Source organism: Rattus norvegicus, chromosome 14 (assembly GCF_021556685.1).
Source record: "Rattus norvegicus strain SHRSP/BbbUtx chromosome 14, alternate assembly SHRSP_T2T, whole genome shotgun sequence".
Taxonomy (NCBI): domain Eukaryota; kingdom Metazoa; phylum Chordata; class Mammalia; order Rodentia; family Muridae; genus Rattus; species Rattus norvegicus.
Window position 1 is genome coordinate 90,080,975 of NC_141547.1, and position 576,716 is coordinate 90,657,690.

General features: G+C 40.5%; 3 protein-coding genes, 2 long non-coding RNA genes, 1 other non-coding gene and 2 pseudogenes across 20 annotated transcripts; 5 read left to right on the forward strand and 3 right to left on the reverse strand.

Moving 5' to 3' along the window:
• The first annotated feature begins 20,873 nt into the window (after positions 1 to 20,873).
• On the forward strand, positions 20,874 to 161,513 carry Vwc2 (von Willebrand factor C domain containing 2). The gene is given in 4 exon segments (NM_001109312.1): positions 20,874 to 21,184; positions 22,482 to 23,277; positions 46,515 to 46,644; positions 159,388 to 161,513. Coding segments are annotated over 3 exon segments (975 nt in total). The 5' UTR covers positions 20,874 to 21,184; positions 22,482 to 22,584; the 3' UTR covers positions 159,540 to 161,513.
• Positions 52,735 to 53,627, forward strand: LOC148001450 (large ribosomal subunit protein uL6 pseudogene; annotated as a pseudogene).
• Positions 115,429 to 130,412, reverse strand: LOC102552528 (uncharacterized). The gene is made up of 4 exons (XR_015637138.1): positions 130,303 to 130,412; positions 123,521 to 123,701; positions 121,399 to 121,558; positions 115,429 to 115,520 (listed from the first exon to the last, which is right to left on the reverse strand). It is a non-coding gene; the product is annotated as an uncharacterized LOC102552528 (long non-coding RNA).
• Positions 161,514 to 173,970: 12,457 nt separating the features above from the next.
• Zpbp (zona pellucida binding protein) lies at positions 173,971 to 369,668 on the reverse strand. 9 transcript variants are annotated; one of them, XM_087584115.1, is made up of 10 exons: positions 367,944 to 368,109; positions 365,797 to 365,877; positions 330,783 to 330,846; positions 327,806 to 327,848; positions 325,961 to 326,086; positions 313,266 to 313,415; positions 306,592 to 306,810; positions 284,689 to 284,765; positions 215,446 to 215,623; positions 173,971 to 176,739 (listed from the first exon to the last, which is right to left on the reverse strand). In XM_087584115.1, exons 5-10 carry the CDS (start codon positions 326,070 to 326,072, stop codon positions 176,645 to 176,647), a joined length of 831 nt encoding a protein of 276 aa, XP_087440241.1. In that variant the 5' UTR covers positions 326,073 to 326,086; positions 327,806 to 327,848; positions 330,783 to 330,846; positions 365,797 to 365,877; positions 367,944 to 368,109; the 3' UTR covers positions 173,971 to 176,644. The 9 variants fall into 9 exon arrangements, with proteins under 9 accessions (XP_087440241.1, XP_087440239.1, XP_087440242.1 ...); XM_087584113.1 differs by lacking the exons at positions 365,797 to 365,877; positions 367,944 to 368,109 and adding exons at positions 332,856 to 333,013; positions 354,524 to 354,565 and having other exon boundaries at positions 215,493 to 215,623; XM_087584116.1 differs by lacking the exons at positions 365,797 to 365,877; positions 367,944 to 368,109 and adding exons at positions 332,856 to 333,013; positions 354,524 to 354,565.
• On the forward strand, positions 250,571 to 255,436 carry LOC148001451 (uncharacterized). The gene is made up of 2 exons (XR_015637139.1): positions 250,571 to 250,779; positions 254,430 to 255,436. It is a non-coding gene; the product is annotated as an uncharacterized LOC148001451 (long non-coding RNA).
• On the reverse strand, positions 329,160 to 329,292 carry LOC120096788 (small nucleolar RNA SNORA24). The gene has a single exon (XR_015637768.1). It is a non-coding gene; the product is annotated as a small nucleolar RNA SNORA24 (small nucleolar RNA).
• On the forward strand, positions 367,969 to 423,060 carry Spmip7 (sperm microtubule inner protein 7). Of its 7 annotated transcripts, none has more exon segments than NM_001401550.1 (9): positions 367,969 to 369,093; positions 384,968 to 385,068; positions 394,254 to 394,330; positions 397,688 to 397,826; positions 399,405 to 399,472; positions 403,316 to 403,357; positions 404,314 to 404,421; positions 416,482 to 416,589; positions 422,843 to 423,059. In NM_001401550.1, coding segments are annotated over 9 exon segments (852 nt in total). In that variant the 5' UTR covers positions 367,969 to 369,008; the 3' UTR covers positions 422,967 to 423,059.
• Positions 423,061 to 429,192: 6,132 nt separating this feature from the next.
• Positions 429,193 to 430,243, forward strand: Pgm1-ps1 (phosphoglucomutase 1, pseudogene 1; annotated as a pseudogene).
• The last annotated feature ends 146,473 nt before the right edge of the window (positions 430,244 to 576,716 follow it).

The following is a 576,716-nucleotide window of genomic DNA, read 5'->3' on the forward strand; positions in this document are numbered from 1 at the left end:
TCCCTGCTAATGAGGTACCTGGAGGCCCCCTGCAAAAGGTATTTAATGTCTGGTTCGCCCTAAGAAGTGGGTACACATCCATTTTTCATGACGAACAACCACTACACAGTTTGGATCAAGAACTGTCTTTCGTCTACTACCACTACGGGGAGCATGGAGGAGGCCTTTGCCTACAGAACTGCAGCTTAAGGCTCCCAGATAGCTGCTGCTACCTTCACCAATAAAGATACTTCACCAACGGAGCTACTAGCTCCAGCCCCAGGCTAGACACTGTCCTCAGCCTGAGGGCCCCCAATGGTCTCAGTCCCTTCGAATCCCACGGACCCCTGACACTTCATTCCTGACTTCTCTGTCATTTTCTAGTGCTGACTAGAAGGCCAGGTGTCAGGGAGTACCAGCTTCAGCTTCCCACATCTCAGACCGCATTTCCCTACCCACAGAGTGGTGTTCAACACTTCTCTAAAGCCCAGCAGTGTGGGAAAAGCAGAGTCAAACTCAACGTGTTCAGGCTCCCCAGAAGCCATGCCCAGGAGCAGAGTAGAACACGGACCCACAGCACTCAGAGCCAGATCATAAAGTTATGGCTTATTCTATCAACTGGCTATCATTGTGATCGGTGAGAGATGATGGTTAAGATTTTATGACGGGGTAAAATTTTATACATTAAGAATAGTTGGGCTGGGGATTTAGCTCAGTGGTAGAGCCCTTACCTAGGAAGCACAAGGCCCTGGGTTCGGTCCCCAGCTCCGAAAAAAAGAACCAAAAAAAAAAAAAAGAAAGAAAGAAAGAAAGAAAGAAAGAAAGAAAGAATAGTTAGGAAACCCTAGGTGAGGATTATTGCTCATAAAGTTAGGTGTAAGGTTCACACTTCCTTGATGAGAATCTATAAGGCACAGGAGACCGTTGGCCAAGGCTGGGTCATCACAATCCCCATACTAATTTCCATGCCTAGGAAATGTATGTTTCAAGAATACCTCTACTCCCTTCACATGCCACACCAATAGGCTGTTGGGAGTTATTGAAAGATATAAAAGGACAAAAGTAGAGGATCAAACATACCTCCTAATTTAAAATTAATATGTAAAAAATCATCACAAAGTACTTCATTCTTCATATTGGAAATAATTAAGGTATTTCTGTGGGTGTCAATTATTTTCTAAGAAAATCAATGACCAGGTGCCATAGAACTCTCTAGATGGTCCTGTGACTGAAGTGCTAAAGCTCAGGATTTGTATGTGACTCTATTCTGGCTAGTTTCTGTCAATTTGTCAAAAATTTCAGCCATCTGGGAAGAGGAAACTTCAGGTGAGAAACTCTCTCCACCACCTTGGCCTGTGACGTGTGTGGGAGGGGGCATTTTCTTGATTAATGATTGATATGGGAGGGTTCAGCCCACTGTGGGCAGTGCCACCCCTAGGCAGGTGGTCCTAGGTAGTTCAAGAGCGAAGCCTGTGCAAGTCACAAAAAGGAATCCAGTAAGCAAGACTCCTCCATGGTCTCTGCTTCAGTTCCTACCTTGAGTTCCTACCTTGGCTTCCCTCGACTTGTAAGATGATATAAACCCTTTCCTTCCTCCAAGTTCCTTCTGTTTGTGGTGTCTATCACAAAACAGAAAGCATACTAGGAAAGGCTTGTAATTATTTTATGGATAAATAAGTGGCATCCACATAAAGAGTAAAGTACTCTTCTGTCTCTCTAATCCCTGATCTCCAAATAGGCCATCCCATTTGGCAGAGTCCCTGTGGAATAAAATACTAGAGAGAGCAGTGAAATATGGCAATAAAGTGGTGGATAATACTTAGAAATGCCATTGAGAGAGCTAGCATTTTAGTAGTTACCTGGATATTTTCTATTAAAAAATATAACTCTATTTTATGTCTCATGTCAACTTCATCCTACATTACAAATCATGACCACCTCATGAACTATGGACTTCAATAAGATTTTCAAAGGTCATAATTTTCCTCAGTTTCACAGTATTAAATATGGCACCAATAGATTTCTGCTTTATTTATTGGCATAGCACTGAGGATCTCAACCCTCTTTGCAGAGCTTCAATTTAGTTTAGAAAATCTTTCACTTGGCTGGTCGGTACCCACAGTTCTCAAGAACTGTGTTACTCTGTGGCAGTAACTCCTGATACCTTTACATGTGGATGGTTGTGGTGGTGCTGACCCACACTTGGTTTCACTTGGGTATGGCATTTATTCTTAAGGTGGAGTAGTGGTCATTTCAGAAAACTAGGAGACACATGCCAACAACAAAAAAAGTTAAGTCAATTCTATCTACTAGGAAAAAGTCATTAATCCATTGACTCATACCTCTTTAGGCATACATATGTTATATACTTTTACTAATCTGTTTTTTTCCTTAGAATGCCAGTGTTCGATATAAGAAATAAAATAACATTAGCGTTTTTAATAACTGCTCTGAGTATGCTATCATTTATTTAAGAGTAGCTAGAGACTAGAAAACCAACTTTATCAATAAAAGATAGACTTTTAGGGACACAAAATGACAAATGATTCTAGCAAACTATGTGTGAAAGTACTTTATATTTTGATAAATGAATCGATTTTTCTAAGAAGCATTTATATCAACCCTTCTATGTAGATGAGGATCTGAGTTCTAAGAAAGAAATAAAGAGGAATCGGGCAAGGGTTCTGGTCTCTAGGGCTTCGCAATATATGGGGAGAGATATCAGCACTTCAAACAAATATGTATTCAAGAACACACATAAAGTTTAAAGCTGAAGTTTAGCAATGGCCTATGGTATGTGCAGATAAAATTTCACAAGTTATATCAGGGTGGCTCCAAATAAGTCACTGGAAGAGGATTTTTGTAAAAAAAAATATACATATATACATATATATGTATATATGTATGTGTGTGTATGTGTGTATGTGTGTGTGTCTGTGTGTGTCTGTGTGTATGTGTATATGTGTGTGTATGTGTGTATGTGTGTGTGTGTCTGTGTGTCTGGTGTGTGTGTCTGTGTGTGTGTCTGTGTGTGTCTGTGTGTATGTGTGTGTGTGTCTGTGTGTCTGTGTGTGTGTCTGTGTGTATGTGTGTATGTGTGTGTGTGTGCTTCAAACTAATGAGTTTGAAGGCTAATGAGTCATGTGAAAACTGAGTACAAAATTCTACTACAAGAGAGAAGCAATCATGAAAAAGTGCAATAGGAGAGATACAGCAGTGTCAATAGTAGACACGGAAAGCTCCTAAGACAGGTACTGACTCTTCACAGAAATGCACCCATGGAATGAAGAACCCAGGATAGTAGTGAATTAATTGGTTGTTTCACATATCCAAACCTTAACCATTTTAAAGAGATTTCCTAGAGAACACAGAAGGGAAAAGACTCTATGTGTAGGTCTTGCATGTGTGAGGGAAAATGTATGTGTTACATCACATCACAACCACCGTTGGAAGTGGACATGATTGATTATTTTGTAAATACTGAATAACTGAGGTTCAGAGGACATCAAACTGGCCCTTCGATAACATAGACAATTATGGGAGCACAATAAACTCAAATAGTTTATGCTAAAAGATGATCCCTTCACTCAGCTCACTGCCCCTCTAAAGACAGTTAAATGGATCCTGAAACAAACATTTAGCTAAAAAGAAAGTCCTAATTATATATATATATATATATATATATATATATATATATATGTATGTATCATTCAATCAGTAACTACAGTAAATTTATAGGTTAAAATTATTCTCCTAGTAGAAAATAATGAAAGACTGCTTTCTCTCTCTCTCTCTCTCTCTCTCTCTCTCTCTCTCTCTCTGTGTGTGTGTGTGTATGTGTGTCTGTGTGTGTATACGTGTGGTGTGTGTGTGTGTGTGTGTGTCTGTGTGTGTGTGTGTGATTGTGTGTGTATTCTTTGTAGACAAGACTAGTTTCAAACTTACAGAAATCCTCTTTCTCCTGAGTGCTAGGATTAAATGTGTGAGCCACCACACCTGGCTGAAAGTTCTAAAGTTTTGAAGAAAAAGAAAAAGAAAAGCTGAAAGGCAGAGAGACAGTGATGTGTACTCTAAAACCCATAACCAATTGAGAGATTAGTTTTCCATTAATGATTTTTGCCAGACCAATATTTGTGGCCACCTTTCATATAAAGACATGTGTTCAGTATAAGCAACATACTGTTATAGAAATACTATATTCATCTATCAGCTGTGAGGTCACAGACATCAGTACACAGACCTCTAAATCATTCAATCATTAATTTTATTACTACAGTAAATTTATAGATTACAATTATTCTCCTAGTAGAAAATAATGAAAGACTGCTTCCAGTCTGGGTAAATGGCCTATCCTTAGTTCTAAGAGTTACTGAGTTTTTCTTGCTAGGTTCAATTTTATAGTTTCCTCAATAGCTTTGTGGTAGCCACTTTACCAGGAAATAATATTGACAAAAGAATGGTAAAGAAGACTATGGACTGGGCTCAAAGTAACAAATGGCTGTCAACATTCTGCTCTCTAACAGACTGGGCCTGAGGTCTGCAAATGCGTATGTAAAAGTTAACTTGCAGGCTTCCAATAAAAACTTTTTGGCAGAATCTGAAGGTGAAAATGGCACCTGGGGGTGAAGGTTAGGGATGGAAAGAGAGCCCAGCTGTTGAAATCATCTACTTTACTTGTGCAGGAGTTTAGTTCCCAGAACCAACCACTAGCAAATGCCTTTAGCTCACGTTCTAGGAATCTGATCCTCTGGCCTCCTCCAACACTACTACATGTAACACACACACACACACACACACACACACACACACACACACACACCTTACACCTATATCGAGTGAAGTTAAGTCATCAAGTAGTATGAGACTCTATTGAATGACCACATTATTATTTTGAAGTATACATCTTATACATTGTTATAATTTTCCAAGTGGCCTCAAATGAGCAGATATGTTTGTTAAGTACATTTTATAATAAATTTTAATATCAGTGAGAAAATTGTATCTTTTTCGTCCCAAGACTATAAGAAATTTGGGATCCATTAAATATGAATCTCCAGAATGAATGTAAAGTGATTCCCTTATACATTTATTTATATTTAGTTATTATTTACACAGTATAACCAAATGTCTATCTGTAAATTTTTGGTTAAATATAAGGATAGAAATTTACAGTAGTGTGATGAAATAAAATACATAATGTAATGCTGTAAATACATAATGATGTATTCCTATAGAGAACCTGAGTAGGAAAACAGGACCTTCCACTAAAAAACAGCAAGTGAAAATGAAAACCACTTCATTGTTGGCGGATGGTTTTGTGCACTGTGTATTCAGATGCTGATTGCTGTGCCAAGATCTGGTTGCAGTCCAGACACTGGTGTTGCCATGATTATTAGAGCATCTCCTATCTCAATGAAATGTAGATTGTTTCCCATCACTTCTGATTGGTTCATGAACAGCTAGTTCAGCCTATAACAGGGAAGAGGGGAATAAAGAAGGACTTCCGCTCCCAGTCAGGGTGTCCCGAACAAAAGGCGAGAGGCAGAAAAGAGGAAGAAGAGAAGGACCAGGAAGATTCACCATGAGGTTGCCATGAGGAGAGGATGGATGGAACAGTGCAAGACAGGGCAAGACTTAGATCGCAAGTAAAGACCACTTGGCTGGGAATAAGCTGCCATAGAAGTTAGAATAGTTGAGTATCCACCCAGCATAGTGCCTGCGGCTTTTTAATAAATTTATTAGGTCCCCAAATAATTTATTTGGGGGGGGCTGAAATGGACTAGAGTGGGTGTAAAAACACCCTGTCATTACTTGGGATCAAAGGGGTGAAGAAATCCCAGGAACAACACTTACACCCCATCAAGTTTGAATCACAACCAATCTGTAATGCAGTTATGTATGGGGAAGTATATTGTGTCCTTTGTTGATCATCAAAGGAAAAATTCCAAAATGGGTGTCCTATTTTCTTGCTTCTGTGAAAAAAAAATACCATGTCCAAAAGCTATGCAAGGGAGAAAGGGTTTATTTAGTTCATAGTTCCAGGTAATAGACCGTTAGAACAGGGAGCTTGAGACAACTTCATACCCACAAGCAAAAGCAGGGAGCAATGCTTCACCTCAGCTCCCATCTTTAACTTACACAGGAAAGGAGAAGTTGGAGAAGGGCACTGCTCACTTTGAGACGGTGTCTTCCTCTCCTCAGGAACTTGTTATAATCCTTCACAGAGATTCTTAGAGGCTAACCTGGGTATAAACAATCTCTTACGGGTGTGCTCCAAGGCTAGCTAACTACCACAAGAAAAAAGCAGAAATTTTACAGCTTACCAACAGCACTGGATAAAATTCAATACATGTTTATAAATTTTAAACATCAACAATAGAAAGAAATTTTCTTCAATCCAATGAAGGATGCCTGTTGGAGATGCATTCTAAGGCTTCGATTCAGCCAGAAATCTTTGAGGCCAGCTAGTCGATGAAGGTCCTTGTCCCCAACTGGTTTTTGATTGATCAATAAAGATGCTAATGGCCAATGGTTGGGCACAAAATGGGACACATAAAGTTGCACAGGTGAGGGTGCAGAGAGACAAGAGAATCGCCATGACTCAGAGAAGAAGAAGCAGTGGGACATTAAACCGACCAGCCATGTAAGATTTTGGGTAAGTGACCGCTGGCCGCTTCCCGATTTTGCCTGGAGCAGCAGGGTAAGGTTTAGGAGTTCCCAGACTTTGAGGTAGCCATGGCAGTTTTCAAATAAGCTAGTGTGTGTGTGTGTGTGTGTGTGTGTGTGTGTGTGTGTGTGTGTGTGTGTGTGTCTTTCATTCAAGGATCATAAGTTAGCTCTTGGACAGGTGGGCTGGTGCTATCCTCCAGGACCAAAGCCATGTAGAAAAAACTCACCGCAACAAATGCAACAAATATCCACAAATATTCTTTTTTTTTTTGGTTCTTTTTTTCGGAGTTGGGGACCATCCCAGGGCCTTGCGCTTCCTAGGCAACGCTCTACCACTGAGCTAAATCCCCAACCCCTCCACAAATATTCTTAATGCCTCTATGTACGGCTGGAAGCAAGCCTCTAAGGATTTTGATTTTCCTATACAATGTTGACTTAAAGGCTCCTAAAAAGTGAAATTCTGCATTAATATAATACATAGAAAAACTTGAAACTATCTTTATTTCAATTTTATGAAGCCCCTAATGTATTAAAGAATATACAAAACAACTATTAGTGTAGCTAATAAATTTCCTATGTCACAGAATAGAAGGTTAAGATAAAAAGCCAAATTCTATTCATGTGTGCGCTCAATACAGAATTGAGAAATAAAAACTGTGGATGCCATCATCTATGACAGCATCTGAAAACATATTTTAGGGGGAGAATGTCTTTATTCAGCTTATTCATACTGATCACAGACCACCATTAAAAATGTATTCTTTTAATTTAAGCAATGATGTGTCACTAAAGGATCACAGAGAAAACAGACACAGAGATTGATATACTATGTTCATGGATTAGACTCATTATTTTTAAGATGACATTTCTCCTTCAGTGCATTTGTGGACTCAACTGACAAAAAGAGTCCACTGATCAGGTCAACTCTTACCTTCCAAGATTTAGAAAAACTAATGCAAATGTTTAAAAAGGCTATTGGGACTGACATGTTTGGATTGTAGGCCTTATAAAACTACTAACTTAGACATTATACACACACACACACACACACACACACACACACATATATATATGTATATATGTACATATATATATATATGTATATATATGGTGTCGCTAGAGAAAACTATGGAACAGAATGGTAAATTAAGAAACAGGATAAAAAAAATGAAAAGACCTGAAAGGAACATTATCCAGTAGAAGATTCTGGAAGACTTGGAGGTGTCTATAAGAAAAGAAATCAAACCTGTGTCTCACACTCACAAAGCCTAGAATAGATTGTAGATATAAAGATAATGAGTTTAAAGGCTGGAGTGAAGGCTCTATGACCAGGTACACAGTGCTCCTGAAGAGGACTCAAGAAGAGTTTCCAAACCCATTTTGAGCAGCTCCTAAGCCTCTGTGATTCCAGCTACAGGAAATCCAAGCTCCTTCTTTGAGCTTTTATAGGCACCTACACATACAGAGACATACATCTAAATAAAAAATAAAAACAAATAATCAAATAATCCTAACTTATAAAACATTCAAAAGAAAACACAGAAAATGGAAAAGGCTCCCTTAAACCTTGTAGTTAGCAAAAGCAGTTTTGAAAATATTTTTAAAGTATCAGTGAGGAAAATGTATTTTGCAAGCTGTAATTTATTAAATAAAATTCACTACTTTTCAAGAGGAATAAAAAATAAGTGTTGAAGCTTTTAAAACATCTTAAAACTAAGGAAAACGGAGGCAAGTGTTATAGTTTATGGATTTAGATCCACAATATGTGAAGTTCAGTTACTTGATACAAAAGACAAGCAGCCAACTTTTGCAGAAGTGCACCTATGGGTTGACTCTTCACTGAATAAGACATGAAAGGCAAAAAGTACATAAGAAAGTGACAACATTGGTTAGTCAAAAAGCAAGAACACTTACAAGCCACACTGCAATATCCCTTCACACCCACCCAGGAGGTTACAACTGTGCAATTACTAACATCAATGTTGACAGCATGTGCTACCATGGGAGCTCTCAAGGACTTCTGGTAGAAGCATAAAAGGTATACAGACATTTTGGAAAGTAACTTGATAATGTCTTATAAATCTATATGCAGACCATAAACACAGTAATTCATTTTTTTCTGAAAGCTTATGTAAACATTTCATGATAGAAAGTAACAGCTTCCTGGGGTGTGTAGACGTAGTCACACAATCACAGTCACAATCACAATCACAAAATCAGAGTCAAAAAGGCCAGAGGCCAGACATGATATAAAAGTGTATGATTCTCTGGATGCCAATGCATAAGCAAACTGAAAGTGGCTTTTGGAGATCAGGATGTGTGTGGTGGAGTTGGTAGCCACATAAAGAACTGTCTTGAAAATATGGTAGGGGGTTTTCTGGGTAGATAGCAGTAAATATTGTGATTCTGTATATTAGGTATACATACATGCCTATTGGTTAAAATGCATCAAAATCTATAAAGTCTACATCGGATGATATGTCAACTGTTTCTTGAATAAGCAGATTCTACATCCTTAGATGATCACCTAATGGGAACCATCATATGAATTTATTTCTCACAGATCAAATTGTTTATTATTATGCTGATGTGGCATTTGGTACAGTTTTAATAGCCACGGACTTAATAAGAGCCTGCAGTGATTCTTCATAAGTAACAGCTGTAGTCATGCTAAATAGAGGCCACAGAGTTTATGGGAAACCCTGCTAATGGAGCATTGAAAGTAGTTTAAATAGAGAAAAATGTTGGAAGATCCAGCAGGCCCCACCAGGCATGAATCTCCTGACAGTGCTGGGCTCCAAGGAACAGAATAATTAGAGACATGGGCCTCCCATGCGGTGCAAAGCCACAGGGCTTCAGGAAGACTGCCCTCTTCCTTTTCCTAACTCGTGTGACTGGTTTCCATTACATCCTTTTTACAGTTTATTTTATATCTGAACTGTAAATTTATTTTTCTAATTGTCTAACAGCTGTAAGCCACAGGATTTGCAGCTTGGGGTATTTGCATATATTTAAGTAAAATTATAATAAAAAGAATTTTACAAGGGACCATGTGGATAGTTTCTCTTTTAAAACAGATCAATACATTACTCAAGACTGGAATATGCTGAGTGTTTCTAAATGGTGTTGTAATTGGAAAGTGTCCAGAAATCTTGACTGGAAGTTGGGGCTGCCAGGAAGAAAAAAAGTGTAACAGAGCTGGCAATAGGGACTCTGTGTACAATTCAGGCCAGTTCTGCCTCTGAAAGCACACAGGCCGAGTTGCTGGGATGGTATGAAAGAAATTCTTGTGCCGAAAAGGCAGTGGCTTAATTTCTGAGAGGCCACTTTTGAGAACTCCGAAGACAGGCTCCAAATCCACTTACAGTCTAATCATTATGGTGGGATTTTTGTCATTTGCAGATATGTTCAGGAGCCACAGTAGTTTGAACTGTGACAGAGCTGAACTCAACTAGTGAATTTAACGAAGCATTTGAGTTACCAGAGCTATGAATGTACGTGTACAAAACAAAAGAAATTCATACCCAAATCTGTTTGGGAGAGGAGGAAGAGGTAGAAAAGAAAAGAAGAGGAGGAGAAGGAAAAGGCAGAAAGGGTGAGGGGAAAGGAAAGAAAGAAGGGAAAGGAAGAGGTGGAGGGGACAGAAGGATAGGAGAAGAAAAGGAAGAGGAGAAAAAGAAAGAGAATGAGGAGGAACACTGAATGCAGATGACCCAGCAGCTAAAGAGATAAATCCCCAATTCTATGAATCCGGAAGCCCCCACACAACATTATCCGGAGTTGATTTGCCTTCTTATTTGAATTTTCTTCATTTCAGACAGAATATACCACATACAGTGCCTCTGGCAAACATACGCTTAAATTTTCCAAGTTCCATAGTATTAGGGAAGAGGAAAGAACAATACATCTTTAGATGGTTCAAGGAAGTCCTAGGCCTGGTTTTCCTTGTCTCAGTGATGTCTAGGTACATCCTTGCACCACCCACTGTGACCTATGGATGAAGGTGCTAGCCAGATATGGTCTCTTACTCTAGCCAGTGGCTCTGCCTGAAGAACTGGTGGGGTGAGACTATTTTCACATTCCCTAGCAGAAAAAAATTAGGTTAATGTTTGTTATTAGAAAGAGATGGATCCTGAGTGCCTAACGTTTCTATATTCTTTTCTACCACCTATAGAGCCGTCAGTATCGTCTCTTCACACAACCTCTAACAAAGTCTCATAGACAAGCTGTAACACTGTCCTTGAGGAGCAAGGAAGAAATAGATGAGTGAAATTATATGAGTTATAATACATAGGTTGCTAAAGAAACACTTGAAAATTATTTCTCAAAAGGCTACTAGAGAGTCTGGTTTCTGGAGCTCAGACGTCTCTACTCTTAAAGTAAAAAGCTCAAGGCAACTGAAACAAACACTATTAGGTGTTTGTTTTGTTTTGCTTTGTAGTTTAGGGAAGTAAGTTCACAGAGAAGACCTCTGCTCTCCAAATAAAATAGACAGATAAATACATATTCAGAATTAGAATTTATTAGAGCATAAACCTGCCTTCCATCTTCCATGGTAACTGAGCCTGAGTAAGTAAAACCTGAACTGTAAACATCATTGCTGGTGGGGTGTAGGCAAGTCAGGCTCCGGAGATTCCAGCTGGACCCTGTCACGTGGGCTTCTCCCAACTTCTAAGATTTTCACCTTCCAAAGTTCTGCTCAGTTTCTGCTCCTAGCAAAGGGAAAGAAAAAGAAGATATTCGGAAATATACCACAACATTCTCTTGTCTTCTGAGCAAGGTCATGGGATGGTCTTATCTGGTATCACTGGGAGGAGAGGCCCTTGGTCCTGTAAAGGCTTAATGGGAATGCTGGGGTGGTGAGGTGGGAGCGAGTTAGTGGGTGGAGGAGCACCCTCATAGAAGTGGGGGGGAGGGGAGATGAGATAGGGGGTTTGCAGAGGGGAAACCTGGAAAGAGGGATAACATTTAAAATGTAAATAAATAAAATATTCAATAAAAATTTTTAAAAATGATAATAGTAATAATAAGACGTGGGCTATGTAAGCAAGGAGGTAGAAATCCCCAAAAGAAGCTAAAAAAATGCTAAAAAAAAAAAAAACACTAACAGAAATTGTAAAGAATGCCTTTGATTAGCAGGCTCAAAAAGGACAGAACAAGTTTGAGGATGCCGGGATAGAACTTCCCACAGCAGCAGCAGCAACAACAACAACTCCCCCCCCCAAAAAAAAACCAACAACAAAAAGCAAACAACAAAAATAACCAGTATAAAGAAACTGAATACTGTTCAAGAAAATGAAGCTGAAATAATCCAGTGGTCCAGTAAACACTCAGTTGACTAAGAGTCAAGCGAAGAGGAAACTAAAAGAGAAGAAGAAAAGAACTCCCCCAGGAAAGCTCATTGTGCACGATAAACCAGAAAGCTTTGCAGGCTTCAACTGCTACTTAAAAGGCTTGCCCTACCAAATGCCAAGGCTGTGTAGGCTGTTCTCCAGCCCTCAATCCTCTTGCCACCCTCAAAAGCTCAAGTAACTTGAGATTAATTGTGATCAAAGATATAAAAACATATTCAATAAATTTAGTACAGTTGAAGTATACAATACTTAAAACTCCATAGCAGTGAACAATGATGTCCCAAGCCTGAACATTAATCTAAAGATATGTTTCAAAAAATATATTTTTAAAAACAGAGAACAAATAAAGACTAACAAAGGCCAATGGAAATTGAAAAGAAAAATGGTTACCAGTAGACCCAACTTACAAAATCACCAAATATGCGAAAAAACCACATTTGCATATTTTCTCCCATGGCATATTTCTACATGGAACGACTGAACTAGTGAACTGCTTTAATCTAATGCAAGCTGGCACTTGCATGACAGGAGCTCACGTCATCAATAATAAACCACGTATCTGATGAAGCAAGGGACCGGTTACTTCATCTAAGGCGGAATGGTGATGACGAGACTAGCAAGCGAAATCTAGTAAATTGATATAAAGGCTAAGATGAGAGGCTATTAATCATCTCATTGCTCAGCACACACCCTCGTGAGCAGAGAAAGCTTACCTGCTCTCGAATGCTGGCAAATTCTGTGTATCCTCTGTATATGATGGGACTAGGTACTGAAACCATCAAAAACCCCACAAAATGTTTCTCTCCTGAACATACCAAGGAAGTGGGAAATAATATTATCAACAGAGCAAAAGAACAGAAATTTGGGGCCCTAAAGCACAGAGAGATTTCAGACATTTATGTTTGGAGCTAAAAAGAAAAAAAAAAAAAAGAAGGCATTTCTTTCCATAACAGAAACCAATGCTTACCTAGAAGTTTCTTAAGTATGAAACCATATACTAAAAGCTTGGGAGTGTTGGGAAAACAAGGGAGAATAAAAGAATATTTCTATGCACTCTTAGTATGTGAGAGCTTGATGCCTTTACTGGACTGTTCTGTAAGGTGGAAACTGGAGGTGAACAATGAGACAATGCAGAGAAATCTACCTTACACTATATGTGATTTGTTGATTCTTCTGCTAACCATAACTACACACTAGAGATGTGATGCCTGCCTGAAATTCAAAAAAGGTATAGATAGAGAGTAGAAGTGAACAGGCATAGTAGGCCTTCTGTATTTATGGATCTCACATTCACGGATTCAACCAGTTAGCTCTCAGATATTTTCAGAAAAGAGCTGAAGAGATAAAGACCAGTGGCTACTCTTGCAGAGACCCAGAGTTTACTTCCAAGCATACATGTTGAGCAGCTGACAACTGCCTGTAACTCTAGCTCAGACGCCCTCTTCTGGCCTCCACCAGAACCTTCACTCATTTACACATATCCACCCATTAAAACACGCAACACACATGCAGGTAATAATTGAAAATCAATTACAATACTCAGAAATTGCATCTTCACTAACCTGAACAATTTTTCATTATTCTCGAAACAATCAACTATTTGCACTGTTCTAGGTATTGTAAATAAGCAATAGATGATGTGAAATGCATCAGAGGAACTGGATGGGTTCTAAGCAAATGACACACCTTCTTGTAAAGAAGTACAAGCATAAGATTTTAGTGTTGCAGTAGAGCTTTGAAACCAAACCTCTATGGATACTGAAGGTCATCTAAATATGTAACAAATTCCAAGTGCTCAGGAGTTTCTATTAGAAAATAACTCCCTGCAACTAAATGGGTTCCATCTTTAGCTAGGCTAACTCAAATCAGAACCAACTATAAAGGATCAGTGGTACCACGGAAGTCACTGTGAGCAGAAGGAGCCTTTGAGCAGTCTCATCAAAAGTTTATGATCTGACTGGTTACTCCCCCTTGGTTTTTAGAGCCCCTGCTCTAAGCACTTACTACTGATGGGTTTTCTGCAGAGCCTGCACCTGCCTTTGCCTCATACTTATGACTTTCTTGCTGTCGTTGTCCTTTGTACTCCCAAATATTTCATGTTTCTAATGTGTGGGTTCCATATTGAGGTGGTTTGGAGGAAAGAGTCAACTGTATGCCATTTGAGCCCCAGGTTCCTGTACAGCAAGTACCCACTGTCCCAGCCCACATCTGCTGCCTGGTATCTGAGTGTCCAGCAGGAGCAGGGAAGCAGGCTCTTGAATTGTCACTTACAAATGGAGTACCGACTCCCCTCAGAGTCCGTCCTTGCTCAAGGAGCTTATGATATCTAGAAAGCGTGGGGATGCTGCAAAAGGTTTTAAGTTCCTGTCCTTACCGTGAATTGTCTTGGAACTCAATCAGCTCAGGGTCCAAGGGACAAGTCACACCAGGGAGTTGACTTCAGTACACCTGGAAACTCCTCCCAATTTTTTACCCTGTTCTTCAAAATCTCTGCCCATTCAGGGGATTTACAGACAGTACATGAACAACACTGCATCTTCTGTGTGTCAGTCAGGGCTGATCACTTGCTCTTTGGAAGACCAGGGGCCAAGAAAACTCCAGAACACAAAACTTGTGCCTAAAAACCCTTGAAGCACCTGAAGGCTTTTGCCTTTGTTTAATACACATTGTCCCTTTTCTGTGAGAACACCTGGCAGGGCATTCCCATGAATTCAGAACAATCTGCTTATGTCACTTCCAGACCAATAAAGTCTGACCAATTATTATCTTTCTTAATAATTATTTTCAAGACCATGTCTACCCATACATGTCGATGCCTGTGATGTTTCTCATGCATTGGTTTACTTTGCAATGTATGAAAATGAATCCCTGGAAACCCAGGAAGCTCTTGCAACTGATTTTGCAAAAACCTGAGTCATCCATTCGATTATCTGAACAGATGCTGCTGACTTTTGGCATCATAGCAGAAGGGATGAGTCCCTGAGGTGTGTTGTAATCAGGCAGCCTGTGCGGCAGGTCAGCCCAGGGAACAGTAACTCTCAACCTCAGGCATGTATCAAAAGGGTAAGCAGTAACAGAGCTGTTGCTCTGTCGACTGGTAGCCTGCTCCACAGCAGAACTTTAATTAGTGGCTCCCTTAACAGCGCAGCCTGCTCTGTGAACATCCGTAAAAAGCCATCGGAACATGACTGTGGCTTCTCTCACCCATTAGCTTTAGTTAATGGTCAACCTTCATCCTGAACCACAAACATTCTGGTTACTCTAGCTTCAGGTGAAAGTGGCTTTTGTTCCCCTCTGGCTTTTGGAAGAGGAACATTTGACATCACTTCCTTCTCTGGCTCGGGGCCAGGGTTCCAGTTAAATGTGTCTTTGTTTACAGTGTGGACTCGTTGAAGGCAGCTCTTCTTTATCTAGGTCTTAGGCAATCAGCAGACACATGGCAGAGCCCTCCACATTCCCTGCATCCCTTGGTCTACTCCCTGTGCAGAGAACATGAATTCATAGAGGCCTTCCTTCTCCATGGGAGCTTCTTTGAACTTGGCCAGCCACGAGGACAGCCATGTTAGTAGTCAGCCATGATTCTTCCCTGCTACTTCTGAACTACCTGCCTCCTTCTTCCTTATCAGGAAAATGAATAAGGTTCATTCCCTGTAGATGCTGGCCAGACCCCATACGGACATTTCTGTTCCTTGGCTATTTTTTTTCTTTTTCTTTTTTCTTTTTCTTTTTTTCGGAGCTGGGGACCGAACCCAGGGCCTTGCACTTGCTAGGTAAGCGCTCTACCGCTGAGCTAAATCCCCAAACCCCCTTGGCCATTTTCAATCACTGTAACTTCATCCTGAATTTCATTTGGTGCCACCCGATTTTTGCGCTCAATCCAAAGATACCTGAAACCTTCAGTTCCAGCAGAGGACATCATTGCATTGGGTTCTCCTCAGCCTGGTCACCTCTCTTTGTTTGGAAATGAGTTGGTGCTGTCTATCTTAACCCAATCAATCACCTTATCTTGCTTTACCTGCCAAGAAGTCCTAGCTCCTTGTCTTCGGGGTCCACACCTTTTGGATCTTGTTTCCCATTGAGATATCCTCCCTCGGCCATGTCTCTATTGGTTTAATTTCCCATGAACTGGCAAACAGGCATGGAACCCAGTTATAACTGGTTACTAGTGGCCATACAGGTGCTCAGCAGACGAAGAAGTATCAGGAACCGAACTGGATGAATACACAATCTGTCCTAGTTCCTTATGTCACCACTGAACCTCTACCCTTGTGGGCGTGTGGTCTGGATGGTGAATCTTTGTAGTGTTAGCTGAACAGAGAGCCAAGCTAATTGAATTGGCTTGAGAAGCTTCTGGAATGATCAGCCCTCTCTAGATGACAACCAGGCTGAAGTGAAGCTCTGCCCACCTCCCATCCCTTTCTTTCTTACTTCCCTACTTTCTTTCTTTCATCCCCATGGGGTCTTGTTAGGACCCTCAGCAGTAAGGATGGAAAGATGAATGAAACACAGCTCAGCCATTTAGTTAGATGTTATTTTCTAGGTGAGTATTAACACCCTGGAGCTATGAAAAAGTTGAATGTTATAAGACGGTAATAGAGACATAAACCATGCCTAGATGGAGAAGCAGAAGGCAAGATTAATTTGGCCTAAGGGGACAGGAAAGGTGACCCACCTCTCAAGGCAAAACTGATCCCTGCTTAGAACCCACACGCACTGCTCATGCTCGGAGCTACCCCGAAGCTGATCAGACATTCTCAGCCTGTCCACTAAATACAACTCCACTGCAACAGACCAATTTAACTCCTGAATAGAGGAAGAAGAGTGGAAGGAATAAACTGGGTTAAAATTCAGCACAGAGACCGCAATGGAGCTCTCCATTCACCCAGAGAGGTTCCTCAACATCTGTGGATTCTCTTTCCTTTTGAAGACATTAGAATCCCAGAAACACTGGGCAATTGCCCAAGTCTTAAAGCTAGGCTTGGTGGAGTTGAATAAGACACATGTCATCTTACTCCCTGACAAAGGTCTTTCTGCTGCTGTTATTCACTCCCTAACCTAAAAGACAAGGTAAGGCAGAGAGAGAGAGAGAGAGAGAGAGAGAGAGAGAGAGAGAGAGAGAGAGAGAGAGAGAGAGAGAGAGAAAATGAAGAAGAAAGGAAACATTCGAAGCAGGAAGGAAAATGGGCCACAGGAAGTTACTGCACTGGCAATAGATGAAGGATAAATTCCTACTATGGTAGCAAAGTCCCCTTTATTTAATTGCTGGGTACAGGAGTTGTGGTGGTGGTATAAGGACAGTATTGCTGCAACAGACCTGATAATATTGTTTTGGAAAGGGTTGTAGGTCTTTGGGACTTGGGGCTGGAGAAGCCATTGAGTTCTCAGAGACCAATGGGCTGCTCCTAGAAGCTTGGAAGCTAAGAATGATGAGAGAGTTGCCAATGATGGCTTGTGGAGTTTTAGAGGGAAGATTAAAGATTCTATTCAATTGTGCGATACTTTGAATTAAGAGTCTGTTTTTCTGTGTTTCTGGTCAGGTGGAGCTGAAGAAACAGGCGTGATTAGCAGCAGACCAGCACCACTGAAGCAAAACCTTTGCTTTACTGGAGCAATTGATGCCGATCAGCTGGAGCTAAGAGATAAACCCTGTTTAAGAAGAGATCAGCATCACCGAGACAAAATCTTCTGGGAAGTCCTTTTTGGAGTCAGCACAGAAACGTTGTGGTCCAGAGGCAGCCAAGGCTGTTCCTCATTTCATCGCCTGAACTTGATAGTGTCAGAGTGACTCAGGTGATGCCGACTTTGAAAGTTTAAAGAGTTGGCCATTTGTGACGATGCAGCCTCAGTTGCAGTCAAAGCCCCAAAATAATGTGTTATGGGGGGGAGTTAAAGCTTGGAACTAAATAGCATGGTCAGAGTCCCCAAAGAAAGCCCAGGGAAGACTGTTAGTGAAGGTACTTCACAATTGTAGTGGGGACTTGGTCATTTTAGAGATAGCAATTTAGAGATAGCAATCCCAATGGCAGCAGCAGATGTAGAATAGACTCAGCATGAGTCTAGGAGATAAGCTCTGTGTGCTAGGAATGGCTGCCTAACCCCCCTCAAGGAACACAGAAGGTTGTGAATGAATCCCCAGATATCTGACATTGAGCTTTTCAGTGCTGGGCTTCAGTTTTGCTTTGTTCAGATTGTGACTGTGCCCTGGTTCTTCCCTCATGGAATAAGAATGTATTTAACTTATTTGATTTCACAGAAGCCCATGGTTGAGAGACTTGAGCTTTTAAAGAGATTTTGGAGTTTGATAGAGACTGGGTTGCTAGAGAGACTTTGAATTCTAAAAGAGACCAGTTATTCTAAAGAGACTGACTTTTTTTTTAAACTGTCTGAATTTGTAAAGACTGCAGAACCTTCATTTTGTATGTTTTCTTTGGTTTATAGAGACTGGGTTTCCCTAAGTCGTTCTGACCATCCCAAACTCTTTCTCTTGCTCTGTAGATTCAGAGATTCTACAGAATCTAATTCAGAGATTTGCCTGCCCCTCTGGGATTAAAATGCTGCGATCAAAGGTGTATACCCCCACCACCTGGCACAATATTAATATTGACATCCCATCTTGGGGACAATTGAGAAAGGAAAGGTTCTAACTGAAAAGTGGTGCTCTGTATGTCAACTTGACGAGAAGTCAGTTGTCCTGATTGTTTTTTATTTCAACTTGAGACAAGCTGGAGTCATTTTAGGAGAAGGAAACCCAACTGAGAAAATGCCTCTGTAAGATCAGGCTGTAGACAAGCCCGGAGGACATTGTTATATTTAGAGATTAGTGTGACGTAGCAGGCTATTGTAAGTGGTGCCATTCCTGGGCTGTCAATCTAAGAAAGCAGGCTAAACAAGTCTGGGGAAGAAAGCCAGCAGCAGCATCTTCCAAGGCTTCTACACTAGTTCCTGCCTCCATGTTCCTGTCCTGTTTGAGTTTCTGTTCAAACTCCCTTCAATAATGAACTGTTATGTGGAAACGTGAGTGAGATAAGCCCTTTGCTCCTTTCTTTGGTTGCTTTTGGTCACGATGCTTCACTACAGCAATTGAAACCCTAAGACATTGAAGCTGCCTGAAAGGATAATGTTTTTATTCGCCAAGGAAAGTGGTTCCTCTGAAATTGCATTCTCCCTGCATCTAATCTGCCCTATCACTGTTTCAGAATATCTGGTGAGAAAACCCAGTTTAAAGGCATGGTGGAGGCAAGCCAAACCTCTTCTTGAATACTCAGAGTAGTATCTCTACCTTATGACCATAAGGTTGGGAAAAATCACAAGTCCCTCCAGATTCAAAGTGACTTGGAATCATAGACAAATAAAATCTCTTCATTGGGACCAAGGTGAGGCAAATAAAACCTCTTCATCCCTTTGACTGGACAGCTGATTTTTCTGTTGTGCTATTTGACATGTACTATTACATAGTCCTAGAAGGTGTACAGGTTTGTGGTTCCCAACTGTAACCAAATTTGCCCCGGGGTTGGGGGGAGGAGGCTGGGACACTTGGTAAAACAAAGCGTCTGGGCTATTTCATGACTGGAGCAGTTGGCAGTAACAGCCTTGATTCTGAAAGCATTTGATGGTGTCTCTAGGTACTCCGAGGAGGGTTCATTTCCCGCCATAGAAGTGATCACACCTCCGGCACTATTTTTATGGTGTTCTGTGGAGGTATTTGTATTAGTGGTATTATACAGCCCTGGAAGTTATGACTGAGGAGGCCCAAAAAGGAGCAGGGGTTATCTATAAGTGAGGCAGCAACCCTCAGGCAAGGATAGATCTTTTCTCTGGTGTTTGCAGCAAATGCAGACAGCATGGAGAATCCCTACACTTCTGTCAGTGTGCATGTGTCTGTTTGTAAGGAAAAACGGTCTCCCAAGGAATTTCCAGGTCCTATTCTTTCCGGTCTCCATTTAAACCTTGGTTCATCATCTACACAGAGGTGGAGAAAATAGTTCTTTCCTCCCAAGGCAGTCTCACTCCCAACAGAGAGTCTGACCCTTTAAAGTTGTATGTCACTATCTGGCATGGAGAGTAACCACTGTTCAAGAAATATTTCTTTAAACACCCCACTTTGGAGATTAATTTGAACATATACCACTGGCCTTTAGTCCTTTATCCAAGAAAAGAAACAGATTCAAGATCAAAGAGGAGCGAATTGACATCAGCATTTAAACAAGTCAGCAGCAGCTGCAGCTGCAGCTTCTGTAGTAGAGAACCAGAGCGTGTGCTATTTGAAATTGTCCACATTTCTTATTCTTCCTTGTTTGTTCCTCTGGGTTTCTGGATGTAAAGATGGAATAAACCTCCCTACAGTCTCCGCTAACACATCCTCAGGATTTCAAACTCAACAGTTTGGTTTACACTTCCAACAGCAGCAAAAGCAATCTATCCACTGAGAGCAAAGCCAGAGGGGGCCTATTAGGGGAGAGGATTTTAAAGAAAAGAATAAACAGAAAGAAGAAAAGGCAAGATGAAAGGTCCAGAGAAGAGTGAGTGACAAGTCTTAGATGGAAGCCTGAGTGCACCTGACAGGTGGGCTGAGCGGTGCCTGCCAGGGCAGCGCGTGCAGCTCGGGTCTCCTACCCACCGAGGGCAGGGCAACGCCGGCCCGGGTGGCGACGCCTCGTGAGCGTGGGCAGCGGAGGAAGGAGCGGGGTGCTAGCCCTATGCCAGGCAGCTGCGACAGGAGGCAGGCGGCGGGCGTGCGGCTCTCAGCCAGCCTGCATCCCATTGGCCCTCAGGACGCGCTCCGAGCTGTTCCTCTCCTCCAGGGCGCAGCGGATACCCACTGGTCCCCGCAGCTCGGTTTGGAAAAATTCTTTGCCTGGCTGGCAAGGAGAGCGAGACTGGGCTCTGACGGCTCCCTAGGGCGCGCTTCTTGATGGAGATTCAGGGACGAGACCCGGGGATGAGAGGTGGAAGGCAGCGCGGGCACTGACAGGACTCCGGGAGGAGGCTACCAGCCATCAGCAGCCAGATGAACAGGCTAGGTCAAATGCTCTAACCGGGTGCATGCGCCAGGCGGAGCGCGCTGGTCGGACTGTTCTCTGCGGTCCGCCCTGCGCTGGTCCCCGGTCATCACCAGAATGGACACTGGAGCCCCAGGGCCGCGCCCGCTAGAGCCCGGCGTCCCTCCTGCGTCCTGAGCTCATGTATGTAGGTGCCACTCCGCCGCCGGGGTGAGGGTGCATGTTGGAGGTCCACGCCGCGGGCATGGGGACGCCTCTGGAAACTACTCTATGGCCCATCTGCTGAAGAGGACCCTTTCCTGACTCACAAGTTTTAAATATGGGCAATTCGCCCTGGGCTGAGGTCCACTGGTGTTGGCAACGAGTCAGGGGCCAGCGTAATTGGAGTCCTAACAGAGAGGACTGGCTGAGATAGAGCGGGACAGAGGCACTGGTGTGTATGGAGAGGGTGGGTGTTTGACAGAGGCAAATAGAGACTGGTATGTCTGTACCCAGTGATGTCTGGGGGCTCTAGGTTCCTTTGGGTGGCAGAAACTTTGAGATCCATAAAAGGCTGGAAGACGCCCTTCAGTAAGGTAGTCTTGGCCCTAGTCCCATGTCCCTGCACTTCCAACCTTCTCAGAACTCCCTGGGTGAACAGCAGTTATTGATCACCAAGACCCCTCCGGGTTATATGCTATTACAAGATAGCCTCTAGCCAGTAGCAGTGCTCACATCACCCTCCAAGTCTCTTAGTGAGGAGCCAGTTACTGGAAGTGAGGTAGCAGCTAAGGAGTAAAGCCTCAGGAATCCCGGACCCAGCCGACCAGGCAGAGGCCAGATAGCTCCCAGGTTAGAGAACAGAGGGGCATGTACTCCCTAGACAGCAGCATCTAAGAAGTTACAAATGAATCTTGGGGTCTTCGGAGTAACAGCGAGCTTTTGTGGTTTTGCGGGGGGTGTTTTTCTTTTTTTCTCTCACTTCTCCCCCAGCTTCCTTTCCATGCACAAACCCCTCGGGCTGGAGAGGAAGGGTTTCTCTTTAATCTGCTTGCACGTTTGTCGGTCGGTCTCCAACTCCACTGCGGAATTGTGTTTAGAAACCTGCGGGAAATGCGGCCAAGACTTAGGGGGAGCCAGCCTAGGTGCCAGGATTTGAGCTTTGAGTGCAAGCCTAGCAGCCCTCACCCGCCCGTCTTTGCTGCATTTTCCGGCTCCGCAACCTGCCGGTGATCATCTCCAGTACTAATCCCCACCGCAGGAGACCCTCGCGGCCGGTGTTTTTCTCCGACTTGGCTTGCTGTCTATTCCTGTACATGTGTGATGTCTGAGAACCCCCTTGTATACCAGACACTGGGCAAGTTGCCCCCTCCCCCAGCGTCCAGCTCGTTAATCTAGTGGGATGCTGGAGCCCGGGCGGCGCCGGGCCGGGAGGGGGCCACGGCGGGGCCGAGGTGCGCGCGGGCCGCGGAGCTCAGTTGTACTGCTGTTCTCTCCGCAGGGACAACGACTCCCGGCTGGCAGCGGCGCGCCCCAGGGCTGTGAATGCGACTTGCTCAACGTCCGCGCTCCCCGCCCGCCCGCCCGCCGGGACGTGGTAGGGGATGCCTAGCTCCTCTGCGATGGCAGTTGGCGCGCTCTCCAGTTCCCTCTTGGTCACCTGCTGCCTGATGGTGGCTCTGTGCAGTCCGAGCATCCCGCTGGAGAAGCTGGCCCAAGCTCCAGAGCAACCCGGCCAGGAAAAGCGCGAGCACGCGTCTCGGGACAGCCCGGGAAGGGTGAGCGAGCTCGGGCGCGCCTCTAGGGACGAGGGCAGCAGTGCCCGGGACTGGAAGAGCAAGGGCAGCCGCGCGCTCTCGGGCCGGGAGGCGTGGAGCAAGCAGAAGCAGGCCTGGGCTGCCCAGAGCGGGAGCGCCAAGGCCGCGGACTGGCAGGTCCGGCCTCGCGGGGATACCCCACAGGGGGAGCCCCCGGCCGCCGCCCAGGAAGCGATCAGTCTGGAACTCATGCCCACACCGGAGCTGCCTGAGGAATACGCCTATCCCGACTACCGCGGGAAGGGCTGCGTGGACGAGAGTGGCTTCGTGTATGCGATTGGGGAGAAGTTCGCCCCAGGTCCCTCAGCCTGCCCATGTCTGTGTACGGAGGAGGGGCCCCTTTGCGCCCAGCCAGAGTGCCCGCGGCTTCACCCGCGCTGCATCCACGTTGACACCAGTCAGTGCTGTCCGCAGTGCAAAGAGAGGAAGAACTACTGCGAGTTCCGGGGCAAGACCTACCAGACTTTGGAGGAGTTCGTGGTAAGAGGCAAGAGCTTGCTAGCCTGGCAACTTGGCACCTTCCAGGAAGAGGGCAGAATGGCTTTGGTTCTATGGTATCTCCCCACCCCCTGTGTCTTTGAAGAGAAAGCTCCCCCTGGTTCTCTGAGGTGGAGGGCAGTTTGGATACCCATTTAGCATGCACTCTCTTAGTGCTGGGGCAGTCCTTGTTAGACCAGTGTAGAGGGCTGTTATTGATTTGATCAGGTTATTTGCCTTAAAAAGGTTCCTTTGGACTGAAACCTTGACACTAAGAGAACAGCTCCGGGTTATTGGCTACACTTTCAACACAAATTCATTGCTCCTAATTTAGAAGTGAAGTGCTCAACCTGTTTTCAAACACGGTGTAAATTACCCTGCCACTTGGGACACAGTCTTTAGTTAATGGCTAATTAAAGAAGACCAATCATATGCAGAAGTCGTTCCCCCCAGATCTGGAGTTCCGACTAACAAATAATTGTTCTAAGTATCAAAAGAAAACATTTTTTTGTTTACTAGTTGCCAAAACATGGTGGAAAGCAATATCGAGAAGCCCAGTTTGTGGTTAAAGGTGTTTTAATCGTAGAGGAATATAATGTGTTTTATTGCTCTTGATCTTCTGCATTGGGTTCCAGGCTAAGGTTCTCACATAGAGTGATTTAGTGTGGCTGTTTATCAGGCTAGGAGACAGATTATTTATCTACGTTTTATAGAAAAGAAACTGAGGCAGAGAATATTTTTTTAAATGTTCTGAAAGCAGGGCAGCCAACAGAACAAACTGTGCCCCGATAAGATATTCTTCTCTATAGTTTATGCTTTCACCCTTACGTCCCATTTGAACTATGGTCAGGCCCTATTGGAACCTTAGGTTTGCATGGTGCTCCTGCCCTGGTTGCCTGTGTTGTGCATGGTTCAAGGTGCATTGTCTGCCTCTGGCTTAGGAACCTTAGAAATGTACTCATCTCTGTGTTTGCAAACACCCCAAGCTAGCTCTGGTCTTTGGTTGAACATTCCAAAGACATTTTTTACCCCTGCCAGCAGAGGGCATCCTGAAGTTCCAAACCCTAAAGCAGAAGTTGGAAGACAGGAAGGATGGATGCCTTTGGGAATCCCCTGTAGATTTGTGGATTCCTGGACTCCGTGTGTGAAAGGCAGATTAATGAGTGGAGTGGATCCCAGTGTGTGGAGATTGTGAAGTGTTCAGCCAGGAGGAACTGATCTACAGATAATCTGCAAACTGTGTAACTGGCTTTGTGTTTTAGGTAGGAAAGATGGGTTTCCGTTTGCCTGCTGGTCTGATGCATGACTACAGTGAGACAGGCAATGCCCAGATAGATGTGGATGTCTTTTTGTTGCCGTTCTCTTTAAGAAGAGGAGCCTACTGTCCTCAAGGCTAATGAACAGGGAACAGCTTCAAAGATACCACAGTCTTTGGCTTCAGCACCTTGGAGAAAGACAACTTTGATGAAAATTTTACAGGGCCCAGACTCAAGAGATGTAGAGTCAAGATTACAGTCTTCAGTATGACTCCTGTGAACTGAGGATGCTGCCAGATAGCTCTCCAGATGTTTTGGATTCCCAGCCCAATTCTCTTAAGTGGTTTGGGTTCATAAGATAATCAGAGTCTTACAATGTCGAAGACAGTTCTTTTTTTTTTTTTTTTTTTTTTTTTTTTTTTTTTTTTTTTGGTTCTTTTTTTCGGAGCTGGGGACCGAACCCAGGGCCTTGCGCTTCGTAGGTAAGCGCTCTACCACTGAGCTAAATCCCCAGCCCCAAGACAGTTGTTCTTAAATTAATAACATTTGTTGCTTGTTCTGTTTATAGAGTTCCCCAGCACTTTAGAACAGCTTTGTGAGGTGAGCTAAAGAACTATTTTACTATAAAATAAAGAGCTGTAACACTTCCCAGAGGAGCCATCCCTGCACCTGAAATCACAAACACAGAACTCAAATTTCTGTTTTCATAATTCATTGCCAAACTCTAGGTGTAAAAACAAAACAAAAACCTGTCTTCTTTCTTTAAATGGCTTTTCCTATTTTCCTCTCTCATTCTCTCTCTCTCTCTCTCTCTCTCTCTCTCTCTCTCTCTCTCTCTCTCTCTCCTTCTCTCTTGTGTGTATATGCATATGTGTGTATACATACATGTACAAAGCCAGAGGTCAATATATACTGTGTTCCTCAGTTTCCTCCTTGTTTTTGAGACAAGGTCTTTGAATGAAACTGAAGCCCACTGATTTGGCTAGACTAGATTTGGCCACCTCTAGAGATCCTCTGGCTTCATCCTCCCCTCCTGTCCAAAGCATGAGGGTTACAAAGGTATACCACAGCACCTGGCTTTTATGTGGGTGCTGGGACTCTAAACTCTGGTCCTCATACTTGCAAAGCAAACTGGCTGAGCTATCTCCAGCCTGACTTTTCATTTTTAACTTTCACGCGGTCCTTATACATGTTAGGATGTCACATGCTTGTTTATCACATGGCTGTTAATAACTTTGACTATGTGCTTTCTATTATAATATATAGTTTACATAAAGCTTTTACTCTAAGAGATTCTTGCTCCTTGCTATTGGTATCAAGTACATTTTTAGTTATCTCTGCCCATAGAAGTAATTTGTACCTGTGGCTTTTGATTCTCAATATCATACTAGGACCCAACACTTGGATGAGAGGTCCTACAAAGGATCAGTATGGTAGAGTACAGACTCAGCTTCAAAGCTTGGAGGATTTGGAAGGCAGTGGATGGATATTTACTTTACAAATGTTCACATACTTGCATTTATCAGTCAGGGGAAGAGAGCGGTGGGGGTGGAGAGAGAGAAAGAAAGAGAGAGAGATTGATTATCTGCCCATCAATCTATTGTATGACATCCTACACTAATGTTCAGAACTTCTTTCCTTAGCACAGAAGGAAGTGAGCTGGAAATAGGAGGAAGGGGACTTTCTTTCCTGAGGACATGCAGAGCCCTGCACCAAGCTGGGCTCTGCTTCCCGACAGAGGAAATTGCTGACCCTGCCTTGTGGGAATTTGAAGTGGAAGGCAGGTGAAACTCTGGGGCTGCCAGCTGCCAGCAGTTGCCTGTGATGTGTGGAGCATTTAGCTCCTATAACATATCAGCATTAACTTGGTTCTATGCTTCCTATCCTTGGACACATGTTTCTAAACCCTTTCACTGCAGACTCTCATCCCTGTCTTTTAGCTCCTTTCTGGATACTTTAGCCCTTATCAAATCTATTTATAGCTATATTATTTATGGCTACCTATCAGTAGAAGACTTTACTGTTCAACAAAATACCTCAAAGGTACTCATGGTGACCTCAAGATGGTAGCCTCACTCCTCCAGGTGGCTGTAATTCCATTTATATCCAGTATAGGAGGTCAGGTTAGAATGTTTTTCCGTTGCCTCTTGCCTGTATAACAATTGTCTCATTCTTCAACTTATGGCAGCGGCAGACATCCAACACAGAACAACTTCTATCTGCTTTCTGCTTTCTAGGAATATTAGTTGGCTGGTGTTTCCATAACAAGCACCAAATTTTTAAAAAAAATGTGCGTCCCAACACATAGAAATGCATTACCTTATCATCCTAGGGGCTAGAAATGTGAGCTCAAGGCCCGTGTAGGCTTAGTTGTGTCTAGGATGCTTTCCTTGGCTTGCAAAGGGCTGTCTTCTCTCTTTATTTGCTCTTTCTTCAGTATTTGTGTTCAGAGATTCGTTTTTTCTTTTCCTTTGTTCCTTGGTGGCAATTGTTACTGTGGGGGTTGAATGGGTGGCCTTCCACAGGGCAAACACTCTAAGGTAAATTCCTCAACCCTAAATCTCTTGCCAGGATAACCAGAACTGTCACTCCAATGACCTCATTTTAACAGTTTCCCCTCTCAAAGGTCAGGCCTCCAAGTGCAGTCAAATTATTAGATATTGGGGTTCTGACTTGACAGTGTCTGTCAGAATACAGTTCACTCTGCAGCACAGTGTCAATGACCAGAGTCCACCTTGTGGCAGTGAGACTGAGGAACAAACAAGACATGTTGGGTTAAAAAGGGACATATCTACGTGGCCAAAGGAAGGAACTATTTTTAATGAAGGCCCAGGGAAAGATGATAATTCCAGGCCCACTGACCATCAGCCTGGTCCATACAATTGTGTCAGTTTCATTCTGATTGCCACTTTGGAGTTTTTATGTTGTTTCTGTGGCCGCACCCTCAAGTCACAGCCAGATGAAAGGTGACTCTGCTACTCTGGTGAATTTTAAACCTGTCCCCCATGATGATTAGCATTTAGTGAAGAAGCAGATTGAATTTGAAATTCATTGACAAGAAATAAGTTTATTTTGGTCTACCCAACAAGTTGTTCGCACTGTGGGAATTCTGGTTCTGAAGGATTCATGAAGATATAAATGGAAGTCTGTAACCATGTTCAGTATTTCAAGCCAATGGAACTCATGGGGCTCACTGAAGTAAGGCTGTATTAGGTAGCTAGCTGCTTCATGTTTCCTTGCTTCTGGTTAGAGAGCATCAGCTCAAGGTATTCAGCACTGTTTGCCGAGCAATGAGGAGCTCATTTGGCAATCACTATGTCTTGGAAAAAGGAAATATGAATTATTAGTAGGCATTGCTTAATGAATTGTCTGTTGGAGCTCAGAACTATTGAGAAGCAAAAACCTGTGGGATTCCTGCAGGAAAATTTATAGGGGCTACTGAGTTTAAAGCAAGCTCTCTCTCTCTCTCTCTCTCTCTCTCTCTCTCTCTCTCTCTCTCCCTCTGTGTGTGTGTGTGTGTGTGTGTGTGTGTGTGTGTGTGTGTGTGTGTGTGTAAAAGATTCGATATCTGGCTTGCCGTTAACTGTATCACAAACATTTCTAGACTTTCATCAAGGAGAAGAGGATTTTCACATGAAACATAGAACCAAGCCTTCTGTCTAAATAGATATCTGTTGCAATTTTGGATAAATGCCAGTAAAAAAAGACTCAATCATATTTTTAGTCTAATGGTGTTTATATTCTTTTGACTGATATTGCATAGCCAAAACAATGCTATTACCATCTACCCTGACTGAGCAAGTATTCTTTTGTGCGAGGCAGTAAGAATGGCAATTAGATCCAACTACTTGTACAAAAACATTTACACAGACTCAACAACCTGAATGACATTTATGCCTAATAAGAAACTGGATGCATTTAGCTAAACATGTGTTTTTATATGTTTATGATGTTTTAGACCGAAAATACAATAAATGCCTGTATCTTTTAAATTATGAACTATTGAATTGTAATGAAATAAAAACATCTAGTCCTAGGCAACCCATAAGAACAAAGGGTGACGATTCAATCAAGCCACAGAACTTTAGGGGTAGGCAGGACCTTAGCAAAGACCATACCCACCTGGGGCCCAACAGTCGAATCCAGCTGGAGGTTTCCCAATAGCTAGCTCATCTCTATGGAGTTTGTTTGTCTAGTGCCAATATCAAACAAGTGAAAGGTTCATGTCAATATGCACCTGTCTAGTTCCTGTGGCAACGGGATGACTCTTAGACAGCAGCTGTAGAGGGATAGCCTGAGGAAGTCATTTGCTCCCACACGTGGCTCCTTCTCAACTTAGCAGTTGTTGTTTCTGTAGACATTCGTCCTAACATTTCCCCTTAGAACATGAGGACCTTATTCAATGCCATGTGCCTGCTTACACGCTGAAGGAGTTCTAGGATCCTCACCCTATTTGATGGCCTGTCCCACTTTCTTCATCGGTAAGCATGGAGTTCTTGGCATGTGGACATGCTAGTGTGAGTCTTGGTCTGCCACATGCTGCACCCTGGAACACTTTCAGGCCTGCCTTGTTTGCTGGCAGAGAGCAATTAGTGGTACCCCGAACATCTCTTACCAACAGAAAAAAGATGAGGTTACTGAAAACAGTTTGCATTTATGAAGCTCTGAACAGATGGACGGAAAATCCTGCTCTTGACACTTGTGCAGATGCTCAGATGAGTTCCCCTGGAAAGATCTGAGAAGTGGCTATGCCATGGTCTGGTCTAGATCTCCCTGAGCCTCTATCTGAAGATACTCTAATCATCAACTGCTGGTTAGTAGAGCTGCGTTTTAAGAATTTTTATCTAGATTAAAATCTCCATGTTGATACATTCTGACATAAGACCCATCCTGGCATTTACTTCCTAGAAAAATTTTAATTAACATGTGCTGTGTACTCAGCAAGATCTTGGAGACTTTGTGAGAAGCAAATGGAACCCTCTAGTTGACAAGCAGGGCCACTATGGTATGACATATCTGGAGACTCTTGGTGGGGAGTTCTAAGTGGACAGGAGAAAGTCAGTCTTCTGAGCTGTGGCTCAGTATTAGTAGTAATAAACTCAGTTCTTGATGATGGCTTATTTCTAATTGATAGGAATCTCCAGGACAGATGTCTTGAGGGAAAGAAAAAGCTGTTCAAATGAAACAACTATCAGCTAATAGGTAATATGGCTTAACTGCAGAATACCCACACCATAGACTTTCTACCCACACTGCTCTGCTCTGTAACCATCCGTTCCCAGTACTTTTCTGACCATGTAGCTAGACGTCCTTCTTGCTGCTCATGTGTTCCTAGGCTGATATCCTGCCAGCTGGATCTCTCGTCTCATTCTATTTCTGTCAGGCATTGGGGTGCAGCCAGGACATGGCCTGGCTTTCGAATCTGCAAGAAAGGATGATGTCAGGCCTTGTGAGTTCTCTCAGAAGCCCTAGGACAGTAGAAAAGCATGAAGACCAAGAATTAAAATGTTATGTAGATACACTCATTTTCAGTAATGACAGAACTTAGGATTTAAACCCAAGGAAACCATTGCTTTCATGGCAATTTGAAAGATGGGCAAAATTCTACCTTTTACAAAATATACAAAATCGTGGATATGATATAAAACCTATCCATGCTTGTCAATATTTGATTAAAGTAAGAAAATCTATTAAAATCAGAGGATTTTGATTCACAATTTTGGAAATTATAATCAATGATTGATAGACCTTATTGGTTTTGGCCAGTGGTAAGAGGCTATGCCTATCATGTTAGGAGCACATGATAGAGTAGAACTGGTCATATCAGGATCCAAGCTCAAAAAGAGAGGGAGGGTCAGGTCAAGGATCCTCAATACCCTTCAGGAACATCCTCTCAAAGGCTATGGATCTGTCCGTAGATCTATTGCTCTAAGGTCCTCCCAATAGTAACATTTCAGAATTGAGCCTTTAATGTATAGGTTAAGAGAGGATATAAAAGGTCCAACCATAGGAATATCTTTTGAAAAGCAAAACTGAGATGCTAAGAAAGTAAAAGACATTGATCGCTAGAGGTAGAAATTATTTTCCATAAAGTCTGCCTTGGTGTAGGGGCCTCTGGAAGCCTCTTAACTCTGATGGGCCCAGTCTCGTGGGTCTAGGAAACTATGGAGGGAATTAGAACGTTATTTGCTTTATAAAGTTAGGGTCTGTCCTTACAGGGCCTTTGCTGTTGAGTAGAAAGAGTCTTAGGGTTTCTTTGTATGGCTCCAGTTTCTGCACTCACATCTTCTTACAGGTGTGAAGTCAGTTCACTCTTCCAATGATGTGTGAAAAACACAAAGTTTTCTGTCTTTCCTCAAGTTACTTGCGTAAGAAGAGACCAAAAGTCCCCATCCTGAGCAAGCACACACTGAGGAGATGCACCTTCCGCCTAGGCCTCTAGACACACCACAAAGAGCATTCTAAGTGATGTGAATCATCTCCAAGTAAACCTGAAATAGTTAGAAGAATCAGACTCATTAGCAGGAGTCGGGCAAGAGCAAAGCTGTTAAACCTTTTTGAGATCCTGAAATGAGTGCAATTAATGTGAATCAAGAGATGGATGTTGAAAGAAAGCATCTGGATAAGAGGTACAAATGTATTTTGTTACTTGCCATGTTTGTAAGTTAGGTCAAATGCAACCTAAATTAATGAAATGATGCCGAAAGAGGCATTTGTGTCCAGTAGTTAGTGGGTAGATCAGAAGTAGGTTTGTGATTGTTACTTGTCCTTTTCAAATTGACTAGATTTAGAAACCTCTAGGAGGGACAATTCCTTGGCATGTCAGTTAAGGGTTTCCAGTAGGAGGAAAAACCTGACTGTGGGCTGCACTTTCCAATACAATGGATAACCAGTTGAAAAAAAAAATGGGTAAGGTCTAATTTAATAGCAAAGCCATCTCTTCGCAACTCCTGACTAAGGATGCAACGTGACCCTCCATTTCACATACCTTGACTTCTCCACCATGAGGCAAACCCTTCTTTAAGTTGCTTTTGTTCGATGCTTTCTATCAGTAACAAGAAAAGTAGCTAATAGAAGGTTAGACGCTAATAAAGGGTTAATCTAGTGCGTTGACAAGTAAGTATAGAGGAGCAGACTTATGAATGGAATAAAGGAATGAGGTGTCCCACTGCAGCAAGAGAGATGCTGAGGTCTAGTGCGTCTCCCTAGACTGTGGGAGAAATCAGGGGACAGTCCCATGACTTTGTGGTTACAACACACGCCAATTTTCTGATTCAGAAAACCCAGAAAGTATAAGCAAGGATGTAAGGAAGGGTAAAGAAGACTTGTCTACTTTTGTCACTCTGAGTCTAGTGAGAACAAGGACATAAGAAAGATGTTCAGCACCATGAGCAGCCAGAGAAGATCCTGTGTGCAGCGCTGCAGAGGAAGGGCTGGGCTGGAGATGAATGACTGTGCAACAAAGACAGAAAAAGATGGGAAAAAGCAAGTGTTAATCTGGCTAATGCATCCAGCACTGTCACTCAGGGGGGAGCCTGGTAATCTACTTTGGAGCAATAATAAACTGGACAAAATGGCATGTGCCTGTAGTCTCAGTTAATGACTTGTCAGACTTCAGAGTGCGAAGGGAGTTTCAGGCATCAGACAGTAGAACCTAGGTCTATAGCTGGAAACCTACTGTGTGCAAAACAGCTGTACAACCCGTACCCATGGTGCATGGTGATAGATAAGTGGATACTGCACAGTGCCTGCCTCCCCGGGTGAACGAAGAAGAGGCAGATGAAGCAGATATACCTATAACTGAGTTGGTTTTCTCGCCCTAGAGTTTGAATTGGTAAATTTGAATAGGAAAACCCTTTAAGTCCACCTTCTGAGTGACCTCAGAAAGGAAGTCCAGTGGGCCAGTCTCAGCTTTAGACTGGATCAGGAAATAAGTGGACACACTCAAAGGCCCCTCTGATGTCGAAGCTTCCCATCACAGGCACCACCAGGCTCCTTTTGACCATGAGCAGTTTGTATTGGGCTTTCTGTAATGAAGAGCACTTTGGAATGATATTCCTTCTTATTTGGTTCTCTGTACCCATCATGCACTGGGCAACTTCTGAAATAAATAGTGCCTCCAACCATACAGATGCTCCACATGTCCAGCTCTCACAATGTCCTCTTATTCTTTCAAGTTTTAGGTGCCTTTTACAAAGATCTCTCAGTCTTAGTAGAAGGCTTCAAGTCACATACAATCAAATTACTTTCAAGCAAGTGACTGTTCTCATTCATTGCTTTTGGTGTGACAAGAGATTTGACAGTCACTTTCGAGACAGACCCTCCTCCCTGAGACAGTCGGAGAGCTGTCTTTAGTCCCCTTGGGTGTAGTCAGTAGATGGGTAGTGAGACATATACCTTCTTGGGTAGATCAAGAAAGCCCTGAGCACGGTTGCATTTACCCGTTGGTACCTAGCTATGTCAGGCATGTAGAAATGTCAGTGTTGAACGAGTTAAAAGTCAAAAAGGACTCCGACAAGGCTGGAAGAAGAGAGGTGAGTGGCCTGAGGGATAAACTGTGCTCTCAAGTCTCTGCTTAGATGGCATCTTGCTGTTGGCAGAGCTTCTGGACTCCAGGGCTCTCAAGGAAGACAAGAAAATAAGATCATCTTGCCCTGGCTAGTAGGGAAGGAAAGGGGGCACACTTTAATGATTAGGTCAGAGGAATATTGGCTCCTGTATGTCTGCTTGCAAAAGTGGGTCTCTCTGTGGGTAAGGGAGCCCTGTAGGCTCCTCTGCTTAGAGGTTAAGGCCTCAGACAAAAAGGCTGGGTAACCTGGAGACACAGCTGGTACTTTATTCACATGTGTGTGGATGGCACAGAAGGGGGCTTGCCTGGGGCTAAGATAGAGGACAGCAGAAGGGAGCCAGCAGTGCAGATAGTGAGCTGTCTCTGAGCTCTAAGGCTGAGTAATTGACAGCTGATGCACTCGGATGGACTGCAACATGACAGCCTGACTGATGGAGTCCACACTGGCTTCCAGAGAGCCACCTTTGAGCTGTGGGTGCAAGCCCTGCTGTCATGGCACTGTTCAAAGGCGAATGGACATATATTTGGAGACTGTCACGATTATCTGTTCAAGATGAGCTTTGTTTGCCTGCTTACATTAAGAACGCCAAAGAGAGAGAAACATTGGTTTCTCTCTCTCTCTCTCTCTCTCTCTCTCTCTCTCTCTCTCTCTCTCTCTCTGTGTGTGTGTGTGTGTGTGTGTGTGTGTGTGTGTGTGTGTTTGGGAGTGTGTGTAAGACATGTATACACCAGTTTCAGTGCATTAAACATGCCTTCACTTGGCTACAGACCCCCCAACTCTGTTCACCTTGTTCACTGTGTCATTTTTCTACCTGAATGATCCCTAAACTGAGTTTATGTTCCCTGCAATGGCATCAATTCACAGGTCTTCTCAAAGCCTTCTCAAGTATGTTCTTTGGAACATACTTGATTTTATTCCTTTATGTATTCAGCAAATACTACACCCTCTGCTTTACTCTCCCAAGGATTACTTAAGAGTTTGGATCTTCTGGGTTATTATTTGTTTTTGTTCTTGTTTGTTTGTTTTTTTTTGTTATTTTGTTTTGTTAGAAAAAAAAGGTGGTTTGCCTTTTAATGAAAGTTTCAGGAAGGGCTTCTTTCATACAGGTTGGCTCTAGATAGTTGATCATATGCACATCACGTAAGGAATCTGCAAATGAGTAAATTAATTATTGGTACTACATAAGAATCTCAATATCACCTAGGATCCCCAAGGGGGGTCACTGGGGACTCTGAATCTGATTGCCTATATACAGCCCTATGGCTTTTGGCATGCTGGAGTGCAAAACCTTCCTATGTTGGTCCTGATAGATGGCAGAAGCACTTGACCTTAGAGTCTTAGAGGTTCAAGAACTTCCCTAGGTTTTGCAGGGCCCAGCTGCTGGCCATGTTTGAAGGAGAGTTGTGGTGATGCCTTGATATGCTTTGAAACAACTCACCTGCTCTTAGCAGTGGGCAGAGAGGAGGTAAGGTTAACCAAAGAGGCGTGCTCTTGCCAATGCTGAGTGTGTGTGTGTGTGTGGCGGGGAGGGTGTCAGAAGTGGCCTACTTGCTTTTGATGAATCTATTCTGATTATTTATCCATCGGTCTGCAGGCATTATGTCTGAATCATCAGCAGAAGATGCTGTCCTGCTTTACTCTGTTTCTCAAAGTTACTCAGCTCTTTGCTACCAAATACACGTGACATATGAGTACTATTTTCTACCCTTTCCTGCCCTAGCAGATTTCTGTAGGATCTGCCCTAACCAGAGAGAACTGTTCAGACAAGGATTTGAAAGTCTCAGGCAGAGAAGATCTTACAATGTTATTGGTTGGTGCTGAAGAAGAAAGCTGGACCACCCCACCTCCTCTCCCAGGGTGCTCTGTGAATTTGCAGTATGGTCCATGGGGTTTTGTTTCTTCCAGACTCTCAGAAACTGACAGCTTCTGGGGACAGTTCTTAATTAAGTCCCTTTGTGTGCAAATTCATTCCTGACAGAGCATGGAGGACAAAGAATGACAAAAATGTCTTCTCTGAAGAGCACAGGCAGCCAGGCTGAATGCCCTGTGGCTGCTGGCTGCTGGTTGGATTTGAGGGAAAGGAAGGATGAAGGTCCATTTCACTCTAATAGGGAAATACCCTCTTCCTACGGAAAGGAGACAGAATCACCCAGGGAGAGCAGAGCTTGCCTGTGCTAGCCCTGCTGGATGACTCTTCATCAGAAAAGAAGGGGTGCCTGCCAGCTTTCCTGTAACTTACATGGGCAATTGCCTCTGGTCAGATTTGAGGGCAAGTCGGTGAATAATTTAATAAGTCAATAGGGCAAAGTGTGGAAGTAGAGTAAAACTGATGAAAACGAAGCTGTAGTCAATGGAGTGTGTGTGTGTGTGTGTGTGTGTGTGTGTGTGTGTGTGTGTGTGTGTGTGCCTATATTCTGATTCCACACCAGTGACGATGTTTATCTATAGACAAGACCTGAGTTGAACATTTGATCAGCTCCCCACCCCCCGGGTGTGCTTTCCTCACTCTGTCAAAGCAAATTCAAAAGGTATGACGTTCCCCGTCTGCTCCATCTCTAAATAATACAGTTCTCCCTTGTCAGGAGTTACTGAGTTATTCGCACACGAAGAGCACTTGGTAGCTTTTCATGCCACATGCTCAGAGTGTGAACTGGACGGTTTTGATAGATGGAGTTGCTAGAAAGGACACTTTCGCCACCTGGTGACAAAACTGTGGCAGTGGTTTTTTTTTTTGTTTTTTTGTTTTGTTTTGTTTTTTTTGTTTTTTTTTTTTTTTTTTTTTTTTTTTTTTTTTTTTTTTTTTTTTTTTTTGAGTAGCTGTTAGTCCACCAAAGACAGTTCTTGCCTTTAGCAACTAGCTTGGAGCCTAAGCTCTTCAGGATAACTGAACAACAAACGAAATTCCCACATGGGAGCTGGAAGATCATTAGCTTTAATGTAGTAGCATTCCCTTTAGCTTGTGGACCCTTAAAATCTGAAGATGCTTGAAAATAGTTATCTATAACCATTTTTCATTGGGCTTTTGTTGGTCTTAGAGTTTTTTTAGAGATCCCATTACTGTGGGTAATTACTCAGTGATTTGGTGGTTTTCCCCATAAAGACTGGGCCAGCTTTCATTTACCCCAGACAGGAAGGAGTCCCATAGCATCAAGTTATTGAAAGGGCACCCTACCCTCGCCAGCTTTCTGCCTTCTTGCCTTGCTTCTTGTTACAGAATCCAGCCAATTGTCTGAGGTGCTACAGGTCCTGTGTTTTCTTCAGAACAGCATCCTAGCTTTCATAGTTGTGAATAATTATCAACCTCTTTGCAGCCCCCAGTGATGTCGGAGCCTCTATTCTTGACAGCTATCTTGTTCCAGCTCTTTTAGGATCTCTGGTCACCAGAGGTCCCTTCTCTGTTCTATATCTTAGGTGCCTGTTCCTTGTCAGAACACTTGAATGACTCCTGCACTTTTGAGTTTCCGTACTGTAATGGAGGCCAGCTTTCCCCACAAAGCATCTGGAGTCTTCAGAATCTATCCAGGCTAAGGAATGTCAGTTCTCAGTTCTCAGACACCTCTCCACCCAATCCTGGGATACTTCCGATAGACTCAAGCTAGAATCTCAGCTTTTGATTCTTTGTCCTTGTCCCTCTTTCTCCCTCCCACAGTTCTTGTTTCCAACACTAAAAATGATTAGGCTTCCCTAGGATGTGTTCTGAAAGTCATACTTTTGTTGCCTCTGAACTGTAGCTTGCCCTGCAGACTTTTGAGTTCTGATGTCTGAAGGTTCAGCTCCAGATGCACTGGAAATGATGACTTCCTTACTGAATAGTCCCTGGTAATGCCCACAAACTGAGCATAAGTACTTATTAGTAGATATTAGCAGTTGCCAATGGTTTTGCTCTTTGGAAAACTAAGTGTTGGGGCCTGCATGAAAATACAGAGCTGAGAGGTCTGGGAGAAGACAGTTGAGAAGAAAACCTAGCTGGACAGAATTTCAGAGTTTACCCAGCACTCCTATTTATGGACTTAGCATTGTGAGTTCAATTTAGTGTAGACTAAAAATACTTAAAAGATTCGCATCTGAATTCCTTGTCGTCCACTAAATAATAGAGTCAAATAACTATCTATAGGACACTTTGTACAAGTGGGTAGAATAAGTCGCCTGGACATCAGTTTAATTGTACAGCTGGATGTGCATGGATTCCATGCAAATATGACTCTGTTTTACAGAAAAGACTTGAGTCTTTGTAGATTTGGGTCTCTATGGTTAAAGGAAATGTTTATATGTATAGTGAGGGAAGACAACACTAGTTTTCTCTCACTGTGCTCTGTACCTCATAGCAATCATGTTCATTGTGTCTAAGCATTATTGGGAGCTATGGTTTAAATCCATCTTTCAGATGTGGCACTGATACACAAGTCACATGCTCTAGTTTGCACACTCAGTTGGGCAGAATTGGGCTTGGACCCAATATCTGGTTGTCAGTCTTGCTCTTCCAGTAAAAGAGACGATGTGGTTTCTGTCCATGTGTGCCAGGCACTGTAGTGCTCCAATTGCACCTTGATCATTTACTGGATACCTTCTTCCTCCTGGCCTGTCCATATGAAAGCATAGAGCTTCAATGAGAAATGTGGCCAGCCTCAGACAGCTTCCATTCCCAAATCCCTGTGCAGTCACAATGTAGACGCAGCCACTGTCCCACCAATGCTACCTGGTACTCTTCACTTTCTGGCCTGACCCTTGCTTGTCTTGCTTGGGGAAAAGTAGAAACCATTTGTCCTTGTGGCCAGAGACCTCCCCACTACCATATTCAGTTTTGAATTTCTGGTTGGGCATCTGTAAGAGACTGTTGTACAAGTTAATGCATAGACTTTTCTAGTTTCAGGAGCATGGGTACAGGGCTTCTTCTGCCTGTGGCATGCACCCTGGGACAGTAACACCGAGGCCCAGAAGAGGCTGGGCAAACAGACCTATGTGTCAGTGTCACCCTACCCTAGAGATCTGGAAACATTCTTGATTCAACTTGTTTTCATGTTTGTTTTGAGATGGGGTCTTGCTACATAGCCCAGGCTAGCTTGGAAACCTGCAGTTATCCTGCTTCAGTCTTTCAAGTGCTAACATAACAGACGTGCTCCTGCTCAATTTGTGGGGCATCCTTCATCCCTGGGGTAAAGACTCTGTGATAGCGCCAAGCAGATTAGTATGGGATGCCCACACCATTCTCCTCACTGTCTGTTCACCTAGTGCAAGTGATGCAGCCCAGAGGCGTGCCACCGGAAACTGCCAGCAGCTGATTACTAGTGGGGGTGATGAGTTGGCTTGACCGCTTCCCTCCTGTGCTATGTCTTACCGTATTTGTTTCTGATCCCCATCTCCTAATGAGATGAAAGGATACAAGTAAAACTAAACCTCCCTCACTATCCTTGCTTAGTCTTTGCTCTCTCTTCACTGCCATGAGAAGATAGGTAAGTCAGCCTCCTGGGTTGACTTTCTCATTTTCTCCATAAGCACACTCCTGTAAACACATGCCTTTTGTTACATGAGCCTGCACGGATTGCTGCTTACACGCACATGCCACGAGATGCCATATCTGTTCTTTGTAACTTGCTCTGTTCCTCGTCATGCTTTTAAGATCCAAATATTTACCTCATGTATGATCATTCCTGTATGTTTGCTGTTTTCTCGGATTCCTCGTGACTACTGTGACACAGGGCTTAGCAGGTCTCTTACCAACAGTCATCTCTACTCGGTTTTATTTTCTCAGCCACTAAGATTCTGGTTTTCAACTTAACTGGTGCCACAAGCTCAATGTCTTGGGCTTGGATGTTTACCCAGATGGAAGGCATTTTGCCAGCAATACTTTGCCAGTCTGAACGGCTACCAAGCCTACCTACGGGGAAGATCCTGCATCCTTATGAAAGGAGATCCCAAATGCCCTCATCCTGTAGGCAAGCTACGACTGGGGAGAACCTGTTTAGAGGGCCCTTTGGAGTCAACTGCTGAGTGTCTGTGCTCTCCCTCCTGAAGAGTTGGGATAGAAGCAGAAGCAAAACTTCAAGAATCTCTCTCAGTTCCAACTCTCCTGGCTCCATCCTGTAGTGCATGACTCAAAGTCCTAGTTCCCTTTTTCAAGCCAGAAAAGATAAGAATCCTTGTTTGTCCAAACTTGGTGCCCTCCACGTTATCACCATGTGAGTGCATGCCCATGAATATGTTTCATTGGGTAAGCGCTTCCCACATTCTTGATCAGACAGCATATTCATTTATACTCCAATTAACTATTCAGACTGCCCTATTTTTTTGCCATGTCATTGGTTTTGTTCACTTTTCCTTTTGATTTGTAAAAATAGTTCACAACTGATTAATAGAACTTCTTACACATTCCCAATGCTGTTACTTGTAGTTCCCATCGTGTCCACAGCAACAACTACTGCCCATCAAGCCCCGTGTGTCTTTCACTCATTTCATCTTCACAGCAATCAAATGAAGCAAATAATCCATTCCATCATCTGACACTTGCCACTGCAATGAAATATCCAAGGAAATCCACTCATAAAGAGAGGAGGGGCTGTCTGCGATTATGCCACCCTGAATGCATCCAGCCTGGTCTGATCTCAGAAGCTATACAGGGTCAGGCCTAGTTAGCATTTATCAGGGAAGAGAAGAGGCGTCATTCCAACTTAAACTGTGGGAGATTTCAGCCCATAAAACTTTTGAGCCAGGGCGAGGCACCACATAATCACAGGAGCAGGGAAAAGGGCAATGATGCTGATTTCAGGCCAGGAAGCAAATGAGAGTGGAGAAGAGAGTGAGGTTGCTTATGCCTCAAATGGTCCCATGACTATTCACTAGCTCCACCCCCTCAAGTCCATCACTGCTAATAGCACCACCCTATGGTTCAGCCTTCAATAGTGTAGCAATGGTGTGGGGCTTCTGGTTGGTTCGTTTGTTGGTTGATTGGCTGGTTGGCAGGTTGGTACGTTGGTTCACAGAGATGAGCAATGGTGTACACCAAGGATAAAACAAACAGGAGGTTGGCTGCATTGTCTTTGGCCCTGCTAATGCAGGATGTGAACTCAGCAGGGCAGGCATGTGGAACTGAATGCATTGTGGCTGGTTAGTGTAGATCAGGTTCATCCTGTCTTACTGTTCAGGGATCGTGAGAGGAGGACATCCACCACCATCACAGATGCCCCTCTGTGTTTGTATCTCCGCCCTCTCTCCCTCCTGACTCTGACCTGATGTTGTGCCTTTCCTGTACAGTTATGTTCCTCTAGCCTAGTTCAGGCAGCATTATTTGTACATGGATCTGGGTCTCAGATTTCTGTCTTCCTGTCCATATAGCCTCCTCTGTTCCACTGTCAGCAGTTGTCTCTATAGTGCTTGGTTGTATCCTAGTTTATTCTGTGCCTTGTCATTCCACCAGAAGAGAAACCTTTGAAACTCTCAAACATATATAATATATATAATATATGCAATATACATAAACACTATACAAATCTATATATAAAGTTATCACTTCCCATTTTCTAACCCCCCAAGCCCCCCCACATCTCATTGATATCTCTTCTCCCACCCAGGCAAATATTTTGATTTTTGTGTTACTTTACATGATTGTCAAAAATGTTCACTGTAATGTCTAGATGAGTGTTTCAAGGGTTGGAGGACCAATGCCAGGTTGCCAATGCAGATTTCTTTGCAGTGTGGGATCTCACATAGGTCTAGCCTCCCTTTTTTACAGAATACAACTCCCACCTTAGACCTTCTGGTTTTCAGGTTCAAACAATAGCTTATTAATTATGTCAACAACAAAGCACAAGGTTTTGCTTACTTAGTATACAATGTGTGTGTTTAAGGAAGACGTTGACAGGAAGAGCAGAGGATTAGATTGTGAAGGAGGAGTAATGGGGGCTGGTAGCTTCTGGACAGTGTTCAGAATCAGAAGCAATCTTGATCACACACTTTATATTCATTCCCTTAATATTCCTTGGCCCTTTACACAGTCTCAGACCTCGTTTTTAAGTCACCACTTTAGAAACCAGCGAGATAAAGTGGGTAAAGATGCTTTCCCCTTGAGTCTGGTGACCCGAGTTCAAGTCTCCAGACCCATTTGGTGAGAGGAGAGAACGAAATCCTCTGAGTTATCCCTGACCTCCGTGTGAGCATGTGCATGCACACACATGATAATAATAAAATAATATCATTAGTGGATATCAGACTGTTGGCCATAACTCCTCTGGATTAAGTATATACATGTTCTCAGGTGTAGCATCTAATCCTGGAGCACTTTGTACAAGTTTGGGCAAGCCTTACGAAAGATAACTATAGATTTTACAGTTAATGTTTCTTTTACCATGTCCTGTGCAACTTAATCTCATTCGGTGGTGATGGTGGGGTCAGTCAATACATACGTTTTCTAGTGATTTCATGGAATACTCGTGGCTGGGGAATGCATGACGAATATTGGATTATTTGGTTTATAGCTTGTAATGCTGAAGTTCCAAGGCAAATATTCCCATTGCTTGCCCTCTGCTGAGGGTCTTGTGATAAATGCCATCGCAGTGAGGAGGGGGCGAGATTGACTCTGTTCTCTATGCCTTGGCTGAATTCAGGGGATCGCAGAACTAAAATCGTTTCAGAGAAAGGGAAGGGAGAATGAGTTTTAATTTACATCTTTGTTTTCATGATAACCTTGTTTTGTGTAATTGCAGAACACACACTTTGAAGTTTAGGAAGACAAATGGATAAACTGATCCAATAAATGGTGAAGTGAGGGCTTTCTTTTATGATGAGTCGTGTTGGTGGAGAAAGATCGAAGCTGAAGCCTATTAGCTCATACTGCTCTGAACTTAAATTAATCCCATCAACCAAAGCATTACAATCATTTGGGAAATTGTTCTGAGATTTTCGTTCCTCCTATTTGTCTATTGTTGAGTTATCATCTGCATTTAGCATGGAATTGGTCCCTAGGCACCAAGAAGTGCTGCCTTTTGCCACAGTGGGATTTCATGGTACCTACTCCAGCAGTTCTTATGACAACCCTCGGATAGGAAGTATATATAATAGAGGAAACTAATTATGACAAGAAGTTTGACACACACACACACAACTCCCACTCCTCTTCCAAGCCAACACCCCCACCCCTTTCTTGCAGCACGGAGCAAGAAGATTCCTTTGAACTGATCTGAGGAAGGAGAACCGTATTCCTGATCAGGGGGCAATTCTGGTGTGGTAAGAAAATGTTGTGGTGCAGATAGGAAAGAGAGGGAGGAAGGTATCTAAAATCATTTCTTGTATTCCAGCTGGGTGTTCAGTGCATGCCCATACTACTTGGGAGGTAAAGGCAGCTAGGTCTCTATGAGTATGAGGCCACCCTGGTTTACATAGTGAATTCTATAACAGCCAGAGTTTCACAGTGAGACCCTGTCTCAAAAAAATCTTGTTTTCCATAGGAAATAGTTGAGAACAGAATCTAAATTGAAGGAACTTTCTATATGTTGTTCTTTGTGGTATTAATGATTTGAGCTGTAGTTACAAAACTAACCAAGGCAGAGCGTCATACAGATAGACGCCTAATTTCACCCAAGTTTGCTAATAGAAAATGGATTTAACTTGTTGCCATCCTGTGGTAGGTTCACACATTTGAGACTTGAGTCTCTGGTGATGGGTGAACTCTTTGAAAGGTGGGGTCTTGCAGGAAGTGTTCAGGTCACAAAGGAATACCTAGTTCGTGTGAAAAGCACAGTGTTCATTTTTATGGTCTTCATTTTTTACGTGAGGCTAATTTCTTGCATTAACCTCATTGCCCACTCATACTCAGTCAGAAGATGCGGACTCAGCACTTGCTGCACAGCCCCTGCTGCTTCTGTTTATGTGGCGCAGACACAGGCACAACTATTGAGTGGTGTGAGGGCATCCCCAATTGTGACTGGTCTACTTTTATTACCATGGAATTACTGTATTTACTTACACTATGTTATCCATCTTGTAGTCAGAGTTGTTTCACTGAAAGAAATAAATCTAAGTATACGTTTTCTTTAGTGTTCTGCTCTGGGTTTAGGATACTTTTCTTAGATTCCCTTTAAAGAGCTGCTGTTTACAACCAGAGCCCCATGTGGTCATAAGAGAGCCATGTGGACAAGCGACAAAGCCCAGCAGCGTGAAGTTAGAGATCTTCAGGCAGAGGAGGCCAGATCCTATTGTGGTAAATATTTAATCGAGGATGTCGACCCTACCTTTGATCGTTTAATTCCCAGATAATAGGTGCAAACCCTTTATGTTTCTAATAAGCCTCAAAAGCACTAGAGATGGGCAAATATTGACCCTATAAACTATTTTATCTACTTCTCTGTCAATAACCCCACATTATAACTTGTCATGTCCCACCTCGGTCTTTCTTACTCTGATTGGCTGGCCAGCCCTCATGGCCAGTTCTCACGATCCCTTACTTGATGGTGTCTTCTTCTCTTTTCCTCTCTCTTCATCTTTCTCCTCTTGGTCTCTGCCTCAGACCCCAAGCTCAGGAAGTGACCCTCTGCCTACCTCTCATCTGCCCAGCTATAGGCTGTAGGCGTCTTTATTCAACCAATAGTTTTAAACTAAGAAACAAGGTTATATAGCATCACTTGGTATACACGAGGATTTCCTCATCCCTGAGGGCAACTGGACCTTGGGGGCTAGTATTTACCATCACAGCACATAGAAACAGACCAAACCTCAACAAGGCCCGGCTACACTTTATTCATCCCCCCGGACCCTAATTTCCATCTTGTCTGCACCCTCCCAAAAGGTGGTAAGGGAAGGTCACACTTCTGAAATTGCAACTGGAATCATGGAATGATGTCTTCATTCTCACACTGAATTGGGAAAAGCCAATTCTTACCGAGACATGTCTGGATCACTCCTGGGATGTTGGTGGTGCCTGGTGCTACTAAACACACTCTGTTTTAGAAGGGTAGATGGCCAGTGTGGTGTGAGATGATCTAGCTTGAGTCCCTTTGGGTCCCCATCAGCTTAACCGGTAGTCACCTTTCAATGTGCTCTGCTGACCGTGAACTTGGTTGCTGCTTCCTTGCTTGGCTCCTAAAGTCCCATAGACACTGGGTTTTTGCATTTTATTTTTAAACCTAGCAACCTTTCATATGCTATAAAAGGGCCATCTAGCAGGCCAGAAGATGGAGTTGAGTGATGATGGCTTACTGGAGGGAAGACTCCAGCTCTATCCTGTGTCCATCTGTGCTTTGATGGACACAGCTTGATCTGTAGACAGCAGAAGTAGATTCAGCCTGACATTTAAAATGGTCACAGGTCTGCACCAGTCAAGAGTGGAAAAGGAAAAGTCAAGACACTCAGATGATATGTACCACTGAGCTTCACGATCAGGAAATAACATTGTTCTGAGCTATGCCTGCTTAACCAATCATAGCCTAATTGATGCCAGCAGGAGAAGTGAAGGATTTGTTCATTTCTCAAACAACTTGATTAGTGCTCCATCAGGGTTACTCTGAGCATGTCTCTAGCTAGTCTCTCGTCTACCCCCAACCCCCACCCCCACACACACCACATGCACACATCTCTCATCAGCTCTCACACTGGGAGCTTTACTCCACTCTCAGGCTCAGACCATCCCAGCTCCTACAAAGAAAAGCTGGTGAGAGGAAGTTTCCAACCTCTGTTGTTACCCTCAAGTGCTCTGTGCTACCACCGAGGCCCAAGTTCAGCAGCAGCTTACAGACCCCTAGTTCCTAGATGTCAGTCTTTCAAGAATGGTAATGGGGTTCCCACTTTGCCCAAGACCCGAATCCACTTCAGAACTGCCTGTTTGGTGTTTATGCTCCTGTCTCCTGCTTGACAGTGCAGTCTGACACTTCCTCCAAAATCACACACATTCCTGACCACCTAATTTCTGTAGTCCACAGCCTAAATATGGGGAAGTCTAATTTTCAAGTGCATATTTTGCCTAGGAACGTGACATATATGCCTCGTTTTGTCTCCTTTAAATCTAGCCCATGTGGAGTTTTATCCTCTCTGCCTAGAATATGACCGAGATGAAGGGTAGGTGTCTAGCTATTGAGCGCTTCCTAAGGACATATGCAGATAAGTGACCGTCCTGCCCCTTGCTAACTCAACCTCTGCTCCCCTGGGGCAGCATAGCTCTGTGTCTCTAATCCATGCCATCTGGGCTTCTTGGCTTTGGCTGGAAGTCCTTCCAGCTAAAGGATCTGAGATGCACTTGACAGTTTCTCTGGCAACTCAAGGTCTTTGCTTTGAAAACTCCCAATAGTTCCCTAATGCTATTTACTGTCTACCTCTGCTCTTGAAACGGAGATGCAATGCTGTAACCAGAGAAGATTGAGGAAAGCAGCAATGACAAAATCCCCCCAAACTCACTGTGCCAAAAATACTTCTTAAAACTGTCCCTTTATATTGTAAACTTGGTTTTAACTTGCAAAGTAAGCCAACATTTTATTTTGTGCTATTGTGAAATTTTTAAGCCTTCTCTCACTCACTCACTCCACCCCCCATCCTGTTCTTTCTCTGTGTATACACACATGAAGAGACAGGGAGAGAGAGAGAGAGAGAGAGAGAGAGAGAGAGAGAGAGAGAGAGAGTCACAGACAACAGACAGACAGACACAGACACAGACAACAGACAGACAGGCAGACAGAAAAAGAGACAGAGAGATCCTGATACCTCTTAAAGCCTTGGTTCCAATAAGAACATAGTATCACTGATGACATAAGGGTTTTCTTGGGCCTTGGAGAAGGGAGAGCCAACATGGACCTACAGTCAAGGGTCCTACGTAGTATCTTGGCTTTATCCCTTAGGAAATCTGGCAAAGGCAAGCTGTCTTATGCCTCCTTACCAGTAAATGGGGCCAACCATTTCAGGAGGGCACTTAATGTCACTCTAAGAGCTCTGGGACATCACAGTTTTACAGCTCCTGGAGAGAGGTTCCCAGCCTCAGGGGATCATGTGAGTGTCTTGTGCTTTCCCTTTCCCATGAGCACCTGTTCTGAGAAATATTTGAAATGATCCATGCTAGGTTACATGAATACAGAGTTAACAGTGCTATAGAAAAGTAAGGCTTTGTTGAGCAAGAGCTCAGTAATAATTTGATTTAAGAAGCAACAGAAGTATTTCTTCAAAGAGATGCTTATAAAGAAGTCCCTTTAGCCAAGAGCTGCCCCAACTGGAGCTGAGAGGTACAGCGGAACTGCCAGCCCTAGTAAATGGCTTTATTGAAACCTAAGGTAACTTGGAAACACCAGGATCTTGTGTCCACATTTAGAAAAATACTGGTCCCAGGCACTTAAAAATGTCATTCCTGAAATGCCTGGCTGCCTTCATCCATAAAATAAAGCTATGGCTTTGTAGGGTAAGGACTGTATAAGGGAGGTGTGACCCTCATCATGGGCTTGTGTCTCAGGTGTCTCCATGTGAACGGTGTCGCTGTGAAGCCAATGGTGAAGTGCTGTGCACAGTGTCGGCGTGTCCCCAGACGGAATGTGTGGACCCCGTGTATGAGCCTGATCAGTGCTGCCCGATCTGCAAAAACGGTAGGTGGAACACCGGCCATCGAGATGGTGTGAGCCCCAGGCCACAGCCCCTCCCTTGCTCTTGTCAGTGGAATATGTAGACGTGTATGGGTTTCCATAGACATGTCCATGCCCTGCCAAGCAGACCATCGGTCAAGTGTAGGGACAGGTGAGACTTGCTGTGTACCAAGGCATTCTGCCTTTCTTGTATCTGCCTTACGTTTTATAGATGCTAAGAAGTTTGGGGGCAGGGGGGAATTCATTCCCACCATGGAGGAGAACCACTTACTTTAATTTAACTTTGTTTGTTCTTGCAAAGCTGTCTCTCTTTCTAAGACAAGTCAAACATGTTTGTTGCACTCATTTAGCTTTCATTATTAAGTGAATTAAACTAGAAACATAATTGAATATTTTTCAAAAGCAAATTATACCAAAAGAGAGGTCCATCTTTTTCCCAGGGAGCATCCTTGGCACATCAAAAGCCAGACCGGCTTTATGAAAAGAAGCAATGAAAAGTCTTTGTTAAGGAAGAGTGATTGCCTGTCTTAAACAAAGTGTTACTCTTTACCCAAAGCAAGTAGGGCTTATGGGTGTGACCCTTCAGGAGGGTATTAGATGAAAGTGCATGCTGGACCAGAGGGGGCCAGGAGATTATAACTCAATTAAGTCATTGTTCAAAACATAGAAGGCAGCTTTGAGAGATCAGAAATAGATCTGCCCAGTGGACCAGTATCTTCCCTAATGGAATGATCAGACTTTCTGGATTATGTTAACTTATTGTTATCATATGCATCTAGGAGTGGATACATATAGGAGAATTGCAGGGCTAATGTGTAATGTGTGTAAACATGTGTGCTTCTGTACCAAGGTTCGGTGGCTCTATGCCACAGGCTTCATAAACTGCAAGTGAGACTTACATTCATGATTATACCAGAGTATAATGTGTTCCAATGTTGAGTCTTGAGACGTGCCATTAAAGCTTTGACCAGGTATATACACATATCTAAATTTCTCTACAACTCATTGTGAAAATATTAAAATATATAAATTGAAGAGGAAGGGGAGTTCCTGTTGAAGATGTGTATCCTTGAAAGGGCAAGGTCAATGTGTTAGAAATGAGTGATTGTGGAGGCTGGCATGCTCAGCCCTCTGACTATGAGTAGACAGTGTTCAGGGAAGCAGTTACAGAGTGTTTCCTATGAGGCAGGTGGTGCATTTATGAAGAGACAACGAGGTATATTCTATTTGGTGAGAATAAAGGCCACATGTATTTTTCAGTGTTGTGTGTATGGGCATTGTGTCTGTGTGATTGTACGTTGGTGTGCCACTTGCATGTCTGGTGCCCTTAGAGGCCAGAGGACAGTATCTCCTGGAACTGGAATCACAGATGATTGTGAGCTACCACATGGATTCTGGGAATTGAGCCTAGGTCTTCTGGAAGAGCAGCCAGTCCTCTTAACCCATGAACCATTTCTAAAGTCCCTCAAGTGTATTCTTTTAAGAAAGAATGTAAGCTAGAACTATAGGAAACTAATCACTGCTAGAGAAAGAAGAATTAGTGTAGCCAAGGGATGTCCCCTTCAATTAATTATTGTCTAACACAAAGTGGTCTGACCTGGAATCATGCATATACAAACAACAAAATAGACTCAGAGGAATATATATATATACATATATATATACATATATATACAATCATTTATCATATATCATATATGTATATATATATATATTACATTTTACATTTATGTATAGCAATAATAGCCAAAGAAAAAGAGACTGTCAATTTGTGCTAGGGGGAATGTGGGATGAGTTGAAGGGCCTGGAGGGAAGAAAGAGAAGGAAGGGAGTGATTTATTATTATATTTTAGTTTCAAATATAAAGAAAACAAATGTGAAAGGAAAGAATGTTAAAACACTGAGGTGCTATGCTGTGGAATTGAAATAACTTACTTTACTAGTGTAAATAGACAGTAAGAGAGTGAATGTGAAGAGGGAGAAACAGAGACCAGGATGTAAGGCTAGCAGAGTGCCCTTGGAGCTGATGTGTGGTAGGCCACCAAACAGGCAAAGAGATGGTCAAGACGTCAGGAGATGGCCAAGGCTGGCATGGCTTCAGCTTCCTGCTGGGAGAGGAGAGGCTGAAGAGAGACCATTTCTCCAGCTAAAAGATAGTGCACAGCTTAAAACTCTTGTCCTCTCACTAGAGATACTTTGTAAACAGAGTGTCTGAGATATTCAGTTTCTCTTGTTAGTTACAATGAGTAACAATGTGTCAGAATTAGCTAGCCTTGGAATCCTAGTTGGCATGGCCTCAGTGGATGGAAAATTAGAATTTCAATCACTGTGTGCTTTCCACTGGAAAAAAGGACATCCAGATCAGTAGAGAGTTAGAATAAGTATCCAGTGAGCAGTTACCCACTCTCTCTACATTCTCATGCTATTTATATTGGACATATATTTTTCATCCTTTATCATCCCCTTACAATACACATCTGCAAATGCCCAGTAACTTTGGTAATGTGGTCATTTGCACAAGGGTAGTTTCCCTTCCTCCCACTTTCTGAGTAGAGACAGGGTCTTTATGGTTTGTTTTGCCCATGGGACTCATCCCAGTTAAGGGACAGAGTCATCCAAAGATGGTTAAAAGATATTTGAAGGGCTTCATTGCCATCTGTTAGTATGCTAAAATTTGAAATTATTTGGGCTTGTGATGTGGCTCAAGAGTTAAGAGCATATGATATTCTTCCAAAGTAAATCCCAGTTACTCCCAGGACCACTCTAGGTGGCCACATGTAACTCCAGCTCCAGGGAAATCCAATACCTCTAACTTTTGAGGCATTTGTATTCCCAGGTATACACAGACATAACTAAAAATAAAAGTAAATTTTAAAAATTATAAATAGTCAATGTAATTTATTTCTATCTGCATTCAAAGTTTATCAGTTTAGATACAATTTTATTGTTTGAATAAACAAGACATATCTTAAAAATAAGAGCTATAAAGCAAATAAACACAAGATTTGGTGTGTTTTACTACTGAAATGATAGATTGGGAAATAGGTACTTGGTGGCTGCCTTGGTTGTAAAGTTCTAAATATTCATCCCTTGATTGCTCATATACTTTTAGAGGGAGTGGAGATAAAGCCGAGGGCATGGTTGTTGGCCTATTAAAAACTATCAAGTATAATGATATTTGTGGTGGTTTCAATATTCTTGGCCCAGGTAGTGGCACTATTAGGAGGTCTGGCCTTGTTAGTGTGGCCTTGTTGGAAGAAGTGTGTCACTTTGGGGGCGGGCTTTGAGACCCTCCTCCTAGATGCCTGGGAGATAGTCTGCTCCTGACTTCCTTTGGATGAAGATGTAAAACTCTCACCTCTTCCAACACTATGCCTACCTGGATAGCTCATGTTCCACCATGATGCTAATAAACTGAACCTCAGAACCTGCAAGTCAGCCCCAATTAAATGTTGTCCTTTAGAAGAGTTGCCTTGGTCATGATACCTCTTCTCAGCAGTATAAATCATAACTAAGACAATATTCTTATAAGCTAGATTTACTTAATGGAAAGCCTTGTATTAGGAGATTTGAGCCAATTATACCAAATGGCAATAACTTCTTATTTTGGGGATTACAACTATAAAAACACTGAAACATATCTAACTGTCTACCTCTCCTCAGAGAGTTCTTGACTTCGAGGTCTCTGAATTTTGAGACATTCCCACTTAGAAAAAGGTCAAAATCTAACTTTGAAAAGTGCTTGGAAAATGAAATCTGTGTCTGCTGGAGATGGATGGTCTGCGATAACTCACCAAAGTTAATGGATAGTTCACAGTAGTCCAGCTCTGCCTCCCCCTACAAAAGTCATGATTTTATAAGAAAAGATTGTTTTTATATGGAGTTGATTATAGGACATCAAAGGCAGATGGTGTATATAAAACTAAAAGTTTGGGTAGACTCGGCTTGGATGAAGCAATGAGGTTTAACCCTGATATCTGTAGAAGGTATCCTCATGCTGGTGTAACTTGACCTACAATATTAAACAGCTCTTCTCCTGGAAAAAGGGAAAGTGCAACCCAGTTGCTGACTGTCAGTCACTTGCATGAAAAGAGCAGAAATTTGAGACCAAGAATGTCTTGAGTATAAATAAATGATCACAAATCAAGTATGGTTTAATCTATTCACTTGGTTGACTTGTGCAGATCAACCTCTCAATGTCCTTTTCTTAAAGTCAATGGAATGAATCGTGGCACTGTTTATCCCTCCCCTTAAGGAACTCAGGCTTTCTCGGATGGTAAATGTACTTCAGAATTTCCCTTTATTTGCCTTGGTCGTGGGGATGTTTGTCAGCATGACAAAGGCATGTGGTGGGCACCAGTGATCAGATCTCTGCTCTGCGTGTGTGCTATGATCTCACTGTACCTCTACAAAGTGGGAGAGCCAGTATGAAGAATGCCAAGTGTTGGGATTAGCAGTGCTTCTCAGAGATGGATACCTTAGCTGCAAAAGGAGAGCATGCTATGTACCAGAAGCACAAAGGCGCGGGGAATAAAGCGTATCTCTTCCTTGAAGTCTCAGAGCCACTTGATAATAGTTATTTACACCTTGATTTTCATAAGAAAATATAGACTCTTTTCTGGAGGAGCATGAAAAATGTGAAATTTTAGGATAAACACTGAAATTTCAAACCATTAGATGTACTTTTATAAAATAAATGGGAAGCGCTGACAGAAAATGGGGCAGAGTTTTGTTTGTTTTCCTGAGTATAGGAAATAGAACATAACTGCGGGGAAGATTGAGAGAGTGGCTGAAATAAAATTGATGTAGGTGGGCTCCTATTCAGAGCTTCTCACAGGAGAATATTTACTGTTGCAACATTCTACAATTTTATCGAAGCAATGGTAGCTGTCTCATAAGAACAATCTGCCATTATCTATAGATGTCTCTATAAAACTAAAAATATCAAAATATCAGACTGAATTAACTGTATAAAGAGAGTTTAGCCAGGTCAGTGTATAAAAACCAGCTGTGTGCTGGGCTCGGTGGCCTATGCCTGTAGTTCTAGCCATTCAAAAGGAGAAATAAAAGATTATCAGTTTAAGACCAACCTGGGGAATTTAGCAATAGGAATGTTGCAAAAACAGTAAGAAAGAAAGAAAGAAAGAAAGAAAGAAAGAAAGAAAGAAAGAAAGAAAGGGAGAGAGAGAGAGAGAGAGAGAGAGAGAGAGAGAACAGCAAAGCAAGGGCAAGAGATAAGGTCAGTGTTAGACTGCTTTTGCTTACAATGGCTGAGGCCCTAAGGTAAATCTCAAATACCATCAACAGGAAATTTCTTCCCATATACTTACAGTAAACACATAGAAATTAATTACATAGGCAACAGTATCAAATAACATCATGATTATGAAAGGAATAGAAGTACTTCCTACTAAATCGTGCATCTCTATTCCTAGAATAATAAAGTTTTCCAAAAGAATTCCAAGAGGATCTGCTGGAGGAACTCACCATATTATAGACAGGCAGACTCTAACAAAGACATTGAACTGCTTCAAAGGAATCTATTGATCCAACAGATTTCTATTTAAAAATTACATTTTATTATTAATCTTTTAAAAATCTTTGGATTGTTTCAAAAAAAACAACCAAACAGGAATATGAAAGTCAGAACCACGAAAGAACAACTGGGACTGCACACATTCAAAGTCATAGTCATTAGCATATTGTCCCATAGTCCTAAATGAATACATATAAAACAGAATAGAGTGAGAAAAGACCATGTGCTATGTCACTCAGCCGATCCTGGGGCACGTTGGGCAAAGGAGAGATCAATCCAATAAATTGTGCTTGGCTAATTGATTAGCAAATGAGTTTAAAAAATAAAATCTTGGGTTTTTTTCTTCCCATATTGCATATTTAAAAAAAAAGAGGAGAAAAAAAACCTCTGAATTCCCAATAGATTCTAAATTTAAATGTAGGAATTGAAACTACTAATTTTAGAGGCAAAGATAAGAGGATATCTTGATGATGCTCACCAGATGAAAATTAACTTACTAGTACACCAAGAGCACCAGCCACATGGCTGATAAGATGATGTTTATTAAAAGAATATGTGGCTCTTTGTCCCATCTACTGCGAGAATGAAGACCATTCTCGGCAATCAGACTGGCAACATTCCAGAAAATGTCGACATCACTCTGAAGGGGCGCACACTCATTGTGAAAGGCCCCAGGGGAACTCTGAGGAGGGACTTCAATCACATCAACGTAGAGCTGAGTCTTTTTGGAAAAAGAAAAAGAAAAGGCTCCATGTTGACAAGTGGTGGCGTAACAGGAAGGAACTGGCTACCCTCAGAACCATCCGCAGTCGTGTTCAGAACATGATCAAGGATGTGACCCTGGGCTTCCGTTACAAGATGAGGTCTGTGGATGCTCACTTCCCTATCAACGTCGTTATTCAGGAGAATGGGTCTTTGGTTGAAATCCGAAATTTCTTGGGTGAAAAATACATCCGGAGGGTTCGGATGAGGACAGGTGTTGCTTGTTCTGTCTCTCAAGTTGAGAAGGATGAGTTAGTCCTTGAAGGAAGTGATATTGAACTTGTCTCAAATTCAGCGGCTCTGATTCAGCAAGCCACAGCAGTTAAAAACAAGGCTATCAGAAAGTTTGTGGATGGCATCAGGGTGTCTGAGAGGGGAACCGTGCAGCAGGCGGATGAGTGAGACCTCAGTTTCCCAGCTCCAGAAGCAAGATCCTGATCACAAGTACAATTTGGGCTCAATGGAACAATAAAAGACTTATATACTGAAAAGAAAAGAATATGTGTTTATCAATCATGCTATTAGCAAGTTAAACGTAGCCCCCACCATGTATCATGAGAAACTAAATGCAATGCACTTATCTGACAAGTATCTATGAAAGCAATGCATTGAACCAGCAGAGATAGGGCCGAAACAGACTCCCAAGCCTCTGGCACCAGAAAGGTGCCTAGTCTAAGTGCAGTTTACATACCAGACTCTGTTGCCATTTCTTCACACGACAGTCCCATTAGTGTCTGTCTTTGCTTCACATGTAAGAAGAGGGAAAAGATTCTCACCTCAGAGTTAAGTAAATATGTCAACATTTTCTTTTCTTTTTCATTTTATGAACCTTTACTATATAAAAGCTTGCAGTTCGATAAAAAATAACATACACGAAGATGCCTGACCCTAACTTTCTACAACTCACTGAACATCGTTTGTTTTTTAATTTATGTACTTTACATTCCAATTCCTGTCCCTACTCCCAGTCCTCCTTTCCACAGTCCCTCCCCACTCCCCTTCTTCACTAAGAGAACGGATGCCCCCCCACCCCCACACATACACCTAGGTATCCTCCACTCTAGTACTTCAAGTCTCCACAGGGCTAGGTGCTTTGTCTCCCATTGAGGCCAGACAAGACAGCTGAGCTAGGGGAACAGATACTACAGACAGGCAACAACTTTAGGGACAGCCCCCACTCCAGTTGTTCAGGACCCACATGAAGACAGAGCTACACATCTGCTACACATGTTCAGGGGGCCTAGGTCTAGACCCTGCATGCTCTTTGGTTCGTGGTTCAGTCTCTGAGAGCTACAAGGGTCCTGGTTAGTTGATTCTGTCAATCTTCCTGTAAAGTTCCTATCCCCTACAGGACCCTCAATCCTTCCCCCAACTCTTCTGTAACAGTCCTGAAATTCCATCCAATGTTTGTTTGTGGGTTTCTGCATCTGTCTGAGTCAGCCGCTAGGTGGGACCTCTCAGAGGACAGTCTTGCTAGGCTCCGGTCTGCAAGCAAAACACGGTATCATTAGTAGTGTCAGGGATTAGTGCTTGCCTGTGGGATGGGCCTCTAGTTGGGCTCATTATTGCTCAGCATTTCCCTCATTCTGGGCTACATCTCCCCTCCCTGCATTTCTTGAAGGCAGAATAAATTTGGGGTTCAAACTTTGGTGGGTGGGTTAGTATCCAGTACAGAGCTAATCGGAATTCTCAAGAAAGAACTCTCCAGTGACTGAGAAACATTTAAAGAAATGTTAAAAGTCCTTAGTCATTAGGGAAATTCAAAACCAAACCAAACCAAAACAAACGAACAAAAACCCTGCGAGTCTGACTTACTGGTCAGAATGGTTAAGAGCAAATGCTTAGTGAGAGTAGATGCTGGCAAGGATGTAGAGTAAGGGGGACACTCCTCCATTGCTGGTGGGAGTGCCAACTTGTAGAACCACTGTGGAAATCAATTTGGCAGTTTCTCAGAAAACTGGGAATAGTTCTACCTCAAGACACAGCTGTACCACTCTTAAGCATATTACCCAAAAGATATCCCACTATACCATAGGGACACTTGTTTTACTATGTTTATAGCGACTTTATCTATGATAACCAGTAACTAGAAACAACCTAGATGCACCTTAACTGAAGAATGGATAAAGAAAATGTGGTACATCTACGCAAAGGAATGATATTCAGCTTTTGAAAACAAAGTCATCACGAATTTTGCAGGCAAATGGATGAAACTTGAGAATATCATCCAGAATGAGGTAACCCAGACCCAAAAAGACATGCATGGTGTGTACTCACTTATAAGTGGAGATTAGCCATAAAATACAGGAAACCCATACAACACACCACAGACCCATAGAACCGAAACAAGAAGGAAGGCCCAAGCAAAGGATCTCACTCAGAGGAGGGAATAAAATAGTCATAGGAGGCAGATTGGAAGGAGGGGACTGGGTGGGAAAAGGGGTGGGAAGGGGATTGGGGCGGGGTGGGGGTGGTGGTTCTGGATCAAGGGTGGGGAGAGACAAGGGAGATAGACAGATGGCCATGAAAATGAATGAAATTTGCAGCTGGTCTGCGGAGGGCTCCATCTCTAGGAAGTGCCAGAGATCTGGGTTATAGGGCAACTTTAGCTGAAACTCACAGCAGTGGGGATATGGGGCTACCTTCTGTAGCCAGGCAGGAACACCAGTGAAGTGATAGGGACACCAACTCCCGGAACTTCTATACAGTTAGCATAGGCATTAGGAGCTGAAGCTGTGGGACTTCATATTGAATTTTGAACTAAAAGTATAAAATGAACTAGTCCCAACATGAAGTCCATTGTTATAAATAAAGATATGTCTTGAAATTTCTATATCACTAAGATAATCAGCAAAATAAGCTTGAAATGCAAAAGCTTATGACTTTTAAAAAGACATTAAAGGAGAAATAGGGACAGACCACATGAAACAAAGAAAACAAAATGAATATATGCTTTCAGCAGTAAAGTCCAAAATACATGAGATAAGTTTAAAGAATTCAAAGGATAAATAGAAAAATAAGCAATTATATTTATGTTTCAGTAAACAATAGTTAATAGACAATCTAGACAGAAAACTAACAAGGATATTTAGGACATTTACACTAGCTGCTAGAGGTAAGAATACACAGCCCAACCGGGGGAACTCATTTGGCCAACGAAAGGTGGGTATTCTATAAGAGAGACCAATTGCTAAGCCATAGAAGAATTCCCAATGAGCTTGACAGACATAACCACCAAAGTATATTTTTTGAGCACAACAAAATTCAACAGAATCAACTTAGAATTAATAGCATTAATAGACAATACAATCTAAGGAATCGGAAAACATTAAGTAATCCAACTGTTATATTTTTAATCACCTTTGGGTAAAAACAAGAAGTCACAGAGATTTTCTGGACATACCTGCAACTGATACAAAGTGAAAAGCCTGTGCTGTAGTTGATGGGGCAGCTATAAGCTACAAAAGTACTTCATTTCCTGAGTCAGTAACATACGCTGTAAACTTCTGCCTGTAGGAAACTAATGTCAACAGATCATACAGAAGCATGTAGAAGACAGAATCCAATGACATGTAGTCAGAGCTCAATTAAATAAAAGATACAAAAGCATCGGAGACAGTTATTACAACCAAGGTGATAATTCTATGAAAAATATTTGAAACAAGAAAATTAATTCAGCTTCCACTAGACTCAAAGTACAACATTGAGATACACCAACAATCCTTCAAGATGAACAATAGCTGCGAGCCAGTGTTAGGGAAAGCTTTGCAACAGTGTGTTAGAAAAGATTGCGAAAATTCAAATTAATTTTAATCTCAAAGATATGTGGAGAAAAACCTTTGACACAAATCATTTAGGGCTAAGTTAAGTAATCAAAACGTAACAAACTCATCCTAACAAGGCAGCCGTTTGAACAGACATTTATAATAACCTTTTGAAACAAAGGTAAAGTTGCAAGATGGCCAGAACAATGTTTTGGAACAAAGGCATGGGTGCCATTTCCTGAAATAGGCAGTACAGAACCATTTTAGTTAAGGTAAAGGTGAGACATAAGCCAATCATGGGGAAACAGACCTCATTATAAGCTGGAATGAGCCTAGTTTGTCTCTCCTGTACGATGGCTTTCAAGCCCAAGATGAAGGCAAACTGCTTCATCATAATGTACAAAAAGAGCCGGTCTGAGTGCTTTTCCTAGTGAATTCTGTGAAAGAAGTAAAATAATAATAATAATAATAATAATAATAATAATAATAATAATAATGCTTCTTCACAAATTGAGTCAAGAGAAACTGGCAAAAAGGAACTTCCCAATTTAGTTTTCCATTGATTCTGATGCTGACAATGTCATAACAGTGTACTGTACACCAAAGAGAAGGAACAATTGCATTTTTCTGAGTAATTCAGAAAAACTGACTGATACGTGTTTGCCCATATAAGAAACTGCACTTGGGGGTGGGCGGTGGGAGGTGGGTACGGAACTTTGGAAAGGAAATTATGTCCTTAAGGAGATACTTAACCCTCCTAACTCTCCGGGTGGGTCCACCTCCTTGGCAAGGATTCTTTGCTTAGGTGATCGGCTAGTCCAACTGGATTAACTAAGGCTTAAAGAAAGAGACAATGGCATAACTCCACCCGGAGGTAGATTCCATTCTTTTGGCCAGGAGGTGACAACTTTCAGTGATGCTACAATGCTACCACACAGTGAAGGGTGAGGCAAGAAGGTTGTGGATTGAAGTCAACCGGGGCTATACTGAAAGTCTTTGCCTCAAAGAAAATCTAATAAAATAATTTTATTTATTCTAGTATCAGAAGAAAAGACTATCTAGAAGTATAAATAGTTTTTAATTGCAAAATATGTGCTCTAAAAGCTGAAAAAATTACTGAAAAAATTAAAAGAAGTAACTAAAAGGGTATTTCATGTATTAAAAAAATTTCTTTTTTATAGCTATTTTTATTGGGTATTTTATGTATTTACATTTCTTTCCTTTCTTTCCTTCTTTCTTTCTTCCTCTCTCTCTCTTTCTTTCTTTCTTTCTTTTTTTTTACAATCCAGATTTTATTCCCTTCCTGGTACACCCTTCCACTGTTCCACATCCCATACCTCCTCCCCACCCCACCCCCACCCCTGTCTCCACAAGGATGTCCCTACCCACCCCCATTCTCCCAATAGACCTCTAAACTCCCTGGGGTCTCCAATCTCTTGAGGGTTAGGTGCATCTTCTCTGACTGAACCCAGACCCAGGACTCCTCTGCTGTATATGCTGCCTGGTTGGTAGCTCAGGGTCTGAGAGATCTTGGGGGTACAGGTTAATCGAGACTGCTGGTTTTCCTACAGGGTTACCCTCCTCCTCAGCTTCTCCCAGCTTTTCCCTAACTCAATCACAGGGGTCAGCAGCTTCTGTTCATTGTTTGTGTGCAAATATCAGCATCTGACTCTTTCAGCTGCTTGTTGGATCTTTTGGAGGGCAGTCATGATAGGTCCCTTTTTGTGCACACTCCATAGCCTCAGTAATGGTGTCAGGTCTTGGGGCCTCCCCAGGAGCTAGATCCCACTTTGGGCCTGTCGCTGAACCTTCTTTTCCTTGGGCTCTTCTCCATTTCCATCCCTGCATTTCTTTCAGACAGGAAGAATTATGGGTCAGAGTTTGACTGTGGATAGCAACCTCATCCCTCACTTGATACCCTGTCTTTCTGTTGGAGATGGGCTCTACAAGTTCCCACTCCCCATTGTAGGGCATTTCATCTATGGTCCCTCCCTTTGAGTCCTGAGAGTCTCTAACCTCCCAGGTCTCTGGTACATTCTGAAGGTTATGTACTCACTAGTAAGTGGATATTCGCCCCCTCCCAAAAGGCACAGAATACCCAAGATACAGTCCACAGAACTCAGAAAGGTCAACAAGCTGAAGGGCCCAAGTGAGGATGCCTCAGTACCACTTGGGAAGGAGAAGAAAACAACCACAAGGGAGGAGGGAAGGAGAGACCTGGGAGGGAAAGGGGATGAGGGGAAGGGGGGGCATGATCTGGTATTGGGTGGGGGGAAAGGACTGAAGGCCAGCAGAAAGAATGGAAACAGGCAACCTTGGGAAGTAGGAGGTTGGGAGGACACTTCAGAAGATACCAGAAAAACTTTCAATATCGTTAAGATGATAATTCTTCCTGAACTGGATAATAGATTCATTGCCATTCATATACAACCCAGCATACCTATTCACACGAATTGAGAGGCCAGTCCTAAAATTCATGAATAGTGGACAAACTATTGTCAAACTAACAAAGTCAGGGAACTGTCACTCACCTCTCACCTTCGGAGCACACTGGAAAATTGTAAGGATATTGAAGGAAGTACTGGGGGAATGATATTTGTGTCTTTGTTTGGAAACATAATCTCATCATGTTGCTCAGACTGTCCTCAAAGGGACTACAAAATACACTCAATTTTGTAATCATCTTAAGGTCTCAGACACCTTAGTACTAAGATCATAGACATTACCATTAACTACCATGCCTGGAAAAAAGATTGTGTGTGCTGATGTGCATATAATCAACATAAATCTATAAATTACAAATCCATGCAGACATGAATTAACTTGTTCATAATTAACACATACTACGAAGACATTGAATTTTATAACACATTAAATATATTAATATAGAACAAATAATACGTTGAATTTAAGTGTCGCAAGTATAAAACTAATACATGAAATCCGTGTTTGAAAAAAAAGAAGATATAAATTCTTGCATTTTTATTTTTAAGCAGGATAATTAGATGCTTTAAGGTGATAAAAAATAGCCTTTCTAGCAAGTCCTGCAAGGACAGTTTCATAATCACATGATTTGAAAAGAAGACAGAGATTAAAAACTCACAGCATCTGCAAACACTAGCAAATGTGTACCACGAACTTACCCAAAGGAATTCAAACTCTTTATCCATTGGGTAGGAGGAGAATACTTTATGAGTTTAGATTAGGCAGAGTTCTTAGATTTACTGTAAAATTCACAATCCATAAAAAGGTAAGCCAGCATTGAACATCATGAAAATTTAAATCTTTTTGTGATCCAAAACATACAACTAAGAATAATTAAAGTCCAACCCACAGGTTGTGAGGAAATGGGTTGAAATGATATACTTGATAAAATTCTTATATCTAGACTCATAAGAAGCTCGCCCAATTTAAAGGAAAGCAATAAGATTGAGTCAAGGACGTAAATGTATACTTTACGGATGCAAATAACTGCATTCGATGTTCTCATTACCCTTTGGGGAAATAAAAGCAGAATGGAAAAAGAAATACATAAAAACAGTTATCGTGAGAAGGCAGACCAACCAATATAGGAAATTATGAGGAGAAGCTAAAACCTTCAGCAAGGCTGGTGAGACAACATCCACCATGGAAGCCCATTGATGGATTCTTTCAAAATGAAAACAAAACTTACCACACATTCCAATAATTCACACCTAGAACTCTGTCCTAGAAAACTATGAGCATGTATACTCACAAGGCTATGTGTAGAAATACTCAGAGCAGGATTATTTTCTGTTCCTCAGATAACATCTTAGACAGCTGAGGCTGGCCTTGAACTCCTGAACCCCTGTCTTCACCTCTAAAGTGCAAGCATTGTAGGCTCTAGCTACCATACCCAGCTACATTCTTAATGACCACTAAACAATCAGAAATGTCTATCAATGAACCCAAAAGGTGCCATGTTATTTAGTAGCACAAAGAACTAAAGCTATGTGCTACCACTGAGTAGCCAGCTTTTAAAGATCATATATTTGATTTACTTGAAGCATCATTAGAAGGTTAATAAACTTAGCAAAATTGTTGAGTTACAGTGTTACTGTGGGTTAAGTTCTATCCCATGTGAAGTATACCTAAACAGGGCTGCTGAAAATCCTGGCGATCTCTTAAAAAGAAGACAATGGAAGTGTATGAGTGAGAGCCTACTGCTGAGATAAAAACCATGACCAGAAGCAACTTTCAGAAGGAAGAGCTTATTTTGACTGAAGGTTCCAGGTGCAGTGTCGATCATGGTAGGAAAGTCATGGAAGCTGAAGGAAGCCAAGAGCATGAACTGGAAGTAGGATGAGACCACCAACACTCAAAGCTTGCCCTTGGTAGTGTACTTTCTCTGGCAAGGATCCATCTCCTAAAAGTTCTATAACCTCACCAAAGAACTCTAATAATTTGGGACCAAGAATTCAAGGGTACTGCGTGGGCCTATGGGGGGTATTTCTTATTTAGATCACCACAGTAAGGTTTGGACAGTTTTCTTGACTCACTGTCCAAGGCTTCTCTTGGTTCCAGATCTTCATTTTCCCTCAAAGATCATCTATTCTATAATAGATCCTATGCTCTTGACAATTACATAAGAATCTTCCTGCTTAAGTCTGATGTCCTTAAGACCTTTCGAGTCTATGCTTTTTTAATAGTTTTGAAACAAGAAATTAAACTTTCACAGAGTTTATTTGATCAAAGAATAAATAGCGAATCAAGCAAAACAACAATGAGAAGCAGAAGAAGCAGAAGTTCATCCCACTAGGCCTCAGATTGTTACATAATAACATGTTTATTTTATTTTGACCTTGAAAAAGGCAGCTGTAAAGGCTATCGAGTGTAGATGCGCAGCAGAAGTCAATAATCAAATGTATTCCTTCCTTACACACCAGAGTCCAAGTTCAGACCATGGCTGTCCTTCCCTACCCGCTGCTCAGCTCTGATAGCTCCTTTCTTGTAGGACAGATACCAGTGCCTTCCTTCAAGATCCGTACTTTTCCACACCAACCTAGGCTTTTCGACTTTATGATTCAACTTCTCCAAGCACAGCCATGAAAATTCAGGAAGGATCTAAGTCAGGAAGAGCCCCCTGGTCCCTTGCAGGCACTGCGCTTCTGTGTAGAATCCATCTGTTCCCTCATACCACAGGCTGACAAGACGGCATATGCAGAAAAGTCACCCTGAAGGCTGACTTCCCGACCCCTGATCTAGAGGTTCTTTTTTTTTCTTTTGTTTTTTGTTTTTTTTTTATTATTATTATTAACTTGAGTATTTCTTGTATACATTTCAAGTGTTATTCCCTTTCCCGGTTTCCGGGCAAACATCCCCCTCCCCCCTCCCCTTCCTTATGGGTGTCCCCCTCCCCACCCTTCCCCCATTGCCGCCCTCCCCCCAACAGTCTAGTTCACTGGGGGTTCAGTCTTAGCAGGACCCAGGGCTTCCCCTTCCACTGGTGCTCTTACTAGGATATTCATTGCTACCTATGAGGTCAGAGTCCAGGGTCAGTCCATGTATAGTCTTTAGGTAGTGGCTTAGTCCCTGGAAGCTCTGGTTGCTTGGCATTGTTGTACATATGGGGTCTCGAGCCCCTTCAAGCTCTTCCAGTTCTTTCTCTGATCTAGAGTTTCTAATTGACAGCATCTAGGCTGGGGCCAGAGCCTTTGCAGTTTTATGCGGAACTAGCCTTGCCTCCCAGGTATTTCAGTGCCGGACTAAATCCTGAACTGCGTGAAGCACTGCTTGCCTGTGCTCACATTTTTTCGCTCTAGTTGGGTATTTCTTCCTTGTCAGATTTAATGAGAGAAGATCCCAGGAGAATTCTAAGGCTTTCAACACGGAATGAGATCATTTTGAGAATTAAATATACTCAAAACTCTATTAGTTATGTTTCATGTTTTCCTTGAGATTTGAGGGTTTATAAGAACACAGAATGTAATTTTTTTACTTTGAAAATATCAGGTCAAAGAGAAAATGACCTCTGAATGGCATATTAAGCTGGAAAACCTTAAAACAGAACCGTTTTCTCTCATTCTGCGCAGTTATTTATTGGACAGTCTTATAGATGTCTTAGAGCCAAAAAAAAAAAAAAGAAAGAAAAAGAAAAACATAATAAACCGTAGCTACAAAGAGAAACATAATTCTGCTTTTCTTGGTACAAAGGCCTAGAAAAATGCTCTAGTCATCAGATTTCCTAACAATGAATACATAAATAAAATTTAAATATTTAAAAACGCCACTCAACTTCTTAGCATTCCTCAAGTCAGAAAGTCAACTCCAGAGTGCTAACTTCATTCTGCCATGTGCGTCCACATTTGTGCAGTTCTCGCATGTACAGGAGCACTTCGAATGCTACCCCACACTTCCTTAAAAGCTCTGGGAACAGCAATTCCTGTTCTGACTTAGCAAAGTCTGTGATTTCCTTGCCGCATAACGCAGCTTTCCCGTGATTTCACGTTCCTTATGTATTTGTTTCTTTCATTTGTGGATGATTTCTGTTTTTATTATTGTCTTCTCCAGGCTTCAATGTTAGCTCACCAGAATAACAAGAATAACCAAATATTCTCCCTGTAGCAAGGCAGATAAAGAAACGTGTGGGGAGTTGCTTGCTAAACTTCAGGGAACGTTGGCTTGTTTCCACCTCAGACCTTTAGAATAACGGCCTTCCTTGGCAACTTTAAGAACATTAAAAATATAGCTGTGTTTACAAACAATGAGGCAGACTCTGTTCATCCAGTGTCTCACCACATGGACCAGGCCGTGCCACCAAGCTCAATCTTTTTAAAAACTAGTAAGTTAAAGAAAAGCTACCCCAAAACAGCTACTACCAATTGATTAATATGTACACATTTTCTGGGTTTAAAAATACTTTTTGTTTGTATTTTTAAATCTATGCTACTAAGGTTACAAACAAGCAAAAAAAAAACAAAAACAAAAACAAAAACAAAAACAAAAACAAACAATAAACCCTAGTCTGCCAGGCATGGCCACTTCTGTACTTCGGTTTTACTCTGTGCCCTTTTGACTGACACATTTCTTTTGCTGAGCACTAGCCCAGGTATTCCTCCATCTTGTCATCTTTGCCTCTTTGTAACCTTTTTGAATCTCTAAAGGCTTATTCCCAAGTCCTCACTGGAAAAACTTTCTATCCCCTGCTTCCAGAGGGGGCCGTCTCTTAGCACCGTCCTCAGCATCAACAGTCTCGGTCATGCTAGCATTTATTGTGAGCGTAGGAATCTGGAGACACCATGATAAATGTTCTTTCTTCAGCATTTAGTTCTCCTTTTGGAGAGGTGTGTGTGTGTGTGTGTGTGTGTGTGTGTGTGTGTGTGTGTAAGAACATTTTGATCATTATTTATAAAACCGAGTTCCTTACTACCATTTATTTCTCTGTAAGTACAGACATGGATCAAGTTATGGCATCTTGCCCATGATGAGCTCATGGTCTAGAGGGGAGTCTGCCTTGTAAATAATATGTGTTTGTGGTTCTGCTTGAATTATGATAAAAGGGGAGAAGGGGACAGGAGAAAGCTCCCACCCACAGTAACCTCACTGTCTATGTAGCCTTGGTTTGCTTTTGAATTATTAGAACAGATTCCCAGGAGTTAGCTGATAAAACCAGAGGCTTGGAGCATTTTTATGACCTGATATATTGCCATGTTGTTCAACAAAAGGTTGCATGGATTCATTCTGGTTTTATTTTAACCCATCCACTTAATTTAGAGGAAAGGATACTTTATTTTTTTCAGTATTGAACATTTAAACTTGAAAATAGCCTAGATAGCATATTTTCTACACTATGTTATATTTCTCTGCCTTTGTAACAAATAACTTCAGACATAAATAGTTCCTGGTGATTTACAGTCACTGACATCAAAATCAGTTGGTGGATTGCCATATGTATAGAAAGGTTTCCAACGTGTGACATTCAAATAACCCCATCTCTCTATAACCTTTATTTTTAATCTGTAACTGTGGATACATGTGTAGACGTTCCACAATAGTTAAATTCAAGAATGAATTTCGAAATCCTCTATAAATTCATTCAGCAAAAATTACCTTATTACTCTTCTCTATGCTCAGAAAAGTAAATGACAAATAGACAGACTTCAGACCACTGGTTGGGTTCTGGTTAACTGGATACATGCTAGGGTTATGTGCATGAACCTCAACTAGAAAATTACTCTACCCAGATTGCCTATAGGCAAGCCTATAGGGCATTCTTGATTGATGATGGATGTGGAAGGGTCCAATCCAGAATTAGGGAGGTGTTACTACTGCCTCCTCTGGGCAGGTGTCTTCTCTGAGCAAGTCAGTAGGCAGCATTCCTCTGCGCGTCCATTCCTGTGTCCAGGCCCTGCCCTGAGTTCTTACCTAGATTTCCCTCAGTGTCCTCAGAGTTGTAATACAAAACAAATACCTTCCACACAATTTGTCTATGTGTTTTATCACAGAAATTGAAACCTTAACTGAGACAGAGTGTAGGTAATGCAAAATGTAAGAAGGGTTCTCTTCACAAGGAGAATGCTGATGGGTGACAGTGGCTGAGGAGGAAAACTCATGTTAAGACGGGAAATGCAAGGTGTTGGGGGCCTAACATGGCCCTGTGAGTCTGAGATGATACAAGAGTGAGAGAAATTGGGAGGCTACAGTATAGGTGTGGAAAGTACCTCACAGAGGATGTGGAAGGGATATCTCCTGAGGGAGGCAGACATTCTGAGGAATGAGATGCAAGGCAAGTATTTTAGGGTGGAAGGTGGCACAGTTCTATTTGAACTCTATAACTCCAATCTGAGTGCAGGACTCAGAATAGAGAACATGGCAGTATCCAGAGAAGGATGACGGTGGCTTTATGTGAACATGACCAGTAGTAGTTATAGAGGAGAAGCTGCAACATGGGGACACATTAGAGGTCATCACGACTCAGTACTGTCACTGTAAGGAGAGGAGAGATTAAAAGTTTAAGAATGGTACTCTCTTTCAGATTTGGACAACAGCAGAGATGGTGAGAAAGGTCTCAGAGGTAGGAAGAATGGGAGGAAGGATTTAATTGTTGGAGCTCTGAAGGGACAGGTATCCTGGCAGTCTGGAGCCATGGGATACCACCAAGTCACACCACACAGTAAACCTCGCACAAGAGATTTATTGAGAAAAGTACAAGGAGGTGGTTGTCTCTGCTCAGGAGAGAAGCAGCAAAGAACCATGCAGGAGGCAGGCTTGACATAGGGTTGCTTGTGTCCTGGTGGGGTGGGGGAAGCAGAGCTTTCTAGGCTGGCTGAGGATTGGAAGGATTCTGTGGCCTGATCTTGGGGCAAGTTCTGGGATTGGTAGGATTTTGTGGCCTAATCTTGGACTTTATTTTTTCTCTGTAAGGCAGAGGTTGGCCGATTGCATCTATAGTTTATCTATATTTGGCAGGGTTCTCTTGAGCCGCAGAACCAATAGGATAAGTGTGTGTGTGCATGGTGTGTTTGTGTGTGTGTGTGTGTGTGTGTGAGTGTGAGTGTGTGTGTGTGTGTGTGTGTGTGTGTGTGTGTGTGTGTGTGTGTGTGTGTGTGTGTATGACAAAACCCTTGAGGCTGGGCACCTCGACAGTCAGAGCATTCCCACAGAACAGTCTCACAGTGGTTGTTTGCATAGGCCAGACCTCCCAGAGATTACACATCCATGTTCTTGTGATCATTATTCATCTGTTAGAAGCTGCTTGGTCATTAATACAGTGCTTTAAAATCTCCCCAGTCTGTGTGCCCTGCAAAAGGGAAATCAATTGTCACAATGCACAATAAAGCCATTCAGCCCAAGATAGATAGCTCTGCCATGATCAATGGCACCATTACTGGAGGTAACTTAAAATGCATCTAAAACACTTACATGGGACACCTCCTGGTAGAAATGACCTGTCAATGGCAGACAGTCTGAAGACAAATAATACTATGATGACTTATCCAGTCTGTTGCCTTCTCTAGGAGTATAAGCCAATGAATATTCAAAGCAAGGTTTTAGTGTGGGCATCAAAGGAATGCAGAATGTGCTCCTTGTTGATAGAAGACACATTCTGTTCTTACCTAACCGTCAAACTCAGACTCTTATTTCACTTTCATGAAGATAAACTTCAGGTGTAAAAGAGTCCATTGCCCTAGGAGGTTCCCATAAACCCTCAATTCTGAACATGGCTTCTCCATTTCATCTTTTCTAAAAACCAATGCTTCCACCGAAGACTTCTCACTACTAGCTGCTCCTGACAGCTGTGAACTGAATGTATCTTTAATCACACATTCACTGAGTGTCTCTGGAAAGCACATCAGCCATCACTGAGTAAAGTATTACCATATGGAATGGGAGGGAACTGTTGCCAACTCTTTAATTAGGAACTCTGAGAATTTTCCAGATAAGAACCGAATGCCTCTTGGAGAAGTGAGTACACTTGGCCCCTGACAAACATGGCTGCTGCATACTGGTTGAGATAATAGATGTTTAGTTATTCAAGGAGCGGACAAGGATGGGAACAAAGAAATACACTAGATTTCATCATCTCCAAGTAGAGCTACCAAATACTGGGTTGAGGACCGTGTGACCTCCTGAACAAAGGAATCGCCCCCTCTCCTAAGATGAACATCTGTCTCCCTCCCTGATCAAAAGAATCCCATCCCAAGCTAAACCCTCCATTCTGGAAAAGCCCCAGGTGTCCACCCAACTGCCCATTCTCAGAGAAGCCACAACATTCCCTTGTTTGAACCCAATTCCATCTATAAAACTCGGGCTTCTCCATCCTCATGAGGTACAACCTTCATTCCTGTGGGAAGGTTGGTGGCCTCTCGTAACAATGAAAATGCTTTCTGTTACTGTTGAGGTTGGTTTCAGTCTCCTTCATTTCAGAACCCCTGGATAAACCCTGATTTAGCACTGGGCATGCCTCCCAAGTAAACTTTAGAGAGGAGAACTGAAATGCATGAAAGCCAGAAAACCGAGAGCCAACATTTGCTCATTTCTGTTCTCTGTCCCTCACTGTCGTGCCAACCAGAGCACAAAAGATATGGAAGTTGACACACAGCCATGCCGTGGAGCTGATAGTCTAACTGCTGTAGAACAAAACCAGAGGTCCACAATTGCCAGGTGCTCTGGTACAAAACACAGACTGCTAAGAGAAGAGGAACGGAATGTTGTTGGTGGGCATGTCCATATGCAAGTGGGAGTAGTTTTCCAGTAGTGGCACTGGATTCTAGATTATATTCAAAAAAGATGCCCGATTTTAGAGTAAGGAGTGATAAAACAAAGGGAAAGAGGTTTAATCTCTCTAAGATCAGCAACTGCGGGAAGGTGAATAACTGGACAACAAGGCTATTAGTGAAGCTCATTATGATAGATTCCTCTTGTTCTGCCTCCAGACACATGAGAGGCCATAGCTATTATGAGAGGCCAACCTTTGTTCTCCCTGGTGAAGAGAGGTATGGAGGCTGTGTTTAATTTCTAGGTAAATACAAGGAAGACAGAGAGTTCTCCTGGATCATTTCTAATTGTCTTCAACTCATTTATATTCTGCTCTCCCTTAATATCAAGTTTAATCCCTTTTAAATAGGGTGGGGCTAGAGATACCAAGCATCCTGTCCTTATCTGGACCCTGACTTATGGATCGCTCTGCAGCCCTTGAAGAAAATGCTCATTTTTAAAAAGCACTTAAAAATAGCTCAGACATCTGTAGCCTGCAGGCTCTGTGGATTTCTGATACTCTGGAATGCAAGAAACTTCTAACAAGAGACTGTGACCGCTCTCTAGGCTCCATGAACAATGATCACCACAGTAGCCTGACAGTCACGATCTAAAGTACACCCTTAGAGTAATGAAGATGCAGGCTCTCCCTCTGGCTCCCATGGGTAATAGAAGCCTGAAGGAAAGGTTCCTTCATTAAAGTTTTATAAGCAGAGAAAGAATAAAGGGATATTTGTTTTAAAGAAATTCATTTTTATCTAGTCTATTCTTAGAAGAGCATTATAGAGGATGTAAATTTTTTAATGATTAAAATGAAGATCAGTTGATAAGAACAAGTCTTTTAACTACTCCCGAAATGTTTCATTACTAACAATTTCTTCAAAAAAATTATCATCTAAGAAGAGATCAATTTTGTCTCATGCGGCAAAGAAATACAAAGACAGTTATTCTATATACCAGGAATACAGAAAATAAGCTGTGTTTCTGTTTCCTCTCACTCAACTTCACACTGCATCTACACCCTTTAATCATACTGTCAATGCTTCAGCTCTTGGGACATATGCAAAAGGTGACCACTGACAATCCTACTCAGATGTTCAGTTCACAAACTTAAGTGACATGGGTCCTAGGAGGGAGGGACGTGTCAGCTGTCCTTCCACTTGCTCCAAGGCCAAGCTGGACCACAGCCCAGAAATGCACTCTGCTTTTCCTCTCTGAGTAGCATTCTGGATTAAAGGCTGACTTCTTTTTGAGCAATAGAATCATAGAAAATCATCTACAGTTACTTCTTAGAAGGTATGAGATGGGATTCAGGACCCCTATCACTTAGCCAAAATAATCCCTGATTTTCTTTTCACCAACATCACACTATGTAGTTTAAACCACTTTGATATGATCTATAGACCATGAGACAATGTCAATGCTATGTAAAGAGCATTGTATTATTTGGGAAGATGACAAGAAAATAGGAGTGCTTGAATAGGCTTGTTTGAGTATCAATGTTATTTTTTGAGATAGACTCTCATGTAGCCCAGGCTGGCCTCAAACTCTCTATATTGGAGGTTGAAGAATATTTAGCTCCTGATCCTCATGCTTCTAAAAATCTCATTCTGGGAAACTCAGTTTTTAATATATACTTTTTTCAGCTCCAGTGTGTATTCATCATTTTTCTATTATTGAGACAAAACACCATGGCAGGGTACCTTACAGAATTAAGGTATTATTTGGGGCCTTATGGTTCCAGACAAATAGGAGTTGGTTCATCACCATCATGGCAAGGGACACAGCTGCAAGCAAACAGGCACAGTACAGGAGTAGCAGTTGAGAGCTCACGTCTGAGTCTGAAGCACCAGAAGCAGAGAGGACACTGGGAATAGTACCGATTGTTTTGAAACCTCAGGACCACAGTAACATACCTTCTCCAACAAAGTCACACCTCTTAATCCTTCCCAAACAGTTTCACAAACTATGGACTGAGTATTCAAACACATGAGCCTACATAGGCCATTCTCATTCAAACCAACACTTAGTGGTAGGAGCTATATAAAATTTTTCTAAGAATTTTCCAATTTTAGAGGTCAGTACCATGGAAAAAGGAAGAAACTTTAAGAGGTAAAGAATGGTGGGAGGTCCTTAGGTCGTTTGGATGTGCCTTTTAACAGGAATTAAAGGACTGAGCCTCTCTCAACTCTTGTTTGTTCCTTGGCTATGAGGTTGTCAAATTGGGGTCTGTTTTGTACTATCCACCAATATCCCAAAGCAATGAGTGTCTCTAATCATGAACTGGAATCTATAAGCCCATGAGCTCAAATAAAACATCTTTTTATAAGCTGATAATCTCAGACATTCATAACAAAGTGATAATGGCTGGCTGACATACTAATGTTTGGTAAATGGACAGAGGCAGACTCATGACTATGGGTGACTGACTTCATTTATTTCTTAAAGCTTTTCAATTGTATTAATCCTCTCAGTAGTAATGGGAAAGTGAGAGCAGGTCAAGAAGAAGGGGAGAGAATGGGTTTGCCAATGTTTGGTGATAATTTTCAGTTTCTGAAAATTGATTCAGTGAATCAATTTTGCCCTATTGTTGATGACGGAGAGCTGTGGTGAATTCAGACTGGGCACAGAACATTCAAAAGGTAGAAGCTTGCTTGTGAAATGTCTGTTGCTACTTCAGAGACTACTTATTATTCTAAAATGACTCTCCTTATATGTGATGTGATCCACATAGCCACAGGAGGTCTACCTCCCAGAAACACACACTTCTCTGAGGCTCAGGGAGCAACAGTCCCTTTCAATTGCATATGGTTAAGTGACATATGTATCGCTGCTAGTATGCAAATTCCAGTAAAAATCAAAAACAGCAAAAATATTACATAGATGTAATTAATGTTACATATTAGTAAATATGGGACATTTACTTGAAACAAAAGCAAACAATAATTTAAAAATCAAGGTCACTTTAGTGTGTTTGTTTTAAAATTGTAGAACGGAAACAAAGCTAGTTGGAGATCATTCCACCAAAATTAAGATATGTAATGTTTTCACTAAATCTTTTTTAAGTTCACTTGAAAATTCCAACATTAAAAAAAATCTTTTAATACAATATACAGGGAAGAATATATGAGGAGTCACCTGTTCTTGACAGTAAACAGTTTTTCAACCTTGGAAGCAAGCCAATGAAATTTCTAATAAAGCATTTTATTTGTTGTATAAAAAAACCCTTTTTGACTAATAAGTATAATTAAAGTTTGACATATTAAAGTGTCACTATAAAAACTATCCTGCTAATTGATTAAGCCAGCAGAAAGAAGTGCATGAAGACTCAGCCCTGCTGTGTGTAGAATTCATGTTTACATTCGAACAGTGACCTGTACAAGAAATTGTGGAACATGTGATTGTCAATTGTCACATTTGAAAATTTTATGAACCCAACTGTTTACAAATAAAATCTACATTATTTATATAGGTATACATTTATTTATATGTAAATACATAGATATAAATGTATTTACATAATTTATTATTAGTTGTAAATAGGTAAATTTGTAAATATATATTTATATAACCTATTTATATTTAAATATATATACACACATATTTACACACACACATACACACATACACACACACACACACATATATATATATATATATATATATATATATATGCATACATACAAACATATCAGCATGGCTATCATGGCTTCACTTCCACTGAGTAGATTTCCTCTAGATCAGACTAGACCTAAGCTCTCCCTAGCACATCACTGAGTTTCTGACTATGAATGGGATCGATGTAATATGAGGATACATAATTCTTTCACACTAGGAAATGTTAATCGCAGTACCTAACAAATACTACTGCTATTACGGAAACAACTAAACGTAGCTTGCATTTATTTTACAACTCCATATGCTAAAAAAAAATTCTCCAGTTTTTGCTTGCTTGTTTGTTTGTTTATTTTGGTTTTGTTTGGTTTGGGTGTTTGTGGGTTGGGGGTGGTGGGTTTGGTTTGGGTTTTGGTTTGTTTCAGTGCAGTTTGTTTCTCCGTCTTCTGTCCCTTCTCCGGGCAAGTGCTTGGTGCTCTGTAGCTGTACTTCTTTAAGTCTAGCTGTAGAATTTCTCTGGATGGATTAGCTTACCATGGAGGCTGTGTGACGGACCTACGTATGCTGCCACCTTTACCACCCTCCTCATTTCCAACATATTCATAAAGCATCACTCTTCTTTACCACCCGAGTCAGTTCAGCTTTAGTCTCTTTAGTAATCTTCTAGGAGCATTTATGAACCAGCTTTTGTTCAAGAGAAAGTTCTTATTTATCTGGGATAGATTTCCAGGAACGGAAACGCTGGGAGTCAGGGCGTGTTTTCTGTGGTAAGGGTTTCACAGCCTGGCTCTTCAGATAGTACTGTCTCAGGGGAGTGTGAGTGCTCCGGTTTGGGTCATAACTACGTGAGGCTCCATGTGATTACAGGCTTCTTGGATCACGGGGTGTAAAGCAAAGACATTTGGAGAGATGAAAAGCAGAATGATGGGAACACAGTATCTAGAGATATGCACACAGCAAGATGGCTACTGGAGGAACCTTTAGGGTAGATGAGTAGAAAGAGCTTGGAGGCACTAGCTGGAAGTAGGAAGAGCCTGTTCCTGGGGATTTGGTGCCCAGAGAAGTCTCTGGCAATGGGGAATATGTGTACTTGCCTCTCAGGAGTTCTCAGAGCCTGCTAAGAGAATGTACTTAGCAAATTGTCTGTCCTTTCAGAATTCAGAAGTTTCCGTCAGAAATCTAATCTGGGTGAAACGGCACTTATGAAGTATTTAATTAAACGTTTGCTCCGTGCCATTGCCAATGATGGTTATTGACGGCACTTGATTTTAGAAACTCTAGAAGGTGAACCTCAATTTTCATTCCCATGACTGCCAAGGGTGAGCATCCTTGCATCCTTTTCAAAGGCTTTAAGGTCACTTGTACCGTGATCCTGCTGAGGTGTCTGCTCAGCTCTTTGGCTCACTCTTCTTTGAGTTGCTCGATTCTCATTATTGATTTGAAATGGCTTATTCAAGCCCTTTGTACTCCCCCCCCCCTTATATTTGCTTTCAGGCCGTGGCTTGCCTTTTATTCCTAAACAGTATCTTTCAAAGAGCAAAAGCTTTTAACTTTCATAAAGTTTAATTTTTCCATTTGTCTATTATGGTTTATATTTCTGTGTTCTATTTACCCAACCCAAGATCATGCATTCTTTTCTATTTTTACTGTGAACTTGAAGTTTTATGATTTTAGGTTTCTGTTCCACATATTTAAGTATATATAGAGGGAGAGAAGAGTTGATAATAACTGTTTCCATGTCAAAATCCAATTACGCTTATACAATTTCTGAAGATAAAAATTATTTCCCCCATTGACTGATTTTTCATCAAAATGGATTCACCATATAAGTATGGACCTATTTAAATCATTGACTGCTCCATGAAACCATGCATTTATTCTTATGTTTATTTCTAAATTGATCACTCCAAGGTAAATCAGATAATCTAAAATAGCAAACATTTTTTAAACTGCTTTGTCCTGCATATGCTAGTAAAAATTTTTTTTGCACCAGGAAATATACTTTTTATTATAATCAATGGAATACACATAAGGGATTAATGTGATACAAAAATGTAAAATATAAGCATTACAATACTTAGTATAATCCAACCATAGGGGTCAACAGCTTCTGTTCATTGGTTGGATACACATATCTGCATCCTACTCTTTGAGCTCCTTGTTGAGTCTTTTGGGAGGAAGTCATGATAGATCATTTTATGAGCATCCCATAGCCTCAGTAATGTTGTTAGATCATTGGGCCTCCCCTTGAGCTGGATCCTACTTTGGCCCTGTCACTTGACATCCTTTTCCTCAGGCTCTTCTCCATTTTTGTCCCTGCAGTTCTTTAAGACAGAAACAATTACAGTCAGAGTGTGACAGTCAGACTGTGGGATGGCAATTACATCCCTCACTTAATGCCATGTCTTTCTGCTGGAAGTGGGTTCTATAAGTTCTCTCTCCCCACTGTAGGGCATTTCATCTAAGCTCCCTCCCTTTGAGTCCTGAAAGTCCCTCACCTCCCAGATCTTTGGTACCTTCTAGAAGGTTATCCCACCCCCTGCCTCCTGAGGATTCCTGTTTCCATTCCTTCTGCAGGTAGTCGGGGCTTCATTCCATTTCCCCCACACAATACCAATTCACGTTTCCCTCTTCCACACCCTGTCCTCTTTCCCACCAAGGACCCTTCCTCCATTTACACAAATGATTGCTTTTCTCTCCCTCTTAATTGGTATTGAGGTATGAAGGAGTGGGACTTGAGCCCTTTGGCTTGTTGATCTTTTTGAGTTCTGTGGATTATATCTTGGGTTTTCTGTACTTTCTGTATTTTTTTGGCTGATGCCCAATTATTAGTGAGTATATATCATGCAGTGTCTTTTGGGGCTCAGTTACATCACTCAGGATGATATTGTCTAGTTCCATCTATTTGCCTGCAAAACTTAGTGTGTCTTTGTTCTTAATAACTGAGTAGTATTCCATTGTGTAAATGAAAAAAAAATTCTGTATCCGCTCTTCTGTCATGGGACATCTGAGTTGATTCTAGCTTCTGGATGTCATAAACAAGGCTACTATCAACATTCTGGAACATCTGCACCAGTGGCTGGGTCTTTACATAGTTCTACTTCCAATTCTCTGAGGAACCTCTAGATTGATTTCCAGAATGGTTTTACCACTCTGCAATCCCACCAGCTATGGAGGAGTGTTTTTCTTTCTCCACATCCTCACCAACATGTGCTGTCACGTGAGGTTTTGATCTTAGCCATTCTGATTGTGGTAAGGTAGAATCTCAGAGTTGTATTGATTTGCATTTTTCTGATCACTAAGAACTTTGAATATTTCTTTAGGTACTTCTCAACCATTAGAGATTCCTCTATTTTGAATTCTTGGTTTAATTCTATACCCCTTTTATTGATTGAGTTCTTTTGTTTATGGTGGTTAGCTTCTTGAGTTCTTTATATATTTTGGATATTCCTCTTCTATCAGACATGGAGTTAGTGAAAATTTTCCCCAATGTGTGGGTTGCCAATTTGTCCTATTGGCTATGTCCTTTGCCTTACAGAAGTTTCCCAGTTTTATGAGGTCCCATTTACCAATTCTTGATCTTAGAGCATGATCCATTGTAGTTCTGTTTAGGGAATTTTCTACTGTGCCTCATTTTTCTTCTATTTGATTCAGTGTATATAGGTTTTTTTTATTAACTTGAGTATTTCTTATATACATTTCGAGTGTTATTCCCTTTCCCGGTTTCTGGGCAAACATCCCCCTCCCCCCTCCCCTTACTTATGGGTGTTCCCCTCCCCACCCTCCCCCCATTGCCGCCCTCCCCTCAACAATCTAGTTCACTGGGGGTTCAGTCTTAGCAGGACCCAGGGCTTCCCCTTCCACTGGTGCTCTTACTAGGATATTCATTGCTACCTATGAGGTCAGAGTCCAGGGTCAGTCCATGTATAGTCTTTAGGTAGTGGCTTAGTCCCTGGAAGCTCTGGTTGCTTGGCATTGTTGTACATATGAGGTCTCGAGCCCCTTCAAGCTCTTCCAGTTCTTTCTCTGATTCCTTCAACGGGGGTCCTATTCTCAGTTCGGTGGTTTGCTGCTGGCATTCGCCTCTGTGTTTGCTGTATTCTGGCTGTGTCTCTCAGGAGCGATCTACATCCGGCTCCTGTCGGCCTGCACTTCTTTGCTTCATCCATCTTGTCTAATTGGATGGCTGTATATGTATGGGCCACATGTGGGGCAGGCTCTGAATGGGTGTTCCTTCTGTGTCTGTTTTAATCTTTGCCTCTCTATTCCCTGCCAAGGGTATTCTTGTTCCCCTTTTAAAGAAGGAGTGAAGCATTCACATTTTGATCATCCGTCTTGAGTTTCATTTGTTCTAGGCATCTAGGGTAATTCAAGCATTTGGGCTAATAGCCACTTATCAATGAGTGCATACATGTGTGCTTTTCTGTGATTGGGTTAGCTCACTCAGGATGATGTTTTCCAGTTCCAACCATTTGCCTATGAATTTCATAAAGTCGTTGTTTTTGATAGCTGAGTAATATTCCATTGTGTAGATGTACCACATTTTCTGTATCCATTCCTCTGTTGAAGGGCATCTGGGTTCTTTCCAGCTTCTGGCTATTATAAATAAGGCTGCAATGAACATAGTGGAACACGTGTCTTTGTTATATGTTGGGGCATCTTTTGGGTATATGCCCAAGAGAGGTAAATCTGGATCCTCAGGCAGTTCAATGTCCAATTTTCTGAGGATCCTCCAGACTGATTTCCAGAATGGTTGTATCAGTCTGCAATCCCACCAACAATGGAGGAGTGTTCCTCTTTCTCCACATCCTCACCATGCTGGTAAAATTTTAAGATCATCTTGTCGGTCTCTACAACATCTTTGGGCTTTGATTGAGATTGCATTGAATGACAGATCGATTGGGGAGGGGCGGCATGTTTTATTTTTATTTTGCTTTTCATTGTTAAGATTAAAAAAACAAAAAACAAAACCAAACAAAACCATGCCAAACCAACTTCAGAGGCAAAAACAAAAGGGATATTTGATTGCAGTCCATCATCAAGAGAATTCAAGGTAAAAACTCAAAGCAGGCACCTAGAGTCAGGATCTGAGCGAAGAGCATGGAAGAATTCTGCATCCTGGCCTCCTTCCTGTGGCTTACTCTGCTACCTTTCTTAAACATGCCAGAACCACCCCCCAGAGCAGGGACTGCCCCGATCAGGTAGGCCTCCCTACAGTAAATGCCCCACACACGTCACAGGCCAATCTAAGGAAGACATCATCTCTACTGAGGATCCCACTTTCCAGACCAACCAGGATGCCAACCAGGATTAGCCACTGCAACATCTCAGTGCAATTGAGCTTACTATTCCATGAACATGGTACATTTCCCCATCTATCCCGATCGTCCCTAATTCTTTGCAAGGATATTTTATGTCCAATTGTGTAAATCTTGCATGTTATGTTACTTTAATAGCTAATGTTTTATTTTTTTCAGTATTAAACAAAACTATTTCCCAGATGTGTGTGTCATCAGTGTAGAGATGTATTTGATTTTAACTGATTAGGCCTGTCTTATCGTCCTGCTAAATGCTCAAATTTCTACAACTTTTCAGCCATTCTTCCTTCCACATTATTTTTTTTCCATTTCTCTCTCATGTTCTTCATAGACTTTACTTACACCTATGAGTATCTTCTGCCACCCAACAGGTATTTGAGAAGAAAGTATTGTAGTAATGTCTCCTGTTCCTATTCTTTTATCAAACTTACTCTTATTTTATTGTGTTCATGGGCACTTGCCACATGCATGCAAGGCCACTGAGGTCATAAGAGGATGTTGATCACCTAGAACTGAAGATACAGACAGTTGTGAGCTTCCCTATGGGTGCTGGAGATTAAACCCAGGTGCCCTGGGAGAGCAGCTGGTGCTGATCCTGATCGTAACCACGGAGCCCTGAACGGTCTCTCCAGCCCTCTGATCTGTTCTTTTAAGTGGCTGATTTCTACTGTGTTTGCTGAATCTCTGTGAGTTTATCTGGAGAGTTTTTTCACTTTAGCGATTGTACTCAACTCTGGCAGAACTCTTCCGAGCCTGGTTCCTCTGTTTTGATCCTCTGTGTTTTCATTGATTGAGACTCATTAGGAGTGTATTTCCTCTTAGATATTGAAATGAACATTAACAGCTGCCTTGAGGTCTGCAGACTCCATATTCAGAACCACTCAAAATCTACCCGTATAGTGTTCTATTTACTTCAACACAGCAAACCCAGTGGTTTTTGTTTCATTTTCTGGATATTAATTTTTTACTCACAACAGTCCTTGTACTTATGTATGCTGCAGCAACTCTGAATTCTGTTTTTGGGTTTTTGTTTTTGTTTTTTTTTGTTTTGTTTTGTTTTGTTTTTTTGTTTGTTTCCACTGACGATTGGTAGTTTTCTGTTCTTGTCTTGCCTGTATGTGTATTGTGAATATAAACAGTCCCAGTGGAACGTATCGGCTTAGCCAAGTTGTTGGGGCTGTGGTTTGTTCCTCTTCCGCCTGGTGCTGGTCGGATCACATTGTGTCAGTGAATCCTGGTGCAAGCAGCTGTGCTGTTTATGGTGGCATTTTGAGGCAGTGCATCTCAGGCTTTCAGGCTTGCTTTGTGGTCTGACTTTCTCAATCGCTCTTCAGCTGCTGCTCCGGCCTTGCCTGCGTTGTCTGCTGAAAGCTTTTCCCAATGTGTCTTCAGCTTTCTCTCATAGTCAAAAGAGCCTCAAGGCAGGGCTGAGGAGATGGCTTAGTAGGTAACTTGCTTACTTCACAAGGGCGAGTGCTGAAGTTACATCCCCAGAACCTATGTCAGAATGTGGAGCATCGTGGTGTGCTCTTGCAATCCCTCCTCTGAGGAGGCAGAGACAATAAGATACCTGGGGACCAAGGCCCAAGCTGTCTAACTGAATTGATGAACCCCAGGAAACACACACACACACACACACACACACACACACACACACACACACACACACACATCTACCATAGTTTTTAGATCATCAAGCTGTTAGAACTTCCCTGGTGCACTCTGCTATTCAAGGAAGACTTCTTTCACCATGCTGCCTCTTCACCAGCTACTCACACTCTCTACTACACATACTTGCTTATTTGGGACAAGGAAGAGAGGTAGTTTGTACTCAGATTTGGGTCCTTACTCCTTCTTCGCCTGTTTCACATCACAGAACACACACACACACACACACACACACACACACACACACACACACACACACACACACCAGTATTTCCAGGTCCAGGTGTTTTGCCTAGTTCTGCACATAAGGCAATAAAACTGAATAAACTTCTTCCAAATATTTTATAATTTTTAATGGGTGATCCTTATTAAGCCACAGATAAAATATTAACTGATAAAAATGTGAAACTTGCAGTCCCTATTGTTGACTGTCCAGTGACCTTTACTCAGGTTTTTGTTACATACAAAGTAAAAATGTAAGCATAATTTATAATGTAATGAGGTATGATCTATCTATGAAAAGCACTTAGAGTTAGGGTAACCTATAAAATCCACCTAAGACTGGAAAGATGACTCAGCAGCTAACAGTGTTTGGTGCCCAGAGTTTGGTTACCAGTGCCCACCATAGTCAGTCACCACTGCACCAGGGGATCTGGTGCCTTCTGCCTTCCAAAGGTATCTACACGCATACACACACACATACACACACACACATACATTCACACACATACACACACACACATTCACACACACACACACACACACAAGCCTCCCACACAGATACCTAAATAAAAATAAATCTTAAAAAAAAAACCCAAAACCCAGAATTCTCTTCTCAATTATTTTTAACTTAAAGACATGCTGAACACTGCTTTGAAATGAATTAACGTAAGCATCGCGTACCAAAACCTACCATCTTGAATGCCTATGTGTTTAAGAAGAAACTTTTAGCAATTATATTAACATCTTTGGTAGCCTTTCGTATATCAATACAGGCTTAATCATTTGGAAGCTCGAAAAATGAGTCACAGGTGGTGATTCAAAGTCCTGTTGACAACTGAGAGGAATATCGTGTGCTTTCTGTTATAATGTACAGCGAGAACTTCATATTATTTACAGTATGGTAAATTTTGCACTACAGCTGTTAATGTTTTCTTAGACAAACTTTTCATCTTCAGCTCGTTCAGTTTGCTGCCGGAAGAACCCTTTATTGTACTCTGTCTTACCTCCGGTTACCCACAATCGCGATCTTTCATGCCTCCTTCCCTTCCCGTATCTCAATATGAAATAGTATAATCTCCAACATTAAAACTGTTTCTTGCCTCGTCTCATCTTTCCTATTCCGTGGGCATAAACAGAATTATATGACAGTTTTGGGGGAGGCTCAGTGTCATATTTCATATTTCAGAGGAGGCGGTTTTGCTACATTTCCTCATGGCAGTCCCTCTGTATCGCCTGCACTGGCGTGCCGCAGTTGCAGGCCTGGGCTGCAGTTGTGCTCGTAAGTAGGATTCAGACAGTTGGTAAGTTCTGTGTATCTCCCCATTCCTGGGTTTCCAGCTCAGGGGGAGAGCAGCTTTGTTGGCTCTTTACTATGGGAAAGCACTTGGTTGGCGTGCTTGTCGAGGTTTCGTTCACGTAAATTCCAGCGAGTGTCTTCTGATTTGGAAGCGTCCAGTGCATTTGCGGTTACCTTGATACAGATTCCGTGAGGAAGATGACTGTTTCCTCTTCCCTCGTACAAGGTTTACCGCCCAAACTGCCCAGGACTGAGTACATGAAAAGCCATACCGCCTGAGTGTGGCAAAAGAGGAAAGTGCAGAGTGTCTTTTCCCAGCCGCTTCACCTCGAACACAAACCACAAAAGGTTCTTTCCGTGGTAGTGGAGAATGAAGACACTTTTGATGGCCTCAAAATGGCCATGAGCCACCCTGACATAGAAATTCCCCTGTAGATTGGCTCTTTCCTGGACTGGGGTTGAAAGTCACGCTGGAATAGGAGAAGTTCGTGTGCAGCTGGTCACAGGGAACTAAGGGAAATCCAAAGAGGCCTTGGAGATTATGGCTACCATTTACCCCTCTCTTCCCATCTCCTCCCCTCTGTGTGTGTGTGTGTCTGTGTGTGTGCACATGCCCACATGTGTGTGTGTGTTGCATGCATGTACATGTGCAGGTCCCTGTGTGCATGCGTGTATGGAGGCCAGGGGAAAACCTCAGGGGTCCTCCTAAGGCACACCATTCATCTCTTTTGAGACAGGGTCCCCTTTTGACCGGCAGCTCACTGATTGGGCTAAGCTGACTGGCCAGTGGTCCCCAGAAACCACCTGTCACAATGGCCCCAGCACCAGGATTATCAGAGCATAATACCATGCTTGAATTTTGTATGTGAATTCCACAATATGAGCCCAGTTCCCAGGCTTGTGAGGCAGGCACTTTTCTGGCTGAGCTGTTTCCCCCACAGCCCGTTACTAGGTCTTTCTCTTATTTCTGTATAGTGCTCTGTTCTTCTTCAGATCAGGTGGGGGTAGTCGCATGCTCTCCGGACAACTTACTTAGGTTGAATTATGATGCTTTCATTGGTTTCTGCCATTGTTGACAGATTTGTACAACGAGTGATTCTGAACCTTCTCTCCAATGTTCTTTTGCCTCAGGGCTCCCTTCTGGAGAACCTTTACAGCCAGGGCACTCGGACAGCCTCCTCTGAACATCCCATTACTTCTTTATATATTGGCACTAGAGATCGAACTAAGTCTCAAGAGTCAAACCATCTTAATTGAGTTCGATCCTCAATTAAATAAGATGGAGTTCTTATACCAGCCTGTTTCTTCAATATACATTTTTTTGAGAACAAAGTTTTTTTTTTCTTCTTCTATATTTTGGATAAACCTTTGGTTTTGATGCATGAGTCTCACAAAATAATCCAGACATATTTTAACCAAGCATGTAATTTTTTTTTTGAGATTTATTTATTTTGTTTTATGAGTGTTTTGCTTTGCCGGTCTATTCATGCACCGCGTGAGTGCAGTGCTCATGGAGGTCAGCAGAAGGCGCCAGGTCCTCTGAGATGAGAGTTACAAAAATGTGGGTTCTCATAAGGTCCTCTGCAAAAGCAAAAGGTGCTCCTAACCACTGAGCCATCTTTCCAGCCCCTTGTGTAAGTTTTGATTATTGCACACAGCTACCTAACCAAGTCATCATCCCCAAAGTTCTCTCCTGGGTAAAACCTGGATATTGGGAAAAAAAAAAAAAAAAAAAAAAAAAAAAGACTGTATATTGAAGAAACAGGTTAGTGTAGGAACTGAATCTTATTTAATTGCAGATCAAACTCAATTTGCACTCAACTCTACCTGCAAAGGAACCACTTTCTGATTTCTATCCCCGTGGGTTATTTTTCTTGCTTCTAGAGATCATTTAAATGGAACCCCCTCAAAGCTGTGTCCGTTTTCGTCTGTCGTAATGTTGTTGAGCTTCATCCCCGTTGTTGTTTGTATTGAGTTTTGTTTCCCTTCAATGCTTTCTCATTCTGTTTTCCAAATAACCGCAATTTGTAAATCCACCGTACTGCTGATGGATGTGCAGTTCCATTCCAGCCCATGTCAATAATGAATAAATCTCAGAGAATATTCATGCTGGCTTCCATTGACCCTAAGTATTTACTAAGGACTGACTTAGAGTTAGCCTTGTTCAAAGTTATATAAAGTTGCCAATTTGCAAAAGATTTGTAGTTTCCTTTGTGTCTATATCTGTGTGCCTCTGTCTAGGTGTGCCAACAAGCATGTCATGTGTATATGTGGAGGCCAGAGGTTAACCTTGGGTGTCTTTCTTTGCTGCTTTCTCCTTATTTTGTGAGACAGTGTCCCTCACTGGGATGTGATACGCACTGATTCAGCCAGTGTGGCTGGCCCGGAAGCCTCGGGTATTGTCCTGTGTCTGCTCCCCCAGTGATGGAATCATAAGCCTATGCAATCAGTCATTATAACCAGCTTTTATGTAGGACCTAGGGAATTGAACTTATTAATGCTCATGCGGCAAGCACTTTATAAACTATCTGTCCTACCCAGATCTGTACCAGTCTGCCTTCCTAGCAGAAGGGTGTGAGTGTCTCCATTGCTAGGTATGTCCTCTCCCCTTGGCATTGTCAATCTTTCCTAGCTTCCTTTGGTTCGTGGGGGCGTGGTATGTGCTGAACTGGCTCTGGCCTTTGTCACTGCTTGGTTGCATTCAGTTTACCATGTCTTTTTCTGTGTCCTGGTTCTTTGTGCCAGACCTGGAAGAACCGAATCTCTCAATGTGATCTATCCGATTTCAGAACGTATGAAACAGCTCACGTCTGGATACACTGAAACACAAGCCAACCAACCCAGGGTAATAACCTCTTCATTCATCTCTCCTAGAAGTTTCTCGTGCTCTGGGACCCTGTCTCTCCTCCCTCATATCAACCTAGATCTAGGAAGCAGAAAGTCCCTACAGATGAGAGCTGAGAAGAAACTCAGATGAGCCAATCCGAGGCCTGATGGGGCACTTTTGTCCCTCCCTACTACAACAGCTCCTGATCAAGGAACTGTTATCTCCTCCTATCTTGTGATTATTCTAGTCTTTCCCAGTGTGGGCCTTGAAAGTTGCATGTTCCTCCTCTTAGGAACTGGGGGATTATTGAGTATCAGTACAGTGAGATCTGCCTCCTGATATATCGAGCCTCCTATTTCTGTTAATATGGTATACTTTATAACAAAATTCCCTGTATACCTTCATATGTTTTTAAGAGCAATCCAGAATTTTCTTCTGGCCATGCTTAGGAGCTGGCCAAACATTCCATCATTGTGTGTATTTTGTAATTCCGCTTCCCGAGTTCTTGAGAGTCTTCTTTTGCTTTTGATCTGGCTGTCTCTTTCTGGTTCTCTGGAGAATTCCCTTAGCTCACCATCTGTGCACCTGACGTCCTTAGGCTGGAGGTCATTCTGCTCTGATGCCCTGGATGGTCCTATGTCACATTCAGTTAAGGTCTTCACTGGCTGCCAGGGAGTCTCACCTGCCTATTCCCAAACATTCTTTGTTAATGGCCATTGCTCCTGTGGAGAAGCTCACAAGAAAGGACGTGCATTTCTGGACAGGAATGCTCACTGGCTCACTTCTCCCCTCTGGTCTAAATATTATGCTGTTTGCTTTTCCTAATAATCACAGTGAACCATTGCTTTCTCATGGCCTTGGTCTAAACAGCCTCCCTCTCTGACTCTCACCACAGAGAAGACATCAGGACTGCTGTGGGGGCTCTGCTCTCATGGGAATGACTATCCTTTCTGCACTGAGTCTGCGTAGATCTCCTTAAGCCCTCAGTTTGCTGCTGATTAAATGTGTTAGAAAGAACACACAGTGATTGCACCAGGGCCTGTGGATATGTAGTTTATGCAGAGTCTCCTTATTAGGGTTGAAGTGACAGCTCCTTGAAACCTTTTCTGTACCAACCAGAGCTCCATCTTGGCTGATTTGTAGATCTGTTGGTAATTGTCATCCTCCCTAGTTAGCCTGCTCCTGGGTCTCTTTGGCTACTTGTAATAAATTTTACAGCCATGGAACGGTGTTTATAGATTTCTCTCAGGTGCTCCAGCTTAAGAGACATTTTTCTTCTGATTTACAAACAATACAAAAATGAAAAACAAAACAAAACAAAGGCATAACAACAACCAACCTAGCTGACTGCAGCCATTGCCAAGGTCTCAGTCCTCCTTTCTGTGGCCTGGACTCCTCCTGCAGCTCTTCCCTGCACAGGAAAGCAGCTTCCTTTTTTTCCAAGCATGCTATAGTGTTTTTAAATTCATAGTGTTTGAAAAAGCAGTGGTTAACAAGGAGTGTTAGAGCAGAAAAGGGGTATTCCCTTCCTTAGGAACAGGCTCTTTGTGGGATATGATTTCTTAGAAATCTTGAAGGCATTGCCTGTTGGATTGCCCAGATGTGATGTCAAAATGTGTGAGTTAGCCTTCCTGTGGTTTTCTTCTCCATGGAACCAATCGTAATTCTTCTAGGCTAACATTTGTCTAGCACTGTTCTACTATTTCTTAACATTCAGTTAAAGTTTGGGGAAGTTAGTTTCCTCAGAGCTCTCTGTTTCAGCTCTTTCTGTAGCTGGCTTGTATAATGAGTTGGCCATTCTTCTTTGACCTATGGATGATAAGGGGATGGATAATGAAGGGGTTAAATGCTTGCATCTGAGCCAAGGGACCCACATCGAGACACCTGCCCTCATCATTGTATCCACAGATGTACTTCTCATGGTCATTTCTCTTTTCAGGGTCCCATTGCTTTTATCAGTCCTTCTGACTTGTGTAGAAGTGATTCTTTTTTAAAATTCTGCTGTAGGCATTAACTGTTGCTTCAGAAAAGCAAACAGACCTTTTCTGAGTTGTCTGGACAGCAGGGTTTTGGGAAACTCTGACAGCTGTCCAATTTATTAGCATAATTTTTAATCAGAATATAATTATTTAATGTAGAGATGTCAGAGATGAAATACTATGAAAATTGACTATAGTAACTGGGCTCTTTATATTTGAAGGTTACCACTTTGGTGGCTAAAAATGTAAGCCTCCGGAGTTTGCAAGTGCACTCAACAACTATTATTAATAAGAAACATTTTATTACAGACAGATTACCCTGAAGTTGGTTTAAAATACATAGGAGTAAGTACATAAGTGACACACAAATACTGTACCATTTTGTTTGAGGCAGTTGAGCATCCATAGTCTTCAGAAAGTCCTAGAACCAAGTCCCCACAGATGCTGAGGACTGATAATGTAACTGAACACAATGGACTCACATCCTGGGGAGTACACAACCCAAATAACCAAAGCCAAGGCCTGAAAGAGGAGAGAGAGTCTGGTTATGGGGGCTGGGGGGAGGGATGAGCAGAGGAGTTATGTCTAAGTCAGCCCCCTACTCCAACTAAGCATGCACTCATGGGTACATCATTCCAGGAGGCTATGCATAAGCACTTAGGAAAGCACTTTGAAGGTACGTGCATTTCTGAGCATGCTCAGTTTGAGGTCATAATCTATTAAAGAAAGACAATTTGTGTATGCCCAGCTGAAAGTCAAACATATGTTTTAAAGGCTAAAATGGTGGATAAAAATGCATCTGAGCGGGGTTGGGGATTTGGCTCAGTGGTAGAGCGCTTGCCTAGCAACCGCAAGGCCCTGGGTTCGGTCCCCAGCTCCGAAAAAAAGAAAAAAAAATGCATCTGAGCATGCTCAGCTGTGTAAGCCAATGAAAATAATTGAAAAGATCCTAGATGTGTGCTAAAATGTTAAAATACGGTCTGTCCCCAAAAGTGCCTGTCTTGCCTAGTGGCTAAGACTTACGCTTATCTCACAAGATTAAAATAAAAATCTGTATTTATTCTGTAGAGCTTTAGGGCCTCGTAGGTAGCATGTACACTTGGTAGATTTTTACCACCACGTGAAAAGAAACTCCTGACAATGAACCTTAATGGCTGTCAGAATGGACACCGGGAAGTAGGCAATCTCCAGCTCTCACAGGTAGGAGGGCAAAGGTTCACTGGCTTCACTTTAGCTACAGTGAAACGACATCCCAAATTTGGCAGTGAAATCCAAAAGTTTATACTGTCAATAAGATAATAACTAGGAAGTAGAGATTGTTCAGTTAGTAAGGAACACTGACCGTTCTTCCAGAGGATCTGGGTTCAATTCCCAGCACCCACATGGCAGCTCACAATCATCCAGTACCAGAGGAGCCAATGCCCTTTTCTACCCTCTACACATACCGTACACATGAGGCATACAAATATAATGTAGGCACACAAACAATACATAAATACATAAATAAATAAAAATAAAATAAGAAGGTGATGCTGTAAAATAAAGGAATATGGTTGAGGAAGGAATATTTTAAAATATTACTGCAAACAAGAGAAAGGACTTTTTTCATTGGGGAGCTGGTTATTGCTGTTATGGGATGCTGCTGCAATAGGGAAAATAGCTTGATACACAGTCCAGGAAGGAGGCTAATACATCTGAGGGAGCATTATGCCAGGAATTAGAAAAAGAGGTTTTGGGTGGTTTTTGTTTGTTTGTTTGTTTTTGGTTTTGGTTTTGGTTTTTTTTTGTTTTTGTTTTTGTTTGTTTTTTTTTTTTTTTTGTAGCTATGAGTAGGTATGGATAGGAAGGCTGTGAGAAGACGGCAGTGATGCTGCCTGACTGGTTAAATCAGGGATGTTTTACCTGAGGCCATCTGTCTTCAGGTGGATGAAAGCCCAGGAGTGCAGAGAAAGGTGGACCAGTGGACAAAAAGCAGCTCAAGTAGTCATTTATGAGAAACTGAAGACCATCATTTGTAGGTCTGTCTCTGGCCTTATCTTAGGTAAACAAGGGGATAAGGAGTCTTATCCAACCCACATGGGGAGAAATGGTTCTTTCTACATACTTGCTCTCAGGTATATGCTGTGAGGACAATGCATTGTTTGGGGCATTGTGTTGCTTTTACTTATGATTCTAGAATAGGAGGCACCTTACTCCATAGAACACAATGATCTTTTCATGCATGAACTGAGAGGTTTGGTGTATAGAAGTGAACATGGCAAAGAAAGCAGAAACAGTGTGAGTGGTTGAAGGTTTCAAGACGGCTTTGCTTTTACACTTAAACTCACATGGGAATTCAGGAAGTTTGAATACTGATTTTTTTTGAAAACCGACTTACTCTAAGGTTCAGTTTGATGAAGTGATACTTGGATTTTGGCTTCCATTCTGTTTTGATCTGGTTTGCTGGGGCCCGGTGAAGGACCTTGGTCCAGATGTTATGCTTTTATGGGATTAAAGCAAAATACATCATTGCCAAGACTTTATCAGTTTTTCTTTTTAACTTCTGAGCTAACCCTCCAACCCCCACTACTTGGTGTTTTAAGTAAGTCTCACATAACTCAGGCTGGCCTTAAATTTGAGACTCTCCAACCTTGTGTCTCCAGGGTTTGGATTCAGGTTGCTTATATCACACTAGCTTAATACTACTCAGTCTTTACTGACTTGAGTCTTGACCATGAGTTGTGTTCAGGTATTAGTGAGTGTTCCTTAGACATGTGTCAAGGATATCTAGGTACTCCTCTAAGCACTTGACCTATTGAATATTGACCCTACCCCCAAAGGACCACAACTGAAGGTGGTGTGTGCCTTGGTTTGTCAATGTCTAGTAGTCAAGATGAAGGGGGTAAAGGCAAGAGTTCAAAGGCTATAACAATAAGCACCACACTTAGCATGATCTACATCCATGCATGAAGGAGAAGAATCCACTTAATTAGAGAATTTAATCTGAGCAACTAGATGAACAGAGTGATGTTGTCTGATATCAAAGGACAAAATGTGTACGTAACAAGATAGAATAGAAAGAGAACTGGAAATCAGTTGTATGCCTTAAACTTGATAAACCTCCTTCAGACCCAAGTCACTTATTTCAATGATAAAGTCTGGAATTCAAAGATGTGATCTATCCATCTGGAGGTGCCTTTTAGAACATCCTAACTGTAGAGCTGACCTTGTACTATGAGAATAGTATTGTTTGAACCTAATGAAGATTCTAATAGATTCTAGGCTAATAGGATTCAGTAATGAGGGAAGCCTACAACATTCCAAAATAGCCTAATTTTCAAAACAGTATTCTCTGACCTGTGAGCATGGGTGTTCTGATTAGCTGCCCAACATTGTGTAGGTTATGTGGGCCTTGGGGCAAACTTCAAGGTTGACTTGATGCAATTTATTGGTGTGTTTCTTTGTCCTCTATTCATTATTCCCTGTGGCTAATTCATTCCCGGGAGCCTCTGTGGTAATCAAATGGTATATGGAGAATGAATCTGGGTGGAGAGGTTTCATAATTAATTTTAAAGGACCATACTAATAAATGAGATACGGAGCTATAAGAATAGGAATAAAAGTATACACGTGTATACTCAGTTGACAAGTTAATGAGTGAGTCAAGTATTGGATACATTTGTTAGATCTAGAAAGGGTTAGCATCTGAATTATATATTAAAGTAGCCATAGGAAGTAGGTTGCAAACAACATTGCTGACAAAGCTAAAATTCATGACACCCTATTACCATAAATAAATAATTCCGAGGAAATGTATTTTAAAAATTTGTGACAGCTATAGCTTATTTTGAAAAAAAAAAAAACCCAGATATAAGTAAAATTCCTTCAGCTACTAGAAACAAAGAGAAAATGCTGTTTCAGTCATCACTGGTGGTCAATGCCACAGAGACCTTAGAAGTTTAGGGTGGACAGGGGCACAAAGGATGAGAATTGTGATCTTATTACTAGAACCCCTGTTACAAGGCCTGGCTCTTAGGTCCAAATGTCCTCCTCTGTTACAAGAAAATAATACTGAATGTAGAGGAACAAAACAAAGAGTTTATTTATAGCTTTGGCTTTAGAAGAAAATACAGCTCTGTGCTTATCCACCAAGTGTTGAACCACACTTAGAACTGATAGTAACAGAAGGTAGGGAAAATAACAGGGGAACACTTTTCATGCTGTGTCTTAACAGACATCTGGGCTATTGACTATTTTACTCTCAATAGGTCATCGAGCCATCAGGTTTATTATTTTAGGCAAATAACTATATTTCTAAACCCAAGGTGATCATTTTTATATTGAAATGAGGATGAAATGCATAGGTGGATACATTTCATCAATAATTTTGCAAGACTTTACCTATGCCCTTACTCAAACTACATCCATAATATCTATATTGATAGATCCAGAATTTATAAAAACTTTTCACTGAGAACTGGAAAAAGCCGTAAAAATATTTTGTACACAAAAATGTTAGAGCACTGAGCAAATAACCAAGCTGTTGTCCCATTGTAGGCACACCTGTATAAACATGTTCTCAGAGGGGCTTCTCTCAGTGAGTGTGTGAGATCAGGTTCCCACCATCTTTGTTCTGACCTTGTAGGTGACAAGATGATGAAAACATGTGGACCACCGACTTACAGTTGCTACATTCTTTTATTTTTAACCTTGGAAGTCTATGTTATTTAGTTTTGTATGATATTAAAAATTGACCTCACGGAAAATAATACATGACAACTATTGAAGTGAATTGAGACCCTCAACAAATATAAGCCAATTACTCTCTATCATTAGACAATTTAAATTAAGAATTGTGACTGTGATAACCAATAACTGTGATAACCGATAACTAATCTGCACTCTTTGGGACCCAACGAACCATGCAAATGTTTTTCATGCTTGCCTGAGTAACGGAACTTAATTAAGTTTAGACATGCTTAGAGTAATAGCTGAAAATTGTGATGTTGTTTGCAACATGAATATATAAATAAATATTGTTAACCGCAATGAAACCAAAGCAAATAGTTCCTGGTTTATGGGCAAGAGGTGTTATGAGGCAAGAGGGTGGATGTCAGAAGTCATAGGAAGAACTTTGGGTCTATTTTAATTAACAAACCTATAGCTTCAGGTTTCATACTGGGTCTCTGAATCATAGTTAAGATAGCAGAGAGCCTTTGGACAAGGCCTCAGATATCCTAGTCAGCTCTGGGGTTTGGTCAGGGCACAGTGACGCAGAAATCACTTCCACAGAAGTGATAGTTTAGAGATCAAAACCGGGAGTTACATGGGAAAAGCAGCTTTATTCATCGAAGCCCTCTTTGTCTCAGGAAGGACTTGGCAGCTTGACACAAAATACAGAACACAAAAGGATTTAACATTTTAAACAGCAAGGCAATTTAAAGGGGATCAGGAAAAGACAAATCCTAGTGAGACAATGACCCCAAGTGCCTTCCAACATCAGATGAACTTACTAGAGATGGCATACAAGTTTAATTTTTAATTTTATTATGCATGAGGAAGTATAGATGTAATCCAACCCATAACCCTTCGCACTGGTAATAAAAATAAAAGCAGGCGGCTCACAGAAGCATGTTACTTGAGATCTTAAAGGATTTTTTTTCCACCAGCCTCTATTAGACAGTATAATAAAAAGCATCTTCCAACTTTGCAATAAAAGAGTAAAGTTTAAAACTCAGCCTGCGTTCCTCCCCCATGTACACTGGTGAGATAATGCCACATGTTTAGTGAAAGTAATTTGAAGGAAAGCCAGTCAAGATAAGGACCTCTCCAGTGACCGGGCTTAATCTGGGTATAGCGCTTACCCTAACTGAACATCCTGAAGGTTGCCTTCCATATCTATAAAAATGCTAACCTTGTGATAAGAAGAACCTTGAGGCATTCGAGGGCATAGTTTGTGTAAAGTAAGTACATAGTATGCATCACCATGAAAAGTAAAACATGGCAAGAATGGGAAATGTTCCTCCACCAAGATCCTTGAACAGAATTGTGTGAAAGATTTTATGGATTGGATTTTATTGAATTTTATGGGTTTATGGATTGATAACCTCTTTGAATGATTCAGTCTCATCAGACTAATACTCATTTTTATTGCCTTAGGAATGACTGGCTAGCCAGCGTTCTATAGCTCTGACAAGACACCATGATGACAGCAACTCTTATTTGAAATAAAAGTTTTAATTGGAGCTTGCTAACAGATTCTGAGGTTTGGTCCAGTATCATTATGGCCAGGGGCATGGCAGCGTGCAGGCAGACGTGGTTCTGCAAAGGTAGCTGAGAGTTCTACATCCAGATCCACATGTAGCAGGATAAGAGAGCCACTGGGACTGGCTTGGGCTTTGAAACTTCAAAGCCTACCCCCAGTGACACACTGCTTTCCACAAGGCCATACCTCCCAGTCCTTTTCTAGTGATGAGTAAGCATTCAAATAGGGCAGCCTATGGGGGCCATTCTTATTCAAATTGCCACTAATACATCTTTCTAAGCCCATCTGGCTTTAAATTTCTAACAGAAAGCTCTGTTGTTATTCTGCCTTTGTGCATCACTTGGCCCTTCTCCTTGCTGACTTCAATACCCTTATTTCTTCTTGTTCTCGTTTAAACTATATATTTGTGAGTAGCTTCTTTTCTGGCCCTGTCTATTTGACTTTGATTAGCTTCCCTCTCCCTACAGTTAGGACTTTTTCTTCTGTGACTTTATTGACGATATTTTCTGTGCCTTTGATCTAGACTTCTAGAATCTCCTCCTCCTTAGTCTATAATTTATACATTTGGTCTTTATATAGTGCCCCAAAGATCCTTTATGGTCCATTCATGCCTTGCTTTCAATTTTTCATTTTCTTTGAATTATCTAATTCTTCTGTCCTAACATCTAGCTCTGATACTTTGCCTTCCACCCAATCTGTTTGGTCCCTGAGGCTTGCCACTGAGATGCTTTTTTAACCAATCAAAAATTTTCCAGTATCATTTCAGTTTTCATTAGAGTTTTCTTCAGTGTTTCTCTCTATATATTGAATTTAATTTTTTTATAACCTGAATTATTCTCTATCATTCACTCCTTGGAATGTTATCATATTATCCCTGTCTTCTTGAAGTTCATTCAGTTATTTCTGTTCTCTTCGGATACTGTGAACTCACTGAACATATTTATATCTGTTCTTCAGAAATCTCTGTCATGAATTTTATCTAAATTGTTTTTTTTACAGATCGTTTCTATAGGGTTGTAGATTGGGGGGCATATTATCTTAATGTTTTATATTACTTATATTTTGCAATGGCATCTGAGTTATGGTCTTTTTTTTTAAGATTTATTTGTGTATTATATATAAGTACACTGTACACACCAGAAGAGGGTATCGAATCCCCATTACAGATGGTTGTGAGCCACCGTGTGGTTGCTGGGAATTGAACTCAGGACCTCTGGAAGAGCAGTCAGTGCTCTTAACCTTTGAGCCATCTCTCCAGCCCCAGAGTTATGGTCTTTTGATGTGTTTTTTAGCCCATGGGTTCTGACTCTTGATGTGGGATGATAGGCCATGTAAAGTAGAAAGATGAAGAAGGTTTCTAAGGTAGGTTGAGGGGTGGGCAGTGCAGAGTGCTTTGGTCTTTTTCTGAGATGGCAACATTTAGTGAGTTTTGGGGGAATTTCCTGAGGTGGTGGGAGGCCAGGACAGGCTCATGCTGTTTCTTGCTGTTACCACCAACCACAAGAAGCAGAATGCTAAGACAGGTTCTCCAGGTGGTAAAGCACAGGCTTGTCTTGCCTCACAGCTCTTACCAAGCTGGCTGCATTGAATGGAACAACCATAAAAGTCCAGAAGTTGACTGGTTAAAGTCAAAGTCATGAAGAGGCCCCAAGGAACCTGCATACCACATGGGTGTTGGGCATGACAGTTCCTTTAATCTCACAGACCTTCAGGGATAACAACTCCCCATCTGAAAGCGTATTCTCTTTCTGCCACATTGCAGACCACATTCCACACAAGGTGACTGCTCTTTGATTAATAGTAGAAAAAACGCAGGAGGTAATTTCCAAAGATGGCTTACAGACAAACACATGTTTCTGTGGATGTTGTTTGTAAACTATGAAAAGGATGCTCAAAATTTAGAGGTACATGGGACTTGGGATACAGGATGTTATTTCCAATACTAACACCAATTTCTAACCATAGACAGAAATACTTTGACCGTTTCAGTATTGCAACTGCCATGTGGTATCTGCTTTGTAGAGCTCATCAAAGTTGATCAATGACTGCCTTTGATGTAGCCATTTACATAAAAGAATTTACAGACCAGTTGCATGATAGAGCTGCTCTGGGCAGGGGGATGCTTAGTAAAAACAACAACAAAACAAAAAGCGTTAGATTTCCAAACGGGTAAATGTTTGGAAGCTCCTCTGCTTTTCTTTATTTTGTGAGCAGAAGGGCAGTAGCGTGAGTAATTTTATTCCATGATCCTGAATTGCTAGAGAATTGCTTCAGTGCAACTCCAAGAGCCTTATGCGTAAAAACCTGCTTAGTCACTGTTTTGCTGCTCATTTGTATGGATGAGGCATTCAGGAAATTTCTCCCAGAGTTCCACTTGTAGCACTGCCGTACTTCAGATTCATAACCAGTCAAGCCTACATTATACCTTTCTTGCTTTTTCCCAATCTTCTCTCTAGCCCCCGAGGCTATAGCTCAGACACATTGCTTCTCCGAGCAAACTGGTCAGGACAGCAACCGTCTGCATGCAAAAGCATATCGGAGTGCTAGGCGCACACAGAGATGATCCAGGAGGACAGCTAGGAGGAACTCGGCCTTCCTGATTGGCCTTCATTCTAAGGACAAATGTTGAAATGCTTTGTCTTGTTCAGATGTGGGCAAGAATGTGGTTTGCATAACAAATACACTAGGAACGTGCTTGTTCTGAGCCAAGAGAATCCCAGACAGAGTGGCTTTTCTGCTCTGAGACAAGTAACCAATGGTGGAAAGTGGCTGACAGTCTTCTACCCTTAGAGATGAATTTGGCTATGTTAGGAAACCTACCATTTGCATAAAGAGCAGGCAAGGGATGGAGCTAGACCTGCAGCTCAAGGTTCCCTAGTCAAGAAGAACAGTATTTTTCAGAGAGAGAGAGAGAGAGAGAGAGAAATGAGCTGGTAGAATTAGAGATGTATGTGCTTGTTAGGTAAATACATAATTCTCACATATTTGCATCTGAACAGTGTTTTTCTTTAGAAATCGTATGCTTCTGAACTCTAACATTACAGTGTGTTTTACGACCTTGTAAGAAAGTGTACAGAAAATGTCTACATTCTTATGGATGGAAGTTTTTCTTTCCACACACAGGGGCAAAGGCCCTAGGTGACATCTCTGGAGGAGGCTCATGGAGCACTTTCTTCAGCTTTCTCGTCCTATCAGACAGCCTTGCCCAATGTTTCTTATAACATATGAGAGTGTATGTAGACATTTTTGTAGAGCTCTGTTTTGTGAGAAACGATTTTCTTCTTCCTGTGCATTCTGTGGCTGTAACTGAATAAGTGTGACTGTGTAACCGAAAGAGAAGAAAGGTTTACTCAGCTCATTCTTCTAGAGGTGTGGAAGGTCAAGCTCGGGTGCACAAATGGGTGAGGTCTAATCTGTAGGTGGAGACTCTCTTGAGAGTTCCAAGTTGATACAGGGCATTGCATGATAAAAAAAGAAAAAAAAAAAAAGTCCCAGTTTAGGCCTCATCTCTTCTTAAAAGTTTTAGCCCTACTTGATGAAACCGCCATTTTTATGGCCTCAGTCAACATTGACTAACTACCAATCTCTCTATATATAGTATATATATATATATATATATATATATATATATATATATATATATATATATATAGTCAAATCAAGTTTCTTAATATTTTACAATGTGGTTTAAATTCAGCATGGGCTTTGATAGAAACATTCAAACCATAGCAACATCTTTCTGAGTGAGAAGTCTGTCCATGTGACAAAAGCATTGTTCATGGGGCTGGAGAGATTGCTAATGCATTAAGGGAACCTGGGGGTTGATTTTCTAGCTTCTTAGCATACTCCAGTCTCAAGGGATCTGCCGCCCTCTTCTGGCCTCTTCAAGCACTGCATACATGTATATGCAAGCAAAACACACACACACACACACACACACACACACACATATGCACATTCTTCTTCGGATTGAAACTATATTGTTCACATTATATGTGGAATAAAATAAGCCACAACCACTGTTGTAGATTTTCTTTCTATGTTTGTGAGATAACGTCTTACTCTGTAGTCTTAGAGGACTCAGAACTCTTATCAATCCTCCCGCAACAGCTTCTTAAGTGATGGGATTAAAACTAAGAACCTCTTAGAGACTATTGTATATTCAACTCTTGTAAGTGATATTATTAGGATTACATGAGTATTTGCTACACATACACTAAAGTAAAATGTGCAGTGTACACGCATGAAGAAATGGCTTCAGCAATTCCATCTCACAGCAGAATGATAGCTACTGCAAAAGAACTGTTTTTTGGGATAGCAATTTTTATTGGATTTTTTAATCTAAATTTCAAATGTTATCACCTTTCCTGGTTTCCTGTTCATAAACCCCTTATCCCATCCCCTCTACCCCTTCTTCTATGAGGGTGTTCACCCACCCACCTACCCACCCCTCCCCACCTCCCCACCCTGATATTCCGCTACACTGGGGCATTGAGCCTTAACAGGACCAAGGGCTTCTTCTCCCATTGGTGCCCAACAAGGCCATCCTCTGCTACATCTGCAGCTGGAGCCATGGGTCTGCCCATGTGTCTTCTTTGGATGGTGGTTTTTTAAAGCCCTGAATGTATATTTATCTATTTCAATGTATTTAAATAAATTCTGGCTATATTACTTATTTTAATGGTGTTTGTTTTGGTTTGGGGGTTTGTTCTTGTTGTTTGTTTGTTTAAGATCAGGGTCTCTGTACAGAAAAGGCTGGCCTGGAACTTACTGCATAGGCCAGTCTCATTCATGATCTGCCAGCTTTATCCTCCTAAATATTGAGATTATAGGTGTGCACAACCATGGCTGGCTCCTAATTTACCTGGACATTTGTTCTTGGTTATGTTAGGTTTAGTTAAGGAAGTCTCAGGAAGACTTAAGAATGTTGGCACATGTTCGAGAACAAAATCAGGAAAGCAGTATTGAAGAAAGCTACTCAGGGCCATCACTGTGAACGCATGTCCTTATTTGTTTCCACAAAGCATGCCCTCTCCCATCATGCATCAGTGAGTCTAAGAAAGCTCTGATCTGGAATAGTGTATATACTTGCACATGGATGGACATTAACATTATCGAGAATAAACATGGAGAATGATGTAATCATTTGTGCAACTCAATGTTGGTGATTTATACCCCCAAGCACTTTGCAATGAAGCAAAATTGTATAATACGAATGTGGGCTGTGTGACTAAGGCCATCTTGTAGTGGAGTAGAGTGGAGCCAGTTTGGATGAGCTACTGGGACTATGCAGAAAAGAGCTGTGTTCCTCATGCTCTCACACGTACTGTCTGCTGTCTCCCAGCGTTAATCAGTCTCTTCCTTTTAAATTTCTTGCTTACTACAGGCAGTAAGATGCATACTCCAGGGCCATTTCCAATATCACCCATACTCGGAGAAGTCCGCAGTAAGTTACAGTTGCACTTCTATTAGTAGTTCCTGATGACTGCAGACACAACATGTACAGCACTCAGGCTACAGGTGAGAGGTATCAGGGCCAAGACTCTAGGGCGAGAAGAGGAGTGCTGCTCCTCACTGGGCTATGTAGGTGACATTGTCATTCTTCAAAAGATCAAAGGGTATTTCAGTAGTGAGCCCACGGTTCATGACGCATTCGGACTGCTGCCCAGACTACGTCAAGTAAAGTACTTCACCAAAGCAAACAAACACTCCTTAAATGAAAGATCACTTTTTGGTCAATAGATCTATTTCACCGGGCATAGAAAAGGTTTTTCATCTGCAGTGCCCACAGTTCAGGCAGAACCCACGTTGTTATTTTCCTTGGCTAATTTCCTTCATATTTACTGTAGCAGAAGCAAAGGCAGGAGATCAGGTGAACAGTTGTGAGTGGAGATCCCTACAGGGTACAGCCGTGCAGTATTGGGAATGGGAGGGTATCTGCTGGGGTGTGGGACCATAGAAGGTCAACTGATTTGCTCTGATCCTTAGGGTGAGCACCCTAAAAAATATAATGCGAAGTTGTCTGAAAACAAAATGTAACAAGTGTTTTTAAAAGCTATTTCAAATATTTTTTGGAAACATGGATGACAGAAATCAGTATCATTGAATGAAGCCATCTTATATTTAAAAAAAAAAAACGTTCTTAGGAATGGTGTAGACCAAACCACCCATAAGGCAGATCTCAGTGATTCTTCAGTTAAAATCTTTAAAGATCATCGAAGAACAGCAGAAACTGGGTTTCTCACCCTCCCTCACTACCTCGCTCCCCGATCACTTGTTTGCTTGACTGCTCATCATCTTCCTCATACCTCCAACATAGTGTCTGTGAACCTGACCAGATTCACCATGGAATCAGAGAAAACTTTTTTTTTAGTAATCTCAAGGTGTTTTTTTTTTTTAAATCAGATTTATGATTTGATTTCAAAGTATCACTGAGAGTTGCTGTCCTGAAGTTAGACAGATCTGATTTTGAATAGTGATTTCTGTTTTAGGGTATTCGTCTTGGTCACAAAACCTCTGGCTTTTGATAACAGCTAATCGATTTATTAGCATATGTTTTACAGGGGTGCCTTCCCCTGCCTCTGGTTTAGACAGACTCCCTCACTATCGGCCTTTTAAACAGTTACACCACAAAACAGCACCGAGTTGAAACCGAGCTGATGCTTTTATGATTGCAATCACTGGTGCTGGTTTTGGAATTACAGGTTGCATGTTAACTTGCAAGATTCTACAGGAATCATAGATTTCCAACCTCTGTGCAGAATCCTAGAAAAATGTATACTTCAGTCTTCCGAGATGGGAATGGAGTGACTGGCCAAAAGCAAACTGTGGCCTGTGCCTGATGGACCCATTGACCCCAATCACTGTTCTTTCTGCCCCTTGCCCCTTTCCCAGGACTTCTTTTTGGTCCTGTTCCTCAATCTACCAATAAGTAGAAGTTTACATCCCACGATGGCCCTGACTAATTGAGTAATGTAGAGTAAAGTTTTCCCAGGGAAGTTTTATTGCACAATCTTAGAAATGCATCATGCTTACGTTAGCTAACTGACAGAGCAAAGCCAGTTTATCTTGGCTTAAGCGGAACTCTGATGATGGGGAGGTTATTAACTAATCTTACCAAATACAAATGCCACCATGCTTTAACAGCCGACAAGTTAAAACTGTTATTTTCAAAGGCCTTGTGCTTTCAAATCATCCACACCACTATGGGAAATTCCCACCCCAAATCTATGACACCCAGTTAGTGTCTGAGTTAAGTCTGACCAAGTCAACCCTTCACCTGCCAATCCCAAATGTACTTAGACTTCACTAATTCCCTATGTTTTGTTCACTTGTTCTCCATCAGCAAGAACCCCTAATGCAGTTCTCAACCTATGGTTTGTGACCTCTTTGGCAAACCTCTATCGCCAAAAATATTTTCATTAAAATTCATAACAGTAGCAAAATTACAGTTATGCAGTAGCAACAAAAATGGCTTTTATGGTTGGAGGTTAACACAACATAAGGAACCACATTAAAGGGTCGCAGCATTAGGAAGGTTGAGAACCACTGCCTAACTCTTGCCCTGTGTCTTCTGCATCCAAATAGTTCCACGGCCAAACCCAGAAACCTTAGGGTGGTTTGTTTTTTCCCTAGTTCCTCTTTGCTCACAGATGCAATGGCCTTCCTCTGGAATTTTGCCTATTTTACCCTCTCAGTACCTCTGAGGTTTCTCCATCTGCCTGGCCTCCAGCTTTTTCCACCCATCAGCTTCACAGCAGCCACATTGATTCTTCTAAGATCAAACTCTTCTCACACCAGCGCCCACCTTACATCCTTGAGTGTCGTCCTTGTAGTGCCAGACGTAATATTTACACATCCCGCTTCTCATTCCAATACCTCTATGATCTGGCCACTAGCAGTCGTCAGAAATGTCTGTTTCCTAGCAAACAACATGCTGGCCTCCACCCCAGTTCCTCAGTGTGCCTGTGGCCCTGCTCTTCTGGATCTCAAATCAGGCTCATGGCTCTCTTCTGCTCTCCCTCCTCACATACTTCCTGGGCTGAACTTTAAACACCACATAAACGTTTTTGTTTCAGCATCCATAGTGTCTAAAAACAGAGCACCCGAAAGGTCTTAGGCTACATAAGGACTGAATTAACACATAGTTTCTAACCTAGGAATCCATATATTTCCCCGTCTTGATATCTACATAAACATCTCAGAGCATTATTATACAGACAGAGGAGAAGGTTCCCCAATCATACTGTCATGATGGCAGTTTAACCCAGATGAAGCAAAATATTATGATACAAATATATTTTTTTCCTTGAAGGGATAATTAGCAGTTTGGCAGCTTCTTCATAGAAAGCTGGGAACCTATAAAACTCATACCTGTATAATTTTTTTTATTAACTTGAGTATTTCTTATATACATTTCGAGTGTTATTCCCTTTCCCGGTTTCCAGGCAAACATCCCCCTCCCCCCTCCCCTTCCTTATGGGTGTTCCCCTCCCCACTCTTCCCCCATTGCCGCCCTCCCCCCAACAGTCTAGTTCACTGGGGGGTTCAGTCTTAGCAGGACCCAGGGCTTCCCCTTCCACTGGTGCTCTTACTAGGATATTCATTGCTACCTATGAGGTCAGAGTCCAGGGTCAGTCCATGTATAGTCTTTAGGTAGTGGCTTAGTCCCTGGAAGCTCTGGTTGCTTGGCATTGTTGTACATATGGGGTCTCGAGCCACTTCAAGCTCTTCCAGTTCTTTCTCTGATTCCTTCAATGGGGGTCCTATTCTCAGTTCAGTGGTTTGCTGCTGGCATTCGCCTCTGTATTTGCTGTATTCTGGCTGTGTCTCTCAGGAGCGATCTACATCCGGCTCCTGTCGGTCTGCACTTCTTTGCTTCATCCATCTTGTCTATATGGGTGGCTGTATATGTATGGGCCACATGTGGGGCAGACTCTGAATGGGTGTTCCTTCAGTCTCTGTTTTAATCTTTGCCTCTCTATTCCCTGCCAAGGGTATTCTTGTTCCCCTTTTAAAGAAGGAGTGAAGCATTCACATTTTGATCATCCGTCTTGAGTTTCATTTGTTCTAGGCATCTAGGGTAATTCAAGCATTTGAGCTAATAGCCACTTATCAATGAGTGCATACCATGTACGTCTTTCTGTGATTGGGTTAGCTCACTCAGGATGATATTTTCCAGTTCCAACCATTTGCCTACGAATTTCATAAAGTCATTGTTTTTGATAGCTGAGTAATATTCCATTGTGTAGATGTACCACATTTTCTGTATCCATTCCTCTGTTGAAGGGCATCTGGGTTCTTTCCAGCTTCTGGCTATTGTAAATAAGGCTGCGATGAACATAGTGGAGCACGTGTCTTTTTTATATGTTGGGGCATCTTTTGGGTATATGCCCAAGAGTGCTATAGCTGGATCCTCAGGCAGTTCAATGTCCAATTTTCTGAGGAACCTCCAGACTGATTTCCAGAATGGTTTTACCAGTCTGCAATCCCACCAACAATGGAGGAGTGTTCCTCTTTCTCCACATCCTTGCCAGCATCTGCTGTCACCTGAGTTTTTGATCTTAGCCATTCTCACTGGCGTGAGGTGAAATCTCAGGGTTGTTTTGATTTGCATTTCCCTTATGACTAAAGATGTTGAACATTTCTTTAGGTGTTTCACAGCCATTCGGCATTCCTCAGCTGTGAATTCTTTGTTTAGCAATGAACCCCATTTTTTAATAGGGTTATTTGTTTCCCTGCGGTCTAACTTCTTGAGTTCTTTGTATATTTTGGAAATAAGGCCTCTATCTGTTGTAGGATTGGTAAAGATCTTTTCCCAATCTGTTGGTTGCCGTTTTGTCCTAACCACAGTGTCCTTTGCCTTACAGAAGCTTTGCAGTTTTATGAGATCCCATTTGTTGATTCTTGATCTTAGAGCATAAGCCATTGGTGTTTTGTTCAGGAAATTTTTTCCAGTGCCCATGTGTTCCAGATGCTTCCCTAGTTTTTCTTCTATTAGTTTGAGTGTGTCTGGTTTGATGTGGAGGTCCTTGATCCACTTGGACTTAAGCTTTGTACAGGGTGATAAGCATGGATCGATCTGCATTCTTCTACATGTTGCCCTCCAGTTGAACCAGCACCATTTGCTGAAAATGCTATCTTTTTTCCATTGGATGGTTTTGGCTCCTTTGTCAAAAATCAAGTGACCATAGGTGTGTGGGTTCATTTCTGGGTCTTCAATTCTATTCCATTGGTCTATCTGTCTGTCTCTGTACCAATACCATGCAGTTTTTATCACTATTGCTCTGTAATACTGCTTGAGTTCAGGGATAGTGATTCCCCCTGAAGTCCTTTTATTGTTGAGGATAGTTTTAGCTATCCTGGGTTTTTTGTTATTCCAGATGAATTTGCAAATTGTTCTGTCTAACTCTTTGAAGAATTGGATTGGTATTTTGATGGGGATTGCATTGAATCTGTAGATCGCTTTTGGTAAAATGGCCATTTTTACTATATTAATCCTGCCAATCCATGAACATGGGAGATCTTTCCATCTTCTGAGGTCTTCTTCAATTTCTTTCTTCAGTGTCTTGAAGTTCTTATTGTACAAATCTTTTACTTGCCTGGTTAAAGTCACACCAAGGTACTTTATATTATTTGGGTCTATTATGAAGGGTGTCGTTTCCCTAATTTCTTTCTCGGCTTGTTTCTCTTTTGTGTAGAGGAAGGCTACTGATTTATTTGAGTTAATTTTATACCCAGCCACTTTGCTGAAGTTGTTTATCAGCTTTAGTAGTTCTCTGGTGGAACTTTTGGGATCACTTAAATATACTATCATATCATCTGCAAATAGTGATATTTTGACTTCTTCTTTTCCAATCTGTATCCCCTTGACCTCCTTTTGTTTTCTGATTGCTCTGGCTAGAACTTCAAGAACTATATTGAATAAGTTGGGAGAGAGTGGGCAGCCTTGTCTAGTCCCTGATTTTAGTGGGATTGCTTCAAGTTTCTGTCCATTTAGTTTAATGTTAGCAACTGGTTTGCTGTATATGGCTTTTACTATGTTTAGGTATGGGCCTTGAATTCCTATTCTTTCCAGGACTTTTATCATGAAGGGGTGTTGAATTTTGTCAAATGCTTTCTCAGCATCTAATGAAATGATCATGTGGTTTTGTTCTTTCAGTTTGTTTATATAATGGATCACTTTGATGGTTTTCCGTATATTAAACCATCCCTGCATGCCTAGGATGAAGCCTACTTGATCATGGTGGATGATTGTTTTGATGTGCTCTTGGATTCGGTTTGCCAGAATTTTATTGAGTATTTTTGCATCGATATTCATAAGGGAAATTGGTCTGAAGTTCTCTTTCTTTGTTGGGTCTTTGTGTGGTTTAGGTATAAGAGTAATTGTGGCTTCATAGAAGGAATTTGGGAGTGATCCATCTGTTTCAATTTTGTGGAATAGTTTGGATAATATTGGTATGAGGTCTTCTATGAAGGTCTGATAGAATTCTGCACTAAACCCGTCTGGACCTGGGCTCTTTTTGGTTGGGAGACCTTTAATGACTACTTCTATTTCCTTAGGAGTTATGGGGTTGTTTAACTGCTTTATCTGTTCCTGATTTAACTTCGGTACCTGGTATCTGTCTAGGAAATTGACCATTTCCTGTAGATTTTCAAGTTTTGTTGAATATAGGCTTTTATAATAAGATCTGATGATTTTTTGAATTTCCTCTGAATCTGTAGTTATGTCTCCCTTTTCATTTCTGATTTTGTTAATTTGGACACACTCTCTGTGTCCTCTCCTTAGTCTGGCTAAGGGTTTATCTATCTTGTTGATTTTCTCAAAGAACCAACTTTTGGTTCTGTTGATTCTTTCTATGGTCCTTTTTGCTTCTACTTGGTTGATTTCAGCTCTGAGTTTGATTATTTCCTGCCTTCTACTCCTCCTGGGTGTATTTGCTTCTTTTTGTTCTAGAGCTTTTTTTTTTTTTTTTTTTTTATTTTTTTTTTTTATTAACTTGAGTATTTCTTACATACATTTCGAGTGTTATTCCCTTTCCCGGTTTCCGGGCAAACATCCCCCTCCCCCCTCCCCTTCCTTATGGGTGTTCCCCTCCCAACCCTCCCCCCATTGCCGCCCTCCCCCCATAGACTAGTTCACTGTGGGTTCAGTCTTAGCAGGACCCAGGGCTTCCCCTTCCACTGGTGCTCTTACTAGGATATTCATTGCTACCTATGGGGTCAGAGTCCAGGGTCAGTCCATGTATAGTCTTTAGGTAGTGGCTTAGTCCCTGGAAGCTCTGGTTGCTTGGCATTGTTGTACTTTTGGGGTCTCGAGCCCCTTCAAGCTCTTCCAGTTCTTTCTCTGATTCCTTCAATAGGGGACCTATTCTCAGTTCAGTGGTTTGCTGCTGGCATTCGCCTCTATATTTGCTGTATTCTGGCTGTGTCTCTCAGGAGCGATCTACATCCGGCTCCTGTCGGTCTGCACTTCTTTGCTTCATCCATCTTGTCTAATTGGGTGGCTGTATATGTATGGGCCACCTGTGGGGCAGGCTCTGAATGGGTGTTCCTTCAGTCTCTGTTTTAATCTTTGCCTCTCCCTTCCCTGCCAAGGGTATTCTTTTTCCTCATTTAAAGAAGGAGTGAAGCATTCACATTTTGATCATCCGTCTTGAGTTTCGTTTGTTCTAGGGATCTAGGGTAATTCAAGCATTTGGGCTAATAGCCACTTATCAATGAGTGCATACCATGTATGTCTTTCTGTGATTGGGTTAGCTCACTCAGGATGATATTTTCCAGTTCCAACCATTTGCCTACGAATTTCATAAACTCGTTGTTTTTGATAGCTGAGTAATATTCCATTGTGTAGATGTACCACATTTTCTGTATCCATTCCTCTGTTGAAGGGCATCTGGGTTCTTTCCAGCTTCTGGCTATTATAAATAAGGCTGCGATGAACATAGTGGAGCACGTGTCTCTTTTATATGTTGAGGCATCTTTTGGGTATATGCCCAAGAGAGGTATAGCTGGATCATCAGGCAGTTCAATGTCCAATTTTCTGAGGAACCTCCAGACTGATTTCCAGAATGGTTTTACCAGACTGCAATCCCACCAACAATGGAGGAGTGTTCCTCTTTCTCCACATCCTCGCCAGCATCTGCTGTCACCTGAGTTTTTGATCTTAGCCAATCGCACTGGTGTGAGGTGAAATCTCAGGGTTGTTTTGATTTGCATTTCCCTTATGACTAAAGATGTTGAACATTTCTTTAGGTGTTTCTCAGCCATTCGGCATTCCTCAGCTGTGAATTCTTTGTTTAGCTCTGAACCCCATTTTTTAATAGGGTTATTTGTTTCCCTGCGGTCTAACTTCTTGAGTTCTTTGTATATTTTGGAAATAAGGCCTCTATCTGTTGTAGGATTGGTAAAGATCTTTTCCCAATCTGTTGGTTGCCGTTTTGTCCTAACCACAGTGTCCTTTGCCTTACAGAAGCTTTGCAGTTTTATGAGATCCCATTTGTCGATTCTTGATCTTAGAGCATAAGCCATTGGTGTTTTGTTCAGGAAATTTTTTCCAGTGCCCATGTGTTCCAGATGCTTCCCTAGTTTTTCTTCTATTAGTTTGAGTGTGTCTGGTTTGATGTGGAGGTCCTTGATCCACTTGGACTTAAGCTTTGTACAGGGTGATAAGGATGGATCGATCTGCATTCTTCTACATGTTGCCCTCCAGTTGAACCAGCACCATTTGCTGAAAATACTATCTTTTTTCCATTGGATGGTTTTGGCTCCTTTGTCAAAAATCAAGTGACCATAGGTGTGTGGGTTCATTTCTGGGTCTTCAATTCTATTCCATTGGTCTATCTGTCTGTCTCTGTACCAATACCATGCAGTTTTTATCACTATTGCTCTGTAATACTGCTTGAGTTCAGGGATAGTGATTCCCCCTGAAGTCCTTTTATTGTTGAGGATAGCTTTAGCTATCCTGGGTTTTTTGTTATTCCAGATGAATTTGCAAATTGTTCTGTCTAACTCTTTGAAGAATTGGATTGGTATTTTGATGGGGATTGCATTGAATCTGTAGATTGCTTTTGGTAAAATGGCCATTTTTACCATATTAATCCTGCCAATCCATGAGCATGGGAGATCTTTCCATCTTCTGAGGTCTTCTTCAATTTCTTTCCTCAGTGTCTTGAAGTTCTTATTGTACAGATCTTTTACTTGCTTGGTTAAAGTCACACCGAGGTACTTTATATTATTTGGGTCTATTATGAAGGGTGTCGTTTCCCTAATTTCTTTCTCGGCTTGTTTCTCTTTTTTATAGAGGAAGGCAACTGATTTATTTGAGTTAATTTTATACCCAGCCACTTTGCTGAAGTTGTTTATCAGCTTTAGTAGTTCTCTGGTGGAACTTTTGGGATCACTTAAATATACTATCATGTCATCTGCAAATAGTGATATTTTGACCTCTTCTTTTCCGATCTGTATCCCTTTGATCTTCTTTTGTTCTCTGATTGCTCTGGCTAGAACTTCAAGAACTATATTGAATAAGTAGGGAGAGAGTGGGCAGCCTTGTCTAGTCCCTGATTTTAGTGGGATTGCTTCAAGTTTCTCTCCATTTAGTTTAATGTTAGCAACTGGTTTGCTGTATATGGCTTTTACTATGTTCAGGTATGGGCCTTGAATTCCTATTCTTTCCAGGACTTTTATCATGAAGGGGTGTTGAATTTTGTCAAATGCTTTCTCAGCATCTAATGAAATGATCATGTGGTTCTGTTCTTTCAGTTTGTTTATATAATGGATCACGTTGATGGTTTTCCGTATATTAAACCATCCCTGCATGCCTGGGATGAAGCCTACTTGATCATGGTGGATGATTGTTTTGATGTGCTCTTGAATTCGGTTTGCCAGAATTTTATTGAGTATTTTTGCGTCGATATTCATAAGGGAAATTGGTCTGAAGTTCTCTTTCTTTGTTGTGTCTTTGTGTGGTTTAGGTATAAGAGTAATTGTGGCTTCGTAGAAGGAATTCGGTAGGGCTCCATCTGTTTCAATTTTGTGGAATAGTTTGGATAATATTGGTATGAGGTCTTCTATGAAGGTTTGATAGAATTCTGCACTAAACCCGTCTGGACCTGGGCTCTTTTTGGTTGGGAGACCTTTAATGACTGCTTCTATTTCCTTAGGAGTTATGGGGTTGTTTAACTGCTTTATCTGTTCCTGATTTAACTTCGATACCTGGTATCTGTCTAGGAAATTGTCCATTTCCTGAAGATTTTCAAATTTTGTTGAATATAGGTTTTTATAGTAAGATCTGATGATTTTTTGAATTTCCTCCGAATCTGTAGTTATGTCTCCCTTTTCATTTCTGATTTTGTTAATTTGGACACACTCTCTGTGTCCTCTCGTTAGTCTGGCTAAGGGTTTATCTATCTTGTTGATTTTCTCAAAGAACCAACTTTTGGTTCTGTTGATTCTTTCTATGGTCCTTTTTGTTTCTACTTGGTTGATTTCAGCTCTGAGTTTGATTATTTCCTGCCTTCTACTCCTCCTGGGTGTATTTGCTTCTTTTTGTTCTAGAGCTTTTAGGTGTGCTGTCAAGCTGCTGACATATGCTCTTTCCTGTTTCTTTCTGCAGGCACTCAGCGCTATGAGTTTTCCTCTTAGCACAGCTTTCATTGTGTCCCATAAGTTTGAGTATGTTGTATCTTCATTTTCATTAAATTCTAAAAAGTTTTTAATTTCTTTCTTTATTTCTTCCTTGACCAGGTTATCATTGAGTAGAGCATTGTTCAATTTCCACGTATATGTGGGCATTCTTCCCTTATTGTTATTGAAGACCAGTTTTAGGCCGTGGTGGTCCGATAGCACGCATGGGATTATTTCTATCTTTCTGTACCTGTTGAGGCCCGTTTTTTGACCAATTATATGGTCAATTTTGGAGAAAGTACCATGAGGAGCTGAGAAGAAGGTATATCCTTTTGCTTTAGGATAGAATGTTCTATAAATATCCGTTAAGTCCATTTGGCTCATGACTTCTCTTAGTCTGTCTACATCACTTTTTAATTTCTGTTTCCATGATCTGTCCATTGATGAGAGTGGGGTGTTGAAATCTCCCACTATTATTGTGTGAGGTGCAATGTGTGTTTTGAGCTTTAGTAAGGTTTCTTTTACATATGTAGGTGCCCTTGTATTTGGGGCATAGATATTTAGGATTGAGAGTTCATCTTGGTTGATTTTTCCTTTGATGAATATGAAGTGTCCTTCCTTATCTTTTTTGATGACTTTTAGTTGGAAATTGATTTTATTTGATATTAGAATGGCTACTCCAGCTTGCTTCTTCTGACCATTTGCTTGGAAAGTTGTTTTCCAGCCTTTCACTCTGAGGTAGTGTCTGTCTTTGTCTCTGAGGTGTGTTTCCTGTAGGCAGCAGAATGCAGGGTCCTCGTTGCGTATCCAGTTTGTTAATCTATGTCTTTTTATTGGGGAGTTGAGGCCATTGATATTGAGAGATATTAAGGAATAGTGATTATTGCTTCCCGTTATATTCATATTTGATGTGAGGTTATGTTTGTGTGCTTTCATTCTCTTTGTTTTGTTGCCAAGACGATTAGTTTCTTGCTTCTTCTAGGGTATAGCTTGCCTCCTTATGTTGGGCTTTACCATTTATTATCCTTTGTAGTGCTGGATTTGTAGAAAGATATTGTGTAAATTTGGTTTTGTCATGGAATATCTTGGTTTCTCCATCAATGTTAATTGAGAGTTTTGCTGGATACAGTAATCTGGGCTGGCATTTGTGTTCTCTTAGGGTCTGTATAACATCAGTCCAGGATCTTCTGGCCTTCATAGTTTCTGGCGAGAAGTCTGGTGTGATTCTGATAGGTCTCCCTTTATATGTTACTTGACCTTTTTCCCTTACTGCTTTTAATATTCTTTCTTTATTTTGTGCGTTTGGTGTTTTGACAATTATGTGACGGGAGGTGTTTCTTTTCTGGTCCAATCTATTTGGAGTTCTGTAGGCTTCCTGTATGTCTATGGGTATCTCTTTTTTTAGGTTAGGGAAGTTTTCTTCTATGATTTTGTTGAAGATATTTACTGGTCCTTTGTGCTGGGAGTCTTCACTCTCTTCTATACCTATTATCCTTAGGTTTGATCTTCTCATTGAGTCCTGGATTTCCTGTATGTTTTGGACCAGTAGCTTTTTCTGCTTTACATTATCTTTGACAGTTGAGTCAATGATTTCTATGGAATCTTCTGCTCCTGAGATTCTCTCTTCCATCTCTTGTATTCTGTTGGTGAAGCTTGTATCTACAGCTCCTTGTCTCTTCTTTTGGTTTTCTATATCCAGGGTTGTTTCCATGTGTTCTTTCTTGATTGCTTCTATTTCCATTTTTAATTCCTTCAACTGTTTGATTGTGTTTTCCTGGAATTCTTTCAGGGATTTTTGCGATTCCTCTCTGTAGGCTTTTACTTGTTTATTAATGTTTTCCTGTGCTTCCCTAAGTGTGTTCAGGTCTTTCCTGAAGTCCTCCAGCATCATGATCAAATATGATTTTGAAACTAGATCTTGCTTTTCTGGTGTGTTTGGATATTCCATGTTTGTTTTGGTGGGAGAATTGGGCTCCGATGATGGCATGTAGTCTTGGTTTCTGTTGCTTGGGTTCCTGCGCTTGCCTCTCGCCATCAGATTATCTCTAGTGTTACTTTGTTCTGCTATTTCTGACAGTGGCTAGACTGTCCTATAAGCCTGTGTGTCAGGAGTGCTGTATACCTGTTTTCCTCTCTTTCAGTCAGTTATGGGGACAGAGTGTTCTGCTTTCGGGCGTGTAGTTTTTCCTCTCTACAGGTCTTCAGCTGTTCCTGTGGGCCTGTGTCTTGAGTTCACCAGGCAGCTTTCTTGCAGCAGAAAATTTGGTCTTACCTGTGGTCCCGAGGCTCAGGTTTGCTCGTGGGGTGCTGTCCAGGGGCTCTCTGCAGCGGCAGCAACCAGGAAGACCTGTGCCGCCCCTTCCGGGAGCTTCAGTGCACCAGGGTTCCAGATGGTCTTTGGCTTTTTCCTCTGGCGTCCGAGATGTGTGTGCAGGGAGCAGTCTCTTCTGGTTTCCCAGGCCTGTCTGCCTCTCTGAAGGTTTAGCTCTCCCTCCCACGGGATTTGGGTGCAGAGAACTGTTTATCCGGTCTGTTTCCTTCAGGGTCCGGCGGTGTCTCCGGCAGGGGTCCTGCTGCTCCTGGGCCCTCCCCCACGGGAGCCCAGAGGCCTTATACAGTTTCCTCTTGGGCCAGGGATGTGGGCAGGGGTGAGCAGTGTTGGTGGTCTCTTCCGCTCTGCAGCCTCAGGAGTGCCCACCTGACCAGGCGGTTGGGTCTCTCTCTCACCGGGTCTGGGAGCAGAGAGCTGCTGCGGGCCGGGATCCGCGGGTGTGGGACTTCCGGTAAACACAGAATGTGCCGGTTCTAGAGAAATTCTGCTTCCGTGTGTCCCAAGCTCACCAGGCAGCTTTCTTGCAGCAGAAAATTTGGTCTTACCTGTGGTCCCGAGGCTCAAGTTCGCTCGTGTTCTAGAGCTTTTAGGTGTGCTGTCAAGCTGCTGACATATGCTCTTTCCTGTTTCTTTCTGCAGGCACTCAGCGCTATGAATTTTCCTCTTATCACAGCTTTCATTGTGTCCCATAAGTATGGGTATGTTGTACCTTCATTTTCATTAAATTCTAAAAAGTTTTTAATTTCTTTCTTTATTTCTTCCTTGACCAGGTTATCATTGAGTAGAGCATTGTTCAATTTCCATGTATATGTGGGCATTCTTTCCCTATTGTTATTGAAGACCACTTTTAGGCCGTGGTGGTCCGATAACATGCATGGGATTATTTCTGTCTTTCTGTACCTGTTGAGGCCCATTTTTTGACCAATTATATGGTCAATTTTGGAGAAAGTACCATGAGGAGCTGAGAAAAAGGTATATCCTTTTGCTTTAGGATAGAATGTTCTATAAATATCTGTTATGTCCATTTGGCTCATGACTTCTCTTAGTCTGCCTATGTCTCTGTTTAATTTCTGTTTCCATGATCTGTCCATTGATGAGAGTGGGGTGTTGAAATCTCCTACTATTATTGTGTGAGATGCAATGTGTGTTTTGAGCTTTAGTAAGGTTTCTTTTATGTATGTAGGTGCCCTTGTATTTGGGGCATAGATATTTAGGATTGAGAGTTCATCTTGGTGGATTTTTCATTTGATGAATATGAAGTGTCCTTCCTTATCTTTTTTGATGACTTTTAGTTGAAAATTGATTTTATTTGATATTAGAATGGCTACTCCAGCTTGCTTCTTCCGACCATTTGCTTGGAAAGTTGTTTTCCAGCCTTTCACTCTGAGGTAGTGTCTGTCTTTGTCTCTGAGGTGTGTTTCCTGTAGGCAGCAGAATGCAGGGTCCTCGTTGTGTGTCCAGTTTGTTAATCTATGTCTTTTTATTGGGGAGTTGAGGCCATTGATGTTGAGAGATATTAAGGAATAGTGATTATTGCTTCCTGTTATATTCATATTTGGATGTGAGGTTATGTTTGTGTGCTTTTCTTCTCATTGTTTTGTTGCCAAGACGATTAGTTTCTTGCTTCTTCTAGGGTATAGCTTGCCTCCTTATGTTGGGCTTTACCATTTATTATCCTTTCTAGTGCTGGATTTGTAGAAAGATATTGTGTAAATTTGGTTTTGTCATGGAATATCTTGGTTTCTCCATCTATGTTAATTAAGAGTTTTGCAGGATATAGTAACCTGGGCTGGCATTTGTGTTCTCTTAGGGTCTGTATGACATCAGTCCAGGATCTTCTGGCCTTCATACTTTCTGGAGAAAAGTCTGGTGTGATTCTGATAGGTCTGCCTTTATATGTTACTTGACCTTTTTCCCTTACTGCTTTTAATATTCTTTCTTTATTTTGTGCGTTTGGTGTTTTGACTATTATGTGATGGGAGGTGTTTCTTTTCTGGTCCAATCTATTTGGAGTTCTGTAGGCTTCTTGTATGCCTATGGGTATCTCTTTTTTTTAGGTTAGGGAAGTTTTCTTCTATGATTTTGTTGAAGATATTTACTGGTCCTTTGAGCTGGGAGTCTTCACTCTCTTCTATACCTATTATCCTTAGGTTTGATCTTCTCATTGAGTCCTGGATTTCCTGTATGTTTTGGACCAATAGCTTTTTCCGCTTTACATTATCTTTGACAGTTGAGTCAATGATTTCTATGGAATCTTCTGCTCCTGAGATTCTCTCTTCCATCTCTTGTATTCTGTTGGTGAAGCTCGTATCTACAGCTCCTTGTCTCTTCTTTTGGTTTTCTATATCCAGGGTTGTTTCCATGTGTTCTTTTTTGATTCCTTCTATTTCCATTTTTAATTCCTTCAGCTGTTTGATTGTGTTTTCCCGGAATTCTTTCAGGGATTTTTGTGACTCCTCTCTATGGGCTTCTACTTGTTTATTTATGATTTCCTGGAATTCTTTCAGGGATTTTTGCAATTCCTCTCTGTAGGCTTCTACTTGTTCTCTAAGGGAGTTTTTCACGTCTTTCTTGAAGTCCTCTAGCATCATGATCAAATATGATTTTGAAACTAGATCTTGCTTTTCTGGTGTGTTTGGATATTCCATGTTTGTTTTGATAGGAGAATTGGGCTCCGATGGTGCCATGTAGTCTCGGTTTCTGTTGCTTGGGTTCCTGCACTTGCCTCTCGCCATCTGATTATCTCTAGTGTTGCTTTGTTCTGCTATTTCTCACAGTGGCTAGACTGTCCTATAAGCCTGTGTGTGAGGAGTGCTGTAGACCTGTTTTCCTGTTTTCTTTCAGCCTGTTATAGGGACAGAGTGTTCTGCTTTCGGGCTTGCAGTTTTTCCTCTCTACAGGTCTTCAGCTGTTCCTGTGGGCCTGTGTCTTGAGTTCACCACGCAGGTCACTTGCAGCAGAAAAGTTGGTCTTACCTGTGGTCCCGAGGCTCAAGTTCATACGCAGGGTGCTGCCCACGAGCTCTCTGTGGCGGCAGCAACCAGGAATATCTGCGCCGCCATTTCCGGGAGCTTCAGTGCACCAGGGTTCCAGATGGCGTTTGGTGTTTTCCTCTGGCGTCCGAGATGTGTGCAGAGTGCAGTCTCTTCTGGTTTCCCAGGCGTGTCTGCCTCTCTGAAGGTTTAGCTCTCCCTCCCACGGGATTTGGGTGCAGAGAACTGTTTATCCGGTCTGTTCCTTCAGGTTCCAGCGGTGTCTTAGATGCAGCGGTCCTGGGCCCTCCCCCACGGGAACCCAGAGGCCTTATACAGTTTCCTCTTGGGCCAGGGATGTGAGCAGGGGTGGGCAGTGTTGGTGGTCTCTTCTGCTCTGCAGCCTCAGGAGTGCCCACCTGACCAGGCGGTGAGGTCTCTCTCCCACGCGGTCTGGGAGCAGAGAGCTGCTGCGGGCTGAGATCCGCTGGTGTGGGACTCCTGGTAAACACAGGAAGTGCCCGGTCCTAGAGGAATTCTGCCTCTGTGTGTCCCGAGTTCACCAGGCAGGTCTCTTGCAGCAGAAAAGTTGGTCTTACCTGTGGTCCCAAGGCTCAAGTTTGCTTGCGGGGTACTGCCCAGGAGCTCTCTGCGGCGGCAGCAACCAGGAAGTTACCTGTATAATTTAACCCAACTTTAAGTAGAAGGTCTGTGTGAAAGGGGTGAATATCTTTTAAATGTGGCTTGTTACTTGCTGGGTGACAAAAAAGAAATGGCGAGTTATATAGATGGCTTTGTTTTAAGAATAATAAATCTTAAAATGCTCACTGCCAGGATGTAAGAATCTGTTAAAGTAGTGGTTCTCAACCTGTGGATTGTCACTCCTTTGGAGGTCAAACAACTTTTTCACAGGTGTCATCTACGACCATCACAAAACTCAGATACTTACATTACAGTTTGTAACAATAGCAAAATTACAGTTATGAACTAACAACAAAAATGATTTTATGGGTGGGAACACCACAACATGAGGAGCTGTATTAAAGGGTCACAGCATTAGGAAGGTTGAGAAGCACTGCCTTAAATGATGTAGTATTAGGAAAGGATACATGTGAGTAATTTATAATGTAAGTACTAGTCCGTATATAAGTGACATGTGGATTTCGGCAAGTCGTTTGATATCTATAATACTGAAGTATTCATATTTAACTTGGCATAGTGGTGTTACCTATATTGGAGTCTTATTGTTTAATGATCAAGGGTATAGAGCCTGTGCGGTGGTCCCTGACTATCACAGCTTCATTTTACCCTTCCTAAAGACATATTAGATGGTAGGACCCTGTAGGATGTTATAAGGTGAAGGCAGGTACAAGATAGAATGAGTCCTGTCATCGGATGAGAAGGAAGGATGGGTGGGAGAAAAGTTTGAGTGAAGAGGAGGAGATGGGAAGGTAAGGAGTGAGAGAGGGAGAGAGAGAGAGAGAGAGAGAGAGAGAGAGAGAGAGAGAGAGAGAAACATGGAGGCTGATGTTAAGATTCCACTCTGTGTATTTACACATTGTTATGAATATTCTCAAGGGATGGATATGTACAAGGTTTTGTATGTTTAGGTGGGCAATTATGTCTTATCAATCGGATCAAAGGTTATTGTGTTGTGTGTTTTTTCATGTGGCAATTTAAATTTAAGAGAGCATGTGGTGGCTGGGACGCTGAGCCGCCATGGAATTAGGATATATATTTCTGCCATGGTGGCAACCTGCCTTGGGAACTGGATGGGTAGAGAGATTACAGCCAGACTCAGAGAGAGGCCTTCTGCAGTGTGATATGGGATGGAGCAGAGCCGGTGAGACAGCTAAATGAGATTAAGATATCTATTAGATATCTTGGGGCACTGCTGTGTCAGACATGGCGGGGTAAAAGGCAGCCTTTTTTAAAATTTACAACAGAACCTTTTTTTTTTCTTTTTTCTTTTTTTTTTTTTTTTTGCTTCTTGGGTATGGTAATATCTCAGTATTAGGTAAGGTTAATATCTCAAGACAATTGTCACTGGAAAAGTTCCCTTTACTCACACATATCAAAAGAAGTCAGGGGACAAATCTGGAGGCACAGATTGGTTACAAACCAAAGGCTGCACGGGGAAGACAGAATTACACCATGAACTTTGGCATCTTCAAGAAGAATAAGTGGCCAAGGTTGGTGTCTTAGGGTTCCTACTCCCGTGATTAGACACTATGATCAGAGAGCAAGTGGGAGATGAAAGGGTTTATTGGCCTTAACTTGTACATTGTAGTCTATCACTGAGGAAACCAGGACAGGGACTCAAGCAGGTTGGTAACTGAAGGCAGGAGCTGCTGCAGAGGCCATTGAAGGATGATGCTTCCTGGCTTGTTCCCCATGGCTTGCTCAACCTGCTTTCTTATAAAACCCAGGACCACCAGTCCAGGGATGGCACCACCCACAATGTTTTAGGCCCTTCCCCAGCAAGCACTAATTTTAAAAAAAATGTCTTACATCTGGATCTTATGAAGGCCTTTTCTCATTTGAGGTTCCCTCCTTTTAGATAACTCTAGCTTGTGTCAAGTTGACGTAATACCAGCCAGCACAGATGGACAAGCCGGCTTAGGACTGGCGAGTGGGAGAATGTCAGCATGCTTAGGGTCAGGGACTAGTTGTCTGGAATCTGTCTCTGCAGTCAAGTGAGCAGAGAAGGTGAAGAATAGTCCACAGTGAGACTCCCAAGTGTTGGGGTAGGGACTCTCAGGTGTAGACTGCCTTTGGGAATATGCTGATCCAGCAAAACTCTTCCTCCCAAGACAGCAAGCCTTGAATATAATAGTATCAGAATTCAGACAGTAAAGGATGAGTATTAAGTTGAGATGCTCCAAACAGAGCCTCAATACAAGTCCTAGCCACTGATGAGATCAGGCTTAAGGGGAGAGCTCTGCTACGGCACAGGTCCATTCTGTCTCTAGAGTGCTTAAGCTAGCCAGGTCAAGCTAGAGCTGGAGTGGTCAGGAGATTGGGGATGGGGTTTGATAGCATGTGGACTTTCCCATCTAAGGAGCAGACTGTTACACAGCATCATCTGCTGCATGTGCAGTGCTTCTGCCCAGCTGAGGTGGGACCCAGGAGCTATTCCCCTGCTAGATGACAAGCCTGAGTGACTTGGTCCTCCAAGGATAAGAAGCAGTTGATTCGCTGACCTCTGAGAAACCAGACCACTGACCCGGAACACAGTACCCTAGCACCCCTTTGTATCTGTTTTTGAGCCATGGTACCTAGGGTGATATAGTCTTGTGTAATACGCACCCAGTGGCCTCAAAAGTTGAATAACACTCACGTTGTCCTATTTTCCAGTCAGCTTCTCTATAGCCTCATCCAGGAACCATCCCCCCCCCCTTTTCCAGTTTGCAAACTTCTGCCAATAAATATGTGTAGATGAGTGCTCTGCGTCCAGCTTTTGCATCTCCGGATTCAGCCGACCATAGCTGGAGAAGATCTGCAGCAGCAAATAAAAAGAAAAAAAAAAAAGAGTCTGCACTGAACATCTACAGATTTTTGTGTCTCTCTTCCATAAACAACACAGTGTGGAAGCTAATTACATAGCATTCCTCATGTATCCAGCATTTCCAATAATCTAGAAATGATAGACAACAGAGGGGGGTAGACCTTAGTTTTCTATGCAAACGGCACCATTATATAAGGGACTTGAGCATCCACAGAGCTTGCTTTCCATGGGGGATCCTGAGACTAACCCTCCATGACAGCTATGCATCTGTGGTTCAGTGACTGCCACTTTCAATTTCCTCAGAACACCTATGCTCAACATCTTCTCTGTGAAAACACATATTGTCTTTTATGTCAGCAATATAACTTTATTTCTCTTAACTGTTCTTTGGTCTTTAAATTATTTGTATTCTCTAAATTACGGGCATTAAAATATACAGTCGACAAAACGAGTGTGCTGATAGATTAGTAGATCAGAAAGGAATTTAGCCAGAATACGTAGAAATGGTTCAACAGTCAAGAGCACATACTGTTCTTGCAGAGGTCATGAGCTCAGTTCCCAGTACCCATCGCACACAACTTAGAGCTCCTTGTAACTCCAAGTCCAGGAGAATCAGATGCCTTCTGTAGGTATCTGTAGAAATGTATGTATACTGCCCCACATGTAAAATAAATATTTTAAAGAAATGAACTGGCCAAATGTTCTAGTTCTACAAATGTCTTAGGGGTTTCTGGATTCCATATCCTTTTCATAAAGAGCATTTGGAATGCTCTACATTGGAATTATCTAAAATTTGGCAGATGCAGATACTCTCTTCTGCTCCAATTTTCCAAGGATGACTTAATGTTCTCACAGTAGCTCACACTTCATAAGCCCAGATGTAGGTACCTTCTCCTTAGAGACAAACAGATGCATACCTTGATTATATAATGCTTTTGCCTTTTTACAAACAAACTGCTACTTAATAATCTGCTCAAAAGTCATTGTTTAAATAAACTGGGCCGAGAGATCCCTGGGGACCGGATGTACTGCAGGTATCTGTGCATCGCCAGTGCTGCTGCAGGCTTGGAGCCTGGTCCCTGTAACTGGGGAGAGAGTTGGGAGGGGCTCCTTGAAGCCTTACACGTGGGGTGCAGCCCGTCTCAAGACTACCTCTGTGCAGCCAATTTACCCATCTGCTTCTGCTGAAGGCAAATTCCAGCCACGACAAACAAGTGCCCTGCATTTCACTGTGCTTGTCTACTCAAACAAGAATCGTTCTACCATTTGAGACACTAGATCTAGTAGTCTAATGCTGCCCATGTACCTTCACTGTGCGCTAACTGTCTGTTTGGTTTCAAAGAAACTCTATTTTAGCAGAACCCTGAGGATGTGTACTTAGTGATAGCCAGTTTGCTCTGTCCTCTGTTTACCAAATAGGACTCCTGCTCTTATTGGATGTTAGAGAAACATCTGTTTTTCTTGATCATGGAGGCATTAGAGGCCTGTAAAAGGGAATAAGAAGATTCTTGGAAGACTGAACATATTGCCAAACATGGTAGACAGGAAGGCTGACTACTCCACACTAGCACAGTGAACGAACTGAATGGAGGGCCTCGGCAGAGAGCACAGGAAGATCGAGTCCACTACTTAAGTGGGGAATGCAAGTCAGGGTATAACACTCAAAAAAGTGTTCCTCATTCCACTGTAGGAGACAGATTTTTCTGTCTATTTTCTAAGGATTTAATAATTAAGTAAATGAAATAAGCTAAGGATAAGAAAAAATTGTACAAATTAGTTTATGTGCCTAGGTTCAGATCAGTTTGGGAGACCCAGTCTTCCTGCAGGTCTCTCCCAATCCCAGCATCCCTACAACTATGGTAGACATGCTGTCATCTGCACAAGATATAGGTCACTCTGTCCAAGAGTTATGCTTGTTTCTCATGTACACCATGTCTGTAAGCAGTTGTGAGCGTACACACACATACACACACACACACACACACACACACACACACACCATCATCATCATCACTACCACCACTACCACCATCAACTTCTACATAGATTTTACTGGGCAAGGTTAGAACCAATTTCATATCCCATAAGCAGAGACATAGTGTGAAAAAATGCTAATGTCAGACAACATGCCTTTCCAAAATGTCTAACCTATATGACTTCCCAAGTTAATATACTTTACACAAATGCTGGCTATTACATCATCAGCAAATTTGTGTTTGTGTATTCGTTCAGCAGAGTTGAGCTGTTATTTCTTGTGCTGAGCTAGCCAGAGAGTACAGCAGACCTTAGAACAACTTGCTATGAAGGCTGTGGGAAATGTTGGGGAGAAAGAACTGTGACAAAATTACCCCAACCTTAGCATTCATTCTTAGCTTAAATTCATTCTCTGGCAGGTTTTAAGGCAAAGTCTGGACTCAAGATGTTGACAAGCAACCCTTCCTTCCTTCTGGACATTCTGAACGGAATCTTCCATGGCCATCAACCATCTTTGGCTTTCCACTCTGTGGCAACATTGTTCTCATCTCCCCTTGTAACTTCTTCATTTCTCATGAAGATACTTGGTGGTTTAGGGCTACGTGGGTCATTCAGGAGATCTTGTATGGAAATTGTTCACTTTATTCTGTCTGTAAACATGTTACAAAGAAGGCTTCACTGATGGGTTCTAGGTGGAAATACATTTTTGAGACACCATGTTAATGGTTAATCTTAATAGTCAACTTGATGGGGTTGAGAGCCACCTCAGGTGCTTACTTCTAGGCATGTATATGAAACTCTTTCTAGAAAGTTGTAACTAAGTGGGGAAAGGTCAAACCTAAATGTCGATGGTACCATCTAACAGGCTGGGCTCCCAGACTGAATTAAAAGGGGAAAGTGGAAAAGCCAGCTGAGTGTTAGCATTCATCTCTCTTTTCCTCCCTTACTGTGATACAGTATGTTCAGCCTCCAACTGCCATGCTCCTTGCCCACCGTAATGAACTGTGCCATCTCAAGCTATGAGCCAAAATAGCCATCCCTTCCTTCCTTAAGTTGCTTTTGCCAGGTATTTTGTGGCAGCAGAAGCAACAACAACAGCCCATTTGATCCAGCTGGTGTGCCACACAGCAGCCTGGGATTTAAGGTCTAACAAGAAGAAAGAAGATTCCTTATTTAGCACTATGGAGTAGCCTGATTTCAATTGCTGTGATAAAAATCCATGATTAAAGGCAATTAGGGGAAGAAAGGGTCTATTTCAGCTTGCACTGCCAGGTCACAGCACATCAGCACATCACTGAAGGACGTCAAGGCAGAAACTCAAAACAACAACCTTCAGGCAGGAAGCATAGAGGACCCCTGCTTTCTGACTCATCCTAGTTAGCTTTCTTATGCAGTCAGACTCACCCACTTAGGGATGCTGCCATCTATCCTTGGGTCCTCCCAATCATCAATCAAGACCTGATCACAGTACAATCTGATCTAGGCAATTTCTCAATTAATTCCTCTTCCCAGATGACTCTGGATTGTGTCAAGGTGACAATGAAAGCTAACCAGCACATAGAGCAACAGTGCCATGCAACAGGATGTGACTGAAGATAGCCCAGGGAATGGCATCAAAGATCAAAAGAAGAAAAAAAAACATACTGGAAAGAGGCTAGATCCATGCAACTAAATCCATGCATAACACGGGTTCTCCTCTCACTCCTCTAGATTTCCCCTCATGTTTATTCTGATGAATCCTAGAGAGTTTGACATTCCCACTCCCTCTAAGTCATTCTTGCATGCCTAGAATAAAAATTGGATGCATAAAACCATGCCCTGCATAGCCAGAGCACTGGGAATCAGGCAAGGATTGCAAGTTCTTAAACTTCCTTCTACTGATCTCTACTCTGGAGAGTGGATGCTGATGACCCAGACCCTGTGGCTAGTCCCTTCCAGTGACCTCTCTGATAGAAAGTCAACCTCCAGAGAATCAGGGTCGCACCATCCTTGACGAATGGGTTGTGATCTCTAAGGACTAAGGATATGAGTTCTGATGAGACCAAGGTTGCCATTTAGAAGAGGCAAAGGCCAGTGGCCATCCTTGAAGTGTGTACCCTTACTGCACAGTACATTCTCTGGGTCAGCACTTGCCAGAAGTCTATTCATAGTTTGAGCCTTTAGGAGAATGATTCCTTTCCATATTTTAACCAACCCTTTATAAAGACTTTAAAATTTAAGTGCAGAAGATCATCTGTGAGATAATACTACATTTTGGTTCTTGTGTTATTTTGATATTGTAGTGTTTTGAGAAGTAATGCGGTAGACTGAGGAGTTTTGTTACCATGGTGTATTAACCAGGGTCCTCTAGAGGAACAGAATTCATCAAAAGAATATATACATATAAACACACATATATATGTACACACACACACACACACACACACACACACACACACACACACACGTTTTTCCAGTCCGTAAGGCTGACTGTTCCAGCTGGTCTTCAGTATATACTAGATTCCAAATAGGCTCTAATGCCAATGAAGAGCATAATCCAGAAACAACAACAACAACAACAACAACAACAACAACAAGAACAACAAATCATGTCTTCCATGTCCTTTAAGTTGTCTACCACCAGAAGGCGTGGCCCAGATTAAAGGTGGAAACTCCCACCTCAAGATCTAGATTACAAGTTATCTTCTCACTTCAAATAATTCTGTGCCCAAACACTAAGTTCCACTTAATTCCAAATGTAGTCAAATTGACAACCAAGAATAGTCATCACCCCTGGTATGACTGGACTCTAGAGAGGTCATCCCGTAGACTTTTAATTTTAAGTTTCCCTTGTTTAATTTCTTACAAAGACTGACCCCTCTCTTTGCCCTCAAACTTTGAATAGTCATCCATGACTTGGACTGACTCGCCATCTAGTGCCCGAATCCTTCAACTACACATTCAGATGAAAGCTGCTTTCTAGTCAGAACCACTGCTGATGTTGACAATAGAAGGAATGGGTAGGAGAACTAAGTTTTCCTAAGAAGCCAATCAACTTTACCATGGTCCAGCATCCTAATCTTTATCCTCCGTCTCTTCATAACTCTGTATTTTAAAAATGTAACATCATTAGCACAGAACGGAAGCAAAGGCCACAGGAACACAGCACAGCACAGATCTTGTTCAAAGACAGAGGTGGCTAAGGTGACAGTTACGGAAGTAGAGCAAAGGCGCATCAATAGGGAAAGTGGCTAGGTTGAGCTTTGATTTGCCATAGGCTCATTCTTGATCGTGAAGCCCTGCATGCTTAGACTACTACTGTTGGGCCTGAACTGATTGAGGTAGAATCTGAGGACTGCACTGTTGAGTTAATCCATCATTATCCTAACATGATAGAGCGTACACAGTCCTATACACAGTATGGTATTGTCCTGAGTGTTGTAGGTGGCAATCCCACCATGACACGTATTTGTGCATCTAAGCAAACCTGAATGAAAAAGGTGCATAGAAGTTACTAAGCCATAGTACTAAATATCTCAGCTCCACTGTAATCTGTGGGTACTCTGTTGCATATTTTGTCACTGAACTAAACCTTCTTATGTGGCACATGGCTGATGCCACTTCCATTTGGGGGTGACAAAGCATTCTCAGCTTTCTTCTTTAAAAGTAGAAAAGTAAATGTGTCCCTTCATAAAGCCATTAATGTAAAAATAAAATTTGATCATGGGCCTTCAAACTATATTTACCTTGGGTTCTTAATAACTGCCATATAACTTGGTCCCTAAGAAGAACTTTTTTATTTCATACATGCTCTTGTCTCAGAAACCTGGATGCATTTGGCTATACATATTGGAGAAACTGTCGGGCTATAGTTTAATGGTATATTTTATTCTTTTCTGTTCTTTAATGATCTTACCACTACTGGAAGTTATGTTCCATTTGCTACAGCATTGCTTGTTGTGGGGTGCAAAGCTTGACAAGGACAAGTTGTCACTTCTCAGTACTCATTAATGACCAGAGAGTGAGCATCCAGTACAGTCACAGGATCAGCCAGGTGGAGGGAGGACAGATGGATCCTGGAGTAAAAGAGGACAGACCTTAGGAGACAGGAGAGGCAGGCTCACTCTGGATGAGTTCAAGGACAGAGAAGAGGAGGGTAAAGCTTATTACATTCATAGAGTTTTGTACATCATGCCACCTTAATATTTAATGAATAAATGAATAAATGACATTTTGTCATGATTTATGATTCTTTCAATATTCTGTCATAGTTAATTTGCTAGCATTTGTTGAGAATATTGAGTCTACACTAATTGTAAATACTTTCTTATGGTTATCTTTGATGTCCCTGTATGTCTGTGATTGTGTAATGTTAGTCCCTGTGACCAACTGCCAGTAAATGATCTCCTTTCTTCTACTATGTGGAAGAGTTTAAGCAGGATTTGTGATAATATAGGACCCTATGGCTGAACACACCTTGTACCTTGGATGCATAATACAGAAAAATCAATGTGGAATTGTACTGAAGACTTTTTCTCTGGCGGTTACCTAGCCCAAGAATGTGCTGTGTAGTCTGCATGGAGAAAAAGGCATCGGTGCTCATACTCAACTATGAACACTATAATCTATAAGACCAACTAGCCAGGAAGGAGGGACCCACTTGTGCACCAATGGCATTACTGGCATTGCATAACCAACTCCTCTCTGGTGGGATCTACACCACAAGAGAGAATGTGAGTCTGGAACTGTGACCCAAGAAAGAAACCCATAGGGGGAAACTGGATACTGTTCTTTAGCAAATTGATAGAGTGTCAGGATGCCTTCTGAAAACCTACTTCTATTCCCATAGACAGTTACCACCCTCAGCTTTGCTCAGTGAACCTCTCTTCTCAGCCAGCAGTGGTAGATACAGGCGCTGAAAGTGTCAGATGATTACTTGGTTCTAAAGACAGGTACACCATCCCTTCTAAGGTTCAGCAAATATTATATCACAGGAGCAGAAACAATGAAATGGCTGAAAGATAGAGAACTCTGAAATGCCATTTTGTAGCATGCCTCTGCCATTGCAATCACAGACTCAACAGCTGTTGTGGATGCTTGCACCGGGTCTATACGAGAATGGGCCTATTGACAGTCAGATATGTATTGTGGGGGTGCTTAGGGTACCCCTCACTGCAAAGTATCCTCTACTGATAGATTCAGGGAGAGGCGGGTCATTGGCTTCAGTGTGTGCCCACTAATGATGCCACCAGGCTCTAATGGAGAGTTCCAACGGAGTGGTTACACAGATGGCCCTGGTTAAAGAAAATGGATCACAGAGGAAAATGGAAAGTCATGAACTTTGGAAAAGGACTGGTAGAGATGAGAGAGCTGATTGGGATGGTAGATAAAGGAGGGCGTAGGGGCAAATGTGTTACGTACATGTATAAAATTATCAAGTAACAAAAACTGTCAAATTAGAAATGTGAATCAACCTCTTCAGTGTAATACTTTGTAAGTATACATATAAAAATTTTGGTTAGGGCAATAATAAACCTAGTTCTTAACTGTTGTTTGGATTAGCTATTTTGACATTACAGGTTTTAAAAAAGGTGTTTCTGTTTCTTCCTCAGTGGGCATATGTGCTGCCTGTTTCTTGGAATCCATTTCATTCAGGTTATATGGTCAGTGGGAGAGGGCTTGGCCATGCTAGTACCATGTGATGTTTTTTGTTCCTGTGAGTTTCTACTTTCTCGTCTGATTAAGGTAATTTTGATCTCTGTAGCTTCATTGTTCAAGATGGAGGTTCTTATATTTTGCAGGTATTACAAAGTGATTTTTAGCTTTGATTTATCTCTTGTTTTTCTGCCCTATGCTCTAATTTTTATACCTTCCAGGCTTCCAGACATTTCTATTGGAAGGACAAAGAAAGAGCAAATAAAAGGTTTACACACACTTTCCTTCCCATTGAAAATGACATCAAATGTTTGTATGCTTCTGATTTTGTTTGAGACATACCTTGTTACTCAGGCTGATCTCAAGGGTTTTTATTGCCTCACCTTGTTGAGCGATGGGATTTCAGGCAAGCACTTCCAAGCCTGGCCTGCCTTATTCTTGATTCAGCACTTGCAGGCTTGCTATAAACCAAGGACTACTTTCCACGTCTCTAACGAAAGAAACTGGTTCTGACAATTCTTGCTGGCTTCACAGTGATTCTGTCGAGGGGATGGTAGGTTGCAGCTGTTTGTAAAGACTTGGTTTTAGCAAGTAGTTTTTTTTTTTTTTTTTGGTTCTTTTTTTCGGAGCTGGGGACCGAACCCAGGGCCTTGCGCTTCCTAGGTAAGCGCTCTACCACTGAGCTAAGTCCCCAACCCCTAGCAAGTAGTTTTAAAGAGTAATTGTATAGAGTGAGAGTACTTTTAACACTGAATTTACAGGATATTCCTTGAGATCCGTGGTTAAGGGCAAAGGCTTTTTGACAAGTGAGTTGGGCTGAAAATTACAGACGTGGAGCAAAGCACAGACTGATTCTCACCTACCCATTTTGTAAGCTCAAAAGATGAGTGATTTAAATGTTTGACTTCAATTTTCTCAGCTTCGTTCATTTCTGTTGCTGACAGACTACCATACGCTGAATAAACTATTCAAAAAAGAAGTTTATTTTGTCATGGGTGAAGCCCAAAGTTGAAAGGGCACATCTAATGATGTTCCCCTTGTAAGCAGACTCCTAAGGCATTGTTGGGAGCCACATGTCAAGTGACAAGAAACACATGGCTTGGGCTTTTACAACAGACCCACTCTTCAGATAGCCCATTAGTCTATTAATCATGTGAACAAATTAATACATTTGTAAGGGCAGTGCCCTAATCAGTTTTTAGAGTTCGTATCTGGTCCCACTTCCCTCATAAAAAGTATCAAATCTCCATATTGACACTGGAACCAGTGGGACAGGAGCAAATCAACCAGTTACATCTGTAACATATCTGAGTTTGCACTTTCATACAACTTGCCTTTGTCATTCTGCCTAAGGCTATTTCTTCCTAGGAATCTGTTGCCTTCTCAAGACAGTAAAGGTGTAAAATATGTTTCAGTATTCCACCCTAGTGAGTCCTGGGGTATCCATCTTTCCCAAATTCTGCATTTAAACCAAACAGCTTACACTTCCTTGTTGTGTGACTCCTTGGTATGTAGAGTATCAGTCACAGGTGAGAGAGCAAGCCAACACTTTCTCAGATCCAGAATTTATCTGTTTTCTATTAATTCTCGTTGCTCCAGATATCAACTGTGCCAACTGTTTCACCACAGCTGACCTAACAGGTTATTTTACCAGTTGCTTTCCCAACATCTATGTTGTGTCCAGTCATAAAGCTAATTTTCCAGGCCAGCTGGGTGACAAATGCAATTACTGAGTGTCTTAGTCAGGGTTTCTATTCCTGCACAAACATCATAACCAAGAAGCAAGTTGGGGAGGAAAGTGTTTATTCAGCTTACACTTCCACATTGCTGTTCATCACCAAAGGAAGTCAGGACTGGAACTCAAGCAGGTCAGGAAGCAGAAGCTGATGCAGAGGCCATGGAGGGATGTTACTTACTGGCTTCCTTCCCCTGGCTTGCTCAACTTGCTTTCTTATAGAACCCAAGACCACCAGCCCTACTGGTAGAACCCAGGTACCAACCCTACCACCCACAATGGGCTGGGTCCTCCCCACCTTGATCACTAATAGAGAAAATGCCTTACAGCCAGGTCTCACAGAGACATTTCCTCAAGGGAGGCTCCTTTGTGATAACTCCAGCTGTGCCAAATTGACACACAAAACCAGGCACTACACTGAGGCACCCTCATGTGCCGGCACTTTGCAAACCTCTGCTTCCATTCCGTTTGCGATGTAGCACATAGATCAACGCCAGTTGAACAAGAAAGTCAGACTTAACCAATAGGGAGCTAGATCCCAGTTCTTGATGGAAAAACATTCTGATTAGTTCTGGTGTCCTGCCCAGGTGCCTAGTTTGGGGCATCATTTGTGAGAAGGAGGCAATTCACAGAGGTAGCCACTTCTGAAGATGCTCAAACTTAGCTGACTGGAACACTTATAGAAGCTGCCCTTTACTGTGTTTGGAGCATGTGATTGGGGAGTTGGATCTGTTTGCTTCCTTTCAACCTGGACATTCCAAGATGAAAGAAGCCCGAGACAGCAGTAACAGCAGTAAAACAAAGCTACCATTTCTCTGAGTACATGAAGACTAGTATCATCTCTGTCAGTGAGAGAACTGTAAATGAGGCTATGGACCAAAGATGGTTTATTCGGGAGCTGTCTATTTGTCTGTGCCCTTCCTAATGAAGAGCAAGATGGCTCAAGACATTGAAATAGCAGCACATCTCCACAGAGGGGGTTTGCTCTTCAATGACGGAACTCACAGGAAAGAGTATGAGGAAAACCCTTCCTCAGGCAGCTTCCTAGGAAGAATTCAAGCTTTGTTATTCTTTACAAACTCCAAAAGGAAATCACATTACAAAATACAAACGCACATATGTTTACAGATATTTCAATCCTGAAGCTTGCTACCCCAAAAGGGGGGTCAGGAGACCACCAGAAAGGCAGATTATTTATTCATTTAGTGTCAGAGTTTGTTCTTTTGCAGAGGAACAGATTTAAGAGAGTGAAGTATAAACAGTCCTGGGTCTGTAAGAGGAAGAATTCAAAAGTTTCAACCCAACCCTATGTATTCTGATTTCCCAAGACATAAATACAGAAGAAGGAGAAGGAAAAGGAGAGTAGAAGAACTTTGAGTCTTTTGAAGCCTCTAGTGTCTACAGCAGCATTGAATGTCTGTGTGTGTGTGTGTGTGTGTGTGTGTGTGTGTGTGTGTGTGTGTACGCGCACATGTGCTCACGCTTAAGGAAAATTGCATCATTGTGAAGAATACACAAACAATTCTCCCTGTGCTATTGTGCTCCCTGCCACTGGGCTACTATGTTTTAAGGTAGCATAACTGGTGCCATTTATGTAGAATTTAGAGAAAGAATTGCTTTTTTGAGAAAGAGGTAGAAACTTTCCTTTCAAACCCCTAGAAATGGATTGTTCTTGTTTTGTCAAGCTTGTTTTATAAGTGCTTCAAGGTATCAATCAAGGGCTCTCATACTTGATCATAAATTGGTTGGTAATGACATTTATTTTGTGCCTATGAGATGAAACAAATTTAATTCAGGGCCACTGTGTCTACTTGGGGAGACATTTATTCTTTCATTCATGTCCCCTGAATATTTTTGGAATACTAATTATGGGCTCAAACTCTTTACCAGAGCCAGGCCATAAATGTGAATAGAACATCAGTGCTCACAGCTTTGGACAGGGGGCGGATGCTGCCTATATTCCATATGTGTAATTATTATAGATTGTTTGCAAAGTACACAGGGAATGGGAGCAATGACTGCCGTCGGAGATCCAGGGAAGCACGGTAAAGGAATGAATACTAAGCAAGTCCTGAAGGTCCATGGGGATGGGGCCACTATAGATGGCCAGATAACATACACAAATCAAGAATTAGACTGTTATAGGTTCGTCTTATAAATTAGGGTTATTGTCTTTGTATCATGGAATATTTAAGATTTAGTCATCCTACATATCTTATTTAATTTATCTGAGTACATCAAGAGTTAGGGCCAGCCAATGGTAAGTGTCTCAAAAAAAACCAACATAGGGGAATAAATTAAACAAAATAAACCATGACCTCCCAAAGATTCTATTATTTGTGGATGGGTGAACCCTGATGATAGCAATGTTGTAAAGCAAAACAATTTCCCTAAGCTGAAGTGAGAAAAATAAATTAAGCCTAACTTATCTACTCATACAGCATATGAAAAAGACTCCAAAAATGCTCATATATGTTTTATTAATGATATGCTCAAACTGGAAAACTGTCCCAGTTCCTTTCAAGAGAAAAAAAGATTGCAGCCTGCCATATGCACATATCAGCAGGCTACTCAGTATCAAAGCAAATGGTGTGCTTGTTATATGTAAGGCACAATAGCATCTCCCTAATATCATACTTGGTAAAAGAAGCTTAAAACAAAGATGTGCATGCTTCTGCTTAGTCGAGGTTCAAGAACACGTCAGTAGATAGTCAAGGCGCAAGATGGTGTTGACTGACATGGAGAAGGACAATAAATAAAGCTTATGTTTTTCCTATATGATGACTGAGGTTTACATCGACACGTGATTATCACTAACCTATAGGACTTATACCTTTATGGTATATAAAACTAAGAACTTTAAAAGAGGAACAGATAATAGCACATGGTTGAGTAAATGAATATAAGACATGTCCTAAGGATAGGACCTTCATACCTGCTCAGGTGAGTGGAGTTTCAGTTGTCCATATCTAGCAAAGACCCAGAATAGACTCTGCTTCTAGAGCAAGAAGGCAAAGCCATGGTTCTATCTTGAGTGGACAATAAAAAAATCTCTCCCCACTCTTCTGACCATTGAAAATAACATGCTGAAAGGGATCGGATATAGATCTCTCCCGAGAGACACATCCATAGCATATCCAATACAGAGGTCAATGCTAGCAGCAAATCACTGAACTGAGAATAGGACCCCCTTGGGGGGAATTAGAGGAAGTATTGAAAGAGCTGAAGGAGCTTGCAACCTCATAAAAACAACAATGTCATTGGAGTTGTGCCATTCTAACACCAAATAAAGTTGACTTTTAACCAAAAGTCGTCAAAAAAGATAAGGAAGGATGCTTCATGTTCATCAAAAGCTTGATTTACCCAAGATGCAATCCACAGACCACAGGAAGCTCAAGAAGAAGGATGACCAAAATGCAGATGCTCCCACTCCTTATTAAAAGGGGGAAAATATTCATAGGAGGGGATATGGAAGCAAAGTTTAGAGCAGCGACTCAAGGAATGGCCATTCAGAGCCTGCCCCATATGTGGCCCATATATATATATATATATATATATATATATATATATATATATATATATATATATACAGTCACTAAAACTAGATGAGATTGACAAAACTAGAAAATGCATGCTTAAAGGGACCGGATATAGTTCTCTACTGAGAGATACATCCAGAGCATGTCCAATCCAGAGGTCAGTGCTAGCAGCAAACCACTTAACTGAGAATAGGACCCCCTTGGGGGGAATTAGAGGAAGGATTGAAAGAGTTGAAGGAGCTTGCAACCCATAAAGACAACAATGCCAACCAACCAGAGCTTCCAGGGACTAAACCACTACTGAAAGACTATACATGGACTGACCCAGGGCTCCAACTGAATACGTAGCAGAGAATAGCCTTGTTGGGGCACCAGGGGAAGGGGAAGGAAGCCCTTGGTCCTGCCAAGGTTGGACCCACAGTGCACGGGAATGTTGGGGAGCAATAAGGGGGATGCATAGGGGGAATACCCATATGGGGGAGGGGAAGGGGAGGGAATGGGGGCTTATGGATAGGAAACTGGGCAGGGGAATAACCTTTGAAATGTTAGTAAAGAAATATATCTAATAAAACATTTTAAAAAAGCACTTCCCTCAGACTTTCAGTTTGGGAACAAGGCCTAGAGAATTATTCCTAGAATTACTAAAGGCCACCGGTGAAAATTGGAAGGCCAAAGGATGTCAAGAGCAGTAGTAGAGTAGACAAAGTAAACAGCAAGGAGCAAAGGCAGGTGCAAGAAAGGGAGCCCACCACTTGGTATTTGGGTTGTCACAAGAAGATGCTGCCCACTCTGGAGGAATTTCTCCCTGACCTCAGATACTCTCTCTGGGAAATATTATAACATATTCACCCTAAGGCATATATCTTAGTTGACTTTGGGTCCAACAAAATTGACAACCAAGATTACCCATTACAGTCACCCAAAGTCAAGGGCCTAATAAAGAATGTGTGACAGGTGAGCTATTTGTGGCCCAAGAGAGGCAACAGGAAAACGGTTCAACAACAGATGCAAGCATTTCCTAGCAGACTTCTCCACAAATTAACTTCTTTTAGTCAGTTTTAGCTGTCAACTTGGCATGACCAAGTGATGGAGTCTCAAGCAGTGGGTTGAGGGCACCCTTTAATTGCAGAGGCCTATCAGCATATCTGTAGGAAGCCATCTTCTTGGTTCCTGCTTAATTTAGGAGGACGAGATCACTGTGGGTGGTTCCAGTCCTGGAAATTTGAGCCTAGCTATATAAAAATGGTTGCTTAATATAAGCAATGGAGTAGGAAAGCCAGTTAGTAGTAGTTATTCCTCCAGCTCCTGCTCTCAGCTTCTTTCTGTGAGCTCTGACCCCAGCTTCCCTCTGTGGTGGATTGTAACCTGTAAGGCAAATAAACTATTTCCTCTCCAGTTTGCTTTTGATCATGGTGCTTATCACAACAAGAAGAAAGCTATAGCACAGCTGACAACCAATAGCGATAAAAATATAATGAAAAATACATAACATGGAAATATTTTATAGAATCAATAGGTTCGTTGATGGAACTAGAAGGCTTTGAAGTAACAGGTCATTAAAAAGTAAACTTAAAAATTCACTTTTAAAGCAGATAGAAAGGTATAAGAAATAAGATGGAAAAGGTATAAAATTTTATAACAACTATTATGTCTTAAAAATAGAATATATTTTCCTGAACTTTTAGTTTCAAATTTTTGTTTATTTCTGACAATTTGTGATGTATATTTAGCCCCTTACCCTCCCTATCTTTCCCCTCCTTCTACTTAATGCCTTCTCAATTAGCCCCCCTACAATTTCCACGTCATCTGTTTTTTTTCCAATGAGTTTATTTGCAGTTGCTTGCTCTATGAGCGTGGGTAGGGGCTACTTTCTGAGGCCTGGGCAACTTACCAGTGGTTACAGCTTTGAAGAGAATGGCGTTAACTCCCCTCGGCAGCCATTTACTGCTAATGCTATTTTTCTAAAAGGTAGGAGATCACTTCTGTGATTTTGTCCTATCTATGATGGAATTCTGAAGGTTCCAGGCTAGCACACATCTTATTCAAGTATCCATGACTTCCATGCTCATGATGGCAACAGCCAATTCTGTATCCATGGAAACATTTCACAGAATTCTTTCTCTCTCCTGCCTCTTCTATTCTTTCATGATGTCTCCTAAGTCTTGCAAATCTGACTTGGGTTTTGGGTGTCAACACTCACTTTTTCTCCAGGCTTTTACCAGAAATGAGTCTCTGTATGGATTTCCTGTTGCCAAGCGCATAAAGGAGGCTCTCTGTCCTAGGCTCAGAGTGTCACTAGTCTATATGTATAAACATAAATATTTAGAAGGCAGTTTGGCAGCACTTCCATTTATCAGAACAATCGTAATCCTCCCCGCTACACATACACACCCCGGGCTAAGGATTTCTCAGGCCATTGGTTGTAACCAGGTTTACAGATTCAGGTTTGTATCTCCTCCCATGGATTGGGTCCCAAATCCAATCAGAAGGCAGTTTGTTGCTGTCTAAACAGACATGCCAGTATTCCAGCGTCAGGGATATTTTGCATTGCACATTGGTATTCTAGCGTGTAGGGTTCACAGTAGGGTAACATTGACCGTGTCTTTTAACTCCCGGTAGACTGCCGAGCACATGGCAGCACTATGAAAGCAAACCTGCAGAAAATATCTAGCTTAGTTCAAACTTGATCTCTCCATGTGCTACAACCAAGGATGCGGTGTCTTCAGCCACAGAGACTGACCTTGAACCTCTGCTGGGTAACGAAGAGCAATGAAGATGCTGTGCAGTGTGGCGGGAATATTTAGGACTTCTCTGCAAATAAGCCATGGAGTAGTATCTGCACCTGGAACTGTGATTTTTCTCTTACAAATCTATGGCTTATGGGAATGGCTTGATCCAACCTCTGTTCCAAGCTCTTCCAAAATTCGTTTATAAAACAGTAGGTTTCTATATTTTTAAAATTTTTTGTTAAACCTTCTCCTGTACCCCCATCCCTACCCCCTATTCCTCCATCTCCATTTAAATTTTTTATGACTAATATTTCTCCACAATTACTGTTATATTCTGAATTTTATTACTTACCCTTACCTTTTTAATGCCTCACTACTGATCCATGCCTCTGTTTTTGCTTGCTGGTCTCAATAACAATTTCTACAACCTAACCAGAAAAATATTAAAATTCAAAGCTAGAATCTCCATAAGAAAGAGAACATATAGGTTTGTCTTTCTGGGCATAGTACCATACTCATTATACTATTTTACAGTTATAGCCACTTTACTGAAAATTTTATTTTTTATGGTTGAATAAAATCCATATACATATAAGTGCGTGTATATAAGTATATATATGTATATATATAATTGAATATGATCAATATATACATACATATGGTGTATATATATATACATACATATATATGGTTGAATAAAATATAATACATACATATATACATACATACATATGGTGTGTGTGTGTGTGTGTGTGTGTGTGTGTTATATTTCCATTGTCCATGTGTGTGTAACATTATCCGTTCATCAGCCCATGGACATTTAGGACATTTAGACTGATTCTACCACTCATCTATTGTGAAGACAGAAACAACCATAGATGTGCAGTATCTCTGTCATAGGTTATAAAATCCTTTGGCTTCATGCCCAGAAGTGTTATTGCTACTTTATATGGAAGCTATATTTTTTAGCTTTTAAGAAATCGCCACACTGATTCCTGTTGTGTGAAGTAATTTTAATTTTAATTTTCATGATGTCTAAGGGTCTTGAAAACGTTTTAAAGTCTTTATTAGACATTTGGATTTCTTCTTGGAGAAATTTCAGTTCCACAGTTCATTTTAAAAATTGGGTTGTTTTCTTGATTTTTAGTTCTTTTTAGTATAAACCCATCCTTTGTCAGATGTATATATAGCTGCTAAGGTTTTTTTCTCTCATGTTATATAGCCTGCCTCTTAACTAAATTAACAGATTCCTATTCTCCACGTTTGGCCTTATTTCTTAAGCAACCCAGTCCTATTTCCAAATTCCTTGCTTATATCTTCATCTTATATTGTAGTTCCTAGTCCTTCCTCTAGCAGTTTCAGAGTTTCAAGTTTTATGTTGAAGTCTTTGGAATTAATCGTTGCATAGGGTAAGTGTGATGGTTAGTGTTGTTCCCTCAACAGAAGATGGATTCTGATCATGCCTGTGGGGGATTGTCTTAATTGTACCTCTCAAGATGGGAAGATCCTCCCGCAGTGGGTGACATCCCTCCCTGGCTTGGATCCTGGACGTTATATAGGAGAGAAGTAACTGAGCAGCAGAGCACATCCATCAGCTCCCTTATTCCAGATGTAACCTGACTAACTCCTTCAGCTTCCTGTCACCATGATAAACTGTAACCTGGAACCATGATCCAAAATAATAATTGCTCCCTTAAGGTTCTTGTGTTCAAGCGTTTTACCACAACATCAACAAAAAAAAAGAAATCAAGACAGAGATCAGTAACAAGAAGTGTAGCCAGAGCTGACCATGTGATTCTTAGGCCTTTGGAACTGCTTTGTGAGAAGAATATAAAAGTGTTTGGAACTTGGCAATAGAAAAGTCATTGAATGGTGTAAAGAGAACTCAATGGACTATTCTAATGGGAGCCAAAAAAAAAAAAAAAACCAACAACAAGAAAACCACAAAACAAAACAAAAACACTATTGCTGAGAGAAGCATGGACAGTGGAAGCTTATTTCACAAGTTTTCAGAAGGGAACACAGCCTCTATCAGGAACCTGGCTAGGAGCTATTTATTCTGCCACAAATCTGGTTTTATTATGCCCATGTCCACAAGACTAGGCATACTTCAGTTAAGGATAATAGAATAATTCATTTGCCAGAGGAACTTTCAAGACATTGGGGCATTAAAATTGATGCTATGTGTTTGAATGGCCAAAGGTTTCTATAGTCGTGATAGTCAGTGTTGTCAAATTGACAGTATCTAGAACAAGACAGGAGCAAGCCTTCTGGCTGTGGCTGTGAGGAATATATTAATTATGTCAATTCAAGAGGAAAGATCCACCCACAGTGGGAAGTACCTTTCCCTAGCTGGGACACTTGACTGCGTGAAAGGAGCAGCAGCATGCATTCATCGCTGCTTCTTGACGGTGAATATGAGGTAAGAAGATTCTTCAGGTTCTTACCATTGTGATCTCTCCACTACCACAGATAGTAACCTGGACCATGACCCAAAATAAACCCTTCCTTTCCTATGTTTTTTTTCTTTCTTTCTTTCTTTTTTTCTTTTGTGTGTGTGTGTGTGTGTGTGTGTGTGTGGTTGGTTGGTGGTTGGTTGGTGGTTGGTTTGGTTTGGTGTGGTTTGCTATGGTTTGGTTTGGTCTGAGGTTGTTTTTGTATTGTTTTGCTTTCTATCACAACAATAGGAAAAGAAACTAAGGCGACGGGAGAAAGATGACTTTGTTCTCTGTGTAGATATCCAGCCTTCCCACCACTATTTGTTGAAAGCACTGTTATTGCTATGTCTCTGGAGTATACCTTGAAATCTGGTAGAATAACACTTCCAGTATTATTCTTGTTGTTCAGGATTGCTTTGGCTATGTGGGGTATTTCATGTTTCCCTGTGAATTTTAAAATTTTTGTTTTCTTGTTTTTCTAGTTCTGTGAAGCATGGGACTGAAATTTTGATTGTGATTGCACTGAATCTGTAGGCTGAGTTTGGTAGGATCGGTGTGTTCATACTACTAATACTTCTGACTTGTAAATGTAGAAAGACTTTCAATCTTCACGTGTCTCTGAATTTCATTCTTCAGTGTTTTTGAAGGTTTCCTAGCAGACACCTTCCACTTCCTTATGTTTATTCCAAAGCAGTACTTTTTGAGGGTGTCGTGAATGGGATTGTTTTTTTCAGATTCCTTTCTCAATATGTCTGTCATTGGCATATACAAAATCTATTGCTTCCTTATATGTTAATTCTGTCTCCTGCTATTTTGTTGAAAGTGTTTATCAGTTCTCTGGAAGAGTCTTTTATGTATAAAGTCGTAGTGATCTGCAATGAGGATATTTTGGCTGTTCCTGTTAGTATCTGCTTTGTTTCTTTTGTCTTCTTGCTCTAGCTAAGATGTTGAGGACTACATTGAATAGAAACAAGCAAGGCAAACACCCTTATCTTGCTTCTGATATTAGTAAGGATGGTTTAGATTTTCCTTGTTTAGCATGATGTTGATTGTATGTTTGTTGTATATGATCAACCATGAGCATGTTGAGAATGCACTCTTCCCACCTATTTTCTCTCATGAAGACATGACAGGTTTTTGTCATGAAGACATGTTAGGTTTTCAAAAGGCCCTTTCTGTCTCTACTGGGTTGATAACATGCTTTCCATGTTTGCATCCATCTCTGTGGTGAAGTCTGTTTCCTGAATTATACACATTGAATTTGCTAGAACATGATGAATGATCTTTTTGATGTGCTCTAGAATTTCATCTGTGAGGATTTAATTTCAGTGTTGGTGTTTATCAGGGAGATTTGTCTGTAATTTCCTTCTGTTTTTTGTGGTCATGTTTTAATCTGGTTTCTCTATCAGTGTAATGTTACCACTAAAAGGAGGGCATTGAAATCATTCCTTCCTTTTATACTTTATGAAATCATTTGAGAAGCACTGGTTTTTTATTTTTATTTAAATTTAAAGAATTTCAGGGTGTGTGTGGGTTGGAGGAACTGTGTATGAGAGTCAAGGGTATGATGAAACCTCCAGCCTCAATAGCGAGGAACTGCAAAGTGTGCCTTGTGTGGTAAAGGACCAACATCATCAGGTAGTGATGGATGTCATCATAGGCTGGTGACAGAGTTACGTCATCAGACTTCCCCTTCTTTGGCTTTCATGGGATGGACAAAAAGCATTCCTGAAGCCTCTAAACCATTCCTCTGGCTTCACAAGCCAGGGTTCATTTAGGACCTTTCTACCTCTTAATCCTAGAACTACAGGGCAATTAAAATGCCAGGATGTGAATGTATATCACCTAGTTTTTATTTTAGCTATTGCATTTCTTATCATGAAGTTGTGGAATTGCGATGAACATTTGTTAGTAATAGAATAGTTGGGTAAAATATGCAAATATATGGCCAGGAAAATAGATAACTTAGTTAGATTGAATTGGATTGGTGGGATTTCTATGAATTTTGAACAACAAGTGGCTCACAAGTAGATGCTCTCGAGCAGCACTAAATAAAACCAAATAAGAAATTCTATGTTTTTGTTCATACTGTTCTATTTTACTTGAGATTGGAACTACATGGGAGAAAAATGTATACTGATACTATTGCTTTATGAGCAGAAAATTTGAGTGAGATAAGAAAAATAAAAGCAATAATTTCTTTAAAATATGTTGCACTCAGGAAAATAGCCTGCATTTTATGATCAGAGTTGTAGGAAATTGTACATACAACTAGACAAACCGGGGTGGGGGGGTTGGATCAGAAGGAAACAAAGGGAAAGGAAGATAAGAGAGTCTTGGTAAATAACTGACTCAAAACTAAGCCAAAGCAAATGAAAAAAAAAAAACAACATATTTACAGAACTATAGTCTGAACAAGTAGGGTACAAAAAGCATCCTCCACAATTTAAAAAAATACATTGTCATCAAAACACAAATCCAATTACCTAGCCACTACCTAGCAACAATTAGAGTGGATTTGAGAATTGGCCTGAATGGGGAATGGCATCAAAGCCATTGTTGAAGTCACAGGAACTAGAAATATTTGAGAAATGAACAAACACGATTGAAGGCTCAAGCTTAAATGTCCATCAGTATCAATTCTGATTACCCGGAACTACAACAAAAACCATGCATTATGCCCAGCTATAGTTTCAAACTGAATCGGCGTGAAAAATGCCTGAATACCCCCTGGAAGAGAAGGTAAATTCCTATAAGATTCCAGTAAACAAAGTAATATCACCTTCAACCCAAATAGATATGAATAGACAAGAATTTAAATATTTAGAAATACCTAGTCCTAAGAGAAAATAATGATGCTGTAAATTTCTGTAGACCTGAATATTCTCATTAAAAAAAATTTAACTGTATTCTAACTGTAAAATTTAACTATTCTAAACTGTATAACCTTTTTTATTTCCTCGGAAGTGTTTATGATATGGCAAAAGACCCCTAACAGATTAGTTTACACTGTTTCCATTGCAAAGCAAAAAAAAAAAAACAAAAACAAAAACAAACAAAAAAAGCAAAAATACAAAACAAAAACAAAACAAAAAAACAAAAAACAAAAAACCCCATCATATACAAACATAAAAAAGTGTAAAAAGCAAGTGTATGTCACATACACATGCTGGGCTTATTGATGGGAAGATTGAGCACTGTATTCACCTCTGGAAATGGCCTTCAGGAGCTAGAGCTCATGGGACAGAGCACAGAAAGAGCAAGGTCCTGGATGTACTCTTACTGGCACTGCCCTGAACTCCTGCCTCCTCACTCCCTGTCATGAAAGAAAACTGAACTTTCAGCAGTTGTCTACTTGAAAGCCTACTTCCCGTTGATATGATCCAGTAACTGTTACTGACAAAATTTGGGTTTCCATATGGAAACAAATTTAATTAGTTCTCTGTATCACAGGTAAGCAAAAACAAATCCCAGGCATTTGGGATCCTAATGTGAAAAATAAGTAAATCAAGTTTGTGAGAATTGAATTCGTAAAGATCTATGACGTATAGAAAATTAGAATTTTCTTAAAGATATGAGAAAGGAACTAAAAAATATTAAGGAAAATTTATAATATATTTCTATAACAGTACACACTAAAACCATGAATAGTAGAACTTGGTATCTAGATAAATACTGCTATAAATCAAGAAGAAAGCACCATGGGAGAAACAACAGAGAGAGAAGCAGAAATATCTATAAAGATTCACACCAAAGGGTTGTTTGTATAGCACAGTGGATAAAGACATATGCTACCCAGACTGATAATCCACGCTCTAAACCTGGGGTGTGCATGGTAGGAGAAGTACATTAACCCCTTTAAGCTGTCTTCTGACTTCCACATGTGAATGCCCTTCACAAATACACACAAAATGAGCAAACACAGTAAGAATTCACAAAACAAATTAACAAAGATCAGCTTTAGAAGTTGTGGGAGAAGGATAAAACAATATGGAAGGAAGCCTATTCTGACCCTTTATTTTGAAGCAAATAAATCAATAAACGAATGAATAGACCACAGCTTGTGTTTGATACTCTTACTTGAATTCCCAGTACAAAATATCATGACGTATATTATACTCAGAAGTAATTTCTTTCTAGCAGTTTTGGAGGCTGGAAGTTCAAGATCAAGCCAAACCATTGGCCAATTCCAGATCCACTAAGGGCTTACTTCCTGTTTTTGGCCACCTTGTGGTGGACTGGGGAATGCCCTTCAGTAGACTTATTCATTGAGTCACTAAACCCATAACTAACTCCATCATCATAATGCAATCACTTCCATAAATGTTGTATGTCTCCATACAGTCACCTTAGGATTTGAACTCCACCTTAGTCGTTTTGAAGCAACAGGGACACTCAGACTATTGCACAGCTATATGTGAGCTGTGAGGAAAGAGTGGGTGGGGCATGCAGCTACTAGGGATGAATCGAAAGGTAACTTTGTTCAAAAGTTGGGGAATATATATATATAAAGTGGTAAGTGTGCACAGGCAGACAGCTTCCAGTAATTACGGATTTCAAGTAGATGAAAGAAAGACTCCCTAACGGATCTTGTGCACAGAATCTCGAACATGTGTGTTTGTTATATTATTCTTGTTGGTGAGGAAAGAATGGGAGATAGCAGCTGAGTATCCAGTGAAGGTTTCTCAGCTGGTTCAGGAGTCGTCCCTTACAGCAGACGCCAGGCAGAGAAGGCTCAGCTTTATAATGAAACCCCAACAGAACACTATTCATCTAATCCATTAAACTGTGAGTGGTCATTCCATTTACCTCTTAATACTTCCGACTCCTGATACTTTTACAAGGAGAATTACATTTCATCCGGAGTTTGTGTGGGGATACTTAGTTATAGGCCCTGTTGACATATTATGATAAAACTGTTTTATGTAGGAAGAAGACAAATTAAACCAATGCAATAGTCGTGTGTGTGTGTGTGTGTGTGTGTGTGTGTGTGTGTGTGCGCGCGCCATTAGGCTCCTCCTCCCTGCTCTTAGCAGCTTTACCTGAGATCACCAGTGGATCCTGAATGGCCAAATGGAGCAGGATAGCTGGGAGCTAAGAGACTGAAAGCTCTAAGAACAGACTCTGGGGAGGCAGCTTCAGTGAGACAGCTCATTTTAATGAGGGAAAGGCTATTCAAACCTTTAGGGGGTGAGTAGGGGCTAGCAGGGTGAGTGTACATCATTGTCTGGGACCAGGGTGTTTGCTCGGGAGGCCTTATTTGCATAAGGATCAATTCCAGATGCTGCTGGACATGACCTTACAGAGAGGAAGTTTAACCTAGCTACCCAACCTCCTCAGGTGCGACAAAGGTGGGGACGCAGGGGCATGTACAAGAGGACATTCAGGCCTGGAGCAGGGGTAGACTGCCAATCTACTGCCAATCTCAAGGCAATATTTCCAGGGTTTGGACACACCTTCGCCCCACTCCTGCTCTAGCTGTCTCCCCATGGCTCCCTGACTCCCTAGCCCTACAGGGATAGATATTTTCCTTCTGAAATTGAAAGGCATGGGACAGTGGTTGGGAGGTGAGGTTCTTACTTTGTGTCATAATAAAGGTTTGTGAAAAATGAAACTAAATACATACTAGATGCACCTGTGCCCTAACTATGACCAGCAAGTTCTCTGACTAGTAAGTTCTCATGCCTGTGTGATGGGATTGGAGTGTTGTGTTACTTTTTTATTTTTCTGGAACTTGGTTATTTGCTACACAACTGGTGAGCTAACACTGACCACAGATGAAACACTCTTGCTGAAGCACTATAAAGTAACAGGCACAGAATTTCAAATCCCCTTTCTTCATCCTGTCCCTACTTGCAATATAAACCCTGTCCCTTCTTTTCTTCAGCATGCAGAGCACGAGCGAGCAGGAGACATCAAAGCTACCTCTCGCTGTGTCCTTTTGGAGGAGACCTGCATCCCTGCAATTATAATTCCCGCAAGAAACAAATTTAAACCCTACAGAGATGTAGCTGAATTTATTATTATAACAGGCTTTCAGATAAGTAAGGATGTCTGGAGACAGACCTGAGAGCCATTTAGGATGCTGTCTCTGGGTAAAAAAGAAGCTTCAAAATCATAAGAAAAAAGAAAATGTACTTTTATGGAGGGTATTTACAGTGCAGGGTCGGTGATGTGAATTGGAGAACAAGAAGAGCTGGTGACCATTGCAAAGTGCCTTAATAGTCATTTGCATGGTTCTCAGATGGTGACAGAGCATTATAAGTGTCGGTGTTGCTAGGTACAAACACAGCTCCTCCCCTCTACTGGGTGGCCTTTCCCAGCCACTTCACCCACTGTCTCTCCTGCTCTTCCTCTATGCAACGAGAGTGGTGGCAGATTGTTTCCATCATTCAGAGTACTTCAAAGGCAAAGAACTTGTACTTTATTCTTTCTCAGATTTAACAGTATTGACAAAAATCTAGGATATCTTAAAACCTTGTCTATGGCCCAATGCTAATCTCATCTGATGTTTTTAAAACAACACACGAAAAAAACGATTCTATGCTGTGGGATTTTCTTTCTGGTGTTGTGCTGATGTACTAAAGTTTCAGATTTTGGAGTTTTGTCAAAGAGATGTTCACTCTTAAGTGTCTTAATGGAATTGTATGAGAATTACATTAATGTACATTGAGCGCCAAAGCAGTGCTCTAGCATGGTCGATACACACAGGATTTGGCTCACCCTGAAACTGTTATTCTTGGCATTCATTCACCCACTAGATGCCAAGATCCCTAAGGGAAACATGCCTGTTTCTCACCACTGTTCCTTAGATTGTTCATGTCCAGTAAGTAGTTGATTGCCAAAAGAATGAACAGAAGAAAATGCCATTGTAATTCACTGGCATACTTTATTTTTGACTGTGGGCGTGTATCTATGTTTCTCGAAAACTACTTGACAATCTGTATCAAGTTGTGAAGATGTTGAGGATTTGTTGTGGCTTGGAGACTGTACTTCTAGGAACTTATCCTAAGAAAAGAACTAAATTCATAGAGCAGAATTGATACGGATGGTGTGTCTGCCACATATGAATCAGCAAGGGGGACTAGAGAGATGGCTCAGCCATTTAGAGCACTAACTACTCAATTCCAAGCAACCACATGGTGGCTCACAACCGTCTCTAATGGGATCAAATGTCTTCTTCTGGTGTGTCTGAAGACAGCTATGGTGTACTCCTATATAATAAATAAATCTTTTAAAAAATAATTCAGCAAGGTTATGTATGTTCTAAGTCACAGGTATAGTACGTTGTGGTTTGATGGGTGCTTGTAGTAATGCATCTGCATGCCAATTCGACAATATTGACATATTCCTCACGAGCCTTTATCATTAGGTTTGTGGAAAACGAATGAGACTTTCATATAAACAACACGAGTTTGGTTTTTCTATCGGCCTCTCTGTGACTGACATCAGGCAAGTACTTCATCTATAAGCCTCTGTCTCCACAACTATAGAGTACAAAAATACCAACTGTCTCACAGCTATGCAAATAATAAACTGCACATAGAAACTCCTTCAAACCACAGACGCGATTCTGAAGTGGTATTCAGGCACAGGCGTGTGACATGATTCGTGCATCACCTAGAGTTTCAGTTAAGTAGCTAACTAGAGGGACGCTTCAGTACGAACCCAGAGCATCCCAGGAACAGATCCAGAAATCAGTCCCCTTGCTTTTCAAAATTGTCGACAATTTATCCTATTTTAAGAGCTTCCTTCCTCCCCACCCCCTTTTCTGACAGCCCGTGTCTGTATTCAATCACTACCTGTCAACACAGTTTTATTTGGTATGAATAAATACAGCATAATTAGCTTGGAGATGATTCTCTTAATTACAGTTGTAGAGGTGCCTTATTTGCTCAGCCTTCATGTCTGAAGAAGATGACACAACCTGCCAAGACAACTTAAAACCGAAAGTCTAAATTTATACATGCCATCCTTCTGATGTGCTCACACTATTGCGGCTTTGCCCAATTTCTCCTGACAGTTCTCCATAGTTCAAATACATTTAGCCACATTCATTCCTGAGGACAGTCTTGGGGTGCAGAGTACTCTACATGACTGTCAGTCTCTTCCATAATTAGAACTGATGCCTCAAGGAATGGAAAGGATACACGGCGCTCCCAGCATCTACCACTACCCTGCTCTCAAAGTCACGTGAGAGAATGTATTGGAAGACAAGGCGCGTGGCTGCTTCCTAGCATTCAGAAATAGCCAGTGGGTCATTTTTTTTTTCATGCAGCCATCCATGGCCGTCTTTTTCTGTGATCTCTTCTATGACTGTAGCCCAGACTCGGAGTAAACACAATCTGAGCTGTAAATGCTGTAAGTTGCTCAATACATGTGGTAGGATTTAGACAGAACTTCCCCTGTCACAACCATTTGGATCCAGTCCTACCATCCATGCTTTGGACCACCAGAGACGCCTCGTAGGCACCAGCTCCTTTCCTTTAAGATGTCATTGTAGCTTTCTGTCCTCAACAGTTCTGACACCTGCACACCTGTCTAAGTCCCTGCAATGCCCCTAGAGCCTCCTCTCAGGACACTTTCCCTTCTGCCTCAAGAGTCCCATAAACAAAAGACACCATAGATGAAATTTCCCATCAACTGCTGATTTGAAGCTCTTTCTTTGGCCGTCCTTTTTAAAGAATCTATTTGAGTGTAGTATCATTGAAGTACACTTTATACATGTATGAAATGGCATGACAAATCCTATTATGATTAACACATCCCAATTAGTTTTAGATCGATTTGCTCATTCTGGCCCTCTTGTTACCAATCTCTTTCCAGTCTCAGAAGTCATTTTGCTCTTCCTGGAAGTCCAGGGTGGAGCTGATCCCTTCTTTTTGCTCTTCAGTGCTGTGGAGGAAGTTTAACATTTATGTTTTTTTGCTGTTTTGTTTGTCCATAATGTTTACCTTTGTTCTTTTCATCAGGTTCACAGTGATATCCTAAGTTTTTCCTTTTCTTTCTAACTCCTCCTACTGTAGTCTCTTTTCTAAGAACTTTAATCTTTTAAAAATGGTATGTAGCATGTTATCCTCTAGTTCTTGTATACACCTTTATTTCCCAAAGATGGGACTAAGATTAAGCAACTGTGTGGCTCCCTAACCAAATCAAATCAGTTTTTGTTAATAAAGTTTTATTAGAACTGTCCTTATTCTTTCCTATGCCTTTGTGCACAAGGACAAAGCTTAATTGACCTCTAAGACTATGGTACCGAAGTTTAAACCTTCAGTCTGCTTCTCTAGACAATTACGTTCCCTCTTATCACTGTAGTCACGTCTCTGATGTTCTCTGTTCTCACATTTGCTCTGTGCTCACATTTTCTTCTGAGTACCTTTCAGTTCATTCTACCACAGATTTTCTACTTTATTTCTATATTTTGACCTATTTATGACTTAAGAGGTCTCAGCTTATTTTCTTTTTGACTCACTGTGTACAATCTTGATAAGTGATTTCTATGTTATTGAGTACAATGAGTAAATGGAATTGAAATTCTGTGTCAGGTAAGTCCAGAGTGTGGAACAACTGGCTTTAATGCTCTTATTCTTGTATAATCCCATGTGCTTGTCATTTTAATAAAAAAATCCTGGGGCATTTCTTTGAGTTAGTTTGTAAGACACAATTTATAACTTATGTAGGGAGGGTATACATGAGCATACACCTCCCATCCAGGATAATTTAGCCAGTCTGGACTTGAATACACATTAGGTCATGGCCACTGTGTCCCTTTAGGTACAATCTTTATTGTTAGTGGACTTTTTTTATCCTTTCTTTTTACACAAGTTTTTCATTTTCAATTCTTTGAAGGCTGTTTTTTCAGGGGTCCAGACTTCCTTAGACATTCTTATCACTGTTTCTAAATGTCTGTTGAAACTGTTCCGTACTCTCTGGTTGGTCTGTCGGTCGTCTGTCTGTTCTCTCCTGTGCTCACTGTCTCCAGGCTCTAAGAGAAGTCCAGGTCTGGTGCTGACACACATGTTCAAGTGAGAAGAAGAAAGTTCCATGACAGTGCTTGACACCGTTGTCGCATTTGTCTCAACAGTGTGTTCATAATAATACACCTGTAGATTTAAGAAACACAAAGGACAGTCTGAAATTATATTTGGCATATCACAAAGTCTAAAGTATTAGTAATTAAGTTGAAATTTAGAAAAAAGAAAGACAGAAGTAGGTCAGCCTGAGCCTACCCTGTCTCTCCTTATGCCCATATTCTGCCTCTGCTTCCTTTTAGAGTGGCTTAGGTTCTCTGGTTTGTTTCAGGAGGAAAACTAGATTACCAAGATCTGTGTGGTAAAATCCATGAAACAAGCAGTACACCATAACTTCTTGGAAACACTCTGTCCCATCTGTCATGATTTACTTGTCTCAAACCACCACAGTATTATTTCAGAATATGTTCATTTTCCCCGAAAGTGCTGGGTTTAGCTACATTTCAGAGTAGAATGATTATAAGTAGGCATTCAAAGGACAGTTTCTCTTTTATACGTATTTATTGAAATTGCTTTTCATGTGGTAATAAGGTTTATTATACTAATTAGTCATTTATTTTTGTACATTGTAAACAAATTTATATTCCAAGCTGAATTTACGGATACATTTATAAGGGATAAATAAATATTAAAATAACAATTTCTGTTATACGGTATACTTAGTACCCACTTAATTGAGTAAATTTTCCTTTCCTATGTTTAAACTTGTCTTGAAAAGAAATTAATTTTCATATAACTTTATGAGCCCACAAGAAAATGACAGATTTTCAGACCAGCATCCAAGTGCCATCTGCTTGCTTTTCAGTCATGTACAGATTTTGTTTTACAAATTACTTAAAACATAAAGTAATTGTGCATAAACATTGAATACTCCACCCACACGTGCTGGGCTGCAGACTTGCAGCACGACTGGTGTGGCAGTTGCTGTTTCTTCTCCAGTTTAACTGATTTAAAAGACAACAAAGCAGACGTGAGCAGCAAACATTAATGGAAGTTGCTCAAAGTTTGCGCTGCTTCTAATGAGATGGTCAGGAGACATTCTGGATCCCTCCCTCTCCTCTGCCAGGATCACTAACCTTACAGGCGTATGAAGTCACTAAAAGACAATTCAGAAAGAGAAAAGCAACCATGCCAGTATTCCACACCAAGATGCCTCCATTTGTCGTCCCTTCTACACACATCCCATACTTTTTTTTTTCTTTTTTCTTTTTTTCGGAGCTGGGGACCGAACCCAGGGCCTTCTGCTTGCTAGGCAAGCGCTCTACCACTGAGCTAAATCCCCAACCCTACATCCCATACTTTTATATAGGCATTGAAGACGCCAGGAAAGAGGGAGGACAGGGAGGGGAGAAAGAGATGGACAAATACACGGGGGGGGGGGGGGGGGGGGAGGAGAGAGTGGGAGTTAGGGAGGGAGGGAGGAGGGAGGGAGGAGGGAGCTCAGGCAGTAGGCAGTTCCTCTGAAGCTTCCCCACACCAAGTTTTCACTGTTAAGGCTAATGGGCCGCTTTCTCACATCACACAAGAAGCAACTGAAAGCTTCAATTCCACCCTCTTTATAGTTTGACTTTTATCTTCAATTCTTAAAAACCAAAATTCACCGAACGTTTCAATAGCGTCCCACGAAAACTCCATTACAGTAAAAACGCACACCCCCTGCACACGCTTTTGCTCATGCCACAATTCTTTGTTAGAAGCTCCAATGTAAGATGTTCCCCTGGAGTATAGAGGAAACCTCCATAGTGAACCTCAGGCAGCAGGAAGGATAGAACCAGGCTGGTGGCCCTAAAGACACATTCGTGGCCAGGCCCTCCAGCTCAGGGCAGGAGTAAGGGTCCTCCTGCTGTTTGTGGAGCTGCTCAGACCTCAGTAGGAAGGAAGCAGAGGCCTGCGTGTCAAAGGGGGAGGGCTGTGCTGTCAGACCTGCAAACCCAGCTGTTGCCCACTCCAAATCCTGGCCTTAATTACTTTCATTTCCAAACAAGGTAAGAGTGAGTCAGCATAGAGCCCTAAAGGACAGAGAAACAAAAGTCTGAAAATTAGAAATTAAATAAATTGGAAAATAGGAAATACAGAAAAATTGATAAAACTAAGAACAAATTCCTTGATCAGAGCAATAAAATAATAAAGGCTTTCAATAAATCAAAGATTAAAAATAATAATAAAATATTAAAAACATTAGCTTACAGAATCATAAAATATACAGCAGATATCATAATTGTGAAGCTAAATTTATTATGGAAAATATTATATAACTTGATAATCATAAATGATTAAAGTCTCAAGTAGGTTGAATATTTTCTGGCCTTATTAAAAATGCCTCAAAAGAAATCATTTCAATGGTGTGAAACACATGTAAAAAGTAAAATATTTGTTAAATAATTTAGTTTCAAAATGACTTTTGCAAGTTTTTGAGACACAAGTAATATATAATAATTAAAATTAGCACATAAAAGTAGAGCAACTCTCAATAAATTTAATAAAATTAGGATAATTTTAAACCACAAACTCATTAAAAACAGCTCTGCAAATAAAAGTACTGGAAAATTCCACTATTGATTTAAGAGAGTAACCTCATTATATCATATCCGGTAATATAACACTTCATAAATATTAGGATTCCTCTGGCAACCGTTTCAAACTACAGAGACTCAATGTCACAACAGCAGCAAAACACATTTTATAAGGTATTGTTTCTAGTGTAATTCTCTCAGTTCTAGCCAGCAGAAGTACACAAAAGTGCTAACAATGTGAACTGGAGAAGGAATCACTGGGTCTAATCATTGGGTTAACTCATCAGTGACTGCCCTGGGGACACAGTCCCTCGAACGGATGGATAGCAGTGGAGATGGTAGAAAGCCCATACATTCAGATAAACTTGGTGGGACAACCTTGGTTCCTTGGTATGGCAAATGAGAAAGAAACCAGAGATACCTAGTGCTATTATTTAGCTCTAATAATCTCTCCCAAAAGTCTATGTGCTACAGGCTAGTTCACAACTGGTGTTAATGGGAGGTATTGGGACACAGTAGGCACGCTTTAGGTCACTGGTGACAGCCTGCTAAGGAGATAAAAAATGCCAATACTTTCCCTCTCTTTCATGGCTGCCTTGGAGTAAGCAACTTGTTCTGGCACATGCTGCCTCATGGAAAATACAGCAATGGGGCCAAACCTGCAATGAGTGAACCTTTGACCCCATGAGCTTTTCCCTTCTAAACTAGTTATCTTGTTCAAATTTAAGTAATGAATTACTACCTTTAGCATAGTATTTATAACAGTATAAAAAACGAATAGGAACACTTTATATAACAAATGGAAATTTAAATATCACATCGAATACATGACATCTGTGATGGCTTGAATATGCTTGGCTCAGGGAGTAGCACTATTAGGAGGTGTGGCCTTTTTTGGAGATGTGTCACTGTGGGCGTGGGTTTGGACCCTCTCCATAGCTGCCTGGAAGTCAGTCTTCCACTAGCAGCCTTCAAACGAAGATGTAGAACTCTCAGCTCTGCCTGCACCATGCCTGCCTTGATGCTGCCATGCTCCCACCTTGATGAAAATTGACTGAACCTCTGAATCTGTAATCCAGTCCCAATTAAATTTTGTCCTTATAAGACTTGCCTTGGTCATGGTGTCTCTTTACAGCAATAAAACCCTAAGACAGCATCTTAAGCTTCCATATTCCAAAGAACATGTCAATTAAAAGCTTTTTTAAAAAATCTACTTGGAATAAAAATTTAGGAGTGGTCGCATAATTTTCATTATGTCAATCAGTTTATGGCAGAGTAGATATGGTTTAGAAGGTACAAGGAACTGAATTAACATTGCAGATGTCAGGCTAATAAGGACAGTTTAAACATCCAAATTGGAATACATTTTTGCCTGAATATTCAAGGTTCTTTACTGAAGGTGATTCAAAGTCACAGGGATGTTTTCCATGATTAAGAAAAGGACCAAAGTTCCCCAAAGGCCCCTGATACCTCTTGCTGTTCATACTTTTCTGACTTGTTTTATTTATGCTCCTTCCTAGAAAGCTGTATTTTGTTGTTTCTTTTTTTTAACAGCACTATAAGATGTTACTCTGCTAGAGAAACATGTACCCAGAGCGTAGCTTTGAAATAAGTAAAAGTAAAGGTTGGAAGAACTAAACGGCGAGAACATTAATTCATGACTCCATTTGGAAGTCCATCTGCAGCCATAAGCCAGACACAGGACTCATTCAGAGTATGGGAAGATTTGCACAAGTCTCAGCAACCCAGTAGAAGGCAATAAAGATACCTGTTCTAATAGTTAAAACTTGAAGTGATACATACATTGAAATATCTAAATGACTGTCATTCAGAAAATAAAAATTAAAACCACATTCAATATCATTACACATCTTTCATGAGCACTTGCTGCTCTCCCTGGGGATCCAAGCTCAGTTTTGAGAATCCACACGGTAGCTTCTAACTCCAGCTACAGGATATTTGATGCCCCTCTGGCCTCAACTAGCACCAATACAAGTGCAAGATGCATAAACACACTAATATAATAAAAATAAAAACGAAGAAGGTAAAATGCTAGACTGAATAATTTAGAAAAATCAGAGTGTATTTTCTTACAGTTTTATAGGCAGAAAAGTCCGAGATCAAGTTGCTGTCATGTTCAGTATACCTTGCAGGCATCTGTATTATAATGGTACTTTCTTATGGTGGTGTCCTACTTAGAAAAAATGGCAGGAGCAGTGGCAAAATGGATCTGTGAATCCTTCTTTTAAGGGATAACTAGTCCTGTGGGCATTTCATAATTCAACCCTGCCCTGAAATGGCCCCACTTCAATACTGCCACATTGTCCACTTAGCGTCTTCACATGAATTTTGAGAAACACCAGCATGAGGGCTACTTTATTGCAAACTAGCTGAAGTTGCCATTATCTCTGGGATCCAGATGGTATGAACAACAGCTTCCACAATTGTCAATTCTCCATCCTAAAGTCAGACCAGCACAAGAAAGTCCAATTTAGTAAGGTTTATTCATCAACTGTCCCTGAGGAAATAAAACATTATTGTTATAGAATAGAATTATTTTGAAATTAGCCATCATTAGTTATCTAGGCCGAGTCAACAATCATACAATTAATCAGTACTCAGTACCTATATGACTCAATTAATACTTATGGATTCTGAATGTACTTTCCGTAGTTATGAAGTTGTTTTGCCTATTGCAGAACAAATGACTGGGAAGATTATTATATATTAAAATTAAGTAATTAGGATTAAGTTTATTCTACTTCCCTCATTATAAATGTAGCTAAGCGAATGGGTGCTAATTTATTATTAAGTGATTATAGTATCAGAGTCCAATTTCATGCAGCAATATTGTTAATTCATTTATGTTTTTCCATCAGGTAATTAGATAATCTTTGCAGCATTCTAGCATTCTGCTTGTTAAAAATCTAAGACAACTCCACCTCCCTCTGACTAGTGTTCATGTGCGTCAGCATTCTACCTTTATTGTGCCTTTCTTTTTTCTCAAAATTTATTTTAATTTTTTCTGACAATGTATTTTGGTCATATTCTTTCCCCTCCCCTACTCTTCCCATAATCTCCCCTCCACCACCTCAGTTCATATTTTCTCTCTCTTAAAAATGAAAAACTGGGCCTAGGTTCTTTACACTCCATTGGTCTACACATCATGTTTGGTTGTGGGTTTTCTGTAGGGTCTCTATTTACTATAAAGAGAAACTTCTTTGAAAAGGTGTGATGGCTACACTAATCTGTTAATATAAGGAAAATAGTGTTAGGAATTAAGCCTGTATAGCAAAGTAGTAATAGCGAGTTCTCCTATAAAATCATGACCTACTTACTAGGCCCAGATGCTAGATTTTAGTACCGTACAATTTCTCCTCGTGTTTAATGTGGGCCTTAAGTTCAACTAAACAGCTGATGTTTACCCCAAACATGTGGGTTTTTGGATATCTTGTCCTGCTGGTCACTGTTGTGGTTCATAAATGTCACGGCCAGGAAGTACTGTTTAATGGCCCTCTACCCCTTGGCAGCTGGCGTCAAGCTTGCAGCTTGGTAGTTTCTGGTATTATGGAAGCTGGATCCCAGCAAAGAGGCTTTTAGATTAGATACACCTGAATATCTGAATCCAGTGTTCTGAGTTTGGTGGCTTCAGCATGAGGGACTCACCCTCACCCTCTGAGTGGCACCCAAGGGCTACTACATCAATAATCTATATTGTTTTGGTGAGTCACTTGGACTACAACAATGATCCATTTGATGATAAGGGTTTTTTGTTGGTCTTTGCTCTTTTTTTAATTGGATTTTTAAATTTACATTTCAAATGTTATCCCCTTTCCCTGTCTCTGGTCCTTAACTGCCCTATCCCAACCCTCCTCCCCCTTCTTCTATGAGGCTGTTCTCCAACCTATCCACCCACCCTTTCCCACCTCCCCCACTGACATGCCCCTCTACTAGAGGGTCCAGCCTTGGCAGGACCAAGGGCTTCTCCTCCCATTGGTACCCAACAAGGCTATCCTCTGCTACATATGCAGCTAGAGTCATGGGTCTGTCTGCTGTGTACTCTCTGGATGGTGGTTTAGTCCCTGGGAGCTCTGGTTGGTTGGTATTGTTGTTCTTATGGGGTTGCAGCTCCCTCAATCCTTTCTCCAACTCCTCCATTGGGGACCCCGTTCTCAGTTCAATGGTTGGCTGTGAGCATCCCCCTCTGTATTTGTCATGCTCTGTGGTCTTTGCTTTTTAAGGGAAAGAATGTAAGTCCAAGTGGCACAATACAGAAACTAATAGATTCTGGGTAGCCCTGTCCCAGTGAAAACATCTTCAGCCCAGCTCCTGTATCTATGGCTCAGGGGACATCACAGAAGAGGGGACAGAAACCTGTGGAACAAAAGTACCAGTTCGTCTGCTGTGAGACCATTCTTCCTAGAAATGGCTGCATCAGTAGACATACTAACATGGAAGGGAGGAAATCATATGGGTTATGAGGAAATCTTTCCCTTAGGTAAAGAACTACAGTCGGTTAACAACTGATGGGAGAAGGGAAATTAGTTTTTCTCAGGAATGAGCCATCTAATTGGTTATCTAATACAAAGTGGTCAGAGCTGGAACCATATACACACAAACAAAGAGAGACTTGGCTGTGATATCCCTACAGATTGCATAACAGTAATCAGAAAGAGGCTATCAGTTTGAAAGCTAGCAGATGAACATGCAAGGAGAGAGAGGAGACATGGAGATGGAGGGAGGAAAGAAAGGGAGGAATGTGAATATATTTTAAAATTAAAAACAAAAAGCACACATGTGCACATGCATGTGCTTATACATATACAAGTCTATGTGTGCATGAGTACACACACACACACACACACACGAGCAGAAGAAACAAGAAGTCCATTTTATGTTGACTACCTGTTCCTGAGTGGCCTGCCCGGGGCTGTGGTTGGTTCACGTGTCCTTCCACTGAAGACAAGATTTTTTTTCCTCTTCCCAGCATTTATCAATTGCAAATGCCTTGCTTAGGGTAGGAGTTTGTGTCCACTTCCCCTTCTCTTTGCTGGGATGTTGTCTGGGTTGAACATGTGCAAGTCTTGTATATGTTGTCAATCTCTGTAAGTTCGTATGTGCATCAGCCCTGTTCTGCTTGGGAAAAGCTATTTTCTTGGTGTTGCCCATCACCTCTGTCTCTTAGTCTCTTTCCACCTCCTGTTCTGCATAGTTCCTGAGCCTTCATGGCAAGAGGATGACACAGACGTCCCATTTCACTGTCTACTGTTTGGGATCCACTCTATCAATCTCTTTCTTGATATATTCAGCCAACTGAACACTCGTTGTGATAACTGCTACTGTTTTGTTTATAATTACCATATTTGTACTCTTTTCTATGTGTTGCTTTTATTCCTGGTTTTTACTTTAGTTCTTTCTGAACTTTGTGATTTCACTTGAGCACTTTATGGCTCCACGGCATATCTGTAATCCTCCCTGTCCTTTGCATCTTTCATCAGTTTCCATAAAGTTTGCAATATGCATTATTATACAATGAGGAAAGGTGTTGATTTTCCAAAATGACAAAACAGCCTTCAAATAAGGTATTTTCTTACAAATAGAACACAAAATAGGGGAAGGGAAATGCTATAAAAATTCAGAAGAAATATATGAGCTTCTTGTCATACTTCATTCCAAATACTAGGATAAACACATGTAGCAAAGAGGAAGCCAGCGAGGAGAGAGTGCACAAGAACATCAGCAATGAGGGAGCCAGTGACCAGAGACCACAAGCGCATCGGGATCTCTGGCTCTGCTCAGGCCATTCAACCACAGCAGAACACACTTTACAAAGATTAAAAGATAGAAAACCATACAGTAAGCACAGTTAGATCACACTGAAATTAAATTAGCTGTCACTAACAGAAAAGGAGCAGGAAAAAAAAACCCAAATACTTGGAAATTATGCAGCATACATTAAGACTGGGGTGTTATATAAAATCCAAAGAGAAACTTCATAATATTTTAATTTAAGTAACAATGAAAACATTTAAGGTCTGAGAGACAGCAAAGTTGAGAAGGGAATTTGTAGAATTAAATGCATTTGAAAAGAATTTTAAGTAAAGTATTTAAGTTCCTACCTTAGAAAACTAGGAAAAGCAAAAACAATTAAATCAAAATTACCAGAAAAGGGGGCTGGAGAGATGGCTCAGTGGTTAAGAGCACTGACTGCTCTTCCAGAGGTCCTGAGTTCAATTCCCAGCAACCACATGGTGGCTCACAACCATCTGTAATGGGATCTGATGCCCTCATCAGGTGTGTCTGAAGACAGCTACAGTGTACTCATATAAGTAAAATAAATGCTTTTTTAAAAAATTAGCAGGAAAAAACGAGTCTTTCAAAATGTGGTGCTGAAACCATTATTTGCAAGTCAAGAAGACTAAATCTAAATGTCTACTTTACACAAAAATTACCTTAAATGGATAACATACTTAAATGTAAATTAATAACATTTTAATTAAATAACTGGTTTAAGTTGTCAAAGTACAGAATTCTTGGTGAATTTTCAAACAGAACATTAATGTGAATGGCCAAGATAGACACTGCAGCATAAGCTGCCCAGCAAACTGAGCACTGAAAGCTCAGAGACAGGAGAATTGTGAATTTGCTGACTGTCTGGGTTATATAAAAGAGAAAATTGGTGCATTTTATTTTGTTCAAATATAAATTATTACTCTGTGAAAGTGACAAAAAAATAGCACAAGCTACAGGATTGAAGAAAACATGTTCGCAATTCGTTTGTCTGGTGAGGGAACAGTGCCTAAGATAGGCACAAGCACAGAAGCACATGGAATGGTGGTCGTCACCAGCCACTAAAGAAGCAAACATTCAAATGTGCAAGCCTGCTACTTCTGTCTCAGGATGGCTTAATCTAATACCTGAAACAAAGAGAAAGTCTCTCTCTCTCTTTTCTAATTGGGTATTTTTATTTCCCGGTTTCCCCTCCAGAAGCTCTTTATCCCATATTCCCTTCCCCGGCTTCTATGAGCATGCACCCTCCCACTCCCACCTCCCTGCCCTAGCATTCCCCTACACTGTGGCATTGGGCCAAGGTTCTCTCCTCCCATTGATGCCAGACAAGGCCATCCCCTGCTACATATGTGGCAGGAGCCATGGGTCCCTCCATGTGTACTGTTTGGTTGGTGGTTTAGTCCCTGGGAGTTCTGGGGGGGGAGGGAGGATGTTTGGCTGATATTGTTGTTCTTCCTATGGGGTTGCAAACCACTTCAACTTCTTCAATTCTTTCTCTAACTCTTCCATTGGAATCCCTGTGCTCAGTCCAGTGGATGGCCTCGGTATTTGTCAGGCTCTGGTAGAGCCTCTCAGGAAACATCTATATCAGGCTTCTGTCAGCAAGCACTTCTTGGCATCCACAATAGTGTCTGGATTTGTTGTCTGTATATGGGCTTGATCCCCAGGTGAGGCAGTCTCTGGATGGCCTTTCCTTCAGTCTCTGCTCCACACTTTGTCTCAGTATTTCCTTTAGACAGAAGCAATTCTGTGTTAAAAATTTGGAGATGAATGAGTGACCCCATCCCCCAACTGGGAGCCCTGCCTAACCTCTGGATATGGTCTCTAGGTTCTCCCTCCGATTTGTTCAGCTAATCTCATTCCTGTTAAGTCTCTTAAGATGCAAATAAACAGGGCTCTTGTGTAATATAAATTTAATGTCTTTAGAAAGCAGTTCTGTACACCCTAAAACCAAAATGAGCAGTGTTTTTAGCAATAGGCCCTACCACCAAGTCATGCTGGACAACCAAGAGAAACAGGAGTGGCTTGTGTCCTTTGGGTGTTGCTGGGATGCACTGATTAGTAACTCGTAGGGAAGTATCCTGTGCCCTGGCACTTGAGATTTTCATTTAGTCGTCCACATCTTTTGGAAGCAGGATGGTGCAGCCACAAAACCTCACTGACCAAGAAACTCCGGCTTCCTAAGTCCTCTGGCCTCCTAAGAGTACCAGAAGGTACTGTGCAGGCTTTCAGGGAAGAAAAGTCATCAGTAGTCTCAACCAGTGCTGAACCATGCAAGTGACAATACTGACCTGCCAGGCAAGATGTGCTCATTGCCGCAATAGTGGCATGATGGTTATGGGGATAACCAACTGCTTTCTGACCGGGCGGGGAGGGGGGGCTGTTCCACAGAAGTAAGCCTGGTGGTCAAAAGCCTGTAACTAGGGCAATTACAGGTACTTAATGGGAACTTGTTGTGTTAAATGGTCACAGTGTGAACTTGCCTTCTAAATATTATAAATGTTTACACACACACACACACACACACACACATTTGGATTGCTCTCTAGTCACAGATTTAACTTTTTGCAGTGGGTAGTGTGTACTAAAGGGATACATAGATGCCCAAAACACCAAGTATAAATAGTCCTGAGTGGCCACTGGTAGATGAATCATCTAATATTAACCTCCCCCGTCCTCACCAAAGGCTCAGGAACATTATAGAGGAGTGGCTAAAAGGAATGCAAAAGCTGACAGACAAGGAGGGCGGCCATGAAATACCACCATTTAATGTTTTAAAGGTCTGCGTCTCAACCCATTTTTCATTAGTTTAACAAAATACTCGAGGCAGGCTGCTTTATTAAAAGGGAACTTTATTCAGTTCCTAGTGACAGAAGTTTAAGAGGGTGGGGTAGACTACGTGTCCCAGGTAAGTACCACTTGATGGATAATATTGTTGCCAGCAATATACACAATAAATGAAGCCAGAAAAACTGCTCAGGTTTTGCTCTCTGTATTGGAAAATCGGAACTGACAACAGCAATAACCCTAACTTCTTCCAAGGACACACTCCTAAGTGAAACTGGGATTTCCTGTTAAAAGTTCTACCTCTTACTGTTACCATACTGAGAATCATAGTTCACATACCTTTGGGGAACGTATTCAAGCCACAGCAATCAGTATCAACGCAGTGTATCTGAAGTGCACTGTGCAGCTACACGGCTTCCGTAACATACTGTGAAACAGTGCACAGCCTGGTGGTTGCATGAGATATGCAATCTGAGCAATTCTCTGACTAGGAAGGCTAAAGATACTGGCCAACATGAAATGCCTCTCAAAACTTAATAAAGCATATTACCACAGAGTTCTAAGCAAGAAGAATTTGTTTGTTTCTTTGTTATCTCAGCCCCGAGAGACAGACATCTGGTACCTCAAATGCTTGTAGATTCTGCATCCTGAAACTGAGCCTCCAGGAAACCCAGAGTCAGTTTTTTCCTTAGCAATGCATTTAACAATGAGAGGGAGACAAGAGAAATGGTGTAATCCTCTCTTTACAAGGCTCTGAAAGAAAAGCCTTCCTATATGACACAATACAAATTGGTACTCCCATTAGGATTGTATTTTATTTTTATTGGTATTCTAGGAACCTTTTGCTTTTTTATGAATATTATGTTCGCCAATAAGTTCCCAATAATCTGTTTCTTCCTCACCTGAGTCATAAGATTAAAACACCCCCAAATGCAGATGCACTGCACATTTTCAGGGGAACCAATTTCACACTGCCCATTAGCAGAGTAGACCTGAACACACAGTGATGAAGGCACCCAGTGAGACCATGAAGAACAGGACAGTTCCTGTGTTCTGTTATGGACTCAGCAGCACAGATGAGATTTTAAGTAAAATTAAAAGGAAAACATAGATTTTGTGAAAGAACAACAAACGAATAATTTCCTGACTGTTTTTTTTTAATTCTACAATAGTAGGAAAAATGAGAAATGACTTTAAAAACAGCTTGAGGCTCAGGCAATCCAACAGCTAGATGTTGACCATTACAAAGAATAAAACTGTGCTGCGTTGAAAAAAAAAAAACATTTAAAAAATCCCAAATCTGAGTAGCGTAAAAATGAAAACTATTAATCATAATAGCCCAAGGAGGACTAGTAACACTGGTGCAGAGAGCAATTCAGGTAAGGACATTTTCAGAATAACTAAGGCAACATATACATACAGCACATAATGGGACTCCATACCGTATTATTTTCCCATTTCTATAAATGAGGCTACCATGGTACAAAGCAGTTGCAGTATTTAGTCTATGATCACTTATTAAGCAGCAGGGCCATATTTCTTGGAAGACGAGTCCTCTGAGTAGCACTCTCAGGATACGGGCGTTCAGAGCACTTGTAGTACGTCTTCTCTGCAAATCACAGATACTAGAATGAATTGGAAGCAGATTGTATCTTTAAGTTAAATCCTGTGAAGGAAGATGATAAGCAGAAAGAAGAGAGGATATGAAAGGCAGTTTGAAACTAAGACAACTTCGTGGTGCATCTGGCAAAGGAGGTAACTGTGTAACCAGGGAGGAACTCTTTTGTGAGTTAGGTCCATGCATGGCCCATGGCCCTCTGAGCATTCATCTCTAACAGTGGAGAAGAGGCACGTGTGTGCAGGGTATATGTACAGAGGGACAGGGTACTTGAGCACTGAGTGCAGAGAGGCCTTAGATTTAAAAAAGTTTAGTGAAGCTGATACATGAATGTCCTTAACAGAAAGTATGTAGATGTCTGTCTGAAGCAAGACCTTCTGCTGCCAGGAAGGCCATACAGCAGCTGCCCCCGCCCACTGGAAATGTAAGACTGGAACTCAAGAGAGACAGTGAAGCTGAATATGTAATTGACCATCATTCCAAAGGGGTAATTGCTGAAGCTTTGAGTTCTCCACACGAGAGGGAAGAACAGTAAAAGGGAGAATAATAAAGGGAAGAAAGGAAGGATGGGAACAAAAAGGAGACGGTATCTAAGCAGAAGAGCAGAAAAGGCAAAGGACGGAGAAGGGTCACATAAACTCACTTGTGTGTAAGTGAAGGTACGGGTGAGTGTGGGTGAGCCCACTAGAAGTACAATACTTAGAAAAATATTCAATCTGAGGGAACAAATGCAACTTGTTCCCTCAGAAATATTAACGTAACAGGAAAGGGCCAATGTTTATTGCAGATGTCTGTTGATTTTTAAATTTCTAACGAATGTTTTCCTAACTGTGGTGTCCTCACACACATCACTAAACATACTTGTGTTTGGGGTGATGTTCTCAAAAATTTTAGAAGCAAAGAAATCTGAGGAGTGAGATTTCTGAAAAATGGCTTTTCAATGTTGGGGGCTTCTAGTTTAGATTCCAGTGTCAATACTTTACAGGGTATTCGTAGGGTTCACGTTTGTGGGTGTATGTGTCATAAAATAAAGCTAGTGATGAAATGTATGTTGTGTGAGCACATGTGCACCGTGCGCATCAATGTGGGTACATGCATATCACTGTGGACATCAGATGGGAACTTTCTGGAGATCACTTTTTCCAGTTTGGCGAATCTAACTCAGGTCATCAGGCTTGTGTTGCAAATACTTTATGTAGGGAGACATCTCTGGCCCAAGTAACCAATTAAAGGTAATTTTAAAACAATTTTAAGGTTATAGTATACCATTTTCCCCCTTACTGTACTCCCTTCAAACTCTTCCATATACTGACGCCCTCTTTTTCAAATTCATGACCTTTTAAAAACACTGTTTATTACACCCGTGTTCCTACATGCATAAGCGCAACCTGCTTTAGTCTGTATAGTATTACCTAGATCTGTATATGTCTTCAGGACTGGATGTCTTTGGGATTGGATAAACCAATGGTGTGCTCTTCCCTGGGGAAGCCTACTTCTGCTCTCATCAGCTCTTAGTTGCCTGTAGTTCTGAGGTTGGGGCCTAAGGATTCCCCTTCAAGATTAGCATGTCCATTGGTATTATCTTTGCTCAGGTCATGTTTAGTCAGCCATGTTAATGAAGCATGATGAATGTAGCCTCTGACATCCCTACAGCAAACTGCCTGGTCCTCTGGCTCTTATAAGCTTTCTGTCCCCTCTCCTACAATGACCCCTGAAACTTAGGTGCAAAAGTTGTACCATAGATTTATCAGTTGGGAGTGTGCTCCACAATTCTGTATTCTGATTGCCTGTGTTTTTCTGTAACGATCTCCCTCTATTGTAAAGAGGAATTTTCTTGATGAGAGGTAAGGACTACACTTATCTGTGGGTATAAGGACAAATATTTAAAATATAGTTAGGGACCATTCTGGTTTAGTAACATGGCAGCTGTAAGGTCTCTTCCAAGATCTATGACTTCTAGCCCTAGGTAGCTGGCTAAGATTTCCAGTAGCAGATATGATTTCCCTCTTATTAAGTGGGCTTAAGTCCAATTAGAGAGCTGTTGGTCACCACCAAGATATGTCTGCCATTATTGTGCCCTTAGGACTATGGTACACTGTTTGTCACTGCTGTGGTTCACAGGTAGCTGAGCAGGACAGCTGATTCCCTTCCTCAGAAGCTTACATGACCCCTTCTAATTTACTATGTCCTTGGACAATACATGTCCAAGACATGTGGACAGTACATGTCTTTTGTTGAATACAACATGAACTTCAGACACAGGGCCCAAAGTAACTGAACTAGAACTGACCTAAGAGGTTTTTTCCCTAATGACCAATAAAGTAATCTTTTATAGTGGCATTAGTTTCAACTCACACTGAAAATATTTTTCCTATTCATTTTCATATCCTCGACTTTACACCTAAAATTAAGCAGCAAACATACACCTCTGTGATGATAAGCTTTTACTTGGTGTTATTAGCAAGGATTACAGTAATTCTTAGTCCTTAAGGACGGTGGAAGACATACCCCTGAGCAGTAACTGGGGGTGTTGCTCTGTGGTTGCCAGGTAAGCATTATCATCACCTATGAACTTACTTCTTTGGCCCCTAAACTTAAAGAATCAGTAACTCAGGGGTTGAAGCTACCAGCCAGCAGGTGAACGGAAATGCTGATAACTCTGACACCTCATTTTGGAATACATGTTGGAAAGTTGTAGAATGAACGTTTTCTTGTTTAAGCTCTCTGCTAAAACTGCCATGAAGAGTAAGCCAAGTTTTCTGAAGCTACTGGTTGGCAGTGTTTTTACAATAACTATTTAACTTAGTTAAATCTTATGATTACAGACATGGATTCTAAAAAAGTCGCCAAATGGAATAGACCACTTATAAAAATAATAATGCTTTAGTTCTAAAATTTTAAGTAATATTGGTTTCATTTCAGAAAAAAGTTAGTGTTGTGTTTCTTGTTATGGTTTTTCTAACTGTTCTTCCTAAGAGGGTGAATGAAACACAGTATAGGGCTAATTACCTAATTATAAACATTATACATTTATGCACACAATAGTATAAAATATTTCTCTATATTTCAGGTCCAAACTGCTTTGCAGAAACCGCTGTCATCCCAGCTGGTCGAGAGGTGAAGACTGACGAATGCACCATATGTCATTGTACTTATGAGGAGGGCACGTGGAGAATTGAACGGCAAGCCATGTGCACGAGACATGAATGCAGGCAAATGTAGACTTCGTGATACAGAAACTCTCATGTTTTTCTAGAATATTTTACTAATGTGACATTCTAGATGACTCTGAGAAATATCAAAAACAGAAGACTTTGGATAAGGAGTCAAGGAAAATGGTTGGTACTTTTGTTTTTCTTGGTAACAATTACAGCAAGAGACAGAAATGGATGTATTTCAAAACATCAATAAGAACTTTGGTCATACTCCCTCTCTAAATAAATGTGCTATTTTCACAGTAAGTACACTAAAGTTCACTATTATATATTAAATGTGTTTCTATAATCCCTCTATTAGAGTCTTCTATATTAAAAATGCTGTTGTCAACCGTCCTCACTGTGTACCGGTATATCTTTGTTAGCCTTCACTGCACCACAAGAGGGTGCTAGTGTGTCCAGGGATCTCTTACACCTGCACACGGAATGCTCTACTCCATTAGGAACTACAGGAAATAATGACTGTTTTATATCAAAACCCTGTTCAAATGCTACTTAACTAATGCTATGTATCTAATGCTTAAAACGCAATCTAATTTACACAAACAGGCTTATTTTAATAACCCACTTCTTTTTTTAGTTCATTCTTAGTCATTTCTAAATTGTAGCTATTAAAGATGGCTAGCATAGCCTGTTTCAGTTCTCATAGTAGCCCACAAATAAACACTTATGTGCATTTCATGTTCATCCAACGGTACATGTTCTTCTAAGCATGACATTAATTCATTCCCTGAGCAAGAGGAAGGTTGGGATATATGTGTTATTAAAAAAAAAAATGGAGGAAAGGGAGTCTTTGGGTTCTGCAGAGAAAAGTTATGAAAAGTCAAATTCCTGAACAGGTTTATGCTTGAAATATAAAATATGCTAGACATCTCAGGACTCAGCACAGGTTCCTGTACTGCTAGTTGAGGTAGCTATCTGCCCTCTGTAACAGACAGAGTGAGAGAATAAATCAATTTTGCCCCAAGAACGGTGTACAGAAGCTATTCTTTGTCCAATTATGTTTAAGCATTTGAAAATGAAGGCTACTAAGTCTCTCCTGCAGTCATATATCACCCAAATTTTCTTCCTTTGAATATAAAATGATAAAACTGTCATTAAGTGTTGCTGTCTGGAGCACAGTGATAGGGAACAGCTCCCTTGTTGTGAGTGACATCAACAGTTGGTGCAGGAGTCAGAGAGGCATCAGGGTCCTAATCTGTGTAAAAACACTAAACATCAAGAACATTTCCCTCCATTTACACTTTCTGAATTTTAAAATGAGGACCTATCGCACAACAGATCTTGTGAAGACAAGAAGGAAATGAGGACTGGTTTGTTTTCCCCATGTGCTCTGCATCTTTTTCTGTAGCATAACAGGTCTATAAAATTACACTGTAAGATATTATATATAAAGCAAATTAGAGGCTAGAAAATGGAGATTTCTAAGAAAGTACAATTTATATCCCCAAACCCTGTCAGTATATAAGAATTTCAGTAATTTACTATTTAATGTTTTCTCATCATTGAAAAGTTAATCATTATATACTTTAATACAAAAATTACCAAGATATTTGCATATGCTTATATTTTATCTTGATTTTTGAAGACTATTTTGGGTTAGGTAAAGTAGCAAATAAATCAATTTCATGAAAATACTCAGGGGTATTATTGGCCAGTTACTCTCAGGTACCTGTTTTGAGCTTTCCAAAACTTAAGTGTTAGTATGAACGACCATTAGGCATCATCTGTCTTTCCGTTTCTCAACAGTAGGTTTACTTTAAGACAAAGGTCATCTAAGGTTACCATCCTGCCAACAAATGACTTAACCTCCTACAATACATGGGTTAAAGAGCCGGTTGTAATTACATACAACTTGCCTCTTCTTTCCACATGAGACATGATGAATTACAACTGCAGTGTATGAGGCCCAGTTTTCTTATTTTCCTTGGCAACAGAATTCCTACAGAATGGAAAATGGGCTCTCAGATTACTTCAGTGGAAAAAAATCATAAGCGCTATGAGAGTGTCAACAAACCTCATTCTTCTGCAGAGAAAGTGAGTACAATGTCGTCTGGGGAATGACATCCTTGATGGAAGGCAGTAGGCCCCACACTGTCTCAGGCACACTTCTGGGTGCTGGAGCACAGTGGCTGTGATTGCATTAGAATAACTCACACTACACCTAAAGCAAATCTGGTAGAATCAGGTTCTCTGCACTGCACACCCTAAGTAATGAAATTATTGTTATTATTACTTTTGATGGAAACTCTTCCCCTTCAGAGCAGGTCTAGAGAGATGTTTCAGATAGATATTTACTTTGTTCTCCACATGGACAGAAGTCTTTGCTGAAGTTCTGAATGATGCAACATAAGCTAGTTTACTTTAACTGCATAATAACGTGCGGATAGTATGAGCTCAAATTATCTGATTGTTCAAACTTCACAATCCAACTACACCTTTTTTTTTAATGCTAAAATTCTCCAAAATTCTAATAGGCTTGCTTTGTGGGTACTTCATAATGATTAGGGGCTTAATCAACTTAAAAAGGAAGTTGTGCTTACGAATGAGTTATAGGAGCATGCTTCTAAAATACGACCTATGCTTAGCTGCCTCTGTGAGTCACAGTGTAACTCCAGAAATAATGCAACCTTACAGAGACAGGTCCTTTTCTTCGGGTTCATTCTTCAGTGCTCTCCCGAGCTTTTCAGGGAGAGGCGGGAACAGCCCAAGGGCGACAAGCATCACCAGATGCATGGGGCCCTGTGACACGTTTGCTGCAATGACGTAAAGGTTCAGAGGACAGGGTGTCTTTGCCTACAGGGAAATCACGTGCCTCAGGTAGAGCTGTGCAGTGATTCTATTAGTTTTAATAGCTGAATATTCACAGCATCGTCTTCTGGTCTGATAAAGTACACCGAGAGCTTAATTCTCATCTGTTTAAAGTTTAACACATTATGCCTAAGTACCTCTCCTCTTTGCTTCTTTAGCGTCATATGGAAACAATGTCTAAAACACTTTTAACTATGTCGAAAACTCAGAGATTTCCTGTTTTCTTTTTAAACAATGAGATATGTTTAATGTTCATATTATTTAAAACATACAAATACACAATTTCAAACAAATACTGTTGAAAACATCTGTTATTTCAAATATAGACTATTTAAGTATACATAAAACAAAAATTATAAACATAAAGAATGATTTAACAAATACTAATAACCTATTAAATTTGTTTCAATAGGCAACAGATCCTTTTAGATTTCTTAAGACTTTGTTTTCGTCTAAAATACTGTAAGGAGTAAGGGTAACACACATGTCCTTTCATCAAGATCCCGGGCAGTACCAGAAGTACAGACAAGTCTGACTGGTCACAGACTTTGGCAGTATCTTCTGTGAGCCGGGGTTCTTGGTGGACCTGCTCTGCACTCTTCTTCAGAAGTATGTCTGAGAGAAGATGCTCGATGCAGTCACTGCTGTGGAATGAGTTCATGCTTACATCATCGCATTCCTCTTCTTCCTGCCTTAGGGAATCAGAGACTACTTACGTCGTCTCCTCATGCAAAGCCAGCTTCTTGCGCTTGAGGTGTCAGTTTTCTAAGAAGGACCTTATTTCAGTATGGTTGTTTGGCAGATCCTATTTGCACAGAACCACTGAGCACCCTCAGAAGAGCTGTCCTTAAAACAGCCTGGGGCTATGGAAGGACACAGTCCAAATGGAAGTAGATGCTGGCACCTGACCCTTCTGAGGGCTTCTGAGTACTGCTCTTCCTTAAGCTGTCTTAGTACTGAAAGGCCTCGAACTGGGCCTCAAGGGCACACTAAGATGGATTGCTGGGAGCAAAGAGTTTATTGGCAAAGTTATGAATGTTGTGGACAGGCAGACAGATGGGAACAGCATGACGGGCCTCTGAGGAAAGTTCAGTCTACAGCACCAAAGACAGACAACATGGTGGATGTTCTGAAGAAAGGAGATCAGAATCCAAACAGAAGTGAGAATGAGAGTTTCTTCTTATTCTTTTCGGGGAAGGGGGGCATCAGAACATAAGTCTCCAGCTAGATTCTGATTCCCATGCTGGAGGCAGGGAAGTGGGTGTGGCCACCTCCCCCTGCCCTGCCCCTGCCACCAACATTTGATGTAAACTCAGTCCTCAAGTGACAGATTCTGGAACCTGCCAGGCCTTAGCTAGGGAGTCACTCTGACTCATTTGGACACATGTAGGAGTTTATGAAAAAGGAATGGCTGCTGTGAGTAGGATTCTGGAGTCCTTGATTGGATTGCCATCCTGAGTCTCTGTCATAGCACTAATTTGGTGTCATTTTAGCACATACTTTAAAGATTACATCACAAGCAGAGATTGTGGGTAGCTAAGTGAAGTGTGCTTGAAAAGCATGCACAAAGCCCTTGGTTTTTATCCCCAGCACTACTATATAGAATGGGTAGGGTGTACCTCACTAGTAAAGGAATTGTCTCTCATCCAGAAAGCTCCAGTTCAATCTAGTCTAGTATGAAAAAGAAGTTTGTTCATAACGGTTAATGTTTTGTGTTTTCCCCTTATTTCTATGTACTTTTAATTCACATTATGAGACAATCACTTCTGTAAGCATCACCACTCAATGGTAAGTTCGCTTTACTGAGTCACATACAGTCCACTACACCTGTGGATCAAGCACCGGCTCAGACAGTGCTTCAAAGCAAAGTGCCCTCCGTTGTCTCCCTGCTGGTGTCTACTTCTTTCCAGACTTCTAGCACAGTTCTCATATCCAGGCCATGACCACCCACAGGTGAAATCACTCCCTCACTGCTGTAGTCGATGAGGTTGGAAGTGACAGTCAATTTCCAGTTGTGATGCTAGTCAGGACAAACTGCTTTGATGTATGAGTTCTAATACTGAAAGGAACTTGTAAGGAAAGCATAGTGGCACTTAGAATAAAGGTGATCAAGTTTATAGTTTTGGTATTTCCTTGTTTATACAATTTTTCTGAATAAAAATTTCATGTCCTAGACTTTAGGCATCTGAGTATATCTGACATCTCCATGTCTCTGTGTAATGTGACTGAGCAGGCAGTCAGCTTCCATGAAACGGATGCTAAGTCAGTGAACCAAGGGTTCAAAGGCAATGGCTCTTGACACTTCACCACGATGCCAAACTTCACTCTCATTTGTAAAGCATTTACTGGTTTTGATTCACCACAAAAACAAGTAGGAAAAAATGCCTACTTGTTAATTGAATAAATTCCATCAACTTCTAAGTGATACTGTCAATCAGGGTAAGAATTTTCACTCAAAGATTCAGTAACAGGAAAACTTAAATGAAGGTGTGCTCCAAGTGTTTGGCCTGTTTGCAGTTAATGATGCATGAAACGCATACTTGTAATTTTCTAACAAGGACATAAAACCCGTAATACAGGCACAATTCCAAATACAATCAAAATACACCTAACATCATTTATTAAGGTATTATTGTAGCCTGTTAAAATAATTCTAAATATCTCTCACTTTAGTTAGAATTCAGTTTTCAACAAGTAGAAACACTTCCCAGTTTTATTTAATATTTAATAGTATTTTATTTACTAGCTAACATGGTTTTCAATTTCTGGAATTTACATTTGACTTTGTTTCTAGATATATTTATGAGAATGTTCATTTCCTTATTCTCTTGTTTTACATTGTAAAGTAAATGCAGTTCTATTTTATTTGTCTCTGGGATTATCTTGATTACCTTATTTAAACTCACAAGACCTACAAAAGTGGCTAGCACTGGCCCCACTCAGGACATTCAGGAATTTGAGAAAATACCTAAAGTTTCGACCTAGTGAATGAGTGGGCAAGAATCCAAGTCTGCTTTAAACTAGAACTTGTGGCACAAAGTCTTCTCATTCATGTTTAGACACTGACCTCTAGAAATGAGACAGCAACATCAAAGTGCTCTTTCCTCACACTCGCAAGCAGCACAGGAGGGCATGGATGGCACCTCGCTCTCCTAACTCAGCTGCACAGTCTTGACACTTGTCAGTTAAGAGTCGCTCCTCCCAAAAGTGTAGACGGCCTCCCTTTTCTACTTGCCACATATTTTAATTTCTAATTAAACTGTCTTATTAAAGTGTACTTTCAAACAAATAGTAGATTTTTATGGTTTTGTTTATAATTCTTGTACTGAGCTTATAAAATATGACCACATATTATAACCCTTTCTGTACTGGTGACTTATTTTTCCTGCTGTGGAAGACTCCTGACACAAACAGTATAAAAGATGATCTCCTTATGTTTGCTTACAGGTTTAGCTGTTTCATCTCATGGCTGATTGGCTCCATGTAGCTCAGCAATACGTCGCTGTGGTTGAAGCAAGTGGTTGGGCAGGTTTTCGCCTCTGGTAGCAGAAAGAAATGAAAGGGAGTAACTAGAAATGAGGTCTACTAGCCAAAAGCAGGCCCCCAGGGAACATACTTCTTCCCTCAGGCTTTGCCTCTCAAAAGTTTTTATCAACTTCTAAAGTGTCTAGGAAGCAAGCATTGAGCATGTGCCACAAAACAGTCAATACATGTGCCCGTGAGGGACATTTCATACTCAAATTTTAATGGACATACATTAACATAAATAAGCATATATTAGCTAATGCGGAAAACTATCAATTATTAGATGACAATCTATGAAAATACTACATTTTCAAACTTTAAATTCTAGTGTCTGCTATCATCAACTCTGCTGTGAGAAAAACGTCAAGTTTCGGTGATATCACTGAGGTGAAAGCCCAGAATATGCACTGTACTCACTCACGGGCATGGCCAATTAAGGAAGGGATAGAGCACCTTCCATTCAGCATTTCCCTGAGGGAAGCAGTGCGAGCCTCAGTCAGTCTTTCACTTCATTCCACAGGTCATGATGCACCATGTGTTCTGAGGCTATCAGGCCAGGGTAGTGACCAGCATGCACTCTTTGGCTCCCCCAAGGCCGTAAGTCAATGCAAATAAGTGATTGTACCAATGGCCACTCTAGCTTCTACATTCAGGTCAATACCTTACATCAGTATCATTATTACCATTTCAAAACAATGTGTTGGCTCCCTAGTTATACATAGTAGCCAGAGGTAAGATGGGGAAGTAAACAGTACACAGCAGTAATAGCTTAGGAAAGTGAAGTGCCTATTTACTATGTCTTGGTCTTCACTCCGTCTTCTGAAACTTTAATATAAACTCATTCAAAAGCAGCCTGCCCATGGAACACACTGTAGACTTGTGGTTTTAAATCTATCAGTCATCAAACAGAAACAATGATAAAAATTCTTCCCAATCAAAATAATGACAACAGTTGTGGAGGTGACTGGACAGGTTGGACTCTTCATTACCAGGACCACGCCCATCCAGCCATGCCCACATATCTTTTCTATTTCTGGCCCAGGAGTGTATTCCTACTTTAAATAGGTATGGATTCAGTAAAAGTAGGTGATATAAAAATACTATTTTTATGTATTATGTATTTTTAAGTTATACTTAAGTATACCTAATTGGTATATCTAAAAATTCACACATATATACATATAACCCTTAAATCAGAAACAGAATTGGATTTCTGTTTAAGTCAAGACTAAATGTCTTAAAAATATACAATGGGCTTTTTTGTACACCTTTTTTAATGTATAACGTTAGGTAATTAGTTGTGTAACTAATTATGTAATAGCAACTGAAAGAACAAATCATTATATAAGAGGAAAAGCAAAGGGAATGGTTGCTTTGGGGACTGGAGATGTTAAAATTTAGAGCAGTTCAGACAGTAAGAGGTATGTGAAAAACCTGTAAACAACTGACAAGAATCACCTGTGAAACTCAAATCTGTTAGTACATAATGAGCCCCTTTAGCAAACAAAAGAAAGCCTGCTCTGCTGGATGGGGTTAGGACTCGGCAAACAGACTAGACTTTGAAGACATCAGGAAACTCATCCTTGGTCTTGATCCACATTTACAGAATCAGGATTTCCAGAAACAGGGCTGGACCACTGCTAGAAGATTCTTCATGTTTGATGGGGAGTTCGACTTTAGTCTATCACTCAGTTTACCAAGTGCACTTGACCTACCTCTTTGTAACTCAGTCTTCATCTTCTTCTCTGGATAAGAGAGAGCATTAGCTATTGAGAGCATTAAATGAATATTTCAAATACAGAACAAGGCAGATGGCATTTAAAAGCACAAGTTATACATGAGCATTCATTAGTTATGTAAGTGAAAAATATGATGACGAGACTGGGATTCAAAAGTTTCAGAGATTCTAATTCAGTAAAAGTAAATATGATTCACATATCTTATTTTTTACCCATTCATGTGTTATGTCTGCCAGGAAATGTTTTTGTATTACTAGAACTTTACAGGGACCTACATTGATATCATCAGGCCTACGGTGTATATGTTGCTGGGTGCATATATATGTTATAAATGGATTTACAGAATATTTATTAAACTGCATTTTGCACTTCCAGGTAATCTCTTTTAAAATGTTTTTCAGTCTGTTAAAATACTTCAAATGATGTTAATAAAAAGCACTATTAAATATCCCAATGCCTCAAATATCATTGTTTATAAAATATTTAAATACATGCCTCAGTGTTGCCTCTGCTGTGCATGATACTTTTCTTCATATTTAAGTGAACTATTGACAAGGACGTGCAGTGAAGTATATACTATAAGCATGTCTAATATTGACTGTGGTGATGCATTTTGATGGTCATTTCTCGAACTAAATGTTGTGAACATTAAACTTACATCCAGAAGTAGGCGCTGTGTAATATATATGTATATCAGTAAGTAGATCTCTGAAACTCAAATGATTTTTCATTCACTCATAGTTCTATTAAAGCTTTTTACAATATAGGTTAAATAATTTTAAATATAAATGAAAAGACCATGGTGTAATGGTGCCTGCTTCTGATCTCAGTATTCAATGGGTGGAGAAAAAGGAATTAGGAGCTCAAGTCCAATCTTGGCTATATAGAGTGTTTGTGGCCAATCTGGACTACAGGAGACTTGATTCCAGCTTGCTTGCTTGCGCTCTCTCTCTCTCTCTCTCTCTCTCTCTCTCTCTCTCTCTCTTTCTCTCTCTCTCTCTCAATGAACTTTACATATCTGAATTGGAAGATTAAGTAATTTAGAGTAAAAAAAATAGTAATTTAGAGTAATAATCCTGCAGAAGACAACTAGAAAATCTATATATGGAATTGGTATTTCTCAAAGTAATTGTAGAATTTGAAACACAGGGACAAAGTTATCAGCCCAAAGGAATGGAACCTGACATTCTTTGTATTTTTGCCTTGAGTAAGCTTCATGCTTGGAATTATATGCTGAGATCCTTAAGAAAACACTTTGATATTTCATGGAATAAAAGTTTCAAAGTGTGGTCAAGGAACAGAAAAGATGAGTCTTCAATGACTTCCCCATATTTCAATCTGTGGCCCCATGGCTGCATAGTGCACAACTGAACTGAACTGAAGCTCATCCAGGCTTCCCCTGAATAGTCTACCTCAGAATTACTGGGAAATCAATAAAAATATAATTACAGAATGTGTGGGCCACAATTGCCCAAAGTTGTTAGGGTCTTGGACCCTCTTCTTTAAGGAGATGGCATTGTCTCAAATTTGAACTTGACTCCATGCATTCTGAAGGGCATCTCACATGTTATAAAGTTATGGGTGCCCAGGGCTTTGAGTCAATATGTACCAAGGATCGGAAATAAGGAACAATGGAAGGAGAGCCACAGGATCGCCTTAGGAGAGTCAGACCTGGAATATAAAATAAATGTGGTGTATTAAAGGCTGCAGGGCAATACTGGAAACTCCAGCAGTAGGTTAGAAGTACACACTACCTAGCAAAATCTAAAACGGTCTAGTAAGAATTTTGAAAACTGACTAAAATTAATGAGTATACTGAAGGGGGCGGATTGCATATTATTCAGAACTTAATGAAATGGTGAATCTGAAAACAGGTCAAAGGGAAGCCGCATGAGGCAACATGTGAGTGTCACGCAAGTGGTGGACACAGACAGCTGGAAGGCAGGGGCCAGAACAGACCATAATGTGCAACAGTCTGTGAACCAGAAAAAATAAGGTAAAAATCCTAAAAATTTCAAAAAACAGATTTACAAAAATGGAACGATGTCAGCTTTGTATCAAAGGAAAGCATGGAATTCTGAAGCCAGTTAAGCATTGTCAGCGCATTAAAGGAAAAGAACACTGATGTAGAATCCCAGACCCAGACAGAGCTGGTGTCTGACAGCTGAGAGTGGCTTGGAATTAATATTTATTGGCAAGAAAGTCATAGTAGTCATCTCCATTTCCCTCTTCCCTATGTGTAGTCTTTTTATGTATGGTGATTCAGTATACTTTAAGTAAATATTTTTCCTTTTTCTTTTGTCCTTTATGTATGTGGCTGTTTTACATGCACGTTTGTCTGTGCACCATGTGTGTGACTGGGGCTCTCATATGTAGAAGAGAGCACCAGATGCTGGAGACTGGAGTTACAGATGGTTGTGATCCACCAGGTGGGTGCTAAGAATTTAACCTAGGTCCTGTGAGAGCAGTGAGTGCTGAGCAATAACCACCTGGCAATCTTTATAGCCCCGCTTCTCTTTTGTTTTAATTTTTCCTACATATTTATTTTTGGTACAGTAGACATGTGTGGAGATGACAGGGAAGCTTGTAGAAGTCAGTCCTTATTATTACCATGTAGGTTTCCCATGATTGAACTCAGATCAATAGACTTGGCAATGGGCACATTTAGCCCCTCAACCATTTTGGCAGACCTACTATGTTGTGCTTTCTTGGAGTATTTGTTTGTAAACAGGATTACATCTATCATCCTGCTGGAACCTGTTCCTTCTACTGACATGACAAACAGCTTTTTCATCTGAAAGATTCATCTTTGATATTGCTTCTAGTGAATCTCTACTGGTGGGGAACTCTTCCAGTTTTCATTTGATTTAAACATCCTTGTCCCAATTATTTCTTTTAAAAATATGGATATTAAACTATAGAGCATAAATCACCACAGGATGTTAATAAGTACATGCCATATAAGATACTTTCATATCTAACTAATGGAACATTTAGGAGAAAAAATAACTATTGTATATAAAGGCCTGAGAAACACAAATCTGACTTAAGGGACATGTAAGTCTTCCTGAAAAATCACAGGATATTCATGGTTCCTGAGCACAAGTGGAAATTTACAAGCAACGGATATGCTCCGAGTCACAAAGAAAGGCTCATTATAAAGAACTGACAGCACGCAGAAAATAAAGCTTGATGGCAGTCTCACTAACTGCAACTCAACAAGAACAACAAAACAAAACTTAAGGTATGTTGAAAATTAAAACAATTCCAAATAACTGAAGGACGGAGAGAAGAGGAGGCTGACAGAGTCCACGGACATAAAGAACATGGAAACACTTCACAGTGGAAGCCTTCTTCCTCTCTCTTAATGAGTGTGACTTTCTTCCCATACCTGCCTTGACTACTCAGATTTCTCAACTTGACACAGCCAATAAAAGTGGAAGTATGATACCCGTGTTAAGACTTCAAACTGAGGGACCCCACTAAAGTTCTCAGGTTTCATGTGTGGCTCTGGGATGATTAATCAGCCATTAGGCTCAGGGATAAAAAGATGACACAAAGGACAAAAAAAGGATGACCTAATGGCAGGGGAAGGCAAGCAGCTTTATGATACTCTACAGAGTGAGCCAATGATCCCACAAATATAGCAACAGTAAACACACCATGGGCTAGTTCAGCCATGGAAGAGGCAGCATTGTTTTCGTAACGTCAAGGTTAGAGGCAAGGTTGCAACATCCAGTAATGATGATCTTCACCCCTAAGGAACAGCTAGAGGGTAACTGTAGACGACAGCTATCTGACAGAATATTTGATGCTGATGAAATTAACATGAGAACAGTTATTCTAGTAGTTATACTCAGCATCTCAGGAGTTTACCAAGATAGTATCCAGGATACTCATACAGGATTAAGTGTGTTTTTCTTAATAATTTGTGAAATTACAGAAGATACAAATTAAAGCTTCTATATAATAAAGAACCCAGAACACACAAAAATCTGAATAATTATGTGTTCATTTATTACTGACACAAAAAGAAAGTCTGAATAACAGTATTGTCTGAAGACTGTGTTTTTATTTTTCTAAGTAAGTGACTCACACTGTAGCCCAGGCTAGCTTAGAATTACTTAATCTTGGCTGACCTCAAACTCATTATCCTTCTACTATCACTGGATAAACAATGTTTGTAAACTACTTTACTTCACAGAGGTTAAGAACTATGGAACAGCTTGGTCAATTTGACAGATTTCAATTCAACCATAATAACAATCCTCTGTGTATGTCCATCAGAACGTTTCTGTGTGGGTGTTTCCAGAAGGACTTAGGATCCTTTCTGAATGTGAATGGTGTTAACTCATGCACTGGGATCTCCTATTGAATGAAGAGGAGAAATCAAATAAAACGCCAACATTCATCCCTCTCCTTCCTCATAACAGATGTAATATGATCAGCCAGGTCCAAATATTTTCTAAACTATCTGCTAACTGGTTAAGAATATACAAATTGATGTTATCTAAACCAAGGTGTATAGGTTATAAAGACATATAACCAATTGCCTGTTATGTCCTAATTAACTGCATGCAGCTGACCTGCTCCTTTGTTCCCTTATCACTCTGAACTCCAGACCTAATGTCTTGGAGAATGAATTAAGGACCTTGAAGCCAGGTGCCCAGTCTCTGATGGGCACTCCCTTGCTTAACTCATAATGTCAAAATGCAATTGGATAACACTGCAGCTCACCCTAGCTCCCTCCAAGCATTGTGTTCCTATCCTTTAAAAACATTGCATAATCTCCCTTTGGGGGTGTAGGTCAAATCCTGAAGTGGCCACCTCCCTGAGTTGCATGAACTGAAAGAGGTATTTACTACTCTTAGCAGGGCACACAAATGGTAAAAGAAATGAACACCAAACTGATAGTGTGACAATATACTTTAACAAAATAACTCTACAAACAGAACCTCTTATCCTCCCGAAAACCAGCACGTCTACTATACCATCAACAAGCACCAATGTCTCAAGCCTTCTTCAGAGAGGAACCAGTTAAGTGTTACTATAGCACTTCAATCGCCTGATCACAATTTTAGTACGAAGTATACCTAACAGATATATCAGTAGGGATAAACTGAAAATACTAATTCCCAGCTACCCTAACAGTGTCCATTTATTAGTAACAGAATTCAAAATAATATAAAAGTGTTATCAAGAGTGTTTTCCTCTCTTACCCGATGAAAAGCAAACCCACAGCCAGGAGGACAAATGGAAGGGCATGAACTGCTCTGGGGATACGGGAGCAGAGAGGCCTCTTGAGTGGTGGAGGTCAGGATACAGCATCTGAGACAGAGAATTCAAGGCTCTGGGTAATGTGCAGGGGGCTATGTCAGAGCTCATACTTGCCTTCATTACTCACCTGCTGTGTGAAATTCCAGGACATCATTAAGTTACTTTGACTTCTTCAGATCCTATGAAATAAGAATGGTGAAAATAAAAGAGATGGGGAAATTATATGAGCAATCAGTAAACAATAGAGCCATGGCCACCGCATTATCACGAGGGGATCTCAACTGCACTAGTACTCTGAAATGAAAGTTTCCACCTATCAAATTAAACAAAGTTAAATACAGAACCAGAGTGAATACAGTGAAATGCTTACCCTTTTATGGTATCACTATAATTTGGGGGACTTGTCTATAAGATTAGAAATATCAAAGCCTACCAGAGTTCTGAGTATTTGATACAGAGATGATTGAATATCCTAAAAAAGGATCAAAAAGAATTTAACTATAGTGATATATACGGCTGAAAATTTAAAAGCAACGGAAATACCCCACAACTAGAATGCTTAACCACTTCAGCCTATTTTTGCTACAATAGATGAAATACTAGGAAACCTACATGATTGCAGTAAATCAAATAGCTTGGGAAAGCACATGATATTAAAAGAAATGATCCATGATGGCAAATATGGGAATTTACAAAACACTACCGTTGCTGATAGCTCTTTTGATAACCTCCTCTCCCAGTGTTTGCTTTATAACTCCCTTGTAGTTAGTGCTTTATCAGCTACGATTGTTTTGTCTCTAACAGAAAATCTACCTCGTTTACATACAATTAATTTCCTATGTCATGGAGCTGGGAAGTGCAGGGAAGGCCAGGGTCCACAATTAACAGGGGCACCGATTGAGTGTCCTCCTTAGAGCCCAGTTCTTTTGCTATCTCTACTCTGTCTTCCTACTGCTATGGCTGGTTCGCCTCATGGTATACAGGATAAGTTTTCCTCTAGCTTCTAGAAAAATCATGTTCTGTGTACGGAAGAAAGAAACCAGTGCTAGAAAGGTGAATAACAACATCTTTTCTCATGGCTACTCCTGCAGTTTTTCAAAGTAAGTTTATTGTTTCTAACATTTTAAAAGTAATTCATATCATTGAAGAAGGCATAAAAAAACTCACGCATGATCCTGTTACATGAGACAAACATGAGATAAACATTTCAGTGCATTTGTTTTAAAACTCAAAATACAAACAATAATAATGCAAATAAGTACAGTTAAGTTTATAGTTGTTCTGAAATCATTCATTCAATTTGAAAATGTGACAGTCGATTTATTAGCTGGAGAACAGTCTGTCATGTGGAAATAGAATTGTTTATTCACCCTCTCTTTTAGGGCACTTGTGCTAATTTTGTTTATTACTACATATGCTGTGGCTCTTGGTGCCATTTAACTTATTAAATTTACTTGTTAGAATTGCCAGGAAATGAGATTACTGAACCAAACTTAAAGATTTTATTTCCATACTGCCAATTAACATACATTACATATTTAATGTAAATATAATTAATACAGAATGGAAATAATTATTTTCATCTTAAATTCTGGTAAAAATATCTTTAGGTATTAGTAAATATCTGATCATATAGTTGAAAAGGTATTATACAGGAAGAAATTATTTTGATATAAGCTGAACTCCCTGAAACTGCTATATGACAATAATCCTTTAGAGACAGCTCAAAGCTTTTGGCACATGCTGCTGTCATTTTAAACACCAGTCAACACTGTCCATCTTATCTGGCATTAAAACAGAAGTAACTTTTGTCTTAGTTACTGACATATTGTCATTCATAGACCTTTAATTTGTATAAAAATCTAACTATAGCATATGAAGAGGGCTATGACTAGGAATATGCTAGCTGAGTGTTGAACACAAATACACGATTGACTAAAACAATTGTGATGTTACAGAATCAAATGGATCATTTCACTATATGAAAACAGGAAAAAGTAATCATTAATCTCCGTCTTCTGTTTCTTTTTCTAAAGATAGCTCTCTTGACCTCACCTCTTAATTCTACCTTATTCTAACCTCTAACATTTGTAAGGTTTTGTTGGACAGTCTGCCTGTAGAAACTGGGAACTTAACTCTAGAGTGTACCTCTGAAGACACACTTCCGTGGGATGTCTACTCCTACCGACCGTCTATGGCTACAGGAAGACAGTGCTCTCCAGACTCACCACCACCATTGCAGTTCTACCTCTGCTCTCCTCGGCTGACAACTGGAAGGACATCTTGACTCAATCCCAATAGATACTTGAGAAATTGGGATAGCTTCAAGAAGTTTTAGAGCAGGAGACTTGGGACTTAGAAGTTACAGGAAGTATATGCTAGTTATTTAGAGAAAAATCATATTTTACCCAAACAGTGTACTACTCATTGTGTTACCTGCCAGGGAAAGAAGGAATGTGAAAATCTCCATGTGCTATAAAGCACCAATATCTTGATGATGCTGCTGAAAGCCCAGAAGAAGGAGGCAATTATCACCAGGACGAACCAAGAACAACCACAGGCCAATCGCCTTCTTCTGTGTGAGAATTCTAAGGCTGCACTTGTCCACAGGAAGATAAAATAGGATGCTTTCTAACTAGCTTTGTCTCTACACGCCAAGTATAGCTCCTTGTTAGCCAACCTGCCACTGAAAGATGCTTCCACTTAAAGGGTCTTAGCAAGATCCAACTGTTTGGGGTTTCCATACTTGAACCTCTGATGTTTTGAGGCAAGAAATGTCAAAAGCAAAGCAGGCAATGTCTCACAGAGATGATGGAGGAAATGTGAATCAGGTGATCACTAGGAACTTTAGGAAGTGACTCCAAAGTCACTTTGTGGATTTTCCTCTATCTAAATCATTACATTTATGAAACTCTTCATATTTCAATGTGGCATCCCAAAGAAAAAGAAGATAATTATCACTGGTAGCAGCAGTGACTTCTGGTATGCAGCATGCATTTTTAAGAAAATTGTGATTCTTGTTAATTCTTTGTCCTAGAAGCACTGTTGGGTGACAAACTGCTTCAGCCTACTGAGAACATTCAATGGTAGCTCCATTCTCAAATGTCAAGGAGGTGATACAAGAGATTTTTTGAGAGAGGATCTCACATAGTTCAAGCTGTCCTTGGACTTTGAACTGATCTTTCTGTAATATCTTCAAAGTGTTAAGATTACAGGTCTATGCTACTATGTCTGGCTTAAGAGTCTGTCAACTGACCATTTAAGCCAAACACACTGAACTACATTAAAAGCCACAGTTTCTGGGGGACTAGGCCTTCCACTAATAAGGGCAACAATGTAACCCAAGACATGGATTTTGAAACTGGCTTTGAGCTGCCAAAGGCCATGTTTAAATAGCTAAAATTTTGTAAGTTTAAGTTAAAGGTCTTATAAAATAGGATGGCCTGAATATAGGTGACGCATGGTAAAAATAAAATGGGTATTTTTTTAATTCCTGAAAAATCTTTTAACATCACCCAATACAGAACATTTGATATAATCTTTAAAATGCAGTGCCAAAGGAGTCATCTGGTATCAAGTGCAGCTAACCATTAGCATTAACCAAGAAAGATGATGCATATAGGACAGGATTGAATGAGGACACCATATCTTTGTAAATTCTGATTATTTAATTTCGGCATAATAGTGAGTTATTATACTTTAGTACTTCAAAAATATACTTTTCTGCTGAATGAGCGACTGGGTCCCACAAGGCCCTGGCCTACATGCATGTCTTCGCTCCATACACCACGCTGTTGTTGCATTGGAGGCAGTGAGTTCCATCCCGGGGATTGAAGGATCCAGGGCTGCAGACCACTGTGAATAAAACATGCATTAATGAGCAACATTCCCCATTGGGTTACATAAGTTAACACCATGTAAACTGTCACACATAATGTTAATTTTGTTGTTGTTTTAAGACACTCATAGTCAAGGTTGACTTTGAGCTCCTGATCTTCCCAGAGTACTGGGATTACAGGTATACACCATCATGTCTGACGAATGTTCTTTAATTCTAATTGAAGTAAAATATCTATGATGGAATTTACCACTTTATCCATTTTAAGTGTTCCCTTTGGTACTGTTAGGTATACTCATATGTATACTAATCTCCAGAACATTTTCATCTTGTCAAACTACATTACTATTCCAACAGAACAACTCTCTAGCATCTTTCTTAGCTGCTAGCAACCCTCATGGTTCCTGTTTCTCTGAATATGATGAGTTTAAAGGCTGACTACATCATCATTTAAGTTATAACAGGAGTTATAAGAGGTCAGTATGATAGACAAAGTAAAACTGCTTACAGGATAGTCCACTGCAATTATGTTTAAGTGTATGAAGAGCCAAGAGCTGTAAGAGGACTGCAGCTTATTTCTGATGTCATCATTTCAAGTTCTATTTGTATCACTTGATAAACGTGTGATTTGGGGGAAATTCTTAACCTAGTTCAATTTGATCATTCCTAATCTGTAAATATTGTTATCACAAATACTCTTGCAGCTATCACTGTACAGCAGCAGGGTAAAAAGAAAGTTCAAATCCTACTGATAAAGGAACCAAGTCTCTAGGCTCCTCCTTCCTTGTTAGCAAAAGAACGGTAACAGGTGACTTTATAACATTAACACGAAAATGAAAACCAGAAATCTAATATGAAAAAGCAGGCACTCAACAAATGCTAGATCTGGAACAAATGCTATACTCTGGGTAGCTGCCTGCATTGACTGTATACATTTCGAGTTGAGGCAAGCATGTCAGATGATCCACCTTTTTCCTGTTGCAAGCATTGGTGAAGGACTGCAGAGTACGTTAAAGCATGGTCACTGTGGATCATCTAACTTTTTAGCAACATTATTCAGTACTTTATTACTATTTAAATCTGCCTAACATTTTATTTTGTGTCATTTATGTTTAAGATGTGTTTTCCAAAATATAAAAAATACTTTGACTGCCTATTGAGAAGGAACATTTTGCATACTATATTCTAGAGTTCCTCAATTTACACCAGATGATTTATTGGTAGAATATTTCCAATGTGGAAAATATCTGTAATACAAGGTTAATTTTTATGTTTAATAATAAAAAAGGATCTTTAGATGCTTAAAGTATTTATTCAACTGCCAATGATGAAATACGATGTTGTATGAAAAGCACCCTTTCTCTCAGATCAGGTATTAATATTTCTTAAAGAACAAACATTGACATGTTGAAAGAATATATTGAAACTTCTTAAATCACTATGAATGCAGAATGCACTGTTTGCAACATATTTCATGTTGATTCTTACAAACAGATCAGATAGTGGCATGAAAATATGAGTGTTCATGATAAAAAATTCTAATAAGTTTAAAATTCGAATTTGATCTGAAAATGCACAAGAGCATAGCATAATGATACTTGTCTGTATCATTATTTCCAGTACAGTACATACTAAAATATCTTGCTCTGTTAGTTGAAAATAAGGTAATTTTTGAAATATAATTTAAATCTAAAGGACAATATTAGCAAACTATATTTATTGAATTAGGTCAAAAGGAAACATTTGATGACTAGCCAATACTGACATTAAAAAAGAAATTTAGAAAGTAAGCTTTCATGAATTTGGACAGGAGATTTCTAAAAGGGAGTGGGGAAATAATATTAACAGAATAAAAATTATCTGATAATTATACACTAACATTAAAAACTTAATAAAAAATGTAAAGCCAAAGAACAAATGTAAGAAACTATTTCAAGTACATTGATTAGAATATATAAAAATGCATACAACTTTGATAGAAAGTATAGGAAAGTTTTAAATTTGTATACATTATCAAATATTATACAAATGATGAACTAATATCATTTGAGGTGTTAGCACTGAAAAGTACTTGCCCACATCAGCAATCTAGGCAATGTAGACAACTATCAAAGTGTACTAAATTAGAGAAGAGTCATCAAAGGACTATTAGAGAGCTTTTGGCCTTCATTCATTCATGGATACATAAAAAAGCTACTGGCAACTGGCCAAGATAATACTGCAAGAGCTCTGGAAATCAGGCAATCTACAAAAATTATTAACACAAAATCAAATAAGTTTTGTCTTCAAAATGATGAGAAGTTTTATCTTGTTTTAGTACCCTTGTCCCACTCCATCCCAACAGAACTCTGTGAGGAAATTGAATACATCAAACAAAAATAAAAAAAAAAACAAAGCAAACACAACAATAAACAAAACAGAAAACTCCACCCCACTCAGTATGTTCCACTTAGAAGTACCACAACCGTAACCTCAAGGATGTTTCCAATTGTACTCTGTAACAGTATAGCTCTGACCTCCAGCCACGGATTGATCATTTCTGAAAACCACAAACACAGGACATGATTGAGGGATGCAAGACGAATGCCTAACGTTTACAGAACAAAGGGTAAGACTTAGTTAGGAACATTAGGCATTTAAAAGAACCCCAGACTAAACAGAGAGAAGTAGAGGAAAGAAAGTCCGTTCACAAGACTAAGCATGTAAAGAAAGATGAACATTAGTAATATTAACAGAAAAGTAAATTAAAACAACATGAGATACTGCTTTCCACCTACTGGGATAAGCAAGAATTCAAAGCAGAATATAAAGGTTGGTAAGCATGGTCAAAACCGATGTAGTTTTAGTGGCAAGAGATGTTAAAGTTGTGAGGAAACACAATGCAGAGGTTTCTTTAAAAATACCGTTGATGGCGCCAAATAACTGAGAGAAGCAACTTAAGGGAGGAAAGACTTATTTTGGTTCAAGAGTTTCAAAGGTTAGTTCGTCATGATGAAGCAGGCAATACAAGAACAGTGGCTCATATGATGGTGACCAGGCAACAGAGAGGAAAAAATACCTATGGTGCCTTTGATAGTCACATCCTATCACAGTCCACTGTCCTCGTCCCTTCAGCGCTTTGCGGACTCTAGTCTATGCATGTTCCACACTCAGGAAAGGCCTTTCTGCTTTAGTTCCCTTCTGTAAACAAACACAGATCCACACTTGTGGTGTGCTTTACAACTCCTTAGTCTAGTCAAGCTAAATCAATATTGAACATTAAACACCAAGAAGTACCAAGGCAACACTATGAAATTAGCAAAACTGTAGTAGCCAGGAGCTAAGGCACAGAGAAAGGGAAGTTGTTAGAAAATGTAGCTAAACCTGAGTTTTTATACAGTAGGTAACAGTCCTTAATGGGAATTAAGACATCCCATTATAATGCAACAAAAAGGTATCCTTATGACATAAACTTATTCAAGTTGCCAAAATTTTATATATTGAAAACTATCAGAAATCACTGAAATAAATTAAAAAACACAAATGAAAAGGACCATATTCATAGATTAGAGTTGCTACTGTTAAAATGCCAATTACACCAAAAGTTGGTTAAAGTCAATGCAATCCCTATCAAAAGTAAATGACTACTTGTTGTGGATTATTGTTTGTATTTTCTGCTCCCTCAAGAGGGGTGTCACAACGATGAGGAGTAGATCATGTACTCGAGTGGTGCCAGTAAAATCTTAATTGGTCAGATAAGGCTAGAGCATGTGATTGGGCAATGGAAAGAAAAGGCAGAGCTCAAAGATTTAGAGAAAAGAGAATGAGAGAGAGATGGAGGACGGAGGAAGGAGGTGGAGGATGAAGGAGATAAAGATGAAAGATGGAGCAAACCCATAATAAATATTGTTGCAAAATTGCAAAAGGTAATATTCACACACAATGAAATAAATTTGGACTATTATCTGATTTCACATATAAAATGAATTTGAAATACCAAAGACCTAAAATACAATTTAAAAATCAGGGATAATGAAAACTTTAAGGTATTAAGTGAAAACCTGAACTAAGCCTCAGAAACAGATTATAAGATACAGACAATATCTCAGCTGTTGAAGACAAGGTAGAAGAAATATGAAAATCAGTTGATAAAGAAAAGGTTAAGACTGAAAAATTCTAGACAAACATCTAGTAAATCTTGAAAACTATGAAAAGTAAAAAATCTACAAACGATAGATTTAGAAGGAGGATAAAGCCAGATCAAAGGCATAGAAATATTTAACAAAAACAGAAGAAATGTCCCCAACCTAACCCTATCAAGGTAAAAGGCATACAGAACATCAAATAGACAGGAACATAAAAGGAATTCCCCCACAACACACAGTAATCAAAGCACTAAATGTACAGTACAAAGAAAGGACATTAAAAACTGCAAAAGAAAAAGAACAAGTTATATATAAAGGCAGACTGACTAGAATAACACTTTTCAATGGAGACTCTAAATGCCATGTTCTATATACTCTGAGAAACCACAAATGACATCCTGTACTATTATACCAAGCAAAACTATAAATCACAATCAAGAAAGAAAGAAAAAAAATCTACAACAAAGTAATTTCTACCAATTCAGATCTCCAGAAGGAACTAGAAGAAAAAAATCAGTTTGAAGAGGTTAACAACATCCAACTAGACACAAGGAATAAATCATTTTATGAGAAGGAAACGAGGGGGAAAAGCATGCTATAACAACAAAATAGCATGAATCAATAAACACTGTTCATTGATAACTCTCTAATTGTCTTAATTCCCAAATAAAGAGATACAGACTGATGGACTGCTACATCTAAGAAACACATCTTACCAGCAAAAATAGATGTCACCTCAGAGTAAAAGGATGTTAAAGGGTATTCCGAGCAAATGAAACCAAGAAGCAAGCGGGTGCAGCCATTTTAATCTGACAGAATAGACTCCATACCAAAACTATTCAGAAGAGGCAGCAAAGAATATTATATACTTACAAGAAAAATCCAACAAAAGTACATTGCAATTTTAAACTTGTATGAACCAAACATAGGTGTACCTAAGTACACAAAAGAAATACTACTAAACCTAAAATCACACACTGACCCTTAAACAGTGATAATGGGTGACCTCAATACTTCATTATTGCCAACAGAGAGGCCATGCAGAAAACACTAAAAAGAGATATGCTGGGGGGTTAAATGACATCATAAATCAAATGTATATAGTAGATATCTTCAGAACATATTCATTTGAAGACAAAACAATATACTTTATTCTCATCAGTTCAAGAAACATTCTCCAAAATTGTCCATGTACTTGGACACAAAGAAAGTTTCAACAGATATAATAAAATAAAAATAACACTCTGCCTCCTATCTGGCACCCATGGATTAAATAACTCTAGATCTCAACAAAAAACTGAAACAAGAGAAAATGTACAAACTCATGGAAACTGAACAACTTACTACTGAATTAAACAATGGGTCTGAAGAGAAATAAAAAAGAAAATTAAAAAACATTTTGGAAATGATAAGGAAGGTGATTCTAAGACACAAAATTCATAGCACTAACTACTTACATCAAACGAACAAAACAAGTGAGATATCATATTAGCAACTTAACAGCACAGCAGAAAGCTCAAGGAGGAGGAGGAGGAGGAGGAGAAGGAGGAGGAAGAAGAGGAGGAAGAGGAAGAGGAGGAAGAGGAAGTTGTAGTAGTAGTAGTAGTAGCAGGCCAAAAGAGTAGATGGCAAAAAAACACTCAAACTAGAGGACAGGGGGTATAAAATATATGAAATAGAAGCTAGCAAAAACCAAAAAATACAATACAAAAAATTAATCCATGAAGAGCTAGTTCTTTAAGAAAACTAATATAACATTAACAAATCTTAGCCAAATAAAAGATGAGAAAATATTTAAATTAATAAAATTAGAGATGAAAGGAGAAACAGTACAAGAGATGCCTAGGAAATCCAGAGCATTATAAGTATATACTTTAAAAGAATCTGTGTTTTGTCAAATAGGAAAACAAAAGAAATGGATGACTTTCTTGATCTATCTTACCTACCAAAGTTAAAGCAAGATCAGATAAGTAATTTAAACAGACACATAACCACTAGTCAAATAGAATCTGTTATGAAAAGTCTCCCAATCAAAATAAGACTGACGGATTCAGTCACAGACCTCTACAAGACCTTCAAAGAATTAATACAAATACTATGCAAATTATTCTGAAATATAGAAACTGAAAAAACACTTCCTAATTCTTCTTTCAGATCACTATTACCTTCATATATAGAATATCGCATATAGTATGATCAAGTTGGCTTCATCCTACAGAGTCAAGCGTGGCTCCGCATCTGTCAATCAGTAAATGTAATCTACCACAGTCATTTTATTAAATTCAGAAAAGGCCTCTTAAGTCACCAAGGGAAACCACTTTTGCCAAGAATAAGTTGTGTCCTATGAGAGTTGCTGGTCAAAAGTGCCTCATGGAAACCACCAAATATTTCCAGTTATTGGCAAGACTATTAGTTGCTTTCTACAAACTGATTAAAAAACCTTATTGCTGAAGGAAGAACATATCTTCTTGAACATGAAGAAGTCAAGTTGACACCAACCTAGAGCCTTCACCCCTACTCATTACTGTTGTTGGTACTAGAAAGGTACTTTGCTTGCCACAAAAGAAAAAGACAATCATGAACCCAGCTATAAACCTTGTGACCAACAATGGTGACCAGCTTGTGAGATACATTGGTACAATCATGGAATAAACATCACTGGGCTCTAACACCCTGAGTAACTGGGTCCACCAGCATCCAGAGACACAAAAACCCCTGCCCAGCCAGTGGCATGGGTTCCTTCCTCCAGTCTGAACCTGGACCCAGAGCAGACCTGGAGTGCTGGGTCTGCATCCACTCTTTCAATACCCAGAGGGAGCCCGACTCCCAGGTGCTCTGAAACACTCAGGATCACAGGATCGATAGTCACAATAGTCACAAATAATATAGAATACTTTGGTGTGACTCTAACCAAGCAAGTGAAAGATCTAGATGACAAGAACTTCAAGTCTCTAAAGAAAAAAAAATCAAAGATCTCAGAAGATAAGACCTCCCATGCTCATGGATAGGCAGGATTAATATGTAAAAATGGCCATCTTGCTGAAAGCAATTTACAGATTTAATTCCCATCAAAATCCCAACTCAATTCTTCAGACAGTTAGAAAGAACAATTTGCAAATTCATCTGGAAAAACAAAAAACCCAGGATAGCAAAAACTATTCTCAGCAATAATAGAACTTCTGGGTTAATCGCCATCCCTGACCTAAAGCTATTTTACAGAGCAATTGTGATAAAAACTGTATGGTATTGTTACAGAGACAGGCAAGTAGATGAACGGAATAGAACTGAAGATCCAGAAATGAACCCACACACCTATGGTCACTTTATGTTTGACAAAGGAGCTAAAACCATCCAGTAGAAAAAAGAGCATTTTCAACAAATGGTCCTGGTCCAACTGGCAGTTAGCATGTAGAGAATGCAAATTGATCCATTCTTCCCTCCTTGTACAAAGCTTAAGTCCAAGTGGATCAAGGACATCCATATAAAACCAGATACACGCAAACTAACAGAAGAGAAAGTGTGGAAGAGCCTCGAACACATAGGCTCAGGGGAAAATTTCCTGAACAGAACACCAATGGCTTATGCTCTAAGATCGAAAATATTGGACTGAGTATGGGTACCCCGATGGAGGAGTTAGAGAAAGGACTGAAGGAGCTGAAGGGGTAAGAGGTTTGCAACCGCATAGAAAGAACAGCAATATCAACCAACCAGACCCCCCGCCCCCAAGAGCTCATAAAATTGCCTACCTTTTGTAAGGCAAAGGACACTGTCAATAGGACAAAATGGCAACCAACAGATTGGGGAAAAAATCTTTACCAATCCGAAAGAGGGCTAATAACCAATATGTACAAAGAACTCAAGAAGTTAGACTCCAGAGAACCAAATAATCCTATCAAAAATGGTATACAGAGCTAAACAACGAATTCTCAACTGAGGAATATTGAATGGCCAAGAAGCACTGAAAGAAATGTTCAACATCCTTAGTCATCAGGGAAATGCAAATCAAAACAACTCTGAGATTCCACCTCATACCAGTTAGAATGGCTAAGATCAAAAACTCAAGTGACAGCAGATGCTGGTGAGGATGTGGTGAAAGAACAACACTTCTCCATTGTTTGTGAGATTGCAAGCTGATACAACCACTCTGGAAATCAGTCTGGAGGTTCCTCAGAAAATTGGACATTGCACTACCTAAGAACCTAGCTATACCTCTTCTGGGCATATACCCAAAAGATCCTCCAACATACAACAAAGACACATGCTCCACTATGTTCATATCAGCCTTATTTATAATAGCCAGAAGTTGGAAAGAACCCAGATGCCCTTCAACAGAGGAATGAATACAGAAAATGTAGTACATCTACACAATGGAATACTACTCAGCTATTAAAACAATGACTTCATAAAATTCTGAAACAACAAATGGATGTAACTAGAAAATATCATCCTTTGGTAACTCAGTCACAAAAGAACATACAAGATATGCACTCACTGATAAATGGATATTAGCCCAAAAACTCAGATTACCTAAGAGACAATTCATAGACTACATGAAGCTCAAAGGAATGAAGACCAAAGTAAGAATGCTTCAGTTCTTCTTTGAAGGGGAACCAAAACACTCACAGGAGGAAATATGGAGACAAAGTGTGGAGCAGAGACTAAAGGAAAGGCCATCCAGAGACTGCCCCACCTGGGGATCCAGCCCATATGCAGCCACCAACCCAGTCACTATTGTTGATGCCAAGAAGTGCTTGCTGACAGGAGTCTGATATGGATGTCTCCTGAGAGGTTGTGCCAGAAACTTACTGATACAGATTAGAATGCTTGCAGCTAACTATTGGACTGAGTATGGGTACCCCGAAGGAGGAGTTAGAGAAAGGACTGAAGGAGCTGAAGGGGTAAGAGGTTTGCATAGGAAGAACAATATCAACCAACCAGACACTCCAAGCTCCCAGGGACTAAACCACCAACCAAGGAGTACACATCGGGCCCCATGGCTCCAGTCACATATGCAACAGAGAATGGCATTGTTAGGCATCGATAGGAGAAGTCCTTGGTCCTGTGAAGTCTCATTTCCCCAGTGTATGGGAATGTCAGGGTTTTGGAAGTGGGAGTGGGTGGGTGGAAGGGTGAGCATCCTCATAGAAATAGGGGGAGGAAAAATGGGAGAAAGGGGAACTGGGAAAAGGGATATTTGAAATGCAAATACATAAACTATCCTATAAAAAAGAAAAAATGATAATAGTCACAGTTCAGAGAACATTGGGACAAAGTAATATATTCTAGACAAACAGGGCCACTGTATTCATGAACTCAAACCAGCTATTGTCACTGGTACAAGATTAAGACGATGTGCCACAAGATCATTCCGGTGTGGAGAATAGGGCCATACAAAGCCCTATATCGAGCTGAGGAGCTACTGACAACTTCTAATTGTTGGGACACATTCAGTTTTTTTCAGTAGTGTGACCCATCATACATAGTTCATGGCTAAACATACCATGGAAAGCAATCATTGAACTCAGTAGACAATGTTTTATAAAAACATGAATTGAAGGGGAAAAAAATCCAAGAGGTAGTGGTGTAGATATAATCTAAATATGGTGTATGCTGGAATGAAATTATTAAGAAAAAATTTAACAACTACAAAAATTAGGAAATCTCAAGTAAATACCTTGATACACCTTAAAACTCTGACTTTAAGGTTGTATTATCTTGTTCTTTGACAAAGAACAAGCCAAACCACAAGTAAGAAGAAGGAAAGAAATCATTATGATTACGGCAGAAATAAAATAGAAACAAAAAGTGCAAAGAATCAATGAAACAATTCATTGTTAAAAATAAGAAAATTAATTATTTAGCTAAACTAAGAGAGAGAAAACCCATAGTAATAAAATTAGAGATGGATAGAGACCCATTATAACAGATACCAATGAAATGCAGAGATTAAAATCAAATAAGAGAAATGTTGCATGTAATAATTAAAAACCAATCCACGGGGGTTCGGGATTTAGCTCAGTGGTAGAGCGCTTGCCTAGCAAGTGCAAGACCCTGGGTTCGGTCCCTGGCTCCGGAAAAAAAAAAAAAAAACAAAAAAAAACAAAAAACAATCCACACCTTGGCAGTCTCCCCGCCCCCATGGCTATTGCCATGCAAGGGTACACCAAACTTCCTGCCACTGAACCGCTCAACAGCTGTTTTCCCAGTCATCCAACCCCAGTGACTAGCTGCTACCAAACCACTCAGCACTGTAGCTTAGCTGAGTCACTGCGAAATGGCGAATACCAATCTTAGTTTAGAATTAACACAACTGCTGGGGGAAGAATCTATTGTCCTAAAGTCATTAACTGTTCTATTGAAATCTTTTCGTGGCAGATTTTGGTGGATTCTACCACCAGATCTAACGGTCCTGGTGTATACATTTTGCCTGCTTTTGCATTCATTGCTGTCCAAAAGAAAGTGTCCCTCTCCTGTGTTCCCTCTTCCTGTCTCTGACCCGAAAGCCCTGCCTCTTCCTCGCCCAGTGATTGACTTCTTGTCATCCTTATTATTCAATTAATTAGGGGAGAATTCCGCTACAGAGATACAACTGAAAATGTTCTGTAGCAAGCAATAAGATTGAATCAGCATTGAATTTAGTGTTGCTGCCAAAAACATTTCCAGGCATAGATGGTGAATTTAACAGATCTTTAAGGAAGAACTAATACCATTGCTTCTTACTCCGCTCCATAAAATAGAGAAGAAAGGAATACTGCCAAAATAATAAACTGATAGGCGAAATCACTGCCATCAAATGGGACCTAAAAGGAAGTTGGCTTCACTTGCCTACTAACTGACAAACTAAACTAACAGACTTCAAACTAAAACTAATCAGAAGAGATAAACAAGGACACAGAACACTTCATTCTAGTCAAGGGACTAGTTAACCAAGAAGATATTACTATCTTAAACATATATGCACCAAACTCTGGGCACCTAACTTTCATAAAAAAGCAATCTACTATTGAATTTAAAGATGCAGATTAATATCAATCTATTGACAGTAGATTTCAATACCCCATCTTCTCCAAAAGACAGGTCGTCTGGACAAAAAGCAGAAAAACATCAGCATCATTTGACACCATACATCAAATGTATTTAAATACATCTACAGATTAGATTCTACCCAAATACCAAGGAATACACATTCGTTTTTCAATATGAAGAGTTCATTATAAAATGGAAATTTTAAAATAAAATTTAGAATCATCATGTGTTTATTTAACAGTAAAGTCAAACACTTCAAAAAGGCCTTTACACACTTTTTTTTAACTGAAAATAGACTTTGCCCTTCCAGTCTGCATCCCCACCGGGGCTGATCTGTGTGTCTGCCCCTCTCCCCACGCCATAGTCTGCAGATCTCTCTGTAACCAGGAACACGGTGAGACCCCTGTCCAAATAACCACCCCAGGAGGAACCCATATGTAGCTCAGCAGACATGGGACTTTTGCCAGAACTCCATCTCCTTTCTGGTTTACATGACCACCTGGGCAGATCAGCTTGTCTGCCTCTCTCCTACACCTCACAGCCTGCCAGTCTCCCAGGAGGTCTGTCATAACCAGGTCACAGAAAGACTGCCCTAACCCTAGGACATAGGAAGTCTGCTCTAACCAGGGATACCTGACCCCACCCTACCCCCAACCTGAGCCAGCACAGTCTGCCTCCCAGAAGGTCTGCTCTAACCCATGCCACAGAGCTCTACCTGTCTCCAAGAAGGCAAACTCTAGTTAGAGACACCCAGGCCACTTAACACCAGAGAAAACCAGATAACCAGAGGCAAGCATAAGAGCATAAACAACAGAAGCCAATGTAATTTGGCACCATCAGAAAACAGTTCCCCTGCCACAGCAAACCCTGAAAATGCTAACAAACCTGAAGAGCAAAATGCTGACCTAAAAGCCCATCTCATGAAGACAATAGACGCCTTTAAGGAAGATATAAATAACTTCCCAAAAGAAATACAGGAAAACATAGGCAAATTGAAGGAATTGACCAAAATGGTTCAAGACCTAAAAATGAAAGAAAAACAAAGAAATAACGAATGGAGGCAACCCTGGAGATGGAAAACCTAGGAAAAGGATTAGGAGTTAGAGATGAAAGCATCACGAATAGCACACAAGAGACAGAAGAAAGAATCTCAGGTGTAGATGATACCATAGAAGATACTGACACAATGGTCAAAGAAAATACCAAGTGTAAAAACCTATTAAGGAAAAACATCCAGTAAATTCAGGACACAATGAAAAGACCAAACCTAAGAATAATAGGAATAGAAAAAATTGAAGATTCCCAGCTAAAAGGCCCAGAAAATATCTTCAGTAAAAATCATCATCAAAGAAAATTCCCCTAACCTAAAGAAAGAGATGTCTATAAATGTATAAGAAGCTTACAGAACATCAAATAGATTGGACTAGAAAAGAAGATCATCCTATAACATAATAATCAAAACATTAAATGTACAGGACAAAGAAAGAATGTTAAAAGCTGTAAGGGCAAAAGGCTAAGTAATATATAGAGTCTGACCAGAGTTACACCTGACTTCTCAACATAGACCCTAAAAGCCAGAAGGTCCTGAACACATTTCTTTCAGACTCTTAAAAGACCAGAGATGTCAGGCCAGACTACTATATATACTGAGCAAAACTTTCAATCACAATAGATGGAGAAACCAAGATAGTCCATGACAAAAATAAATTTAAATACTATCTTTCTACTAATCCAGCCCTACAGAGGATACAAGAAGGAAACTCTAACATAAGCAAATGGACCTAAGAAACAAGCTGGAATAATCATTCTAATATCTAACAAAATAGTGTTCAACCAAAAGTAATCAAAACAGATAGGGAAGGACACTTCATATTGATTAAAGAAAAATCCACCAAGATGACATCTCAATCCTAAATATCTATGTCCCAAATTCTAGGGAACCCACAGTCATAAAACAAACTCTACTAAAGCTTAAATCATACATGAAAAGCCACACATTAATAGTGGGAGACTTCAACACCCAACTCTCACCAATGTATTGATCATCAAAACAGAAACTAAACAAAGAAATAATGAAAACTAATGGATGATAGGAATCAAATGGTACTAACAGATATCTACAGTGCATTTCACCCAATCACAAAAGAATACACTTTCTTCTCAGCACCTCATAGAACTTTCTCCAAAATTGACAATATACTGGGTCATAAAGCAAGCCTGAACAGATACAAAAGGATACAAAATTAACCCTTTACATCTTATCAGATCATCATGCATTAAAGCTGGACTTCAACAACAAAAGAAATGACAGAAGTCTACAAACTCATGAAAACTGAACAACTATCTACTCAATGACTACCAGGTCAAAGAAGAAATAAAGGCATTAAAGATTCCCTAGAATTCAATAAAAATGAAGGAACAATACCCCCAAACTTATGGAACACAATGAAAGAAAACAGTGCTAAGTGGAAAGTTCATAGCACTAAGTGCGTCTATAAGAAATTGAAGAGATCTCATACTAGCAACGTAACAAGACACCTGAAAGCTCTAGAACAAAAAGAAGCAAACAAATCTAAGATGAATAGAAGACAAGACACAATCAAACTCGGGGTTAAAATCAACCAGTTAGAAACAAAGAGAACAACAAAGAAACATCAAAGAATCAACAAACCGAAGAAAATCAGTAAGATAGACCAACTCTTAGCCAAACTAACTAAAAAGCAGAGGGGAAGGAGAGGGAGAATCCAAATTAACAAAACCAGAAATGAAAAGGGAGGCATAACAAAAGACACTGAGGAAATTCAAAACTTCATTAGTTCTTATTTAGAAAGCCTATACTAAAAACTTAAAAATCTAAATGAATTGAATGGTTGTCTAGCTAGATACTACTTACCAAAGTTAAATCAAGATCAGGTAAACTATTTAAATAGTCCTATAACCCATAAGAAAATAGAAGCAGTCATTAAAAGTCTCCCAACCTAAAAATGTGCAGGGCCAGATGGATTTAGTGTAGAATTCTACCAGACTATCAAAGAAGAGCTAATACCAATACTCCTCAAATTATTCCACAAACCAAAAGAACATTGCCAAACTTCTTCTATGAGGCCTTGGTCACTCTGATACCTAACCATACAAAGATTCAACACAAAAAGAGAATTTCAGATCACTTTCACTGATTTCAGACCAGGAACACTGATTCAAAAAAAAAAGCTCACAAACTGAATCCAAAACTATCATTCACCATGACCAAGTAGACTTCATCCCAGGGATGTGAGGGTAGTTTCATATATGAAAAATCCATCAATGCAATTCACCATATAAATAAATTGAAAACCAAATAATTATCTCCTTAGATGCTAAAAAAGTATTTAACAAAATCCAACACCCCTTCATATTAAACCTCTTGGAGAGATCAGGATACAAGACAAATTCCTAAATGGCAATATACAGCAAGCAAATAGCCAACAGCAAATTAAATTGGGAGAAACTTAAGTAATTCTACTAAAATCAGGGACAAGGCAAGCCTGTCCACTCTCTCCCTATTCTCTTCAATATAGTACTTGAACTTCTAGCTAGAACAATAAGATAGCTAAAGGAGATCAAGAGAATAAAAATTGGCAAAGGAGAAGTCACAGTATCACTATTCACAGATTAACGTTTGTGTTGTATATATAACATCTGATTGTATACATAAGTGACCCCCAAAATTCTACCAGACAACACTGACAGCTGATAAACCCCTTCAGTAAAGGAACTGAATACAAAATTAACTTAAATAAAAACTGTAGTCCTCCTTTCCACAAACAATGAGGTACATATAGCACAGCTATAAAGAAAATGAAATCATGAACTTTGCAGGTAAATGAATAGATCTAGAAAACATCACATGAAGTATGGTGACTCAGACCCAGGAAGACGACCGTCACATGTTCTTCCATATCAGAGGCTCTTAGAGCCAACTCTTCAGATATGAGAACATGTTCTAGAGTAACTGCATACACTAGGAAAGTAAAGGGGGATGATTACTGGGGAGGAATAGAGAGGGAAACAACAGGGTACGAATGATATGACTGGGCAAATAGTAAGAGAGGGTGTTAATTATGGGGAAGGGAAAAAGATTAATACAGAGGAAGGGACAACAGGAATTAAAAAACAGGGAATTAGAAAAAGACAAGGATTTTACTATTAACTATCTAAATAATAATAATAACAACAATAACAATAATACATTAAGGTCTGTGTAAAGATATGAATGCATTTTTTTCATGTTTGAATTATATTTTGAGTGTTTCTCTTACTATACTTAAATTTTTAAAACTTAAAATTCTTCACGTACAAGGCACATAAAAACACTTTTAGCACATGGATGGAATAGGTCTAAATGATTAGAGCTGCCTCTCCCCACCCCCACCCATAGCCAAATTAAATAAAAATATTTACCAAAGTTAGTAGCTGGGTTCTCAGAGATGAAATACAAATGTCTCAGAAACACCTAAAACTGTTCAACACCTGCGCCATCAGTGAATGAAAACTGCTTTCGGCTCCATCTTAACCTGATCAGAATGACCAAGATTCTTAAAACGAAACTGACAGTAGATGCAAGGAAAGGGAAACACTCATTGCTTCGAGGTGGGGTGCAAACTGGCACAGCCACTATGCAAATCAGTGTGGAGATTTCCAAAACGATAAAAATAGATACATCCAGAATCTGGCACTGGACTTCTTGTTCAAAACCCTATGGCTTCTAGGAGCACCACTGTCTATCCACGTATAGTGACTCTGTTCAGAATCTTAATTTAGGTTTTCTAGTCAATGATGTAGAAGCTTCTCACATTAATTTACATACACCCCTAATATTACTTAGTACATTACAATCCCCAAATATTATCTTTCATCCTTTTTCTAGCTGTAGTACCTTTTCCTAAACAAAATTAATTGATCTCAATGGAGCTAAAGTATATTTACTAGTATCAGAGATTTTTGTGAGATATTTGAGAATGATCTTGCTAATTCTGAAGACACATCTTTAGATGTTAGATTCTAATACAATTAGAGTTTTTCCTTAAATATTTAGGTGTGTAAACTCCACATATTTTTTCATGCTCCTTGAAAATTTTGTCTTGTAAAAGTTAAATTTTATTGTTAAATACCCCCAAATATAAAACTACTATACTACCAGGTTTTCTTAATAATTTACCCCTTAATCGTTGTTTAATGCTCTTTTGTGTACACAGTTATACTTCTTGCTAAAGTCTATTTCATATATAATAGCACATTATATCCTTTTTCTTGCTTCTATGATTCTTTATATATATTATTTTTTCTAGTCTTTGATTTTCTACCTTTGGTCTTTCTCTATTTAAAGAAGCATCTATTATAAGTAGCAAAGTATTGGTTTGGGTTTTCTTAGTTAAATCTTCTCTTTCCCCCTCTTTAACTGAAGGAGTCCATTTACGCTAATTGAATCTAGGGTGACCATCTTAAGTGGAGACTGTTTCGTTCCAATTGTACTTTTATCCATGCACTCAGATTTGTCATCCTTTACACTGACAGTTTTCACTACTTTAAAGGTTTTCCATCTATCTGCTATTTATATATTATTTGAGTGTGTCTTAGTTATTGGCATAAAGTCTTATTTACAATGCAGTACAAATCATTACATACTCAAATAGCTGGACCTTATAGCATAGCAATTTTTTTTCCTCTTGCTATTAGGGATATATGGCCAAATACTTGACTTCCACTATTTTAAGCTGCACAGAGTATTTTATTTTGAAATACTTACGTTAGTGTGTTATTTTCACTTTTGCAGTTTTTGGCCCATGATTATTTCTGTTTACTTGAATAATTACTTTAATATTTATTTTAGTGTATGCTTAGAACAAATTCTCTCTAATACACTGCTTGCTTAGAGGTATTTTTATTTTGCCATGACCTTTGATTACTAACTTGGCAGATATCTTATTTCAGTTTATCAGTACATAAGTCCTGGCTTCAGTATTGACATCCTCAGATTTTTTTCTCTTCAGGCTCCTAAAACCTCATGTCCTCACACAGAATGTAAAATTTTTATGTTTTAATTCATTTTTCTAGTGCTATCAGCAAGAGATTTTAACTGTTATACATTTTCACATAATAGTCAAAATATCCAATATCATAATCAGAATAGATATTATTTCTTTTAAATTTTAGAGTTTTACCCAGGAAATCTGAATTATTAATTTAAAATATTTAGAGCATTTTCATGCCATGTTAGTCAAATGATGGTTTCACACTTTTTTTTAGAAAAAAATATGTCTTTCTAAAAGAAATCCAAGCAGTACATTCTGTTACATCATATGGTGACATATGCAATTGTAGTATGTTTTCAATAACTTATATTTTCTTAAGAATATAATAATCAAAAAAAGAGAAAGAGGCTTTTGTGGTTCCAATTGTATGTCACACAGAAGCAGAACTTCTTAAGTACATTCAGTGTAGGAGAGCTAGGAAAAGATTTTTGTGCCTCTAATCTTCTGTGTAAACATATTTTAAAGTGTTCAGGGCTGAATGAATATAGTAAGTTAATAGATTCTAAAAGATTTTATTTAAAACAACTGTATTTGCTCAACAAATCACTTTTATTAATTATTCAAAGGTACATTTTATTAATAAAGCCATCTAAAGATAATTAAATACTCTAACCCATGGGCAAGTCACTTGTGACACTAAAATAAGTCTGCTTTTTATAAGAGATCTCAATACAGACATCATTTGACCCAAAAGTTTCTACAAGATCTAGTGCTTTTATAGAGAAACTACCAACAGAAATCAAATGAATGTTATCAAAACATTAGCTGAGGAATCCCTGAAGAATTTTAAAAATGAACCATATTAAAACTTATAGATGTCTCCTTTCCCACTCACAATGAGTTTTCAGCCTTCCATTTTCCCTTTAATGCCTTTTCTACACCCTAGACAGCTTAGAGTATCCTAACTTTCTAGCTGCAATAAAGCTTAAGTCTTTGATGCACATGCATATTCCTAGTTCAAAATTCTTAGAGAGATGCAAGGATTTAACAAGTTTAGCTGATCTTCAGTTACTACTGAATAAAATATAAGTACATGTAATTAAAGAGCTAAATTGTTACATTCTGCATTCTTTGCTTAACATCCCTACACTTTCTTCATTCTTATCAGAGCTCTGTAGGGACATTCATAACTATCCATTAGCAAGAGCTCAGCATTAGCCTCTAGAAGCCCATAAATTTGTGTCACATATCCTATAATTGGTTTTTAGTAATTTTGCCAAATTTCTTATGTTTAAACAAAGATAAGACAAAGAATTATAATATTAACTCTAAAGAAACTAAAGTAAAAAAAGAAGTACACTATTTTTTTAACATTCTATTCTAAAAGAACAAAAAGAAAAAATAGCCCTGTGTACTTCTTAAAGTACAGTGGAAAAGAAAAAAAATGATAGAGAATGGCTCAGATCCTGAAATATTAAAACAAAGTTGGTAAAAACAATATGGCAACAAAATCACTCAAGTACTCCTCTCTTCTCCTTCTCTCCCACCTTACAAAAGCTTTGTCCTTGCCTTATTTTTCCATTGACTAATCATGGCCTTGACCTACCTTGTCTGCCTTCACCTGCATAATGACATCAACTGACAGACAACAGTTGGACTGCTCCTCTTAAGATCCAACAGCCTGAAGCCCTCTCAGGAGATCTACTGCAGCCAGGGCAACAAATCAGCAGTTTCTCTGCCCCTCTGAAGACCCTCCAGTTAGAAGGTCCCACCTACCAGGAGACCTGAAGCAACCCAGGAACAAATGAGGAAGATTCCAGACAAAGTCACCAGGAATAACCAATGTATGTAGCCATCATTAGAATCCAGTTCTCCCACCAAAGCAAGCCCCTAATATATCAACACACCTGAAAATCAGGAAGCTGACCTAAAATACTATCTCATGAAGATAATAGACTCCTTTAAGGAGTATATAAATAACTTATGAAACACAGGAAAACAGGTAGAAGCCCATAAAGAGAAAACAAATAAATCCTTAAAAAAATATAGGAAAACACAATCAAACAGGTGAAGGAATTGCATAAAGCAGTCAAGACCTAAAAATAGAAATAGAAACAATAAAGAAAACACAAATGGAGGCAAAGCTGGAAATGGAAAACCGAGGAAAGAGGTTAGGAATTACATATGTAAGTATCACCAACAGAATACAAGAGATAAAAGAGAGAATCTCAGGCACAGAAGATACCTTACAAGAGATTGACACAACTCTTAAAGAAAATTCAAAACATAAAAAACTCCTAAACCAAAACATCCAGGAAATTCAGGACACAATGAAAAGTCCAAATCTAAGAATAATTGGAATAGAGGAGAATCTTCATTCTCCTGAAAACATCTTCAACAAAATTATACAAGAAAACTTCACCAACCTAAAGAAACAGATGGCCATAAAGGTACAAAAGGCCTATAGAACACCAAACAAATGCAACCAGAAAAGAAAATTCTCTCATCACATAATAATCAAAATACTAAACTCACAGAACAAAGAAATAAAAGCTGCAAGGGAGAAGGTCCGAATAATATACAAAGGTAGACCTATTAGAAATACATCAGACTTCTCAACAGAGACTATAAAAGCCAAATGAGACTCAGAGGTCATGCAGACTCTAAGAGAACACAAATGCCAGCCCAGGCTACTATACCCAGAAAAACTCTCAACCAACATAGATGGAGAAACCAAAATATTCCAGGACAAAAAAAATTCAAACAGCATCTATCTACCAATCCAGCCCTTCAGAGGATCCTAGAAGGAACATTCCAACACAAGGAAGGTACCTACACCAAAGAAAAAACAAAATATTAAGCATCTCACAAAGAAGACAAAAGGAGAAAACCACAAATACATAAAACTACCTACAAAAACAAATATAACAGGAACTAACAGTCATCTGTCTTTAATATCTCTCAACATTAGTCGATTCAACTAACCTATAAAAAGGCATAAGCTAACAGACTAGATAGGCAAAAAGATCCAGCATTTTGCTGCATGTAAGAAACACACCTCAATAACAATAACAGACACTATCTCAGAGTAAAGGGATAGAAAAAGGTTATCCAAGAAAATGGTCCCAGGAAACAAGCTGGAGTTTTGATACTAATATCCAATAAAATAGACTTTCAGCCAAAGGATATCAAGCATAATGAAGAAGGACACTTCATATTCATCAAGAAAAAGTTTCAATTCTGCACATCTATGCCCCAAATGCAAAGATACCAAAATTCATAAAAGAAACTTTACTAAAGCACAAAACACACATTGAACTCCACACAATAATAGTTGGAGTCTTCAACACAGCACTCTCACCGATGGGCAGGTCACTGAACAAAAATTAAACAGATACACAGTAAAACTATAGAGGTTATGAACCAAATGGAATCAACAGATTTCTACTCAATGTTTCACCCTAAAACAAAAGAAAACACCTTTTCAGCACCTCATGGTACCTTCTCCAAAATCAACCATATAATTGGTCACAAAACAACCCTTAATTGATACAAGAAGATATAAATAATTCCACACACCCTATCAGACCACCATGGCCTAAGACTGATATTCAACAACAACAACAACAACAACAACAACAACAACAACAACAACAACAACAAAAGGGAGCCCACATACATGTGGAAACTATACAACTCTCTACTCAATGATAATTTGGTCAGAGAAGAAAGAAAGAATTTAAAGACTTCCTGGAATTTATTAAAAATGCTGACACATCATGACCAAACCTATGGGGCACAATGAAAGCAGTGCTAAGAGCAAAATTCATACCACTAAGTGCCCTTGTAAAGAAACTGGAGAAATCTTACACTAACTACTTAACAGCACACCTCAGAGCTCTAGAACAAAAAGAAGCAAACTCACCCAAGAGGAGCAGAAGGCTGAAAAGAGTCAAACTCAGGGCTGAAATAAACCAAATAGAAACAAAGAAAATACAAATAATCAACAAAACCAAAAAATGATTCTTTGAGAGAATCAACAAGATAGATAAACCCCTGGCCAAACTAACTATAGGGCCCAGAGGCAGTATCCAATTCACAAAATCTGAAATGAAAAGGGAGACATAACAAAAGAAATGGAGGAAACTAAAAAAAAAAAAACAAAACAAAAACAAACAAAAAAAACATCAGATCAGGGGCTGGGGATTTAGCTCAGTGGTAGAGCGCTTACCTAGGAAGCGCAAGGCCCTGGGTTCGGTCCCCAGCTCCGAAAAAAAAAGAACCAAAAAAAAAAAAAAATCAGATCATACAACAAAAGTCTATACTTATCAAAATTAAAAAATATAGATGAAGTGTATGGTTTTCTACACAGATACCACATACCAAAGTTAAATCAAGAGCAGGTATACTTTCTAAACAAGCCCATATCCCATAAGGAAATAGAAGTCATTAAAAACCTCCCAAGCAAAGCCCAGAGCCAGATGGATTTAGTTCAGAATTTAGTTCTACCAGACCTTATTTGATACCAATATTCCTCAAACTATTCCATAAAATAGAAACAGAAGGAACACTACCTAATTCATTCTATGAAACCACAATTACTCTGAAACCTAAACTACGCAAGAACCCAACCAAAAAAGAGAACTTCAGACTAATCTTGCTTATCAATGTTGATGCAAAAATACTCAATAAAATTCTTGCAAACCAAATCCAAGAACACATCAAAACCATCATTTACCACAATCAAGTAGGCTTCATTCCAGGAATGCAAGATTGGTTCAATATATATAAATCCATTAGTGCAGTCCACTATATAAACAAACTCCAAGAAAAAAAATCACATGATCATCTACTTAGATGTAGAAAAAGCACTTGACAAAATAAAATACCCCTTCATGTTAAAAGTATTGGAGAGATCAGACTTTCAAGGTCCATACCTAAACATAATAAAAGCAATTTACTACAAACCAACAGTCAATATCAAATTAAATGGAGAGATACTTGAGGCAATTCCATTAAAATCTGGGACAAGGCAAAGATGCCCACTCTCCCCAAATCTATTCAATATGGTACTAGAAGTGCTAGCTAGAACAATAAGACAACAAGAAGAGATCAAGGGTATACAAATTGGAAAAGAAGAAATAAACATATCACTATTTACAGATGATATGATAGTATACATAAGACTTAATAAGGTCTGCCAGAGAACTTCTATAGTTAATAAACAACTTCAGCCAAGTGGCCGAGTATAAAATTAACTCAAATAAATCAGTAGCCTTCCTTTATACAAATGATAAACAGGATGAGAAAAAAAATCAGGGAAACAACTCCCTTCACAATAGCCACAAATAATATAAAATATCTTGGGGTAATACTAACCAAACAAGTGAAAGATTGATATGATAATAACTTCAAGTTTCTCAAGAAAGAAATCAAAGAAGATCTGAGAAAATGGAGAGACATCCATACTCATGGATTGGCAGAATTAACATAGTAAAAACGGCTATCCTACCAAAGGCAATCTATAGATTCAGTGCAATCCCCATCAAAATCCCAACACAATTCTTCAAAGACATGGAAAAAGCAATTCTCTAATTCATCTGGAAACACAAAACATCCAGAATAGCAAAAACAATTCTTAACAATAAAAGAGTGGTTGGGGGATTCACCATCCCTGACCACAAGCTCTACTACAGAGCAATAGTGACAAAAACTTCATGGTACTGGTACAGAGACAGACAGATTGATCAATGGAATAGAATTGAAGACACAGAAATAAACCACACCATTGTGTACACTTGATCTTTGACAAAGAAGTCAAACATTTTTAATGGGAAAAAGAAAGGATCTTTAATAAATGGTGCTGGTCTAACTGGCTGTTTATATGTAGGGAAATGAAAATAGATACATATTTGTCACCTTGCACAAAGCTCAAGTCCAAGTGAATCAAGGACTTCAACATAAAACCAGATACACTGAATCTAATAGAAGAGAAAGTGGGAAAGAGCCTTGAACTCATTGGCACAGGGGGAAATGTCCTAACAGAACTCCAATGGCTCACTCTCTAAGATCAAGAATTGAAAAACAGGACTTCCTAAAACTGGAAAGCCTCTGTAATGTGAAAGACATAGTCAATAAGGCAAATTGGCTACCTACTGATTGGGAAAAAAAATCTTCAAACCCCACATCGGATAGAGGGCTAATATCCAAAATATATAAAGAACTCAAGAAGCCAACCACCAAAGAAAATCAAACAACCCAATCAAAAAATGGGGTATAGAACTGAACAGAGAATTCACAACAGAAGAATCTGGAATGGCTGAGAAGCACCTAGAAAAATGTTCAAAGTTCTTAGTGATCAGAGAAATGCAAGTCAAAACGACCCTGAGATTCTATCTCACACCAGTCAGAATGGCTAGGATCAAAACTCAGGTGACAACACATGCTGGCGAGGATGTGGAGAAAGAGGAACACTCCTCCATTGCTGGTGGGATTGCAAATTGGTACAACGACTCTGGAAATCAATTTGGAGATTCCTCAGAAAAAAAATGGAACTAGATATACCTACAGACCCAGCAATACCACTCTAGGGAATATACTCAAAAGATGCCTCACCATGCCACAGGGGCACATGTTCCACTATGTCCACAGTGGCCTTATTTGTGATAGCCAGAATCTGGAAACAACCCAGATGTCCCACGACAGAAGAATGGATACAGAAAATGTGGTTCATTTATACAGTGGAATACTACTCAGCCATTAAGAACAAGGATGCCCTGAATTTTGCAGTCAAATGGATAGAACTAGAAAATATCATCCTGAGTGAGGTAACAGAGACCCAAAAGGACATGCATGGTATATACTCATTAATATGTCGATGTTAGCCAATAAAAGTACAGAATACCCAAGATACAGTCCATAGAACTCAAAAAGGTCAACAAGCTGAAGGGCCCAATTGAGGATGCCTCAGTCCCACTTGGGAAGGAGAAGAAAGCAACCACTGTGGGGGAGGTAGGGAGGGACTGGGGACAGAAAGAGCATGGTGAGAGGAACATGATCTGGTATTGGGTGAGGGAAAAGGACTGAAGCCCTGAAGGCCAGCAGAAAGAATGGAAACAGGAGATAGGAGATTGGGAGTACCTGCCAGAATGCACCAGAGACTTGGGAAGTGAGAGACCCTCAGGACTCAAAGAGGGGCCCTAGATTAAATGCCCTACAGTGGGAAGAGGGAACTTGTAGAGCCCACCTCCAGCAGAAAGACAGGACATCAAAAGAGAGACAGGGTTACTATCCCATAGTCAAAACTGTAACCCCAAATAGTTCCTGTTTAAAAGAACTGCAGGGACAAAAATGGAGAAGAGCCTGAGGAAAAGAAGGTCCAGCAGCAGGCCCAAAAGGGGATCCAGCCTGGGGGTTGGAGGGAGGCCTGACACTATTACTGAAGCTATGGAGTGCTCAAAAAAGGGACCTATCACAACTGCCCTCCAAAAGACCCAACAAGCTGCTGAAAGAGTCAGATGCAGATATGTGCACCCAATCAATCAACAGAGGCTGCTGACCCCTGTGGTTAATTAGGGAAAAGTTGGAGGAAGCTGAGGAGGAGGGTGACCCTGTAAGGGGACCAGCAGTCTCAATTAATGTGGACCCTAAGATTTATTTGACACTGAATCACCAACCAGGCAGCATACACCAGCTGATATGAGATCCCCCAACACACAAACAGCAGAGGATTCTTGTGCCTGGGTTCAGTCAGAGAAGATGCATCAAACCCTCAAGAAAATGGAGCTTCCAGGGAGATTGGAGGTCTGGCAGGGTGGGTGGGGTGAGGACATCCTAGTGGAAACAGGAGGGGTCGGGAGGAGGTATGCCATTTGGGACAGTTGAAGGGTGGACCAGGAGGGGAATAAAATCTAGGGAGTAAAAATAAGAAAATACATATTTTTTACAAAAAGAAGAAGAAAGAGAAGTGTAGGGAGCCATTCTGAGCTATACAGTCACAAAGGATGTGGGGAGTAGGTGTGGCGGCAGTTCCAAGATGGTGCCCGGGACTGCAGCTAAGTCTCATGACTAGCACCTGACTTCCTCACACACCTGAAACTAGCCACGTCCATTGTGAGAGCTGTGCAGGCGCACCATGACGCAAGATCAGGCCATGTGACATGGACCTATGAACTGAGATTATGCAGACTGGATGGAGGAGGCGGAGTTGAGGGAGGATATAAGGGAGTGTGCTCGGGGGCTAAGAGGAGAAGGAAGGGAAGAAAAGGGAGGTTGCTGCTTGCATACAGAAAGAAAGGTTCCTAAATAAACTGCTTTGAGAAGAATGTCGTGGTGTCACTCCTTTCTACGGGACGGAGACAGAAGCGACAGAGAAGAAATTTATAAGAACTAACTCAGGTTTATAAAGGATATTAGAGTAATACTTCAAATGAAAACACAAGCTCACCACTAAAGGCTGAAATAAAAATGCAACAACAGTCAAAAGAAGGCTAAGAACATGCCACAAAATCAACAACCTGGCAGGACAGAGGAGCTCTGACATTGTCTCAGTTCCCCCAGTAAAATGCACAGACTAGCAAAATGTATTAGAGAGTAGGATGCATCTTTTACTGCCTCCAAGGAACACCCCACCAGGAAAGATAAGACACTTTCTCAGGGGCAAAGGATAGAAGTTACCTCAAGGAAGTAGCTGGAAAAAATAGGCCTATCTATTCTAATACCTGACAAGATAGAGTTCAAAAATATCCCCAGTAATAAATAATTCACTTCAGACTCAAAACAATCCACAATGAAAATAAAAGATAAAACATTTTCAAACATATTAATACTAAATGCAGGTGTACATCATTTCATGAATCAAATACTCAGAAAGGCATAAATTAATCCAAACACTAGCAGCTGTTACCTCAATACACAACTCTTACCAATAAGTCATCTGAACAAAAAAATGGAATTAATTATGGCAAAATGAATCAAATGGACTAAAAAGGCATATACAGAATATTCTACCCAAATACATTCTCCCAGCAGCCCATTCATTTTTTTCATACTAGCACATGATACAATTCACATTCTAGCACATAAAACAAGTTTGAACAAATATATGAAAACTGAAGTAACATCTATTTTATTTGACAGTGAAGAAATAAAACTAGGTTATCAATAGCAATAGAAACTACAGGAAGTTCATAAACATGTGGAGATAAAAACACTCTATTTGATAATAAAAAGTTCACTGAAGACATTAAGAAGAAAAAAGGTGTTTCAAATGAAAGTCAAAATACAAGTTTAGCCAACTCTATGGGACACAATGAATGGGAGATCAGCAGGTAGGGACTGGGGTGTCCTGAGGCAGTGAGGCTGAGATGAGTTGGACCGATGGCTTTCATGGAGCTTCTCGAAGCAGCCAGTGTTCTGGACTCGGCTGCTGAGTAAAGCCTTATGAGGCTCTCACCATGGGGACTTAACAAAGCTCTGTCCATACCTTCCAACCCAGGGCACTTCATTTTCTAAGTGAACGTTATTAAGTACCCTCTTCCTGATTCTCTTACACCCTTCACCTCAGCACATCCTTTCCCCGTACTTGCCAGCTTTACTCAGCTGATCATCAGATGATTGTGGCAAGAAGAGTAAATGAAGCCCGAATTATGAGGTTCTTCTCCCACACAGGATTTGACAAAACTCAGCCTCCTACTCTGTAACATTACAACCCCAATGACAAGTTGGATAGGTATGTAAGCCTTTTGGGACATATGCCAAGACCTCATAATAAAAAACACCAGCAAGAATCCAACTCCAAAAGCCTAAGTACCTTTGTTGAAAAGATACTAAAAATAAACCAAGATAAACATGTCACCCTCGAGAATCACCAAACCTGGGGCTTGAAAGATAGAATTGTTAAGAGTACTTTCTGCTATTGCAGAGTACCCAGGTTTACTTTCCAGCACATACTTGACAACACTTGACTGTCTGCTGGTGGTTTGAATACATATGGCACAGTGAGCAGCACTACCTGGAGGTGTGGCCTTCTTGGAGTAGGTGTGCCCTATTGGAGGAGGTGGGCATGGGCTTTTAAGACCATGATCCTGGCTGCCTGGAAGCCAGTCTTCTCTTATCTGACTTTGAATGAAGATGCAGAACTCTCAGCTCTAGTCTCACATCTGCCTAGATGCTGCTATGCTCCCACCTTGATGATAATGGACTGAACCTCTTAACCTGTAAGCCAGCCACAGTTAAATGTTGTCCTTTATAAGAGTTGCCTTGGTCATGGTGTCTGTTCACAGCAGTAAAACCCCAACCAGGACAGTCTGTAATTCCATTCCCAAGGTATTCAATGTCCTTTTCAATACTCCATAGGCATTACCAAATATATGTATGATATACATATATGCATACATTCAATCAAAACAATTTGATAGAAACATTTAAAGAATCAAGAAAAAGGAAACACATGTTCTACTATATGAAAAACCACAACTGCCAACCCAGATCATTATGCCAGAAAAATAGAAATTTTCCATCCTAAAAACAGACTAATATAATTTACACACCACTAAGAAAACTCCACAAGGATACTGGAGGGAATACTTATGAATGAAGAGGCAAAAATCAGGTAAATAAATATCAGAACAGTTAATCAAAAAGGCATCAAAAAAACCCACAATAAAATCGACAACATGGTTTGAATAAATAGAAATCACTCCATAATATTTCTGAATGTTAATTGTCTTAATTTTGCAAATGAAAAGACACAGAATAGCAGGATTGATTAGAAAGAAAACTGTATTGCTGGGCATGTATGCCTTTAATCCCAGAACTCAGAGGGCAGAGGAAGGTGGATCTATATGGATTTGAAGCCAGCATGGTCTACAAAGTAAATTCCAAGCCCGACAGAGTTAGTGAGACCCTATATTAATACACTCCCCAAACTTTATCATTTTCCTGCTGCCAAGTAACACACTTTATTATCAAACGTAGACACTACATGAGGACAAAAGCATTCCCAGCAAGTGACACTCAGCAGTTATTAACAAAACAGATTTCAAACCAAAATTAATCCAGACATAAACAAGACCATTTAATAAAAATTGGGGGAGATAATCCATCAAGAGAATAATAGAATTATATATGTCAAACACAAATATAATTTAAGAAAGCAAATATTGCCAGATTTATCCCATAGTGATAATCAGTGACCTCAGTACACAACTCTCACCAACAAATAAATCATTTGGACAAAAAAGAAACATTGTTTTTCCATATAAATGTGAGAATTGTTTGTTCAAAGTCTGTAAAGAATTGTGTTAGAATATTCATGAGCACTGCACTGAATCTGTAGATTGTTTTTAATAAGATGGTTATTTTTACTATGTTAATCCTATCAACACATGAGGATGGGAGCTCTTTCCATCTTATGTCTTCTTAAATTTCTTTTTTCGGAGACTTAAACTTCTTGACATACAGGCCTTTCACTTGCTTGATTAGTTACACCAAGATATTTTTTGTGGTCATTGTGAAGGGTGTTGTTTCCCTAATTTCTTTCTCTGCCCATTTATCAGCTGTATAAAGGAGGACTACTGAATTTTTTGTGTTCAATTTGTATCTAGCCACTTTGCTGAAGGTGTTTATTACCTCTAGGAGTTCAACAACAACAACAACAACAACAAAAAAAAAAACAACCAAAGTCCAGGGTAGTTAAAACAATCCTGCACAACAGAAGAACTTCAGAAGGTATCACCATCCCAGATCTCAAGCTGTACAACAGAGCAATAGCAATACAAAAATCATGATATTGGTATAAAAACAAACTACTTAGTCAACAGAATAGAATGGAGGACCCAGAAATAAACCCCCACATTTATGAACACTTGGTTTTTGACAAAGAAGGCAAAACAATACAATGGAAAAAGGAAAGTATCTTCAACAACTGGTGCTGCTCTAACTGGATGTCTGCTGTAGAAGAATACAAATAGATTCATATCCATCACCCTGCACAGAACTCAAGTCCAAGTGGATTAAAGACCTCAACATAAAACTGGATACACTAAATGTAATAGAAGAGAAAGTGAAGAATATCCTTGAACAGACTGGCAGAGGAGAGAACTTCTTGAACAGCACACCAATAGCTCAGGCACTAAGAACAACAATTATAATAAATGGGACCTCACGAAAGTGAACACTGTCAATAGAACTACGGAATGAGAAAAGATTTTCAACAACCCTACATTCAACAGAGGGCTAATATCCAAAATATATAAAGAACTCAAGAAATCAGACACAAACCAAATAATCCAACTAAAAGCTGGCATACAGGGCTAAACAGAGAATTTACAACAGATGAATTTCTAATGAGAAGTACTTAAAGAAATGTTCAATGTCCCTAGTCATCAGGCAACATTCCTATAATGGAAGAGTGCTCAGTTATCAAAAACAAAGACATCATGAAATCCTCAGGCAAATCAATGAAACCAGAAAATATCATCCTGAGTGAGCTAACCCAGACTGAGAAAGACACAGTTTGTAGTATGGGTATAGGTCTAAGTCCAAGACTTAGGAAGTCATAGGCAGTAGGAGTCAGTCTACTATTCTTGTTTTACTAAATGAATATACTATCAAAAAAAAGCATTTATGCTTATACCCATGGACTCATGCTGTTCTCAGACTAGGTCAAAGCAAACTCTCTTAGCAGCTAGTGGTGGCTAATGCAGAAACTCAGGTATGAGGAGATGAGAACAGTGTGACAGCGGAAAGCTCAGCATTAAAAAAGAAGGGACACCCATATCATTTCTCCAAGCTCAAGAAACACAGAAGAGGAGCTAGGAAAAAGAGCTGTAAGACAGGAGTGTAAAATGCTGTCTAATAGGTATTAGGTATTGACAAGACATTTATGAACTCACAGCAGCTATAGCTGCTTACACATAAGACTAAACCAGAAACTACGTAGTCAGTATGGGGCAGGGGCTCCTTACCCCACTCCACCCCGAAGAGCTAAGGGCTATAGAGGATTGTGGAGGATAGGAAAGCAGTCTTCAGGGATGTAACTAGGGGTGAGTGTACATGTTCCAGTCGATCGCTTCACATCCATGTCCACTCAGCTATCCCTGATGGGTTTTCCTTTACATGTGACTTGTGATTTTTCTCACGGCACTTTCAGTATTGTGCCCACACTCTGATGTTATGCCTTTATAACACAAGTGAAGAAGTTGGAAAAACAAGAACAAAATAAGCAAAAATTTATTAGATGGCAAGAATTAAAAAATCAGAACAAAAAGTAAGAAATCAATATAAAAAATTAGTACAAGCAATAAAGTACAAATCTAAGAGCTGGGTCTGTAAGAAGATAAACAAATTCAACAGATTCTTTGCCTAATTAGCCAAAAAAGTGTGAGAAAACTAATCAACACAATGAGAGATAAAAAGGGAAACATTACAACTGACACCAAAAAAAAATCAAAATATTTTGAGCAAATACTTTAAAAACCTATAATTCATTAAGTTAGAAATTCTAAAATAGAGTGTTAAACTCATTCAAACCAACAAAGCTAAGAGAAGATTAATAATTTATACAGACACATTGATGGATAAGATCTAAACAGTGATAAAAAGACCAGACCCAGACAGATACACATCAGAATTCTACTAAACATCCAAAGAAGTTCTACAATCAATACCTAATAAATTATTCAAAAAAAGAAGGAAACAGAAGGCGTTCTCCCAAACGCATTTACAAAGCTAGCATTAGTGTACTAGAAAAACACACAAGAAAATTAGGCAAGCATCTTTGAATCAACATAGATTCAGGGGTCCTCAATAAAATACTTGAAAGCCAAATACAGGAATATATCAAAAGATTATTCATTTTGATCAAGTTGGCTTTATCCCTGAAATTCAAGAAATGGTTCTACATAGCTGTATAGTAATAAAAATTGCATGGCATAAACAAAGAAACATCAACAACAGAAAACATTTAAATCAATGGAAGAAAACAGAAGACACAAATATATGTTCCATAATTACATTCATTTGATATTTGCAACAACTACCTATCAGAGATAAAAACATCTTCAGCAAACAGTGCTGAGAAAACAGAATGAGTAATGTAGAAGAGTTACACAGCACCCATATCTATCACCTTGCACAAAAACAAACTACAAATGAACCATGGTCTTGTGGTGGATTGGATCTAATGCTATTTATGTTAATTTGGTCCCCCAAATTACACGAGAATCTGCACATCTGCATGTAACTGCCCCCAGTTGGCTTTGATTGGTAAATAAGGTTGCAGGTGGCAATGGCTGGGCATGGTGATGAAGGCAGAACCCTAAGGCTTCACCGGCTAGGGAACCAGGAAAAGAATCTCATTTGCTGAGAAAGGAATAAGATCTGGGTTTGAGAGCTGCAGGAAGAGAGGCATACCAATCATGTAAGAGCCGGAGAGAAGTGGCCTGGGGAGACCCCAACTGGATCAAAGGCAGCAAAGATGGAGTATGGATTTCATTAAACAATAACTCAGGACTATTGGAGGGGAGGCATTAGCAATATGAAGTTTGTGAGTGGCCTGGCCATTGAGCTGATTAAGGCATATTAAATATAAGGCTGTGTCGTGTGTGTGTGTGTGTGTGTGTGTGTGTGTGTGTGTGTGTGTATCTTTAATTCAAGAATCCAGAGCATTAGGGCAGGTAGCAGGGAGCAAGGAACACACACTACTGCCACCAGGAAGATTACAGCGCATAAACCACCTACTGCTACAAGACCTCAATATTATAAAACACAAAATGCAGAAACAACAAGAGAAAAAGGAGCATCCTAGAACACATGGCAGTAGGAAACTACTTTCTGAAAAGGACCTCATTTTCTCAAGAATTAAGGCTGACAATTGACAGATGGGGACTCATAAGCGAAAGTAGTGTCCAGTAAAGTACATAACTGAGTAGAGAAAGCCCGCAGAGAATTTTTTCCAGCTATATATCTGATAGAGGACTGAAACTCAGAACATTCAAAACTGGAAAAGCAAAAGGTCAAGAAAACAAGCCATCTAGATAAAAAATGGACTATATCTCTGAACAGAGAAGGTTCAAAAAAGAAAAATGACTAATATCTCAAAACATGTTCATTATACTTAGAAATCGTAGAAATAAAAATCAAATCAACTTTAAGAATTCATTTGTGTTGGCTATTATTGGTTATCAACTTGACTACATCTGGAAATAACACCCAAGTGGCTGAGTACACATTTGAGGTAATTTTTTTCTTAATTAAATTTATGTGAAGTGGGAAGACCCACTTTTAATTCAGAATTTTTGAGGTGGGAAAATTCATCTTTAACCTGGGCTGCAACTTCTGTGGTCCGCCTACTTAGAGCACATGGAAGAACGAAGTACTTGTTCACTGTCTACTTGGTGTCTGTGTGTGTGTGTGTGTGTGTGTGTGTGTGTGTGTGTATTTCATTTTATAAGATCTGTTGCCTTAGAGAACCCTAAGACAGCATGTTACCCCAGTCAGAATAGGTAAAATCAAGAAAACAACAAACAACAGATGTAAGCAAGTATTGATGGGATTGGAAATTCGTAAAGCTACTATGTAAATAAGTGTGGAATACTCTAAAGTAGCTAAAAATATATCTGCCATATGACCAGTCATCAGCATGTGCCAAAAGGACTCCACATCATAATTCATACATAACTGCACAGCCACGTACATTGCTGTTCTAATCGCAATAGTTAGGAAATAGAAACAACCTAAATGTCCTCCAACTAAAGAATGAGTAACAAAAATATACTATTTGCAGACTATAAAATTCTATTTAGCTATAACTAAATAAAGTGAAACAATGAAATTTGCAGGTCAGTGGATAAAAGTAGAAAACATTATATTGAAAAGGTAACCCCTTCCAGTTTCTTCCTGTGCCCAGAGCTAACCCTGTGCCACAGCTCTCTATACCCAGATCCCACTGGGAGAGAGCTGGATTCCTAGAAGTGCTGACAATTCTGAGAGCACCACTTCTGTTCACATTCCTGGACCAAGAAGAATGGACCTGGAGCCCTGAGGACATAGGAACTGAGGAACAATTTGACACAAGATCCATCCGAATTCTGTCTGCATCCTGAGCTGAGCTTGGGCCACATCCCTCTGTACCCAGGACCCCTGGGAAAGAGCTGGTCTAGCAGTAGTGCTGACACACAGGAGAACAGGAGGGTCAAGGCACTGTCAGAGACAGCAAGAACAGCTAAGACCAGAGATAAGTAGATAGTGGCAGGCAAGGGGAGGAACCTAAGCAACAGAAACCAAGGCCACTTGGCATCATCAGAACCCAGTTCCCCCACCACAGCAAGCCATGGATACCCCAACACAGCAGAAAAGCAAGATTTGGATTTAAAATCACATCTCATGATGACATGAGAGGACTTTAAGAAGGACATAAATAACTCCCTTAAAGAAATACAGGACAACACGGGTAAATAGGTAGATGCCCTTAAAAAGGAAACAGTAAAATTCCCTAAAGAATTACAGGAAAACACAACCAAACGGGTGTAGGAATTGAACAAAACGATCCAGGATCTAAAAATGGAAATAGAAACAATAACGAAATCACAAAGGGAGACAACCCTGCAAATAGAAATCCTAGGAAACAAATCAGGAGTCATAGATAAAAGCATTACAAACAGAATACAAGAGATAGAAGAGAGACTCTTAGGGGCAGAAGATACAATAGAAAAAAATTGACAAAATTAAGAAAATTGAAATGCAAAAAGCTCCTAACCCAAAACCTCCAGGAAATCCAAGACAAAAGGAGAAGATCAAACCTAAGGATAATAGGTATAGAACAGAGCGAAGACTCCCAAATTAAAAGGCCAGTAAATATCTTCAACAAAATTATAGAAGAAAACTTCCCTAAGAAAGAGATGCCCATAGACATAAAAGAAGCCTACAGAATTCCAAATAGATTGGACCACAAAAGAAACTCTTCCCATCACATAATAGTCAAAACACCAAATGCACAAAACAAAGAAAGAATATTAAAAGCAGTAAGGGAAAAAGGTCAAGTAACATATAAAGGTAGACCTATCAGAATCACACCAGAATTCTCACCAGAGACTATGAAAGCCAGAAGATCCTGGACACATGTCATACAGACCCTAAGAGAACACAAATGTCAGCCCAGGCTCCTATACCAGCAAAACGCTCAATTAAAATAGATGGAGAAACCAAGATATTCCATGGCAAAACCAAATTTACACAATATCTTTCCACAAATCCATCTCTACAAAGGATAATAGATGGAAAACTCCAACACAAGGATGGAAATTACACCCTAGAAAAAGCAAGAATGTATTCTAATTTTAACTAACTAAAAAGCAGATAGCCACATAAACATAATTCCACCTATAACAACAAAAATAACAGGAAACAACAGTCAGTATTCCCTAATATCTCTTAACATCAATGAACTCAATTCCTCAATACAAAAACATAGACTAACAGACTGGATACATAAAGAGGACCAGCATTTTGCTAAATACAGGTAACACAGCTCAACGATAAAGGGAGACACGACCTAGGAGTAAAGGCTAGAAAACAATTTCCAAGCAAATGGTCCCAATAAACAAGCTGGAGTAACCATTCTGATATCAAATAAAATCGAATTTCAACCAAAATTCATCAAAAAGGACAAGGAAGGACACTTCCTATTCATCAAAGGAAAAAATTCACCAAGATAAACTCTCAATTCTGAATATCTGTGCTCCAAATTCAAGGACACCTACATTCATAAAAGAAGTCTTCCTAAAGCTCAAATCATAATTGTACCTCATACAATAGTGTGAGACTTCAACACCCAACTCTCTTCAATAGACAGATCATGGGAACAAAATGAACAGAGACAGAGAAACTAACAGAAGTTATGAAACAAATGGATTTAACAGTTATCTATGGAACATCAAATCCTACAACAAAAGGACACACCTTCTTCTCAACACCTCCTGGTACCTTCTCCAAACCTGACCATATAATTGGTCACACAAGAGGCCTCAACAGATAAAAGAAGACTGATATAAACCCATGTATACTATCAGATGGATTAAGACTGACCTTTAATAGAAACAAAAAATGACAAAACCTCACACACACGTGGAAGCTGAGTAATGCTTTACTCAATGATAACTTGATCAAGGAAGAACTATAGAAAGAAATCAAAGACCTTTTAAGGACAATGAAGGCACAACATACCCAAAGTGATGGAACACAATGCAAGCTGTGCTAAGAAAAAGAAACAACTCACAGCTCTGAGTGCCACCAAAGAGAAGCTAGAAAGAGCACACATTAACAGCTTGGCAGCACACCTGAAAGCTATAGAACAAAAAGAAGCAAATACACCCAAGAGGAGTAGATGTTAGGAAATAATCAAACTCAGGACTCAAATCAACCAAGCAGAAACAAAAGAACTACACAAAGAATCAGCAAAATCAGGAGCTGGTCCTTTAAGAAAACCAATAAGATAGATAAACCCTTAGCAAGACTAACCAGAGGGCACAGAGAGAGTATCCAAATTAACAAAATCAGAAATGAAAAGGGAGACATAAAAACAGAATCTGAGGAAATTCAAAATATCATCAGATTCTACTACAAAAGCCTATATTCAAGAAAACTGGAAAATCTGGATGAAATGGACAATTTTTTTAAACAGATACCAGGTACCAAAATTAAATCAGGATCAGATAAACCATCTACTAAACCAACAGATTCCCATAAATACTAAAGAAATAGAAGCAGTTATTAAAAGTCTCCCAAGCAAAAAAAAAAAAAAAAAAAAAAAAGCCAAGGATCAGATAAGTTTAGTGCAAAATTCTATTCATAGAACAACTGCTGCCAATCGTGTCCAAACTGCTGCACAAAATAGAAACAGAAGGAACACTACCCAATTCCTTCTATGAAGCCACAATTATGCTTAAACCTAAACCACACAAAGACCCAAAAAAGAAAGAGAACTTCAGACCAATTTCCCTTATTAATATCAATGCGAATATACTCAATAAAATTCTGGCAAAACAAATCCAAGAACACATCAAAACTATCATCCATCATGATCATGTAGGCTTCATCCCAGGGATGCAGAGATGTTTCAATATACGGAAATCATCAATGTAATCCAATATGTAAACAAACACAAAGGGAAAAAAAACCCACAGAATCATCTCATTAGATGTTGAGAAAGCATTTGACAAATTTCAACACCCTTTCATTATAATGGTCTTGGAAAGATCAGGAATTAGAGGCCCATACTTAAATATAGTAAAAGCAATGTACAGTAAACCAGTAGCTAACATCAAACTAAATGGAGAGAAACTTGAAGCACTTCCACTAAAATCAGGCACTAGACAAGGCTGCCCTCCCTCTCTCCCTACTTATTCAAATAGTACTCGAAGTCTTAGCCAGAGCAATCACACAATGAAAGGAGGTCAAAGAGGATACAAATTAGAAAAGAAAAAGTCAAAATATCACTATTTGGAGATATTATGAGAGTATACTTAGGTGACCCCAAAAATTACACCAGTGAACTCCTAAATCTGATAAATAACTTCACCAAAGTGGCTGCATATAAAGTTAACTCAAACAAATGAGTAGCCTTCCTCTACTCAAAGGTTAAACAGACTGAGAAAGAAATTAGGGAAATGACACCCTTCACAATAATCACAAATAACATAATATACCTTGGTGTGACTCTAACCAAGCAAGTGAAAGATCTGAATGACAAGAACTTCAAGTCTCTGAAGAAAGAAATTGAAGATCTCAGAAGATCTCATGGATTGAAGATGCTCATGGATTGGCAGGATTAATATGGTAAAATTCACCATTTTGCCAAAAAAAGTAATCTCTAGATTCAATGCAATCCCCATCAAAATTCCAACTGAATTCTTTTTTTTTAACTATGAGTCACTAGAATAATTTTTTTCCCTTTTTTTTTATTAACTTGAGTATTTCTTATTTACATTTCGAATGTTATTCCCTTTCCTGGTTTCCAGGCAAACATCCCCCTCCCCTTCTTTATGGGTGTTCCCCTCCCCACCTTCCCCCCATTGCCGCCCTCCCCCCAACAATCACGTTCACTGGGGGTTCAGTCTTAGCAGGACCAAGGGCTTCCCCTTCCACTGGTGATCTTACTAGAATATTCATTGCTGCCTATGAGGTCAGAGTCCAGGGTCAGTCCAATTTAGGTAGTGGCTTAGTCCCTGGAAGCTCTGGTTGCTTGGCATCCAACTGAATTCTTAATAGAATTAGAAAGAGCAATTTGCAAATTCATTTGGAATAACAAAAAACCTAAGATAGCAAAAACTATTCTCAGCTAAAAGAACTTCTGGGTGAATCACCATCCCTGATGTCAAGCTATATTTACAGAGCAATAGTGATAAAAACTGTATGGTATTGGTACAGAGAAAGGCTAGATCAATGGGATAGAATTGAAGACCCAGAAATGAACCCACACACCTAGGATAACTTGATCTTTGACAAAGGAGCTAAAACAATCCAGTGGGAAAAAAGATAGCATTTTCAACAAATGGTAGTGGTTCAACTTGAGGTCAGCACGTAGAAGAATACAAATGGATCCATGCTTATCACCCTGTACAAAGCTTAAGTCCAAGTGGATCAAGGACCTCCACATCAAACCAGATACACTCAAACTAATAGAAGAAAAAGTGGGGAAGAGCCTCAAATACATGGGCACTAGGGAAATTTTCCTGAACAAAACACCAATGGTTTATGCTCTAAGATTAAGAATCAAAAAAAAAAAAAAAAAAAAAAAAGAATCAACAAGTAGGACCTCATAAAATTGTAAAGCTTCTATAAGGCAAAGGACACTGTCATTAGAATAAAACAGCAACCAACAGATTGGGAAAAGATCTTTACCCATCCTACATCTGAAAGAGGGCTAATATCCAACATATACAAAGAACTCAAGAAGTTAAGACTCCAGAGAATCAAACAATGCTATTAAAAAATGGGGTACAAAGCTAAACAAAGAATTATCCGCTGAGGCATATCGAATGGCTGGGAAGCACCTAAAGAAATGTTCAACATCTTAAGTCATCAGGGAAATGCAAATCAAAACAACCCTGAGATTCAACCTCACACCAGTCAGAATGGTTAAGATCAAAAACACAGGTGACAACAGATGCTGGCTACGATGTGGAGAAAGAGGAACACTCCTCCATTGTTGGTGTAATTGCAAGCTGGTACAGCCACTCTGGAAATCAGTCTGGTGGTTCCTCAAAAAATTGGACATAGTACTACCTGAGGACTCAGCTATACCACTTCTGGGCACATATGCCAAAAATGCTCCGACATATAACAAGGACACATGCTCCACTATGTTCATAGCAGCCGCATTTATAATAGCCAGAAGCTGGAAAGAACACAGATTCCCTTTAACAGAGGAATGGATAGAGAAAATGTGGTACAAATAAGTCAAAATCCAAATGGCAGTGCTAATGAAGACAAACATTCAGTCAAACATAGTTGACGTGAGTGAACTCATGCACACAAACATGAAGTGTACTTTATTACATACCACAGCACTCAGGACACTTGGGATGCTTCAGGATGTTTATGCCATACCCTGGAAAGCAGCGGTTCACCCACACCATCTGAAGGGTCCCCTCAATGTAATATATCTCAGGCAGCGGCTCCGCACGCTTGCCCAGGACTTCCACTTGCTGAATGAAGAACCTCTCTATGAGATTTTTAGCCTATATTAGGAATAGAATTTGAAATAGTAATTAGCATTAAATAATATAGATTCTGAACAAACAATACAGAGGAAAAGATGTCAAAATCTTTAGCTTCAATTCATAAGATACACATAACATGTAAAAACATATGTCTCCAAACAGAAGTGTCTCCAAATGTACTTCTATTTCTATATCTGGTAGAAAGAAATAATTTGTCTTTAACAACTTTTGTTACTTTTGGGCTAAGTAATTTACTAATAGGCAACTGACAAAAATTAAGTCAGCTGTTAAAATGAAACACATTGTCTTCAGCCTTAGAACTGGCTGGAGTCATGCTATGTTGTCCTCTAATTGTCTTGTTTTCTTTCTAATACTCTCTCCTGCCCTGGAGAACCTGTTGACTGACTGAGCTGGCTCCTCAAATGGAGCCTCAGCGTTGGGCTACAACAAGTGAGATGCAGTGAAAGACACCGTGGGTGTGAAGGAAAGCAAAGAAGATTTGGGCCAATGGTGAATAAAACCTGTAAAAAGGGACAAGGGAATGGTAAAGTGTCTTCTTATGTATGTATTTAGAGATATGCTAAAAATCCCATAGATGTTTTAAGACTTTGTGCCCCAATTAGAGATAGTTTAGTCCCTGGATTTGAGAGAGAATGGGTTTGAGAATAGCTGTCCTCCCTGCCTATCCCGGGATGCTTTGGCCAAAGAGAAGGAAAATGCATGTAAGTTGTTGCAGAGCCCTCCTAGGAACAGGAGGAGTCTGGAAGACATCCTGCTTCCTCTGGTTCCTACTGGAAGAATGCTTATATTCTGGTTTTGGGTTCCTTTGGGACATCTGGTTCTCTTCCCTCTGTCTATTGTCTGTCCTTGGTGTGCCAATCAGTCTTTGTGGTTTTGTTTTGTTGTTTGTTTGTTGCCCTGTGTTTCATATTCAAAAGAAAAAAATGAAAATACGGTTAAAACTATTGGTCATTCACCCTTGATTTAGTTTTAACGTGTTTCAAGATAAAAAAAAAAAAAGGGCAGTGTCAGTTTCTTAATTGGCCTTTGGAACCCTGCACCTGTAGCTAGGAGTCTCCCACAGCTGGAGAAGCCCTGCCAGGGGTTGATCTTAAAGGGACCAGCAGCTTCTCAGCTTCTATGGTAAGGGAGCTGATGGCTGTTTCTCTTAGAAAAATCTCTGTGATTGTGTTTACTGGCTTCAACAGGTAACAAGGTGCTCCTCTCTGGAAATTATAGCTAGAAAAAGTAAGAAAATTGTGTTTGGTCTAAATATATAAGATGTGTGTAGCCACTTCATTTTTGTTTCTGACGGGTTTAAAACTATACATATTTTCTGCATGTCTTGGCTTTTAAGTTTGGCTATGATTAAAAATTTGTAACACTGGTAACAGAAAGTTGGCTTAAAACTGGTAATTTAGATGGAGTCATTCCAGACCACACATGGCATGAGCCAACCCAAGGAAACAGGTCTCTAAAATACCTCTGAGTTGGGTAACATTTTATGTAATTCTTATCCTAGAAACCATAGCTATAAAAGTCAGGATTTAGGGCAGTGTCTTTGAGGAATCGGAGACTGCACTGTCCTGCATTCATGTGCAGGAACTGACAGTCAAACTTCGTAGCTTGATGTTGATTTTGGAGAGATTGGATTGGAGGTTGAGTTCTGCTTTCCAAAGTTGTGACTGTGCCCTGGTGTTACAAGGGAAACTTGAAGATTGTTGTTAAACTGCCAGTGTTCCATCGGCTGCAGTTTGCAGTTCGATTACAGGCTCAGGATTCTGACTCATACATATTTGTAATTAAGAAAAAAAAATCAAGCAGTTAAGAGATTGTTGCAGGATTTGTGAAAGGTTGATGAGGCTGTGGAACTTGTGAGACCATTGCAGCCTGGCTTGCTGACTCCAACTGCCATTTCAGGAAATGCATATAGAATTATTATGGATTTGGAGGACTGTTTTTATGCTGTTCATTTGCATCCTGGTGATTGTAAAAAGGTTTGCACTTAGTGAGCTTCCTTCTAATTTTGGAGAGCCCATAAAGTGCTATCATTGGAAAGTTTTGCAAAGGAATGGCTAATAGCTCTACATTATGTAAAACATTTGTCACTGCTTCAATACAAGAAGATAGGACTTAGACTCCTCCAGTGTATGGTATTCATTATATGGGTGGTATTCTATTAGCTGATCCCTCTGAAGGAGTTTTACTATAGAAAAAGCATTTGTTCTTATAAGGGTTTTAAATTCTTGGTACAGTTGCTGCTCTAGAAAAGATTCAAAGACAATATTCTTTTCAATTATTTGGGACAACAGTTACATGCTAAACAATGTTTACTTTAAATTATTTTCAAAATCTGTTAGGAGATGTTAATTGGCTCAGACCTCTCAAATTTACCACAGGAGAACTTAATTCTCTGTTTGATATTCTTTAGTGGGATGCAAATCCTAATTCCCCTCAACAATTAACTTATGAGGGATGAACAGCTTTGCAGAAAGTAGAAGAAGCTATCAGTCAACAACAGATACATTATATAGACTCTGATCAACTGTTGTTGTTTGCACCCACAGCAGTCCTTTGGCAAAAGGGACCAATAATGTGGATTCATCTTTCTTCATCTCCAAGCAAACTTTTAACACCCTATTATGAAGCTGTTGCTGTGTTAATACAGAATTGTAGAATCATCAAAGTATTTTGGAATGAGAGTCTTAAAAACCTGATGAAATATTTGTTCCTTATTCCAAACAGCAATTAATTTGGTTTTTGCGGAATATTGATATTTGGCCCATTTCATGTGCAAACTTTTCAGGAAAAATTGATAATTTTCCTCTATACATGCTTTTGTACTTTGTATTTGTAAATTTATGCATGCAGTCCATAGAAAGTGTGATTACTATATTTATAGATGGCTCATCCAATGAGAAGGCAACATGCAATTGCATCACGTTTATTCTCAAGTTCCTCCTACCTCAGCACAGATTATTGGGTTACATGCTGTAGTCACTGATTTCAAAATATTGAAGATTCAAGCTTTCAATTTGTATACTGATAGGTTTGCAATTGATGGAAATTGTTCCTTTTTAATATACTGCTAATTCCCAAATTTTGCAATTATTTCTGCAAATAAAACTCAATTTAAGAGAACGTACTGTTCTTTATTCATAGGCCACTTAAAGACTCATACTAGATTGCCTGGATCCTCTTATAAGGGCAATGGCACGGCAGATTTGTATGCCAGGCAGATTATAGGCCTTACATAGAGACAATAAGTCAAACAATCTCATTTTTACATCATCAAAATTGTTATAACAAGACGATAACTTGGTATTTCTAGAGAACGTAAATTGTAAAGACATCCTCAAAGTCTTCAATTTCTTCCCCTAACACATAATGGTATTAATCCTCCAGGACTTACACCTCATAAACTATGGCAAATGGATATTACTCCTATTTCTGATTTTGGAAAATTAAAATATGTACATGTGACTACTGATACCTTTTCAGGCTTTCTAGTTGACAATTGCTTTAACAGGAGAAGCAACTAAAAATGTAATTAGTTATTGTCTATGTTGTTTTTCTTTGGTGTTTCAAATCAGATTAAAACAGATAATGTTTTGTCAAAAATTTAGTATTACCCATATTACTGGGATTCATTATAATACTCAAGGACAAGGTACTGTGAAACAGGTACTGTGGAACTTTAAAAATAAAATAAAGGGGGGGGGTGTTATATCCCTGTATACTATACAACTATTTAAATAATGCTCTTTTTATTTTTATAATTTAAAATTTGGATGCCAAGGAACTCTCTGCTGAATGTGCACGGCACCGTACAGCTAGGAATGCTTATGCCTAGGTGAAATAGAAGGATCCACTTACTGACATGGCGTGATCCTGTTCAGGTATTTAATATGGGGAAGAGGGCATGTTTGTGTTTTTTCTGCAGGATGCTGCAGGAGTGTACTAGCTGCCAGAGTGACTGGAGAGACATGATGATGCTGGGACAAAGAATAAAACTGACCTGTGAGCTTGCTGAGTGCCCTGACAATGGTAACCAGGAAGCTGCCAATTTCCCAGATTGGACAAGCTGCCTTACTTCAAGCTTTTAGACATTGTAGGACAGAGAACAGAGACTCTGGAAATTGCCTTCAAAAAATTAATCAAATAAGAGAAGTTATAATGATTCTTTGCTGTGACCAGTTATTCTGACTCAATCATTGACTGGTCTAGAAATCAATCCAATATTGGAAATAACAGTCTTCATCTTCATTTGGAGGACTGGTTCTGGACATTTTCAGAGACATTTAAAAATTCACAATTGCCTTATATGAAATTACATTTGCAGTGGATAAAATTGAGACAGGATCTAGACTCCTAACAAATGTTGGTGCATGTGTTAAAGCTTCTAATATTTTATTAATTGGTCATGTTAAAATTATTTTATTTCTTCCAAAGTATTTAATGTAAGTTGTATTGATTGTACAATTTCTAATTTTGTTAATGTACTGAAATCTGACATGTCTGTTATGATCCATCAACCAGCTTTTGTGCAAATACTGGAAGGAGTAAGTCAGGCTTTAAGCAGAAGCGATAGGATAGTGGGCTTGATCATTGCTGGTATAGTGGTATAGCTGGTTAATTAATAGCTAGCACTATTGCTTTGATACAAGAAGACTGCTACTTTTGTTAATCATTTAGCAAAAAAGGTTACTAATGTTCTGAGTATTCAAGAGGATTTAGAACAACAGATTGATGCTTTTTATGATACTATTCAAATTCCTGGAGGAGGTTCAGAGTTTAAAAGTAAGAAGCCATCTTGAATGTCATGCTAAATACCAATGGATTTGTGTTACTTCTAAACTTAAAAATGGTCCCTATAATTGGGAAAAGGATCAAGACACTTGCAGGGAAGTTGGCATAATCCTAACGCCTCTCTGGATGTTTTAACTTTGCATACTGAGATTATGAATTTAAAGAATGCTACCTAGCTGAGCTTTTATTGCTGATAAAATTATTCATGGCCTGAGGTAAGTATTTCAATCTTGGTCAAGGTTCGAGAATGTTATATATAGCTTGATCGATCATGCTAGCTCTTCTTGTCCTGGGGATACTTTTATTCCTGACCCTTGTGTTGGAAGCTTGCCCTTAACAACAGCAACATGTTGGTCGCCAAAATACATGGCTTGAAACTAAAAATAGACCCCCCCCCCCAATACAGAGTTACTCATTTAATAGGCTGACAAGCCAAGGATGGGTAAGATTTTGCACAGAGCCTTACCAACCTAACGAAGAAGTGCATTGCTTTTGATAATGCTTACTCCATGATGGGTAATGAAGGCATTCTTGTCAGAATGACCTAAGACAGGCTCAGTCTTGTTTATGAAATAAATAAGGGGGAAGATGTGGAGAGCCTTTTAGGGCCACTTGTTCCTAGACACTTGGAGGGAAGTTGACATTACCAGGACAAAACTATAAGCTCAAAGCAGGAATCTGACTTTGGGCCTGGACTCAGGAAATAGGCCTGATTAAGAACATTTACATTTGAGTTAATGCAAAGCTCAGAGCAGGCTCAGTGAAGCATGTGTGGCAATCCTTTTGTCTTGGCCATCCTGATTAGTCCCTAGAAAGGTGTTTACAGGATTTTGTTTATTATCCTGCTCATTCCTTGACCCAGAACTGATAGTATTATTTTGCATGTACTTAAAGAGGTATAAAAGCAGACTGAAAAATAATAAACCTGCTTCAGCCTCAGAACTAGCTGGAGTCATGTAAAAAATAAAAAGAAACACATTTTTAAAATTAAATTTACCTAAAGTATTTAACAAATCACTAAGAAATGTGACTTTGTGGAAGAAATTCAGGCTTGCCAGCTAGATAAACTGTGATGAGTTCTGGCTCTTTGTTATAAACTCGACTTAGAAAACATTAACTGAAATACAAAATAAGTTCATGAACTCGAACCCACTGTGACCCGATGAGTTCTTCTGCAACAGGAACATGCACCTCCAGTCTAGCCAGCAGCAAGGATAACTAGGCATACTGCTATTCCCCCTCAACTCTTCTGACTACTTTTTTTTTTTTATTAACTTGAGTATTTCTTATATACATTTCGAGTGTTATTCCCTTTCCCGGTTTCCGGGCAAACATCCCCCTCCCCCCTCAACCATCTTTATGGGTGTTCCCCTCCCCATCCTCCCCCCCCCTTGTCGCCCTCCCCCCAACAATCTAGTTCACTGGGGGTTCAGTCTTAGCAGGACCCAGGGCTTCCCCTTCCACTGGTGCTCTTACTAGGATATCCATTGCTACCTATGAGGTCAGAGTCCAGGGTCAGTCCATGTATAGTCTTTAGGTAGTGGCTTAGTCCCTGGAAACTCTGGTTGCTTGACATTGTTGTACATATGGGGTCGCGAGCCCCTTCAAGCTCTTCCAGTTCTTTCTCTGATTCCTTCAACGGGGGTCCTATTCTCAGTTCAGTGGTTTGTTGCTGGCATTCGCCTCTGTATTTGCTGTATTCTGGCTGTGTCTCTCGGGAGCGATCTACATCCGGCTCCTGTCGGTCTACACTTCTTTGCTTCATCCATCTTGTCTAATTGGGTGGCTGTATATGTATGGGCCACATGTGGGGCAGGCTCTGAATGGGTCTTCCTTCTGTGTCTGTTTTAATCTTTGCGTCTCTATTCCCTGCCAAGGGTATTCTTGTTCCCCTTTTAAAGAAGGAGTGAAGCATTCACGTTTTGATCATCCGTCTTGAGTTTCATTTGTTCTAGGCATCTAGGGTAATTCAAGCATTTGGGCTAATAGCCACTTATCAATGAGTGCATACCATGTATGTCTTTCTGTGATTGGGTTAGCTCACTCAGGATGATATTTTCCAGTTCCGACCATTTGCCTACGAATTTCATAAGGTCATTGTTTTTGATAGCTGAGTAATATTCCATACTTTCAATACGTCCTTGAGTATATTGTTTCGATGAAAATCTGAGAGCTATTAAACTTTTTAAATAAACTTTATTGAACATAAGCATCACATTTTGCTATTGCTCAATTATTTACATTTCTACATATTAAATATTTTCGAATTTTTAAAAGCTTACTCTGATGAATTTTTCACTTTTTGCTCAGTCAAACACAAATTTTGGTTAAGGAAGAACTTAAAGAATTAGTTACAGGGGGCCAGAAAGTTGGCTCAGCAGTTAAGAGCACTTGCTGCTCTTACAGAGGACATGGTTTCCATTCACAGCTCCCAATGTCAGCTCATAGCTTCCTGTAACTTCAGTTCCAGGGGTCTGAGAAGCTCTTCCAGTCCTGAGCACAGAGTGTACTTACATACATGCTAGCAAAACACTTATAAACTTCATATCATTAATTATATATAATCTGATGTCTAATTTAATATTTAAATGTGCTGGTACAATTCAGAGTTTAAGTAGACACTTATCATAATCACTAAAAACCCTATGCAAGGGGCTGGAGAGATAGCTCAGTGGTTAAGAGCACTGACTGCTCTTCCAGAGGTCCTGAGTTCAATTCCCAGCAACCACATCGTGGCTCACAACCATCTGTAATGGGATCTGATGCCCTCTTCTGGTGTGTCTGAAGAGAGTGACAGCATACTTATATATAATAAATAAATAAATCTTTAAAAAAAAAAAGAACCCTATGCAAAATAAATACAACCAAAGCCAACACCAGAGAAAAACCCAATGATCTAGACCTAAGGTGTCCTGACAGAAACAAATCATACTGCTTTCCTCATTCCTCTCTAATAATGATACACAAACACCCTATCATTTAAAAATAGCATTAAACAACTGAATAACAATTTCTGATACTACTTACTTTGATTGTACATATATTCTAATAAAATTGTACCTAAAGGTACACTGAAGGAATTTTGTGCTGAGTAGGGATTGCAAGTATAAATATAAACATTTTTAAACAATTTAAATGATGTAAGAATGATGATATAAAAACTAAGCCAAAAGTAAGATTCTAGTTTGAGACAAGTAAGACCAAATGGACATCAGCTCTCTTATTCTAATTCCCCAAATGCTCATACAACAGATAAATGTATATGAAAGCAAATTGCTTTAAAATGATTGGCTAGAAGCTAGGGACTAGAAAAAAAAAACATTTCAACAAAATGTATAAAACAACTACTTTGACAGAGAGAAATCTGACAACTTATTTTAAACACTGTAGTATCTTTCATTGGACTTGTTAATAGAGAATAAATAAGTTGAAAAGGCCTTAATATTTGTTGTAGGTTAGCTCACCAAACTTAGAAGACAACAACTGGGCAAGCACCAAATACCAGACAAAGTCAGAGTAGGCAGGTTTTAATTTCACTACATGCCACAAAGGATATATCTATAAGACCAGTGGTTCTCAATCTTCCTAATGCTGTGACCCTTTAATATACTTCCTAATGTTGTGAAGACGCCCCAAAATAAAATTATTTGTGTTGCTACTTGAAAACAGTAACTCTGCTATTATCATGAATAATAATGTAAATATCTGTTTTCTCTTATAATTGTATACAACGCCTGTGAAAAGGTTGTTTGACCCTCAAAGTAGTCATGACCCACAGGTTAGGAACCACTGTATTAGGCAATCTGTTGAATACTTTAGGTAACACATTATTAAACAATCTATGAGAGGGAGTGTTCCTGATCAGATGAAGATCACACTAGTCAGAAGAACAGTATAGACACCTCACTTCCTGTTAGATAAGTGGAACCCGTGTCACCAGACAGAAAACTGGTAGGGGAGTAGTAGCAAAAGTTTAGAACCACAAACTCTTTTTATTTTCATCTTTATTAACTTGGGTATTTCTTATGTACATTTCGATTGTTATTCCCTTCCCCAGTTTCTGGGCCAACATCCCCCTAACCCCTCTCCCTCCCTTCCCTATGCGTGTTCCCCTCTCTATCCTCCCCGAATTACCACCCTCCCCCCAACAATCACTTTCACTGGGGGTTCAGTCTTAGCAGGACCCAGGGCTTCCCCTTCCACTGGTGCTCTTACTAGGCCATTCATTGCTACCTATTCAGTTCAAGCCCAGGGTCAGTCCATGTATAGTTTTTGGGTAGTGGCTTAGTCCCTGGAAGCTCTGGTTGGTTGGCATTGTTGTTCATATGGGATCTCGAGCCCCTTCAAACTCTTCCAGTTCTTTCTCTGATTCCTTCAACCTGGGTCCCATTCTCAGTTAAGTGCATTGCTGCTGGCATTCGCCTATGTATTTGCTGTATTCTGGCTGTGTCTCTCAGGAGAGATCTACATCCGGCTCCTGTCAGCCTGCACTTCTTTGCTTCATCCATCTTATCTAGTTTGATGGCTGTATATGTATGGGCCACACATGCGGCAGGTTCTGAATGAGTGTTCCTTCTGCCTCTGTTCTAAACTTTGCCTCCCTATTCCCTCCCAAGGGTATTCTTGTTACCCTTTTAAAGAAGGAGTGAAGCATTCGCATTTTGGTTATCCTTCTTGAGTTTCATTTGTTCTAGGCATCTAGGGTAACTCGAGCATTTGGGCTAATAGCCACTTATCAATGAGTGCATGTGTGTTTTCTGTGATTGGGTTAGCTCACTCAGGATGATATTTTCTAGTTCCAACCATTTGCCTACGAATTTCATAAACTCGTTGTTTTTGATAGCTGAGTAATATTCCATTGTGTAGATGTACCACATTTTCTGTATCCATTCCTCTATTGAAGGGCATCTGGGTTTCTCCAGCTTCTGGCTATTATAAATAAGGCTGCTATGAACATAGTGGACCATGTGCCTTTGTTATATGTTGGGGCATCTTTTGGGTATATGCCCAAGAGAGGTATAGCGGGATCCTCAGGCAGTTCAATGTCCAATTTTCTGAGGAACCTCCAGACTGATTTCCAGAAAGGTTATATCAGTCTGCAATCCCACCGACAATGGGGGAGTGTTCCTCTATCTCCACATTCTCGTCAGCATTTGCTGTCACCTGAGTTTTTGATCTTAGCCATTCTCACTGGTGTGAGGTGAAATCTCAGGGTTGTTTTGATTTGCATTTCCCTTATGACTAAAGATGTTGAACATTTCTTTAGGTGTTTCTCAGCCATTCGGCATTCCACAGCTGTGAATTCTTTGTTTAGCTCTGAACCCCATTTTTTAATAGGGTTATTTGTCTCCTTGCAGTCTAAATTCTTGAGTTCTTTATATATTTTGGATATGAGCCCTCTATCAGTTATAGGATTGGTAAAGATCTTTTCCCAATCTGTTGGTTGCCATTTTGTCCTAACAACAGTGTCCTTTGCCTTACAGAAGCTTTGCAGTTTTATGAGATCCAATTTGTCCATTCTTGATCTTAGACCATCAGCCATTGGTGTTTTGTTCAGGAAATTTTCTCCAGTGCCTATGTGTTCGAGATTCTTCCCCACTTTTTCTTCTATTAGTTTGAGTGTATCTGGTTTGATGTGGAGGTCCTTGATCCACTTGGACTTACGCTTTGTACGGGGTGATAAGAATGGATCGATCTGCATTCTTCGACATGCTGACATCCAGTTGAACCAGCACCATTTGCTGAAAATGCTATCTTTTTTTCCATTAGATGATTTTGGCTCCTTTGTCAAAAATCAAGTGACCATAAGTGTGTGGGTGCATTTCTGGGTCTTCAATTCTATTCCACTGGTCGATCTGTCTGTCTCTGTACCAATACCATGCAGTTTTTATCACTATTGCTCTGTAATACTGCTTGAGTTCAGGGATAGTGATTCCCCCTGAAGTCCTTTTATTGTTCAGGATGGTTTTAGCTATCCTGGGTTTTTTGTTATTCCAGATGAATGTGCAAATTGTTTTGTCTGACTCTCTGAAGAACTGGATTGGTATTTTGATGAGGATTGCATTGAATCTGTAGATCTCTTTTGGTAAGATGGCCATTTTTACTATGTTAATCCTGCCAATGCATGAACATGGGAGATCTTTCCATCTTCTGAGATCTTCTCCAATTTCTTTTTTCATAGGCTTGAAGATCTTATCATATAGATCTTTCACTTGCTTGGTTAAAGTCACACCGAGGTATTTTATATTACTTGGTCCCTAATTTCTCTCTCGGCTTGTTTCTCTTTTGTGTAGAGGAAGGCTACTGATTTATTTGAGTTAATTTTATACCCAGCCACTTAGCTGAAGGTGTTTATCAGGTTTAGTAGTTCTCTGGTGGAACTTTTGGGATTGCTTAAATATACTATCATATCATCTGCAAATAGTGGTATTTTGACTTCTTTTCCAATCTGTATCCCCTTGATCTCCTTTTGTTGTCTGATTGCTCTGGCTACAACTTCAAGAACTATATTGAATAAGTAGGGTGAGATTGGGCAGCCTTGTCTAGTCCCTGATTTTAGTGGGATTGCTTCAAGTTTCTCTCCATTTAGTTTAATGTTAGCTACTGGCTTGCTGTATATGGCTTTTACTATGTTTAGGTATGGGCCTTGAATTCCTATTCTTTCCAGGACTTTTATTATGAAGGGGTGTTGAATTTTGTCAAATGCTTCCTCAGCACCTAATGCAATGATCATGGGGTTTTGTTGTTTCAGTTTATTTATATAATGGATCACGTTGATGGTTTCCGTATATTAAACCATCCCTGCATGCCTGGGATGAAGCCTACTTGATCATGGTGGATGATTGTTTTGATGTGCTCTTGGATTCGATTTGCCAGAATTTTATTGAGTATTTTTGCGTCGATATTCATAAGGGAAATTGGTCTGAAGTTCTCTTTCTTTGTTGGGTCTTTGTGTGGTTTAGGTATAAGAGTAATTGTGGCTTCATACAAGGAATTCGGTAGTGCTCCATCTGTTTCAATTTTGTGGAATAGTTTGGATAGTATTGGTATGAGGTCTTCTATGAAGGTCTGATAGAATTCTGTACTGAACCTGTCTGGACCTGGGCTCCTTTTTGTTGGGAGACCATTAATGACTGCTTCTATTTCATTAGGATTTATGGGGCTGTTTAAATGGTTTATCTCTTCCTGATTTAACTTTGGTACCTGGTATCTGTCTAGGAAATTGTACATTTCCTCCAGATTTTCAAGTTTTGTTGAATACAGGCTTTTGTAGTAGGATCTGATGATTTTTTGAATTTCCTCTGATCCTGTAGCTATGTCTCCCTTTTCATTTCTGATTTTGTTAATTGACATACTCTCTGTGTCCTCTGGTTAGTCTGGCTAAGGGTTTATCTGTTTCGTTGATTTTCTCAAAGAACCAGCTTTTGGTTCTGTTGATTCTTTGTATAGTCCTTTGTGTTTCTACTTGGTTGATTTCAGCTCTGAGTTTGATTATTTTCTACCTTCTACTCCTCCTGGGTGTACTTGCTTCTTTTTGTTCTAGAGCTTTTAGGTGTGCTGTCAAGCTGCTGATATATTCTCTCTTCTGTTTCTTTCTGCAGGCACCCAGAGCTATGAGTTTTCCTCTTAGCACAGCTTTCATTGTGTCCCATAAGTTTGGGTATGTTGTACCTTCATTTTCATTAAATTCTAAGAAGTCTTTAATTTCTTTATTTCTTTCTTGACCAGGTTATCATTGAGTAGAGCATTGTTCAACTTCCATGTATATGTGGGTGTTCTTCTCTTATTGTTATTGAAGACGAGCTTTAGGCCGTGGTGGTCTGATAGGACGCATGGGATTATTTCTATCTTTCTGTATCTGTTGAGACCTGCTTTATGATCGATTATATGGTCAATTTTGGAGAAAGTACCATGAAGGGGTAAGAAGAAGGTATATCCATTTTGTTTTAGGATAGAATGTTCTATAAATATCTATTAAGTCCATTTGGTTCATGACTTCTCTTAGTCTGTCTATGTCTCTGTTTAATTTCTGTTTCCATGATCTGTCCATTGATGAGAGTGGGGTGTTGAAATCTCCTACTATTATTGTGTGAGATGCAATGTGTGTTTTGAGCTTTAGTAAGGTTTCTTTTATGTATGTAGGTGCCCTTGTATTTGGAGCATAGATACTTAGGAATGAGAGTTCATCTTGGTGGATTTTTCCTTTGATGAATATGAAGTGTTCTTCCTTATCTTTTTTGTTAACTTTTGGTTGAAAATTGATTTTATTAGATATTAGAATGGCTACTCCAGCTTGCTTCTTCCGACCATTTGCTTGGAAAGTTGTTTTCCAGCCTTTCACTCTGAGGTAGTGTCTGTCTTTGAGGTGTGTTTCCTGTAGGCAGTAGAATGCAGGGTCCTCATTGAGTATCCAGTTTGTTAATCTATGTATTTTTATTGGAGAGTTGAGACCATTGATGTTGAGAGATATTAAGGAATAGTGATTATTGCTTCCTGGTATATTCATATTTGGATGTGAGATTGTGTTTGTGTGCTTTTCTTCTCTTTGTTTTGTTGCCAAGCAAGTTTCTTGCTTTTTCTAGGGTGTAGCTTGCCTCCTTATGTTGGGCTTTACCATTTATTATCCTTTGTAGCGCTGGATTTCTAGAAAGATATTGTGTAAATTTGGTTTTGTCATGGAAATATCTTGGTTTCTCCATCTATGTTAATTGAGAATTTTGCTGGATACAGTAACCTTGGCTGGCATTTGTGTTCTCTTAGGGTCTGTATGACATCTGTCCAGGATTTCATAGTCTCTGCTGAGAAGTCTGGTGTAATTCTGATAGGTCTGCCTTTATGTTACTTGACCTTTTTCCCTTACTGCTTTTAATATTCTTTCTTTGTTTTGTTCATTTGATGTTTTGACTGTTATGTGATGGGAGGGGTTTCTTTTCTGGTCCAATCTATTTGGAGATCTGTAGGCTTCTTGTATGTTTCTGGGCATCTCTTTCTTTAGATTAGGGAAGTTTTCTTCTATGATTTTGTTGACGATATTTACAGTTCCTTTGAGCTGGGGGGTCTTCACTCTCTTCTATACCTATTATCCCTAGGTTTGATCTTCTCATTGTGTCCTGGATTTCCTGTATGTTTTGGACCAGTAGCTTTTTCTGTTTTACATTATCTTTAACAGTTTTGTCGATAATTTCTATGGAGTCTTCTGCTCCTGAGATTCTCTCTTCTATCTCTTGTATTCTGTTGGTGATGCTTGTATCTATGGCTCCTTGTCACTTCCTTTGGTTTTCTATATCCATGGTTGTCTCCCTTTGTGCTTTCTTTATTGCTTCAATTTCCATTTTTAATTCCTTCAACTGTTTGATTGTGTTTTCCTGGAATTCTTTCAGGGATTTTTGCGATTCCTCTCTGTAGGCTTCTACTTGTTTATTAATGTTTTCCTGTGTTTCCCTAAGTGTGTTCATGTCTTTCTTGAAGTCCTCCAGCATCATGATCAAATATGATTTTGAAACTAGATCTTGCTTTTCTGGTGTGTTTGGATATTCCATGTTTGTTTTGGTGGGAGAATTGGGCTCCGATGATGGCATGTAGTCTTGGTTTCTGTTGCTTGGGTTCCTGCACTTGCCTCTCGCCATCAGATTATCTCTAGTGTTACTTTGTTCTGCTATTTCTGACAGTGGCTAGACCGTCCTATAGGTCTGTGTGTCAGGAGTGCTGTAGACCTGTTATCCTGTTTTCTTTCAACCAGTTATGGGAACAGAGTATTCTGCTTTCAGGCGTGTAGTCTTTCCTGTCTACTGGTCTTCAGCTCTTCCTTCGGCGTGTGTCCTGAGTCCACCAGGTACGTCACTTGGAGCAGAAAAGTTGGTCCTACCTCTGGTCTCATGCCTGAAGTCGCTCCTCTGGGGTGTGTCTCAGCTCTCTGTGAGGGCAGCAACCAGAAGGGCCTGCCCTGTCTTTTCTTGGGTCTCTGCGCACAGGGGGTCCAGATGGTGCTAGGTGTTTTCCTCTAGAGTCAGTAATGTGGGCAGAGTGTAGTTTCTTCTGGCTTCCCAGGCATGTCTGCCCCTCTGAAGGTTTAGTTCTCACTCCCACGGGATTTGGGTGCAGGGAGCTGTTGACAGGGTCCCTTCAGATCTGGGCGGTGTCTGTACTGCAGGGGCCCTGCAGCTTGAGTGCCCCTATCTTCCTGTTCCCAGAGGCCCTATACAATTTCCTCTTGGGCCAGGGATGAGGGCAAGGGTGGGCAGTATGGCGGTCTCTCCCACCCTATCAGTCTCAGGAGTGCCCACCAGTCTGGGCGGTGAGCTCTCTCCCCCACAGGGTTTGGGAGCAGGGAGCTGTGAGGCCAATAAGATGTTTCAATTCTTAACATTTATGCCCCAAATTCAAGTGCATCCATGTTTGTAAAAGCTTAAATCACATATTAACCCTCACACATTAATAGCAGGAGACTTAAATACCCTACTCGAAACAATGGACAGGATCACCCAGACAAAAAATAAACAAAGAAATACTAAACCAACAGGTATTACAAACAAAATGGATGTAACACATCACAGAACATTTAACCCAAACACAAAAGAATATACCTTCTTAGTACTTCACAGAACTTTCTTCACAACTGATCATATACTCAGTCAAGAAGGAAGGCTCAACAGATAGAATAAAATTGAAATAACCTACTGCATACACCATGGACTAAAGTTGGATTTCAATAACAAGAGAAGCAGAATGCCTAAAAAAAGAATGGAAATTAAAAAACTCTCTTCTAGATGAACACTGGGTCAAGGCAGAAATAAATAAATTAAAGACTTCCTGGAATTCAGTGAAATGAAGACACAACATACCCAAATTTATGAGACACAATGGAAACAGTGCTGAGAGGAAAGTTTATGGCACTAAGTACCTTCATAAAGAAATTAGAGAGATCTCATACTAGCAACTTAATAGCATACCTGAAGCTCTAGAACAGAAAAAAGCAAACAAATCCAAAGGGGTAGATGGTGGGAAATAATCAAATTCGGGGTTGAATTCATTAAATTAGAAACAAACAGATCAGTATGAAGCATTATCAGAACTAAAGAGTTGGTTCTCTTAGAAAATAAACAAGAGAGAAAATGCTTAGCCAAACTTAGCCAAAAGCAGTCATGGAAAGTCTCCAAACCAAAAAAAAAAAAAAAAAACAAAAAACAAAAAACCAACAACAACAAAAAAACCAAACAAACAAAAAACAAAACAAAACAAGCCCAGGGCCATACAGTTTTAGTTTAGTACAGAACTTTACCTTTCAAATAAAGAGATAATGCCAATAAGCCTCAAATTATTAAAAATATTAAAAAGAGGATGTTGCTAATAGGCATTATCATACCGGTACCCAAACTATATAAAGATTCAAGAGAGCAAGAGAATTACACACCCATTTCCCTCATGAAAATTGCTACAAAAATATTCAAAATGCTTGCAAAATAAATACAAGAACACACCAAAAAGATTATTCAAAATGATCAAGTAGGATTCATCTGAGAAATGCAGAACAGTTCAACATATGAAAATCTGGCAATATACACCATTTAAGCTAACTGAAAGGAAAAAAACCCACATAATCATCTTACCACATGCTGCGAAAGCCTTTGACAAATACAACACCCTTCATGGGAAAACGTCTTGAAGAGATGAAAGTCACAAGGGACATGCCTAAACATAATTAAAGAAATTACAGCAAACCTACAGCCAACATCAAATTAAAATGGAGAGAAACTCAAAGCAATTCCACTAAAATCGGGAACAAGACAAGACTGTCAAATCTTTCCATATCTATTTAACATAATACTTGATTTTCTAGCTAGACCAATAGACAACCAAAGGAGATGAAGGGGGTCCAAAATGGAAAGGAAGAAGTCAAAGTACCTTTATTTGCAGATGATATGGTAATATACATAAGTGATCTAAAAATTATACCAGGGAACTCCTAGAGTTGATAAACAACTTCAGTGAAAAGGCTAGATACAAGATTAACTAAAAAAAAAAATCCTATGTAATAAAAACACTTCTAGAGGTATCACCATCTGATTTCAAACTGCACTACAGAACTATAGCAATAAAGACAACATACATCATGTGGTATAAAACAGACAGGATGATCAATGGAATCGAATCAAAGACACAGATGTAAATCCACACATCTATGGGACATCTGATATTTTATAAAGAATCCAGAATATATGTACAATAGAAAAAAAAGAAAGCAACTCCAACAAATGGTGATCTTCGACCTGGATGTTAGTATGCAGAAGAATACAAATAGATCAATATCTATCACCCAGCAAAAATTCAAGTCCAAGTGAATCAAAGACCTCAGCATAAAACCAGATGTGCTAAATCCAATAGAAGAAAAAGTGGGGAATGCCCTTGAACACATTGGCACAGGAAGGGAGTTCTTGAACAGAATATCAATAGCACAGGCACTAAGAATGACAGTTAATAAATGGGACCTCATGAAATTGAAACTCTTACATAAGGCAAAGGATAGCATCAATAGGACGAAATTGCAGACTAAAGAATGGGAAACAAATTTCATAAACTACACATCTGACAAAGGACTAATATCCAACGTACATACATACACACACACACACACACACACACACACACACACACACACACACACACTAACATAGCTATCTCAAGAAACTAGATATCAATAAATCAAATAATTCAGTTAAAAATGGGATACACATTTAAACAGAGAATTCTCAACAAAGGACTGAGAAATGGCTGAGAAACACTTATAGAAATGTTCAATGTCCTTAGTCATCAGGGAAATGCAAATCAAAATTACTTTGAGGTTTTGTCTTACACCTGTCAGCATGGCTAAGTACAAGAACACAAGTGACAGCTTATGCAAGTGAGGATGTGGAACCAGGGGAACACTCTTCCTTTGCTGGTTGGAGTACAAACTTGAATGACCACTTTAGAAATCAAGATGGCTGTTTTTCAGGAAATTCAATCTACCTCAAGACCCAGCTATACCACTCCTGTTCATATACCCAAAGGATGCCCCATCCTACTACAAAGGATACTTGTTCAATTATGTTCTTAGAAGCTTTACTCATAATTATCAGGAACTGAACAAATCTATCAACTCAACTGAATATATCCCTCAACTGAAGAATGGATGTGTAAATGTTAATGGTGTATTTATACAATGACATCATGAAATTTGCAACTAAATGGATGGAACTAGAGAAAGAATCATCTTGAGTGTGGTAACTCAGGCCCAGAAAGACAAACATGGTAAGTACTCACTTGTGGAATTATCTGTCAAGGAAAGGAAGATCATGTTACATACAATCCACAGACCCAAAGAGGCTAAGTAACAAGGAGGGCTCAAGGGGAGATGCATGGATCTCCCTGGGAAGGGGAAATAGATTTCACAGGTGAACTATAGATAGGTGGGAATGGGAACAGGCAGGAATAGGTGGGGAGAGGCATGGAGGAAGAAGGTACTGGGAGAGGTGACAAACTGGGGGACATTTCAGGTGTTATGTGCAAATCTCATGCAATGGAAACTCCCTAGAATCTATGACAGTGACACTAGCAAAAAATTCTGGTAATGAAGACTACAAAGCCTGAACCAACCGTCTCCTATAAACATGTCTTCAAATCTTAGAACTGGGATATCAACAAAGCCATAAAACCTTCAACCTACAATTTGTCCTGCCTATAGGATTTGCTGAGGCAATGGTGCAGAACAATGACTCATACAATTTGAGGCTCATGCCACAAGAGAGTGCCCATGCCTAAAGCTGCCTGTATTGCCAGGAAATAGAGACAAGATAACCTAGAAACCTGGGTTAGAACCAAACACAATTGGCAAAAAAGAAAGAGGGAGAGAGGAAGGGAGGGAGGGAGGGGAGATGAGGGGAGGGGAAGAAGGTAACTAGAAGGAAGAAAGAGGAAGGAAGGAAGAAGGAAGGAAGGAAGAAAGAAAGGAAGGCAGGCAGGCAGACAGACTGACAGACTGACAGACTGACAGACTCAATGCAATGATTTCATGACTCATAATGATATTCTGCTACACTCATAGAGTGACACCTAGCATATTTGTTAGTTGAGATGTTTCATCCAGAAACAAATGGGAGCAGATTAACAGACCCACAGAAGAGGAAAAGGAAGGACTGTAGAAACCAAGGAATCTAAAACACCATAGAAACATGGCCCACAGAATCAACTAACCAGGGTTCCTAGGGATACACAGAAAGGACAATCAGGGAACCTGTATTGGTCTGACCTAGGTCTTCTGCAATAGTTGTATAGTGTGGTGTTGTTCTGGAACTCCTAACAATGGAAATGGGACTAATTTGCCTGTTTTGGGGACCCTTTTCCTCCTAATATGCCTCATTCAGCCTTTATATGAGGGTATGTGTCTAGTCTTACTGGGACTTGTCACACTGCATTCTGCTGATATTCCTGTGGGGATTGGGGGAAATTTCTTTTCTGAAGGTAAGCAGAGGAGGAATAGGTGTGGGGAAGAGTAGAGAACAGGAAAAATGGGAGGAGTGGAGACTGGGTAAACTGGTTCAGGATGTAATAATACATGAGAGAAGAATAAATAAATAATAAATAAAAGATATAAAAATAATCGATAGGAAAGATAGGAAAAGAGGTTCTAATTAATAGTTCTTAATGTGAAGGAAGGAATCTTAATTGTATCTTCCAAGAACAAGAAATATGAGTTTTCTTAATACTCATTGAACAAATGAGAGGCAGAATGTCTCAATAAAATGACCCAATAGAGAATTGTACAATGATAACTCAAAGCTTGAAACTGTCTTTGCCATTTTTAGGAACACTGGAACAGGTATCTAAGTCAGACAGAGATTTTTGAAGAAAAGTTAAGTTCAAATGCAGAACCAAAGAACTGAGAAAGGAAAGAACAAAGATCCTAAGCAACTTGACTTCAGTGGAACATACAATCTACTCCTCAGAAGCAAGAGTCCAGTGATTTCATAATAAACAACTAATAAGCACTTTACCCTGTAGAGCATACTAGAATCTGAGGCAAATACTAAGAGGCGCCTCTTCACTCATAATGTTACTGAAGTGGTGACTGTTCCATAAAGCTGAAACTTACACTAAAAGACTTTTCTCCGTGCCTTGAAATCCTCTCTGGGATCCTTACTAGATTTCCAACTTCAACTCAACACACATATCTGGAAATTTAAAGCTACAATCATATATGAGTGAGAACATGTAGTGATTTGTCTTTCTTGATCTTACAAAGAATGATTATTTCAAAATCCATTAACGGTTAAATGTGATCAGGAAGAGGAGGACAGAATAAAGCAGGAAGTATAGAGATAATTAAGACCTGTGGGAAAAAACATATGGAAACCTACTAGAGTAGAAGCTTACTAATAAATATACAGACATGTGTTACCCTATCATTGAAGGTGTTGACCCTTTTCTGAACACCATAGAGTATAAAGAAATACAGTGCCAGGTGCTCAAGCTATTGGTCTGTGAGATTCCACATACTCTCCTCAAACTTTATAGGCAACTGCCATTGCTTTTGACTGGGCTTCAGAACTTGATAGCAAGACCCTATTATTGATGCCATGAAAACTTCAGTCACACAACATGAATAAATTAAGCCTATACCAACCTGAAACCTTCAGTTTTCATAATGCTGATTCTATGCAAACTACCAGGGGAGAAAAATAACCATCAAACTTACCCAGCTGTGACCTCTGATCTACAATAACAATTTGCCTGGCAATAAATACTGACTTGTGCAAAAGTGGCATGAATGCTATGGAAGTAACCAACCACTTTCTCAATGACGTTAAACACGTGGTGAAACTCATTTCTGGTATTGTTAACTGGGTCACAATCCTGTGACAGGCTAACAGGCCCCAGGAAGAACAAAATACTATGACTTGGCCAAGTGCACATAATGTTCCTAAACCAGCTCCCCTGCTTTATACCATAGGATTGTACATGTCTCAACTTCTAAAGTCACAAACTATAGATTTGTAGACATAAAACTCAAACTATAATTATAAACATTCGTATATTCATAAAACTCAAAATAATTTAAGTAGCATACAACTAAACACCCAAATGAACTTACAAAAGGCAGGAATAAAATTATCAAAGTTTACAAATGTAAAGAGTTTAAGGAAGACAATTCAGGATACAAATATATAGGCCAGATATAGTAAGTTCCTGAACAGTCAAGGATACACAGTGAGAACCTTAATCGAGAAGAATACAGACTGAGAGAGTGAAGACTGATAGAGGGAAACCGAACAAAGAAAAATACTAAAAAAAAAAAAACAAATGGAATAAAGTTGGGAAGGAAAAAAATTAGCCATATAATAATACCCATGGAAACATTTAACAGAGATGGGGTAGAGGAATTATTAGATCATTTAATCAAAGAAAATGACAATTTTTTTAAACACAGAAATGGAGCCTGGAAGATCTTTGGGGCACAATAAATAAACAAAATCCATAAACAATGAGTATACATGAAGAAAAAAGACATAGAAAATATTTTCAATGAAACAATAGAAGAAAACTTCCTAAATCTAGATAGAGGAAACCTAATATAAGAATATAAGAAGCTTTCAGAACACCAAATGAAAAGGCCAGAAAAGAAGGCACCTACCACATATTAGAGTGAAAACACTAAAAACAGAATGAAGGATAGTGAAAGTAGCAAGAGAAGGAGGCCAAGTCATACACAATGGTAGGCACATCAAAATAACAACCGATTCATTAAAATGCAAAGACATAAGTTCTTGGAAGTATTAAAGTTCTAAAAGAATACACCATCCAATTCAGATGATTATAACCAACAAAACTTTCTTTCATAAGTTAAGAAAAACAGAAATTCTCCATGATAAAAAACAGACTTAAGGTATATGAGCACTAAGTCAATTCTATATAAGTTTGGGAAAAAAACACCTCGAACTGACAAAAAGAATAAACATATTCTAAGACCACAGAAGAAAAGTAATAATAGGATAATCAATCAAAAGAAATCTAAGAAGACAAAACAAAAACAACAAAACTGAAAAAACTATATCCATCGATAATAACTCTAAATTTTACTTAATTCCCTAATCAGAACAAAATTAAATGACAGTATTTCTTTTTATTGCCTCAAAAGAACACATTTAATCTTTAGGGATGGACCCTATTTCAGAGTAAAAGGGAAGACTGGTATTTCTACCATGGGATGGAACTAAGAAACAATCGAACAAATCTATTCTAACATAAGACAAAATTGACTTCTAGGACTTTTCAGAACACAAAATGAAATCTCTTCATACTTAATAAAGAGAATATTATAATTCTGAACATATATATCCAATGAGGTATACTGAAAACAAACACTAATAGATATAAATTCACAGATCCACTCCAACACAGTTATACTGGGTAACTTCAATATGTCACCAACATGTAATTCTGACTAAAAAAAAAAAAAAAAGCGCAGACACACCATAACTCAAATGTACCTAACATAACACTCCACCCAAACTCTAGAAATTCACATTTTTTCTCAGCAGTCAATGAACTTTCCCCTAAACAGATTATATACTAGGGAAAAATAATCACAATAAGTATAGAAAATTAATACTACATATTACATTCTAACAGGCAATCAAGAAAAACAACAAAAAAATATAAAAAGTCATGGGATTAAACCTGTCCTATTTAATGTTCCACAGAGTGCTAAACCTGACTGTAGAGAGAGCATCTTGTACTATATGGACGCATCACCTGTCAATAAAACACTGTTGGCCTGTTAGCTTAGACAAGAACTATGGAGGTGAAAGTTCCTGGACAGAGTATTTCTGCGAAAAGAATCAGAGGCAAAGAAGATTCACCACAGACACATAAGATACTGGTCATATAAAAACTGAGGACCAAGTAACCAGCCACATGACATGACTTAGAATAAATGAGTAATTAAGTTATGAGGTAGTCAGGGAAGAAGCAATGTTTTTGGCCTGGTCATTTATTAATAAAACATTAAGTCTCAGAGTCATTATTTCTGGAACAAACTGGATATGTGAGAAAACAAAATTCCAGGTGGCTTTAAGACACCAGATACAACAGGACTGACATAGAGACTGGCAGCACACAGGTCTGCACCAGATGGGTCCCAGCACTTAAGAGAAATGCACACGAACCCCATCCCTAATCTAGAAGCTATGTCAATCTGACAAGCACAAATGAAGAAAAGGTTGGTTTTCTCCAATAGACTCACACTGGGTATACATACCCCACTAAGAGCAGACCCCATACCCACCGCAGAGAGCCACCACAATGGTATTATTACACATGTTTTAATCCAGAATTCTTTGTTTGGGCATCTATTAATTTACCTGTACTTTGCATATCTATTACAGTTTCTAATTTTTATTTTAAGGTGTGCATGTGGCATGTGCGAACCAGTGTGTGTGTGTGTGTGTGTGTGTGTGTGTGTGTGTGTGTGTGAGCTCATGCACACATGTATTTATATACATATGTGTGTTTCTCGTGCTTTTTCTTTATTTTCATTCTTTCTACTTTTTCTGTTTCTCTGTTTGATTTCTTCTATACTGGCTTGCTTATTTGTTTATTGTCCTACTCCCTGCTTGTTTTCTAAAGAGAGAAGGTACTGAGCTGGATGGTTAAGGAGATACAAAAGACTTGGAGAAAGACATGGGAGGGGATATTGTGATTAGAATATGCTGTATGTAAAAAAACTTCAATAAAAACAAAATAAAACTGTACAACTTAATGCTGAGTGACGCTCTAAACAAATAAAAAATTTTAAAAATCTATACCTGAATAAAAATTAAAAAACAATATATCAAAATATATCAGACAAAATGAAGGCAGTGCTAATGGAAGCACCTACATTTTAAAAAAAAGATCTCGAACAGCCTCTAACATTGTAACCTCAGAGAAGCAGTAGAGAGTGAGAAATAATTAAGACTAGTGCATCAACAAACAAAATAAAAACAATAATAACAAAAAGAATTAATGAAATTAAGACTTGTTTTTTTAAGTAAACAAGGATGATCAACCATTGGTCAAATTAGCCAAGACAGAAGACCCAAATTAACAAAACTACAAACGAATAGGGAGACATTCTTACAGATACTTACAGGTTTTTTTTTTTCATCTCTATTACATTGGGTATTTCTTATTTACATTTCGATTGTTATTCCCTTTCCCTGATTCCCAGCCAACATCCCCCTAACCCCTCCCCCTTCCCTTCTCTATGGATATTCTCCTCCCCATCCTCCTCCCATTACAACCCTCACCCCAACAATCACATTCACTGGGGGTTCAGTCTTGGCAGGACGAAGGGCTTCCCCTTCCACTAGTGCTCTTACTAGGCTATTCATTGCTACCTAAGTGGTTGGAGTCCAGAGTCAATCCACATATAGTCTTTGGGTAGTGGCTTAGTCCCTGGAAACTCTGGTTGCTTGACATTGTTGTTCGTATGGGGTCTCCAGCGCCTTCAAGCTCTTCCAGTCCTTTCTCTGATTCCTTCAATGGGGATCCCATTCCCAGTTTGCTGCTGGCATTCACCTATGTATTTGCCATATTCTGGCTGTGTCTATCAGGAAAGATCTACATCCAGTTCCTGTCGGCCAGCACTTCTTTGCTTCATCCATCTTATCTAGTTTGGTGGCTATATATGTATGGGCCACATGTGGGGCAGGGTCTGAATGGCCGTTCCTTCAGTCTCTGTTCTAAACTTTGCCTCCCTATTCCCTCCCAAGGGCATTATTGTCCCCCTTTTGAAGAAGGAGTGAATCATTCACATTTTGGTCATCTTTCTTGAGTTTCATGTGTTCTGTGCATCTAGGGTAATTCGAGCATTTGGGCTAAAATCTACTTAGCAATGAGTGGATACCATGTATGTTTTTCTGTGATTGGGTTACCTCATTCAGGATGATATTTTCCAGTTCCATCCATTTGCCTATGAATTTCATAAAGTCATTGTTTTTCAGAGCTGAGTAATATTCCATTGTATAGATGTCCCACATTTTCTGTATCCATTCCTCTGTGGAAGGGCATCTGTGTCCTTTCCAGCATCTGGCTATTATAAATAAGGCTGCTATAAATATAGTGCAGCATGTGACTTTGTTATACATTGGGGCATCTTTTGGGCATATGCCCAAGAGAGGTATAGCTGGGCTCAATGTCCAACTTTTTGAGGAAACTCCAGACTGATTTCCAGAATGGTTGTACCAGTCTGCAATCCCACCAACAATAGAGGAGTGTTCCTCCTTCTCCACATCCTCGCCAGCATTTGCTGTCACCTGAGTTTTTGATCTTAGCCATTCTCACTAGTGTGAGGTGAAATCTCAGGGTTGTTTTCAATTGCATTTCCCTTATGATTAAAGATGTTGAACATTTCTTTAGGTGTTTCTCAGCCATTCGGCATTCCTCAGCTGTGAATTCTTTGTTTAGCTCTGACCCCATTTTTTAATAGGGTTATTTGTCTCCCTGCGGTCTAACTTCTTGAGTTCTTTGTATATTTTGGATATAAGTCTTCTATCTGTTGTAGGATTGGTAAAGATCTTTTCCCAATCTGTTGGTTGCCGTTTTGACCAAACAGTGTCCTTTGCCTTACAGAGACTTTGCAGTTTTATGAGATCCCATTTGTCGATTCTTGATCTTAGAGCATAAGCCATTGGTGTTTTATTCAGGAAATTTTCTCCAGTGCCCATGTGTTCGATATTCTTCCCCACTTTTTCTTCTATTAGTTTGAGTGTATCTGGTTTGATGTGGAGGTCCTTGATCCACTTGGACTTAAGCTTTGTACAGGGTGATAAGCATGGATCGATCTGCGTTCTTCTACATGCTGATCTCCAGTTGAACCAGCACCATTTGCTGAAAATGTTATCTTTCTTCCATTGGATGGTTTTGGCTCCTTTGTCAAAAATCAAGTGACCATAGGTGTGTGGGTTCATTTCTGGGTCTTCAATTCTATTCCAGTGGTCTATCTGTCTGTCTCTGTATCAATACCATGCAGTTTTTATCACTATTGCTCTGTAATACTGATTGAGTTCAGGGATAGTGATTCCCCCTGAAGTCCTTTTATTGTTGAGGATAGTTTTAGCTATCCTGGGTTTTTTGTTATTCCAGATGAATTCGCGAATTGTTCTGTCTAACTCTTTGAAGAATTGGATTGGTATTTTGATGGGGATTTCATTGAATCTGTAGAACGCTTTTAATATAGCAAAAATGGCCATTTTTACTATATTAATCCTGCCAATCCATGAGCTTGGGAGATCTTTCCTTCTTCTGAGATCTTCAATTTCTTTCTTCAGAGGCTTGAAGTTCTCATCGTATAAATCTTTCACTTGCTTGGTTAAAGTCACACGGAGGTATTTTAGATTATTTGGGACTATTATGAAGGGTGTCATTTCCCTAATTTCTTTCTCACCTTGTTTCTCTTTTGTGTAGAGGAAGGCTACTGATTTATTTGAGTTAATTTTAAACCCAGCCACTTTGCTGAAGGGGTTTATCAGGTTTAGAAGTTCTCTGGTAGAACTTTTGGGATTGCTTAAATATACTATCATATCATCTGCAAAGAGTGATATTTTGACTTCTTCTTTTCCAATCGGTATCCTTTTGACCTCCTTTTGATGTCTGATTGTTCTTGCTAGAACTTCAAGAACTATATTGAATAAGTAGGGAGACAGTGGGCAGCTTTGTCTAGTCCCTGATTTTAGTGGGATTGCTTCTAGTTTCTCTCCATTTAGTTTAATGTTAGCTACTGGTTTGCTGTATATGGCTTTTACTATGTTTAGGTATGGGCCTTCGATGCCTGATCTTCGAGGACTTTAATCATGAATGGGTGTTGAATTTGGTCAAATGCTTTCTTAGCATCTAATGAAATAATCATGTAGTTCTTATCTTTGAGCTTGTTTATATAGTAGATTACACTGATGGATTTCTGTATTTTAAACCATCCCTGTATCCCTGGTGGTGTGAAGCCTACTTGATCATGATCGATGATCATTTTTGATGTGTTTTTGGATTTGGTTTGCAAGAATTTTTCATAAGGGAAATTGGTCTGAAATTCTCTTTCTCTGTTGGGTCTTTGTGTGGTTTAGGTATAAGAGTAATTGTGGCTTCATAGAAGGAATTCGTTAGCGCTCCATCTGTTTCAATTTTGTGGAATAGTTTGGATAGTATTGTTATGAGGTCTTCTATGAAAGTCTGATAGAATTCTGTACTGAACCCATCTGGACCTGGGCTCTTTTTGGTTGGGAGACCTTTATTTTTTTTTTTTCCCCACGGGCTTATAATTTTTTATTAACTTGAGTATTTCTTATATACATTTCGAGTGTTATTCCCTTTCCCGGTTTCCGGGCAAACATACCCCTCCCCCCTCCCCTTCCTTATGGGTGTTCCCCTCCCAACCCTCCCCCCATTGCCGCCCTCCCCCCATAGACTAGTTCACTGGGGGTTCAGTCTTAGCAGGACCCAGGGCTTCCCCTTCCACTGGTGCTCTTACTAGGATATTCATTGCTACCTATGGGGTCAGAGTCCAGGGTCAGTCCATGTATAGTCTTTAGGTAGTGGCTTAGTCCCTGGAAGCTCTGGTTGCTTGGCATTGTTGTACTTTTGGGGTCTCGAGCCCCTTCAAGCTCTTCCGGTTCTTTCTCTGATTCCTTCAATAGGGGACCTATTCTCAGTTCAGTGGTTTGCTGCTGGCATTCGCCTCTATATTTGCTGTATTCTGGCTGTGTCTCTCAGGAGCGATCTACATCCGGCTCCTGTCGGTCTGCACTTCTTTGCTTCATCCATCTTGTCTAATTGGGTGGCTGTATATGTATGGGCCACATGTGGGGCAGGCTCTGAATGGGTGTTCCTTCAGTCTCTGTTTTAATCTTTGCCTCTCCCTTCCCTGCCAAGAGTATTCTTTTTCCTCATTTAAAGAAGGAGTGAAGCATTCACATTTTGATCATCCGTCTTGAGTTTCGTTTGTTCTAGGGATCTAGGGTAATTCAAGCATTTGGGCTAATAGCCACTTATCAATGAGTGCATACCATGTATGTCTTTCTGTGATTGGGTTAGCTCACTCAGGATGATATTTTCCAGTTCCAACCATTTGCCTACGAATTTCATAAACTCGTTGTTTTTGATAGCTGAGTAATATTCCATTGTGTAGATGTACCACATTTTCTGTATCCATTCCTCTGTTGAAGGGCATCTGGGTTCTTTCCATTTTCTGGCTATTATAAATAAGGCTGCGATGAACATAGTGGAGCACGTGTCTCTTTTATATGTTGAGGCATCTTTTGGGTATATGCCCAAGAGAGGTATAGCTGGATCCTCAGGCAGTTCAATGTCCAATTTTCTGAGGAACCTCCAGACTGATTTCCAGAATGGTTTTACCAGTCTGCAATCCCACCAACAATGGAGGAGTGTTCCTCTTTCTCCACATCCTCGCCAGCATCTGCTGTCACCTGAGTTTTTGATCTTAGCCAATCGCACTGGTGTGAGGTGAAATCTCAGGGTTGTTTTGATTTGCATTTGGTTGGGAGACCTTTAATGACTACTTCTATTTCCTTAGGAGTTATGGGGTGGTTTTACTGGTTTATCTGTTCCTGATTTAACTTTGGTACCTGGTATATGTCTAGGAAATTGTCCATTTCCTGCAGATTCTCAAGTTTTGTTGAATATAGGCTTTTGTAGTAGGATCTGATGATTTTTTGAATTTCCTCTGATTCTGTAGTTATGTCTCCCTTTTCATTTCTGATTTTGTTAATTTGGACACACTCTCTGTGACCTCTGGTTAGTCTGGCTAAGGGTTTATCTATCTTGTTGATTGTTCTCAAAGAGCCAACTTTTGGTTCTGTTGATTCTTTGTGTAGACCTTTTTGTTTCTACTTGGTTGATTTCAGCTCTGAGTTTGATTATTTCCTGCCTTCTACTCCTCCTGGGTATATTTGCTTCTTTTTATTTTAGAGCTTTTAGGTGTGCTGTCAAGCTGCTGATATTGGCTCTCTCCTGTTTCTTTCTGCAGGCACTCAGAGCTATGAGTTTTCCTCTTAGCACAGGTTTCATTGTGTCCCATAAGTTTGGGTATGTTGTACCTTCATTTTCATTAAATTCTAAGAAGTCTTTAATTTCTTTCTTTATTTCTTCCTTGACCAGGTTATCATTGAGTAGAGCATTGTTCAATTTCCACATATATGTGGGCGTTCTTCCCTTATTGTTGTCGAAGACCAGCTTTAGCCCGTGGTGGTCTGATAGGACGCATGGGATTATTTCTATCTTTCTGTATCTGTTGAGGCCTGTTTTACGATCAATTATATGGTCAATTTTGGAGAAAGTACCATGAGGTGATGAGAAGAAGGTATATCCTTTTGTTTTAGGATAGACTGTTCTATAAATATCTGTTAAGTCCATTTCGTTCATGACTTCTCTTAGTCTGCCTATGTCTCTGTTTAATTTCTGTTTCCATGATCTGTCCATTGATGAGAGTGGGGTGTTGAAATCTCCCACTATTATTGTGTGAGGTGCAATGTGTGTTTTGAGCTTTAGTAAGGTTTCTTTTATGTATGTAGGTGCCCTTGTATTTGGAGCATAGATATTTAGGATTGAGAGTTCATCTTTGTGGATTTTTCCTTTGATGAATATGAAGTGTCCTTCCTTATCTTTTTTGGTGACTTCTGGTTGAAAATTGATTTTATTTGATATTAGAATGGCTACTCCAGCTTGCTTCTTCTGACCTTTTGCTTGGAAAGTTGTTTTCCAGCTTTTCACTCTGAGGTAGTGTCTGTCTTTTCTCTGAGGTGTGTTTCCTGTAGGCAGCAGAATGCAGGGTCCTCATTGTATATCCAGTTTGTTAATCTATGTCTTTTTATTGGGGAGTTGAGTACTGGGATAAATACCATGGCCAAAAGCCCCTTGGAGAAGAGTTTTCTTCAGTTTACTTTCCCAAATCACCATCTATCATCTAAGGCACCACTCAGGGCAGGAACCCCAATGCAGAAATTGAAGCAGATTCCATGGAAGAATGCTCACTTGCTCCCCAAGATTTGTTCCACCTATTTTCTTATTTACCTCAGGACCACCCGCTCAGGGGCTGCACTATCTCAAACTGTGTATGTTGTATTCTTTAAGAAAAGCAAATATATTCAAGCACTTATGCTTTTAAAGCAATGACCAATTATGAAGTCAGTCTTATCTTGATAACAAAACCAAATACACAATAAAAACAAAATTATAGAACAATATCCTTGATGAACATAAAAAATTCTAAATGAAATACTTGCAAACTGAATTCAAATATTATGTCATAAAATTCATGTATGATGGTGAAGTTGGGCTTTTTTTCCAGAAATGGAGAAATGGTTTAATAAATTAAATTCATCAAATTAGTGGACTAAAATACAAAATAACCCTATGGTCAACTCAAATTACAGGGAAGATGCCTTTAACAGAATCTAGCACAACTTCATGATGTCATGGAGAAACAAGTGATAAAGAAAGCATAACAACACAATAAAGGACATCTATGATAGGTGTACAATCAGCATTATACTAACTGGAGAAAAACCTAAGTCATTACCAATAGGACTGGAAATAAGACAAGGTTGTCTATTCTCCCTCCACCTACTTAACACAGCAGTTGAAGGCTGAGATAGAGAAATAAAATATGAGAAGGCAGTAAACAGGATATAAATATTAAAAGTAAAATTATATAAATTTGCAGATGATATGATTATATACATAAGAGATACTAAAGCCTCCATCAAAAACAAGAGCTTATTTTTAAAACAGAAAAGAACATTTCAACAAAGTGTCAGGTAACAAAATCAAGACAAAATATACAGCCTTCATATAGATGAAAGCTAAAAATATTGCAAAAAGAATCTGGAAATAATCTTATTCATAGTACCCAGAAAATATTAAGATAATCTTGGGATAAACTTAACCAAGGAAAAAGGAGAGCTCTTCAATTAAAATGTTAAGACACTGAGAAAAAGATACTCCATTACTGTGGGTTGAAAAAATTAATCATGTTCAAATATCCATTCAATCAAATGGAATTTACAGAATCAATATCATATGATCAAAATCCTATTATTAACAAAAAACCCAACCATAATATTTATATTATATACAAACACACACAGACACACACACACACACACACACACACACACACACACACACACTAGCCAAAGGAATCTGAACCATAAGAACAGTGCTAGAGGCATTACCATTTCTGATTTCAACTTATACTATATATTCAAGGTAATAAAAACAACATTGTACTGCCAAACATGCAGAAAGAATTAAATAACAACTGAATATTACCACCTGAATTTAAATGCAATACCCAGGGCTGGAGAGGTGGAAACATAAACTACTCTTGCAAAGGACACAAGTTCTATTACTAGCATCTATATAGCTTCTCATAACTACCCATAAATCCAGCTCCAGAGGGGGGATCCAATGCCTCTGTCTGATATACACTGCACTCCTGTGCACAGATCACAGAACAATAAAGTTTAAGAAAAATAAATCTTTAAAAGCAATGGTCAATTTTAACAGATAGAAAAAACAAATGTGTTCAAAGTTTCATTTCTGATCAAATACCTTTAAAAATCTCATGCACTGCTAAACTTTAGTACAGTTTGTGTGGAATTATTGATTTTTGTACTACTTCCGCAGTGACAATAAAAATAGACCCAATGATTTTGAATAAGAATAATTTCAAAGGGCCCAAAGAATTTGATTGATTTGGTAAAAACCTATGGAATAAAAAAGTCACTCTTCCTGGAGTAAATAGAGATCAGTGAAACTGAGCAGAGTTTGAAGAAAGACCAATACAGTCAGGTTATTTACGCACACCTCTCTACCCCCTCCAAAAATGTGAAGGCTTAGCCAATTAATAAAAGAAAAATAACTGGAAATTGAGAGAAAAAAATGAACCTCAATCCTTCCTTACTTCATATATGAATTTGCACTGACATATCATAACTATCATAAGGAGAACAGAAATACTGTTCCCTGGAACCATGTGCGCAGTGGCACAATTCCCTTACCAAAAGCAAAGTGGTCCACGCCTATAAGCCCATCGCTGCTCATGCGACAAGATATATCCTCACCATTTGAAGTCAGCCTGAACTACATGAATTCTATGTAACACTGAGCCTAAATATTGAAACTGTGTCTCAGAGACAAAAAAAAAAAAAACAAACAAAAATAACAGAGACAGCTCTGTGTCCTGTATATACCATGTGATTAAGAATTCTACAGGCCTGCACCCTGAACTGAGCCAGTCCTACATATCTCTGAACAAAAATCCCATGGGAGAGGAACCTGGACTCTCCAAAGTGGGGAAGTGGGGATGTCATACAGACCCTAAGAGAAAACAAATGCCAGCCCAGGCTACTGTATTCAATAAAACTCTCAATTACCATACATGGAAAAACCAAGGTATTCCATGACAAAACCAAATTTATACAATATATTTCTACAAATACAGACATACAAAGGAGAATAGATGGAAAACTCCAGCACAAGGAGAGAAACTATGCTGTACAAAAAGCAAGAATGCAATCTCCTTGCAATGAAAACAAAAGAGAGACACACAAACATAATTCCACCTCTAACAACGAAAATAACAGGAAGTGACAATCACTATTCTTTAATAACTCTCAACACCAAGGGACTCAATTCCCCAATAAAAACACATAGACTCAGAATGGATATTAAAGAGAACCCAGCATTTTGCTGCCTACAGGAAACACAACTCAGAGACAAAGACAGACACTACTCAGAGTAAAAGAATGGAAAACAACTTTCCAAGCAAGTGGTCCAAAGAAACAAGCTGGAGTTGCCATTCTACTATCGAATAAAGTTGACCTTCAACCAAAAGCCATCATAAAAGGTAAGGAAGGACACTTCATATTCATCAAAGGAAAAATCCACCAAGATGGACTCTCAATCCTAAATATCTATGTTCCAAATACAAGGGCACCTACATACATAAAAGAAACCTTACTAAAGCTCAAGTCACACACTGTGCCTCACACAATAATAGTAGGAGATTTCAATACCCCACTCTCATCAATGGACAGATCATGGAAACAGAAATTAAACAGAGACATAGAGAAACTAACAGAAGTTATGAACTAAATGGATTCAACAGATATTTATAGACCATTCCATCCTAAAGCAAAAGGATATACCTTCTTCTCATCACCTCATGGTACCTTTTCCAAAACTGACCATATAATCGGTCACAAAACAGGCCTCAACAGATACAGGAAGATAGAAATAATCCCATGCATCCTATCAGATCACCACACACTAAGGCTGGTTTTCAATAAAAACAATAATGACAGAAAGCCCACAAATACATGGAAATTGAACAACACTCAACTAAATGACAACTTGGTCAAGGAAGAAATAAAGAAAGACTTCTTAGAATTTAATGAAAATGAATATAAAACATACCCAAACTTATGGGACATGAGCAAAGCAGTGCTAAGAGCAAAACCCATAGCTCTGAGTGCCTGCAAAAAGAAATAGGAAAGAGCATATGTCAGCAGCTTGACAGCACATCTAAAAGCTCTAGAACAAAAAGAAATAAATACACTCAAGAGGAGTAGAAGGCAGGAAATAATCAAACTCAGAGCTGAAATCAACCTAGTAGGAAAAAAAAGACTATACAAAGAATCAATAAGATAGATAAATAAACCCTTAGACACACTAACCAGAGGTCACAGAGAGTTTATCCAAATTAACAAAATCAGAAATAAAAAGGGAGACATAACAGAATCTGAGGAAATTTAAAAAATCATCAGATCCTACTACAAGAGCCAATATTCAACAAAACTGAAAAATCTGGAGGAAATGGACAATTTTCTAGAAAGATACCTGTGTACCAAAGTTAAATCATGAATAAATAAAGCATCTAAACAACCCCATAACTCCTAGATATAGAACCAGGGATTAAAAGTCTCCCAACAAAAGAGCCCAGGTCCAGATGGGTTCAGTGCAGAATTCTATCAGACCTTCATAGAAGACCTCATAACAATACTATCCAAACTATCCCATAAAATAGAAACAGATGGAGCACTACCCAATTCCTTCTATGAAGCCACAATTACTCTTATACCTAAACCACACAAAGACCCAACAGAGAAAGAGAATTTCAGACCAATTTCCCTTATGAAAAATTCTTGCAAACCAAATCCAAAAACACATCAAAAACGATCATCAATCATGATCAAGTAGGCTTCACACCACCAGGGATTCAGGGATGGTTTAAAATACAGAAATCCATCAGTGTAATCTACTATATAAACAAGCTCAAAGATAAGAACTACATGATTATTTCATTAGATGCTAAGAAAGCATTTGACCAAATTCAACACCCATTCATGATTAAGTCCTGGAAGATCAGGCATTCAAGGCTCATATCTAAACATAGTAAAAGCAATATATAGCAAACCAGTAGCTAACTTCAAACTAAATGGAGAGAAACTAGAAGTAATCCCACTAAAATCAGGGACTAGACAAAGCTGCCCACTCTCTCCGTACTTATTCAATATAGTTCTCAAAGGCCTAGTCAGAACAACCACACAGCGAAAGGTCGTCAAAGGGATACAAATTGAAAGGGAAGAAGTAAAAAAAAAAATCACTCTTTGCAGATGATATGATAGTATATTTAAGTGACCCCAAAAGTTCCACCAGAGAACTACTAAACCTGATAAACACCTTCAGCAAAGTGACTGGGTATAAAATTTATTCAAACAAATCAGTAGCCTTCCTCTACTCAAAGGATAAGCAGGTGAGAAGAAATTAGGGAAATGACACCCTTCACAATAGTCCCAAATAATAGAAAATACCTCGGTGTGACTTTAACCAAGCAAGTGAAAGATCTGTATTGTAGAGAGCAGCGACGTGCCTCGCCTCAAAGATGGCGCTGGTTTCTGCCTTCCACCCTCCCAAAGGTGAGCGCTCCTTGCAGTAACCAAGTCCTTATTTGGCTATGTCTGCCTGGCCCACTAGCTTCTGCATAGTGACAGCCTATCTACATGACCCACATGGCTTGCTAGGACTGGCCAGTGCTAGCTATTTAAGTGTGGTGCAGGGCGTTCCCTGGAGAGAGAGAGCCAGAAGAGAGAGAGGTCAGAAGATTGAATCAAGGTTCCTGAATAAAACTGCTTGAAGATCTCCTGTGGTCGTGTCTTCCTTGCTGGCACGGCAAGTGGTGACCTGTACGGGCAATCCTCGAATCCACCGTAAAGGGATTCAACTCTCTCCGAGATCAGAACTTCTTGCAGTCAGGGCAGCGCTGGAAAGCTCCCAAGGTAAGGTGGGACAATAAGGACCGTGGGAAATAAGCGGCTATAAAGTCTCAGGGTAGTGAGCAAGTAAAGTTCGCTGTAACAGCGAACCAAAAGTAAAGTTCGTGGTAGCAGCGAACCGAAAGTAAAGTTCATGGTAGCAGCGAACCGAAAGTAGCAAGACGCGTGGTGAATTTAGCCGTAGCAGCATAGAAAGTTTTTGTCATGGGGACCTCACAGTCTCATCCAACTTTTCTGGCTCTTCAAGAGCTGTTTGAGCGAAAGAAACTAAAAATAAAAAGAAGCACCAGAGAGAGAATTTTGGGTGAATGCGAAGCCATTGCACCCTGGTTCACAGCCTCTGGTAATCTCACGGTGGCGAGCTGGGACAAGTTAGGGAAAGACCTTGATTTTGCCCGGAACAGGGGACTCTAAGACCTGGGGTCCGTACAGTATGGCACTTAGTGCGTAGCTGCCTTGAGGATCAGAAATGTTGTCAGGCAGCCATAGAGAAGGGACAAGGTGCCCTAGAAATGCTTCAAGAGGAGAGGTCAGAAAAGCAGGGAAGCGCAAAGGAGACAGACTCAGAAAAGACAGATACAGAGGAGGAAACAGATGAAACAGATTCAGAAGAAGAGTTACAAGAGTTGATAGATCAAATGCGGAAACAGTCTCTAAGGAATAGACAGAAGAAGAAAAGGAAAAAGCCTAAAATGGTGGAGGAACCTCCTGGGCGGTTCCCCTCGGCTCCTCCTCCCTACAGTGTTGTAGAGGGAGGAAGTAGAGTTTCGGGTAGTACATTCTGCCCAGAAGTGTGGAAGGCAGTCCACACAGAACTACATCTGGCCTATCCTGTTTATGTGGATGCAAATCAACAAAGGTATCATGAGCCTTTAGACTTTAAGGTGATCAAGTCCCTGGCGGAATCAGTCAGGACATATGGCATTGCGGCCTCATTTACCGTAGCTCAGGTTGAGGCCTTACACAGATTTTGCATGACTCCTAGTGACTGGACTAACCTTGCTTGGGCCTGTCTTAGTCCGGGACAGTATTTGGACTGGAAAGCTTTTCTTATTGAGTTTGCCAATGAACAGGCTGCCGCTAATTTGGCAGCGGGGGGCGGCCAGGCTGCCTGGGATAGGGATATGCTGCTGGGTCAGGGACGCTTTGCCAATGCTCAGACAGGGTATCCAGGACAGGTTTACCAGCAGATTAATGAAGTTGCAACAAAGGCATGGAAATCCTTACCTAATAAGGGAGAAGTGAGTGGAAACCTCACCAAGATCCTTCAAGGACCTATGGAGCCATTCTCTGACTTTGTACCCCGATTAGTAGAAGCAGCAGGGAAAGTCTTTGGAGACCCCGATACCGCTATGCCCTTGATTAAACAGTTGGCCTATGAACAGTGCACAGGGGAATGCCGAGCCGCTATCACTCCTTACAAGAACAAGGGACTTGAAGCTTGGATGAAGGTCTGTAGAGAAAAAGGGGACCTTTGACTAATGCTGGACTTGCGGCTGCTGTCCTCTCTGCCAGCCTGTTGGCCTGCTGTAGTGACTGATATAAAAGATGGCTTTTTCCATACCTCTTTGTCCAAGGGATAGTGAAAGGTTTGCTTTTACTGTTCCATCCTGCAATCATGAAGAACCTGATCAAAGATATGAATGGGTGGTTTTACCACAGGGTATGGCCAATAGCCCTACTATGTGTCAACTTTTTGTGGGCAACGCCATCGCCCCATTAAGACAGAAGTTTCCCGCACTGAGATGCGTACATTTTTTGGATGATATCCTTTTAACTGCAAAGAGTGAAGAGATTTTAGATTTAGCATATGGAGATTTAGTTAAATTGCTAGAAGGTAAAGGATTGATTATTGCCCCTGAAAAGGTACAAAAGGGCAATCTTGTAAATTATTTAGGACCAAAAGTTGAATTGAGGAAAGATAACCTTAAGACTCTTAATGACTTTCAAAAATTATTGGGAGATATTAATTGGGTCAGATGTTATTTAAAATTACCAAATTATGAATTAAAACCATTGTATAATATTTTGGCTGGGAATTCGGCCTTGGATTCCCCTAGACAATTGACTGATGAAGCAAGGGAAGCTTTAAAGAAGGTTGAAAAGGGATTACAAGGCGCAGTGTTACATCGATGGAAGGAGGGTGCAGACATGGTGCTATGCATTCTAGCCACCTACGTGCAGCCCACAGGATTGTTGTGACAAGATGGCCCTCTGCTTGGGGTTTATCCCAGAGCTTCTCCAGCTAGATCAGTAGAGTATTATCCTACAGCAGTTGCACGATTAGCCCTGAATGGGATTCAACAGTGCATACAATATTTTGGTGTTTCCCCAACCTCGATCATAGTGCCCTATACAGGTCAGCAGATGAAGATCTTGTGCGGCACTGTGGATGATTGGGCTATATTATGCTGTGGATTCCATGGAGAGATAGATAGTCATTATCCAAAACACCCTCTGCTATCCTTCTTTAAGGAACATCCGTGATTTTTCCTAAGGTTACCTCCAGTGTTCCCATACAGGGGGCCCCAAACATTTTTACAGATGGATCCAAAAATGGCTGTGGAGCCTATATGGTTGACCATCAAGAGCCAATTTTGTGTCAATATCAACCCAACTCTCCACAAGTAATTGAACTCAAAATTGTGCTGGAAGTGTTTAAAAATTGTTCTTTTGCCTTTAATTTGCTCTCTGATTCATCATATGTTGTTAATGCAGTTAAGATATTAGAAGTGGCTGGCCCTATTAAAATTAGCAGCACGGTATGCCAGCTGCTGAGGGGACTTCAGGAATTGATCTGGAAAAGAGGTCACAAGTTTTTTGTCCAACATATTAGAGCTCATACAGGTTTGCCTGGTCCTCTCAGTGAGGGAAATGATCTTGTGGATAGATGTACCCGAATGGAGTTTATCTTCTTAAGCTCATCATTGGATCAAGCCCGACAGTTTCATCAACAATTTCATGTGCCTACCAAAACCTTACAGCAGAAGTTTCATCTGTCTCGAGCAGATGCTCGACAGATAGTTTTAGGATGTCAACAGTGTATCACTTTCCAACTTCCCCCTAGTGTGGGAGTTAATCCCAGGAGCTTACTGCCTTTAAAGATTGGCAAATGGATGTAACTCACATATCTGGATTTGGGACTCTAAAATACATTCATGTTTCTGTGGATACCTGCTCAGGTGTCATTCATGCGGGAAAAGGCACGCAATGTTATTGGACACTGCCTAGAAGCCTGGGCTGCTTGGGGAAAGCCTCAACACTTAAGAACTGACAATGGCCCAGCATACACTGCCCAATCTTTCAAATCCTTTTGTAAACAGATGGATGTGCAGTTGAGCCATGGCCTGCCTTATAATCCCCAAGGTCAAGGTATTGTTGAGCGAGCACATCGTACATTAAAGGAATGCTTAATTAAACAAAAAGGAGGAATAGGCCATGGCAGAACTCCCAAGGAACAGATATCCTTAGCCCTTTTTACTCTTAATTTTTTAAATTTGGATGATGATGGCCTTTCTGCCGCTGACCAACATCAGTGTTGGGTGGGCACATTGAAAGGTTATGTGAAATGGAAAGATGTGCTCACTGGCTTATGGCATGAGCCAGACCCTGTGTTGGCGTGGGCAAGACGGTCTGTTTGTGTGTTTCCTCAGGACCGGCAAGATCCGTTGTGGGTCCCTGAAAGATTGACCAGGAGGTACAACAAGAATGAAGATCCTGCTGTTGCTGACACTTCTCGGTGTGACCCAAATGCTGGTCCAAATGGAGCCCCGGTGGGGGATACTACCGGTGTTCCCGAGACTCATGCCGATACATCATGACCTTTAAGCCCACTCCTCTAATTTGTCTAAACAGTTGTCAAGATATCTTTTAGGTAATTGGACTGGAGAATTCGATTTCTTAATGGATCAGCTACGTGTAGCCATCGTGACCTAGACTGGCTATGAGTTTGTCATCTTGGATTGCTGCTGCTATGAATCATCTGAGGGAGTGGGCGGGTATGGGAGCCCTAGCTGGACTCTTGCTGCTGGTCTCCCTAGTGAGCCTGTGCTGTCTCTGCAGAATGAGGTTTGTCCAGAGGCGGCATGTGGTTATGGTGGTACAGGCATTTGCAGCCATTAAAGCAGGACAGTCCCCTCAAGCCTGGCTTCGGTCATTCAGAAGACCTAGTTGTACCCACCCCCCCCCCCCCAGTATATGTGAGTGACCTTGCCCAGTGACGGGCAACTTCCCTTCTACCTAAGGCACGGAACCTTGTGGGTGACGAGGTGTCCTACGATGGGTTTAATGAAGGGATGATCCTAAGACGGGCGGTTGCCACGCTCAGTGGTGCCTTTGCCTGCTTGATTAATTAAACAAAAAGGGGGAACTGTAGAGAGCTGCGACGTGCCTCGCCTCAAAGATGGCGCTGGTTTCCGCCTTCCACCCTCCCAATAGTGAGCGCTCCTTGCAGTAAACAAGTCCTTATTTGGCTATGTCTGCCTGGCCCACTAGCTTCCGCATAGTGACAGCCTATCTACATGACCCACATGGCTTGCTAGGACTGGCCAGTGCTAGCTATTTAAGTGTGGTGCAGGGCGTTCCCTGGGGAGAGAGAGCCAGAAGAGAGAGAGGTCAGAAGATTGAATCAAGGTTCCTGAATAAAACTGCTTGAAGAAGATCTCCTGTGGAGGACTGTCTTCCTTGCTGGTCGAGGTTGGGCGAGGCACTGTATGACAAGAACGTCAAGTGAAGAAAGAAATTGAAGATCTCAGATGATGAAAAGAACTCCCATGCTCATAGGTTGGCAGGATTAATATAGTAAAAATGGCCATTTTGCCAAAAGCAATCTACAGATTCAATACAATCCCCATCAAAATTCCTACTCAATTCTTAATAGAGAAAGAGCAATTTGCAAATTCATTTGGAATAACAAAAAAAACAGGATATTTAAAACTATCTTCAAAAATTAAAGAACTTCTGGGGGAATCACCATCCCTGTGCTCAAGAAGTACTACTGAGCAGTAGTTATAAAATTGATATGGTATTGGTACAGAGACAGGCAGATGGATAAGTGGAACAGAATTGAAGACCCATAAACAAACCCAGACACCTATGGTCAATTGATCTTTGACAAAGGGGCTAAAACCATCCAGTGGAAAATGATAGCATTTTCAACAAATGGTGCTGGTTCATCTAGAGGTCAGCACGTAGAAGAATGCAAATCAATCCCTTCATATCGCCCTGTGCAAAGCTTAAAGTCCAAGAAGATCAAGGACTTCCACATAAAACCAGATACATTCAAGCTAATGGAAAAAAAAAGTGGGGAAGAGCCTGGAACACATGGGCACTGGGGAAAATTTCCTGAACAGAACACCAATGGCTTATGCTCTAAGATCAAGAATCAACACATGGGACCTCATAAAACTGCAAAGTTTCTGAAAGGCAAAGAACACTGTCATTAGGACAAAACAGCAACCAACAGATTGGGAAAAGATCTTTACCAATCCTACATCTGATAGATGGCTAATATCCAATATATACAAGAAACTCAAAAAGTTAGACTTCAGAGAGCCAAATAACCCTATTAAAAATGGGTTAGAGAGCTAACAACAATTCTCAGCTAAGGAATATCAAATGGCTGAGAATTATCTAAAGAAATGTTCAACATCCTTAGTCATCAGGAAAATGTAAATCAAAACCCTCAGATTCCACCTCATACCAGTCAGAATGGCTAAGATAAAGAAACTCAGGTGACAGCAGATGCTGGCAAGGATGTGGAGAAAGAGGAACACTCCTCCATTGTTGGTGGGATTGCAAACTGATACAACCACTCTGGAAATCAGTCTGGAGTTTCCTCAGAAAATTGGACCTGAGGACCCAGCTACACCCCTTCTGGGCTTATACCCAAAAGATGCTCCCAACATATAACAAAGACACATGCTCCACTATGTTCATTGCAGCCTTATTTATAATAACCAAAAGTTGGAAAGAACCCAGATTTCCTTTAACAGAGTGGATATAGACAATATGGTTTATTTATGCAATTGAGTACTACTCAGATATTAAAAAGAATCACAATTTACTGACAAATGGATGGAATTAGAGAATATCATCCTGAGTGAGGTAACCCAATCACAAAAACAAACAAACAAACACACACACACATACGCACACACAAAAGCATGCATGCATGCACACATACACGCACACAGTATGTACTCACTGATAAGTGGCTATCAGCCCCATAGCTTGAATTACCCAAGATACAATCCACAAACCACATGAAGCTCAAGAAGGATGATCAAAGTGCGGATGCTTCAGTCCTTCTTAAAAGGGGGACAAAAAATATTCATAGGAGGAGATAAAGAGACAAAGTTTGGAGTAAAGAGTGAAGGAATGGCCAAATGGCCATTCAGAGCCTGCCCCACCTAGGGATACAACCCATAGATAGATAGATAGATAGATAGATAGATAGATAGATAGATAGATAGATAGATAGATAGAAAGAAAGAAAGAAAGAAAGATAGAGATATCCACCAAACCTATACAATATTGATGATGCCAAGAAATGCATGCTGACAGGAGTCTGATACAGGTGCCTCTTGAAAGGCTTAGCCAGGGCATGACAAATACAGAGGTGAATGCTCGCAGTCAACCACTGAATTGAGAATGGGGTCCCCATTGGAGGAGTCAGAGAAAAGTTTGAAGAAGCCTAAGGGGCTTGCAACCCCATAAGAACAACAATACCAACCAACCAGAGCTCCTAGGGATTAAAGCACTACCCAAAGAGTACACATAGACAGATCCATGTTTCCAGCTGCATATGTAGCAGAGGACGGCCTTGTTGGGCACCAATGGAAGGAATAGTCCTTGGTCCAAGGCTGAACCGCCCTGCTCCCTGCAGTGTAGGGGAATGTCAGGAGGAATTAGAAAGGGGTGTGGATGAGGAGGGGAACCCTGTGTGTAGAAGGGGAGGGGGATGGGATAGGGGGCTTATGGAGGGGAAACCGGGAAAGGGAACATTTGAAATGTAAATAAAATGACATTCAATAAAAGAAAAAATGTAACTACATAAACTATCCAATATAAAAAAGATGAATAAACTTAAAAAAAAAAAAAGAATTCAAATCTGCCCACTGGACCTAGTGATCAATTAATAAAGGCAGACAGGGAATGATGCAAAAACACTAACTGACAAAACAATTAGTGGGAAGAAATTAAAGTAAATTAGGGAAATTTGAAAAATAACAATTGTGACATTTAAAACTACATAGTTACAATGGGAGAAGAAGCCCTTGGTCCTGCGAAGGCTGGACCCCCCCAGTGTAGGAGAATGTCAGGGTGGGAAGGGGGTGTGGTTGGGGAGGAAGAACACCCACATAGAAGAAGGGGAAGAGGGGATGGGATGGGGGCTTATGGATGGGAAACCGGGAAAGGGAACAACATTTGAAATATAAATAAAAAAAAGAACAGTAATACAACCAGAGCTCCCAAGGACTAAACCACTACCCAAGGAGTTACACATGGACAGACTCATGGCTCTAGCTGCAAATGTAGCAGAGGATGGGCACCAATGGGAGGAAAAGCCCTTGGTCCTGCCAAGGCTGGACACCCCCAGCAGGGAGGAGGGAAGGGGAACACCCTCATAAAAGAAAGGGGAGGGGTGGGATATCAGATTTATGGATGGGAAACCAGGAAAGGGAATAACATTTGAAATGCAAATAAAAAATCCAATAAAAAATAGTAATTTGAAAAAAAAATGTAAGAACCCCATCACCACCCCCCAACTTTCCTGCTCTCCAAGCTCTCTGAGCAAAGCAAAACTGAACAACTGTCTACTCAATGGTAATTTGATCAGGGAAGAAAAGAAAAAAGAACTCTACAGGCCCATGCTGAGTAACTCTGTCATAAACATTGCCACAAGGAAGAGTGTAACTACATTTAGAGTGCTTATTCCATAAGCCACAAAACACACTCCCTTACAGGATGAAGTGGCCCAGTATAACCAACCTGCCATTAGTAGGTTATAGAATAGGGCTAAGTATGGTGTCAGTATTGGCTTCTCCTAGAGGACTGACTGCCTTCTCCTAGAGGAAGATTGGGTACTCAGAAGCACTGGTAGCAGCTCTGCTTTTTAGGTAGCAATTCTTGTTGCTAAACTCATGCATAGAACTTACTTAACCACAATACCTGTCTCATGAACATGAAGAGAAGGCTGAGGAAAAAGACCAAACAGAAGCCACAAAAGAAGTTCTCATGTCCACATGAATATCAGAATCACATGTTGGGCGTTATAGAGATGGCTCAGAGGTTAAGAACATAGGCTACTCTTCCAGAGGACAGTGATTTGATTCCTCGTTCCTACATAGTGGCCCACAACTGCCATTTAAACTCCAATTCCAAGGGATCTGACACCTTCTTTTAGTATCCATGGGCACCAGGCACAAACATCTTACACAGACATACTTGCAGACAAAAATTCCTATATATAAAACAATAAAAAAAAGTTCTAAAATCATTTTTGTAACATTCGCATGAGACACAGAAATTTAATTTGTCAGTAACCTCTGACATACAGAATGCCTCTGCAATAAATCTAGAATATTGCTATTTCTCACAGTCTTATTAGCTGATAGGTCTCAGGCAGTCCATATATCCAGAAATGACAGTCTTGGTTCAATTCAAACTGTACTACAGAAGAATTTCTGCTAGTTAGATAAAAACCAGCATTCCTCAGGAACTCCTGAGACAGATTTTCTATCCACAGAAAGGATCCATTTCCCTAGCCTCTGGCAGAAGGGACTCATGGCTCTCCATTGACTTATACCTGTAGCAGCTATCAGCATATCAAAGCCCATGCCAGCCTCTGAGCCCCTTCACATGTAATATACATTTCAAAGCCTCCATGGCTCCTCTCTGGCACTAACTCCTTAAACTCCTAGCTTGCTCCTGCTCAAGGACCTCCTTTCCCCCAGCTATTCTTCTTTCTTAAAACCACCACCCCTTGACATTCTTTATCTCTTCCTCCCTTCTCCTCCCACTTCCCTGTTATCCCCTCATAGCAAGCCCTAGCCATGACCAGTCTATTCCATTTTCTCTCTGCTCTGGACTCTTCTAGATGCCCCTGCATATTTTCACTCTATTATCCATAATTAAAACCTCCCCCCAATGAAGCATCCATTTCCACATGTTCTTTATTTAGTCCCATCAGCACAATGCTATCAACAATAAAAAAATAATAATAAAAAAGAAAAAACAAAACTAGAAAAAAATTAAAAATGAAAACAAAGAGAATTATTTAGCTCTCTCTAACAGCATGAAAACCTAATGCACAATGCAATATCTAATGTAAATAAATTTGGATGAAATTTAAAAAAGAAAAAAGAGAGAGAGAACTTCACGTCTCTTAAGAAAGAAATCAAAAGAAGACCTCAGGAAATGGAGAGATACCCCATGCTCGTGGATTGGTAGGATTAACATAGTAAAAATGGCCATCTTACCAAAGGCAATCTATAGATTCAATGCAATTCCCATCAAAATTTCAACACAATTCTTCAAAGACATGAAAAGCACAAGTCTCAATTTCATGTAGAAAAACACAAAACCCAGGATGAGAAAAAAGAATTTTTAACAATGAAAGAACTCTTGAGGTCCTTAACCTCAAGAGCGATAGTGATAAAAATGGCATGGTATTGGCACAGAGACAGACACATTGATCAATGGAATAGAACTGAAAATCCGGAAATAAACGCACATGATTATGAACACTTGATCTTTGACAAAGAAGCCAAAAATATACAATGAAAAAAAAGAAAGCATCTTCAAAAAATGGTTCTGGTCTAACTGGCAGGTGGTATGTAGAAAAGTGAAAATAGATCCACATTTGTCACTTTCACAAAGCTCAAGTCCATGCAGATTAAGGACCTCCACATAAAACCAGATACACTGAATCTAGAGAAGAGAAAGTGGAAAAAAGCCTCGAACTCATGGGTGTAGGGGGAAATTTTCTAAACAGAACTCCAATGGTTCAGGCTCTAAGAACAAGAATTGATAAATGAGACCTCATGAAACTGAAAAGTTTCTGTTTAGTCAAAGGATATAGCCAATAGGGAAAATCAGCAACCTACAGATTGGGGAAAGATTCCACTAACCCTACATCCATTAGAGGGCTAATATCCAAAATATATAAAGAACTCAAGAAGCTAACCTCCAAAAAAAAAGCATCCTAATCAAAAAATGGGGTATAGAACTAAACAGAATTCACAACAGAGGAATGGCTGAGAAGCACTTAAAGAAACGTTCAAAGTCAGTAGTCATCAAGGGCATGACCCTGAGAGTTCACTTTATACCAATCAAAATGTTGGTTCAAAACTAGATCAAAAACTATGATGTCAGCACATGTTGGCAAGAATTCGGAGAAAGAACAACACTCCTCCTTTGCTGGTGAGATTGCAAACTGGTACAACCGCTCTGGAAATCAATTTGGAGGTTCCTCAGAAAATTGTTCCAGAAGCTGGAAACAATCCAGATGTCCCACAACAGTAGAACGGATACAGAAAATGTGGTTCATTTTACAATGGAATTAAGAATGAGGAAATCATGAATTTTGCAGGCAAATGTATGAAGTAGAAAATACCATCCTGAGTGAAGCATCTCAGACCCCAAAGGTCATGTATGTTCTTTACTCATTTATATCTGGATATTAGCCAACAAAGTACAGAATGCCCAGGATATAGTCCACAGAACTCAAGAAGGTTAACAAGTCAAAGGGCCCAAGTGAGGATGCTTCAACTCCACTTGGGAGGCAGAAAAAAAGAGAGGGCAGAGGAAGGGAGGGAACTGGGTGGGAGAAGAGAGGGACAGGGCAAAGGGGAAACATGATCAGGTATTGGAGGGGCCCAGGAGTGAAGTCCCATAGGCCAGAAGAATGAATTAAAATATACAACCTCGGGAGGTGGGAGGTAGGGTAGCGGGACCCTCTAGAATGTTCCAGAGACCTGGGAGGTAAGATCATCTCAAGACTCAAAGGGAGGGACCTTGGATAAAATGTCCAACAGTGAGGAGAGAGAACTTGTAGAATATACCTCCAGTAGAAAGATGGCACCAAGTGGAAGGATGGGGTTGCCATTCTACAGTCAAAAACTCTGACCCAGAATTGTCCCTGTCTAAAAGAACTGAAGGGACAAAAATGTAGAAGAGACAAAGGAAAAGGAAATCTAGGGATAGGACCAAATTTGGACCCATCTCAAGGGGAGGTTCCAAGGCCTATTACTGATGCTATGAGTATATGCTAATATATGCTGATATATTTACATACAGGAACCTAGCATGGCTGCCCTCAGAGAGGCCCAACAAACAGCTGACTGAGACAGAAGCAGATACTTACACCCAGCCAATGATCTGAAGTTGGGGAGCGCTGTGGTTGAATTGGGGAAAGGCCACAAGAACTTGAGGAAGAGAGCAGCCCTATAGGAAGACTAGCAGTCTCATGTAATCTGGACCTCTGAGATCTCTCCGACAGGGAGCTACCAACCAGGCAGCATACACAAGCTGGTCTGAGGCCCCTGAATCATATAAAGCAGAGGACTGCCTGGTCTGGCCTTGATGAGAAAAGATGCACCTAACCCTTAAAGAGACTTGAGGCCCTAGGAAATGGGAAGGCTTGGTTGGGGAGTGGGGGCTGGGGGGTGGTGGTAGAGTGGGGACATCCTCTTGGAGACTGGGGAGGAGGGATGGGATGAGGAACTGTAAAAAAAGATTAAAAATAATAAAAAATAAATAAAAATGAGGACATCATGAATTCTGTTGGCAAGTGATGGAACAGGAAATATCCTGAGTGAGGTAAACCAGAACCAAAAGGACGAAGTATGTACACACTTATAAGTGGATATTAGCCAAAAAGTACAAAATAGCCATGCTACAAGCCACAGACCCTAAGAAGTTTAACAAGAAGGAAGGTCCAAGTGAGAATGCTTCAATCCCACTTAGAAAGGGGAACAAATTAATCATGTAAGCAGAGGAAGGGGAAGACCTGAGTGGGAGATGGGAAGGCTAAGGGGGAAAGGAGGGCAGGATCATAAGGGGGAAAGACAAGAGAGGAGCCCAGAAGGCCAGGAGAATGAATGGAAATAGGCAGTTTCTGGGAGTGGGAAATAGGAGTGAGCCTCTCGAGAGTCCCAGAGACCTGGGATAAGAGAGGGCCCAGGACTCTCTGTGGTGACCTTAGTCAACATCCTCAACAGTGGAGAGATGGAACCTGAGGAGGCCACCTCCAGAGGATGGACAGTGTCCCCAGCAGAGGGACGGGTACTACATCCCCTGTAATGCTCTGTATGATGTGCACGAGGTTTGTTAGTCTTAAGAAATTCCACAAAGCTTTATGTAGGACCCATCAAGTTAAAAGTCAGTATGAACTGTTATGCTGAAATATGTTGAGTCAGAGGTGATCACAGGGCAATACTTCCTGTACCTATATGAGTTCATCGTGGTTTTGTGGGTGTTTTCCTGTACAAATCTGCCTTGAGAAATGACTGTTGTAGCAGTTCAGATAATGTTGAGCTATGTCCCTGAACTGATCAATATTGGGATATGTGTTCAATCCCATCCCTGTCTGAGATCAATGTTTGTGTAATTTGTGAGGTGACTCTCAGATCCCAACATGAATAGAAAAAGCTTCCACATAAAAGGCAGGACTTAAGAAAGGAAGAGATACAGAAAGACAGCAATGCAGACAATGCATAAAGCTGACCCCTCCTACATGGGGGCAACTCAACAAACTGGCTAAAAATAAAATGACAGATCATTCATGAGATGGGCAGACTGGAAAACCTTGATACTGAAATGGACATTTGCTGAAGGACATATAATCAGAACTGCAGGATCATGGCCTCAACAGATCTTCATAAGGACATTTAGACTGTCAGGTTTGTGAGACTGATAATAGTTTCAGTTTTAAAAGTTAAAATGTATACAATTTCTAGCTTAAACAGAAGCGGGGAAGATGTAGAGGAATTTTAATCTAGCAACACGGCTGCTCTGGCAAGAGATCACGTTCAGAAGAATGCAGGCATGCCCTGGATCACAGTGTGATCTGGCTGGAATAGAGACAAGCACTTGGTACACACCTTTAATCTCTAATAATGAAGGCAAGGTTAGTTTATAGAAGGAAGCAGCAATATTAGAAACTAATGTCTAAGTTAGGGGCAGACAAAGTGAGAAATCAGAGAAAGATCTGACAGAATGAATCAGAGATAGGATACACCCACTCACATGAGAAGAGCAGAGGAAGATATGTGACATAAGAGGACTAAGAGAGAAAAGGTAACGTGGCATGTGGTGGGTGGTATGGGTGAATGGCAATTTTACCAGGGCAGTTTTACAAAGACAGGTTACAAAGAGAACAAGTTAGACACAAGTGAAGACAGAACTAGACAGAGAATAAGGAGAAGTCAAAAACTAGAACATATTACCAAAGTTAGTATGAGGCTGGCAGAGTAATTTGGTCAGAAGTCAAGAAAAGCCAGATTACATCAGTCAGTTAGGAAAATTAGATTGTAGAGAGGATAGAAGCTTGCAGGCCTAGGCCTACAGGTATTTATAACAGAAGAGGAAACACCCTAGGCTCAACCCAAGCCATGAATTTACACTGGATACAGCTCTCATCTCATCACTTACTCTGAGGAAATAAAAGCATCATTTACATAAGCACACACACAAATATTTATTAAAGACTCCTGAAAATTATAGATATGAGATATTTGGGGTAAAATTTTTTGAAGACGGAATATTTCTGGATAAGGAAACTTTTTAGACAGTAGTTTTGTCTTAGTAAGGAATAACTCTCAAATGGAAATAAAAAGAAACAAGGATAAAACTGGAAACCTTATCACTAAATGACTACATCACAAAAAGTATTTATAGAAGAAAACTGAAAAGTGCTGCACAGTGAATGAACTCACTACTGTGAAAGGTCAGATATGTCCTTATAAGGTCGAGCTTTGCTCTGTACTTGCTTCATGAGCCAATCTCCTTGAGACATAAACAAGGATGCTGCAAAGGTGGTAAAGGGCAAGAAAAATCCAAGTTAACTTTTAAATTTCCTCTTGGAGACTCAATAACAGATACAGAATGGTTGCAGTCCAAAACAATTAAAGAAACAAGATTAATTCAAATAATAGACTTAGAACTGGAAAAAAAAATACATGTTTCAGGCAAATAAGAGCCTGACTCTTTGATCAACAGAATCGATTTAAAGACCCAGAAATAAGTCCACACACTTCATGGACAGCTGATTTTTGACAAACAGGCAAAAATACATACTGAACAAAAGATATCTTCAACAAATGGTGCTTGTCAAAGTAGATGGTTTCACATAAAGAATGCAATTACATCCAAATTTATCACCCTGAAAAAAACTTAATTGCAAATAGACCAAAACCACAACATAAGAGATATTCAGAATGTGAAAGAAGAGAAAGAAAGGAATATCCTTTACCTCATTCATATGAGACTGTTTGAACATGACACCATTAGCACAGTATAAGGCCAATAATTAATAAGTGTGTTCTCATGAAGCTTAAAAAGCTGTATGACAAAGGATAGGGTCACTGAGAAAAGATACAGTCTAGAGAATGGGAAAAAAACCTTTACCAATTATATATCTGATAGAGGATTAATATCTTAAGTATATAGAGAACATAAAACACCTGAACATTAAAAGAAGAAAATAATCCCAATTTAAAAATAGAGTACAGATCTAAGCAATGTTCTCAAAAGATACAACACAAGTGGCTAAGAAACACTTAAGAAATGTTCAACATCCTTAGTCATCAGGAAAATGAAAATTAAAACAAATTTAAGATTTCATATTAGAATAGTTAGAATGGACAATATCAAAAAATTATGGTAACACATGCTGACAAGTATGCAGGAAAAGGGGAACACCTACTCATTGCTAGGAGGACTGCAAACTAGTACAGTGTGGCCACCTCAGGTAATTCTTGCTATGGGAAATAAAACATTTCATTTTCTTCTTTTCTAAATGAGGGCTTTATTTTCTAACAAGTGGTAAAAGAAGTTCCCTTTCTAAACAAACATTCAAGAAAAATGACACCACAAAAGACAGACATTTACTATTTCAGAGTATTTACAGAGAAAGGATCAAGAAACCCAAAATTCAAAGAGCTCTGCTTGTCTATAACAACACAGAAAACAAACCAAGGTACTGCTTTTCTTAATTTAGAACAAAGGACAGCCATATTTTATAGAAAAGGTCAACAAGTCACTTTTACTCAAATGCTTTCCCTGTCAAGGATAAAAAGAACTGATGGTTGCTGACAGCTATAGGGTAGTAAGAGGCCTACACAATCCACGCTGAAGAACTAACTCAAAGGTGTAAAATCTCTTCTGAGTCCAGAGAGCCTCAAGAGCACTAGAGGAAAAGATTACTGACATGGTGACCTGTTTAAAGACTTCTCTTCAAACAAAATAAAAGGACCACCAAGGAGGTCAACTCCAGTCAGAGACACGCAAGCCAGTTAACACCAGAGAAAAGCAGATGGCAAGAGGCAAGCAAACACAAGTGACAGAATACAATGCAATTGAGCACCATCAAAACCCAGTTCTTCCACCCTAACACACCTGGAAAGCAAGATTCTTACCTAAAATCCCATCTCAAGAAGATGACCGAGGCCTTAAGGAGGATATAAATAACTCTCTCAAAGAAATACAGGAAAAACAGGCAAACAGGCAGAAGCCCTTAAAGAGGAAACAAATAAATCCCTTTTAAGAAATACAGGAAAATACAATGAAGCAGATGAAAGAATTGAACAAAATGATATAAGACCTAAAAATGAAATAAAAACAATAAAGACAACACAAAAGGAGGCTACCCTGGAGATGGACAATGTAGGAAAAAGATCAGGAGCTATAGATGCAAGCATCACCGACAGAATACAAGAGATAGAAGAGAGAATTTCGGGTGTGTAAGATACCATAGAAGATATTGACACACCAGTCAAAAAATAAAAAAAAAATAAAATAAAATAAAATGTGAAAAAAACTCCAAACCTAAAATATCCAGGAAATTTGGGACACAGTGAAAAGATCAAAGCTAAGAATAATAAGAATAGAAGAGGGCAAAGATTCCTAGATCAAGGGGCCAGAAAACATCTTCAACAAAATCACAGAACAAAACTTCCCCAACTTAAAGAAAGTGATGGTTGGTCCCCAGCTCCCGGAAAAAAAAAAAAGTGATGGTCATAAATGTACAAGAAGTCTACAGAACACCAAATAGATTAGACCAGAAAATCTTGTCACTTGTGACAGCGAAAGGAGGTCAAAGGGATACAAATTGGAAGGGAAGAAATCAAAATATCACTATTTGCAGATGATATGATGGTGTACTTAAGTGACCCCAAAAGTTCCACGAGAGAACTACTTAACCTGATAAACAACTTCAGCGAAGTGGCTGGGTATAAAATTAACTCAAACAAATCAGTAGCCTTTCTCTACTCAAAGGATAAACAGGCTAAGAAAGAAATTAAGGAAATGACACCCTTCACAATAGTCCAAAATAATATAAAATATCTTGGTGTGACTTTAACCAAGCAAGTGAAAGATCTGTATGACAAAAACTTCAAATCACTGAAGAAAGAAATTGAGGAAGATCTCAGAAGACGGAAAGATCTCCCATGCTCATTGATTGGCAGGATTAATATAGTAAAGATGGCCATTTTGCCAAAAGTAATCTATAGGTTCAATGCAATCCCCATCAAAATTCCTACTCAATTCTTTATAGAGATAGAAAGAAAAATTGGCAAATTCATTTGGAATAACAAAAATTCCAGGATAGCGAGAACTATCCTCAACAATAAAAGAACTTCTGGGGGAATCACCATCCCTGACTTCAAGCAGTATTACAGAGCAATAGTCATAAAAACTGCATGGTATTGGTACAGAGACAAACAGATAGACCAGTGGAATAGAATTGAAGATCCAGAAATGAACCCACACACCTATGGTCACTTGATTTTTGACAAAGGAGCCAAAACCATCCAATGGAAGAAAGATAGCATTTTCAACAAATGGTGCTGGTTCAATTGGAGGTCAGTTGTAGAAGAATGCAGATTGATCCATGCTTATCACCCTGTACAAAGCTTAAGTCCAAGTGAACCAAGGACCTCCACATCAAACCAGATTCACTCAAATTAATAGAAGAAAAAGTGGGGAAGAGTCTCAAACACATGGGCACTGGGGAAAATTTCCTGAACAAAATACCAATGGTTTATGATCTAAGATCAAGAATCAACAAATGGGATCTCATAAAGCTGCAAAGCTTCTGTAAGGCAAAGGACACTGTCATTAGGACAAAATGGCAACCAACAGATTGGGAAAAGATCTTTAACAATCCTATATCTGATAGAGGGCTAATATCCAAAATATATAAAGAACTCAAGAAGTTAGACTCCAGAGAACCAAATAATCCTATTAAAAATGGGGTACAGAGCTAAATAAAACATTCTCAGCTGAGGATTATCGAATGGCCAAAAAGCACCTAAAGAAATGTTCAACATCCTTAGTCATCAGGGAAATGCAAATAAAAACAACCCTGAGATTCCACCTCACATCAGTCAGAATGGCTAAGATAAAAAAGTCAGGTGACAGCAGATGCTGGCAAGGATGTGGAGAAAAAGGAACACTCCTCCATTGTTTGTGGGATTTTAAACCAGTACCACCACTCTGGAACTCAGTCCAGGGGTTCCTCAGAAAATTGGACATTACACTACCTGTGGACCCAGCTATACCTCTCTTGGGCATATACCTAAAAGATGCTTCAACATACAACAAAGACACATGCTCCACTATGTTCACAGCGGCCTTATTTATAATAACCAGAAGCTGGAAATAACCCAGATGCCCTTCAAAAGAGGAATGTATACAGAAAATGTGATACATGTACACAATGGAGTACGACTCAGCTATCAAAAACAATGACTTCATGAAATTCATAGGCAAATTGTTTGAACTAGAAAATATCATCCTGAGTGAGGTTACTCAATCACAGAAAAACACACTTGGTATGCACTCATTGATAAGTGGATATTAGCCAAAAAGCTCAAATTACCCAAGATGCAATCTACAGACCACAGGAAGTTCAAGAAGAAGGATGACCAAAATGTGGATGCTCCCACTCCTTCTTAAAAGGGGAAAAAACATCCATAGGAGGGGACATGAAAGCAAAGTTTAGAGCAGCAACTCAAGGAACGGCCATTCAGAGCCTGACCCACATGTGGCTCATATATATACAGCCACCAAAACTAGATAAGATTGATGAAGCTAAAAAATGCATGTGGAAAGGGACTGGATATAAATCTCTCCTGAGAGACACATGCAGAACATGTCCAATACAGAGGTCAATGCTAGCAGCAAACCACTGAACTGAGAATAGGACCCCTTGTGGTGAATTAGAGGAAGGCTTGAAAGAGCTGAAGGAGCTTGCAACCCCATAAGAACAACAATGCCAACCAACCAGAGCTTCTAGGGACTAAACCACTACCGAAAGACTATACATGGACTGACCCAGGGCTCCAATTGCATATGTAGCAGAGAATAGACTTGTTGGGGCACCAGTGGAAGGGAAAGCCCTTGGTCTTGCCATAGTTGGACCCCCAGTGCAGGGGAATATGGGGAGGGCAATAAGGGTGATGTATAGGGGGAATACCCGTATAGAGGAGGGGGATGGGAGGGAATGAGGGCTTATGGACAGGAAACCGGGAAGGGGAATAACCTTTGAAATGTAAGTAAGAAATATATAATAAAAAAATTTAAAAAAAACAAAGAAAATCTTGTCACATAATAATCAAAACACTAAACGCATAGAACAAAGAAAGAATATTAAAAGCTGTACGGGGAAAAGGCCAAGTGACATGTAAAGGCTGACCTATCAGCCTATACCAGACTTCTCAAGAGAGACACTAAAAGCCAGAAGCTCCTAGACAGATGTGATCCAGACTCTGAGAGAACACAGGTGCCAGCCCAGACTACTATACCCTGAAAAACCCTCAATCACCAGAGAATATAAAACCAAGATATTCCATGACTAAATCAATTTAAACAATATCTTCCTATTAGCCCACCCCTACAGAAGACAATGGAAGGAAAACTTCAACACAGAGGGTTAACTGCACCCAAGAAAACACAAAAAATTAAACATCTCACAACAAACCCAAAAGAAGAGTTGCACGCTTGCACACACTCACGCACACAATATCACCTCAAGCAAAAAAATAACAAAAACTAGCAGTCATCTGTCTTCATTATCTCTCAACATCAATGGACTCAATTCCCCAATGAAAAGACACAGACTAACATACTGGATATATTAACAGGACCCAGAATTTTAATGCATACAAGAAATACACCTCAGTGACAAAGACAGACAGTACCTTAGAGTAAAGGTATAGAAAAAAGTTTTCTAAGCAAATGTTCCCAAGAAACATTCTAATATCCAATAAAATAGACTCCCAAGCAAAATTATCAAACTAGATGGTGAAGGACACTTCTTATTCAACAAAGGAAAAATCCACCAAGAGGAAGTCTCAGATCTGAACATCTATGCCCCAAATGCAAGAACATTCACATTCGTAAAAGAAATTTCACTAAAACCGAAAACACACATTGAACTCCACACACTATAGTGGGAGACTTCAACACCCTACTCTCACCAATGGACAAGTCATTGAAACAGAAACTAACCCAAGACACAGGAAAACTAACAGAAGTTACAAAACAAATGGATTTAGCAGAACATTTCACTCCCAAACAAGAGAATATACCTTCTTCTCAGCACCTCATGGGACCTTCTCCAAAACTGACCACACAATCAGACACAAAACAAGCCCCAACAGATAAAGAAGATTGAAATAATTCCATGCATCCTATCAGATTGCCATGGACTAAGGGTGGACTTCAATAACAACAAAATCAACAGAAAGCACACAGACTCATGAAAACTTAACTCTGCACAATGATAACTTGGTCAAGAAGTAAAGAAAGAAATCAAAGACTTTATAGAATTCAATGAAAATGATGACACAGCATACCCAAACTTGTGGGACACGTGAAAGCTGTCTTAAGAGGAAAGAAAATATATAGCACTAAGTGCTTTCATAAAGAAATTGGAGAGATCCAACACTAGCGACTTAACAGCACACCTGAAAGCTCTACAACAAAAAGAAGCAAACACACCCAAGAGGAGTAGACAGCAGGAAGTAATCAAACTCAGGACTAAAATCAACCAATTCCAAACATAGAAAAAAATACAAAGAATCAGTAAAACCAAGAACTGGTTCTTTGGGAAAAATCAGTTAAGATAGATAAGCCCTTAGCCAAACTAACTTAGCCACAGAGACAGTATCCAAATTAACAAAATCAGAAGGAAAAAGAAAGTCAAAACAACAGAAACTGAGGAAATTCAAAAATTCATCAGAACCTACTACAAAAGCCTATACTCAACAAAACTGGAAAATCCAAATGAAATTATTTTCTAGACAGATAGCACATACCAAAGTTAAATCAAGTTCAGTTAAATTCTTAATTGCAAAGATGAATGCTGCATATGAAATATCCATAGTTGTAACCTTATACATTTTTCTTTATTATTTATCTTTTAGGAATTTCTGATATACATAATAATTACAGCCTCACACTGTTTTCCTTTTAGTTTATAGCATCACTGGATTCCTTCTTGGAATTCATCTTTGCTCTCCTGCCACATTCTCAATGTATAACTAGCAGTATATATTTCATAGACTAAGGGCTCCTACCTCTAAACTCAGAAATTAAGACAATGAGGAAAGCTGCTGCACTAGGCATGATGGCCTAACATCACAGAGGAAACCTGTGTCATAATTAAAGATGGATGTAGTGTATATGCCTGACAATTTGCCTAACATATTCTCAGTGTTTCAAGGTCTGGATTCCCCTAAAACTAAACTCGTCCCAAATCTCCCTTAAAATTGATGTACTAGTGTCAGGGTTATCAGGTACCTCATGGTAAATGGCTCTGAAGTTTGGGTGCTAATCTTAGGGTCAGGCACACATGACACACTGCTGTTTGCTTTATTCTTCATATGGTTTGGTGTCTTGAGTAATGGTGTACATTTCTTTCATATTCCAAAATATGGTGATCCTTTAATCTCCAAGTTCAAATCTTCTCATGGTCTAGTTATATAAGATAGGATGAAACTTTTGAGCTTTAATTAAGTAGACTACATTCAGCAGGTAAGAAATTATAGAAATGTATCTTTCACAGTAACTAAACCTTAAGTTTAAGGGATTAAAGTTTCACAGAGGAAAATTGAGACACGATGAAAAAATAGGAAAAATTTAAGAAAATATTAATTTCTGTCACCTCTATCTGATTGAAGTCTCTCATCAGTTGACTGTCAAAGATTCTATGCACAATTAACATTAATGGTAAGATAGTGGCTTGCATAAGACAATGTTCCTACATAAAAACTCTAAATAAGAATGTTAAAAAGGCAATGAACCATTCTTTAGCCCTACACACACATGTCCATCAAGTATGGCCTCACACATTTCTAATACATAAACCTAAAATTTTCTGGAAATTACACATTTAAAATTAACTTCAAGTATAGTAAAAACATCTCAACTTTCACCACAAGGACAGGTATGTTATGTTCCTAGGAGCTCTATTTGCAACAGCCAGAAACTGGAAACAACCCAGATGTTCTTCAAACAAAGAATGCATACAGAAAATGTGGTTCACTTACACAATGGATTATTATTCAGCTATTAAAAATAAGGATACCATTAATTTTGCAGACAAATGGATGGAAATAGAAAATATCGTCCCTGAGTGAAGTAACCCAGACTCAAAAAGACATGAATGGTATGGTATGTAACACTGGTAAGTGGATATTTGCCAGAAAGTACAGAAACCCATGATATATCCTACAGACTCTAAGAAGTTAAATAAGAAGGAAGGTCCATGAGAGGGCGATCACATTTAGAAGGCAGAATAAAAGAGTTATAGGGTAAGAGAGTGAAGTGTGTGGGAGAAGGGAGTGGAAGGGGAAGGAGAAGTCAGGGCAGGATCAGGTGCAGGGGAAAGAGAAGGCCAGGAAATGAACGGAAATCTGCAACCGCCGAGGGGGAAGTATGGAGGATCTCGAAGAAGTCACTGAGCCCTGGGATGAGAGAGACACTCAGCAGTCAATGCAAGTGATCTCAGCTGAGATGTAACAGTGGGAACATGAAACCTGAAGATGCCACCTCCTGTAGCCAAGCAGGAACCCCAGTGGGAGGATACGGACACTGACCCACCCATAAAACTTTCGACCCCAAATTTGTACTGTCTAAAAGAAATGCTGGGACAAAGAATGACCAGAAACTGAAAGAATAGCCAAGCAATAACCAGCACAACTTGAAAGTCATCCCATATGCAAATACCAATCCTTTACATTGTTACTAATACTCTGTTATGCTTCCAGACAGAGGCCTAGTAAAACTATCCACTGAGAAGCTCTACCCAACAGCTGACTGAAACAGATGTAGATACCCACAGTCAAGCATTGGATGGAGATTGGGGACTCTTATGGAAGAGTTCGTGGAAGCATTGAAGGTCATGAAGGGAGTGGGAATCCCACAGGAGGAGCTATAGAGTCAGCTAACCTGGACCTCGAGGGGCTCTCGGAGACTGAGCCATTAATCAAGGAGCATACACAGGCTTGAATGAGGTCCAGGCATACAAGTAGCAGATGTGCAGTTCAGTTTCCATGTAGGACCTCAACAACAGGAGCAGAGGCTGTCCCTAAAGCTGTATCCTGACTGTGGTATCACCCATCCCCCAACAACTGCAGCTGAGGCACTCCCTAAACTATGGAGAAATGGATATAGAAAATGTGGTACATTTACATAATAAAGTACTACTGAGCCTTCAAACACAATGACCTCATGAAATTCATAGACAAATGTATGGAACTAGAAAATATCCTCCTGAATGAGGTAACTCAATCACAAAAAAACACAGATGGTGTGCACTCACTGATAAGTGAATATTAGTCCAAAAGCTCGAATTACTCAAGGTACAATCCACAAACCACATGAAGCTAAAGAAGAAAGATGACCAAAGTGTGGATGCTTCAGTCCTTCTTAACAGGGAGAACAAAAATATTCATAGGAGCAGATATGGAGACAAAGTTTGGAGCAAAGGAATGGCCATTCAGAGCCTGCCCCACCTGGGGATCCAGCCTATATATACATATATACATATATATATATATATATATATATATATATATATATACAGCCACCAAAACTTGACAATATTGCTGATGCCAAGAAGTGCATGCTGACAGGAGCCTGATATAGCTGTCTCCTGAGAGGCTCAGCAGAGCATGTCAAATACAGAGGCAAATGCTAGCCAGCAAACCACTGAACTGAGAATGGGGTCCCTGTTGGAGGAATTAGAGAAAGGATTGAAGGAGCTGAAGGGGTTTGCAACCCCATAAGAACAACAATACCAACCAACCAGCGCTCCTAGGGATTAAACCACCATCCAAAGAGTACACATGGACAGACCCATGGCTCCAGCTGCATATGTAGCAGAGGATGGCCTTGTTGGACACCAAAGGGAGGAGAAGCTCTTGGTTCTGCCAAGGCTGGATCCTCCAGTGTAGGGGAATGTCAGGTTGGGGAGGTGGGAAGGGGGTTTTTGTGGAGGGAGAACACCCTTCTAGAAGGAGAGGGTGACGGGCTAGGGGGCATATGGCCTGGAAACCAGGAAACGGAATAACATTTGTAATGTAAATAAATAATATCCAATTAAAAAAAGAATCCTCAACTGTCTATGCAACCCCTATGGCGTAGGATGACATTCTCAAATGTAATCCCAGCCAGTGTACTCCAGAAAACATCCTATCAACTCTTACACCAAAACTATTTTTAAAGTTCCTTGGTAACCTCTTGAGATCTCCCTTCAGAAACCACTAAACTTGTACACATAGCTACCCTCAAGATGGCTAAGCACAACAATTACGTTTAGTCTCACTCTCCTGTCCTAAGCAGTCCCCATATTACTCACCATGACTAATGGTATGTTAAATTATCACTTTAATAAGCCCCGACTCAGTTTTAAACTGATGTAGTCATGAAATTCTTTTCTTTTCTGCAAGTAATTCAAACATCTGAGCCCCTTCCCCATCTTTAAATTAGCGCCCTGGGCTGGCCACTGCTGCATACAAGACTCAGTAGTGATAACGCATCACACAGCTAAAAGTTTAAAAGCACAGTTTTTTCCTCAACTGATGACAGAAAAGGTATTTTTAAATGTTAACACACATCCATGATTAAAAAATATATAGGAATAAAAATAAATGAGCAGAACCCAAACCACATAAAAGTTTAGCTAACATCATAGTGGATATTAAAGGATTGAAGGCTTTTCCTGCATCATGAAGAATAAAGAAGCCTGGTTGGGTTCTTCTATTTACAGCAGTCTGGGGAAATCACAGGTACAGCAAATAAGGAAATAAAAGAACAATTTGATTTGGAAAGAAAACTATAACATTATCTCTGTAAATGAAATAATCTTATAAACAACAAAGCTAGAAGCCTCCTTGCTGTCATTAATTCAGGAAATTCAAACAATAAATTCACAGGAGTCATAGGATGTAAGATTTATAGGAAATAAAACAATTGGCTTACCATACATTAGAAACAGAAGCATCCCCAAGTAAAAGTAAAGTCGTGATTCCACTTACAATAGCATCAAAAAGAACTGAAAAGACTGAGAAGAAGGTTACCCTTTGTTGAAAATCATAAAATGTTGCCTACAAATTAACTCTACTGTGCTGTTCACTGTTATGGAGACAACTCTAAAATGGCAGCTGACTCCTAGATCCCTCCAGTGAGGTGTTTTCATGCTCTGTGGACTGTGATAGCACACTATCAAAGGCTATTTCTGCTTCCATACTCCCGCACACTTGCGCATGGGAGACAGCCCTGAGTTAGAAGATTAGCAGCCCCAGGGATGTGAGGGCATCTCAGGAGCATGCACATGGATGGTACGCAAGTGTCCCCAGCAATGACTGCAAGGAAACGAGCCCCTCAAAGCAGTGACTCTGATAAACAGTTAAGACCAGACAAGAGCCAACCTACATCATAAGAAAGACATGTCACCAAAGTCAGGTGATCCCCCTGCTCCTTTTTTAGCCCGGTAAACAACAACTTTAAAAGAAGCTACAGGTAGTGCCTTGTGAGCCTTTCCAGGGTTATGCTGGATGTCAACCAGTTTGATCTTGTGTGTCTTGTCCTGGGTACAGGTTGCTAGGAGAGAAAAGCAGTGAACAGTCTCCCCAGCTGCAAATCTTCCAAGCTACAATGCTAACTGCCCGGTAAGGTATGCCTTCTGATTAAATTTAAGACCCACTCCACAGGTAAAAACCCATACTTGATACTATAAATCTCACCTGACTATATTTTTGCCTCTTTCTGTCCTATGGCCTTTGGAGGTGCTAGGTGGCTTCCTTTAATTTTAAATGCATCTCTGTTTCTAGTTTAGTATTCTTGTGCTTGTGGTAGTTAGTTTTTATGTTCTCAGTTGCACTGGGGTTAAACCTCAAGAGTAGACTGATTATTAAGATAAGTAGATAAAACCAGAAGAGAGAGACAAATCAATACATCAGCAAATGGCAATAGAGAAATGCAAAGCAACACGCCTCCTTCAAAAGGTCGTGAGCCCCAAGGTCATGAGCCCTAAAGAACTAAATTCAAAGATACTGAAATGGGTAAAATGCTAAAGATTGTTTAAAGGTTTATTTATAAAAATGGTCAGTGACTTCAAAAATGATACAAACAAGCAATGAATTAAAGTATAGAAATCAGTTCGGGACTTGAAAAACTCAAGAACATAGATGAAAAAGTCAGCAATATAATTTCAGATTAGAGAAAATAAAACAAATAGAAATGATGAAAAAATAGCTCCGTACCTAAATCCTGCCCGGAGAGAGCTGGTCTCCCATGAGTGTTGTCCCTAAGATCACACATGAGACCTCAACTTTTGCTACAATAACTGGTCAAACAGGCACCCATCAGATGCACACTGGGCACAGGCACCATGAAATAGCCAGGGACAGGATCCTTCCAGTTTCCATCTGCACCCCAGAGCTAAAGCTGTAACAAAGCTCTCCACGCTCAAATCCCACCCAAAGAGAACTGGTCTCTTAGGAGTGCTGACACACCTAAGATCACAAGATCACTGGCCCACAAGAGGAACAAGCTCCAGTCAGAGCAAAACCAACTAACACCAGGATAACCAGATGGCGAGAGGCAAGGGCAGGAACCTAAGCAATAGAAACCAAGGACACTTGGCATCATCAGAACCCAGTTCCCCCACCACAGCAAGCCCTGGATACCCCAACACACCAGAAAAGCAAGATTTGATTTAAAATCACATCTCATGATGATAGAAGACTTTAAGAAGGACATAAATAACTCTCTTAAAGAAATACAGAACAACACAGTTAAACAGGTAGAAGCCTTTAAAAAGGAAACACGAAAATCCCTTAAAGAATTACAGGAAAACACAACAAACAAGTGACGAACAAACAAAATCATCCAAGATCTAAAAGTGGAACTAGAAACTAAAGAAATCATAAAGGGAGACAACTCTGGAGATAGCAAACCTAGGAAAGAGATCAGGAGTCATAGATGCAAGCATTACCAACAGAATACAAGAGATGGAAGAGAGAACCTCAGGGGCAGAAGATACCATGGAAAACATTGACACAGCTGTCAAAGATAATGCAAAATGCAAAAAACTCATAACCCAAACATCCAGGAAATCCAGGACACAGTGAGAAGACCAAACCTAAGGATAACAGGTATAGAAGAGAGTGAAGATTCCCAAGTTAAAGAGACAGTAAATATCTTCAAGAAAATTATAGAAGAAAACTTCCGTAACCTAAAGAAAGAGATGCCCATGAGCATATAAGGAGCCTACAGAACTCCGAATAGATTGGACAAGGAAAGAAATTTCTCCCGTCACATAACATTCAAAACAGCAAATGCACAAAACAAAGAAAGAATATTAAAAGCAGTAAGGGAAAAAGGTCAAGTAACATATAAAGGCAGACCTATCAGAATCACACCAGACTTTTCGCCAGAGACTATGAAGGCCAGAAGATCCTGGGCAGATGTCATACAGACCCTAAGAGAACACAAATGCCAGCCCAGGTTACTGTATCCTGCAAAACTCTCAATTAACGTAGATGGAGAGACCAAGATGTTCCATAACAAAACCAAATTTACATGTCTTTCCCCAAATCCAGCCCAACAAAGGGTAAGAGATAGAAAACTCCAATACAAAGAGGGAAACTACACCCACAAAAAAGCAAGAAAGTAATCTTTTTCAAAAAAAAAACCCAAAAGACAATAGCCACACAAACATAATTCTACTTCTAACAACAAAAATAACAGGAAGTAGCAATCACTTGTCCTTAATACATCAAGGGATTCAACTCCCCAATGACAAGAGACTGACCGACCGACTGGACACCTAAACAGCACCCAGCATTTCGCTATATACAGGATTCTACCTCACACCAGTCAGAATGGCTAAGATCAAAAACTCAGGTGACAACAGATGACGGTGAGGATGTGGAGAAAGAGGAACACTCCTCCACTGCTGATGGACTACAAGCTTGTACAACCACTCTAGAAATCAGAAAATTTTCTGAGGTGGTTCCTCAAAAAAGTGGACATAGTACTACTTGAGGACCCAGCTATACCACTCCTGAGCATATACCTGAAAGATGCTCAAACATATATAACAAAGACACGTGCTCCACTTGTGTTCATACAGCCTTATTTATAATAGCCAGAAGCTGGAAAGAACCCAGATGCCCTTCAACAGGGGAATGGATACAGAAAATGTGGTACATCTACACAATGGAGTACTACTCAGCTATCAAAAACAACCACTTCATGAAATTGTTAGGCAAATGGATGGAACTAGAAAACATCATCCTGAGTGAGGTGATGGCATCACAGAACACACATGGTGTGCACTCACTGGTAAGTGGATATTACCCCAAAAGCTCAGAATACAATTCACAGATCGTATGAAGCTGAAGAAGGAGGAAGTCCAAAATGTGGAGGCTTCAGTCCTTCTTAGAAGGGGGAACAAAATGCTCATGGGATTTCGAGGGTGGAGGGGATTTGGGAGGAAGAGAGGAGAGGGAGGGGGAAAACAGGGAGGCAGAATCAGGTACGGGAGGAAAGGGGTATGATATACAGAGGGTCAGGAATTTGAACAAAGGTCTGTAGCAATGAGGAATGGGGAAATTGGGGTAGCTATTAGCAAGTCCCAGATGCCAGGAAAGAAAGAGGCTCCCAGGACCCAACAGGAATGAGATTAGCTGAAATGCCCAACGAAGTGGAGAGAGAACCTGTAGAGACCATAGCCAGAGGTTAGGCAAGGCCCTCAATTGGGGGATGGGACCACCCACTCATCTCCAAATTTTTAACACAGAATGGCTCCTGTCTAAAGGAATTAAGGGAACAAAGTATCAAGCAGAGACTGAAGAAAAGGCCATCCAGAGGCTCCTGTATATGCCAAGAAGTGCTTGCTGACAGAAGATTGTTATAGCTGTCTCCTGAAAGGCTCTGCCAGAGCCTGACAAATACAGAGGCAGATGCTCACAGCCAACCATTGATTGGACTGAGCATGCCAACTCCAATGGAGGAGTTAGAGAAAGGACTGAAGGAGCTTAAGGGGTTTGCAACCCCATAGGAAGAACAACAATATCAAACAACCAGACTCCCCATCCCCACCCCCACTCCTGAGCTCCCAGGACTAAACCACCAATCAAAGAGTACACAGACTGGCTCTAGCTGCATATGTAGCAGAGGATGGAATTGTCTGGCATCAATAAGAGGAGAAGTCCTTGGTCCTGTGAAGGCTAGATTCCCCAGTGTAGGGGAATGCCAGGGTGATGAGGCAGGAGCGGGTGGGAGGGAGGGGGAGCACCCTCATAGAAGCAGGAGGAGAGGGAGTGGCATGAGGGTTCTGGAGGAGAAACAGAAAAGGGGTAACATTTGAAATGTAAATACATAAAATATCCAATAAAGAAAATAAAAAAATAAACAAGTTCCATATTTAGATTCCCCACAGATGAGAGAAAACATAAGAATTTAAAGAATGAAAAGTTAGGAAGAGGAACTGTTACATTCAGACATTGGCAAAGATAAATAAATGAGCAAGCAACCATAAATGCATGATAAAAATCTCTACCAACTCTGGGATAAAATCTAAAGACCAAACTAAAAACCCATGTCACAAAAGAAAGAGCAGAGAATAAAAAGAAAAAAAAACTAAATGTATAGAAAATCTATCTGATGAAAGTACAAAGACAATATCCATAACCGTTAGGGAGGGTAGGGGGGACTGACAAGGAAACAACAGGCAATAGAATTTTAATGCACATTGGTAATGTGTATGCATTACCAATCCACAAAAGAATATAACCACAATGCCAAAATTACCTAAAAGAAGAAGCTGTAAAAGAAAAATAACAAGTCACTTTAAAAAGTTAAACATATCATATATTAACATATAACATCAAGAATCCAAAAAAGCATTAAATTATTTATTTCAAGCTTTAAACTTGAAATACTATCAACCAAAATTGCTATATCCAATAATTACCTTTTGAAAGTAGCCAAAAAATAATGACATTTCTAAGAAAATTAAAGCTGTGTGTGACGACCAAGTCAGTACTGCAGAAGAAACAAAACATTAAACGTAGGAAAACATGGATGTCACAATTGTAAGATCACAAGAAAGAATGCAATCACAAGTACTGGATAAAATGACAAGAACTCGGAAAGAATACAGCACATCAAACACAGTCAACAGCAAAGCCTCACACAAATTGGGCCGAGGAGGCTGGAGAGAGGCTTCGTGAAGGGCACTTGCTACTCGAGAGGACCTGGATTCAATTTGCAGTGCTGCAGCTCACAGCCACCTGTAGCTCCAGGTCTGGATTCTGAAACCCCCAAATTATACAGACACACGATACACACTCACACACACAGATGCAGAGCACTCGTACAGAAAATAATTAAAAACAACATACTTTTAAAATATATGGAAAAAAGAAAAGAATATTAATAAACCAACTATAAGAAGAGCCAATAAAATAATATGGATCAGCAAGAGTGTTCATTAGTGCTTCCTCCACAATTAATAGACATGAAATAACTCAAATTTTGACAAGATTCTACCTGTTATCTAAACACACGCACACATGTATGCACACACACTTTGCTGGTCAGAACTAAACACGAGGTTGTTTGAAAGAATGGGAGTTAATGACCAGGCAAACAGAAGTGGGAAGCAAGCCAACGTAGCAGCTTGATCTCTGACTAAGTAGACTTTCAGACAACATAAAAGCTAAAGAAAGTCATTTCATATTAATGGAGGGTAAAAAGCCAACAAGAACATATATGACCTGTGAATATGCATGTACTGAATGTTTTTTACAGAGTAATCACTAGTGGATATAAAAGAACAATAGGTAGATACAGCAATGGTAATTGTTTTCACAATATTAATCCTAGCATTCTATGTGCATAGAAATAGATACATCTCCTGCTGCATTCTTTCTGAGTGTATTTAAAATCCACTCCACAGGATCTGGCCGAAAGTCCACAGGAAAGTAGCTCATAGGTCAGGTGAATCTACTATGATATTCTGCTAAATGCATACAGTATAAAGTTATGTAAATACTTTACTCTATAGCCGTGATAGTACAGCCCACAGTCCTCATGGTAAAGCTTCCTTGTACAGACTAGGGACAGTAATTAATACAGATTCACAACTGGTCACAGTACAGGGAGGACATCTGTGATGTCTTCATCCAAAAATGGAACATTTATACCAACTCTCTCCCCCCAAGACTCAAGGAACCAGAGAAGAGAGTTTAGAAAGATTTTTAATATTTTCTTTATTCTGTATATTTAGTGTTTTGATGATTATGTGACAAGAGGATTTTCTTTTCTGGTCCAATCTATTTGGTATTCTATAGGTTCCTTGTACATATATGCCCATTTCTCTTTTAGGTCAGGGAATTTTCTTCTGATTTTGTTGAAGATGTTTTCTGGCCCCTTGATCTGGGTATCTTCACTCTCTTCTATTCTTATTATCCTTAGGTTTGATCTTTTCATTGTGTCCCAAATTTCCTGGATATTTTGGGTTAGGAACTTTTTTACACTTTTTTTTTTTATTTTTGACTGATGACAGTCAACATCATCTATGTTATCTCATGCACCTGAGATTCTCTCTTCTATCTCTTGTATTCTGTTGGTGATGCTTGCATCTGTAGCTCCTGATCTTTTTCCTACTCCATCATTGTCCATCTCCAGGGTAGCCTCCATTTGTGTTTTCTTTGTTTCTATTTCCATTTTTGTGGTCTTGAACCATTTTGTTCAATTCTTTCATCTGCTTCATTGTATTTTCCTGTATTTCTTAAAAGGGATTCATTTGTTTCCTCTTTAAGGGTTCTACCTGTTTGCCTGTGTTTTCCTGTATTTCTTTGAGGGAGTTATGTCCTCCTTAAGGCCTCGGTCATCTTCATGAGATAGATTTTTAGGTCATTACCTTGCTTTTCGTGTGTGTTAGGGTATCCAGGGCTTGCTGTGGTGGGAAAACTGGGCTCTGATGATGTCAAATCGCACTGGCTTCTGCAGCTTATGATCTTGTACTTGCCTCTTGCCATTTTGGTTATCTCTGGTGTTAACTGATCTGGGTATCTCCGTCTAGAGCAGGCCTCCTTGGAGGCAGGCAGTGCTATTTCTGGTAAGGGTGGGCCTCCTGTATCTCTGGTTAGAGCAGGCCTCCTATGTCCCTCATTACTGAGGACTTCCTGGGAGGCAGGCAACCTGTGTCCTGGCTCCTGTAGCCCTCCTGGGAGGCAGGCAGGCTGTACAGTGTGGGAGGGGATCAACTGTTGATCTGGCCCAGGTGGAGGAGCAGACGGGAAGGAAGATGGAGCTTAGCAGGGTGAGTAGGCTCCGTGTTAGCTGGGCTCTGTGGGTGTCCCAGGTGCCATGGGTGTTTGGGTGAGCAGGGAGGACTGTGGAAGAACAATGTCTTTTGGCTGTGACTGGGCCACTACACTCATAAATTCAAAGCAGCTAAGGCTTACTATACAGATCAAGCTGGTCAACATCCCAGCTTAGATGAAGGGGGAGAGCATGACCCACACCCCTAGCTGAGAAGTTATGGAATCATGATGGCTGCTAGAAAGAGTGAGCTTTCTTTAGGGGCTCGACCTTCCCTGTTCCAGTGGGAGGAAGTGCCACACAATATGCGCAATATGCACGTGACATTCATTAAACTCCATCAGTAGAAAATGAAGGAAAAGAGGACGTAAAGTCGGGAATGGGAGCAATCTGGGATGAGTTAGAATTAGACAGTGGGAGGTAATACGGTGACAACATCCTGTAAACACACAGAGAGTTCCAAAGAATAAGTAACTCTTTAAAAAATACATGAGACATACACTAGGAATCCCAGAACTCAGGAGGGTATGTAAGACAACTTGCCATGAATTCAAAGCCATGTTTGGCTACAATGTGAGATCTTGTTTCAAACTGCCAAAAACCAAGCACCATCAACAAAACTACAGGAGATTCCACTTCATTTCACTCAAGTTAGAATGGCTATAATAAAAACAACAAATGACCATAGCATTAATAAGGATAGTAACTGTCTATCTAATCTCTGTGAGATATTTGTAAAATAGTACAGAATGATGAGTTCTATGGTTAGAGTAGCAGTGGGGGAGGGGGTCATGGGGAACATAACTGTGGTACAGAAGAGTACCACCATGATCCACTTTGGAGCTGTTACTAAGGTGGCAAATATATTACACAAAGAAAGGTATATGTGTGTATATATATACATATATACATATATACATAAACATATACATATATATATGTGTGTGTGTGTGTGTGTGTGTGTGTGTGTGTGTGTGACATTGTACTATATGTCATACCTTGCTGTTCTTATAAAATTACCTTGGTAATTTCTCACTAAAATGCTCAAAGAAGTCATGCTGAAGTACACTAGCAGTTTTAGAGTGTGACTACAAATAACATAAGATACATTGCATAGAACGGAGTCAACAAAAATCAGAAAATCCTTAATAAGACTAACACATATAATACAGCTATGTGTTTCCTAAAAAATAAAATCAGAAAACGTACTAGACAAATTTAACAGCCACTCTTAGCATAGTCCAGTAAATGAAGAGGACAAGAACACCTCACTCTACTAACGTTAAATCCAAAGCTGCCATCGCACTTGTCTTTGGAAGACAAGATGCTTTTAGTCTAGGGACAGAAGCTCTCTCGTCTCAGCACATCAACTCATTTTTGTTCTGACTCTAGCAATTCAAACTAAATAAGATAAATGAGTAAAGACATAAGAGCAAGATGTAACCGTGTATCTGTGCATGACATGATGACCGTACAGAAATACTAAATATCCATGAAATAACTTATAACAAGTGAGTCTAGCAAAGCTGCATTAGTTAAGGCTAATATGCAAACCTGTGAAAACTGAATTGACTAAATAAACTGCAGCCATGATTTCTTCTAAATATAAATTAGTCATGTGAAATAAGTCCAAATAAATAAAATCATTCTTTATATAACCAGTTACACAATGTTATGTTTAAAGTGCTTGTCAAGTACAAATTGTATTAATTTCTTATTTTGTGGAAGGTGAAATCCCTATGAGCTCTATGCATTTTACTCACAGCTAACAAAGACTAAGATGATTCCTTAAACAATGAGCATTTTCATTCACTTCTCTTCCACCAGCACAGAACATACCTTAGATAATCTTTTGGAAGCTTCACAACTATGGTCTGTACATGGCTTGGATCCTTTTTCAGTGTCTATAGATGCAACTGAGAAAATATATTATATTTTATATTTATTCTTATATACTCTATCAAAATATTTAAATTCTGAAAAATGAAACATCATTTGTCAACTAAGAGTATTCTATATTAAATCTGGAATTTTTCCTAATGCTAAATATCTCAGCAAAATCCTAAGCTAAGTATTTGTTGTACATAAATCAGGAAAACCTCACTTCTACTATAATCTTAGAAATTAAGTTTCTCAGTAACTGATGCTGAGATATTTACATTTGTGGTATTTAACAAAGAAATTACTTCAAATTTTACAAAGTAGATTTTAACTCTGTATACATATTCATTCTTTATTTACCAACCTCTCTTCTTATCTATTGGGTTTCACTACACTAAATTAATGCTTACTGTGCAGAAAGAAACTAAAAGGAGAAAGATAAACTATAACAACATTGGAAATTCAATGAGATTTGAACTAAAGCTGTGGCCACTTTTAACCAATATAATAAGTATTTTCATGTATAATAGCACATATATATTCTGCCCTTATAGAAATAACTACATGAAAAATATAATTTTACTTCAGATAAATATGTGATCATCAGGAAAACTCAATGGACATAACAATATTGGACTGATGAATATCTCTGCAAGATCATGGGCAAAACTCCTGCTGTCCAAAGATATCAACCTCAAAGCTGGAATAAAAACAGACACTTCAAGGATTTCTAACAACTAATGGTTGGAGAGTATAATTTTAATCTCATAGCCAAATACCTTTGTTAAATCTCAGAACTAATAAAAACATGAAAGAAAAAAACCCTGTTACCTGAAGCCCAGACCTATAACTAATTCAGAAATATAGTGTTTAATATCTTAAGACTCACTTACACTCAACAAAAAAACAAAAACAAAAACAAAAAAACAAGCGTAGCTTTGTCATTATTTACAGCTAAAAGAATACAACAAAAACTGTAAGTACTTCAGTTTTCTATTTAAAATTACTTGTGAAATAGCCAATAGTAATCTTGACAATTTTCCCATTAATACTACTTACATACTTTTAGCCATTGAACTATTTTCCTATTCGGAAATATTTAGCCATTCAGACTATTTTCAAATAAACCCTATGTTAATTAATCTTCCAAACAGTCTTGCTTGGAGCTGTTTAATTGTCTATGCATTTACTAACTCTGATGTCTCTGAAAAGCCATGGCTTACCTGACACAGAAAACACTAGGCTAATGTACAAAAAACTCTGAGAATGTTTAAAATGCTCAAAGAGCTGAAGAAAATAATGGATAAAGATGGAAAGAAAACAGAACATGTTGCCATGAAAAGAATATTAATAAAGAAATAAATTATAAAAAGCTACCAAATAACTAAGGCATGGAATTATAGCTGAAAGGAATTCACTGAAAAAAAAATTGACATATTTGAGCAGTGTAGAGAAACAGCTGGGGAACCTAAAGATATGTCACTGAACTCTGATCAGAAGAAAAGAAGTAAAGGGGGCTGGTGAGGTGGCTCAGCAGTTAAGTGCTCTTCCAGAGGTCCTGAGTTCAAATACCAGCAACCACATGGTGGCTCACAACCATCTGTAATGGGATCTGATGCCCTCTTCTGGTGTGTCTGAAGACAGCTACTATGTACTCATATACATTAAATAAATAAATCTTTTTTTTTAAAAAAGGAGAAGGAAGAAAAAGAGGAGGAGGAGAAGTGAATGAAGGTGAAGAGGTACAGAGAGCCGAGGGACAACACATACATCAACACCCATAAGAGTACTTTATTTGAGTAAATTATGACCAATACCCTCAAATCTAACATGTCATAAATTTCACACATAAGCAACTAGAGCCTTCCTTTCTATGTAAAACATGCTATAATCAAACATCAGAAATAATCCAGAAAGGAGAAAAAACAAGTAATTTGTCACATATAAGGGATATACAATACTAAGAACTAAGATAGAATTTATCATTTTATTTTTAAGGCCAGAGGGCAAGTTTTCCATAGAGACCTATATTAAATGTAAGGATAAACACAGAATACAAGAAAAGAATGCGTAAAGTATATTGCAGCTAACATGAACACAAAAGAAGCAGAAGAAACAATGTTTCTCTCATACATAATAGAAATCAGAATGAAAGAAAGGATGAGTTTTCATTCAAGAAAGAATACAATTGTACTGATTCTTCACAAAGATTTAAGAATTCCTCTTATCGACACACGCAGAATACAGCAAATACATAGGTGAATGCCAGCAGCAAACCACTGACATGAGATCAGGACCCCCGTTGAAGGAATCAGAGAAAGGTCTGGAAGAGCTTGAAGGGGCTCGAGCCTCCATATGAACAACAATGCCAAGCAACCAGAGCTTCCAAGGACTAAGCCACTACCTAAAGACTACACATGGACTGACCCTGGGCTCCGACCTCATAGGTAGCAATGAATATCCTAGTAAGAGCACCAGTGGAAGGGGAAGCCCTGGGTCCTGCTAAGACTGAACCCCCAGTGAACTAGACTGTTGGGGGGAGGGCGGCAATGGGGGGAGGATGGGGAGGGGAAGCCCATATAGAAGGGGAGGAGGAGGGGTTAGGGGGATGTTGGCCCGGTAACCGGGAAGGGGAATAATAATCGAAATGTAAATAAGAAATACTCAAGTTAATAAAGATATAAAAAAATAAAATAAAAAATAAAGAATTCCTCTTATCTATGTCTTGGACAACATGAGTAAATGTATTTGGAAGTGAAGACTCAAGTTCAGGGAACAATGGAGAGGACTCATGATGGTAACATGAATCTGCAATGTCAGCACTATTCTGCAGAGGCATGTCCTGGCTGGTCAAAAGAGGAAGACAGCAAGGTACAAGTGCAGCAGGAGATCCCATTGCAAAAGAACAACTTTTAAAGTGACAGGGGATGACACCCAGGGTCAACATCTGTCCCCAAAATGTTCACATAACACACACACACACACACACACACACACACACACACACACAACTAGTTGAAGAAAAAAATCAAGAGAACTATAAGAAAACTAGCAAAATCTAGTATTTTTCAACATGAGAAATCTACGATTTCTTAAAACAAAGGCTCAATAGAAAAAAGAAACATGAGATGTAAGTGTGTTCCCAGGACCTGTGTAGAAGTGGAACAAGAGTACGACCTACACGAAGAGTCCAGTCCTCTGGCCTCCATGTGCACACTGTGGCACATAAACCCACACGCAATAGACCAACACACAAGAATAACAATAAGGACATTTTTAGACAAAAGAAAGAGACAGGTTTGTGGGGCAGCAGGCGGTGAAAGGTACCCTGATTCCTAGTCGAGATATCAGGGCTTCTTGTAGCTATGCCCCACAAAGACCCCTGTAGTAAGGTTTGAGACAGACCAGTCATGTAGGAAAATTACTCAAGCTCCTCCTCCACATGTGAGGACGTGACCACAGGTTACCAAGGCTCTAGAAGATCAGTCACATAGGACAACTCCCCAAGCACCTCCTCCACAGGTGAAGATGACAGATCAGTCATAGAAACAGGACCATGCTCCAGAATATGTAGATGAGGTCTTCCCAAGCTCTCAGGCCAAACCAATAGGAAGTACCTGCTGTCAGACCTATCCCAAAAACTGTATTTAAGAGTCATGTTCACATGTTCAGAATTAAAGGTGTGCAGGAATTAATCATCATCTGAGAACTTCTGTCATAAGAGCTGTAACACTGCCTCTTGGGGAAGAGATCTGCTCTCCCCTGCACCCCTCGCTGGCTAGTCAGTCTCCTGCTGGTTCAGCCTGGCCCAAGCAACCCAAGTGGCAGAGGCACAAAGGAGAAGGACCAGCAGCTGGGGGCTGGGAAGCTGCTCCCTCTCCCCTCACCTGAACCTGAGCACCTAGCTGAGCAAGAGATCACGATGAAGAGCCCCTCCGTCCCTGGCGCCAGAGCCCTACACAGACTGATTTAAACGAAGCTTATATAAAAGAAACTTGAAAAAATATGAGCAAATTCTATTTTTAAAAGGGGAAGGAACAATATACTAAATTAAATAATATATCATTAAAATTATAAACAGTGGTAGCTAGAAAGATGGCTGTGAGGTTAAGAGCAATCACTGCTCTTCTGGAAAACATGAACTCAGTTGTGTACATTGGCACAAGATTCACACAAGACAAGCTCTTCTAGTCCCAGCTGTGGAAGGGAAACAGGGCTCACAGGGCCTTCCCATTTGCTGTTGGTTTATTATTAACTAGGGGAGTTCAGCAAATGCAGAGGGATGTTTTCTAGTTGTAGAGCGGCTAGTGAGCAAACCAAACTTGTAAAGACATCTCCAACCATAGACCACACTACAGCTCTAGTTAAACTGTGAGTCACAAATTAAAATTAATGAACAAGGGAAAGAAATACCTACAGAATAATGAGAGCTGGCATGGGAGGGAATGAACTCAGAAAGGGGCTGGGGGAAGAGTAATCAGAGTACGCTACACGTACTATAAAAACGTCAAAGAAAAAATGTACAAATAAAAAAATGCACCAATGTTTACACTATATCCTAGAAAACAGACCTATTTGCTCCAGAGTAAGATAATACATTGGGATTACTTACCTAATGATACCTCAGAATGAAAGGCTTACCCTGATACAAAGCTCAGATAAATGCATCAAAAGAGGGAAACTTCAGCCCACTAACTCTTATGAACATAGATGCAAAAAAACTCAACAATATGGAATCAAATCCAGCAGTATATCAAAAGACCAGCATGGCATGATTAAGGAGAATTGACTCCATCTTCTTCAGTGACAATAGAAGAGATTCCAGCTTGTGACCACATCACTAAGGGAAAGGACAAGGTCAAGAGTCACTCACTTGTGGCTGAGGCAAATGTCCTCAGCTGAATAAAGAACATCTACGCTCTCTGCACCCAAATCCCGTGGGAGGGAGAGCTAAACCTTCAGAGAGGCAGACAAGCCTGGGAAACTAGAAGAGACTGCACTCTGCACACATCTCGGACGCCAGAGGAAAACACCAATCGCCAACTGGAACCCTGGTGCACTGAAGCTCACGGAAACAGCGGCTCAGATCTTCCTGGTTCCTGCCTCCACAGAGAGCTCTTGGGCAGCATCCCCCAAGCAAACTTGAGCCTTGGGACCACAGGTAAGACCAAGTTTTCTGCTGCAAGAGACCTGCCTGGTGAACTCGGAACACACAGAGGCAGAATTCCTCTAGGACCGGGCACTCCCTGTGTTAACCGGGAGTACCACACCCTCGGATCACGGCCCGCAGCAGCTCTCTGCTCCCAGACCCCGTGGGAGAGAGACCTCACCGCCTGGTCAGGTGGGCACTCCTGAGGCTGCAGAGTGGAAGAGACCACCAACACTGCCCACCCCTGCCCACATCCCTGGCCCAAGAGGAAACTGTATAAGGCCTCTGGGTTCCCGTGGGGGAGGGCCCAGGAGCGGCAGGACCCCTGCCAGAGACACCTCTGGACCCTGAAGGAAACAGACCGGATAAACAGTTCTCTGCACCCAAATCCCGTGGGAGGGAGAGCAAAACCTTCAGAGAGGCAGACAAGCCTGGGAAACCAGAAGAGACTGATCTCTGTACGTACATCTCGGATGCCAGAGGAAAACACCAAACGCCATCTGGAACCCTGGTGCACTGAAGCTCCCGGAAACGGCAGCGCAGATCTTCCTGGTTGCTGCTGCCACAGAGAGCTCGTGGGCAGCACCCCAAGAGCAAACTTGAGCCTTGGGACCACAGGTAAGACCAACTTGTCTGCTGCAAGAAAGCTGCCTGGTGAACTCAAGACACAGGCCCACAGGAACAGCTGAAGACCTGTAGAGAGGAAAAACTACACGCCCGAAAGCAGAACACTCTGTTCCCATAACTGGCTGAAAGAAAACAGGAAAACAGGTCTACAGCACTCCTGACACACAGGCTTATAGGACAGTCTAGCCACTGTCAGAAATAGCAGAACAAAGTAACACTAGAGATAATCTGATGGCGAGAGGCAAGCACAGGAACCCAAGCAACAGAAACCAAGACTACATGGCATCATCGGAGCCCAATTCTCCCACCAAAACAAACATGGAATATCCAAACACACCACAAAAGCAAGATCTAGTTTCAAAATCATATTTGATCATGATGCTGGAGGACTTCAAGAAAGACATGAAGAACTCCCTTAGAGAACAAGTAGAAGCCTACAGAGAGGAATCGCAAAAATCCCTGAAGAATTCCAGGAAATCATAAATAAACAAGTAGAAGCCCTTAGAGAGGAGTCACAAAAATCCCTGAAAGAATTCCAGGAAATCATAAATAAACAAGTAGAAACCCATAGAGAGGAGTCACAAAAATCCCTGAAAGAATTCCAGGAAAACACAATCAAACAGTTGAAGGAATTAAAACTGGAAATAGAAGCAATCAAGAAAGAACACATAGAAACAACCATAGATATAGAAAACCAAAAGAAGAGACAAGGAGCTGTACATATGAGCTTCACCAACAGAATACAAGATATGGAAGAGAGAATCTCAGGAGCAGAAGATTCCATAGAAATCATTGACTCAACTGTCAAAGATAATGTAAAGCGAAAAAGCTACTGGTCCAAAACATACAGGAAATCCAGGACTCAATGAGAAGATCAAACCTAAGGATAATAGGTATAGAAGAGAGTGAAGACTCCCAGCTCAAAGGACCAGTAAATATCTTCAACAAAATCATAGAAGAAAACTTCCCTAACCTAAAAAAAGAGATACCCATAGGCATACAAGAAGCCTACAGAACTCCAAATAGATTAGACCAGAAAAGAAACACCTCCCGTCACATAATAGCCTAAACACCAAACGCACAAAATAAAGAAAGAATATTAAAAGCAGTAAGGGAAAAAGGTCAAGTAACATATAAAGGCAGACCTATCAGAATCACACCAGACTTCTCGCCAGAAACTATGAAGGCCAGAAGATCCTGGACTGATGTCATACAGACCCTAAGAGAACACAAATGCCAGCCCAGGTTACTGTATCCTGCAAAACTCTCAATTAACATAGATGGAGAAACCAAGATATTCCATGACAAAACCAAATTTACATAATATCTTTCTACAAATCCAGCACTACAAAGGATAATAAATGGTAAAGCCCAACATAAGGAGGCAAGCTATAACCTAGAAGAAGCAAGAAACTAATCGTCTTGGCAACAAAACAAAGAGAATGAAAGCACACAAACATAACCTCACATCCAAATATGAATATAACGGGAAGCAATAATCACTATTCTTTAATATCTATCAACATCAATGGCCTCAACTCCCCAATAAAAAGACATAGATTAACAAACTGGATACACAACGAGGACCCTGCATTCTGCTGCCTACAGGAAACACACCTCAGAGACAAAGACAGACATTACCTCAGAGTGAAAGGCTGGAAAACAACTTTCCAAGCAAATGGTCAGAAGAAGCAAGCTGGAGTAGCCATTCTAATATCAAATAAAATCAATTTTCAATTAAAAGTCATCAAAAAAGATAAAGAAGGACACTTCATATTCATCAAAGGAAAAATCCACCAAGATGAACTCTCAATCCTAAATATCTATGCCCCAAATACAAGGGCACCTACATACGTAAAAGAAACCTTACTAAACCTCAAAACACACATTGCACCTCACACAATAATAGTGGGAGATTTCAACACCCCACTCTCATCAATGGACAGATCATGGAAACAGAAATTGAACAGAGATGTAGACAGACTAAGAGAAGTCATGAGCCAAATGGACTTAACGGATATTTATAGAACATTCTATCCTAAAGCAAAAGGATATACCTTCTTCTCAGCTCCTCATGGTACTTTCTCCAAAATTGACCATATAATTGGTCAAAAAACGGGCCTCAACAGGTACAGAAAGATAGAAATAATCCCATGCGTGCTATCGGACCACCACGGCCTAAAACTGGTCTTCAATAACAATCAAGGAAGAATGCCCACATACACTTGGAAATTGAACAATGCTCTACTTAATGGTAACCTTGTCAAGGAAGAAATAAAGAAAGAAATTAAAAACTTTTTAGAATTTAATGAAAATGAAGGTACAACATACCCAAACTTATGGGACACAATGAAAGCTGTGCTACGAGGAAAACTCATAGCGCTGAGTGCCTGCAGAAAGAAACAGGAAAGAGCATATGTCAGCAGCTTGACAGCACACCTAAAAGCTCTAGAACAAAAAGAAGCACATACACCCAGGAGGAGTAGAAGGCAGGAAATAATCAAACTCAGAGCTGAAATCAACCAAGTAGAAACAAAAAGGACCATAGAAAGAATCAACAGAACCAAAAGTTGGTTCTTTGAGAAAATCAACAAGATAGATAAACCCTTAGCCAGACTAAGGAGAGGACACAGAGAGTGCATCCAAATTAACAAAATCAGAAATGAAAAGGGAGACATAACTACAGATTCAGAGGAAATTCAAAAAATCATCAGATCTTACTATAAAAGCCTATATTCAACAAAACTTGAAAATCTACAGGAGATGGACAATTTCCTAGACAGATACCAGGTACCGAAGTTAAATCGGGAACAGATAAACCAGTTAAACAACCCCTTAACTCCTATGGAAATAGAAGCAGTCATTAAAGGTCTCCCAACCAAAAAGAGCCCAGGTCCAGACGGGTTTAGTGCAGAATTCTATCAGACCTTCATAGAAGAACTCATACCAATATTATCCAAACTATTCCACAAAATTGAAACAGATGGATCACTACCGAATTCCTTCTATGAAACCACAATTATTCTTATACCTAAACCACACAAAGACCCAACAAAGAAAGAGAACTTCAGACCAATTTCCCTTATGAATATTGACGCAAAAATACTCAATAAAATTCTGGCAAACCGAATCCAAGAGCACATCAAAACAATCATCCACCATGATCAAGTAGGCTTCATCCCAGGCATGCAGGGATGGTTTAATATATGGAAAACCATCAACGTGATCCATTATATAAACAAACTGAAAGAACAAAACCACATGATCATTTCATTAGACGCTGAGAAAGCATTTGACAAAATTCAACACCCCTTCATGATAAAAGTCCTGGAGAGAATAGGAATTCAAGGCCCATACCTGAACATAGTAAAAGCCATATACAGCAAACCAGTTGCTAACATTAAACTAAATGGAGAGAAACTTGAAGCAATCCCACTAAAATCAGGGACTGGACAAGGCTGCCCACTCTCTCCCTACTTATTCAATATAGTTCTTGAAGTTTTAGCCAGAGCAATCAGACAACAAAAGGAGGTCAAGGGGATACAGATCGGAAAAGAAGAAGTCAAAATATCACTATTTGCAGATGATATGATAGTATATTTAAGTGATCCCAAAAGTTCCACCAGAGAACTACTAAAGCTGATAAACAACTTCAGCAAAGTGGCTGGGTATAAAATTAACTCAAATAAATCAGTACCTTCCTCTACACGAAAGAGAAACAAGCCGAGAAAGAAATTAGGGAAACGACACCCTTCATAATAGACCCAAATAATATAAAGTACCTCGGTGTGACTTTAACCAAGCTTGTAAAAGATTTGTACAATAAGAACTTCAAGACACTGAAGAAAGAAATTGAAGAAGACCTCAGAAGGTGGAAAGATCTCCCATGCTCATGGATTGGCAGGATTAATATATTAAAAATGGCCATTTTACCAAAAGCAATCTACAGATTCAATGCAATCCCCATCAAAATACCAATCCAATTCTTCAAAGAGTTAGACAGAACAATTTGCAAATTCATCTGGAATAACAAAATACCCAGGATAGCTAAAGCTATCCTCAACAATAAAAGGACTTCAGGGGGAATCACTATCCCTGAACTCAAGCAGTATTACAGAGCAATAGTGATAAAAACTGCATGGTATTGGTACAAAGACAGACAGATAGACCAATGGAATAGAATTGAAGACCCAGAAATGAACCCACACACCTATGGTCACTTGATTTTTGACAAAGGAGCCAAAACCATCCAATGGAAAAAAGATAGCATTTTCAGCAAATGGTGCTGGTTCAACTGGAGGTCAACATGTAGAAGAATGCAGATCGATCCATGCTTATCACCCTGTACAAAGCTTAAGTCCAAGTGGATCAAGGACCTCCACATCAAACCAGACACACTCAAACTAATAGAAGAAAAACTAGGGAAGCATCTGGAACACTTGGGTACTGGAAAAAATTTCCTGAACAAAACACCAATAGCTTACGCTCTAAGATCAAGAATCGACAAATGGGATCTCATAAAACTGCAAAGCTTCTGTAAGGCAAAGGACACTGTGGTTAGGAGAAAACGGCAACCAACAGATTGGGAAAAGATCTTTACCAATCCTACAACAGATAGAGGCCTTATATCCAAAATATACAAAGAACTCAAGAAGTTAGACCGCAGGGAGACAAACAACCCTATTAAAAAATGGGGTTCAGAGCTAAACAAAGAATTCACAGCTGAGGAATGCCGAATGGCTGAGAAACACCTAAAGAAATGTTCAACATCCTTAGTCATAAGGGAAATGCAAATCAAAACAACCCTGAGATTTCACCTCACACCAGTGAGAATGGCTAAGATCAAAAACTCAGGTGACGGCAGATGCTGGCGAGGATGTGGAGAAAGAGGAACACTCCTCCATTGTTGGTGGGATTGCAGACTGGTAGAACCATTCTGGAAATCAGTCTGGAGGTTCCTCAGAAAATTGGACATTGAACTGCCTGAGGATACAGCTATACCTCTCTTGGGCATATACCCAAAAGATGCCCCAACATATAAAAAAGACACATGCTCTACTATGTTCATCGCAGCCATATTTATAATAGCCAGAAGCTGGAAAGAACCCAGATGCCCTTCAACAGAGGAATGGATACAGAAAATGTGATACATCTACACAATGGAATATTACTCAGCTATCAAAAACAAGGACTTTATGATATTCGTAGGCAAATGGTTGGAACTAGAAAATATCATCCTGAGTGAGCTAACCCAATCACAGAAAGACATACATGGTATGCACTCATTGATAAGTGGCTATTAGCCCAAATGCTTGAATTACCCTAGATGCCTAGAACAAATGAAAGTCAAGACGGATGATCAAAATGTGAATGCTTCACTCCTTCTTTAAAAGGGGAACAAGAATACCCTTGGCAGGGAAGAGAGAGGCAAAGATTAAAACAGAGACTGAAGGAACACCCATTCAGAGCCTGCCCCACATGTGGTCCATACATATAAAGCCACCCATATAGACAAGATGGATGAAGCAAAGAAGTGCAGACCGACAGGAGCCGGATGTAGATCGCTCCTGAGAGACACAGCCAGAATACAGCAAATACAGAGGCGAATGCCAGCAGCAAACCACTGAACTGAGAACGGGACCCCCGTTGAAGGAATCAGAGAAAGAACTGGAAGAGCTTGAAGGGGCTCGAGACCCCATATGTACAACAATGTCAAGCAACCAGAGCTTCCAGGGACTAAGCCACTACCCAAAGACTATACATGGACTGACCCTGGACTCTGACCTCATAAATTGCAATGAATATCCTAGTAAGAGCACCAGTGGAAGGGGAAGCCCTGGGTCCTGCTAAGACTGAACCCCCAGTGAAAGTGATTGTTGGGGGGAGGGCCGCAATGGGGGGAGGGTTGGGAGGGAAACACCCATAAAGAAGGGGAGGGGGGAGGGGGATGTTTGCCCGGATACCGGGAAAGAGAATAACACTCGAAATGTATATAAGAAATACTCAAATTAATAAAAAAAAAAATACTCAAGTTAAAAAAAAAAAAAAAGAACATCTACAAGGACCTGCAGTCCCCACCATGCTCAAGAGCCAAACACCAGGTGGCTTCCCTCTAAGAACAGGATCGAGGCATGGAGATTCTACAACTACAGCTAGTGCGATAAACTGAGCAAAAGAATAACAAAAGAAGGCAGATTGCATCCAAGCAGGAACCAGTGCAAATTCTACAGCACACCCTGATAGCTGGAGAACAACCGTCCTACACAGTGAATGCTAGCACAAAAGCATTCACTTCAGTAGCAAGAAAGAAAACACACTCTGGGGTAAACTCCAACTCAGCAGAGCAGATCTACCATGTCCTGTTCCCTGTTTGATCCTTTCTTTTTTAACTTTTTCCAAGAACACTGGCTGCCCCAGAGTTGATGCTCGGCCTTCTCTGCCTCTTGAGGTCTGGAATTGTTTTAGGTAGCTCGACTGCATTATTCACCTGTCTTCTCTTTTCATTTCCCTTTAGCCGAGCTGCCAGATCTCCCTCCTTTCTCCACCTTTCCTGTTCCTTGCCCTTCTTACTTTTCCCTCTGCTCCAGGACTAACCACAAGTAGTCTTCTGCTTATTTTCCTCGTGTCGTTAGGGACTAATATATTACTATACACTATACTGTACAGCCTCATCCCTCCAAAGCACTGCAGGTGAAGGAGGGATTGTCTTTAACTCGCTATTCCTCTATTTTCAGAGCTGGCATACCCAGAGGTTGTGGTTGCTTTCACAGACAGTATTCTACCTTTGGAGTGGTGTTAGAGATCAAGCACAGTATGCTGAAGTTGAGAGTTCAACTGAGTTTCACTCTGAGACAATGTCACACTGGAGGCAAATGATATTTCAGTATATTACGGTTTATTCCCCCATAAACATTGAAAATGCAAATGCTTCCACTGAAAGAATACATGTGATAAGAGAGACAAAATAAGCCCAAAGGTTGAATCGTCATGTACGAGTTCTAATAAAGAAACACAAGACACATGAAAATTGAGGGAGGAGCTGAACTGATCCAACAGCTTCCTGAACCCAAATCCCATGGGGGAGAGAGCTGAACACCCAGAAGCTCAGACAATCCTGAGACCTCAGGACAGACCACCACTTCTGTCTGCCTCTCCCATATCCCTAGTCCAAGAGGAAACTGCATAGTGCCTCTAGACACAGGAATACAGGAACAGTCAGTGGCAGGAACCTGCTGGGTCAGGCTTGCCACTGGAACTGAACTGAACTGGTCACACAGCTCCCTGCACCCAAATCCTGTGGGGGAAGAGAGCTGGACCCTCAGAAGTGCAGAAACTACTGAGAAATGAGAGGAGACTACCCTCTACCCACATTTCAGATCCAAGAGGGAATTGCCTAGTGCCAACTGTGCCCCCTGGGTGCAAGAACCTAGGAGCAATCAGGGGCAGGACACTTCTGATTCCTGCCCACACCTAGAGCTGAAAGATAGTCACCAAGAGCGCCTACACACCTGAGAGCAGAGCACCTGTTCTCAGAAAAGACTGAAAGAAAACAGGAAAACAGTGCTACAGAATTGCTGACACAGAAGCCTACAGGAGGGTCAAGCCAATCTCAGAAACAGCAAGGCAAGCAAACACCAGAAACAACCCAATGGCTAGAGGCAAGGACAGGAACCTAAGCAACAGAAACCAAGACTACTTGGCATTATCAGAGCCCAGTTTTCCCACCAAAGAAAATACTGGATATCCAAACACACAGGAAAAGCAAGATTTAAATTGAAAATCACATTGTATGATAATGATGAAGGACTTTAAGAAGGACATGAATAACTCCCGTAAAGAAATGCAGGACAACACAAGTAAATAAGTAGAAACCCTTAAAGATGAAACAAAAAATCCCTGAAAGAATTACAGGAAAACACAACCAAACAGGTGAAGGTTTTGAACAAAACCGTCCAGGATTTAAAAATGGAAATAGAAACAATAAAGAAAGCACAAAGGGAGACAACTCTGGAGATAGAAAACCTAAGGAAGAGACAAGGAGCCACAGATACAAGCATCACCAACAGAATGCAAGAGATAGAAGAGAGAAAACTCTCAGGGGCAGAAGATATCATAGAAATATCAACACAACCGCCAAAGATAATGTAAAATGCAAAAAGCTCCTAGCCGAAAACATCCAGGAAATCCAGGACACAAAGAGAAAATCAAACCTAAGGATAATAGATAAAGAAGAGAGTGAAGACTCCCAACCTAAAGAGCCAGTAAATATTCTCAACAAATTTATAGAAGAAAACTTCCCTTTCCTAAAGAAAGAGATGCCCATAAACATACAAGAAGCCTACAAAACTCCAAAAAAATTGGACCAGAAGAGAAATTCCTCTGGTCACATAATAGCTAAAACACCAAATGCACAAAACAAAGAAAGAATATTAAAAGGGGGAACAAAAATATCCATAGGAGGGGATATGAGGCAAAGTTTAGAGCAGAAATAGAAGGAATGGCCATTCAGAGCCTACCCCACATGTGACCCATATGTATGTAGCCACCAAAATGAAATAAGATTGATGAAGCTAAAAAGTGCATGCTGAAAGGGACCGGATATAGATCTCTCCTGAGGGACACATCCAGAGCAGGTCCAATACAGATGTCAATGCTAGCAGCAAACCACTGAACTGAGAACAGGAGGAATTAGAGGAAGGAGATTGAAAGAGCTGAATGGGGCTTGCAACCCCATAAGAGCAACAATGCCAATGAACCAGAGCTTCCAGGGACTAAATCACTACCCAAAGACTGTACATGGACTGACCCACAGCTCCAACTGCAATTGTAGCAGAGAATAGCCTTGTGTGGGCACCAGTGAAAGGGAAAGCCCTTTGTCCTGCCAAGGTTGGACCCCCAGTTCAGGGGAATGTTGGAGGTAAGGGAGGGTTGAGGAGGGAGGGGGAGGGGAGAGGGGCTAATAGACAGGAAACTGGGAAAGGGAATAACATTTGAAATGTAAATAAAGAAAAATTTCTAATAAAAATAGTAAGTAATGCAAAAAAATTCTTAAGAACTTGAAGAAGAAAAAAAACAAATGAAATACAGGACAACACAAAAAAACAAATAGAAGCCCTTAAAGAGGAAACATAAAAATCTCTTAAAGAATTACAGGAAAACACAACCAAACAGGTGAAGATATTGAAAAAAACTCTCCAGAATTTAAAATGGGATAGAAACAACAAAGAAAGCACAAAGGGAGACAACCCTGGAGATAAAAAAAAAACCTAGGGAAGAAATCAGGAGTCAAAGACACAAGCATCACCAACAGAATATAAGAGATAGAAGAGAGACTCTCAGGGGCAGAAGATACCATAGAAAAGATTGACATAACCATCAAAGAAAATGTAAAATGCAAAAAGATTCAAGCCCAAAACATCCAGGAAATCCAGGACAGAATGAGAAGATCAAACCTAAGGATAATAGGTATAAAACAGAGTGAACACTCCCAAATCAAAGGTCCAGTTAATATCTTCAACAAAATGACAGAAGAAAACTTCCCTAACCTGAAAAAAGAGATGCCCATAAATATACAAGAAACCTACAGAACTCCAAATTGATTGGAATAGAAAAGAAATTCCTCCAGACACAAAATAGTCAAAACACCAAACACACAAAACAAAGAAAGAATATTAAAAGCAATAACGGAAAAAGGTCAAGTAACATATGAGGGCAGACCTATGAGAATTACACCAGACTTCTCAACAGAGACTATGAAAGCTAGATGATCATGGGTAGATATCATAGAGGCCCTAAGAGAACACAAATGTCAGCCCAGGTTACTATATCCAGCAAAACTCACAATTAACATAGATGGAGAAACTAAGATATTCCATGATAAAACCAAATTTACATAATATCTTTCTACAAATCCAGCCCTACAAAGGATAATAGATGGAAAATTCCAACACAAGGAGGGAAACTACACCACAGAAAAAGCAAGAAAGTAATTTCCTTGCAACAAAACTAAATAAGAAAGACACGCAAACATAATTTCACCTGTAACAATGAAAATAACAGGAAGAAACAATCACTATTCATTAATATGACTTACCATGAATGGACTCAATTCTCCAATAAAAAGACATAGAGTAACAAACTGGGTACGTGAGGAGGACCCAGCATTTTGCTGCATACAGGAAACACACCTCAGAAACAAAGACAGATACTACCTCAGAGGAAAAGGATAGAAAAATCTTTCCAAGCAAATGGTCTGAAGAAACAAGCTGGAGTAACCATTATGATATGGAATAAAATTGACTTTCAACCAAAACTCATCCAAAGGAAGGGCACTTCCAATTCATCAATGGAAAAATTCACCAGGATGAACTCTTAATTCTAATTATCTATACTCAAAATGCAAGGGCACCTACATTAAAAAAAAAAAAAACCCTTACTAAAGCTCAAAGCACACATTGCACCTCAAACAATAATAGTAGGAGAGATTTCAACACCCCATTCTCATCAATGGACAGATCATGGAAAGAGAAATTAAACAGAGACATACGAAAACTAACAGAAGTTATGAACAAAATGGACTTAATAGATATTTATAGAACATTCCATCCTAAAACAAAAGAATAAACCTTCTTCTCAGTACCTCATGGTACCTTCTCCACAACTGACCATACAGGCCACAAACAGATACTGGAAGATAGAAACAATCCCATGCATACTATCAGATCACCACAGACTAAGGTTGGTCTTCAATAACAACAAAAACGACAGAAAGCCCACATATGCATGAAAGTTGAACAACGCTATACTCAATGACAACCTGGTCAAGAAAGAAATAAGGAAAGAAATTAAAGACTTCTTAGAATTTAATGACAATGAGGGCGCAATATACCCAAACTTATGGGACACAATGAAAACAGTGATAAGTGGACAACTCATAGCTCTGAGTGCCTGCAAAAAGAAACAGGAGAGTATACATCAGCGGCTTGACAGCACACCTAAAAGCTCTAGAACAAAAAGAAGCAAATACACTCAAGAGGAGTAGAAAGCCTGAAATAATCAAACTCAGAGCTGAAATCACCCAAGTAGAAATGAAAAGGACTATACAAAGAATCAAAGAAAACCAGGACCTGGTTCAGGAGAAAATCAACAAGACAGATAAACCCTTAGCCAGACTAACCAGAAGTCACAGAGAGTATATCCAGATTAATAAAATCAGAAATGAAAAGGAAGACATAACAACAGAATCTGGGAAAATTCAAAAAACCATCAGATTCTACTACAAAAGCCTATACTCAACAAAACTGGAAAATCTGGAGGAAATAGAGAATTTTCTAAACAAATACCAAGTACCAAACTTAAATCAGGAACAGATAAATGATCTAGACAACCCCATAACTGCAAAAGAAATAGAAGCAGTTATTAAAAGCCTCCCAACCACAAAGAGCCCAGGAACAGATGGGTTTAACACAGACTTCTATCAGACCTTCATAGAAGGCATCATACCAATACTGTCCAAACTATTCCACAAAATAGAAAGAAAAGGAATACTACTCAATTCCTTCTATGAAGCCACAATTACACTTATACCTAAACCACACAAAGACCCAAAAAAGAAAGAGAACTTCAGACCAATTTCCCTTATGAATATCAACACAAAAATATTCAATAAAATTCTTACATTCTTAATCCAAGAACACATCAAAACAATCATCCATCATTATCAAGTAGGCTTCATCCCAGGGATGCAGCAATGGTTCAATATAAGGAAATCCATCAATATAATCCACTATATAAACAAACTCAAAGAAAAAACCACATGATCATTTTTTATTAGATGCTGAGAAAGCATTTGACAAAATTCAATACCCCTTCATGATAAAAGTCCTAGAAACATCAGGAATTTAAGGCCCATATCTAAACATATTAAAAGCAATATACAGTAAAACAATAGCTAACATTAAACTAATGAGAGAAATCCCACTGAAATCAGGGACTAGAAAAGGCTGCCCACCATTTCCCTACTTATTCAATATGGTCCTCCAAGTCCTAGTCAGAGCAATCAGACAACGAAAGGAGGTCAAAGGATACAAATTGGAAAGGCACTAGTTAAAATATCACTATTTGCAGATAGTATGATAGTACACTTAAGTGACAACAAAAGTTCCACCAGAGAACTACTAAGCCTGATAAACAACTCCAGAAGAGTGGTGGGTATAAAATTAACTCAAATCAGTAGCCTTCCTCTACTCAAAAGGATAAGCAGGCTGAAAAAGAAATTAAAGAAATGACACCCTTCACAATAGTCACAAATAACATAAAATACCTTGTTTTGACTTTAATCAAATGAAAGATCTCTATGACAAGAACCTCAAGTTTCTGAAGAAAGAAATTGAAGAAGATCTCAGAAGATGGAAAGACCCTCCCATGCTCAGGGCTTGGCAGGATTAATATATTGAAAATGGCCATTTTGCCCAAAGCAATCTACAGATTCAATGCAATCCCCATCAAAATTCCAACTCAATTCTTCATAAGAGTTAGAAAGAGCAATTTGCAAATTCATTTGGAATAATGAAAAAGCCGGGATAGCGAAAACTATACGCAGCTATAAAAGAACTTCTGGGGGAATCACTATCCCTGACTTCAAGCAATATTACATTGCAATAGTGATTTTTAAAAAGTATGGTATTGGTACAGAGACAGGCAGGTAGATCAGTGGAATAGAATTGAAGACCCACAAATAAGACCACACCTATAGTCACTTGATCTTCGACAAAGGAGCTAAAACCATTCAATGGGAAAAAAAAGCATTTTCAACAAATGGTGCTGGTTCAACTGGAGGTCAGCATGTAGAAGAATGCAAATCAATCCATTTTTATCACCATGTACAAAACTTAACTCTAAGCAGATCAAGGACCTCCATGTCAAACCAGATACACTCAAACTAATAGAAGAAAAACTGGGGAAGAGTCTCGATCACATGGGCACTGGGGAAGATTTTCTGAACAAAACACCAAGGGCTTATGCTCTAAGATAAAAATCGACAAATTGGACATCATAAAACTGCAAAGCTTCTGTAAGGCCAAAGATACTACCATTAGGACAAAACGGCAACCGACAGATTAGGAAAAGATCTTTAACAATCCTACAATCCTTTAACAATCTGATAGAGGGCTAATATCCAAAATACACAAAGAACTCAAGAAGTTAGACTCCAGAGAGCCAAATAACCCTATTAAAAATGAGGAACAGAGCTAAACAAAGAATTATCAGGTGAGGAATATCAAATGGCTGAGAAGTACCTAAAGAAATGTTCAACATCCTTAGACAGCAGGGAAATGCACATCAAAACAACCCTGAGGTTCTATCTCACACCAGTCAGAATGGCTAAGATAAAAAAAAACTCAGGTGACAGCAGATGCTGGTAAGGATGAGGAGAAAGAGGAACACTCCTCCGTTGTTGGTGGGACTGCAGACTGGTACAACCATTCTGGAAATCAGTCTGGAGGTTCCTCAGAAAATTGGACATTCCACTACCTGAGGACCCAGCTATACCTCTCCTGGGCTTATACCCAAAAGGCGCTCCAACATACAACAAAGACACATGTTCAACTATGTTCATCGCAGCCTTATTTATAGTAGCCTGAAGGTGCAAAGAACTCAGATGCCCTTCAACAGGGGAATGGATACAGAAAATGTGGTACAGCTACACAATGGAATATTACTCAGCTATCAAAAACAATGACTTCATGAAATTCATAGGCAAGTGGATTGAACTAGAAAATATCCTGAGTGAGATAACCCAATCACAGAAAGACATACATGGTATGCACTCTCTGATAAGTGAATATTAGCCCAAAAGCTCAAATTACCCAAGATACAATCCACAGACCACATGAAGCTGGAGAAGGATGGCCAAAGTGCAGACGCTTCACTCCTTCTTAAAAGGAGGAACAAAAATATTCACAGGAGGGGATATGGAGGCAAAGTCTGGAACAGAGACTGAAGGAACAGCCATTCAGAGCCTGCCCCACATGTGATTCATATAAATACAGCCACCAAAACTAGTAAGATGGATGAAACTAAGAAGTGCATGCTAACAGGAACCAGATATAGATGTCTCCTGAGAGACACAGCCAGAGCATGTCCAACACAGAGATGAATGCTAGCAGAAAACCACTGAACTGAGAACAGGACCCCCATTGGACGAATTAGAGAAAGGACTGAAAGAGCTGAAGGGGCTTACAACACCATAAGAACAACCATGCCAACCAGCCAGAACTCCCAGGGACTAAATCATTACCCAAAGACTATATATGCATGGACTGACCCATGGCTCCAACTGCATATGTAGCAGAGGATGGCCTTGTTGGCACCAATGGAAGGAGAAGCCCTTGGTCATGCCAAGGTTGGATCCCCAATGTAGGAGACTGTTGGGGATGGGAAGGGGGGTAGCTTGGGCAGGAAACATCCTTATAGAAAAAGGGGAGGGGGATGGGATAGGGGGCTTATGTACAGAAAACAGGGAAAGGGGATAATATTTGATATGTAAATAAAAATTATCCAGTTGAAAGAAAGAAACAAACAAATAAACAAACAAACAAACTGAGGGAACATGACTCCTCCAAATACAATTGAGTAAGGAGAGAATTTGAGGAACTATCCAGTAAAGATCCTCAAAATATATTTCTAAAAATATTCAAGAAAACCAAATAAGTCACCAGTATAGTCCTGATTCCACTGTGTGGAAATGAAAAGAGTAGAATGCAATAATTAAGCTGATATAGAATATAAATGGAGATTTTAACAGGGAAATTGCAAAATAAAAAGATGAAGTTGAAATACTGAACATTAAAAAGCCCAGCAGGGCAAATTGAAAAAGGTCAATAGAACCCCCTTCTAATAGATCAAAGAGAAGTCAGAACATCAGGGCTTAAAGATAAAGGTAGACAAATAAGAATAATCAAACAATGACACCTATAAAATAATAAAGTATACCAGAATATATAAAATGTAGCTAATTTTGCTTAATATGATGTTCAGTTGCATCAATTTTCCGTAAAATGAAAAGAGTCATTTTTCTATATAATTTCATAAACCTCCACATATGAAAGGCATAAAGTTGAACCCAGACCTACTTAGAGGAAATAAGCTCAAAATGCATTTTAATGTAAAATCAACAGATAGAACTACAGAGATGGTAGTCCTTAATACCCTCAGGTTTCTAAAAACAACATTGAAAACAAAAAGAAAATAACCTCACAATTTAAAAGGTAAAAAAAAGAATCTAAGCTAATAGTTTTCCAAAAAGATAAATGAATGACCACTTAACACATTTTAAAATGTTCAAAATCATCAGTCATTTGAGGAAGCACAAAGCAGGTTCACAATTGCAACATTTGCACTGGATGTCATTTTTCCTATGACAGATTCAAAGAAAAGTTTTCCTTAGGGCTTGGCCATCTAATAAAAACAACTAGGGAGCAAAGACTCACAAAGCCTCTGTACACTAATAGTGTGTCCTTGACAGGCCACAGAAAAGCTTAGGCTGACCATTTAGCTTGAGGTTGATGAAAATGTTGAAATTTTCCGGGAGAAGAGACAAAGTGAGAATTACAGAACACAAGGGAGTGTCTCTTTCTCTTGCCTTTGAAGTTTCATGCCTCTCTACTGTCTCTGCCAAAAGTCTAGATGACAGAAGAAAAAAAAAAGGAGAAAGATAGTAAAAGAGGAGGCTAAAGAAACCCTATAAACACACAGATATTTATTCCTGAAATTCTGTACCTCCACATCCCACAGTTAATAACAGCACATTAAACAGGATGAAGGGTCTGTTCTACGCAAGTGCTCCACTAACTGAATGGCTCTAATTAAACACTACTAGAGTGCCTGCTTTAACTTTCATTCAACAGCCAAGAGCCTCAGCACACTCTCCACTAGGACCATGCATCAGCAGGACTCTATTTGGAAGGTTTCAGCATTAAGTTAAAGTAGAGAGGAAGAAATACATTTAGATTGGTAACATTCATATTCTAAACAGTTGGTTGTGTTCTCAAATTGTCTTTCTTTAAAATATTTTGTATATTTACCTGAAAATGTGAAGAATAATTCGTTTTGCAAACCAGCTCTTTGCATTTTAACACGATGGCATTCAGACTTAATCAAGGAAATTTCACAGGAAAGGTCAAGAACCAGTTTACTTAAAATCTGAAGAAGTTTCTTCTCAAAAGAAATGTTATAGATACTATTGCAGGGAGCTGCATGGTATCGGGCTGTGAATTGGTAATAAAAACGAGGTTCACGATAAGCTATAGAGATTAAGAAAAAAAGACAAAAACATGATCATTTATGCAATTCAAATGCATGGTAACTATTTTAAATATATAAGTACTTGAAATAAAGTCATATTCATTTTCCAATAAACAGCTATATTCTCCTTAACAAACTCCTATTTCACAGTATACTGGGTTTGAAATATTATCACAGAGAATCTAAAATAGTGACTCAGCTAAACCTTGCCAACATTTAAGATTCACATTATTGATATTTTGTCAGTAACAAGGAAATTGAAACTGCTAACACTGCTAAAGTTAAGATTCAACCGTAGGGAGGCCAATCTCACTAAACTGCTGCTCAAATGCTGGCATCACACCTTTGAATTTTTATACAGAAAAATTATATAGAGAATAAATCACACTGTTAAGCATTAAAATATTAAATTTTAGAAGAAATCCCAGAGATAAAAATAGCAAACATATTTCTAAATATATTTTTAATAAATATAGTTAGTTTTACTTAATTTCAGCACATTTTTAATGCAGATCTCTAAATCTTACAAGAAGGGTACATTAAATCCAAAAATGAAACTAAATTCACAATTATAAAACTTTAAAAGTCACCTTGTAAGACAAGAGTTCTTCAGCCAACCAATGGTGTCCTTCCTGCCCTTTCTGGGCTCTCATTCTGAGCAGAAGCCCCCAACTCACACTGGGGTCCCTTACCACTGTCCAATTCCCTACCCATATTTTAACATTTATACGCTGACTACGGTCAAACTTAGTACATAAAGACAGGGCAGCTTTTAACTGCCAAGGAACTGACTAGTCTCATCTATGAATACAAACAAAAGTCAATGACTAGCCATACCTTAACTTCAAGAAAATACAAATCACTATCTTTAATTTTTTTGAAGGACCTGAAAGAAAACTGTTGTATGAGACATTGAATTTAAAACTATAAATACAATGACTAAAATATAGTCCATAAAACATGATGACCTATAAACATAAAGCCAAGGCTGAAAAATAAGGAAAGTAATAGGCAGGTACAATGGTACAGCCCTAGATTCCAGCATGCAGGAGGCTGAAGCAGGAGGATTGCACAAATGAGTTGGAAGTTAGATACAAACATCCAGAAATGATAGATAAACATGAACATTGAAGGATAAAGTTAAAAGAATAACAGTGAACATTTATCTTTAACTATAATTAACAAAATAATAAACAGTAAACTGCTAAGTATAACAGTTTACAAAAATAATACTACAACAGGAAAAGAAGGGAGAGAAAACAGAGCAGGAAAAGAAATGCATTGCTGAAATACTTAAAATAACTCATTTAAGTAGAAAGTCATAAAGAGCAAAAACCCATTACAAAACATCAAGATTAATGAAAATAGCAGTTAAGTCCCATCCTGCTTCCCATTTTGACTAGGAAATTGAAACTGTTAATAATTAATGTTATTGTTGAAAAGTGTCTGTGCATTGTTGTCATCTTGCTGTTCTCTTGCTAATTGTGTATTTATTCCTAAAATACAAGTTAGGTAACTGTCTTCGTTTTCTTTCTTTCTGTGGCCTTTTGCCTACACCTGTTTGTCTTCTCAGAAGGATGAAGATAGCACAGAGAGGGGAGAAGGAGAGATAAACAGCACTAGGAACTTTTGATAAGTCACAGAAAAACATGCCATTTTATAAATTATACGTAAGTATATACATGCATACATACATACTGTGTGTGTGTGTGTGTGTGTGTGTGTGCGCGCGCGCATGCGCGCGCATGCACACGTGCATGTGATATCACTAACTACAGACCAAGAGCTCATGAACTCTAGAGAGTGAGGAAACATGAGAGGAGCTGGAGGGAAGAGGAAGACTAGAAATTGTAATATAGAACTTATTTATGAAACTGTCAAAACTTAAATTTTAAAAACTTTGTGTAAAGCTAGTTTTCAGTGGTTTATAGTTCTTAAATTAAAAAAAAAAAAAAACACTAGTGTCCTAAACTTCTTTTATTGTCTACACAAGTGCAATAGGGAATCTCATAGTACCATTGCATGCACTTACTTGTAAGTGTACATAGTAGACACTTAGAGCTGTGCTTTATTTCTCCATCCTCTTCTTCCATTTCCTTTACCCCCTCCCCTGTATTTTCACATCATGTATTTCTTATTACCCTTTTATTTCCTTCCACTATCCCTTATGATCTCCATTTTCTCCTCTTATGCTCCTCTTTCCAGTTCCATGAACTATAACTACCCTGTACATATGCATATATATATATATAAATTAAAATATAGGTTATATTTCCTATTATCCTTTCATATGTTGGTGGACATCCAGCCTGTTTTATTTCCTAGCTATTATGAACAATACAGCTATAGATACAGACCTGCAAGTATCTTTGGTGGGATCCTTTGACTAGATATCCACAAAGAGTATTGCTGGGTGGAGACCATTTCCACAAGAAGCAAGACATAGCATTCCTCACTGTGGTCCTAGTTGCCAGCTATACCACATAAATATATGCTCTCTTGGTGTTTAATAAGGACACATAAAAGTAAAACGTTGCCTGTATGTGATATGTACATGGTGAATTTTCCCTATCGTTATCATCTCTACAAACCACTACTCAGTAAGTATATTTGCTAGCTTATGCAAATATGCTCTTACAATAAGCGTTGAAGTATGTATGTGATAAACTAAGATATGGGAAATAATAATATGGAGATGAAATCTCACTGCCTGCCTACTTGTCTAACTTAAAAAATGGAATATTTACCATAACAGAATCTCCCTCTTAGAAATATAGTATAATACTTTAAGTATTTAACTTGTTAGGAAACAACTAATAAACGGACATTTTTTGGCACCTTGGCTGTAAAAATAATAGCATGTATGTTTCTTATTGTACTGCAACATACATATTAGTTTAGGGACAGCATGAGCTGTCTTTAAGTTCTGGAGAACACAAACTGAAAGACTGACTAGAGTAAATCAACACATATTCCTTCTCTACTGGAAGATGCCTAAATTGGGGCATATGCAACTCCTACATCAATGTCAAAGGCAGTCACTTGACTCCTCCTTTGTTACCAAATCTCCCCTTTCTCCCTTTTCTGCCTTCCTTTTTGTAAGAACCCTTGTAGTCAGGCATGTTAGCAAACGTAATCCCAGCACTGCGGTGCAGAGGATAGAGAACTGCTGTGAGATCAGGTCTGCAAAGGCCACGGTGAGACATGTCTCAGGATTAACCCCTTAGGATTATATACACTAAGCCCACTCAGTTAGGTCAGGGCTGTGACTTTTAATCTTCCCCATCAACTTTTCTAAATTTGGAATAGCACAGAAGATACACATCTGGGCTGTCTGGGAGGATGTTTCCAGACTGCTCTGACTGGGGATTGAGATCTGCCCAAAATGTGAGTGGCACCATCTTTCACACTGGATAAAAAAGGAGGAACAAAGAGGAATGGGTAAGAATGAGTATAGCACTCACACCTCTGTTCCCTAAGTCATGTTTTTCTGCCATGGACTATAGACCATTTGAAACTATTAGAAAAATAGACCCTCTTCCTGAACATTTCTTGTCAGGTCTTTCCTTTATCTAATTCTGGGGTCAAGTCCCTTCCATCATATCTGCTTATATTCACAGGCTCTGAAGATACATGAGATCCTTTGCCTGCCATTTTTTACTCTACTACATGAGTTCTAGCAATATGAATAAACTTCAAAGTAACTGTAGTTTAGATGATTCTTTGTATTTCACATTAAATTGGCCCTCTTAATTTTATTCCTCAGTAGACTAAGATCTAAGATGAGGCACTTACAGTGTGCTTCCTGATCCTAATAAAAAAGGAGGGAATGAGCCATCAACCACAATATGCAAATGTAAAAACAGTTCAAACTATAGTCAAATCATCACCATGACTTGGTAACATGGTTCTGTACTGCTGCTTTGACTGGCTGACAGTGTTTTTCTAGAGAAAAAGCTGCTTTGTTAACCTGCTGTTAAGGCATACAATATAATGAATGGGTAAGGAGGAATTGTTTTAATTACAAGACTACAAATAGCAAAGTTCTTTTTAAAAAGTCTTGTTAAAATCATAAACATTTAAAAATCATTTTAAAAATACTAATGTGTTAAATTCCTAATAGCCAGGCTGGAGAGATGGCTCAGAGGTTAAGAGCACTGTCTGCTCTTCCATAGGTCCTGAGTTCAATTCCCAGCATCCACATGGTGGCTCACAAACTATCTCTAATGAGATCTGGTACCCTCTTTTGCCCTGGAGGCATACATGCAGGCATGTATACATATAAATAAATAAATCTTAAAAAAATTCCTAGTAGCCAGAAATTAGAAATGTGTCCCTCAACAGAAAAATGGATAAAGAAAATGTGGTAATTAACATAATGAAGTATTACTTAGCCATTTAAGAACAAGACATCATAAAATTTGTAAGTAAATGAGTAGAACTAGAAAAAAATCATCCTGAGTGAAGTAACCCAGACCCAGAAAGACAAATACAGCATATGTTCACTTACATGTGGATACTAGCTCCTAAGTCAATGATAACTAGATGCAATCTTATCTGTGGATACTAGCTCCTAAGTCAATGATAACTAGATGCAATCTTATCTGTGGATACTAGCTCCTAAGTCAATGATAACTAGATGCAGTCTGTAGAAGCACAGAGAGTAAAGTAAGGGCGTAAAGGGAACAGGGAAATAGAAGACATATGTATGAATGGAAGTGGGGCTGGAATGGAAGGATCAAGTCGGGAGGGGAAGAGGAGAGAGTTGTGGGGAGGAATACAGGGAGGGACAGCTAAAGTTATGAGCCATTTGAAGGGCAGTATGGAAACCTCATACAGTACAAATAAGAGGGTCTAAATGAAATTAAAATAATGGGGAGACAGAGCACCAATTCGCCATTTCTTGTCAGCAAACAAAGCTTCTGGTACTGAGAATGAGTTGTTGGCCAAAGGTACACCCATAGGAACCCCAAAAGACCAAGACTACATCTTCCTCTCCACAAACCGGCAGCAAGGCCTCTTTGCTGAAGACAGTACCTACACAAAGTCGTGAGCATGGAGGTGGTGAGCTGCTGCCTACAGATGGCCTTCACACCCACATTCCAGTGTCTTTGGTATAGGAAAGTACTCTTCATGTCCTCAAATGAGAAACAAATGCTAAGCCAGCAATAATCCTTTCATCTACAATGGCATATTACCTGCAAGATATGCCAGTGCAGCAGTAGTACAAGGCTTGTGGGCAATAACTAACTCAGGACCTAACACAATGGAACTCATACCTACTCAACCTTGCTTCTGGGTGACCAAGAACCTAGGACTAAACAGCCCAGGGACCAAGGGTAACCCAATAACATTGTTCTTAGAGTAAAGAAAAAAGAAAACAATGTAGTGGTGATTAAACTGACTCCTAATGATATTCTGCTACACTTGCTGTTCTGCTATGAGAGAGGCTTCCTACTGCAGCAGATGAGAACAAATATAGAGACCAACAGCTAGACACTGCACAGACAGTTGAGAGAGCCTGGTTTATCCAGCCCTCAATGGGATGTCTCCATCAAATCCCTCCCTGAAGAGTTCAGGGAACCCTGCAGAAGAGGAAGCAAAGGGGACAGAGAAAGCCAAGAAGTCAAGGCTCTCTATGTCAGCATGATCAGAGTTCATATGAACTCGGAGACTGAAGAAGCATGCATAAGGCCTGCCCGGGTCTGCACTAGGTCCTCCATGCTGATATCATGGCTTTCAGTTTAATGTTTTTATGAAACTCCCGAGTATGTGAATGAGTGGGCTCTGATTCTCGTAGCTTTTTAGGCTCTTTTCTCTCTGTCGGGTTGCCTTGTCCAACTTAGATGTTATAGTCTTTGTTTTACGATACTATATTTTATTTTGTTATATTTTTAAATGAATGATTGAATGAGTGAATGAATCAATCAATGAATGAATTAATGAATAGATGAATTAATGAACGAAAGAAAACCTACACACTGGTGTAAAGGTTAACAACTAAGCTGACATTTATACCTGCCCTGGAAAGGGAAGAGTTTTCTGCAGTGGAGTGGCTCTGGGCATATCAATCACTCCAGGGCAGGCTTCCTGTGCAGAAATGTCTGGCCAAGACATAATGGATGCCAAAGATTTTGTGTGTATGTCATTTGGTTACAGTTTGGAGGAACATTTTGGGGTTTGGGGTGGGTGTATTTTATTTTAGTTTTCTTGGCTTTGGGGAATTCTGTTGTTGTATTTAGGTCTTGTTTGTTTTTTGAGGAAGAACTTAATGTTGAGTGGGTAGAGTAGGGGACAGGATCTGGAAGGACTCAGGAAGAAAGAATGTGATCAAAATCTATTTGAATTTTAAAACTATCTTAAATAATAAAGATATAAAAAATAAACCTGTCAAAATGTTTATACATTTTAAAACATTAAGAAATATTAAAATATAATTAAATTCACTTCTTACCATAAACAATGTATTTCAGTTGAAGATTTTTAATAGGTTCCTCCACAGTTGGTTTATACTCGAGAAAACATGTATAAACCCCACTCATGGTCTCTTCAAAACTCTGAAATATGAGGCTTCCTGTGGATGTCACTTGTGCGGTGGTATTTTCTAATGAAGATATAATATACAGCTGCTTAAATCACAATAGGGAGACAAAATATCAAACACTTAAAGTAACCTAAGAACCACAGAAATTAATGTTCACAAAAAGGAGCTACATAAAGTTACTTATTGTATTTGATGCATATTGTTAGAAGATGCCAGAATGACCTTAGAGTCAAATTTCCACCAACCAGAATCCATCAACTGTGGAACTAAGTTGTAAGAGACCAGGAATGGCATACAGACATAAAGCAAGCTTCATATGCTCCTTGCACTGAAAGAGATGCTCCCAGAAATACAGTACTATTTATGAAAATGTATACACATATATATGCAGTTCACATATTATAAACTATATATTTACAAACTATATATTTTATATAACTAGTTATTTGTCTAGACCACAGGTAATAATTATATATTATGGCTGTTAATATATAACATAATATTATATAGTTTAATGATGAGTTATAGTCAGTAAGATTACAACCTGCACGTGAAATGGTATACCCACAATAGTCTATTACAGTATAACCATCAAGAGCTAATATTTGCTGCTCCTACACAGAATGGTCCATAAAACAGAGAGTTGACTTCTAACACTGAGGGTTACAGAAGAAAATGAGTGGGAAATCAGTCCATCAGACTTGTCAATCAATTATAGTATTGCTGTGTTGGGGAAAAGAATGAGATGTAAGCTCCCTTTTGTTTTAGCTTATTACACTGGAAGAAACTCTGTTTTCAAAGGAGAATATAGATATCTACTCTTGAGCCATTCAGATATAAATGTGAAAGTTCCATCTGTCTCACAAACTGTATGACCATGGGAAACCACTCTCTCTTCTAAAGCACAGTTCTTTCGTGTGTGCAATGAAGATGACAATATAGAACTACGTAACTGACAACTGTCCGAGTCATCAAATACAATACATCACTAAGTAGACAGGCTATTACTCTTAAAGCTCATAACTACAGGTTTGTGTCATAAAATTTTCAGATACTAAAAGTTTCTTAATTAAGCACTGTATTCTCCATTCATTATAATTGAAAGAATTATCTCAGGAAATGACTGATCATTTTTCCATTTTAAGTAAATTATTTAATACTTTGACACTTTTAAAAACAGTTCTTCAAACTGAAGCAAAAATAGCAGAATGCTCTTAGCACTGACATTTTTTTTACTATATGCAAAGCCTTGCTGCATATTTTGACGGAGAGATGAATAGACAGATATAGCCACCCTCAAGGACTTAACATAGGGAGTTATGCCTTGAGATCTCGCATTTCTATATCCTCAATGAAGCTGAAACATGTGATATAAATTTAGAATATATTTATATCAATGCTTACTTGTTCATGAATATCTTCTGATAAAAGATTACATATTTATCTTAACATGCTATTTTGTAAAAGTATTAATTTAAGTGATTACTATACATTTCAGAAAAAACTTCTAGTACAATAAAATTTTAATGAAAATATAAATTATCACAGCAATAATTAAGTTATGTATTCTTTACTAATAATTCAAACTGAAAATTTCCTACATTAGAAGTATCAATAAATGTATGAACAAATATATGTATACTGTATTTGACAAAGAAAATGTAATAAAGTATAAGAACTCATGTTACAACAGATATTTAATAATGAACTTTTGTTTTATGTCTTATTCTGTATAGAAAATCCTAACTGATAATGGGTAATATTATTATGTTATACCATTCCTTCTAGGCATACCATTTCATGTACAGAATGTAAGCTTATCGAAAATATAACTCAATATTAAAATATAAGAATCATTTTATGGTAAACAAATATATATATACATATATATATACCAAAATACATACTTTGTACATATATACATATCTTAGGTATAGTATCAGTATACACACATTGCATATGTATGTGTATACTATGTATATATATGCTATATTTTCATAGCTTCTCTTTCAATTCCAAGATCATACTAGTGCAATACTAAATATGAAAGCCACAAAACTGAGCATTATACAATATAACAAAGTATCTTCTGGCTTCTACTTTTTTATGTTTAAAAGATTTAAGGAACACATTTTGAAACATAAGCAGAGAATTGCATACTCAATATAAATGTCAAGCCTATAATATCACTTATCAGTGATCATTTACAGAACCTTATGTGATTAGGGCTAGATGGAAATTCACAAAGCCAATAGCTATGTATTTGGCACGAAAATAAAGAGTTAACTACAAGAAATCACACAATACAGATATTCATTAACTATTTTGTTTAAATTAGTCTGTCTTCTTTCCTGGCTTTGTTATCCTAACACCTAGAATTTGACTACATCTTTGATTGGTCAGAAAAATTTCACTGCAACTTAGTTTATTAATTTTAAGTATGTTTATACTTATGACTTAGCTTAGATATGAACAAAAAATATAAGGCAGAAACTTACTACTATTATTCTGCTAAAGGATCACAGTAATAAAAATACTCCTAAGGACATATTGTTATACCCATAGACCAGTGAATGGATCGAACCTCTTCAAAAATGATCCTTCATGCAGTAGATGGTGATTAACACAGAGACCTACAATTGGAATATGTGCAGAGAGTGAGAGACTCTGGAACTCTCAGCCGTAAATGGAATGTCTACATCAAACTCTTCACATTCAGGTGCAGGAGCCAATGTACAAGAGAATGTTGAAATACTGTTAGGAGCCAGAGGTGATAGATGACGCCGAGGAAAGAGTGTCTTCTAGACACAGCAAGGCAGACACACATATGAGTTCAGAGGCTGTGATAGCCTGCACAAGACCTTCCCACGTCTGAGCCAGCCAAGCTCCCAGAATGGAGAAGGGGAGGTGGACACAAAGTTCCACTCCCTTACCAAGAAGCTATTTGCAGTTGATACCTGCACGGTGAGGCAAAAACAGTTTTCTCCAATGAAGTATTACTGGGCATATCAATCACCCTCAAGGGTAGAGTCCATGCTCAGGAGTGGCTGGCCAAAACAAAACAGAGTCCATGTTTTTGTCTACCTTTTTCGTTTTGTATTTGTTATTTTGTCTCTTTTTTCTCTGAAACTGGGTAAAGGTAGATCTTAAGCATTCTCATTAGAAAAAAGAGGTAGTCATATGAAATGACTAAGTAATAGCTTGATTGTGGTCACTGTACACCTATATAAATGCCAAGTTTCATGCCTTAAATGTGTGCAACTTTTATTTATAAATTATGTCTGCAGGGCTAAGACCAAAAACTCAGGTGACAGCAGATGCTGGCGAGGATGTGGAGAAAGAAGAACATTCCTCCATTGTTAGTGGGATTGCAAGCTGGTACAACTATTCTGGAAATCAGTCTGGAGGTTCCTCAAAAAATTAGACATTGCACTACCTGAGGAGCCAGCTATACCTCTCCTGGGCATATACTCAAATGGTGCTCCAACATAGAGCAAGGACACGTGCTCCACTATATTCATAGTGGCTTTATTTATAATAGCCAGAAGCTGGAAAGAACCCAGATGCCCTTCAACAGGGGAATGGATACAGAAAATGTGGTACATCTACACAATGGAGTACTACTCAGCTATCAAAAACAATGACTTCATGAAATTCATAGGCAAATGGATGGAATTAGAAAATATCATCCTGAGTGAGGTAACACAATCACAAAAAAAATCATACACACACACACACACACACACACACACACACATATACACACTATACACTCGCTGATAAGTGGATATCAGCCCAAAAGCTCAAATTACCCAAGATACAATCCACAGACCACATGAAGCTCAAGAACGACAAGCAAAGTGCAGATACTTCAGTCCTTTAAAGGGGGAACAAAAATATTCATAGGAGGAGATAGAGAGACAAAGTTTAGAGCAGAGACTAAAGGAATAGTCATTCAGAGCCTCCCCTACCTGGGGATACAGCCCACATACAGCCGCCAAACCTGACAATATTGCCAAGAAGTGCATGCTGACAGGAGCCTGATATAGCTGTCTCCTGAGAGGCTCTGCCAGAGCGTAACAAATACAGAGGCGAATGCTAGCAGTCAACATTGAAGTGAGAACGGGGTCCCCAATGAAGGAGTTAGAGAAAGGTTTGAAGGAGTTGAGGGGGGGGTTGTAACCCCATAAGAACAACAATACCAACCAACCAGAGCTCCCAGGGACTACACCACTACCCAAAGAGTACACACGGACAGACCCATGGCTCCAATTACATATATGTAGCATAGGATGGCCTTGTTGGGCACCAATGGGAGAAGCTTTTGGTCTTGCCAAGGTTGGACTCCCCAGTGTAGGGGGATGTCAGGTCAGGGAGGCGGGGAGGGGGGTAGTTGGGGAGTGGGAACACACTCAAAGAAGAAGGGGGAGGAGGAAGGGATGGGGTTTTATGGACAGGAAACCAGGAAAGGGGATAACATTTGAAATGTAAATAAAAAAAGAGGGAAAAGGTGAAAACTAGGATTATAGAAAAAGTACATAAATTTGATTTCAAAAAAAAAGGTGCACAAGGTAAAGACCGTACTGGCAGATTCAGACCTGGTATCTGACCTTCAGTGCAACTAAGCACTTGGAATATATGGATTTTTTTCATGAGTTATTGCATAGGCCAGGTCTTAGACACATGACTTTGGTGCTTTATTCTGTCCAAGAAAGGCTAGTAAAAGATCATGCACTTTACTACCTAGTTATATATTTTCCCCTTTATGTGTGTCATTAAACTAATATCTCAGAAAATAATGTCTTATAAATTCTCTGAAATAAATTAATGTTTAAAACTAACACAAGATGAGCTACTGTGGGGAAAATTTAAATGTAATCAAGTATAAATTCAGATTATCAAAATACCTAGAAAGTGTGTGTGTGTGTGTGTGTGTGTGTGTGTGTGTGTGCGTGTGTGTGTGCTTAATATAGTCTGTATTGATGAGATTTTACTTTTATCTGGAAAGATCATACTTCTAAGTACATATTTTTATTACGAAAAGAAAAAAGATTCCAACTTAAAGGAGTAACTGAATTATGTACTACACTTTGCTGTATAAATTGTGACACCAGGTAGGCCATCTTAAAGAAGCAATGTGTCAAATTTCAATTTCCAAATCAAAAGTTCGAAACTTTTAACAGGAAAATTCAATACTTAAATACTTATTTTCTTTTTTTTATTAACTTGAGTATTTCTTTTTTTTTTTATTAACTTGAGTATTTCTTATATACATTTCGAGTGTTATTCCCTTTCCCGCTTTCCGGGCAAACATCCCCCTCCCCCCTCACATTCCCTATGGGTGTTCCCCTCCCAAACCTCCCCCCATTGCCGCCCTCCCACCAACAGTCTAGTTCACTGGGGGTTTAGTCTTAGCAGGACCCAGGGCTTCCCCTTCCACTGGTGCTCTTACTAGGATATTCATTGCTACCTATGAGGTCAGAGTCCAGGGTCAGTCTATGTATAGTCTTTAGGTAGTGGCTTAGTCCCTGGAAGCTCTGGTTGCTTGGCATTGTTGTACATATGGGGTCTCAAGCCCCTTCAAGCTCTTCCAGTTCTTTCTCTGATTCCTTCAACGGGGGTCCTATTCTCAGTTCAGTGGTTTGCTGCTGGCATTCGCCTCTGTATTTGCTGTATTCTGGCTGTGTCTCTTAGGAGCAATCTACATCCGGCTCCTGTTGGTCTGCACTTCTTTGCTTCATCCATCTTGTCTAATTGGGTGGCTGTATATGTATGGGCCACATGTGGGGCAGGCTCTGAATGGGTGTTCCTCCAGTCTCTGTTTTAATCTTTGCCTCTCTCTTCCCTGCCAAGGGTATTCTTGTTCCCCTTTTAAAGAAGGAGTGAAGCATTCACATTTTGATCATCCGTCTTGACTTTCATTTGTTCTAGGCATCTAGGGTAATTCAAGCATTTGGGCTAATAGCCACTTATCAATGAGTGCATACCATGTATGTCTTTCTGTGATTGGGTTAGCTCACTCAGGATGATATTTCCCAGTTCCAACCATTTGCCTACGAATTTCATAAAGTCGTTGTTTTTGATAGCTGAGTAATATTCCATTGTGAAGATGTACCACATTTTCTGTATCCATTCCTCTGTTGAAGGGCATCTGGGTTCTTTCCAGCTTCTGGCTATTATAAATAAGGCTGCGATGAACATAGTGGAGCACGTGTCTTTTTTATATGTTGGGGCATCTTTTGGGTATATGCCCAAGAGAGGTACAGCTGGATCCTCAGGCAGTTCAATGTCCAATTTTCTGAGGAACCTCCAGACTGATTTCCAGAATGGTTGTACTAGTCTGCAATCCCACCAACAATGGAGGAGTGTTCCTCTTTCTCCGCATCCTCGCCAGCATCTGCCCTCACCTGAGTTTTTGATCTTAGCCATTCTCACTGGTGTGAGGTGAAATCTCAGGGTTGTTTTGATTTGCATTTCCCTTATGACTAAAGATGTTGAACATTTCTTTAGGTGTTTCTCAGCCATTCGGCATTCCTCAGCTGTGAATTCTTTGTTTAGTTCTGAACCCCATTTTTTAATAGGGTTATTTGTTTCCCTGCGGTCTAACTTCTTGAGTTCTTTGTATATTTTGGATATAAGGCCTCTATCTGTTGTAGGATTGGTAAAGATCTTTTCCCAATCTGTTGGTTGCCGTTTTGTCCTAACCACAGTGTCCTTTCCCTTACAGAAGCTTTGCAGTTTTATGAGATCCCATTTGTCGATTCTTGATCTTAGAGCGTAAGCCATTGGTGTTTTGTTCAGGAAATTTTTTCCAGTGCCCATGTGTTCCAGATGCTTCCCTAGTTTTTCTTCTATTAGTTTGAGTGTGTCTGGTTTGATGTGGAGGTCCTTGATCCACTTGGACTTAAGCTTTGTACAGGGTGATAAGCATGGATCGATCTGCATTCTTCTACATGTTGCCCTCCAGTTGAACCAGCACCATTTGCTGAAAATGCTATCTTTTTTCCATTGGATGGTTTTGGCTCCTTTGTCAAAAATCAAGTGACCATAGGTGTGTGGGTTCATTTCTGGGTCTTCAATTCTATTCCATTGGTCTATCTGTCTGTCTCTGTACCAATACCATGCAGTTTTTATCACTATTGCTCTGTAATACTGCTTGAGTTCAGGGATAGTGATTCCCCCTGAAGTCCTTTTATTGTTGAGGATAGTTTTAGCTATCCTGGGTTTTTTGTTATTCCAGATGAATTTGCAAATTGTTCTGTCTAACTCTTTGAAGAATTGGATTGGTATTTTGATGGGGATTGCATTGAATCTGTAGATCGCTTTTGGTAAAATGGCCATTTTTACTATATTAATCCTGCCAATCCATGAGCATGGGAGATCTTTCCATCTTCTGAAGTGTTCTGCAATTTCTTTCTTCAGTGTCTTGAAGTTTTTACTGTAAAGATCTTTTACTTGCTTTGTTAAAGTCACACCGAGGTACTTTATATTATTTGGGTCTATTATGAAGGGTGTCGTTTCCCTAATTTCTTTCTCGGCTTGTTTCTCTTTCGTGTAGAGGAAGGCTACTGATTTATTTGAGTTAATTTTATACCCAGCCACTTTGCTGAAGTTGTTTATCAGCTTTAGTAGTTCTCTGGTGGAACTTTTGGGATCACTTAAATAAACTATCATATCATCTGCAAACAGTGATATTTTCACTTCTTCTTTTCCGATCTGTATCCCCTTGACCTCCTTTTGTTGTCCAATTGCTCTGGCTAGAACTTCAAGAACTATATTGAATAAGTAGGGAGAGAGTGGACAGCCTTGTCTAGTCCCTGATTTTAGTGGGATTGCTTCAAGTTTCTCTCCATTTAGTTTAATGTTAGCAACTGGTTTGCTGTATATGGCTTTTACTATGTTTAGGTATGGGCCTTGAATTCCTATTCTTTCCAGGACTTTTATCATGAAGGGGTGTCGAATTTTGTCAAATGCTTTATCAGCGTCTAATGAAATGATCATGTGGTTTTGTTCTTTCAGTTTGTTTATATAATGGATCACGTTGATGGTTTTCCGTATATTAAACCATCCCTGCATGCCTGGGATGAAGCCTACTTGATCATGGTGGATGATTGTTTTGATGTGCTCTTGGATTCGGTTTGCCAGAATTTTATTGAGTATTTTTGCGTCGATATTCATAAGGAAAATTGGTCTGAAGTTCTCTTTCTTTGTTGGGTCTTTGTGTGGTTTAGGTATAAGAGTAATTGTGGATTCATAGAAGGAATTCGGTAGTGATCCATCTGTTTCAATTTTGTGGAATAGTTTGGATAATATTGGTATGAGGTCTTCTATGAAGATTTGATAGAATTCTGCACTAAACCCGTCTGGACCTGGGTTCTTTTTGGTTGGGAGACCTTTAATGACTGCTTCTATTTCCTTAGGAGTTATGGGGTTGTTTGACTGGTTTATCTGTTCCTGACTTAAATTCGGTACCTGGTATCTGTCTAGGAAATTGTCCATTTCCTGCAGATTTTCAAGTTTTGTTGAATATAGGCTTTTATAGTAAGATCTGATGATTTTTTGAATTTCCTCTGAATCTGTAGTTATGTCTCCCTTTTCATCTCTGATTTTGCTAATTTGGACACACTCTCTGTGTCCTCTCCTTAGTCTGGCTAAGGGTTTATCTATCTTGTTGATTTTCTCAAAGAACCAATTTTTGGTTCTGTTGATTCTTTCTATGGTCCTTTTTGTTTCTACTTGGTTGATTTCAGCTCTGAGTTTGATTATTTCCTGCCTTCTACTCCTCCTGGGTGTATTTGCTTCTTTTTGTTCTAGAGCTTTTAGGTGTGCTGTCAAGCTGCTGACATATGCTCTTTCCTGTTTCTTTCTGCAGGCACTCAGCGCTATGAGTTTTCCTCTTAGCACAGCTTTCATTGTGTCCCGTAAGTTTGGGTATGTTGTACCTTCATTTTCATTAAATTCTAAAAAGTCTTTAATTTCTTTCTTTATTTCTTCCTTGACCAGGTTATCATTGAGTAGAACATTGTTCAATTTCCACGTATATGTGGGCATTCTTCCCTTATTTTTATTGAAGACCAGTTTTAGGCCGTGGTGGTCTGATAGCACGAATGGGATTATTTCTATGTTTCAGTACCCGTTTTTTGACCAATTATATGGTCAATTTTGGAGAAAGTACCATGAGGAGCTGAGAAGAAGGTATATCCTTTTGCTTTAGGATAGAATGTTCTATAAGTATCCGTTAAGTCCATTTGGCTCATGACTTCTCTTAGTCTGTCTACGTCTCTGTTTAATTTCTGTTTCCATGATCTGTCCATTGATGAGAGTGGGGTGTTGAAATCTCCTACTATTATTGTGTGAGGCGCAATGTGTGTTTTGAGCTTTAGTAAGGTTTCTTTTACGTATGTAGGTGCCCTTGTATTTGGGGCATAGATATTTAGGATTGAGAGTTCATCTTGGTGGATTTTTCCTTTGATGAATATGAAGTGTCCTTCTTTATCTTTTTTGATGACTTTTAGTTGAAAATTGATTTTATTTGATATTAGAATGGCTACTCCAGCTTGCATCTTCTGACCATTTGCTTGGAAAGTTGTTTTCCAGCCTTTCACTCTGAGGTAGTGTCTGTCTTTGTCTCTGAGGTGTGTTTCCTGTAGGCAGCAGCATGCAGGGTCCTCGTTGCGTATGCAGTTTGTTAACATATGTCTTTTTATTGGGGAGTTGAGGCCATTGATGTTGAGAGATATTAAGGAATAGTGATTATTGCTTCCTGTTATATTCATATTTGGATGTGAGGTTATGTTTGTGTGCTTTCATTCTCTTTGTTTTGTTGCCAAGACGATTAGTTTCTTGCTTCTTCTAGGGTATAGCTTGCCTCCTTATGTTGGGCTTTACCATTTATTATCCTTTGTAGTACTGGATTTGTAGAAAGATATTGTGTAAATTTGGTTTTGTCATGGAATATCTTGGTTTCTCCATCTATGTTAATTGAGAGTTTTGCAGGATACAGTAACCTGGGCTGGCATTTGTGTTCTCTTAGGGTCTGTATGACATCAGTCCAGGATCTTCTGGCCTTCATAGTTTCTGGCGAGAAGTCTGGTGTGATTCTGATAGGTCTGCCTTTATATGTTACTTGACCTTTTTCCCTTACTGCTTTTAATATTCTTTCTTTATTTTGTGCGTTTGGTGTTTTGACTATTATGTGATGGGAGGTGTTTCTTTTTCTGGTCTAATCTATTTGGAGTTCTGTAGGCTTCTTGTATGCTTATGGGTATCTCTTTTTTTAGGTTAGGGAAGTTTTCTTTTATGATTTTGTTGAAGATATTTACTGGTCCTTTGAGCTAGGAGTCTTCACTCTCTTCTATACCTATTATCCTTAGGTTTGATCTTCTCATTGAGTCCTGGATTTCCTGTATGTTTTGGACCAGTAGCTTTTTCTGCTTTACATTATCTTTGACAGTTGAGTCAATGATTTCTATGGAATCTTCTGCTCCTGAGATTCTCTCTTCCATCTCTTGTATTCTGTTGGTGAAGCTTGTATCTACAGCTCCTTGTCTCTTCTTTTGGTTTTCTATATCCAGGGTTGTTTCCATGTTTTCTTTCTTGATTGCTTCTATTTCCATTTTTAATTCCTTCAACTGTTTGATTGTGTTTTCCTGGAATTCTTTCAGGGATTTTTGCGATTCCTCTCTGTAGGCTTCTACTTGTTTATTAATGTTTTCCTGTGTTTCTCTAAGGGAGTTCTTCACGTCTTTCTTGAAGTTCTCCAGCATCATGATCAAATATGATTTTGAAACTAGATCTTGCTTTTCTGGTGTGTTTGGATATTCCATGTTTGTTTTGGTGGGAGAATTGGGCTCCGATGATGCCATGTAGTCTTGGTTTCTGTTGCTTGGGTTCCTGTGCTTGCCTCTCGCCATCAGATTATCTCTAGTGTTACTTTGTTCTGCTATTTCTGACAGTGGCTAGACTGTCCTATAAGCCTCTGTGTCAGGAGGCTGTAGACCTGTTTTCCTGTTTTCTTTCAGCCAGTTATGGGGACAGAGTGTTCTGCTTTCGGGCATGTAGTTTTTCCTCTCTACAGGTCTTCAGCTGTTCCTGTGGGCCTGTGTCTTGAGTTCACCAGGCAGGTCACTTGCAGCAGAAAAGTTGGTCTTACCTGTGGTCCCGAGGCTCAAGTTCGCTCGCGGGGTGCTGCCCACGAGCTCTCTGCTGCGGCAGCAACCAGGAAGATCTGCGCCGCCGTTTCCGGGAGCTTCAGTGCACCAGGGTTCCAGATGGCGATTGGTGTTTTCCTCTGGCGTCCGAGATGTGTGTGCAGAGAGCAGTCTCTTCTGGTTTCCCAGGCTTGTCTGCCTCTCTGAAGGTTCAGCTCTCCCTCCCACGGGATTTGGGTGCAGAGAACTGTTTATCCGGTCTGTTTCCTTCTGGTTCTGGTGGTGTCTCAGGCACAGGGGTCCTGCCGCTCCTGGGCCCTCCCCCACGGGAGCCCAGAGGCCTTATACAGTTTCCTCTTGGGCCAGGGATGTGGGCAGGGGTAGGCAGTGTTGGTGTTCTCTTCCGCTCTGCAGCCTCAGGAGTGCCCACCTGACCAGGCGGTTGGGTCTCTCTCCCACGGGGTCTGGGAGCAGAGAGCTGCTGCGGGCCAGGATCCGCGGGTGTGGGACTCCTGGTAAACACAGGACGTGCCCAGTTCTAGAGGAATTCTGCCTCTGTGTGTCCCGAGTTCACCAAGCAGGTCTCTTGCAAAATGCTTATTTTCTAATGACAAGGTTTTGGTGTCAATGTAGAACATAGTGTGCATGCTACAGCATATGCTGCTGCTACTAGAGGATAAGAATAGATTTCATTATAATTCCAATATTAGAGACCTTTACATGAGAACCATTTCATCATCTTCTGAGGCTGCCCAGCCCCTAAGGGTTTCTCGCTGCACACTCTGTAGACATGAACACACAGCACAACTGTCCCTATGTTACTGAAGTCACATCTTCATCAAGTCTTACATGTGTGTTTACACTTCCCTCTGTCCAAATAACACAGCAAGACTGCAGCCTTTAACCCTCAGCACTGTCTCAAAATACCAAGGTTTTACAAAAGAAACAGAAGTAAAGGTGCTAATGTTCCATTGAGGATATGCAAAAATGGTTGTGTCAGACTACACTGAACAGACCTTTAGTACAATACTCATTAGTCCTCATTGGATGAAAAACTTCAAAAACCAGCTAAGCTATCAGTTTTAAAGTAAACAGTAAATGAGTTATTATCAAAATCAAATTCAAAATTTACAGAAGAGATGATAGTCAAAATAAAATAGGTACATAAGGAAAGGAATAATAATTAGAAACAAATTGATTTTTCACATAAAATAATAAACTTATTAGAATAGAACTGCTTCTAGGATTCTATAAGTAGCTGAAATTTTTACTGTCTTTATCCTTAATAGAGAAAACAGAGAAATGTTCATACTATCAACATTGCTATATCAAACTCAAGGACACTACATAGACCATATTTGAATACATGATAAATGTATTAGATACAAATATTTTTAGATGTAAGTAATGCTTAAGTATATCTACTTGATTATCATAGCTATAGTAAAACCCTACCTGAAACAAGTTTTCCCTTCGGCCCATGCCATTGGAACGATGGGTCTACCAACTCAGTATTTCTCAGTCGCTGGGTTACACATAGCACATGTGGACTCTTTTGATGAAGCATGACATATACGCTCACTGAAAATACAATATTAAAATGTTCCAGTAATATTTTATGTTGTTTGTCTAATAATACCTTATATTTTGCAGTTTGTGTTACATTCTCTGACATATCTTTGGCTCCTATTAACTTGATAACTTAATTTCACTGTCTCCATATAATTACATTAAAAAGCACACAGTGTGTTTTATTCGACTTTGTATGTACATACAGTCACCCATGAGTGAGGGTATGAGTGTATGTAATGAACATGAATGTAATATCCATTTTATTCAGAGCTCACATAAACAACCCATTTTAATCTCAGAGTGTAACTAAAATGTCAGTCTAAGCTAATTCTCTATGTAGACTTCATATATGCTGTTAAAACATCAAACAAGAACACAGTGCATATATACATTTAGATGAGAAGAACAGTATATTGCTTACAATGGTATAGCATAGTGTACTCAATAAAAGCAATTATGTGATCTAAAAAGGCAATAATTATATACAATGGTTGATTTTTAAATATTGTTCATTTTATCATATTCTTAAAGAATCATGATAAAGATTCTCCAGAAGATACAAAAGGAGCACAGTCAAAGACTCAGTTATTACTAATCTACTCAGAGCTAAGCTGTCAACAAAAGTCCCAATAACCTGTCAGAACTACACGCCACACTTCTCTCATTCACCAGAGCCAGATTATTTGTGATCCAGTAAAATAAAACTTACTTTTGGTAATCAAAATTATTTTTGTTGTTTTTTGTGGTTGTTTTTTTAATTTTAATCTTTTTGTCTTAACAATCCAGATTTTATCATCCTCCTGGTCTACATCCCATACTGCCTCCCCCCATTTCCACAAGGATGTCCTCATCTCCCACCCCCGCAAGACCTCTCCACTCCCTAGGGCCCCACAACAGAAGAATGGATACAGAAAATGTGGTTCATTTACACAATGGAGTTCTACTCAGCTATTAAGAACAAGGACATCCTGAGTTTTGCAGGCAAATGGATGGAACTAGAAAATATCATCCTGAATGAGGTACCTCAGACCCAAAAGGACATGCATAGTATATACTCACTAATAAGTGAATAGTAGCAATAAAGTACAGAATACCCAGGATACAGTTCACAGAAGAAGGTTAACAAGCTGAAGGGCCCAAGTGAGGATGCTTCAGTCCAACTTGGGAGGAAGAAGAAAGCAATCACAGGGAAGGGAGGGAGGGAGGGAGAGAGGGTCCCTGGTGGGAAAGGGGACAGGGGGGTGGGAGGGGGTGAAGAGAAGAACATGATCAAGTTTCTTAAGATTGAAAAGCTTTCACCACAAAACACGTTTTAAGTATTCATAGCCTTCAACCAGTTATGAAATTTTTGTCTTTGTTTTATGTATTGGTATTGAATTTTAAAAATATATTTTATCACAAGATAATGTTTTTCTTCTTCAATAGTTTCATTCCATGACTGATGTTCACTCGTAGGTTGCTTCCCTATAAATCTGATTGAGGGTATATTTACTTAACAATTATTGCATCCTATTTGCAAACACTTTCTTAGGATCCTGACCACTATGTTTAGAAATATAACCATGTACAATTTTCTTATATTAACTTTTCTCTTTTTACTATTTTCAACACTTACTATCCTTAAGTGTTTAATAGTCAACATTATTAGTATTTGTTATTAATAAGCTGATCATTTGGATAATAACGGCTACATGAAAAGTATTTGGTATATTTCCTTCTATAACCCACCTCTGTAAGTATGCTTTTCCCAGGTCCTTTCTTTTAGAGTTTGCTAAGGAAGAGATCAGGAAAATGCTTTATGAACTGTACTAAGGTTGAATTTAATAGCTCCTAGTCTAATAAATAATTTAACAAAATCCAGTTTAGAAATTTCCCAGGTATTTCCAATTTTATATAGACCTATAAAATTACACAGAGTAAATTACAAGTTTTATTTGACTCCCTCTATTCATAACACCTTTCATTATTTTCTCATGAAGTTATTTGCTAAAAGACTATCCTTTAAGTGTACCACAGGCAGCCTCTGATTCCACTCAACATCCTGGTGCTGCTTTCCTTTCACTGCTGCTCTCCATTTCTCAGTTTATGCCTCCCATCCATCCTCTGTGAGAAGCTCACACATCTCTGACCTTGCCATGACTCGTGGCTCACATCTTCTCTGATCTACCAGTTACATGTATCTCACCTTTCCACACCCTGAATCCTCTTCAGGGTCACCCCTCTCTGATTTTATTCCCGTATCAACCGAGTGTCTCTTGACCTTTGGCAAGTGAGTACAAGTCTCTCCTGCTCTGGCTCTCTGATAGGACCTAATGCCATTACTGTGACTTGCCTGTAGTCCTCCCATTAATTCTTGTGATTTTAACCCCAGCAACTTCAGTTGAGTTAAAACGTTTCTCAGCACTATCAATAGCCCAAAATAAATAGCATTCAGTGACATCAACAATCGAAATACACATTTTCCAAGTAAGCAGACGTTAGCTACTAATGAAACAAGGCCTCTGTGAAGAACATCATCTGCCTCCAGAAAAAAGGTAACTAAAGCATACTGTTATAATCGTGGGAATGCTGAATTTAAATTTTCCTGGACACTTAGTAACAGTTTAGGAAAGTGTACCCAATAAGTTGACAACTCATGGTTGTGGGATTTTTTTCTCATCCAACATTTATCTATTTCAGAGAGATTCACAGGAAATAGCCATGGAGTAAAGATATCCACAGTTCTTATTTACTCATCAGTACACACACACACACACACACACACACACACACACACACACATACACACACACACACATACACACACACACACACCTTACACACACACACCCCTTCAGAGTTATCAATAATAACTGATCAGCACTTCCCAATGCAATCATGTGTGTCATCTGAAGGAAAGGCTCTAAAGATTTCATTTTCTCTATAACTACATTCGAATCCAAACTCTCTCTTGAAAAATAAAAGTTTATTTTTGTGTCGCGGTCTATTGACAATAAAACTAAGGTCTTTGTGGTACAGTTGTCTATAATGTCAAGATGGGTAATACGGTTCTGTGGTTCTTCATATACAGTTGAACAGTGAAGAATCTTGCTTGTGCAAGTCAGACTCTGATACTAAACAAAGGTTATCAGCTTTTCCAATAAATAAAAAGACCCTTCCCTCCATGGCTACAACGGGAGCACGCCACAGCTGTCAGGTCCCAAAGGTAAACAGACTACAATTATAACATTTAAATAAATTTGTTACCATACTTAGAATATAATCAATATGGCTACAAGCAAAATCTCAGTGTTTGTTTTAAGAATCTTTTAAATACTGATTTTAAAAACTCATTTATACATATCTAAAACAATTCTGTTAAGAAAAAGTAAAGAAAGTAAAAATGAAAATTAGAGATACAAGAAGCTGAGAACAGATCTACCTCAGGTCCAGCTTATACCACTTCCGGGCAACACCCAAAAGACTCAATATCATATCACAGAGACACTTGTTCATCCATATTCATTGCTGCTTTATTTATAATAGCCATAAACTGGAAAGACTTTACATGTCTATCGGTGGATGAATGGATCAAGCAAACATGGTCCATTTATACATCAGAATGTTACTCAGCTGCTGAAAACAACAATAACAAAAAAAACTGAAATCATGAAATTCCCAGGTAAATGGATAGAGCTAGGAAAAAATTATCCTGAGTGAAAGTAACTCAGATCTACAAAGACAAGTGTGGTATGTACTCTCTTACATGTGGATGAGCAGACCACAATACATATAACCACAGAGGTTGGGTACTGAGTAAGGAACTGATGGTGAGGGATCCCTCTAGAAGGAGGAAATAGAAATGTACAGTTATGGAGGAGATGAGGGGAGTAGAATGGGAGAAATAATCAGAGAAGGGAAAGGAAGAGTGGGTAAAGGAAGGAATACAAACAAGAACAGGTAGAACTAATGACCATTGAGAGTGCACATGGAAGTCTACTTGAGTAGAAGCTTAAAATGTACAGGTATGTTGAAGAAGTCCAAATGGAATCTCTAAATAACAGGGAGACACAAAGCCCAAACTAAATTATCTCTCAGCACCAAAGGAAACCTCCAGTGCCAGGATTGAGTTACAGCTAATTGAGTTATTGGCCAAAGAGGTGCCAGGGAGATCTCCAAACAACCTGGGCTACATCCCCAAGGTTACCAGTTCCTCTCCACAAACTGATGGCAAGACCCTATTGATGAAAGTAATACCTAAGAAGTGGAACTGGTGCCTACCTATAGCCTTCACTCACTAGTGTTCATGGTGTTTGAAGGTACTCTACACTCTACCACAGGAGAAAGCTAACTAGCAACCCATCTGGAAAGCCTGCACTCTACAATGGTGATCCATCTATATCAAACAACGATGCAATCGTGACCCAAAAGTTGTCAGCAATAACCGACCACTATCTGATTAGATTTAAGACCCACTCCACGAGATGAAAACCCTGCCTGGCACTGCTCAAGTAGCCAAGAACTTGAGAGTAAATGGGCTATGGACCTAGGGGAAGACCAAACACTACTGTTCTGCTAAAGAAACATAGCGATGATTACTCCTAACAGCATTCTCTTCTACTCATAGACCATTCTTGCTCAGCCATCATCAGAGACGCTTCCTCCTGCATTGCAAAGGAACAAATACAGAAATTGACAGCTAGAAAATATACAAAGAATGACAGACCTTGGAATACTCAATCCTAAATGGGATGGCTCCATCAAGTTCCTCTTCTCAGGGCTCAGTGAACCTTGTAGAAGAGGAGGCAGAAATATTGTTAGAGCCAGTGGGGACAGACGACACCAACAAAACAAGGCAGCCCAAACTCAGCAAGACCAATGAACATGCACATATGAACTCAGAGACGATCAACATGCACAGGGCCTGCACATGTCTAAAGCCAGATGGGGTTCCAGTGCTGAGCAGAAACAAGCCACCATTTCTAACCTAGAAGCAATCTCCAAGTAACAACTGCTTACAAAGGAAAATTAGTTGTTGCCAGTGGCGTCTCACAGGGTATACAAAGCCACACTGAAGGGCAGGCCCTATGCCCAGCAGGAGATGGCCAACATAAAACATTCTCAATTGTAGGGTTCTTGTCTCATAACTCTTTGTCTGGGCCTTTTATTTGTTTTTTGTTTTTTAAGCTCACAGATCTTTTCTTATATATTATGGCTGTGGTTTTGTGGGATTTCTGAGTGCAAGTGTGTGTGTCTCTGCATCCATATGTGTTCCCACCCCCCTTTGGCCATTTTTTTCTGTTTGTTTTGTCCTATTATGGTTAGTTTTTCTGTTTTTGTTTTGTTTTTGTTTTTAGTTATCTCTTTTCTAATGACAAAAAACAGAGTGTGGAATTGGTGGGAACTGGGGAAGATTTGGGAGGACTTGAGGAGGAAAAACTATGATCACACAAAATCTATTTTCAACAGAAATTAAAATTATAAAAATGTTATACTAAATAATACATGATAATATAATGAGTGAACAAGTCAATGAGTCTAGAGAAAACAGCATAATGATGGATCTTTAGATGCTAGAAACAAAAAGACACATTATTAATTATGATCAAAAAATTAACTTAATACATAGGTAAAGGACAAATTACATTTATATCTTATGTACAAAAGTAAATTCCAGATACTAATGTCCTAAAGTCCAATCATTATTTAATTAAAATCTAAAACAATATTTTATCTTTGAATTATTATCAAAAAAGTTTCTTAATAATAAAAGTACATATAAAATATAAATTCTTTAAATAATAATTTCTATTAATCCTGTATGGCCTAAAATAAGTTAACAGATTTAATTTTAAGAAGTCACTTGCAAAACCAAAGATAGTCAATACGAATAAATACAAATACAAAAGTAACTCCTTCAAAAGTACAACTGAGCAAAACCATGGACAAAGGCAGCTCGAGCTTTAGCTTAGGAGAAGCAGAAGTGCTGAGCGATCTTCTATACTGTGAGGATGTGGGAGAGCTGAGCTAGGTCCAGCTACTGGAGCTCCAAGTGCTGTGTGAGTGACAAGAACAATCAGGTCCTCTAATGTGGAACCTCTAGATAAAACAGACCCAAATTCTTTGAGTAAGCATGAAGACAGGCATATAAAATGGTCTTTATCTCATACACCATAAAATGAAATGAACTAAGGCCCAATAAAAATGTAAATAAATTCCCAATGAATAAGATTAATGTCTGAGTGAATAAAAACTGAACTCAATTCAAAATAATAAATAAAAAGTGAACACATTAATGAGGATCACAGATAGGGCAATAATAATAATAATAATAATAATAATAATAATAATAATAATAATGGCCAAGAAACAGATGCTGAAAAACTTCACAACATAAGGAACCAAAGGCATTATCATAAAACACAAGGCAGCCAGATAGTGTGAAGCCAAGATATTTAAACTTTAATACCAATCAAGATAGATTAAAAATAATCAACCTTTTACATAGCCATTACCTGAAGAATTCAAAAGTTAATTTTAAGAATGAATTTAATATTTTCTAATATGATGAGGCAATAAAAAAATCAGTTACATGAAAATTTATAATCCAAGTGTAAAAGTTGCAGCTGGTGAAATCAATGAAAGGAGCAGAACAATGAACACTAAAAATCATCTTACTTATAAAGCTGATGAAAATAAGAATTTCTAGAGCTCTGGGAATTAATCAAAAACTTTTAACAACCTAGAAATATTAATATAAGGAAATCCACAGTGAAGATCCAAAGCTCAGCCCTCTTACCCATATCCAGGTCCAACGTAAAGAGCAGGGATGAATCAGACTCCAAGGAGACTCACGACCGTCCAACACCTGGCATGGTCCGATGTTACAGATCACAGGAAACTTCTCCAAACCACCTTTTATTCCCAGCCATTCTTAAGATTTTCTTTGTTTTTACCCTGTGTATTAATTTATTTTTCAAGACCTTTGAAGTATATTTATTCTATAAACCACTAATGTTGCTCAGATATTTCTCTTTATTTTGAATCAGATATTTTTGTCTCTGATTCTTTTTCTCAAATTATTTCCTTTTTTTAGGCTTCAATTTTATTTAAATTAGCTTTCCTTCATTTTGTTTGCACTTGACTCTTTCCTACTTCCTTTCCTTTTCCCATCCTTTCATTACATTTCTATTTCTTTATTCTACTTAACCCAATAAGTGCTTTAATGATTTTTTCCTTTGCTGTGGTTATTGTTAGTATGCAATTTGACTTTGATTTTATCTATATTTCTGTATTTGTTTTGTTTTAATATTCTTATTATAAAATTTTGCTTTCTTCTGAGTAGTACTATAAATTGAGCCTAGAATTTTCTTCATAAAGTAGGTCAGTCACTCTGAAGACCCCCATGGAATAAATACTTATTCTTACTGACACACAAAATTAAGAAGAACCAGTAAAAATATGGCTTCTCCAAAAGTCCCAAAGCCCTTAATAACTACATCAAAAGATGCTAAAATGCCAGACAAAGAATTCAAAAGTATTTCTTTATAAAAGATTCAAATATAAAAGTCAATTCAAGACCGGGATGAGAAAGACAACAACAAGAAATACTGAATGGCTGAGAAGCACCAAAAGAAATGCTCATTGTCCTTAGTCATCAAGGAAATGCAAATCAAAACAACCCTGAGTTTCCACCTCAAACCAATCAGAATGGCTAAGATCAAAAACTCAGGTGACAGCAGATGCTGGCAAGGATGTGGAGAAAGAGGAACACTCCTCCATTGTTGGTGGGATTGCAGACTGGTACAACCATTCTGGAAATCAGTCTGGAAGTTCCTCAGAAAATTGGACACAGTACTACCTGAGGACCCAGCTATACATCTCCTGAGCATACACCCAAAAGGAGCTTCAACATATAACAAGGACACGTGCTCCACTATGTTCATAGCAGCCTTATTTATAATAGCCAGAAGCTGGAAACAACCCAGATGCCCTTCAACAGAGGAATGGATACAGAAAATGTGGTACATCTACACAATGGAGTACTACTCAGCTATCAAAAACAATGACTTTATGAAATTATTAGGCAAATGGATGGAACTAAAAAATATCATCCTGAGTGAGGTGACACAGTCACAAAAGATGGTGTACTCACTGATAAGTGGATATTAGCTCAAAAGCTTAGAATACCCACCTTACAATTCACAAACCACAGGAAGCTCAAGAAGAAGGAAGACCAAAGTATAGATGCTCCAGACCTTCTTAGAAAGGAGGACAAAATACCCACAGAAGGAAATATGGAGACAAAGTGTGGAGCAGAGACTGAGGAAAGGCCATCCAGAGGCTGCCCCACCTGGGGATCCATCCCATATACAGACACCAAACCCAGACATTATTGCTGATGCCAAGAAATGCTTGCTGACTGGAGTTTGATATAACTGTCTCCTGAGAGGCTCTGCCAGAGCAGGACAAATACAGAGGCAGATGTGCAACCGCTGAACTAAGCACGGGGTCCCCAATGGAGAAAGGACTAAAGGAGCTGAAGGGGTTTGCAACCCCATATGAAGAACAACAATATCAATCAACCAGACTCCCCAGAGCTCCCAGGGACTGAACCACCACCCCAGTAGCACACAGGGATAGACCCATGGCTCCAGCTACATATGTAGCAGAGGATGGCTTTGTTGGACATCAATGGGAGGAGAGGCCCTTGATCCTGTCAAGGCTGGATGCCCCAGTGTAGGGGAATATCAAGGCAGGGAAATGGGAGGGAGTGGGTGGGTAGGTGGGGGGAGCACCCTCATAGAAACAGGGTAAGGGAAGATGGGATAGGGGGTTTCTGGAGGGGAAACTGGGAACATTTGAAATGTAAATAAATAAAATATCCAATTTGGAAAAAAAGACAACAACCTAGACAGGAAATCAACAAAGATTCTTAAACAAACAAACAAAAAAACCATAGAATTTTGGAAATGAAAAACTCAAATGAATCAAAGAAAATTCTCAGGAGAAAGCATTACCAATATACTAGAATAGGCAAAATAAGTAATACAAGAGACTAAAGACTAGGTTTAAAATTAATATATCCATATAGCAATAAAAAATGACCAAAACAAGAACCTCTGTGAGTTACATGAGGAAATTAGAAACACTAGTAGAAACAAGAAGGGAAAAAAACTAAAAACTTTGTTGTCATATTATAGTTACAATACCAGGAACAGAGACACAAACAAGAATACTCAAAATTACAAGGGAGAAACACCAAGGTAACAGCATACTTCTCAGCAAAAAAATCTAAACTCCAGGAGAATATGGAGAATGAATATATATATATATACATATCCAATATATATATATATATATATATATATATATATATATATATATATATATCCAATCCCTGAAGCAAAATAACTTTGCACTAGGACTAATAAATCTAAAAGTTATCCTTTGAAAGTAGAGGATAAAGAGAGATCTATGATAATCTTAAACTAAGCAACTCCTAAACATAAACCAACAACTACAGAAGAAACCTAATAGAGTAGGAAATCGAAGAGAGAAAAAAAGACACAAGGACAGTAGCTCTAGAGTGAATAAATCTCACTATACAGGGTACTGATAAAAGTAACAAACTTTCACAAAGCCAAAAGAATTATAAATAGATGGGAATTAAATAGTAGATTACCTAATTTCATAAAACAAACATTGAACATAAGGGTAAAGACATGTCTAGACAAGTACTAATGGGTAATTTCAATATCTCATTCTCATTAGCCAGTATATAATTCAGAGGAAATAAGTAAATAAAGGAAAGCTAGGGTTAAATTGATAAAACTGGTCTGGCTCTGCCCGGAAGTGAGCTGATACCATCCCACAGTTCCCTGCACCCAAATCCCATGGGGAAGAGAACGGACCACCCAGGAGTGCAGACATCCTGAGACTGCAGGACAGACTGCCACCTCTGCACACCTCGGCGCACATCCCTAGTCCAAGGGGAAACTGCACAGTGCCTCTGGAAACAGGGATATAGAAACAGACAGCCGCCAGTACCCTCGGTTCTGGTTGGCGCCCAGGACCGAACTGAACCAACCAGACAGCTCCCTGTACACAAATCCCATGGGGAAGAGAGCTGGACCAGCAGAAGTGTGGAAACCCTTGCCAAATCAGAGGAAACTACCCTCTGCCCACAGTCCAGACCCAAGAGAGAATCGCATAGTGCCAACTGTGCCCACTCGGTGCAAGGACCTACGTGAGCGGTCAAGGCCAGGACCCTTTGATTCCTGCCCGCACCTAGAGCTGGAATACAGTCTCCAGGAGCACCAATACACCTGAAATCAGAGCACCTGTTCTCAGGAAAGGCTGAAAGAAAACAGGAAAACAGTTCTACAGGAGTGCTGACACAGAAGCCTACAGCAGGGTCAAGTCACTCTCAGAAATAGCAAGACAGTAAACACCAGAGACAATCCAATGGCTAGAGGCAAGCGCAGGAACCTAAGCAACAGAAACCAAGACTAGTTGGCATCATCAGAGACCACTTCTCCCACCAAAGAAAATACTGGATATCCAAGCACACCAGAAAAGCAAGATTTAGATTTAAAATCACATTTTTTGATAATGATGGAGGACAGAAAGACATAAAGAACTTCCTTAGAGAAACGCAGGAAAACATAAACAAGTAGAAGCCTATAGAGAGGAAACACAAAAAGTTCTGAAAGAATTACAGCAAAATACAACCAAACAGGTGAAGGAATTGAAAATGGAAATAGAAACAATAAAGAAAGCACAAAGGGAGAGAGCCCTGGATATAGAAAACCAAAGGAAGAGACAAGGAACTGTAGATACAAGAACCACCAACAGAATACAAGAGATAGAAGAGAGAATTTCAGGGGCCAAAGATACCATAGAAAACATTGACTCAACTGTCAAAGATAATGGAAAATGGAAAAAGCTACTGGCCCAAAACATACAGGAAATCCAGGACATAATAAGAAGATCAAACCTAAGTATAATAGGTATAGAAGACTCTCAACATAAAGGTCCAGTAAATATATTCAACAGAATTATAGAAGAAAACTTCCCTAACCTAAAGAAAGTGATGCCCATAAACATAAAAGAAGCCTACAGAACTCCAAATAGATTGGACCAGAAGAGAAATTCCTCCCATCACATAATAGTTAAAATACCAAATGCACAAAACAAAGAAAGAATATTAAAAGCAGTAAGGGGAAAAAGGTCAAGTGACATACAAAGGCAGACCTATAAGAATTATACCAGACTTCTCTCCAGAGACTATGAAAGCCAGAAGATCCTGGACAGATGTCATACAGACCATAAGAGAACACAAATGCCAGCCAGAGTTACTGTATCCAGCAAATTTTTCAATGAACATAGATGGAAAAACCAAGATATTCCATGACAAAATCAAATTTATGTAATATTTTTCTACATATCCAGCCCTACAAAGGATAATAGATGGGAAACTCCAACACAAGGAGAGAAACTACACCATACAGAAAGCAAGAATATAATTTCTTTGCAATGAAACCAAAAGTGAGACAAACATAATTCCACCTCTAACAACAAAAATAATAGGAAGTGACAATCACTATTCCTTAATATCTCTCAACATCAACTGACTCAATTACCCAATAAAACGACATAGACTAACAGAATGAATACTTAGAGGACCCAGCATTTTGCTGCATGCAGGAAATGCACCTCAGAGACAAAGACAGACACCACCTCAGAGTAAATGGCTGGAAAACAACTTTCCAAGCAAATGGCCTGAAGAAACAAGCTAGAATTGCCATTCTAATATCAAATTCTGACTTTCAACCTAAAGTTGTGGAAAAAGATAAGGAAGGACACTTCATATTCATCAAAGGAAAAATCCTCCAAGAGGAACTCTCAATCTTAAATATCTATGTTCCAAATGCAAGGGCACCTACATTAATAAAAGAAACCTTACTAAGCTCAAAGCACACATTGTACCTCACACGATAATAGTAGGAGATTTCAACATCTCACTCTCATCACTGGACAGATCATGGAAACAGAAATAAAACAGAGACATAGAGAAACTAACAGAAGTTTTGAACCAAATGGATTTAACAGATATTTATAGAACATTCCATCCAAAAACAAAAGGATATACCTTCTTCTCGGCATCTCATGGAACCTTCTCCAAAATTGACCATATAATCAGTCACAAAACAGGCCTCAACAGATACAGGAAGATAGAAATGATCCCATGCATCCTATCAGATCACCACACACTGACTGGTCTTCAATAACAACAACAATGACAGAAAGCCCACATATACATGGAAGTTGAACAATGCTCTACTCAATGACAACTTGGTCAAGGAAGAAATAAAGAAAGAAATCAAAGATTTCTAGAATTTAATGAAAATGAAGATAGAACATTCGCAAACTTATAGGACACAATGAAAGCTGTGCTAAGAGGAAAACTCACAGCTCTGAGTGCCTGCAAAAAGAAACAGGAGAGGGGTTGGGGATTTAGCTCAGTGGTAGAGCGCTTGCCTAGCAAGCACAAGGCCCTGGGTTCGGTCCCCAGCTCCAAAAAAAAAAAAAGAAAGAAAGAAACAGGAGAGAGCATACATCAGCATCTTGACAGCACACCTAAAAGCTCTAGAACAAAAAGAAGCAAATACACCCAAGAGGAGTAGAAGGAAGGAAATAATCAAACTAAGAGCTGAAATCAACCAGGTAGAAATGAAAAGGACTATACAAAGAATCAAAAAAACCAGGAGTTGGTTCTTTGAGAAAATCAACAAGATAGATAAAGCCTTAGCTTTATCTAACCAGAGGTCACAGAGTGTATCCAAATTAACAAAATCAGAAATGAAAAGGGAGACATAACAACAGAAGCTGGGAAAATTTAAAAAAAAAAACCATCAGATTCTACTACAAAAGCCTATACTCAACAAAACTGGAAAATCTGGAGGAAATGGGCAATTTCCTAGACAGATACCAGGTATCGAAGTTAAATCAGGAACAGATAAACCAGTTAAACAACCCCATAACTCCTAAAGAAATAGAAGCAATTATTAAAGGTCTCCCAACCAAAAAGAGCCCAGGTCCAGACGGGTTTAGTGCAGAATTCTATCAGACCTTCAGAGAAGACCTCATACCAATATTATCCAAACTATTCCACAAAATTGAAACAGATGGATCACTACCGAATACCTTCTACGAAGCCACAATTACTCTTATACCTAAACCACACAAAGACACAACAAAGAGAGAATTTCGGACCAATTTCCCTTATGAATATCTATGCAAAAATACTCAATAAAATTCTTGCAAACTGAATCCAAGAACACATCAAAACAATCATCCATCATGATCAAGTAGGCTTCATCCCAGGGATGAAGGGATGTTTTAATATACGAAAATCCATCAATGTAATCCACTAAACAAACTCAAAGATAAGAACTACATGATTATTTCATTAGATGCTGAGAAAGCATTTGACAAAATGCAACTCCCCTTCATGATGAAAGTCCTGGAAAGATCAGGAATTCAAGGTCCATATCTAAAAGCAATATACAGTAAACCAGTAGCTAACATCAAACTAAATGGAGAGAATCTTGAAGCAATCCCACTAAAATCAGGGACTAGACAAGGCTGCTCACACTCTCCCTACTTATTCAATATAGTACTCAAAGTCCTACCCAGAGCAATCAGACAGCAAAAGGAGGTAAAAGGGCTACAAACTGGAAGGGAAGAAATCAAAATATCACTATTTGCAGATGATATGATAGTGTACTTAAGTGACCCCAAAAGTTCCACCAGAGAACTACTTAACCTGATAAACAACTTCAGCAAAGTGTCGGGGTATAAAATTAACTCAAACAAATCAGTAGCCTTCCTCTACTCAAAGGATAAACAGACTGAGAAAGAAATTAAGGAAATGACACCATTTACAATAGTCCTAAATAATATAAAATATCTTGGTGTAACTCTAACCAAGCAAGTGAAAGATCTGTATGACAAACACTTCAAGGCTCTGAAGAAAGAAACTGAGGAAGATCTCAGAAGATGAAAAGATCTTCCATGCTCATGGGTTGGCAGGATTAATACAGTAAAGATGGAGCTCACAACCCTCTGTAATGGGATCTGATGCCCTCCTCTGGTGTGTCTGAAAACAGCTACAGTGTATTCATAAAAATAAAATAAATAAATCTTTAAAAAGAAAAAAATACAGTAAAGATGGCCATTTTGCCAAAAGCAATTTACAGATTCAATGTAATCCCCATCAAAATTCCTACTCAATTCTTTATAGAGATAGAAAGAGCAGTTTGCAAATTCATTTGGAATAACAAAAAACCCAGGATAGCAAAAACTATACTCAACAATAAAAGAACTTCTGGGGGAATCACCATCCCTGACTTCAAGCAGTATTACAGAGCAATAGTCATAAAAACTGAATGGTATTGGTGCAGAGACCGGCAGATAGATCAGTGGAACAGAATTGAAGACCAAGAAATGAACCCACACACCTATAGTCATTTGATCTTTGAGGATCTAAAACCGTCCAATGGAAGAAAGATAGCATTTTCAACAAATGGTGCTGGTTCAACTGGAGGTCAGCATGTAGAAGAATGCAAATTGATCCATTCTTACCACCACGTACAAAGGTTAAGTCCAAGTGGATCAAGGAACTCCACATCAAACCAGATACACTCAAACTAATAGAAGAAAAAGTGGGAAAGAGTCTCGTACACATGGGCACTGGGGAAAATTTCCTGAACAAAACACCAATGGCTTAAGCTCTAAGATCAAGAATCGACAAATAGGACCTCACAAAACTGCAAAGCTTTTGTAAAGCAAAAGACACTTTCCTGAGGACAAAATGGCAACCAACAGATTGGGAAAAGATCTTTAACAATCCTATACCTGATAGAGGGCTAATATCCAAGATATACAAAGAACTCAAGAAGTTAGACTCCAGAGAGACAAAGAACCCTATTAAAAAATGGGGTTCAGAGCTAAACAAAACATTCTCAGCTGAGGATTATAGAATGGCCAAAAAGCACCTAAAGAAATGTTCAACATCCTTAGTCATCAAGGAAATGCAAATCAAAACAACCCTGAGATTCCACCTCACACCAGTGAGAATGGCTAAGATAAAGAAACTCAGGTGACAGCAGATGCTGGCGAGGATGTGGAGAAAGAGGAACACTCCTCCATTGTTGGTGGGATTGCAACCACTCTGGAAATCAGTCTGGAGGTTCCTCAGAACATTGGATATTCCACTACCTGAGGACCCAGCTATACCTCTCTTGGGCATATACCGGAAAGATGCTCCAACATACAACAAAGACACATGCTCCACTACGTTCATAGCAGCCTTATTTATAATAGCCAGAAGCTGGAAAGAACCCAGATGCCCTTCAACAGAGTAATGGATTAAAACAATGTGGTATATCTACACAATGGAGTACTACTCAGCTATCAAAAACAAAGACTTCATGAAATTCATAGGCAAATGGAATAAACTAGAAAATGTCATCTTGAGTGAGGTTACTCAATCACAGAAAAACACACTTGGTATGCATTCATTGATAACTGGATATTAGCCCAAAAATTCAAATTACCCAAGAAGCAATCCACAGACCACAGGAAGCTCAAGAAGAAAGATGACCAAAATGCAGATGCCCCTCCTCCTTCTTAAAAGGGGAAAAAATATCCATAGGAGGGGATATGGAAGCAAAGTTTAGAGCAGTGACCAAGGGATGGCCATTCAGAGCCTGACACACATGTGGCCCATATATATACAGCCACCAAAACTAGATAAGATTGATGAAGCTAAATAATGCATGCAGAAAGGGACCAGATATACATCTCTCCTGAGGGACACATTCAGAGAACGTCCAATACAGAGGTCAATGCTAGCAGCAAACCACCGAACTGAGAATAGGACCCCATTGGGGAGAATTAGAGGAAGTATTGAAAGAGTTGAAGGAGCTCGCAACCCCATAAAAACAATGCCAACCAACCAGAGCTTCTAGGGACTAAACCACTACCAAAAGACTATACATGGACTGACCCAGGACTCCAACTGCATATGTAGCAGAGAATAGCCTTGTTGGAGCACCAGGGGAAGGGGAAGCCCTTGGTCCTGCCAAGGTTGGACCCCCAGTGTAGGGGAATATGGGTGGGGGGCAATAAGAGTGATGTATAAGGGTAATACCCATATGTGGGACGGTAGAGGAAGGAATGGGGGCTTATGGACAGGAAACTGGGAAGGGGGATAACATTTGAAATGTAAGTAAAGAAATATAGCTAATAAAATAGTTTTAAAAATTCTGAATTTAACAGTCAGATATCTACAGGATATACTGTTGGAATATGACAGCCAGCTCTAACCTGATGGCAATGTGGTTTTTTTCTAACCCACAAATGAGTGCCCTTATAATGGTCATTCAAGTGCGCAGACTTGGGAATAATTTACACTGGTTCCCTGTGATGACTAAAGAAAGTTAATATGAAGCCAGGTGTCCCTTAAGGTCCATTGACCTTTTGCTCTGGATGCTAGGAAGACACTAGTGGCCAGCAGATGAGGTGAGAGAATAGGCTGTGGGGTATTAACAGCTACCTTTGTTTTTGTACAGCCTGCTTATCGCTATGAGAAAGGGATGGAATGGTCTAATATTTATTACTATATAGCTGGGAGGAAGTGGGGCAAGGGGCAGGGACAAACAACAACTCCGGGAAGTAAAACAACTTTCCTGTCTCTGTGAATTCCATGGATAGCTGTAGTGTACACCTTTCTGATGTCTGCCTTGAAAACCCCACCTTATTACTCCCTCTTCTGTACAGCATGCTAACTGCTCTAAAGCTGCCATCCTTCTGTTAGCAGGAAATAAATTCATTCAATATCAATTTGAATTAAGTCTAAGTCTTTGGCCATTCCCAGTGAATTCAAACACCACAGTAATGCTACCCAACAGCTGTGGAATATCTTCTCAGCAATCCAAGAATCTTTCTAAAAACTACAATACATTAAGATCATAAAGCTATTCCTTTTTCGTATTTAAATATTTTTTATTCTGTATTTAATATTACAGTCTTGAGAAAGTTCTAGAGATGCATTATCTACAGAAAAGAGAAAATATCTATGATACTCAAAAATAAGAACAGCGGGCAGCAAGTGGATCTCAAAGTCTCCTTAAGATATAATAAGCAGTATTTTCCTTCTCCTCCACTGTGTAAATTTATGGCGTCCCTTCAGACACATGAGTGCATAAAAACTAAAGCAAAAAATTCATTTATATTGTCAGATTATGATAGAACAAAATGAGAAATCAATATTAAGAGAGACAAATACATAGAGACTTAAATAATGAAACCTTGAGTAATCAGTCATTGAAGAAATCAATGGAAAAATTTAAAAATTCCTTGAATCAAATTAAAATGAAAATTAGTCATAACCCTTAGGATACTACTATGGTAGTCATGAGTAATTGTTTATATTCAAAATTCAGAAAGAATTTAAGTAACTCAATGGTGAACATTAAAGTAATAAAAAAAAACATAAAAAAGCCAAACCCAAAATACAAAGATATAAAGAATAAATATGATGCAGCTGAGTAGCGCAGGTAAACAGGTACTGAAGACCTTGTCCACTCTCTCCTTGCCTCCAAATCCAAAGCTTCCCTCTGGTTGCGCTCTAAGTAACATCGGCAGCAGCCTTCCTGCCCCCTGCTCCATCTCCTGTGGATTGCACAGATCTTACTTACAAACCTCCCTCTCCCAATTCTTTGCTTTTTCCCAGCCCTCAACTCCAGCAGGCAGCCCTAATAACCCACAGGCCACCCCTGCCAGGGAAGCAGGTGGGCTAACTGCAGATCTTCTGCTCCTCCAGTCTCAAATCCTTCTCTCTCCAAAGTCTCACCCCCAGCTCTGTAGCAGAAAATTGGCTGAGGTCTCTCCTTCCTCTCTGACCCCAGCCCCGATAAATCATAATATTCTTCTCTTTAAACATTCCTTTCCCCAGTTCATCCATTATCCCAGCCTCTAACACCAGCAGACATTCTCTGTGAACACCACAGCTGAAGAGGCCAGGGAAACAGAGGAAACAGAAATCAAAGGACAAAGCACCCACCAATAAAGACAAACCAGAAATCAGCACCTAAACCTTTTACCATCTCAATCCCAGATACATACACGCCACCGTACAGCCACAATCAAGGACAGCCAAGACAGTATATATCCACTATAGCCCAGCAAATCTACCAAAGAAAACTCTAAATATTCCAACATAGCTGAAGCACAAGAAAACAACTTTAAAATCACCTTAGGAAGGTTATAGAGATGCTCAATGAGGAAACGAAGAAATCTCTTAAATCCAGGAAAACCAAACAACAGTAGGAAGAACTTAATAAATTCCATAAAGAAATGCAGGAGAACACAAACAGTGGAAGAAAATGCATAAAACTGTTCAAGACCTAAACAGGCCCCCACATCCACCATGGAAACAGAATAAAGATGAATCAGCTTAGAACACTGCCCCACTAATCCCTTCCCATACAGTCTACCCAGGACACAGTTTGGCAGAGGTGAGTGGTGCCTGGTCTCCTGAAATCCATTATCTAGCTTGGGGCTTGCTCTTTGGTCCTGATGAGGCTTCCTGGGCCCCCAAGAGCATTCAGCTTTCCGGTTGAGACTCAGGGAGACTCCAAGAGCTACCAACTGGGAATGTTGTCCCACCAATCCCTTGTCAGTGGGCTCCATGTAAGGCCCAGACAGAAAAGTCCAGAACCCTGACCTCCACTGTCTGGCCCATGGCTGCCCTCACCTTCCTAAGAAGTCCTGCAACCATCAGGATCATCCAGCCAACACCAAGGAAAGCAAAATCCCTAAAGGACAGTTCAAGGACACAACTAACAAGACCAAGGGCTATGTGGCACTACCAGAGTTCAGCTATCCTACTACAGAAACCATGGATATCCTAATAAAAATGAATCGCAAGAAGATGATCTTAAATACAATCTTATAAAGATGATGCAAGCCTTTGAAGAGGAAATTAATAAATCCCTTAAAGAAATAGAGAAAAATACACACAAACAGTTATAGGCATTAAAAAAGGAGGCAAATAAAAATAAAGAAATAGTGGTTTCTATATGTGCCTGGACCTGTCCCTGTGCCACAGCTCTCTGTTCATCATCCCATTAGAAAGAGCTGGTCTCACAGGTATGCTGACACACATGGGAGCACAGGTGAGACCATCACTTCTGCTTGGAGAAACCTTCCGAGAGCCATCGGGATGCAAGGACCAAAAAACAACCTGGAACTGGATTCTTCCTGTTTCCTTCTGTGCAGGGAGCAGACTCTATACTACAGCTCTCAGCACCCAAATCCTACCTGGAGAGCTGGTCTCCCAGAAGTGCTGACACATAGTCTTACAAAAGGGTCAAGCCACTGTCAGAAACAGCAAGACCAGCTAACACCAGAGATAACCAGGTGACGAGAGGCAAGTGCAAGAACGTAAGAAACAGAAAACAAGGCCACTTGGCATCTTCAGAACCCAGTTCTCCACCACAGCAAGTCCTGGATAACCCAACACACTGGATAAGCAAGATTCTGGCTTAAAATAAAATCTCAGAAAAATGTTGGAGGGCATTAAAAAGGACATAAATGGGGGAAAGAGACCTCACCGCCTGGTCAGGTGGGCACTCCTGAGGCTGCAGAGCGGAAGAGACCACCAACACTGCCCACCCCTGACCACATCCCTGGCCCAAAAGGAAACTGTATAAGGCCTCTGGGCTCCCGTGGTGGAGGGCCCAGGAGCGGCAGGACCCCTGCCTGAGACACCGCCGGAACCTGAAAGAAACAGACCAGATAAACAGTTTTCTGCACCCAAATCCCGTGGGAGGGAGAGCTAAACCTTCAGAGAGGCAGACAAGCCTGGGAAAACAGAAGAGACTGCTCTCTGCACACACATCTCGGACGCCAGAGGAAAACACCAAAGACCATCTGGAACCCTGGTGCACTGAAGCTCCTGGAAGGGGCGGCGCAGATCTTCCTGGTTGCTGCCGCTGCAGAGAGCCCGTGGGCAGCACCCGACGAGCGAACTTGAGCCTCGGGACCACAGGTAAGACCAATTTGTCTGCTGCAAGAAAGCTGCCTGGTGAACTCAAGACACAGGCCCACAGGAACAGCTGAAGACCTGTACAGAGGAAAAACTACACGCCCGAAAGCGGAACACTCTGTCCCCATAACTGACTGAAAGAGAGGAAAACAGGTCTACAGCACTCCTGACACACAGGCTTATAGGACAGTCTAGCCACTGTCAGAAATAGCAGAACAAAGTAACACTAGAGATAATCTGATGGCGAGAGGCAAGCGCAGGAACCCAAGCAACAGAAACCAAGACTACATGGCACCATCAGAGCCCAATTCTCCCACCAAAACAAACATGGAATATCCAAACACACCAGAAAAGCAAGCTCTAGTTTCAAAATCATATTTGATCATGATGCTGGAGGACTTCAAGAAAGACGTGAAGAACTCCCTTAGGGAAACACAGGAAAACATTAATAAACAAGTAGAAGCCTACAGAGAGGAATCGCAAAAATCCCTTAAAGAATCGCATAAATCCCTGAAAGAATTCCAGGAAAACACAATCAAACAGTTGAAGGAATTAAAAATGGAAATAGAAGCAATCAAGAAAGGACACATGGAAACAACCCTGGATATAGAAAACCAAAAGAAGAGACAAGGAGCTGTAGATACAAGCTTCACCAACAGAATACAAGAGATGGAAGAGAGAATCTCAGGAGCAGAAGATTCCATAGAAATCATTGACTCAACTGTCAAAGATAATGTAAAGCGGAAAAAGCTACTGGTCCAAAACATACAGGAAATCCAGGACTCAATGAGAAGATCAAACCTAAGGATAATAGGTATAGAAGAGAGTGAAGACTCCCAGCTCAAAGGACCAGTAAATATCTTCAACAAAATCATAGAAGAACACTTCCCTAACCTAAAAAAAGAGATACCCATAGGCATACAAGAAGCCTACAGAACTCCAAATAGATTGGACCAGAAAAGAAACACCTCCCGTCACATAATAGCCAAAACACCAAACGCACAAAATAAAGAAAGAATATTAAAAGCAGTAAGGGAAAAAGGTCAAGTAACATATAAAGGCAGACCTATCAGAATCACACCAGACTTCTCGCCAGAAACTATGAAGGCCAGAAGATCCTGGACTGATGTCATACAGACCCTAGAGAACACAAATGCCAACCCAGGTTACTGTATCCTGCAAAACTCTCAATTAACATAGATGGAGAAACCAAGATATTCCATGACAAAAGCAAATTTACACAATATCTTTCTACAAATCCAGCACTACAAAGGATAATAAATGGTAAAGCCCAACATAAGGAGGCAAGCTATACCCTAGAAGAAGCAAGAAACTAATCGTCTTGGCAACAAAACAAAGAGAATGAAAGCACACAAACATAACCTCACATCCAAATATGAATATAACGGGAAGCAATAATCACTATTCCTTAATATCTCTCAACATCAATGGCCTCAACTCCCCAATAAAAAGACATAGATTAACAAACTGGATACGCAACGAGGACCCTGCATTCTGCTGCCTACAGGAAACACACCTCAGAGACAAAGACAGACATTACCTCAGAGTGAAAGGCTGGAAAACAACTTTCCAAGCAAATGGTCAGAAGAAGCAAGCTGGAGTAGCCATTCTAATATCAAATAAAATCAATTTTCAATTAAAAGTTATCAAAAAAGATGAGGAAGGACACTTCATATTCATCAAAGGAAAAATCCACCAAGATGAACTCTCAATCCTAAATATCTATGCCCCAAATACAAGGGCACCTACATACGTAAAAGAAACCTTACTAAAGCTCAAAACACACATTGCACCTCACACAATAATAGTGGGAGACTTCAACACCCCACTCTCATCAATGGACAGATCATGGAAACAGAAATTAAACAGAGATGTAGACAGACTAAGAGAAGTCATGAGCCAAATGGACTTAACGGATATTTATAGAACATTCTATCCTAAAGCAAAAGGATATACCTTCTTCTCAGCTCCTCATGGTACTTTCTCCAAAATTGACCATATAATTGGTCAAAAAACGGGTACTGAAATATAGAAATAATCCCATTCGTGCTATCAGACCACCACGGCCTAAAATTGGTCTTCAATAACAATAAGGGAAGAATGCCCACATATACGTGGAAATTGAACAATGTTCTACTCAATGATAACCTGGTCAAGGAAGAAATAAAGAAAGAAATTAAAGACTTTTTAGAATTTAATGAAAATGAAGGTACAACATACCCAAACTTATGGGACACAATGAAAGCTGTGCTAAGAGGAAAACTCAACAGCGCTGAGTGCCTGCAGAAAGAAACAGGAAAGAGCATATGTCAGCAGCTTGACAGCACACCTAAAAGCTCTAGAACAAAAAGAAGCAAATACACCCAGGAGGAGTAGAAGGCAGGAAATAATCAAACTCAGAGCTGAAATCAACCAAGTAGAAACAAAAAGGACCATAGAAAGAATCAACAGAACCAAAAGTTGGTTCTTTGAGAAAATCAACAAGATAGATAAACCCTTAGCCAGACTAACGAGAGGACACAGAGAGTGCATCCAAATTAACAAAATCAGAAATGAAAAGGGAGACATAACAACAGATTCAGAGGAAATTCAAAAAATCATCAGATCTTACTATAAAAACCTATATTCAACAAAACTTGAAAATCTTCAGGAAATGGACAATTTCCTAGACAGATACCAGGTACCGAATTTAAGACAGGAACAGATAAACCAGTTAAACAACCCCATAACTCCTAAGGAAATAGAAGCAGTCATTAAAGGTCTCCCAACCAAAAAGAGCCCAGGTCCAGACGGGTTTAGTGCAGAATTCTATCAAACCTTCATAGAAGACCTCATACCAATATTATCCAAACTATTCCACAAAATTGAAACAGATGGAGCACTACCGAATACCTTCTACGAAGCCACAATTACTCTTATACCTAAACCACACAAAGACACAACAAAGAAAGAGAACTTCAGACCAATTTCCCTTATGAATATCGACGCAAAAATACTCAACAAAATTCTGGCAAACCGAATCCAAGAGCACATCAAAACAATCATCCACCATGACCAAGTAGGCTTCATCCCAGGCATGCAGGGATGGTTTAATATACGGAAAACCATCAAAGTGATCCATTATATAAACAAACTGAAAGAACAAAACCACATGATCATTTCATTAGACGCTGAGAAAGCATTTGACAAAATTCAACACCCCTTCATGATAAAAGTCCTGGAAAGAATAGGAATTCAAGGCCCATACCTGAACATAGTAAAAGCCATATACAGCAAACCAGTTGCTAACATTAAACTAAATGGAGAGAAACTTGAAGCAATCCCACTAAAATCAGGGACTAGACAAGGCTGTCCACTCTCTCCCTACTTATTCAATATAGTTCTTGAAGTTCTGGCCAGAGCAATCAGACAACAAAAGGAGGTCAAGGGGATACAGATCGGAAAAGAAGAAGTCAAAATATCACTATTTGCAGATGATATGATAGTATATTTAAGTGATCCCAAAAGTTCCACCAGAGAACTACTAAAGCTGATAAACAACTTCAGCAAAGTGGCTGGGTATAAAATTAACTCAAATAAATCAGTAGCCTTCCTCTACACAAAAGAGAAACAAGCCGAGAAAGAAATTAGGGAAACGACACCCTTCATAATAGACCCAAATAATATAAAGTACCTCGGTGTAACTTTAACAAAGCAAGTAAAAGATCTGTACAATAAGAACTTCAAGACACTGAAGAAGGAAATTGAAGAAGACCTCAGAAGATGGAAAGATCTCCCATGCTCATGGATTGGCAGGATTAATATAGTAAAAATGGCCATTTTACCAAAAGCAATCTACAGATTCAATGCAATCCCTATCAAAATACCAATCCAATTCTTCAACGAGTTAGACAGAACAATTTGCAAATTCATCTGGTATAACAAAAAACCCAGGATAGCTAAAGCTATCCTCAACAATAAAAGGACTTCAGGGGGAATCACTATCCCTGAACTCAAGCAGTATTACAGAGCAATAGTGATAAAAACTGCATGATATTGGTACAGAGACAGACAGATAGACCAATGGAATAGAATTGAAGACCCAGAAATGAACCCACACACCTATGGTCACTTGATTTTTGACAAAGGAGCCAAAACCATCCAATGGAAAAAAGATAGCATTTTCAGCAAATGGTGCTGGTTTAACTGGAGGGCAACATGTAGAAGAATGCAGATCGATCCATGCTTATCACCCTGTACAAAGCTTAAGTCCAAGTGGATCAACGACCTCCACATCAAACCAGACACACTCAAACTAATAGAAGAAAAACTAGGGAAGCATCTGGAACACATGGGCACTGGAAAAAATTTCCTGAACAAAACACCAATGGCTTACGCTCTAAGATCAAGAATCGACAAATGGGATCTCATAAAACTGCAAAGCTTCTGTAAGGGAAAGGACACTGTGGTTAGGACAAAACGGCAACCAACAGATTGGGAAAAGATCTTTACCAATCCTACAACAGATAGAGGCCTTATATCCAAAATATACAAAGAACTCAAGAAGTTAGACCGCAGGGAAACAAATAACCCTATTAAAAAATGGGGTTCAGAACTAAACAAAGAATTCACAGCTGAGGAATGCCGAATGGCTGAGAAACACCTAAAGAAATGTTCAACATCTTTAGTCATAAGGGAAATGCAAATCAAAACAACCCTGAGATTTCACCTCATACCAGTGAGAATGGCTAAGATCAAAAACTCAGGGGACAACAGATGCTGGCAAGGATGTGGAGAAAGAGGAACACTCCTCCATTGTTGGTGGGACTGCAGACTGGTACAACCATTCTGGAAATCAGTCTGGAGGATCCTCAGAAAATTGGACATTGAACTGCCTGAGGATCCAGCTATACCTCTCTTGGGCATATACCCAAAAGATGCCCCAACATATAAAAAAGACACGTGCTCCACTATGTTCATTGCAGCCTTATTTATAATAGCCAGAAGCTGGAAAGAACCCAGATGCCCTTCAACAGAGGAATGGATACAGAAAATGTGGTACATCTATACAATGGAATATTACTCAGCTATCAAAAACAACGACTTTATGAAATTCGTAGGCAAATGGTTGGAACTGGAAAACATCATCCTGAGTGAGCTAACCCAATCACAGAAAGACATACATGGTATGCACTCATTGATAAGTGGCTATTAGCCCAAATGCTTGAATTACCCTAGATGCCTAGAACAAATGAGACTCAAGACGGATGATCAAAATGTGAATGCTTCACTTCTTCTTTAAAAGGGGAACAAGAATACCATTGGCAGGGAAGAGTGAGGCAAAGATTAAAACAGAGACTGAAGGAACACCCATTCAGAGCCTGCCCCACATGTGGCCCATACATATACAGCCATCCAATTAGACAAGATGGATGAAGCAAAGAAGTGCAGACCGACAGGAGCCGGATGTAGATCGCTCCTGAGAGGCACAGCCAGAATACAGCAAATACAGAGGCGAATGCCAGCAGCAAACCACTGAACTGAGAATAGGACCCCTGTTGAAGGAATCAGAGAAAGAACTGGAAGAGCTTGAAGGGGCTCGAGACCCCATATGTACAACAATGCCAAGCAACCAGAGCTTCCAGGGACTAAGCCACTACCTAAAGACTATAATACATGGACTGACCCTGGACTCTGACCTCATAGGTAGCAATGAATATCCTAGTAAGAGCACCAGTGGAAGGAGAAGCCCTGGGTCCTGCTAAGACTGAACCCCCAGTGAACTAGACTGTGGGGGGGAGGGCGGCAATGGGGGGAGGGTTGGGAGGGGAACACCCATAAGGAAGGGGAGGGGGGAGGGGGATGTTTGCCCGGATACTGGGAAAGGGAATAACACTCGAAATGTATATAAGAAATACTCAAGTTAATAAAAAAAAAAAAGGACATAAATGATTCCCTTAAAGAAATACAGGACAACACAAATAAACAGGTAGAAACACAAAAATCCCTTAATGAATTACAGAAAAACACAACCAAACAGGTAAAGAAATTGAACAAAACCATCCAGGATCTAAAAATGGAAATAGAAATAATAAAGAAATCACAAAGGGAGACAACCCTGGAGATAGAAAACCTAGGAAAGAGATCAGGAGTCATAGACACAAGCATCACCAACAGAATACAAGAGATAGAAGAGAGTATCTCAGGGACAGAAGATACCATAGAAATCATTGACACAGCTGTCAAAGAAAATGCAAAACACAAAAAGCTCCTAACCCAAAATATTCAGTAAATCCAGGAGACAATGAAAAGATTAAACCTAAGGATAATGTGTATAGAAGAAAGCAAAGATTCCCAACAAAAGAAAGAGATGCCCATAAACATACAAGAAGCCTACAGAACTCCAAAAAGATTAGATCAGAAAAGAAATTCCTCCAGGCACATAATAGTCAAAACACCAAATGCACAAAAACAAAGAAAGAATATTAAAAGGGAAAAAGATCAAGTAACATATAAAGGCAGACAGACCTATCAGAATCACACCAGACTTCTCAACAAAGACTATGAAAGGCAGAAGATCCTGGACAGATGTCATACAGACCCTAAGAGAACACAAATGCCAGCCAGGTTACTATACCCAGCAAAACTCTCAATTAACATACATGGAGAAACCAGGATATTCCATGACAAAACAAAATTTACACAATATCTTTACATAAATCTAGCTCAACAAAGGCTAACAGATGGAAAACTCCAACACAAGGAGGGAAGCTACACATTAGAAAAAGCAAGAAAGTATCTTCTTTCAACTAACCCAAAAGAAGAGAGCCACACAAACAAGTTCACCTCTAACAACAAAAATAATAGGAAACAACAATCATTGGCCCCCAATATCAATGGACTCAATTCCCCAATAAAAAGACATAACCAACCGACCGGATACATAAACAGGACCCAGCATTTTCCTGTATATAGGAAAAGCACCCAAGTGCTAGAAAAGACAGACACTATCTAAGAGGAAAAGGCTGGGATAAATTTTTCCAAGCAAATGGTCCCAAGAAACAAGCTGAAGTAGCCATTTCTAATATCAAATATAATCAGCTTTCAACCAAAAGTTATCAAAAAAGATTAGGCAGGACACTTCATATTCATCAAAGAAAAAAAATCCATCAAGAGGAACTCTCAATTCTGAGAATTTTGGTTTAGGATATCTGAATACATATGCTCCAAATGCAAGGGCAACCACATTCATAAAAGAAAATTTACTAAAGCTCAAAGCACACATTGTTCCTCATACAATAATAGTGGGTGACTTCAACACCCCACTCTCATCAATGCACAGATCATGGAATCAGAAAATAAATAGAGACACAGAGAAACTAACAGAAGTCATGAACCAAATGTATTTAATTGATATCTATAGAACATTTCAACCTAAAACAAAAAAATATACCTTCTTCTCAGCACCTCATGGTACCTTCTCCAAAACTGACCACCTAATTGGTCACAAAATAGGCTTCAACAGATGCAAAAAGATTGAAACAATCCCATGCATCCTATCAGACCAGGATGGACTAAGGCTAGTGTTTAATAAAAACAAAAATGACAGAAAACCCACATACACATGGAAGCTGAATAATGCTCTACTCAATGATATCTTGGACAAGGAAGAAATAAAGAAAAAATTACAGACTTTTTAGAATTTAATGGAAATGAAGGCACACCATACCCAAACTTATGCAAACTTATGGAACAAAATGAAAGCAGTGATAAGAGGAAAACTCACAGCTCTGAGTGTCTCCAAAAAGAAACTGGAGAGGGCATACACTAGTAGCTTGACATCACACCTAAAAACTCTAGCACAAAAAGAAGCAAATATACTCAAGAGAAGTAGACAGCAGGAAATAATCAAACTCAGGGCTGAAATCAACAGAGTAGAAAAAAATGAAAAAGAACTATACAAAGAATCAACAAAACCAGGAAAAAATCAACAATCTTGTTGGAAAAATCAACAAGACAGATAAACCCTTAGTCAGACTACCCAGAGGGCATACAGACAGTATCCAAATTAACAAAATCAGAAAGGAAAAGGGGGACATACCAACAGAAACTGAGGAAATCCCAAAAATCATGAGATCTTACTACAAAAGCCTATACTCGACAACACTGGAAAATCTGGAGGAAATAGACAATTTTCTAGACAGATACCAGGTACCAAAGTTAACTCAGGAACAGATAAACCATCTAAACAACCCCATAACTCCTAAAGAAATAGAAGCAGTTATTTAAAGTCTCCCAACCAAAAAGAGCCCAGGTCCAGATGGGTTCAGTACAGAATTATATCAGACCTTCATAGAAGATCTAATACAGAATCTGTCCAAATATTCCACAAAACAGAAACAGATGGAGCACTACCCAATTCCTTCTATGAAGTCACAATTATGCTTATACCTAAACCACAAAAAGACCCAACACAGAAAGAGAACGTCAACCAATTTCCCTTATGAATATAGATGCAAAAATACTCAATAAAATTCTCTCAAACTGAAATCAAGAACACATCAAAACAACTATCCATCATGATCAAGTAGGCTTCATCCCAGGAATGCAGGGATGGTTCAATATATGGAAATCCGTCAATGTAATCCACTATATAAACAAACTCAAAGAAAAGAAACACGGGATCATCTCATTATATGCTGAGAAAGCATTTGACAAAATTCAACACCCCTTCATGTTCAAAGTCTTGGAAACATCAGAAACTCAAAGCCCATACCTAAACATCGTAAAAGCAATATACAGCAACCAGTAGCCAATATCAAACTAAATGGAGAGAAACTTGAAGCAATCCCACTAAAATCAGGGACTAGACAAGGCTGCCCACTCTCTCCCTATCTATTCCATACAGTACTTGAAGTCCTAATCAAAGCAATCAGACAACAAAAAACAGTCATAGAGATACAAATTGGAAAGGAAGAAGTCAAAATATCTAGTAGTATGCAGATATGGTAGTATACTTAAGTGACCCCAAAGATTCCACGAGAGAACTTCTAAATCTGATAAACAACTTCAGCAAAGTGTCTGGGCATAAAATTAACTCAAACAATTCAGTAGCCTTCCTCTACTCAAAGGTTAAACAGGCTGAGAAAAAAAATAGGGAAACACCACGTTTGACAATAGTCACAAATAACATAAAATACCTCAATGTGACTCTAACCAAGCAAGTGAAAGATCTATATGACAAGAACTTCAAGTTTCTGAAGAAAGAAATTGAAGATCTCAGAAGATGGAAAGATCTCCCATGCTCATGGATTAATATTTTAAAATGGCCATCTTGCCAAAGGCAATCTACAGATTCAATGCAATCCCCATCAAAATTTCAACTTAATCAATTTTTCATAGAGTTAGAGCAATTTGCAAATTCATTTGGAATAACAAAAAACCCAGGATTGTGAAAACTATCCTCAACAATAAAAGAACTTCTGGGGGAATTACCATCCCTGATGTCAAGCTGTATTACAGAGCAAAGGGATAAAAACTGTGTGGTATTGGTACAGAGACAGGCAGGTAGATCAATGGAATAGAATTGAAGACCCACAAATGATCCCACACACCTATGGTCACTTGGTCTTTGACAAAGCAGTTAAAACCATCCAATGGAAAAAAGCATTTTCAACAAATGGTGCTGGTTCAACTGGAGGACTGCATGTAGAAGAATGCAAATTGATCCATTCTTATTGCCCTGTACAAAGCTCAAATCCAAGTGGATCAAGGAATGCCATATAAAACTAGATACACTCAAGCTAATAGAAGAAAAAGTGGGAAATAGCCTCGAACACAGACACTAGGGAAAATTTCCTAAACATAACACCAATGGCTTATGCTCTAAAATCAAGAATCGGCAAATGGGACTTCATAAAATTGCAAAGCTTCTGTAAGGCAAAGGACACTGGCATTAGGACAAAACAGCAACCAAAAAATGTACGGGGAAAAGACCTTTAACAATCCTATATCCGATAGAGGACTAATATCCAATATATACAAAGAATTCAAGAAGGTAGACTCCAGAAAATTAAATAACCCTATGTAAAAATGGGATAAAGAGCTAAACAAAGAATTCTCAACTGAGGAATATCAAATGGCTGAGAAGTATCTAAAGAAATGTTCAACATTCTTAGTCATCAGGGAAATCCAAATCAAAACAACCCTGAGATTCCACCTCACACCAGTCAGAATGGCTAAAATAAAAAACTCAGGTGACAACACATGCCGTAAGGATGTAGAGAAGAGGAACACTCCTCCATTGTTGATGGGATTGCAAGCCGGTAGAATCAGGAAATCAGACTGGTGGTTCCTCAGAATATTAGAAACAGTACTACCTGAGGATCCAGCTATTTCACTCCTGGGCATATACCCAAAAGATGCTCCAACACAGAACAAGGACACATGCTCCACTATGTTCATAGCAACCTTATTTATAATTACCAGAAGATGGAAATAACCCAGATGTTCCTCAACAGAGAAATGGATACAGAAAATGTGGTATATTTACATAATGGAGTACTACTCAGCTATTAAAAACAGGAACTTCATGAAATTCATAGGCAAATGGACGGAACTAGAAAATATCATCCTGAGTAAGGTAACCCAATCACAAAATATGTATGTGTGTGTACACACACACACACACACACACACACACACACACACACACGGTGTGCACTCACTGATAAGTGAATATTAGCCAAAAGCTTGGATTACCCAAGATACAATCCACAGACCACATGAAGCTCAAGAAGGAAGACCAAAGTGAACATGCTTCAGTCCTTCTTAGAAGGGGGAACAAAGATATTCATAGCAGGAAATATGGAGACAAAGTTTGGAGCAGAGACTGGAGGAAAGGCCATCTAGAGACTCCCTCATCTGGGGATCCAGCCCATATATATATATCTCCACCAAACCCAGTCACTACTGCAAATGCCAAGATATGCATCCTTCCTGACAGGAGCCTGATATAGCTGTCTCCTGAGAAGCTCTGCCAGAGCATGACAAATACAAAGGCAGAGGTTTGCAAGCCAACCACTGAACTGAGAACAGGGTCCCCATTGGAGGAGTTAGAGAAAGGTTTGAAGGAGCTGAAGGGGTTTGCAACCCCATAAGAACAACAATATCAACAACCAACCAGAGCTCCCAGGGACTAAACCACCATCCAAGGAGTACACACGGACAGACCCATGGCTCCAGCTCCATATGTATCAGAGGATGGCTTTGTTGGGCACAAAATGCAGGAGAATCCCTTGGTCCTGCCAAAGCCGGATCGTCCAGTGTAGGGAAACAGCATGGTGGGGAGGCAGGAAGGGTTGGTTGGATGGGTGGGAGAATACTCTCATAGAAAAAGGAGGAGGGGTGATGGGATAGGGAGTTTGTGGACAGGAAATCAGGAAAGGGGATAACATTTGAAACGTAAATATAAAAATATCCAATAAAAAATTTTTAAAAAATTATAGAAGCAAGCACACTCAGGAGTACTAAACAGCAGGAAATGATCAAACTCAGGGTTGAAATCAATCAATTAGAAACAAAGACAACATAAAGAATCAATGACACCAAGACCTGATCTTTGAGAAAATCAGTAAGACAAACCATTAGCCAAACTAGCTAAAAGGTAGAGACAGTACACAAATTAAAAAAATCAGAAATGAAAAGGGAGACATAACACTGAGGAAATTCAAAGAATCATGTTCTTACTTCAAAAGCCTTTACTCCACAAAATGGGAAAATCTAAATGAAATGGATGATTTTCTAGACAGATACCAATTACCAAAGCTAAATCACAATCAGGTAAACTGATCTTGAATAGTTCTATAACCATTCAGTACATCAGAATAGTACTATAACTTTTAAGGAAGTAGAAGTATTCATTAAATATCTCCCAACCATAAAAGCCCCAAGCCAGATGATTTAGAACAGAATTCTACCAGACTTTAAAAGAAGAGCTAATGTCAATACTCCTCAAACTAATCCACCAAGTAGGAACAGAAGGAATATTGCCAAACTCATTCTATGAGGGAATAGTCTCCCTGATACCTAAACCACGCAAAGACTCAACAAAGAAAGAGAGCTTCAGACCAACTTCTCTTATGAACATAGATAGAAAAATAATCAACAAAATACTAGCAAACCAAATCCAAAACACATCAAAGACAACATCTACTATGATTCAGTAGGCTTTATCCCAAGTTGCAGGGGTGGTCCAATATATGAAAATCCATCAACATAATCTGCCATATAAGCAAACTGAAAGAAAAAATTATCATCTCATTAGATACTGAGAAAGCCTTTGACAAAGTATAACACCCCTTTATATTAAAAGTCTTCATGTTAAAATGATATAAGGTGCATATCTAAACACAATAAAGGCAATACACAGCAAGCAGAAAACAAACATCAAGTTTAATGGAGAGAAATTTTTTAAAAATCCACTAACATTGGGACAAGAAAAGGCTGTCCACTCTCTCCCTATCTACTCAGTGTGGTACTTCACATTCTAGCGAGCAATAAGACAATTAAAGGTGATCAATGGGAATACAAATTGGAAAGAAGTCAAGTATTGCTATTGACAGATGATATGATAGCATATACAAGTGACCCCAAAAATTCTATCAGATAACTCCTACAGCTGATAAGCAAAGTGTCTGAATACAAAATTAATTCAAAGAAATCAGTAGCATTCTTCTATACAAGCAATAAACAGTCTGAGAAAGAAGGATAAAATATCCTCCATGACAGCACAAATAATATAAAATATCTTGGTGTAATTCTAATTAAACAAGTGAAAGTCCTGTGCGACAAGAACTTCAAGGCTCTAAAGAAAGAAATTAAGGATGAACTCAGAAGAGAGAAGATGTCCCATGCTCATGGATCAGTAGGATTAACATCTCCCTCCCCACTCCTTCTCCCTCTTTTTCTCCCTCTCCCTCTCTCCTTTCCCCCCACCCTTGCTGCTTTTACCCTATAGGTCCTTCCCATATATGGCTTCTAGTTTAGTGATTTTTATGAGATTAGTGACTATGCAAGGGAACACGTGGTTCTCTGTGTCTATGTCTTTCTTGGACTCTTCCTTCTATTGTGTTTTATCTTTCTTCTGTTGGTTTTTTGTTTCTGTTGTTGTTGCATTATATTATATTATCCCTTAGATGTCTCTAACGCTTACAATGGGAGACTTAGAAAGGGTGGATGCAGAGGGGAGAATAGATGGGAAAGAACTGGGAAGAGGAACGGGAGAGGAAACTGTAATTAGGATATACCGTATGAAAAAAATATTTTCCATAAAAGAAAACAAGAAAAAAAGAATGTGAATGCCCAATGAATACCTGAAAAGACACCATCCTTACACAGTAATCAAGGGCAAGTTAAAACCATATTGAGACTTCATTTCATCAAGAGCTTCAACCCTACACAGAACTATGAACAACTAAGGAAACCTGTGGGCAGGAAGTCTTCCTCAGGGAAGAGCACACCAACTGGCTATCCAACACCAGAGAGTAAGCCCTGAAAACATACACACAAGTAACGTTATACAGACTGAGCAGGCTGTATTTATGTACACACACACACACACACACACCACCACCACCACCACCACCACCACCACCACCACTACCACCACCACCACCAACAACAACAACAACAACAAGACAACAACCATAAAAAAAGCCATGAATTAGAAAAAGGAACAACGAGAGGTATCTGGGAGTGTGTGGACGGAGGAAAGAGAAGAGGAAATTATCTAAGTATATTATAATCTCAAAGAACAAGGTCATATTTTAAAGAGAAAACAAGGAATGTACTAGAGGGGACATGGTTGGGTGTGGGCGGCCTCTACACTGCTGATGGATGCATTTCCTCAGCTACTATAGAAATCGGTGTGGAGGTCTACAAAACATGAAAACAGTGCTGTCTTCAGCTCTCACAGGACATGGAGATGGGCATCAGCATAGAGGAACTGCACACCGATGAGTACTGTGGCAGTATTCATGACACCCACATAATAGAAATCAGCCTCAGTGTAAAACAACATGGATGGTTTTTAAATGTGAGTTTTATTCACCCATGAAAAATAATGAAATTGTGTTATGGGGAGGGGGGTATGATTGCACTTGAGATCCTGGTAAGTGAAAAAGAGCAGGCTCAGCAAGATCCACAGTGATGACCTCTCTCATTCACAGTGATGACCTCTCTCATCCACAGTGATGACCTCTCTCATCCACAGAACCTGAGTTGTGTGGTGCGTGTGTATGGTGAATGCAGCTTATTAATATGAGGGTGTGAGTGCAGAGAAAGGAGTTGATGATTTCCTATTGTTCTCCCTCTTACTCTATTCAAACAGACTCTCCCGGAGCCTAAAGTTCAGTTTCAGCCAGGCAGTCTAGCTAGTGAGATCATGATTGCCCTTTCTCCTTCCCTCAATGCTGGGGTTGTAGGCATGCAGGACCTTACCAGCTTTTACATGGAGCTGCGTACTTGAAATCAGATCCGCTTGCACAGACAGCAAGCACTCTTATACCTGAGCCATCTCCCTAGCCCTAAATATGTTTAGGAAGGTATAAAAGGAGAAGGTCGGGGGGCACAAGGACAGCAATGTGATCAAAGCATGCTATCTATGGATAAAAACATAATAATGACAAGTACTATTTTATACAATTGATACACACTAGTAAAAATGGGTGGGATGAACTACCCCAATATAGTTTTTAATATTTAACTATTAAAAAAATTAAAGAAAGCCAATTGACAGAGGGAAAGAGGTGAGAAAGAAAGGAGAGAGGGAGGGAAAAGAGGAGAGGGAAGGAAGGCACAGGAGAGGAGAGAAAAAGGGGAGTCTATTACCTATTTCCATATATGGGCTGAACGGTGCAGTCCTCTCTTATCGTGAATTATTAAGCCACACTGAGAATGTGAACTCACTTGGATATATAGTCTCTGCAAAGGAACTCAAGTCTATAGAGTGGATCCAAATTCAATATGACTAGTGCTCACATGAAGGGGGAAACGTACATTCAAATACAAGGGGAAGACATAGAAGAGATTCATGGAAAAGTTTGCCCAAGCAAAGTCTGGAACAAACCTTCTGCTCATAGCCCTCATAGGACCCAGAACCACTAACATGGTTATTGTGGAATCCCAGCCTCCAGAACTCTGAAAACTTTCTGTTGTCTAAGCCACCTACTATGTGGCGCTCTGTTGCAGTAAAAAAAAAGCTGACTTTGTAGCATTTTATTATGCCCTGTTCCAACTCCTCCTCCCCACCTCTGTAGCAACCTTGAGAAGTCTTGACAAAGGTTTGAAAATATAGTGTGCCAATAGCCTGGCAGCCACCAGAGGGAGTAAAGAGCATTCAGACACCTTCAGTCTTTTCCCCTAAGAGGACTGCCCCTGGAACTGTCCAATGTCCTCTGGCCATTTCTACTGGGTTTTATAGTATACTGGATTGAATAGTTTGATTGTGGGAAGTATAGTATCCAAAATTCTTAAGAGAAAAAACTAGCAAATGATATTTGGAACTCTGAAAAATTCTAACACATTCCAAAGAGAAAGAAGAACACCAATCCATGCATAAGAATGTAAGCATGCCCAGGACTGTGTACATTCACGTCGGAATGCAACTGAGGTCATACACAGCTTAAAGAAGAGAGGAAGACATAACTGTCACCTGTCTATATGTAAACTAAAATTAGGCCAAAAGGGAGGAGGGCAGAGAACCCTCTATAAAGCCTAAAGGACTAACTGGTGACAAATGTTTAAGATTCTAGCTACTCATTACCCTAAATTAACTGACCTTGGAATTAATAGGCAAAGAAAAGAAAGTTAGCCAAAACACACCTCCCTATCTTAAGAAGGCAAATAATTTTATTTACAGAATCACTATGCAATATTATTTTAAATGTCCTGTTTTCAAATTTAAAAAAAGACAAATAAAAAAGATTAAAGAAATACACAAGTAAAAAAAATATAGTAAAGTAACCTTAAGAAAGAACAAAAGTTTGGCTCAACTGATTAGAATATTAAATTTGCTATTTTAAGTATAAGCCAAGAAAACTGTACCTCAAATACTAATAAAAATATGATTTACAGTCATTTCAAATAGAGAATATCAATGAAAAGATTAAGAAGAACCAGAAAAATCCAAACTAAAAAGCATATTAGCTTAAAGGAAAATGGCAGTGTCAACATCGGCAGGAGACTAAGCAGCAGAAGGAACAGAAGCCTTTAGAGAAGCCACTGGGGGTGGGGGGGAGGGGGAAATCCAGACTCAGAGCCACAAACCTGAGAATAAAGGTAAATGAACCATGGCTTGGATACAAGGAAATCATCAGAGACCAGGAAAAGTAGAGCAAAACATTACAGAGAATGCTTGAAGAAACATTGATTAAAACCTTCCCAAAATTCACAACTATCACAAACCCACACACAAACTTAAGAAGATAACTGAACTTCAGCAAGGGAAAATTCAGGAAGATATACACACCTAGACACTTCATGATCCATCAAAATCTATAAACGAAGGATTCTCTTTGCTTATAATAAAAGCCACAAAGATTAGTAACTAGTTATATATAAATGATCCTTAACTACTGCCTCTCCTCTTTCCTTAAATGACAGGATTATAGATATAAATATGAATAAGCTTAAAAGCAGAGTAAATTACTATGAAAATATATTTTACAAATTCCAGAACCAGATGGATTTCCCCAAAAAACTCTATAAAATAATTAAAGTAGAATTAACAATAATCCTTCACAAACTGCTTCAGGAAAGATGAGGAAATATGCGAGAGTCTGTTCTACAGTCGCCACCATCCTAAAGTTAAAATCCAAAGACTACAAGCCTCCATGAAGACAGAGCTCAGAACGCCAGCAATGAACTCCAGCGTCACAGAGAAGGCGTAGAGAGAACCAGTGAGATGGCTCAGCAGCTGAAGGCACTTCCCACCATGTCTGACAGAACAAACTCAATGTGCGGCACCCACAGGACTGAAGGGAGGACCAGCTCCTTTAATTTGTCCTCCGACCTCCACACAAAGGTGGAAGGTGGCTTTTGTGGACCCCCCCCCTCCGCATCCTCCAAACATATAAGTAACACAATGTTGTTGTTTCTTTAACAAAGGAAAGGACCATACATCATGAGGAACAAAGGATTAAACATTATGATCAACTGAAATTTGTTCCAAAACTGGAAGGCTACTTTATTAAAAAAAACTATCACTATAAAGCATCAAAGTAGTAAAATAAACAAAATCAAATGGTCCTTTCCACAGATGGACAAAGACAATTTGACAAAAATCCAACACTCTTCATGGCAAAATCATTCAACACACGGGAACAGAAGGAATCTTCCTCAGTCTGATTAAGAGCATCTTTGAGACCAGTTAGCATTATGCTGAATATTCAGAACCTGAGCTGCTCTCTCAGACCCCCAGACAGAGGCGACACAAGGTAATTTGCTATAATCAGCCCTGACGAGCTGTAAAGGAAGCAACTGTACAGAAAGGAAATTACATTCATATTGGAAACAAAGACGTGCGGCCACTCCCAGGTGTCAGCCAATAAATTTTGCAAATGACAAAAAACTCCTATCAATGTGGAAGTATTAGCTGCATGTCTAGAACCAGCAAGAAACAAGCCAAAGCCTAAACATTAAATGTAAAACATTAAATTCTTTCATTTAAAATAGCATTAAAATTAAATAGGAATAAACAACGTAACCACAACCTCATATCCTGATAACCGTAGACTGTGTGCAGCTTGACGAGAAATTAGGCTGACACAAATGGGAGGCTATCTAACACTCGCTCAAGGAAAGGACTCCTATTTTACAGGCCCAGTGCACGCTGTGTTGCAATTGATACTGATTATAGAATTAATGTAGAGTCTCAAGGACCCATAGTAGCAACAAAAATCATAAAGAGAACAAAATTTAAGCACCTTAAAGCACTTAAAGACTCAATATAAAGCAACAATTAATCAAAATAGCAAGATGTTGGCATAAGCAGCAGACATGCCGACCAATAGAGCAGACTGGAGTGCCTATCAGCTAAGCCCACAGGTATGGCTAACTGCCTTTCAATAACAGTGACAAGACAGACTTCAAAAGACAGAATAATCCCTTCAACAAGAGGACAGCCATACACTAAAGAATGAGGTTAGCTCTAGCATTTATCAAAAGCAGAAGTTAACTAAGAATGGATCAAAATGACTCTTAAAAAGGAAACAAGAATAGAGTGAGACCATCAAAGTTTAAACTGTATTTTTCAAAAAAGTAAAAAATACAACTGGGTGGTAATGGCTCATGCCTTTAGCCCCAGCACTTGGGAGAGACACAGAGACCAGCCTGGTCTACAGAGCTATCAAAGGATAGCCAAGGCTACACAGAGAAAGGCCATCTCACAAGAAAAAAAAAAGGGAAAGGAAAGGAAACATTAATTCACAGAAAGGGAGAAAATACCCGTAAGTCATATGATATCTAATAAGCTTCCAACAGTCAAGATACGTAAAGAACTCTACAACTAAACAAAAGAAGACCTAGATATGGTCTCAAACGGGCATTCCTGCAAAAAGATACCTACATATTATACAGGTATTTGAGAGGAGGCACCTCCTTGGTCATTAACAGCACTACAACTCAAAACCACAGACGGTATCATTTCACACACAACTAGGATGGACGTCATAAAACACACACACACACACACACACACACACACACACAGATGGACAGTAACAGGTGTCGACATGAACACTAGGAAATTTGGACCTGCGTGTATTAAGAGAAACAGGGTCAGGCTCTCGGGATAGTACTTTAGCATTTCTTCCATTGGTTAAACAGATCACTGATATGTTGGCCATAAAGGAGTCTCCTAAGACAGACTTAAGAGAAGTAAAACCATTCACATATGTAAGAACACTATTCAAATGTAAAGGAATGAAGTACTTAAAGAACCTCAACATAAAACAGTGTCATACAGCGGCCATACAACGTGTGGTTTTAACTAAGACGAGAACAGCAAACATCAATCTGAAGGCACCGGGTAGTGTTCAGGAGTGCCTGCTACATGACAACAGGTGCCTCGTGACAGCATGATGAGTGACGGTACAGAATTAGAGAGGGCTGACAGTTGTCAACCTCATCAACTAAAAAAAATAAATAAATTAAAGGTGTTTCGTGGCAAGAAAACCAACTCAATAAAAATTCAAAAAGTTGCGGCTGCACCTCACGTGCAGACTACTCTGAAAGTACATATCCAAAATCTTTATTGTATTTAGATCTCACCTGGAAATTATTTTAGCATATTTAAGCTCCCCACATTTTATACCATAGTGAGGAGTGCATACAAGTAAAAAAAAAAAACACTACAAGAAACCTCAGATTAACTTTTAGAAATAACTTTTCTTTGCACACAGGATTGTCCTTGGATGACTCCAGCTTTACAGCTTTACAGAAACCATTTAATTCAGCTCGGCAGGAGGAGAGTAACTGGGGAACGTGAGACTTTTCAGCAGGTCTGCTAAACTGTAAACAGAGGCTAGTAAATTCCAATTATTCAAAAGCTGTTTATGAGTACCAGGAAAATGTGTTGATCCCACTATTTTCAGCGTATCTTGAGTCAAGCGAAAACCTCTTGGCACTCGAGCCAAATGTCCAACTGTGAAAAACAGAAGGAAAACAAGGGGTCAAAGTGTGTCTTGTCTTTAATTCCTAAGTATTAAAATAAGAGTATAATTTTTCTTGACTCCGTTTCGGGAATTATGGCTCAGTCTCCTATGACATGTTACCTATGGTTCTGCATCTCCCTTAAAGAATGCCATATACCTGTGGCTTACCCATTATAAATCTTAACACGGCCTTCCTGTGTCTGCTTACAATATCCTCCCACCTTACAGGACCCGTATCAGAAACCCCTCCTCCCTCAGACTTCCTGCCTGACCTCATTAATCGGCTGTCATGGGACACAGTTATTTATCCACATGCATCACTTTCCTCGGAACAAACTGTACTGATGGAAGCACTCGTGTTTAAGAATCGCTTGCAAGTGCTACACCTTTGAGGTGAAAACTGTGAAGAAAAATAATTTTGAAAAACATCCTGAGAGTCTTCATTCATTGTTGAATGAGCATAGGGTGGAGTGTTGCCCGAAAACAGAACTAATGGGAAACGCAATGCTATGCCTACTGGTAAAGCCTTAATCCCAACGAGCCTTAACAGCAAGCAAGTCCAGAGGACAGAGCCCGGCATTAAGGCCACAGCAGAGGTTAAATGCAAATTCTGCCACATGGTTACATCAGGAAAGTTACTGAAAACTACAAGTTTGAAGCTTTTCATCTGCAAAATGAAACTGGCGAGTAATTCCAGCCGTACAGGACTATCATAGGAGCTATGAAGTCCTATATAATTATCAGCATTTACTATTAACAGTTTACATGTTAAGATACTAAAAGTGTATCCTACTTCTGATAGTCCTTAATGGAGAAAAAAAGGCAGGCAATATTTTTAAACAAAAACACAAACTTGCATTACCAGGTGCGAGGCCAAGATCCATACTCGAGTGCACCTTTTTCAGGCAAAATGATTAAACAATTTATCCTCACAGAACTCTTTGTGCCCGACGCTTGGACTTTATGTAAGAGTAATCTTCATATCCCTCTCCCAGTTCTAGTTTGCTTTCTGTTTCTGTGATAAAAACCATGCCCCAAATCAACTTGGGAGAAGGGTTCAAAAGGGTTTGTTTCACCTAACAGGTTACACACCATCCAGGAAAGCAAAAGCATCAAGGAAGGACTTAAGCCCCGACTTGGATACAGCAAGTTAAGCAGAAGCTACCAGGAATCGTGCTTGCTAGCTAGCTTCCTCTGGCTTGTTCAGCAGGCTTTCTTACACTGCCCAGGACCACCGGCCCAGGGATGACACCACGCCCAGAGGACTAGTCCTTCCCACATCAAAATCAACTAAGCAAATACCCCCACAGACGTGCTCATACGTCAGTTGGATAGTCAAATCTTCAGTTGAGATCTCCTATTCCCAAGTGACAACAGTGTGTGTCAAGTTAACAAAAACTAGTAAGCATGTCCCATTTCTTTCCTTTATCCACAGTATCCCTTTCTTCACACTTCTACATCTGTATCCTTGGTTTCTTGAATAAACTTTAACTCTGACAAGTGTATCTTTAGTACATTTATTTAGGATCTATGGAACATAGATTATTGTTAGTGAGTCTATAATTTCAACACACACAGCAACCAAACCCTTCTAGCTAAAGTGCCAATCTAGTTCATTTCTTTCTCCACTATGTTTTTAGAAACTGGGATACCTGTTTCCACCTCCAACTACACCCTGCATTTTACATCCAGAACCAACAGAGGGCGCTCCACTCTCAAGGATGTCTAAACGCTCACTGGGCTCACCGCACAGATTCGGTACCATTAATCGCTATATAGACTCGCTCTGAAACACAAGGCTGGCAATGAGCCACGGGCTTAAGTTTATTAAGGCACTTTTAATTCAAAGTTCGGATAATCCTGGAGCTGGACCTCCTGCACGACACTGTGCAAATGTGGCCCTCTTCAAGATTCCTACACAAAACAAGGCTCTTTGGTGCAGTCCCAGCCAGAGAGGGTTTCTTTGTGTAAACGGAGTCACGTGACACGGGACCAACGCAATTCTCGTGAGGAGCCGCGGCAGCCAGAGCTCCCGCCATGCGGCGCCGAGCCTCACCTGCAGGGGGCGCCCGCAACAAGGCGGAGAGCACGACGGCGGCCAGCGACAGCGCCGAGAGCACGGAGCCCGAGGCCCTGGCCCGCCGCCGGCCCCGCAGAGCCGGGCCCGGGGCCAAGGCCTCCATCCACACGCCGCCGACGGCCGAGCCTCGGCGCAGAAGGTCGTTACCTGGCGCGCGCCCACCCGCCGCCGGAAGTTGGCGGACGGCGGGCCGGAAGGACGGACCGACGGACACGCCGCCACTTCCGCTCGGGTGATCTGCGGGAGGTGTCCTAGCTTGGGACCCCTCTTGGGTACACATGGGAGGCAAGAGGTCGATCCCCCTAGGGGATCCCTTGGCTTCGAGGCCACCGCGCCACTAAGGAAACCCTCCAGAACCTGTCTGGTCTGAGATTCCAAAGCGAGAAGAATCTTGTGTCGCAAAGTTCTAACCTTTGCCTTCCCATGGTGCCTATGTGCAAAGGAAAAGCCCCTCTTAGTACCTTGGCAGTCTGTGTATTGAGTTTCAGCCTTTAGGTGCCTAATGGCAGCAGATCCTGAGAATTGATGACTTGATGGATGTACAGCTCTCATAAAGTTCCTGGCTACAGTAATGCCAACGGCATGAAGTTCCTGACTGCTGTAATGCGAATGATTGTGCATTATCAGTGTGTGGAACTTCATGGAAAATACATGCAGTGAACACCTAGAAGAAATTGAAGATATTGCCTAAAAAAGTGGCATGATGGAAAAACGGAGGAAATAAACCATAGAAGAAATTAACTTTCATTCAGTACTCAGCTTGGAAGACCATCTTCCTCGACTTGGATTCAAGAAAATATGCAAAACCAACTCACACACCATCTATAATGAGAATGTATTTTAAATTGAAAGAGAATTGTGCATCCACTTTTCTGCCTTTGGAAGGACTTAATGATAGTCCGACTAGGATAAAAATAAATTTTATATTGAAAAACTAGAAACAAACAAATTTTTTCACTTTGATATGAAGAGGAGGTTAATACTAAACGGAGTAAAAACTTACTGGCTTTTGTGTTTGGGATAAACTGTGTCCAGGACCGTATGCTGAAAAACTTACCCATTTATTTCAACGTTACTGCTTGTTTTGTAGTATATCTCAAATTTTCAACCATCATCATCATCATAGGTGGGCGTGGCCACATTCTGCTTATACTAGCATACAATTGATCTGATGTATATATTCTTGTAGCTTATCTTATTTGTATTTTTTCTTCATTTAAGGGAGGTGTGAGCCTTTAGCCCTCAAATTGTAATAATTAAATGTAATTGTAGTTCTCATGCAAAACCAAACTGTTTAGTTAAAAACAGTTGTTAGGTAGACTGCTATGCTTCTCATTTAAAACAGATCTTGTTTTTTTTTTATGCTGCCATTTACTGAGATAACATAAATACTTCATTGTTTTCATTCTGGACATTGTGGTAACCCTTAAGGAAACTGCAGATAATTTAACGCATATAAGGATGGACTTTTATTTTGGTTATGATTTATGAGTTATTTTCCTTAAAAATCAGTATAATATATCTTCACTGTTAGTGTGTTTAAATTAAACATATACCATTGTTTATAATTTATTCCAACAAGGAAAGTACTTATTTCTCATTTGTGTGTATTTCGTGTGTGTGTGTGTGTGTGTGTGTGTGTGTGTGTGTGTGTGTGTGTTGGTTTCCTGAGGATTGGAGAAAACAGCATAATGGAAGTATTATAGCACTTTTTCCTGTGGTTTTCCTAAAGAATTACATTATGATGTACATAATAAGTAGTTCCATGGGTTACAGTTCTACCTGTTGCCAAGCAACAAGGGCTCTTTCTGTGAGTTTTTTATGATGATGATGATGATGGTACACTATTGCTATACCGGCCTACCTCCCTTTCAGCAGAAAAAAAAATTACCTTAAGAGTTTTTAAATGACTAACATTTAGAAAGTTGAATTAATAATTTTATGGTAGATTAATCCTAATCTTCCATTACTGGAAATATGGGTTTTTAATAGTTAAAGGGTAAAGAATTATCAAAGGACTTTAATTCATAATCCTCAAAAATAATGAGACAGTCCATGGATATGGAGGTTAAGCACACTCCTGGAAAGATCAGTATCCCTAAAAGGTTCATCTTCTCAGAAGGAAAGGCTATTGAGCATCCAGATTACCCACACTACCATGACCTTCTACAGAAAATGAACATGCCCTTTGTGAAAGGATTTGAAGACAGACATAACTGTGGCAGATTTGAAAAGAAATTCAACCCTACGTTTTTAAAATTCCATCCTTATCCTCCCTCAGTCCTGCCAGACTATCATGTCCACTACCCCTATCCCCCACCATTTGGCAAGGCATATCCATTAGCCCCACTACGTGACGATGTGCCCTTGGGCGACCCCTGTTCGGGATTTATGAGTCCTGGTGGAGATGCTGATTTAAAGCCTGGTGTGGGCAGAGCCATACCAAACCTGGTGAGTTTCCATGATGTGAAACCTCAAAATCGAGTTCCTAGGCCAGACAAAGGATTTCATACAACAATAAAAAGGCAAACGATACTTACAGAAGAACTAAAACAGGACAGGAGATGGAATTCCAGGAAAGTATCAGACATTTTCATCAGGGCAAAACTTGGAGGTAAGTAAATCAATATAGCCTTTATATGTCCTTCAAGTGAGGCAAAGGAGCATGAATTAATTTTTTTTTAATTTTAGCAGTTAAATTGGCATAAATTATAACTGAACAAATTATTTTAAATTAGATTTTAGGGAGGTCTTGTTACAGGTGCTACAATGTACATATCTGCTTGTAAAACGAAATTTTGTTTGGCAAATCAAATGATTTTTAAAATTTAAGTTTAATTGATCAACAGCAAATATATTAAATAATTCATTCTAATTATACAGATAACTTACTTTACCAAAAGAGGATTTATGTGTCTTGTTTTAATTGTATAACAAGCTTCCCTGGTTGTTTTTCTCCCTTGTAATCAATCTGCTGGTTAAAATGTAACCTATTACATGGACTGAAATTAAATGGGAAAGATGAACATAAACTGGGTAAGAACAGGAACTGAAGAGAAGCAAACCCCTCGTAAGAAATGTTACTCTTCCGGTGGCCGAATTATTGGTACTACCGTCATCTGTACCATGATTCTCTGGACAGAGATGTAGTAAAAAAATATCTCCAAAGGAAAACCACAACTTCTTCCTGTGTAGGGAAGTGTGCATGTTAGGCAGGGAGGGAGTGGTAAGAGATTAGCATCTTTGACTATGGGAAAAGGTCAGGCCTTTGGCTGGGGTTGCTTTGGCTTGCAACAGTGTCAGAAACTGCAGGATGCTTCCAGAGTTCATCTTCAGCTTTCACCCAAAACCTTAGAGGATAAAGGAAGACAGCGTGTGACAAAGGGCAAAGCCACTGCGTGTCTGCATAGTACAGATACATTCTATCTGCGATTCTGCCCATGGATGGACTATAGTTATTAGGGACCAAGAAGAAAGTACAAGGAAAGAATGACATCACACCGTGAAAAGGACACTTCAGCATGACTCCAGCCTCACCCTCCAGCTTCTTCTATGCTGGAAGGGAAAACCTGGAGAGGCTTAAGCAAAGGATGAGTTACGCTTTTCATATATCACTCAATTTATGGTTGTCATAAAGCAACCATAGGGAGTTCCTGAGTTATACGATGCCTGTATAGTATTAACAAAGTCAGCATTTTTTAAGAGTTGGGTATTTGAAAATTCTATCTAGAGAAATATACTACTGAGAATCAAATGCAACAAATAGTAAACACTATGTTAGTTGTTAGAAATCAAAAAAGGAACTTGGACTCATAGTTTATTACTAATATTACATCATTAAAAGAAATAAAGTTGGCTGGAGAAATGTCTCCACAGTTAAGAGCACTGACTGCTCTTCCAGAGAATACAGGTTCAAATCCCAGATCACAACTGACTATAACTCTAGCTCCAGGTGACCCAACACACTCACGCCAAATCACATAAAATTAAATAAATAAAATTTTTAAAAAGGAAAGAACTAAAGTCACGTATAGTCATGAATACTACTTACCATGTACGCAGACAAGTCTAGTCAAATATAATTTTAGAAGCAACATTGTCAGTTTTAAAAGTGGTTCTCACCCTGAATTCTCACACTATCATTCCAAGAGACTTTAGGCTAAAGAAAGGACTTATTAAAGGAAGTAGATTACCAAAATGTTCTTTTTATAAATATGGCAATAACAACTTAGAAGCAAATTGAGGACGTATCTGGGCTGTATATTTTACTACCTGGTTAGAATTAAACCTCTTAGTTTAAGCTCCAAGATCAATACAATATGGTTTGACTCCTGTATTTATCAGTTATGACTTGGAGCTACTTTAAATTCTGTCTACCTGTGCATCCTTACTTATGAACTAAGGAAAGTAATACCTAGCATGTTACTAAGGACTGTCTTATACGAATATGATTCATGTACAAATAACTAATGTGAAAAACAGAACCAATGAGGCCAGATACCATAAACCCCAAAATGTTCAGTTGCTTCATACATGAATTGGAAACAATACTGTGTATCTTACAAAATTCTGAGATTTAAAATATATAATGACCAGGGAACTTTCTGGAACCTGGAAGAGTATTCAATACATAATAGCCATTATTATTAATCATTGTCTTCTAACAGTTTCAAAGAGTAATACTTGAGATTTGTAGATTGAGTTCCACATAATTTTCCAGTGTTTCAATGACTTTGAGATCCCTAGAAATGTTTATTAATCATAAATGGCAAGTATATCAGATTTCAGAAAAACTAAATTCACATCCCCATAAATCCTGACAAAGAAAGAAATCTTAGAATTTATTCTACTACATTCAGTATTTTCTGATTTTGTTGTTATTTATTTACGCCCCAAGTGTTGCTCCCTCTCTCAGTCCCTCTTACAGAGTTCTCCCTCCTCTTCCCCTCCCTTTGCCTCTGAGAGGGTACCACCCCGACATCTCCCCTCCCAGGGGCATCAAGTCTCTGCAAGATTAGGTACATCCTCTCTTACTGAGACCAGACAAGGCAGCCCTCTGCTACATATGTGCCAGAGGCCTCTGACCAGCCCATGTATGCTCTTTGGTTGGTGCCTTAGTCTCTGGGAGCTCCCAGGGCCCAAGTTAGTTAACACTGTTGGTCTTCCTATGGGATTGCTATCCCCTTCAGGTCAGTCAATCCTTCCCCTAACTCTTCCACAGGGATCTCCAAACCTCAGTCTAATGCTTGGCTCTGGGTATCTGCATCTGTCTCAGCTGCTGATAGAGCCTCTCAGAGGATTGCCACACACTGTCTGCAAGCACAACATAGCATCAGTAATAGTGTTAGGGATCAGGGCCCACTCTTGGGATGGATCCCAAATTTGGAAACTCACTGATTTCATTCATTTGCTCTCTGCTACATGTTTCCCTTACATTTCTTTAAGACAAGAACAATTTTGGGTGGAAGATTTTGAAGGTGACTTCTTGTTCCATCTCTCCACTGGGGGTCCTATCTAACTACTAGAGGCGATCTCTTTAGGTTCCATGTCCCCGCTTTTGGGCATTTCAGCTAAAGTCACCCACACTGAGATTCCACCTCACACCAATCAAAATGACTAAGATAAAAAAAAAAACTCAAGTCACAGCAGATTCTCGGGAGGATGTGGAGAAAGAGGAGCACTCCTCCATAGCTGGTGGGATTGCAAATTGGTACAACCACTCTGGAAATCAATCTGGAGGTTCCTCAGAAAATTGGAAATAGCTCTACCTGAGGACCCAACTGTACCTCTCCTATACCCAAAAGATGCTCCACCATACCACAAAGACATGTGCTCCACTATGTTCATAGCAGCCTTATTCATAATAGCCAAAAACTGGAAGCAACCTCAACCAAAGAATGTGTGCAGAAAAAAAATGGTTCGTTTAAAATGGAATAATATTCAGCAATTAAAAAGAAAGACATCATGACCTTTGCAGACAGATAGATGGAACTAGAAAGTGTCCTCTGACGATATTTTCTGAGTGAGACCCAGAACATGCATGGTATGTGCTTACTGATAAGGGGGTATTAACCGAAAAGTACAGAATACTCATGATACACCCCCACGTATCCTAAGAAGTTAAACAAGGAAGGCCCAATCCCACTTATGAGGAGGAACAAAATAATCGTGGGAGGCAAACAGAGGGAAGGACCTAGGTGAGAGAGGGGAGGAGAAGGGAAAAGGGGGGTCAGGATCAGGAATGGGAGAAACAGGAGAGAAGCCTGGAAAGCCGGGAGAATGAATGAAAATATGCAGCTGCCAGTGGTGGGGGTTAAGGGGGACCTCTAGAAAGTCCCACATTCAGTATTTTCAATGGATTTTCACTAATATTAAAGCAGCATTACAAAAGCTTACATTGACAACTTTTCCCATCCCCATACTGAATCTTTCCCTCCTTTGTTCCTGAATGGCTCTTTACTGGACACTTTGATTCTCATTGCCCACAGGGCTTGGTTTTCCTTATTATAGATAAAATAAGTTTGTCTACTGCTTTTCCTCATGTTGGACTCCAGCTGACATCAGTATTTAAACATCTCTGTTTATCTTTCCATCTTCCTGTCCACTACTTTCCTTGGGCATTTATAAAAGTATTATATATGGAAGAGGGGTTGGTTAGAACAAGTCCATTATTTCTCACAGTTATAGAGGGTGAGAAATCCGAAATCAAGCAGTCTGGAAATTTGCCTCTTCGTGAAGCCCTCTTCCTGGCTTGCAGATGGCTGCCTACTCCCTCTGTCCCTAAGACGGCAGAGAGAAATGGAGAGCCAATGCATCGTCACTGCCATTGTGAAAGCAGTGTGAGCAATAATGTCATGTGTGGTTCATAAGCATGTTGAGCGTTTAAGCTGCGTGTCATAGGCTTGGCTCACACTTCGAGAGTCTTCGGTTTCACCTTTCAAGTCTGATGACAATAGTGATGGAAAAGATGAAAGATGAAAAAAAAAAGCTCAGTGAAGGGGTTTGCAACCTCATAGGAAGAACCACAGTGTCAACCAACTCTATGCCCCCAAAGCTCCCAGGGACTTAACCACCACCCAGAGAGTACACCTGGACAGACCCATGGTTCCAGCCGCATACGTAGCAGAGGATGGCCTTGTCAGGCATCAATGGGAGGAGAAGCCCTTGGTCCTGTGGAGGCTCGATGATCCAGGCTAGGGAATTCTAGGGTGCTAAGGCAGGAGTGAGTGGGCAGGTGGGGGAGCACCCTCATAGAGGCAGGGGAGGGGATAGGGGGTTTGTGGAGGGCTAGGGAGATAACTTCAAAATGTAAATAAATAAAATAGCCAATAAAAAGGAAAAAACAGCTCAAATTTGTAAAAAGAGGAGAAGGAGGAGAAGGAGGGGGGAGAAGAAGAAGAAGAAGAAGAAGAAGAAGAAGAAGAAGAAGAAGAAGAAGAAGAAGAAGAAGAAGAAGAAGAAGAAGAAGAAGAAGAAGAAGAAAAGAGGAGGAGGAGGAGGAGAGGAGGAGGAGAAGGAGAAGGAAGGAAGGAGGAGGAGGAGAAAAGAAGAAGAAGAAGAAGAAGAAGAAGAAGAAGAAGAAGAAGAAGAAGAAGAAGAAGAAGAAGAAGAAGAAGAAGAAGAAAAGAGGAGGAGGAGGAGAGGAGGAGGAGAAGGAGAAGGAAGGAAGGAGGAGGAGGAGGAGAAAAGAAGAAGAAGAAGAAGAAGAAGAAGAAGAAGAAGAAGAAGAAGAAGAAGAAGAAGAAGAAGAAGAAGAAGAAGAAGGACCTCTATCTGATAAGAAATACATTGATTATTACAACCCAGGACAAGCTGGGTGGGAAGTTACCAGAATAGAATTCAGAGATGACCACTGATTACCTGGACTGTACAGACCATCTCTCACAATCTTTCCTTTGCTGACGTCTCTGTCTGCATTGCTCCCAAATCTTAACTTCAGAATCCAAGATTTGTACAACGGATTAATTCATGGAGCAAAACCATGATCAGAGGACAAAGAAGGCTGTTCTGTCCCTAGGAGATCCCAGAAGGATTATCTCTGGAGACTACCAAAGTCACGACAGCATGCTCGCTTCTGTTGGTCACCTGAGTAAATTACAGTTGTTCCTGGAAGTTTTAAAACTCTCTAATCAAAACACTCCAAAGACATCCATTTACAGTTTAAGTCCAAGGCTTTTCAGTACTGTCCATTCTGTCTCCTGTTTTCCCACCATCTCTGCCATTCCTTCCTAACACTTTGTACAATAGCTGTGACCAGCACTTTGCAGTTTTAACAGCATTACACTTTCACAGACCAGGGTACTGTACATACTATTTCCCTGCCTGTAGCAACTGGTTTTCATCACTTCCCCTTTTTGAAAGTTTATGTCCTATTTAATTTACAAGATTAGATCAGTTGTCGTTTTCAGGAAGATGTTCCTAACTTCTGACGATCTGGTTGGACTAGATAGCCCTTTTCTGCAACCTCACAGAACTCTGGGCTCCATTCTTGTTGCATTTATCACATAGTGGGTTCAGTACTTGCATGTATGAATTTTCTGCTTGTTGTCTAGTACCTCAGAAGTACACTCTGCTGTCATCTTGATATTGTCATTAGCTTCTACTTACAGGACAGCAAATACTTTGAAGGCTATATTTTTTTGTAAAATATATTACATGGGTAGTGTCATAAGATTTCTAATCTATCATTAGATGGGTTGTTGAGATAGTATCTAGAATTATTTTTTGCTACTTCCATGCCTAATACACACACACACACACACACACACACACACACACACACACACACACACACCATACATACACAGATTCCTAGTATTCAACAGTCCTCTTACAGAAGCCAGTTAAACATTGAACTAATTCTCTGCCGTGCTGTAATTATCTAAGTGCATAAATCCCAGAAACAGTTTATCTTCATAAAAATTCACATTGCAGAGACCATTCCTACCCAAATCTCTCAAAGATCCAGTAAAGTAATTAGATAATTCATTATAAAATGCCTAATACCATGTGTCATAGAGGAATGTTGAGGTGTGTGGGGGGGATTAGTTGGGTTTTGGAAATGAGTAATGTTTTACATCTTGATTTTTCCATGTCATGAGTTGGACAACTTAGCTGATATATTAATAGTTTAATTTCTTTCAATTATATCTAAAAACAGACCAAAATTAGATGGGAAGGTTGCAGAAATTCCATTTGAGCTTACACAATGGTACATGGGGATTGAAGAAAGTGCCATAGAACTAAAAGGAAGCTGATAGGCAACTCCAGAAAAGAACTTTTCTTTAATCAGAACAGCTGCGGGGCAGGGAGGCCACAGTCCCTCTGCAGAATGGAAGTTTGTGTACACTTGGTATGTGGGTCTTGGAGCTTTAGAGGAAAAAAAAAGTTAGAGGGCTTTGGAGTTAAGAGGAATCCATCTGAGAGTAAGTCCCCCTGCAGTCTGGAAGTGGTAAATAGCAGGTTTTGTATGTGACTATCCTTATTAGAATTTTGTACAAGTTTAACAGGCAAGTCAATTGTTCTGCTCAGGGCTTTTCAGTCCACCTGAGGCTCTTAGGTCATTAACCCTTTATTCATAACCCTCAGGACAAATGAAAAAAGAAATGGGGGTGAAATTGTTTTCTCATTGACTAGGCTCTGTCCCTAGGACCTAAGGAAGCATAGGTTGTGTTAATTTTATATAGTAGAAAGAGTTTTTTTTTTACTTGATCAGCTGTGATAGATCATGCTATTGCCTTCATGTAGTCCTAGGGAAACATCTACAAAGGTTATAGGACTAAAAACAGCTCATTTGGTTACAGAGGAAAACTGAAATATTGCCCAGAAAGGTAGAAGTGGAGGAGGAAGAGAAATAGGAGACGTAGAAGAGGCAAGCCAGTGAAATGAGGAGAGTCATTAGATAAGGATCACAGAGGTGTGGGGAGCATTAATACGGTGTCTTGAAGGGCTGTGCACATTTGGTAGGATGAATTAGATCAGAATGAGAAGGGTACCAGTAGAGTTGATAATTGGAGAAAAGCAATAGCTTGCTATGTGGGATTTCAGACAGAATAGGAGGTGGTAAGATGTTGGAAAAAAATCAGAGCTGTCTTGGGGCGGGGACCTGTTGTGGGTATATGACGTGAGAAGGGCCAGACATTGTATCAGGACATAGTTTGAGAGGAGTGTGGATTCATAGTGACAAGGGTGCAGGGGCAACCCAGGAGCTGTAGACATTAATGGTTAGATAGCCTTAGCACGTGGATGAGTAAGTAGGACTTGGCCACCTTGAGGAGCTTGTGGGTTCTGTGTAAGAAGTATGCCCAGCTGTTTTATGCAGAGATTAAAAAAAGAGGTGAGAGTAGAAGGCAAAGAAGGATCAAAGTGAAGGGAAGAGTGCCTGAGGCAACAGAGCTAAGCTGCTTGCTGTCCCCTGCCCTCCATCATCTGGCCCAAGGTCTTCAGGGGGCCTGCAGGGGCCCCAGGAACATCCAGCTTAGAACTCTCCCCACCAATCCCCTACCTGCCAGGTCTACCTATGGCACAGCCAGCAGAGGTGAATCTTCTGCTCTCCCCTGTTGTCCATCATCCAGTCCATGGCTCTGCCTGCCTGCCTTCCTGAGGAGGCCTGCATGGGATGAGAGGAACCAGAACCATTCAAGTTCACATGGGGCACAACCATCAGAGGTGAGCAGCTTCCTGTTCCCTGAGAAAACCCACAAGATGGGCAAGCCCTTAGTCAAACTTAACTAAAAGGCAGAGAGACAGTATGCAAATTAACAAAATCAGAAATGAAAAGGGAGACTTAACAACAGACACAAGAAATCTGAAAAAAAAAAAGCTTGTACCCCACAAAATTGGAAAATCTGAAAGAACTGAACTGTTTATTGTCTTGATAGATACCATTTACCAAAGTTAAATAAAGATCAATCAGGTAAACAGCATAAATAGTCTCATAACCCTAATGAAATAGAAGCAGTCATTAAAAGTCTCCCAACCAAAAAAAGACCAGGGCCAGATGGACTTAACACAAAATTCTTCAGACTTTCAATGACGAGCTAACACCAATACTACTCAAACATCCAGAAAATAAAAACAGAAGAAACAGGGTTGGGAATTTAGCTCAGTGGTAGAGTCCTGGATTCAGTCCTCAGCTCCCAGAAAAAACAAAGACAAAATAACAAAAACAGAAGAAACATTGCCAAACTACGAGACCACAAACACCCTGATACTTAAATCACACAAAGACTTATCAAAGAAAGTGAATTTCAAACCAATTTCCCTCATGAACTTTGCTACAAAAATACTTGTAAACCAAATTCAAGAATGCATCAAAGACATCAGCTAGCCATGATCAAGTTTGCTTCATCCCAGGGATGTAGGGATGGTTCAGTATAAGAAAATTGATCAATTTAGTTCACCATAAACAAAGTGAAAGCAAAAAGACATGGTCATCTCATTTGATGCTGAAATCTTTGACAAAACTCAAAATCCCTTCATATTAAAACCTTGGAAAGATCATGGATACAAGATGCAAGGTACATACCTAAACACATATGAAAAAGGAATATGCTAACATCAATTAAATAGCTAATCAAATCAAAGCTAATAGCTAACGTCAAATTAAATGGAGAGAAACTTAAAGCAATCCCACTAAAATCAGGGACAAGACAAGGCTGGCCATTCTTTCCATATCAATTCAATATAGCATTTGAAATTCTTGCTAGAGCAATCAAATAACTAAAGGAGACCAAGGGGATACAAACTGGACAGGAAAAAGTCAAAGTATCGCTATTCACAGATGATATGATAGTGTACATTAAGTGACCCCTACCAGAGAACTTCTACAGCTGATAACCAACTCCAGCACACTGGCTGGATACAAAACTAAAAAAAAAAAATCAGCAGCCTTCCTTTATATAAATAATAATGAGGCTGAGAATAATTATGGAAATAGTACCCCCTTCATAATTGCCACAGGTAATATAAAATACCTTGGTGTAACTCTAACCAAGCAAATGAAAGACCTGTATGACAAGAACTTCAAGTCTCTGAAGAAAGAAATGGAAGAAGGTATCAGAAGAGAGAAAGATCTTCCATGCTCATGGATAGGTAGTATTAACATAGTAAAAAAAAAATGACCAACTTACCAAAAGCAATCTACAGATTCAGTGCAATTCCCATCAAAATTCCAACACAATTCTTTACAGATCTTGAAAGAACAATACGCAACTCTATATTGAAAAAAAAAGGATAGCTAAAACAAACAAGAACCTCTTGTCATGTCACCGTTTCTGACTTCAGGCTGTACTGCAGAGAAATAGAAATAAAAATTACATCATATAGGCATAAAAATAGATAGGTCGATCAATAGAATAGCAACAAATACCCATAAATAAACCTACCTATGGGCACTTAAATTTTGACAAAGAAACTGTATGGGAAAATAAGTAAGCATCTTCAACAAATGGTGCTGGGCTAACTGGATGTCTGCATGAAGAAGAAGAAGAAGAAGAAGAAGAAGAAGAAGAAGAAGAAGAAGAAGAAGAAGAAGAAGAAGAAGAAGAAGAAGGAGGAGGAGGAGGAGGAGGAGGAGGAGGAGGAGGAGGAGGAGGAGGAGGAGGAGGAGGAGGAGGAGGAGGAGGAGGAGGAGGAAGAAGAAGAAGAAGAAGAAGAAGAAGAAGAAGAAGAAGAAGAAGAAGAAGAAGAAGAAGAAGAAGAAGAAGAAGAAGAAGAAGAAGAAGAAGAAGAAAGAAGAAAGAAGGAGAAGAGAAGAAGGAAGGAGAAGGAAGAAGGAGGAGGAGGAGGAGAAAAAGAAGAAGAAGAAGAAGAAGAAGAAGAAGAAGAAGAAGAAGAAGAAGAAGAAGAAGAAGAAGAAGAGGAGGAGGAGGAGGAGGAGGAGGAGGAGGAGGAGGAGGAGGAGGAGGAGGAGGAGGAGATCCATATTTGTCACCCTGCACAAAACTCCAATCCAAGTGGATTAAAGACCTTGACATTAAGCTAGATACATTAAATCTAATAAAAGAGAAAGTAGGAACTGCCTTGAACACATTGACATAGGAGATAACTTCCTGAACAGAATACCAACAATGCAGGCACTGTGATCAAAAATTAAGTAATGGGACCGAATGAGCCTAAAAATCTTGTATAAGACAAAGGCTACCATCAATTTGACAAAATGGCAGCCTAAAGATTGGAAAAAGATCTTCACCAACCCTACATCTGACAGAGAACTAATATCCAAAATAGGTAAAGAACTCAAGGAATTTATACCCCAACAAACCCAATAACCCAAATAAAAAAAAATCAGATATAGCGATAAACAGAGGAGTCTCAACAGAGAAATCTCTAATATCACAGATTAAACATTAAAGAAGTGTTCAATGTCAGTTATCAGGAAAATTCACTTGAAAACAACTCTGAAATTCCACCTTACACCTGCCAGACTGGCTAAGATCAAGAAACTCAAGTGACAACATATCCTGGCAAGGTTGTGGAGTAAGGGGAACACTCCACTGCTGGTACGAGTGCAAACTTGTACAACCACTTTGGAAATCAATTTGGTGGTTTCTCAGAAAATTGGGAAATGTTCTACCTCAACAGCTAGCTATACCATTCCTGAGCACATACCCAAAAGATGTTCCACAAAACTACCAGGAAACTTGCTTAACTGTGTTCATAATAGCTTTAGTCATAATAGCTAGAAAATGGAAACAACCTAGATGTCCCTCAACTGGAGAATAGATAAAGAAAACCTGGAATGTCTACACAGTGGAATAATACTCAGCTATTAAAAACCAAAGGTATCATGAAATTTGCAGCCAAATGGATGGAACTAGAAAATATCCCGAGTGAGGTAACCCAGACCATAAACGACATGCATGGTATATACTCACTTAAAAATGGATATTAGCCACAGGATAACCATGCTACAATCAGCAGATCCAAAGAAGCTAAGTATCAAGGAGGGCCCAAGGGAGGATGCTTGAATCTCACTCAGAAGGGAAAAGTAAAATAGACATGAGAGGCAGATGGATGAAGGGAAGTGGGTAGGAGAAGATATGGGGACTAGAACTGAGATGGGGAACAGATGTGAGGAGAGCAGAACAGAAGAGGCCAGAGAGGGCTGGGGGAGAGGATGGAAATTGGTTGGGGGGGTCATCTGTGAGACAAGCCATAGCCCTAGGACGCTGGAGGCTCCAGGGAGTCTATGGTAGTAACCCTAGTTGAGACTCCTTACAACTGAGAATATGGAGACTGAAGTGGCCAACTCCTGTAGCCATGTGGAACATTAGAGGGAAGGGGACACAAACCCACCCACAAAACCTTTGACCCAAAATTTGTCTTGCCTACAAGATGTACAGGAATAAAGATGGAGCAGAGATTGAGAAAATAGTCAACCAATAACTGGTTAAACTTGAGACCCACCCCATGGGAGACCACTAAGCCCTGACACTGTTAATGATACTCTGCTATGCTTGCAGACATGAGCCTATCACAACTGTGTCTTGAGAAGCTTCATCCAGAAGCTGATGGAAAGAGGTGGAGACCCACAGCCAAACATTAGGCAAAGCTCAGTGAGTCTTGTGGAAGACTTGGAGGAAGGATTGAGGGAGCCGGACAGCTCAAGGAAACCATAAGAAGACCTACAGAGCCAACTAACCTGGGCCCATAAGGGGTCACAGAGACTTAACAACCAACAAAAGAGCACACAGGGGCTGAATCTAGGCCCCCTACACATTTGTAGCAGATGTGCTGCTTGGTCTTCATGTGGGGCCCTTAACAATTGGAGCAGAGACTCTCACTCTTTGCCTGCCCTTGGATCCCCTTCACCTAGCTGGACTGCCTAGTCAGGCCTCAGTTGGAGAGGAGGTGTTTAGTCCTGCTGGGACTCGAAGTTCCAGAATGGGTTGGTATTCATGGTTGGGCTTCCCCTTCTCTCAGGAGAAGGTGAGGTGGTAATGGGGGAAGGGACTTTGAGGGTGGGACTAGAAAGACTGCTAACGGATGTATAGTAAATAAATTAATGGATGAAAATTCAGAGAAGAAGAGAGAAAACTAAGACTGTCACTAGTGAAAAACACTTCATCTTGCAAAGCTAGGTCAGCACCCTAACAGTGGTGAAGTATGGATAGCAATGTATGAAGCAGGGGTTGTCATACTAGGGAAGGAAAAGAAAATGCTAGGAGAAAAGTTTCTTCCCAGCCCCAGTGGGCCATTCAGAGTGGCAGTGGCTAGTTCTGCTAACAGGAGTGCTTCACCAAGCTACCTGAAGCAGCAGGGGCTACAGAGCATAAAAGGAAGCGAATGGTAAAAAAAAAAAAAAAATAGAGGACTAAGTGTAAAGACATGTATCTAGTCTGGGGTGAAAGGGATAAAGGCTCCTTGCAAGCATAGCTCTTGCACAGCATTCAAAAGGTCTTCTTGCAGTTGTATCGGGAGTAAATGAGTCATTGATTCTATCCCAGCATCTTTGGGCCTCATCTCAAACCAGTTTGGACTTGTTGGTGCAGAAGAAACACTGTTCCCGGAGTAGAGCACAAGGCCCATCCTTGGTAATTTTTAGGAGATCTAGTCTGTAATTTTAGAGAATTGAAGCAGCCAAAGGATCAAGTAGTTTCTGAAAATTATTAAGCTGATCTGAAATTTCAGATTTTCTGGAAGCTGGTGATATGGAGAGGTTATCTGATACAAAAATGCCTTCAGTCTAACTGTTTTAGCTCAGTATCTTGGGGTTGGGGGATGCCTAGTGTCAAGAAGAGGGGTGAGTTAGATGGTCCAGTAGTTCCCATTTCAGAAGTCACACAAACTGCTTTGAGGGGGGTTGGTATAGATCTCTCTTAACTCTTGAGACCCCCACCATCAAAAGCAGAACCTGTTGTTTGCAAATTTCCTTATGTTGTTTAAGCTGTGACACAGCCTTTGGATAGGAATTGCTGTTTCCACTGCAGATTCACATGCTTGCCCTAGGTGGGTCAGGCTGTCCTCCTGAGTCTATGACTGGGAAAAAGAGAGCAAAACATCTAGTCCTTACCTCCGTGCTGGCACTGAGTTGGTCATGTTTCTTGCGAAGTCACTCTGCTGGAACTCTGAAGGAAAGCTCCTGGCTACTCACTCAAGAGACCTCACTTCCTTGAGATGAGATCATAAAATGTCTTCTTCTCTTTGTTTTGCTTTCTCAGGACAACTTGTCTTTTTTTAAAAAAAATAAAGAATATAACAATCCATGTATGAGCTTCAAAATGATAGCTTCTGCAGAGACCTGTGACACGATGGGGCATGGGTTTGTGTAACCATGTGTTAAGATCGTTTGCCTCCAATACACTTTGCCTATTCCCCAGAGAAGAGTTAGAAATGGCTCCACAATTTCAGATAAGCTTTATAAAGGAACATGAAAACTCTTTTCCAAGATTTTTTTAAGCTGAGCATCTTACCTAAAGACCCACATTTCCTATAAGTGGGGTAAATTAACCACCATCGTTTAGTTGTGGCTTAATAACGTGTAGTATGGCTGGAGAAATGGTCCTGGGAAGCCAGCAGCTTTCTGCTTGGCTTACACTCCAGGTGTGTGCATAAGCTATGCTTTCTGCCTTCTGCTGTTGCTAAGTATCTGCTGCTCAAAGTGGTCGCTGCTCTAGGTTAGATGCATATACCCTCCAGTTCCAAGTAACAGGATTAGATGATAGGCCTTTGCTCTAACAGAATTTTAAAGTTTGTAGGCTTGGTCAGCAAACACACTTCTTGTTTCATTTGATGTACACAGCTAATGTGGGAATTAGAAAAAAAAAAAAACCGACTAGTTCAGAGAACAAAATTCGGTGCAGAATTATGGCCAACTATGACGCCCCCCCCCCAATTTTTGAATTGTAATTTAAAATGTATTTAACACAATTTGGGGAGCATCGAACAAAACCTGCGATTCCCAGAAGCCTTGTTACAGCTTAATGTACATCAACTGAGTAATTTTAAGAGGCATCATTGTGTTTGTTACCTAAAACACATGGGTTTTTGGTTTTCAGGTTGGACGAGCCCACGGAAAGTTATTCCTGTACCGGTTCATGAACATGAAGTAGGCACATTAAGTCGCTTGTACACCTTTGAGGAGGAGGCAACAAGTACAGTAAGATTGTCTTAATAGGTAGTATTATAGAATATGGTTTGTTTATATCATCGTTTGTGTGTTTAGTACTTTCTTCCTTAGAGGAAAAAACTATTATTCACATGTGGGATTCTTGTGCAGTTTTGCAAACCCAAATAACATAATGCATTAAACCAAATCCACAACATTTCTCCCTTTCTGTCTATTAAAAAAGGCCTTTTCTCTCAGATATAAAATGAACATAGTCATCACAGTTACATAAATTATAAGCTATGATATACTCTAATAACATCCATCAATTTTGTCAATGTAAGGACATCGCTGTAACATCTATCCTAACTTAGAGTTTTCAATCTTATACCAGAATTGTATTTTGATTTTAATTTGCATTACCATATGAAAAAGCATCATTTCAAATCTAAATCATCTTCCTCAATGCTAAACAATTTAAGTTTAATAATGAGACTATAACTAGTCTCCAACCCCATCAGAGAGCCAAGAATGAATTAAATATAACATATAGGAAGCTCAGAAACATAGCTCCCAAAACTTAAACAAATTGCAGAGACAGCTGACTATGTCGAATTATCTCTCTTCAGCCTTCTGGCCAGAACCATCTGACAGACCTTAATTGAAGCAGGAAATATGAGGGACTAGCTTACCCTGTCTTGGCAGAGCTAAGCTGTCCACTATCCCATATCCTGTGTCCTTTCCTGGACAGTATTTTTGTCTGTAGATGAATTAGGCTAACTCTTGTCCATGATACCTTGTCACAACTGTAACAACTCCAAATGGAGGTTATGATGCTTAATATCTTCTTTGAACCACAAAGGAGGTACTGTCAGGAGCAGACATATCTCCTAGTCAAAATTTCTATTAAAAATGACATGACTTTAAATGCCATATTCTGTGGGTTTCTGATGCTTTTGAAGACTATCTATATAAAGTGTATCTGAACTGTTAAACCTTGACTGCTCTTAGCTATTTCTATTTTAATAATATTGAAAGTACTTTATTATAATTAAATCTAAGTATAATATAACCATGGCTTTACTATCCGGCCTTAGCTTCCACACTTACTCATCTTAAGTAGTTATTAGAAGAACTGAGTCTAAGTCTTGCATTTTTAAATTGGTTGTGTAGGTACAATGTCTATCTCAGAGTAACAATATTAATTTCAAATTTTGTGTCAATATAAAAAGCTTATACCAATGAAAACCTTAAATCTGTATTAATATATAAATTTTGTACCAAGGTTAGAACGTGTAATTTCAATTCCACATCAATTATAAAGATTTTTACCAATATAAGATTATGGCTATACAGTGCTTTAAGAATGAATTTAGAAATCTACCTCATATATTTTTCCCTGATCAAAATTATGATCATTTCCAAATTATCCCTTAAAATAACAATCTATCTATAATTTGTAAAAAATAACCATAACCAAACACCCAAACCCAACAGATCCCTGCTGAATTGGGGTGAAAAAAAATTTTAAAGAGCTAGGGAGCGGTAGAAAAATTAGAAAAATTGGTTAGAGTTAAGAAAGCTAGCTATAGCATCTATTAACTAGTCTTTGTATGCTTAGAAGGCTCGAGGCTTGACTGAAGTTCTGACTGGTTCCACCTAAAAGGCTGAATGAACTGAGTCCATCAGGAATCAGTAGCTATTCTTGAAGCTGTTGAGGAAGCAAGAGTCTGGAAGCAGTGTCAGGAGACAGGGGGTTGGAACAGTAGGTCATTTTAAGGTCCCCATGAATGAATCGTGTTACCAAATGAATCTTACAACCAAAATTTTAGTACTATTAAGACATTTGTATGGATTGTGTAAGGTGCACAGATCAGTTAAGGATGACCTTTTGCTCCTTGGTTGAGCAGGTGAAAGACAACCATCCTTTTATGAGCTAATTTGCACAAAAACAAATTATAATAGATCCTCATTCATGCCATACGAATGATGGCATGGCGAATCTTAAGAATTCGCCAACAAGATTTATCATCTAATTTTAGCAGAAGTTTTGGCTAGAGATATTTTTATGTTTAAGCCAATTATGGAGGAATTCCCATGTGGAGGAATTGACAAATCAAGTTACCTGTCCTGTTTGATTTTCTCAAATTTTGGGTTTTTTTTTCTTGTGGGATGTGTTGGTTGTGTTGTTTGTTTGTTTGTTTGTTTATATCCAGGATCTTTAGGGGGTCTTCCCATGTCATATCTGATCCACATTACTCTGGAAGAGATCCAAAGCCTTGCCTTCTCTTCTATCAACACAAATATAGAGCCTCTCTCCCACAATAGTATGCCTTTGGTCCAGTAACCTGAAATCATCGAAGGAATAAATTAATTCAGTGTAGCAGCTGCCTTTCTCTTTAGGAATGTTTTATTTTGACCTCTTTCCCAGAGGAACCACCCAAACTTATAACCACGTGCATTTCAGTAACTAAAACAATTTAAAGTAATTAAAGCAACCTAAACAATTATTATTATCTGTTGAGACAGTGTTCCTTCACCATCTCCTGCCTCGTTCTTGCATGAGATCAAGGGCTAAGTTTCTATTATCTGTCTGAGATGAGGTTATCTTCTCTATCTCCTGCCCTATCTGTATCTCCTGCTCTTGGCCTACATTTTAAGATCAAGGGTTTCAACTTATTTATCCATGCATACTTAAATTCTCCCCTCTGTGGAATTAATATAGTGGGTAGTGGTTACATTGTCTAAATTCTGGATAACAGTAACCATCTTTTGTTTTGCTCTGTTGAATATGAAGAAACTGTAAGAGAAAATAACAATGTTTGCAGTTCAGATATTTGTGATAATGTTAGAGTATTATGTTGTAGATGTTATTAGTATCCTGTTAGGATAAATATAAATATAGTTTTGCTTCAAATAACAATAGAGTTGTCAAAAGTGCCCAAAAGACATTGAGAGTTATACATCAGGATCTCTGCTGATGAATTCCAAGAACACCAAGAAGACACCAACAGAAGATGGTGTAGGGAGAATAATTTCAGAAAACCACATAGGTAATAAATCTGAGGACATAGACTCTACAATATTTCATAAAGAACATAAGATACATAGCATATACAAGTAATGACTTATAAGACCATAGTCAGAATATAGAAGATTGTATGCCAGAAAAAAAAATTCAAATTCCAATGAAAGTATACCAATGGCTTACCAAGATGATGATCAACAATACCTTGTTTCCCCCAGAGCATGATGGGACGTGAACTTGGGGTACTCCTAAAGAAAGTTTAAGCACATAATCAGAGGTCAGTTTCCCTTATGAAGAACAAGAATGGAAATATGTTGGTATTTAAGAACTCTCATCCTCTTAAGAGGATGTATTACCAGTCCACAAACTGAGAGCCGTTTTCATATTTAAACTATGGGTTTTCTCTGATATTATTCAATTTATGGCTCAGAACTAGTGTTATATTGGAAATACTTGTATTTTAGAAAATAAAATAGATACAACTTAGTCAGGTAATAAACATTAGCTTAAAGAAATACAAATATTTCATTTGTGTCAGGAATAGCAGTCATTCACTTCAAACTGGCCTACATAAAGTTATTATTTTATATTATAAAAATATTTATTCTTTGTCTCATACCCAAATCACTATTTGATCATTTTTACAGTATAACAATGTGTGTTTTATTGCCTCAAAAAAGAACTATGATAAGAAAAGCTGTGCTTTTTCTGAAGCAATGATTTTCCATGCACCATTGGCATAGATGATGAATTTATTTGAAGATTTTGACTCATAAACTGAGTTCTTGAAGGAATCAGAGAAAGGACTGGAAAAGCTTGAAGGGGCTCGAGACCCCATATGAACAACAATGCCAAGTTCAGTTTGAAAGACACTATTGTAAAATGAAACTTTAGAATAATAAGACTTTATAAATGAAAAGAAAATTTGCTAGAATTTCGGTACTTGGTCATGTATAAAATTGACAGAATTTGTTATATAACAAAATTTATGAACTAAATATTCATGTATTTATATTTAAATTTTAATTTATTTGTGTGAATTGTATCGTGGGGTGAGAAAGTGTCTGTGGAAACCAAAACAGAGCATTGAATTCTCTAGAGGTGAAGTTACAGGCTACTGTGTGCCACCTGATATGGTTGATGTCGGTGTTGTAAACCAAATTTCCAGTACGTGTTCTTAACCACCTCACCCAAGATTCATGTTTTAAACGCTGAAACTTCAATCCCGTGACTTGAAGAATAAAAATAAATAAAGTCAGGGCATATACAAAGACATCTATGGCATAACCTCCGAGAATAAAGCAAAAATCAAAATGCAGTGATAGTCGTGAGGCAGCCGAAGCCAGAGGGTTCCCCTCCAAAGTCAGAGCCGATCTAAACGTGACCAAAAGTAGGCGGAGCTAGAATCCCATCATGGCTGCAATCCGACCGAGTAAGGCCGTTAGCACTACTTGACCACTCTGTCACTTAGGATTCTGTTACACATTAAGAGCATAGATAAGTCAAGAGATTTTTGTCAAGACCATACAGTTTATCCTAAAGCAGACAGAAACTAAAGAAAATATTAAGCTGTTCATTAGTCAATAGGGAAGGAGATCAGGCAAGAGTCAAGAGCAAAAATATAAGTGCATGGTTGGTATAAATGACTCTATAAAACAATAGCCGTGACCTGTGGGGTTTTAAACACACACACACACACACACACACACACACACACACACACACACACACACACACAAACACACACACACTGAATGAAAATACAATTGAATAATTAACCTAAAGGAGAGTCAACAGTTAAACTTATGACTCCCAGGAAAGTGTCAAAGTCCTAGTTATTTTTAATCCTTGAAAGTATGTAATTGCAATTTGTAGATTAAATACTAAAGAAATAAGCAAACAACAGAACTCATTGAATAACAGGAAGCCAATGCAAATGAAATTAAAATAAGACTTGTAAAAGGCATGAAGGTCATAGAGAACATAGAAGGCTAGGTAGTTTCGAACTCGGAGTCAGCAATTATGCATTGTCTATGTAAAATGTTGATGCTTAGGTTAAAACACAGGTTGCCTGAAGGTATGGATATAAAACCCTTGCTTACCCTACTAAAAACAAAAGCACATGCAAGAAGATATTAAGCATCATGGAAAATTATATATAAAATCAGGAAAAACAATGCATACAGAAACCTTTTCCCAGGTGTATTTATATACAAATTATCATAGACAATGTCATAAAGCGAACCTCTACAAATTACATTTTTAAACTCACCAACTGCAAGTCTTGGAGCACGAGACAATTACAACGGAACAAAGCACCCTTTCATATTATGTATTTGGAAATGGAAAGGTGTATTTATGATCATCATCCAGAGAAGAATTCACAGCTGTAAGAGAAGCTAGAAGGTGTTCCTAAGGAGAATCAAAATGCCGTAGTGAAACGTGTGGGTGGAAACTGTAATCAACCCTGGAAGACAGGACCTGCCTTCAAAATGTGTGTTAGACCACAAGAAAACGCCACAACTTAAGAAGCAAACAAGGTACATCTCATGAAATTAGAAAATAGGGGAAAATCAAAGTATGAACAAAGTACAGAAAAGGAAATAAATGAGGAATACAGAAAACGAACATGGTCATCAGTGTTAGAAGTTGGTTCTTTGCGAAAACTACTTTGAGACTCTGCCCATCTGAGAGCGCGTTCCTCTGTTTGGGTTTGTCAGAGCGGCTTGTTACTGCAGTGAGTAGCAGTCCATAAGGAGTCTTTTCTGTTCCAAGTACTGAGAAGTCGTGATGGTGAAAGCTTAGCCTTAGATGGAAATCTATCAAAACCCACCCCCACCAAGGCTCAGGAACGTCACAGAAGCAGTGGATGAGGAAGGATGTAATAGCCAGACGATGGGGAGAAACACTATAAGGTGTGGTCCTCTGAGCGTACTCACAGCAGTTGTGGTTACCAATACCAGACTACACAAGATCAAGCAAGGAAAGAATTTCAGCGCTAAGGGGGAGGAGCTAATTAGGGTCCCACCCCTTTGTGAGGAGCTATTGACAGTTGATGGCTGACGACAGAGAAGTTCACCTTTCTTTGAGGACATGGGCACTGGTAGGTAACCCATGCCCCAGTGAATGACTGCAATGTGTTATTAAAAAAAAAAGTAAGAGGACATGAGATTGGAAGGAATATGTGTTGGGGAGGGCCAGGGGAGATAGAGGGAAGAATGAAAGTGAATATAATCAAATGTTTCCGTGGTGGCTCTACAAGTTTGCATTCCCACCAGCAATGGAAGAAAGTTCCCCTCGCTCCACATCCTCCCCAGCATGAGCTGTCACTTGTGCTATTGATCTTAGCCATTTGGACAGGAGTAAGACGCAATGTCAAAAGTAGTTTCGTATGAAGCTCTATGTCATACTTGGCATAACTCTGTACAAAAGTGGAGACGCATAAGTTAAGAAACCTCTTCAATCCGACGAAGACGATTCCTCAGGTGAGGCTCTCTCTTCTCAGGAGTGTCAAAATTAGCCGTGCCAGTAATGCAATGGAAGATATTCCCATAAAAATGAAAAGACTGGAAATCTTAGCACAGAAAAAAAATGTATTTAAAGAAAAAGAACAAATGTAAATCACACATCTAAAATCTGCAAAATCTTAAAAGACTAGTGGGCTTAATAACAAAAAGCGTGACCAGGAGAAGTATTAACAACTTGAAAACAAACGTTAAAGTTTATTTAAAACTTAAGTTATTTATTTTTATTTTAAACATCAAGCTTAAGGGGACATATTTAAAGGAGAAAAATTGAAAATCAACAGAAAGTATTATATGCTGTGAGGATAGTTTGAAAAAGCCCTGAATACACTAACTAGAGTCTAGAATTTGTAAGAAAAGAGGGGGAAAGCAGAAAAAAAATCTGAAGAGATAATTTCCAAAATGTTAATTTTACCAGGAAAAATACATTTGTGGTTTACAAGACTCACTGCATTCTAGCCAGCTTGAAGGACCTGACTGCATTCTTTGGCTTATAGCATCTGTCTTCCTCTTCAAAGCTGACAGGATGGGCTGAACCCTTTCATCACAAAGAATGGCTGTGATGCAATCATCTGCCTTGGCCGCCCAATTTCATGACAATTGTGACTAAATTGTGCCGTAAGGGTGTCCAAGATAAGTTTTCCTCATTCTATGGTCCCTTGATGAACAATTTAATTCCATCTACAAAGTCAACCTCCCTTTCCCAAGCTTAGAATATGGACATATTTGGCACCCAAATGTATTGAATATATTGAAATGCTAAATAAAGAAATGTTTGAGCAAAGAAAAAAGAAAATAAATCCCCAATAGATGTGCCTTATAAGAAATTGAATAATGAAAGGTTTTTTCCTTCTAGTGTATGTAGAAATACAATTTATTATTTAAAAAAATACATACTGTTGCTCCTAAAGTTCATTAGATAATATACTCTCCAGAATATTATAATGCATGGTAAGGGTGTAGAAAAACAGCAAGTGGATTGCCAGTTATATTCTGTTTTAAAGCAGCAAACAGTGAACAGAGAACTAGAAACATAGGGAAAAGATAGAGAACTTACATAAAATCCCACACCTGACTTCCTTATGCAAATAGTTACAATAGAATACAGAAATTGTCAGAAGATGACCAAGCAAGACACTACACTATTTACACGAGGATAACTATAAATACGAGATGCAAACACCTTAAAAGTTAGTCAGTTAAGAGTGTTGATAGCTTAAACAAAGGACACACCGTCTGCTATGAACACCACTGTGTAGTCTGTGACTTCACAAAAGAGTCCATACTTAGATATAAACAGCAGTTCTGATCCCTTCAAGTCCCTGACACTTCTGTAACATTAAACCCAACCAAAGATAAAGACATATTTCCAAATACACAGGGCAGGAGCACTGCTGTAGTAATGACCATGTGTGACATTAACTAAGTTTAGTACATTTATGATCACAATAAGGAAGGAGATGTGGTTTAGAGGATGATCACTTGCCTAGCATTTGCAAGTCCAGGAATTTGATTGCCACATTGTAAAAAATTATTAGGGAAGGAATTCTGCACAATGTTTTCAATACGCTACAGAGTTCGCCTATAATCAACAACTGGATTATATTTAGGGAAACAGAATATTTCAAAATTGAGCGTATTTTCAGTTATTTGTGGGTCAAAGAATTTTAAGAGAAATTAGAAAGTGTTTGAAACATGGTAAGACACAGCATATCTACTTGGGTATCATGTAATCAATATTTTGCTAAGAAGAAAATATAGCTTTACATGATTATATTACAAAAGAAGGAATTGATATGATATTAGCAAATTACTAAATCAAGCTAAATATATGAAAAATTAAAGCATATAAAGTTAAAAAAATCAATGAAATGCAGAATTTATACACAGGATAATTATTTTAATTTTTAATTAAATTTTTATTTAAAAAATAATTTATTGTTTTTTTATGAGACAGATATCATGTAGTCCTGGATAGCCTCAAACTTACCGTGTGGCTGAGGCTGCCCTTTTATTCCAGATTCTCCTATCTCCATGTCCCGAATGCTGGAATTGTAAGCATGTGGCCCCTGCTTAGGTGAAAAAAAATTTATAAAATAAAGCATGGTTGACTACCTAAATGTCCACCTACAAATGAGAGTAAAGAAAATGGGCATATGTACATACACTGGAATGTAGATCTGCTATTTGCAACAGCATCAGTAAACCTGTAGAACTTTATACTAAGACACATAAACTAGTCACATAAGCAGATATATTCTTATATATGTAAGGAATCTAAGAAAGCTGTAAATAAGTGTAGAGTAGAACAAGCATGAGGTAAGTATAGAAAAATGGGAGATACTGGCCAGAGGTTAAATATGAAAATACAATAAAAAAATGAGTATGGTCTAGAGCCAGGATGCATATCACAGTCATTATAGCTAAGAGTCTTGTGTTGTTTGCTGGGATTTTAAGAAGAAACCAGATTTTAAATGTCTTTAACGCACTTAAAGGGTAACTGTGGGTGGAGATGAATGTGTTAAAGATCCTGTTTGTTAATTACTGTACCATGTACACACATACATAGTTCAAGTCGCCATGTAAACTGTGAAGAATAAGGAAGTTCAGAAAACTGTGTATAAGAAATATAGCGATTCTATTCATGCTTTGTCTATTTTTAACTTCTTGTTCCTATCTTCTAGGATGATAGTGAGCCACTTGTCCAGCTAGACAAGAAAACTAACACAAAGGATTCCTTTTACAAATCTTCGACACAGAAGTAAGGTTTTCTTTTTCCCAAGGAACACGTTGAAGTATATTTCCATTTTTAATGGTTGCACGTGTCAATAATGATCTGGGTCACATGAATAATTCAAAGAATGTCAAACAAAAGCACTAAGTCATTCATGTTGACTAAATAGTAAATCTGGCAGAAGTCATATGTTCATACCTGTAATCCTTGAACTCAGAGGCCTGGACCAACTACAGAGAAGAAAAAAAAACCCTATCTCAGAAAGATGGGGGATGGGGGTTGTGAGAAAGAAGGAAAGGAGAGGGAAGAGGAGGAGAGGAGATAAAAATATGTTAATACAACCAAAATTTGGAGAAGGGGTGAAGGGAAAAGTGGAGACAGATCAACCACAATCACAATGTCACAAAGAACAATGTTGAAAAAAGCTTGCAGAACAATAATTCAATCTGTCAACACTGTGGGGCAGAGGCAGGAGACGAAGCTTCCCACTGTCATGCCATGACTTGACTTATGGAAAACTTGGATTATTGATGTAGATAGAGGAAATAATTTCAGAGCTAGCCAGATTATGAAGCAGAGTTGGGACTTCCTAAAAATGTCATTTATATAGGCTTGAAGTACAAAGCCTAAGAGAAAGATGCTTTCAGAAGAACCACAGGGCAGACAGCATGGGTGTGGTCTTCTGGAAGAGAGTAACTGAAAGTAAGACATATTCCTTCTCAAAGGAGACTAGAAGCTCATTATTCTACAACAGCCAAGTACTTTGGTGGGGTCTGGTGTCATAAACTTTAAAGGATTCCGAAGGCATGTAAATGGGATTACAGGGTTGTTTCTCAGGAGCGCCTGGCAGTATTACAGTTGATAAGACCCATGGGTTGCAGGACCATAGGATAGCTTTTTACTACAGAGTCTCATTTGAGATTATCAGATAATATATGGGAGAGGAATGAAGTCCTACAAAATCATATGCACACAAGTCTTAGCCTGCTTCATTGTTATTTGAATAGGAAATGTCTATATTTTTTTTAAAAAGGAAGATCAATTTTATGTAGGTGGCCTTTGAAGCAAATGTTAGTTGTGCTGAATTATTGCATGTCCATTGATAAGGGGCTTCAATTAGACTCTGGAATGAAGGGATCTTATATCCTGCCTCGTATCGACATGTTCATGTCCTAGGCTGTGAGATGCATCTTTGAATGACAGACCTAGTTCTCTGCTCTTTGGGAACTCACACCTTAAAGAGAAACAGACAGTAAGGAAAAAAAACATAAAGAGGAACCCGACAGAATCCATGATTAGCCCATGAATAAAAGAAAGAGGTAGCTAAGAGTGTAGAGAGCAGGCTCAGTCATCAACAGGAAGTGTGAGGGCATGAACAGAAACCTGCAGGGCTGGAGGAAGCAACTGTGCAGGCTGCTTTAATGATTGGCACTCAAGTTGAGTTCATCTTGGGGGGGGGGGGGGGGTTAGTAAGATAAGATTTGTTTACGAAGAAGCCATGCTGGCTGCTACATTCAGAGTGCATTACATGTGACCTGGGCTATTATAGATGTCTTCTGAGGAAAAGATAATACTATCTTAGAGAAGCCTGCATGTAGCTGCATTTTGGAAAAATGTCAAATGCACAGCCATCATGCTTCCCTAAGCAGAGGAAATTCACCAAGAAGGAGGGGATGAGAGGGGGCTTTGGCTTATGCCTCTGGATGGAATAAAGGTACCATCATCTAACAATATGAAGGCATATGAATCAAGTCTTGGAGAAAGTATCAAAGACAGACTGATATAAAAGTGGTTTTTAGACATCCGGGAGGAGCCTTCAGATAAGCAACAGGGTATGCAGATCTGGAGTTTTGTAGATAAGTCTAGCTACAATGATATATCCAGCTTCAAAAAAGGTCTATAAAATGGCGGCACTGAATGGGGACACCAAAGGAGCGGTCATGTAGTCAGGGGGATATTTTTACATTTTAAATTCTGGGGAGAAGAGAAAGACGCAGCGGAAGAACTAAGAATTCATACCCAGCAAGCCAGGAGGTGTGAGAGGATAATGTAGTGCCTGGGAAAGCATGTTAAAAATGTGGTTCAAGAAGAAAGGAGTGATATTGTGTGCTGCACACCTAGGTCAAGTCAAATAAGGTTTCCAGGACCGTTGGCCAGGTTCATCTGTAGAATTAGAAGCCAGCAGAGAGACAGAGTAGTCGATAAAAGTATGTTGTTGCCTGGCATGGTATGGCGCAAAGAAATGAATGGCGAAGAGCCAAGCAATAGACAAGAACAAGGGAGTGGAGCTCCCACGCTGGCCACAGCTTGCCTCACCTCCTACACTGAATGAGGCAGACATGCTCCACACTTCAATTTCTTCACTAATGTTGAAGGATCCATGTAGTGTGAGCACCAGTAGACTGGAGTCTTAGAAATATGCTTATTAGCTGTATATGACATTGGTATGAATTATACCAAAAAAAAGTAAATAAATCCTGATGTTAAAGAGACAAAGAACCTCCAAAAATGCTATTGAGTTCATTTTGTGTTGGTCATCTACAGCTAAACGTGACAAGTAATTTGCACACCCACTAGAGTCTGTTGGAGAAAACTAATTTTTCATTTGCAAGCAGTTACATCTCAACTGGAGATAGCTTCTGGGTTAAGTTCTGCGTCCACTTCCCCTCCCAGGCCCATGCGAGTCTCAGTGAGTCCGTATGTGTCATTCTAGCTGTGTTTAGATAGCTTTGTTTCATACCAACCAACCAGAGCTCCCAGGGACTAAACCACCACCCAAAGAGTACACAGCAAACAGACCCATGGCTCCAGCTGCATATGTAGCAGAGGATGGCCTTGTTGGGCACCAGTGGGAGAAGAATCCCTTGGTCCTGCCAAGGCTCGACCCCCCAGTGTAGGGGAATGTCAGGGAAGGGAGGCGGGAAGGGGTAGGGGAGAACAGGTTCATAGAAGAAGGGAGAAGGGGAGGTGATAGGGATTTATGGATGGGAAACCAGGAAAGGGGATAACATTTGAAATGTAAATAAAAATATCTAATAAAACAAACAAAACAACAAAAAAGATAGCTTTATTTTCTTGAGGTCCTCAATCCCCTCTGGCTTTTATAATCTTTCTCCTTCTTCTCCCCCAGGGTTCCATGAGCCCTAACAAGAAGAATTTGATGGGGACATCCCATTTAGAACTGATTGTCCCAAAGCTAGGGATAACCTAGGGGATTGGAATTGGAGGCTAGGAGAGGGAATGAAGGTTGCCTACCTGATCCCCTGTTACAAAATCAATTTTCAAAGATAGAGCATTTATAAATTGGATAGTCTTCCTACCCTGCTTTGAATATGTACTTTATACATTCTTTATTAAATATGCTCATATTTAATAATTCCCCAGAGCTTATGAAAATGTTCCTTGGGACAAGATTCTATCGCCAAAACTCGATCCAGAAGAAACAACCTTGGAAAAAGCTGCTGACCACATCTCACAGTGTTTTACACTGAAAAGATATGAAAGACTGCCAGCCATAACCCAGGTCAGTGAGCCTCCCTGGTCATGGTGCCGACTTCTTCCTATGACTGCAACTCAACTCAAACTGAAGCCACAGTGACATTCTATTGTTAAGGATTAAATGCGGAGAGAGTGATATAATCATAAGTCGTGGGTAACTGTAAACATCTCCTTGTTGTCCATTCTGAAAATGTCGACTATTTGATGAGTTCTCCCTCAAAGGCATTTGTGGTGGCCTTAATTTCGAAAATTACAGAAGAACGTGAAATAATGGAGACACAATGGCTTCCTTCATTCTTTCTGGTAATCTATGCTGAGCATTCTTCTGGAAATGGGATCTAGAACTTAGCTGTCCAAGCGGAATAGGAAGATTTGTAAGTAGTAGCCTGCTGTCCAATGTCACCAATTATGTCATACAGCCTAGTACACAGAGCTTTCAGAGAGATGGCCATTGATTCCATTGAGGAATGTTTAAAAGACTTTGTCATGTGAACTACTGGTCCTGAATCTCTACTTTAGCTGGAGCCCTTTCTTTAGGGGACCTGTCTATGCCACCACTCTGACTACCTCCATATCTTTTCAAAGCATGGAACCCAAGCTGTTTGATAAGACATATAACCAGTACTCTATTTGCCTGTTCTGAGTTATCTTCTGTTTCCAGCGAAGTTTCAGTGCCCAATTCCACTGTGCCTCCTGCAGGGTCCTGCAGGGTCCCATTGCTTTAATAGCTCTGTGCCAGGATGAACCCCAAGTCCTCACGCCACCCTGATTTCTGCCCTCTCAAAACTGCCTCAGATGCCATGCTTCATGCTTGCAAAGCACCTCTCATTTCCTTGTCCCCTTGTGCTTGGTGCCACAGCTCAGGGTAAGACTGGATCAGCTGTTGCATGGTTTCTCATAATGAAGTTTCTGAGACTATAAAATCCCCAATATAAAGGGGGAAACTAATCACACTCTAAGGAGTTCCCAAGCTCTCAGTTAGGAAGCCCACATTCCCCTGTAAAATGTCTTCCACTTTCAGAGAGAAATAACAAGAGGGAGAAACACAGCTTTATATGAACACTGGAACAACTGTTTGTTGAAAGATAGTGAAAATCAATTAAAGGACAAAAGTTGTGTAGGGTTCATTTATTTTTAAGGATCTTTTAATGATTTCAGAGGAATTTTATATCGCATAAAAATTGGCCATTTAGTTACATTTCCTCTGTGTTAAATGATTTGAATATCTGGAGTCCTTCCCACACGAGACGCTTTTTCTAACTCAGGCTCTGTGCGAAGTGGTAAAAGGAAGGCAGAAAAGTATCTCAGAGGGGAAGTATCTGTCATGAAGCTGAAGCTAAACATTTCACACGGAGAAACCATGTGACCTGGAGAAGGTGGACACATCCCAGCTTGAGGAAACAGGGTGGGAGTTTGAGCAAAGAGCCAGGACTCAGAAGGCAAAGCCATACTCTATCCAGAGTTGCCAGATACCTGGAAAGGACTTTCCCAGGGCTTAGGTTAAGCTCTGATATGAGGAGCCCATAAGAATGCCAAAGCTTGAATCTATGAAGTTACAATAAGGTCATTAAATAGTTTTTGTTTATTTCAACAATGGCTTTAGATGGTCGGTGGACTCTGGGACAGATTTCAGACAAGATTGTTCTCAGCGCCAGTCAAACCAATCAATTTGTAAGTGTGACTTCTAATGTTGTCATTGCTATCTTTACCCTCACCACCCCAATGTCCCCACTGAGGGCAGGAAGGGGGCCTGACTTCAGATGAAGAATGTCCCAGAGACCTTCATCCTACAGTCATGGGACAGAGAAGGGAATCCGAATCACATTTCAGTCGCTCTGTAACATCTGGCCTCTCTATACCCTCCAAACGGAAACTGTTAAATGTATATCTTAAAATTGGGAGTACTTTATAAACAGATAGACAGTTGCAATGTTGTACTCCATGGCCTTCATAGAAAGGAGGTTCTAAATGACACACTCGATTAACTGTCATATCACATATTTGTGTTGTCGTCATGCTCAAAGTGGTGGCTTTATTATTGATATTCTCTGTGCAATCCCCCCCCCGTTGAGTATAAAAATCTTTGAGGTTTTGTCTTCACTATTTTGCTTTCATTTATAGATGATACAACCCTGGTTATGGTCTCTTTTAAGTAGTTTAATCTGAATGTTTTGTCCTAAAAGCATGTAGATAAAAATACGATATATTCTGTTGGGAAATATCTCCCTCTTTTGGGAAAAAATTACAATGCAAAGGGCATGCCTGAAGTTCTTCATCAGCACATCTGCCTCCCTCCAGAAACATGACTATGGATTTGATAGTCCACATTTTCATGTGTTCTTTTATCCTTTAAAAGCCTACTGTTACTAACCCAACATGCAGTATTAAATTCCTTTTATAATGCATGGTATTTTTGCCTATGTTTATACCATGTAACATTGTACCTGCCACCATGCTCATAAGAGACATCTAGGCTCTCTGGCTATGTGCATGGTTCATTTTGTCTGAAGGATGGAAGTCAGTCGAACAGCTACAACCACAGTTCATCTGCCGTCCGCGACATTTATTTCTTATTTAATTTCAGTTGAAACAACATCCGTGTACTTTCACATACCCAACTATAAAGATATTTCTGGATTGCTACATCCTTTGATACATACCCTGGGTTAAAAGGGACATCCCTCCTTACCTTCTAGTTACTTTCATATTTATCTTCAAGTGAGCTGAACCAGTGGAATTGCCCTCCAGCCCTGCTTAAGTTCCCATTACAATACACTGGGGACAATTTTCAGAATTTTCCCAGTTAAGACTAATTTTAAGACTAATTTTTTTCATTCTTACGAATATGGATTTCCACTTTGGTAGAATGGCAGAGCGCATATACCCAGTTGCTGATAGTCACTGCAGTAAATGTGCGTGTCACTTCTGTTTTCACAGTTGCACCTCACCTTTCATTTATTTTGTCTGTTGTGCTGGTGGCTTCTTTGCTTTCTGCTAACTCGAGGTAAAAATGTTGGTTTAAAAGTCTGGATAAAAATTCTTTACAGAAGGCTGGGAAGATGGCTTATTGGGTGAAAAAGGCAGTTGCCACTAAATCTTTTGTGTGATTACATGTGTTTCCTGCATTCTACACGATGGAAGGAGAGAACTGACCTTTTAAAAAGTCACCTTCTGATCTTTACCAATGTGCCAAAGCATTGTAGTGCCCAAACACACACACACACACACACACACACACACACACACACACACACTCACACACATACACACACAGTCACACACACAGTCACACATACACACACATAAACACACACACATACACACACATAAACACACACCCATACACACACACATACACACACATACACACACAGTCACACATACACACACACATAAACACACACACATACACACACATAAACACACATACACACACAGTCACACATACACACACACAGTCACACATACACACACACAGTCACACATACACACACACATAAACACACACACATACACACACACTCACACACATACACACACAGTCACACATACACACACACACATAAACACACACACACATACACACACATACACACACAGTCACACATACACACACACAGTCACACATACACACACACACAGTCACACATATACACACATACACACACACAGTCATACATAAGGGTACAAGCACATACACAGTGAGTACATGAATGAATAAATGTAATAAAATAGAAATTTTTTTATTAACAGTACACACGGGAACGTCTCTGTCCCACCCATGACTTCTCTATTAGAAAGCTCTTTGCAGAAATGAAGTATTATTCTCTGATGCAGCTCACAATTCACCAATTCTTTTCCTCAAGTCTAACTCTTTTGTGTTTTAATATAAACTCTTCCCTTCTCTGTGACAATAAGGATACCCTCTTCCTTCCCTTCACTCCTATAAAGTAATTCGATTTCACATGCATCTCTCTAAAGAGCACAATGTTCACATTCTCTTAGGGTGCCAGTCAGGAATCCAGTTCATCACCGTGACTAAGAAGTTCTCATTCATTCACATAAGTAGTTTTTTCAGGAATGGATGGCTTACAGTCTGATATGTGCTGAGTCACAACAGGCATCTGTAATGGTTAGAGGTTATGAGAGCTAATGTCACAAAACTGCTTTCCAACAAATACTGTGGCCAGTTATGCAAAACCATGTGAGTCAAAACAGGCACCAGCAACAGGGTGCACAGCCCCAGGAAGTGATGACTGGACCTACTGCTCCTGTTACTGGGGAGAATACTAAGTCTTGTGGATGAAAATGGAAGAAATAGTCTCCCCAAGGAAATGTTATCCAACACCAAGTAGTCAGCCCTGAAATCATTGACATGTAAGTAACATTAAACAAACTCACCACCGTTGTATTGATCGATTTAGGGGAAAGAGAGAGAGAGTAAATAGCAAATAAAAGAAGTCCATGATTTTGAGATCAGGAGAGGTAATCTGAGAGGACTTGGGGGAAGGAAATGAGTTGGGGAAAATGATGTAATTATATTTTATTTTAAAGTGTTTAAATAAAATTTAAGTATGCATTTTGTTAAGCTACATCTAAACATAATATTTGCATTTATTAAATTAGAATTATTGTATTATTTATGTATATTCTATTGACATATAATAAATGTATTAATAATATTTTTTAGAATTATTACTAAAATGTTTTATCAAATGTGTAATAACACCTCAAGGTAGATTTTAGTATACAAATTGAAGGATAATTTGTATAAGATTGGAACATTAAAGAAAACATAAGTTTTGCATCTACAAAGCAAACTAGAATTGTTGATAATACCACTCAAGTACTTAAGTAAATAAAGTATGGTTGAGTGGTTATTTTGTTCGGCTAATCTCCAGCTTATAATCTTCCTGACTCGGCTCCCCACCCCATGCTAGAATTATGAGTCTGTGCATAGAACATATTCTATGACTTCATAGAACTCAGCTTCACATGAATCATTCATGAATGAGTGTTCATGAAATTTTTGGATGTTAATCAAAACATGTAACTTACATCTTTTTATTGAGGTTCTTATGAATTTGCTTCATTTCAGGGGTTTGGGGGTGACAAATGAGACATCAATTGAAGTCTTTGTTTCTTATTAATGCCACTGCTCTGAACTGGCTGGGATAGGACATCATTCCTCTTGGAGCCATGGAACTTTTCCCAGAAACTTACATCCTGTCTATAAATGCTAATGACAGTTCTCCTACAGTTTCTAAGATCTAAAACCAACCAACTCACCTCTCAACACACCTCTCAGCAGAGGTGACAGAACGGATAGACATTCTAATGTATTAGAAAGCAATGGAACACTCTTAAAACCACTCTGCTGTTTCTAAAACAAGATTTTAGAGGTCAATTTCTGTATCTCTGAAGGCCTTTCAATTTGAGAATTGTTATAGTAATTTGATAATTATTTAAAAATATCAATAACTCAGTTGCCTATTCTTTTTTTCTTTTTCTAAGTGTGAGTCCAAGTACTAGGAGTAAATACATTCCTCTGTATACGTAAGTGACATTTCTCGTTGCTTTAAAATATGCCGCATTTAAGTCTAATTGTACTCCTTCCTACTGGGCTTTTGGGCCACTCTAAATTAGCACATGAGTTCTAACATCCTCCAGTGTATCTCTGCCACAGTGCCTGTTTGATAGTGGAAATGCTATCAAAAGTTTATTAGAGATTTCGATTAAATTATACAATGAGGAGTGACATATTTTCTGGATTTTTTTGATGGGATGTTTTATGAAAGAAAATACTTTTGATGCTCCTAATCATATTGTTGGTCAGAAACGACGTGTAATTGGTAAAACCGAGCTTGTGTAAGGAAGATCCTGCCCTTCCCGTCTGTCACTTGGGCTCTGTGGAGGGCAGAAGTGCATTGTTAATCTTTAGCCATCCCCTCCCCTGTTTCATTCTTAGTTTGAAGGGTCGCCTTGAAATGAAGGAGATGAGAGAACATGGAGGAGAGGCCCAGGCTTTGATCAGGGCTTCCTTGTCCTTACTGCTCTCCAATGGAGCTGATGGGTGTTTTAACCGTAACCCCAGAAGCCCCTGCTACTTGACTTGCTGATATGGTCAGTCTTCTGACCTTCTCGGAGCTCATCACTGTGGCCCAGGGTCCTGCTACCTGCCCAGCCTTCGGTCCCCATAGGAGCCTTACTGCCTCCAGCAGATAACACCAACCCACCCACCCCCAATGTCCTGGCTTCCACCTTGTGTCTTGAGCAGCAGAAGCCCAACTTCTGAACTCCAAGACCCTGATCAGCTTCCCCTGTCCCTTCTACTCAACTCTCTGATCCCAGCGTAGAGGACAAAGAACCCTACCTTTCTTGTTTCTCCCTCCAGTTGTCATCTGACATATTTTCCTTTGTGTGCTTTTGATCTTTCTGACAAACAAAACATCCTTTATTTGCTTTGCCCAACTGATCTAAGTTTCCTGCACCTCTGCTTTTCCCTGCAACAGTGGTCATGTGCAAAGCACAAACGCTGACGATGTGGACAACCCCTACGGAGATATCAAGTCTGTGGCCAGTCCTCGGCACTCTAAACTGCTCTATACGGACACAAGCCGGTAAGTGCCGTTCTCACCTGTAGCCCTGTCACTAGGGATGAAAGTTGCAGATGGAGTTACAAATGAAAGGGAAAGAAATGGCCTGGCTTGTTATTAGCCACAACTTACCAAGAAAGGTATGAATTTCCTGAAAGTAATAATCACCTATACGAGATGACAGTTTGGGGACTCTCCTGAGGTTCCTTGGGCAAGTCACTTTATCCCTGTGACTTCAGTGTCTCCATCTGAAACTCGTGTCACAAAGTGCCACCAGGGACCAAGAGCATTTGTTAAGGACCTTGGCTGACCAGCAGGTCATCAGTCCTTGGACTTTATAAATACTGAGGACACCACTTTATATGATGTCCTCATATGTTGACATAAGTTCTGCATAGGTTAAATGGGCATAAAATGGCAGAAACGACAGGTACACAAAACGAAATTTTTTAGAACGACTTTTTAAATAAAATTCAAGATAACTCGGTCATTTTCAAAATCAAACATCCTGCAGCTGAAGAGATGGCTCCGTGCTTAAGGGAGCTTTCTATTCTCTTAGAGGACGCAGGTTTAGTTCCCGGTTTTAGGTCAGGCCCTCACAACCACTTGCTACTCCAGCTCCAGCAGACTGGGGTTCCTCTTCTGGACTCCAGCACCCACATGCATGTGGTGCACAGACCCAGACCCGTGTGTAAATAAAAATAAATCTCTTCTAAAAACTCAAACCACCCGGCAGTACATCCTGAAGTTATACTAGGTTTCATTTTCCGTGCTAAGAATGATGCTATGAAACTATTTGAAGTCTGACTCTCATAGCCAAATCGTAATATTTCTATCTATACGGTAAGCCACTGTGCAGTTCATGACAGACACAGTCTGCAATCAGAGCCTGCGTGCTTCGGTGTTGGTGTTGCATGGCAGGATGGTATGTGCAGTGCAAAGGGCTCGTGATGTGCGCTTAGAACCAAGGCAGAGGTCAAACCAAACGATGACACATGGGTCACACTGCCTGAACCAGCTCAGATTTATTACAAGTTGATGGTGAATCAGTTTTGGGTGATGGCGTGTTCTATTATTAAACATTCTATTATAAAACATTCTCTTATTACCAAATTTTATGATGCTCACATTGTTATATGACATATGGCTCGTGAAGCACAGCCTAAGAAACTGGGCCATAGAATGTTTATACTCAGATGGACCCTCTTTGCACAAACCCATCCTAAGTTATTCTCACTTGGCAACATATGGCATTGGAACTGTTCCTATCTGGGATCCTGGGCCTGACTCATGGTTCCCTGTTGCACCCTAGCAACCTAACAGAGAACTGGATCACATAGAGTTAGCCAGGGAAACGATTCACATTCAAACTCAGGGCACACTTTCTGTTGAATACATACCACTTGTGCACCATTCTGGTGAAGTCAGAAAACAAGATAAACTACCGCTCATCCCTCTATATATCCTGCTGTAAAATGTTTTCAGTGTTACCTTAGTTTCTTCCTAGTGTAACCTCAGTTGCTTTCCTATTGTTACCTTAGTTACTTTCTATTGTTACCTCAGTTACTTTCCTATTGTTACCTCAGTTACTTTCCTATTGTTACCTTAGTTACTTTCTATTGTTACCCTGGTTACTTTCCTATTGTTACCCTGGTTACTTTCCTATTGTTACCCTGGTTACTTTCCTATTGTTACCTTAGTTACTTTCCTATTGTTACCTTAGTTACTTTCTATTGTTACCCTGGTTACTTTCCTATTGTTACCCTGGTTACTTTCCTATTGTTACCTTAGTTCCTTTCCTATTGTTACCCTGGTTACTTTCCTATTGTTACCCTGGTTACTTTCCTATTGTAACCTCAGTTATTTTCCTATTGTTACCCTGGTTACTTTCCTATTGTTACCCTGGTTACTTTCCTATTGTTACCTTAGTTACTTTCCTATCACTACAATAGAAACACCATGACCAAGGCAACTTGCAGTAGGAAGGGTTTATTTGGCCTTGAGTCTGGGAGGAAGCGCTCACCAGATGAACGAAAAGGAAACAGAGAGAGCACTGGAGCTGGTGGAAGGCTTTAAAGCCTCAGAACCTGGCTTCCATGATGTACTCCCTTCAGAAAGTCATACCCCCATAAACTGTCCAAAGAGTGCCACAGCCTGGGGATCAAGTAAAATGCCCTCCACTATGAGGGAGGGGCATCTTGTTCAGCCTCCACAGCTGCTATTGTCTGTAGTGTCTGTTTGGGTGATGGCGCATTCTGAAACATTCTATTATTACCAAACTTTTATGATGCTCACATTCAGTTATATGACACATGGCTCGTGAAGCACAGCCTAAGAAACTGGGCTATAGAATGTATATACTCAGATGGGCCCTCTTTGCACAAACCCTTCGCTACAATAGTGTCTGTTCTAAAGTATATAGCACATACATACAGGCTCAGAGCTTTGGTCTAGGGGCAGAGGATTTGGTTCCAAATACCTGCGGATATTGAAACTTAAGGATGCTCAAATCAATATATAAAATGCTTTAATATTTGGTAATACTTAATGTGCATCCTCCCTAGATTTCTTGTAATACCTAGTACTGTGCGTGCATCTAAGTAGCTGTCCTACTGCATTGTTTAGACACCATGACAGGAAAAGGTCATTTTGAGGCACACATTTTAAAGACCATGTTGTTTATTCAGTTAACTGAAACAGAGGTTCTGTTGTCATTCCTCCATGCCACAGAGTTGTAAAATATAAAGAAATTCTCACATTGGTTTTTTCCATGATTGACAGCTCTTACCAAGGACTTCATATAGTTATAGTCATGGCATAAATTGTCACAACTAGCTGAATGCTGATTGGTTTTATCTTTTAAAACATGTTATGCTCACAAACCGATTTCTGATTGAATCACCTCCTTCAATGTGCTATTGTTTGTTAAATGTTTGGGTTTTATTTTATTTCCTGTTATTTGCTTACTTATTCCCATTATTAATTCAACCTAATTCTTTCTCCTCTCTGTCAGGCTATAAAATATCTTTCAAAATTACCTTTAGCTTTAGTCCATTTATACACTTTTTTTTTAAATCAAGAATGTAAGCATGTTTGTCTAGGGCTGAAAGCTATGCTAAGAGCTGGCCTAATGCAAATAGAAAATAGAAAAAATGTGTCTCCAACAAGCTAAAAATCTTGGTGGACAGACCATTTCACACAAGAAAACTGACTTTGCTCTTTGACCCATGACTGCTGAGAAATCATTTTTACATGTGGCTCTTCAAAGACGGCTGAAGCCTGCCGCCATTTGTCGAGTCTGAAGGAACCAATGTAAAATTCCCATAAATTCTGCAAGGGAGTCATTACTACTCAAACAACAATTCTTTAAAAAAAATTGAAAGGAATAACTTGAAAGGAGTAAGCCAATCTTAAAGTGTTCACCAAGCATAAGATTTTGATGTTTCTTTTTATTCAAGTATATACTTTATATTCAAGTATGAAATGTTTTGTGAAACGATCTTGCTTTAAAAAAAAAAGTCAAGCTTTCCTTGGGGTGATTTTTAAAAGACACTGAAACGAAAATAGGAGTTATTTAATTTTTTAAATGTAAAAACAGGACTTTTGTGGGGGGGAGGGAGTTGGGCGAGTGTTTTGAGTGTTTTTTACCTTATCTTGCTAAAGCTTGTGTTTTGAGAGACAACTAACATTTAGCTGTGTTTCTCCACTAAGGGCGCTAGAGGGCGTCCCAGGTTGCAAAGTTTCTGCTCGTGATTGATTTCCTGGTTTTTAACAGACTCCTAACCTTTTAACACAACGAATGTTTTCCATTTTTATCATGAAGTGTTTATAGATGCCGTGGCACTCAGTGTTGTTATTAATATATTCAACTGCGTAGTAAATGCCTGTGTGTTTGTCCACACTGACCCCGAGAAATAGATTTCTAGTGAACTCTTCCAAACTCCTCGCCCTGTGCTCCAGGAACCTTGCCATCTCCCTCCGAGCTCCAACCAAGAGGCTCTGCGTCTGGCTTTGTGCTGATCTCCTGCTCGTCCACTTGGTAGTTTTACTACCTACAAATAGGTCTCGAATTTAATGTTACGTATTTTGCACGATATCACACTGGGCTTACAAAGTTAAAGAGTTTATAAAATATGTCTTCATCTCCATAAAGTCTCAAGTCCAGAAATTCACATTTTTATTTTGTACAAAGAAGGGGAGAACAAACAGCCAACAAGCCGATGTCCTATTCAAATGCAAGCATGACTCTCATTAAAATTTCATAGTTTTAAAAGAACTTCTTACTGAAAAGCACCCTGTGACATTATCTTTAGAGTCCAGAAGATTGATGTTTAACCATGCCCTTACGTTTATCAGGATGCCATCCTTCAACCACACAAAACATTACTCAGTAGACTTACAGAGTCTTGAGCCACACCCCATGCCACGACCCCACACCCACCCCCATCCCCACCCCTGGGGAGACATTATCTTTCAAACTTCCTTCAGGTAATTTCTTTCTTTCTTTCTTTCTTTCTTCCTTCCTTCTTCCCTTCCTCCCTCCCTCAATCTCCTCCTCCTCCTCTTCTTTTCCTAGTTATCAGATCATCTGGTCTACACTGGTAAAGAACATTTCAAGAGTTTAAAGTATTTATTATTTCTGTTGTAGAATTGAATCTGATCATTACAAGAATTGAGGGCAGAAAACAGTAGTAAACACAAACCCAAACTCTCCTATGAGAACATAATTGCTATTAGACTCTGACCGTTCCTGCTTGTCAAATGCCCCTCTCACTCTTGCTGTGATATGCCATAGGGAGCCCCCACCACTGTGATATGACACAGGGCACACCCACCACCTCTGTATTATAGCAGGATTGTGAAATACACTTTTCCTAAACACCATTTCTTTTCTTTCAGATGTACTGCATTTGACTGATTTAAATTCATATATAAATTATTTCCTTTCTCTTTTTGCCACTATTCATTCTCCCAAATATTTTGAAATGTCTTTCATGATTTAAAGTTATTTACCTAGTGGAGATTCCTTGGAATAGATTACAAGGTGGAACTTTCCAAGCATTCTCAAGCCTCGTCTTTAGTCATTTTCCGGAGCTGGTATAACTATCCCGTGTTGATGTTCACTCAGCATAGTTCATTGCCTTTTAACGTCTATATATGCTAATATAACAATAATCCAAGTATTTTTGAAGTATAGAAAATAAACTATCTCTTTGGTTTTTAATACCAATGTTGGAGATTTGATGATCCTTCATCTATGTGTCTAAGAAGTCGGTACATATGTACACAGTATACCTATATTCACACACAGAGCTTGCATGAATGTAAGATTTAAGTAAACACCAATCATTTTCTCCACAATTCATTTAATGGCTGCATAATATTCCTCTATAAGACTATACCAAGTTTATATAAGCCAACCTCTCACAAAAAAGAAAAATAACTTCTGCATACATTTTTGCACAATTATGCCTACATACATGTATAACATCCATACAAACAGAATCAGGACATGTTTTCCCATTATAAATAACAGTTTACTAATTTGGCACTCATGCTCACATATCAAATGACATTCAATGCTAAGGAACTTATAATTTGAGAGTAGGTCCAGGACCAAGAGAATCCAAACTATCCATAAAGTAGAACAGAAATCCAGAAAAGCTAGATTGACATTTCAGAGTCGGGAACTTATTTAAATTATATAATTAATCCCCATTTCTAATCTGAATCATATAGGAAATTAAAGTAAGGATCACTTTTGCTTTCAGTGTGACTTTGCCTCTTGACCCAAGAGATGGCCTAGACATTTGATGTGGCTGAACCCAAGGCCACTAAAGCAAGTCCCTTTAGTGATCGCTCCATGACCTCACATCTCCACCACAGCCACAGCCAGGACTGGTCAGGACAGAGAGTCAGACTTGAATGAAAAGTATACTCAGGGCCCAGGAGCAAGCTGTCCTATCTCTGTCTTAAGAGAAGGAGGGAGCTACCCAAAGTGTCTTTTCTTTCCTGATGGAGGGGAAACAGAGGAGAGAGCCCATGGCACCTGCCCTAGAAACACGTGGTTCTAATTTTCCCAGAGAGGAGCAAGGATGGCCTGTGAGGAGAGTGCAGGTCCAGGTCATAGACCACTATCCCGTCACAACTAAGAACATCATCCTTTACAGAAGGTCACAGTCTCACAACGACCTCTGCTTTCTCAGTGTGGGGATGTCTGCGAGGACACATCAGCCAATAAAGGCAAATTGTTCAACATAGATCCCCAGCTGGCACCTGAGAAGGTCTGGAGTGACAAAGAGTGATCTCCTGCAGCCCAGTGGAATGCTCTCAGCCTTACAGAAATCACCTCACAGCCCGGGCTAAGTTGGCTGTGACTAGCTGTCCCTGGTGTCAGCCTGTTGCTGCTCCTTGTGGCTAGACAGTCTTCCCAGAGCTCTTACACAACTACTCTCTCCTTTATTTTTCAAAAGTAGCATGAGCAAGCCAGAGGTGCCCAAACCAGTTCTGTTCCCTTTCTGCAGACAAGGAGGGTGAGGTCAGAGAACAGGACATGAGGAGCCCAGATGGCTCATTTCAGGAGCCCTGAGGTTGCATCAAGATAATGGACGTCCTGACCCTGTGGCAAATGCTTGCCCTTAACACATGGACTACGGTGCTGTGTGCGTCCTGCCTGGTGCTCGGCTCTTGAGATTCATCCTTGCCTAAAAGAGAAGCCTTGAGCCACGTTATCCCTTTGTCTCCTTGTAAGTGGACAGTGGGAAAAATGAAGAAAACACAGAAAAAAAAACCCACGTCAATGGGATGGTGGTAATAGCAACAAAGTTACAAACTCCAGGAAATGGTTGGAACACATATCCTCAGGCTTTCAGGAAAACAGTTCAGTGACCAGAACTCATCACAAAGTAGCGAATGGAAATATCAGATCCACCGCAATTCTAAACACCCTCTCTCTGTTCCTGTTTCCCTGTCTACGTGTTGAGCTTTTCCTCCCTTTCATCCTCTGCGCCCATTCTTCTGTCTCTCATCCACTTTCGCTGAGTGGCCTCCCCTCCCCCTTCCACATCGGAGTTCCTCTTGTTGACTCTGCATAAGCAGACGACTACACCATGATCCACGATTGTTCCTCAGCTGTACCACATGACTCCAGGGCCCTTTCAGTGAAGGTGCAGTGACCCTGGATAGGGTGCAGTAGAGAGATGAGGAAGGCTCAGAAAGTTTCCATTTGAACTGGATGTGTGGAACCGGAAAGATGGCTCCGTGGCTAAAACGTGTGTTGCTCTTCCAAAGGACCTGAGCTCATTTCCCAGCACCTAGATTAGGCAGCTCACAACTGTCCTAATGTCCCACATTTGGAAGCCCAACGCTCAACAGGCTCGTGTTGAAAGATTGCTAGCAGCCTGGGCTACATAATAAGTTTCAGTCAGAAAAAAGAATTTTTATTTTGTCTAAGGTCACCCCACTGCTCAGAGAGGTCCTGGAGTTAAATGAGAGTTAAACGGGGGTTGGGGATTTAGCTCAGTGTTAGAGCGCTTGCCTAGCAATCGCGAGGCCCTGGGTTCGGTCCCCAGCTCCGGAAAATAGAAAAAAAAATTAGAGTTAAACGTTTCATTGGCTACCTTCTCTCTTTGCCCACTGACCTAAGCGTTTGTGTCTTCAGATGGGCTGGCTGAGTGTGGAGTTCAGCACCAGACAACTCGTTTAGTGTGCATGGCATCCTAGGTTTGATCCCCAGGGCCACCGGAGAATAGCATATGTGTGTTTATGTCATCCTCCTGGCTCAGCTGAGAACCGCCCCTGACCTTTCATATGCAGTCCACTGCGTGAGCTCTGAGAACTGGTCCTGCTGCTTGAAGTTTGCTAGGCTCCAAGCATATTACTTAGACTTTGCCTTTGTTCTCTCCTGAAATATGTGCATATGATACGATATAAGGTATAGGTTTATATAGAAAATTGCCTCAGTGATATGAGACATTTTAAAGAGTATTTGTTGTACACAGTGATTATTCAGTCTGTAGTATACTGCGACATCTGTATATGTGACTAAGTCTTTAACCATATATTCTACACACCACCAGGCTTTTCCCGTACTATGTATAGAATATATTTTCCTCGTTTTCTATTTTAAGTGACGTAATTAGACTTTAAATTATATTTCCCTTATTTTTTGTTAGCCTATAAGTAGTACCATGTGTATATAGAATTAGGGTGAACTGGGCTTTGGGTCTCGCACCTAGAAGCTCAACACTCAGGAGACTTCTGCAGGAAGATTGCTAATATTGCTGATTTATTCTCTGAAATCATTCAAAAAAATTTTTTGCTTTATTATGGTTTATCGAGATGAAACAGTCAGTTGTCGTCTTAGCTAACAAAATATTCAAACGAAACCAAACCGAGACTCCTGAAGGAATGGGGTCTCCAGAGATGGGAGCAAGTCCAGAAAGCTACACACAAAGATAAAAACAAATGCAGAATCTGTGCAGATGGGTGTACGCTGATTCGGGTCTGTTTCCACATGGGCAGGTGGAGATCTCTAAACATGCAGCAAAGAGCGAGGAAATGCTTCCTTCCCTTCATCTGAAAAACATCCCCTCCCAGAAGCAGCCTGAGTGCACCCCCCGAGAGTCCTCTTTAAATCTATACATCTATATATCTATAGATGCATCTATAAATGCATATAAAGTTACATCCATATGGCAAGTGCATATATATGCTTATATCACAAGAGGGCAAAAATGCTCTCTCTTGTGATGTCCCTGCAGGCCAGGGTTAAGGGAAATATATTTAGCATGAGCGTGGGTGAGGACTTTCATTTTCAAATATTTTAGCACTTTACTATGCAGCCGAATTCATCCGCGGCCTAAGCAGCTGGTTGGTCTACTAGTTGTACGGTCTGTCATCATTTTTAGAGAAGATGAATCCGAGAACGACCTTTATGTAATGTCACATAGATGTCAGTCAGGGTCAGTAAACAGTCTACAGGCCACAGAGTCACAAGGCGGGTGGGGTTTTAAACGAAGCCCCTCTCATGATGGACACCTTGCTTGTGTCCGTCTCTCTGCCGTCCTAGCTGCCCAGCTGAGGACTAGGACTTCAGAAGCATTTTACTTGTGCAGGTGTTTCAGAGGCAGCGGAAAAAACCTATCACACGGCACGAGGGGATTTCCTTGGTAACATGCATGGAAGCTTCAAAGAATGCTTGGGGGAAGAGGCGTGCGCGCGCGCGCGCACACACACACACACACACACACACACACACACACACACACACCACTAGTTTGGCCTCATTTTTGGTACCTCTCCACCTTACAGCTACACTTTAAGAAACTCCTGAGAAATCCCTAGGGACACTGGCCAGAACTTGGCAGCTCCCGTTCAGTCATACAGGCCCTTCCAACGGACTTCACGATGAGGTTCCTCATCCTCATCCCATTCTAGAACCTTTGAGAAATGATAGCTAGCAAGCCCAGACTCCCAGGCCCCGTCATTCCTGATTTAGTCAGAGTAGGGGAAGCTGATACATAAATCACCATCTTTTAAACAGCCGAGGACTCCAGTGGAGAGATCTGCAGGTCTTTACAGCTGCATGTACTGTACAAACTTTGTCTTCTCCAACTATGAGGCTTCCAGTTTGTAAAAATTTTATTTTCTTTAGATTGTCCCGTCTCTATCTTTTCAACTGCAGTTGGCTGGACTGGGACCCAGAGAGCTTTCCTGAAGGTCGATGGCGTCTCACAGGCCATGAGGGGGTAGACAGGCTCGCAGAAGCCAGCCTCTCAATCCTCTCTCGGTTTTTGCTGTTCATTTCTTAGCCTCGGAAAACATGTCAGTTCCTACCATTTGTTCTAAACCTGCAACTCTCGGTGTGATTTTCCTTTGCTTTTAAATGTGGAGGCTTTAAGCCAGGAGGCCCTCATCAAGAGCCGTAAAATGGCATGCTCAAGACAGCTGTGAGCTTTGTTAGAACAACTTCCTGCTCGCCACCTAACTTTCCCATAACATTCTGATACTAACACAGAGTGAACCTAGGAAAACCTCAAGAAATGACAGGGAGAGCTATAGTCACTTCGCAAGACCTTTGGGTTATATCACTGCCTGATGTCATGGCTGAGGCAACAATGTGCCAGGAGAGCCTAACGAGACGCCAGATCCCAGGGCCGACGACAGGTACCGCTTGACCTCTGTCTTCACCCTGACACCAGAGCATGCACTTACATTCCTCGCTAGCATCCCTTTTGTTTTCCTGTCATCTGACATTTTAAAGAATGTGTTAGTCTGACTTCTGTCAATAAGAAAAAATGCCTGAGATAAGACAACTAAAGAGAATATATATATACATATATGTGTGTGTATATACACTCACATATATATGTTCAAACACACACACACACACACACACACACACACCTATATAGTTCATAGTACTAGAGGCTTCCATCTAAAGCCCTCAGCCATGTCCCTTTGGATCCGCCACCGCACAGTATAACACTTGGAAGCAGCAAATCCTGGAGAAGTCTGTTCAAATCATAACCAGGACGCAGAGAGAGAGAGAGAGAGAGAGAGAGAGAGAGAGAGAGAGAGAGAGATCCAGCTCCAGCAGCCTCCTAAGAGCACCCCACCTGTAACCTAACTCGGCCTCTGTGGGCCCTATATCCCAAAAGTTTCTACCACTCTCCAGTGGTACTCTGAGATAAAAATCAGTCTGTCAATACAAGAAAAACCATTGGATGGCATTTAAGATGCAGTCTGTGGGGTTGGGAATTTGGCTCAGTGGTAGAGCGTTTGCCTAGCAAGTGCAAGGTCCTGGGTTCGGTCCCCAGCTCCGAAAAAAAAAAAAAAAAGATGCGGTCCGTAACGAGGAACGACAACCTTTCTTAAGCTCCACTTTGCAAAATGTCTCTGTGGCTAAATCATCCCCAGAGAAAATGTTGTCCGGTGCATTGGCTATAAGGAAAGGACATAGCCAAGACATCCACAGAAGAGTTCTTCTTAGGTAGACATTGGGCTGTTGCTTCTGCCTTGTATTATTTAGTCTTGGGGTAAATCTTAAATAAGGAATAAGCTTACAATATCATGCTCTCGTAAAGGACACCAGGGAAGGGAAGCACAAAGCAAGAGTTGAAAGTTGCAACTCAGGGTGTGTTTGCAATGGTGGCTGTACTTTGTCTGCAGTGAGACAGCAGCAGGCTGAGGCTGAGGGGTTGATGGGTGTCAGCTCTGGGCTTAGACACCTGCATTGTGCACCAGCTTTTTGGGTGTACAATTAAATCTTCTTTTCTCGGGCTCCCAGTAGTTAAGACAGCCATGTTATAAACAGCCCCCAGGATTGAGCCTCACGTGGGGCTCTGGACTTCACCCGCTCCTTCCTAGGAAGCCATCGGGGTAAACCATTTTCAATGTTAAGGCAAGCATATTAATGAGTCTTCATGTTTCCCTGAATGAGTTAAGTTCTCAGTTGACTGCCCTTGCTACAGAGGTCTCCTCTGTACACGCTACAGAACCTTTTCCTGTGTTCTTATGCTTTCTTACTCTATCCATGGCAGGGAAAGAGAAGAGGAAACAGACCAGTGGGTAGTTTAAAATAAACAAGTCAGTGCGGTGTTATTGCACGGATTTACATGTATTGCCAATGCAGAAGTTCCAGAAAAGCATCTGAAATCTAGGATATGAAGGATTACGGTGGCAAGAAATACATTTGACCAAAGACACCATGAGTGTAAACACAAGCATGTTTTTATTGATACAAAGTTATGTGTGGCATAGATCTGCTGTTTACAAATCTTTCTTCCTTCCATAAGCAACTTAGTTCACCTGTAAGTCATGGACATACATATTTAAAATGAGAGTTAAAACACACTTGAAATAAGTATTTTGGCACCAGAGCTGAGATGTTGTCTAGAGGTCAGCTAGCCCATGCTGATGACTCCTTTCCTGGTTGTATACCCAAGCCCTGGACCTTGTAAGGGAAAAACAATTTGACTGTGTCTTCCTATTTTTTATATGTGTGTCTAGTCACTATGACTATTCATTCCACGAGTCATTATTTTAATCTCCTCTTGCCCTTCTTCTCCCTGTTGACTTCAGTTCTGCGAATATCCCAGGATACACTGGCAAGGTTCATTTCACAGCCACCCACCCAACCAATTCTAATATTCCACCAACAATGCCATTATCAGACTCGGAGATGAACCGGTAAGTAGGAATCCTATTACTCAGTCTGCTCACATACATTAGAAAGAGAAATGATAATTATGGCTATTCCATTAAAGAACAATTAAATACTAAGTGTAAATTTGCAGTGGCTAAGAAAAATGGAGAGACAAGTTCAAAAAAGAAAGCAGTTCATTTTTCTGCTGAGGGAAACTTGACTCAGAACTGCCTTGAGGGGGGAAAAATTGCAGGTTAATGGTCCCATTGACAATGCTAACGGCAGTCCCTTTAGGTTCTTCGTGAGAAGCCATTTCACCCCTGAGAGCCACCCCCCCCAGTTGTGTACATACATCATTAACAGCTATTATCAACACTGCATGCTACCTAACAGGAGCCGTGTAGTCCTTTCTTGTAAATGTCTTTTTATTAAAAATAAATTAAAAGTCTGTTGAAATTCCCAAGAATTTTAATGCCCATCTTTGCACATTGAAACAGAAGGCAGTGGATGGAGAGAATGGAAGAATGCTTTATTGGCAATCAGTAGTGGGAGGCAATCCACTTTTCTCGTCATACCTAAGACTTGTAAGCCCTTGGTAGACGTCTTGGTTTTGAACTGAAAGGACTACACAGTTCTGAAAATGTGGGTGTTACCTGAGTCTAAGGCAGGCTATGGTGGGCCTTCCTCCCTGTTGCTTGACCCAAATAACTCTACTCAACCCATCCTGGCAGTGGCGGCCGGTATTCTACTCGCTTACCTATCCCAATGTTCTGGGTTCTCAAATGAAAGACCACACACACACACACACACACACACACACACACACACACACACACACATACACACACGCGCGCGCGCGCGTATATTTTAATATGCCTTAAAAAGCTCAAAGGCTGGACCACTTCCAAACCTCCATGTTCATACCACACTCCCGTCCGATATTCCTGAGTTATTACTTACTAATACCTATATTTCGTCTTGGCCGCCCTGGACCCAGACCTGCAGCCCTCGCGGGCTGAGTTTCCCAGCACCTACATAACAACTACGTTCTCTGTCTGGCACACCTCAGACGTGGCTTCTACTCCTCTCCCAGCTTGGCTGCTCTTCCACTTCCTGCTCCCTCCTCAGCCCGTTGCCTGGGAATCCTAAAGTCCCGCCTCTGTCTCCCTGCCCAGCCATTGGCCACCTGCATTTTTTTTATTATTATTATTATCAATCAAAACCAACTCGGGGCAGGGTCCCTCGGTGTCTTACGTGCAGACGTGCAGATTCTCGTGTAATTTGGGGGACCAAATTACCATAACACATGCAGCATCAGACAATCCACAACACCTCCCCACAAGCCCACCTTTTCCTCTAGATTGCGTTTTCTCAGTAGGGGAATATTCCAGTCTCCACTTGGGCCAGACACTGAATGCGCCTATCCCCACACTTAAGTCTGAGGTCTGCAGTCTGTGCCCAGGGAGGCCTTTCTGAGCACTGAGGCTAGGACTTGACGGTTAGGTGGAGCTCTTCTTACCGGAGACTGGAACTTTCTGGGAAACCGCAGCTGTCAATGAATACAGCATCCACGAGGACGGTCACCTAGCTGCTCACTGAGTTATTTATTCATCCGTTTTTATTCCATTCACATGTTCTCCGATCATATTGTCACATAAGGATTGTGCCCCCCAGCAATTCCTAGGAGCACAGCCTGTTCACAGGGAGTGAGCAAGAAACTGAACATGAGTCTGCAGCAATGGATGACACCCAGAACCATTACAGGATGGTCACCTTACACACTCAGTTGCCGTTACTGTCTGGGTACCCAACGAGGAAGGGAATCTTACCGATCACAGTTCACACTGAGGGAACCGAGGCACATACAAGCAGTGGGGATTTATGGGGGAGCTTAAGAAGATATAACAGTAGAACTGCTTCAAGGAAATTGACTCTTGGAAGGGAAGGGTCTCAGATCTGACAGTCAGGGTAGAAGAGAATCTTAGGAGGAAAGTGGCTGGGGCCACCCTAAGCCTTCTGTGCACTATCCATACCACAAAAGCTCTTCTGTACGTGCAACGTTAAAGAATAGGGAAGGTATCATTTGGCAGTGGGCTTTCTCAGCACATCTAAATTTCTAGTTTGACAACCGCATTGCACACCCAGCCATCTGGTCCTAAATATTGCAACGGGAAGCCAGTACCCTTCAGGCTAATAGTTGGAATTCAATTTAATTCACTTCTAAGCCATTTTTTCTAATATTTGTAAGTGTAATTAAAAAATAAAATTTACTATACATAAATGAGGAAATGTGGTGTTAAAGGTTAAATAGAGAAGGAAGTGGTAAGGTAGTCCAGCAGATAAATGTGTTCATCTTCGTCTCAGCTCCCAACCCCCAATGGCAAGAATAGGTAAAATCTACTCGGGAAGCAAAAGTTTTGAACGCAGTACACTGCCATCGCCCATTAGCCCTCCTGTTATGTTAGTTCTCCAAGCTTATTCTAAACTATTGCCATAGCTTGCCCTCTGGCCAGCATTTCTCATTTCCTCCTACCAGTCGTTCATCTTTTCTAACCCCCCACCTCTCTCTTTCTCTCTCTCTCTCTCTCTCTCTCTATATATATATATATATATATATGTATATATATATATATATATATATGTGTGTGTGTGTGTGTGTGTGTGTGTGTGTGTGTGTGTGTGTGTGTGTATGGTAAATGTGATCATGTCATATTTTTATTCCACTTCTAAATTATTCGTTGAGCAGAATGCCCTTCAGGTTTGCCCATGTCGTGGCAAATGTATCTCCTTTAATCTTATTCAACCTCTTTTCTAAGACTGGAGGATATTCCAGAAGGGTTTTAATTTGTATAGTTATGTCATTAACTCACCCATCAATAGGGCATCTGGATTATTCCATATCTCGGCTATTAAAGAGAGTGGTGAACATGTGATAGGGATGTGTCTTTGAAGTAGTTCTCATATCTTGGATGCCTATGCTCCTGACATGGACTGCTGGATCATCCCAGAACTCCATTTCTTACATGCCCAGGGCCCCCCATGCTGTTTTCCATGACTGCACCAATCTACACTCCCTCCAACACTGGGAAAGACTCTCTCCTCCCCAGTGTCACCAGTGCTCCCTGTCTTCTCTCCCTTGATAAGAGTCCTCCTAGTGAGTATGAGACAATATCTCATTGATTCATATTTGCATTCTCTGGTCATTAGTGATTTAGAGCATTTTCACATACTTTTTCCCACCCCACAGTTCATCTCTTTTGAAGCAAATCAATGCAGGTCCTTTAGTCACCGATGGGTTTTGTGGTTGAGCTGCATTTGTCTGCTTGTTTGTTTATTGGTACGTCCTGGATATTAACCCTTTGTAAGACACTTAGGTCACGAGTGTTTTTCCCAATCCTTCATTTCCCTTCTCTTTTTGTTGCTTCTTCATCCTGCAGAAGCTTCAGCTTGCTACATCCTGGTCTTATTGTGGACGTGTAGCCCCAGCTTTTGCAAGGTATCATGCAAAGGTCAATGTCAAGGTGCATTTCCCAGGTCACAGATCCATTTTGGAAAGCAAGACTGAAACAATTACAATTTTGTTGCATATAGAGACCATAAACCATGCCAACATTCAATATATCCTTGTACCTATCAAGATACAAGAGTGAAGGTTAAAAGTTCCGGTTGGCTGATTCCTGACTTCCATTACAAACTCAAAGACCCCCCACTAGAGCAAATGCAGACATTTCTCACATCTCTCCAATTTGTTCGCAATGCCCCTTAAACCCCAACTGTGTGAGGCTTTACCCAGACATCCTGTTGCTGTAACACCTTCCCACACATCCTGCACCTCTGCAGAAGCAGACAATCCAAGAGAGGGCAAAGGCTCCTTTTGTCTTTCAGATAAACCTCTACTCTAAGCTAAACGGTATCCCTTTGTTTTGCAATCAGAGAGAAAAATCCAAGTCTTTCCTAGGAATATTCCCATCCCATTACCAATACATACATGGGGATCAATTATTAACCCAGAGTAAGGACATGCTATTTTCCAAGGTGGCTTTTCTGAAGCTCTCAATCTGAGGGTGAAGAACAATAGAAATAACAACCACCAGAGTGTTTCCTTCAGCTCAGAGAGGGTTTGTGATGGCTTCACTCTGACCAGCCTACAGCATACAGTCGCCCCTCATTAAAACTTTCAGCAGCCGAGGTGTTGAAGAAAGGACAGTCCAGAGAAAAAGGAAGAGTAAATTTAAGACTACTCTGTATTGACATAAGGATGATGCCTCTCGCAGGAAGGAGGACCATCTCCATTTAGTCTAGCCCTTGGAGTAAAAAAGAAGGGGGAAGGGGTGATCAAAGCTCTCCTCCATGAAGTCCCTGCTTCTGACATTTTTGTAGCACTATGTAAGTGCTTTTCTGAAAATGCCTAGTGAAAACATAAGGCCATGTGTCTGACTACTGCATATCATGCAGACTCAGTGAGCTGTTTTCTTCTTGGTCCTGTCTATGTGGGCTAATACCTGTTTCCTATTGTATTTTCTTCTGAGTGTCACATTATCTGAGAGCATTTTTGCTCCACTGTATGATTTCTGAGCCTTTGTAATCTGTTCCTTTCTTTTTAGACACCTATGCCTGTTTCTGCACTGGTTATAACCAAGCCTTTTCGGGGCTACAAATAATCTTCTAGTCCTTTCAGCATGCACCTGTGAAGAGGCCTGGGTCACCCTCCTTTCCTCTGCTGCTTCACCCTGCTCCCCATGAGTCCATTGCGAATTCTTTCTCTTCCTCTCAGGAAGATGTTCACTCACTTGTGAAAGGCTTGTCCTTCCCTCTCAACTTGAAACCTCTCCATTTCTGCTCATGTCTTACTTAGCATCTGGCTTTCCTCTGCTGACTGGCTAGTCTCTTGACTTCTAAACTTCTTAAAGAAGCAATTGCTCTGAGTGTCCTACTTCTTCTTCCTCCTAGCCTGTTCCCCAACCTTATGCCATCTGATAGCACTGGTAAAAGTGAGCTCTTCCTGCCAGATTGAGGATTAATGGAGGGACAGGGCATGGGAACCGTTGACATCTCTTCATACAGAAGAGTTTGCCAGAAGTCTTTGTAGAAGATAAGACTTAGGGGCGGGCTTGAGCCTTTTAATTGCTTAAACTTTGGAGGATCCATGAAAAGGAGTCTCCATTCTGGATTTCAAGCCAGATGGAGTGAACTCCAAGTGCCTTTGGATTCATTTGGGGACAGAATGCAAAATAGATGGGAAGGAAACAAAAAGAAGAAATGCACAAGGAGTAGATGGGCCACACATACGGTAGATAGGAAGGAAAGGGTATGCAAACCTTATTTCCATTAGTGGGGGTTCTCTTTGTGGTCTTTACTCTATGATGTTACCTGCATAGAAGCTGTGCCATCTTCTACAACACAGTTTTAAAAGAGATTACATACATACATACATACATACATACATACATACATACATACATACATACATTATCATGTTAATTGCAGCCCAAATATGAAGCTACTTCAGATTGCTTCATACAAGCATTGCAGTGTGTGTGTGTGTGTGTGTGACCAACTTCATGGTGCGTTCAACAGCGGAGCTCTACATACCGAGGGTTCTCAGGCCTCGTCACGATGATTGCTACAATGCAGAGCTTCGCTCTAGGGTGGTCATTTAAGGGGCAGCTCACCATTACAGCACTTCATACTTTCAGGTTTCTTTCCATGAAGTCTTAGGAAAACTTTGGTAGGGTGGATTCATTGCTACAAACAAGCCAGCTAAGGTACACAGTGAGATCATGGTTCAGCAAGCAGACAGCTTGAGCCCAAGGCAGACACAGGCCCTGTTCCTCAGTTCGATGTCTGACCAGCCTGTGTGTGCTTCCCTCCCACCAGGCTCTCCCCTGAGCTCAGGTTCCTGCCTTCCCAAGCCTTCTCCATACACCTTCCTTTGCTACTCTCTTCAAGGAGACTCCGTGCAAATGCCTTTCTCCCTCCTGGGGTACACCTACCACCTGGGCCCTTCCATCAGGAACTTCCTGCAGGAGACGTTGGGTTGTTCTATGTCCACCTCTTCTCTAAGCATTTGCTATAAACCTAGGATACATTTTCAGAAACAGAACACTTGGCACGGAAAGTCGGGGTGGCCATTCCCAGCCTCTTCTTGTGCTAGTCTCCACTCCACCTTTCCCTCGTGAGCTCCTCTATCCTTTCCACTTCTGTGCATCATTAGTTGGATAAGTGTGAAGTATTTGTTTTCATGTTAACTATTATGTCTTTTTTTTTTTTTGTCGTCTTCTTCCATTCGGATCCTAGCCTCTTACTACAAGAAATGAGAGTTGACCGCTTCCGTCACCAGGGCCCGTTGTCCCAAATGGTGACAACTGTGAAGCCCTACAACCCATTCAACAGGAAGGAGAAAGAAGCCCTTGAGTACTGAAGGAGACGACACCCCTGAGAGACTGCTCAGTTCACCTGGGGGAGGGGAGGCTTTGTACACATTGATGGAGAAAAAAAGAAAAGAAAGAACACAGAACGTTGTAAATGTGTGTCTTTGTGAATTTGGGGTAAACAGAAAGACAACGTGCGGTGTGGCCTGAGCTCAGGCTCTCTTCCCCGTGCTGGTGGCTGCTCACCCTGGTCTGTGGTTGGGACCCAGAGGGAATAGGGAGCCTCCCTAGAGGGTCGTGAGTTTGAGAAATAGAGGCGATCCTGCCCAGACCCCACGTGTTAGCAGTGGGGAAACTGATCGGTGGAGAGAGACAATGACATTCTTTTAGTTACCTAGGGGACATTATCTAGAGACAGATAGGAAACTTGTTCTCTCCTCCAGAATCTCTGCTGTAGAAAATGAAGGACCCCTATGCTCCCTGAGGGTCCTTAGGCAGGAAGGGTCAACCGTAACATCTTCAGATTAGTGTGGCCTGACTATGGTTCACTAAGGAGAACACAACAGCAGAAGTGTCCCACAGTCTCCCCTGCACAGTTCTATTCATAGATTCGGGAAGCATGTGCATGCTAGTTTGTATACATCTGTATGAGCCTATTCGAGTTACAAAGGACTTTTATAATCTTATTTAATTTGCATTTGATGTTGCAGCCCCATAACACATCCGTGCGTCATTGTACACATACCTTGCTGTTTTATAAATAAAACATATAAAAGCTAAGAGTAAGGTATCTGTAAGTAATCTGTAATCTGTAGTCTGTAAGTAAGTAATCTGGAACTCGGATTGTCTGGCTGTGGGTAATTTACCTCAACCCTGACCCATTTCTGTGCAGGTTGGGTAACCTTCAATGAATTGTTCGCAAACAAAACTGGACAAGGAAGGAACAAGGAACCCTCCATGTGTTTCTAGTTTTCTGGAGTGCTTCTAGAAGGTTCTGTTTGGCATCTCACCTGCCCCCAAAATACACAAGTAGAGTGTTTACCACAGAACTCCAAGTAAATGTGCAAATGCCTTCAAGGGAAGCTAGGACTTCGCTTTCCCACAGAAGGAAACTGGAAACATAGCTCCCTTTCTGCTGGAATGATAAGTTGCCTTGGCGGACAAGGAATTAATTTTAATATTGACCCCTACACTGCAACAAATGGAAAACCACCAGTCACTGGGACACACTAAAGGTATGACTTGCGTTTTGAGAAGAAAAGAAGTGCTCCAATTGAGCACAGATGATAGTCTAATTACTTTAAGAGACCACATGTCCGCTGTTAAGGTTTGAATTTGAAATGTGCCTCATGTGTTCTAACACTTGGTCCCCAGGTGACATACAATTGGAGAGCCCAATGGGCTGAACCAGGCTACTGCTGGAAGTGGCTTTTGGATTATAGCCTGGCCCTAGGTAGGCCTTATCTTATTTTCCTTTCTATTGCTGTGATTATAAAACAAAACAAAACCAAAAAACACCCACCATGACCAAAAGCAATATGGGGTTATTTCATTTTATATTTTATAGTCTGTCATGAGGCAAGTCAAACCAGAAACTTAAGGCAGGAACTTGGAAGCAGGAACTGAAACAGAGGCCATGGAGGAATGTTGCTTACTGGCTTGCTCCCTTTGGTTTTATTGGTTTGCTTTCTTATGTAACTGGGGACAACAACATAAGGATAGCACCACCCATAGTAGGCTGAGCCCTTTAGTATCAATCATCAATCAAAAAAAAATGCCTCTCAGGCTTGCCCATAGGCCAATCTGATGGAGTCGATTCCTCAACTGAAGCCCCCTGTTCCCAGTTGATGCTAGCTTGGGTCAAGTTGACAGGCTAACCATCAAGTTAACCATTATGGGCAAGATAAATCTGCTGCACCAAGATGAGAGTGAGGAACCTTGTCCTCTTACCTCCACAGTGTTGCCCACTCTACACTTTCTCTGCCATGGTAGACTTCATTCCTCAACCCAAGAAGCAAAGCAATTCTTTCTTCTTTAAGGTGACTCTTAGGATATTTTATCACAGCAATGAGAAAAACGAATGTGCAGAAGCAAATTAACATCAGACCAAGATAAAAAAAAATCTTTGGAATATTCATAGAGAGACACAAATGAGGTGAAATGAGCCCATCTGGCAAGTAGATCACTGGGCTACCTGACATTCGATTTTCAGCAAATATTTTGTCAGAGGTACTGCTGCTCAACCTGAGGCACCGGCTCATCTTTCTGGGACTTTTTTGTGGCAGGACAGAATAACAGCCATTGTAAGTTTTTGTGCTCTGAAACACTTTTCCAGTCTCTACAGTGCAGATATCAGAACCCCATCAGGGCTCTTGCGCCCTTCCAAAGCTGCCTCTGAAAAGACTTTGTAACAGCCCCAGGGCCTCACTCAGAAGAGAGAGACACACTGACACTTTGTTAGGCCTATAACTCAAACTGGCTTCTCAGTTGTGAAGATACAAGACAAATCATGCTTATCACAGACCTAGAATGTGGATCAGTCATAACCCCAAAGAGTAGAGCCTTAGCAATGCTCCTGGCCTGGGCATGTGAGCTACAGTATTGGTGCCTCTGCACTCAACACTCCAAAGATGAGTGTCACAGGGATATACACACAGCTGCTCTTCAAATCCTACAACCTAGACTTGGATTATACATCCACATTAGGATCCAGCACAGAGGCATATTTTCCTCTCATTCAGTGCCCCATACATTGCTGCTTTCACAGACTTTATGTATCTGTGAAACATATAAAAATATAAAAGAGAGTGACATAGTAAAGAAAACCTCTGCTATTTAATGTAGTTATAAATTACGGCATGCATGCTCAGTGCGGTGGTACACGCCCACAATCCCACCTACTCTGGAGGCTGAGGTAGGGGGATTACTCATTCAAGACGAGCCTGAACAATTCACCTGTCACAAAATATTTCTTAAAGGGCCAGAAGTATCACCTTGGTGGTACAGCACTTGTCTAACTGGCTGCCAAGCTTATTCAAGGACCCCGACGACTCATCTGGAAGACAAATGTATATTACGCCAGACAATTATGAAAGTTCACAATATAAAAAAGGTAAGCCTTATGGTAGGGCAAAAACAGAAACCAGAAATGGACAGATGGAATCGTTTTATACTGGGGTGTAGGGGGGAGATAAATTTTACTAAACATGTGGCGTTAGAACAAATATGTAGAAACACAAAGAAAGAGAGTAGGTGTTCCTTGAGAGTCCGTGACCAGGCATGAGTAGATGCCTAGGTTTACAGTACCAGGATTAATCCCGTCCTTTTGCACAGTCCTTAAGCCCAATTAGATGGCTGCTAGTTGCCCCCAAGATATATCACTACTGCACTCTTGGGGTCATCTTGTCATGCTGGCCATTGTTGAGGGTCTTAGGCTGTATGACTGATTACTGGTTGATTTTGTCCTAGTGGCAATGTGGCCTTGATGGTTCAGTTGGGAGACTGAAGAACTTAGTGGCAGGAAAACATCTCCCCGCTCCTTAAAGACTGGTTTTGAGAGTAGAATGCTAGGCAGAGAAAAAGGGGATAAACGGGGCCATTTGTAGCCAGCTGCTACTCAGGCGCCATTTGGGACACATGCTTATCTATGCCAGCTTCCTCTGGTTTAAAAAAAAGAAAAAAAAGGACGTTTACATGGCCGATATCCTTTTCACCACTAACAGCAGGTGCCTCCCATATTTGAAGACATCTCTGAGACATACAAATATCAGTCCAATGGCATCCCCGGACATGGTCCCTAGGTCAGTAACCCACTTTACAAATGGCTTTGACAATGGCTGATAATACCGTTTGGTGGAGGCAGCAGGATCTTCTCTTGCCAGGAGGAGGAAACAAGGAGAAACTCTGTTTTATGTTCTCAAGAAAACCAGGCTGGATCCAGAGGTGAAAAGAAACCCCATACACCTAAAAACATGTTAAGAAGACATTAGAATGACAGTCCCCTTAATGAGGTACACAATTCTATGGCATCAAAAAAGCCATCCTTTTATTCAGTGCTAAGCCCACCCACTTTCTGAGTTCTACTGTAGAAAGAAAAGCATTTTTTCTTCTTTTTTCTTTAGATCTTGGTCAGAATCCTATCCTAAGACTCCTCACCAGTATTCATTCTCTCCCCACCTCTCCTCCCTTCCTCTGTCTTCCCTCCCTCTCTCCATGCACTCATTGTGGTGTGTGTGTGTGTGTGCACCCACACAACGTCTAGCAAAATTCCATTACTGAATCTGCCTGCTTCCTTGACCTGGCAGAGAATGAGTAACTTTTTCTCCTTTCCATCTTTTATCTCACACAAGCTGCCAAGATCTGCAACTTGCCTGACTTCTTGTTGTTTTCTCTGAAGCTTCACTAAAATTTTCCTCAAGTTTTCTGTAGATTCCGTTTTTAAAATAGGTACTAGTCTAACAGTTTTTAAAAAGAGACCCTGTATCTTCAATAATCTGTTAATTTATCCAGCTCAGCCTTTTTAAGCTTGGAGAGGTGTGCTTCTAATATAAATAAAGTTATTCAGAGCAAAATATTTGTTTTCCTCTGCCTAGCAGTAAGCTCTGAGTTGATTCAACAGTCACATTAACATAGAGACTCAGACATATGAAAGAAGGGTTTCACATTTACAACTGCTATTTTGAGAAACCCTTTGAATTATCCTGGTGCACACACCCAAATTCTGGTGGTTTATAAACCTGCACCCCACCCACTCCCACTTTCTACACAGTTCTGGGTTCTTCTGTGTGTACTACAAGGTCTTTATGGTGTCGGAGGTTCCTTAGATGGTTAAAAATACACCCTCACACTAAAAACAAATAAAGCTTTCATTTTCTCAGAACTGTCTAGTGCACTATGGGCAGTGTCGCTAACCGGGATCTCTTCTTCTCTCTTCAAATTGTCTTTGTGGCCAGAAAAGGCAAGTCCCTGGCAGTTGAAACAACCCAGCATTTATTTCATAATACATTGAACAAACTCTAAAACAGATTCATCTGCCCCACTTTGTCCAGGGTAGGCCTGTGTCTCTGGTCTTAAGAGTATTCACACTACAACTGCAGACTCATAACCATCAAAGGCACGGGAGGAACACTCAAAGCTTGCAGAGTTACCATCGAATATGAAACAGCTATGTGTGTGTGTAAAAGATTTTGAGGATTGGTGTAAAAACAGTATCATTAAACCCATTGTTTCACATAATAAATAATATGTGTTGTGAAAATCAGCAATTTGTTTGATCTTCGCTCTTATCATGCTGGGGGTGATCAGCTCTTTATTGTGGCTTCCACCATCAGCCCGAACAAGGCTGAGGCTTGCCTCCTACCCTCCAGACAAGCTACCCCAGTCACCTATTAAAGACGAGTAAACCATACTAGAATTACACAGATAAACAGACTGCCGGAATTCATATTTATTCACTCAATAGAACTTCAGGGCACAGCGAAGGGGAGATTCCTGAGGGGCTCAGGAAGCAATGAAGAGACATGCACAAAGAACCATAATACCATATTCATGCCAAGGGGCCTCAGTGAACAGTGGTCTGCCATGGCCTCATTTTCTAGGAGGTGTGCTACTCATACACATGTATGTTAGGTAGCTAGATAAATATCAACAGGCTTGGACCCCTCCCTCATAGTTGACTTTGGACCTCACCTTTTGTCTCCCTGGTGGCACTAGAAATAACACCACAACTGTTACCATAATATTGAAACTTCTATAAGAAGACACTTCAGGGCTTCGTTGAGGCCCATGAATGGAAAGTAACTCTTCCTGTTCTAAAGAATGGAATCCCACTCATTTCTACCTCTGACCCTGGATATAGAGAGGACATTCCCATCTGCCTCAGAGATTAAAACCATGATGGTTTATAATGTAAATCGGAGCAATGACCCCTTTGGTCATTGGCCACTCTCTTCCTTAGGAGTGGTTCACTTCTTTCTGTAATAAACTCTATGTCCTACACAAGGGTGTGTAATAAACTCTCTCTCCCATTCTACAACCTGTACACCTCCTTCAGTTTTACTTGGCAGAGAATATAGGGCCAGGGAGTCAACGGTGAGCAGAGTATAAATAAATATACATAAAGGGTAATTCAGTAAGCATCAGTAGCATATCTTTGCCTTAAAAAATACTTGTCTTTGAAAAAATGAAAATACATGGATTAGGCTGTCATTTCCTGGACGAGAGCAGAGTAGACTCTGAGCCCTTTGCAGCAGCCAGAGCTGCAGCCACTGTCGCCCGCAGCCAACTGCCACCATGGCGACGATCGTGGCAGTGAAGTGATCAGAAGCCGGGCACCAGCGGTTTGCTCCCAGAACAATGCCAACTGTGCAGAGAATTTCATCCAGAGCATCTTCTCTACCGTGCAGCCGGCGCTGAGGCAAGAGGTAACGCTGGTTGTGTGTGGGAACGGCTGCTTCTACAAGACAGAGGCCATTGTAAACATTGCCGGGCCTAACGGGATTGGTTGCCTGGTTATGGGAAAGAATGGAATTGTCTCCACTCATGCTCTATCTGGTATCATCCCCAAAAGCAAAGCCATTGGTGGGATCGTTCTGACAGCCAGCCACAATTCAGGAGGGCCCAATGGAGATTTTGGAATCAAATTTCAATATTTCTAATGGGGATCCTGTTCCAGAATCGATCACTGATAAAATTTTCCGAATCAGCAAGACAATCGAGGAATATGCCGTTTGCCCTGACCTGAAGGTAGACCTCAGTGTTCTGGGAAAGCAGCAGTTTTACTTGGAGAACAAATTCAAACCCTTCACAGTGGAGATTGTGGACTCAGTGGAGGCCTATGTCACATCTTCGACTTCAACGCACTGAAGGAGCTACTCTCTGGTCCAAACAGACTGAAGATCCGCATAGACACCATGCACGGAGTTGTGGCACCGGATGTAAAGAAGATCCTCTGTGGAGAACTTGATGCCCCTGCAAACTGAGCTGTGAACTGTGTTCCCCTGAGGGATTTTGGAGGCCACCACCCTGATCTTAACTTCACCTATGCTGCTGACCTGGTGGAGAGCATGATTCCGGGGCTGCCTTTGATGGTGATGCGGATCGTAATATGATTCTGGGCAAGCACGGGTTCTTTGTGAACCCTTCTGACTCTGTGGCCGTTGTCGCTGCCAACATCTTCAGCATCCCATATTTCCAGCAGACCAGGGTCCGTGGCTTTGCTCACAGCAGGCCCCACAAGCAGGCCCCCTGATCTTCATTGCTCTGAAAGTTTCCCAGCTCCAGAAGAGGATGGGGCCACAGGGCACTGACTGTCACCACCCTCCCCCAGGACCTGTCCACACCACCTGATTGAAGAGCGCAAACGGAAACAGTGTATTCTTCTGGGCCTTTTAGGACTCAATCTTCATATTTTTTTTTACTTCCCACTTGATAAACAGCCATTTGTCAGGCACTGCCACTGAGGGCCCGCACCCATGTCTGTTCCTTCCTTGCCGTATTGAATTGCTGCTGTGTGGGCCTTTGTCTCCCAGCATCAGGTACAGGACACTCCACTCCACTGTAAAGTTTTGGAGGCTGAGAGTCAGCAACGAGGCCATCTCCTGTCCATAGTGCGCCTGTAAAATGAGATCAGAGTTCCTACTCCACTGTGAAAGTGTCCCCATTTACTGTTTACATGTAATCCAACAGGATATGGTTTTCGGTTCCTTCTCTCTAATCAGTTTTTCTCCGAATGTGATAGATGTTCTTGTCCTCAGATCTCTGTGTTATTTTTGCATCTCCCGTCTGCACAGATATTTGGGGTATTAAAGCAGAGTGTGCTACTGTTAGAAAAAAGAAAAAGGAAATGTATGGATTACTTTGGAACTGAGGGAGCCGCGCTGATTCACAGGGAAAGGGAATCTAGGGGGCCCCACAAAGTATTGTTACAATACTGCAGGAAAATGCAGGTATTTTCACAAAATATTCTTCTAATACTGCAGGAAAATGCAATTATTTTCATCATCGTTTTCACTCCTGATTGTTTTAGTTTTGTAACATCGTAAGTCCTTCCTTATCCAATCTACCCAAATGGCATTCAGAAACAACCCTGTGGTTTTAATTAATGCACACATTTTTACAATTAGCTTGTTTCTTTCACTATAGTTGACTTTTAATATAGTCTCAATTGCTGCTAAATATTTCCTGCTTCATCCTCTGTAAAGGACATTTCCTCACAGTCCTTGAAGTTTGGCAGGAGAGTCCCTGCAGCCCTCTATCTAAACTGCTATTGTGGTTGCAGGTGGGGGCGGGGCTGGCTTCTTCCTGCCAGCCCCCGATGTTGCAGGCTACTCTGCGTGGGTTTCCAGGGCAAGCTCTGCTGTTTCTACTTTGTATGCTGTAATGGAAACAGCTCTTCTTTGTCACATTCACACTCTGGAAACGAGGCCCTAAAACGCATTTGGTGTAAATCTCCTTTCCCAGTTCTGGAAGACCGTTTTCATTTGTGTCTTCTGTGGGCAGAGCCACAGATTAAAGATAAAGCGAGACTCACTGAGGGCCCTGTGGGGACGAGCAGGAAGAGGTGTCTGAGCCGAGAAGGGAAGGGAAGGGCCTCAGTCACAAGGTATGGGGTTATAGGCTGTGCAGCAGAGGACTAGAGTTCATCTGCAAAAGGCCAGATCGAGGCTACAGACTGTGACGGAGTCCGTAGCCCTCAGCGGTTACTTGCCCACGCAAAGCATAGTCGTAGATTCTCTTGAGTGATTGATGAGTTTTGGGGCACTACTGGGGCTGGTCAGAGAGTACTGTGCAACGCAGAAATCAAATAGAGAGAGGGAGGAGGAGGGATTGATGATGTATCTGAACAGTATGTTGTAGGTTGCCTACTAGAAAGGATGGTCACAGATCAGCAATTCCAAAACGAAGCCAGTGTTCTAGGTAAATGGAATTGTCTCTTAGTATCTTTTGTGGGGAACTTGTTCCGGAACACTATGGATGGCAGGATCTACGTACTCAAGAGGCTTAGATGACATCTCAGAATGTACATATAACCTACCCACAGCTTCTTATGTACACTACCAACCCTAGATTGTTTATAATACCTAATACAGTCAAATGTTATGTAAGTAGTTGTTCTATATTAGCAATGAGTAGTTAAGGAATAAGAGGTAAGTGCATATTAGGTATAGACACAATGATAATGCTTTCCCTAAATATTTTGAATACCCTGTTGATTCGAATCCATGGGTGTAGAACAGGCAGAGTTGGAGGGCCAACAATGCTCCTGATACTATGGTTTCCTGTGATCCTGTTAACACTCAGTCACAGATGAGGACAAATGTAACCAAAGGACTCCCTGGGGTCCCTGGAAAACTGTTTTCAAGGTTGCTATGCTGACAGTCCATTCATGGGGTATTTCTAAGACAGGTGTGAGCAGTCACGGGTTCGGCTTTCAAAATCTGAAACCTAAACAAACAAGCGATCCCACGTGTCCTCAGTGTTGTTGGGAGGACCGCATCTGGGGAAACCCCTGAGTTTCCCATTGCTGCCTTGGATCCCACACACAGAGTGGAAGGCCTCCATTGTAGCTCAGGCCTTAGAGAGAAACTCAACTTTAGGGCATGATGTTTGTCCATCAGTGTGCTCCTCTCAGCAGTGCAGACAGGGGTAAAAGAAAACACTAAATCTCTCTACCCTTCAGTCATCCAGAATGTCACGAGTTCAGAGTTGCAAAAGAAAATCCAGCTGTCGTGGACAAATTGGGTCCCATGAACCATGGGTCAGTGGTGGCCTAAACAGAGCAGAAAAGCAAAAGAAGTATAAGGAGCTTGCTGCTAGTCTGTGCCTTGACACAGCCCTGTGTCTTCTGAATAGGCAGTTCTCTTGTCTTCCTCTTTGATTGATAAGTCATGATTAACTATTTAAAATTTCTCAGTTGTAAATGGATTAGTTTATCTCCTCTAAAAATGTGAGTGAATTATGTAAACTATGAGATTTTAGAAAGTAGAGTACTGTAGCAGATCAAAAATTGTGTCTGATTACATTTCTGAAAAGTGCTTGTGTGTGTATGTGTGTGTATTTACATGTGTGTACATGAGTGTGCATGGCATGTATGTGCATTTCTCATTCTCCTTGGACTTTAGAAGTTCCCTTGACTATGCTTGTCTTGGAAAAAGAACTTATATCTTTCCTAATTTTCGCATCAAACTAGGGTCAGAAACATACCTTTTAGGTCATTGGTTTTCTTAGTTTGCTATTTAAAAGGATATGTCTCAACTGCCTTCTACTAAAGGTCACAGAAATATTAATATGCTTCTAAAACAAAAGGACCAAAAGGCTTAGCTTTCAACATAAGTTAAAGTGTGGTGATGCAAATTGCAGAAAATCAGTGGCCTGTATCTCCCAAGAATTATTTAATAATGAATTTATCAGTAGAAAAATAAAGGGCCTCTCAAGTAACTCATACACAAAACAGCTAAGGCAAGCATAGGGAGAGGTGGAATTAGGAGACACTCTAAGAAGTACTGTTCTAAGACGGGACAGTGTAGCGTTCTCATGCTCACAAAAGTTTTGAAAAGGTGTCCAACCACCCAAAGTGTAGTGACTTCAGCCAAGAAGCCCAAAGAGGGTGTATGTCATGTGGAGAGGATCCAGTACAGAAGTAGAACCTAAGTAGGTTAGCCAGGCTCATAATTGGTTCAAGCCCATCTTTGTGATTTGATAAGCAAATATACAGGTTACATTTTATATTGCCCCTCACTCTGTAGTCACCAGAGTTTAGGAGTGGGCTTTGCAGCTCTGTAGAGGTGAGTGCTCCTGGAACTTTAACAATAGGCAAGGGACCTCGAAGAGCCTTCTCTCTCACCAAAGTATAGGTTTTGTGTCAGTCATAGTTTGAACACAGTTCCTTCGAAGTTTTCATAGCTTACCTGGTGGAGTGTTGTGGAGAGAAGGGTATTGATCAAATGACTGCAGCTCACTCAAGATCATAGTGGAAACACCCCTTCCTCTTCCACAGGCCTTGCTGACAAGAGCTCGTAGTTCCACCAGAGGCACCCCCTCCTGTGTGTATGCTCAAAGGTGCTGCCTAGGTAAGGCAAAACAGTGAGCTCATAAGTCCAGGGGCAGAGATGTGGGAGAACTGTCTTCCAATGACACTGGTGAGGGAATTTCTCTGTATATGGAGGGACCATGGCCTTCTACCTTGTCTGAGACATGAATTCTTGTATATCCTGAGTGTGAGACAAAAACACTTGCTTAATGGTGATTAAAGTTTTCTGCTAATACTCACTTAATCCGTATTCTCACAAATTATAACACTTAAGACTTCCAAAGTCCATGTGTATGTATCATCAGAGTTCTGATGACTGTCCCCATTCCTGTCCTTTTTGTCAAAATTAGATTATTTCATGGCTGTCAAACTTGAATGTGTTGATATAGCATTTCATAAAAATACTTCAGTGACACATTTACCTTTGGAGAGGGTCCCCAGTCTGTTAGTCAAGCACAGCAATCATTCAAAGCACAGCCTTGGGGTCCCCATATCGGCCTTTCCAGGCTCATTTGTTTGTCACCCTTTCGGTTCGTCTCTGCTATGGCAGGCTGACAGCGTCGTTGCACGTGTTTTAATTGTGTCTCTTAGCTTTGCTAGGCTCTCTGCTTGGTCTGCACCAACTTCCTTATCCTAAAGTTCCCTGTTCGTCCTACGAAGGCAACAACAATGTCCTATAAGGTTAGAAAAATAAGTCATCATATTCTTGCAGCAGAGGGAATGTTACAAGAAAGTAATTAAAGTTCACCTATGGTTGGGGATTTAGCTCAGTGGTAGAGCGCTTGCCTAGCAAGCGCAAGGCCCTGGGTTCGGACCCCAGCTCTGAAAAAAAAGGAAAAAAAAAAGAAGTATACTTTAAAGTTCACCTATATGAGAGCAAGAAACTTGGTGGGTCAGCACGTTGATTCAGTAGATAAAGGTGCTTGCTGTCGAGGCTGACAACATGAGTTCAAGCCCCAGAACATGTTTGGTTGAAGAACACCTACTTCTGCAAGTTGTCCTCTCACCATCACATCTCCACACACAGAGGAAATAACGTGTGGATATTTTTAGGCTGGAACTATTACACTTCGTGTAATGGGATCCCTAAGTTGATAAAGAGGAGAGGAGACTACTTGGAGGTCACTGATTTCCATCATGCAATACTACCATAAGTACTTACTAAATGTCTCCTATGTCCCAAGAATATGCACAGAATATGAGCATCCAGATAAATGTGAGGCTTGGGGAAACAGTGTGCAGAAAAGGACTCACGGATAGTACTTGACTGTGTAGACATTCAGAGACTTCCTGTGGAGTGGGATTCCGGGAGACATTCTCGGAATAAGGGAGCCTTCCACAGTATAAGAGGTAGACGGTGCACACACCGGGAAGTCCCAGTAAAGGTGGCTGTGCATGCCCACAGGAACAGGGCAGTTGTGGAAACTTAGTACAGAATAAAGAAACTTTCCTTTGAGGTCTGGGAGGAAGGGGTGGTCAGGAAGGAGGGAAGCTGATCGCATTTCTGATGCTGCCCAGTGAGGGTGAAGTGGGGTTTGGTTTCTGTTCTAATATGTGAATATCCACTGTCGCCAAGGTCTCTTTCTCATGTCTATGTTGTTGATTGGCGTGGAGAGGAAACTGCCCCCCTCACATATAATTTGTGAGAATAAGGATTAAGTGAGTCCATATCTCTTTATAACCTTTCCATATGAGGCTGGTTTTCAGCTATTTTAGCACAACGGTGGTGTTCCCACTTGTTTGTTATCAGGAAATCTGTCCCCTTGGCTTTTCTGTCACATGCAAGCTCTCTTCATAACATACGATTGACGAATACATAGGGGGCACAGTCTGTATTCTTTTGTAAATGTTTCTTACATATTATTAATTACATTTTAGCATTCCCTGTGGAATTCTAACTTGCCGAATTACTTTTTCAGCTAATCATTCTGGACTGGCGCAAGTAGTCTATCATTTAGGCCAAAACATTTGATATGACAGCACACATATATTTTAAAGATAGTCTAAGAAATCAATAAATTTTTGCCAACAGCTATCAGGAATCAAGAGAGCTCAAGTGGCTTGCCCTCAGCTAGCTGCGTGATTTCCAGCAGACCTGTGGCATCTCTGGGTGCCAGAGTTCCCTCTAGATATTGGTCTCATTGACTTCAAGGACTATTATTATTTTTATCTCCATATCGAGGATATTCCAAATATTGAGAACATTTCTGAATGCATTAGCCAGTCACGAGGGACTTAAGGGTACTGCTTTGAATAAATGGATATACTCACATGAATATATGTAATTCTGGAGGCCAAGAGAGGAGGATTGCCATTCAGTTGAGGGTACCACAAGCTATACAGTGAATTCCAGGACAGCCCTGACACCTTCTCACAGAAACACTATATTTTCCACATTTCAGGGAGCTGCCATCCCACAGTGAAGATGCGCCTTGCTTGTTAAAATTTTAACAAAGGAATTTGGGAGAATATATGTACTCATTCCCAAGCAACTGACCATCATGATTAGTACAATATACAAAGGATTGTCGGTGTAAACGGTTTGGGATGATTTCTGAAAAATGGCAGGCACTTGGTCAAATCATAATTCAGATTTTGAATTCGGATCTTTTCCTAAGCACAATGATGCCCGGACTTGATGGTCAGCATCATACGAGATAACTGGGAGATAACAAAGAGAAATAGTAATTCTACAGGATGATATATGCTTAAATTGGCATTTTGATACAATCTTATAGTTTACAATGGGCTTACTGATGGACTGACCTGGGCAGAGGCCTATCGTAAGTCCTGTTGCATCTGTACACGTTCTCTTTCTAGTTATCAATCACTTGCAGAGCCACCAGGGTGAGACGCAGACAGAACACATCAGACGAGGTGTTTGCCCACCAGGAACTTCAGTTTGAAAATCTCACAGTACAGGCCACAGTCTTATGGCCTTAAGGCCAATTAATAGCCTTATTTGATAAGGTAAAGGGAGAAAATGAAGCACTCCAAGGTCAATGGATCGGATCCAAACCTTGTTGTGTTTGTGTGCTTTGCTTTTGCCTTCTCCGAGTTATTCTCAGGATAAGTTGTCAGGCATGGGGCTCAAGGAGTAAACACCTTCAGAGAAGGCCACAGCATAGCTCTAATCACTAGTCTTACTTTCGTTATGTTTCCCAGGAACACAAGAGCTCCATGCAAACCATCCTCCCGCATGCTGTGCTCATGGCCAGTATAGGGCTGTGAGGGTTGTTTCATGATGACTTACCCATCATAGCTCTTCCTCTGTCCTTCCAACTTTCCCCTCAACACCCCTCCTCTCTTTGTCCTGCCTGTGTGATCTGGGATGGCAATTCGTATCAATGCTTTCCAATTTCAAAGGTCTTCATGTGCATTTTCTAGATCTGGTGACCCATGCTTTGGCCCTTAGATAAGGCTTCCCTCCCTCAAGCTCCAGTTCCACAATTATGATTTAAGTATACAACATGTAACATGAGAAGCTCCATCAGACTCCTCCCTACAATGATGATGATAATTACTCACCACTGTCAGCTTGACTGGCTTTAGAACTATGCAGGAGACACACTTGTGAATATGTCTGTGAGCACATTCCCCAGAAATTATCTGAGGAGGAATTAACCATCCTAAATGTGGACACTACAGTCCTATAGGCAAGGGTTTCAGGAATGAACCTCAATGGAGAACAAAACCAACAACATTCATTTCTCTGCCCTTCCTGACTGTTGATCAACATGACCAGCAATCTCATGGCTCCTAGCCTCCCCCTCACCCCATATACACACTGCTGGACTCAAGTTTCTTAAATCATATCATAGCCAAGAATTTATCACCAAATTCCATGTCTTAGAGACCTTCCCTAATACTTTCTCCAAGACGTTAATTTTAAGTCTTATATTTAGTGTTCTGATCCACTTTGAAGTAATTCACACATATAATATAGGTAGAAATCCACATTTTCTCATAGTGTGTTGTGAAAGAAAGGTTGGATCTTCAGGTTCTTGTTGCTATTTATAAAACATCTTCCTCTTAAAGAACAAAGGACGAGAAAGTCATTCCTCCCACAAGGTGCCTCCTAAAAATACACTATTAAGTCCTCAAGAATTTCATCCATTATACCTTGATTCTATTTATCCCCTCTCCCCAACTTCTCCCAGATCCACTGCTACCCAATTCCATACCCATTTTGCTAGGTCTCTGCTCTAGCGACAGAAAGTCACCAATGCACATGGTACGGCACAAAGCTTTCTCCTCTTGTCTGCCCGGAGCTGTTCTCCTTCCTGTCTTTGTGGAAATGCCAAGTAGTGAACAGATTCAGGTCTACAAGGAGATAGCCAAGCAGAGTGAGTCATTAGTCAACCCTTTTATGTGCATTTAGCCCTCTTTACCTTTGTAGGAATGTGTATTCAGTTCATAAATCTTTGTTGACTTGGTGTGGTGAATACAAACATGGCTGGATGAGACTGATTGTGTCTCTCGGGAGCTCCTCTTTAACCCCCACTGATTTATTACATTTATTATTTATTTATATGGGGCTGGGGTTCACCATGCCATGCATGTGGTGATCAGAGGACAAATTACAGGGGTCAGTTCTTTTCTTCTACCATGTGGAGCTCAGGGATAAAACTCGGGTAAGCAGGCTCGGTTACAAGCATTGTTTCCCTCTGAGCTATCTTACTGGCATTTCCCTTGACTTAAGATGTGTGAACCAAACTACATTTTCTGCTCTCACAGAAGAAGGCAAGAGGGACACAGATACCCTAATGCAATCAGCTAAAACTTCTACCATAAAGCCAGCCATGGGTAACTTATCAAGCCCTAGATGCCAGCCATGTTCATAGAAATCCTATGAACTGTGATGTCATTAGTGATATCATCTTTACAGATCATTACATGGAGCTCTAGAGGGATGGATCATTGCCGAATGGTACTTGACTTGGTGGTCTTGCTTACTACACCCAGGAGAAAGGGGCCTTGGAAACAAACACAGCAGATGAAAGGTTCAGCCAGGGCTGGGTAAGGACTTCTGGGGCATCAGAGATGAAACTCAGAAGATACCTGGGCGATGCACTCTAAGTCTTAAATGCTATTATGCATTTTTCATGACTAATTAATGCCCCGCTTTCCCTGTGATTCCATGGGGATTGTGTTTACTCTTTCACAGTTAATTAAACTAATGCGCTGTCCCTGATAGCCATGCAATTGTATTACCTAAGTGCTTTATACACGGCTCGATCAACAGCCGCAAAAACAGTTCAGCTCTCCGCACTGCCATCAGCCGATGCCCAGCCCGGACATAAAAGAGATCACTTTACCGATTCACTCCTGAAGAACCTAGGCCAGAGGGGCTACATTCTGGGATCAGGGAGACTCCGGAGGCACTGGTCACAGGGCAGCAAGCTTTCTCAGGGCCTGGGGTTTCACTTGACTCCGTTCCCCGAGTGCCAGCGGGGTGCCCGTGTGCGCGACCACTCTTTCAAACTTTCCAGGATAGAAATCCTGTCACCTTAGCCGAGTTCCTCATCCATCCAGACACTTCCGTTAGAAATTCATTTTTTGTGTATAATAAATTGCTTCTTCTTGGCGGAAAATCATTTCTCGCTGTTATCTCTGCTATCGTTACTTCTGCTGCACTTTAATGGACTTCACCTGATTATACGCTAGTCATTAAAAGCTTAGTCCAGGGTACAATGGTATCTTATGTAGAAGGATCCATGAGAGCTTTATAGAGGCTTACCAGCCACAGCCTTAATTTTACTCATTCGTCTTAATTTTTTGTAATCATTTTTTGTAAAGAGGGTATAATGTCAGCCTTGCTTCCCGGCCTCTGACAGATCCAATCTAGCAGATAATTACCATAAGGAAATTGATGCTTTAGTGTGCAGGAGAGAATTTAATTTACTCAGACATCCTCCAGTACAATGCATTCCAGAAGATATGAGGATTTAAGTTTTTAAGAAATTAAATTTTACTATTTAACATGATTACTTATGTTGAACATCATTACCCAGCTTTTTTAACTGTTTGAAATAATTACGAGCACACTTGCTATGTCTAAAATCCAGGCTCTGCATTAAATATGGGTTAAGGATCCATGAAATGAAAAGAAAGACCTGCACTCTTTTTTTTTTCACCCTCTCCCATCTTCCAAAAACTGCTTTTAAAACAGTCAGGGTAATGCTAAAACCGTTCTTCGGAAGATACAGACTCCTTTCGGCACAGAGCTTTAATGCATACTTTAACGTAAGTGTTATATTCTCTGGTCTGGCCTGTTTTAATTTTTGAATCTCACTGGGTCTGGTATGGGGCGAGGTTCTTAGTATGAAGGGGTAGAAGAAATGGGAAGCATTATGGTAGAAGGTGGTGGTTATGCCGGTGCACTTTCGCAAAGGCAAAAAGTATGGGTGAACTACCACTTCCGGTGCTTCCTCGTTCATGTTTTATAGTCTGGAGAGAAAGAAAACTCACACACACACACACACACACACACACACACACACACACACACACACACACACACACACCTCTCAAGGCACACAGGCCACATAAAATTGAAAAACAAAGACAAGAAATCAAATAAACTCAAGGAAGCCAGAACTGTCCTTAGCCGCTGCAGCTCTGTGACCAGGAGTCCCAGGACCCAGGCACAGGCTGTGTTTCTTTGGGTCCTCAGCCTTTGTGAACTGATTCCCAAGAGTTCCTCAATCCTTTCCTAAACGTGAAGTGAAACACTCAACAGGAAATTTCTGGACAAAGCCTGCCCAGAAGTTCCCTTTATCCAGTGCCTCTCCACGGTCACATTTCCTCTCGGGAGAAGCCAGAGCCTTCTGCATCTGCTGCAGACCCTGTGACCGTTTGAGGAAGAGTGGGGATTGCCCAAGGGTCCTCGTTTAGAATTCCCCCGACCCCGGGTGCGGAACCTGGGGGCTGCGGTGGTCCTGCTCTACCTTGGCTTCTGAATACATGTGGTGGGCTTTCTTCATTCATCCCGTCCCTGATGCTTGCCATTTCAAGAGTCTGGTAAATGTTTGGTAAGAGCTATAGAAGTGCTGAGATGGACGACCTGAAGTAAGTATATATAAAAGTGGTGCAAGCTGCCCCGCTGAGCCAACATCGCTTTTTCTCCCTCTGTCTGAAAAGCTAAATATAATTTGACTCAGGAATATACTCAGATATGTGACTTTAAGCAAAAAGAAGAAGTGCATATGCATGTGAAAACGTAGTAGGTGCTCCTGGTTCGAAGAATTCCCATGATACAGGCTCTGAAGAAATTCTGCAACCCCATAAACCCACTGATCCATCTTTCCTAGCATCTCCTGTGGTAGATATTCCTTTTCCGACTTCACAATGCAGAAAACGAGACTTAGAGGAAGGGCTCTTGTTTATTTTGTTTGTTTTAAGAAATTTTTATTCGCTCTTTGAGAACTTCACACATTTGCGCAACGTATTTAATCGAATTCACCCTGTCCTCCCCCAACTCCTCTCAGATGTGCTCTCACTCTCCCGGCACCCTCACAAGTGCTAATCTGTGCTGAAACGAGACCCCACCCTCCTTCAAGCCAATCTGACAGAATTCCTCCTGAGCTGCTGCTTCATTTAGTTACAATCAAGATCCCTCATCTAATTCAATCATTTCAAATCAGTCAGTCACTTATTCGCAAACATTTGCCAATAACCACCTCATGCAACTGTGCACTGAAGACGCTGGAGGTGTTAGGGATGCTGGATAAAAATTAGTGTCTGGGGGTTGGGGATTTAGCTCAGCGGTAGAGCATTTGCCTAGCGAGCGCAAGGCCCTGGGTTCGGTCCCCAGCTCCGGAAAAAAAAGAAAAGAAAAAAAAATTTAGTGTCTGCCGTAGCTGCTCATTGCTTCCTGTGTGTAGACATACGCGCGTCTCTAGGAACCCATATCAACACATCCGCCGATTCCCAATCTGAATCGCAAACACCATAGGAAAGGGCCCCTCATATGCTGGTTATTCTTTTCCCAGTTTACCACACCGACTGCATCCCCCCCAACCCTGACCACAAAGGAACAAGCCAGAGCTTCCTCTTTCCCATAGGCAAACTCTTGCCAGTGTGGGGTCCTCACATCTGCTCCCAAAGAAAGGTATATCTTTTGAACACTTCGAGTTAACCGTCTCGTTGCCGCATCAGTCCTGCGCTGAATCTTCTCTCACCTGGTTCCCTAACGAGAGAAAAGGACAGTTGTTTATGCTAAACAGACACGGCATTCAGAGTCAGCCTGTGGATTCTGACCTGCATTCTCAGCTAGTTCTCCTTCCCAGGCTTTAGTGAGGAACATAGCAAGGTAGCAACATAGCAGACACAATCTTGCGATCTACTTAGATGAAACAGATTAGATATCTCACATGGCAGCCATTCCACACCAAAGAACCACGTTTGTGCTCAGAAAAATAACACCAAACAGTGTAAACATTTTCCCTGGGACGTACCAGGGAAATGGAGAAAGCAGTCGGCTGGAATAACATCTATTACTGCCTCGTTTCCCTCTTTCCCTCCCTGCACTGAGCCTCCTGATGTAGCCTGTTTGATGTACTCCGAGATCTAGCTAATGGAAACTTCCTTCAGTTTGTAATTGCTAATAGAATGTTTTTAGGAGTTTAGTACATAAGACATTGATAACTAGGGCCATTCCTGCACCCGATGGAACACTTCTTTATCTGATTAACTTATAGATAACTACTCCCCAGAGCCTAGGGTCCCTGAGGTATCCCTTCTCATTTGTCCTGTCTGCCACTCCAGCCCCAGTGCCAGGCACAGAGTTGAGTGTGACTGTTTGGAAATGAGGAAAAAAGAATAAGTAAATTGGAGAGGTGAAACCTCAACTTTGTGGTTTTCTGAATGTACATTTGCTCTGCTGGACTCACAGCTCTGTGTCCTGTTATGCATTTCCTCAGCCTAGCCATCTTCAAACCCCTGATGGTACCTGGGTACAGATCACTCAGGCAAACAGGCTACAAAGAGATGGGATTCACTACTCCAGTAACTTCACAGACAGCTACTGATGATGAACACCTCTAAGTCAGTAGGAGTTAATTCTTGAAACTGATTTTCCCCCCAAACACCAAAATAAAATGTTTTAATTTAAAAATATAGAACTTAATGTGCTCTTTTCTGAAAGGGAGAATTAGACTGCTCTCTCGGAGGAACTTTGTTTGGGTCCACTGCACCCTCTACATGAAGTTAGACCTGGTACATGTTCCTCCATTACCTGGCTTCCTGCAGATCTGAACTCATGTTCTGTCAGAAGTTGGTTTAGTAACTCCAGTGGAGCAAGAGAGACACCAAGTCACCCACAAAACTTTCAACCCAAAATTTATCCCGTCTACAAGAATCAGGCACGGGGGATGGAGTAGAAACGGAGGGAATGGCTGACCAATAACAGGCCCAACTTGAGACCCATCCCATGGGCAAGTGCCAATCCCTGACACTGTTAATGATACTCTATTAAGCTTGCAGACAGGAGCATGTTGTCCTCTGAGATGCTCCACCCAGCAGCTGATTCAGACAGATATAGACACCCATAGTCAAACAGTGGATGCAACTTGGGGATTCTCATGGAAGAATAGGAGGAAGGATTGCAGCCCTAAAGGGGATAGGAATTCCACCGGAAGACCAACAGAGTCAACTAACCTGGACCCTTGGGGCTCTCAGAGTCTGAACCACCAACCAAAGAACATACATGGGCTAGACCTATGCCTCCCTGCACATATGTAGCAAATGTGCAGCTTGGTCTTCATATGGGTCCTGAACAACTGGAGTGGGGGCTACCCCAAAAGCTGTTGCCTGTGTGGGGGTTATGTTCTTCTAGCTGCCTTGTCTGGCTTCAAGGGGAGAGGAAACACCTAGCCTCACAGAGACTTGAAGTACCAGGGTAGGGAGATAGCCAGGAGGCCCCACCCACTCAGAGGAGAAGAGGAGGAAGATGGGGGGAAGGACTATGGGAGGGGATGACTGGGAGGTGGGCAGTGAGTGGGATGTAAAGTGAATAAGTGAAAAAATAAATTAAATTAAATTTAAAAAAAGAAGTTGGTATTGTAAGCATTGGCCATGTGTAAAGTTGAAAAGCAGCAGGCAAAGAGGTGTCATATAACCAAGTCCCTGCTAGCGAGACTAGAAACTTAATCCTCATCCTCTCTATACTTCGGGTCTTTTGGCTTCCGGGGTCTATGCCCTATTAAGGCAGGGACATCACCTCTTTTTAACTGTAAGCTGTGTTGCTGGGCATCTTCAAAGAAAGTATTTTCTTTTCTTTTTTTGCTCGTCTGTAAATTATTGGTGCACAGACAGAATACCATAACTATCCATGTTTCCCACCCTGCACACAAGCCCACTCATTCCCTAAGCCATGACCATTGCATTCACCGTGTAATTGACCTCTCCTTTTCTGTTTTTCCTTCTTCCGTGTCCTCACTGTGCTTTGCCTGGAGGATTACAGTAGCTCTATCAGACACCCAGGCCTTTCTCCTGCTCAATCCACCCCATCTCCGGCAGCTTTGACGAGTTTCTAAACCGGGGTCTTCACTTTTCTCAGGGGATCCATATCACCGTAGGACAAGATCTCCAGGTTTGCATGGTCTCCTCGTGGCCCTCTCTGTCATGCCCCACCTCAACCTTGCCACTTCCCTTCTCTAGTGTGTTATTAACCACACCCTCACTGGGAACTTCACTTGAGTAACACCACAGGTAGTTCCCACATCGTGAAATGACCTTGGCCTTCTTCAGTCTTGGATGCATATTGTTTCTGCAGTTAGAGCTTCATGTCTTCTACTTCAAACTGTCAGAATCCAGTCGAAGCCTGGCTCCTCTGTGTTTCTCCGGCTTCGCCACTCAGATGAACAACTTTTTGACCTACCTATCCACCATGGAGCCTAGCAGAAACTAGCACTCTACAGACTCTGGCCCATTTTGACCCTGTCACCAGGTGACCAAGACATCATGAGGGAATAAATTTGCCTCATCAGCCCCAGGGAAAAGGAGTGGTAACTTCTTAAGGTTTACTGTGGAGATGGATCAGTGTTATATATGTCATCTACTTAACACATTATCTAACATACAGTGTTCAGCAAAAATAACTACAATGATTATGTTGCACAACTGTATTGGCTATTTCCCAATGTCTTCTCTGAACTATGACAACTCTGTACTAAAAGAACTTGGATCTCTCTCTATGTGTCTACCCATGCCTCAAAACCTTGGTACCAAACCTCTGGATAAACTACAAAATGCCCAACCAGAACAAAAGGTTCCGCCTACTGAAGCTCATAGGCTCTGATGACATTTTCCAGCTCAGTGGACTGAAGTTGGACCATCTTGGGGCATGGGTGTTAGGCACCATACTACAGCAAGCCGTTGGCATCCTGAAAGACATTCAAAAGCACTAGATAGAAAAAGACAAACTTAAAACACAGCCCCCAGTAAGACATTATCATTTTTTGCCACAGAGAGTTGGCAGAGGAACTGTTCATGGGGTTCACATCTATCAGGAAACCCCAGAGGATCTGTAGAGGGAAATGGTCACAGTGGTGGGCTTTGGGCTCTTGGGGTGATGGCTGACTGAGGCAAAGGGAACTGAAAGGGACACTGACTGTTTGACACAAGAAGCTAGTCCGATTTATTTTTTCTGGAAATCAGAGGATCTGTGCAAACATAGACGAGAGGCAGAAGTGACACAGTGTCACCTCCCATACAGCTGGGAGCATCGATTTAAAGGGTGTGCACCTAAAGTGTGCTGGAAAATTCAGCTCTGCCACTCAGGGACTACTTAAGCATGAATGTCACTGAATGTCCACGTTCTCACACAAAAACCTATTTTATAGATTTTTAACATATACCATATACCCATAAAATGCAACAATTTGTGGCCATAAAATTAAAGTTACCTAAAGCATTTCTGCATATTGATATACATTCAGTATCTGGTAGGAGTCTCCAAGAGGCTAAGAAGAAGAGAATGAAGATAGGAGCATCTGTAGGCAACTGAAAGAATTGTGATCCACTGTGTGGAGCTATTCATGGAGCAGTTCCATGCCTCCAGCGGGATGTTCGACACTGCATGCTGATTTGTTTATTTCCATCTTCGTTGAATGCCAGTGTGTTGGGCGGCCCCCTTTCTTCTGGAAACTCTCTTGATTTGGAGAATCCAGATCGTCCATCCAGCCCTACCCAACAGCATTTTTCTCAGAGCATCTCTGTACACCGATCAGCAATAACAGGGTTAATGATGCTCTCCTTCAAAGAGTCACAATTATGTTTCAGCGTTAACACTCATTAAGATGAATGACAGGGCATTATAAGTACTGTTTCAATTTGAAATTGAAATTATATCAATTAGCCTTTACACTAGCCTAAATAGATTCCATTTGGTAGCTTAAAATGTATTCAAATGCTACAATTTTAAATACAAGGTTTCTTTTATGTTTTATAATCAAAGTTAAAGGTTCATAATAATAATCATGTCTGTTTGTATACTCCCTTGTCTAAGGGAAAAGGGGTAGCAGGGACCATCATCCCAGAACTGCTGTGGTATAACAAGAGTAACAAAGTGGCTATTAGCCAAAGGGGAGGACAGGAAAAAGGCCCCTTTAGACTGCTGTAAAGGGTGAGATATGGTACTCAAATGAGTCTGTAAAGACCACACTCTTTCAAAATCAACACTGGCTGTTTAGCAAGTGTGAAGCCCTAGGTTTGATCCTCAGAGTGGGACTAAGCGGGGTGGGGGTGGGGATGGGGGTTCTGTTTTCTGTCTACCATCTTTAGATGGTCCTCTACCCTGAGCCATCAGGTGAAAGTTCTACAGCCCTACAAACTAGGTGTGACCCTACTCTCAGTTCCCACTGGGCCCATCCTGCCCCCACTTTACTTCCTCTACAGCTTTGTACAAGTTTACCCTCTATTTAGGTGTAAGCTTCACTGGAGGCCATCTAGTTTCAGTCATGTCTATAGGTACACTGAAAAGTATGTGCCTATTAAAGTAACCAGACATTGTTCTAGCTCATCGACGTTTCCAAATACAGACATATTCAGCATCACGGAGTACATCTGCCTCCTGCAAAACTGCACAGAAAGCTCATGCCAAAGTGATGCCTGAAAAGTAAGGACTTGGGAGATGACCTGGCCACCAGAACAGACCACCATGATTGGGATCTGGGCCCATGTAATCAGGGGCATGAGATGGTCTGTTTTATATCCCTGCTCTTCTCTCTGTCATACAAGGATAAAACCAGAGGTTAGCAGTCTACAATTAGAAAGAGGACCCTCGCTGGTGTTTGAGATGGTTTTAAAACCACAGGACTAGTGATGGTGATCTGTCTTTGCAAGTAAAGGCACTAGCCACCAAGCTTAGCAGCTCGAGTTACATCCTCAGGATTCAAATGTGGAAAAGAGAATCAATTTCTATGAGTAGTCCTCTGACCTCCACAAGTGCACTGTGGCAGGCAAACACACATGCACACACACACAAACACACACACACACACACACATACACACACTAAAAAATTAGTAAATAAGTGTGATATAAAAATTTAAGAAGGAAAAATAACATAATGTAAAACCAGAGGACTACTGTCATGACAAAGATTCTACCTACATGACTTGAACAAATAACTTTGCCTTGAAAATGAAAATATCCCTCAAATGTCTTCCATTCCCTTCTATTTCCAGGACGTGTTAGTGAAATAAGATGTTAGCCTTCCCGGAGTCTTCAGCTTTTTCATAAAGCAAGGATAATGATTTTCATATGACCAGGCCTGTAGGAAGTTATCCACGGAGCAGCATACAGATAAGAAACCAATTCTGAACATATGGAACTTTGAGACATTAAAATCACCTATGGAGAAGTGCCCATTGGTCTAATAGTGGCACAACTATAGGGTAAGTGACAGCTTTATGGGTTTGAGACTCACTTTATAAAAGGAAATGTCATACCTGGTATTATAATCTTGGTCAAAAGCCTATGGCTTGGAAAGTCATAATCCCATGGGTGGAAACTACTGTTACTTTGTTAAATGGTCATACTGTGTAAGCACCTTCTAAAATGTTATATTTATATCCATAGATCTTGACAGCTTTCAACCCTAGTCAGAGAAGCTTCTTTTTGCAATGGGATGAAGTAAATACAGAAATACATAACTAGTCAAAATCCATAGAATGAGAGAGTTGGCACTGTGCCCTAAGCTGGACATCTATATTACTCCCACTACTACCACCAAGGCTCGGAGTACATCAAGCAAGAGGAGGTGGGAAGAATGTAAAAGCCAGAGGTTGCAAAGAGTGCTATGTCCTCTGGACATAACATGACCCTGGCACTTATGAACTCACAGTGGCTAGGATTACCTGAGTAAGGCTATACAAGGTCAAGTCAGTCAAAATTCTTGCATTGAAGGGGTAGATAATCTCAAGAACCCATACCTTACTGAGAAGCTATGAGTAGATGATAGTTGCTATGGGAGGGAGAGTCACTTTTTTTTTTTAGGATGTAGCCTTGGGTAGGTTTGCTATACTATGAGTGGCCACAAAGCCATGCACACAGGGGCATCACTAATTGGACTTAGTGGGCTATAAAAACCAATGCTATCAGGTTGGAGGGAGAATGTTGAAGGTATTCAGGAAGTCGAGGGTGGATATGGGCTTGATAGTGTCATATTTCATTGTATATGTATGTGAACTTCTCAAGAATAAAGAAAAATAAACAAAATTACTCATGGCACCTGCAAGGCAGCTTTGCCAGTCTATGATGGTGTAAATATAGCATCATCTGGTCAAGAAGGAAGATGAATTGAGTGTCATCTGTGGGGTGTGTGTGTGTGTGTGTGTGTGTGTGTGTGTGTGTGTGTGTGTGTGTGTGTAATCATGCAGATAACAGGTATGTACATATGAGTGTGCCTATTAAGGCCAGAAGTAGATGTCAGATGTTTTTTCCTGTTACTTTTTTCCTTAATATTTGCAACAGGATCGCTCACTAACTGAGACTTACAGACTTAGCTAGTCTGTCTGAACAGCGATCCCTTGGGATCCTTTTGTTTCCAATCCCAGCACTGGGACTGCAGGGGAGTGTCACACAGCCAGCTTTTTACATGGGAGCCAGAATTCATGTCCTGTGCTTACACAACAAGCACTGAACTCATCCAGCTCTCTTCCCGGATTTATGAGTGCCATTTTGTAGATAGAATCTTTCCTGCTCCTTATCCCCAAACCTCTTTTTTTCTTAAAGATTTATTTCATGTATCTGAGTACACTGTCACTGTGTTCAGACACACCAGAAGAAGCCATTGGATCCCCTTTACAGATGGTTGTGAGCCACCATGTGGTTACTGGGAATTGAACTCAGGACCTCTGGAAGAGCATCAGTGCTCTTAACCGCTGAGCCATCTCTCCAGCCCATATCCCCAAACCTCTTATCCCTAATATTTTAAAGTCTAGTTAGCTAAGATAAGCAATGTGCTTGGGACATCGAAAAAGATTTTATCTGCCAGGTATTTTTGTTAACATCTCAGAGTCACCCAAATTTTATCATGGCAGTAGATAATGGGATAGGAAAGAGCTCTGCACTGTGCATCTTCACCCCAAAGTCTATTCATTGTTAGGGACCTCAGATGGCTTCCTGGTGACATGGAGTTTTGAATGGTTACTTGCTTCTGGAGTTCTGAGAGGATCAAATGCAATGGTCTACATGACAGAACTTTATAAACCGAAACTAAATGCAAGCATTTAAAAAAAACAAAACTAAAATAAAGAAAAATATTTTTTTGGTCTGACCTAGAAAGACTATTGGGGATTTCCGGAGCGAGGTCGTTGCCCTTGATCTCCCTTTGGCCAGGAGGAAGTTACCATCTTGGGAAAGGCAATTCCTAACCATGGAGCCCAGGAAGGGCAACCTTGAGACGTGCTGCTGAAGGCACCAGGGAAACAGTTGCTATAGGCAGACACTAAGCTGCTCTCTTCACTCGTATGTTCTTATGATCTTCCCAGAGACAGACCCTCACAGGATAGGAAACTAGAAGCCTGAACCCAATCTCACACCCAGACAGACTTTGTCACAACCATCCTCTGCCCTTCTAAGGGTTCCTTCATTCTTCCATTACTTTGCTTTATGAAGAGGGTATCTGAGCTTTTAGGCCTCGTTCATTGCAGTGTGTTTGCTTTCTTCCCTGGGATGCCCCTGTGCACATAATAAATGTACTTGTATAGCTTTTCTCCATTGATCTGCTGTTGGCTAAAGCAAACAGGCCATGGAATACCTCAGAAAGTGAAGAGAAAGTCTCGCTCCTGTCCTATTGTGCTTTGGCTAATAGCCGCTGATTCCTACTCAGCTCTCAGTAGGTGGGTCCAGTACTGGTTCTGTCTCAGAAGTTGTTCCTCTGCTGCCTTTGGCTCTGGCCTCTACCAGGTAGTCATCCTGTTACCCATGGATGTTGCCGAGAGCACCTGCTTTTGTGGACACAAGATTTCTTTCCTTCTAGCCTAGCTCTGCTCAGATGCAAACGTCACTTATCTGAGCTACCTGCAGAAGTGTGGGGGAGACCTGCTGAACAGTAGTCCCAGAGGTCAGAAGCTGTGAAGCACTCTGCTATTGCAAAAAGGACCACGTCAGATGGAGACCAGGCTTGGAAGGCATGTCCCCATCCCCATTTAGATCTTTCTCTTGTGTACTGTCTCGTCTTCAAGACCATTCTCTTCTTTGGCACATGGGCTGCTTCTGCTTACATGCAGAAATCTAAGAAAATTCACTGTGATCTAAAGATGTGAAGGTAGTCCCTGTCCATGTGCTTCAGCTTTTCCAAGTTTGCTAGGACCAGGACTCACTGGAGTTCAGAAATACTCACTCCTGCGGCTCAAAAAAGGAACAGAAGTAGGCCAAAGTCTCTCCTGGTCTCTGCATTTAGAGACAGTTGCATTGAAAAATCACTAGAACTTAGAAGTCAGAAAGCTTAGTTACCAATGCCATCTCTGATAGTGACACACTGGAGTCATTTGGAAAATGGTGTCCACAATGGCGATGTTTAATATTGTGAATTTGTCATCACTCAACAGAGAGGGATTATAATGACTGTGAATATCGTGAGTTTGTCCCTGTACCTGCCCTATCGGAGATAATTTGTTTCTGTGCATCCTTTTCCCCTTGATATTGCAAAGTAGTAATAAAAAAAACCCCACTGTTCTCCTTCCACATTCGTTCTGATTTTGTCTTCCTCCCATCATCCCTCGAGCCTTAATTGACCCTTTATTACTCTCTTGCTCCAGTCATTTCCCATTTCCAATATAGTTCCAGGCGGGTAACTCTAAGCTGTTGTTTGAACCTGTCTCACCATAAATACAATTTGACAAACTATTTCCAAGCAGTCAGTAAATGCGAGAAGGGAGGTGGGCCTTACTTCTCGTCTCATTGAACCTCACGCGTCTTTTCAACATGAGCAGCTGAGCTGAGAGTCGATGGCGATATTATTTTTTTTTGCTTAGATTTTAGACAATAAAAACTGTGATCATCAACCTGGGGATAAATTCAGACTTGCCCCCTTTCTCTTTGCTGATAGAAAAAGGTCACTGACGTTACAAGAAGGATGTTGTGCACACAGGACAAAGCCCAATGACTACAGCTCTGTGCAGGGAAGTCATGGACCACTGAGCTAAGAAAATACAGAAAAGGAGAAACTATATTGCTCATTACCACCTCTCCCATCAAATTTTGGGAAAGAGGTGAAGACATGGAGTTGGCACATTATTTAACCACTGCTTAACATTTTTTAAAAAAAATACACAGAGATCATCCTTTCTCACAGCAGAAAATGTAAGAGCAGTGCCTCTCCTTTAGCCTTTTCTGTGGAATGTGGATGACAATGGTCAACTATTACCAAAGAAACAAAGCTATTTTTACAATATTGGAGTAGAGAACCTTTTTTAAAGATATCTGCATGTGACCTGTTCTATCTTCTTAGGAGACGGATTCCATTTTCCCTTTATTGGTTGAACTCTTAGCTCCCCAAGTATCAAGGTCTACACCTTCCTCCTGAACTTACTTGTCTCAAGGTAGACATCTGGTATCCCTACTGCAGCAGAGAGCTGGGGATGTATACCTTGAGGCCTACAGTGCCATGGTCCAGGGGTGGATTGTTAATAGGTACGGACACTGAATGAAAAGGTTTTCCATGAACAGTAGTAATGATTCAGAGCCCTGTGAATACACTAAAAAATTGCTCAGTATAAATATAAACTACAAAGAAGGTTCCCGTCATCAAGCTATATTTTAACCAAAGTGGTGTGCCTTAGTACAGAAGGAAGAAGGTATTCAGAGGCCTAAGAAACTAGTTGTGCCTGGCTATCGAAATGGGAAAGTCTATTTCTTGAGGTTGAATGCTGAAAATACTTTTACCATCATATAGAGGGAAAACTCAGATGTCCTCACATGGATCCCCACACAGCGTGTGTCTGCCAACAAAGCTGGATTCTCAAGAAGAGTCCAGGCAGGCCTGGAGAAAACAAAATTAGGGTTACATGTGCAAACAGAGGTTAATCTTCATTACCAGCCTTAGCTGGATTTAGAACACCCAGGAGATGCACATTTGGATATGTCTGCAAGGGTGTTGCCAGAGAGACGTAACGAAGGAGAGAAGGCCCACCATGGATAGGAAGTGCCATGCCACCAGAATCACCATGACCCGTATATAAGAGAGAGGAAAGAACACTGGCCAGGCGTTTTGCATGGCAAAAAGTAGAGGGGGAGCATGAGATGGAAATGTTGGAACTAAGAGCAGCACACAGATAGCAGCAGGTACACGTGTCATGAGTCATGGTTTTTCCAGAGAAGAAGACACAGGGTGAGTTGTACAGACAAATGAATTTCAAGTAGATGTCTCAGAGATGCTGAGACTGGCAAGAAAGCAAACTAGAATTTGCACCTTGTCATCTCGATAGTATTTAAAGCACCTTGGAGAAAAACCCTCTGGGACAATCTGTTATGGTATTTCCATAGTTGTTTAACTGAGGTCAGAAGCATCACCCTCAACTCAGGCAAAACACACTCATGGGGTAGACAGGGTCCTGGACTCAATATGGGGAAGACAGCGTAAGAACTGGCATTGTTTATTTCCTGATGGTAGATGGCTCGTGGCCAGCCTCATGCTTTGCTCTCCATGATGGACTGTGCGTGCTAACTGTGAGAAAAGCACCCATCTTTTCTGAAACACTTCTCGTCTGAGCTGGTCACCCTAATGAGAAATGTGACTAATACCTAGGGATCCCAGAAAGAGGCGATGTAGGTTGGTGCACTCATTCCTTCCTTTCCTGGGAACCTGTCTGTTCTCCTGTCTGATTGGATGAGTCCTCCTGAATCTGTGAGGGTCGTCTGCTGAAACCTACCTCACAATAACATTTAGACTTCATTGGCCAAGATTTGGTCATGAGAGCCAAGTCAAATTGATGCCTCAAATTTCCCATTATACTGAGAAAAGTTGTGGGTGTGTGACTCTACATATCTCTGAGTTGACTGATTCGAGTGGACATATTTTGTTGGGGCCATATAATTAATTTTTAAATGTGTGATAAATTCCCACCCTCCAATCTTTTGAGCTGGTCACATTTTGTAACCCGGTGCTCACACTCTCTACTTTCTGCTACTAGGACACAGGGTGATTCTATTTTTATGGTTTACATCAGACCTGACAATATTGAAGTTTGGGGTATGGATAAATGCTAGGCTTAGAATATCTTGACATCTGATCTATAATGATCTAACTTTTGTGGGAAAAAATGATGAGAATATGAGTGACTGGATTATTGCCCCATTCTTAGATCTTCCCATGCTACTCTTTTCTAATTAAAAAAAATGTACATGGATATTGTGCTTGCATGTCTGACTATGCACCACCCAAGTGCCTGGTTCACAGTGGAGGCCAGGAAAGGGTGATGGATCCCTGGAACTAGAGTTATAGACAGTTAAGAGTCACAGGTAGGTTCTAGGAATCAAACTAGTTCCACAAGAAAATCAAAACGTGCTTTTAACCACTGAGCTATCTCTCCAGCCCTTACTACAGTGGTCTAAGAAAGCATCAGATTGACCCGAGCCTACTGATCAGCCACAGGTCCCCAGGAAGCTTTACCTCCCTCAGATCCATGCTGACAGGTACTGTTACCCTCCAGGTTTCTGGAGTCTTCAGGTTGCTGTCATACTTTGAGAGCTTACCCTTCTTAGCCTCAGAGTACAGCTAAGCAACAACTTGTAACTTCTTATTAGAAGACTCTTCACAGATGCTAGCTTAGCACTAAGGGATTATGATCTAGAAGCAAAAACTTAAGGCTGATGTCCCCTATTCCTGCTCCTGACATCCTCTGCCTCATATAAGCAATGCACTTCCTACTTGATCCCAATATCACTGCCAAATTGTCTGACACATTCATCTTCCTTAGGACCTACTGCCCATTTCAATCCTTACCCATACTGGGAATCCTTAATATGGATGGGGAGAAACAGATGATTTCTTAACACCATCACCACAACTTGATGGAAATATGTGTGATTCAAGAAACCTGAACTCAACACTAATCTCGGCAGTTTACTCTGAAGCAACTACTAAAGACATATATCATCTGGTTTTGTCACCAAGAACAAAGGACACCCCACCTCCAGGCTGCATTAGACCTTCAGAACCTGATCACTGTATGTGCACCAGGTCCAGTACGGTAAGGCATTTGTGCTCCCAGCTTGGTAACTGAAAAATAGGAAGTTCACAGCTCAAGGTAGGGGTCTGGGAAGCATCTAGTGGCTGGGACTCAGGATTGCATCATATTGCCATGACAGAGAACAAATAAGACACAGGAACAGAGCCTGTTCTGACTCAGTGGCCTGCCACGTGCTAGTACCAGGTGCCTTATCCTGTCCTAGGTGGGAGTATGAAAATGGCCTTTAGAACCATTCCATGACTCATGCACGAGGCGCCATCAGCCTTCATAACCACTCTTCTGGAGAAAGTGATGCTTTGATTCTAACTTCCTTTTTAAGTAAAAAAAAAAAAATGCTGTGGGATGTGTGGGATTGAATCTCCAAGTTGCTCAAAATATTTGAAGCACAGAATAAAAATGTTAAAAGACACCAAATTTTGCTTTATCTTCAAGATATAATGCTACAGTGGTAATTAGGATATTTTCCCTTTTCAATTTTTCAGAGGAATTGAATTGTATTAATCTTTCATAGGACACACAGTTCTTAGTTATTAAAATTGATTTTTAAGGAGGAAAAGTGAACTAGAATTTTAGACCTCTTTCTTCCACCATTAAAGAATACTCTTGAACTAGTATGAATAATAAAATTGTTACCACTAGGAAAGACATGCCTATAGGATATTGACTTTAAGGTAGAGGGTAAATCCACTCAATATTTATTTGCTGGGGATCTTTGAGAAGTGGATGCTAAATGAAAAGGTACCAGGCTTGATCTGTATTTTCCTTCTTCAACCATCTTCTCTTCAAGGGAAGAGACATAGTCTGGGTGATTCAGTGAGTATAGTAAATTCAAAAATAATTTAAATATAAGTCAGTAAACCATGGTTGGTTTTAATCTGGCATAACTAGATACATCCTTATTTGTTCCTTGTGTTATTAAGAATCCTATAACCACACTTCTTTCCTAAGGACAGGATGGTCTCTGATTCCGTGTCTGACTCCAGCTCTACCTTTATTTGCATCAATCCTTTTGGGGAAAACTGCCCCTAGCCAGGAGAAACCGCTTCTTGCTCTGATCAACCCACCCTCTCTCTGTTCCACTGTTTGGCAACCCTGCTGTCTCTGTCTTAAATCGTTACCACCCAAATCTGAATGATGCCCGATCTGACTTATTTATTTGCTGCTGCAAGCCCATGTTATCCGTTCCTTTTGGTTGACAGGGAGATTTTCCTTTCTTGTGTCTCACCAACCTCAGCTGTGTCCCCATATTATCAGACTTTTCACCTACATGCCTTCTTGGAAATGAAGCAAGATGCTCTCTAACTGGCAAGGAGATCATGATGTGTGACAGAAAGAAAATGAAAAGAGAATGGTTTCTCTGAGGACCACCCCCACAACCCCGGACAGGACCTTGGATGGACCATAGAACTTGGCTAAATGAAGAAGTGACAGGGATGTTCGAGAAAGGATGGGTATGAATGAGGGAGACACAGGTCTGGACTGGAGCTGTGAGAATTACGTGGGCTACAAGTAGGGGAAGAAAGACAGGAATCTCAGGTGGCCACAGGCCTCGGTCTGCTTCAGTGTTGCCTTACATGTGTGTGTCAGCTTCCTGCTCTAAGAAATTAAGATTCCTTGGCACCGTGCAGTGAGAGAAAATATTTCTGGTCATTCTGAAACACAGAGCAGATGGCAAACTTGTAGTTTAGGGAAGTAGATTAATTTGGTTAGTGCGTTGACTTTCTCACCTAACTGGGTAGTTGAATAAACAGACTACCTGCTCTGACCTTATGTTCTTCCCGGCTGACATAGAAATCTTCACACCGGATCCTAAGGCAGTGGGTGGATGAGATGTGTGACCCTCTGAGAGAGCCAGCACAGTGCCCACAGATCATTTCCCATCCTTTAAAGGTCCCTGTTACCCGAGCTGCCCTGCTCCCCGCTGAACTGCACTAGGAACAAATATATGATTTGGCCAGAGAAGCCAACAGGGAGTCCAGATGCCACTCTGGAGGGTTTTGTAGCTAAGTGGAACTTTTTATGCAGGAAAGCAAGGTAAAAGTTTCCCAAGGGGTTTCTAGAAGATTTCCAGCACTTCCTAAATTAGCCCTGGCCAGTAAAACCACGAGAGATGACTTCCTGGCAGGGCTTGGCACTTCCATTTCCAGTCCCAACCGAAAGCAGGAAGCATCAAGACAAGTCATAATTCAACTCTTCAGTTGCCTTCCAAAATTATCCACACTCAGGTCCCTTGACATTTGCACAAAAGGTCAGGAGTTGTTCTGATTTTATCTGCTCCAGGTTACAGACTTGTTTTTTAACCCAACCAATTGCTAATGAAGATGTCTTGAGTCTCCCACCATCCCTACATATAAGGAGCATGGTTCTCTGGGCCGAAGAGTTCCGTGCAATCTGCAGGAGCCCCTGCAGACCTGAGCTAGAGAGCCATTATCGTGGGAAGAGCGTGTTAAAATCTTGCCTCTTAGATTCTGACTGCTTGGAAACGACTCAGGGCTTGCTAACCATGTGACAGTAAGCTCATGCATTAGGGTGGTTACTACTAAAGAAACTGAGAGTAGCAAGTACTTCAGAGGAGGCAGAGACCGTGCCTGCTGTTGACGGGCATGTAAAATGGTACCATCACCATGAGAATGACGCTTGAAAGCGTACAGAGTGAAACACACTATTCATCAAAGGAAGGGCAGACATGTTGGTATTTGTGTCACTTTGGTAAGATGCTCCGTGTCTGCCCACTGGAGTTGAATTTGTAGGAAGGGGGATGGTATTTAAAAGGAGCAAGGGTGAGGTGGGGACGATGAATCAACAACACTCAATGAGTAAAGCTTAAGTTGGTGCCCATGGGATGCTGATGGCGGCTGCTCAACCGTGGAATGAACTGTACACATTTGTATCATATGCATTTTCTTACAGTTTTTAAAATGAAATGAAGACACTCTGAATTTTCCAGAAGAGACTCTAATCATTGAAATTCATATCTGTGTGTGTGTATGTGTGTGTGTGTGTGTGTGTGTGTGTGTGTGTGTGTGTGTGTTTGTGTGTGTACATGTGCATATGTGTTTGGGCATGTACATGTGTGTCTGTAGATATGGATATCATGTACATAATCTTAAACATCTAAGCATAACAACTAACCACACTTAGTGGCCACAGCTGTGACTCAATGGCTTGACAAGTACATGAAAAGTACACGTGTACAGAGGATTCTAGCCTCCAGGCAGCCATCTTTTCTGGAAGGTTTGAACAGCAAAGATTCAATGGCCAGGTGGTCATTCTTGTTTCTAGCTATTGGACACATTGGAATTTTCTAACTGATATAGAACAAAGCATAGACACTCTGCTCACAGGAAGCCATGCCTTGTCCCTAGCACATGCTCTAGCAAGTCCAGACACTACCAGTAATGGCCTTGCCCCCACTGTTTCCTTAGTCCTTTTGCCTCTTTCTTCTCTGCTGCCCTTATCTTTATTGGAATGAGTTTGCCTCCCTTGCTGCCCTGACTAAAGATCAAGGGGCATTGAGCAAAACATTTAGAAAATAACCATTCTGTTATGTCAACTTGAGGGAGGTGGGGAATAAAATCAAAGGATAGAATTGTTTCTTCGAATTAGCAGATATTTCTTTATCTGTGTTCATTGGCTATCCATTGTGGTGCCTCTAGACATCTGTAAACCAGCACAAAACAGGCCTCGTAGAATTTATGGCATCCTTTCCTATTTCACTGCTAAGGGAAGAGGTGATCTGTTCTGAATGTGTTCTGAGGTGTGAGCTCACCAACATCCTCCCTTTGTGAAGGAGTAGAATGGTGGGTGCTGGTAGATGGTGTGTTGTAAGCCCATGGGCTAGGCAGCTTCAGAAGATGCTAAGCATGCTGGTCTCCTTTACTCTCATCACCTTTGCCTCACTGAGCCAGGGAAAACTGTGATATCTGCTGCAAGAAATGATGGCACCGTGATCCACAACTCAACTCTATCTAAGTTGAAGACACAGCATCTTCTTTTTGTCGCACTTCCCGCCTCCTGTACTCTCTCCCTCTTTTCTACTCCGTGATGGTCGAATGGTCAACGTTGATTTATCACACTCTCGACTCACCATTGCTGAGACTGATTTCCCGGATTAGATTAATTAGATGGAGGGTCCACCCTAAAGTTAGCTGCACGCCAGCAATCATTGCCTTCTGCTTTCTGCATATGAACACAGTGTGAGCAGCTTCCTCTAGCTCTTATGATTAGAACTTTCCTGCTATGGTGGAAAGGGGGTATATCAGAAGCAGAATTTGCTCAATAGAGACACTCACCACAGGACAATCTGCTTCCCTAAGAGGGGGAGAAGATAATCTCTCTCTCCCTCTCTCTCTCTCTCTCTCTCTCTCTCTCTCTCTCTCTCTCTCTCTCTCTCACACACACACACACACACACACACACACACACACACACACACACACACAGATAATACAGGGCAATAAATAGGACCATCACAGGGAAGAACAACTTAGCGCATGGTAATATATAATGAAGACACCATCAATGCTTTCTATAATAGGATATAATGAGTACTCTATACTTGCTTTCTGAAAACCCCTCCTGCCCGGCCCCCTGAGTTACACAACAATGAAGAACAGTCAGGAATTATGAACCCCAATCTCAGTCAACCTGGTTCCAGCTCAGCCAAACAAATAAAAGCCCAAGACTCTCTTTGCCTTGAATATCTTAAAAAGCCTAGCATCTTCTCTTTTGAAAATATTGTTTGTTTCTTGTGGTCTGTGGGGGGTGCATGTGTCACAGTCCAAATGTGGAAGTCAGAGAGCAACTTTTGGGAAACAGGTCTTTCTTTCCACCATGGGTCCTCGGGATCAAACTCAGATACCCGGTTTACATGGCAAGTTCCTTTTATGAATAAGGCCAGTGGTTCTCAGTCTGAGGGGGGAGGGGGTGTTAAATGACTCTTTCATAGGAGTCATCTGAGAATATTGAAAAACACAGATATTTACATTATGACTCATAACAGTAGCAAAATTATAATTATGGAATAGCAGTGAAAATAATTTTACAGTTGGGGGTCACTACATTAGGAACTGCATTAAAGGGTCACAGCGTTAAGAAGGCTGAGTACCACTGACTGCAGACATCTTGCCAGCCCACCGTGTCTTCTCTTCATTCCAGCCTCTTTGTCCTGACAGCTTTTTCCATGTGCCCAGAAAGTTAAGAACGGGCTATGAAAAAATCATCTCTCTCTCTCTCTCTCTGTCTCTCTCCCCCTCCCTCTCTCCCTCTCTCTCTCCCTCCCTCTCTCTCTGTCTCTCTCTCTGTCACCCTTTCTCTCCCTCTCTCTCTGTCTCTCTCTCCCCCTCCCTCTCTCTCCCCCTCCCTCTCTCTGTCTCTCTCTCTGTCTCTGTCTCTCTCTCTGTCTCTCTCTCCCCCTCCCTCTCTCTCTCTCTCTCTCTCTCTCTCTCTCTCTCTCTGTCTCTCCCCCCCCTCTCTTCTCCTCCTCCTCCTCCCCCTCCTCCTCCTCCCCGCTCCCGCATTCTCTCTATGGGTATGTACTTTTCTTTTCCTTTTGTTACCTAGATGCTTTGACAGCTTCACATCTGGATGTAATGTCGTCTGACTACTCTCCTCCTCCATCCTTTCTTATCTCCCTCTCATCTCCATCAACTCCCTACAAGAGCCTTTTCCACCTTCGTATACTTTTTTTGTTTTGTTTTGTGACCCCAGTGAGTTTAACCAGGGATATCTGTGTAACTATGTTGTGTAATTATCTATTAAAATCTGGTGGATTTGTCAATGGCTGCACAACTAAAGACACTGGCTTCCTCTCACTCGGCATCTACCAATAACCAAGAGCTCGTCAGACAGAAGTAAGGGTCTGTGGGCCCCTCCACATCCTTGACTAACTGTAAGCAGGCCCAGGCTCGTGCAGTACTAGTGCAGGCAAAGGCAGTTGCTATGGATTTGTGCAGTAGCTATGTCATATGTAGAAGGTAGCATTTCTCAGGCTTTCTCCCTAACTTCTGAATTTACTTTCCTTCTATTCCTTCTTTCATGAGGGTTCCTGAGCCTTTAATATAAGTGTCTTGTTTTAGACTGATCAAAACCCAGTACTTGAGTCTAGAGAGATGACTCATGGTTAAGACGTCTACTGTTAAAGCATCCACACGGCAGAGCACCACTTTCTCCAGTCCCAGGAGATTCGAATGCCTCTTCTGTCCTTCACAGAAGACATACATGTGATACACATGCATGTGTTCAGGCAAACACTAAAATAAAATAAAAATAAATCCCAAAAAGTTAAGCCTCATACTTTACTTAAGAAGCCCCTCTATTATTCAATAAACCAACATTTTCTTCATTAGCAACAATAAATAAGCAGTTTGGAGCCAACCCCTGCAGCCTGTTCTATAATATGCTCACATCCTTGCAACACTGACTTGTTATAGAGCAGCAGGAGAGAAGAAAACTGGTCCATACAGCCCCATCAACATGAATACAAATCCAGTCCTGTCCTTTCTGGGCTTGGTATAATTTTTCTGAGACTCGGTTTCGATATCTATAAAATAGAAACCTAATGAGAACCTCGGAGAGTCTTTGTAAATGTTGAGTGAGATGGTACTTTTGGGGTGTTTGGAGCATATGGAGTGAATGAGTCAGTGAAGTCCCCCTAAACCCATTGCATTAGCACAGCTGCAAGCTCCTCTTCCCAGGACTGTGAAATGGCTTGGGGGAAGTGTTCCATCCACTGAAAGGCCTCTGCTCATCCCACAGCCCCTATTAAGCTATGGGGTCAGCAGAGCTGGGCAGTCACATGGCAGGCATTTGACGTCTGCCTTGATTCTTCCCCATATGACCTTCCTTTACCGGAAGACCAACCACGAATTCTTCCTCAGTGGTCTCAGGACAGTTTCAAGAGGTCAAGAGCAAAAGCCAGAAGGAGCCACTCGAGTTTGGTCCCTGCAGCTTGCACAATTTCCCTGCCATCCTTCATTGTCTGTTGGTACCAAGCAAATGACAGAACACTTCAGAGTCCAGGAATGGGAAAGTGAACACACTGCCTGATAGGTAAGCCATAGTCACACTATCGAGAGATATGCATGTTGCCGAAGAAGAAATCCATGCCCACTATTTGAAATTTTGCACCAGCATACCAGAAAACACCTCTGTATATACTTCTCCATGATGCTACCAAAGTAGCCATTTAGAAGGAAACTGGGGAGATGACTTTGAACCTTAGTTTTAAGATGTTATTATGCAAGTGGCTTTCCAGGTGGTTAGTTAACCTCTCTGAATTTATGCGATCTGAAGTTTTTTTACTGTGCTTCCCCGTGACAACGATTCGCTGTTGTCAGGGCCTTACTCATCCGGTCATTGTCCTGAAAATGAAAGTGGAAGGTAGGGCATCTCAGCACTGGCACACGACACATGCCATGTCTGGATTGTAAAGCCAACCCTGGGCCACTGGTTCACTCCTGCAAGCTTTCTGTGGGGAGCTAAACCTTGGGAGAACCCCAGCGTCCCTGTGAATCTTGACCCACACACTGTGACTCCAGTATCGCTGTAGGCCTCACCTGAGGGAGCGGGTGAAATGGACAACCTTCTATTTCTTTGTCTTTTTTGGCCTCGCCCTTAGTCATTATCTTCATCTTCTTGATGGCGAAAGGTTACATGTTGAGCAAAAGGAAGCAAAGTCCACTATGCAAGACAGGAAGCAGAGGAAGAGGAAAGTGTTCCCAGGTCAAGCAGGCCCAACTGATGTAAGAATATTCCTCTCCCTGGAAATAAGCCAAAGAAAAGCAAAACTCTGAAGAACCCACAGTCGATGGACCATGCAGAGTATACCATACTAGAAGCATCTCGCAGGACCAAAACCACGGACAATCTATCCACTCCTCCAGTAAAGCTCTCATGATGACTCTCTGTCAAAGAAAGGGAGGGAGGGAGAAAGGAAGTCTGGAGAAAGGGAAAGACAGAAAGAGAAAGAGACATAGGGAAAGAAGGAGGGAAATGAAGGAAGGATAGACGGATGGATGGATGGATGGATGGATGGATGGATGGATGGATGGATGGATGGATGGATAGATCTCCTGAGTGACCTGCAGAACCAGCCACTGAGCTGTGGATAGAAAGAGCAAGGTATCAGGATAAGATTTTATCTCAGAGAAAGCTCCCACCCTTCTTCCTCTCTTTCTTTCTGATCTTCAGCCTAGAGCTCTGGCAGAACAGCCCTTTGTACCAAGAGACTCCACTTTTCCTCTGGAAGTATTCCTGTAAACAGACTCTGTTTTTAAATATTTTAAAATCATAGTTATTTGTGTGTGTGTGTGTGTGTGTCTGTGTGTGTGTATGTGTGTGTATGTGTATGTATGTTTGTGTGTGTGTCTGTGTGTGTGTATGTGTGTGTTTCTGTGTGTGTATGTGTGTGTGTTTGTGTGTGAGTGTGTGTGTGTTTGTGTGTGTATGTGTGTGTCTGTGTCTGTATGTGTGTGTTTGTGTGTGTGTCTGTGTGTGTGTCTGTGTGTGAGTGTGTGTGTTTGTGTGTGTATGTGTGTGTCTGTGTGTGTGAGTATGTGTCTCTGTGTGTGTTTGTGTGTGTCTGTGTGTGTGAGTGTGTGTGTGTGTCTGTGTGTGTGTCTGTGTGTGTGTTTGTGTGTCTCTGTGTGTGTGTCTGTGTGTGTCTGTGTGTGTGTCTGTGTGTGTGTATGTGTGTGTATGTGTATGTATGTGTGTGTGTATGTGTGTGTGTGTGTGTGTGTATGTGTGTGTGATTTGGGGGAGTTGCTTTATTCTTCTACTATATGGGTCTGAGGGGTCAGACTCAGGTTGTCAGGGTTGCTGACACATGCCTTTACCCACTAAGCCATATGCCATCCTGAGATAGACTCACTGACCCCCCTCAACAGGCCCCAGGGCTTAGATTCCATCTCTAACCCTACTTTGTACCATTGATACACAGCTCTAAAGGTCTTTACGGGGTGTAGCTGCGTTCAGCTTTGCTTCTCTGGCACATCTTCCATTTCCACAGACCTGTCTGTGGTCTGCTGGGGAGAAAAAGGAGAATCGCAAGTTGAAAGCTGCAGCCAGAAGAGGACAGTTTCCTGACACATCCAAGCTCAGAAGAAGCATAACGGACTTCCTGTCGGCTGCCCTCCCAGACAGTCTGACCAGGCTGCTGACAGAGCCTTGGCTTTGGAGAGGAAGAACTTAATTCCTAAATTCTAGAGTCCCAGTTGCTGTTGTGAAGATCAAAGAACGAGGAGACACTGTTGCTTTCTAGAGTAAGTGTGGCCATGAGGAGATGCTGAGCAGAAAGTGGCAGTTGCTGCTCATCTCACTGTGACGAAGTTACAGGGGCAGAGAAACAGCTTCACTGGGTGATTTGATTGGATTTGCTCTCTAATAGACATCACCACGAGTTGTCACGTGGGCCTTTGCAAATTACATGCCTGGCTAGAGACCTGGAGCTGAGCACTAAAGAGTCTTGCTGGCCTTCCTCCCCCCACCATTCAAAATGCAAAATCTTTTCTTAACTTAATTATTTTTACTTATTCACTTTACATCCCGCTCACTGCGTACCTCCCAGTCACCTCCTCCCACACTTCTTCCCCCATCTTCTCTCCTCTTCTCCTCTGAGTGGGTGGGGCCCCCTGGGTATCTCCCTACCCTGGTACTTCAAGTCTCTGCAAGGCTAGGTGCTTCCTCTCCCATTGAGGCCAGACAAGGCAGCCCAGCTAGTAGGACACAGCCCACAGACAGACAGGCAACAGCTTTTTGAGAAATCCCCCATTCCATTTGTTCAGGACCCACATGAAGACTGCACATGTGTGCAGGGAGGCCTAGGTCCAGCCCATGTATGCTCTTTGGTTAGTGGGTTAGACTCTGAGAGCCACAAGGGTCCAGGTTAGTTGATTCTGTTGGTCTTCCTGTGGAGTTCCTATCTCCTTTGGGCTGCAATCCTTCCTCCTAGTCTTCCATAAGAGTCCCCAAGTTGCATCCACTGTTTGACTATGGGTGTCTAGATCTGTCTGAATCAGCTGCTGGGTGGAGCCTCTCAGAGGACAACATGCTCCTGTCTGCAAGCTTAATAGAGTATCATTAACAGTGTCAGGGATTGGCACTTGCCCATGGGATGGGTCTTAAGTTGGGCCAGTTATTGGTTGGCTCTTCCTGTAGTCTCTGCTCCATCCTCCTCTCGTAGACAGGTTAAATTTTGGGTTGAAAGTTTCGTGGATGGGTTGGTGTCTTTGTCACTCCACTGAGGTTCCTGCTCGGCTGCAGGAGGTAGCCTCTTCAGTCTTACTGGCCTTTTTTTTTAACCTAAACTGCTTCTGACCTTGGAAATAAGGCTAATGGTCCTATGGGTAATTTAAAACGATCCGTATCTACCCTGCCTACGGGTCTGCAGAGGCAGACAGCTTGGTGGCTCCTGAGGTTGCCACAGAGGCAGTCGACTCCTCAGCCTCAAGCCCTCTCTGAGTCCTGCGATGTCTAGGTTAAAATGAAAAGTTGGAAGACAGATAAAAGACGGCCTCCAAATGATTGATGTTTTTCTGCCGTGGTGAATGGGAGAAAAATCCGGGGTTGTATTTCCAAATTACTCCTTGCCACAGTAATAGTGACGGAAGAGCTGAGCTTTTAACTGTGAGCTCAGCCTGCACATGAGGTAAATGAACACCAGGTGGCAGTAGCAACTGGCTCCAACACGCAAGCGCTTCCTCTAAGCACAGCAACTGAGGCCGAAGGGATTTTGCAGTTCGCTCTGTGACATTCTCGCATCCTTCCCTGTTCTGTAGAGGCTATGGCTGTCACATCATCAGTTTCAAGGTGTTCACTGTGCCTCGGTGATGGAATTAAACTGTGTCTTCCCCCCCAGGGAGGTAGGTTTTGAACATCCACTGTATGCAGACTCAAACAGAGCCAGGGACAAGATCTGCAGGGAACAAAGACAACCCCTGCTCCTCACAAGCTCAACATGCCTTTGTTTATTATTGTACTGATGTACAGATATCCTCAATGGTACTGTCAGCCCTACGGTTTCACCCTGTGGACAAGAGTTCAAAGGGAGCTGGAGATGAGGGAGGGGAAGACAGGCAGGTGAGTTCAAAGCCACATTGACATTTAAGCCATGTTTTGAAGCTATGTGTGACTCACATGTGCCTGCCGGAGAGGAAAGTGAGGTTATCCCAGGCAGTGAAACAGCTTGGCCAACCAGAATGTTGTGGCCTGTCGCAGAAGCTGGCTGAGGTCACAGCAGCGTTCAATGTGTGAAAGAGGACGAGAAATAACGTTAGAAGAAACGTGGGGCAGCTTGAGGAAGGAGCCAGGATGGTAGTATTTAAACATGGAATAACGGGCCAACAGTGTAACCCACCCAGTTGTACCAGAACATCCCAAGAGAGATGGGGACATGGTAATCTAACAGACAAGTATAGAGTGCCCTTAGCCGGGTGTCCATGGACCCAGGACAGGATTATCTTGATTCCACTTTTCTGTACCTTCCCAGTCTCCTACTCTCAAGGGACAACCATAACAACTCCTGTCATGACTCTCTTCCTGTCTCAGTATTCTGAATAACCTGATTATAGCCCTGTGATTCTTAAAAATAATATGAGTATGCTTTGGAAATATGCTACTGGATTCTTGGGATCCATGTCAGCACCAGGTCTATCCCAGAGATTTGGAAGGATAACTCCCAGGGGACTGACAGAATGCCTCTGGCAAAAAGCCATGTTCATGGAGAAAGGAATGACAGTAAGGGATCCCAGTCAAGGGCTGAGGCTGACACAGCACATGTTAAATTGAGGAAGCACAGCAGTCTTGGCTGTACCTTTCTAGGGTGAGAGTTCAGGAGAGATCCCAGGTAGAAGCTCAAGGATCTCAGAACATAATGGAAGCTCATGTTCCATAAAGGTCAAGCAGCAAGCCAGCTGTGTGAGGAGAAAGGAGACCCAGGGATAGGCAGAGCTAGGCAGCTGAGAAGAAAGCCAGCTAGAAGTAAGATCTCTATCTAGCAGCTCAGAGGAGAGGGGCTGGGGGCGGGGGGGGAACTATGCAGGTGTCAGACCACACTTCATGATGACCTTCCCTTTAACTGTTGTTGGAAAGATTGACCAGGCTTTCATAGGTATTTTTAATTTTCAAGGAGAGGAGAGGGGCCAGGTACAGGTTGGCAGCGGAGAGAAACCCTGGCTGCAGATAATTGTCTTTCTCGGTGATAACAACAGAAAACTGGAGAGGAATGGAGCCATGGGGTGCGGTCAGAGGGCACTTCTCTGAGGAAGTGATACTTGTGTAAGGCCTGTAAGTGAAGAACAGCTATTCCAGGCAGAGGGAAGCGCCAGTGGGGAAGCAAAGAGGAGGGTCTAGGAGTGAGCAGATAGGAGGATGTTAGATAAAGGAACCAGGAGAGTCTCAACAAGATGGCGTCTCCAGGCACTGCCCTGAAAGGCTTTGGATCCCATCCTTGGGGTGAGAGCAGAGCAGAAGGGGGCCTGAGAGCCTGTTGACATGGAGAGAGATTTTTAAGGCCAAAATTAAAGGAAAAGAATGGAGTGAAAGACTTAAGAGGTTCAGGGTCCAGAGAGAGATGCACCGCGTTTGCTCTAGGGTGCATGGATGGATCTCGGTGAGGGCATAAAGAGACAAGAAAGCATTGAAAGTTAACAGGAGATCAGGGTTGGGGAGAGAAGGGAATCGAAAAGGGGAACTGAGAACAAAATGCCACTAAATTACTTCAGAGATGGGAATCATTGATATCTCATAGAGCTTTATACGTTTGTCGGGAGTTTCTCGCAAAAACCAGGTTTTAGCTAAGAGATGAATAGGAAAATAAGTGGTCCTCCACTCAGGCACCAAGTGGTACCATTGTCAGCTGGTGTGTTCTAGCTTACTCACTGGGATCTTTCAACCGAGGTCACCTGACGTAAGAAAGCCTATTCGTTCCCAGAATGCTATTGGTCTTTCCCCACCTTGACTCTGAGCTGGTCCACTAGATTCTATTTAATTTACACCGGAGGCTACCTGCTCTCTTTATTAAAAAGATAGGTGTCAATGTGTGCTTTCTGGCAACAGTGAATGGAATGAGCTGGTACTGCTATTCAGTGGTAGAGTGCCTGCCTAGCCTGTGTGAAGCCCAGTACTAAAATAGACAAACAAACAAATCCAGAAAAATCCGTAAGGCCTGATTGTTTCATCAGAAATAGATCTCTAATGGCTAAGACTGTGTAGCTCAATGGTTGGGTACTTACCCAGCATTCACAGGCCCTAGGTTCAACACCCAACACTTCAGCAAAAAGGAAAAGAAAACCATTTACTTTCTCTCTTGCAGGGAAGAAAAACAGCACAAGACAGCAGCCAGCCTTTTACGCTGTTGAGAGTCAAACTTCAATCATAGAAACATAACCATAGCCAAGGGGCCCTTGTGGCTATGTGCTATAACCTGACTTGTTTCACGGTTCTCTGATGACAATGCCCTCTGAAATGACTAGTATCTAATTTTCAGGAACTAAATATTTTCAAACATTTTAGCCAAGTATTAGAAAGGCTTTAGGACAGAAATTTAAGGTGGTTTCCTACCACAAGGGAAGAGCAAATATATAAAGGCAGATAGTTATACTAGCCGCAATAAAACACAGTATACATACATGCATGTGCGTGTGTTTGAATGTATACATATAAGAATTTGTGTAATTTAAATACTCCTGCTGACTTTAGCTGTCTCCTCTAACTAGACTATTGTAAGAATCAGTTATCTCTCAAGTGAAAAAGCTGAAGCGTGTGTTTGTAAATCGCAAACGAGCTTCAGGGTAGAACCAGGGTCTTTTCCAATCAAAACACCCTAGCAGACTATGCCTGCCTGACAAACAAAAAAATTCTAAAGTTTTCATTCCCCTCCCTCTGGGGACAATGTTGAAAATAGTCATCCTTAAGGGCCGACTACTGTCGTTTAGCCTATTTTCTCAGTGAAGTGGAGGGCGTTGGGGGACTCTGTGACCTTTGGCTCACAAAGAATAAATGCTTCGCGGTGGCTTTTGGATATTCCTTGTGGGGATGTCACCTCCCCCGCGAGTGCTCCTGAGTTGTGGCAGGTGGGCACAGCTCAATGGAGGCTGCCACCACTCTGCACAGAGCATCCTCGTCACTTCTGGTGGCTCTCTCCCTCTGCTGGAGTGTGCTGCCTAGACCCTTTCCCAGTGCGGTTCCTTTAGGCTCTAGTTAACATGCTTTCATACTTTGTTCTCTGCACACCGGCCCATTTGAAAGGAAGGAGTTGCAGGGTACTCCTAGCCAACTCTCTTTGCAGATGGGGAAACTCCATCTTTGCAAATGGGGAAATGAGGCCAGAGCAGTGACATGAACTGCTGCCTGGATTTGGCCATGGCCTCTTGTCAGCAACGAATGGCTGATGGAGGAGCCCGAAGAACATGGAAGCTACCTTGCTTGTAGTAGTGTGTTATCCCTCAGAGTCTGCACTGAGCAATCGAAGACAAAAAGAACAAACACACCTCAGGCTCTTCCACTGAGGTGTGTGTGTGAGACCTTATTTGCTTTTTCACAGCAGCCCTTTGAAGTAAACACTACCAGGCTGAGATTTCCCCGATGTGGAAATGATTTTCCCCAAAAATCAGAAAAATCAAAACACCCAGGATGAAACTGGCATTGGCTCTCTGTGCCTCCAGAACCCATCCTCCTGTACCCTGTCTGTGTGTTTGATCCACTTGGGACCAAGTGGTGTCTTCATTGTATTCTATCATAGTAAGTTGAGGTCATGAAACTAAGGAAGGTTGGGGGGTGGACACTGTTTTGGGGGTTCTCCTACCAGTGAGTAGTTTCATGACCTGAGCATCGGGTCAAGTGGGAATATGTGCAAGCCGGACGGGGAACTATGCAAAGCTCTCCTTATCTGTGCGGGTGTCGCCTTTGCAATACCTGTATCCTCCAGCACAAGACAGAGAGAACACTCAAAGGCTTGACCAAGCATCTTGTGCAACAGCCCGCCGCATCCAGAAATCGCTTGCCCAAGGTCTCTTTCAGCCTTGCTGTACTGAAGACTGGGAGACAGGCGGCTAGCATGGGATGGCAGGGCCCAGTCCCAGAGGCAAGGGGATATATTTCGTAGTCTTAATCATCCGTGTGTTCTCACAGGCTTAATCTCTGCCTGCTTTTGCTCTTCTTCCAAGTGCAATGATAAACCTTGCATTTGCTAGGGTTAAAGAATCAGAATTACCCAGCAAAGACCAAAAGGCAAAATCTTGTTAACACCACCACTGCATTTCTTTATCTGCTTCAGCGCCACCAGTCTTATGCTTGGCTTGGTATGCCTATGGGGTTGTTATTGTTAATATTTTTTTTGTACTGACCCTTCTTCTGAGCTTAGATTTTGAGCACTTTATTTCCTTTTTCCCTGCAGGAAACCTCACCTTTTGTAACTTTGCATTATAATTAATGTCTTTCTTTTAGTGATATGCTTTTTGTAGAACCAGAAAAACTATTGTCCATATTGAAAGGTTGTGGTGAGGGCTGGAGAGATGGCTCAGCGGTTAAAAGCACTGGCTGCTCTTCCAGAGGTCCTGAGTTCAATTCCCAGCAACCACATGGTGGCTCACAACCACCTGTAATGAGATCTGATGCCCTCTTCTGGTGTGTCTGAAGACAGCTACAGTGTACTTATATATAATAAATAAATAAATAAATCTTTAAAAAAAACAAACAAAGGTTGTGGTGAACATTGAGGTGGTAGACTTAAAAACAATACATTGTCATTATAATATAATTATAATAAAATGTTTAATCACAAAATACCTTTGCAAAAACTTACCTAGTTGATATTATGCACCCTTAATGCTTTGAACATTGAAATACTTGAGTATTTTTATAATAAAATATCTATTGAAAAAATTAAAATTGCAGCTTTCATTAAGAAAATCATGGTGTCTAGCATGGCATGCGTTGTTTTGTCATCACTGGAAGTAAATGCCTCACAGAACAACTTAAAAGAGGAAAGGTTTGCTTGGTGCTCACACTTTCAAAGGTTCAGATTCACAGAGAGGGGCAGAGCAGTCTATTTAGTGACAAAGAGGAAGCTGAGCAGGGACACTGGTAAGAGGGGACACTGGTGAGGGGACACTGGTGAGAGGGGATATACACTGGGGAGAAGAGACACTGGTGAGAGGAGCCACATGAGGGGGGACTTTCTCTTTTCTCTCCTTCATTCCGAATCTCCCCCTTCCTAGAAACATGTTCACAGATATGTCTATAGGCAAACCCCTTTAGGATCTTCCAAGAGTCTTCTAAGATCCAGTCAAGATGAAGACTCACCATCTTGCCACTACAAGACCCGAAGAAGGAAAACGAAACTAAAATTATTATTTGTCAGGAAGTTTATGTGCATGACCTTAAGTAGCATCTCTGAATGACCAATCAGATTTCCAGATGCACTCTGTGATCCCTCTCATCCTTCGTGTATCTACACACACCCTTAGTTCACACTTTCTTCTTTCTTCTCTCTGTCTCTCTCATCCTCCCCACCCATTTTATATTAAGGATTGATGAGTCCCTACTGTGTGGCAAGTGCGGTTCTTAATGCAAAGACTTCTTTTAAAGGATAAGGATAGAGCTCTTACACTAAATCTTGTCTGTGAAGGACTGAGAAAGGAAAATGCCATGGGGTCCCCACATGGTCAGAGAAGCCTTTCTGGGGTGGATCTGTGTGAGTCCCCTACCCTTTCCAGCCCTAAGTGGGTGGAACAACACTAGGTTCAGGCGAATTTCAGAGGAAGGTGAAGGCCAGGTGCTTGCCTGCCATAAAGCCTCTTCCACAGAGGAAGGAAGTGCTACCTCTGTCTTCATTGAGGTACGTCAAAGATGGCGGTCCCAAGCTCAAAGGTCACCAGAAGAACGTGCTCAGTACTTCCTGGACCTGAGCAGCAACAGGGCAGTGAGGGGCAGGGAAAGCAAGAAGAGAGATCAAGGCAAGGGGAAAGCTGGGGAGTTGTGCTAGGCAACCCAGCGCCTCTTGGTTCCAGGCCAGCGCTTATCTCTAAATCAAGCTTGCATGAGGCCAGGATACATATCTTTTGGGGCCTCCAGAGAGTTGGAAACCACATCCGTACCTTGGCTTCAACATGAGAGGAACTGCCCAGAGCTGGAGAGCGCCTGGTTGCTACCAGCTGCCTCCACTTCCTCCCAACAGTCACTGCTTCGTGCAGTGGGATCTAGTTTTCTCCTCTTTAGCCGGGAGCGAGGCCTCTCTACTATTCTAGGCTTTTCCAGATGCACATGGCTCGTCTGACTTGCTCCTCGACACCTGTGACTCAAGGCTACAGGAACTTAGCTGATACTATCCCTAACTGAGCAGTAGCAACTGTACCCTCCCAGCTGTCTCGTCTACACTCGGCAGCAAAATACAAGCAGGCTTTGCCACTGACCCAGGTTGGAAGGGTGGGGTGGGAATGCTCTGCAGACACATGAGGGACAGACAGGCCTGAGTCTGTCTGTCCTTACTGTGCTTTCCCTTCCTTAGCATTCCCCCACGCCCTCTCTGTGGGTCCCCATGCACAGCTCTTTTGACTGTGCCAGTATCAAGTGTAGAAACACTTAAGCTTGGGTGTTGGGGCCCAGTCCCTAAGCCCAGAGGCATGGATAGCCTATTTCCAATTTGTAAAGCAGGGGGCAGTGCCAGGTTGAGTAAATGAAACAATTTCCTGTTGACTGGCTCCTGAGCACTGAACACACATTGGCTCCTGGTACTCTGGTCACCAAATGAGTTGTTTTAGGTGAGAAAGTATTCATCTCTTACTCTTGTTAAAACTCGTGCAGACCTAACCTTCATCCCTGAGACTAGTGAGGCTTGAAGTATACCCTGTAAGGTAGGTCACTTGGAAGTGTAGAGAAGTTGGTGACAAGCAGTCAAGCATTGACAAATACTCAATAACTAGTACTGAATTAACAAGAACACTCTTGTTCTTAAACAGCTCTGTGTCAAGCAGCAGAGGAGATCCCGGATAATTTTCCAGGGACCCCATGTTCTGGGGAACCGATGGCTCCCCAGAAGGCAGCTCTCATCCCCCATCTTTCCTGAGGTTTGTGAACAGCAGAAGTTGCAGCCGTGTTCTCTGGGGTCCTTAAGCTCATCTTGGTATATGAAAATTATCTCCTAGAATTGAGCCCATGTGGTGGCTTGCAGCAATTGGTGACGTGTGTGTGTGTGTGTGTGTGTGTGTGTGTGTGTGTGTGTGTGTGTGTGTGTGTGTGTGTATGTCCTTTCTGACTCTCCCCAGAATGAGAAACTGGAGGAAAAAATTATCCCAGGGCTTGTGAGCATCCTTCCCAGGTAGCACAGGGATCCTGCTCACGGGAACCGATATTTGAGGGCTCACTCAAATGCTGCTTTTTTGGCCTCTACAGAAGAGTCATCTTTCAGCAACTAGAGATGAAGACAGGAACAGCATTGGCCATCGTGTACTGCGCTGGAACGCCCCTCCTGTCTTTTCTCTCCTCTGTTCCCTCCCTCCTATTTTTGTAAGAGGTGCTTCTCTTTGCTGGATAGTCAGAGTCACCAAACCTCCCTTTTTTCTCTCTCTCTAGTTCTGCAGTTTTCCCATCTTGTTTCTCAGAGAGATAATCTGTGATTGCCATAGCAAGATGGCCACTTCGGTGGGAATTTAATCCTTGCCTGTTCGGTGAGCTCCCAGGCACTCCCACAGTCTTGCCGCCCTTGAAGTCCACGAGTTGAGTTTCAGATCTTGGGGCACACTCTCTGAAGCCTGAGAAACGATAACATTTTTGATGAAAGGACGTGAATGCATTGATTTATTCCAAGAAATTCAATCGTGTTTATGGGATCAAAAACCCATTAATCACTCAACATGCTTGGTTAGTAAATATGCTGGACAAGATTGATCAATCAATATCTTCCACAATCAGAGCATAATATAACATTAACTAACAGACATCAAAACAGAGATAGAGAGATTTCTTAGCAAGTAAGGGCACTGGTTGCTCTCACAGAGGACCTGGGTTAAGCTCCGAGCTGTAACATGGTGGCTCATCTATAACTCTAGTTCCAGGGTGATTTAGTTAGGGTTTTTATTGCTGTGATAAAACACTGTAGCCATCAACAACTTGGGGATGAAAAGGATCTATTTCACCTTAAAATTTTCATGTCACACTATTGCTAAAGGAAGTCAGGATAGACACTCAAACGGGACAGGAACCTGGGGCCGGGAGCTGATTCAGAGGCCATGGAGGAGCACTGATTATTGGCTCGACTCTCATGGCTTGTTCAACCTACTTTTTTTAAAATAAAACCTGAGCTGGTGGCTCCACCCACAACGGGCGGTGCCCTCCACCATCAATCAATAATTAAGAAAATATACACAAACTTGCCTACAGGCAAATCTTACAAAGACTCTTTCCAATTGAGAGTCCCTTTCACCAATTGACTCTAGCCCAAGTCAAGTTGATATAAACTAGAGAGAATACAGGGGCTCTCATATCCTATTCTGGCTTCCAAGGGTACCTGCCAGGCATGGATATATGCATGGGAAACACCGAACCACATACATTTTTTTTAATTGAAGGAAGACTCAAATCCTGTTTCCTCCTAGTCTAGATGCTGGGACTGTGTACCTAAGGTACCCAGAGGTCCTTGAGAAACATATGTTCATACTGCAACCAGTCTGCTCCAGGCCACAACCTGGAGCTCTCTTCATGGAAAAGGACCAAAAGAAGGTTTTAGAGGGTTAGTGCCAAGACACACAGGTCCCATGGGGCTTTAAAGCTTCCGTTAAGGATTTGGACTTTAGCCTGCAGTTTCAGGATCTTTGGCAAGGATAAGGGAGGAGAAGAACAAGTGCATTAGCACTTGAGAATGTTAGGGCCCAATGGAAGTGAATAGACAGGAGAAGAGGGAGTTAGACCTGTGTGCCATTCACCTACCACAGCAAAATGCCTAAGGCAATGTGCTTAGGAAATGTTTGTTTGACTGGTGGTTTTGGAGGTTCAAGGCCACAATAATTGGCCTTATTGTCTGGGAATTATGACAAGATACTATGGTTGAACCATGTGGAAGAGAATATTATTCACTTTGTGTCCAGTGAGCAATGAAGAGACCACAGCATCCCATAGCCCCTTTGAGGGTACATTCTTAATGACCTAAGGACCCCTCGCCAGGATACTTCTCAGAGCTTTTACACTAGGGAGCAAGCCTTTAATGTCCCTGTCTTTGGACACCATCCAATGTCTAAAATATGGAAACCTGCTTCAGGCAACTCAGAAATATTAGTAGGAAAGGCTTCCTGGTATGTGAGGTGGGAGGATATCCGAGGACTCAGTTCTTAAAAGATGCTCCTTGAGCTCCCACTTTGCCAGGGCCTTAATTTCCCTCTGTTTCCAGGGGTGTCAGCTTCCAAGCCCAGCAGTTTGAGATTGTTTGAGACAATAACCAAGCACAGCTCCCTCCTGTTCAAATCCCAGGTCCCAAACACTGGTTTCCCCCAGGTTCTCCCTAGACAGACGTATCCACAGAAGTTCATGTCTCCATTAGTGTTGGGGCAGACGGGGAATCAGGAACTACCTGACAGCTTCTCCTGAAAGGCTAGATCTAATACTAAAGTGAGGAAGATTCATGACTATCGAGTCCCCCATCTCCCTCCCCAAGTCCATGTGCTTAGTGAGAAGAGAGGGCAGAAAAGCAGGCTTAAATTTAAATGTAGTAAGGCTGTTCTGACTGAGGGCAAGGACACAAGCCCCCAGATGCATACATACCTTCTGACACATTAAGAGAGTTCCTACAGCCTCAGCAGCAATCGCCATTGGCCCATTTTCTACAAGATTCCCCACCCCCAACAACTGTGTGTGTGTGTGTGTGTGTGTGTGTGTGTGTGTGTGTGTGTGTGTGTGTGTAAGAATAATAGGCCTTTGGTTTGCTTACTCTTGCCAAACAAGCTGATAGTAGCTTCCAGAAAGTTCCTTCCTCAGCCCACAACAGTGCAGGCCCAGTACCCCAGGGCTCCTCATCCAGTCTCTTATAAAGATATCCTCAGTAACAGTAGACAAACCTTCTTCCAACTTGGGCAGAACTTTCCTTCCCATGGCTTGAGAGGTTGAGTCTAATAGTATTTCAGCTCACCTAGTACTTAGAGTTTTGTGGACTTGCTTCTGGGCTATGACTCCATGTTTTTTTGCTGCAGACATGGGTCTTGACTCCATCCATCTCTCCTGCCGTATTTTGGATCCTTTGGTTTGCACGTATTACAACTGTTTCCAGGACGACCATGTGTCTGGCCCCAGGGGCTATACGTTGTAAGACATGAAATGTTACAGAGGTTGGTCTGAATTGTGAATGACATTCCCAGACCCCCAGTGACCTCATTCCTCTGACCCTACACTGTGTTCACATGATGACAGCCATGAGGGCAGAGGATGGGGTGAGTGGGCTGGGACTTTGCGGCAGGTATTTCCATTGTCTAAGGACTCAGGGCCTCATTTAAGCAGTTGTACGTAGTCCTCTCTGAGCCATCATTCCTAATGCAGTGTTCTAAGGACATGATCTCTGTGATACTTCCTACCATTGGGAATCTGTGGTGACTAAGAATCAAACTCTAGCATGACTACACCAGCATACCAAGGAAGATCTATATTAAACTCACCCACTTGATGTGTTAGGTAAGTCTTTCCACATCTTTTTACAGTGGCATCCCCATGCACATAGAGGTGGGATGTGCAGGCTGAAGACTGACTGAAGGGACGAGGTGACTTCACAAGATGTCAGAATAGCAGCATTTCACAAGGGCAGGTGAATTCTTAAGTCAGCTTTCAACTTTCAAGTTTCTTTCCAATCTCAGAGGACATCATGGGGATATTTAAGGACCACTTTATTGGTATTCGCCTCCAATAACAATAACCACAGTGGGCAAAAGTCTTTCTCATTTCAACGATTGATATTAGAGATACACTTTAAATGCCCAAGAGAACAGTCTCTGAAAGAGAATCAAGAGGCCGTGATACAAACCTCCTTATGGGGGTTGCACTGTGCACTTGGTATCTATTTCACTATCTTCTATTTCCTACATATAATGTAATGGTCATCCTTTTCCTGTTACCCAAGGGCAGCAATTTCCACTGTAGAGAACATATTTCTTACATATCCTTTAGTAACCATGGACAACTGAATGTGTTCCCCTTGTTATCAGCATAAGAGTACCCTGAGCCTTTTTTTTGGCTAGAAATGCCAGACTCTCCTCTGCTTTGCAGGCAGGAAGCCTGTGGTCAAAGCCACGCTCAGCCACCTGGGATTGCACATCTCACATGACAACAGAAACAGAAGTTGTTTTTAAATGCCAAGGAGGGGCTACTTCTTGGTCTACAATCAGGCTGCCAGTCCTTTGGGGAAATGCAAACCAGTAATCAATTTACTGGGGGATGGGGACACAGACACAGGAAAAGAGTGTTTTTGGAAAAAAAAATGTACTGAGGCTGGGGCTACAGAGGTTAAGGGTACATGCTGTTCTTTCAGATGACCCGGGTTCAGTTACCAGAATTCCAGTTTCAGGGGATCAAACACCCTCTTCTGGCCTCTGTGGTCACCAGGCACATACATGGTGCACAGGTATGCATGTAAGCAAAACACACATACACATAAAATTAAAAAGAATCTTTTTAAAAAGGAAACAAGTCTATCTATAAACAAGATATGTTTACCATCTTCTGGCAACAGCCTTACTGAGATAGAATAAGGCTTTGGTAGACAGACTTGGTGGCACTGACTGCCATCATAGCTACTGGGGTTAATATAAGAGTGTGTGAAATTCAAGGCCTGGGCAGCTTAGTGAGACTTTATTTATCTTGAAAGAATGAGTAAAGTGAGGCTCTGAGATACATGTAGAGTGCTAGTCTATCATGTACAAAGTCATAGGTTCAATCTCTGTTATGGTAGTAACAGAGATTGACTACCAGGCTCTAAGGTGAGGGTCCAAGCTACACAGGCTCAGAACTTGAAGGCTCAGGCAGAGTGCCAAGAGTTGGAAATTGTGGTCCAGAGTCATGAGAGGATATTTACAGGGACAAGGAGCTCCAGGCAAACCGTGGGAGCTCAGGACTTGAGCAGACTGAACACTTAGAAAAGATTCCAGGAAAAGCTTTACCAAGTTTTGACTAGTAGCAAAAGAATTCCCTTAGCTGGAAGCAGGGGATTTTTCTGGAAAACTCAGACAAGACTCTTGGGAAGCATTTGCTGAGAAATTAGGTGCAAGGCATTATCCAAGCTTCACCCACCAATAAGACTGGGAAATATGCATGATCCCACTTTACAGACACAAGACTGAGATTCAAAGAGGGTGATGAAACTCTCTCAAAGTCATGGAGTTGATCAGAAAAGAAACTTAGATTCTAGCTTACGGTTGTTAGGCCCCCAGCATGGCTTAACTGACAAGTCTTGTTACCCAAAGTCTACCTAGGAACTTGCTAGAAATGTTCAAGCTCCACTTTATCTCTACCGAGTCAGAATCTTCATTTTATCAAGGTTTACCAGGGTCTCGGCACACATTCTGCCTTCCTGCAGATGGACCTCAAGAATTTTTAGGTCAAGACACAGCATCCTAATCAGATGGCTGGTACGTTACCAGTCAGAGAGACTGGGAATCTGGAAAGAGGAACCCTGCCAGACAGAGGTAATGACGCTCTACCGTGATATGAAAACACAGACACAAAATGGCATCTCATGTAAAAGAAAAGAAGATATAGTCGCCCCAATTTCCGAATGCTTGTGAATTTATTAGGGCTTTATTTACCTCTCAGTATACTGTGGCGGGAGAATCAGTAAGTCTTATTTGCCCTTCTGTGGTTTCTGTGTCAAGCTCCTGCCTTGAGTTCCTTCCTTGGCTTCCCCTGATAATGGACTGTCAACTGTGAGTAAAAGAAACCCTTTCCTTCCTGAATGTTTGGTCAGAGTGCATAATCACTGCGACAGAAAGCAGAGTAGAACAGGGTACACCAGAAGTCAAGGCGGAGAAGAGAAAGGTCCTGTAGGTCAGAGGTCAGGCACATGTTTTGGTGTTTAAAAAAACCAACACCAAAATAGCCACAGAGCAGAACACCTCCTCTGGCAGGGAGAGGGGCACCATAAGAAGGAAGATGATTTAGGAAAGAAAGTTAACACTAGCGGGATCTTATTGAAAGCACCTGAAAAGTGGGGTGCTGAAGTTGACAGGTGCTAGCACTGAAAAGATTTGACTATACCGAGTATTTTTCTCATAGATTTTTCAGGGCACCTACTATCCCATTGCTTAGTGGCTGTGCATTTGGAAGAGGGACTCTAGAGGACATCTATGCATTCACTAGAAGTGAATCCTGACTATTGAAAATTAACACTAGAACCGCTGTGGATTTGTAAACGTCAGACAAGCGACTCAGTCACTTCATGATACCCTAACAAAACTGATCCTCTCCACCATGAAACTTCTGATGCTTGTGACCTAGAAACTTTCCTACAGGACAGTAGCCCATACAGAGAGCAGCTGGTCTCTTAGCTTGACATTATACTAGAACCACACCACCTTGCGTCTTTTCTCTCACTTTCTTATAATTAGACTAAACTCCAAGTTGCTCTCTCCAAGTCCACATCTAGTTCCTACGTCATATTGGGCTGAAGTAACAATTACTTAAGGCTCTGTGACCATCCTCTTCTTCCCCACCCAGCAAGTAGAATTTAGTACCATCTTTCTTCTCTAGGCTAAATAGAAGGGCACATTTTGGTACCCAGTCTCCAGTTCTGTGTTGTCAGGGCTGCTCTGGGTATCTATTTAGTCCAGTCTGTAGTGGGTTGGTCTAATACTGCTTGTGTTCAAATGCTAAATTCTGTACCCCAAGATCTGCTTGCTCCAAGACGAGCAGATCCTCATGTATACCCACTTTTGTTGTATTGACCTTGCCCCTCAAATTATCCATGATTAGCTAATAAAGATGCTTATAGCTTACAGCTGGACAGAAGAGAGGCAGGGCTTTGGTTCCCTGGCTTGGGCTTTTAGACCATGAAGAGGAGGAGAGGAGAGTAGGAGGAAGAGGAGGAAGAGGAGGAAGAGGAGGAAGAGGAGGAAGAGGAGGAAGAGGAGGGAAGTCGCAATGGGGTAGGTGGTTTGTAAGTGCATAGCAATGAGGTGTGATATCTGCCCAGCTCTAGTGCTTTAAGGGTACTCAATACAAAGGTTTGGTGTTGGTTACTTGGGAACTAACGATTAAAGGTAGAGTAGGGAACCCCCAAATAATGTTTACTGCAACACCACTCCTTTCTTGAATCAGAGCTTTCCTTTCAGACTCCAGAGTCTGAATTTCCTGCCAGGTGATGAGTGTTTTCTAGATGGTCCCTTCCATCCCACATGGAGTCTTTGACCAGACATGCTCATGATCGTGTATGTTTACCAATGGAGTCCTGTTGCATTTTGTCTACTGCTGCTCCTACTGCCAGAGATGACAACTTTTCCTGAATCATCATTGAGGTATCTATGCCTGTAGACACTCATAAGCAGCTCCTTCTGCGCCCGACAGCATCTCTAGGACTATGGGCATCTCCAAACAGCTTTTTTAACCTTATGAGCAAACTATCCACTCCCAAAGCCCACATTATTTAATTTTTATTTTATTTTTAATCACATATTTGTTGGAGGTGAGGGTACTCGAAAATGTGTACTTGAACGCTGATGCCCACAGAGATCAGAAGTAGCAGATCCTGCTCTGTGGCTGTGAGTCACCTGACGTGGGTGCTGGGAACAGACCTTGAGTCCGCTGCAAGAGTAGCGTGTACACTCTTGACTGCTGAGCCATCTCTCCAGTCCCTAAGTCTAACCCTTTGTCCCACTACAGATGATGATCCTCCAAACGGCATCTGCATTCTTTTGAGGTGGAGGAATAGAAAGAACGAAGGGGATTAGTGGAAACTTCACGCGAAGAAGTGCGACACGTCATGACAACTTAGGCAAGAGACAGAGGAGAACCTCCCGGTAGAGGAAGTGAGGTAACACTGGCAAAGACCAGCAATCGCCCAGCTCAGCAGGAAGTGGAAAGAAGATTAAGTGTGTGGGGGAAGCAAGAGATGGGAAGTGGGGAGGGCGTGGTTGCCTGGAACAGCAAGACTCTGGGAGCTATCAGGGCTCAGTCCTAGGAGGAAGGTGCAATGGAGTCACGCTCCTCCAGCCTGTCGCCTGAGCTTCAACCACCAGTGTTTGTGCGCAGTTTGTCAGGAAAGAGTTAAACACCAAGGTTGGAATGCCAGGCCTCAATACATTGGAGCCTCTATCAAAATCTGAAAACAAATCATTTATGCTGAGAAGTTTAATTTGCATGCCTTATACCGCCATTTAACCCAGGACAATGACGTCAACGAAACTTAATTCCTCCCAGATTACCACGTCGAATCATCTCTAATCCTCACTTAGTTTCAAAAGTAGAATTGTGTTTAATCATATGCAGATGCAGATGCAGATGCAGGAGCACACATGCCAATCCACATGCATGTAAGTATGCACAATTTGTCAAAGGAAAATGACCAATGCCTCGTGACCATATCCTCAAAATGTATTCACTTTACTAGTATTTTACCTACTAGATATTAACTCCAGTTAATGTAGTGATTAAGGAATAACTATAATATTCACTGGAATCATACCTCAGTTATTTTTAACAGGCTTTTCATGCATCATCTTCTAAATATGATGGGACAAAGAGCAGGGAAAAGTCAGTCTGTTCAGGGCATCTTCACAAATGATAACAAGATCACAGTATGCCTTGACACTTGTAAAGCTTAGTGTACATCTCATTAGCTCACTTGAAGGGTATGTGTGTAACGGAGATAAAATGAACTGGGAAAGCCTTAAGTGTCCAAGATGAAGGGAAAACAACAATCATTTTTGTTCTTTTTGCACTATCTTATCATTTGAAGAAACTTCTTTATTTGGTCTCTTCCAATATGCCCCTGACATTTGCCTCATGTGAATATATATATATATATATATATATATATATATATATATATATATATATACCACATAAGGACATCACATGAAAACAGATCTTTGATGAGTGTAGAACCGAAAACTCTTATCAAATTTGTAGCAAACAAAATCCATAAATAAAACAAACAAATTATATACCATGCCTATGGCCCCCCTGACACACACCAGGAAGTCAGGGTTAGTTTAATATCTGAACATCAGTATGTGTGATGCATTACATCAGAATCACACAGTGAAAGCCATATGACTGTATAAACACAGCGGGGGTGGGGGTGGGGGGAGTATCCGTCAAATACCCAATCCCTTCGTGATGAAAATGAATATGTTGTTTGAATTAATGGGAATTTTGTGAACCTAATAAAAATCACCTATGAAAAGCTTACAGGCAGATCAGAGACAGCCAAGGCTGTCCAATTCCATCATTTCTCCTCTCTGACCTGCCCTTTCTTTTCTCTAAACTGGTCTCAAACTTCCGGATCCAAAGGCTTTTCATTCCTCAGCATCCCAAATAATTTGTTATGCCACCACGTCTACCTTATTATTAACATTTCTATTTCAAATTTCTCTGCAAACTCTAGTCAGAGTGAGTAGACAAAAATATAGAAATTAAAGTTTTCATATTGGAAAGGAAGAAGCAAAACTATCTCTACTTGTAGAAAAAACAGCATGTGAGGGAAACATTCTTTAAAAAAAAAAACACTGAAAGTAAAATTGCTAACTAAGCAATGAGTATGTGGACTACCTCAGAGGACTCCGCTTAGCTTGAATTATGAACACCTCTACCTACCACCAATGCCCTTGGCAACCAAAGCCCTTACGTGCACATACTGAGCACATACATCCTTCCCCTAATAATAGGTTTAGCAACCTATCCTATCAACCTAAGGCTTAGCAACCTTAGCCTATCAAGCTTCATGTTCACACACCCCATTCTGAGCAAGAAGTTCCTCACCCCCCCCCACACCAAATATTTAAAATCCCATTCTGTAAATCAGTTTCTTCTATTCAAACACAGTCCAGATATATATGGCTATGGAAGTAAGGGGTCCATCTGGACTAGACTAGTTAAGGCAAATAGTGTCTTCTATGAGAACTTTAAGGAAAAATCCTCTATTTACCATTTTATGCATATGTTGTGCACATTTTGTCATGCCTACTATTAAAATCAGATGCACTATAAGAAGGGTTTGTGCAGGGAGCAAAAGCTTATGTAACTCAAATACACTAATCAAAATAGAGAACCACGCAAACTATGCCCCTTATTAATGAGCCTCTCCTTCCTTCCTTTACACTCCACAGAAGCCTGATACAGCAGCCTGGTAACTTTAGCGCTCTCTTATAAATGTAAGCAGATGTTTACTCTTGGCAGTTTATTTCTGATCGGTACCATTACTTTGAATTGGAACAAACCTTTGCAACCTTCCTATATGTATATTTCTTTAGCTCGATTCATTGAATAACACACCAAGAACCTGAAAAAAAAAAAACTGTCCAAACACCAACCAACAGTAACAAAACTGGTTAATTAGATCATAGGATATAATATCAATATGAAAAATATATTTATTTATATCAGCAATGAGAAGTGTAAAAATGAGCACTGGGAACACAGATCATTGGGTAAGCATGAGAGCTTTCAAATTCCCAGCACCCCCATGCAAAGCTGGGCATAATTGCACATACCTATAATCTCAGCATTAGGGAAAAGAAATAAGTGGCTCCCTAGAACTTAATGCCAACCATCTCATCTAAAATGAGATGACGGAGAGACTCCATCTCAAAGGAATAATGTTAATAATGTGAGTGGAAGATGCCCAACACCCTCCTGTGGCTTTTGTGTATGTCTGCATGAAGGCAGGTGGACCTACACACACACACACACACACACACACACACACACACACACACACACAAACACGTATAAAAGGGAAACTAAAGTAATTCCATTTACAAATGTACTAAAATGATAGAATGACAGTAAATTTAATTAAATAAATATATGCTTTGTATATTGAAATAAAAAAAAATGATCTTCAAATATGGATTCTTGGAGTCCTTCCTTTCTTATTTGTAACCATTTGATCTCCTTCAGTTGTCCTTACTGCTGAACTAAGACATCCTTGACTTGTTCCTGACTTTAGTGGAAACGCTTTGAGTTTCTCTCCATTTAAGTTGATGTTGACTAACTGTGAGATCCCTTTATTATGTTAATCTCTGTCCCTTGTATGTCTCTCCTATACTTTTATCATGAATAAATAGTGTGATTAGTCAAAACCTTTCCAGTATCTATGAGATGATCATTTGGTTTTGCCTTTTAATTTGTTTATGTGCTGGGTATGTTTGCTGACTTACCTATGTTGAACCATGTATCTCTGGGATGAAGTCAATTTGGTCATAGTGGATGATCTTTTTGATGTTTTCTTAAATTCGGTTTTTGACTACTCTATTGAGAATTTCTGTGTCTATGTTCATAAGGTCTACATTTTACATTTTTGTGGAGTCTCTGTTTTAGTATCAGGATAATAATAGTGACTTTATAAGAAGAATTTGTAAGTGTTCCCCCAGTCCCCATTTTGCGAAATGATTTGGGGAGTATTGACATTGGTTATTCTTTGAAATTCTGGTAGAATTCTACACTGAATCCACTAGAATTTAGGAGTTTTGTTTTTGCTTTTTTTTTAAGTTGGTAGTTTAATTGATGTTCTATTCCACTAAGGGTTATGGGTCAGTTTGGATTGCTCATTTCATTTTGATTTTAGTAAGTAATGTTTATAAAGAAATGTATCGGCATATCTTCCTGGTTGCTGCCGCTGCAGAGAGCCCGTGGGCAGCACCCCACGAGCGATCTTGAGCCTCAGGACCACAGGTAAGACCAACTTTTCTGCTGCAAGAAAGCTGCCTGGTGCGCTCGGGACACACGGAGGCAGAATTCCTCTAGGCCCGGGCACGTCCTGTGTTTACCGGAAGTCCCACACCCGCGGATCCCGGCCCGCAGCAGCTCTCTGCTCCCAGACCCCGTGAGAGAGAGACCCAACCGCCTGGTCAGGTGGGCACTCCTGAGGCTGCAGAGCTGAAGAGACCACCAACACTGCCCACCCCTGCCCACATCCCTGGCCCAAGAGGAAACTGTATAAGGACTCTGGGCTCCCGTGGGGGAGGGCCCAGGAGCGGCAGGACCCCTGCCTGAGACACCGCCGGAACCTGAAGGAAAGAGACCAGATAAACAGTTCTCTGCACCCAAATCCCGTGGGAGGGAGAGCTAAACCTTCAGAGAGGCAGACAAGCCTGGGAAACCAGAAGAGACTGCTCTCTGTACATACATCTCCGATGCCAGAGGAAAACACCAAAGGCCATCTGGAACCCTGGTGCACTGAAGCTCCCGGAAGGGGCTGCACAGGTCTTCCTGGTTGCTGCCGCCGCAGAGAGCCCGTGGGCAGCACCCCACGAGCGAACTTGAGCCTCGGGACCACAGGTAAGACCAACTTGTCTGTTGCAAGAAGGCTGCCTGGTGAAATCGGGACACACAGAGGCAGAATTCCTCTAGGACCGGGCACGTCCTGTGTTTACCGGAAGTCCCACACCCGCGGATCCCGGCCCGCAGCAGCTCTCTGCTCCCAGACCCTGTGAGAGAGAGACCTAACCGCCTGGTCAGGTGGGCACTCCTGAGGCTGCAGAGCAGAAGAGACCACCAACACTGCTCACCCCTGCCCACATCCCTGGCCAAAGAGGAAACTGTATAAGGCCTCTGGGCTCCCGTGGGGGAGGGCCCAGGAGCGGCAGGACCCCTGCCTGAGACACCGCCGGAACCTGAAGGAAACAGACTGGATAAACAGTTCTCTGCACCCAAATCCCGTGGGAGGGAGAGCTAAACCTTCAGAGAGGCAGACAAGCCTGGGAAACCAGAAGAGACTGCTCTCTGCACACACATCTCGGTCGCCAGAGGAAAACACCAAAGGCCATCTGGAACCCTGCTGCACTGAAGCTCCCAGAAGGGGCTACACAGGTCTTCCTGGTTGCTGCCGCCACAGAGAGCTCGTGGGCAGCACCCCGCGAGCAAACTTGAGCCTTGGGACCACAGGTAAGACCAACTTTTCTGCTGCAAGTGACCTGCCTGGTGACCTCAAGACACAGGCCCACAGGAACAGCTAAAGACCTGTAGAGAGGAAAAACTACACGCCCAAAAGCAGAACACTCTGTCCCCATAACAGGCTGAAAGAAAACAGGAAAACAGGTCTACAGCACTCCTGACACACAGGCTTATAGGACAGTCTAGCCACTGTCAGAAATAGAAGAACAAAGCAACACTAGAGATAATCTGATGGCTAGAGGCAAGGGCAGGAACCCAAGCAACAGAAACCAAGACCACATGGCACCATCGGAGCCCAATTCTCCCATCAAAACAAACATGGAATATCCAAACACACCAGAAAAGCAAGATCTAGTTTCAAAATCATATTTGATCATGATGCTGGAGGACTTCAAGAAAGACGTGAAGAACTCCCTTAGAGAACAAGTAGAAGACTACAGAGAGGAATCGCAAAAATCCCTGAAAGAATTCCAGGAAAACACAATCAAACAGTTGAAGGAATTAAAAATGGAAATAGAAGCAATCAAGAAAAAACACATGGAAACAACCCTGGATATAGAAAACCAAAAGAAGAGACAAGAAGCTGTAGATACAAGCTTCACCAACAGAATACAAGAGATGGAAGAGAGAATCTCAGGAGCAGAAGATTCCATAGAAATCATTGACTCAACTGTCAAAGATAATGTAAAGCGGAAAAAGCTACTGGTCCAAAACATACAGGAAATCCAGGACTCAATGAGAAGATCAAACCTAAGGATAATAGGTATAGAAGAGAGTGAAGACTCCCAGCTCAAAGGACCAGTAAATATCTTCAACAAAATCATAGAAGAAAACTTCCCTAACCTAAAAAAAGAGATACCCATAGGCATACAAGAAGCCTACAGAACTCCAAATAGACTGGACCAGAAAAGAAACACCTCCCGTCACATAATAGCCAAAACACAAAACGCACAAAATAAAGAAAGAATATTAAAAGCAGTAAGGGAAAAAGGTCAAGTAACATATAAGGGCAGACCTATCAGAATCACACCAGATTTCTCGCCAGAAACTATGAAGGCCAGAAGATCCTGGACAGATGTCATACAGACCCTAAGAGAACACAAATGCCAGCCCAGGTTACTGTATCCTGAAAAAAATCTCAATTAACATAGATGGAGAAACCAAGATATTCCATGACAAAACCAAATTTACACAATATCTTTCTACAAATCCAGCACTACAAAGGATAATAAATGGTAAAGCCCAACATAAGGAGGCAAGCTATACCCTAGAAGAAGCAAGAAACTAATTGTCTTGGCAACAAAACGAAGAGAATGAAAGCATAGAAACATAACCTCACATCCAAATATGAATATAGCGGGAAGCAATAATCACTATTCCTTAATATCTCTCAACATCAATGGCCTCAACTCCCCAATAAAAAGACATAGATTAACAAACTGGATACGCAACGAGGACCCTGCATTCTGCTGCCTACAGGAAACACACCTCAGAGACAAAGACAGACACTACCTCAGAGTGAAAGGCTGGAAAACAACTTTCCAAGCAAATGGTCAGAAGAAGCAAGCTGGAGTAGCCATTCTAATATCAAATAAAATCAATTTTCAACTAAAAGTCATCAAAAAAGATAAGGAAGGACACTTCATATTCATCAAAGGAAAAATCCACCAAGATGAACTCTCAATCCTAAATATCTATGCCCCAAGAACAAGGGCACCTACATACGTAAAAGAAACCTTACTAAAGCTCAAAACACACATTGCACCGCACACAATAATAGTGGGAGATTTCAACACCCCACTCTCATCAATGGACAGATCATGGAAACAGAAATTAAACAGTGATGTCGACAGACTAAGAGAAGTCATGAGCCAAATGGACTTAACAGATATTTATAGAACATTCTATCCTAAAGCAAAAGGATATACCTTCTTCTCAGCTCCTCATGGTACTTTCTCCAAAATTGACCATATAATTGGTCAAAAAACGGGCCTCAACAGGTACAGAAAGATAGAAATAATCCCATGTGTGCTATCAGACCACCACGGCCTAAAACTGGTCTTCAATAACAATAAGGGAAGAATGCCCACATATACATGGAAATTGAACAATGCTCTACTCAATGATAACCTGCTCAAGGAAGAAATAAAGAAAGAAATTAAAAACTTTTTAGAATTTAATGAAAATGAAGGTACAACATACCCAAACTTATGGGACACAATGAAAGCTGTGCTAAGAGGAAAACTCATAGCGCTGAGAGCCTGCAGAAAGAAACAGGAAAGAGCATATGTCAGCAGCTTGACAGCACACCTAAAAGCTCTAGAACAAAAAGAAGCAAATACACACAGGAGGAGTAGAAGGCAGGAAATAATCAAACTCAGAGCTGAAATCAACCAAGTAGAAACAAAAAGGACCATAGAAAGAATCAACAGAACCAAAAGTTGGTTCTTTGAGAAAATCAACAAGATAGATAAACCCTTAGCCAGACTAACGAGAGGACACAGAGGGTGCATCCAAATTAACAAAATCAGAAAGGAAAAGGGAGACATAACTACAGATTCAGAGGAAATTCAAAAAATCATCAGATCTTACTATAAAAACCTATATTCAACAAAACTTGAAAATCTTCAGGAAATGGACAATTTCCTAGACAGATACCAGGTACCGAAGTTAAATCAGGAACAGATAAACCAGTTAAACAACCCCATAACTCCTAACGAAATAGAAGCAGTCATTAAAGGTCTCCCAACCAAAAAGAGCCCAGGTCCAGACCGGTTTAGTGCAGAAGTCGATCAGACCTTGATAGAAGACCTCATACCAATATTACCCAAACTATTCCACAAAATTGAAACAGATGGAGCACTACCGAATACCTTCTACGAAGCCACAATTACTTTTATACCTAAACCACACAAAGACACAACAAAGAAAGAGAACTTCAGACCAATTTCCCTTATGAATATCGACGCAAAAATACTCAATAAAATTCTGGCAAACCGAATTCAAGAGCACATCAAAACAATCATCCACCATAATCAAGTAGGCTTCATCCCAGGCATGCAGGGATGGTTTAATATACGGAAAACCATCAACGTGATCCATTATATAAACAAACTGAAAGAACAAAACCACATTATCATTTCCTTAGATGCTGAGAAAGCATTTGACAAAATTCAACACCCCTTCATGATAAAAGTCCTGGAAAGAATAGGAATTCAAGGCCCATACCTAAACATAGTAAAAGCCATATACAGCAAACCAGTTGCTAACATTAAACTAAATGGAGAGAAACTTGAAGCAATCCCACTAAAATCAGGGACTAGACAAGGCTGCCCACTCTCTCCCTACTTATTCAATGTAGTTCTTGAAGTTCTAGCCAGAGCAGTCAGACAACAAAAGGAGATCAAGGGGATACAGATCGGAAAAGAAGAGGTCAAAATATCACTATTTGCAGATGATATGATAGTATATTTAAGTGATCCCAAAAGTTCCACCAGAGAACTACTAAAGCTGATAAACAACTTCAGCAAAGTGGCTGGGTATAAAATTAACTCAAATAAATCAGTAGCCTTCCTCTACACAAAAGAGAAACAAGCCGAGAAAGAAATTAGGGAAACGACACCCTTCATAATAGACCCAAATAATATAAAGTACCTCGGTGTGACTTTAACCAAGCAAGTAAAAGATCTGTACAATAAGAACTTCAAGACACTGAAGAAGGAAATTGAAGAAGACCTCAGAAGATGGAAAGATCTCCCATGCTCATGGATTGGCAGGATTAATATATTAAAAATGACCATTTTACCAAAAGCGATCTACAGATTCAATGCAATCCCCATCAAAATACCAATCCAATTCTTCAAAGAGTTAGACAGAACAATTTGCAAATTCATCTGGAATAACAAAAAACCCAGGATAGCTAAAAGTATCCTCAACAATAAAAGGACTTCAGGGGGAATCACTATCCCTGAACTCAAGCAGTATTACAGAGCAATAGTGATAAAAACTGCATGGTATTGGTACAGAGACAGACAGATAGACCAATGGAATAGAATTGAAGACCCAGAAATGAACCCACACACCTATGGTCACTTGATTTTTGACAAAGGAGCCAAAACCATCCAATGGAAAAAATAGCATTTTCAGCAAATGGTGCTGTTTCAACTGGAGGTCAACATGTAGAAGAATGCAGATCGATCCGTGCTTATCACCCCGTACAAAGCTTAAGTCCAAGTGGATCAAGGACCTCCACATCAAACCAGACACACTCAAACTAATAGAAGAAAAACTAGGGAAGCATCTGGAACACATGGGCACTGGAAAAAATTTCCTGAAAAAAACACCAATGGCTTATGCTCTAAGATCAAGAATCGACAAATGGGATCTCATAACACTGCAAAGCTTCTGTAAGGCAAAGGACACTGTGGTTAGGACAAAACGGCAACCAACAGATTGGGAAAAGATCTTTACCAATCCTACAACAGATAGAGGCCTTATATCCAAAATATACAAAGAACTCAAGAAGTTAGACCGCAGGGAGATAAATAACCCTATTAAAAAATGGGGTTCAGAGCTAAACAAAGAATTCACAGCTGAGGAATGCCGAATGGCTGAGAAACACCTAAAGAAATGTTCAACATCTTTAGTCATAAGGGAAATGCAAATCAAAACAACCCTGAGATTTCACCTCACACCAGTGAGAATGGCTAAGATCAAAAACTCAGGTGACAGCAGATGCTGGCGAGGATGTGGAGAAAGAGGAGCACTCCTCCATTGTTGGTGGGATTGCAGACTGGTAAAACCATTCTGGAAATCAGTCTGGAGGTTCCTCAGAAAATTGGACATTGAACTGCCTGAGGATCCAGCTATACCTCTCTTGGGCATATACCCAAAAGATGCCTCAACATATAAAAGAGACACGTGCTGCACTATGTTCATCGCAGCCTTATTTATAATAGCCAGAAACTGGAAAGAACCCAGATGCCCTTCAACAGAGGAATGGATACAGAAAATGTGGTACATCTACACAATGGAATATTACTCAGCTATCAAAAACAACGAGTTTATGAAATTCGTAGGCAAATGGTTGGAACTGGAAAATATCATCCTGAGTGAGCTAACCCAATCACAGAAAGACATACATGGTATGCACTCATTGATAAGTGGCTATTAGCCCAAATGCTTGAATTACCCTAGATCCCTAGAACAAACGAAACTCAAGACGGATGATCAAAATGTGAATGCTTCACTCCTTCTTTAAATGAGGAAAAAGAATACCCTTGGCAGGGAAGAGAGAGGCAAAGATTAAAACAGAGACTGAAGGAACACCCATTCAGAGCCTGCCCCACATGTGGCCCATACATATACAGCCACCCAATTAGACAAGATGGATGAAGCAAAGAAGTGCAGACCGACAGGAGCCGGATGTAGATCGCTCCTGAGAGACACAGCCAGAATATGGCAAATACAGAGGCGAATGCCAGCAGCAAACCACTGAACTGAGAATAGGACCCCCGTTGAAGGAATCAGAGAAAGAACTGGAAGAGCTTGAAGGGGCTCGAGACCCCATATGTACAACAATGCCAAGCAACCAGAGCTTCCAGGGACTAAGCCACTAACTAAAGACTATACATGGACTGACCCTGGACTCTGACCCCATAGGTAGCAATGAATATCCTAGTAAGAGCACCAGTGGAAGGGGAAGCCCTGGGTCCTGCTAAGACTGAACCCCCAGTGAACTAGACTGTGGGGGGAGGGCGGCAATGGGGGGAGGGTTGGGAGGGGAACACCCATAAGGAAGGGGACGGGGGAGGGGGATGTTTGCCCAGAAACCGGGAAAAGGAATAACACTCGAAATGTATATAAGAAATACTCAAGTTAATAAAAAAAAAAGAAATGTATCTATTTCTTCTATGTTTTCCAGTTTAGTGAAATACTGATTTCACTAAATTTTACTGATTTTTAAAGTGTGTCTTTATGATTACCTGAATTTCCTCTGTTCCTTGGGATGTCTCCCCTTTCATCTCTAATTTTATTAATTTTATCATTTTTCTCATACACTCTTTATAAATGCTATTTATTCTTTCTAAAAATTTCAAGTGTATCATTGCTATTAATGTGAAATTTGCCCCTTTTTTTAAATGTAGGTACTTACTGCTATGAACTTGACTCTTGGTATTGCCTTCATTGAATAAGCATATTTTTTTGTTGAGTCTCTGTTTTTCTTAAAGAATTTTAATTTCCATGTTGAATTTTGTATTAAATAAATTTTCATTCACTAGTTAATTGGTCTATGAGTTTGTATTTTTCCATTTCTATTATTGTTGATATCCACCCTCCGAAACATTACAGGCTATACTGTCAATGCTACTTGTTATCATCTACAACATGTTGAGATCCTGTGGCTGAAGACACCATTTAATTTTGTCATAGAATATGGGAAAGTTGAGATGGTGCCAGACTAAAAGCTTTACCCTACTGAATAGTGTTCACAGTCCTAAAAGGTACTATACACATTTGATAGTTTGTATATGGTTGGCCAAGGGAGTGGCACTATTAGGGAGTGTAGCCTTGTTGGAATAGGTATGTCACTGTGGACTTTAATACCCTTGTCCTAGCTACCTGGAAGTCAGTATCTTCCTAGCAGCCTCCAGATAAAGATGTAGGACTCCCAACTCCTCCTGCACCATGCCTCCCTGGATGCTGCTGTGCTCCCACCTTCATGATAATGGACTGAAATCTCTGAAACTATAAGCCAGCCCCAATTAAATGTTGTCCTTATAAGAGTCGCCTTGGTCATGGTGTCTGTTCATAGCAGTAAAACCCTAAGACAACTCACTACCAAAGGACAGAGTAATCAATCTCACCCAGCTAAGAATCTGTGACCAGCAACACCACCAGTATATCTTGCAACCTGTGTGCAAGATATATTGGTGGAATAGTGGCACAAATGTTATTGGAGAAATCCACCATCTTTTGATTGGATTTATCACTCATTACATGAGATAGAACCCACACTTGACACTGTTAATGAGGGCCAAACCTCTAAAAGTAGGTTAGTCATGTGCTCTAGGGGAAAATCTACTATTATTCTGCTAAGTGAGCATAGCAATAAAACAGCTCTTAATGGTGTATTTATTGTTACATCTATAAGTTATAACATTATTCAACCCTTGTCAGAGAAACTTCTTGGAATAGATGTTAATTAACAAAGAGGCATACATATATATCCACTCTCCTCAAAGCCTAGTGATTTATGTGGAAGAGGAGGAAGAAAGAATGTAAGAGTCAGATGTTGTGGATGACTCCAAGAAAAATGTCTTCCAGACACTCGGGCTGATACACACATGAACTCATAGAAAGAGTTATACTGTGTACAAGATCAGCACAAATTCAAGACAGACAAAATTCCAGCATAGAGAAGGGAAAATAGGCACAAAGTCACAGACCTAAAAGAAACTCTTTGCAATTGATACTTCCTTGGAAAAGGAAAATCAGTTTTCTCCAATGGAATACCACTGGTTATATCAGCCATGCTCGAGAGCAGGACTCATGCTCAAAAATAGTTGACCAACACAAAATTTATTCCGGGGTGTGTATGTGTGTGTGTGTGTGTGTGTGTGTGTGTGTGTGTGTGTGTGTGTGTGTGTGTGTGTACTTTCTTTGTTTTGGCTTGGTGAGGATTTTTATTTGTTTATTTTGTTTTTTAACTTTGGGGCTTTTTTCTTTTTTCTTGGTTTATTTTTTATGTGTATTTAGAAGATAAAGGACATTAAGGATTCACCTTATCAAAGAGTGAGTAGGGAAGTAAAGACAGGGATCTGAGAGAACTTAGGGGAAGGGAAAATATGATAAGAATATGGCTGGCCAACATGACCCTAGCCTGGATCCATAGGACCCAGGTGGACAGAGCACCCCAGAAATCCCCCTGCCCCACCCAGTGCCACAGAGCCTGGGTCAGCAGACCATGCTTGAGATGACACCTGTCTGGTGCCACACAGCACATTTGGGGCATAACACTGTAAATGTCAATATTGTGTTTATTTCCTCTAATGAAGGAATGATATGAGAGCTATACCCAAGCTGTGTGAATACATGGTTTGAGCTGAGCCCAGAATATTTCTAACTATCCCTATGCCTATGCCCAGAAGCTTCTAACCTCTATATAATCTAATTTTCTACAAGCCCAGATCTTGAAGGCTTCAGCTTCCAGCCTCCTGTCTGCAAACCTAAGCCTAGAATCTTTCAGCTTCCAAGACTTACTGTTGAATAAACTCATTATTTCTATCTATTTCTGAATTCTGGCTGGCTGGTTCAACTCAGCTGTTTTGGCTCAAACTCCTCTCCAGGCTGACTGATTCAAATTGGCTTCTCTTGGCTTTTGACTGGATTGCTCTGCTTGGAAAAACTATCCACTCTATGAACTAAAGTGCTCCAAACTGCACTGAACTAAATTGAGATCAACTGAACTGCACTAAACTGAACTGAACTGAACTGAACTGAACTGAACTGAACTGAACTGAACTGAACTGAACTGAACTGAACGGAATTCAATTCTCTCTCTCTCATCTAAGTAGCCTCTATTTCCTGTCTGTTCCCTCAACAGTTGGGCATACCCTGTCTCTGACTCATTCTGCTAAACCTTTCTCTGTCTGGCCTCAATTAGACAGCACTGTTTGGGATTAAAGGTATCTACTAAAGGTATGTCTGTATTCAGCCATATCATATCCTTGGACGTAATCCCTTGCCAGAGTTGTCATGTTGCTGGATTAGCATTCCTCTACATAGCACTCCTGAGACAACCCCAGATACACCGAGGCCCCAGTTGACACTAAGATGAACAAGAAAGTAGTAGAAAGTTGGAAGAGAAAGAATACCAGAAAGGTATATGCACAATGAAGAGAAGCAGAACTAGATACTTGAGAATAGTAATGAACAGCCTGATGTGAGTAGCCAGCAATGATAGCTAAGGCTATGGCCTATGCTGCTGACAAGGGTCATGTCTGGGTCCATGGCCCTGCAGCAGAGGCTACCAAAGGCTAGGCAGATATCCCTAGTCTTGGATGTCACCTAGGGACATGATGATATCTGAGGGCTGTACAAAGTGTTGTGGGAAAGTTGGTCCTGAAGGCAGGATAGCTGTCCCTGCCCCTCATTAGTTGCCACATTCAAGAGGGAGGGAAAAAATGGGTGGACCATAACATGGGAGAGAGGTTAGAAGATGATAGAGGAAAAGAGATGGAGATGGAGAAATAAATCATACTATATGGGTTATTTGAAAAACCCATAAGGAAACATACTATCTATAAGATCACTTTAAAATATGGTATGTGTATGGAATTATGCTATGTGGGGTGATAATGTTTCCCTAGGAGCCATAGGGTATTTAACATCCCACACACAGGCACTGGACAATTTCCTTCCATCTGTTAGTCAAGAGAGTTTAAGACATTCCTTAAATAATATAGACTATAGCACTTGGATAGAACTTGAAAGTAAGAATCTGTTGCTGATGAGAGCATATACTAGGGACATAGGATTTGGTGGACTCAAGTTTGCACTGACATAGAAGCCTCCTCCCTGAGAGACAGCTCTTATAGTATTAGAAGGTATGTATAATCTGCTAAAGAAGGAAAGTAATCAATAGTCCTATACAGCCATAAGCTTGTGAACTACAGTGTAACGGCCTAATATCGCCAATGGTGCAGTGATACCACATATATCTTGGGGAAAACCAACAGCTGTCTACTTTTACCTCTCAATAGAGAGGAATTCGTGCCTGGTACTGTAACTACAAGCAAGAATCTATGTCTGGAGATAAGAAATCCTAGAGGAGAATCTGCAACTTCCATTTTTCATAAATTAACGTAGCTCCAACTGCATGCTAAATATTTATGCTTATATTAATAAATGAGTATATTCCTTACCTATCCTCAAAGAAGCTTCCTTTTGCAGCAGATAGAGAGGCTACTAAAGAGATCCTCAACTGTCCAACATTCGGAGAATAACTGACTGCCTACAACTGGTACATTTACAACATGACCTTCCCATTTAAGGCTCAAAGACATCACGAAAAATGAGGCAGAAAGACTGTAAGAGCTAGACAACTGGGGTGTTTGCTGCTAGTGTCTTCTAGACACTATGACAAGGATTATGTGCCACCAAAAACTCAAAAATCTTGCTGCCTTCACAAGACCAACACAATGACCACACCAGCCAACACACCATCCTAGATAGAAGAACATTTCAGAAGCCCTTACCTATAGATGAAGAACTACAGGCAAATCAATGTCTGCTGAGGGAGGGAGAATAGGTATCTCCCTGTTAGGTTATCCTTGATAGGTTATCCAGTCTTACATGATCTAAACACATGTACATATAGGCAACAGTATCTAGACTTTGAAAGTGTATGTGCACACATTATATATTCATATATATGTACATGCATACTTATGTGACACTCCAACATATCTTCAGCCACTCTCATTCTTCTTATTCCACTGGATCATATTTCTGCCAGAAATATAGTCCCTGATGATAATTTTTTTTAAAAAACTAAATAATGCAGATGCATCATTACCCATCAATTCAAGCAAGGTAACACCAAACCACACAAACCCGATCTAGAACAAAAGCTAAGATTTTCACCGAGCTAATAGACAAAGTATTCCTAAATGGAGTACTGATAAGCTATAGAAAAAAGAATTCCCACTAAAATCCAAACGTGCACAATTTCATAACACCGGCTTGTAATTGTGGGGGGCTCTGTGACAGCCTGGCCTCAGGGATAAAGCTCCTAGGTATGAAGCCGCCTCTATCTCTGTAATCCCACACAGTAATAGCTATAATAAGGGGCTTAGTTGCTTGTCACTTTGGCTCAAGCGTCTTGGCACTTAATGTTAGCAAGGAACTGTTTCCATAAGAACCCAAACACCTGCCCCAAAAGAAAAGGCTGTTACCTAAATTGGCGAAAGATTACTTAATGTAAAACATGAACAACTTTATGACAACATGGGTTTTAAAAGTTGTTTAATCTAGATGTTGAATCACGGGTATGCATAGTTGCATATAAAAATGTGGTATCAAATATTTAGGTAAGTAATGGAATAATTCAGGATCCAGCACTAAGGAAGTAATAGGATTTTGCAATCAGAGCTCAGAGTCTAAAGTCCAATACAAGATAGGAATCCCAGACTAGCATCATTTAAGGGCTAGCCTAGAAAATGTTTTATCTTCCTGGGCTTTTCTTTGTCAAATCCTTATCCTACCTTTGGTTCCAATTCAATGACTGGATTATGTATAGCACGTGGGCCACAGATTGCACTCACCCAGACACACTTTCTTATAAAAATGCATCCTGACCTTTTTTAAACAAATACTTGAAAATGGGAGAGAACTAATGCTTTTGGCTCCCCAGTAACAAAATGTACAAACAGAAACTTTCTCTGGAAAATAGATTTCTAAACACATTATTGGTATGGAAGCAAGCAGAAAGCTTGGCAGAGTGCCTTGGCTTGTAGTCCTGCAATTCAGAAGGATGAAGCAGGAGGATTCTGGGCTTGGAGCTAACTTGGGCTACATAGTAAGGCTCTGTTTCAACGACAACAAAAAAGTGAAAGAAGCTTGTTCCTTTTTTTTTCCCCTATGATCCATAGGATATATATTCAAAACAGCTAGGATGGTGTTCAGAAATCCAGATTGGGTTGGATTTCGGAATTCTCAAAGAATGAGTATAGATCGGCAGTTCTTAACCTGTGGGATGAGACCCTTTTGGGAGTTGAGCAACCCTTGCACAGGGGTCACCTAAGACCATCAGAAAACAGATATTTACACTATGATTTATAACAACAGCAAAATTACAGTTATGGAGTAGCAATGAAAATAACTTTATGGTTGGGGGTCACCACAACATGAGGAACTGTATTAAAGGGTTGCAGCGTTACGGAAGATTGAGAACCACAAGGTGTCAACCATTATGAAGAGACTGCATAATCAAGAACACAGTACAAGTTGAGACTAGTGGGACCTACATACAAGCTGCATCCAGAGGCATGAAAGCACACATAGCAGTGGTCAAATTGATGGTAGGAGTCATGGAGACTCATCAAGAACTTCAGCCCACGATGACCCCAGTGGTGAGAGCACTAACCTGCTTTATCATTTCAAATCAAGTAAGATTTCATCTCAAGCAGCAGAGAAAATGTACAAACAAGTCACCTGCATCACTGTCTGTAGCAGCACTCTGGCTTTGGGAGCTGGGAGAGCCTGCAACCCCAAGTTTGGTTCCCCCATCCCTCATGCACTTTGGGTTCATCTCTCTTGATCCCCCAGGCCCCAGACAGTACTAGGCTGAAACATAAACAATAAGCAATACTGGGTAGGTTTAGCCTATATTAAAAAATACAATTTTGTGTGGTTCACTTAGTTCTTAACATGTATGAATGGTTAGGGTAGTGATACCATAAATTAGCTTCAAATATATGATTGACTTCATTCACCTATGTTAGAAAATTGGCAGAAAGTTAGAAGTGAGAAAGTTCCAGAAGAAGGCCTAATTTTATGGGAGTAGAACACCAATGCTTGCTATGGTTTGGACATTCAATATTCACCAAAGGCTCATGCAAAAGGCTCGGTCAACAATTTGTGGTGCCAGTCAAACACTGGAGAGAAGTTGGGGATGCTTATAGAAGAGTTGGGGGGCAGGATTGAAGGCCCTGAAGGGGATAGAAATTCCACAGGAAAACCAACAAGCCAACTAACTTGGACCCCTGGGAGCTCTCAGAGACTGAACCACCAATCGAAGAGCATACACAGGCTGGACGGAAACCGCTACACATGTGTAACAGGTATGCAGCTCATTCTCTGTGTGCATCTGGAATAACTGGAGCAGGGACTGTCCCTAAGACTGTTGCCTGCTTGTGGAATGTTCCCCAACAGGACTGACTTGTCTGGTCTCAGCGGGAGAGGATACACCTAACCCTGCATGAGACTTGAGATTGGAGAGGTTGGGGAGATACCCAGGGAGGCCCACCCTTTCAGAGGAGAAAGGAAGGGGGTAAGAGAGGGGGTAAGGGAGGGACTCTGTGAGGGGGGACCGGGAGGGGGCAGTGTTTGATATGTTAATTAATTAATTAATTAATTAATTAAAAGAAACAAATTGTGGTGATATTGGAAAGTGGTAGAGGTGGGGCCTGGGGAAAGTCGGATCATGTATTCACCAAAGAGATGCTTGACCTCCAATCTTTTTCTCTGATCTTTGCTTCCCACTGCCACGAGATGACTTCCTCTGTCACAACTCCCACTGCCACTGTGTAGATAATAGCACTATCGCAGACCCAAAGCAACTGAAACCATAAGCCAAAACAGTCTCCCTACTCCAGCATGACTTCCCCAGATATCTTTTCCCAAGGCCATGAAGTCCAATGGCAGACTCACACAATGCTTCAAAATTAGAGCACTCCAAATATGGCATCCCAATCTACACACACACACACACACACACACACACACACACACACACACACACACACATATACACACTATTAATATACTCTTCACCCTAATGCTGGAAACACAATAATTTAACAGCTTTTGAGTTATATGGCTATAATGGTTTCCTTCCCACATTCCGAAAAAGGAACTGACAGTTTGGCTTGACAGTAAACAGAGGGTCGACAGGGACTCTCAGGAAGGCTTCGGACTCTTCACCACAGCCCTTTCCCATTGCACCACACCACACCACCATGCCTACTGACATGGCAGAAAAGCACAGGTCCCCAGATCTAAAGAAAAGTAAGCACCTGGTGCTCTCAGAGGAGGGAGGCTGGCTTCTTTGCAAACTGAGGGTGGAGGGCACAAGGGGGGGAGGAAGGGGAGGGATTCCCATCTCTTGTCCCAGTGGGTGGTAAGTACCAAATATTTTTTTATCTAGAACAAAGGTTTCTAACTTCAGGGGATTCCTTTTTTTTTATAATTTATTCACTTTACACCCTACTCACTCACTCCCCTCCCAGTCACCCCCTCCCCCAATCCTTCCCTGCTTGTCCCCTGAGCAGGTGAGGGCCCCAATCCAGGGGATTCTTAACAACCAGTTAACTTATCTAAGTTGCTATTAACTTATTAACTCCTTAGAAAAGAGTACCTTGCACCATTATTTAGGGCAAGGAACCAGGATTTGGGTTTCAGGCTGGCACTTCTTAGAATTAATTTCCTACTTTCAGCCAAAGGTTACCTTCCCCATTTTGTTCTTTTCATCATGCATGATTGCACATGCTGACCTTTCTAAACTGGGGAGCCAGAAGGGGAAAGCCACATACTTAAGCACTTGAGCATCACTGTGCATGGGTGAAAGTATAGTTTGCATCAAAATAAACATGTCTGTCCTGCCTTGCTGTTTGTCTGGAACCATGCTCTCACCAAATAAGGAAGTAGATTGGTTATCATCCTGGGTGCTTCAGGTTTTCTGGAGTCATTTTGCAGACATCTTTGGCTCTTATGGAGGGTTTAGAGTTCATGTATTCACCCAGGACTTGGAAGAAGGTTAACCAGTGTAAGACCCAACACTCTGATTCTTTTTGATAACGATACATTGTTGATCATTTCTTCAACTTGTTTATTTCAAGGGAGAAAATAATGATCACTACACACACACACACACACACACACACACACACATAACATACACATATACACATATACACATATACACAACATACACACACACCACAACACACATACACACACCACACACACATACATACATACATAACATACACACACAACATACACATATACACATATACACAACATACACACACACAGAACATACACATATACAACACACACACACACATAACATACACACACAACATACACATATACACATATACACAACATATACACACACCACAACACACATACACACACCACACACACATACATACATACATAACATACACACACAACATACACATATACACATATACGCAACATACACACACACCACAACACACATACACACATATACACAACATACACACATACACACATATACACAACATACACACACACAGAACATACACATATACAACACACACACACACACACACACACACACACACACACCTTGTAACCTACATCTTCCTTACCTTCTCTTATCCAGCCAGGACCTAGACTTTGTTGTTTTATGTCTTTTAGTTATTGGTAACTTCGCCTTTGTGTATTTTGTTAAATCCTTAAAATTCTATTAAAATTACTCAGTGCAGGCTGACAGGAACTGGATGTAGATCTCTCCTGAGAAACACAGCCAGAATATGGCAAATACAGAGGCGAATGCCAGCAGCAAACCACTGAACTGAGAACGGGACCCCCGTTGAAGGAATCAGAGAAAGGACTGGAAGAGCTTGAAGGGGCTCGAGACCCCATATGAACAACAATGCCAAGCAACCAGAGCTTCCAGGGACTAAGCCACTACCTAAAGACTATACATGGACTGACCCTGGACTCTGACCTCATAGGTAGCAATGAATATCCTAGTAAGATCACCAGTGGAAGGGGAAGCCCTTGGTCCTGCCAAGGCTGGACCTTCAGTGAACCGGTTTCTTGGGGAGAGGGCTGTAATGGGGGGAGGATGGGGAGGGGAAGCCCATATAAAAGGGGAGGAGGAAGGGTTAGGGGGATGTTGGCCTGGAAACAGGGAAAGGGAATAACATTTGAAATGTAAATAAGAAATACCCAATTTAATAAATATGGGAAAAATATTCTTTTTAGAGGAAAAAGCAAAACAAAAAACAAATATCCCCTATTTAGCAGTGTCCCTCTCTCTCTCTCTCTCTCTCTCTCTCTCTCTCTCTCTCTCTCTCTCTCTCTAAATCTTCAGTAGCCTCTTGGGCTTTAAAAGAAGCAAGTCCTGCTCGAAAATGTAAATATAGATCCCTCACTGGCTCCAGACAGAGACTTACTTTGTGGCTGCATTTTACAGATTACCAAAGGCAGATGATCATTCAGCATTACTCAAGATCTCAAATTACCCAGTTATACATCCAATCACTCATGCTCAAAATCAAAGCAAGACTTACAAGGAAGGAAACGTAGTCTATTTTCTTCATTCCTGGATGCCATCGATTATGAAACTATCATAGGTTTAAAAACAATTGCAAAAGGGCCACTGAGACGGCTCTAGGTTAAAACACAAGCCCAGCCATCAGACTTCAATCCCCAGCACCCACAGTTAAAAAGAGGTGGCATTGAAAATTGTCCTGTGACCTCCACATGTACACTGTGGTGTGCGCTTACTCTTACATGCAATGGCTGGCAGGTGTGGTGTGTCACACAACTTTAAGTTCGGGAATCAGGAGGCAGTGACAGCTTGATCTCTGTGAGCTGGAAACCATAGCAAGTTCCGGGCCAGGACCATATAGTGAGGTCTTTGCTTGTGTGTGTGTGTGTGTGTGTGTGTGTGTGTGTGTGTGTGTGTGTGTGTGTGTGAGTGTGTGCGTGCGTGTATGTATCTCACATACACAGTACAAGCCATGTAATATTAGTGTTTAGCATCTAAGAAAACATGTGTCTTCCCCTGAGAAAGCCAAGGATTTGTTTATTTTTAATCTCCGGGCTGTGTCATTGCTACATCATGTGTACTTCACCTTCTCCTTTTCGTAAAGTGGCCAAATATATGCTGAAATTCTACAGCATGAACCAGGCACCCTGTGAAGTGATCATCTGTAAAAGAGCACAGAAATAAAGGTAGTAGAAAGGAGAACAAAGAAAACCTATTAACCAAGACTATTTTTCCCTGATAGAAAAACTGCAATATTACAGCTTCGCAGGAGTTGGTGTTATAGGGCTTAAGGGTCAGAAGACACCAGTGGCAAAAAGATTTTCTACATCAAAGAAGACTAGTTGACAGAGTCTTAGGGGAGAAACCAATCACCCAAGGATTGTCTGATGGCCAAGAGGGCACTCCATACTGAAAAATAGGAAGGCATCGTTTGGATCCTAACAGTGGAGAACCCAAAGGAGAAAGAAACAAGTCATGTGGTAGGGAGGATTTCAAAAGAATTATCACAGGGTTAGTATGAGTATGTCTTTGCTCAGAGAATTATCTATGAGATAACAATCGTCTGCAGGAACTGCCTTACTTAATACTATCTTTCCTTACCTTAGCCTCTGGAAGTTCCTTAACAGTCTTATACTAGAAGAATTAATATCATCACCTTTGTCTCCATGTGCTCATGTTTTTGGTCATTAACCCTTGCTAACCTAGTGCTTATATATCACACATCACTGAATGCACCTTCCAATTCGACAGTGGAAAAGTCACGTGTTAAGCCATTTTTCTCTTTTTTAATTCTTACTGGGGCTGTTCTGATCATGTTCTAGCATGCTGTCCTTTCTCCAAAATCTTTATCTCTTTAAGAAGCTCTCACTTCATGTGAATGGTTGGCTATACCAGTGAACTAAATATTCAACAGAGCCTTGAAACAGCATTCTTCCACTAAGACAAAATCAGCCATCTTTTTTGGTGAAGGGTATTTCTAATTTTGACATGTCATTGAGCAAAAGGAATTCAGCAACTAAATTTACCTTGAAGTTAGTTATCTCTTGAGAGTTGAACTTGCAACTCTAGTAAGCTACTTGCAGCTGGCATGGTGCTAACCCAAGACCTGTGAGTGGTTCTGGTGAAGAAACCCGGGAGTTGCTGTTGGGAGATTTAGCAGTATAGACAAACCAGTATTTGGAATATCTATAGTTGTTTTTAAGTTTCTTGAGGTATTTCCCATCTAGAAAATAACACACACAGTTCATAAGAATTTGAAATGAAACAACAGAAAATATATTAAATGATTTGTACTACTATCTCTCAGAAACCTATAATACATTCTTTTATAATCTCTCTCTACTGTAGATGTATTTTTGTAATTAGAATGTGTGTGTGTGTGTGTGTGTGTGTGTGTGTGTGTGTGTTGTATTAGTCAGGGTTCTCTAAAGAAACAGACTGATAGAATGAATAAATACATATAAATAGGATTTATTAGAGTGGCTTACAAGTTATTATCTGACTATTCCAACAATGGTTGTCTCCCAATAGAAGGTCCAAGAATCCAATAGCTGTTCAGTCCCTGAGACTGGATGTGTCTCTCACCTGCTCCTTGGTAGACATAGGAATCCTGAAGAAGTGGGCTCTAATGCCAGTGAAGGAATGAACCTGCCATCTATCGAGAGCAAAGGCAAGCAGGCAAAGAGCAAAAGCTTTCTTTTGCATGTCCTTTATATATAGGCTTCCAGCAGAAAGTGCAGCCCTGATTAAAGGTGGATTTCACACTTCAAAAGATCCAGATTTAGGACGGGTCTTTCAAATGATTCAACAAAAAAGAAAATCTGTCATGGGAGGATCGATCCACTTGGGTTTTAGTTAATTTCAGATGTAGTTGACAACCAAGAATAACCTTCATGTATGTACATTCGGTATTTGAGGATGATCGATTCTAGAACTTCCTTCAGGGTCTCAAAACCAACATTCACACACCTTACATATCAGCATACACACTGTTTGCATATGATCAGTCCCGGGATGCATTAAGTCAGCTGTAGATCATTTAAAATAGGTTTGTACTTTATTCCCTTGGCAAGGACTCAGCACAGTAAGGGTCGTAATAGCAAGTACAAACCTTGATTTTTAACATTTTCTGGATTGTTTAACCTAGACAGCGTTGATCCTCAGTTGTTTTAATCTGTTAAAGTAGCACCTGCAGGTATAAAGAGACGGCTATGTTTATAGTCATCATTTTGCTCCTGAATTTAACCCAGTATTTAGCAATAATAAGTTAACAAAAATAGTAGTTTAAAAGTTCATAATGGAATTATTTTAAAATAAAAGACGGAGAGAGGTTTTTTTTCTTTTAAAAAAAAGGGGGGAAAAGAAAGACTGGAGAAATGACTCAACAGTTAAGAGGATTTGCTCCTCTTGCAAAGGACCAGGGTTTGGTTCCCAGCACCCACATCTGTCAGGTCACAGCCACCTATAACTCTATTTCCAGAATATTTAGCATCCTTTTCTGTTTTCTGTGAGTACCAGAATTCATACAGTACAAATACATATATGTAGAGACACACACACACACACACACACACACACACAAACACACAGACAGTATATATATATATATATATATATATATATTGTGGGTACATAAATGAAGGGGATTCACATACATGAAATAATAAAAATAATTAAATAGATTTATTTTAAAAATAAATTTAAATTTTGATAAAGGCTGGTGAACAAGCTGGCTATATCCTTTTGATGTCACACCTGGGCTATTATATTACAAATTTTTACATCCATTGTCCTTTCTAAAACAAACATCAAGAAAAAAAAAAAATATATATATATATATATATGAGCTCAGGGGGTTCCCATATGTTTTGAAGCTGTGAATTCAGTGTTATCTTTCCTATGTGAGAACCAAACACTCACTCTTAAGTATTGAGGCAAAATTGCCTCATTCTACCAATGACAACTAGACTATAGGGTATGACCTGAGGCAGAACCCCATTCTAGCCACCGTCCCATCCTCTGTAATCTCAGGATGATCAGGTAACTAAGGAAGCATGCTTTTGGAATTCAGATCTTCACCTTCCAATGGCTATTCTGTATTTTTCTGAATTTAAAAATACATTGAGTCAAAGGAAAGACATTAGCCTTTTCTTGGAGAAAAATAAACTTCCGGGAGACACTCCTTGTGTTTTCTTCATCATATGTTGTCTACCCAAGGAAAGGTAAACCCTTTATCTAGTGTTTTAACAGCATTACTGTTGCTATACTAAACAAAATCAACATAAGGGAAGAACTTAATTTATCTCAAAACTATAGTTCATCATGGTAGAAAAATCCTGGCAGGAGGAACTTGTCTCATCTGCTGTCCAAACACAGAGAACCTGGGAAATTTGTGCTCAACTAACTGTTTTTTCTTTCTTTCTGTTTTGCTTTTCTTTTCTCTGCAGTTCAAGACCCAAGCCCCTTGAATTATAATACTTTCTCCATTATAGAGTAGGCTTCCCACTTTAATTAGCATAACCAAGACAAGCCCACACTGGCATGCCTAGAGACTAACTTAATCTAAATAATTCCTGGAAGGTGTGCCTGGATAGTTGACAATCAACTAAGCATCGCACACATTTCTTTCTGCCACATAAGAACATCCCAAAGAGTTTGGGGGACTGTTTGACGTATTTTATATAGCAATTTACATATCCAAATAAGTATTGGATCATCAAAGATACACTTTGACTATTCACTCTTAGTATTGGAGGAAGTCCTGTGTACCTGGTCAAATGTGCATCTATTTAATGCTAGCTCCTAAAAGCTTTTATTTTATGTATATAAGTACACTGTCCTTGTCTTCGGATACACCAGAAGAGGGCATCAAATCCCATTACAGATGGTTGTGAGCCACCATGTGGTTGCTGGGATTTGAACTCAGGACCTCTGGAAGAACAGCCAGTGCTCTTAACCACTGAGCCTTCTCTCCAGCCTTCCTAAAAGCTTTTGTAACTTCAAAACCTATACTTCATTAAGTTCAAAAATCTAAGAGAAATGGATAAATTTCTGGATTCATCCAAATCACCAAAGTTAATCCAAGAAGAGATGAACAATTTAAACAAACCCATAACAATTAAAGACATCAAAATAGTAATAAAAGGCTGCAGACACACACACACACACACACACACACACACGTACACACAAAACAAAACAAACAAACAAACCCGCTGCACAGACCTAGTTGGATTCACAATATAAATTCTACCAGACTTTCAAAGATCTACAACCAGTATTTCCTAAATTACTTTTAAAAATAGGAAAAGGAGCACTTCAAACTCACACAAAACCAGTATTTACTATAAACGACAGAGACACAACAAAAATTATAGCATTAGGCTAAAATCCCTCATGAACAAAAATCCTCAATAAAATACTGGCAGCACCACAATCCAGTTGGATTTATCCTGGAGATAGACACATAGACAATAAATGTAATAAATCATATAAACAGGTTTAAAAAATTCAGGCCCAGGTATAAGATTTCAGATTTTGGCTCATTGAAGCACCTGTCCATGGCCAAGGGAGACAGGTGCACTATGGTTTTAACCTAAAAATTAAATGGTAGCTAAATATCTTTTCTCCACCTATGAAGAAGTCATGTGGGAAGGACATGCTCACTTTTAGCTGCTTCAATAAGTATCAAAGGGTGTGAAATCAGATTGCGGGTTCATCATTCTGGAGACCAACCTTAGAGGCTACAGCAAACAGCCCAGGAGATCTCCAAAGGCTAGTGTGAGTCCTGAAGAGATCCTAATGGACTGAGATTTGGACATTTCAAAATCATTTCCAGATACCAATCAAGGACTTCTCCCTACATTTGACAGTTGTGGTCTTTTCCATAGGACCTTTGCAGCAGCCCCTCAAAATTACTACAAATGATACCCCCAAACTCAGCCTGAAGCAACCAGATTATTCATCGCTCACTCCCATAATGTCAGTTAAGGTTACTCTCAGAGGGAGGAGAATAAGAACAGGAGGTAGAAACTGGCTAAGCAGTTCAGGGTGAAAAGAACCCAAGGGGAAATAACCAATTTCTTTCTTGACTTAGGCCAAGAAACATCCATGAGACTCTTGTCAGCTTCATCTTTGCCAGAGGCCACAGATGCCAAAAGCATTTAAGAGAGCTAATTTCTAATCTGGCTCCTAAATGCTTCTTTGGGGAGGCAGAATGTGAAAGTAGTTAAAGTAGCCTTTTAGGAGAAAATGCTGCCTCCTTGACAAGAGAATAGATTCTCTGGCTTACCTACAGACCTGCATTTCAATGGGGCATGGTCAATCTCCTGGCCAAGGGGCCACCCGTAGGAGTCTGGGCTCACCTTAGACCGCAATAATAAAATAGAAGAAATAATTTCTGTAGTAGGGATCTAACCCAGGCTTATTGAGTCAACTGTTACTAAACAGGTACCTCTTTCCTATTGCAATTTCTTACTCTAAGATAAGACAGACAAAGAGTGAGCAACTCACTGAGTTTGGGGGAAAAAGTGTTTGAAAAAAAAGAGGAGGGATTTGTAAGAAATAATATGAGACTTTTCTATCAAATACTATAAAACTTGTGCTTAGAACAAGGAATTCCAATCTTTCTATCCTCCCTACCCCCAACATACACATGTTGTAAGACTTTAATGTAAATGTTTTAACCCCCACCCATACCTATTAAAACCTTTGTTTATACACAGGTCCACTACCGTATTCCAGGAATCTGATCGCCTGGAGCAGTGACCTCGTTCGACTTGGAGCAGTGACCCCCTTCACTTCCTTCATTTCCTGTGTGGCAGTTCTTTTCAGACTGGGCAATTAAATTAGGACTGTGAGGTCAGACTCCACCCAATGGGGGAAGACACAGTAACCACTTCGTTAGAATATAAACCAAATGCACTTCCTGTCTCTAGCTCTATAGTTCAATCTTCCAAGCATACCCTCTTGAACAAAAGTAAAGTTTGCCTCGTCCAGACTCTTTTTTTAATTGTATAACTGTATCAATACAAGGCCTTTGATAAAATCTAACATGCCTTCATGGTAAATGTCCCAGAGAGATTAGTACTGGAGGGACCAAACTTCAACATAAAAATGGCTACTTATGACAAACACACAGCCAACACCATCCAAAATGGAATCAAACTTGAAGCAATTCTATTAAAATCAGGAATAAGACAGGGTTATTCACTACCCCCACATTTATTCAATGTAGTAAAGAAAAATTGTAAGATGTCTCTGTTTGGATTTCTATTGCTCTATTGAAACGCCATGACTAAAAACATCTTGGGAAGAAAAAAATTATTTTAGCGTACATATCCTGGGTCACAGTTCATTGAGGGAAATTAAAGAAGGGACTCAAACAGGGTAAGTATCTATGCAAGTGCCTAAACAGGGCAGGAACTGATGCAGAGGCAATGGAGGAGTGCTGCTTACTGGCTTGCTCCCTGCGTCTTGCTCAGTCTGCTTGCTTATGGCACCCAGGATGACCAGTGACATGGACCTCCCATATCAATCATTGATTAAGAAAACATACCATAGCCTTGTGCACAGGGACATATTCTTAATTGAGATTCCCTCTCCCAAAATTACTCTAGCTTGTGTCAAGTTTACATGAAAGTATCAGGACACGAGAAATTTTCAACCCTCAACCAACACAGGCAAAACCCTAAGATCGTTCAATTTATTTTCTTCTATTCCTTTTAACAATTTGATATGCTATTGGTGACTCATGTGTATGTGTATCTTGGAAAATACAGACTAAAAAATGTTAGTGGATGTATTCCTGTTTTTTTAATATTTATTTATTAATTTTCTATCCAAGCACAGCCTTCCTCCCTCCTCTCTTCCCAGTCCCACCCTCACAAATCTCTCCCTCCATTATCCCTTCCATTCTCCTGAGAGAAGAGGAAACCTCCTTTGGGTACCACTGCCCTGGGACATCTAGTCACTCCAGGCTAAGGACAGTGGATATATTCAGTGACACCTTTTATAGAAGTAAACAAATCTTGAAAAAAAGAGAACCATCTTCCACGTTTTTGATATTACAGAATGAGATAATAAAAACTACCTATCTTTTTTTAATAACATACCCATAATTTATTAAAAGGAAACAGAAGAAATGAAATTCTAAGAAATTTAACTTCAAGCCTTTTTCAAGTAATTTCCACAAATGTGTTTTAAAGACTATTTATAAAGCAAAAGGGGGTATACTAAGTGAAAACTAATGAAAAAATATGATCAGAAATATTAGGAAAACATGTAATACTTGTGAAGGATTTATTCTCATGTATATATTTGTGCCGGCATATGGGCATATACACGTCAGTGAGTGTGGATGCCTGAGGAACCCAGAGGTATTAGATCCCTCTCTAGCTGAAGTTACAAGTGGTTCCTGGCAGATGTGGGTGCTGGCAAATGGACATGGGTCCTCTACAAGAACAGTAAGTGCCCTTAACCATTGAACCCTCTTTGAAATCCCTAAAAATGTTTTTAAAGTATTGAAACTTGAAGTATAATACCAAAAACTTAGCTGTGTCATCTAAGTAATGATATATGTAAATATTAAATCTGAAGAAATGATTGAAATTTCACAGGAAGAAATAACATGCAAAGGTCATTGCACTCGTAAATGGACAGCTACTATGACTACTTGGTTAAGACCTGCACAAAGACAGTGTCTGCCTGCACCCAGAACTGAACTGAACCAGTCCCACATCTCTCTGTACCCAAATCCCATGGGGCAGCAAGCTGGACTCTCCAAAGTGCAGACAATTCTGAGAGCTCAGAGGAGACAACTATTTCTGTTCACATTCCTTACCCAAAAGGAACCCATTTAGTGCCCTCTGTGCCCTCTGGGCACAGGAACCTAGGAGCAGTTAGTAGGAGCCTTCTGGTTCCTGCCTGTGTTGAGAGCCAAAAGTCAGTTGCCAAGAGTGACGACACACCTGAGAGCAGAGGTAAAACTAACTTTTCTGCTCCAAGCAACCCGCCTGGTGGCCTAAGGACATACAAAGGCAGGAGGAATCTGGGACAGGACATTTATGGTTTCTGCCTGCACCAGGAACTGAACTGAACTGGTCCCACAGCTCTTTGTACCCAAATACCTTGGGGGAGAAAGAGCTGCACTCTCAGAAGTGCAGACAATCCTGACAGCTCAGGAGAGACCTCCACTTCTGCTCACATTCCTGGCTAAAGAACAACCTACCTACCTAATGCCCTCTGAATACAGGAACCTAGGAGCAGTCAGGGGCAGGACCCTTCCAGTTTCTGCCTGAGCTGAAATCCAGTTACCTGGAGAGCTGACACACCTGAGAACAGAGGTAAGACCAACTCTTCTGCTCCAAGCAACCCACCTGGAGGCCTCAGGACACACAAACTCAGGAGCAGCTCTCCGTTCCCAGATACCACTGACAGAAAACAGGTCTACAGGAATGCTGACACACAGGCTTACAGAAGGGTCAAGCCACTGTCAGAGATAGCAAAACAAGCTTACACCAGAGACAACCTGATGGCTAGAAGCAAGCTCAGGAAACTAAGCAACAGAAAGCAAGACGACTTGGCATCATCAGAGCCCAGTTTTCCCATCAAAGCAAATACTGGATATCCAAACACATAGGAAAAGCAAGATTTGGATTTAAAATCACATCTCATAAAGAGGATTTTAAGAAGGACATAAATAACTCCCTTCAAGAAATACAGGACAACATAGATAAACATGTAGAAGCCCTTAAAGAAAGAAAACACAAAAATCCCTTAAAGAATTACAGGAAAACACAATCAAACAGGTGAAGGAATTGAACAAAACCATCCAGGATTTAAAAGTGGAAATAGAAACAATGAAGAAAGTACAAAGGGAGACGACCCTGGAGATAGAAAACCTAGGAAAGAGATCACAAGTCATAAACATAAGCTTCACAAACAGAATAAAAGACATAGAAGAGAGAATCTCAGGGGCAGAAGATACCAGAGAAAATGTTGACACAACCGTCAAAGAAAATGTAAAATACAAAAAGCTCCTAACCCAAAACATCCAGGAAATCCAGGACACAATGAGAAGAATAATAGGTATAAAAGAGAGCAAAGACTCCCAACTTAAAGGGCCAGTAAATATCTTCAACAAAATTATAGAAGAAAATTTCCCTAAACTAAAGAAATACATGCCCATAATCATACAAGAAGCCTACAGAACTCCAAATAAATTGTAACAGAAAAGAAATTCCTCCTGTCGTATAATAGTCAAAACACCAAACTCACAAAACAAAGAAAGGATATTAAAAGCAGTAAGGGAAAAAGATCAAGTAACATATAAAGACAGATATATCAGAATTACACTGGAATTCTCACCGGAGACTATGAAAGCCAGAAAACCCGGGCCCATGTCATGCAGACACTAAGAGAACAACGATACCAGCCCAGGCTGCTATATCCAGCAATGCTCATAGTTAACCTAGATGGAGAAACCAAGATATTCCATGACAAAACCAAATTTACACAATATGTTTCTACAAATCCAGTCCTTCAAAGAATAATAGATGGAAAACTCCAAAAGAAGGAGGGAAACTACACACTAGAAAAAGCAAGAAAGTAATCTCTTGCAACGGAACCAAAAGAAAAGCCAGAAAAACGTAATTCCAACTCTAACAGCAAAAATAACAGGGAGCAACAATTACTATTCCTTATTATCTCTTAGCATCAATGGACTAAATTCCCCAATAAAATGACATAAACTATCAGACTGGATACGTAAAGAGGACCCACCATTTTGCTGCATACAGGAAACACACCTCAGTGACAAAGACAGATGCAACCTCAGAGTGAAAGCCTGGGAAACAAATTTCCAAGCAAAAGGTCCAAAAAAACCCAAGCTGGAGTAGCCATCTAATATCGAATAAAATCAACTTTCAACCAAAAGTTATCAAAAAAAAAAAGGAAGGACACATCTTATTCATAAAAGGAAAAATTCTCCAAGATAAACTCTCAATCCTAAATGCCTATGCTCCAAATGCAAGGGCACCTACATTCATAAAAGAAATCTTACTAAAGCTCAAAGCACACATTGCACCTCACACAATAATAGTGGGAGATTTCAACGTTTCACTTGCAGCAATGGACAGATCATGGAAATAGAAACAAAACAGAGACATAGAGAAACTAACAGAAGTTATGAACCAAATGGACTTAACAGACATTTATAGAACATTTCATCCTAAAACAAAAGGATATACCTTCTTCTCAGCACCTCCTGGTACCTTCTCCAAACTTGACCATATAATTGGTCACAAAACAGGCCTCAACACATACAAGAAGAGTGAAATAATCCCATGCATCCTATCCAGTTACAACTGACTAAGGCTGGTCTTTAATAACAACAAAAACAACAGAAATCCCACATATACATGGAAGTTGAACAATGCTCTACTCAATGACAACTTAGTTAAGGAAGGAATAAAGAAAGAAATTAAGGACTTTTTAGAATTTAATGAAAATGAAGGCACAACATACACAAACTTATGGGACACAATGAAAGCAGTGGTAAGAGGAAAACTCATAGTGCTGAGTGCCTCCAAAATAATCCGGAAAGAGCATATGTTAGCAGCTTGACAAAACACCTAAAAGCGCTAGAATAAAAAGAAGCAAATACACCCAAGAGGAGTAGAAGGCAGCAAATAATTAAACTCTGGGATGAAATCAACCAAGTAGAAACAAAAAGAACTATACAAAGAATCAAGAAAACCAGGAGTTGGGGCTGGGGATTTAGCTCAGTGGTAGAGCGCTTACCTAGGAAGCGCAAGGCCCTGGGTTCGGTCCCCGGCTCCGAAAAAAAAAAAAAAGAAAGAAAAGAAAACCAGGAGCTCGTTCTTTGAGAAAATCAAGATAGATAAATCCTTAACCAGACTAACCAGAGGTCACAGAGACAGTTTCCAAACTAACAAAATCAGAAATGAAAAGGGACACATAACAACAGAATTGAGGAAATTCAAAAACTCATCAGAACCTACTACAAAAGCCTATATTCAATAAAACTAGAAAACCTGGATGAAATGGACAATTTTCTAGGCAAATATCAGGTAACAAACTTAAATCAGGACCAGATAAACCATCTAAACAGTGCCATAACTCCTAAAGAAATAGAAGCAGTTATTAAAAGTTTCCTGACCAAAAAAAAACCAAAAAAACAAAAACAAAGCAAAACAAAAAAAAACAAAAACAAAAACAAACAAACAAACAACCCAAGATCAGATGGGTTCAGTGCAGAGTTCTATCAAACCTTCATAGAAGACCTCATACCAATACTGTCCAAACTACTCCACAAAGTAGAAACTGAAGGAGCATAACCCAATTCCTTCTATGAAGCCACAATTACGTTTATACCTAAACCACACAAAGACCCAACAGAGAACGTCAGACCAATTTCCCTTATGAATATCAACGGAAAAATACTCAATATTATTCTTGCAAACTGAATCTAAGAACACATCAAAACGATTATCCATCATGATCAAGTAGGCTTCCTCCCAGGGATGCAGGGATGATTCAATATACAGAAATCTATCAATGTAATCCACTATATAAACCAACTCAAAGGAAAAAAAATACATGATCATCTCATTAGATGCTGAGAAAGCATTTGACAAAATTCAACACCCCTTCATATTAAAAGTTTTGGAAAGATCAGGAATTCAAGGTGCATACCTAAATATAGTAAAAGCAATATATGGCAGAACAGTAGCCAACATCAAACTAAATGAAGAAGAACTTGAAGCAATCTCACTAAAATCAAGGACTAGTCAAGGCTGCCCACTCTCTCCTTACTTATTCAATATAGTACTTGAATTCCTAGCTAGAGCAATCAGACAACAAACGGGGGTCAAAGGGATACAAATTGGAAAGGAAGAAGTCAAAATATCACTATTTGCAGATGACCCCAAATATTCCACCAGAGAATTACTAAACCTGATAAACAACTTCAGCAAAGTGGCTAGGTATAAAATTAACTCAAAAAAAAAATCAGTAGCCTTCCTCTACTCAAAGGATAAACAGGCTGACAAAGAAATTAGGAAAATGACCCTTCAAAATAGTCCTCGATAATATAAAATACTATGGTGTGACTTTAACCATGCAAATGAAAGATTGGTATGACAAGAACTTCAAGTCTCTGAAAAAAAGAAATTGAAGATCTCAGAAGATGGAAAGACCTCCCATGCTCATAGACTGGTAGGATTAATATAGGAAAAATGGCCATTTTACCAAAAGCAATCTACAGAGTCAATGCAATCCCCATCAAAATTCCAAGTCAATTCTTCATAGAGTTAGAAAGAGCAACTTGCAAATTCATCTGGAATAACAAAAAACCCAGGATAGCAAAAACTATCCTCAACAATAAAAGAACTTCTGGGGGAATCACCATCCATGACCTCAAACAGTATTACAGAGCAATAGTGATAAAAAACTGTGTGGTATTGGTACAGAGACAGGCAGGTAGGTCAATGGAATAGAATTGAAGACCCAGAAATGAACCCACACACCTATGGTCATTTGATCTTTGACAAAGGAGCCAAAACCATCCAGTGGAAAAGATATCATTTTCAACAAATGGTGCTGTTTCAACTAGAGGTCAGCATGTAAAAGAATGTAAATCAACCCAATCTTATTGCCCTGTATAAAGTGAATCAAACACATAAAACCAGATACACTCAAACTAATAGAAGAAAAAGTGGAGAAGAACCATGAACACAAGGGTACTGGGGAGAAATTCCTGAACAGAACACCAATGGCTTATGCTCTAAGATCAAGAATTGACAAATGGGACCTCATAAAACTGCAAAACTTCTGTAAGGCAAAGGACACTGTCATTAGGACAAAATGGCAACCAGCAGATTGGGAAAAGGTCCTTACCAATCCTACATCCAATAGAGGGCTAATATCCAATATATACAAAGAACTCAAGAAATTAGACTCCAAAGAGCCAAATAACCCTATTAAAATGGGGTACAGAGCTAAACGAAGAATTCTCAGCAGAGGAATATCAAATGGCTGAGAAATACCTAAAGAAATGTTTAACATCCTGCATCATCAGGGAAATGCAAATCAAAACACCCTGAGATTCCACCTCACACCAGTCAGAATGGCTATGACCAAAAACTCAGGTGACAACAGATGCTGATGAGGATGTGGAGAAAAAAGAACACTCCTCCATTGTTGGTGGGATTGCAAGCTGGTACAACCATTCTGGAAATCAGTCTGGAGGTTCCTCAGATAACTGGACATTGCACTACCTGAAGACCCAGCTATACCACTCCTGGGCATACACCCAAATGATGCTCCAACATACAAAGATACATGCTCCACTCTGTTCATAGAAGCCTTATTTATAATAGCCAGAAACTGGAAAGAACCCAGATGCCCTTCAACAGAGGAATGGATACAGAAAATGTAGTACTTTTACACAGTGGAGTACTACTCGGCTATCAAAAACAATAACTTCATGAAATTCATAGGCAAATGGATGGAACTAGAAAATATCATCCTGAGTGAGGAAACCCTGTCACAAAAAAACCCTACATGGTATGTACTCACTGATAAGTGGATATTAGCCAAAAAGCTCAAATTACCCAAGATACAATGCACAGTCCACATGAAGCTCAAGAAGAAGAACGGCCAAAATGTGGATGCTTCAGTCCTTCTTAAAAGGGGGAACAAAAATATTCATAGGAGAGGCTATGGAGACAAAGTTTGGAGCAGAGACTGAAGGAATGACCATTCAGAGCCTGCCCCACCTGGGGATCTAGCCCATATACATACAGCCAGCAAAATTAGACAACATTGACGAAGCCAAGAAGTGCATGCTGACAGGAGCCTGATATAGCTGTCTCCTGAGATGCTCGCCCAGAGTGTGACAAATACAGACGTGAATACTAGCAGCTAACCATTGAACTGAGAACGGGGTCCCCATTGGAGGAGTTAGAGAAAGGTTTGAAGGAGCTGAAGGAGCTCTCTACCCCAACCAACTAGAGCTCCCAGGGAATAAACCACTACCGAAGGAGTACATGTGGACAGACCCATGGCTCCAGCTGCATATGTAGCAGAGGATGTCTTTGTTGAGCATCAATGGGCAGAGAAGCTGGATTCCTCTAGTGTAGGGGCATGTCAGTCAGGACCGGGAGTTGGGAAGGGAGGTGGTTGGGAAATGTAACACCCTTACAGAAGAAGGGGGAGAGGGGATAGAATAGGGAACTTATGGCCAGGAAACCGGGAAAGGGAATAACATTTGAAATGTAAATAAAAAAATATAAAAAAAAAAGACCTGCACAAGGTCAATACAGTCAGCATCCCAACGTGCATGGGGAAGAAACATATGAGCTGGGGGAAGGGTGTCATTTTTGTTTGCAGGTGTGGCTCTCTGGCAACTTGCGATGCTCTGGTGGAGGGCAGTACACCAATGCTCATACAAGGAGCACTAATTGGACCCCAGCGGCTTATTTTAAAAAGAAGTGGAGGATGGTAGCATGAAATTGGAAGAGGAAAGCATCTCAGAGTGAAGGCCCAGGAGAAATGGGAGAGGTTCTTGGTGTGGATGCAATTCACATACATTACATACATGTATGAAATTGCCAAAAATAAAAAAAAATTCCGAAACAGAAGACATGTTTAATATAAATATAACTACTAGAAGACAAAAAAAGATAGATTATGGTTGTATAATAATTATTCACATTCTCCGGGTAAAGAAATAGGAGACTATCTTAAGTAGAAATGGTTGGGAATATTCCAGAATTTATAACATGACACACCTTTTGAGAAGAGTGTACCTCAGATAATTTCAAAATTTCAAAAATGATTGAAATATTAATCCATAACTGCATACAAAACGGCGGGTTTCATAAAACAAAAGAGAAAAGTATCAGTCTTGGTGCCTGACTTTACAAGAACAATTTGGGGAACCAGGGAAAGAACACAGTCATTAAGGTGCTAGAAAAAGAATATCGATTGGAAAAGAACTGATGTCTAATGAAACTCTAAAAAGAACAAGGACAAATGTGAAGCTTTCCCTAAGTAAAATGCATCCATATATTCTTTTTTTTTTCTATTTCACCTTTTTTTCTTTTCTTTTTTTTTTTTTTTAGATTTTTTTTTTAATTAACTTGAGTATAGTGTTCTCTGCACCCAAATCCCGTGGTAGGGAGAGCTAAACCTTCAGAGAGGCAGACAAGCCTGGGAAACCAGAAGAGACTGCTCTCTGTACATACATCTCGGACGCCAGAGGAAAACACCAAAGGCCATCTGGAACCCTGGTGCACTGAAGCTCCCGGAAGGGGCGGCACAGGTATTCCTGGTTGCTGCCGCCCCAGAGAGCCCGTGGGCAGCACCCCACGAGCGAACTTGAGCCTCGGGACCACAGGTAAGACCAACTTTTCTGCTGCAAGAAAGCTGCCTGGTGAACTAAAGACACAGGCCCACAGGAACAGCTGAAGACCTGTAGAGAGGAAAAACTACACGCCCGAAAACAGAACACTCTGTCCCCATAAATGACTGAAAGAGAGGAAAACAGGTCTACAGCACTCCTGACACACAGGCTTATAGGACAGTCTAGCCACTGTCAGAAATAGCAGAACAAAGTAACACTAGAGATAATCTGATGGCAAGAGGCAAGCGCAGGAACCCAAGCAACAGAAACCAAGACTACATGGCACCATCGGAGCCCAATTCTCCCACCAAAACAAACATGGAATATCCAAACACACCAGAAAAGCAAGATCTAGTTTCAAAATCATATTTGATCATGATGCTGGAGGACTTCAAGAAAGACGTGAAGAACTCCCTTAGGGAAACACAGGAAAACATTAATAAACAAGTAGAAGCCTACAGAGAGGAATCGAAAAAAATCCCTGAAAGAATTCCAGGAAAACATAATCAAACGGTTGAAGGAATTAAAAATGGAAATAGAAGCAATCAAGAAAAAACACATGGAAACAACCCTGGATATAGAAAACCAAAAGAAGAGACAAGGAGCTGTAGATACAAGCTTCACCAACAAAATACAAGAGATGGAAGAGAGAATCTCAGGAGCAGAAGATTCCAAAGAAATCATTGACTCAACTGTCAAAGATAATGTAAAGCGGAAAAAGCTACTGGTCCAAAACATACAGGAAATCCAGGACTCAATGAGAAGATCAAACCTAAGGATAATAGGTATAGAAGAGAGTGAAGACTCCCAGCTCAAAGGACCAGTAAATATCTTCAACAAAATCATAGAAGAAAACTTCCCTAATCTAAAAAAAGAGATACCCATAGGCATACAAGAAGCCTACAGAACTCCAAATAGATTGGACCAGAAAAGAAACACCTCCCGTCACATAATAGCCAAAACACCAAACGCAAAAAATAAAGAAAGAATATTAAAAGCAGTAAGGGAAAAAGGTCAAGTAACATATAAAGGCAGACCTATCAGAATCACACCAGATTTCTCGCCAGAAACTATAAAGGCCAGAAGATCCTGGAGTGATGTCATAGAGACCCTAAGAGAACACAAATGCCAGCCCAGGTTACTGTATCCTGCAAAACTCTCAATTAACATAGATGGAGAAACCAAGATATTCCATGACAAAACCAAATTTACACAATATCTTTCTACAAATCCAGCACTACAAAGGATAATAAATGGTAAAGCCCAACATAAGGAGGCAAGCTATAACCTAGAAGAAGCAAGAAACTAATCATCTTGGCAACAAAACAAAGAGAATGAAAGCACACAAACATAACCTCACATCCAAATATGAATATAACGGGAAGCAATAATCACTATTCCTTAATATCTCTCAACATCAATGGCCTCAACTCCCCAATAAAAAGACATAGATTAACAAACTGGATACGCAACGAGGACCCTGCATTCTACTGCCTACAGGAAACACACCTCAGAGACAAAGACAGACATTACCTCAGAGTGAAAGGCTGGAAAACAATTTTCCAAGCAAATGGTCAGAAGAAGCAAGCTGGAGTAGCCATTCTAATATCAAATAAAATCAATTTTCAATTAAAAGTCATCAAAAAAGATAAGGAAGGACACTTCATATTCATCAAAGGAAAAATCCACCAAGATGAACTCTCAATCCTAAATATCTATGCCCCAAATACAAGGGCACCTACATATGTAAAAGAAACCTTACTAAAGCTCAAAACACACATTGCACCTCACACAATAATAGTGGGAGATTTCAACACCCCACTCTCATCAATGGACAGATCATGGAAACAGAAATTGAACAGAGATGTAGACAGACTAAGAGAAGTCATGAGCCAAATGGACTTAACGGATATTTATAGAACATTCTATCCTAAATCAAAAGGATATACCTTCTTCTCAGCTCCTCATGGTACTTTCTCCAAAATTGACCATATAGTTGGTCAAAAAACGGGCCTCAACAGGTACAGAAAGATAGAAATAATCCCATGTGTGCTATCAGACCACCACGGCCTAAAACTGGTCTTCAATAACAATAAGGGAAGAATGCCCACATATACGTGGAAATTGAACAATGCTCTACTCAATGATAACCTAGTCAAGGAAGAAATAAAGAACGAAATTAAAAACTTTTTAGAATTTAATGAAAATGAAGGTACAACATACCCAAACTTATGGGACACAATGAAAGCTGTGCTAAGAGGAAAACTCATAGCGCTGAGTGCCTGCAGAAAGAAACAGGAAAGAGCATATGTCAGCAGCTTGACAGCACACCTAAAAGCTCTAGAACAAAAAGAAGCAAATACACCCAGGAGGAGTAGAAGGCAGGAAATAATCAAACTCAGAGCTGAAATCAACCAAGTAGAAACAAAAAGGACCATAGAAAGAATCAACAGAACCAAAAGTTGGTTCTTTGAGAAAATCAACAAGATAGATAAACCCTTAGCCAGACTAACGAGAGGACCCAGAGAGTGCGTCCAAATTAACAAAATCAGAAATGAAAAGGGAGACATAACTACAGATTCAGAGGAAATTCAAAAAATCATCACATCTTACTATAAAAGCCTATATTCAACAAAACTTGAAAATCTGCAGGAAATGGACAATTTCCTAGACAGATACCAGGTACCGAAGTTAAATCAGGAACAGATAAACCAGTTAAACAACCCATAACTCCTAAGGAAATAGAAGCAGTCATTAAAGGTCTCCCAACCAAAAAGAGCCCAGGTCCAGACAGGTTTAGTGCAGAATTCTATCAAACCTTCATAGAAGACCTCATACCAATATTATCCAAACTATTCCACAAAATTGAAACAGATGGATCACTCCCTAATTCCTTCTATGAAGCCACAATTACTCTTATACCTAAACCACACAAAGACCCAACAAAGAAAGAGAACTTCAGACCAATTTCCCTTATGAATATCGACGCAAAAATACTCAATAAAATTCTGGCAAACCAAATCCAAGAGCACATCAAAACAATCATCCACCATGATCAAGTAGGCTTCATCCCAGGCATGCAGGGATGGTTTAATATACGGAAAACCATCAACGTGATCCATTATATAAACAAACTGAAAGAACAAAACCACATGATCATTTCATTAGATGCTGAGAAAGCATTTGACAAAATGCAACACCCCTTCATGATAAAAGTCCTGGAAAGAATAGGAATTCAAGGCCTATACCTAAACATAGTAAAAGCCATATACAGCAAACCAGTTGCTAACATTAAACTAAATGGAGAGAAACTTGAAGCAATCCCACTAAACTCAGGGACTAGACAAGGCTGCCCACTCTCTCCCTACTTATTCAATATAGTTCTTGAAGTTCTAGCCAGAGCAATCAGACAACAAAAGGAGGTCAAGCGGATACAGATCGGAAAAGAAGAAGTCAAAATATCACTATTTGCAGATGATATGATAGTTTATTTAAGTGATCCCAAAAGTTCCACCAGAGAACTACTAAAGCTGATAAACAACTTCAGCAAAGTGGCTGGGTATAAAATTAACTCAAATAAATCAGTAGCCTTCTTCTACACAAAAGAGAAACAAGCCGAGAAAGAAATTAGGGAAACGACACCCTTCATAATAGACCCAAATAATATAAAGTACCTCGGTGTGACTTTAACCAAGCAAGTAAAAGATCTGTACAATAAGAACTTCAAGACACTGAAGAAGGAAATTGAAGAAGACCTCAGAAGATGGAAAGATCTCCCATGCTCATGGATTGGCAGGATTAATATAGTAAAAATGACCATTTTACCAAAAGCGATCTACAGATTCAATGCAATCCCCATCAAAATACCAATCCAATTCTTCAAAGAGTTAGACAGAACAATTTGCAAATTCATCTGGAATAACAAAAAACCCAGGATAGCTTTAGCTATCCTCAACAATAAAAGGACTTCAGGGGGAATCACTATCCCTGAACTCAAGCAGTATTACAGAGCAATAGTGATAAAAACTGCATGGTATTGGTACAGAGACAGACAGATAGACCAATGGAATAGAATTGAAGACCCAGAAATGAACCCACACACCTATGGGCACTTGATTTTTGACAAAGGAGCCAAAACCATCCAATGGAAAAAAATAGCATTTTCAGCAAATGGTGCTGGTTCAACTGGAGGTCAACATGTAGAAGAATGCAGATTGATCCATGCTTATCCCCCTGTACAAAGCTTAAGTCCAAGTGGATCAAGGACCTCCACATCAAACCTGATACACTCAAACTTATAGAAGAAAAACTAGGGAAGCATCTGGAACACATGGGCACTGGAAAAAATTTCCTGAACAAAACACCAATGGCTTATGCTCTAAGATCAAGAATCGACAAATGGGATCTCATAAAACTGCAAAGCTTCTGTAAGGCAAAGGACACTGTGGTTAGGACAAAACGGCAACCAACAGATTGGGAAAAGATCTTTACCAATCCTACAACAGATAGAGGCCTTATATCCAAAATATACAAAGAACTCAAGAAGTTAGACCGCAGGGAGACAAATAACCCTATGAAAAAATGGGGTTCAGAGCTAAACAAAGAATTCACAGCTGAGGAATGCCGAATGGCTGAGAAACACCTAAAGAAATGTTCAACATCTTTAGTCATAAGGGAAATGCAAATCAAAACAACCCTGAGATTTCACCTCACACCAGTGCGATTGGCTAAGATCAAAAACTCAGGTGACAGCAGATGCTGGCGAGGATGTGGAGAAAGAGGAACACTCCTCCATTGTTGGTGGGATTGCAGACTGGTAAAACCATTCTGGAAATCAGTCTGGAGGTTCCTCAGAAAATTGGACATTGAACTGCCTGAGGATCCAGCTATACCTCTCTTGGGCATATACCCAAAAGATGCCTCAACATATAAAAGAGACACGTGCTCCACTATGTTCATCGCAGCCTTATTTATAATAGCCAGAAAATGGAAAGAACCCAGATGCCCTTCAACAGAGGAATGGATACAGAAAATGTGGTACATCTACACAATGGAATATTACTCAGCTATCAAAAACAACGAGTTTATGAAATTCGTAGGCAAATGGTTGGAACTGGAAAATATCATCCTGAGTGAGCTAACCCAATCACAGAAAGACATACATGGTATGCACTCATTGATAAGTGGCTATTAGCCCAAATGCTTGAATTACCCTAGATCCCTAGAACAAACGAAACTCAAGACGGATGATCAAAATGTGAATGCTTCACTCCTTCTTTAAATGAGGAAAAAGAATACCCTTGGCTGGGTAGGGAGAGGCAAGACTAAAACAGAGACTGAAGGAACACCCATTCAGAGCCTGCCCCACATGTGGCCCATACATATACAGCCACCCAAGTAGACAAGATGGATGAAGCAAAGAAGTGCAGACCGACAGGAGCCGGATGTAGATCGCTCCTGAGAGACACAGCCAGAATACAGCAAATATAGAGGCGAATGCCAGCAGCAAACCACTGAACTGAGAATAGGTCCCCTATTGAAGGAATCAGAGAAAGAACTGGAAGAGCTTGAAGGGGCTCGAGACCCCAAAAGTACAACAATGCCAAGCAACCACAGCTTCCAGGGACTAAGCCACTACCTAAAGACTATACATGGACTGAACCTGGACTCTGACCCCATAGGTAGCAATGAATATCCTAGTAAGAGCACCAGTGGAAGGGGAAGCCCTGGGTCCTGCTAAGACTGAACCCCCAGTGAACTAGTCTATGGGGGGAGGGCGGCAATGGGGGGAGGGTTGGGAGGGGAACACCCATAAGGAAGGGGAGGGGGGAAGGGGGATGTTTGCCCGGAAACCGGGAAAGGGAATAACACTCGAAATGTATATAAGAAATACTCAAGTTAATAAAAAAAAAGAAATAAAAAAAAAAAAACACCAATGGCTTATGCTCTAAGATCAAGAATCGACAAATGGGATCTCATAAAACTGCAAAGCTTCTGTAAGGCAAAGGACACCGTGGTTAGGACAAATCGGCAACCAACAGATTGGGAAAAGATCTTTACCAATCCTACAACAGATAGAGGCCCTATATCCAAAATATACAAAGAACTCAAGAAGTTAGACCGCAGGGAGACAAATAACCCTATTAAAAAATGGGGTTCAGAGCTAAACAAAGAATTCACAGCTGAGGAATGCCGAATGGCTGAGAAACACCTAAAGAAATGTTCAACATCTTTAGTCATAAGGGAAATGCAAATCAAAACAACCCTGAGATTTCACCTCACACCAGTGAGAATGGCTAAGATCAAAAACTCAGGTGACAGCAGATGCTGGCGAGGATGTGGAGAAAGAGGAACACTCCTCCATTGTTGGTGGGATTGCAGACTGGTACAACCATTCTGGAAATCAGTCTGGAGGTTCCTCAGAAAATTGGACATTGAACTGCCTGAGGATCCAGCTATACCTCTCTTGGGCATATACCCAAAAGATGCCCCAACATATAAAAAAGGCACGTGCTCCACTATGTTCATCGCAGCCTTATTTATAATAGCCAGAAGCTGGAAAGAACCCAGATGCCCTTCAACAGAGGAATGGATACAGAAAATATGGTACATCTACACAATGGAATATTACTCAGCTATCAAAAACAACGAGTTTATGAAATTCGTAGGCAAATGGTTGGAACTGGAAAATATCCTGAGTGAGCTAACCCAAACACAGAAAGACATACATGGTATGCACTCACTGATAAGTAGCTATTAGCCCAAATGCTTGAATTACCCAAATGCCTAGAACAAATGAAACTCAGGACGGATGATCAAAATGTGAATGCTTCACTCCTTCTTTAAATGAGGAAAAAGAATACCCTTGGCAGGGAAGAGAGAGGCAAAGATTAAAACAGAGACTGAAGGAACACCCATTCAGAGCCTGCCCCACACGTGGCCCATACATATACAGCCACCCAATTAGACAAGATGGATGAAGCAAAGAAGTGCAGACCGACAGGAGCCGGATGTAGATCTCTCCTGAGAGACACAGCCAGAATACAGCAAATACAGAGGCGAATGCCAGCAGCAAACCACTGAACTGAGAATAGGACCCCCGTTGAAGGAATCAGAGAAAGAACTGGAAGAGCTTGAAGGGGCTCGAGACCCCATATGTACAACAATGCCAAGCAACCAGAGCTTCCAGGGACTAAGCCACTACCTAAAGACTATACATGGACTGACCCTGGACTCTGACCTCATAGGTAGCAATGAATATCCTAGTAAGAGCACCAGTGGAAGGGGAAGCCCTCGGTCCTGCTAAGACTGAACCCCCAGTGAACTAGACTGTTGGGGGGAGGGTGGCAATGGGGGGATGGTTGGGAGGGGAACACCCATAAGGAAGGGGAGGGGAGAGGGGGATGTTTACCCGGACCAAAGAATTATTATTACGTATTAAATAAATTAAAAAAAAATTCTCACTTGCAAAAAAAATGTACTTTTGTATTTATTTTTAAATCTATACATTGTAAATACTTGTACAAAGCAAATATTTAAAAATAAATATGTGAAAAGGCAAAAAAAAAGAATTTGGGATGTTTTTGCAAATTTTAACTAAACGTTCTTGACAATGCCATAGAATGAGATACAGATATACTAGTCTCATTTAGATATCTCTATCAGAGACACTTTAAATGAAGGAACAGGGAGATATCTCAGTTGAAAAATTCTTGCATAACAACCTGAATTTGAAACTCTCACACAGAAGGCTGAGTGGAGTGACATGCACAGCTCAACGCTGGGGACCCAGAGGCAGGAGGATCCATGGATTTCTCCAGCCACTCTCCCTGGAGTGCTGAGTTCCAAGTTTACTTGCCAATCCTGTCTAAATTATAAGGTGAAAAGATACATGGCATTGACCTCTGACCTAAACACCACACAGACAGACAGACAGACACACAGACAGACAGACACACACACACACACACACACACACACACGAGGGGTGGGGAAGTACACTATGAAGAAAGAAATTAAGGAATTAACAAATACTGCAGATGAATTGGAAATGGCTCACTGTAGAAGGAAAAATTAAATGTTATATTTATAGCTTATGCTCTAAGATCAAGAATTGACAAATGGGACCTCATAGAGCTACAAAGCTTCTGTAAGGCAAAGGACACTGTCATTGGGACAAAAGGCAACTAACAGATTGGGAAAAGATCTTTACCAATTCCTACAACTGATAGAGGGCTAAGATCCAAATATACAAAGAACTCAAGAAGTTAGACTGCAGCGAGACAAATAACCCTATCTAAAAAATGGAGTACAGAGCTAAACAAAGAATTCACAGCTGAGGAATATCGAATGGCTGAGAAGCAGCTAAAGAAATGTTCAACATCTTTTGTCATAAGGGAAATGCAAATCAAAACAACCCTGAGATTCCACATCACACCAGTCAGAATGCCTAAGATCAAAAACTCAGGTGACAACAGATACTGGTGAGGATGTGGAAAAAAAGAACACTCCTCCATTGTTGGTGGGATTGCAGGCTGGTACAACCATTCTTGAAATCAGTCTGAAGGTTCCTCAGAAAATTGGACATTACACTACCTGAGGACCCAGCTATACCTCTCTTGGGCATATACCCAAAAGATGCTCCAACATACAACAAAGACACATGCTCCACTGTGTTCATAGCAGCCTTATTTATAATAGCCAGAAGCTGGAAAGAACCCAGATGCCCTTCAACAGAGGAATGGATACAGAAAATGTGGTACATCTATACAATGGCGTGCTACTCAGCTATCAAAAACAATGACTTCATGAAATTCATAGGAAATGGATGGAACTAGACAATATCATCCTGAGTGAGGTAACCCAATCACAGAAAGACATACATGGTATGCACTCATTGATAAGTGGATATTAGCCCAAATGCTCGAATCACCCTAGATGCACAGAACACATGAAACTCAAGATGGATGACCAAAACGCAGATGCTTCACTTCTTCTTTAAAAGGGGAACAAAAATACCTATAGGAGGGGATAGGGAGGTAAAGTTTAGAACAGAGACTGAAGGAATGACCATTCAGAGTCTGCCCCACATGTGGTCCATACATACACAGCCACCAAACTAGATAAGATGGATGAAGCTAAGAAGTGCAGGCTGACAGGAACTGGATGTAGATCTCTCCTGAGAGACACAGCCAGAATATGTCAAATATAGAGGTGAATGCCAGCAGCAAAAGACTAAACTGAGAATGGTACCCCCAGTGAAGGAATCAGAGAAAGGACTGAAAGAGCTTGAAGGGGCTTGAGACCCCATAAGAACAGCAATGCCAACCAACCAGAGCTTCCAGGGACTAAGCCACTACTCATGGACTGACCCTGGGCTCCAACTGCATAGGTAGCAATGAATAGCCTAGTAGGGGCACCAGTGGAAGAGGAAGCCCTTGGTCTTGCCAAGGCTGGAACCCCAGTGTATGGGATTGTTTGGGGGGGCGGTAATGGGAGGTGGATGGGGAGGAGAACAACCTTGTAGAAGGGGAGGGGAGGGGTTGGGGGAGTTGGCCTGGAAACCGGAAAAGGAAATAACACTCGAAATGTATATAAGAAATACTCAAGTTAATAAAAAAAAACACACAAAATTTAAAAAAAAACAGTGGGCTACTTAAGGTTGGTAGCATTTAAAATGAGTAACAATGCATGATTTTCAATGTCACACTGCCCTTCAGTGTTATATCTGAGTTGGTGTTCAAGCTTCCAAGATTAAGGAAGAAAATCCAAAAACTATTCTTCATGGATACAGTAAACCACTGCTGTGTGCAGATGACATAATGGTCGTTAGAGGATGTAAAACAACTCATGAGTTCTCAGAACTGATACTTAAGTTTTAAAAGAATTTTGAGTGTACAATAGGAATAGGAAAGTCTGGTTACTTTATATGCCATATCCAAAAATATTTCTATGTCTTCCTGTGGAAAGATTATGTCAGTAACATGCCATTTAAAACAAAAGGAAAACCTCTAAATTAATAATAATAATAATAATAATAATAATAATAATAAACATGAGATGAACAAATTCAAGTCAAAGACAATCTAGAGACAAAGAGCATGTGATGGTTGTGTGGGAAGGCAACATTGAAGTGTAGAGCAAACTGTGTAGCTTAAGAGAATGCACAAGTCAGTTACAAAAAATGGAAAACACTTTCCCAAAGATTCAAGGGATATACCTCATTGAGGAACCGATGGACCAGTTGATCTTACAAGATACCCCAGAGTTCTGAGAGCGTACCTTAAGAGCTAGTGATAACTGATGGCTTCTCAGGGAGAGAGAACATCCCTTTGCTTCAGGGATGCAATCCGATAGGTTTCCCATGTTCCAGTGGGCGGTCCTATACCTATGCACATCGAGGCAGACTGAGTGCAGTCAGCAACTTTATAAAGGGTACTTGAGGTAGGGAAGGGAAAGTTGTGGGACAGATGTAGGGGGAGTCAGAGGGAAGGAGATGAAGCAGATTTGACCAAAATGCATTATAGGTATGTATGAAATCCTCAAAGGAAAACAAGACAACATCAGCACATATATCACTAGGATCTGGAGAACAGGCTTCTCTTGTTAAAAACCAGGCTCACGGTCATCAGTAGCATTTTTTCCTAAAAAACATGAAAAACATTCCAAGTTGTAGACACTAGTAGAAAAGTGAAATTATTTCAATGGGCTCTTGTTACAAGAGAAAATAAGGAAGCATAACTAATCTCACTTATAATCAGAAGAATTCCAATAAAAATTACAGCAACATTTAATATTTTATTATCAGAAACACATTTGAAGACTGGTTAAATCAGTTGTCAAGGTCATGATATTTTGTGCACATGATTTTCTGTCCCTCAAATATAGGATGACTTCTGCAAAGTGATCTGGTTTGCTGGGACATGCCTGGATCACAGGAGACAATTCAAGCAAGAGCATGTGGAAGCCAAGTGATCCTCAGCCCATGTTAGAGTCCCAAAGGGCAAGATAAAATAGTCACACCATATCTTCTTCAATTTTCTCGTTCAGTGGTCATGAAATGTATGTAATATGTGGAATTACATTGACCAGATTCAACCAAATACTGAAAAATGGCAGGAACACACAGCTTCCTGCCACCAATTTTTTGTCGGGTGAAAGAAATGTATATTAGATAGCTGTAGAATAATTATGGTCACTAATATAATTTTATACCATTTATGATTATAAGTGACATCTGTATTTATGAAACGCTTTATTATGATCCTGAAGTCTTGAAAATATTTGTGAAATATTATTCTATAGAGCTGGAGAGACAACTTACTGGTTAAGAGAACGGGTTGCTCTTTCAGAGGACCAGGGTTTGAATCCCAGCACCGACATTGTGGCTCGCAATCATCCTAACTCCAGTTCCAAGGGACCTTCTGACCTCTACAGGTACCTGTCATGTATATGGTGCAAATACATACAAGCAGGCAAAGCACTCACACATGAAATAATAAAACAAAAAAGATCTTAAAGAATTAAACATTATTTATAATATAATGTTGTGGGGAATATTTAAAAGCAAAGCCCAGGATTTTTTCCTTTTGGTTTCTGTTGTCTCCTATCTTTATATTGTCTGTGGAATAATGATGTGGATGAGAGCTGCACAGATGAGGGTAATAATATGTAGTAGTTTTCTCAACAAGATTCAAAGGGTCTTCATACACCATGATCTTGAACATCTAGATTTTTTTATGCAAAGCTGCCTCAAATCTGTGGATGTTTACAGAGTTTCTCCAATTCCTAAGCCAGTTAGTGATGAATTTACAACAGCTCAGCCAGTAGAGAAATATTAACATGACTGTTGGGAAAATTTGCAAGGTGTTATGGTCAGCTCCTTCCACTTTCTGAGAGCAATGTAGCCTGCCATTTTCTCCTGATGTCATTCTACGTGGTTTCTTGTCTTGGACAAGAAGTGCAGACAGGAGTTCGTCTTTGGAATCTGACAGCATTGGATGTTGCACTGAATCGGGTTGTCCTTGCCTCAGCTTTACTATCTAGAAAACACTTCTAAGTAAGATCTACCAGGCAGGCATGCTGTGAAGATTATGCAAGGCAGATAACATCTCTACAAGGCCAGGCTGTTCTTGGAATGGAAAAGCCCTTGGTGTGTTCCTTCTCAGCTTGTCCCCACTCCCGCCTGTTATATTTGCTATCAGGAGGCCAGAGTAAACCCCAAAGGCATCCACAAAACAGGTTCTGGGAATGTCCCACGAAGTCCATTCTGTCCATTCACAGATCATCCCATCTGTAGCTACTCTGGTTGGTCCACGTTTGCTCCCACTTCTTTCTCTTGCTCTGCCCTTCTAGCTGGTCTGCTGTTATTACCCAACCCAGCTCCATTCCCTGGGCTCTGATGCATATCTTTGCACTCCAGCACCGGTACTAACTGGTAAGGTCACAATATTCTCTCAAATGCCAAAGTTATGATCAGACACCAGAATCATACTTTCCATGACTCCAACCATAATCTCAACAGGCTCTCAGCTTCACTTCTGCCTGCCTGGCGGTGATATGCTGGTCTGAAATAATAGGACGGGTGAATATATTTTTATATTTATACATGTGAGGTTTTCTTATCTGCATGACATAAAATGTTTAATATTTATTAAGATATGAACTTTTAAGAATAAATCTATAATAACAACTCCAAGAGATCTCATCTAACACCCTATTCCGGTGTCTGTGAGCATACAAGAATACATGTATTGATATAAACACATGTGCACACTCATACAGATAAACTTACACAAATAAATATACAAGAGTAGAGGATATTAATTGATCTCTTTAAAAAATGGCATGTGGAGTAATAGATTTTAGTTAGTTCAATGGCATGCTAGTTTAGTTAGTTCAAACTATCCAATGTGTGTTTATTTAAACATCAGTTGTGTACAATCAATAGCAAAAATTTTTTTTGCTTTTCATTTAAAAATTAAAATAGCTTAAAACCTTTTTATTGGATATTTTTATTTACATTTCAAATGTTATTCCCTTTCCTGGTTTCCCATCCATAAGCTCACTAATGCATGCTCCCTCCCCCTTCTTCTATGAGGATATTCCCCTCCCCAATCCCCAATCTGACATTCCCATACATTGGGAGGTCCAGCATTGGCAGAATCAAGGGCTTCTCTACCCACTGTTGCCCAACAAGGCCATCCTCTCCTACATATGCAGCTGGAACCATGGGTCTGTCCATGTGTAGTCTTTGGGTAGTGGTTTAGTCCTTGGGCGCTCTGGTTGGTTGGTATCATTGTTCTTATGGGGTTGCAAGCCCCTTCAGCTCCTACAAACTTTCTCTAAATCTTTCTATGGGGACCCCCATCCCCAGTTCAACAGTTGGCTGCTAGCATTCACCTCTGTATTTGTCACGCTCTGGATGAGCATCTCAGGAGACAGCTATATCAGGCTCCTGTCAGCATGTACTTCTTGGCATCATCAATATTGTCTAGTTTTGGCGGCTGTATAAATGGGCTAGATCTCCTGCTGGGGCAGGCTCTGAATGGCCATTCCTTCAGTCTCTGCTCCAAACTTTGTCTCCACATCTCCTCCTATGAATGCTTTTATTACCCCTTTGAAGAAGGACTGAGGTATCTGAACTTTAGTCGTCCTTCTTGAGCTTCATATGGTTTGTGGATTGTATCTTGTATAATTTAAGCTTTAGGGCTAATATCCACTTATCAGTGAGTACATACCATGTGTGTTTTTTTGTGATTGGGTTACCTCATGCAGGATGACATTTTCTAGTTCTATCCATTTGCCTATGAATTTCATGAGGTCATTGTTTTAGTAGCTGAGTAGTACTCCATTGTATAAATATACCATATTTTCTGTATCCATTCTTCTGTTGAAGGGCATCTGGGTTCTTTCCAGCTTCTGGCTATTATAAATAAGGCTGCTATGAACATAGTGGAGCATGTGTCCTTGTTATATGCTAGAGCATCATTTGGGTATATGCCCAAGAGTGGTATAGCTGGGTCCTCAGGTAATTCAATGTCCAATTTTCTGAGGAACCTCCAGACTGATTTCCAGAGTGATTGTACCAGTCTGCAATCCCACCAACAATGGAGGAGTGTTCCTCTTTCTCCACATCCTTGCCACCATCTGTTGACATCTGAGCTTTTGATCTTAGCCATTCTGACTGGTGTGAGGTGGAATCTCAGGGTTGTTTTGGTTTACATTTTCCTGATGGCTAAGGATGTTGAAGATTTCTTTAGATATTTCTCAGCCATTTGATATTCCTCAGCAGAGAATTCTTTGTTTATCTCTGTACTCCATTTTTAATAGGGTTATTTGACTCTTGGGAGTCTAATTTCTTGAGTTCCTTGTATATATTGGATATTAGCCCTCTATTGGATGTAGGATTGGTAAGGATCTTTTCCCAATCTGTTGGTTGCCATTTTATACTAATGACAGTATTCTTTGCCTTACAGAAGCTTGCAGTTTTATGAGGTCCTATTTGTCGATTCTTGATCTTAGAGCATAAGCCATTGGTGTTTTGTACAGGATATTTTCCCCAGTGCCCATGTGTCTGAGGCTCTTCCCTACTTTTTCTTCTATTACTTTGAGGGTTTCTGGTTTTATGTGGCGGTCTTTGATCCACTTGGACTTAAGCTTTTTACAGCATGATAAGCATGGATCGATCTGCATTCTTCTACATGTTGACCTCCATTTGAACCAGTACCATTTGTTGAAAATGCTGTCTTTTTTCCACTAAATGGTTTTAGCTGCTTTGTCAAAGATCAAATGACCATAGGTGTGTGGGTTCATTTCTGGGTCTTCAATTCTATTCCATTGACCTACCTGCCTGTCTCTGTACCAATACCACACAGTTTTTTTATCACTATTGCTCTGTAATACTGCTTGAGGTCATGGATGGTGATTCCCCCAGAAGTTCTTTTATTGTTGAGGATAGTTTTTGCTATCCTGGGTTTTTTGTTATTCCAGATGAATTTGCAGGTTGCTCTTTCTAACTCTATGAAGAATTGAGTTGAAATTTTGATGGAGATTGCATAGAACCTTAGATTGCCTTTGGCAAAATGGCCATTTTTACTATATTAATCCTGCCAATCCATGAACATGGGAGATCTTGCCACCTGAGATCTTCCTCAATTTCTTTCTTTGCAGACCTGAATTTCTTGTCATACAGATCTTTCACTTGCTTGGATAGAGTCACACTGAAGTATTTTACGTTATTTCTGACAAGGATGTCATTTCCCTAATTTCTTTCTCAGTCTGTTTCTCACTGAATAGAGGAAGGTTACTGATTTGTTTGAGTTAATTTTATACCCAGCCACTTTGCTAAAGTTGTTTATCAGGTTTAGTAATTCTCTGGTGGAACTTTTGGGGTCACTTAGTATACTATAGTATCATATCATGTGCAAACAGTGATATCTTGACTTCTTCCTTTCCAATTTGTATCCCTTTGACCTCCTTTTGTTGTCTGATTGCTCTGGCTAGGACTTTGAGTACTATATTGAAGAAGTAGGGAGAAAGTGGGCAGCCTTGTCTAGTCCCTGAATTTAGTGGGATTGCTTCAAGGTTCTGTCCATTTAGTTTGATGTTAGCTACCGGTTTGTTGTATAATGCTTTTATTATGTTTAGGTATGGACCTTGAATTTCTGGTCTTTCCAAGACTTTTAACATGAAAAGGTGTTGATTTTTGTCAAATGCTTTCTCAGAATCTAATAAAATGATCATGTGGTTTTTTTTTCTTTGAGTTTGTTTATATAGTGGATTACATTGATGGATTTCCACATATTAAACCATCCCTGCATCCCTGGGATGAAGCCTACTTGATCATGATGGATGATCATTTTGATGTGTTCTTGGATTGGGTTTGCAAGAATTTTATTTTTGCATCAATATTCATAAGGGAAATTGGTCTGAAGTTCTCTTTCTTTGTTGGGTCTTTGTGTGGTTTAGCTTAATTGTGGCTCCATAGAAGGAATTAGGTAGTCTTCCTTCTGTTTCTATTTTGTGGAATAGTTTGAACAGTATTGGTATGAGGTCTTCTATGAAAGTTTGATAGAATTCTGAACTGAACCTATCTGGTCCTGGGATTTTATTTTTCATTGGGAGACTTTTCAAAGCTGCTTCTATTACTTTAGGAGTTATGGGATTGTTTGGATGGTTTATCTAATCCTGTTTTAACTTTGGTACCTTGTATCTGTCTAGAAAATTGTCCGTTTCATTCAAGTTTTCCAGTTTTGTTGAATAGAGGCTTTTGTAGTAGGATCTGATGAATTTTTCAATTTTCTCAGATTCTGTTGTTATGTCTCCCTTTTCATTTCTGACTTTGTTAATTTGGATATACTCTCTGTGCCCTCTGGCTAGTCTGGCTAAGGGTTTATCTACCTTGTTGATTTTCTCAAAGAACCAGATCCTGGTTTTGTTAGTTCTTTGTATAGTTCTTTTTGTTTCCACTTGGTTGATTTCAGCCCTGAGTTTATTTCCTGCAGTCTACGCCTCTTGAGTATATTTGCTTCTTTTTGTTCTAGAGCTTTTAGGAGTGCTGTCAGGTGCTAATGTATGCCCTCTCCAGTTTCTTTTTAGAGGTACTCAAAACTATGAGTTTTCCTCTTAGCACTGTTTTCATTGTGTTCCATAAGTTTGGGTATGTTGTGCCTTCATTTTCATTAAATTCTAAAAAGACATTTATTTATTTATTTATTTATTTATTTATTTATTTATTTATTTATTTATTGACCAAGTTATCATTGAGTAGAGTGTTGTTCAGCTTCCCTGTATATGTAGGCATTCTTTTGTTTTTGTTGTTATTGAAGAACAGCCTTAGTCTGTGGTGATCTGACAGGATGCATAGGATTATTTTTATCTTCTTGTATCTGTTGAGGCCTGTTTTGTGACCAATTCTATGGTCTTTGAAGAAGGTACCCTGAGGTACCGAGAAGAAGATATATTCTTTTGTTTTAGGATGAAATGTTCTATAAATATCTGATAAGTCCATTTAGTTCATAACTTCTGTTAGTTTCTCTATGTCTCTGTTTAATTTCTGTTTCCATGATCTGTCCATTGATGGGACTGGGGTGTTGAAATCTCCAACTATTATTGTGTGAGATGCAATGTGTTCTTTGAGCTTTAGTAAGCTTTCTTTTATGAATATAGGCACCCTTGCATTTGGAACATAGATATTCAAGATTGAGAGTTGATCTTTGTAGATTTTTCCTTTTATGGATATGAAATGTCCTTATCTTTTTTGATAACTTTTGTTTGAAAGTTGATTTTTCAATATTAGAATGGCTACTCAAGTTTGTTATTTCAGACCATTTGCTTGGAAAATTATTTTCCAGGCTTTTACTCTGAGGTAGTGTCTGTCTTTGTCACTGAGGTGTGTTTACTGAATGCAGCAAAATGCTGGGTCCTCTTTAAGTTTCTAGTCTGTTATTCTATGTTGTTTTATTGTGAAATTGAATCCATTCATGTTATGAGATATTAAGGAATAGTGATTGTTGTTTTCTGTTATTTTTGTTTTTAGAGTTGGAATTGTGTTTTGTATCTCTCTTCTTTTGGGTTTGTTGCAAGAAGATTAATTTCTTGTTTTTTCCTCCTTCTATTGGAGTTTTCCATTTATTATCCTTTGTAGGGCTGGATTTATGGGAAGATATTTTGTAAATTTATTTTTGTCGTGGTATATCTTGTTTTCTCCACCTATGTTAATTGAGAATTTTGCTGGATAAAGTAACCTGGACTGGCATTTATGATCTCTTAGTGTCAGTATGACATTTGCCCTGAAACTTCTGCCTTTCATAGTCTCTGGTGAGAAGTCTGGTGTAATTCTGATAGGTCTGCCTTTATATGTTACTTGACTATTTTCCCCTACTGCTTTTAATATTCTTTCTTACTCTGTACATTTAGTGTTTTGATTATTATATGACAGGAGGATTTTTTCTTGTCCAATCTATTTGGATTTCTATAGGTTTCTTGTATGATTATGGGCATGTCTTTCTTTAGGTTAGAGAAGTTTTCTTCTATAATTTTGTGGAAGATATTTACTGGCCTTTAAGTTGGGAATCTTTACTCACTTCTATAACTATTATCCTTAGGTTTGGTCTTCTTATTGTGTCCTGGATTTCCTGGATGTTTTGGATTTTAGGAGGTTTTTGCATTTTACATTTTCTTTGAAGGGTGTGTCAATGTTTTCTGTGGTATCTTCTGCCCCTGAGATTCTCTCTTCTATCTCTGGTATTCTGTTGGTAATGCTTGTATCTTTAACTCCTGATCTCTTTCTTAGGTTTTCTATCTCCAGGATTGTCTCCCTTTGTGAAATTTTTTATTGTTTCTATTTCCAGTTTTAAATCCTGGATGGTTTTGTTTAATTCCTTCACCTGTTTCACTATGCTTTCTTTAATTCTTTAAGAGATATTTGTGTTTCCTCTTTAAGGGCTTCTACTTGTTTACCTGTGCTGTCCTTTATTTCCTGAAGGGAGTTATTTATGTCCTTCTTAAATTCCTCTATCATTATCATGAGATGTGATTCTAAATCCAAATCTTGCTTTTCCAATGTGTCTGAATATCCAGTATTTGCTTTGGTGGGAGAACTGGGCTCTAATGATGCCAAGTAGTCTTGGTTTCTGTTGCTTAGGTAACTGTGCTTGCCTCTCACCATAAGGTTGTCTCTGGTGTTAGCTAGTCTTGCTGTCTCTGACAGTGGCTTGGCCCTCCTGTAAGCCTGTGTGTCAGCACTCCTCTAGACATATGTTCTTACAGCGGGATCTGGGTACAGAGAGCTGTGGGACCAGTTCAGCTCTGGATTCAGGCAGAAACTAGAAGTGTCCTGTCCCAGACTCACCTGTGTTTGTATGTTCTGAGCCCTGCAGGCAGGTAACTTGGAGCAGAAGAGTTGGTCTTACCTCCGCTCTAATTGTGTCAGTGCTCCAGTCTACTGGGTTTCAGGTCTGGGCATCGGCAAAAACCAGAAGGGTCTCTGACTGCTCCTAACTTCCTGTGCCCAAAGAGCACTAGGCAGTTTCCTCTTGGGCCAGGAATGTGAGCAGAAGTTGAGGTCTCCCTTGAGCTCCCAGGAATGTCTGCACTTCTCAGAGTCCTGCTCTCTCCTCCATGGGATTTGGGTACAGAGAGCTGTGGGTAAGGTTCAGCTCTAGGCACAAGCAGAAACCCCAAATTCAAACCTCACTATGTATGACTGTCAGAGTGTCCAGTTCTTTTTCACTTCTCACTAACTTGTCCATTCTGAATCAGTGACTTTTTTACTGGGACAAAATACTCCACAAAAAGAACATAATGAAAGGAAATCTCATTTGAGCTTGTGGGGAAAGGGTGGGGAAGGAATGAGAGCAAGAGCATCACAGTCAGAAAGCAGAGAGCGACAAATGCTATGTCTCTATCCTGCTTTACTCTTCTGTCCTTTGATTTCTGTCCATGATGGCTACATGCACCACATATTCCGGATGTCTTCCTTCCTCTGTCTTCTCTGCACATGCCTCCAGAGACTCACCCAAAGGCGTCTATCCTGGGCAATTCTAAATCCAGTAAAACTGAAAATGAATATAAATTGCTCTTGGTGACTTGCAAATGCACTGTTCAGTGCACACAAAGAGGTTATGACCTCTAGTTTGCTATGTAATGTCTCTCTTTAGTGTGTCTCCAATCTCTTTGTTAGGTCTTCTGTTAAGATGCGGGGATCTTTTCTGAAATATTGTATCAATATAGTTTGCTATATAATGTTATATAGTGTATCTCCACTCTCTTTACTATGCCTTCATTATGTTTTGATTCAGGAATCTTTTCTAAAACATAATGTCAACCTCTTTCTATAAAATCCTAACACATCGAACATACAGATCACCAGGTTTTTTTGTACCAATTTCGTCTAGTTTCACTTCCTGCTATTTCTTTAGTATCTTGTCAGAACCTCATCTTTCTTTATTTTTAAAATTATTTTATGTATTTACATTCCGAATGTTGCGCTGCGCTGCTACCCAGTTCCCCTCTAGAGTTCTTCGCCCCATACCCTGTCTCCTTAGCCTCTGAGAGGGTGCTCCCCATCAACCTTCACTCCCACTCTCACCCATACCTGCTGGCATCCCCCTTCCCTAAGGCATCAATTCTCTACAGGAGGCCAGACAAGGCAGTCCTCTGCTACATATGTGCTGGGGCCCATGGACCATATATTCTCTTTGGCTGATGGCTTAGTCTCTGAGAGCTCCAAAGGGTCTGGGTTAGTAGTTGACAGCATTGGTCTTCTTATGGGGTTGCAATCTTCTTCAGCTCCTTAAGTCCTTCCCCTAACTCCTCTTCCATACCCAACCTCAGTCCAATGGTTGTCTGTATCTGCATCTATCTCAATCAGCTGCTGGTAGAGCCTCTCAGAGGACAGCCATTGCTAAACTCCTGTCTGCAAGCACAGCATAGCACCTGTAATAGTGTCAGCATTTGGTGCCTGCCCAGGGGATGGATCCCAAGTTGGACCAGTCACTGAATGGCCTTTCCTTCAGTCTCTGCTCCATTCTGTCCCTGCATTTTTTTTTAGACAGGAAAAGTTCCAGTCAAAAATTTCGAAGCTAGGTTGGTGACTCCATCCCTCAACTGGGGGCCCTGTCTACTGGAGGTGGTCTCTTCAGATTCCATCTCCCCACTGTTGGGCATTTTGTTTAAGGTCACCCCCATTAAGTCCTGGGAGCCTGTCAAATCCTAGAACTCTGGGGTTTTCTTGAGGTCCCCTATCTACCACCCCCTACAGCTGCATATTTCTACTCATTCTCCTGACATTCTGGGCTTTTCTCCTGCCCTCCCCATACCTGCTTCTGCCCCCCCTCATTCCCTTCCACATTCTTTCTCCCACTCAGGTTCTTTCCTCCCTCTGCCTCCTGTGATTATTTTCTTCCCCTTCTAAGTGGGATTGAAGCATCTTCATTTGGGCCTTCATGCTTGTTAAACTTCTTATGGTCTGTGAGTTGTATGGCCGGTATTCTGTACATTTTGGCTAATGTTCACTTATCAGTGAGTACATACCATGCATGTTCTTTTGGGTTTGGGTTAGCTCACTCAAGATATTTTCTAGGTCCATCCATTTGCCTTCAAAACTCATGATGTCCTCATTTTTAATAGCTGAATAGTTATTTCATTGTGTAAATGAACCACGTTTTGTGAATCCATTCTTCAACTGAGGGACATGTTGCTTCCAGTTTCTGGCTACTGTGAGTAAGTCTGCTATGAACATAGTGGAGCATGTGTCCTTGTGGTATGGTGGGGCATTTTTTGGCTATATGCCCGGGAGCGTATAGCTGGGTCTTTAGGTAGAACTATTTCCAATTTTCTGAGAAGTCACCAGATTGATTTCCAGAGTGGTCATACCAGTGTGAAATCTCACCAGTATGTGCTATCATCACTTGAGTTTTTGATCTTAGAGATAATGATTGGTGTAAGGTGGAGTCTCAGGGTCATTTTGATTTGCATTTCCCTGATGACTAAGAATGTTGAACATTTCTTAGCTATTCGAGATTCCTCTGTTGAGAATTCTTTGTTTAGCTCTGTACCCTATTTTGTAATTGGGTTATATGGGGTTTTCTGAGTCTTAACTTCTTGAGTTCTTTATATATTTTGGATATTAGCCCTCTATTTGATGGAGGGTCAGTGAAAATATTTTCCCAATATGTAGGCTGCCATTTTGTCCTATTGACAGTGACCTTTGCCTTACAGAATCTTTTCAGTTTCATAAGATCCCATTTATCAAGTGTTGATCTTAGAGCCTGAGCCATTGGTGTTCTGTTCAGGAAATTTTCCCGTATGCCAATGCGATCAAGGCTACTTCCCATTTTCTCTTCTATTAGATTCAGTGCATCTGGTTTTCTCTTGAGATCCTTGATCCACTTGAACTTGAGCTTTGTACAGAGTGATAAATATGGATCAATTTGCATTCTTCTACATGTGGACTGCCAGTTAGATCAGCACCATTTGTTGAAGATGCTGTCTTCTTTTCACCATATGGTTTTGGCTTCTTTGTGGAAGATCAAGTGACCAGAGGTGCATGGGTTCGTTTCTGGGTCTTCAGGTCTATTCCATTGATAGACCTGTCTGTCTCTGTACCAATATGATGTAGTTTTTATCACTATTGCTCTTTAGTTCACCTTGAGGTTAGAGATGGTGATTCCCTCGGAAGTTCTTTTATTTTTGAGAATTGTTTATGCTATGCTGAGTTCTTTGTTTTCCATATGAAGTTGAGAATTGCTTTTTATAAAAAACTGTGTTGAAATTTTGATGGGGATTGCATTGGATCTGTAGATGGTTTTTGGTAACGTGGTCATTTTCACAATGTTAATGCTACCAATTTATGAGCATGGAAATCTTTTCATCTTCTGGGGTCTTTGATTTCATTCTTCAGGGACTTGAAGTTCTCATCATATGGATCTTTTACTTGCTTGGTTAGAGTTACACCAAGATATTTTATATTATTTGTGGCTATTATGATGGGTGTTGTTTCCCTAATTTCTTTCTCAGCCTGCTTATCATTTGTATAAAGGAAGGATACTGATTTGTTTGAGTTGATTTTATATCCAGCCACTTTGCTGAAGTTGTTTATCAGCTGTAGGAATACTCTGGTAGAATCTTTGGGGTTGCTAATGTATATCTCCAATAGTGATATCTTGCTGTAGGCATAGTTTTCAGTCTACTTTTAATTAGGGTTCACCTCTTTAGTCCTACACTTAGCAGAGGCAGTGGAAAAAAAGTTATTAGGGTATAGGGGAAGTGGACCTGTTCAGCAATAGTTCTTTTGGGGTGAGCATGATCTTTTTTGTTAGCAGTTCAGTCCCACAGCAAATGCCAAATATGACTCAGTGGCTACAGACCAGTACTCTAGGTAGGCAGACAGCACACACGAACTGGCAGTTTTAGACTACTCCTTATGGCAGGCAGGCAGGCACCAAACATGAACTGGCATCTACAGACCTGTCTTTTTGGTAGATGAAACAAGGCACAAACCAGCAGCTGTTCTCTTCCTGAAGGAACCCTTAGGCTTGATAACCAACCTGAAGCAAGGCCACAGAAACAGCAAACTCCCTCAGGAACCTCACAAGCAGTTCTTGGGTAAACTTCTATAAATGGCAGCATAACAAAGAATAGCAAGACAGAATCAATGCTCCGTGTTTATCTCCCACTGTCTGTGGGGTCATATTTGTACACTTTCATCAAGTGCCCTTTCACATGTCTGCTTTAGCAAGATATCCTTTCACCTGTGTGTCCCAGCAAAACCTTTGACATAACTAACTTTCCAAAGAAGCTAGAAGTTTCCACTTTACCTTGACTTCTTCCTTTCCAATTTGTATACCCTTGACCTCCTTTTGTTATATAATGGCTCTAGGTCAAACATCTGAGTACTGTATTGAATAGATTGGGCAGCCTTGACTTGTCCCAGATTTTAGTGGGATTGCTACAAGTTTTTCCCCATTTAATTTAATGTTAGTTGTTGGTTTGCTGTATATTGCTTTTATTTTGTTTAGGCATATGCTATGAATTCCTGATCTCTCCAAAACTTTTAGCATGAAAGGGTGTTGTATTCTGTCAAAGGATTTTTCAGCATCTAAGAAGAAAATTTTCTTGAGTTGAGTTTGTTTATATAGTGGATAAGGTTGATGGATTTTTGTCTATTGAGCCATCCCTGCATCCCTGGGATGAAGCTTACTTGATCAGGGTGAAGGATGCTTTTGATGTATTCTTGGAATCGGTTTATGAGAAATTTTATTGAGTAATTTTGCATTGATGTTCATAAGTGAAATTGGTCTGAAGTTCTCTTTCTTTGTTGGGTCTTTGTGTGGTTTAGGTATCAGAGTAACTGTGGCTTCATAGAATTAATTAGTTTTGTTCCCTCTGTTATGGAATAATTTAAGGAGTATTGGTATTCGTTCTTACTTGAAGGTTTGATAGAATTCTGCATTAAAACCATCTGGTCCTGGTTTTCTGTTTTGTTGTTGTTGTTGTTTGGTTTGGTTTGGCTTGGAATTTTTGTTGTTTTTGTTGTTGTTGTTATTGTTGTTTTGTTTTGTTGATTAGGAGGTTTTTAATGACTTTTTCTATTTCTTTAGGGGTTAAAGGGTTGATCTTGATTTAACTTTGATATGTGGTATCTGTATAGAAAATCATCCATTTCATCTGGATTTTCCAGTTTTGTCTTTTGTAGTAGGATATGATGATTTTCTTTGAATTTCCTCAGTTTCTGTTGTTATCTCTCCCTTTTCATTTCTGATTTTGTTAATGTGGATACTGTCTCTGTGCCCTAGTTACTTTGGCTAAGGGTTTATCTTATAGATTTTTTTCAAAGAACCAGCTCTTGGTTTTGTTGATTATTTTTATTGTTCCCTTTTTTCTAATTGGTTGGTTTCAGTCCTGAGTTTGGCTATTTCCTACCATCTAATCCTCTTGAGTGTGTTTTCTTCTTTTTGTCCTAGAGCTTTCAGGAGTGCTGTAAGTTGCTATTATAGGATCTCTCCAATTTCTTAATGGAGGCACTTAGTCCTGTGAATTGTCCTCTTAAGACAGCTTTTACTGTATCCCATACGTTTGTGGTGGCTGTGCCTTCATTTTCATTGAATTCTAGAAAGTCTTTAATTTCTTTATTTCTTCTCTGACCAACTTATCATTGGGTAGGGAGTTGTTTAGTTTCCATGTGTATGTGGACTTTCTGTCAATTTTGTTGTTATTGAAGTCCAGTCTTAATCTGTGGTGATCATATAAATGCACGGGATTATTTCAATTTTCTTATATCTGTTGAGTATTATATTGTGTGGTAAATTTTGGAGAAGGTTCCATGAAATGCTGAGAAGCATGTACATTTTTGGGGGGGGGGGATGATATGTTCTGAATATATTTGGTTCATAGTTTCTGTTAGTTTCACTCTGTCTTCTGTTTAGTTTCTGTTTCGATGGCCTGTCTATTGGTGAGAGTGAGGCATTGAAAGATGAATTTTTTTGAGCTGTAATAAAGTATATTTTATGAAAGTGGTTTCCCCTGCACTTGGGGCATAGATGTTCAGAATTGAGATTCATCTTGGTGAATTTTTCCTCTGATGAATATGAAGTGTCCACCCGGGTTCTTTTGATTACTTTTGGTTGAAAGTCTATTTTTATTGAATATTAGAATTGCAATACTATCATGTTTCTTGGGACCATTTGCTTGGAAAATTTTTTCTAGCCCTTTACTCTGAGGTAGTGTCTGTCTTTGTTTCTAAGGTATGTTTCACGTATGTAACAAAATGATGGATCCTGTTTGCATATCTAATCTGTTATCCTGTGTCTTTTTATTGGAGAATTGAGTCCATTGGTGTTGAGGGATATTAAAGACCAATGATTGTTAGTTCCTATTATTTTTGTTGCTGGAGGTAGCATTATGTGTGTGTGATTCTCTTCTTTGGGTTTATTGTGAAATGACTAACTTCTTGTGTATTCTTAGATGTAGTTACCCTCCTTGCATTGGAGTTTTATTGAGCTAGATTAGTAGAAAGACATTAAGTTTGTTTTGTTATAGAGTATTTTGGCTTATTCATCTATGGTGATTGAGAGTTTTGCTGGGTATAGTAGCCTGGGCTGGCATTTGTGTTCTCTTAGGGTCTAGATGACCTCTATCCAGGCACTTCTGGCTTTTAGAGTCTCTGTTGAGAAGTCTGGTGTAATTCTGATAGGTCTGTCTTTATATATTACCTGGCCTTTTTCCCTTAAAGCTTTTAATATTCTTTCTTTGTTCTGTACATTTAGTGTTGTGATTATTATATGGCAAGAGGATTTTTTTCTGGCCCAATCCATTTGGAGTTCTGTAAGCTTCTTGTATGCTCATGGGCATCTCTTTTTTTAGGTTATGGCAGTTTTCTTCTATTTCGTTGAAGATGTTTTCTGGCCCTTTGAACTGGGAATCTTTGCTCTCTTCAGTTCCTATAATTCTAGGTTTGGTCTTTTCATTGTGTCCCAAATTTCCTGGATGTTTTAGATTAGGAACTTTTTACACCTTGTATTTTCCTTGACCAATGTGTCAATATCTTCTACGGTATCTTCTATGCCTGAGAGTCTCTCTTCCATCTCTTGTATTCTGTTGTTGATGGTTGCATCTGTAGCTCCTGATCTTCTTCCTAAGTTGTTCATCTCCAGTGTTGCCTCCATTTGTGACTTCTTTATTGATTCTATTTACATTTTTTAGTCTTGGACTCTTTTGCTCAGTTCCTATACCTGTTTGCTTGTGTTTTCCTGTATTTCTTTAAAAGAGTTATATCCACCTTAATGGTCCCTTTTGGCTTCCTGAGATGAGATTTTGGGTCAGAATCTTGGTCTTCAGGTGTTAGGGCAGCCAAGGCATGCTCTGGTAGGATAACTGGGTTCTGGTAGTGCCTAATTACATTGGCTTCTATTGCTCATGTTCTTGAGTCACCTTTCACCATCTGGTTATCTCTGGTGTTAACTGGCCTGGGTGTCTTGGCCTGAAGCAGGCCTCCTTGGAGGCAGAAGAACCTTGTGACCTGGGTTAGAGTAGGTCTCCTGGAAGGCAGGCAGTGCTGTCCCTGGGTACTGAAGGCCTCTTGTGTCCTTGGTTAGAGTAGACCTCCTGGTAGACAGGCTGGCTTTGGAGTCCAGGGCAGATCTATGGATCTACCATGGGATCAGGTGGAAGTACAGACCGGAAGGATGATGGAGCTGAGGCAGAACAGGATAGATTTCACATCTTCTGGGCTCCGTGGGGGTCTCAGCTGTCGTGGGTATTGGGGCAGGGGTGTCACCTCAGTTCCTGTCTATGGCATGCCTCCTAAGAGACAGGTATGCTGTGGTGTCTGGGAGGTGTAGGCATGCTGATATGCTATGGGTTCAGGTGAAGGTACTGATCAGAAGGAGGGAACCTCATGCTTTATTTATACACTTATATTCCAGACATACTGACCCACAAGAAATTTTTCAAATTAGTCATTACTATGGCTTGATTGAGTCCCTCAAAGGAATGAATACTCTAATCCCTGGTGTGGCAATGTGGGAGACAGTACTATTTTTAGGAAATGGGTCCTGACAGGAGTTTTCTAGGTTTAGTGAGAGTGTACGTCTATGTACACTCCATCATTTCCTGATTTCAGGACATGATCTCTTCCTCCCATATGCATGCCTACCATGTGGTCCCTGCATATGAATTTATCACCATAGCCATGCCAATGCTGCTGCCTGTTTTTGAACCTGTAGAGGCATGAGCTAAACAAACTAATTTCCTAGGGAAATATTCTACCTTAGGTGTTTAATTCAGTTAAGGCACACTTGGCTGAAACATTCACACTCTTTGCTTTTACAGTAATTATCTTTTGAAAGTGTAATAAATTTACAAAAACATTTTCAGAGCATTTTTGTCCTTCTTGCCATTGAGTAATTTGACTTCATATTGTCAACACAATGTTCCATCAATCAAGTTAGAATATACTAAACCCGAATATATAAGGCCACCACAACTGAAAATTAATATGAATGAATTATAATCATGCTATCCCATTTAGTGGGATGGAATGGGAAAAACACAAAAATATGCCTTACATCAAAGGGATCACATACTATTTTGTAGTAGAATTTCTGTTCTATCATTTTTCATATAAAAAGCATTCAATATTTCCTTTACTTTCAAGCCCTGGACATGTTTGAAGACTATGGGTCAGCAATCTGAGAAATTTCTTACAATGTGGGTTTGCCTGCTACTTTAGTTAGCTTTCTGTTGTCACTATGACCAAATATGGGGCAAGAAACCATTTAAGGCAGGAAGATTTTAATTTTAGAGTTCAGTCAGATTTAGTCCACCATGGACGTGAAGGTCTGGCAGCAAAACCGTGATGCATCTGAACAGCTTCTGTCCACTATCAGGAAGCACAGAAGTAGAATTCAGCTAACTTCAAGACCCACACCCAGTAATTCATTTCCTTCAGCAAGCCTCTAATCCTAAAGTCTCCACAGACTTCAGAAGTAGTGGTATGCGCTAGGAACCAGGTTCACAAATGTATGAGTCTATGTGGGTGGGAAGGGTAATCCACATTCAAACCACACCTTGCTCCTGTCCCTGATAGCATCATGAAAAATACCTTGTTAATAAGCAACTTAAGGAAGGGTGGTCTTAGAGTTTGAGGGCATACTGCTCATCATGGCAATGGTGGCATAGCATCAGGAGTGTGAGGTAACTGTTCACATTGTGCCCACATTCAGGGAGCAGAGACTGGGCAGGAAGTGGAGACAGGCTATCAAACCTCAAGGCCCACATCCCAGTGACTTACTCCCTTCAAGGTCTCCACACCTTTCCAAAATAGCTTCAGACGAAGTGTTCAGTATAAAAACACACAAACCTGTAAGGAGATTTCAGAGAAATCTTCAGCACCTGGCAGTTTCTCTCATCAACTTCTTATTCTATGTCTTTGGTAAATCTCATCAGATAGAATTGGATTTGATTTTACCCAGTACTAGTGATATTGATATCAATTGGGCTTGTACTAGACTTCTTCATTACTAAACTTTATTATTACTTTTTAATTTATTATGATTATGATTAAAACAAGATTTTTATGAGTAGCTACTTTGGAATTCTATAAATACTCCAAATGGGCAAAGTTATAATTTATTCATTATTTTCTTATTCCTGTTGTGAGTGTGTGTGTGTGTGTGTGTGTGTGTATTTGTGATTTTTCTGTGTCATTCAATGAATTGTGGTTTACTATTGTCATCTATTCTGATGCTCAGGATCTCTGTGTCATTAAATATATCCAAAGTTAGCAACTTCATAGCTTTCTGATGCAACAAATTTTCCATGCTTGTGTCATGTTTTCTTTGACCAAGCCCCAGATTAGCAATCGCTTCAAGGAGCCTCACTTCCTTTCCATAGGGAATAAATGAAGCTGAGCATAATGCTGGACACTGAGACTTTTCTCTGCCTTCCTGGAGACAGAGCTGGGACATATCTGTATATATGCTCATTCGCATGAGTAATTTACATCTACACAGTACATCCACACAGATCGCTCCAACTATTACCAGAATTATAAGTTCCTCATTTCTTCATCTTCCTCCGTAAGAAGAACCTGACTCCCATTATCTTTGATATTTCATTGATTGGCATGAGCCATCTCCCATCATTTCTGCATACCATCTCCTTTTGTGGTACCTCTCTGGATCCCAGCTCCGTATCAAATTACAGGGCACAAATGAAGCTTTTATTATAAGATGAAAAGTGATTAAAGAACCCTCCTTAACATCTCCTACTTCCTCTAACCACCAGCTCAACAAAGATCTACCTACATTAACCCAACATGCAGGATCTCAAGGCATACTCAGAAACTTTGTGAAGAGTTTTTAGTTAATTTCTGTGAGTTAACTCAACCAGAGTGAGGGCTGATAAAAGCTGGATTCTTTTCTTTTATTCTATTTTGTATTTTGGATATGTTTTATAAAAATAAAAAATATTCTGAAGACTTGTTCTCTTGAACAAATTGTCAACTTTATTACATAATTTTCTTTCAGTTAGAAAAATAAAGTGAAGTGGAAACTTAAGTGGTCTTTGGAAAGTCAGTTGTGTTGGATGGTATTTTGCTGGGTCAAACAGGTGAAGGATTGTTTTCCTGAAGTGGACGCAGGTGAAAGGATGTTTTACTAATGCAGACATGTGAAGGAACATTTCAATGATGCAGAAACAGGTGAAAGGATTTTCTCCTAAAGCAAGCACGTGAAAGAACTTATAATGAAGGATTCTTCCTTACAGAGATGCATGTGTTGATCTACATTGCATAGTTGAGCTCCATTTGTCAGGACAAATGGTATTATGGTCGCTTCCTCAGACCCCAGCTAATTGGCAGAATGATATCACCTGAGACTGACTCATGGGTTGAGGCAAGACCTGTGGAGGGCAGGTGATGTTTGGAGGAGTATAAACAGGACTCAACGGAATTTGAGAGGGACTTGCCTGTAAAGCTAATTCTAGTTTTTTTTTATTTTGAAAATTTTTAGTTTACTTTTATGTTCAGATTTAAATCTACCATTTTGTTATTTATTCCCATTTGCTGTTCCAGCTCTGTTCTTAGTACCCCCCCATTCTTTTCTTATTTGTCCTAAGTTAATTTTTAAAATACTCCACTTCTCCATTACTTGATAATTGTAGGCTCCTTTTTTTTCTTATCAGTTACCTTCATATTGTAATACTTTCTTTGTTTTTCCCCCACTGGATTAAACATAGGGCTTCGTGAATAATAGATAAGTGTCTGCCAGTAAACTACATCCTCAGCCACCCTTTTACTTTTCATTTTTGAAATAGAGTCTCACAAAGTTTACCTTAATCTATGTTGGTAGCCCAAGTTGGCCATGAACTTGTGATAGCCCCCCCCATCTCTGGGATTCTAGGCCCTCTCTAGCTTTTTCTTCTAGCCTCTTCTAGCCTTCCTCTAGCTCTTCCTTATTGTTATTAACGGTGCTTTAATAAGCATATTGAATTTTCGGCACTTTTTTTGGTTCATTGATTTCTTATTTGGGAAAGTCTTAATGAAACTCTTATAATTTGTAGATAATTATACACTCATTTGCAATCATAAGAACTAATAGAGATCACATATTACCTCTTCTGATTTTTGCTTATGATGGTATCTTGCAGAATCATAGCTCTGCTGTGGGTATTGATGTAATCCATCACGCTGTCTAGTTTTATACAACCTGACATAAGCTAGAAGCATCAGAGAGGAGGGAGCCCCAGTTGAGAAAATTCTTCTAGTGGTTTGGGCTATAGGCAAGTTTCTAGAGCATTTTCCTAATTAGTGATTGATGTAGGAGGACCCAGTAGATGGGGCCATTCCCTGGGCTAGGAGTCCTGGGTTCTATAAAGAAAAGCAAGTTGAACAAGCCACAGGAAGCAATCTTGTAAGTAGCACTCCTCCATTGCCTTTGCACCAGCTCCAAGTTCCTACCTTGTTAATGCCCGTTGACTTCCTTCAGTGATGAAGCCATGTGAAAACATAGGCCAAATAAACTCTTTCCTCCCCAAGTTGCTTTTAATCGTGGTGCTTTACCATAGCAGTAGTAACCATAACTAAGACATCCATCAAGCTCATGCATATTTCCCATTTTTACTTATGACCTGGTGTGTATATTTCTGCATGCCTATGTGCTGTCTATCAGCTTTATGACTTGCAGGTTTGGCATATACCACATAAGTAAGATCCGTTGCAACCATGACACCCATGACACCTTTTACTCTGTACTGTTGAGCAGCGACAACCCCTTCCTAATGCCTCCTCACCAGACTCCACCTGTTAACCTTCTCATCCTGTTTTATGGTATTCAGTATGCTTCTCTGTACTAGTTCCCCTGTTGTGCCACTAAGTGTTAGAGCATACACAAGTGGCTTTACACTCTACTGCCAACAAGTCTACCACTTGAACATATTGGTGTTTTAGTGTTTGCTGCCAGGATCCATGATGCGAGCTCAACACAGTCCTTCCCAAGCTTATTTATTTTGAAAAACTTTAACACATGCTTATATTATTCAGACACAATTCCAAAACTATTTCAACAGATCTTTTCATTGGAAAACTGCATAGTATTGGTTTTAACTCTTAACAAATGAAAATCTCAATCTTGAAAATCTATAATATAGTAGCGTGTCTACTCTTTCTGGGACTATGTATACATATGGTATATTATATATATATATATATATATATATATATATATATATATATTGTTGACTATTCCTTCTGTTGCTTCATATAACTGTAAAAAAACTGATGGTAATTAGTTTATGAATATTTTACTGTTATAGATTGCAGAAATGTACCTCTGTCATGAAAGTGACACATGAACCTTCAAACTGCTTGGGTTACCAGAGAAGCCATCACAAATGAGTCCTGGGACTTGCCACTATCGCCACATACTTTCTCTTTGAGACAGGTGCAGCCTCAGAGTCTGCCATCACACTTCCTTCTAGGCATATCAAAAGTCACAGAAGAATTCAAGATAGAATTTGGTTTCTCTCTCTCTTAAAATGGTAATTACTTAGATGAGTTATTAAGTATTTTACTTTCCAGTTTCAGAAATAAACATCTACATTCCATTCTAAGCTAATTTTAAGTAACTGAATTTTCACCATTAGTCTTTTAATACCTTTTTATTTTGGAAATAGTATAAAAATTAAGTTTCTCAGACAGTCTTCTAAAGTATGCTTGCCCTGCCAAGCACTTTGCACTTATTTCTTGGCCAACTAAAACAAATTTGCACCATCATGAATAGTTTAGGTGAGCAACATCATATTCTTAGGTGAGTGACATCACAGAGTGGGTCTCTGTCATCTTCTGTGACTGAATCTACAGAAAATGACTCCTCATTGTTCACAGATGGCCAGCAGATCACAATCTAGCTATATTTTGCACTGCACATTTATTTCTAGTATTTTCTCCCATGTTCGATTTCCGGACTCAGTTGTAAAGTATTAGTAGTTATACTTTTGTGAGTAACCAATTTATTTATATTTCCCTTTCAATGTTATTGTTAATACCATCATAGTTATAAAAATGTGTCATAGTTCTACTGCTGCATTTCTTCAATAGTTAACATTTTCTAGATCTTAATGCATTCCTGAATTAGATATGTTCATCTATTTCCTGCTATACCTATCAAATATTAGAGGCTTGGGATTCTATGCAGAAAAGTTCAACTCATTGTTTCAGGGGTTCAAGGGCACAATACCAACTTCTAGACATCTTCTAGACATTTTCAGAAAGCAAAAAAAATCTAAGACCAATAAACTGCGGGAGAGGGAAGGAAGACAGGATATATGCTAAAGAATTTTATAAATTTATTCAGTGTGTGTGTGTGTGTGTGTGTGTGTGTGTGTAGTACAACACATGTGATTAGAGGACAATTTGAAGGAGTTAGGGGTTTTTTTCCTTTTACTATAGGTTTCTGTGATTGAACTCGAGTTATCAGGCTTAATGGCAAGTACCCTTACCTACTTACCTAACTCCTAGCTTCAATATTTTTGTGGACATTCAACTTTATTCTTTCTTTCTTATTTATTTATTTATTTATTTATTTATTTACTCACTTTAGATCCTGGTCACTACCTCACCCCCCCACCTCCTTTCAGTCCCTCCCTTACAAGTCCCTTCCCCCATTAACACTGCCTTTCCTCCTCGGAGGAGGGGAAGTTTTCCCTTGGATACCACTTGGGATGACCCTGGGACATCAAGTCTCAGAAGGACAAAGGACATTCTCTCCCACTAAGTCCAGTTAGGGTTAACTTAACTAAGTTCCTTCGACAGAAGGTGATCCAATGGCAGTCCACAGAGTCAGAGACAGCCCCCGCTCCAATTGCTAGGGGACCCACATGAAGACCAAGCTGCACATCTGCTACAAATCTGTAGGGAGCCTAGGTCTAGCCCCTGCAATGCTCTTTGGTTATTGGTTCAATCTGTGAGCTCCATTGGTCCCAGTTGACTCTGTAGGTCTTCTTGTGGTATCGTTGACCCCTCTGACTCCCTCAATCCTATCCCCAACTCCCCAAGCTTTGCCTGATGTTTGGCTGTGGGTCTCTGCATCTGTTTCTATCCAGTGCTGGACAAAGTCTCTCAGGAGACAGTTATGCTAGGCTCTTGTCTACAAGCATAGCAGAGGATCATTAATAGTATCAGGGATTGGCTCTTTCCTATGGGATGGGTCTCACGTTGGGCAGTCATTGGTTGGCCATTCCCTCAGTCTCTGCTACATCTTTATTCCTGCGCATTTTATAGGCTGTATAAATTTTGAGTGGAAGGTTCTGTGAGTGGGTTGATGTGCCCTCTCCCTCCACTGGAAGTTCTGCCCGGCTATGGGAGATGGCCTGATCAGTCTCCATATCCCCCACTGCTAGGGGTCCCAGCCAAGGTTACCCCCAAAGACTTCTAGGAGCCTCCCTCATCCCAGGTCTCTGCCTAGTGCCAGAGACCCTCCCTCCCATTTTCATCCTCTCTCCCCATCATTTTTGCTCCCTCTTCCCCCACCTGATTCCCATTCTCATCCCCCTCTTCACCCTCTCTCCCACTCAGTTCCTTCATCCATCCAACTCTAATGGCTATTTTATTTTCCCTCTGAGTGAGATTCATGCATTCCTCCCTGGGGCCTTCCCTATTATTTGATTTCTTTGGGTCTGTGGATTGTAGCATGGTTTTTCTGTACGTTATGGCTAATGTCCACATGTAATTGAATACATACTATGTATGTCTTTCTGGGTCTGCGTTACATCAGTCAGGATGATATTTTCTAACCCCATCCATTTGCCTACAAACTGTATAATGTCTTCCTTTGTAAGAGCTGAGTAGTATTCCACTGTGTAGACGTACCACACTTTCTTTATTCTTCAGTTGAAGAACATCTAGTTTGTTTCCAGTTTCTTCTATTATGAATAAAGCTGCCATGAACATAGTTAAGCAAGTCTTTATGGTATAGTGGGGCATCTTTTGGCTATATGCCGAGGAGTGGTATAGCTGAGTGTTAGGGTAGAACTATTCCCAATTTTCTGAGAAACTACTAAATTGATTTCCAAAGTGGTTGTACAAGTTTGCACTCCCACCAGCAATGGAGGAGTGTTCTCCTTGCTCACCAACATGTGCTGTCACTTGAGTTTTTGATCTTAGCTATTCTGGCAGGTATGAAATGGAATCTCAGAGTCATTTTGATTTGCATTTCCGTCATGACTGAGACATTGAAAATCTCTCTAAGTGCTTCTTAGCCATTTGAGATTCCTCTATTGACAGTTCTCTGTTTAGCTCTGTCAGTTTGTTGTTGTCTAATTTCTTGAGTTCTTTGTGTATTTTGGATAGTAGCCCTCTGTCAGCTGTAGGGTTGGTGACAATCTTTTCCCATTCTATAGGCTGCAGTTTTGTCCTATTGGCAGTGTCCTGCACCTTGCAGGAGCTTTTTAGTTTCACAAGGTCCCATTTATTAATTGTTGATCTTTGTGCCTGAGCTATTGGTGTTCTGCTCAGGAATTTGTCTCCTGTGCCAATGTGTTCAAGGCAGTTCCCCACCCACTTCCCCTCAATTAGATTTAGTGGGACACAAAACTTTAAATCACCTTCACCCTCTGTGTATCATAAAATATTATTGACAGTGTGCTGCATTGGTCCATGAACTATTATTTGTTCCACAGTGTGCGTGTGTGTGTGTGTGTGTGTGTGTGTGTGTGTGTGTGTGTGTATCACAGAGTCAAAAGTGAACACAAACTGCAAGCATTAGACCCCAAGCAAGGAAGATAATGCATGGTTTCAGTTCTTCATCCACCACACATGAGATAACATAATTGTGCTCATCCCATAGAAACGTAATGGAATGGGGAAAGCAGCCACTCTGTCAGGAGGGAACATGTACAGATCTTCAAGTAAATCCCAGATGGGAGGAACTCAAGATAGAATCCGGCATGTTAAAATTCCACTCATAGAGGTACCTGATCTACCATTTTAATTCATCCTCACAGGGGCCTCCACTTTAGTAGTACTAAAGCAAAGACTTGGCTGAAATAAGTGACCAAGACATATGGAGGTTTGTGTCTCCAAGCTCAACGCTCTCCTGAAGGAAATGACCCCTCTGGCTCCCTCAAACCTTTCCCCAACTCCCCAAGCTTTGCCTGATGTTTGGCTGTGCTCTATGCTACCACAGCTGCTGATCTCAGAGTTAGCCGTAGAAAGTACAGTCACCTCTCAGGGACTCTGAGTCTTGATTCTGGCACTTCCTATGGGATATGAATTTATAACATGTACAGGTGCACAGAAGAGAGTGCTGGGTCCCCTGGAGCTGAAGGTCTGGGTGACTGTAGTCCCCCTGACATGATCCTAAAAACGGAACTCCAGTCCTCTTAACCACTGAGCCATCGCTCCAGCCCCCTGCAGGACTTTAAAGCTGTCATTCAATGTATTTGAACCTTAATTTTCTCTGAATGGGAGGAGAACTGGGACACCGCTTTGATTCTGCAGACAAAAAAATGGGAGAGTAAGAATGTTTGAATGAATGCAAAACATTTTCACCTTGGTGGGGAGGAGCTGGAGAGATGGCTCAGTCATTAAAATGCATGCTACTCAATCACGAGACCCAGAGTTCAGACCCCAGAGCTGACATCAGTTACAAACACCTGTAACTCCAGTTCTAAGGAATCCAACTCTCTTCCAAGGACACATTCCATACATGATTTCACAGATACATATACACATGCATATACACATTCAGATAAAATAATATATCTAAGGGAGGCAGGCAATTGAGCACAGGGCCTAAATGCTTTACCATTTATGTCCCAGCCCTGGTGTTTGGAAATTATGTTTTCTTAATTGGCTCTGACCTTACTTTTCCCATTCTGAGAAATGGGCATACATCTATGTATGACTCAATCATACTGTTTTCAAACCCTGTGGAACTTTGTGTGTGCCTGGATACAGCTCTGGTAACTATGCCACCTCGGTGTGGGAGAGATCTGTATCTGTGGGTATTCAGATAAGTAGAACACCCTGTTCTGGGCAAAGACAACCTTTCACTGATTGGATTTTGATCCCTCCACACCCACACGTAACTCCTGCAAGACAGTATTTGTTCCTGGAACTAAATGGGAAGTTAGAGTTCTGACTATCTTCTCTTAAATCATAACAATATTGGTGGTAATTGTTTTTGATCCTTTAAGGAAAGGGTTGTGTAACTTTTCCTTGCTTTGAAATCTAATGGCCCTCAGAATAGTTCATCATTTCATTTAACATCTGTATAAGAATCAGGAAAGCCGAATGCTTTCTGGGATCTTACAGCTTTCTATACATATTTAGGTAGGTACTTGATTTCCATAACTTTCTAACTTTAGCAGAACCAACAATTCTTCAGGAAAGGGTGGGGGGAGTACACAGAAAAGAAGTGATTGTGATGCTTGGTTTGTTTTCGTGACAAGTGGCAAGAACCAAACAGAAGTGTTGATGAACAGTGTCACCTTTCAAAAGCCTGCCTCTCAATCAGCACCACAGCCTAGGTCCCAGCAGTAGTGGATTAAATGTGTTTAGAGGACCTCATGGACCTGGTGCTTTGGGCCTCTTTGGAAGTGGGTGGCAAGTACAGCTGCCAGCTCAGATCTTCTGTTCTGTTCTCAAATGCCGCACCAGAATATGTGCAAGAGACTCCATTTCACGGGGCAACCCACAAGCTAGCACACACTTCCTCTAGGCATTGGAATGCAAACTCCTAGCCCGCTCTATTCACTTTACACCTGGAGGTGTGCTCTGGGAGTGAGGTGTAATCCTGATTATCTCTAGTAGCACAGCACACGGTGAGGATCTGAGGGAGTATCAGCAAGTCTCTGTTCTGAGCCATGGTTTAGATACTGTACCCCAAGTTGGCACTGAGGGTTGGGGGATGACCGTGCAGAAAAGGGGGTTGTGGTTCTTTGTGGGATAGATCTGCATGAAGACAGATCCCTAGAGTGTGTTGGACCAAATTTGCTTTTCAGTCAGTTAACTGACTTTTTCTTCTAGATATTTCCAAGAAAAATGGTGATTATTCCTGGATGAAATTCAGTGACTCGAAAGCAAGTCAGGAGTCAGAGATAAAGTCCTTCTCTTTGCCTGGAGTGGGAAATCCGGTGAGTTATCACTGAATTCCGCTCTCATTTAGTAGCTTCAAACAGCTCAGTACTGAGCAAATGGAAACTATACTTACCTGCCAACCTGGAGTGGCTGGATGAGCTTGGGCTTGACCTGCAGAAGTCCACCCAGTAATTGCCTCACCCAGAATCTCAGCCTGATCCCTTTCAACCTGAAGACTGAATAAGAAATATCATTTTACCATTGAATCTTTACCATGGCAATCTTCATCTCTCGTCATGTCTCTCCTTGTTTTAAATACCTAAAAGTCATCTCTAGTTTATCAACCTGGTCTGCAGTACACAGGACATAAACTGAATGGTACAAGGCTTAGTTCTCAGCAAAGACGGGGAACAAATTCATGATACTATGTGGCGCTCGCTGAGAGTTGAAACCCTGTGAACCAGGAACATCCCCAAGACAAACCCTTACTTCTTTTTTATATATAACTCTTTCAGCAGGCCTTAGGGTCTTCTTTGGCCTATCAAGACTTCAGTAAATACCTTTCAGGTAAAAGGAATCCCAAAATTACGTATTGAACATGTAGCTGATCTATAATATATATAATCTTATATGGAACTGAAAAGCAAACACATATTAGTCAACATTTACTGGGGGTTCTTTGAGGACAAAATGTAAGTGAGAAGAACTTGTAGATACAAAGCTACACAGTACTGAGTAAGCTCAAGTCTAAGTGCACAGATAGTTAATGCAGAAGAATTGGTACAGAAATGCTCACAGAGGAGTAGGCAAGCCCTTGGGAATGCAGAGACTGCAACTGGCCTCACAGTAAGAGTAGAACGCGTGGCAAAGGAAACTGACACGTTGCCTTATGTTCGCTGAATATCTAACCTCACGTTTTCCAGTAGAGTCTACTACAGAGGGAGCAAACACAAACACTGAATAACACAGTCAGAATTGGAGTCAAAAATTAACCCCGCAAAGAATATTTCCATTCTCCATGGGAATCCCTCCTTCCTGAAAATGTGAGGAAGGCAGAAAATGAAGAGAGAATATTGTGAAGATTGACCAACACTCCAGATGAACTGCTGGTTGAAAAAGAAGTTGAAGTGTTAAGGATGAAGTGGTTTACCTGGGAAAGCAGTGCTAGGAACATGGCCAGCCCAAGGCAACTTCCAGAATGAGTTCTGCAGAAGGAACCATGCCCTGTACTTAGAAAGAGGAACTTTGAAGGGAAGTTAAAGGTGAAGCCGTATTCTAGGAGAACTAGACAAGCTCTAATGTAGGAGAATTAGGGAGGGGCAGGTAAGGGAAAGCCACTGAGAGGGCTCAGAGGAACAATGCTTAGGCCCTGGCTACCAGAGCTAGTTAAACAAGCAATCTCTTATTCAATTACTTATTCTCAAGCAGCTCTTAAGAAATATATTAAAGCAACTGGATCTCTATGATCATTTTTTCTCCTGGTACGTACACTCTAGGGGTGAGGGATGAACAATGAAAGAAAGAAAACCAAAGTTGCGGTTGACCCATGTAACTCACATGAGAGAATCCTTGGGATAATGGGGCCAAGAAGGTCAGATGGAGTGGCTGATGGCCATTGTGGGCTGACAGCAATTCAGGGACATTTATTAATGAATGAGAATCGAGGAGTGGCCATTTGAAGTGCAGGCCCATGAGTGCTGGCAGTCCAGAAGCACTGATATACAGTAGGAGGAGCTCCACTGGGGAGATGTTACAAAGAGGACTCCGTGAGACTCTAGGAAGCAGAACAAGGGCTGGAGAGACCCTAGATGACTTCTGCACTGGACCTGGTCAGCCTTTGGACATGGGAAGCAAGGGAAAGGTTCAGGTGATTCTAGATGTGTCAACCTCTAGGAGTAATAGGAAGTGAGTTTGTGAGTGTGTGTGGGGGTGGATGGGTGTGTCTCAGTGGGGTATATGTATATGAGCATGTTTGAGGGGGTGTGTGAGTATGTATGTAGGGGTGTATATGAGTATGTATTGATGGGTATATGATGGAGTGTGAGTAAGTGTGTGTAGGTGGGGGGGGGTGTTAAAGGCAAAGGACACTAAGGTAGCTCATGACTCATTCGTGGCTTGAAACCTGTTTAAGAAGAGCAAAACGATTTCCTTTCTCTCATATCTTGTGGAATTTCCACAGCTGGAATTGCTGACTATACCACAGACTGATTTGCCAAGTTGAGAAAGGCTATGTCTGCTTGCCTTGAGAAAGGTGGTCACTCCCACCCCTACCTATAGCGGGTAAGTGGGAAGTCAGCAGAAATGAACAACGAGCCCAACTGCTGACATCACTTTCATTTAGTTGCCAATAATTCTCCTAACTCCAGAATTACTTACATTTGGCTCACAATTCTAAAACCAGGAGTACTAATGATAAAGTGAAATATAAACAGATAGAGATGGGGAAGGTGTGAAGGTAAGAAGATGGGATAGACAAGGAATAGAGAAACACAGAGCTGGCTTAATTCTTTTGGCTCTAAGCTCTCTTGTCGAAGTCACTCCAAAGAAGGGACATCTCTAGATTATACCAGTCACATGATCTAGGAATAGTAAATGTGCACCTTCTGAGGAAAAATAAGCTTCTCTCTCATGTGCTTTAGAGGGGTGCAAAGAAAATGCTATCATTGGCATCCCTGATCTTTCTGTTCTGTGGTACTAAGGATTGGGCGTAGGGTCTAACACATGCTAAACAAGAGCCCTTGCACCAGACTGTATTTCCACCCTTATTTTTGTCTGTTGTGTTAAGACATATGCTTACTACATTGCTCAAAGTGGCCTTGATCCCAATCTGTAGCCCTAGAAGACCTTGAATTTTTTCATCCCCCTGCCTCATCCTGCAGAGTACCTGGCATTATAATCCTTTTCACCAGGCTTGACCATATGTGTTAATTTTTTTTCCTTCAACAATCCTTGATCAGAAAAGAAATCAACTAGACCAATCTGATTCAAATATCCTTGGCGGTAAGACAAAGAAATGCACATGTTTGGTGTGGTGAACGTGCCACTTAACCTGTCTGATCAGTACAAATGTAAGCATGCATCAAAAATATCACATAACACCCAAAAAGAATGGACAATCTTCCTATGTCAATAAAAACAGAATAAAAAGCATTACGGGGTCTTTTAGGAGCAAAGAATTGAGTTCAAGTGTGAGCATTTGGTTATTCAGATCACCATAAAGAGTCAATCCAGGCTCTGATCTCCTGGGCTGCTTGGGCCTTAAGAGATGACAAATTTCGTCACCCTAACCAGGATCGTAACTGCCCCCAGAGAGATAGATTGCGATCTGGGGACAGCGAAGGGCAGGACATTTGGTTGCACAGCCACCGTAGGGCTAGACTTAAGGTGGGCCACAGGCTTCCTGTGGGAAGACAGAGTGGGCAGTTGGGGCCTACACTGCCTTGCAGGCTCCTTCCACCTGCTCCGAGGGTGTTTACCACTGGACCGTCTCTCTGCACTCCACTGCCACCCACACATGTGACTCTCTGGCAAGCCTTTGTCACCTTGTGCTCGTCTTCCTAGACACACATTTGCCTTTTACAATGATTTCCTGGTGTTTCTATTTAGATAAGTGATTCCGACCAGGCAGGTATCCCTTTGTGCCTTGAAATCCAGAGTGCCTGTTACCTTCTGAGGCCTCTGCCTCCTTCCCCCTCTCTCCAATGAAGCCTCTTCTGAGACACTGTCTTACCCCTCAGTTCTCATCATCTTGCCTTGTCCTATTTAAATCTTATAATGGAAAAGGAAATCAGAAGCTAGTAATCACAAGCTTTCCTTGAATACACACACACACACACACACACACACACACACACACACACGCCCAGAGGCATACGTGCCCCATCATCTGGATCATCCACTACCTGAGCTGCCACAGACCTGACACATACATTTCCAGACCATTAGGAATTAAGGGCTACATTTACATAACATTAAAGCCACTGTCTATAGGAACAAAATAAAGTGGATGGCATCGGAGCTCTGTCCCAGAAACCGGTCTGTGGGCTTCTGCACTTCTGGCCATGTGGACTTATTAGATGTCTATTCCTCGTCGGGCTGATAGCTGGCGGGTCGGCTCCCTCACTCTATCTGCACAGGAGCAGCGAGTCAGACCAGGCTTCTGGAGCCAAAGTGCCAGAATCAGAATAAAGGGAGTTAGGTGGGGCCTGTCCTATCTCATCTCCCCAGCATGCCTTGCAGCTACAGGAAGCCACCCACCAGTATTTCAGAAACCACAGGCTCCTGCGGTTGCGAGAGCCCCTGTCCTCTGTGTCCTTAAAACATGCACACCATTTAATGTCTCATTAGTTACTTTCTTTTACATGACTCAACTGGAACCAGGAAAGAGCACTGTTTACCCTGAGCCAAGCACAGACAGTTTGGCCTCCTGTTCTCCCATTCAGTCATGAACAAATGTCTCAATAGAACACATTCCCGGGGCTGTGTGCTAGGATTTGGTGTGCGGGAAATAACCCATCTCTTGTCATGGACATAGGTCCTCGAAGAAGAGCTACACCAGCAATATCTATCCTCCATCTCTAGTGCTGAGCAGAGTTTAGTCATTAGAGGGACACAGCCCGTGCTTGTCAGTTTGAGGTTAGAAAGGCCCTGGTTTCCCTCAGCCACCTGGTTGTAGAACAAGAAGAAGAAGATTCCAGACCAGAGGCAGTCAGCTGGGCCAGTGGCAGACCTGCAGCTGCTACCTTCCAATCTGCCTGTGGTTCCTCACTGACCATACCCAAGCTGCCTAATCATAGGCCTCAGAGGCTAGAGTCATGGCAGCTGCAATTCCAGAACACTCCGTTATCTCTGACCTGTCACCTCTCTCAAGAAAGCCCTATGTACTCCCCAATGTATCTGTGCTCATAAATTCTCCAGCAGTTGGTACAACACGGGTGGTGCAGACGAGAAATCCGAAGGTCCAACTCTGTAGCTCGCAAAGACAAGACAGGGGAGGCTTTGCGTGTTGGTAAGCCCAAGCCCCTGCATCTTGCCTCTACTCATCCAGTGTGGCAGGATTCCTGGACCTGTCAGTGTGCGGCAGGCTCCATCAGGTACTGAAGTCACAGTTCTGAAATCATTTAGTCTGAAGTTTCTGTTTTGTCAGGGAAGTCCAGTGTAGCAATGAAGCTTGGCCTGAGCCCATACTTGAGCATCTCTCCTGGCTGAGTTCTCCCTTGGCAACCCACCTCGAAGCAAGGGGACCTAGGATGTGGGAATGATTTGGACCCTCTATAGTGAAGGGACAGAGTTGAATGCTGTGTGTGTGTGTGTGTGTGTGTGTGTGTGTGTGTGTGTGTGTGTGTGTTCTCCTGACCACAGGATGCAGCATTCAGTGGCCCAATAAAATGCTGTGACTTTAACAAAAGAGAAGTGTGTTCCCTACGTGTTTTTTGAGGGAAGAGATACACATCTTCCACTGGCCTGTGAAAGTTATTTGCCAGGCACATGTGGCCAAGTAAGCCTTGGACCCCAGGATATGATATCGTTCATGGAATAGTAGCTCTTAAAGCCTTGGGTGCGTGGTATGTTTAAGAACAGTGCTTTATACGGAACAGGAAATAGGGAGCCAAGGTAAAACGCAAGTTGTGCACAGCACTGAAACCCCACCTCCCACCTGTCACCTTTTTGACATGTGTGGCTTGCCAAATCCAGAGCCTTGACCAGCAAGTTGTTCAGGCTATCTCATACTTTAAAAAAAAAAAAAAGGATTAAAAATATTGTTGACTATTTTGAGTCACATTCTCAACGCCTGCGTCTAAAATAAGGCCCCGGTTTTGCATCTGCAATTATTGATGCCTGGAAATAAGGAAGTGAAATTCCCACCTACTGGAAGGACAGTTAACAGGGCCACTCAGACAGGCAAGTGTGGCTTAGAGCAGTGCAAACTACATCACACGTGCGGGGGGCGGGATGCAGGAGCCTGAGCAGGCAGCTGCACAAGCGTTGCCACCCAGAGTGAGACAAAGTGACCTTCTCTAGAAAGTTGGGAACAACTGGGCACAAGCTGTGGGGACCTGTCGAGATTAGGAGTGAATCTTCAAGCAGGACTGGCCTGTGTGGGATGGTGACCCATGTTGCCCAGGGCCTATTAGGATAATGTCGCCTTCCCTATCAGAATTCTTCTTGTACATCTCAGGGCTTAAGTAGGTTCTAAGTCACTTGCGGTATACGTGGCCATGGCTGGTTCCCCATATAGGACATTGCTAGGCAGCGTCCACCTCTGTGAGTGTTTCTTGCGCAAACCTCCTGTGAGTTGAGTCTAGTACTAATTCTACGGTCAAATGTGTCAGTGCCCCACAGGCTGATACCCACCAGGGCTCATGCTATCCTGGCTACAGTAATGGGTGAGAGTCTAGGGTTCCCAAAACAAGACAAGGACATTTCCTGGAGGCTTTCAGAAGACAGGCTTTGCTTTAGGCTGCAGTTTCAAGAAAAATGCTCTCCCTGCTCTTGTGGCGGGACACAGCACCTGAAATATGGACTGCAGAGTTAAGCCTGTCTCAAAGCCTGAGCTTTTCTGGTCTGGTCTTCTTGAGAGTCCAGACCAGGCTACAGACTGACTGACACAGCTGAGCAGCCTCATGAAGACCCTGCCTTCTCTCTGGAATGACTGCTCGCCTGCTGCCACTGGGCATCTTGGATCTCTCGGCCTGCTATGGGTTCTTCGTACTCTGTTGATCATTGTAAATAAGCTTTAGAAAATAACAATCGTTTTACAAGGAATTTAAGACTTACCAGTCATTTTAAGAAGGAAGCTTGGGCCCCTAAATCGGTACTCTGTAATTTATTTTTTTTAAAGACCAAATCCAAATTGTTTAATTCAGACTTATTCCTATTATTTTCAAAAGAGTAAAGAGGCCAGAAAGCATCATTTTTACAAACCATTGCCCTAATACCACTGTCTGCTTATGACGCTACACAGCCAGTTAATGAATTCTGTAGGCTTCCTTCTCTCCTCTGTCAGCCTCTGTAGTAATTTACTCCTCACACGATGGTCCGTGGTAATGCCTTCTGATAAGTGTCAAGACGCGTTCTTCTGTGGGAGCAAATGTTTTCTCCGTTGTTTTAAATGCTTCTGTTTTCCCAGTGCTGGTTAATTTTGTTTGTGTCATTTAGAGCTTGGATTTTAGTCAGTATTATTAATAATTTATTCCTTAACTTAATGGGACTGCAGAGGGGATGAGACAGGTCTGGTTCAGGCAGTGTGAGTTCCCTGTTATGGACAGCTATGGGAATCTTGTCTATGTTGCCAAATGCATTGCAGAGTAATAAATGTATAACGAGCTGGGCTGTCTGTGCGTGTGCTAAAAATGAACACAGAATTAAGTAAAGGAAGTATTACCACTCTTCGGCCTCCACTATTAAAAAGCCCAATCTGAAAACCATCGCAGGCTGCAGAACGGACTCCCAGGAGTATGCCTCGTATGCAAACAGCCACACCTGGAAGCCTCGAATTATCTCAAAAGTGCTTGCTTCTAAAATAAATTCATCGGAAGGGGTGCTGAGGTGTGTTCCAACATGTGTACCGTCTTTACGTTCCATTCATTTGGTGAGACGTGGTCTAAACGGCACCGTCAGTGGGTGTGAAGGGGTTAAAGAGCAAAACCTCAAAAGGTCTGCAGCTGCTGTAGGTGGGGGTAGACACAGTCAGTGTGGAACGGGGAACCACATTCACAGCGAGGAGAATGTGCTGTGGTAAGAGCCCTGTTTCTCCTCACACCAAATCCAGTAGAGATGATACCTTCAAACAGAAGAGAGAAAGCCATGGCCAAGTCTGAAGAAAGCTTCCAGAATGTTCTAGAAAGGCTGCACTGTGAGAACAACAGAGCTCCCTTGAATTCAGCAGCCACCAGTGCTGAATAGACACAGCCGTTGACCTTGCCAAACACAACTTTCTGTAGTCACAGACACTGGGGTTCCATTTAGGTTGGGGTGAGACTTTGCACAAAAGCATATCCCTTGTGGTGTAGGAAATCTGCAAAGGAGCTCGAGCACCCCAGCAACACAGGAAGCCCTAGCAATCGGAAAAGAGAAATTCAAAACACTCCATGTCTTCTCTTCAGTTGCACACTCTGTGAGCATTACCAGGACTCCAATCACAGGAGAAAAGGACGGGGCCAGACGGAGACTGAAGAGCCACTAATTGTTTCCATACATGTTATCGAAGGTCACGTTAGCTTTTTGTTATCAGTAGTAATGCAGGTAGACCACAGCAAGAATGCAGCGTAGATGGACCACATACTGGGTTTCTCCATGGTAACGGCTCACACTCAAATGTTTGTACCAAGCTTTTCTCTAATCTCAACAAGAATCAGAGAGATCAGGGAAGCGGCATCCCCTATACAATTTCCAAGTATCTCTGTCTGCACTATGTGCTATCCACATGGATACATCGCATGATTTCCAATTTTTTAATGTACATGGAAATAGTGAGTGGTGGTTTAAATTACTTGCTACTCGGGTATGTTTCAGTGATTTTCTTGTGTCCAATACAACCCCTCCCCTGAATTGGGAGCCTTAAGAGGGCCATTACGATGAGCCTTCTCTTTCGACTGCCGGACTCTGAAGTTGCTGTGGAATGGTTCCTGTGTGATGCCCTGGTTCGTGTCATGCTAGCACTGCAGCAAACGGGAAGATTTAACACTCTCTGGTTAGCCCATTTGCTGCAAAGCAGAAGCACACATGCAACCATGAACTGCTGCACACTGACAAAGGGCAGTCCTCCTAAAGGGCAGGACCATAGAAAGATGGTCCTGAGGCTCTTCCTACCCACAAGCAGCCGCACAGCAGCTTCTCAGTCCCCAGTTCAGAATGGCATACTGTTTGGGATAGGGACCAAGACTTTTCTTATTCATCCAGTAACCATTAATAAAAGACCCGTTGTGCAGTCCATGCCCGTGCACATACATACCCAGCTTTAGGATCCTGTCCTTGAAAATACACCACATAAGGAATCCTAAAAGCCACAAGAAGGATCGTGGCCTCCCCGGGAGACTTTTGAAAACTCACCCTTGCCGTGTCGAAAGGTTTAAAGACACTAATCTCTGAAGTCAGAGAAAACACAAGAATAGTAGTGCAGGATGAACATCCTAAATTCTTAGAGGATGCCACGTTCACTTGAAAGTTTGACATAAGCCAGGAGCCGTTCTAGTTCCTTTACATGCCCACCGTACCATCACAATCCCACTGACTTAGATCTGAGAGCCATGGTGCATTTAAGTACCTCATACATTCTAGATCATTTAGTATTCTGGACAACCATGAGGGAAGATATTACCATTTTACATATGAGAAAGCCAAAAGTCAGAGAGGTTAAATAATCCATCCGGGGAAGTAAAGTGAGAGGAGAGACCCCAATCCAAACCTCATCCTTTCTGCTCCTAGGAGCAGAAGCAGCAAGAGTTACTCAGTGGAGCAAGAGACGAGAGGGTCTGCCTGGTCACCATCTCTCCTGTTAACAGTCATCTGAGGGGCAGTGGTACTGCCTTCTGCTGGACTGAAAGGGCAAAGGGAGAGATGTTATGGAAGAGGAGACAGTAAGTATGTCAAGATGTCATTATCTGACTTCACAAACAGCCAGCGTTAGAGGCTTCAGCCTTTTCTGTCTTTACAGAGGAAGTGTTCTTGAAGAAGGTGTTAAGAGAATCCAGAGAAGCATAAATACCCATATTGTGTCTAGTTCACAGCTGGCTAATAGAAAACACTAACCATTTGGACAGCCTAGGTCACACCTTCATGGAGACAGGACCAAGCAACATCCTGTGAGAGACCCAGGCACGTCCACAGCCACAAGGAAGATATTACCAGGTTATGAGGAAAGTGCAGGCCCAGAGGCTCTCCTGGCCACAGTAATGTGACCAGATAGCTCCTGAAGATCCCCCCTGGCTTAGCCTGTGTCCCATCAATCAGTCTGATTATTCTAATGATGGTCACTGAAAAAAAAAAAACCAGCTAACCTGTACTGCATGTACAAAAACCAATGCTCTGGGGGGAAAGTTTCTTCGCTTTATTTATAACCCATGAAGCAAGAAATTGATATATTAGATACATCAAATGAGTGTTCCCTCTGTTTCTGCAAATTGCCGAATTAATAACTTTCCAAAAAGTAGTAGGGTTGTGAGGAAAGTCTGTATCTATGTGTCGGTGGTCAGACTGACTTTTTCAGGAAGTGACCGTGAGACTTTTGTGCATCTCCAGAGTGTCTAAACAGGACATGACTGTTCTAAACGGAAGGAAAGGATTATCCACCTATTGCTGAAGCCCAGAGGGTGACAAACTGTGGCCAATGTCACTGTGTGGCAGCTATCAATCATTGTGCATACCAAACAGATTTAATAGTCAATGTAGAGGAATATGTGAGTGAAACGCCTGGTAGATGGAGGAAGAAAAGAGAAAGGGAAGGTAAGTTGGAGGTGATGCGCTCCTCTAATCTGATCATACGATGGCTCAATTACTCTCTTTCCACTTCATTTACTCCCTCACTAAATTTATACAGCTCATGAATGGGTCCACAGGCTCTGGAATCCTACCTATCTGCCTCTATATCTGCAAAGCCCACACCCCTGCCACCCCTCCCTGGCTCTCTTTAGTGGTCGGACTGGTCGACCTCATTAATTGGCAAGAGCTATTTATTTCTTCTTTAATAAATACTTCTTAATTCAATTAATCTCCTTGTTCAAGCATGTGCTAAATTTAGACATGGTGTTTCAGCTGCACAGGCATCATGAGGCAGGAAGATTTTTATAACAGCAAATTCATTCTTTCCAGAACATTAGCCCGGAATTTTTAATAACCCAGCAATCAGGTTTGCACACCACTACTACAATGGCTATGTCTCTGGCCCAATTTATTCTCTTACACAGATACCCACTCTAACTAATTCACACGCTTAAATATATCAGCTTTAAATTGGGAATTTAGAAGTCTTCTTGTTGGAAAGCAGTAAAGCAGTATGCTCTAATTCCAGGCATGTCTAATAGAGATCTTATTCCTAAACTGTCATTAAATTGCTTGAATATTGTGCTCCTGGTTTCCGTGACCCATTACCTACTACGTCTGTATTTAAATGGCGAGCTTGGCCATCTTTGCAATAACGTATTTTCAAAAATAGAGTTATCACTCGTGAAAGAATTCATTTATGACCTGTTTTAAATTGAACACATTATTTATTAGTCAGTAAATTTAATAATCAACATTGATTAAACATCAAAAACAGTGATAGTAGTCGTATGCCTGAGAGTCACCTGTGCCTTACCCTGACTTGCTGGCAGAGAAAGATTGCAAAGGTACATCCTCCTCCCTTCTTTCCTTCCTTTTCGTTCTCATCCCTCTGTATATCCAACTCCTTAGCCTTGTATTTTGTACCTTTTTATCATCTTTAATTTGTGTGACAGAGAGAAAAAAATCATAATACCAAATTTGTACCTAAGAGAATTTCACATAGGCGGGAGAATGGATTAGAGTAAGGAACGAAGAATAAACTTGGTCAGACTGAAGATGTCACTACTGAGGCAGGCAAGTCTTCAGGGCCATCAGAGAAGCCAGCATTTCAGAATGTGGGGCAGCCTCAGAGACCCACCCCTCTCCCCTCTGTCCTCTGCCTTCCCTCTTGTCTCTACAGGAAAAGAGGCTCCTCTCTCTCTCTCTCTCTCTCTCTTGCACACAAGGTTAGTTTCCTGCTTCCTGAGCCATTGACCACACCTATGGACTTAGCATCTAATCCTTCCAGGGAGTAAAGCAAAGCAGTGTCATAGATAAGGACACGTCCTTTTTTTAAAAAATTTCATTAAGTTGAACCTTTAAAATTATTTAACATAAGGTTGTTCCATATTAGGAATCAATAACTTAATCTTTTATCAACAGGAAAATGACTTAGAGTAAAAAAATACAACATATACATATTGGGAAGTGTTTGGTTCTAAATAATGCCATGTTTCAAGCTACAAATGTTTGAAATTGAAAGCCGGTCAATGATACTATGTTTTCTTAAGTATTGAATAAATACTACAATAAAAACAATTCACAAAAAGTAACATCCAATCTCTCAGTAGCCACAACTCAGGAAAACCGTCACTGTCCCTAGCCTCACCCGTTCCATCGCTGCTCAGATCAATCACTGTCCTGGATCTGAGGTCACTGCCTTATGTTTTCTTAGAAAAATTGTTTTCCATTTTCCAGGAACTGGTTGATAATACATTTTGAAGGGGTTTTGTGTCTTTTGATCCCACAAGAGAGAATAACCATTTTTACATTCTTTTGTAGTTTACTTCTTCCATTGAGGAGTTAATTGATGCAATCTTCTACACTGGATGTGGCACACAGAGAGCCCCCTTTACTGGCTTTGTGGCATCCCTTTGTAAGCACACATCGCACTTTATAAAATACTCACTTCCCCATGGACCTCCTGGTTTCTTAAAGCTTTTGTTATTACAAAGAGTATTCCTATGAATAGACTTGAATATTCTAATTTTTACCATTCTGGTGATAGGATAATGTGGTTTTAATTTTGCATTTCCTTAGTCATAGAGATTGGGGATCTTTTCATATGTTTATAAGTCATATTCCTCTCTCATGGGTGCCTCTTCGAGCCTTTTGCTTATTTTGCTATTTGCTTTATTATTAATTTAAATAACCTTACTTGCAGTGTATATTTTCTTCTAAAACTAAAGTTTAGTCGTTTAAAATTCTACCTTTAGTGATTTGATTGTGGAGGAAATGATTGAAAGAGAGAGTTAATTTTCATTTCTTTCCTTATGAGGATAATGAATTAGTTTCCAATTATAACAAAGGAATTTTTTCCCCTTTTTTCTCAGTTAGAATTCTAGCTCAGTTATGAACTAAATTTTCACATGTATAGAATTTGGCTTTGGGCACCTTCTTTCCTGTTCCACTGGTCAGTCTCTTGGCTTAGCTATTCTTAACCCTTGGAGCCATTTCACAAAACAAAACAAAACAAAACAAAACAAAAATCATCTTGTCAATCTTTGTTTTAAAAAGTGAAGCTCTGTTTGGGATTAAGTTACATTCCCCAGATCAGTTTTTAAACTGGCATCTTTAAACCAGCCCCGTTGTCTATCCATGAACATAGTGTATCTTTCCATTGTGGCGTATTTGTTCTTCTTTCTGGGCCTGTACGTGTTTTTATGTTCCCCATTGTGAAGCTGTTTTTTAGTTTAAATGTTTGGAACTACTGTGTTTTTCTGACAGCTTTGGCCGCATTGTTTCCTCCTAGTCTCCTTCCCCTTTGTCTTCTCCATTACTAAGGATGTGACCACCTCTGCCCACCTGTCTGCGTTTTAGTCTTTATTTAACTGTCGTATGGTTTTCAGCTCCATTCTTGATTTCTTGGAAATTGTTCATGCTAGAAATCCAGTTCAGTGTCAACCAGAGAGATTAATCTATTGAAAGTGATCTCGGGTCATGATATACTCTGATGTATCTCATGTTTTCTATTTGTGCTTTTGATCCCCTCCCTACTCTTTTCTCGCCTATTTTTGGATTCAGTGTTTTCTTTGCTACTGAATTCAGAGATATACACACATGTATGTACACACACACACACACACACACACACACACACACACACCTTATTCCTATTGTTTTACTGGCTTACCCATGTGCAATTAAGGCACAAACCTAATAAACACCCTTGAGTTTTTCTCTAGTTGACATTTTTTTTGAAGCCAGTTTTTATAGCTAAAACATTAGCACGGCACAACCGTCCTCTCCAGGGTCTTTGCCTGCCAGATTTGGATTGAACCAGCCACGCACCCACAGACTTTAGTGAGGTCAGACAAACCATGCAGAACAGCTACACTTGGCCACATCTTCGCCAGAAGAAAACGGAGAATGTTCTGCTTGAACATTACTGACCCCGACTAACTCAGTTTTATGGAGGCTCCGTATTGGGCAGTCAAGACCTGTGTCTATTTCATATGCCAGGTTCTCTGGCTAGACTTCTGGTTGGAAGAATATCTTAAAGTTCTTTTCAGAGAGAGGAACTCTGAACACTCTACTAGAGGAAGTGACTGAGGTCACCCAGGAGTCAGTTGGCAGAACCAGAAATAGACCCTAGGTCTCACCCTCGGTTCAGACAAAGCAGCATGTTCTGAGAGAGAGGAGAAAGGGGGCATACATTGTAACTATTCTCCCGCTCAAAAATTAGTTTTCTCTTCCACTCAAGTTCCTCTGTTAACTATACAAGGATCTGGGGTAGGTTCAAAACTCAGACTAGCAAAAACAACAGTTGTGTTTCCCACCGTTATAAGCCCACCTTGCGATTTCCACTCTGCTGGAACGCTTTTGTCTCTTGGATTCTCCTTGCCCTGTATGCTGATGGTTGGACATGCTGTATAGGACATGCCATTTCTACTTCCAGGGTATGAAGTGGGCAGCCTCCTTCCCAGATGACAGCAGCAGGTATAGACTGGAGGAGGGTCAAATGCGGCTTCAAGACCACTTCTGGAACTGGATGAGAACGCACAGCGTACAACCCACTTCTCATTCAGCTGCAAAGTTCCCAACGTTAGGCCCTCAAAGCACAAAGAAGGGGTGTATGCTGTGCCCCCACAGCCCTTGGGAGAAGTGATGTGCGTTTCCCTGTTTCTTCCAACATTGTCACAGGTTTCTTCCCTGCAGAAGCTGCTTGAGGCTCTTACATAGAGTCCCCCTAAAAGAGGCAAGGGTCCCTCCATGTGAAGGGGACAAATGAGTACAGGCTAAACGCAGCTCTTTGTGATGGGCTCCCTTTCCCAGAAATAAGAGGTTCTAGAGAAAACACGAATGGAATCTAAATCGGGTAAGATTTGCAGAACCTCAAGGTTTCGCTGGGTCAGGAACGGGGTAAAAATAGTCTCTCAGGATGAATCCTGGCCAGGGAAACAGAGACGAGTGGAGGACAGGGAAATGCAATGTTCATTTCACTTTTTCCAACTTCCTGCTTGGCGTCAGCCTTTCTCTCTGAGTCACTCATTCCCCAATAGCCACACAGACGAGTGCGGAACCCTGGAGATTATGGGGGCGAGGGCACGTCTCAAAGGTCCAATCAGGAAAGGTATAGCAAAAATAGATCCTGGAAGTGAGCAGTATGTCCACAGGGCTGGCCAGACTGTGGTGCAGGAACCTGCCCCTTCCCTTCCCTACAACCATGAGGTACACAATGAGGGGCATCGAGAGGAGCAACCGAAGGTCCCCTCACCTTTGGCATGCTTCCACCCGTCCATGAAGAAACTAAACGCTCACCTTATTTCTGAAAATCTCCATGGTGGCCCAAAGAAAGTCAAGAACAGGTCACTTGTAGAAAGAATGACTCAATTCAAAGTTCTATGCTGAAAACCCCTCTGAAGTGGCCTCACCCGTCTCGCGTCTCGCGTCTCGTCTCGTCAACCAAACTTTTGTTTTCTAATAGGGAATGAGAGGCACCCTGTGGTGCTGAAGCTCAGGAAGTAAGCCCTTGGTGCCTTTTCAGACTTTCAAACTGGGGTCACTGGGCCAGACACCTCAGTTTCTCTTTCACCTCCATCCTTGCCCCTGTTCAGGAGGAGGAAGAGGCGAGATAAGGGAGCACCACATTCTTTACTTTCCCTAGGATGATGTCTCAGTGGGAGGGAAAGCTCTGAGGAGTCCTGACCTTCCAAAGGTGTGGTCCACATAGCCTACATCCTGTCTGCGGGCAAACAACTGCATTCCTGGATCGTGGCTTGGATCACAAGTGGATCTATTGATCTCACGCAGTAGCAACTGTGCATTAGATCACTAGTGGGTTCACAGTCCCCTTCATGGGTTTGATGTTCATGAACCCAAATGCCCAGTCTGTGTTACCGATCAGGAGGTAAATACAAGTCAGCCAGGACAGCCGAACAACATCTGCCATTTGTAGGAAGGGAATCTTGAAAGTGTGCACTCCCTATCAGCTTTATGAGGATGAAACGTAGAAGGGTATTAATGCTGGGGACACAGGTGACGGACAAGATGTAAAGTTATAATGATGTCTAGATTTCAGTATCTTAATCATAAATTAGTTTTTAAAGAAATTCCTCGAGGCATTCGGTACAATCATTACATAATATCACCCGAATGGCATCAACTCATGCCTTATCCGTCTTAATCACTAAATGTTGGCGGTCCCAAAGGACGGTATCAGAGCTTAGCATTTCCTATACGTAGAGCCTGGTCCAGGGCCCGGCATGTGATAATAAAGCGATTGGCGTTGCATGTATGAATAGATGACAAAACGTGGGAAATAGTTAGGGATGGATGTTGAAAGGGAAATGATGAAGTGGGGAGGGAAAGAGGGTCCTTAGTAGCAGACATGGTGCTCCCAGTCAGAAGCACTGTGCTGTGGCGCTGTCCATGACTATGTACAACCTCCCAGACCAAACAAAGCAAGAACAGGAAGCTGTCGTCTGGCTTCATTTAAGACCAAACGTTCCAAGTATCATGGCAATTTCTGCAGTCTTGGCTCCCTCTTTGAGGTCCCTTTATCCATTCAGGCATCAGCCACCATTTTGCACCTTGTCCATTTGCTCCCGTCAGATGCACTCCATTTTACTGTGACTATTTCATCAGCATGAACCCTGTGCTCCCTAACTTTTATCGGGACAAGAAAGGGCAGTTGGCTGAGTTCGTTATGGACCTATCCTGACACTTCTAAAAGTAACATGTAGTTCACCTCAGAGAAATGCACCCACCCCCGTGTCTCTAGGCAAAAACTGAGGCATTGACAAAGTTGGTTTCAGGAACTCAGAGGCCCAGATTGATTATTAGGGTCTACTCATGTCTGCTCAAGATTTTCAATGCATTCTTTTTAAACTTTTCATCCTCAGTTTGAAAAGTGTCCAGCTTAGGGAATTTCCAGGCACCAATAACTAGATTAATAGGAAGATAATTTCTGTCAGAATCAGACCTCAAAGCACTCACTTTTTGTTTCTATGGAAATATTATTGTTAGTCTTCTAGAAAGAAACTCAGTAGCAAAGCAATATGGAGGTCCTCCTCCTATCTCTTCGACTGGCAGTGCCCATTTGCATGAATTGTCTCTCTGTCTCTTTGTCTCTCTGTCTCTCAATCTCTCTTTCTCATACTACACACACACACACACACACACACTGGAAGAAGAATTCTTGAATTCTAACACCTCATGAGAAGCATTCCTTTCTTAATGGTAGCTAGCTTTCTTTCTCGATCCTCAGGGAAGGGAAGAGATAACAATATAACAGTGCGTGCTGTGCAGTCTCTCAGTGAGCCTTGATTTCCCACAGTTGTTGACCTGCCCATTACTGTTGAAGTTTCTTTCTTTTTTCCATCCCCCTCCCAAACTCCACAGCAGTGTGGGATATCCTTTGGAGAAACCAGCAGCTCTCAAGTCCCCTTCAGGGTTTAGGGTGATAGTAAACATTGGTTATTAATGATTAGATCTCTGCACACATCTTTATGGGGAAGAGAGGATTAGCTCTGCCTTCTTAGGCCTGCCCTGAATGTGACCAACACCACCTCAAAAGCTTGGGACTGACTTGGGATTAAAAAAAAAAAAGCCTGCTCACACAGCCGCTCTCCATCTTTGCTTCCTGGTTCCCAGGAAGTCAGCTACTCTACTCCATCAGGGCCTTGCCACCATTATGAACTGGAAACAGGAGCCAAAATAAAATCAGCCGTTCCTTTGAGAGGTTTGTCAAGGGATGTTGTCACTATGGTGAAAGTCTACCTAGAGTGGTGACCAGCATGTTGGACAATAGGATAAAATGCTGAAAGAGCTCAGGAAAGCTTGATAACGAGGTAGGTCATTATCAATATCTAGTCCTGAAGAAAGTGAGCAGGAGGTAGGTCAGGAGATGGGTCAGGGGAGGGAACTCCCAGAGCTCGCCTCAGCATAGATGCTCTGGCCGTGTTAGGAAGGAGATGTGCCATGGGTTTGCTTGCAACTTTTTATTAGTATTCGGTTTTTAAGGTGGCATTTGCAGTCCAGTTGTGCTGCTGCTTTTGTGGTTATTATTTGAAGCAGCTGTAGTTCTCAGATCTCTATCTGAGGAGTTCATTTTCCTGAATTTATCAGTTACACCAGTTCTGTATGCTCAAGAAAGGGAGGTTCTGCACCGTGGAACATTTTAGGCAGGGAGGAAGAGTCCACGGCAACCCCACAAACTCCTCTTCACAGATGCTCTGGTTGGGTTTTCCCAGTGATTATTTCAGAGTAGTTCCTGAAGACTGGATCTCTGAAAGTGGGCATCGCATCATCAGCCTGGAGAACTGGTTATGCACACAGCTTTGAGATCATCATCCTAGGAGAACTGGTAGAGCATGAAGAGCTAAGCCACACCCCAGACCACCTGCTGCCGAAATGTGATAGGCCCAAGCAATTTGCTTCAACAAGCCTTACAGGTGTGCAAGGTACATGCTCAAATTAGAAGACTATTCTTTAAGAGAGTGCGTAAAGCATGAAGCAACCGTCCTCGGAGGTATGATTTTCCAGTTAAGAAATTTAGGGTTGTTAAGGTGGAGGAGCCAGATGGGTGAGCACTGGTCATCTGTGTCTCTATAGGTTCTCAACAAATTACAATGTCTCTTCTCTACTCTGATAACACCCAATGTATGCTAACTACAGTGGTCTCGGTCCTGGCCGAAAATATATAAAGAGAAACCTTGTTCCTTCTTAAACTGGAAGTCAAAATAAACCCTTCTTCCCTTAGTAGCTTCCTGTTATAAACTTTATCACAGCAGTAAGGAGCAGTATCATTGCACACCAGTGCAAAGGTGTGGTGTATTTCCGTGTTTTAATTTGTAGTTCCCTAGTGACTGACGATGTTGAGTACCTGAGCTTCTGGGCCAGGCCTCAGGCCAGGGATTTGGAACATGTAATTTGACATATGAATTGAAAGTGTACTGTCACCTTTTCCTCTATTTCTTCTGTCTACTCTGCACTTCGTAGGTGTTAGCTAAAACCTACAAGTAGGGAATCAAGATGTAGAGTGGGTTTATTGTAGACGCTTTGGGAAGTATGTTGACGTGTCCTTCTAAGTATTGTCTGTGTCAGGTTGCAGCCACCGTTTTCCAAGAAACCTAGTCTTTCCATTTCTTTATAAATTTAACAACCTATCAAAATATGGGCATCTTATACCCTTGAATTAATTTATCTCTTCAGTTTCAATACATTTTTTTACAATCATTGTGTGGTATGTATTTTATCTCCCTTCAAAACATATCAATTATCATACAAAAGTTTTGACATAATCTTGACCTAATTTGCGTTGTTAAATTTTTATTTGTATGAAGAAAATTAAGTTATCTCAAGTACATTTTTAACTTGCATAACTTTATTAAGAGTGTCTTTACAAGGATTATTAATTCCAGGTGTCTATATGACTGAGTAGAGTTAACTCCTGATAAGCCACTTTTTCTGGTTATGTATGTGGGGTGAGGGGCATTCTGGGATAGATTAACACTTGAGTTTATACTCAAACTCTCTCACCACTGTGATGGGAAGGTCTAAAGAAAAGATGAGGAAGAAGGACAAATTTTCTCTCTCTTCCTGATTTGAAATAGCTGTCTTTTCCTGCCATTAGAATTTGGTACTCCTGTTTTGGGGAGGTCTTGTTGATTGGACTGGAATCACTCCATCCACTTTCTTGAGCCTTCAAGTTGCTGAGTATAGACACAAGACTTCTTATTCTCCAGGGTCAATTTGGTCTTGTGAATCTCTCGCCATGTATATACACATGCCTTCTTCGTTCTGTTTCTCCAAAGAGAGCTAGGTTAGAATTAGTGATAAATGATAACATAGTACAGTCACGAAGCATAAAAAAATACCAGGAGAATATAAATCACTCAGAAGCTTCTTACCCACAAGTAATGTTTGTGTGTTAGTGAGACTTCAGATCGAGGTATGAATTATTGCCAAATCATTAAAACTCTCTTACAACTTGCATTTTTACTCAATTAAAGAACATATATCATTTATCTTGAAATCCTTACAATAGTCACCTTCACATATATATGTCAACCACTATCCTATCTGTAGTGAAGATTTAAGGATTTTTCTATTTTTTTCCTGGGAACTTTATTTGAAGGAACAATATTACCCAATCACTTATCTCTTTGACTTTGACCTATACTAGTGGGTAAGGCTGACAGCCCACTTCAGTCTCCTGTTAATGCTATTGCCAGACTCCAATCTCTACCTTCAGTGACAGTCTTCAATATGTGGCAGTCATAGCTCATAATTTTTCATCTTTTAATGTTTTCTTTGTATTCAGTACTGTATTATATTTCCTTTTGAATTGTGTTATTTTTTCAATTTTTTGCCATCTCTTTTTCATCAATTTTAAGACACTTCATATATTAGGAAATGTAGTATTCTTTCCCATTTATTGCAGATATTATCTCAAAATAATATTTGTGTTTAAGTAGTATTTTTCTTCTCCTTATTGCAGAAAACCTCTAATTAATGCATAAAAGTAGAGATAATTATATAATAAAACCACACAGAAATATCCTATCATCAAAAGTTGCAAAGATTTTAGCAACTTGGCTTTATCTGTGAAGTGTTCTTTACCGTTGTTGTAAACAAAGCTCATTTTACCTACAATCTATCATCTATAAATATATACATATACACTATGTGCATGTATATATCCCATAATAGTTATATACCCATAACTATAAGGATAATCTGACAACTAAATTCACATCCTTTCCCAACTTATTCACCTTTAATACCAAGAAATTACCGCCTACTCTTCAAATGCCCTGTGTATGACATCTGTCCCTTCCTAATTCCTTGCTAAGTCTTTCTACTAGAGAATGTTACTTCATTTATTTTTCTAGGTTCTGGGACACGTTTCTACAATACCCATTATCAAAATCTATTATCACAAAGTTTTTATTCCTTCATTTAGCTGTTTTCCACAAAGTCTAGTGGTGAAAGGTTTTTGAACCTGAAGTCAGTTTTGTCTCCAACCTTCACTGCTTTCCTAGGAGCTCTGTGTTTCCAATGTAAATGACAGAAGGTGCTGAAAGCACCCGCTCTTCCTGCTAATTTTCCACGCTGTGGGCATTTACATAGGCATATGGGGAAGTTATGGGTTTTCCCCAAAGCATTTCCCACTTACCACAAAGACCCAACTCACAGCCAACTTCAGGATTTCCCCCAAATCAATATACTTATTTGAGTGCAGTATTAGCTCATCCTCATTAAATCTCCCTTTGCCTATGCAGCAAGCAGTTTTCCCAGAACGCTGCCTTCACCAACTGTCTGTCTTCTTTTATTCAGGAGGACTTTCCCAGGAAAACCATGCCTCACAAAAGACATTGTCCAGTTGTCTGTGAGGACTCTGCACAGACAGAGGTCAGGTAGGTCTTCATGTGCTTTACACATGCTACAGTGTAGGAGATCTG

Excerpts from the sequence above, each read along its gene's own strand:
- Zpbp (XM_087584109.1), bottom strand. The coding sequence starts at position 368,247 with ATGTGTACCCAAGAGGGGTCCCAAGCTAGGACACCTCCCGCAGATCAC. Across the intron at positions 365,878-367,943 it reads GTTGCGGGCGCCCCCTGCAG|TTGGACATTTGGCTCGAGTG; the intron begins GTGAGGCTCGGC and ends TGTTTTTCACAG. Across the intron at positions 284,766-306,591 it reads ATTATTCTTCACATTTTCAG|TTGCATCTATAGACACTGAA; the intron begins GTAAATATACAA and ends ATATTTTCTCAG.
- Spmip7 (XM_087582613.1), top strand. The coding sequence starts at position 391,101 with ATGGCTGACGACAGAGAAGTTCACCTTTCTTTGAGGACATGGGCACTG. Across the intron at positions 404,422-416,481 it reads CTCTATACGGACACAAGCCG|TTCTGCGAATATCCCAGGAT; the intron begins GTAAGTGCCGTT and ends TGTTGACTTCAG. Across the intron at positions 416,590-422,842 it reads TCAGACTCGGAGATGAACCG|CCTCTTACTACAAGAAATGA; the intron begins GTAAGTAGGAAT and ends TTCGGATCCTAG.